This window comes from Schistocerca cancellata, chromosome 9 (assembly GCF_023864275.1).
Source record: "Schistocerca cancellata isolate TAMUIC-IGC-003103 chromosome 9, iqSchCanc2.1, whole genome shotgun sequence".
In the NCBI taxonomy this organism is placed as follows: Eukaryota; Metazoa; Arthropoda; class Insecta; order Orthoptera; family Acrididae; genus Schistocerca; species Schistocerca cancellata.
The window spans coordinates 199,643,436-200,220,151 of NC_064634.1; the positions used below are offsets into that span (position 1 = coordinate 199,643,436).

At 42.7% G+C, this 576,716-nt stretch overlaps 3 protein-coding genes, 1 non-coding gene and 1 pseudogene across 5 annotated transcripts; 3 read left to right on the forward strand and 2 right to left on the reverse strand.

The window, feature by feature from the left end:
• Window positions 1–41,548: 41,548 nt before the first annotated feature.
• Window positions 41,549–81,909, reverse strand: LOC126100624 (apoptosis regulatory protein Siva-like). Its single transcript, XM_049911250.1, has 4 exons — window positions 81,688–81,909; window positions 81,425–81,594; window positions 52,657–52,808; window positions 41,549–41,877 (listed from the first exon to the last, which is right to left on the reverse strand). Exons 1-4 carry the CDS (start codon window positions 81,803–81,805, stop codon window positions 41,832–41,834), a joined length of 486 nt encoding a protein of 161 aa, XP_049767207.1. The 5' UTR covers window positions 81,806–81,909; the 3' UTR covers window positions 41,549–41,831.
• A 62-nt stretch (window positions 81,910–81,971) lies between these two features.
• LOC126100622 (codanin-1) lies at window positions 81,972–239,926 on the forward strand. 2 transcript variants are annotated; one of them, XM_049911248.1, is made up of 14 exons: window positions 81,972–82,199; window positions 82,314–82,405; window positions 104,675–105,429; window positions 114,768–115,678; window positions 134,168–134,441; window positions 156,387–156,547; window positions 176,671–176,965; window positions 187,220–187,437; window positions 213,905–214,117; window positions 217,493–217,721; window positions 218,076–218,236; window positions 220,545–220,710; window positions 230,825–231,096; window positions 239,045–239,926. In XM_049911248.1, the coding sequence occupies exons 1-14, from the start codon at window positions 82,113–82,115 to the stop codon at window positions 239,189–239,191; spliced, it is 3,981 nt and encodes a 1,326-aa protein (XP_049767205.1). In that variant the 5' UTR covers window positions 81,972–82,112; the 3' UTR covers window positions 239,192–239,926. The 2 variants fall into 2 exon arrangements, with proteins under 2 accessions (XP_049767205.1, XP_049767206.1); XM_049911249.1 differs by lacking the exon at window positions 230,825–231,096 and having other exon boundaries at window positions 239,045–239,213.
• Trnat-ugu (transfer RNA threonine (anticodon UGU)) lies at window positions 212,272–212,345 on the forward strand. Its single transcript has one exon. It is a non-coding gene; the product is annotated as a tRNA-Thr (tRNA).
• Window positions 239,927–243,628: 3,702 nt separating the features above from the next.
• Window positions 243,629–414,661, reverse strand: LOC126101283 (uncharacterized). The gene is made up of 13 exons (XM_049911964.1): window positions 414,529–414,661; window positions 398,344–398,679; window positions 364,492–364,715; window positions 341,832–342,022; window positions 294,275–294,342; window positions 283,654–283,914; window positions 280,263–280,493; window positions 276,602–276,833; window positions 269,618–269,685; window positions 269,276–269,353; window positions 262,083–262,376; window positions 260,570–260,887; window positions 243,629–248,612 (listed from the first exon to the last, which is right to left on the reverse strand). Exons 1-13 carry the CDS (start codon window positions 414,659–414,661, stop codon window positions 248,506–248,508), a joined length of 2,541 nt encoding a protein of 846 aa, XP_049767921.1. The 3' UTR covers window positions 243,629–248,505.
• On the forward strand, window positions 367,273–367,390 carry LOC126102403 (5S ribosomal RNA; annotated as a pseudogene).
• Window positions 414,662–576,716: the final 162,055 nt, after the last annotated feature.

The window sequence follows — 576,716 nt, forward strand, 5'->3', positions numbered from 1 at the left end:
TCAGGCAGGCCCAAACTGCTCAGACTCGGAGTGCAGCTGTTGTTGAGAGGGTGCAAAATTTGGTGATGGCAGATCTTCGTTTGACCATGTGGGAGATTCTCCAAGAGGTTGGAGTGAGTAAAGACTCTCCACATGCAATTTTGTGTGATGAGTTGAACATGCACCAAGTGGCTGTGAGATTTGTGCCCAAGTTGTCGCTGGAACAAACTCCATTTTTACATTGCACAAAACCTTCTGGACACCACCAAGACATCCTGGGATTCTGAACAGCGTGATAACTGGAGATGAGTCATGGGTGTATGGGTACGCCCCAGAAACAAAAAGACAGTCGTCACAATGGAAGCATCCCGAGCCTCCTAGGTCGAAGAAAGTGTGGCAGGTGTGAAGAAAAATCAAGATGATGATGATTGTCATCTTTGATGTCCATGGAATTGTGCATCACAAATACACACCGGAAGGACAAACAGTGACAAAGTAGTACTATCAAGATGTTCTCTGTTTTTTATTTTTATTTATTTATTTATTTATTGTTCCGTGGGACCAAATTAAGGAGAGTCTCCATGGTCATGGAACGAGTCAATACATGAAATTATAACACGATATTAGAAACAGATAAAATGAAATATAAAAAAAAAAAACATATTCAGGTGACAAGTCGTAAGTTTAAATGAAGACAATCAACAATGTAACACTGGAATTTGCTTAATTTTTTAGCTCTTCCAGGAGCTCCTCGACAGAATAGGAGTAGTGAGCCATGAGGAAACTCTTCAGTTTAGACTTAAAAGAGTTTGGGCTACTGCTAAGATTTTTGAGTTCTTGTGGTAGCTTATTGAAAATGGATGCAGCAGAATACTGCACTCCTTTCTGCACAAGAGTCAAGGAAGTGCATTCTACATGCAGATTTGATTTCTGCCTAGTATTAACTGAGTGAAAGCTGCTAACTCTTGGGAATAGGCTAATATTGCTAACAACAAACGACATTAAAGAAAATATATACTGTGAGGGCAATGTCAGAATTCCCAGATTTTTGAATAGGGGTCGACAAGAGGTTCTCGAACTTACACCACATATAGCTTGAACAGCCCGTTTTTGAGCCAAAAATACCCTTTTTGAATCAGAAGAATTACCCCAAAAAATAATACCATACGACATAAGCGTATGAAAATATGCGAAGTAGACTACTTTTCGTGTTGAACTGTCACTTATTTCAGATACTGTTGTAATGGTAAATAAAGCAGCATTTAGCTTCTGAACAAGATCCTGGACATGGGCTTTCCACAACAGCTTGCTATCTATCCGAACGCCTAGGAATTTGAACTGTTCCGTCTCGCTTATAATATGCCCATTCTGTCTGATCAAAATATCGGTTCTTGTTGAATTGTGAGTTAGAAACTGTAAAAACTGAGTCTTACTGTGATTTAGCATCAAATTATTTTCCACAAACCACGAACTAATTTCATGAACTACATTATTTGTTACTGTTTCAATATTACACACAAGATCCTTCACTATCAAGCTGGTGTCATCAGCAAACAGAAATATTTTTGAATCACCTGTAATACTAGAAGGCGTATCATTTATATAAATGAGAAACAGCAGTGGCCCCAGCACCGACCCTTGGGGAACGCCCCACTTAACAGTGCCCCATTGGAACTGAACATCACTACCACTCTCAATATTGCGGAGAATTACCCTCTGCTTTCTGTTCTTAAAGTAAGAGGCGAACCAATTGTAAGCTATTCCCCTTACTCCATAATGGTCCAACTTCTGCAGTAATATTTTGTGGTCAACACAGTCAAAAGCCTTCGTTAAATCAAAGAAAACACCTAGCGTTCGCAACCTTTTATTTAATCCGTCCAAAACCTCACAGAGAAAAGAGAATATAGCATTTTCAGTTGTTAAACCATTTCTAAAACCAAACTGAACATTTGACAGCAAATTATGTGAATTTAAATGCTCCAGTAACCTTGTATATACAACCTTCTCGATAACTTTAGCAAACACTGATGGCATAGAAATAGGTCTAAAATTGTCAACATTATCAATGTCTCCCTTTTTATAAAGTGGCTTCACTACCGAGTACTTTAATCGGTCAGGAAACCGACCACTCCTAAAGGAAAAGTTACAGATATGGCTGAGAACTGGGCTAACATACATAGAACAATACTTCAGTATTCTGCTAGATACCCGTCATATCCATAAGAGTTCTTGGTCTTTAGTGATTTAATTATTAACTCAATCTCCCTCTTGTCAGTATCATGGAGGAGCATTTCAGGTAACAGTCTCGGAACACTTTTTTCTAAGAGCGCTATATGATTCTCTGTTGGGACTAGGTTTCTATTTAGTTCACCTGCTATATTCAGAAAGTGATTATTAAATACTGTACATATATGCGACTTATCAGTAACACGGACATTCCCACTACGCACTGATTCTATGTCCTCAACCTGTCTCTGCAGACCAGCAACTTCCTTTACAACTGACCATATGGTTTTAATTTTATCCTGAGACTTAGCTATTCTATCTGCATACCACATACTTTTTGCCTTCCTAATAACATTTTTAAGCACCTTAAAATACTGTTTGTAATGGGCTGCTGCATTTAGATTTTGACTGTTTCTAACGTTTTGATATAATTGCCACTTTGTTCTACAAGATATTCTTATCCCTCTAGTCAGCCACCCAGGCTGCCTGTTTGTGCTAGTACCCTGTTTTAAACGTTCTAACGGAAAGCAACTTTCAAAGAGCATGAGAAAAGCATTATATTTATCGTCTACTGTATCAGCGCTATAAACATCTTGCCAATCTTGTTCCTTTATAAGGTTTACAAAGGTCTCTACAGCAACCGGATCAGCTTTCCTGAACAGCTGATGACTATATTTAACACGTGTTGCAGCATAAAAATCTTTTAAAGTTAAAATTTGCGCGTCATGATCTGAAAGGCCATTCACCTTTTTGCTAACAGAATGCCCTTCTAGTAATGAGGAATGAACAAAAATGTTGTCTATGGTTGTTCTACTGTTCCCTTGCACTCTCGTTGGAAAGAATACGGTTTGCAGGAGATTATATGAAGTAAAGAGGTCTACCAGCATCCTCTTCCTTGCACAATCACTTGTACAATTAATATTGAAGTTACCACATATAACTATCTTTTTGTATTTCCTATAAAGTGAACCAAGAACCACCTCTAGCTTTAGCAAAAATATTGTGAAATCGGAGTCTGGGGATCTATAAATAACAACAGTTACAAGTTTAGCTCCGTTAAATTTAACCACACCTGCACAACATTCAAACACCTTTTCAGTGCAGTACTTTGAAACATCAATTGACTCAAATGCGATGCCGTTTTTCACATACATGGCTACTCCCCCACACCGCAAAGAGCTCCTCGAAAAGCAGCCAGCCAACCTGTATCCTCGTAAAGGAAGCCCCTGAATTATCTCCTTATTTAAGAAGTGTTCAGATATACCAATAATTTCAGAGTCAACATCTATAAGCAGTTCACTAACTTTATCTCTAATACCTTGTATATTTTGATGAAATATACTAATTCCCTCATTACTCAGATACCTAAGTTTTGTCAAAAGTGATTCCCTTGTTAGAGAGACTTCCCTTAAGCAGGAATACCTACCAGCTGACTTCAGTCTAAAAATGGTGCAGCTCTAACACCCACTACTGTAGGAATTTTCCCATGAGTGATCCCACCAACCCCACCTATGCTGTCACCTATAAGCTTTGCCAACCTCCCCTTCCCATACCTGTTGAGGTGCAGGCCGTGTCTAGTGAAACCCGTCCTGCTGATAGACTCAACCGACACCACTGAAATGTGAACCATGCTTTCTGTCATCAGCGCACCCCAAGTCTCATGTTATTACGCCTGACGGCTGTATTAAGATGAGGCCGATCGTGATGCTGAAACAGTTCCACGAAATGCACATTCGTGTTGCCAGTCTGAGTGGCTATCTTTTCCAGGTCACCATCTATGTTATACTCCCCATCCCTATCAATACTATTACCAGCCCCACCCACAATCACTACCTGATCCTCTTTAGTAAAATCCCTACATAACCCCCCCCTATGTTAACAGTCACCTGAGCCAACCCTGCATTAGGCTTCACAATGCTGGTGACCTGGTACTCACTCCCCAGCACTTCCTGCAACTGCTGGCCTACACCTCTGCCATGAGAACTACCTAACAGCAGAACCTTCTTCTTCCTCTTCGACTTTGCAACTGTTCTAGCCACAGTAACTACTGAGGTCTGCTGCATACTTCCAACATCTACAGCTACTAGAGATTCCTCTCCACTAGACTCTGACAGTTGGTCATATCTATTGTAAACACCAATAGTAAAACTATCTGAAAATCTTCTTCTCCTAGCAGATCTCTTGCCAACAGCCAGCTCCCATTCCCCAACCCCCTTCTCCCTCCTCATCCTATCTAGCTCCTCCTGTGCGTTTTTCAACTGCACCTGAAGGACACAAATCTTACGCTCCTGCACCTCTATCAGTTTACTCTTGCTACATAACCTGCAGTTCCAGGAGAGGATCTCACCAGAATGCCCACTGGCTTCCCCACTGCATTCCCCCCAGTGAAAATACTTCGAACAAGTCTCACACCGCAGTCCACTACTCACGAACCTACGGCAAAGCCGACACTTCTCACTCATGGTAAAATTTTACTTTTTCTAAGTTCCGCTACTACAATAAGAAGATGTTAAAAACCTGACTACAATAATCACAAACTTACTCTACAAGGGAAGTAACTACTATTATTAACAGTATTAATAAACAACAAATGTGAATATAACAAAAGACTAATACAGAAAGAGAATCAAACGTCTAATGACACAGTAACGAAGCTGTAAACAGTTCCCAAAAGGTTCTTCTGAAATTATTTCACCAGAAAACACCAAGAACACCGGTTGAAGACTACTAAAGTTCCTAAACAAACTACTATACACAAACAATTAATTAGTACTTAGCTTTCGATGCGCCGCTACAGCTGCAACTGGTCAGCGCGGAATGTAAACACAGGCAAGAGGTTAAGTTGCTCGATACGAAACACTCACAAATATCAGGTCACAACACAAGAAAGGCAGAGGTGAATGAAGAAACCACTAATACGTCACTTATATAGTAAATATTATCACAAAAACCGTTAAAATATGTATCTGAAACCTAAAAATATATGAAAACTTAGAGAGCGATCTCACACGCATCTGTGACGCAGTTCGGCGCAAAAGACTAAACATCTGGATGGCGAAAAACTGGCAACTGCATCGTGACAACGCCCCCACACATTCATTCTACTTGATCCAAAATTTCTTGGCAAGCATGTAATTACAACCATTCGTCAACCTCCCTACTCTCCAGACACGGCTCCTTGTGGCTTCTGGTTGTTTCCAGAATTGAAGATGCCACTGGAAGGATCCTGTTTTGAGAGTAGAGAAGAGATCATGCGGAACACGATGACGGAGCTGAACACCATTCCAAAAGAATACTACCAGAGGCGTTTCTGGCAGTGGAAGGTTCGGTGGGCTAAGTGTGTGCATGCACAAGGGACCTACTTTGAAGATCCCAACCCCGTCAGGTATTCTAAATATGTTTCAGGTCAAAGGTAAGATACTTTTTAGACAAGCCTTGCATATTGGTATCAAAGAAATAGGCATCTGATACGGAAAATATGCACACTTTCTGACGCGCCAATTCCAGCTCTGGTAATTATCTAGTAGGAGCCGAAATGATGCAGAAACTAGCTATGGCTGCCAAAAGTAATTGTGCCAGAATAAAGAAATGGAATACAGAATGACCGAATGATAGGTCTACTGTTAGTGAGTATCAGGACAGGTTGAGACAGGAGTAACAAATAAGACTGGAGACCATGTACACAAAGAATGAACTCTTAAAATGCAATTTTGACAACAGTGAATGGAATACTGGGAGAAACAAAGAGACTAAGAAATGAAGGCTGGTAGAGCAGCAAATTTGTATTCCAGAATGAAATTTCCACTCTGCAGCAGAGTGTGTGCTGATATGAAACTTCCTGGCAGATTAAAACTGTGTGCCTGACTGAGACTCGTACTCGGGGCCTTTGTAGGCAAGTGCTCTACCAACTGAGTCACCCAAACATGACTCACGACCCGTCCTCACAGCTCTAATTCTGCCAGTACCTCGTCTCCTACCTTCCAAACTTTACAGAAGCTCTCGTGTGAAACTTGCACAACTAACGCTCATGGAAAAAAAGATATTGCACAGATATGGCTTAGCCACGGCCTGGAGAATGTTTCCAGAATAAAATTTCCAGTCTGCAGCGGAGTGTGAGCTGATACGAAAGGCAAAGGTTCGAGTCTCAGTCTGGCACACAGTTTTAACCTGCCAGGAAGTTTCAGATTCATATTGTTGAGAAGTAGGTCGGAGAGTGTTGCGGACATTATACAGCTTTTGGGGTAGACGTCATTAAAACAAAGGTGTTTCTCATTGCAATGGGATCTTCTCATGAAATTTCAATCATCAATTTTCTGCTTCGAAAACAAAAACTTTTCTTGGGTGCCGACGTTACATAGGGAGAAACAGTCATCATCAATAAAATACACGAAACCGGAGCTCGTACAGAAAGATACAGGTGTTCGTTTCTTCTGCACGCTGTTCAAGATTCGAATTATTGTGAAAATGGTTTGATGAATTCTTTCAGGCACTTAGGCGTGATTTTCAGAGTATAGATGTAGATGATGACTACACAAACAGTGCACCAGAAAAAGGAAGCAAGACAGTGAAGTGCTTACAGCATATAACAATATCAAATTAGGCATTATATAACGAAAAGAGAACAGAGGCAGCAAGGGTATGTAGGATCTAAAAAAGGGAAATACTAAGGAGAAAGATAGAGATGGAAGAGCACTATCAAAGGAATGAAAACAGAAAATCTTACAAGAAAATTAAAAAAAGGTATTCCAGAATATAGACCGGAAACAGCAGAACGTAAGGACAAAGATGGAAATTTACTGACAGATAAACAATATGTTCTCTGGATCAGTGGTTGTCAAACTTTTCTGCTCAAGCGCCAATACTGACCTTGGGAAGCAGAATGTCAGACCACATACACATTGATTTTACAATTAACTGGTTAGCTACATAAATTAGTATGTCAAGAGACCCCTACAAACTAGCTATACTTAAGAGCACAATAAGTTAGCTGCTGGCTCCCAAGCTCTGATCCTTACGTTGGCAACATTTGGAACACTTCGCATTGACTGGTCTCAGTTTCAGATTCCTGCCAACCTCAGTGGCCCAAGATTTGTGACACCGAAATTGGCTGACGAAGTGGTGGTGTGCTGTCTGTGAGCGAATGATTGATTAATAACAGTTATTGTATTTAAATGCAGTATGAGACACGATCGCAGGTTGTTTATTAAATGTTTTGAATATCATTTTTCTTTTAGTCTTTGAGTTGTATTAAGACAGCTTTAATTTAGTTTTATGCTCCTTGCTACAAATATGTTGCACATTTGAAGGTGACTGTCCCTATAATGTGAATTCATGAATCCATGTTACTTCCATTTCAAATTTGTACCACAGCAGCTGACCATTACAGACAAGAAAACATGTCCCCTTACCCTGCAATAATACATCTATCTTCCACTGCATTTGTCAGTGCATTTTATCGCTGTGGTATGCCGATTGGGCTACACTTACGGACAACAAGCTTCGGGCCTTGAAACCTCTTCCCACGGCTTGGACGACCTCTTCTCGGCGGGAGGAGGTCGTTTTGGCCCAGTTATTAATTGGACACTGCCGGTTCAGCCATCGCCATCTGCTGACGGCTGCGCTGGCGCCGTTCTGCCCATGTGGGCAATTGCTGACGGTATACCACATTTTAACGTCCTGTCCAAATTTTAATACACTGCGCGTTGATCTTGGCCTGCCATGTACTCTGGATGCCATTTTAGCGGATGACCCAGGAGCAGCAGCTCGCGTTCTTCGTTTTATCCACTTGACAAACCTGGCTAAGGGCATTTGATTATGCTGTTTTTTTAATCCTATGCCTGTTAATATTTCTTTTATAGTGTTGTCCCTTTTAGTTGCTGTTTTAACCTTGTGCCTCACGGTGCATTCCTAACTTAGTCTGGGCGCTTTAACTTCCACTGTATCTAGCTTCGCATCTAAAGAGACCAGTCAACTTTTTGCTCCCAAATATAATTCCTCCAGTACATTTTTGTTTTGACATAGGAATCAGCTACAGCCAACAGTTGTACAAATGGTAAAATCATCAATTAAAATCAAGCACATCTTAAAAATATTACTCTGCTGGGATTTTTGTTTGTTACTGAGCAGGAACGCCTCCTCAGAAGCTATTAACATTAGTTGACATTTTAGAATTCAACTGTTAATTGCTTGATGCCTGTTGTTGTAAAATACAGCTGAGAAGAGTGGGCTGCACAAATAGTTGATTCAGGCCATATGCAGCCAATGGGCCACAGTTTGATGAGCACTGTTCTGGACAGATGGAGAGAATTCTGGAGGGCAATCCCACCAAGAATGAGCAGCCACTCTATGGCACTGCATGTCCAGAGACAGGAAGTATTGCACTCTTTGAGAAACTACAGAGCATCAGGAGCTGAGGGAATAATGGCAGAACTGTTGAAAAAATGGGAGACTGGTCTCTAAGCGAATCCAAAAACTTGCCAGTGTTATATGGAATCAGGAAAAAATCCCAGAAGAGTGGACCTTAGATGTAATCCAACCAATACATAAGAATGGAGACAAGACTTGTTCAAATTACCCTCCTGAGTATAAAATATAAGATTCTCTCTAGTATTATTTACAACAGGCCATTTCTATACGTAGAAGAGATTCTGGGACAATGTCAGTGTGGATTTCAGCCTAATGGGTCAACAGAAGGTCAGATATTTGTATTGAGGCAAATACATGAAAAGGCATGTGTATAATAATGAGCTTTGTAACCTTCATGTAGACTTCATCAGGCCTTAGATAGTCTCATAAAACAAAAAATTAATATGCTACTGCTTGGTATACCATCTAAGCATGTTTAACCTATTCAAGCAACATTGGCTGGTTGCAAGGCTGCAGTGTGATTGGATGCAGAACTCAGGAAATGGTTCAGCATTAGTAAAGGAGCCAGACAAGGGGATACCCTCATTACAAGCTTTTTAATCTGTCGCTTGAAGCAGTTTTTTGAAAACTTTGAAAATCTGGTTACATAGGCACAAAGTCACCCAGATATGTGCATTTGCTGATGTAAAAATTATTAAAAGAGTGGTAGTTTCATTAGAGAGAACTATAGATGATCGGAAAGAACCCACACTACCTAGAGACCTTGTATTAATGAAATGAAGACTAAGTACAAGAATGTCACCAGGAAGAAAAATAACCTGATTAAACTGTCAGCAGCTGGTTTCAGATTTGAACAAGTGTTGAACTTTCAGTATCTGGGATCTGATATTAATGAGACAAATTTGCATGTTAACTGAAATAAAACTGCACATCCTAAGTGTAATAGATGCTTCCATACATTTAAGAAATTGTTGGCATCTACATTACTAAATAAACTGCAAATTTATAAGTTTATGACCAGGCCAGTTGTAACCTCCAGCTATACTAACAAGTACTGATGAGCAGCAGCACAGGACATAGGATGTAAAGGTTGGGCTTTGTATGGTACGGTTATCAATGTTCGAGGAACTATATGTACCTCCCATGACTCCTTTGTCAATTCCTCAGGTTCGCTTCCAGTGTGGAGCAAAGAGAGTATGATGATGAAGGGAGAAATGAAAATGCAGGAACTGTGGTGACAGCACATTCCACATATTGAAGAAAAAAAGGTGTAAAAATCTCTTCAACCCCCCAACATTTACAACTTCATTTGCTGCAACACTTACAAAGCAACCTGAAAGTGTAAGTGCCTATACACAAACATCACCAGAAGGTTCTCACAAAAATGTATCTTGCATATGCATCTGCAAAAGCAAAATTTCGGATGAAACTGTTGCTGTCTCTACACGAACTCTAACAATAAGCAACACTATAGTCCCTGCCGTTAATACCGCGTTGGAATTGAAATCACTGAAAAAATTTCCTCAGCCTGAACCAGTGTCATCAAATCTGAAGGGGAAGATTAAGGCAAAGTATAATGTCAAGAAGGTGGAATCAAATAAAATGAACCCTAAGATACTCAAAAACTCAGATAATGATTTCTCGATCATGCACTTTGAAGTCTGCTTATATGAACCCTCTGTTCAAAGGAGATCCCTGTGCCTGTTTGTTAAAAAACACACTTCAAACATCCTGATGCCCCTGTGCTGCCTCTCTTGAAAAGATGACCTCAGTGGTGAAAGCACTAAAAGGCAGAGTAGTTATCTTTGTGAATGACGCCATTCCACTTCCGTCCCTCTTAGAACAGCTATTCAGGCAGTTGCTGTCAATGTGCACATTCTATTCAAAGTTACATTTTGTAATGTATCTGTCACCCAAGAAAGTTTTTGGATAAAAGGGTTCTTTGTAACCTGTCCTCATAACTCTCGCAACCATTCCTACTTGTAGGAGATTTTAATGTGCTACGGCAACCTGTAGTGGCCTGCCCCAGGGGTTGAATTACCAAAAACCTCATTTTGTCGGTAGAATTATGCCTTCTTAACCCTAGTGGCAGCATACACTTAGGCACTGCAATGGGGTTATTGTCTGTCATAGATCCTGCTTTCTGTCATCCTGCTCTTATAGATGTTGCTCAATGACTTGTGTTCAAGTGATGACTTCCTTATCTGGATCCTCCTCTCAGATGGAGCTATCGCTGAAATGAAGCATCTTGGAAGCTTAGCAGAGTAAACTGGATGCTGTACAGCCAACTAGCTGTTTTTGAGCACAGATACAGAGTCCAGATCTGGGTGGATCACATTATCAGTGTGATCTGCCATGCTGCTGATGGATGTATCCCAAAGTCCTCAGCCCGAGTTCAAAGGCAGAATATCCCATGGTGGAATGACAAGTGTCACCCCATAATCAGGTTTAGACTCATAGCCTTGCAATGGTTCCAGTGTCAATAATTGGCCCAGTAGTTACTGTAGCATGGCCATTACTAGCTTGTAGGGGGGGGGGGGGGACACTGTGATGCATTGTCACCCAGTGCCAGACTCATTCAACCCTCGACAACATACCCCACTGGAGGTGGAAATACTACAATCTTTCCTCCACAGTCAGCACCACATAGGTATAGCCTTCAATCTTGAGAGGTCCTATGACTCCTTGGAAGTATCACATCCTAGAACAGCTCCATGACTGGGACTTCTGAGGGCAACTACGAATATTCATGTAGTCCTTCCTTTCCAGATTTTTTTTTTTTTTTTTTTATCATGTCAGTGTTATTCTTTCCAAACAAAAGAATGATGTCTTTAAGGGATCTTTTCAAGTGTGACTGTGCTATTGCCATCAAAGGCATTATGTCCACAGTTAAGTTTCCTGTTCAATGTTCACTGCTTTTGGACAATTTTGCCATATTATGTCCCTGTTCAAACCTTACAATGACCATACATCAGCTGCATCTCACAATAAGATAGCTAGAGGAGTAGACAGCCACCACAGGTTTTTAATTTTATTCTGAGAAATATGTTCCTATTAATTTTAATTCCTCTTGCCACCCTTTTAACATGCCTGGTGTCAAAATGAGGGACCTTGTTCTCAATTTTGAATTGTGGTTTATTAGTCTCATAACGTACATAATCTAAATCATTTGATTTAGGTACAGGAGACACATCAAAATTTTGCTAAAGTTTTACCATATACATACAACACCTGATTTTAACAAATGGTACCATAACAATAATACAATATAAAAATACACATACAATAAAAAACTAACAGTTAATTACAACAACTGATTTTAACAAATGGTGTCATAATAGTAATACAATTTTTTTACACATACAATAAAAGACTAACAATTAATTACCCCTTGCTCAAATTATCATGTCATCCTCTATGAATTCTTCTACTGAATAGTAGCATTTATCCCACAGAATCTGCTGTAGCCTTATTTTTAGACACTCTGGCTTCATATTAAATATATTTTTGCCCATTAGCTTGTTATATATTTTCATCCCCATATACTGTGGAGTTCGTGCATATAATTTCAAATGGTGTGTGGGTAACATAAAATTATTTTTATTTCTTGTGTTGTACGTGTGGTTAAAATGATTTTCCTCAAATAATTTTTGTCTGCTGTGTACAAAGATTATAATTTCATAAATGTATATGGAGGGAACTGTTAGGATTTGCAGGTTCCGAAATAATGGGCAACAAGATTCTGTTTGTTGTGCACTACACATGTATCTTATAATTTTCTTTTGGAGTTTCAGTATTCGAGATACACTACTTGAATTTCCCCAAAAAATGATACCATACCTAATGACAGATTCAAAATAACTAAGATATGCTATTTTTCGTGTACTCACGTCAGTAGTTTGCTAGTATTTGCATCGCAAATGCAAAGCTGCTTAGTTTATTTGATAGGAACTCAATATGTGTACTCCAGTTTAAGGTGTCCACATTTAGTCCTAGGAATTTGACTGTGTTAACTTCTTCCATAGGATGATTGTGATGATGTATTTTAAGATCCACACATTTCAAATGTTTAGTTTTGAAATGTACCACATTGGTTTTCGCAATGTTCAGTTTCAAGCCATTTAACTGGAACCAGTTTTCTAGAGTACCCATTGTGCTCACAGTGGTGCTCTGAATTTTTTCTGCATCATCTTGAATTAAAACAGAAGTGTCATCCGCAAACAGAACTGACGGGGAATTTATATTTATGGGCAAGTCATTTACATAGAATAGGAACAGGATTGGCCCCAAAATGGAGCCTTGAGGCACACCTTGTGATACTGTACTCCATTTAGAATAATAATTCACTGCATTTGATGTGACACTTACCCTTTGCTTTCTGTTGTGCAAGTATGATGTGAGCCATTTCAGAGCTTTGTCCTTAATCCCATATTTGTTTAATTTGTAGATAAGCAAGTCATGGTTCACAGAGTCAAATGCTTTTGAAAGATCGCAGAAGATACCTGCAACTTTACTCCTCTGATCCAATGATTTGCATATCTTCTCAATAAAGTTATTTACTGCATCCAGTGTGTTTTTTCCTTGTTAGAATCCAAATTGGGTACTTACAATAATATCATTTTTTACGATAAAATTTTTGATCTGATTTGCAACTACTTTCTCTAACACTTTTGACAGGATTGGGAGAATAGAAATAGGGCGATAGTTTCCCACATCTTCCCTCAACCCTTTCTTGAACAGAGGTCTCACTTCGGTGTATTTTAACACATCAGGAAAGCACCCCTGTTCAAAAGATTATTTTAGCTAGCGGGGGTGCTATTATGTCATATACTGCTTTAATCACTTTACTTGGTGTCCCATCCCACCCAGCAGAATTTTTATTTTTTAATGACAATATAACATTTTTCACATCCTTTATTGTGACTTTTTTAAAATCTGTGAGATACTCAGCTTCTTGGTCGAGTCCAAAGGGATTTACTTTACTCTGATATCCTACTACATCAACTTCTGACTTCGCTACATCTATGAAGAATTCATTTAAACACTGATATTTGAGCTGGGTTTACAACAACATTATCATCTACTTTAATCTTAGTTACTTCATTACTACTGGCTTTAACACCTAACTCTGATTTGACAACAGACCACACTGCCTTTGTCTTACTATTATGTTGTAAAATAAACTTATTGTTTGCCATTTGTTTTGCTGCCTTTACAACTTTTTTGAAGATGGCTTTATAATGTTTCACATACACAGTAAAATGTCTGTTTTTGTTATATTTCAGTTCATTATGTAGTTGCCTCTTTCTGGCACTAGAAATTTTTATACCCTGAGTTATCCATTTAATCTTCCTAGTTGTTTTGTTACATTTGGCTTTAATTGGAAAAGTTTCATTAAATATTTCAAGAAAGCTACCATGAAATTTGTTAAAGTTAGTACTACTTGAGATACAGCTGTCATAAGGCCATTCAACCTCTCTTAACTTATTGCTAAATATAGTTAGGTTTTTTTCATTGAAGTTCCTTTTCATGTGACTTTTGTTACATGAAATTTCTTTATAGAGTTTTGGTAGTTCAATGAATAATGCGGAGTGGTTAGAGATTCCTAAATCCAAGCAAAATTTATTAACATCTTCAAACACATAATTTGTTAAAATATTATCAATACAGGTCGCTGACTGTGCATTTATTCTAGTGGGTTGCATGAAGTTTGCTTTGAAGCCAAAGTTTTTTATTAAGTCATTGAATTTGGACACACCATTGTCAGCTATGATATTAATATTGAAATCAGCAGCTATTATAATATTTTTCCTTTTTTCTTTATTAAGATTTTCAAGAAGGCACTTAAATTTGAGCAGGGAAGCTTCAATTGTAGTTTTGTCTGGTACTCTGTGAATAGGAACTACTAAGACATTTAGGTCCCTTAACTCGATACAACAGCTTTCAAATATACATTCTTCATTCAAATGATTAAAATCGTTCCTTACTTCATATTTCATGTCAGAATGATTAAGTACGCAAGAACCTCCACATGATTTCTCCCGTCTACAAAAACTGTTAGCTAATTTGAAATTTTAGAGTTTATTAATAATTTTAATATTAACACATGTAAGCCAGTGTTCATTGAGACAGATAACTTTAATATTTTTAAATTCTGAAAGAATAATTTGTAAGTCGTCAAGTTTATGATTTTTGTTTGAAAATGCGGCACTGAGACTGTCTATATTCAAGAGCATTATACTCTTTTTTTATTTATGGGTTCAGGCATAGGCCTACATTTTCTTGGGTACTGTTTCAGTCTCGCTGTTTTTGTTAGCAAACACTGTTTCCCATCCCCATCATTACTTACAAGTTTCCCTTATTATTCAGAATTTTACATGTATCAGCGAACATTTTGCTGAGAATTCTGGATCCTAGCCTATTTAAATGAAGACCGTCTTTACCCAAGCATTTATTGTTTAAGAACTTGTTCGGATTTATAAAGACAGCTCCTAGATTGTTACAGATTTCGTTTACATCACGGTTTATTCTGTCTATATATTGATCACTGATGGATCATCTGTATACAATACCACTTACTACAATTCTAGATGATTTGTAGAGATTACTGGCTGATCGAATTAAGTTTTTTGTTTCACTTACAATTTCCTCTTCAGTGTTGCTTCTAAGAGAATTTGTACCTACGTGAATGAAGACTCCTTTATAATTCTTCCGAGAAGCCTCTGCTGGACCATTCTGTGACCTATGTATGTTGCTGAAGTGTTTCGTCAACTGGTGAGTCTTGATTCCTGGGCGAACATCTACTTTGCATTTTGGCACTACCACATTTTTGAGCAGAGAATCGCCAATAACAAGGAAGTCACTTGTTTCGTTTTGTTTTTCGTTACTCAGGCGCTTCGAATTCTTTTTACTGTATGTTACACTTGTCCACTTATATTTGTTTTCGGTTTTTGACACTTTCGCGTGGGTTTCTTCCGTAGGTGCAGCAGAATCGTCGTTCAAGGGAACAGATGTATCGTTCCGCCTGTTTTGATATCTTCATCTATCGCCTCAACTGTTTTGCAAGTTCAGTGACAGTATAACATTACCATAGCATACTTAATAATTTTCAAAAGTTTTCTTTCACATTTTATAGTAATTTCAGATAATTAATATACATTTTGTCATTTCATTGTTAATGCTAATTATTTAAAATTTTGTAACACAGACTTATTGCAAATCATTTAAAAACAATGTTGTAAAGAATGTAGTAGACATGCTGGTATAGTCAGGGCATTTGCTATGTATAACAGCAATGTCTAACCAAGGATAATGTTGGCATGGCACTAACATTGCTGATACAAGGAAGCACATGCACAGAGTTGTTATAGGCTAGCAGTGAGGGAGGTTGGACATGTGTAACTGTAAAAGCACATGCAAAATTAAGTGTGTAAACTTTGTGGTGCTGAAATGTCAGGTACAGTTTTGTGAAGATAAGAAGTAATAGTATGGGCCACAGCACAATAACAATTTGGGAAGAGTTCCACAAGTATCAACAGAAGAAGAATAGTGTGTGGCTAAATATGTTTAATTCTGCTCATAAAGAGAAGAAGACCATTTTGACTAATAATTGCCATCAAACCCTTATGTCACACTTACAGCAGCTCCACCTGTGAGTGAGGCTGTGCCATTACAGAAATTACCAGCGTAATTGGTTCATTTTCCTGAGCATTACAATTTTTGGCTAATTTTAATTCTGACACAATGATAATCATTTTCAGCACCACCAACAATAGGATCCTGTTCCTAACATTGTAATAACTGAGTGCCACATTGATGAAAATGATTTGTATACTAAAATCATGAGAGCCAAAAACTAATTGTGCTATTTCAAAATTTTTAAATTTGCCTTCATTCATTGTCTTTCTGAGAAATGACTAATCAAGTACTTCTGGCAAGGCAGAAGTCAAATTACTAATTAAAAGCATTACAGTATATAATTTCATGCACTTATTTATGTGTTGTACATAACAACAGTGGAAATTTATGGAGGAAGTAAGAAGTAAAATACGGAAAGACAGCCTCTCGTCTGTAGCTGACTGATGTATGGCACATAGAATCACACAACAGAAAATAGTATTTACATTAGTTTTTTAGCTCTTGTTCTTTCTGCAGTAGAAGTACACATAGACACAGATGGCCACAGCAAGACTGTTGATTATGATAACAATTACTTGGCCAGTTGGAGTTGGGGAGTGGGTAGAGGGGAGACAAGACGAGGAGGGGCTAGTGGGACAGTGTGAGCCAGAACTTTCAGCAAATGACTTGGTTGCTGCATAACAAGACAAAAGAAGTTCAGAGGGTAGACCACTGAGTCATCTGCTGAAAGACTTGCCTGACACTACCTCCCTCCTTGCCTCGTGTGTCCTTGCTTACCCACACTCCACCTCCATCTGCCCAGGCAACTGCTCTCAGTAATTAATTAATCAACAGTCAGTCTAGCCACTGGTGTGTCTATGTGTGTTTGGGTGTCTGTGTTAGTTGCATGTGTGAATGTATGTACTTCCACTAGAAAAAAAGGAGAAGCTCGAAATTTAGTGCAAATACTGTTTCCTCTTGCTTGTTTAAATGCACCACATATCAATTGTTAATCAACCACTATATTATTGCACCTGCGTGTGAGGACACTTCGGTTAGCTTAATGCCTTATTCACACCTATACTTGTTTGCTGTCACTGCATGTTTCTTGTTATGGCCACTTGAGGCCAAGTGCAGTAGTTTCGTGATTGGGTAGTAGCTATATGTTAATGGTTGCCTCACATTTATTTTACATATTTATATGTTGCGTTATTCTTGAATTTCGTACTTCTGTCATTGCCTGTTTCTTGTTGCTGCTGATTGTGACCTATTCAGAGTTCATTCATTATATTTTTGTTATTACATGTTCCAATTATTAGATGACTTTTGTTATTTTATGATACTAAAGTGTTCTTGACATGATAACTAGCTTTCAGAACATTTATAAGATCTTGCAGTGTCAACCGAGCTCTCACACATTTACATGAATTTCAGTAATTGTTATGTAAAAACATATTTTCACTCATAATAGTATCATAACTTTTGCCATTGAATGGACTGGAAACCACGATATTTCATTAAAAAACTACAGTGTACTAAATTTGAAACTCATAATTAATATCATTCTCATTAACTATACAAAATCACTTAATCCAATTTCATATTTTTTTTTCTAGTTGCCATTTTTACATAAGTGGAATGTGTTTAATTGATACTGTAACTTTCAGTAGTATACTTAGTCATACCCTACCAGTACAAAACTCTTCAGAACAGATGCTGTTTCTAAAAATTACAGGACATTAATGTACCAGAGAGTGTGGTGAGGCTACAAGGTTCCTGGGTCTCATATTAGATGAGAAGCTGACATGGTTATCACATCTGAAGAATATAAAGCCTATAGCCACTGAACATTTTTAAAAGCTGTCAGCCACACATCTGCTCCAGTTTGACAAGGCATTTGTGTGATCATGCTTCGACTGCAGATGTACGGTTCACAGATCAGCTAAGTCATCTTATCTTAACATTGCTGATGCAGCTCATCATGAGGAGATTCAATTGGCTACAGGAGCATATAGGACCAGTCCTATTCCAGCCTATATGTTGAGTGTGGCAATCAATCACTCATCCAGCAACAGATCTTTGTGATACAGGATGTATGCAATCTAATCTCGACTCTACATTTATTGGTATTCTGCACAGTTGCTCACCTTCCAGTGAAATGACTGTTCAGAAACAGAGTGCTAGCAACAAGGCTGTTTGGGGTTCACATGCTGCAGTACCTAGTGGCTCATAATAGAGACCATATTTCTATGCTTCACAAAGACTGGAGTCACCTTGGTTAATAAGGAGTCCCATAATTATTTTAGATTTGTAAGTGTACAAAAAGAATTGTACCCCAGGCTATGTTTTTAAATCAATGTTTTACAGAATTTTATCTGAGCACTGCAATTGTGTTATAGTTTACACTGACTGGTCTAATCTGGGGAATTCTGTGCTGTGTTATGTCCAGAATATCTTCTTAACATTTGCTTACCAAAGACAACCTCTGCCCAGAACCATAAGTGAAAGTATGTATATTGTGAATGGATTGTTGGCATACCTGAAACAGTAGTTTGTCCTTTGAAGTAAATCTCTGTCAATAGTAATGCAATTCTGGGAACGGCTGTACAAGTCCCAGAAACTCGGTGTAATCCTCTTTAGGGATAACCTTTAGCTGGATCGTAACATTGCATTGGATGTCCAAGAAGCTCTGGCCCTTCAGGGCTGATTTCAGTTTGGTGAACAAGAATCAGTTTGATGAACAAGAAAAACTCCGGGGGGACAAGTTTGGGGAGTAGGGTGGGTGATTGAGTACCACAACTTCCCTGTCGGTGACAAACTGCTGCACCACAAACCCAGTGAGTGGCAGGGCTCTGTTGTGGAGCAGAGTCTAATTGCCTTGTTTGGTGTACTAATGCCATACCATCTCGCAACCAATTCCCACTTCCTCTGCTGTTGTTCACACCTCACATGACAATCCCAGGACAAAAGTTCCTTCCGTTTCTGTACGTCGTCCAGGGTGCATGATGTTGCAGGCTGGCCAGTTTAAGGGACCTCTTCCATGGTGTCATGTGGTCAGAAGAGTTTAAACCACTCATAAACTCACTTCAGTGTGACAGCACACTCTCTGTGAACTGTTGTCAGCATTTCATGAGTCTCCTCCACTGATTCTCCTAGTTTGAAGCACAACAGTGCATTCATCTCTGATCATTTCAGGTTTCTATCACGTGTGCAACATCTTTACAACATAAAGATTACACATGAGAAGCACACTCATAGCACCACCACTCAGGAACTGCTCAGTCATGCCTTGACCAGTCCAGTGTGGGATTCGGCAGTATGACATTATTCATTGAACTTTCTGGACAGAGCTTGTACATTCACAGTGTAGGACACTGAATTATACATAATCTTCAGGGTACTGGGCAGATGCGGTGTAATTCTGTCACCAAATTCCCCAATTGCACAGACTCCATAAGTGTCCTTCAGGATATCCACCACATGTACCAAGCAGAAAAGTATATTCAGATGATTCACGAAACCATTTTTCACTTATAGTGGCAGGGGAAGAACGTGTCATTCTGCTGGCATCAGGGCACGTGGAAATTCAGGATAACGAAGCAGCTAATCATGGTTGCCACAAGCTTACCAACTGAAATTGCCTGATATTTCCCTGATTTCCAGACAAGTTTTAGCATTTTTCCCTGACAAATTTTGAGATCTCAAGGGTAAGTAAAGACACAATTTGGCAAAATAAAAAGTACAACTTCTGTATTTCTAAACCTGTGAGCAAAAATCTTGAGCACTAACATCAACATATTTTGTAATGAACTGTTTTTAGGTGGAGAAAGCAAGCCAAATGGTATATAAGTTTCATTAAGACAATTGATGTTATTTTATGTCAATAAAGCGAAACACATTTGGAGACAAAAATACGCATTTCGTTGGAGCCACAAGACAGGTTTTAAAATACCTTCACTGCTTTCAGAAATAACCTCAGAAAAAAGTAGGCCTCATGAAAGAAACGCATAAGGTGGGGAAGAGTTGTGTAAACCAACAATATAGGTGACTGCCAATAAAATGTTGGTTCTACTATGTTCGTTATTGTCGGTTACTAACCTCTGTGTTATGTCTATTATTCTACAGGTATTGTGTGATTTTTCTTTCAAGAAATACACGAGTACATAGCATACAAACTGCCAGCGACTGCCACAATTTTCTTCTTCTTATCATCCATACTTTCTAATATATAAACTACTTTCAAATTGCCAAAATGTAGTAGAATAAATAAAATGCCTATGAAACGTTGCACTGCACACTGTACTTGAGGTGAGACAGTCTCATTTCCTGAAATCCATTGCCCATGGCCTCTGGCCTGCCGAGGAACACCACAGTCCCGGTTCCGCGGGTAAACCATGAAAATCAGCCACATTACGCCACACACAGACAGACCCAGCCTGCAGGCAGATCAGTGAGACCAGATCCGATGGACAGGTCCCACATGTTAGTGGGAAACTATGGGCTTCAGATCAGCAGGCCCGATCCATTAGAGATAGCCACAGAAATGATCTGCGGTTGTGGCTCGTCATGGAAGTCCACTCGTGTGGCCAGCTATTCACGTGCCACAGACACCATATTGATGAAATTAGATAACTTGTGCAAATACTCTGAGAATCAATGCTAATGAGGATAGGTAGCAACTCACCATAAAGATGACAGTTGAGCCACAGACAGGCACACAGAAAAGACAACCACACTCTCACAACTAAATTTTTGGCTAACGCCTTTGTCAGCAAACGAGAGTGCACAAACGTTCACACAATCATTCAGACACAACTCATGGACACATGACTGCCATCTCTGGCCACTGCATCAACAACCTCTGGGAATCAGATCCAAACAAACCCCTCCTCATGCCTCCCTGCCTCTCATTGGCAGCTGCTAGGCTAGCAGCAAGTGGTGGTGGCAACACTGACTGAAAGCTGTGGAAGGGATGGGAGGCGGAGCAGCTGTAGGAAAGAGGGCATAGCGAAGCAGTGCACATACTCAGTTGCACCCAGCCAGCGACAAAGCATGACATCTCAGTAAACAAACAATTTCATGCCACTGAGACAACAACGAGATTTTTCCAGGTTTTTTTTTTCTTTCTTTTTTTCCAGATGTCAGATCAGTACCAAACATTGTATATTGACAGAGTATCAACCAAAACTCCACCATAGATTTGCTATGTGCTGTTGTCCAGGAGAAGCTGCATAAACAGTAAGTAATAAGTGCCACCTGACCCGCAGAGAACATGGAAAAACATAAATGTGAGCGTCTGTAGTCTGGAGCTCCCCATGGGGAAATGGGTAGACCTTTAGTCTGTCGTACCAAGGGTTTCTGATTCGAGACCAGGTCATGCCAGTTTTTGTACTGAAGTTCATGTGAAACTGTTATGTGCAACATGTTCCTGGCACATAAAAGGACTTTTCGCAGTTTATAGCAATTTGCTGTTGGCAGTCCACTTTTGCTTCCTTTCTTTGAAAGTACCGAACTTATAGAGTACATTTCTAGTTTCACAAAATGAACATAATGAACTGCATCACACATCTGGAAGCCATTAATAGTAGTAATTATTATTATTTCCACAACCGCCATTAATACTGTGGCATAAGTGATGCAATTGTTCCTTTATTCACCTGTTCTGACAGTTCATTTTGCAAAACTACAATTGTACTCTATAGGTTTGCTACTTTCAAATAAACAAAGCGAAAGTGGACTGCCAATAGAACATTGTTATAAACCTCGAACAGTCCTTTTAATTGTTAGGAAGATGTTCTCCAGTATAACAATTTCACATATACTCCAAAGCTAGCATGACCACAGCTCCGGCCTAGGACCCTTGGTACGACTTCCTCACAGGAGGTCTACACTGCAGATGCACACAGAGTTATGTTCCTGTGGTGCATGGGTCAGATGTCATTACCTACTTTTTGCACATCCCATCTTACTCGACAACACGTAACACAAACTGTGTCAGAGTTTTGGTTGACACACTGTTGAACTATAGGTGAAGGGCAACAGGCAGATTCCATATTTCTAGATTTCCGGAAAACTTTTGATATGACACTTCATTGCAGGCTGTCAACAAAAGTATGAGCACATTGAACATGATCACAAAGTTACTAGTGGGTGGAAGTCTTGTTAAATTATAGACCCAGTATGTTGTCCTTGATGGCGAGTATTCATCAGAGTCAATGGTATTGTCCGGTGTGCCCCAGGAAGTGTAGTTGGACAATTATTATTCTCTATATACATAAATGATTTGGCTGACACAGTTGACAGTAATCTCTGGTTGTTTGATGATGATGCTGTGGTGTATGGGAAGGTGTCGAAGTTGAGTGACTACAGGAGGATACAAGATGACTTAGACAAAATTTCCAGTTGGTGTGATGAGCAGCTATCTCTAAATATAAGTTAAGTGGACAAGTAGGAAAAGCAAACCCACAAAGTTCAGATACAGCATTAGTAATATCCTGCTTGACATAGTCACATCATTTAAATATCTGGGCATAATGTTACAAAGTGATATGAAATAGAATGAGCTGGTGAGGATTGTGGTAGGCAAGGTGAATGGTCAGCTTTCATTTATTGTGAGAATTTTAGGAAAGTGTGGTTCATCTGTAAATAAGACCACATATATGATGCCAGTGCAACTATTCTTTAGAACTGCTCGAGTTTTTGGGATCCATACCATGTTGGATTATAGGAAGACATTGAAGCAATTCAGAAGCAGTCTGCTAGATTTGTTACCGGTAGTACAAACAACATAAAAGTGTTACGGAGATGCTTCAAGAACTTAAATGAGAATCCCTGGAGGGAAGGTGACATTCTTTTTGAGGAACACTATTGAGAAAACTTAGAGAACTGGCATTTGAAGCTGACAGCTGAACGACTCTACTGCCTCCAACATACATTGTACTTGCAGACCACGAAGATAAGATGTGAGAATTAGGGGTCATACAGAGGAATAGGACATTGACCCTTGCCCTCTGTTCTGATTTTCAGTCGTTGGTTGTGACTCGAATGTGTGGTGGCATGCTCTGGCAGAAAGAAAAGGGGTCGCTGGAGAGAACATGGCATTACAAGCCCAGCAAGTGTTTTGCAAAGCAGTTATTGATTTTGCTGGCATTGGGTGTGTTGTGGTCAAGACGGGGAGCCAAGGCACGTGGAGGAGAGGGGGGGGGGGGGGGGGGGCTGTTGCTATGTGGACCTGGTTCACTTACTTGCCAATTGGAGAATTCATGCTGCCAGATGTGGACTCTTGGTAATTTTTCTAGGCGATTATCATGTGCTTATGTCATTTTATTTTAATGTGTTTTCTGGCCTATTTATCTACTGGAGTGTTCACCTTGAAGTTGTTTTAAGTACATTTTGTATAGAAACTCTAAATTCATATCCACAATTTATTGTGTGGGTCAGTGTTGCGATTCGTTAAGTTCAGAGTGTCGCTGAACAGTTGTAGTGCCTTGAGAATTTCGGGGTAAACTCTAGAGACACTCGTATTTTTACCATCTCGAACACATGTTATTTTAAAGATGAGTGTGTGAAAGTTAAACTGTGTCTACTGCGCTACGATTATGTGTGTGCGGTACTGGCGTGTATTGGACGTGTGATCGGCGGGGACAGGTAGTCGCAGCGCTCGCCTCAGAAGTTACACACCCAGCACAAGGAGCAAACACGACGTACTCTGTGATGGTGCTATGTCAGCCATTATTGAGAACAGTTGAATGTTGTTAAAGAAAAGAAAAGGCACTTACTTATTCACTTACTTTCGTGAGGTCTGGATGGTGGACTTGCTCGAGCTTTACAGATTGTATTTGTTATAAAGTATGTAAGAGTATCTGTCAGACCGGTAATTGTTGGGCTTACAAAAATGAATCATTTATATGGTGTCTTGTTTGTGGAAGTGAAAGTATAGTGAGATTGGTTTAAAAGTATCCTAAGTGTACGGAGTTATTTTAAGAGTATAAAAAATTCCTCCAAAACAGCATCTTATTTTCGGAGAAGAAGTTGGGCAGACAATTGCAGCCGGCTATCCCGATAAGAAGATCGGCGAAACAACTCCATGTAAGCTCAATAATAAAGTGGGAGTGGGAGTCTGGCACACCAGCACCGCACTACTCCCTCTAGTCACTGGAAACTGCCAGAACGTGGCGACCAAACTGATCAGGACTTGAAAAGGAGGAATTTGTTTGGAGTAAATAGAGACATGAAGAAGTTGAGAGTTGCCATAGCAACCCTTAATAAGAAGATGGAGAAGCTGGTTCGTAGGTTTCGATTAAGAAGATTTGGATGTGGGAAGGAAGCAATCCTCACACACGCAGTAACCAGCCAACGTTGCTGGTTGCCATTTGAGTTGCTGACATCGCGACCAACGTCCGATGCTGCCGGCGCCCATGCTATTCACTGGTGCCGATTCTACACCTCACTGACGCAGCTTAGAACTCTATGCGGGATGAGCTAAAGACAACAAATACTTGAATATAAAGTAGTGTGGTCATTATTCACAGAGGTGATTTTTTTTAATGGTCACAAGGTCAAAAAAGAATAAAAATATGGAGCAGGAACAACAACCTACAGAAACTTCTGAACCAGGCATGGCCGTAAGAATTAGTAGAGAGATCCCAGATTCGACTAAATTAGCAAATTTAATAACTGCTCAAATTTCCTCTTTAAGTGAAAAATTAGATGCAGATTTAGCTTCTATAAGACAAGAACTAAATTCTCAAAATGCTTTGTTAAGGGAAAAAATAGAGGGACAAAGTGTAGCTGCAACTGCTCAAATTGACTCCTTGAGAAATGAAGTAAGTACAACTTTAAGTGAAAAATTAGAAGCACAGGATGAAGCTTTAAATTCTAAATTTGAGGTGTTAAATGATAAAGTGGAAAATTTACAAGTAGATTTAAAGAATGAATTAAGTAATTCTTTAACTGTACAAATAAATCATATGTTTACGGACTTTAACCAAAAGCAGGATGATCAATTTCAGCAGCTGACCCAGAAATTAGAATTTGATATTGAAGACATGTGTAACAATATGGAGTCTGAATTTAATGAAAAATTAGGGCCATTTCAAAATGTATGTAATGTTACGTTCGATGCAGTGAAACAAAGATTACACACCTTAAAAGATAGCATTGAAAGACTGGATAAACTGATCCCTATTGTCCAATCACAAATTGCAGGAGTCAGCACTCGAGTAGATGATGTGGAGAGAAATTTTAAGGAAAAGCTAGCAACCACAGACACCATAAGTATAACCAAAAAGTTGCTGAGAGGGCAAACCCAGTCAACATTCTATCACGTTTAGCTTCAGAACTTGTTGATACTAAGAAAGGCATGGACGATTTGTGGAAAGAGTTTAAACTTATCCAGAATAAGGTAGAGAAAGGGGTGGCTTTACAGAATGTAGTGTTGACTAGTGAGTTAGAGACAGATTTACAATGGGGAGCAAATTCTGGACTCTCCAGACAATTTCCCAAATTTAAACCAGATGGAGACGTACACCCAACTCATTTTTTGAAACAATTTAATCAAGCCTTACCGAAAAATTGGGAAGATGCAAAAAAGATAGAATTCGCTGTAGTTTACATTCTAGGAGAGGTTTCAGAATGGGGCACAGTGAATATAGAGAATTTCTCATCTTGGGCAGACTTTCAGAAAAAGTTTAAGGAGAAATATTGGTCAGCATGTGCCCAATTGAAGTTAATATCCGATTTATGGGACCCAAAGTATAACAACCATACATGGGGTACGATGAGAAAATATTTTGACTGGCATTTAACAAGAGCAAAATATTTAGATAAATCAATGGAGGAAGAGGGATTGGTAAGATTTTGATAGGGCAATTGCCCACTTACACTAGGAAAGATGTATTATGTAGTGGGTGGAAAACGGTAGAAGAGTTGTTATCTTTTGTAGACGCACTTACATAAATAAGGACCGAAATGAGAATGTGCATCAAAATCAGAATCATAACTACAGACGGAAGAATAATAATAACACTAATAATAGTAATTTCAAAAGACCAGAGACGTATTTTGCTAGGGTAAGCCTACACTGGGGTAATCGGAATAGGGGTAATGAAAATTATCAAAAAAGACGTCCACCTTCGAATATAGGCCCAGTAACTACACAGGAGTTTGTACCTGGTAACAATAGAGTACAAAATGGAAACGTCATACCTAGGTTTGGTAACCAGCTGGTGATTACAAATAATAAGGGAAATGTTGGGCAATCTGGATCCAGGGCCAGGGCCCAGGTCGTGAAAATACATTAGAAGGCCTACCTTATAGTAAGTATGCTTGCTTTGCACATAAAGTACCAACAAAAGATTGGTTGCTACTAGAAGAACCTGGAGCTACAGTTAATCCACAACTTATGATTGGAAAGATGGAAGATTTCAAAGTTGGCGTATTTATTGATTCTGGTAGTGAAGTTTCACTTATTTCTAGTGGATTCTTTAATACAGTAAGAACTAAACATAACTCACCACTATTACTAGTAACTGGAGTATACATAGTAGGTATAATTGGAACTAAAAGTAAGGTTGTCAAATATGAAACCCAAGTAAATTATTATGTTCCAGCAAGCAATGCTGGTAGTAGAAAATATTAATAGAGAGGTGTTATTTGGCTGAGATTGGCTGTCAGAGTCTAATGTCATATTGAATTTTGAAGAGAGCTGTCTTTATTTTGGACTCAGTGATGATAAATATTGTGTTAAGTTTCTAGCAGACAGTTATATTGATAAACAAACGACTGAACACCAGCGTTTACGATTAACCGCGACAGCACAATTGTCACCAGAGATGGAAAACGTATGTCACACATCACAATGAGCTGACATAAAAAGTAAAGTAAATGAATCCCCAATATTAAACAACTACCAAAAATCAGATTTAGTTGAAATTCTATTAGAATATGAAATGGTATTTTCGGATAGTCCAGATAGTATTAGTGACTACATATGTAAATTTAAGATCAAAGTTGATACTTCGTTCTTTTGTAAACCATACCCGATACCGGTGAAAGGTGAGCTTAAAGGAAGCGGTTAAGGAGGAGACAAATAAAATGGTAGATAATAAAATAATAGAATGCAGTATGAGCGTTATAAATAATCCTTTGGTAGTGGTGAAAAAGGCTACAGAAGGTGTGAGTCTCGTACTGGATGTGTGCACCCTGAACAAACGTATAGAAACCAAAAGAGATAGACCTATCGACATCGATGAATTATTATCCAAAATTGATGGACCTGACTACTGGGTATTGGCAGATCTGGTTACATCCAGATTCAAGGAAATATACAGCATTCCTATTTGATGGGAAATCCTATCATTTTAATGTGTTACCATTTGGGCTAAATATCTCGGTATCAGTATTTATACACGCACTGGACGAAGCGATAGAGAGAGAGTTATTAAAGGATTTAATAATATATATGTAGATGATATACTGATAATATCACCCACCTGGAACAAGTATTGCTTAACTTTGAAGAAAACCCTAAAAACATTTAAAGAAAAAGAAAAGGTATTACAATAAAATTGTCTAAATCACACTTTGCAAGGCAAGAGCTAAAATTCTTGGGACATATCGTAGGTGTACAAGGAATTAAACCCAATCCAGAATGTATAAAGGCCATTAAGGAGCGTCCACCACCCAGAAACATAGGACAATTGAAGGCATTTCTTGAAATGGCAGGGTATTATAGACACTATGTACAAAGTCAAGAGTTTAACGACCTTCGACTTTTGCGCTTATTATGAAAGGCAATACCATGGTGTTGGACCAAGAGGCACATGATGCATTTGAAAATGTAAAGTGAGCCCTGTCAGAATCACTGACATTGCATCACCCAGTGATGGGGGAACCATTTAAGATTTCAACTGATGCATGAGACTATAGTATCGCCGCAGAACTTTTCCAAGGTGAATGGGGTACAGAAAGTATTATCCATAGGCTAATAGCTTTTGCTTTTTGAATTGAATTATACAGCAACAGAAAAAGAATTATTGGCCATAGTATGGGGTATACAAAAATTCCAAACACTGATATGGGGGTCCGAAATATATGTCTATATAGATCACCAAGCACTGTCATTTCTAATGAATAGCCGATTACTACAAAGTAGATTGATGTGCTGGATGTTGCTTCTTCAAGAATATGACATTAAGATCCAGTATGTAAAGGGTTCGGAGAATATTGCACCCAACGCTTTGTCTCGGCTACAAGTAGGCATGAAAGAACTAAAGTGTACAGAAGGACCTGGTGTTATTGTTGCGATTAATTTTCTAACAGTAGAATATCCATGTAACGAGGTGCAAGAGATAGCTCAGAAAATAACGGAGAACATCCAACATGATCCTTATTTTACAGATATCTTTGCTATGTGTGTTAGGAAGTCACTGCCGCCTAATCAAGAGAGAAGGTGGAACATTGTAGGACATAATCTGTTCTGGAGAGACAGTAAGACAACGCAACATTGGCGTGTATGTATACCGAATTTAGTAGATGATGAGTTAGTGTGGTACATTCACACGGGGTATGGACATTTCAGTATAAAGAAATGTATTACACATATGAATAAGTTCTATTACTTTAAAAAGCTGGGACATAAAATAGCATCAGTCATTAAAACTTGTGAGATTTGTCAGAATGTAAAAGAGGGTAACACTCGTGCTAAATATAAAATGTATCCAATTATTCCTAAAGCATTACATGATCCAACAGCTGCAGATTTCTTTGGACCAATTCCAAAAGGAAAGGGAGGAGTAGCTTACATTTCTGTCCTCATAGAATGTTGGTGGAAGTATGTGAAGTTCTACCCTATTAAGAAGCAAACACACTGACAATTATACATTGTCTACAACAATACTTTCTCGAAGTAGGCAAACCAAATCGATTTCTTTATGACAATGGACCTCAATTTGCTAGGAACAACTTTAAAGAGTTTTTAGCATGGGAAGGGATTCATCAAATATTAATGTCCAACTATAACCCATCTTCTAACCCATGTGAAAGAGTTATGAAGGAAATTGGGAAATTAGGCCGCACTTACTGCCATGAAATCCATATGTCATGGGCGACAAAAATTAAAGATTTCAAGCTTCTTTTATATGAATTACCATATTTATCAACTGGACTAACACCTTTGCAAGTGGTTGGTAAACCCTTTGTAGGTGAACTACTTATTAAATGTTTTACTTGGCCAGAACAACCTACTAATTACCAACTGCATCAAACGATAGTTGCTAAGAACTTAGTTAAGAGAGCACAACAACGAGTAAGCAAACATAACAAGAAGGCTATAGAACCTCAGTATAAGGTCGATGACCTAGTCCTAGTAAAACAGCATCTTCAGAGGTCTGCCCTGAAGAAAGAAACGCATAATTTTTTCAAAAGTATGTGGGGACTTACCAAGTGAAATTGGTAATACACCCAAAAACATTGTTTTTAGTGGATCCTACAACAGGAGAAGAAAGAGGGAAATATAATGTTAAGGATATAAAGTGGTATTTTACTCGGGGACATTAACTTTCTGTGTTAACAGGCGGAGTGACGACCGTTGAATCACGAGTTGGGTTCGGTGTTACGTCCATATTTGTTTTCCCACATCGAATTCTCTTCAAGTCTTATACTATCCTGTATTCTGTTCTCATCCTCTTATACTGTCATATAGTTTAGTACTTCAGCATACTCGTCTTGACTTGGCGGACAAGCAAGAGTTGCAGCAAATCACTGATAGCAAGGTCATACTGCTTCTTGTGGATGTAACAGTAAGTGATCTTGTCATTATACGCAGTCTTACTTGTTTTATGGGTGCTGGGATCCCCAGTTATATAATCACCTTGATGGATTTGTTGTTATATCAAGTCAAGACTGAATCATTTGGTAATACCTCGTAATATGTAAGTCAAATGCATGCTCCGCTCTGGTCATCAAGGACCTCGAATCTGATCATAGTTAGGTTTTATTTTTGCCGAAAGTAATCTTTGAACATAATCTCTTCATCAGTTTTCCATATGAACCTGTGTGCAGAGGTATTCATGGATGACAACTGAAAATAAATTATATCTGCTGGAACATTTTATGATGTCCTCCTCGGTTATTCCAGGAGCACCATTGCTGGTCTTCGTGACTTGTCCTGGGGTCTTGACTGTAGTGTCGACAGCAGCCAACGCAGTCTCCACAGATTGTTAGGTCATAATTTTGCCTAACCAGCCAGTCTCTCCAGCCATCCGCATATAGTTAGGTCATATTTTTGCCTAGCCAACCAATGTATAGTTAGGTCTGATTCGGGCCTAACTATTGGAGGATACGATTTAATATGAATATTTATATATTTGTGATAATATAATACTTACTACTGAATATTTTATACCTTTTGTGAGAAATAATGTGAATGATACGATACGATGTAATATGAATAATTATATATTTGTGATGATATGATACATAGTTTCTACTTACTAGTGAATATTTTATTCCTTTTGTGAGATGTGATGTGAATGGGGAGGGTTTATATAAATTTTGAAAGAGGTGGGTAGTGTAGGTACAAACATAACTAACACTACACTAACACACACACCTTTCAGACAACCCTCGCAGACAAGTGTGACTGATTCTTCACCATTTGCCTTTCCATAGGAGTTGCTAAGATCTTTCTTCGGGGACTTCAAAGGTGAAGGTGAGAACGTCTGTTCTGCAGGAAACGTTTAACATCATACATCCTCCGGCTTCTCACTCAAGAACTGGCGAAGTAGGGATTCTGGGGAAGGGATGTGGGAAGGGTTTCCTGTCTTTGGGGCTATCTTCTTTCACTTCTTCGATCTTAGCAACCATTTCTATCTTTTCCTTTCTTACTTCTCATCTGAGTACCAGTCTATCTTTCCCTCTTTCCATATGCATACACTTCTATCGCTGAAGTCCTCCTCAATTTCCATGGTTTTCTATAACCTTCAACTTATTTTACATAAGCAGGCCGAAGAATCATGCTACACGCCTACCCATACACATACACATACACACAATGAAACACAAAGACACAAACAGAAAAAGACAATGTGAGAACTGTTGGAGGCAGAAAATTGTGCACATAATGATGGGTATGCACACATATTTGTGTGAGGTGACAGTTCCACATCACATACAGGTATGTACAGGGATATATTTATATATGTAAGAACTAAGAGTATTCATGGTTGTTATGACGGTACATATTGTGATTCATTATGCTGCATTGTATACCTAAGTGTACAGAAATATGTTCCGATTTGATATCAGTCTAACAACTATTTTGACAAATTGTAGGATAATGGGACAAGTAGAGTATAAGTAAGAAAATATATACCGTTGGTTGCAAAAGCTTGAATTTTGTGTGTATGTATGTGTTTGATGTGAATCTTCAAGTTTTCGCGGCACAAAGACTGCTCCATTAAGTTTCGGGAATGCAGCCGCATGAATCCTGCTTCTTCTTCTAATATTTCGGCTGTATACCTTTCAGCCATCTTCAGAGAGAGCCGTACGACTGACGCTCCAGCGCTCGCTCCATCCTTTTAAACTCGCAGACCGCACCACTGCGCATGCGGCCGAAAGACATTCCTCTACGTCCTATCGTGAGCAATATTGGTTCTCCCAACTATGATTGTGCCAAGCACCTGGCGTCACTATTGAGGCCGCTTGTGGGAAAATGTGATCATCATATAAAGAACTCTGCAGATTTCATTGGCAAATTAAAATCTTTGAAACTGAACACCTCCGATCTATTAGTTAGCTTTGATGTAGTGTCGCTATTTACTAAGGTACCTCTCTCTGAATCTTTAGATCTCATTGGAAAAAGTTTTGATAAGGAGATTTTAGCTTTGTTTCACCATGTGATGACCTCCACACACTTTTTATTTAATAACGACTTTTTTGAACAGACTGATGGTGTCGCCATGGGTAGTCCTTTGTCACCCTTGGTGGCCAATTTATTTATGGAGGACTTCGAGGAGAAGGCCCTGGAGTCTGCTAGTTTGAAGCCTACAGTTTTTTGGAGGTACGTTGATGATACCTTTGTAGTGTGGCCCCATGACGAGGACAAATTGCAGGACTTCTTAAACCATCTGAATTCCATCCATGGACAAATTCAGTTTACAATGGAAGTGGAAAAGGAGGGATGTCTTCCATTTTTGGATGTTTGGTTCGGCGTAAAGAAGATGGCACTTTGGGTCATGCAGTATATCGGAAACCGACCCATACGGACTTATATTTACATGCAAATAGTTGTCACCATCCTTCGCAGACGAGTAGTGTTCTAAGAACTTTGGTACACCGAGCACACGTCATATCTGATGAAAGTAGTTTAAAAGACGAACTTTTACATCTGAAGAGAGTTTTTGAGGACAATGGGTATTCTCCACAACAGATACGTAAGGCACTACAAATAAAACCTAAGGTGTCCGTAAGGAATGCAGAAGATGACAAGGAAACATTTAAATCCATGGCTTTCCTGCCGTATGTGGGAAGCCTTTCATCCAAAATAGGACGGATCCTCACTAAACATAAAGTAAAAGTGATTTTTCGTCCACCGGCGAAGACGGCTGCACTCCTGGGTTCCGTTAAAGATGACTTACTACTCCGCAAGCCTCGAGTTTACAAGATACCATGTGAATGTGGCCTCTCATATATCGGACAAACGAATCGTACAGTCCAAGAGAGGTGTACGGAACATCGCAGGTACACTAGGCTCTTACAGCCCAGTAAATCGGCTGTGGCAGAGCATTGTATTGATTCTGGTCACTATGGTATATGAAAATGTTGAAATTCTGACTTCTGTTTCATCTTTCTGGGACTCCGTAGTAAAAGAGGCCATTGAAATCCGCTTAACGAACAATCTAATTAATAGAGACAGCGGTTTCACATTAGATAAATCATGGAATCCGGCACTTTCAATATTGAACTTACAAAGACGTCGCTACAGTTCATCTCCCAGTAATACATCGACCTCCCAGCATGGATCGATTGCGCAGCCACAGACGTAACTCATGCATATTGTACGTCTTTGCCGCCGATCAACAACACTGGTGCCTTGTTTATCTGTGGCCGCATGCGCAGTGGCACGGTCTGCGAGTTTAAAAGGATGGAGCGAGCGCTGGAGCGTCAGTCGTACGGCTCTCTCTGAAGATGGCTGAAAGGTATACAGCCGAAATATTAGAAGAAGAAGCAGAATTCATGTGGCTGCATTCCCGAAACTTAATGGAGCATGTATGTGTTTGTTTGTTTGTGTGTCTATCAACCTGCCAGCGCTTTCGTTTGGTAAGTCACATCATCTTTGTTTATAGATATATTTTTCCCGTGTGGAATGTTTCCCTAAAATAGAGGGAAACATTCCACGTGGGAAAAATATACCTAAAAACCAAGATGATGTGACTTACCAAACGAAAGTGCTGGCAGGTTCCCAACCAGAGATGTCTGTCGACACAGAAGTACAGAGGCAAAGATGTTGTTGAAAGACAGGTGAGGTATGAACGGCGGCAACGAAATTAGCGGAGGTTGAGGCCTGGCGGATAATGAGAAGAGAGGATATACTGAAGGGCAAGTTCCCGTCTCCGGAGTTCTGACAGGTTGGTGTTAGTGGGAAGTATCCAGATAACCCGGACGGTGTAACACTGTGCCAAGATGTGCTGGCCGTGCACCAAGGCATGTTTAGCCACAGGGTGATCCTCATTACCAACAAACACTGTCTGCCTGTGTCCATTCATGCGAATGGACAGTTTGTTGCTGGCCATTCCCACATAGAAAGCTTCACAGTGTAGGCAGGTCAGTTGGTAAATCACGTGGGTGCTTTCACACGTGGCTCTGCCTTTGATTGTGCATACCTTCCGGGTTACAGGACTGGAATAGGTGGTGGTGGGAGAGTGCATGGGACAGGTTTTACACCGAGGACGGTTACAAGGGTAGGAGCCAGAGGGTAGGGAAGGTGGTTTGGGGATTTCATAGGGATGAATTAAGAGGTTACGAAGGTTAGGTGGACAGCGGAAAGACACTCTTGGTGGAGTGGGGAGGATTTAATGAAGGATGGATCTCATTTCAGGGCAGGATTTGAGGAAGTCATATCCCTGCTGGAGAGCCACATTCAGAGTCTGATCCAGTCCCTGTATCCTGTCACAAGTGGGGCACTTTGGTAGTTCTTCTGTGGGAGGTCCTGGGTTTGGGTGGATGAGGAAGTGGCTCTGGTTATTTGCTTCTGTACCAGGTCGGGAGGGTAGTTGTGGGATGCGAAAGCTGTTTTCAGGTTGCTGGTGTAATCGTTCAGGGATTCTGGACTGGAGCAGATTCTTTTGCCATGAAGACCTAGGCTGTAGGGAAGGGACCGTTTGATGTGGAATGGGTGGCAGCTGTCATAATGGAGGTACTGTTGCTTGTTGGTGGGTTTGATGTGGACGGACGTGTGAAGCTGGCCATTGGACCAGATGGAGGTCAATGTCAAGGAAAGTGGCATGGGATTTGGAGTAGGACCAGGTGAATCTGATGGAACCAAAGGAGTCGAGGTTGGAGAGGAAATTCTGGAGTTCTTCTTCACTGTGAGTCCAGATCATGAAGATGTCATCAATAAATCTGTACCAAACTTTGGGTTGGCAGGCCTGGGTAACCAAGAAGGCTTCCTCTAAGCGACCCATGAATAGGTTGGCGTACGAGGGGGCCATCCTGGTACCCATGGCTGTTCCCTTTAATTGTTGGTATGTCTGGCCTTCAAAAGTGAAGAAGTTGTGGGTCAAGATGAAGCTGGCTAAGGTAATGAGGAAAGAGGTTTTAGGTAGGGTGGCAGGTGATCGGCGTGAAAGGAAGCGCTCCATCGCAGTGAGGCCCTGGACATGCGGAATATTTGTGTATAAGGAAGTGGCATCAATGGTTATACACACTAGTGGGCATTAAAATTGCTACACCACAAAGATGACGAGCTACAGACGTGAAATTTAACCGACAGAAAGAAGATGCTGTGATATGCAAATGATTAGCTGTTCAGAGCATTCACATAAGGCTGGCGCCAGTGGCGACACCTACAATGTGCTGACATGAGGAAAGTTTCCAACCTTGATAAAGGTCGGATTGTAGCCTATCACGATTGTGGTTTTTCGTATCGCGACATTGCTGCTCGCGTTGGTCGAGATCCAATGACTGTTAGCAGAATATGGAATCAATGGGTTCAGGAGGGTAATACGGAACGCCGTGCTGGATCCCAATGACCTCGTATCACTAGCAGTCAAGATGACAGGCATCTTATCCGCATGGCAGTAACGGATCGTACAGCAATGTCTCGATCCCTGAGTCAACAGATGGGGACCTTTGCAAGACAACAACCGTCTGCACGAACAGTTCGACGACATTTGCAGCAGCATGGGCTATCAGCTAGGAGACCATGGCTGTGGTTACTCTTGTCACTGCATCACAGACAGGAGCGCCTGCGATGGTGTACTCAAAGACGAACCTGGGTGCACGAATGGCAAAACGTCATTTTTTCGGATGAATCCAGGTTCTGTTTACAGCATCATGATGGTCGCATCCGTGATTGGCGACATCGCGGAGAACGCACATTGGAAGCGTGTATTCATCATCGCCATACTGGCATATCACCCAGCGTGATGGTATGGGGTGTCATTGGTTACACGTCTCGGTCACCTCTTGTTCGCATTGACAGCACTTTGAACAATGGACGTTACATTTCAGATGTGTTACGACCCGTGGCTCTACCCTTCATTCGATCCCTGCGAAACCCTACATTTCAGCAGTATAATGCACGACCGCATGTTGCAGGTCCTCTACGGGCCTTTCTGGATACAGAAAATGTTCGACTGCTGCCCTGGCAAGCACATTCTCCAGATCTCTCACCAATTGAAAATGTCTGGTCAATGGTGACTTTGCAACAGGTTCGTCACAATACACCAGTCATTACTCTTGATGAACTGTGGTATCGTGTTGAAGCTGCATGCGCAGCTGTACCTGTACACGCCATCCAAGCTCTGTTTGACTCAATGCCCAGGCGTATCAAGACCGTTATTACGGCCAGAGGTGGTTGTTCTGGGTACTGATTTCTCAGGATCTATGCACCCAAATTGCGTGAAAATCTAATCACATGTCAGTTCTAGTATAATATATTTGTCCAATGAATACTCGTTTGTCATCTGCATTTCTTCTCAGTGTAGCAATTTTAATGGCCAGTAGTGTATTTCCAAGTGTGGTGTCTATTGGAAACTTAGGACTGGAAGAGTAAGGGCGGACTCTAAGGGGTTAAAGGAAGTATTGAGAAGCGAGTGGTAGCGGTAAAATAGAGTTTTAGTTTTTCTAGGAGGTAGTTTTGAATTATAGTGTACATAAAGATGTATACTAGTTCAATGGACTATGAAGCCTATTCAAGAAGGAGGAGGGCGCACCCAGCATTGATTGGATGGAAAAGGGCAGGTAGGCAGATCCAAAAAGGGCTGACCTATACTGTGTGGGCAGGGCCATGAAGAAGGGGATTGACCTGTACCATAGTACATTAGGAATTTGTTTAAAGGGGTGTACCTACCAAAATGGGAGGAGGGAGTGCATTCATAGTAGCAACCCCTATGTAAGGTGTAGGTACTGTGCCTAAAAGGAAAAGGGCAGTGTCATGACAAAAGTCACACATTTTGGTAGAGATTATTCTGGTAAGTTTGAATTCTCTTTTCCACTCGCATTGTTATGTGATGTGTGATGTTACAAGGGTTGAAAAGAGCACCTTTATTTACCCAGAGTTCCTCCAGATTGTAATAAGTAAGGCATAAATACATACCTAGAAAGTAAGCAAAGTAAGAGCAAACAACAGAATACGCATGGGTCATGTACACTTGTAATTTACAATTAGAAAAGGGAACAGAAAACGGAAAAATTCTTGTCCTCGCGAATGTTAGATTTTGAAAGAGCTGACTCCAACATTGATTAAAAGCTGCATAAAACGGAAAAAAAGGAGAGTTATAGATTAAGTACACGATTGTTAAAAGGAATGTCATGCAAACTGATCGAACTATACATTAATGTTATATGAATACATATTGATGTACATAATAAACATGTATAAAATATCGTGTGTTCAAGCTAAGGAGAGGGATATGTAGTGCCTCGAGAATTTCGGGGTACATTCTAGAGACACTTGTATTTTCACCGTCTCGAACACATGTTATTTTAAAGATGAGTGTGTGAAAGTGAAACTGTGTTTACTGGGCCACGATTATGTGTGTGTAGGACTGGCGTGTATCGGACTGTTGATCGGCACGAGAACGTAGTCGCAGCACTCGCCTCAGAAGTTACACGCCCAGCACAAGGAGTAAATGTGACGTACTCAGTGACGGTGCTACGTCAGTCATTATTGAGAACAGTTGAATGTTGTTAAAGAAAAGAAAGACACTTACTTTTATGAGGTCCGGGTGGGAAACTTGCGAGAGCTTTCTAGATTGTATTTGTTATAAAATAAGTAAGAGCATCTCTCAGACTGGTAATTTTTGGGCTTACAAAAATGAATCATTTATATGGTGTCTTGTTTGTGGAAGTGAAAATATAGTGAGATTGGTTTAAAAGTATCCTGAGTGTACGGAGTTATTTTAAGAGTATAAAAAATTTCCCCAAAACAGCATCTAATCTTCAGAGAAGAATTTGGGCAGAGAATCACACCCGGCAATCCTAAAAAGAAGATCAGCGAAACAACTCCATGTAAGCTCAATAATAAAGTGGGAGTGGGAGTCTGGCACACCAGCACCACACTGCTCCCTCTAGTCACCGGAAACTGCCAGACTATTTCAAGTTATCCACACTGGGGTTTGGGTTGTTTCACTGAAATTGTTACATGGGTGATCATTGTGGGTATTTGTTGTTTTATCCTCTCTTGGTATTAGCATTGAGTCTGTTGCAGGCAGCACTGTGTATTGCCAAGCAGACATATTTGACAGGGTTGTTTCTCTGGGAGATATTTTCTGGGGAGTTTTGGGTGTTGCCTCTGCACCGGATAAGCAATGACTGTAAGGCAGTTTTATAAATGTATATTTGGTGAACTAGTCTTACATCAATTTTGATGTGGTTTTGCCGTTGAGATTGTGTCACTGAAGGGTTTGCTTAGGGGTGTTCTGGGCTTAGTTATGTTAATTTGATTTGGTGTCCACATGGTTGGAATGTCCGTAATTTAATATTTACTAAAGCATGCACTGTACTCTAGGTATCTATGCAAAACTTGATTGCCTGTGGGCCTTGAACTGCTATGCACAGGCTGGAATGTTCAAGCCTGATGGGGCTTGTGATCCTTGTTTCACATACCTATAGTCTATCACTACATTGTTTGTCCCTCTGGTGACTGCTGTGCTACCAAGACATTAACTGTGTATATCATTGTATGGAACAGTGTTATTGGAGCCCACTCCATGCATGGAATTCATATACAAGATAAACTGTATTCATTTTTACTACCACTCAAAGTCTGTGACACTGTTTTGGAGTGTTTCCTTTAATAGCTTGGGCTCTCCATGCGGTCACTAAATTCATTGTTACAGAAAAGGATTTTAATTTTGTATGTTACCATACATTCAGGTTGTATATTGAGATTGGTTGTTATTGTATTTTTTAAAAAGTCAACTTCCGCAATGCTGACCTCCACCTATTGGATGGCTCAATTAGAACCTTGATCCACATTCAATCTACCAACCAACGATACCATTTTGACAGCTGCCACCCCTTCCACTCCAGGAAGTCCCTTTCATACAGCCTGACCACATCTGTAGTGATAAGAAGTCCCTCAAAATATGCCAAGGGCATCACTGAGTGACAGTCACAGATTGGCATCACTAAGTGACAGTCACAGATTACCCACTCCTTGTCTCCCCAGTCATCTACCGTACCCTACATATGCACTACTGACAACAGAGAAGTGCCCACCTCTTGACACTACTTCCCATAACTGCAATAAAATCTCTCCACCAAGTCATGCCCTGAAATGAAAAATATCATCACAACCCCTCCTAAGTCACCCACTCAATACACAATATCCTTGTCCATCTTCATTCCACCCCTGCTCCTAACTCCTTGCCCCATGCCTCATATCCCTCTAAAAGAAAACCTAGATCCAAAATTTGTCACATATGTCCTCCAACTACCGGCTACTCTAGTCTTTTCACAGCATTTCCTACTCCATTGAAGGCAGGGCCAAAGCTGAAAGCAGCCACGTGGTCTACCAACTTACTTGCAATTACTGTACGGCATTCTACATGGGCTTTATCACTAAGACGTTGGCTGTCTGCACGAATGACCATCGCCAAAACTGTGGCCAAAAGACAGCTGGACGACACAGTTGCCAAGCATGCCATACAACATGGTAAGCTTGACTCTAAAAACTGGTTCACAGCCTGTCGTCATCTGGACTCTTACCACCAATGCCAGGTTTTCTGAACTATGTATATGGAAACTCTCCCAGAAAATTATCTTTTTATCCTGAAACCTCCTGGCCACAACCTGTCTCTGTTCCTTTCCCTATTCCCACGCAGCCTCTCACACACACCTCCTATCCCACCAGTGTACTGCATTGTGCCTTTTGCCTTCTCTGCTACTCCTCCCACCCCAAGCACTGCACCATTGTGCTGCATCTTGCAGCCCACCATCCTGTCTCCCCACCCTCTTACATCCATGCGTTCTTCAATAGGCAACACTATATCTTACTCCGCATCTACCCAGTACCACTCCCCACCACATGCCTAGTGCGCATGAAATGAAAACTATTGGAAATATAAATACCGGCCACAAAAGGCCTGTACTGTATGAATAGTAAACTTTTCAACTTGACTTGTATACTATGTCATTGTGCCCTGTATCCATCAAACTCAGTTAAGGCACCATTCATTCCTAATATGAAGCTGTATCAATATTTAATTCTTTTAATTTATGGTAATGTCCATTACAGAAAGGAAGTTCTGTACAGGCCAGACTAGATATTGGATGTACACTCAAAGGGTATGTTAAATCTTAAGTGAGTGACTGTCAGTAACTTGGATCATGAATGGGGTCTGAGAACATGATGCTGTTAGGTAGACTAAAGTTAAACAGTCCATTGATGACAATGTCAAAAAATGAATGCAAATTAACACTGGCGATGAGAGGAATGATACAGGAAACTGCATTTAAGAGAACATAAATATGGATAACAGGATGGGGATTTGAAAACTCTTACAAGAAGAGGTCCCCAGCAGTGGGATTGATGTTTTGAATCTGGTCAGGTCCAGATTTTTGTAAAATTTTAAATCTTTAACGAAATGGCTCTGATAATCATTTTTAAAATCTCTGTTCATGTGTTTTAATCAATTTCAATTTAATTTCTTTTGTTTTATCAACATTTCCTCGTCCACATTATTGCATTCATTATATCTACTTCTCATTTTGTTTGAAATTCGTTATAATTGTAAACCCTTCTTTCATTTAAATCTTCGTCTGTGCTATATTATTCATAGTGCAACAGCAATTTAGTTTATGTTTTAAACGTTTGTATGATCATTACCATGCACAAAAATTGAACATCTGGTAATGAATGGCATTTCACACACCACTGCACAGTCAATATAAAAGAATTATTTGGTCTCGTGTTTTTTAACTGATAGATCAGAATTTTCAAATAATTGAATATTATAACAGGTAAATATAATTAAATTCTTATTCACAAAAATTCCAACTGGAAAAAGAGTGATATAAGAAAAAAATGAAACAAATGAGAAAAGTTCAGATGATGATTAAAATAGTATGACAAAGGAATAGAAATAAAAAATACATTTAAACCAATTAAATGAATAAAAAAATAATGGTCAAAGTTGTTTGGATAAAGATTTAAAATTAAAAAAGTCCATAGTACCTGACGAGATTCAAACCAACAATCTCTTGCATGTGAAGTTATCATCCTATCCACTACACCACGCAATCAGACTATGTAATTCGACTTGTTTAACTTTATCAAGCACCATGCATAACTCTGAAATTTTTCTTGGCAATTTCTTGCGAATGAGAGCCCATCAGGGTGAATGGCTGCTGGGTGCGATACCTGGGATCTTAACCTACATCACCATGTATTTGGTTTAAAAAAGTCAATCCCACTGCTGGGGACCTCTCCTTGTTGTCAGTCCAGCATCTTACGCTATGCTCAGTGAATGCACTAACACTGACACTGGACAGACAGACTCCTAGTCAAGAGGCTGGCCTAATCTGCAATCATTTTTAAAAACATACAAGCACTGCAATTAGCAGGTTGGGTGAAGAAATAAGATTATAGAAGCTAGAAATTCATATAGAAACTTTATTTTAACTTTTACACTGTGATATTTCTCACTGATGGCAATTAAAAGCATTAAAATTTATTTTAAAAAATACACAAGACACTTACAAAATTATCCTTACTGAATTCTGGTTTAAATACAATGATATTATTTGATAACAGGTACTGTTGGTCAACACTTATAATACTGTACAATAAAAATGAAATTATTACGGACAATTAACAGATAGTCCAACACAAAAGTTCATGACAAACACCTCAAATTGCTGTCTAAAGTGGCAGTGCTGGTCTCAATATTCCCTGTACATCCTTATAGTGCTCACTGTCAGGCACAACCAATGCAAATGCAGCTCTCTTCGGTGCTGCTGAAACTAAAATTTTTATCAATACTTTAATAAACTGTAACAAATACTGTTGCAAAACAAGAAGGATGAAAGAGTAACAGCACACCTACATCACATGGTTCATCTGGCTCCAGATGATACATCCTGTAAAGGCCCTGATCTACGTAAAGATCACCAATGACTTTAACAGCTGAATAAGATAATCTCAAAGGTACCAAAGGAGAAAATCTTTTCTCCTGGTGGTGGAAGTGGTACCATTAGTATCAGCATAATGTGGAAGAGAGAGGCTGTCAACCTGGATTGAGGATGACTATTTACTGGCATGATCAGGACGATTAGAATGGCAATAAAACTGCGATGCAGAAGGCAACAGGATAACGCCACATTATATCCTAAGTAAAGAGAACAATTTTTACAGTAGTGATCATGCAGCTCAAAAGCCAGGATCCAGCATGGGTACAAGTGTGGTGCTCCACGATGAGATCCAATGAAAGCATCATTGTACAAAAACAGGGACAAAACCATGAACATGGAATATAAGGAAATGCTAAAAGCAGAAAAATTACAAAAACACAAAACTATTATGAGCAATAACAGCACTGAAATCTTAGACCTATGTGAAAGCAGATGAAAAGGGCAAGAACAGTGACTTAATGAGATTAATGTTTAGTGGAGGAAAATAACAATGTGCGCACCCCCCCCTCTCCCCTCTTCCACACACACACACACACACACACACACACACACTGTGCTGTCTGGACACACAATGCCAGGATTGTATTTTGGTAGGTGGGAGAGAGGGGGTGGGGGGATGGGTGTTGTATGTAGCGGGGTGTTAGGGAAAAGAGGGGCAGCAGACAGGAAGAAGAGTTGGACTTGGTAGTGACTGGGAGCAAGGCAGCAGGTTTGCTGGCTAGAAATGCAGGAAGGGGAGGTGGCAGCTGCATGGGCTAGGCTATGATACACTAATCCCACTGGTGGACAGTGGTGCACGATGTAGGTGACATGGCAGAATTGATGAGGAAGGGAGTGACAGGGCAGAGGAAGCGAAAACTGATAGGTAGAGATTACCCACAAGGGTAACAAAAGTGATGAATGTGTTGTGAGTATAGCTCAACACCCGGATAGTTCAGAAAAGCAGGGCCATCTGCTACTGAAGATGGCGCTGGTTGTAAAGCAGCCACTAAACTCTCAACATATTGTACCACTGGGTGGCCAACTTTGTTTATGGCCACAATTACATGGTGGCCATTCCTTCCAGAGGACAACTGGTTGGTTGCATATCAAAATTAAGAGCAGTGCAGTGATTGCAATAGAGATTGTATATGGCAAGACTGCTGGGCTTTGATTGTCTGTCTGTCATTGTACCCGGAAAGGAGGGACATCATACCAAAGATCCTGTCCAATTCACCAGCAGTTCCTATCACTGCCTTATCTTTTTCTCCCAGAGACAGGGCCACCTGTGAAAGCAGCCATATCATATACCAACTCTGCTGTAATCATTACACAACTTTTTTCCAACAAGCTAGCTATCCCCCAGAATCAGTGGCCATCGCCAAATTGTGACCAAAAACAAAGTTGACCACCCAGTGGCACAACATGCAGATGGGCATAACATGTTCAATTTCAACATCTGCTTCACAACTAAGGTCTCTGAATCCTTCCCTCCACCACCAGCTTTTCTCAACTGTGCAGATGGGAGTTACCTCTACAACACATCCTTCACCCCACTGGTTCCAGAACCACATATCAGATGCCTCACCCATGCATCTGCAACCCCTTCTTCCTAGCCACCAAACCTGCTGCCTCCCTCACAAGCTGCTAGCTACCCATACAAACCCCTCTCCCCTGCTTTCCCTTCATCCCACCCTACTCACCCCACATAGCACCCTAGTCCACCTGCCAAAATGCAATCCTCGCAATGTGTGTGTGTGTGTGTGTGTGTGTGTGTGTGTAGCTCGACAATGGATTTATTCCGAAACCTGGTGAGGTTTTTTCCTCTTTTGTTTGTGTTATTCACAGCACAAAAGGCAAGACTGCCCCTCCCAACAAACTCAATGTTACGCTTGTGGTCGTAAGGGACGTGTACAATCAATATTTTTGCAACGGAACAAACACAAGAATTTGGCCCACTCAAAATTTAGTCACAAGGCCCATGTTATAAATGCAGTATATTCAAAGTCTGCAATAGGCATTAGCAAAACTAGCAAGCATGCAGTTTCTTCAGTGATACGCCAGTCAAACATACTTTTTGTTCATGTATCTCTTTGTACATGGGTGCCTGTGTCACATAGCTAAATCATCACACATATGAACTGTTAGGCTCCCCACACCTGTCTAAAACTAGCACTCAACTGACGGCTAATAAAGGACAAGACATTTCCGTTCTCGGAAAGTGTACTTTGCCTGCCATGTATCGCACGCATACATGAACAGTGCCCTTTACAGTGCTACAATCACGCGAGTGTGAGAACATATTTGGTCTTGATTCTTTTGATTTGTTTGCCATAACATTCAGGACAATGTGTTGTCAAGGTCTGCATTCCATGCAAAATACAGTGTAGCTAGCTTGCTAAAAGAATTCCTGGAACTCTTTTTTGAAGGTTTAGACAAGGCTAACAATTTTGTTGTACATAGTACTCTGAAAGAAAATGCTCAGCTGAAACTTTGCCAGGCCAGAACTGTTCCCACTGCATTACAGGACACAATCGTGGTTGAACTTAAAGAATTACAAGATAGCAGAGCTATTGTGCCCATAGAAGCTAGTCAACGGGCAAGTCCACTGGTTTTGCTCGCCAAATCGTCAGGTCACATTTGCCTCTGTTGACTTTAAGTCTACAGCCAACCCACAAACTGTAATTGATACTTATCCATTGTCACGCCCAGAGGATCTCATGGACACATCAGGTGCTGGACAATACTTCTCAAAAATTGATTTGCATGATACATACCTTCAAACACCTGATGATGAAGAATCTCAAAAAGTGTGTGTAGTAAATACTCAGTTGGGCTTGTTTAAATATTTGCCTTTTGGCAGCACTTCTGTACCTGCCATTTTCCCAGTATTTGGAACAGCTGGCTGCACAAGTGCCAAATTGTTCAAACTACTTGGATGACGTTGTCATAGCAGATTGTACACCTGAAGAGCATATTGCAAATTTGCATACTTTGTTTTGTGTGTTATCTGAAGCAGGACTAAAGTGTAGACTGGACAAGTGTGATTTTGTTAAACCTGAGTTTCAGTATCTTTGTCATGTCATAAACAGGCAAGGTGTACATTCTCTTCAGTCACATTTGTTAGCCATAAGAGATTTTCCAGTTCCTCGCAATGTCACAGAATTGCAGTCAGTTTTAGGGAAAATGAATTATTATATTCAGTTCATACCGAATGCTGCACAAATCGCAGCTTCATTGCATCACTTGCATTGCAAGAATGTCCCCTTTGTTTGGACATATGAGTGCCAAGTAGCTTTTCAAAAACTTAAAGATGCATTGCTCAGTGATCGATGCTTAGTTCACTTTAATCCTGAAAAACCAGTTTTATTGCAAGCTGATGTTTCCTCTTACGGAGTCAGTGCAGTGCTTTCGCACAGAATTGGTAATAAAGACAGACCTATTGCTTTCACATCAAAAGTGCTGTCCAAAGTTCATTGTAACTATTCACAATTGAGAAAGAGGCTTTGGCTATGGTGTATGGTGTCACCAAATTCCACCACTATCTATATGGCAGAAAATACTACTTTGTGATGGATCACAAGCCTCTGCAGTCCTTGTTTCATCTGACAAAACCAGTTCCTGTACAAACAGCCCAAAAATTGCAAAGATGGGCTTTGTTGTTGTCTCAATACCAGTATGCAATTGTGTATCATCCAACGGCTCAACATGGTAATACAGACGCACTTTCCCATCTTCCGATTGGCCATAATACACACTTCAACACTTCTGCTGCATCTTGTTGTCACATCGATGCTTAGGATTCTGAATCACTTCAATCTTTTCTGCTGAACTAAAGGAAAATTGCACGGGCCACAGAAGTTGATTCAGATTTTAACATTTTTGCAACATACATTCGTACATCCTGGCCTCGTTCCTTGCATAGCATAAAGAATTCTGTATGTGCACCGACACTGCCTCACTGTACAGAAAAGAGCGATTCTTGTTCAAAATGACAGTGGACAGTCATGTTTGTTGATCCATAAAGCTTTGCAAAAAGAAGTGTTGCAGTTACTTCACCAAGAACACTGTGGGGGGGATTGTTCTTACAAAACAGTGTACTTGGCAGGGTACGGACACCCAAATAGAATGGATGACGTCACAGTGTCACGCATGTGTGGAAAATCAGCCTGCTCCACCACAAAAATTATCTGTTTGGCCTAAGCCACAGTCACCATGACAACGTCTGTGCAGAGACTTTGCAGGACCTTTTTGGAACACCTGATTGATTGTGGTTGACTCATATAGCAAGTTTCCTTTTGCTGTGCTAATGAACTCGACAATGTCACGAAGCACAATTCAGGTGCTGTCCTCTATTTTTTGCCTCGAAGGTTTACCTGAATTCACAGTGTCAGACAACAGCCCTCAGTTCACATCAAATGAATTTGAAACATTATGTGAACGCAGCGGCATACAGCATCTAACTAGGGCACCGTTCCATCCGCAGCCAAACGTAATGTGGAACATTTTGTCAGAACCTTCAAGCAACACATGGCCAAACTTCTCTCTGCAAACACCGGGATCAAACATTGCAACTATTTCTCACCTCCATGAGTGGACCATCGCCGGCGGAATTGCTTCACAGCAACCACCATAGGACACTGCTCCACCCTCCTCGGCATCCAGCACTGGAGTAAGGCCACAAGTATTGCTTCTTGCCACATGATATTGTCTTTTACAGAGTTTTTAGTGGCAGAAGATGGTGTGCGGGGACGAGATCATCTGTCGACTTGGCAGTTGCATGTATCTTATTTCAGGTCCAGATGGCATGCAGCACCACCATCAAAATCAACTTCACCTCTGTCATGAGCACGATGATCTTTCAGTGTCTCTTCCCCCAGATTCACAGATCCAGAGGACAGTGCAGCCACAGCAGCCACCAGAGGGTGTCGTCACGACACCGTGGGACGACCCCATGGAGATGGAGCCTTTGCTGCCTCTTGTCCTACCAATGGAGCTGGACCGGCAAACACCACAGCAGTCGCCACCTTCATCTATTTCATGGCATCAGGTTGTGGACGCGTACCCTTCTGGTCGTTTCCCGGGGCATGATTGCGCCAGAGCAAAGGCCGTAAGGTGGGGTACAACCGGAAGCTTGATGTCCACTGCTGCCACAGCTTCCGATCCAGCAATGCGCCCACACTCCTGCCACCCCTGGTGCAGTCGCACTCCCTACACGACGACAGTCCGTCGCTTTTGAGAGGTAGGGGGGAATGTTTCAACGTAACGACAAGTGCCGGCACAAAGATGAAGAATGCATGGGCAGAGAAGGCTGAGAGACGACGTCAGCCAATATTACGCTGACTACGACCACACTACGACAGGAGGAGCCTCTAGCCAAAGACAATATAAGTGCCGCTCCTGCCAGCCTCGGCCAGACAGTAGGAGATGGGCAACTAGCAGATCCGGACTAGAAACCATGCGCTAGAAGCGAGGCCCTAGAAAAGCCGTTATTAGTGCTCCATGTCCATTGTATGGACATTGTATATAGCGAAGGACATTGATTATTTGCATGTTGCCATTTGCTTGTGACCCAAAGTTAAGTATTGTCAATCTACTTTATTGTAATAAAACGATTACAGCGATTTGCTTGAATTATTGTACAGCTATCCACGAAAGAAGCATCCTTCAGGCACCCTATAAGAGACGAATGGGCAGGACACGACAGATTCCCCGTTCATCTCTGTTCCCCTTGTATACTTTTCTTACCATTCATGTACATGCAACACTACCAGGCAGCATTCAGTCTCATCATGTTGTTTGTTGTTATGATCTTCAGTCCAAAAACTGATTTGAAGCAGCTCTCCGTGCTAGTCTATCTTCTGCAAACTTCATCTCTGCCTAAGTACCACAACCCACATTCATTTGAAGCTGCTTGCAATACTCAACCTCTGGTATCTCTCTACAATTTTTACCCTCCGCACTTCGTTCCATTAGCGAATTGACAACTTATGATGCCTCAGGATGTGTTGTATAAAATGATACCTTCTTTTAATAAAATTGTACCACAAATCCCTTTTACCCCAATTCAATTCACTTGACAAATCCCCCTTTTTCAGAAATGCTTTTCTTTTTATTGGCAGTGTGCATTTTGTATCATCCCTACTTTGACCATCATCTGTTATTTGCCTGCCCAAATAGCACAACTTGTCTACTACTTTTAGTGTTCCTTCCTATAATCTAATCCCACCAGTATCAGCTGATTTAATTCAGCTACATTCTATTAACCATGTTTTACTTTTGTTGATGTTCAATTTATAATATCTTTCCATGACACTATCTGTCTAAGTCAACTGCTCTTCCAAATGCTTTGCTGTTTATGATAGAATTTTTATTTCTCCCCCTGAACTTTAATTTTCTTGCCAAATTTGTCCTCTGTTTCCTTCACAGCTTGCTCAATATCCACATAAAATAACATTGGGGATAGGCTACAATCCTGCCTCACTCTCTTCTAAACTACAGCTTCTCTGTCGTGTCCTTTGACTCTTATAATTGCAAATGGGATGAGAAGTTCCGCCTTATGCAAGACACCTTTTTACTTTTGTTTCACCCATACATGTTTCAGCACTTTTGTGCTATCGTCAGTGGGTTCTATTTTTATTTTTAACTGTAAATTTGTTATTAACATATTAACATTTGCGTCATTTACAACATTATGTAAAAGTTGCATTTATAACTTAATTGGCGAAAAATAACATACCTTACATTATGTTATTGTCCTCTTGTTTTGGTAGCTGTTATGCTACACAATATACAACATGTCATCTGCAAACAGCAAAACGTAATTTATTTTCTGTTTGTTATGCATTTACGAACGGAAATAAGACTGTATCATGTTTTCTTTCTGTAACTTACAGTTCTGAAGTTGTGGTACGTTTTCTTGTGTTGTTGGCGAAGTAAATAGGCTTACTTCTTTGCCTGTGTTCGCGTGGCAATGCAGTTTTTCGATTACTCAAAACATAGGCGGAGTTTTCGCTGCCATTACGTGTTGTTGTGGCTGTGTGGCATTCATTTGTTTTGTAGCGTGTTCTGCTGGGTGAGGCGCGCGAGTTTGAATTGTATTTGGTGTTAGTGGTGTGTGGTTTATGTGGGTTTGCGTGTGTGTGATGAGTACTGGGGCAGAGAGAGAGAGAGAGAGAGAGAGAGAGAGAGAGAGAGAGAGGGGATTTGTTTGTGTGTGTGTGTGTGTGTGTGTGTGTGTGTGTGTGTGTTTTACTTGTATAGTTCTTCTATTGTGGTGAAGAGAATTTTGTTGCATTTGTTGCACAGTGATGTGTATTCATTGAGTACTTTCTTTCCTTGGGCTATTGATTTTTGGATGTGGTTTTTTCTTCTATAGTTAATTTTTGGGATAGGCTGCTACTAGTTTTTAGGATGTGAAGGTCAGTTTCAATGTTTGTTGGGTGGTGGTTGTGTGCTACCAGGTGGTCTGCAAATGTTGAGTGTGTGCTATTGCTTTTCAGTGCTCTGAGGTGTTCATTATGTCTGGTTCTGAAGGTCCTGCATGTTTGGCCCACATATACAGATTGATAGCAGTTGCAAGTAAGTTGGTAGATGCCAGACTGGCTGTATTTGTCAGTGTTGGTGGTAATTCTTCCGAGTCTGCTCTGCATTGTGTTCGTAAATGCATAACAAACAGAAAATAAATTACGTTTTGCTGTTTGCAGAATACATGTTGTATATTGTGTAGCATAACAGCTACCAAAACAAGAGGACAATAACATAATGTAAGGTATGTTATTTTTCGCCAATTAAGTTATAAATGCAACTTTTACATAATGTTGTAAACAACACAAATGTTAATATGTTAATAACAAATTTACAGTTAAAAATAAAAATAGAACCCACTGACGATAGCACAAAAGTGCTGAAACATGTATGGGTGAAACAAAAGAAAAAAGGTGTCTTGCATAAGGCGGAACTTCTCATCCCATTTTCTTAGCAAGCACGGAGACAAGAAGAACTGCACCACAAGATGATTACTTATAATTGCAGTCTGGTTTCTGTACAATTTGTGAATAACCTTTTGATCCCTGTTTTTGTCCCTCCTACCTTCAAAATTGTGAAGCATGTATTCCAATCAACATTTTCAAAAGTTTTCTTTTAAATCCAGAAATACAGTAAACATAGGTTTGCCTTCTTCAATTTATCTTCCAAGATAAGTTGTAGGAACAGAACTGCAAAGTGTGTTTCTACATTTCTCTACAACCAAACTAATCTTCCCCGAGATGGCATCTACTAGTTTTTCCATTCTGCAGCAAACAATTTGTGACAATATTTTGCAATCATGACACACTGAACTTATGGTTCAATATTATTAACATGTGTCAGTACCGGTCTTCTTTCGAATTGAAGTTACTACACACTTCCAGAAATCTGAGGGTATTTCATCTTTCTCATGTATTTTGCACAGCAGGTGGAATAATTTTTGTCATGGCTAGCTCTCTCAATAATGCTGGGGAAATGCTGTCAATTCAAGGGATCTTTTTCCCCTTAGGACCTTTAGTGTTATGCTGAATTCTTCTTACAATATCATATCTCCCATCTAATCTTCACCCATTTCTTCCTCTCTTTTTATAGCATAGTCTTCCAGTTTGTTTCCCATTACACATCTCCTCCATATATCCTTTCATCAATTAAATTCAATCTGTCCTGTGTTATCCAAGGATTCTGAACCAGGTCCTCTCTTTTTACCTATCTGATCATCTATAATCTTCACTTTTTCATCTCCCAAAGCTACCCAATCATCATCTACTGTATTTCCTTCTCCTATTTCAGTCAAACATTGTCTAATGCTCCCTCTGAAACTGTCAATAATCTCTGGTTCTTCCACCTTATCCGGTGCTTCCTCAGTTTCCTACATTTTTGCAATTCCTTAATTGTTGACTTATAATCAGTGTCCAGGTCTGCCACCTGCCACTAGAAATGTCTTACAGTTTGAAAACCAATTTTAAAATTTCTGCATCACCTTACGTAATCATCTGAAATCTTCCATCTTCCCCACAATACAGGACTCTTTCAATTATGATTAAAATACGCTTAGCGCAAAATTCTAACAGGTGGCTTTCTCCTTCATTACTTTCTCCCAGTCCGTGCTCTACTATTTTTCCTTCTCTTTCTTTTCCTACTACCAGATCCTAGTCAAGCACCACAATTAAATTTTCACCCCTCTTAACTATCTGTATAATTTCTTTTACCTCAGCATACAATCTTTCAATTTTTCTGAATAATTTCTTTTACCTCATCATACAGTCTTTCAATTTCTTCATCATCTGCAATGCTAGTTGGCATGTAAACTGATACTACTGTGGCAGATATTGGCTTTGTGTTTATCTTGTACTGTAATGCTTTCACTAAGATGTTCACAGTACTTTATCCATGTTCACATTTTCTTATTCATTATTAGGCCCTATTTGGTTTCATTTTAACAACCCTGTACTGACCTGACCAGAAGAAAATTGAAAACTATTTCTATATTGTAAAATTATATTTGGGGGTCAGGAACAATTGCAGTTGAGTTTAGACTTGTATTGTGGTTGAGTTTAGACTTGTCCTGTGCACCTAAGTGACACATTCTCTGACCACCCCCGAAGGTTCAGAAGTGCTCTGAGCACTTTGCTGTGAATGTTGCGGCCAATGTGAGCATTAAACATGATCTTAGTCAATTATTTAGTGAAATTTTATTCCATTTCTTGCGAGCTGTCATCGCTGATGGTGGATAGTGACAAATTCTACATAAGCAAGCAAGATACATAATATGCAGGATGTACGCTTTCTTCAAGCGCAAAGCACCTTTACGTGCATACCACAACTGTCGCTTGGACCTGGCAACATATTCAAAAATAGAGAAAGGAATGGAGAAGAATGAGTAGCCATCTGTCTGGGAGCTATGTGTGGATGACACAGTCTGTAATGCTCTGTTCGAAAAGGCAGGCACAGAGTTCAGCTTATTATCTATATTTCTCACATCCATATCATTAACCCATTGACTGAAACAAGCTAAATTTTTAAATAGTGACATTTATAATAACGCTGCATGAGGGTGCTTCAGTGGCGAGTAAGACTGACTGTGGTGAGTATTTACAGCTGAAAGTTTGTGTCAGACAAACTACTGATCTCTAAAATAATTATGAATGTTGAGTAATAAATGTTACCTATTAGTTATTAAAAGTTATTTCAGAGCAAACACCAACAATACATTGATTTCCTTAATATACTCAGGCAGTGAGAAACGGTTGAACATCCAACTAACAACAAAGTTATTAGAAATGGAGGGCAAACTTGGTTTGTACAAGAACGGTAAAAGAAGTTAACTGTGTCCTCATAAATGAACCATACTGGCATCTATCTTAAGTAACTTAGGGAAACCAAGGAAAACAAAAACCACGACGGCTGGACAGGATAATGATGAAACACTGCTAAGTTCATTAAACTATCAAATAAGGTGGTTTATGGCTACTATAAATATATACAAACATCCACACACCAATGGGTGACATGTGTTATGTCCTTTGTCTAAACCTTACATTACATTGCTATTTAGTTCAAGTTTTGATGAGAATTTCAGTGAATACTATGTGAAAATATACTCACTCTGGTAATGAGCAACAGCGGCAATACACTTCACAGCACTTTATGCAACTGCTACTACATAAACCACAGACCATCTTGTCACAGAATGAACATTTATCAGGACTATTATCCACAGGTTGTCTGCATGACTGGCAAGTGTTTATGACAACAGGCTGAAAACAAAAGAAGAAAAAACGTTTCATAAATGAGTGAAACCTTATAAAATCAAGTACAAAAGCCTCAGAACAACAAATATAGATGAGTACTTTGCCAGTCTTGGGCTAATCGAGCCTATCAACACCAAATATCATCTCTGATTTGCGACATCATGATGATGTGGCAAGTGACATCATGTTTGTGCTAATAGTGATATAACAGAAAACCAACAATATTTATTTTGCTTCTATATCATTTTTTGGAACTGAGGTTGTGGTTGTGACATTCGCCTGCTTTATTTCTTCGTTGACAGTCCTTGGTGTTGACGTACTGCATTGTTATACTAACTGAAAAATGGGGGGGTTGGAAGTTCAAAACTGATGCAGCCAACAGTTTCACAATTGCCTTTCACAGTTCTTTACTTTCACTGTTCACAACCCCCCTCCCCCCCCCCCCCCCCCCCCCCAATATTACACAATAATATGGCCAGTTCACTACTGGTAAATGTTGACAAGCCTGCCTCATTAATAGGTTGCAGTTGAACATCTCTGGGCAGTAAAAAACCTACTTCACAGTTCTTGCAGAATAATACGGTATGTGTGGCACTATTTCTCAAATAAATTGAACGGATATTGTCATTGTTTTAATACACGGCCTATTTGTGTTACAGTTATTCCACTGTTAAGCTGATGCATTGTTGTTAATTTAAACAATACATAACTTCCATCTGATAATCGGCCATGGACTGGCTGTCTCGGGACCAAAAATCAGTCCTTTATATATCCTCACAAAAATAGGCACCTGAAATTATATGTTGTTCGATGTTTAAGTTACAGAAATTACAATTAAAACACAATTCATTCAATTAACTAAATATATAAAAAAAATCCTTCTTTTTAACATTTTCTTCTACCACAAAGGTTAGGCCGAATTATTTGTTTAAATAATGAAATTAACAGATATAGTTATACAAACCATACTTTTGACAAATCTGGTAATTCTTGGAATTAAATTAAGGGCTGGGTTTGCTAATACGTTTTTGAATAGAGCCAAATAAATACTTTAAGAATCCTAGTAGTTCTTCATCCACAGGTTTATAATTAGTACAGAATTTGCATTTCTTTATAAGTCAACAATAGAATCTATGTCACGAAACAATTACTGATTTCACCCTATAACAAAGGTGTTAGATAGGAATGGACAAAATAAATTAGGAAATCACAAAATTACACCTGGTGCTATATTTCTTAAGACTAAGGACTAACCTTTCTCTTTTATGAAAATGCAGATTATACTCACACACGTTAATGGTAATTAGGCAAAAATGAAAATAAAATGAATTTAAGGAGGCAGATGGCAAAACAAGAGAGGAAGTAAAGAGATCCCAGATTGCTTCATGACATGGTGGCATACCAATCTGTATTGTAACCCCCAAGGACTAAGTTAGATTGGAAAGTGATAAACAGGCTGTGAGCTGGCAAAGCCAACTAATGTGAGGATATGAGAATAACTGTTATTCTTATTGGGGAACACACATTAAACACATACTGTATTTCAAAACTTGATTTTCGTACACCATTTTGATGATGTCATGGGATCAAAGGAGACTAGTTATATCAGCAGGATGGATATTTAACTCTACAGTTTTCAGAACAATGAATAAATCTGTGGCCCTTACAGTAAATTTTGGAGAATCTGAGATGCTGATACAAACCCCATCTGCATTTGGAGAATTACATTAGTATTCTACATATACCGGTTCCCAATGTTACTGAATGCATGCAGGACAAATATAAATAACTCAAGAAATCATGTAAATCATTAGCATGTTGCCACGTTTCTCACTGAGAAAGTGTACTATAATTGTAAATTTAACTTGTTCCACATCGTAACAAGAAGTCAGAAATATGATCAATGGAACACATAAATCACTAACTCCCATATTAAACAGAACATACTACACCAATAAGTAAATAATAAATGAATGCATTGAGCAGTAATATTATAAACCAAATGCTGAGAACAGAGCATGCATTTTAATGTGCATGTTTTATGGAGTTTTGTTTAGCAGTGTTCACCTTGAGGTGACAGGAGGAGAATGGAGGGGAGGGATTCCAAATTGTGTATTGAGATTCAGTTTCTGGAAGCTAATGACATTATAACAGGATGTCTCCTGTAGTGATGAATACAAGCTGACTTCTCTTTTCAAAGTCAACCAGAATCTTAGGCTCTACTACATATGTGAATGTCAAATGATAGAGAAAACTTGTTCCAGAGAGATGCCCTTCCGTCTACAGCTAATAGGTTGGCTCTTAATTACAAAAAACTGCCCATCCAGATTCCCACCAATTGTGTTCTGATTGACAATCACTCTTTTAAAATGATGGCACAATTAGGGAAGCACAAGATATAGGCTAAGAAGGTCCTGTGGAAGGCATGTCTACAACTTCTTGCAAGAGACAAATGAAGCTATCTTTAAACTGGTTTACCTTGACAATTTCATTCTTTGATTTCATGGGGAAATATTGTGGGGCAATTCAACCTGCAGACAGAACATTTTTAGGCCAAAAGGGAGTCTTTTGAATTTTACCTACTGTTAATTTAGAAAATTAATATAGATCTCTGTGAAACTTTATGGGTACGAACAATTGTCCTCCCCAACGCGACTCCAGTGTGCTAACCATTGCACCATCTCACCTGGTAATTGGAAAAAGTGAAATATTTAATGTAAAAAAAACTTAACATACTAGACACAAGAGTGTGATTAAACTGAATATTTGGAGAAAAACGCAACATACAAATACACACAGACACATAGTAAATAATTTTACACTGAGTTTTTGTTTCCTGCTTTCACCGCATCTTGGTACTTCTGTTATCGAAGTATGCTGCATAACTCTGGATGCCAGTAAACAGAAAGTAATGGAAAATGAAACGATCAGATGTCAGCCTAACCTAGACCACTGGTTACATTACAGATCAGTCTGACACCTCAACCAAGATTTCACATTCACATTTGTAGGCTTCACCAACTCTCAAACAAATCGTCTCTTTCCAGCCTAACCTAGGCCTTGGGCTATGACAAAGATTAGTGTGTCACCACAATGTAAATTTCACCTATGGAAAAAAAGTAACATTTCTATACAGATAGTGCTAAAATGCTGTTTAAAAGAAACTCCTGTGTTCTTGGAGTCTTTCGAGGTAACATGTTTCAGTAAAATCTTCTCAGTTTACAAGCCACATCAATTTGAATAAAACATCATGCTTTCAGGACCCATCTCCACCAACATCATCAACTGTCAGTATTCTGCTTATATGAGGTCTGCTCAAAAAACCCCAAAACTTTGTCCACAAAATTTTTCTTTGCTTACCTTTTACTTATTGTACATGGTCTCATTTGAAGTATTCTTCTTCACAACTGATACACCGCTCCCAATGCAGTTTCCACTTCCAGAGCCATCTTGGTACGCCTATTGCTGGATCGTGCAAAGCACCTTCTGCAGATTTTCTTTTATCTCGTCTATCTTTGCAAATCTTTGTTCTTTCAACTGGGTTTTCGCCTTTCAAAATAAAAAAAAAAGTAAGCGGGGGCCAGGTCTGGAGAGTGAGGAGGATTAGGCACCACAGTGATTTCGTTTTTTGGGCAATAGACATGCACCAACGGGGATGAATGTGCGAGTCCTTTATCGTGATGAAACAGTCAAGAATTGTCTCACCATATTTCAATCTAGATCCTTCTCACATTTTCTCATAGGCATTGCAACACATCCAGATAGTACTATCGATTAACAGTTTGTACCTGTGGCACGAATTCATGATGAACTAACCCTTCACTGTCAAACAAAACTATTAATATGGCTTTGACATTTGACCTGACCTGGCGAGCTTCTTTTGGTCTTGGAGAATCTTTTTTTAACCCAATGTGAATACTGAAACTTGGTCTCAACACCATAACAGTAGACTCATATCTTGTCACCAGTTATGATTTTCTTAAAGAACATCCCATTCTCATCTGTGTGATGGAAAATATCTTCACAGATTGCAAGGCGAAGGTCTTCTAGTCTTGACTCATGAGCTGTGGGACAAACTTGTGGCAACAAGATGCATTCCAAGATGCTGTGTCAGGACTTCATGACCTGATCCAACTGAAATGTTACATTCTTCTGCAACCTCTCTGACAGTCAGTCTTCCATTTAAACGCAAAATTTCGTTGATGGGCCTGACATGAATGTCATCGATAGACAGCAGGGTGTCATGAACAAGGGGCATTTTTAACTGCTGTCTGGCCATTTTTAAACTGTGTGAACCATTCATAACACTGAGTACAGATTAAACACTCGTCACCATAGGCTTCCAGCACCATTTGGTATTTCTCTGAGAAGGTTTTCTTGAGGACCATGCAAAATGTAATACAGACGCATTGCTCTTCTAATTCTGCCATCTCGAAATTCACAAACTGTATGATACCATGTTCTACTCAATACAGCACTGGACAATATCTAACAGACATACAACAATGAAACTTCTGGCAGTTGCACATTAAACACAGGTGTATGCAGGGATCTAACCGCATTTCCCTCCAACACATCACTGGTGCAAAACTGTGAATGTCCCACAATGTTTTGAACAGACCTTGTACAGATGCAGTGGAAGTGTCTGAAACCTTCCAGAGAGGCTCTAGTGATGCATGTGTGGAAGGCAAGTTGGACAGCCCACAGCAGCTCCATCCCGCTGAGGGACCGAATGATGTCTGGTGATGTGAAGAGCTGGCACTACACTTGAATCTGCCGCTGCTGCCTCCCTACATACATCAAGCCTCCGTCTTTGCTTTCCCTCGATGTACAAAACCCACCCCCATTTAAAGTTACTACTACAGCAGAAATAGAATGGTAATGTGCTCCGATCCATCCAAGAGCATTCACTACCAATATTGGTACTGATTCATAATAGATTCATGCATATATATATCCTTTTTTCTTAACTATTACTTACTGATCACTGTTATCAATATAATTCCTATTTTTATACTGAGACATAACTTTGTAATCAATCAAACCATAGAGAGAGAGAGAGAGAGAGAGAGAGAGAGAGAGAGAAAGAGAGAGAGAGAGAGAGAGAGAGAGAGAGAGAGAGAAGGTCTGCAGGAAGCAATAAATAAATTAAAAGCCTGCCTGGGGGCAGGCATAAGCGTATACCTCAGATCTCTGTTAAAATTGTCACTGTTTATTCTAATTTCAGTCACTTTCTTTGTAACAAAATCCCAATATGATGATGTTTGAGTCAAAACTACTGTCTTTCTTTGGTTCAGTTTCAAGAACAGAACCAAAACTTTATGACAAACTTCACTTGTTTATTTAGTTAATTAGATTTGTGTTCCAAGGATCATTTTGCACAATAGAACAAAATGATGTGAAACGACTCGTTTTACATTCACATTGTAAATTAATTTGTACTTATGGTTATGTGCTGAACATTTCTAAGTTTTTTCCCCTTAAAGAAAAAGGATACTGTACACAGTTGTGAGTTAGCAGTTCCTACCCACCACCTTCTACACACGTTACCACAATATATATTCTTCAGCGGAATAGGAGGGGTTTGTCAAAGAGAAACTTTCTCCATTGTTTTCAAATTTTACTTTGCTGTCTGTCAGACATTTTATATCACTTGTTAAGTGACCAAAAGTTTTTGTTGCAGCATTGTGCATCAGTTTTTGTGCTAAAGACAACCTTAGTATGGAGTAATGAATGACACTGTTCCTTCTGGTATTTTAATTATGTACTTCCCTGTCCTTTCAAACTGTAGTGGTTTATTTACAACAAACTTCATGAGGGAATAATATACTGTGAAGCAGTAATCAGAATGCCCAACTCCTTAAACAGATGTCTATATGATGATCATGGGTGAGCACCACATAATTCTCACCGCAATGAAGATTGATGTTCTTTCTTGAGGATGAGTTACCCTAGAACATTATTTCAAATGACATTACTGAATGAAAATATGCAAAATATGTAAAATTACTGATTTGTCTCTCCCCAAGATTTGCAATGATTTTTGTTTACCATTTCTTCTGTTTCTGTATGTATGCTTGGAGTGGTTACAATACTAGTGTCGTCTGCAAAAACAACTAATTTTGCTTGTTGTAGGGCAGAGCTACCTGTGAAACTAGTCATGTGACCTCCAAGCTAAGCTCCAACCACTGTGCTGAATTCTATGTGGGCATGACAACCAACAAGCTGTTTGCCCACATGAATGACCACCGACAAACTGTGGCCAAGGAACAGCTGGACATTTCAATAATTGCTTCACAGCCACATTGCTTCACATAATTGCCACTTGGATACTTCCCACCAAAACTAGCTTTCTGAACTGCACATATGGGAACTCTCCCTACAATACATCCTATGTTCCAGTAACCCTCCTGGCATCAACCTTTGTTAGTCATTGTCCTTACCCTTCTAGCACCTTCCCTGTTCCCATTGTAGCACTACACAGCCCTCTATTCTGTCAATGCACCCTCAGTTTTTTTACTTATCTCTTTTTGCACTACCCCCCCCCCCCCCCCCCACTCTGCCTGACCTCCCAACTGCACCTAGCTGCCCTACCCTCTCTCCATCTCGACCCTGTACACTCCCACAAGCAGCACTTTATTGTCCCCCACCCCTACCCTGCCATCCGTCTCCCTTCCCACCCCAGCCTCCTCCTTACCCCCCACTACCCAGTTGGCTCTCTCAACATACACTGCTGCTTGCAGTCTGACTTCAACAGCCAGAGACTTCAATCATGTGTGCGAATTGCATTTGCATGAGTGTGTGTATGTTGTCTTTTTTTGACAAAGTCCTTGTTGGCCAAAAGCTCACATTGTGCCTGTCTGCAACTCAGCACCTCTGCTATATGGTGAGTAACAACTATCCCTTCCATAATATTGTTGATTGTTGTATTTCTTAGACAGAGGATTGTTTCTTAGACAGAGGATTGTTTACATATATAAAGGACAATAGTGGACTTAAGACTGTACCTTGGGGAACAAGTCAGAATTATGTCCCCAGACTATACTGGTTGAATTACTAAGGACAACTTTCTACATTCTTTTGATCACATGTGACATTATCCATTGGTTGGCTATACCATCAACCCCATGAAAGTATCTACGAGAATACTGTGAGATTCACATGTCAAATGCATTAGACAGGTTGCACAAAATACCAACTGGCCCTATTTTATTCTTAAATGCTTTTAAAATCAGGTGGGTGAACATGTAAATGGCATTCTCAGTAGAGCAACCCTTCTGAAACACAAACTGTGATTTGCTACGGTTATTATTGTTGCTTTTTTTGTTTTAGAGGACAATAATGAGGGTCATATGCGTCCACATCAGAACCGTAGAACATGGAAAAGAGAGAGAGAGAGAGAGAGAGAGAGAGAGAGAGAGAGAGAGAGAGAGAGAGAGAGAGAAAGAAGAGGTAAAAGCAACTACACGTTAAGCCCAATGAACTGAAGGAAAGACAGTTGAAAACAGGTACTTGGAAAAAGGTTCATAAAATACGCCACAGAGAAACAGATGTCCTGAACTAAAGATTAAATGTCCTTCACCATATTGCTACAACAGATAAAAAGTAAAACGCAGTCTACTGCCCACGTGTTATTTGCTAAAAAGACCGATAACTCAGACGGTAAACATAAATTGGAACATAAGTGGTTAAAAAAAGGGTATTCCATCAGGAAATGGTGAACCGTCAAAGGTTGAGAACAATGAGCACAAATTGATGGGGGAGCACCATGTAACAAATGGCGATGGCTAAAAAGAGTGCCCAACATGCAACCTAGCTAATATGATGTCCTCATGGCAAGGGGACCGAGAGGAGGTTGTCCAAGCTGATGGGAGAGGTTAAATTTCCCGGAGCTCGTTCCCATGAAGGGAGGACTAGGGTGATGCCAAAGTGACAACACCTGCAGGCAGACGGCCACACAGAGATCATTGGAGGGAATGGGAGAAATAGCAGGCCAAGGTACCAGGACTGCAGCCTTAGCAGTAGCATCAGCAACCTGGTTTCCCATGAGACCGATGTGACCAAGAATCCACATACACATCACAGTGGCTCCATCAAGAGTGAGCAAGTGACAGTTTTCCTGGACCTGTTGCACTAAGGGATGGCTGATGTACAGCACACAGAGGCTCTGAAGGGCACTGAGAGAGTTGGAGCAGATGACGCAATTAAAATGCCTGAGTCTCTGGAAGTACTGCATGGCCTGATACAGGGTGAAGCCTGCTGTAAATACTGAGCAGTGCTCTGCAAGCTGATACCGAAAACCATCAGTGCCAATGACGAAGGCACATCCGACACCATGGTCAGTCCGAGAGCCATCAGGGTACTCATAGATACTATCGCGAAGTTCCATGCGAAGGTCGTTAAACTATGGCGATAGAGTCACAGCGGTATGACAATGGTAGTTCAGCACCTTCTGCATACCGACTCTCAACCAGGCTAGTGTACACGGCACCAGTGGCCAAACAGATGCCACGATGGTAGATCGTATGGGGAAAGTATAAGATGGACATATGTGCAGATGCATGAACGATACGCCCATAGTATAGTTTTGAACGAACAAGGGACCACTATAAATGGAGTAGGGCTGTCCAATCCACTCCCCAGGAAGTACCGCTGAGGACACACAGGACATTCAGGGACCACGTACAGTGGGCGGCCAGGTAAGTCACATGGGAGGTTCAAGAAAGTTTCCTATCAAGCATGAGCTCCAGGAATTTTGTAGTTTCAACGAATGGAAGAGCAACAGGCCAAAGACATAAGGACGGTGTAAGAAACCAATTACACTGCCAGAAATTCATACGAATGGTTTTGTCAGTGGAAAAGCGAAAGCCACTGTTGATACTCCATCAGTAAAGATGATCGAGACATCGCTGAAGATGCTGCTCAATGAGACAAGTCCATGGAGAACTGCAATAGATGGCAACATCGTCAACAAAAAGGGAGCCAGAGGTGCCTGGTAGGAGACAGGCCATAATAGAGTTAATGGCGATAGCAAAGAGGATGACGCTCAGGACGGAACCCTGAGGCACACCGTTTTCCTGGATAAAGGTGTCCAACAAGGCAGAACCCACACATACGTTGAAAATGAGGTCTTTTAAAAATTCCTGAAGGAAATGAGGCGCGTGGCCAAAGAAGCCCCACATGTAGAGAGATGGGATTGCACGTATGAAGGAGAAAGTGCTTGCCTGCAAGAGATAGGTTCTGTAACATCTGAATGTGAACATCATCCGGCCCTGGGGCAGAGGATCAGGATGAGGTGAGAGCATGATTTAGCCCCCTCATAGTAAAGGCGGCATTGTAGCACACACGATTCTGAGAAGATGAGGGTACTGCCCAAGCCTCTTCCACTCGTTTCAGACAGAGGAAGGCAGGATGATAGTGTGAGGAGCTCGAAATCTCCGCAAAATGGCAGCGCAAGGTGTTGGAGATAGCAATAGGGTCCCTATGACATCATGTGCTAATGTCAGGCTGGAAATTGGGGACTGGACCTTGGTCCCAGAGGGTCATCTGAAGCTGACCCATGTGATGGAAGATGGAGTGGAACTGTTAAAAGAACTAGTAAATGAAATCCAGCTAGCTTTTTTGCTATCCCAAAGAACATGATGACACTGTGCATGCTACTGTTTATAATGAATGAAGTTTGCCATTGTAGAATGACGGTTAAAAATGTGGAGAGCATGTCTCCGCACACGAATTGCGCGTTGCGGCATGCCTCATTCCACCAAGGACTGGAACACTGCACAGTAAAGAGGAAGTGCGAGGAATGGGATGTTCTGTGGTGGTAAGGATAATGTTTGAGAGATATTCTACCTGGTCATCGCAGCTGGAAAAATGTTGTTCATCGAAGGTCACCAGGGAGGTCGTCAAAGGTCATCAGGGAGGAGTAAAGCCTCCAGACCACCTTACAAAGCTGTCATTTGGGTGTGCACATAGATGAAGTAGGAGTCAGCAAACAGACAGCACATGGGAAATTGTCGCTAGAGTATGTGTCGCAGAGAATGGACCACTCGAGACAATGGGCAAGTTGGACAATGCAGAAGGATAGGTCCAAATGGGAATGGAGTATGTGGAGTCAGAAAGGAACATGGGTGCTCCCGTGTTAAGGCAGAGGAGGTTAGTCAGTTGAGAAGGTCAGCCAAGAGGGCACCTCTCCGATGGATTCTAGGAGAACGCCAAAGGGATGGTGTGCATTAAAATGACCGAGCAGCAGAGAACGGTGAAGGAGCTGGACAATAAGCTGGAGGAAGTCTGCCCTGGTGACACTGAAGGACAGAGGGATGTAAATGGTACAAAGGGGAAATGTCAAGTGAGAAAGGATAATGCCGACTGCAACAATTTGAAGACAGGTAGTCGGAGAGATTGGTTGAGTACGAACATCACGGATGAGCAGCATGACTCCCACATGAGGAGTAGTGCTGTCCTCAGGGGGAAGATCAAAATAAACTGGGAAGAAATGCGAGAGCTCAAAGCAGTCGTGAGGACGCAATTTTGTTTCCTGGAGGCAGATAATAAGTGGATGCTGCGATTCTAAGAGAAGCCATAAGTCCTCTTTGTTGGATCAAAGTCCGCAACCTTTCCATTGGAGGAGGAAAGAGGAGGAGGGAAAAAATTAAGGGGTGTCAGCTCAGTGCCTACCGAATGCCATCCATCGAAGACTCACTGCTACAGGGCGCAGAGGCTGGAGGATCCTGCTCAATGAGATCTACAGAGGCATTGGCACTCTCCTGTCGGTCTGTGGAGTCCAGGGCAGAAAAACGGTTGGTGATGTGCATTGGCAACACAGATAGATTGTCCGGGCAAGGATCTCCAAGTCAGCGAAGGAGAAAACGATTTGCCTTTGTTTGACTTCTTGGAGCCTTTCTGGTTGGCAGAGGAAGACTCTGATGTTTGTTGGCTGGAAGGACTTATAAAGTCTTCACGGAAGTATTTCTACTGTCCTTCCACCCTGCTAGTTGTGTAGCAGGTGACTTCGCCCGTGAGGTGAAAGTTTGGTGGCTTGTTGCACAGCTGGAGGAGGAGATGGGGATGCTATCAATGATGCTGGGCGATTTTACAACTATGGTACTGAATTTCAGGTGACAGGTCTGCATATCAATGTCCTCTGTGGAGCAGGATGTAGCGAGAACGGTACTGTAAGTGCCAGATGGTAGAATGCAGGGTTTGCCATTAGCCAACAACTCGCAAGCAACTGGGTAAGGCACATTTTCCTTCACCCAGATCTCCAAAAGAGCCTGCTCTTCAAGACACACGGGACAATATTGAGAGGCAGCGGCATGGTTGCCATTCCACTAGGTACCATGAGGAGAAGGAGGCGAAAAATTGTCCTCATGAGCATCCCTACCACAGGTTACACATTTGGCCAGGTGTCAACAGGACATTCGAGTATGGTTGAAACGATGACACTGGTAACAGCATATCAGGTTCAGAATGTACTGTTGGACTCTGATAACTTCATAACCTGCTTTCATCTTTGATGGAAGCACCCCTCTATCAAAAGTGAGAAAGAGACCATGCCAGGCATCTACTTTTTTCATTACCCAATGGACAGCAATGACACACTGATCAGAGAGGTATGTTTGGATTTCTGCCTTGGTCAGACCATTGAACAGCTAGTGTAAATAACAACACGGGAAGAATTCAGCATTCTATGGGCCTCGATATGAACAGGATAGCCATGGACAAGTGAAGCGGCAAGTAGTTGTGCTTGAGAATCACAAGTAGACTCCAAAAGCAAAGTGCCATTTCATAAATGAGAGCAGGATTTCACAGGGCCAGCAACTGCATCAATACCTTTCTGAATAATAAATGGATTTACAGTAACAAAGGACTGACCGTCTTCAGCATGTGAGAGGCTGTAGAACTGTGGTGCAGCTGGGAGGTTCTTTGAATCATTGGCTTCATTCTGTTTACTTTTGGTACACATTTACTGTGAAGAAGATAGGCTCATAGTGAGTAAATCTACATCTACAAGATTACTCTGCTATTCATAATAAAGTGCCTGGCAGAGGGTTCAATGAACCACCTTCAACCTGTCTCTCTACCATTCCACTCTCAAACGGCACGCGGGAAAAACGAGCACTTAAATTTTTCTGTGCGAGCCCTAATTTCATTATTTTATAGTGATGATCATTTCTCCTTATGTAGGGGGGTGCCAACAAAGTTTTCGCAATGTCATGAGAAGATCCCATCGCAACGAAAAACACCTTTGTTTTAATGATTGCCATAATTCATGTATCATGTCTGTGGCATTATCTCCCCTACTTCACGATAACACAAAATGAGATGCCCTTCTTTGTACTTCCATCAGTCTCATCTGATGCGGATCCCACATGGCACAGCAATACTCCAGAATAGGGCGGACAAGTGTGGTGTAAGCAGTCTCTTTAGCAGACCTGTTGCACCTTTTAAGTGTACTTTGTTTGGCTCTACCCACAACATTATCTATGTGATCGTTCCAGTTTAGGTTATTTGTAAATGTAATCCCTAAGTAGTTAGTTAAATTTATAACCTTCAGATTTGTGTGACTTATCGCGTAATCGAAATTTAGCGGATTTCTTTTAGTACTCATGTGAATAACTTAACACTTTTCTTTGTTCAGGGTCAATTGCCACTTTTCGCACCATACAGATATCTTATCTAAATCAATTTCAAAGTTGTTTTGATCATCTGATGACTTTACAAGACAGTAAATGACAGCATCATGTGCAAAAAATTTAATACGGCTACTCAGATTGCCTCCTATGTCGTTAATATAGATCAGGAACAATAGAGGGCCTACAACACTTCCTTGGGGAATGCCGGATATTATTTCTGTTTTACTCAATGACTTTCCGTCTATTACTACGAACTGTGACCTTCTTGACAGGAAATCATGAATCCAGTCGCACAACTGAGGCGATATTCCATAGGCAAGCAGTTTGGTTAGAAGATGCTTGTGAGGAACAATGTCGAAAGCCTTCTGGAAATCTAAAAATATGGAATCAATTTGACATCCCCTGTCGCCCTGTCGATAGCACTCATTACTTCATGAGTATAAAGGACTAGTTGTGTTTTACAAGAATGATATTTTCTGAATCAGTGCTGACCATGTGTCAATAAATCATTTTCTTCGAGGTACTTCATAATGTTCGAATACAGTATATGTTCCAAAACCCTACTGCAAATCGACATTAGTGATATGGGCCTGTAATTCAACGGATTACTTCTACTTCTATTTTTGGGTATTGATGTGACTTGAGCAATTTTCCAGTCTTCGGGTGCAGATCTTTCTGTGAGCGAGTGATTGTAATTGCTAAATATGGAACTATTGCCCCCCCCCCTCTCTCTCTCTCTCCCCTTCTTCTTCTTCTTCTTCTTTTTTTTTTTTTTTTTTTTTTTTTTTTTTTTTTTTTTTTTTTTTTTTTTGCGCACGACTTCAATGGTCATTAGCGCCCTGACTACTCTAAGAATGCACCGCGAGGCACAAGTGGACAACAACAACTAAAAGGGAAAACACAATAAAAGACAGACTGACAGGCATAGGATTAAAAAACAGCATCATCAAATGTCCTGAGAGAGGTTTGTCAAATTGATAAAACGAAGAAGAACACGAGCAACTGCTCGTGGGTCATCCGCTAAAATGGCATCGAAAGTACTTGGCAGGTTAAGATCTAGACGCAGCGTGTTAAAATATGGACAGGACATTAAAATGTGTCGAACCGTCAGCAAGTGCCCACATGGGCAGAACGGCGCTGGCGCAGCCGTCAGCAGATGGCGATGGCTGAACCGGCAGTGTCCAATTCTTAACCGGGCCAAAACTACCTCCTCCCGCCGAGAAGGGCGTGAGGAGGACGTCCAAGCCACGGGAAGAGGTTTTAAGGCCCGAAGCTTGTTGTCTGTAAGTGCAGCCCAATCGGCATGCCACAGCGACACAATGCGCCGACAAATGACCCTGCTAAAATCGGACGAAGGGACACAACAAGAAGCTGTCCGAGGCTGGAGGACCGCAGCCTTGGCCGCGGCATCTGCAGCTTCGTTCCCAGGGATACCGACATGGCCAGGAACCCACATAAAGCTAACTGGAGAACCGACGTCCACCAGCTGCTGAAGAGAGCGTTGGATCCGATGTACGAAAGGGTGAACCGGGTACGGATCACTGAGGCTCTGGATGGCGCTCAGGGAATCGGAGCAGATGACATAAGCAGAATGTCGGTGGCGGCAGATGTAAAGAACAGCCTGGTAGAGGGCAAAGAGCTCAGCTGTGAAGACCGAACAATGGCCATGGAGCCGGTATTTGAAACTTTGTGCCCCGACAATAAAGGAACACCCGACCCAGTCATTGGTCTTAGAGCCATCTGTATAAATGAAAGTCATGTCGATGAACTTCGAACGAAGTTCCAAAAAACGGGAGTGGTAGACCGATCCGGGGGTAACCTCTTTTGGGAGCGAGCTGAGGTCAAGGTGGACGCGGACCTGAGCCTGGAGCCAAGGTGGCGTGTGGCTCTCGCCCACTCGAAAGGTTGCAGGGAGTGAAAAATTAAGGTGTTGAAGGAGGCGACGAAAGCGAACTCCAGGGGGTAGCAGGACAGAGACATACAACCCGTATTGACGGTCGAGAGAGTCGTCAAAAAAGGAACGATAAGACGGATGGTCTGGCATTGACAGTAGCCGACAGGCATACCGACAAAGCAGTATATCGCGCCGGTAGGTGAGTGGCAATTCGCCAGCGTCAGCATGAAGACTCTCTACGAGACAAGTATAAAATGCTCCGATCGCAAGTCGTAAGCCCCGATGTTGTATGGAGTTGAGGCGGCGTAAGATGGATGGCCGTGCAGAGGAGTATACGAAGCTCCCATAATCCAGATTGGAGCGGACGATCGACCGATATAGACGAAGTAGGACAGTTCGATCCGCTCCCCACGACATACCACTGAGAACACGGAGGACATTTAAAGAACGGGTACAACGGGCGGCCAAATATGACACATGTGGAGACCAGCTAAGTTTCCTGTCAAATGTAAGGCCTAAAAATTTGGTTGTCTCCACGATTGGGAGAGCAACGGGACCGAGTCGTAAGGACGGTGGGAGAAACTCTTTGTAGCGCCAGAAGTTAATACAGACCGTCTTCTCGGCAGAAAAACGGAAGCCATTGGCGACACTCCAGGAGTAAAGACGGTCAAGAGAACGCTGAAGACAGCGCTCCAGGACACGTGTACACTGCGCGCTGCAATAGATGGTAAAATCGTCCACAAAAAGGGAGCCTGATACATCAGCTGGGAGGCAATCCATTATTGGATTGATCGCGATGGCGAAGAGAGCGACGCTCAAAACTGAGCCCTGTGGCACCCCATTCTCCTGGCGAAAGGTGTCGGACAGGACAGAACCCACACGTACCCTGAACTGTCGATCCATTAAAAAGGAACGAATAAAAAGAGGGAGGCGACCGCGAAGGCCCCATGTATGCATGGTGCGGAGAATGCCCGCCCTCCAACAGGTGTCGTAAGCCTTCTCCAAATCAAAGAACACAGCCGCGGTCGGGCGCTTCCGCAAGAAGTTATTCATAATGAAGGTCGACAAGGTAACCAGATGGTCAACAGCAGAGCGGCGCCTACGAAATCCACATTGTACATTTGTAAGTAGGCGTCGAGACTCGAGCAGCCAAACCAATCGAGAGTTAACCATTCGCTCCATCACTTTACAGACACAGCTGGTAAGCGAGATAGGTCGATAACTGGAAGGCAAGTGCTTGTCCTTCCCCGGCTTAGGAATCGGGACAACAATAGACTCGCGCCAGCATGCGGGAACATGTCCCTCAATCCAGATGCGATTGTATGTACGAAGAAGAAAACCTTTACCCGCAGGAGAAAGGTTCTTCAGCATCTGAATATGAATAGAATCAGGCCCTGGAGCGGAGGACCATGATCGGCCAAGTGCGTTTACGAGTTCCCGCATGGTGAATGGGGCATTATAACTTTCAGAATTCGAGGAGCGGAAGTCAGGTGGCCTAGCCTCCTCTGCCTGTTTGCGGGGGAGGAAGGCAGGGTGGTAATGAGCGGAGCTCGAAACCTCTGCGAAAAAGCGGCCGAAGGCATTGGAGACAGCCTCAGGGGCCACAAGGACGTCATTCGCGACCTTCAAGCCAGAAACTGGGGAGTGGACCTTAGTGCCAGATAGCCGGCGCAGGCTACCCCAGACAACAGAAGAAGGAGTAAAACTGTTGAAGGTGCTTGTGAAAGCAGCCCAGCTGGCTTTCTTGCTTTTGTTAATAATACGACGACACTGAGCACGTAATCGTTTATAATTAATACAATTCGCCACTGTAGGGTGGCGTTTAAAGGTGCGTAAAGCACGTCGACGAGCACGTAAAGCGTCTCTACATGCTGCGGTCCACCAGGGGATCGGTACGCGATGTGGAGAAGAAGTAGGGTGAGGGATGGAATATTCAGCAGCAGCGAGAATGACTTCCGTGAGGTGTGCGACCTGACGATCGCAGTTTGTGAAGGTTTGATCCTGAAAGGTCGCCCTGGAAGAGAAGAGCCCCCAGTCTGCTTTGGAGATGGTCCAACTAGAGGAGCACGGAGAGGGAGTATGCTGCAGGAGATGGATAACACACGGGAAGTGGTCGCTCGAATATGTATCAGCAAGTGCATACCACTCAAACCGGCGTGCAAGTTGGGGAGTACATATAGAGAGGTCTAAATGGGAATAGGTGTGAGATGTGTCCGAAAGAAAAGTAGGGGCGCCAGTATTGAGGCAGACAAGATTGAGCTGGTTGAAAAGGTCTGCTAACAAGGAGCCCCTTGGGCAGGATGCTGGAGAGCCCCAAAGGGGATGTTGGGCATTGAAGTCTCCAGTTAACAAAATGGTGCAGGTAGCTGGGCAATAAGTTGCATCATGTCTGCCTTGGTAACGGCAGATGACGATGGAGTGTAAACGGTACAAAAGGAAAACGTAAAAGTGGGGAGAGTAATGCGGATGGCAGCTGCCTGCAGGCCGGTGTGCAACGTGATGGGATCGTAGTAAATATCATCCCGGACCAGCAACATAACCCCTCCATGAGCTGGGACACCTACCACAGGGGGTAGGTCAAAACGCACAGAGGTGTAGTGTGCCAAGGCAATTTGATCGCATGGGCGTAGCTTCGTTTCCTGGAGGGCTACGACGAGCGGACGGTGCAAGCGGAGCAGCAACTTCAAGTCCTCTCGGTTGGAGCGAATACTGCGAATATTCCAGTGAATAAGTGCCATCGTAAGAAAAGGAAGATGAAAAAAGGGGTCACCTCGAAGGCCGCTGAGGGCATGGCTTCGAGCGAGCACTGCCGCCGCTATCAGTAGGCGGACAGTCATCGTCCATTGGGTCCATAGGTTCATCGGCCATCTCGGGAGGATGGCCGGGAGGGGGAGCTTCCTCTGCCGGTGAACGGCCAGATGTACGGCTACCAGCGGTGCGGCCAGGCGAAACGGATGACGGTCTGGGGCGGCAACCGCTGGGTGGCGCAGGAGAAGAACTGCGCCGTGGCGGAGAAGAACTGTGCTTCCTATGAGCCTTCTTGGAAGGACGTTTGGTGGAAGTACCGGTCGAAGGCTGGGAGGTCGAGGAATGTAGGAAGTCTGCACGGGATGGTTCCTTCTTGAAGGCCCGTGCATCTGACTTCGGGGTCTTCGTCTTAGCAGAAGCTGATGAAGGGGCTGGTGTCTGTGGGGTGATGGGAGGAAGAGGAGACGTCGACCGCGCGATCTTAGCACTGGCCGAACGGACGACCGTGGTGCTGAAGGTCAGATCGCATGTCTGGGTTGCTACCTCCCTGGTAGTCCGAGGAGAGGCGAGGACAGTACTGTATTTCCCCGCTGGGAGCAGCGCGGGCTTCCTACTAGCCAATAGCTTGCGAGCAGCCGAGGTGGACACTTTCTCTTTGACCCGAATTTCTTGGATACAGCGTTCTTCCTTATAGACAGGACAGTCGCGGGAGGATGCGGCATGGTCACCCTGACAGTTCACACAACGAGGAGACGGAGGTGGACAGTCACCCTCATGGGCATCCCTGCCACAAGTGACACATTTAGCCGCATTGGAACAAGACTGTCGAGTGTGATTGAAACGCTGACACTGGTAGCAGCGCGTAGGTGTCGGGACATAGGGGCGAACAGAAATAACCTCGTAGCCCGCCTTGATGCGCGATGGCAGCTTAACACTACCGAAGGTCAAGAAAAGTGTCCGGGTCGGTACAAGGTCATTGTTGACCTTTTTCATGACCCTATGGACAGCCGTCACGCCCTGCTCAGCGAGGAAAGATTGAATCTCCTCGTCAGTCAGTCCGTCGAGGGAGCTAGTATAGACTACACCACGAGACGAATTCAAAGTTCGGTGGGCCTCCACCCGGACAGGGAACGTGTACAGGAGTGTGGCCCGAAGCAGTTTTTGTGCCTGAAAGGCACTCTCAGTTTCTAGTAATAAGGTACCGTTACGCAACCTGGTACAAGATTTGACAGATCCGGCTATGGCATCTACGCCCTTCTGGATAACGAAAGGGTTGACAGAGGAAAAATCCTTTCCGTCCTCAGATCGAGAAACAACGAGGAACTGTGGGGCAGGCGGTAGTACTTTTGTCACTGTTGGCTGGTCACGTTTCCGTTTTTGGGCAGAAGTCGAAAGCGATGGAGTAGAATCCATTGCGGAGGAATCCCCCATGATTGTCAGCGTCTCCGATGGCGCGCTCCTTCCTTGTGGGGACCCTCTCAGAGGGCACTCCCGCCTTAGGTGAATGTTTACACCTCAGGACACACCTCCCGAGAAACAGACGGAGGGACCAATCGGCATGGTCAGAAGGTATCAGCTCAGGCAATCACCCCTCCCCTGGCCTGGCCTTTACCAGGGGGTACGCGCGTGCCTTACATGTCTACCCAGGGCGGGGACTTACGCGTTACCCCGTCACCGGCTACGCGTGCGAACGCGTGGGTCGGCCTTCAGGCACGCACAGGGAGGAAGGAAGAAGAGGAAAAAGAAGAGAGAGAGGGAGAAAGAGGACAGACTGTCTCAAACGCCGAGGCGGAGACCAGAGAAGGCAAGGAGAAGAAGGCAATGAGAAGGCAAGGAGAAGAAGGCAATGAGAAGGCAAGGAGAAGAAGGCAATGAGAAGGCAAGGAGAAGAAGGCAATGAGAAGGCAAGGAGAAGAAGGCAATGAGAAGGCAAGGAGAAGTCAAGGGAAAGAGTAAGGAAGACAGTGAGGTGGAGAAGAGCAAAGAAAGGAACCAACAAAAGGAAGGAAGAAATGAGAAGTGAAAAACCAGAAAGACCACAATTATAGGTCGTGGAACCGTCCGTCTCCGGACGCAGGCGCTAACTACCCCCGTGAGGGGGATGGACTCCTTTTAGTCGCCTCTTACGACAGGCAGGAATACCTCGGGCCTATTCTAATCCCCGGACCCGCAGGGGGGATGGAACTATTGTATCAGCGTACTCTGAGAGGAACCTGACTGGTATTACCATCTGGACCAGAAGCCTTGCTTTTATTAAGTGTTTTAAGCTGCTTTGCGACACTGAGGATATCTATTTCTATGTTTCTCATCTTGGCAGTTGTTCTTGATTGGAATATAGGAATATTTACTTCGTCTTTTTTGGTGAAGGAGTTTTGGAAAATCATGTTTAATAACTGCTTTAGTGGCACTGTCATCAGTGACTTCACCATTGTTATCGTGCAGTGGAGATATTGATTGCGTCTTGCCACTGGTGTGCTTTATGCATGACCAGAATCTCTTTGGGTTTTCTGCCAGATTTCGAGACAGAGTTTTGTTCTGGAAATTGCTGAAAGCATCTTGCATTTAAGTACGCACTGTATTTCAAACTTCTGCAAAACTTTGCCAGTCTTGGGGATTTTGCATTCTTTTAAATTTGGCATGCTTTTTTCACTGCTTCTGCAACAGTGATCTGACACATTTTGTGTACCATGGGGGATCAGTACCATCACTTATTAATTTACGTGGTATATATCTCTCAACTGCTGTCGATACTATCTCTCTGAAATCATTCCACAACTTTTCTACGCTTACATGATCAGATCGGAAGGACTGTCTCTTAAGAAGGCATTAAGAGCATTTTTATCAGCTTTTTTTTTTAAATAGATATACTTTGCATAATTTTTTGATGGTTGTAGGAGTTACGGTATTCAGCCTAGCAGCTACTGCCTTGTGGTCGCTATTCCCTGTATTCATCACAATACTCACTATTTGTCCAGGATTATTTGTGGCTAAGAGGTCAAGCATGCTTTTGCAACCATTTACGCTTCGAGTGGGCTGATGAACTAATTGTTCAAAATAATTTTCTGAGAAAGCATTCAGTACAATTTCGGATGATGTTTTATGCCTGCCGCCGGCTTCAAATGTATAATTTTTCCAGCATATTGAGGGTAGATTCAAGTCACCACCGACCATAATTGTATGATTGGGGTACCTATTTGAAATGAGACTTAAGTTTTCTTTGAACTGTTCAGCAACCATATCTTCTGAGTCAGGGGGTCGATAAAATGACCCAATTAATAGTTTAGTCTTATTGTCAAGTATAACCTCTACCCATACTATTTTGCACGGACTATCTACTTCAATTTCACTACAAGGCAAACTACTTCTGGCAGCAATGAATACTCCACCACCAATTGTATTTAATCTATCCTTTCTGAACACTTCAGATAGTTAGAAAAAATTTCTGCTGAACTTATTTCCAGCTTTAGCCAGCTTTCTGTACCTATAACTATTTGAGCTTCAGTGCTTTCTATTAGGGCTTGGAGCTCTGGTTCTTTTCCAACACAGCTACAACAATTTACAACTACAATACCGACCATGTCTAAAACTAACTTGCTGTGTTTTACCTGCCCCCTTTTAGACAGATGCCTTTTCTGTGGTTCCCTGAGGCCCTCTAACCTAAAAACTGCCTATCCCTTCCACACAGCCCCTACAACTCATGTAGCCACTTCCTGTGTGTAGAGGATTCCTGACTTATTAAGCAGAACCCGGGAACCCACCACACGATGGTGCAAGTCAAGGAATCTGCAGCCTACACGGTCACAGAACCACCTTAGCCTCTGATTCAGACCCTCCACTCGGCTCTGCACCAAAGGACCACAGTCGGTTCTATCGACGATGCTGCAGATGGTGAGCTCCGCCTTAATCTCACAAGCAAGACTGGCAGTCTTTTCAATTTCTGCTAGCCGCCCACAACAATTCCTCTGATGCAAAGCGACATATGTCATTGGTACCAACATGAACCACCATCTGCAGTTAGCTGCACCCTGTACTCTTCCTGGCATCCGGAAGCAGCCTTTCCACATCCGCAGTGACTCCCCCCCAGTATGCGCACGGAGTGAACACTGGCTTCCTTCCCTTCCTTGGCAGCCATGTTCCTAAGGGGCTCCATTGAGTGCCTAACGTTGGAGCTCCCAACTACCAGCAAACCCACCCTCTGTGAATGCCCAGATCTTGTGTGCTGGCCTTCAGGAGCATACAGGAAAGAAGAAGAAGAAGAAGAAGAAGAAGAAGAAGAGGAACCTCAAATGCCGAACCAGAGCAAGGAGAGGCGAGGGTGAACAAAGAAAGAAAAAAGGAACAAACAACAGTGGTGAGCTGTTCTGATGATAGCTACTGAAAATGCGGAACAAATTCCCAAAACTGCCCCAGACAAGTTGCCCAAGGAAGAGGAAAAGGAACAGCAAGAGGATACACACGGAGCACGGAAGGGAAAAGATGCTGCATTGGCTGGGACCCTGTGGTAGCCAAGCATGAACCCACCAAAGAGCGGCGAGCCCCCTGGAGTTGTTGCTAAATTGAGATACTACTCTAGACTACATCTCCTTCTCAAAAATTTTGGAAAATGATGTCAGCAGTGAAACGGGTCACTAGTTATTGACATCTCTCTTGTCGCCTTTCTTAAAGAATGGTTTGACAACAGCATATTACAGTCTCTCTGGAAAAATACCATGAGTTAGTAAAGTATCACATATTTCAGGTAAGACTGGGCTTTTTACATGGGAATGAACCTTTATTACTTTATTGGAAACACCATCAAAACCGGATGAGCTTTTATTTTTTAGGGATTTTATTTCTTATTTTAACCAAAACATCCAGGAATTGGTTAAACAGAAGAGTGATGGCTCGGTGTGACATTCTGTCTATCGTATGCCCACTCACACTGATTTGTAATTGCAATCTTCAAGTTGCTATCACCCATCCCAGACCATGAGTGTACTTAAAACCCTTGTGCACAGGGCACATATGGTGTCGGATGCAGCGAATTTGCCTAAGGAACTTGCACATTTAAGGACGGTGTTCAGAGACAATGGATACTCGACCCAGCAAATTAACAGGGCCTTCTCAACTAAAGCCAGGAACTGGGAAGTGGATAAAGAGGAGAATGCACCAGCCAAGTCCCTTGCTTTTCTTCCTTTCTTGGAAATATCTACTTCAAGATAGCGAGGATTCTTAATAATTTTCATGTGAAAGTGGTTTTTTGTCTACCTTCTTAGGTTTCGGATTTGCTGGGATCAGTGAAGGATGATTTATTACTGCAGAAGGCGGGAATTCACAAAATACCGCGTCAATGTGATATGCCCTATATAGGACAGACAACGCATACAGTGGAAGAGCGTTGTACAGAACATCAATGTTGCACTCGTCTACTGCAACCCAGTAAATCTGTAGTTGCGGAACATTGTATTTCTAACAGACATTCAATGGAGTACTACAAAACTTCGATTTTGGCCACAGCAACTTTCTGGGACTCCATTATCAAAGAATACGTTGAAATACCCATTGCGGGAAATCTAATGAACCGTGACAGTTGTTACCAATTGAATAACTCACGGAATCCCGTCATCTCCGAAATTTGCTCGAGACAAAGACGCCAGAAGACTTTGATAGCTGCGGCCAGCGACAATACCGACAGCAGCTGAGTATTGCAGTTCCACCAGCGAGGGCACTGTCGCTGGGCGGAGTGGCCCTTCTGTCTCCGCGACTGCAACACGTGTGGCAGTACTATCAGCACACTATATAAGACGGAGCGGAGAACGTCTTCGTCAATCCTCGTTCAGCTCACCTGAAGATGGCTGGCAGTTGTCCAGCCAAAATATCGTGCAATGAAGTTTACAACGACCGGCTGCAAGCCCAAAATCTTTTTGAACAGTGCAATTCTTATATGTAAATATTAATAATGTAACATTTATTGGTGTTTTGTTGTGTAGAGGATTGTTTTATTAGTGTTAATTCAATATTTTTCAAAAGAAAATATGTGCGTAATTTAGATAGTTCTTGTAAAATAATGGTGGACATTCAATGCTATGCTCACTTGCTGTCCCATAGTGACAAAGTTTTGAAGATGATTATTAGTGTATTTTGTAAACTTCTGATATTCAGATTTAAAGGAGAATGAGTTAATTGTTATGGTTCATAATGCAGGCTGACAATATCTGACTAAACACATTTTTGTGTAAGACACCATCTGTGGCACCCAAACGATGTATGGTCCAAGGGTCATTCCGTGTAAAATCATGGATATTTTCATGGATCCTAAGGTGACCAATTCAGGATTTAGTCTCATATGGTACATAGATAACTACATGTCTTAATAGAAAAACTGCCAAATAGCACTGTCCTTACTCTAACCATTTTTTATAAATTAAACAACAGAAAACCCAGGATGGAATGTAAAAATATTATGAAAAGGACAGTTGCTACTCACCATATAGCCACAGCCACAGCTTCAGCTGCCAGAGGCTGCAGTTGTGTGTGGGAGTTGCGTGTGCATGTGTCGTCTATTATCAATTAAGTTCTTGATGGCCAAAAGCTTATATTGTGACAGTCTTTTTGTTGTGCCTTTCTGTGACTCACCATCTCTACTATATGATGAGTAGAATTTTCCTTTTCATAACATTGTTAAATTTTTTATAAATTCACAGTTGAAGCCTAGAGGGTGTGTACTGTAAACTGGGGCAACTTTGCCACTTTTTGAATAAGAACACCTTTGGCACCCTAGCAAGTCCCTGGATCATCCAATAGAGGCGCCAATGCTTTCACTGCACAAGACAACAACGAATGACGCATTTGGTGCCCATTTTACATTTAGTCATTGTTTCCTGGTCTTTGTCAGTGCTTTTTCTTTCAACTTGTGAAACACGCATTTTCTGTAGTCTACAAAAGTGTGTTGCCCTGCCTAAGCATTCCAAGGTAACTGGATACTATTCCTTTTGTTCAGTGCAGTATATAACTATATTTCAGAATCACTTTTAAAAATAAAATTGTGTGGTGTATTTAGTATAACAACATAACTTGGCAACGTCAGACTGCACTGAGAAGTGAAGAAGACGAGGAGAACCTTGAACAAATCCTCATGTGTGCAGATTGGCGAATGCCTCTTGATGCCCTTGATCTACAGCTCATCATGGAAAATTTCTTGGATTCAATGGGGAAGCAGATTTCACACTTTAAGTTACCTGGTGATGACTGGTACTATTCTTTTGTGAAGCAATGTAAAGATTTTCTTCACATAAGTGCTAAAATATTCCCCATTTAGATCTAGCACTCTAACGGATCAGCTTAAAGCATACTTTAGTCACTTGAAAGACTCGTTACAAGGAACTCCTCCATCCCACATATTCAATTATGACAATACAAATTTGACCGATCATACGGGGTAGAAAAAAAAATTGTTATTTCGTAGGGGATGTAACTATCCATAAAGAGTTATAAACTCTACCAAAACTATTGTGTCTTTAAGGTTTGCGGGTTCGGCATAAGGAGAACTGCTTCCTCCTTTCATGGTTTATCATTCAAAGGAGTTATCGGAGTTGTGGATTTTTAGGAGGGCTGAAAGGAACAAAATATGGCAATACAGCAAGTGGGTGGTTTGATGCTCTGCATTTTGAAAAGTGGTTTATGTTGGTGTGGCATGGGCAAAAAATCTATCTGGCCCCAAATGTTTAAAAGGAGGCAATCTTAGTAACCATGTGAATATAAGAGTAATCAAGGCATGCAGAACTCATGACATTCATTTTGTGTTCTTGTCCCCAGCCTCCACTCATCCGTGTCGACCTCTGGATGTTTCAGTCTTTGCTTCCTGTAATAGGAAATGGAGAGCCATACTGTCAGTTTATAAGATGAGAAACTAACCTAGTTCCAAGTCATCTGAAAAAACAGCATTTCCCAAACAGTTGTCAAAACTTCTCATTGCTTTGAACAAAGGAGAGAAAATGAAAGCGAACATCATATCTGGGTTCAAGAAATGTGGCATTGTGCCACTAAATGCAGAAGAATTTTGTTCTAGAATCCCAGATGCAGAAAGAGCTGATGGTAACAGTACACCTAACAGAATTGGTGATTCACTCATGAATTATCCTCAAGCCTGTCACAGAAGTTATAGTCAGAGTCCATTGAAGAGGAGATGAATGAAGGAGGAGAGCTGTTGCGGGACCAGGAGAAGCTGTTGACGAATCACACTTGGTGAACCACCACTCTCTTCTGAGTGGGTGATGATGATGTTTGGTTTGTGGGGCGCTCAACAGCGTGGACATCAGCGCCCGTGCAATTACCCAATCTTTGCTCAGTCCAATTGCGCCACTTTCCTGGATGATGATGAAATGATGAGGACAACACAAACACCCAGTCATCTCGAGGCAGGTGAAAATCCCTGACCCCGCCGGGAATCGAACCCGGGACCCCGTGCTCGGGAAGCGAGAACGCACTCTCTTCTGAGTGCCTCTGTAATGAAACAAATTGAGAGGACTCGTAGAATGAAGAACACTCAGAGGAATAACCGTCACAGCAGCAATGGATCTGACTGTGCTTTTACTCTACATGACATACCTGACTCTGAACCTGAACAATATGCAGAACACATGGAAGAAATAGGTAGTCAGGAATTAGTTGATCTCACTTTTTACTGTGAAGAGAATTGTAACTCAGCCATTCGTGAACATAATGAAATTTATCTCATAAATGGCCCCGGATATTACAAAACTAGACGTTGGAATGTTTGTTGCAGTAACATTCCTGACAAAAAAGGTGTAGGGTGAAGTGGGGTAAGTGTAACCACGTTTTGGCATAGTGCAACTTTGACACCAAATTGCCAACTTGTTATTGAAGATATGATTTTGAAATTTTTCATGCTTAAAGTTTAACTTACTGACTTTTAAACAATCTACATTTTGTTTTTGAAAAAAGAAATTATATGGTCAATTAATTGTTTTCAAAATTTTGTGTTGTGAGGTTACACTTGCCCCATGGTTCGGGGCAAGTGTAACCCCACATTGTTGTATCCATACAGAGCATTGTAAAAGAGACTTGGGGTAAGTGACCTGATTACCCAATTTTTACTGAACTTGAGGATTTTTAAATTATTAAAATATCTTAAATTTTACTCAAGATATGAACTTTTTTGCACACACCTCTTTGTATATTATGAAATACACAGAAAATGTTAGCTAAACTAAAAAATACGTGTTAGCCTAAACCATAAAACACTGAAACAGAATGCTTTATAGATGATTTATTTTTGTTTTAGGCCAGTAATTTATTAGTTTAAATTCTACAAAAGTAATATTTTTCTTTAGTAGGCAATTTAACAAAAATAATAAAATATCTAGTATCAAGAGAAAAGAAAAATTCACTTCATAAGTTCACTTTCTATTATTTTTCATGGTAATTGAACTCAAGTTGTTGGCAATTTGTGTTTAATGCTAAAGTGCCCTAATTCAACTTATTATATTCACACTTAGGCCCTAACTGTTATTTAGTCACTGAATCTTGTATGAATAAAATGTAACACCAAATGTCAGGTCTCCCCTGCGACTCAGCACTGGAATGACGTCAGAGGATGGAACTTCCGTCTCATCTCTTCTATCAGGCCAGTAGAATGTGGTGCCATGCTTTGTCTTATTTTTGCATCTGAGGAAAATCACTTCCGGATCTCCTAAATCACTAATTTTGGTAACATGGCCAATAAAATGAACCTTCTTACATTTTGTTGCAAAAGCTACCAGAACATAGTTTCCAATTGTAATTTTATCTTTGACTTCAAAAAAGTTTACCTCTTTTTCTTCTTCACAGTTTACCATTTCTTTCCTGAGATCGTCCAGTGTTATTATGGTCCCATTTTCTTCATCACTACTTACTGAAGATAGGCCTCCTTCAGTTTCACTTTCTTCACTTGATTCAACTTCCATTCTTTTTTTTCTTGTTACCCACATGAGCAATCAGGGATTTTTTTCCACAACATTCCCAAATGCCATTTCGGATAAAGTAACAGCACTTTGTTTGGAAGATTTACTTTTCATTACCAAGCCCTTTTTTATGTCTATAATGCTCTTTCGTTTTGCTTTCTCCTTTTTATTCTTGTTTCCTTTGAAATCTTTTTCTTTATAGATGGCATCTTGAAAAGTGATAACTTCAGCTCCTGGTGCAATTCTTTCCTTCTTTGTTTTACCAGTGGAACTACACTATCGGACTGTGTCATATTTTATAAAAGGAAACATGGTTTAAAAATATAGTAGACTTAAATAAAAAATAAAATATATCTCACACAAACTCAATATGTACAGGAAGGCCAGTTTAGTTGATCTAGTGTGATAGCAAAAACAAGGTTATGGCTTAAATAAATAAATCTGTTCAGGTAAGTTTGTTTGGGGCAAGTGTAACCCCCCCTGGTTACACTTGCCCCAGCCTGTTGGTTACACTTGCCCCACATAGGAAAAAGTTGGGGTAAGTGTAACCATGCCTGGCATATCAAGAGCTTTATCAGTAGAGTAAAATGAATCTCATATTTGAAATTGTCATGCAAAAGTTAGTTTGTAACCAAAGAATTGTGCAGTTATCTTTAAAACTGCAAGAATGACAGACTACCAAATTCTGAGCATGTCACTCACTCGCAGAGTGAAAATGTAGACATCAATTCAAGTCCAAAAATTAATTACCAATTTATGTCAGATTTGACAACTTATGGTTAAATATAACAAAGAAAGGAGTAAATTAATATGTGTGATAGGTCAGAGGTAAAAATACAGCTTCTTTAAGGCACCATAAGCCGTGGTTACACTAACCCCATGGTTACACTTACCCCACTTCACCCTAACACATTTTGTAAACTTATTCAGTTCTACAGAGACAGGCAGTTTGAAGGTGTCATACCTTCATACAACAGACATGGGGAAAAGTCTTTACTTCCCAGATGTGCCAGATCAAGCATCCCTATATGTGAAAAGACATTGTGTAAAAAATTAATAATAATTACAACCAAAGATAAAGCAAATTATTCTTTTCTGATGAAAAAGTTAAACTTTTCTTTTAAGTTGCAGTTATGATTAAATGAGTTTAACTATTAAAAGATGTGAAAGTCAATTTTAAATAATGCTCATCCATTAGTTAACATTATTTAAATAGTACGTATTTCACTGTAGACCCAGTAATATATTTTAAGGAACTCTGAATTAGTTCCATGTGTATAGTAGATGGAACTAATTACAACCTGTCGTTGACAGGCGGGGACCCGTCCGCTAATACACCGTACACATCTCGAACTATCATCAAATGAGATGGGACTTATAATGTGTTTGTATATTTTAAAAAGTTACCTCAATTTTCCCATATGTCTGTAACCGACAGCTACTGGTTAGAAACAATTGTTTATAGGTGTCATGTACGCTATGCGTACAATCTTGCACCCCATTGTTTTTTTCATGGGCTGCGTTCAATTTATCAGTAAACTGCCTGGCTCCCTTATACAACAGGGCAATCGTTTTATCTGTAAAAAATAATGGTGATTATTAATAGCTCAAATCGATGGGCACTGTCACCTGCACTCACGTCAAAACAGACTCAGACACATATCCATTACCTTGTACCTGTTTCATGTGGTTTTTCATTAGGACGCCCGAGTTCACTTCTTTTTCGCTAATATGAATTTTTTGCTGTGGGAAGAAATCAAAATCGAATGGACACACTCTTTTCGGCATTGTCTGCCAATATTGCGATTATAACATTTACAAACACACACTTCAAAATTTCGCCGCCAATGACGCTTCTGTCCTGTTTTTCGCGGGAATTCCAGAGATTTCAAGTCCAAAGAATTATAGGAGCTGTTTAATGCAAAGATTAAAATTAGAAGCGCCATGAGGGAAAAAAAAGTATTTGGTTAACACAGATGTGAACGTAGTACTGCATTTACTTAAATAACACATGTACTTTCATGGTTTTTATTTTTCACCGAAGTCTGCATGTGCCACTGTAGTATTAAAACAATCGTCATATGAATAAAAAGGGATGGCGGCGGAAATATTGAATGAAGTTTTAGCCGGGAATGTTGTTGTGGAGGATGTACTTGCCTGGTTGACATTAAGAGACTGTAGTGTTAGTAATTTAATTTTCTTTTTCAAATAATGAGTCATATGTTCATGTATTTAGTGTCGAATAACATATTGCGAAGCTGATCCTAAGCGGTTGTAACTAGTTTTCTTTTTGTAGGGACAATCGTCATCGACGCTTCAAGAGACAAAATGCACGAGAGGAGCATTTATTCTGCACTTTCTAAATTATTTGAGGGAAGAGACATCGAGGTCCGTAAATACGCAATTAATATCAATGCTTAAGTGGTTGTCATGCATGGTAAACAGAAAATGAATACTGCTGAAAGCAAAGAATGTTTGTCTTCAGGGATCACCCACAAGTCAAACGTTTTCACTGTATATTAACCATAATGCTTCAAAAGTGTCATTCATTGCATGATAGTAATAAAATGTTGACAGATCGTTCTTTCTTGCGTTGTCTCACAGTATTCCACTCTTTCAGAAGTATATGTATAACTGCTCACAGAGGAGGCTATACAGATAAAAGCATGTGAAAGGCATAGTGATGTGCTATTGTGTGTTAACTCACTCAAAAGATGTCACATGTTTGGAAGGTTTCTGGTTTAAAAACCATTTTAACATAAAAAATGGTTGTGTTTTATTTCCGCTATCATGAGATTGCTTTATTTCTTTTTTTTCCTGCTGTCTTCATGTGTCATCCTTATATCTTGATATGTGCATTAGTTAGACCTAAATGAATCATTGCTGTAAATTTTATGCTTGTTGATTATCATCTGAAATTTGAACACACATGGTTTTAGTGCAGTAAAGATATGCTGCTTTTATGCCATCAAAATTATGCAACTGATTTCTACCTGCTGCTGTGCTGCAATAAATGTCTTCAAAACACAGTGGGTGTAGGGTTGTTTGCTTTCCACATGAAACAGTAATTTCAGTTGATTATACACACATCAATGTTGGATCCTAGCATATAGCTTTTCCTAATGTAGTCCGAAATTCTACATTAAAGTTTCAAATAAGTTTATTTGACAGCCATTTGGGAAGTTCATCATTACGTTGGCTGAAATGGTAGACAATTTGTCTCTTACTGAATGGTCTTTTGGTGGTTGGTTGTCTCTGTCATTTTTGTTCTGTTTATGGTATAGTCTATTTTCTCTGTATTGTTTAATAACAGGACATATTTTCTTTTGCAGTGTCTATGGCAAGTTTAAATATTTTGTGGGTAAAATTTTACTTACAGCAGCTGCGGCATAATGTACTGATGTTGGCAGTGTGCAATTGATCTGGACGAGGACACTGATTAAGTGGGTCAGTGTTTCTAAATTAAGTTGTGGGAGGTGGTAAGTGTATCATTGTTACGAATAAATATTAAGCCACCTACCTTCTCCCGTGATTTAATTGAAAAACATTGATTCACTTACTCAGTGTGCTTGTGAAGATAGATTGCACATTGCCAACATTAGCACACTATGCCGCCACTGCTGTAAGTAAAATTTAACGGACAGTTCTGTGTAGCATTCATTACTATATGCTTTTTACTAATAGGGGTTAGTAAATAATAACAGTGGCACACCACCAAATTGGTGTTGTTGCATTTATCTTACTGCCATGTAGGTTCATGTTGTAAAGACAGCACGGAACAAATGCCCAAGCTCCAGATAATTATTGGATATAGATTCTGCCTTTAATGCAAACACACTGTGTTTTCTTGCTACCCCAACATGTTCCAGCACCTCTGTGCCACTCTGTGTGGGTTTTGTTTTATTGAAAACAGTAAAAAGGTATCGTAATTTAGGGTGTAACTGGTCTAACAAAATGAGGCCTAAAGACAGGTTTTGTTCTTACCGTGATTTTACATTATATGGTTTTGCAGGACCATCTATATGGTGCCCAGCACTGATAGCTTGTCATCTGCAAATCAAACAATATAAATGTGATTTTTATCAGTGAGTTACCCCATTCCTGGAAAATATGTTAATGTACTTTGTGAAATTTTGGTTTGTCAAGTGCCTTTTCACTTCTGGATAATGTAGTTGTAAATTTTAGTTAAGAGGACAAAATGTTATCAGCAAAGCTAGAACTGTATACTCTTGAAATAAGAAAAGAGAAGTGCAGGTTATATCTTGTTAGAAGACATAAATGGAAATGCTTAGCAAGATCAATGAATACAGTAGGCGCATTGGACTTGAAGGAGTTAGTAATGAACCAGCCGTATCATTTGACATAGGCTATAGCTAACATTTTGGTCAGTGGAAAAGTAGCTGATGAGAGTTTTGTGATATCATGATCATTTTCAAATCAAATTAAATTGAGAATTAGCTTTATGGGTTAGTACAGTTCAATTTGTGACAACAACAGTGTCTTGCACATTGCTTCTGTATATGTTATTTCACAGGCATCTGCAAACTTATGGCAATTCTAAACCACATACTTCAGAACTTTGCTAGGTATCACACTTCCCCGAAATCAGCTTAGATGCATTCTGTTACAAATCCTACTGGTTTCCTTTGAAGGAGATATCGAGGTGGTAAGGTAATGACCATGGTTCTCTCTTCTAATCATCAGTACTTTTATTACATGATAAACATACAGGTCGAAGACTAGGTGGGAACTGAGGTCCCGAAGTATCCAAAACAAAGATCAACTTGAAGACATAATACACATATGATGTTCTGGCTTATCAATCCGTGGATCGATGCCACATAGCGCCCCCCCTCCCCCCTGCAGTATGGAGTACATACCCGATGGGGGGGGGGGGGGGGTTGGCGAGAGTTTAAGTGGGTTACAGTGAGTTCCTCCGTATCTTAACGGCACAGGTCGTGTGGGAGGAGAGCGTGGAGCAAATCCTAGAAAGCTGATGCTGAAGCGACGTCAACGGTCATAGTCATCGTCCAGTGCCGGAGCGCTGGTGTGGAAGGGTGTCGTCGGCAGGGAACCTAATGATCACCTTTTCAGGTGGCCTAACGTAAGCATGTAGGTTGCCACACGTAGCACTTAGAGAGATTTTGAAACGCTTCATTACACGTTGTGACACACCACCTAACGAGTCACACGAATCGTCACACATAAGCAGCACTTATGTGGTATCACCACAAACGACGATAGATAAACCACAAATGTCATTAGGATGAACGTGGATAGAAAGCTCGTAAGTGGTGCCTGCTAACGGAGAGGTATGCTGAGCTGGTGGGGTGGGGAAACTGTAGCATGATGAGGGTGGTGTGCTGCGAGTAGAGGGGTGAGTGTCAGACGGTGAGGTCTGAGTGGGCGTGGCAGGAACCTGCAGGCTGCACCGGTTAGAAGAGCGGCGCGGTGTGCTGTCGCATGAAGATGGAACTGTTATATTAGAGCCCTGGGGGCTGGGGCCTCTGCTGTCAGAGCCGGGAGGCGGTAAATCCCAGAATGAGTGTAGACTCGTTGATGGGGCCGGTGTAGGCGTGAGTTTACTCGAATCGTGAGCAGAGGAAGAAGGCTGAGAGTGGACAGAGAGCGTGGTCTCTTCAACGGTGGGTGAGGTAGGGGAAAACTCGACGCGAGCAGGTTAAACCCTGTTGAGGGAGACAGTAGTTACTGAGCTCTTAATTTCGATGTCCATTGTGTTACTGGTTTGTTTGACAACTCTGTACGGGCCTGTGCAAGGGGGCTGTAACAGGGCTTTTACAGTGTCATCGCGAAGGAACACAAATTCGCAAGTGTCGAGTGCCTTGGGAACACATGTGTGCAGCGGAGTGTGGCTGGAAGGGGGCGGGGGTTGAAGCTTGTAACAGTGTAATCTCACCCGTTCTACCAAGGATGGCAGTTCGGACGGTTTGGCGACTGGAGTAGGAGCAACAAGTTTGTCTGGCAGTGTAAGGGACTGGCCCGAACTCGGCCACTGAGCCTTTAAGGTCTTTCTTGAAGGTGGTCCACAAACAGAATAAGACAAATGGCAGGGCTTCCGTCCAAAGGAGGCCATGGCAATGTAGGACCGTCTTAAGTGTCCTATGCCAATGTTCCACGAGGCCATTTCTTTGGGGGTGGTATGCTGTTGAATGAATTTTCTTGATGCCGCACAGCCTACATAGTTCAGAAAACAAGGCAGACTCAAATTGACGGCCTTGGTCAGTCGTCAGGTAAACAGGGCAGCCAAAGAGTGAAATCCAAGTGTCTATGAAGGATCATGCCACTGATTCGCATGTAATATTGGGTAGCGGGGCAGCTTCCACCCAATGAGAGGTTCTGTCTATAATAGATAGCACGTATCTGTAACCCTCAGAGGGGGGTGAGGGGGCACACAAAGTCGATGTGAACGTGCTGGAAGTGACTGGGAGGAGCAGTGAAGCTGCCTTGTGGGGGCGATGTGTGCCGCGAAACTTTATTTTGTTGGCACGGAATGCAGGCACGGTCCCAGGCTTGGCAGACGTGATGCACGGCGTGCCAGACGAAGCGCTCTGAAATAAGTCTGGTAGAGGCTCTCACACCTGGATGAGCTAGGTTGTGTATTTTTTCGAACACTTGTCTCTGTAGAGGTTTGGGTATGAAGGGACGCAGCGTACCAGTTGATTCGTCACACCAAACCTCGCCTATGACACCGGGAAAGGTGGATCGCACAGGTTTGAGTGACGAACTGTGATCGGAAATAAGGTCCATAGTGTCAGTGTCAGCAGACTGCAGTTGAGGCTTCATGTTCAAAACCACTGCACCTGACGAGGTCCCTGGGTTCTCGAGGCTATAGGACTGCGGAAATTCAAGTCGGGCTGTTGTTGGTGAAAACCGGGTGGCGGCGGCGTGTTGTAGAAGGCCATTGTGTAGCGGACAAAGGTCCACGCGGAAGCTAGCGCGGTAGTCACTTTGTACTCGGTTCGACGGATTATTTGAACTTCGGGGTCACCACTGAAGGAGATATCAAGGTGGTAAGGTAATGACCACGGTTCTCTCTTCTAATCATCAATACTTTTATTACACGACAAACGTACAGGTCAAAGACTAGGCGGGAACTGAGGTCCTGGAAGTATACAAAAGAAAGATCAACTCGAAGACATAATACACATATGATGTTCTGGCCTATCAATCCATGAATTGACGCCACACCTTCTTCAGATTAAAGGTTATACCACATCTCTAATGATCTTGATGTCATAACATGTTAAATTATCATCCTCCTTTGTGTACATTGGAATGACTCTGTTTTGACTTTTTTTCCCCTCTTTATTCTCAGAGTGAATGGTGCTCATTAGTGTAAGATGTGAAATCCTCCCCACAGATGGGACTATTAAAATCCTTGCCGTCAACTGCTGAAGCATTCATAACAAAAAGCCAAAGTATGAGGCACTCAAAAAAAGCAGTGGAGCTCAGAAAGCTGGCTAAATCCAAAATTGACTTCTACAAGATTTTAAGATAAATCTAGTTGTATATTGAAAGGATAGGCTAATGTGAAATTTAGGTAATGTATTTGTCACAGTACACAAAAAACTCAAATCCAATGATATAGAAATTGAAGCTACTTGCAAGATTGTTTGAGCAAGACTCGGTATCAAGAGTGAGCATAAACTTGTATGAGCCTTTCCATCAAAGCCAGACACACTCACAGATGTAATCAAAAACATTAGGAAAAACATCAGCTCATTAGTACATATGTTCCCCAGTCATTCTGTCATAATTCGAGACTTCAGGCATCCAACAATTGATTGAGATAATTACTTTTTTGTTAGTGGTGGGCTTTACAAGGCATCCTGTGAAACAATATTAAATACCTTACCTAGTCTAATCCAAAGGCCGTAACTTCAACTAAGTACCTAGGAATTACAATTACAAACAATTTAAATTGGAAAGAATACACAGAAAATGTTGTGGGGAAGGCAAACCAAAGACTGTTTTTTATTGGTAGAACACAGAAAAGTAACAGATCTACTAAAGAGATTGCCTACACTATTTTTGTCCATCCTCTCGGATTACTGCTGTGTGGTCTCTTGGACCCTTACCTGACACGATTAACAGAGCACATCGAGAAAGTTCAGAGAAGAGCAATACGTTTTGTATTATTGTGAAATAGGGGAGAGAATGTCACGAACACGATACAGGATTTGGAATGAACACCATTAAAACAAAGGCGTTTTTCATTGTGGTGGAATCTTCTCACAAAATTTAAGTTTCATATCTCTAAATGTGAAAATATTATGTTTACACTGACCTACATAGGGAGAAATGATCATCATCATAAAATAAGGGAAATCAGAGCTTGCACAGAAAGATATAGGTGTTCATTTTTTCCGCGTGCTGTTAGAGATTGGAATAATAGAGAATTATTGTGGAGGTGGTTCGATGAATGGACTGCCAGGCACTTAGGTGTGATTTGCAGAGTATCCATGTACTGTAGATGTAGATAAAACAGATACACTGATGGAAAAAACTTGCAACCCGAAGGAGGAGTTGTGCACCATAAATGAAAGTAGATAGGTGTGTTTCTACACCCGATAGATTATGTCTATTCATATTTAATGCCAGATGCATAAGAGTTACGCTGGTAGTGCCACAGTGAGGATGCAAATCAGGTTTGCTTCAAATATGCACTGTAACAGTTGTGAGCGTTAGTTACCTTTGAAATTGGACATGGTGAGTTACTGTTAATCAAGAATGCCTGTAAGGTGACAAAAGATGCCCTTATTAACACCTCACTGAGTTTGAACACTGTCATGTAGTAGGGCTACAGGAAGATCAAGGTTCCTCCCACAATATTGCAGAAAGACTTGTCAGGAATGTAGCGATTGCACCATGATTGCTGGCAGCGGTGGACATGAGAATGTCGCAAGAAGACAGCAGAAGCTCTGGATGGCCACATGGCAGTGCCGAAAGGGAAGACCATAATGTTGGCTTATGCCACTGCTCATCATACTGCATCTGCGACAGCAATTTGAGCAGCAGTTGGCACAACAATTACATAACAAACTGCTACGAATCAATTACTTCAAGGACAGCTATGAACCAGATGCCCTGTTGCTTGCATTCCACTGACCACAAATTACTACCATTTGTGATTTCAGTGGTGTCATGTAAGAGCCCATTCAAAGGCAGGGTGGAGGTCAGTTGTGTATTCTGATGAAAGCTGGTTCAGCCTCGGTGTCAGCGATGGCCTTGTGTTGTCTAGAAGAAAGCCAATTGAGGGCCTGAGACCAACCTGTGTGTGTACTACACACACTGGACCTACATCTGGAGTTATGGTCTGGGGTGCAATTTCGTATGACAGCAGGAACACTCCTGTGATTATCCTGCACACACTGACTGCAAATTTGTACACCAGTCTGGTTATTGGACCTGTTGCGCTGCTGCTACTAAACTGTGTTCCACAGGATGTTTTGCAATGGGATAATACTGGTCAAAATACCTCTGTTGTTACCCAACATGCTCCACAGTGTGTTGACATGTTGCCATGGACTACTTGATCACCAGATCTGTTTCCAGTCGAGCATGTACGGGTCATCATTGGACAACAACTCTAGCATCTTTCACAAACAGCATTAACTGTCCCTCTTTTGACCTACCAGGTGCAACAGGCTTGCAATTCCATCCCATGGACTGACATCTGGCACCTGTACAACACAATGCATGCATATTTGCATTTCACATTTACAATGGCTTATCTTGCACTTACATTAACCTGTAATCTTGCAATGTTAATCACTTAAACACATTACCTGGACAAACATATTTTCGAAATTTTATTACTCCACATTAATTACTTTTTGGTGTTGCAATTTTTTTCTGTCAGTGTATATTGGATCTGATGGCAACAAATAAATGTGACTTCTTCAAGCATGTCTATTACGAAACTGTTATCAGTGACTATGAGGCATAACACAGGGTATAACAGTATAAATCAGTGGTAGTCAACCTAATCCCAACTGTCCACCAGAGGGTGTGCCATCTGTCATGCTGGGTGGGAGGATTATAGAAAAATGTTCATTAGGTTTTCATAAAATGTGGAGAAAGTATATGTTAGGTAAGGACTGTTATGTATCTGCTTTAACTTGCTGTAATTCTGCTTTTATAAATTTTACAAACTAAAGTTGTTTCCCTTCTTTATAAACCAGAACTGCTGTTAACTGTGGGTGATTAGAAAATTTTACTACTAGCAGTGATATACAGGTTGGTGGTAGGTAAGAAAGATTGACTACTCATGGTATATATAAAGGAAAAGCACTTGGCAGTTGAAAGAGCAAAGCCTGAAACCTTCAATGTCTGCAGTAGCAGATTCTCATGAAAAGACCTGTAACAAATCCAAAGTAATTCTGGTTGCCGTCTAAAGGCTTCAGTGGCATCAAAGTTAGTGTCCAGATACCTAAGTATGACACAGGAACTGGAACTGAGGGTACCAAATCGAAAGCAGAATTGCTAAACTCCATTGTCAAGTGTTTCTATACCATGGAAAATTCAGGAGTAGTGCCCCAGTTTAATTTTCACACCATTGAAATATCTTTGATACAAATATTAGTGCCAGAGTCATTGAAAAACAACTGAATTTGCTGAAATTGAATAAAGCTACAAGTATGATGGAAAATCTATCAGATTCTACAGAGAAGTTGTGTATAAATGAGCTCCTCTATTACTTGTAATGTACCAGAGATCCATCAAACTACCATCTTTGACCATCTGTAGGAAGCAAGCACATGTTGTATCTAGCTGTTGCAGAACCACAAAACATAATTTGAGCTCAAGTGTAATTAGATATCTTGAACAATATGACCCTCTTCATAGAATGATGACATAGGCTCACTCTTAGGTAAATAAGGTGGCAGACATTGATTCATTGATAAAACACTGGGAAAAGACAATAAGTTTGCAAAGATGACACTACATAAAATTAAATAATAATAATAATAATAATCATGTGGTCCATCTTAGAATATTGCACATATGTGTGGTCCCATACCAAATAGGACTAATGGAGGACACTCACTGTATACAAGGAACAGCGCATGAATGATCACAAATGTGTTTCATCCATAGCAGACGCCAACTATGCTCTGAAAGCATACTTACAGTTTTGAAAACCAATATTAAATGAGGAATGCACTAAAGCCCCATATGCAATATTCACATAGGGACTGTAAAGACAAGATTAGACTAATTACCATTCACACAGAAGCATTTAAACAACTATTCTCCATTGGCTATGTATCCAAACGGAACAGGAAGGCACCTTAATATCTTCTGCTGTGCGCTTTTCAATTTTTTGCAGAGTATCAGTACAGGTGTAGGTGTAGAACTCATGCTGGCAACTATTTCTTGTCAGAATATTGCAAAATCTAAAACTTAAGGACACTGTTTGACATAATGTTGTGAATACTGAATGGGAGTTTTACTCAGGAGGAATGGTGTTAAGATTAATTTTGTGATGTTTCTATCTATCACCTCTGTTATAAAATTTAAGATAAATTGTTTTACTTTCCATTTGTGCTGCATTGTATGCTAGCACCAAACTTCTTTCCTGCGCACATAAATGATTATGTCTTTACCTACCAATACTCTGAACTGTGTCAGCGCTTCGGAATATGCGACTTGTCCAGAAAATACAATTTATTTGTAAAGGCTATATAAATAGTCTTACGATTGTTATGACATCATAAAACAAAGTAATACATAAACATGTCAGTTTTCTTGAAATCTGTTAACTTTATTTATTCAGATTATCTTGTGCAGACAAGTGAATGAGGCAGAGAAAGGTGACAAAAGAAAGACCATTCTTGTTTAAAGCAGATAGAGGAAAAGGAAGAAAAAACATATATATTAAGCCCAATATATGTTATATTCGAATTTACAACTAATTTCAGTTTAGACACTATCATCTGTCTGTCATAATATGTCCACCAAATGATGGTCTCTGGACCAAAGTTAGTGACAGTATAAAATCATAATAATCATCAGACATTCAATTTTAAATGCTGTGTAAAAGTCACTTCTAGACTTCTTCGGACATTGGGGTAAGGAAGGAAGATTTGGTTTTAATATTCCATCAACAATGAGATTATTAGCTGAGGAGTGTAAGCTTGGATTAAGGAAGGAAGGTGGGTATGCCCTTTCATTTGTCTTAAGCGATTTGGAGAAATTGTGGAAAGCTTAGATGTGGCTGGCGTGAGGGGGATCTGAACTGTCATCCTCCTGAGTGTGACTTCAATGTCTGACATTGCGATCACATCAGTTTTAGGCATTCATCATTTTGGTGGTCCTAAAAAGTCGATCTTAAATCATATATGAAATGTACATGAATTGTTTTTTCTGTGTACGTCTGTCATATGTTGAAGCAAAATGCTGAGAAATCATATAATGGGGAGACAAAATGCAATTTTTATGTCTATTCTGCCAATGCTATTTCATCCTTTGAATAGATACACTTTTGAAAAGAACAGTGTTAAAACAGTACCAGAGAAGGAAAGCCCCCCACCCCCCATACCCCAGTCTGGTCACAGGGCTATCCAATTTCATCACATGCCCATGACGGGCAGGGCCACCTTTGAAAGCAGCCAAGTCATATATCAAGCCTGCTGCAGTCACTGCACAGCTTGTTATCTCAGTATGACAACCTAGCAGCAGTCCACCAGATTGAATGACCACTGTCAAAATGTGGGCAAAAACAAAGCTGACCATCCAATGGCACAACGTGCAGCTGAATGCAACATACTCAATTTCTATGTCTGCTGCACAATCCGGATCATCTGGATGCTTTGCTTGACCTCCAGCTTCTTGGAACTATACAGATGGGAGTTATACTTGGAACACATCCTTCACTTCCATAATCCTCCTGGCCTCAATTTCCATTAACCTACCATTCCCATACCATCCACCCAACAGGTTTTCCTTTCCTCCATCCTGTCACCCCCTCCCAGTTCGTGCCACCTTCGTTGTGTGCCATTCCCCTCCAGCTCTGGCCCGGGAACTGGGTGTCTGTGTTGTCCTCATCATTTTATCACCATCATCATCATTTGTGACAGTGACTTGATTGGGCTGTGCAAAAATTGGTGTCAAAACTGGGACTATGTACGGGCGCTGATGACTGCGCAGTTGAGCACCCCACAAACCAAACATCATCATCGTCATGACCATCATCCAGCTCTGGCAGGCATGCATTACGTGTCTAGCCCATACACCTGCCTCCCCTCTCTCTCCCTCGTTCCTAGCCAGCAAACCCCGGCTGCCTCCTTCCAAGTCATTAGCTACTCACCTCAACCCCTCTTCTTATGTTCTTTCTCTTTTGTGTGTGCCTGTTTACAGCTCAACGTTTCTACTATTTGGTGAGTGGTCTCCTTTACTCCTAAATTATTTATTACTAGTTTCTTCTTTTTCTTCTTCTTCTTCTCTCTCTCTCTCTCTCTCTCTCTCTCTCTCTCTCTCTCTCTCTCTCTCTTTTAGATTAAAAAGTCTACTCACCAAGCGGCGGCAGAATGCACACATAAAAGATTATAATTAGGCAAGCTTTTAGAGCCAGTGGTTCCTTCTTCAGGCAGAGAAGGCTTGAAGGGGAAGGAAGAAGGGTGAAGGAAAAGGACTGGAATGGTCTAGGAAAAGAGGTAGATTTCAGGAAAGTCACCCAGAACCATGGGTCAGAGGAGACTTACCAGGCAGGATGAGAAGGAAAGTCCTTCTTGTAAAATGCATTAAGTAAGCAAAGTGGTGGAAAGTAACAATATTATGAAAATGATAGTTGCTACTCACTACACAGCGAAGATGCTGAGTCACAGATAAGGACAACAAAAAGACTGTCACAACAACAACAACAAAACGGTCAAGTGGTAGAAAGATGTGCTACTACCACAGATGCAGGTGCTGCTTTAACTCAGCAAGTGCAAGCATCGACAGAGTATTTTGAGAGCGTGAAGAAGAGAAATTTTGAACTTAATTGTGAGTTAGGGGCTCATAAGGAGAGACATGATCAGCCACAATCAGGGTCTCGCAGAAAGTAAGTCTGGATCGGAGTGCTTTCTGTTCTGTATGACGCAGCAGTGGTCGCATGGATTAATCCCTTCGGGAGCAAGGCAATGGGGGACGTGGCAGTTTTCTTTAGGATGTTAGGGAAGCTGTAGAAGCACATGGGTGGTAAGATGAAGTAACCCTCTATGTTGCTAATATGCATTTGGCAGGGAACGCCAAAGCATATGTTGTCTATCATGAGACATTGAGTAAAGCACATACATTTCAGGAGTGGGCCGCAGTATTGTGCAAGTGGTAACTAAAAGCAGAACAGTGTGCGATTTTATCGAGAGAAATTAAGTATGTTGTTGATGCAATGCAGCAAGTCTGTGGAAGGGTTCTTGGATAGAATCTGTAATCTAAATGCAAAGACATATGTACAGACCCAGACTGTAGAAGCTCTTAGGGAACTGTTACAGGAGGCAGAAAACAGAACAGTGTATGTTTTTTTGCATGGTATACCCACTGAAATGACATGGAGGGTATGAATGGAGAACCCAGAGGACTTAGGGTCACCTCTTAGGATTGCAACACTTATAAAAGAGGCGGATGTGGGTACAAAGCAGAGAGTGTACAGTCCCATGTTCGCTTCTGAAGTCAGGTGTTATAGATGTGGTCAGGAGGAGCATGTAAGGAAACAGTGTGGGCAACCAGAGTGCTATGCAAGTGGCATAGTGGGCCACTAGGTATTTGAGCATAGTGGTAGGGAGGGTGGAAAGGACCAGCAAAGAAGCATCTGTTAAATGCAAACAGGACTGCTTCAGCAGTTGGGAAGACAGTCCCGATAGACCGTAACATGGCACAAATTAGTGCACAGACAGAATGTAGCTTAGTGGGCTTAGCAGGTGGCAGGAAATAGAGATTTTTGGTAGACACAGATGTGAATGTGTCCGTTATCAGTCTGGACCTCATGGGAAGAAGGAGACTGGGGCCACCATGGTATAGGTTACTTGGGATTTGCGAGATAATGATAATAGGGTGGAATCATGGGATACAGAAGTAATGGAGTTTTCAGTTGGGAAACCTAAGTTCAGTGAACACATGAAGGTGTAACCATGCATAGGCAAAGGTTGTTCAGTGATTCTCAGGTAGACTTTCTCAACAAACATCACGCTAAGATTGATCTTTTGCAATGTACAGTGAAATTCCTTGAGACTGTATTTCAACTAGGGGAAACAATTGCAACTAAGACAATGCCACAAAGTTCACCTGTCATGAAGGTGAGACCAGCTAAACTGTGTACATTTTCAGTAAAGATCGGTCAACAAGCTAAAATACCAGCAGATACAGGAAAGACAGTGTGGGTTTCAGTGGAAACCGATTTGCCAAGGGAAACATTATATGTGGTTGAACCACTCTTAAGTAATGAAGAGTTGGATAGTTCACATTGTTTTATCCACAGAGGCCTAGCACATGTGAGTGACAGTAATCGGGATTAGATGATTCCTGTTAGTGTTAATAGCTTTGGCAGAGGGGAGGTGACTCTATCAAAGGATGCAATAATAGCCACTCTAGAAGTCTTGAAAGATAAGGACTTCGATATGTTGAGCCCAGAGGAAAGCCACAAGCAAACTATCGATAAGGAAGTATTACTAGGGAAAGTAGTTCATTTGAAGGGCAGTGATCGAATGGCTATGGAGAACTTGTTTTTGAGGTTTAGAGATTTATTTTGTGGGAATGGAAGGTTACCAGCAGCCCAGCTGATGCATGATCACATACCAACAGAGGATAGTGCACCAATTTATAGGAAGTCATACTTTACAGCAAAGCAGCTTCAACCATTGGTAGAAGAATTTAGTGAACAACTACTACAGGGGATGATAGAACCAAATGATAGTCCCTAGAATGCAAATATTGTCATTGTGCCAAAAAAATCAGCCGATGGGACACACAAATAAGATTTTGCTGTGACTACAGATATCTAAATGCACGAACCATTTCGGATGATTATCCAATTCCAAACATCACGGAAAGTTTAGATAATGTAGGTCAGTGTCACTTCTTTACTACAGTGGACCTCAGGAGCAGATACCATGAATTGGAGGTGGTGCCTGAAGGTAGGCCAAAACAGCATTTACCATCCCAGTAGGACTCTTTCATTACAAATGCCTGCTATTTGGATTAAAGAACACACTGGCAACTTTTCAGCAGTTGTTACATGGGATACTGAGAGGATTAAAGCCAAAAACCTGTCTAGTCTATCTCGATGATATAATTGTCTATTCAAAGGACCTATCGGAGCATGTGAAATGTTTGGAGGATGTCTTTAGTAGACTACGATCGGCACATTTGACATCAAGTGTAGACAAGTGCCATTTTGCGCAAACTCGAGTAACTATCTGGGGCGTGTGATTAGTGAGTGTGGGATATGGACCTATCCTTGTATTACAGAGAAAATTATACAATACCACAAACAACTAAGCGTGTACAGTCATTCATTGCACTCTGTAATTATTATAGACTGTTTGTGAAAGACTTTGTGAAAACAGCCGGACTGTTGAACAAGCTACAGAAAAGGGGACAAAATTCCATTGGTCACAGAAATGTCAGGAAGTGTTTGAAAAGTTGAAATATTAGTTTCAGTTCCAGTTATGGTTTTTATGGATTTTAAGAAAGAGTTTTTCCTTTCGTGTGATGCTTCAAATGAGGCAGTCGGTTGAGTTTTGGGACAGATGGTGGATGGTCAGGAACATCCGGTAGCAAACATTTCAAGACAGTTAAACAAGGTGGATCTTAACTACTCAACAACGGAGAAAGAGATGTTGACAATCATATATGATATTACATATTTTTGGTGTTATCTGTATGGTAGGAAGTTTAAGATCATGGCAGATCATGTCACATTGAAATGATTTCTTGGTTTGAAAGATCCATCTAGTAGATTAACTCGGTGGCCACTTAGGCTTAGTGAATTTGAGTATGAGGTAAGCCAGCCGGAGGGGCCGTGCAGTTCTAGGCGCTACAGTCTGGAGCCAAGTGACCGCTACGGTCGCAGGTTCGAATCCTGCCTCGGGCATGGATGTGTGTGATGTCCTTAGGTTGGTTAGGTTTAATTGGTTCTAAGTTCTAGGTGACTGATGACCTCAGAAGTTAAGTCGCAGTGCTCAGAGCCATCTGAACCATTTGAAGTATGAGGTAATGTATAAGCCAAGGAGGTCTCACGCAAATGCAGATTTATTAAGCCATGGGGTAGAAATATTAAGTATGGTAAGGAGGAGCGTTGAAGAGTGACAGTAGGCAGTAGCAAGGAATAAGGAGTGCCAGGCATGTAAGTCACAGCTACATTTTGTTGTGCTTGAGGTTTTGTTGTGTAGAACCCATATTTGGTGGTTCCAGAGGGTTTTTGGAAGGAAGTTTTGCAGCAAGCTTGTGACCATATGTTGTCAAGTCATGGTAGGCGTTGTGCGATGGACAGACATGGAGCAGAGCAGTTTTCTTGGAGGAACAGGAAGTGTGATGTGGAGCAGTATGTTAAGGACTGTGCGCCATGCATGCAAAGGGCTGACATCACACATGAGAAAGTGCCATTGCAAAGGTTACCAGAGGTGTCCAGTCCATTTTCTATGTTGGGATTGGATGGCCTTGGGTCATTTAACAAGACACTTGCAGGAAATAGGTATGTTCTCGTGATAATCAATCATTTTTCTCAATTTGCGGTAATGGTACCGATGGCAGAGCAACGGGCTAGTACTATAGGGCAGGCATTAGTAAACAACTGGATATTAAAGTTTACGTTTCCTGAGACTATAATTACAGACCAAGGTACGAATTTTGTCTCGGAATTAATAAAGCAACTATGCCGCGTATTGTGTGTAAGGAAATTACAGACAAGTTCGTTTCATCCGTACACTAATGGGAAAATGGAACACATGCACAAATTCCAACGATGTTAAGCTATTATGTAGGTTCCAGAATGATGATTTAGACGCTTATTTACCATATGTACAGTATGCATATTCGAAAATTCATACTGCAACGGACTTCTCGCCATTTGAGACAGTGTACAGCAGGGAAATGCCATATGTCCAAGAGGAAAATGAAGACATTTTTAACAAAATGCTAGGGACCATATTAGGTTGTGGAAGTGACCGCATTGTTCAACGTGAAGATACAATTCCCCCAAAAACATCTGTTATACATGTCACTAACATAAAACCATTTAAAGGGATGGTAGAAGGGATACCTCAGTTATTGGCAGCCAATCAGGATGTGAAATGTACATAGGGTTTTTCTTTTTATGTAGGGATATTTATTGTTTTTCTTCATGGAGTTGTTAGTTTTTCATGTTGTTACTACTGATATTGTTTTTCTTTGTCGATTTTGTGTACAAGCAAGGGGGTGATAGAGTAATTTGTGATCTGTCTAGGTGGCCAAGTATGGACTGATATGCAGACATGTGAAGCGAGGTTGTTTCTGGGGGTAAGTAAATGGGATGAGTTGTGGGAAGGAGCTTCTGCCAGCCCAAACGTGCTTCCAGAGGGTGGGTTCTCATTGGTTATATTCCATGATCATGCTGCAAAATGTATGGTTGAACTGCTATGAAGGAGACAGACCAGTAAAATTGAAAAAACTCAAGCTTCAGGAAAGCAGAATGAACACTAATGAGACTTGCGAGGTAGCCGGGAGAGGTTTTTGTCTTCCAGCTATGCTCACAGGCTCAGCTGTTATGACATTGTCGCACAGTACATTATATTGACCAGAAGGATCTCTGAGGGCATTACCCTTCAAAATTTGTGTATTTAAATGACACTCTCAATCCAGAGCTTTTTCAGTCCTTGGACAGAGTAATAGTCTCACCAAGGGGGAATTTCGATGGAACAAATGTGGCAGCATGTAAACCATTTCTGGGAATAACAGGCTCACAAAGTATTAGTCTTGAGCATATCAGCCACCAGTTGTGGCATATTTCTAGCAGGCTTTTGTGCACTGTACTTCTGGCTAAGTTGCAAGAGGGTAGTGACTGTGGATGTGCCAGCTTACCAGTCATCACTAGAATTGTTGGTCAAGAAAGCAATTAGTTTTAATGTCTTAATTGACATACAAGGGTATGATAAGGGATACATGGTAGTAATAAAATGTAAATGGAAGTCCAGTATGGTAAATTTGGGAGATTGTCCTCAATGAGTAGATTATTAGAGTTAAGGTAGTTGAGTGGGAGAGCAACGTTAAAGATATGGGATGAATCTTCTCGGAAGGGAAGAGGTATGCTACGTAATGAATAAATACAGGTTTTGATTTGGGGAATTCTTGTAAATTTCGCACAGCTATGGCTGGAAGGCAGTAGCTAAAGGATCAATTGGCATATCAGTTGGTAGACGGGGGAGATGTTGGTATTTTGTAAATGAATTTGCGAGGTAGGTTTACATCACTGTTCTCAGGCTATATGAAGTGTGTTTGTGTGTTTTTTGCTTGTACTTTATAACTATTGTGAGTTCGCTTTTATAGTCATGTCCCCTTGTCCAGTTTTGTGGCAATAGATTATCCTTTCTTAGATTGTTCACACCGGACTGTGTCAAGAGTGGTCAATTAATGCTCTTATTACAGAATCATGAGTAAGAAATACATATTGAAGTGGTATTACGTGTAGCTAATTCACATGACTTCCCAGAAACATTTAGTGTACCTTATGTTTTGAAATAACTAGTCTTAAAATAACTTCATTACCTGAACATGGCAAGTTGTAGTACATCAGTAGCTCTATTTTATATATAATGTATAAGTTCAACATAATGAAAAGAATAGTTTCTACTGAGTCACAGAAAGGCACAACAAAAAGACTGTCACACAGTTAGCTTTTGGCCAACAAGGCAATTGGTTGGGGGTAAGGAGGAGGCTGGGGGGGGGGGGGGGATGGTAGATTACTGTAGGGCGAGGTGGAGAGTGGGGCAGCTAGATGCATTGGGAGAAGAAGGGCGGGGGGGGGGGGGGGGGGTCCTTAGCAGAAAAAGAGAGAAGTAAAGAGACTGGGTGCATTGGTGGAATAGAGGGCTGCGTGGTGCTAGAATGGGAACAGGGAAGAGGCTACATGGGTAAGGGCAATGACGAACGAAGGTTAAGACCAGGAGGGTTACAGAAACATAAGATATACAGCAGGGAGAGTTCCCATCTTCGCAATTCAGAAAAGCTGGTGTTGGGAAGGATCCAGGTGGGACAGGCTGTGAAGCAGTCATTGAAATGAATGATGTCATGTTGGACGGCGTGCTCAGCAACAGGGTAGTCCAGTTGTTTCTTAGCCACTGTTTGTCGATGGCCAGTCATGTGGACAGACAGCTTGCTGGTTGTCATGCCCACATAGAATTTTACACAACGGTTGCAGCTTAGCAATTATATCATATGACTAATTTCACAGGTACCCATGCCTTTGATGGGATAGATGATGTTTGTGACAGGACTGGAGTAGCTGGCAGTGGGAGGATGTATGGGACAGGTCTGGCATCTATGTCTGTTACAGGGATAAGAACCTGAAGCAAGGTGTTTGGGACGTGTTGGGTGACTGGAAAGATAAGACACAGTAGATCTGTTTTTGTACAAGGTTGTGAGTGTAATTATGATCAGTAAAGGCCTCAGTGAGACCCTCTGTATATTGTGAGAGGGACCGTTTGTCACTACAGATGCGATGGCCATGGGTGACTAGGCTGTATGGAAGGGACTTCTTGCTAAGGAATGGGTGGCAGCTATCAAAATGAAGGTATTGCTAGTAATTGGTAGGTTTATAGGGACAGAGGTACTGATATAGGCATCTTTGAGGTGGTGGTCAACATCAAGGAAGGTGGCTTTATGGGTTGGGTAGGACCAGGTGAAGCAAATGGGGGAGATGATGTCGAGGTTCTGGAGGAATGTGGATAGGGTGTCCTCACTCTCAGTTCTGATCACAAAGATAGCATCAACGAATCTGAACCAGGTACCAGGTGAGGGGTCTGGGATTCTGGGTGTTTAGGAAGGATTCCTTTAGATGGCCCATGAATTGGATGGCATAGGATGGTTCCATGCTGGTGCCCATAGTCGTAATCTGGATTTGTTTGTAGGTAATACCTTCAAAGGAGAAGTAATTGTGGGTGATAATGTAGTTGGTCGTGGCAACTAGGATGGAGGTGGTTGGTTTGGAATCCATCGAGCACTGGGAAAGGTATTGTTCAGTAGCAGTAAGGCCATGGGCATTAGGGATGTTAGTGTAAAGGGAGGTGGCATCAGTAGTGATGAGCTGGGCACCATGCGGTAAAGGGACATGAACTGTGGAGAGACAGTGGAAGAAATGGTTGCTATCTTTTATGTAGTAGGGTAGTTGTGGGTAATAGGCTGAAGCTATTAAAGCAGAAATTCTCTCAGTGGGGACACAGTAACCGGCCACAATGGGGCATACAGGGTGGTTGGGTTTACAGACTTTAGGAAGCGTGTAGAAGACAGGAGTTCAGGGAATGTTAGAGGTGAGGAGAGTGATTGTCTCCAAGAGATTTTCTGGGATGGGCCTAAGGTTTTGAGTAGAAACTTGAGATCCTACTGGATTTCTGGAATAGGTCACTGTGGCAGGGTTTGTAGGTCGATGAATCTGACAGCTGGCGGAGTCCTTCTGCCAGGTAATCATTGTGGTTCAAAACAGCAACAGTGGAGCCTTTGTCAGCAGGTAGAATAATAAGGTCCGGAACAGTTTTTAGGTGGTGGATTGCGGATCTTTCTGCGTTTGCAAGGTTGGTTTGTATGCTGAGGAATTAGGAGTTTGGGGTTAAGTAATTCTGGAAGGTTAACTGGGTGATTTGATAACAGTGTGTGTGGGGGGGGGGGGGGTCACAGCTGGCTGGAGGTGTAAACTGAGTCAGGCAGGGTTCAACATTGGTCTTTGGTTGAGTCTGATTGGTAGGGTTGGTGGCAAAAAAGTTTTTCCACTGTAGGGACCCGGAGAAGGAGAGAAGGTCTTTAACAAGTCTGGCTTGATTGAATTTGGAGGTGGGGCAGAAGATGAGGCCCTTGGAAAGGACTGATACTGTTGCAGGGCTAAGCTTTTGGAGGAAAGGTTTGTGAATGTGTTTTAGGTCTGTTTAGTTTCTGGATTCTTTGTGGTGGTGGGAGGCAGTTTTGGAGGGCGGGGTTAATGTAGTAGGTCTGCGAGACAGGTATTTTCAGCTATGAGGGGACGTAGGAGAGGTTTGGAGGTTGTTGTAGAGGTATTGGACAGTGGTAGTCCAAGGCAGGAGTAGGATATGAGCAGGTTGGAGGGTTTTTCGAGGTGACATTGTGCATGTTGCTCTAGCTCCTGGAGGTCCATAGTTCCACCATCTAAAATCTAACACCGACCTCATAACCTGCTGACAATCTCCAGTCTTTACTCAAATCTGTGAGCCTATCCCAGAACCTCTCCCCAGAGTTCATCTCTCTCCTGACCTGTACCATTCCCCACACTCCTACCTCCTACATACTTCCTAAAGTCCATAAACCCAACCATCCAGGGTGCCCAATTGTGGCCAGTTTTGTGCTCCCACTGAGAGAATCTCTGCTCTTGTAGACCAACACCTTCAGCCTATTACCCGCAACCTACCCATGTACATAATAGATACCAATCATTTCCTCCACCAACTCGGCACAGTTCATGTCCCTTTACCACACGATGACATGCTCATCACTATTGGTACCACCTCCCTTACTAACATCTCTAATGCCCATGACCTCATGGCTATTGAACACTACCTTTCCCACTGCAAACAGATTCCAAACCAACCACCTACTTCCTAGTCGCCATCACCAACTATATTCTCATCCACAATTTGAAGGTATTACCTACAAACAAATCCAGCGTACAGCTATGGACACCAGCATGGCACCATCCTATGCTAACCTATTCATGGGGCACCTAGAGGAATCCTTCCTAAACACCCAGAATACCAAACTACTCACCTGGTTCAGATTCATTGATGACACCTTCATGATCTGGATGGGGTGTAAGAACACCTATCCACTTTCCTCCAGAACCTTGACACCTTCTCCCCCATTCGCTTCACCTGGTCCTACTGACGCATCAAGCCACCTTCCTTGATGTTGAACACCATCTCAAAGATGGATATATCAGTACCTCTGTCCATACCAGACCTACCAACCACCAGCAACACCTCCACTTTGACAGGTACCACCCATTCCATACCAAAAAGTCTCTTTCCATACAGCCTAGCCACCCATGCCTGTTGCATCTTTATTGACGAGCAGTGCCTCTCACAATATACAGAGGGTCTCACTGAGGCCTTTATAGATCGTAATTACCCTCCCAAACTTGTACAGAAACAGATCTCCCTTGCATTATCTTTACAGTCACCCAACACTTCCCAAAGCCCCACTGTCCGGCCACAGAGGAGCACTCTCCTTGTGACTCAGTACTGCCCCGGACTGGAGCAACTGAATTACATTCTCCACGAGAGTGTTGACTACCTCTTGTCATGCCTTGAAATGAAGAATGTCCTGCTCACTATCCTTCCTGCGCCTCCCACAGTGGTATTATGCCATCCACCAAACCTGCACAATATGCTGGTCCATCCCTGCACAACACCTGCTCCCAACCTCTTGCCTCGTGATTCATTTCCCTGTAATAGACCTAGTTGCAAGACCTGTCCATACATTCTCCCACCTTCACCACCTACTCCAGTTCTGTCACAAACATCACCTATACCATCAAAGGTATGGCTACCTGTGAAACTAGTCATATGATTTACAAGCTAAGCTGCAACCACTGTGCTGCATTCTATGTGGGCAAGACAACCAGCAAGCTGTCTGTTCGCATGAATGGCCATCGACAAACAGTGGGCAAGAAACAACTGGACCACCCTGTTGCTGAGCATGCTGCCCAACACGATGTCTTTGATTTCAATGACTGCTTCACAGCCTGTGCCATCTAGATCCTTCCCAACACCAGCTTTTCTGAACTGCGCAGGTGGGAACTCTCCCTGCCATATATCCTACATTTTCGTAACTCTCCTGGTCTCAACCTTCGTTCGTCATTGTCCTTACCCATGTAGTCCCTTCCCTGTTCCCATTCCAACACCACACAGCCATCTAATCCACCAATGTACCCGGTCTCTTTAATTCTCTCCTTTTCTGATAACCTCCCCCGCCCCCTCCTCTCACCCCTGCCTTCCATCTAACCTCCAGACTGCACCTAGCTGCCCCACTCTCCAGCTCGCCCAGCACACTCCCAGCAGCACTTTACTGTCCCACACCACTCCCCTTCCTGCTCCAGTCACCGTCTCACCCCCACCCAGTTGCCTCTCCCACAATGCCCTGCTGCTCACAGGCTGGCTCCAGCTGCCATTGAATGTCATCATGTGTGTGTGTGTGTGTGTGTGTTATGTTTGGGTGAGTGTGTGCTTGTGTGTATGTTGTCTAATTTTGACAAAAGCCTTTTTGGCCGAAAGCTAATTGTGTGACAGTGTTTTTGTGCCTTTCTGCAACTTGGCATCTCAGTTACATGGTGACTAGCAACTATCCTTTTCATTATATTCTTACATTCCATCTGGGATTTTCCATTGTTTAATGTATAAGTCATTATTTATAAGTGCTGTTCTTTTTATTTATTTATTCATTCATTCATTTATTTTTCAGTGCTCTTAAACCATCTCCTTCTGCAACTACTCCTCTAAAACCAACAAAGGCTAGAGCTCAAAATGGAAATTTTAGTTCCGGCTCAGTTTTAAGACGGAACAGTGAGAATAAAGTCTCAAGACCTAAGAAAGTAGAGTTGTTTCCATGCAACTTGCAATCGAAACATACTTGTGAAGTGATCAAAAATGATAAGCTCAACAACATAGGGAATCGTGCATCTGAAGAGACAACCATATGTAATTCTCATAGTGCACAGAAACAAAATTCTGGACAAAAACTTTTAGAAGACGAGTTGAGAACCAAAACTTGTCACATAGAGAACAGAGATAGTCCAAAATCTGAAACAAAAAAGAAGGTAGCTCTGACGAAAGTTGATCCATCAACTCCAAAAAATAGATGCTCACAAATTTTTAGTCCAACTGATAGTCCAGAACATACACGGTCTATTTTTAGCTCTGTGTCACCCTTGTCCAGGAGCTCATCAGATCCTGCCTCACCATCTCATCACTGGGAAAAAATTCAATTCACTGGAAAAATCAGTAAGCCATGTAGTACTTTTAGTCTCAATGACTTCATTGTCAAGGATAGTAACAGAAGTTTGACCAAGAAGAGGGGCCATAGGAATCAAACTCATGGTCATGGGTTCTCCAATATCAATGAAGAAAATGTGCAACCATCAAGGAGCCAGAAACGACGAATAAAGCCTACAAGATTAATTACTAATCAGAGTGAAAAACCAAATGATAATCAGAAAGGTAATATTCACATATTTCATTTATCTTCTCCTCTCCCCCTTTCTAATCTCCTTTGTCTTTGTGTTTTGTTGGATCTATTTGTGGGATATGGGTAATTTCTGCATGGCATACAAATAGTGGAATTAATAGAAATAACCGCTCATGTTGTAGTCGAGACATTGATTGGTAGACAAATCGCTTTCATGTGTACTCAAAGAAATTGTTATAACAGCATGTGCTATATTAAGTGTAGTAGTGTAATCTCCCCTTAAAAACACTTTTGTAGTTTTATCCATCATGAGTAAATTTGTTTGCATGTTCCATGTAAGTATAATTATACAAATCAGATCTGCATATCAAGCTGAACGGAAATTTACTAGTCAAAATACTAGACACTTTTCACCTTTTCCCTAATTTTTACAGTCTCTTTTAAAATAACCACTTTGAGCTACAGTGGAACGAATTATGGATGTAGGTTGCAGCAGCTATGCATAGTTGAAGAGGCTTGCACAGGATAGAATAGTGTGGAGAACTGCATCAAACCAGTCTTTGGACTGAAGACCATAAGAACAACATATTCTGCTTAAAGTGTTTAGTCATGTAATATTATTATCCATGACATTTCAAAAACAGGACATTTTGCTTTCTTCAAATTATTCCTGGTGGCTGTCAATGATTTCTGGGGGATGCTCTAATGTAATGTTACTCTCCTGTTACCCCATGCCAGTGCTGTTGCTCAAATGAAGGACCCGGACTTTTCCAATCGACAATACATTATTACCCTGCCAGAGTGAGAAGTGAAGGTGAGGTTGTGCTTAAAAAAATTCCAGGTTTCATCATATAAGGGGCGATCAAAAAGTTTCCGTTGGAGGGCGTTGCTGTAGTGTATATGCAACATGGTGCGTCTCTGATGCAGCTATAAGAGCGCCGTGTGTGATAAGTGTGGAAATGTGAACTATGGTGAAATTACTACTATTTACATCCAAACAGCACCAAAATCATGTTATTCTCTTCTTGGCTGCTGAGAGACAAATGCCAGTAAACATTCATTGGAGAATCAAGAATGTATATAGGCAGCATGTCTGTCAGAAACCACTGTTGTGGAATTGTGTGTCACCTTCACGATCACCCCAAGTCCCCATATCGCAAATGTTGTAATGCAGAAAGTACACCAACTCAAGTTGGAGACACTTGAGCACCTGCCTTGTACTTGTGATCTGTCCCTGTGTGATTTCATGCATTGGGTCCCTTAAAAAAGGCCTTGAATGGTTAACAATTCCTGTTGGATATGAATGTGCAGCAGGCAGCTACAGACTTCTTCAAGCAGCAGGCAGCTACGGACTTCTTCAAGCAGCAGGACATGGTGTTTTACCAAATGGGCACCATCATCCTGGTGTGTACGTGAGACGATTGGCTCAATGCACACGGCAGTTTTGCCTGATTGGCGCACCAATTCTTAATGGTACAGTCATTGAACAGAAACTTTTTGAGCACCCCTTATACAAATACACCAGTGAATAAAATCAGCCATGGGAAACAACACCCGCTCCATTCACCGCCACCGCCTTCCACCATGGTATAAGTGTCTGAGGATGGTCAAAAACTGATCTATGACCTAATCCAGTTGCGATCAAAATAAATGTTTTTGCGGTCTAGACTGTTTGTGTCCATTTTTGAGAGCACTGTGTAGCTATGGAATATGGGATGATAAAAGTAATACTCAGTTTTCCTGCTAGGACTCTGCAACCAAAAAGGCTGTTGAAATTTCCTATATTACTAACTCCTGCAAGTGAAAAGCAAGCACAGCAGTGATAATGTAATATGTGATTTATTCATCTCATTACGTACAATTTTCAAATCATTTGATTTGATGTACAGGAGACATGACAAGGTTTACAAAAGAAACTTTTTTAAGAGAAATACAAAAGTTTACATTATATTTTACATTTCTAAGTTACAGCTACAAAAGTACATAAAATAATACATGTAATACAATCCCTGTGTTCAGACTGTGAAGCTGTCCTCAATGAATTCAGCGACAGAATAATAACACTTTTCCACCAGAAGAGTAAAGAGCAATCTTTTCAGTGAACCAAACTCCATTTTAAATATATTACTGCCTTTTATTTTATTGAAAATTTTTGACACCATATACTCTGGCGTTTGGACATAAAGTAGTATTTACAGATAGGTGGCATACACTGTGAGGAAGTATTGCCACACCATTAGACCCATGATATGATAAACTGTTTTCATGGGTCTTCTCAAGACTTCATCAAGTCTGATTGCTGAAATACAGTGTGTAATAAATGAATTTGCCAAGAAAACTGTGCTGTGAGATTTTTCAAAAAAATTTCTCTTTGATTTTTTCGTTGTTAGCAGCACTGTTGTAACTGTGCTGGCTTTTTAGTATGTTCAGTGTATCTTGAAAGCTGATGTCATAAAAAAGTGCCCTTTGCAACAGAATTTCTTTTAAGTGAGAGAAATTAAAATGGACTAGATCAAACAGATAGGGTGTGGCAGAACAGCGGCCAAGGTCTTTAACACATCTACCTGAGTGTAAGATAATGGGCAATCGCCACAGATGCACACAAGCAGGTTTCAAAAAGCTTGGAAGTAACAGAGTCTAAAGAGCAGACGTACAGTGGCTTGTAGAGCTACATTAATGTGAAGCATTTAAGACAGAAGTAATCAGATTGTGGTAAGTTCTTGGATTTGTTTCAGTTCAGGCTCACCTAATGAAGTTAAATATGAGCCTATATAAAAATTGAGAAGGTGGAGTGTAACAATACACAAAGATCAACAGAACTTATTGGGAGAGGGAGAGGTTTCCGATAAATTTGAGAGTATATTTTCTTATCTTTTTTTTATGTATATGGGAACATTAGTAATAGTTACAGATTTACTTGACATGAAACCAGGAATTAGAAACACAACTACATCACTTTGTATGGCCATAAGGTCATGAATTCAAGTACAGGTTTAGTGAAATATAACCTAATGAAATTGTCCAATGATTTGAAATTAGTTTGTACTCTTATAATGTCACTTATGCTAATTTTTTGTATGTACTACAAGAGCTATAGTGTTGTTCTTTCGGCCGGCCGCGGTGGTCTAGCGGTTCTGGCGCTGCAGTGTGGAACCGCGGGACTGCTCTGGTCGCAGGTTCGAATCCTGCCTCGGGCATGGGTGTGTGTGATGTCCTTAGGTTAGTTAGGTTTAAGTAGTTCTAAGTTCTAGGGGACTTATGACCTAAGATGTTGAGTCCCATAGTGCTCAGAGCCATTTGAACCATTTTTTGTTGTTCTTTCAGGTTCCAGTGTTCCTTTATTTTCAGTCATGGAAAGTGAATGTTAGTACTTCTTCACTAAGAATTTCAGCTCCTTTTAGTCCAACACAATTGTTTCTTTGATTTCTGGTCGTGAGACTTGTTTGGCAAAAATTTTAAAATTTCATCTGTTATCCAGACTGCAGCCTAACATTGATTAAAGCTTTTTGGCTCACTCATTTTTAATCTGTTGATTTGCTTTTGTATCCCATCTGCAAGGCGGTGCGTGGGTCTATTCCTGTACTCTGAAGGGTAGGCCGAATGTAGGAAGTGGGCAGGAAAAGGTGAAAATCTCTCAGTACAACTTTTTACATAAAAGTACATTTAATAGAGAATATTAGCGAATGACATATACGTAACTTTTAGTAACGATGAGCACGTAGGTGCGAAGTCTTAGACCCGTTGTAAGTAGTGCAAATTCTCTATATGAAGTGAAGCTGAAGTGAAGTGTCCTGGCTGTCTGCTCTTGATCAAATGGGCTGAATCTGGAGCGGAGCTCGTAGAGCTCCATAGCGCCGCCTAGAGGGCGCTGTTGTCGGTGTCTGTTGTAGTGCCAACTTAAGAACTTGCACCTACACCGTGGCATCGTAGCTATCGATACCACACCCCTTCCCCTTGAAACGACGAACCGTCGTTGAGTATGGCTTCTGGCAGCGGGTGGAGGGACCCAGGGGCGGCGCAGCTGAGGGGGCGGACAGCAGAACTGCAGGGGTGCGCTGTCCGCCCACGACCCCGAATTGCTCATGAGAGGGTGAGGAAAACGCCCCTTGGAAAACCTACCCAGGCCGCACACCACCAGTGGGTAAGCTCGGATGATAAGACGGAGCAACGACCTCCATAGGTGACGGCGGCAGCGGCGTGACGACAGCCTCAGCGTCCATCGGTTCTGGCACCGCGGAGGAACACGGCAGCAGTGACGACGGCCGGAGGTGGGGCCGTGGTGGCAGTGAGAGGCGCCCATCCGGTGCAGGTAACCGGCGACGACAGCAGGCGCGCCCCCGGTGGAGGCTCGAGCGGTGGAGGTGCCGTCGGAGGAGTTGTGGGCTGAGGCAGCAGAAGCTAAGCTTCCAATAAATAACCAGTGGCAGAAAACCGAGGGCGGCACAAATGGGTCTGGTTCAGGTGTCGCTTGACAGTGCTGGAGGGACCAGAAATGACAAATAAGGCGCGGCCTAGCTGGCGAAGAACGTGCTCCTGCTCCCAGCGCTGCCTGCCAGAGAAAATGCAATAGAACACCAAATCATGCGGTGCCAATCCAGAACGCGGCGAAGCAGCGGGAGCTCGCGGCGGCGGGTACAATAGCTGCAGGAGCGACCAATGGGCGCGGCCTTGTAGCAATTCCGCTGGGGAACGGGTGCCGCGCAGCTGGGAACGATATGTAGCAAGAAAGTCCAGAGCGCGTGCTCACGAGAGTGCGTGGGGCGCAACGTGCTCATCTGTGATCTAAACGTACGCACAAAGCGTTCAGCCTCGCGATTCGACTGGGGGTGGAATGGGGCTGAGATTAGATGGCGAATGCCATTAGCAGCCTAGAATGCTTCAAACTCTGAGGATACAAATTGGGGGCCATTGTCGGAGACAATAACTTCAGGAAGGCCCTCAGTGCAAAAAATAGACGTCAAAGCCCGAACAGTACTCGCAGATGTAGTAGAAGACATAGGTACAACAAACGGAAAGTTGCTGTACGCATCAATGACTATCAACCAGTGGATGTCCCAGAAAGGACCCGCAAAGTCAATATGAACACGCCGCTGAGGCGCAGTAGGAGTCGGCCACGCAAAGAAGCACTGGTGCGGAGCAGATTGATGCTCCACGCAAGAGCAAACAGTTAGCAAGCAAATTCTCAGTTTGTTTATCAGTGCCGAACCAAGTGCAGTGACGATGTGCTAATTGCTTCGTCGCACTAGACCCCTATGACCAGCGTGCAGGTCAACCACACGAGACTGATCATTGTCACTTTGTAACAAGATAACACCATGGTGTACAAATAAGTTGTGACATTGCGCAAAGTAACGTCGAACAAGTGGATCACGAAACCGCATAGCAGATGGAGGCCATTGAGTATGAAGATACTGCAAAAGAATCAGCAAAGAAGCGTCGGCAGCTGTTGCGGAAGCAATGCGACGAAAATCCACCGGAAAACCATCAGCGAATTCCTTATCTTGTGAATCAATAAACATGCAGGACAATTCGGAAGAATCAAACACTTCGTAAGGACCGATAGGCAGACGAGACAAAGCTTCAGCGTTGCCATGCTGGGCCGTAGGCCGAAACAAGATTTCGTAATTGTAGTTAGACAAAAACAAAGGCCAACATTGCAACTTTTGTGCAGCACGGGCCGGAACTGGCTTTGACGGGTGGAACGACGGCGTCAAAGGCTTATGGTCAGTGACCAAATAGAACTTTCGACCATACAAAAAAATCATGAAACTTTGTCACTGCATAGACAATAGCTAAAGCTTCTTTCTCGATTTGAGAATAGTTCTGCTGGGCAGAATTGAGCAACTTGACGCAAAAGTGATCGGGCGATCAACAGAATTAATGCTGTGCAAGAGAACCTCTCTGATGCTGTGAGAAGATGCATTGACAGCCAAAACAACTGGTTTGGAGGGATCGAAAGGAATGAAACAGCAATCACTCAACAAAGTAGATTTGATCTTGTGAAAAGCAGCCTCACATTCCAAAGACCAAACAAAAGGAACGTTCTTACGCTGAAGGCGATGCAAAGGCGCTGCAATCTGCACTGCATTTGGTATATACCGAATATAATATGTAATTTTGCCCAACACAGACTGAAGTTCTTTCAAGTTCCTGGGCACTGGCAAGTCTCTAATCGCACTGAGATGTGACGGCGAGGGGTGGATACCCCGTCCGTTAATCATATGTCCTAAATACTGAATCTCAGTTTGAAAAAATTTGCACTTGTCTCTCTTACACTTTAGTCCTGCCTGCAAAAATTCAGCAAATGTTCGTCAGGGGTGCGACCTGATACAACTATATCGTCCAGATAATTGGAACAACCAGGGACAGTGGCACACAACTGCTGCAAGTAAGACTGAAAAATAGCAGGAGCTGAAGCACAACCGGATGGAAGGCGACGAAACTTGAACAATGCGAGGTGGGTGTTGATCACAAAATAGTGCTGTGACTGTTCGTTGAGCGGAATCTGAAAGTATGCATCCCGCAAGTCAATCGTGGGAATGAATTTTCCCACACCAAGCTTATCAAAAATGTCTTCAGGACGCAGTAAGGGAAATGTAGCTACCACTGTCTGGGGATTTACTGTAGATTTAAAGTCAGCACAGATACGGAGACAACCGTTTGGTTTCTTCACAAACACTATAGACGAAGCTCATGGTGAAGCAGAAACAGGTTCAATAACACCACTGTCTTGCAAATGCGTAAGTTCAGCAGCTACGCCATGGCACAGTGCGTGCGGTACCAGGTGTGCGCGGTGGAAAACAGGCACGGCATTATCTTTAACTACAACATGCGCTGCATAGTCCATGGCACAACCAAGGCCAGCAGAAAAGAGTTCAACAAAATCATCACATAGTGTGGCAACACTGTCTGCATGGTCACTAAAGTTTATGCAAAGTACATTGTCCTAAAACGTGGGGCCAAAAAGTTCAAATGCGTCCATGCCAAAAATGTTTGTAGCATCACTAGAGTGGAGCACATGGAAAGACACTGTATGGGTTGTTGCACCATACGTGGCTAGCAAACTACACACACCGAGCATTGAGATTTCCTGTCCAGTAAATGCAATCAGCATGGAGTGCGAACGATGAAGCGGGGGCGAACCAAGCAAGTCATATGTTGATTTGTTTGGTAAAGAAACTGACGCACCAGGGTCCTGCCTCATGCAAACAGAACGTCCACAAATGTGCAAAGTCACAAAAAGTTTCCTCGCATCACGCTGAATGTGAGAGGAAGTGTCTGGAAAAACTTGATTCACACAACGAGCTGGAGAAGCACATGAAGCAGAAGGCTTGGAATAAATGGCATTAACATCCATAGGCTGATGTGAATCATGATCATGGCAGTTGCCGTTGCGGTGACACCCATGCGAGTCATGCGAACGGGAGACAAGTTGTGAATTAGAGTTTCTCTTACTACACACAACTTGCATGTGTCCTTTCTTATTACAAAAATAACACTGTGCTTGACAGGATGGGCAACTGTCCCGTGGGTGGGCACGAAAGCAGTTCCGACATGATTCCAGTTTCTGAGTAGATACCTGGTTCGAAACCTGTTTACTTGCACGCAAGTGGCGCGGTGTGGCTGGCTGTGCTGGGGCCAGGCAGGAGGGCACGTGTTGTGCCTTGCTAACAGTACACACACCCGGGGTCAAGTCAAACGCGGAAGTAGCCATGTCTAATGTACTTTGTCTGTCTAGCAAGTCCACTACTTCCTGCAAAGACGGGTTTTTAAACCTGACGATCTGCTCGCGGATGCGGTGATCTTCCCCTTTGCGCAATAGCGTCTTTAATCATTATATCCGCATATGAGCGTCCACACGAGCAATTAAAAGTCACAATCAGAAGTTAGTACCTGAAGGTCCGCTAACCAAGATTTATTGGACTGAGTGGGGCCACACCGGAGGCAAAAGAATTCATAGCATGCAGCTACCACATTTACACTGTCATGGAAGTGGGAGTTCAAAGCATCAGTCACTTCGTCGTAAGTTTTAGTTTCTGGGCGGGTGGTTGGAAACAACTTGACGAGCACACGGTATAACACAACACCCGCGTTGGCAATGAAAAAAGCAAGCTGCTCTGTACCTGATATGTTGTATGCTGCGAAGTTTGCCTCGAGCTGGGGATGTATTGTGGCCAGTGTTCAACGTCAGGATTGAAGGCATGAAATGGCAGTGCTGTCAGCAACGGCATTGGTACAGGTGGTGGTGTCTGCGGCGCCAAAGTAGCTGCAGTTTGTAGTGTGACTAGTCTCCATTAATGGCAGCAAGCAGCTGCGTCATTTGCTGTGCCTGAAAACGTACAAGATCAGACAGCAAAGCCTGTTCCTGTGGCGAAGCCATGGTTTACACAAACGAAAGTCTATATCGCGAAAGGTGGGTGCACTTAGATACGTCACTCAGTAACATGGGGATATCACAAAAAAACTAAAGCAGTACCGAGCAAAAAAGGAAATGATAGAGGAAAAAAAAAATTAGTCCCTGTTCGTCGCTAGCTTTTGTATCCCGCCTGTAAGGTGACGCGTGTGTGTGCTCCTGTAAACTGAAGGGTAGGCCGAATGCAGGAAGTGAGTAGGAGCAGGAAAAGGTGAAAATCTCTCGGTACAACTTTTTACGTGAAAGCACATTTAATAGAGAATATTAGCCAATGACATATATGTAACTTTTGGTAACGATGAGCATGTAGGTGCGAAGTCTTAGACCCATCGTAAGTATTGCAAATTCTCTATATGAAGTGAAGCTGAAGCGAAGTGTCCCGGCTGTCTGCTCTTGATAAAATGGGCTGAAACTGGAGCGGAGCTCGTAGAGCTCCACAGCGCCAGCTACAGGGCGCTGTCGTTGGTGTCTGTCGTAGTGCCAACTTAAGAACTTGCACCTACGCTGTAGCATCGTAGCTATCGATACCACATTTGCTATTATATCATTTTTTCCTATACCACAAATTTTAAAATCAGCTGTGTATATGGATTGACTTTTCATTCTGTGGAAATTGTTACTGTTTTATTTCTTTAACCAAATTGTCTCATGATATTTTAAAATGGGCTTGAAAGTCCTCAGTGTTGGGTGGTTGAAGAAATCTTATCATCATTATTGATTGATTTCCAAAATACTTTAAGTTCCTCATTGTCAGTTGTTTCAGTTACATTTTTCAAGCAATTAATGACATATGGTTTTTTTTTAATATCTTCATGGCAGTGTTTAGTTTAACAATGAAAAATATGAGAGCTTTTGTTAACAGTGTGAGTTGTAATTTATTTGCTGAACTGTTTGTATTGTATTGTAGCATTGTTTTATTACACTATCATTTTGTGAAGGAGTTTAAAATTATTTCAGGAGGGGATGATGTTGGTGGCTTTGGAGTTATCAAGCGACCCATTGAACCTAGCACACCTTTCAGAGAAGTTCAAGTTTTAGAGAAGCCTCAGCCTTCCAGCACAAGTTTCCAACAAGAACGTGACCTGCTGCGGCAAGAAAGACAGAAGAAACAGGTGTCACTGAAGAACTGTGATGATGATGGAGGGAGAGAAGAGTGTTTCCCTGCCTCAGTGTCACCACAGTCAGTGCAAAGGTTGAACCCTGTCCTTCCCCAACCAGATCAAGTTACTTGCCATGAACAGCTTCTTTCTATGTCCACTCTGTATAGCCAGCTCCTCAACTCTGGACTACTTCCAAATGTCACTGCCGAGATGCACTTCATTACATCACTACTTGTTGCAGAGGAGAGAACAGGTGAAGAAAAGTGTGTTGGTTACTTTGGCACTGTGCACAATTGTGTATTTTTTGCAGTGTCAGTACTTGATAAGTTGCGACTGGTTCTGGGACTTTTAGACTGTGCAACACTCCAGTTACTTGTTTCTAATAAAGCATTAGAACTATTTTCACCTGATCTTCATCAGCATTTGCAGAGGAAGTTACAGGAAAGAGACTTGGAGGAGAAACTGAAGACCCCAGAAAATCTGCAATCATCAGTTGGCAATGTCACTTATCGGCCAGATGAAGACAGCAGAGATAACTTTCCCACTGATCAGACATTCTATGCCTTCCGGAAACAGCGTGATGCATTTTATGAAATGTGGCAGGTGTGGGAAGCTGAACACAACCAGCGTAACTGGTCATTCAGTGTAGCTCTTGGAGCTAGGATTCGATCACTTCTCGCATTGCACAGGGATCCATCAAATTATATTCATCTAGCACGTTTATTTCGTTCACAGTTGCTCACCACGTGCCGAGTCCCAGAAACTGATGTAAGTATCTAATGTAAGAATATGAAAATGAAAATTATTTCCTACTGTTATGTACTTACAAGTATTGAATTTAGAAATATGGGGTGCTTGTATACGTGAACAAAAGCAGACAAACATTCTGTAATGTGGAAGTCCCAAGATTTGTTGTCAACTGTTTGGTAAGTCCTTGCAATTTGGTGCTTAGTCCATCACATATTCGTCAACATTTGTACATGTTTATTTTAGCAAACCGTAGTTGCCATCACAATGAACATATATTAATCAGCAGCAGCAATCAGTTGACAACCACAACTGGAAAAAGGTCTCTTCCAAACTTGCCATGCAATGCAATATTCAGCAGTGTTTTGCTGCGTGTCTTTTTAATGTCATATAACCACTTTTAATTAGATCACCATGTCAGTTTTTTCTTGCCTGTCGGAATTCAGAGAAGATCTTCCTTGACCAATTGTCCATCTATTTGTAAAGCTAAATCACAGTTTGGAGATCAAAAAATTCCTCTAGTGCTGCTAAAAAAAGTTCAGCTGATATGAAATCTCCTTGCCTTAATACTCCTCCAATTCTGAATGTTCCACTATTCTGACAAAATTTTTAGAATCTTTAGAATTGAGAGTTTACTTCAATTTACTAATGTGCTTTTGTATAAATATTGCTGCTCATTTTACTCACAGCTGTGCTCTTTGGTTCCTAATTGCTGAGAACATTTCTTGTGGAGCATATCGGTGGTCTCAAAACCTGTGCTCCCTGAGGGAATTATCCAAATGGAACAGAAATCAGTAGATGTGATGTACATGCACAGACAAAGAAATCATTACGGTTTTAGAAAAATTGGATGATTTATTCAAGGAAAGGAGCTTCACAAATTGAGAAAGTCAATAAGGTGTTGGTCCACCTCTGGCCCTTATGCAAGGCGATTTGGCTTCATGGAGATTGACAGAGTTGTTGGATGTCCTCTTGAGAGATATCATGCCAAATTCTGTCCAATTAGAGCATTAGATCATTAAAATCCTGATCTAGTTGGAGGGCCATACCTATGTGCTCCAAACATTCTCAATTGGGAAGAGATCCATTGACTTTGCTGGCTAAGGTAGGGTTTGGCAAGCACAGAGACAAGCCATAAAAAGTTTTTGCCATTTGCCAACGGATGTTATCTTGCTGAAATGTAAGCCCAGGAAGACAGTCACGGAGCGTAACAAAATGTGTAGAAAATTGTTGATGTACTGCTGTGCTGTAAGAGTGATGTGGATGACAACAAAAGGAAAATGGCACCCTCAGACCATAACTCCTGCTTGTCAGGTCATATGGCAGGCAACGGTCAAGTTGATATCTGATTGCTGGCCGACATGACTTCAGACACGTCTTTGGCCTGAAATCTTATTGACTGGAGTAGAATTATCTCCAGTGATAAGTTCTGCTTGAAATTGAGCCCTGATGACCAGTGAAGATGCATCCGGAGACAGTGGTGGGAAACCAATCAGACTGTCACACACATTATGGCCTGAAAACCAGTAGTGATTGTCTGGAATGCTGGCTGTCATTGCTGCACCCTTACAGGACAGTGATATGGGGGTGGAGGGGTAAAAAAATTTAAAAGCTATATATTTTCAAATTGTTTCCAAAAAAATACACTCCATTACAACTAATATGTTTGTCCCACTGGTACTTCCACTGTGCAAAACACTTTTTGTAGTAATCTCTAGAAATGGCTGACAGTTTCTCCCTCGTTTTTTTTCTAGGCTTCTTCAGTGTTGTTAAATCAGTGTCCTTTCATGCCCCTTTTCATTGTGGAAATGAGAAAAAATCACACACAGCCAGGTCACGTGAGTAAGGTGCTTGGGGCAGCAGAACCATGCCATTTTTAGCCATTAACTGTCTTAAGAGCGATGGCTGTGTGTGCAGGTGTGTTGTTGTGGTGGAAGAACCAGTCTCCCATCTGCCACAAATCACGTCTTTTTGCAAACACTGTTGCCAAATCATCTTAAAATTTCCAAATAAAAGGTTTGATTGACAGTCTGACCTGGGGGAACAACTCTGAATGAACTACACCCTTGGCATCAAAAAAGAAAATCAGCATTGTTTTGATGTTGCTTTGTTTCTGGGTCTTAACCACTGCACCATTACTCATCATCTTTGACAAAAAATCTGAATCAGTTTCAAGCTGTTCTTCAGAGTGTGACATGTTTCAACTCAGTGTTTCTTTTGATTGTCAATGAGAACCCAACAAACAAACATGGCAGCAAGCCTTTCCATTCCCAAACCTTTCATTAAAATTGCCTGAACTGAGCTCCAACATAAACCACTAATCTCTGGCAGTTGATCAACTGGCTTTTGGTAGTCTGTGAGCACAAGCTCTCAAATTTTTTCAATATTTTCGTTGATCTGGGCAGTTGATGGATGTCCAGGACAATGTTTGTCATCAATTGACATGTCGCCATTTTTAATCGAGCAGACTACTCCTGCACTTGAGTTTTTCCCTTTGCTTCATCTTGGTAAGCTGCTTTCAACACTAAAACAGTTTCAGAAGTATTTTTACCGAGTAAAAAACAAAATTTCACAGCTGCATGTTGTTGACTTAAACTTGCCATTATAAAAAATGAAACAAGAACGGAACAGTGCAAGCAAAAACAATCACTGCAGATGAACAGAAGAACCTAGATCGACAACACAGGCAGCACGGAACTGCCATGGAGTTGCACTGTAAACGCCTTGTGGCAGAAATGCATATGATATAAACCCTGCCCACAGTAACGTTATTCTGTTGTTGTTGTTGTTCCCCCTTGTATGGTGATGATATTCTGTCTCACATTATGTTACCTGTCATTGCAAGCCATCCTGGACTTACACTTCAGCAAGATAATGCCCATCCACCAATGGAAAGAGATTCTACTGCTTGTCTTTGTGCTTGGCGAATCCAACTTTGGCCAGCAAGATCGCTGGATCTCTCCTAGTTTGAGAATGTTTGGAGGATTATGGGCAGGGCCCTTCAACCAGCTTAGGATTTTAATGAACTAACAGGCGAATTGGGCAATATTTGGCATGATATCCCTCAGGAGGACATCCAACAACTGTGTCAATGTGAAGCCAAATAACTGCTTACATAAGGGCAGAAGTGGACCTACGCGTTATTGAGTTGCTCAATTTGTGAAGCTCTTTCTCTTGAATAAATCATCCAACTTTTCTGAAATTTTAATCATTTATGTGTCTGTACATGTATGTTACAGCTACTGATTTCTGCTCCTTTCAGATAATTCCTTATAGTGTATTTTAAAATTAAATTAGATACCGGGTTGACCACAGTAAAATATTTATTGACAATGGTAACCAGTTTCAGTCAAAATGTGATGATCTTCAGACCGTATACACTGAAATTTAAGTATAGAATGGGTCTGGAAGAAAGTCTGATAATAATAATAATAAAATATAAAATACATAATATGTAATAATGTTAAATGAAGAAATTATACCCATGATGGCAATGGTGAATGGAGCATGGTACCTATGGATCCGCGAACAACTGCTGAAATGAGCAAATGATTTGTTGCTTGAGTAAATGTACTGCTTTACATCAGTAATAGCCAGTCAGGCATATAAGAAGCAAAACTGTTATTACAATAAGGCATACCCATAACAGTTATAGAGAAGTTAATAACAAAGAAATAACTACATTACATTATACAAAATATCAACTATAAAAAGCATTTCGTCAGTGCAAGATAAAAATATATGTAAGAGATACAGCCAGTGATAATTGGCTGTGAGAATGTAGGTTACCATTTGTGGGGATTTGTAGAAACCTTGTAGATTGCATGCTAGCAAAGATAGAGCTTGAGTGAAGCTTATGGTCCCCATGGAAACAGTGTGGAAGTATCAATATACACTATCCAATGGAAGACGATTTCAAAGATATGACAGCAACTGGATGTAAAGCGTATTTTTGCCTGCACTACGATCTTCAAGCAGTCTGCAATATCTGACACACACGTCTACATGCCTGCCTGCCTGCATGCCAGTACACTTTCATATCCAGTCGCTGTCACAGCTCTAAAATCATTTTTCACTGGATAGTGCATATCGATACTTACACACGATCTCCATGGGAACCTTTGCCACTCAATCTCTGTTTGGTGGTACACAATCTACGAGCTCTTTACAAATCCTCACAGATGGCAATCTATGTTCTCATAGCCGATTATCATTGATTGTGTCTTTTGTAGATATTTTTATCACATGTTGACAAAATGCTTTTTATAATCACTATTTTATATAATGTAATGTATTTATTTATTCATGTTTTATTAACTTTTGTATAACTATTCTGTGTACATGATATTACAATAACTGATTAACCTCCTGTATGCCTGATTGACTATTACAGACATAATGTGGTTCATGGCATGTGGACTGTGATACACTCAAGCAACAACTCCGTTGCTCCCTCCAGCAGTTGACATTTGTGGATTCACGATATGTGCTTTGTTCATTGTCACCGCCTGCCATCGTGGGTATAATTTCTTTGTTTAACATGTTTCGTGCATTCTGTATTTTATATTTTATTGTTATTATCAGTCTTCCCTCTAAATCCATTTTATTTCAGTGTATGTGATCTGAAGATGGTCATATTTTGACTGAAACCAGCTATCATTCCAATAAATATTTTATTTCAGTGAACACTGTTCGTAATTTAATTTTAAAATCTTAGATTCCTGCCTAACCAGACCATCAGAATTATCAGCTAACTTTATTTAAGAAGCAGAATAAATGAGGAATGACATTCTCATTGGCCACCTGCAGCTGATTCTTGATTGACTGTCTTGATTTTCCAACAACTGCATGCCTCAGAGAAACTGTCAATAGTGTAAGTGCTGTTTAACCAGCAACGGATATACATTGCTCCATTCTAAAATTTTATTTGTGACTTACAAATGCTCCATTTTTCTATACCTACTTCTAAATCAAGCTTTTTCTTTGCCTGATCAAAATAAAGTGTCTTTTCTTTTACTGTGTGGTTGCTGATTATTTTTATGAATATGTTATACATTATAGAAAGATGGCTGATAGCTGTATAGTTTTTCATGTACCATCTGTCTTCTTTCCTGTAAAGTGCAATAATTACGGCGTTGTTCCTATTTTGGGGAATTTTCACATGTCACAGTACTCAAACAGATTTCCCGTACCTTATCCTTACACAACCTCAAGAACCAGCTCCTACAGAGCATCTCCCTCATCAGCCAATATCATCCCAGACTTGAGCAACTGAACCATGTCCTTTAATAGGGCTTCAATTATATATCATTATGCCTGGAAGTGAGGGATACCCTACCCATGATCCTTTTCAGTCCTAAAGTCATATTGTGCTGCCCATCCAGCCTACCCAACACCCTAATCCATCCCGAAGCTACTCCCATCCCTCATCACAAGGGTCATATCGCTGTGGAAGACCCAGGCACAAGACCTATTCAAGTCACTCTCCCACCACCTCCTGTTCTAGTCCTGTCGCAGGCTGACCCTGTCCCACCAGAGACAGGGCTGAATGTGGATGCAGTCATGTCATATACCACCTTTGCTGCAGTGTCTATACAGTGATTTTATGTAGGGATGTCAATATGAGCATCAACCAATCGTCCAGCTGAATGAATGACCAATGCCAAACTGCTGCCAAGAGCAGTGTTGATCATACAGTGGTGGGACACTGCTGAGTTCAACATACTCGAGTTCAATGGCTGCTTCATGAACACGTGCTATCCTGTACCCTAACACCAGCTTTCCTGAACTACATAAATGGGAGTTGCCCTTGCATTACACCCTTCATTTCTACAATCCTCTTGGCCTCAGTCTCCACTAACACACTGCACCCACACCCTCTGCTCAACAGTTTGCCACTTCCCTTCCTCTGTCCTGTCACCCCCTCCCAATCCACACCTCCGTTGTACGTCATTGTGCGCTGCACGAGCTCACCATCTCTGGTGCCCGTGTGTTGCATTCCTATCCCGTATACCTGCTACCTATCCCTCCCACTTACCTGCTGCCTCCTTTTGTGCCATCAGCCATACTTCTCCAACCCCACCTCTTGCCTCCTGCTTCCTTTCATCCTCTACCCACCCCATCCAACATGACCCCTCGCCACAATGTAAGTGTGGAATTGCATTCCCAGTATTGTGTGTTCAGCCTGCAGTAGAAGTGTGTCTGTGTGTGTGTCAATGTAATTATTTTCATTAGAACTATGTTTCTCATTTGTCTTTTGAACTATACAACCACCTAAAGAGATCTTGGAATACTTGTACAAATCTTTCTTTGTTTTTAGTTTCCATCTGCCATCTTAATTGATTAAGTAAGTTCCTGTTTTGTTTTCTTCATATTCTTTGGCATTGTATCTTATTACATCTTCTCAAAGAAAATAATATTGTTTAATTCAGTGTATCCTTCCATTTTCATATTATTGTTTGCTCCAGTATCCAACTTTCACTTTAATAGATGTCATGTATGATTTTACATTTTCTTTTCTTTTGAGTTCTTTGTACCTGCAAGATATTTTGTTGTTTGCAGAAGTATCTTTGTTAAATAATGTCCTCTTTTATCTGTGTCTGCATTGCTTTGTTTTCTAATAGGTCAAACTTTTTGCACAATTTTTTAAAGAAATTCTCATTATCTGCATTTCTTTATTATTTGATAAAATGTAATCAGTATTATTTTCAGTTGCACTATGCCCTCCTGCTTTATCTGTAAGAATATGTTAACAAATAACTTATTCTTTATGGCAGATGCTACCAACACAATGCTCTGATCATTTCAGGTATTATATCTTCCACATATGAATCAATACAAATTTAACACAGTACCACTGTAGAAGCTTGGCTAAAGAAAAAAATGTGATGTAGGGATGTTCCAAGCAACACATGTTCCTATACGAGTGTTGCCAACAGATGAATGAAGAACAGTCCAAGAGAAAACAAGTTCATAACAATGACCTGATAGTAGGTGTAGTGAGATGGTATGGCTGATTTTCATGTAAACACCATACTAGTTGTGAGCTAGAGATAACCACCATGTTTGCAGTCCAAGGCCAAAGGTCTTGCCCATAAGACATGATGAGAGTGGCCCTTTGCCAGTACCTGAATTCTCAGACTGTTAGCATGTACAAATATCCACAAGATAGCAAAGTTTTGAACATGGCTGCTTGCTTCAGTGACTGTTTATAAATTAAAATTGAAACAAATGAGCCCTCAGTCATGATTTTGTAGTCTTATTAATCAGGTTTCAACAGTTCTAAGAGTGCCTTCATCAGAATTTAGACATTTAAAGTGGTCTGTAACATAATTACAAATTTAAGGGGAGAAAAAAATTTATATAAAAAAAGTGTAAGTACTGACTAACAATACAAGACAGAGACAGTACTTACATGTCACATATAAAATAACTAACAGGCTAGAAGGGCTTTAGTCACAAAATATTTAAAAGGAATGTGTGAAGGCGAACCTCTAAGGGCTGCTCACACCTGTACTTTAAATTTCTAAATGCTGGTGAAGGCACTCTTAGAAGTGTTGAAACCTGGTTAATAAGCCTAAAAAATTGTGACCGAGGGCTCATTTGTTTCAATTTTAATCCTCACGATCCTTGTTGCTGTCTTTAACTGGATGTTGCAGTGGTAGAACCTGGATTGTCAGCAAGGAGAAGAACCTGTGGAGGTCCCTGCCAGAGGATTCTGCATAAGGTGCCAGCAGAGGGAATGCTGCTGGCAGGGAATGCTGCTGGCCATTGCAAATACCCTGTAGCAGCCATCAAGGGCACTTTAGACGTTGACAGGAAATGAGCTGGGACTAACGGCTGTGTCACCATCATAGTCCAAAACTGGTGTAATGGGTCTCCATGGTCCCAAGACAGCAGCAGGGAAGATGGCTTTGGTAGACAGTGGTGTTGATCACAGTTTTAGTGGAGCTGGCAGTGTGGCAATATAGTTTACGGGTCACCAGTGCTCCTGAAATGGTGATGCACAGAAGCTTCCTCTGATATACCAGCATCAGCAGGTTCCAATGGCACACCTGGGTTTCACATCGATTGAAAGAGAACATCTGAGGTCTTTCATGAGTAGATATCTTGCCCAGAGTTCATCCGTACCTGGGTCCAGTTGTGTGCACCTGGCCTGGAGCCCCACTCAGAAAAACGTCTTCTTGGGGGTATGTGCACAGGAGGTCTAGCAGACGGCATTGGGAGCAGCTGTGTGAAACCCCAGTCGAACTGTGTGGGTCATCTGTATGTAGCCATGAAGTTTGAGGCTTTGTCCTTTTTTGTCATCTGTAATTCCTCAGCTTCATCTCAGCTTCTGCATCTGATGCATGGTGAAATGGTATAGTTGTTAGTTGTTAAACACCATTCCGGAAGTAGATAGTAGCAAATTGGTTTACGTGACTAGGGGGGCTGTATCTAAAATAATGGTAATAGTGGTATCTCTAATGGCAAAAATGATTGCAGAGTTTTGGTGGTTGCTGTTGTAGTATGGAGTGCAATATGAAAAACTGAATGAGGCATCTGGTACCAAGAGCGTTTTGGTGGTTGCTGTTGTAGTATGGAGTGCAATATGAAAAACTGAATGAGGCATCTGGTACCAAGAGCCATGTGGAGCCCAAGAAGGAGACATTAAAACAGTGTTGGCCTCTCTGATGGACTTTGTGGACTTGACCTCAGAGAATAATGGTACTGACTGGATCTGTGCTCAGCTTATGCCCATCTAGACCATCTTCACAATTTCTGCATTGATGCCCAGCTAGCAAGTGTAATATCAGCCCAAGTTCTTCACCTGCACCATGCCCTGTTGGGACCAATGAAGCTGTTGCAACACCTGCTGGCAGAGGGCCCAGGGAGTGACCTCTCAGTGTGTTGAGGTTATTTCACTGTAAGAGAAGATTGGCATCTATGGGAAAATGCTCCAACCACCTCTGTAGGATGTAATAGCACTGAATCCATAATAGTGACAACCATACTTTCAAATGTTTCCTGAGAGTCAAGGTCAGCATCTGGCGTCATTGAAGGCATTGTAAAATATTCACCATTGGAGTGTTCTGTCCTGGCATGATACTGATAGAGTATTGGAAAATGCTAAGGTAGAGTCCTCAGATTAGCAATTGTTCCAATTAAATCAAACATCTCTGTTTTAAGAAAAGCTAGTTTTCATACATCTCAATGTTTATGACATCATGTCTCCTGAATTGTCTCGTACAATGGTATGATTTTTCAGGGACGTTCAGTGATGTATGTGAGTAACGTCTGCAAAATTGCAAAATGTGTTGTAAATAGAATTTAGTGAAGAAATAATAAATTACAACATAATACCCGATGCTGAAATTTTATAGCATGAACAGAAGAAATGTAATAAGCAACATATATATATATATATATATATATATATATATATACTTTTTTTTTTTTTTTTTTTTTAAAGAAAGATGGTGAGACTTACCAAGCAAAAGCGCTGGCAGGACGATAGACACACAAACAAACACAAACATACACACAAAATTCAAGCTTTCGCAACAAACTGTTGCCTCATCAGGAAAGAGGGAAGGAGAGGGAAAGACGAAAGGATGTGGGTTTTAAGGGAGAGGGTAAGGAGTCATTCCAGTCCCGGGAGCGGAAAGACTTACCTTATGGGGAAAAAAGGACGGGTATACACTCGCACACACACACATATCCATCCACACATATACAGACACAAGCAGACATATTTAAAGACAAAGAGTTTGGGCAGAGATGTCAGTCGAGGCAGAAGTGCAGAGGCAAAGATGTTGTTGAATGACAGGTGAGGTATGAGTGGCGGCAACTTGAAATTAGCCCGTTATCCACCAGGCCTCAATCTCCGCTAATTTCAAGTTGCCGCCACTCATACCTCACCTGTCATTCAACAACATCTTTGCCTCTGCACTTCAGCCTCGACTGACATCTCTGCCCAAACTCTTTGTCTTTAAATATGTCTGCTTGTGTCTGTATATGTGTGGATGGATATGTGTGTGTGTGCAAGTGTATACCCGTCCTTTTTTCCCCATAAGGTAAGTCTTTCCGCTCCCGGGACTGGAATGACTCCTTACCCTCTCCCTTAAAACCCACATCCTTTCGTCTTTCCCTCTCCTTCCCTCTTTCCTGATGAGGCAACAGTTTGTTGCGAAAGCTTGAATTTTGTGTGTATGTTTGTGTTCGTTTGTGTGTCTGTCGACCTGCCAGCACTTTCATTTGGTAAGTCACATCATCTTTGTTTTTAAGTATATTTTTCCTTCGTGGAATGTTTCCTTCTATTATAACCATATATATATATATATATATATATATATATATATATATATATATATATATATATAAAAACAAAGATGATGTGACTTACCAAATGAAAGTGCTGGCAGGTCGACAGACACACAAATGAACACAAACATACACACAAATTCAAGCTTTCGCAACAAACTGTTGCCTCATCAGGAAAGAGGGAAGGAGGGAAAGATGTGGGTTTTAAGGGAGAGGGTAAGGAGTCATTCCAGTCCCGGGAGCGGAAAGACTTACCTTAGGGGGAAAAAAGGATGGGTATACACTCGCACAAACACACATATCCATCCACACATGTACAGACACAAGCAGACATATTTAAAGACAAAGAGTTTGGGCAGAGATGTCAGTTGAGGCAGAAGTGCAGAGGCAAAGATGTTGTTGAATGACAGGTGAGGTATGAGTGGCGGCAACTTGAAATTAGCGGAGATTGAGGCCTGGTGGATAACGGGAAGAGAGGATATATTGAAGAGCAAGTTCCCATCTCCGGAATTCGGATAGGTTGATGTTAGTAGGAAGTATCCAGATAACCCGGACGGTGTAACACTGCGCCAAGATGTGCTGGTCGTGCACCAAGGCATGTTTAGCCACAGGGTGATCCTCATTACCAACAAACACTGTCTGCCTGTGTCCATTCATGCGAATGGACAGTTTGTTGCTGGTCATTCCCACATAGAATGCATCACAGTGTAGGCAGGTCAGTTGGTAGATCACGTGGGTGCTTTCACACGTGGCTCTGCCTTTGATTGTGTACACCTTCCGGGTTACAGGACTGGAGTGGTGGTGGTGGGAGGGTGCATGGGACAGGTTTTACACCGGGGGCGGTTACAAGGGTAGGAGCCAGAGGGTAGGGAAGGTGGTTTCCTCTTTCCTGATGAGGCAACAGTTTGTTGCGAAAGCTTGAATTTTGTGTGTATGTTTGTGTTCGTTTGTGTGTCTGTCGACCTGCCAGCACTTTCATTTGGTAAGTCACATCATCTTTGTTTTTAGATATATTTTTCCTTCGTGGAATGTTTCCTTCTATTATAACTGTGTATATATATATATATATATATATATATATATATGGTTATAATAGAAGGAAACATTACATGAAGGAAAAATATACCTAAAAACAAAGATGATGTGACTTACCAAATGAAAGTGCTGGCAGGTCGACAGACACACAAACGAACACAAACATACACACAAAATTCAAGCTTTCGCAACAAACTGTTGCCTCATCAGGAAAGAGGGAAGGAGAGGGAAAGACGAAAGGATGTGGGTTTTAAGGGAGAGGGTAAGGAGTCATTCCAGTCCCGGGAGCGGAAAGACTTACCTTATGGGGAAAAAAGGACGGGTATACACTCGCACACACACACATATCCATCCACACATATACAGACACAAGCAGACATATTTAAATATGTCTGCTTGTGTCTGTATATGTGTGGATGGATATGTGTGTGTGTGCGAGTGTATACCCGTCCTTTTTTCCCCATAAGGTAAGTCTTTCCGCTCCCGGGACTGGAATGACTCCTTACCCTCTCCCTTAAAACCCACATCCTTTCGTCTTTCCCTCTCCTTCCCTCTTTCCTGATGAGGCAACAGTTTGTTGCGAAAGCTTGAATTTTGTGTGTATGTTTGTGTTCGTTTGTGTGTCTGTCGACCTGCCAGCACTTTCATTTGGTAAGTCACATCATCTTTGTTTTTAGGTATATATATATATATATATATATATATATATAGACACACACCTAAAAACAAAGATGATGTGACTTACCAAATGAAAGTGCTGGCAGGTCGACAGACACACAAACGAACACAAACATACACACAAAATTCAAGCTTTCGCAACAAACTGTTGCCTCATCAGGAAAGAGGGAAGGAGAGGGAAAGACGAAAGGATGAGGGTTTTAAGGGAGAGGGTAAGGAGTCATTCCAGTCCCGGGAGCGGAAAGACTTACCTTAGGGGGAAAAAAGGACGGGTATACACTCGCGCACACACACACGTATCCATCGACACATATACAGACACAAGCAGACATATTTAAAGACAAAGAGTCAATATATATATATATATATATATTTTACCTTTGTGGGAGGTGTCAGTGAGAAAGAGTTTCGAAAAGGTCAGAAATTATGTGTAAATCTTGTTGGAAGTTGCCGAGTGCTCCCATTCTCAAATACTGAATGCATATGTTGTAGTTGTTGTTTTTGTCATTATCTTTAGTCCATTGGCTGGTTTGATGCTGTTCTCCATGCTGCTCTATCCTGTGCAAGCCTCTTCCTCTTTGAATAATTACTGGAGCCTACATTCTTTTGAATGTGCTTACTGTGTACATCTCCTGGTCACCCTCTACAATTTTAACCCCCCCCCCCCCCTCCATCCCCTCCCATGCGCACACACACACACACACACACACACACTCTCTCTCTCTCTCTCTCTCTCTCTCTCTCTCTCTCTCTCTCTCTTCCCACTAATACTAAGTTTGTGATCCCTTGATGTCTCAGAATGTGCCATATCAACTGATCCCTTCTTTTAGTCAAATTGTGCCACACATTTCTCACCAAATCTGTTCAGTACCTCCTCAATAATTACATGATCTACCCATCTGATCTTCAGCATACATCTATAGCACCGCATTTCAAAAGCTTCTATTTGCTGCTTGCCTTATCTGTTCATCGTTCATGCTTCACTTGCATACATGGCTACAGTCCAGCCAAATACCCCAGAAAAGACCTCCTAACACTTTAAGCTATGTATGAATTTAATAAATTTTTCTTCTCCAGAAATGCTTTTTTTGCCATTACCAGTTTATATTGTATACCCCATGTACAGGACTGTTTTGAACTGGAATTATTATGTTCTTCTTGAAGTATGAGGGTATGTCTTTTGTCTCATATACCTTGCATACTAGGTAGAATAGGCTTTTTTCATGGCTAGTTCTTGCAGAGATGTTAATAATTTAGAGGGACTGTCATCCATCCCAGTTGCTTGGTTTCAGTGCTCTGTCTATTGCTTCTTGCAATCTCATATCTTCCATCTTTTTTCACCTGCTTCCCTTTTCATAATATTGTCTTCAGGTTCATTTCCTTTGTATTCTGTATATTCCGTTCAGCCTTCACTTACTTGCTTAACATTGGCTTGCTGTCAAAACCCTTGATTCTCATATAGATGTTTCTCGTTTGTCTTTCTGGTATACAGATTTTTTTCATTTCTGTTAAACAGAATGTTTGCAGTGATTAAATTGATCTCTGTTCAAAATTCTACCAACCATTTTTCCTTGTTTTCCTTCACCTATTACCACACCCCACAGCTCCCATCACAATTTCAGTACTAGCTCCCTTAATGATCTGAATAATTTCTCTGTATCTCATCATACATTCCTTTAATCTCTTTAGATTAACAGCTAGTTGGGGGGGGGGGGGGGGGGGGGAGCTGCAGGCAACCCACACGGGAGGCACGGACCGCATTTGGCCAATCCCACGATACGTCTAGCCATAACAATGACCCAAAGTGGCCAGACCTTCTCCCCACCACCACAACACTTACCGCTTACGCTGTGTTTGAGTTTCAGGCAGCTTAATATCCTGTGTGATCATTGCTCCCTGTGATTTGGTTTGTTGTCATTTTCATTGTTTCATGAGTTTTTATTTTATTTTATTTGTTGTTACTGTTATTCATTGTGGAGTACTGAACCATGTCAGAAAGAAGTTTGTTGAAAGTTACAGCGGAAAATTTCCATGTCATTCTCGTGGCCTGAGGATTGCCATATGAGGTCAACTGAAAGAAATGGTTTGTACATTATGTGCCTACTGTGAGACTGAAAAACTTAATGGTGGCCCACTGTCTGCATGAACAATTTTAATCAGTAGAACTGCTGCAGCTCTCAACATAAACAAAAACACTGTTTTGAAGATTGTCAAGGAAATGTTTGAGAAATAAAAGAAAGCCGGAATAAAATTGAAGCTTGAAACTCATGGGATTCATTTGCTGATAATTTAATTCTCATCATGGTTATGATCATTATCCCAGAAAGAAAAATTCAGCAAGTTATTGGTCACCTTTAAGGAACCAGGTCTTTTTCAAGGCAGTCATATACAGTTTTTCAATTTCATTAAATGACAACATTGCCTGCTACAGTGATACTTCAACCATCTGTCATAATGATGACTGTGATGTCAGTGGAAATTTTCTGTTGTACACCAAAGAGCCAAAGAAACTGGTAAGTGTAGGGCTCCTGCGAGCACGCAGAAGTGTCGCAGTACGATGTGGCATGGACTCGACTAATGTCTGAAGAAGTGTTGGAGGAAATTGACACCAATAATCCTGCAGAGCTGTCCATACATCCGTAAGAGTACAAGGGGTGGAGAGCTCTTCTGAACAGCGTGTTGCAAGGCATCCCAGATATCCTCAATAATGTTCATGTCTGGGGAGTTTGGTGGCCACAAGAAGTATTTAAACTCAGAATAGTGTTCCTGGAGCCACTCTGTAGCAATTGTAGACGTGTGGGGTCTCATATTATCCTGCTGAAATTGTCCAAGTCTGACAGAATCCACAATAGACATGAATGTATGCAGGTGATCAGGCAGGATGCTTACATGTCACTTGTCAGAGTCCTATCTAGACATGTCAGGGGTCCCTTATCACTCCAGCTGCACACTCCACTACAGAGCCTCCACCAACTTTAATAGTCCTCTGCCGGCATGTGGGATCCACAGATTCATGAGGTTGTCTCCATACCCATACACTCAATCTGCTCGATACAATTTAAAAAGAGACTTGTTCAGCAAGACAACATTTTTCCAGTCATCAACAGTCCAATGTCAGTGCTGATGGGCCCAGGCAGGGTGTAAAGCTTTGTGTCATGTAGTCATCAAGGGTATACAAGTGGGCTTTTGACTCTAAAAGCACATATTGATGATGTTTTGTTGAATGGTTCACACGCTGATACTTATCCATGACCCAGCATTGAAATCTGCAGCAATTTGCAGAAGGGTTGCACTCCAGTTATATTGAACAATTCTCTATAGTCGTTGTTGGTCCTGTTCTTGCAGGAGCTTTTTTCGGCCGCATTGTTGTCGGAAATTTGATGTTTCACCAGATTCGTGATATTCATGCTACACTCGTGAAAGGATCATATGGGAAAATCCCCACTTCATCGCTAACTTGGAGATGCTGTGTCCCATCACTCATGCACTGACTGTAACACCATGTTCAAACTCACTTAAATCTTTATAACCTCCCATTGTAGCAGCAGTAACCAATCTAACAACTGCACCAGACACTTTTTGTCTTATGCAGGCATTGCCAACTGCAGCGCCACATTCTGCCTGTTTACATCTCTCTGTATTTGAATAAGCATGCCTATATCGGTTTCTTTGGCACTTCGGTGTAGCATGCATACTTATGTACACTAATTTATACTATCATGCTGGATATGGATTTTTGTCTGTCCTGGCCTTTATAATGTGTTCACTGTACTGTTCATAGTGACTCAACAGTATCTATTATTATTATTATTATTATTATTAATTATCAGGCCTACACCAGCATTACGCCTATTTGATTTTGTGTTAATAACCATGTACTCATATGAGCAGGGGTCTTGGTTTTCCTACTACTGTACCCGACTAATCTAACTTCAATCTGTCCATTTCTCTTTTTAAATTCTGTAACCTACCTATCTTATTAAAGTCTCTCAACATTCCACACTATGACCCATAGAACACCAGATTCATTTTTCCTGAAAACTATGTTCTCTCAGGTAATCCCCGCTCAGAGATCCGATTGTGGGACTATTTTATACAATGAGATGATGCCATCATCATTAAACCATACAGCAGAGCTACATGTCGTCAAGAAATGTAATGACTGTTGTTTCCCTATGCTTTCAGCCATTCACAGTACCAATGTAGCACACCATATGTTAGTCTAGACCTGTTTATACGTGGGCTGCTTTTTTTTTTTTTTCCCCACAACCTCTGATAGGCTATAAATTAGACAAGTTCATAGAAAACCATTATTTTATTACCAAAAGTTTGTACACTTATGATTACCTTTCAACTTAATCACTGAAAACATTGAGACACTTTTCGGACCTGTGGACAAGCTTTGCAATACTGTCTTCAAAATATGTTGCTGCCAATGATTGCAAATGAGCATTTATGTTGTTTTGAAGATCTTCGTTGGTTTGAAAGCGCTGCCCTCCTACCCACGTCTTCATTCAGCATTCCTCTTCATTTGTTTTGGGTGATCAAATTTGCATTTGACTTCAGGAATTGTGTTGATCCATGACAACGTTCGTCCACAGACTGCTGTCACAACCCAACGGCTCCATGAACAATTTCAGTGGGACATTTTTGATCATCTTCCATACAGTCCTGACCTGGCACCCAGTGACTTTTGCCTTTTCCCTCAAATGAGGTTGCACCTACTGTACAGCTATCTGTAGCGTTGAAGCATGAAAAGGTCCCACCTAGCCAAAGTGCATAGTTTGTGGGGGGGAACTATAAGGATAATTGAAAAATGCATGTGTGATTACAAGGTGCATTCAAGTTCTAAGGCCTCCGATTTTTTTTCTCCGGACTGGAAAGAGATAGAAACATGCGCATTGTTTCAAAATGAGGCCGCGTTCATTGTCAATACGTCCCAGAGATGGCAGCACCGTATGGCAGATGGAATTTTACCGCCAACGGTGAGAATGAGAACTGTTTTAAATACTTAAAATGGCAACATTTTCCTTACTTGAACAGCGTGCAATCAATCGTTTTCTGAATTTTCGTGGTGTGAAACCAATTGAAATTCATCGACAGTTGAAGGAGACATGTGGTGATGGAGTTATGGATGTGTCGAAAGTGCGTTCGAAGGCAGAACATCGTGTGACAACAAACCGAAACAACCTCGGGCTCGCACAAGCCAGTCTGACGACATGATCGAGAAAGTGGAGATAATTGTTTTGGGGGATCGCCGAATGACTGTTGAACAGATCGCCTCCAGAGTTGGCATTTCTGTGGGTTCTGTGCACACAATCCTGCATGACGACCTGAAAATGCGAAAAGTGTCATCCAGGTGGGTGCCACGAATGCTGATGGACGACCACATGGCTGCCCGTGTGGCATGTTGCCAAGCAATGTTGACGCGCAACGACAGCATGAATGGGACTTTCTTTTCGTTGGTTGTGACAATGGATGAGACGTGGATGCCATTTATCAATCCAGAAACAAAGCGCCAGTCAGCTCAATGGAAGCACACAGATTCACCGCCACCAAAAAAATTTCAGGTAACCGCCAGTGCTGAAAAAATGATGGTGTTCATGTTCTGGGACAATGAGGGTGTAATCCTTACCCATTGCGTTCCAAAGGGCACTATGGTAACAGGTGCATCCTACAAAAATGTTTTGAAGAACAAATTCCTTCCTGCACTGCAACAAAAACGTCCAGGAAGGGCTGCACGTGTGCTGTTTCACCAAGACAACGCACCCGCACATCGAGTTAACATTACGCAACAGTTTCTTCGTGATAACAACTTTGAAGTGATTCCTCATGCTCCCTACTCACCTGACCTGGCTCCTAGTGACTTTTGGCTTTTTCCAACAATGAAAGACACTCTCCGTGGCCGCACATTCACCAGCCGTGCTGCTATTGCCTCAGCGATTTTCCAGTGGTCAAAACCAACTGCTAAAGAAGCCTTCGCCGCTGCCATGGAATCATGGCGTCAGCGTTGTGAAAAATGTGTACGTCTGCAGGGCGATTACGTCGAGAAGTAATGCCAGTTTCATCAATTTCGGGTGAGTAGTTAATTAGAAAAAAAATCGGAGGCCTTAGAACTTGAATGCACCTCGTATTTTATACCAGTTCTGTCACCTCATTGACATCATAAGGTTTGTGTTAAGTCTCAGCAAATGTTGCTGACCCAGCTTTGAAAAAATCTTTGATCCTTTGTATTTCCTCATAGATGTCCTGACACTAGTTCAGCCCCCACAAAAATGTTATAAGCCCTTATGTCCATAAAATAAAGGTTGTTTATGAATTTGAGAGGGAACAGAAAGAACTTGAATTTCTAATTGGTAGTTGTATTTTAACTACTGCTTTTCATGTGTTTGTTCTAGAACCTGTGGAAAAATACATTTATTTGGTACACCATGTTTTTACAGTTAATAATTACTGACTATAGAAATATAGTGATGGTGTCTTCCTCTGTTTCAGTGTGAAGATGACGAGGTAGATGATAGCATGTTAGCAATGCTTAAGGATGTCAATCCAAAGAAATATGCTCTTCTCAAAGCTCGGTTAATTGCACCATCAAAGGGATCTGGACCGTGTCCAGCACCTGTTTTTCCTGGGCACCAAGAATTTTTTAAGAATTTTGTATTAGAAGCTTCACATTCAGTTTTCAACAAACACCTCAGTGACAGTTTAGCACATGAAATACTCTCTCTCGACTGTACAGATTTCAATGCATCTGATGTTGGTGATACAGGTAAGCATAATTGTTTACTCCATATTATGAAGATTATATAGTACTGATATGTGAAGTCAGTATAGTTCATGTAGACACACACACACACACACACACACACACACACACACGGCTGATGGAAGTAACTATATTGATTGTATTCCAGTCACTTCCAGCTCTAAGTAGTAAATAGCGCATGTTTTCTTGCATGTAACACATCAGCAGGTGATTTCAAGCTCATTTACACATTTCTACATGTCATTTCTGCTTATGTAACCACAAATACTGTCATGCCTTTAGCCACTACACTGAGAATTGAATTTATTTTTAAGGAATGTGTGTGTGTGTGTGTGTGTGTGTGTGTGTGTGTGTTTTGGCGGCATGTGTTATTACCACTGGGCTTGCTTACATTAAGAATGCTTGTGTACTTGTATATGCTTACACACTGATTTGAGAATGACCAAATAAATCTAAACAATAAGTTGGCGATGGTCCTGAATTGTAAGTGTTCGTAACTAATAAGATACAGAGCAAACACACTAAACAGTGAGCTTGCCATCTTGCCAAATAAAAATTGTATGGAAATAGACAAAAGGGAAAATTATTTGAGAAAGATAGTTATACAAATAGTAAAAGATGTGGCAAGTACAAAGAAAGCACAAGGAAAGAAATATCAAATGTACAAGGAAGCTGCTGGATAGTAAAGGCCTGCTCAAGATTTTTTTCTGAGATTATGGTCTTTAGTTGGTTATAAGCACATTTGTCGTTCCTACACATTTTCTTATTTCATCTGCCCACTTCCCATAGGATCATATTTGCTTTCTTTTTCTATCAGTCTGAACTTAGCATAGTTCTTGCTTGATCCATCTATCCTCCATTTGTCTGGCTAAATGCTTTGTCCATCTCTAATTCAAATACATTATAATCATAATTACATCTTCCTCTCAGTACTGTTCACTGATCAGTTAGCTTGTTTCCCATCCCTTTTCGTAATTCCCGATGTGAATCTCTTGATTGCTGACTTAGCAATTCTGTTTTCCAAGGTTCCTGCAGTAAAAGGTCATGTCGTACTGCTACAAGTGAAAACTGTTAATTAACAATTTTTCGTGTTTGTTGGTGTCGTGGTCTTCAGTCCGAAGACTGGTTTGATGCAGCTGTCTACACTACTCATTTTAGTCCTGTGCAAGCCTCTTCATGGCCACAAAACTACTGCAACCTAAGTGCTTTTTGAACCTGAATCCTGTACTCATCTCTTGGTCTCCCTCACATTTACCATCAGCACTGAACTGGTGGTCCTCTGATGTCTCAGAATGTCAACCGATCCCTTCTTTTAGTCAAGTTGTGCCACAATTTTTTTTTCTCCAGTTCTGTTCAGTACATGCGCATCAGGTACATGGTCTTCCCATCTAATCTTCAACATTTTTCCTGTAGCACCAAATTTCAAGGGCTTATATTCTCTTCTTGTCTGAACTGTTTATCACCCCTATATCATGTCCATACAATGCTACTCTCCAGGTAGATACCTTCAAAGAGACTTCCTAACACTGAAATCTATGTTTGGTGTTAATGAATTTCTCTTCATCGCAAATACTTTTCTCGCATTGCCCGTCTCCGTTTTATATTCTCTCTGCTTCGATCATCATCAGTTATTTTCTTGCTCAAATAGCGAAACTCATCTTCTACTGTTAGTATCTCGTTTTTCTGAATTTATTGCTACTACTTTCCATTATCCTTGTTTTGCTTTTGTTGATATTAATCATATATTCTCCTTTCAAGACACTGTCCATTCCATTCAACTGCTCTTGCGAGCACATTGGTGTGTCTGACAGAATTACAGTGTCAAGTTTTTATTTCTTCTCTGTTAACTTTAATTCTGTCTCAAAATTTATCTTTGGTTTCCTTTACTGTTTGCTCAATGCACAAAATAAATAACATCATGGATAGGCTACAGCCCTGCCTCACTCCCTTCTTTGTCTCTCAACTCTTTTTTTGTGTTTGTTATACAGTATTTTAGGGTTTATAATAATTAAATTTTTAGGGCTATTTTCAAACTTGCTGCATCAAGTTCTTCCATTTGTTTTTGAAGTTGATCTGCAGCACAGGCAGACAGTGCAGTGTCTTCTGCAAAACAAATGTGGCTTACTTATGTTGCATTTGCACATATTTCTACTTCTCACTGAATGCCAAAAGATAATATTGACTTGAGAGTTGATAGTTCTCTTGTTACATGATTGGCTCGTAAGCGGATTTTGTTGATCCCAGGATCTGTATCGTAGAAACACTCAGGTCTATACTGAGACTGCTGGGAGCGTGACTCTGCTTAGCTTTAACACCTTCACTTGTGTTACCAAACTATTCAGGCCGTGGCAGCCTTCTGTACCATGGATAGGGTTTTTAGAGCCCCTATTGTATGAATGAGATCCTAGGATGTTGGTCTATGACCTTACAGATAAAAGAAAATGAATCCAGTTTTCTGCCATAATTTTTTCTCAAATTTGTGCTACTGTGTTCTTCGTAGTTGAACAGCAATGCAGTTGTCTCCATCACCAAAAGAATTATGACATTGTGTGATGTGTTTCAAGAGAAAAGGAAATAATGAAGCAATGCAGTGAAGCCAAGAAACATGTCTTGTCAAATCAGTACAGCTGCTTCCTACTCCATTCTGTAACACCACCAGTGCCCAACTGATGTAGGCAGTTCCATCATAATACAAGTAAATCTATTTTGCTAGTAGGTGGCATTATAGGGGTGTGAACAAAAGAAAGCAGATGGTGAGTGAACTAACTGCAAACACAATAAAAGACATGGTTGTAAGAAATCCCCTGTTTAGTAGGTCGTGGAGTGGCAGCATACATATAAGTAGTATAATATAGCTTGATGACATGTAAAAGACTGCCTGATGGAGCCAGGGCATGGCAATATAAAGAGCATTTACTCAATTCACCCATGAGGGGCCATTGGCTATCAGCTTCAGGTGATTAAGTCACATCCACAGTTGGCAGCCTATGATGTGGGCCAGCGGTGGCCAAATGTGGGCCAGCAGTGGCCAAATGGTGCGATTCTCGAATGTGTGACATGCATTGTGGTTGTGGTGGCAGAGGTCTATTAATGTGCAGGTTAATACACAACTCCTTCCTTTACAGGAAGGGATAGGGGAGCTACCCAATGTCGACTCCAATATGACGCATTGTTGGTTGACAAATCCATAATGTCAGAAGTGGTCGTACTGGGTGCAAATAGTTACTGGTGCAGGTAGGCCTGTGAGTTGGAGCAGAAATGGCATGAATGCAAATATGTACATCTTCTGTCCTCTCCAGGAGTACAAAGAGATGACCCGTGTTTCCTGTATGCGGGATCATGTTGACATCCGATTCTTTGTGAGATTGCACGAGCCAGGCAGCTGTGGTGACTGGAGGGAGTGTAGGTGGCTCTGGAAGGTAGAGTTGGTGGAGGTGATGCCTGTGTCAGTGTAGGTGGTGTTGGTCTTAGTGGAGGAGGCACCTCTGGTGGTATATGAGGTGCCTGAGCCTGAGGATGTGCCAGTGAGGCCCGAGCGACCTCTCTTGTGAGAGAAGGCACCACAGAGGTGTCAAGAGGTGAGTTGCAATATCTGCATGAGGCTAGCTCACTGACAGAGCAGCTAGAGAACACGATGAGCGTACACGGCCTATGTGGTTTATTGCCCACAACAAACAGCAATGCTGGTGGAGGAGGGGACAGCACAGCGATCCACAAGTAGAAGGTGTCAGCATCCACCTAAGGATGCATCTGATTGTAGTAGCGTGCCACAAAGTGCTCGTCAGTACACACCATGAACACATGGTGTGTGCATTGGCTGTGGATGATGTGTGGATCTGGGAGCTCTGGGTGCAGACTGTGATGATGTTGGCACTGCTTCAGGACGCCTGTCTGGCAGCAGAAGATTGAGCACTGTCTGCATCTGCCGGCCATGCAATAGTTCCACTGAGCGCTTGTCCCTGTTTGGGGCCGTTCTGTAAGAACTAAGACAGAATGTAAGTGCCTCTTCTGCTGGAAATTCTATAACATATTTTTTTTTAAGTCCACACAAGATGATTTGCCTCACCATTGGGTTGCCAATGAAAGGGAGATGCCTTGATGTGGCAGGTGCCATTGGGTGAACAAAAATCGTTGAAAGATAGAGCCGAAAATGAGGACCATTATCTGAAACCACTGTACAAAGTAGGCCTTCGATAGAAAAAAATTGCTGACAACGCGTCGACCATTGCATCTGCTGTAGTAGATGGGACAGCGAACAACATAAGGAGGCTTGGAAAAGGCATCAAGAACTAACAACTGAGAAGTGTCTAAGAAAGGTCCAGCAAAGTCAGTATGGGTTCTTTCCCAAGGTAGTGTGTGCACTGACCGAGGGTAAAAAATAGTATGTGATGCTGCCTGCTGATTTGACCAGGCCATGATCAGGTGCTCCACCTTGCAATCAGTATCAGGCAAGAACATGGGGTGTAACCCCCCCTCCCGTCTGTCAACAGGAGAGACACCAACTAACAAGGAAAGACAATGATGGAAAGCATAGAAGTTCCACAATGGGTTGGATGTCTGGCCTGGCAGACAGTCAGGCCACATGTGTCGTATCAGATGCGCAACTTGTGTAAGCACGGCTGCTGATGCAATCCTGGAGCTCTTAATAGAAACCATCAGTAGTCTGCCTTGCTTATAGGTCAAGTTAAAAACATATATGTTTACCAAGTTGTAAGGCCACAGGGGAAAGTGTGGAACAATATTTGTTTTTAAGCTTCACATATGCATGTTCACAGGCCAGGACCACTTGGAAAGAATGTTTTTATGAAGCAACTGGTGCAGGTGATGAGAGTGGCTGCACATGTAGAAACCTGTGGTAGTATGCTATTTTACCAAGGAACAACTGTAGTTCCCACTAATTGGACAGGTGAGGCAAAGCTGTAACAGTGGTGACACGCTGTTCCAGTGGCCGAACGTGACTGAGATACACAACAGCAGGATGAAGAGATTGCGACTTTGTATAACACCCTGTAAGGCCTGTGGTTGCAAAACAGTAAACAGAGGACAGAGGTTACATAAGTCTTCTTCTGTCGTAGTGCCCATTACTACAGTATCATTAAGATAGTTGGTGCAGTGAGGAACCTCCACCTTGAGTTGCTCCAAACAGCATTGGAAAGTGGCTCGGGCACTAGCCACACCAAACATTAAACGTTGATATTGATAAATGCCAATGAGAGTGTTCATGGCAAGCAGTTGTTTAGATTCATCACCTAATGAAACCTGCAGGTTGGTCTCAGCTAAGACAATTTTGGAAAAGGCAGAGGGTAAATGTCAGCAATAGACTGTACCTTTAAAGTCTCCACAAAGTCAGAACTGACCCAACTCACTTGTGGAAATCAGTCAAAAGGCACCTAGAGATGTCAACCGATCAAATTTGGACTTAACTTTTTCACATAAGAACACAGGTATGAGCACGCCCGGAAAAAAATGCAACCAAGCCAAAGGTTTAAGCTTTATGTGTGCTGTGAAGTTGTTCACACACCCTAATCCCTCAGAAAACAATTTCAAAAATTCGGAATGTATAGAATTGACACCCTCATAAGGAACCAGAACTGATATAAGATGTAGTGTCAGTAATAGAAAATTCAAAAGCAACAAAAACGTCTAACCCAAATAAATTCTCAGTATAAAGATGCCAGTTGTGTTACCCATTGTGGCCTGTTGCTATGTGCAGAGGTGTGGTTCATTATCAGTGACTTCAACTTCCCCCCTCACTTTGAGTTGGTGGCCTGTAACATGGGAAACCTCAAAAGACTGAGCAATGTTTAAAACTTCTTCCAAGGAAGGATCATCAAATTGATGTGCTCTCTGATGAACTTCCTTATTGAGAGCTCGGTGCCTGATCACATTGTGTTCCAAGGAGTCTGAATAGGATTCCTTGGAGGTTTCAGTAATAAAGTGACATGGCTCAATCCTTGCAGTTCCACCACCCAAACCCAATATGACTGATGTTGTTGCTTGTGGCACTGGTAAAATTCAGAGTGGGCAGCAATGACATTGATATGCTTGCGATGATAAGAAGACAACAAACTAAACATGATGTCAAAAGAGAACGAGGCCGGTTCCTGCAAATCGACTATTTGACACAGCAACTGGTGCATGCAAGGAGCAATCTGTGACAAAAACAAAGCCATGCAGTTGTCCACACCTGTCACCCTAAATGCAACAAAGTGTTGATGCAGACTTTTCTCACAAGCTTCCAATCTTCAGCAGAGTCGTCATACAGTCAAAATGGCAGCAGGTGCACCTGAGATGGTGGAGCCTGAACAGTCAATGGAGGCACGAGTATTTCGAAGGTGGCTGTAGTAAGTTGCTGCTAGTGGAGAAGTGGTTGAAGTACTGCCTCCATGGAGAAGTTACACGAAAAAATAGTCACTGAAGTTGAGTACACAAAAGTTCTACTCATAGTCACTTGTGTTTTAACTCTGAACACAATAAAAGACATGGTTATAAGAAATCCACTATTTATTAGATCACAGTGTGACAGCATAGACATAAGTAGTATAACACAGCTTAGTGACATGTACAAGACTGCCAGCCAGAGCCAGTGCACAGCAATATCAAAAGCATTTGCCTACCGGAGGCTATTGGCTGTCAGCTGGAGGCAGAGCAGTTTAATGGCGTGACACTCTGATGTGTGGCACATGACACAGTGGATGCAGTGGAGGTGTAGTAATTTGTAACTTATTACAGTGAGGCAATGCACAATGGCAAGAAGCAGTGAACTACGTGACACTCCAGCACATAGTATCACTGTGCCAGATGTGCCTGTAGCTTTCACTTCTATATGCATGTACACTGTTCAGTGTTGTTTTTCATGTTAGTTTAAGTATGGTGATAGTACTTATGGTGACAGCACTCAGCCACAATAGCATTCGTTATGTGTGCCATAATACAAATACAAAAAATATCGTATTAAGAAGTGACAGCAAGAGTTTTCTGAGCATATAATACTAGGGAGACTCAGAGGCAGAAACAGTGGCCCAGTGCAGTGTTCACACAAAGTAGGGAACAGCTGGAGCGTGAATCGTGGAAGACAGACAGAGTGTACACTGGTGACGCCACAGAGTATTCTTGGTCTTCGTCTGCGCTGAGCGCTTCATACAGCCACCTTTTTCCATGCATACCATTGTAGTGAGAGTAATGCTTATGAAATCAGGAAAATTTTTAATGAAGGAATCAAATTGTACTAACAAGTTGGTAGCTGCAACATTTCAAGGTTGCTGGAATTTGAATGTAAAAAATTATACAAATCGAAATGGTACATAAATTTCAACCAAAATGTTAAAAGCAATAATACATGGCAAAATTGGGGTTACAAATAGATCGATAAGTATCAAACTTAAAGATGTGGAAGAAAAGGAACAGGAACATATTACGATAGCAAGGAACCATTGCCATTTGTGGTGTAGTAGCAGGAAATGCTTGTAACATTGAGTTTGGCATTACATCCACAGTACAAAAAATTATCAGTCATTGTACTTAAAATTTCTACCACAGCCATTAATGATGTAGTAGCAGGAAGTGTTTATAACATCAAGGTTGGTCATTACAACACAAAAAAATGGGTCACTGCAGTTAAAAATATCTGCCAATAAGGTCACTGCTCAAGCAGTTAAAGCTGCTGAAATTGGATGTAGGAATATGCACATATGGCAATATTCAGTATGCGAATTTCAACCAATATACAGTAGAGACTCAATTAACCTGACTAATTGTTGTCGTAAGCCATTTGGGTAGTCAAAAATCTGGATAATTGCATGTATGAAGACAGGCAGTTTTTGTATTATTAACACTAGGAAGATAACCCATGTCACCCGAACATAGTTATCTTTTAGTTATGTTGGCTTCTGATTATATTTCTAGGTTAATACATAATGTTAGGTGTTTATTCAAAACAACAAAAACAAATTAAACTTATTAAAATCAAGAAAAATCAATCTAATAAACACTTTTGTGTGTATACACCTACTTTCTTCAAATTACTAGAATACTGTAAACATATTCATGAAATAGCTGACAAAAGTCACATAGGACGGTCACTGTAGTTCAGTTTTATTCTAAATAATTTGTGGTTGTCATTTGAAGTGAACAGTTTTTCTTTTTATTGCTGCTATATCACAAATTCGTTTTGGTTGTAGTAGACCCATGGTATCACAACCTGTCTGTTTTTTGAACCATTTGAAAGCCATTTCTAGGCCTTGAAATGCTTTTGCATGAGATGGTCCTGCATAATTTTCTGTGCCTACATTTTCTTCTGCATTTTTCTTCTTGCATTTCCTGCTGTTCAGTTCCCTACAGTATGTTTTCAACAATTTTGACATCCATCATGATCAGAAAACCTTGATAATCACTGTTACAAATGAGCCACTCTTTCATATAATCACTATCATATTCCTAGCTCATTTCTATGTTCCAAAACAGAATCACCCAGGTCAGTTTTTGAATTTTCATGCTCCCATTTTAGTATTCTGTTCCAGGCGTCATTCAGAGTCTTTCTTTCAATCCATTCCCATGCATCTACAGACATGTAACAACACTCCTTTAAATTTGTTTGCTTGAAAAATGACAAAAATACTTCTATATTATTTTCATCAACAGATGACAATCTATGTAATAGTTGTTTTATGTTTCAATAACACTTTGATTCATTGGTTGTGGCCAAAGATTTCACATTAGAAGGCAAAAATTGTATTGTTAACATCCCGTTTGCTCTCTCTAACAGTTCAGCCAGTAAAAGTGGGACTTATTCTTGTTTACCTAGTTTGTTTTGAATTTTATTTTCTTTAGGGATGAAAATGTTTTCATACCTGTCAGTGAATATTTTGGTGTACATTCAGTTGCATTTTTGGTTTTTATAAATTAAGGTATCCTGATATTTTTGAAGAATCTGGGGCTTTAGGATCTACCAATGAGGAGTAAAGGCATTCCATGAAGATCCCAGTAGCGTTTGTGCAAACAAATATCATTAATCACTCTTTACTATTTTTATATCCTGGAGTTGAACTCTCTTGCCAAGATGCTAAAGATTGTGACGGTAATGATTTCTAATTTAATCTGGTTTCATAAGCATTGTAAGCAAACTCCAAGTCATAGTCATGTTCGTCCACTTCTTTTTTAAAACCATATGTAAAAGAATTTGTTGCATCTACGTCAACTGATGTTTTTTTTTTTTTTTTCTCCTTGTATTTCCAATTCTTGAATTTTCTGACAAGATTTAAATTTTGCAACCATCTGTTACATGTCACAAATGATTCATCGTCACCTATTTTCTTATTTTAACTGTAATGCCTTTTCAAAGAGCAGAGGATCAGATGTCTTCACTATCAGGTTTGCAAGTGTACTTCAAAACTGAATTGGTATTCTTCTGAATATCATTTATCATAGAAATACCTACACCATACTTCACAGCTAACTTACAACCAGTTTCTCCTTTTTAATGAATGAATGCTGTTTTATTTTCTCTGTAAGCACTAACACCACTCTCTTGCACTTTGACATTTTTAAATACAGATGCAACTTGGTGCAGTGACATGGTTACTCGCAACTGTAACTCAAACAATAATGAAACATGTGCTGTCTAACTCAAACAATAATGAAACACATAGGGCAGAGATCATGCTTGGTGCAGGAGGGTAGTGCCAGTGCGACATGTCAGTGCACACACAGACTAGAGTACAAAGATATTCCCTCGCAGTTGACAATCTGGATAATTGCTAATCCATATAAATCAGATCCAGGTAATTGAGTCTCCACTGTATTTGAAAACAATAGTACGTAACAGTCAAGATAATAAAAGATCAAAAAAGAAATGATAAAGAAAGGGAAAAGTCACATTTATTACAATTAAAAGGAACAACTATAAATATGGCTTAGTGGAAAGTTACACTTGTAACATAGTGAGCAACAGTCGCTGCATTGTACTACAAAACATTGATCAGTTACTGCAGTTTTGTTAACAACCCCAAATGAAACAGAACAGAGCCACATCAGTGACACCACAAGTACTGCTGATCACAGCACACAGCACCCAACACAAAATTAAATTGAAAAAGTCATGGCTCACCACCAAGAATTGCTGATAATTTTTTTATGTACAGCCAGTAGTTTTTATATTATTTGGCACCATTGATTTTATATTGCCTTTCATGTTGTTGTAAATATCATTGTACCTAATGATGGTCTGTGGACTGAAACTGGTGGTATAAAAAAGAAATTTTTGTCACCAGCTCTTGGCAGTGAATTACTTCTTCAAATATTTACCACTTGTAGGGCACCACATTCTTAAAACAATATAAATTGTGTAATTTCTAAGGAAAAATATTATACAATTTGAAATGAGACAGATAAGGAACAAAATATAACATGAAACAACATGTTGTGTTTAACACAAGTACTGTGTATGGTTCAAAAAGTTAAGTAAAATGTGTCTTTGGTGACCAGTTTTATCATACAGTGATAATCCAGTGCAGTGCTGTTTAATTAACCTACAGAGGATCAGAGTTAACCAAAGTGACCATCACATATGGAAAAAAATCTGCTGAAGCCACTTTTTTTCCTCTTATAATCTGATCATCTTATTTTTTGTGGTGTGGCAGGATGTCAGTTTCTTCGAGGACGTCAAGTCTGGTGCCCTTCAGTGCTGAATGTAAACTTTCCATACTTCCTTCAGTAGACTGTAGTATGTAATTATTTTCTCTAAGATGGCATCATAACACTCAAATTATTAACATAAGTGGGCCTCCTGAAATACGTGTTGAAATCATGCCATCCACTCAATATAACAGTCTTGGTGAGACTTTCAACTTGTAAATGCCTACTCTGTTAGTCCTTCATTGCCAGCCTGGTTGGAGACATGAACCCAACATTCTTTGCAATAGTGTCATGTTCTGTTGTACATGCATGGAACATTTGACTCTTTTTGTTTTTGTTGAGGCGCAGATGGTTTTTGTGCAGTTACTGCTGAAAGAATGGAATGCAAAAACCTACGTATCTTTCTTGCTTTATATCCATTGACCTAGTCAACTTGGATAATAGTACTGAGTTCTTGATCATGTGCATCATGGCTAAGGTTTAACTTTGCTGGCCTATGTAACATAACATGAAAATAAAGAGTTATATTGCACCAAGGGGTGATTTTGAGACCATTATAGTATGGCTGTTACTGTAGTGACCATGCATGTAGTGTGTACCCAGGTGAAGTGCTCTGTTAGCTTCAATCGCTGTCTCAGTCTTTCTCCATGTGGAAAGCTCAGCTTATTCACAAGTACTTTCAATTTCAGGAGCAACATTTGCTAATTGACTGCTGAGTTAGGTGAGGAGCAGTGCCATATTGTAAGCCCTTGTTTAACAAGAGACAGTCTAATAGCTCAGTGTCATTTAAGTATTCGCTCTTCAAATTTATGTTTACTAATATTACAAGAGTTACCCTAATTATTAGAGTGATATATATTAACAGCCAAAGTTTTCATTGGTGCCTGAGAAATACGGATTACTGTTCAGCCTCAGTGTATAAGAAAATTGTGACAAAAGTTAGAAGTTATATTAGGATCACTTGAAGTTGCATGGCTTGAATATTACTTAAATGCTTCACTTTATATGTGTCTCTAATCTCATTTCTTAACACAAGTATTTTCAAACCGAGATTTGATTTGTAATCCATTGACAGATGAGTTTTACTTGGCTCAGAATAACACCATTGGATGCATATTGTTTACTGAATCTAATTTTATCTAATTTTCATAACATTATGCATGATGTTACATTTAAAAATATACCACAGTTTTACTTTTCCATATGCCAAACAAAGCAGATATTTTATCACTTTAGATGAAAGACTTCTTGGTTATTTGTAACTAAATAGTGTGATCTTAGTACACATGAAACATGAATTTCTGTACGTATGTCAGACAGCATATTGTTTTTGCTATCACATACATTAGCACTGCAAGCCACTTGCTCAGATTTGGCTAGTAAATAATGGAAAATCCAGGATGGATTAATTGTGTTTCTTATTTCAAGTCCAGCCTCACACAAGCCATCTATCCTTCCCAGCACACCTACATAGTTGTTTCCTATTCTCTGCTCCTCTCCTTTTACCCCCGCAGCTGCACCTAGCAGCCCACTATCCGTACCCTCCATGTCTCTACATACCCCACAGGCAGCATTGCAGTATCTTCCCCCATTTGTACCTAGTTATTCCTCTCTCTCGCTACCCTCTGCACGTTCTTTACTCTGCTATCCACCACAGCAGAGATTGCTGCTCACTGCAGTCAAAGTTGGGCCTTTACACCCAGAGACGACAGTGTCCCTGTGTGTGTGTGTGTGTGTGTGTGTGTGTGTGTGTGTGTGTGTGTGTGTGTGTGTCCGGAAGGCAAAGGGCGAGTAGCTTTTTTTTCTGGTTGTGCGAGAGGAGCAATTGGTTTCTTTCTTTCTTTCTTCTTCTTCCTCTTATTTTTTAAATGTAGTAGGGAGCTTTTGCTGGTGTGTGTTTGTTCATTTATCACATGTTTGTTTTCAGTGATCGCTCTCTGAATGTGGAAGTTTTCTTGCGTTTGTATAAGATGTTTGTCATGGTTGCTTATTCTCATTATTTTCATTTGTTGTTCCATGTTTTTAGGATGGTGGTCATAGTGTTTTAAATGTTCTGCAAATGTGGAATGGTTTGTTTCATGCTTCCAACATCTGATATGTTTTTTGTACATCGTGTTTTAAAATTCTGGTATGTCATGCCTATGTATACTGCATCACATTCAAGTTTATATATGCCTGATTGTTGAAATTTGTCCCTCTTGGTAGCTGGTTGGCTTAGGTGTGATTGGAGGGTCTGCCCAGACTTATATGCTATTTGGAAGCCCTGTCTCTTTAGGATGTTTGCAAGTCTGTGTGTTAGTTTGTGTGTGTAGGTAATGGTGAACCATCTGGTTCTTTTCTGTGTGGCATTGTCATTGTGTGTGTTTGTTGAGTGTGTTTGTAAGTTTTCAGCTTGTGAGTTCTCTTGTATTCTGGAAATGTTGTGTTTTGTTTTGTATTAGTGTTTTTATTTTCTGATTGAGCCTGTGTACTACATGTGTGTCATACGCATTGTTCCTAGCTATTTATATGATTGTACTGATTTCTTTTTCATAGTTTCTCTTGTTGAATGGGATTCTGTTTAATCTATGTAACATATGTCTTAGTGCTGCCAGATTCTGTCTGTGGGGATGGTTAGATGTGGAATGTATTATTGTGTCTGTGTCTGTTGGTTTTCTAAAGATATTAAATGTATGTTTGCCATTTTCTTTTTTTATTGTAATGTCAAGAAAATTTATTTGATTTTCTTTTTCTTTTTCAAGTGTGAATTTTATGTTCTGAAGAGCTTTGTTGATTTCCGAATGGAGTTTATCTATTTTTTCACTTGGCTCATCTACCAGACAAATAATGTCATCCACATATCTGTACCAATATATGATTTTGAAACTGATTTTCTAGATGACTGATGAGAATGTTTGCTAGTGTACCTAATATTGGGGATCTCATGGGCAGTCCATCACTTTGTAGATAATATTCTTTCTCAGACTGAAAGTAGTTTCGTTAAGTTGTCAGTCTGAGCATATTTGTTATTTCTTTTATTGCATCTGTGGTGATGTTGCTGTGGGATGAGAGATTTTGTTCTATGATTTCTATTGTTTCTGTGATAGGGACAGAGGTATTCATATTTTCTATGTCGAATGAAACCAGTGATGCTGTGTGTGGTACCTGTATGTTTTCTATTAAGTTTCCTGTGTTTATCACTGTTCTGTTGTTTTCTAATTTTTAGTGTTTTGTAACTAACTTTTGGAGGTGTTTGGCTATGTGGTATGTTTGGGGCTTTCTTGAAGTTGATAACAGCTCTCATTGGCATTCTGTCTTTATGTGCTTTTGGTTGACGGCGGAGTGTTGGTGCTTGTGGGTTTTTCTGCGTTATGTAGTATTTCTGTTTGTCTGTGAGTGTGTGTTCAGTGTTTTTCAGTGCTCTTTTCACATTTACCTGGAATCGTGTAGTTGGATCTGACTTCAGTTTTTGTATGGCATTGGTGTTTATGTATTCCTTGGTTTTTGTGATGTATTGCTCTTTACCCATGAGTACTGTTACATTTCCCTTGTCTGCTCTTGTTATTAATTGTTATTGTTTGTTAACTTTTGTTTTAACCTTTTCATAGTGGCTGCTTCTGTTTAGTTGTTCTTATTGTGTGTCTGCTGTGTTTGTTTTATGATGCCTTTTATTTCTTCTTTTACTAGTTCTCTTGTCAGTCCTATGTTTATTTCACAATTATTTTGTTGTTCTTCATAAGTAAAAATTATCAATATACCATAATATTACACACAACTGAGGAAGACAGGACTACAAAAGTTGAAAACTGTGTTCATTATATTTCACTGTTGCATTGTGAACCCAGCTTATGTATTTCTGTTGCGTAGAAACTGTGGTAATTTAAATACAGCATTATAAATTTCTTTACAAGGATACAGTGAAACACTGTCTTAATTAAAAAGGAATATAGGAGAAATTAATCTACAAAAGAAGCACACTATCAATTATAGATGGAAAAGCTTTCTACCAGGCAGTAGTAGTCCATAGAATATTTTATAAGGCAATTACTCTACCACAAATGGTTGGTTTCTGCTTCCTGTGTGACATGTGATTGCCCATATCCTTCTTTCTGCTTTTCTCTCCCTGTTCCCTCTGTCCCTTTTCCTTGTTCTGCTGCCTTCCTTTCATTCTTCACAGGTGTATATTTTCTTGTTTCCCTCTCTCTTATATTGTATAGCTTACCTTCTTGTGGTTTTGTTGATTTGGATTGTTTTCCACTGTATGCTTCTGCTTTCCCTTTTCTGTGTCAGTAATCTTCTTTTTATATGCTTATAATTCCATTCTGCACCTCTTTTATTTCTAAATTTTTAAGTTTTATCTCTAACACACAACACTTGTAACTACTAATGTTTTCCAATCTCATCAGTTGTTAACATTTAATTGTTGATTTCCACTGTTTCTGACCTGTGTTGCAATTTCACCAATTGTAAATATTTCATTGTGGGTTTCCACCTGTTTCTGACCTATTTTCATTTACTCAACATCGTCTATCATTTTCCTGTTAATATGAAAAGATTTCTGCTCCTATGTAACCCTCTTCTCTCTCATTTCCTGAATGAATATCTGGTCTTGAAAGCTATACCATTTACATCGGCTTTTGCTTCTTTGTTGCCACAGGTAAACAGAAGAATATTCTGTCTTTACATTTCATTGTGATTTTGCCCAGTGATAATGATTTTTTTTTTAATTAAAAAAACATGAAGTACAAAACATTTCCAAAAAATTAAATATATTTTTTACAGTGTTGAAAAATAAAAGTTCACGTAATTTTTGAAGAGAGATAAAATAGGCATATAAAAAAAATGCATGTCACAAAGACAGCACCCCAGCAAAAAGTATAAGATAATCTTGAAACTTCAGGATAAGAGAAGAAAAGGCAGGTGAAGATAGGAATAGGTTAGGACATTCAGAGTAACAGTGAAATAGGACTTCACAGAAAATTTGTGTCATGAAGGAATCACCTTTTCCCAGCTTGGTGCACCTACCCCTCCCCCCACCCCTTACCATCACCACCACCATCACTACCACTACCACCCCCTCCTCCACCTCCACACTCCATCACCACTCTCATTCGATTGGGTTTTCTTTTTAGATCCTTCAGTGTATGGTACTGTTCATGACGCTCGCTTTTTTTGTTAAATAGATGTTGTGTGTCTATTTGTTTCAGAGACCAGAAGAAAGTAATATTGAGCATAATTAATTTTATATTGTCATCACAATTCTGCATCACTTCTTTTGAGAGTACATCATTGTGAACATGTTTGTATGTAACACAGTAGAGAATTAATGGTAAAATATAGTATCGTCATAATGGGGTGTAAAAAAAAGTGCTATGAGCCATAGCTGATCTATCTAATATACACTTCACTTCGCCAAACATACTGGTATCTTGCATTGCAATAAAGCAACAAGAGGGTAACACAGATTCAATCAATGAATTACTATTAAAAACTGTTCACAGATTTTTTAAAAAAAGGTAGAACTCAGTTTTATTTTCCATATCAGGCCGTGTGACAGGGTGTTGACCGTAGTCATGGGAACAAAGTGCTCAAGCCTCTTGTAATATCTATTTCTTTCTGCATACATTTCTGTAATTCAGTCCTTAACTTTCCTTTTTTATAGTTTGGGTCTTTAATCTGTTAATTACTGATGACTCACTGTATTGGATGGCATAGTAGTTACAGCCCTCAGTTGGGAATAATGTGTTTCAAATCCCCAGCTGACCATCCCGATTCAGCTTTGCCATGATTTTCATAAACTACTTAAGGTGAATGCTGGAATGATTCTTTTGAAAAAGACTGGTTGAATTTGATTTCCATCCTTGTCCAGTCCAAGACTATGCTCTGCTTCTGGTGACTTGAACATCAGTGGAACTCTTAACTTCCTCACACAGCTCATTAATAATACATTAGAACATGTATCTAAGTTGTTAGCTCTTATTTATTTCATTTTACTTCCTCTACATGTTTGATTACTAGTGATGGAAGAGTGTGATATGTCTCATTTGCACCGAGGTGCCAAAAGTCGTGTATACAGATGGTGCTAGTATCGCGTACACAAGGTTTAAAAGGACAGTGCATCGACAGAGTTGTCATTTGTTCTCGGCTGATTCATGTAAAAAGGTTTCCGATGTGATTATAGCCCTGCAATGGGTATTAACAGACTTCAAATGCATAATGGTATTTGTAACCAGATGCTTGGGACATTCCATTTCAGATTTCAAGATCCGCAGTGTCAACAGTATGCTTAGAATACCAAATTTCAGGCATTACCTCTCATCATGGACAAGGCAGTGGCCGATGGCCCTCACTACTTCCCTTAATGACCAATAGCAGCAGTGCCTGCGTAGAGTTGTCAGTGCCAATAGACAAGCAACACTATGTGACAGAACTGCAGGAATCCATGTGGGTCATACGATGAACATTTTTATTAGGACAGTCGAGCGAAATTTGGCATTAATGGGCTATAGCAGCAGACCATTGACGTGAGTGCCTTTGCTAACAGCACGACATCACCTGCGGCGCCTCTCCTGGGCTCGTGAGTATATGGGTTGGACCCTGGATGACTTTAAAACTGTAGCCTGGTCAGATGAGTCCCGATGTAAGTTGGTAAGGGCTGATGATAGGGATCAGGTTTGTCACAGACCCATTGAGGCCATGGATCCAATTTTTCAACAAGGCACTGTGCAAGTTGGTGGTGGCTCCATAGTGATGGGGGCTGTGTTTGTATGGAATGAACTGGGATCTCTGCAGCCGTTCATGAACGTCATGTTCACAAACAACAATGGAATTTTTATGGACAATGATGCGCCATGTCAGTAGGTCGCGATTGGTTTGAAGAAATTTCTGGACAGTTTGAGCGAATGATTTGGCCATCCATATTGCCCAGCATGAATGCTGTTAAACATTTATGGGACATAATTGAGAGGTCAATTCATGTATAAATCTTGCAGCAGCAACACTTTCATAATTGTAAACAGTTATAGAGGCGGCATGGCTCACTATTTCTGCAGGGGTCTTCCTATGGCTTGTTGAGACCATGTCACATCAAGTTGCTGTGTTACACTGGGCAAATTTAGCCACTTTTGATTTGAATTGTAGAAAGTTAAACCAGTAAGTTGTAAATATTAAAAAGTATGGTGGTAGAGACAGCCAAGGAAAGGAAAGGAAAGGAAAGTTAGAAATAATAAGTATAGTTCATTTTAATTTTCATTTTGCATAAAAGTAGTTTATCATGTATTCCTCCAAGACTTGAGTTATTACTAGAACTAGGATTTTTAGGTGCTGAACCTTAAATTTTTGTCTGCTGTTTGAATATTTGTGAATGATTTATCATGCAAATAAAACATGAAATAAACTCTCTTAACTGTGATTTTGTCATGCGTATTTTCAATGTCAATAGTTTTTGCGACTATTTACAGTATCAGCACATTTTTCAAATTTTTTTCTTTATTTTCTACACTTCGAACTCTTTCATGACAGATTTTGCTTATGCTATTGTGAGACCCTCTGCTGAATGTACAGGTTTTGGCCTGATGGAGTTTATCAGGGAAGACATCTACTGCCACTTTTGCCAAGCATTTTGACAATTAATAAATAATAAGAGAGACAGATATGTCCCACTTGATTCCTGTGGGCTGTTGTATAGAATAGTTATTCTGAAAATTTATGTTGTCTGGTGGAAATAAATACTTTTAACTGTCACCAATGAACTGCAAATATCAGCAACATTTCATTGACAGACTTGTGTGCTTCATTTGCACTTATTGTAAAGTGCTCACTTATCAATTGAGTTGCTTTCCGATTGATTACATTGATGTAGAAGAATTTGAGAAGTTACTGTAATACTTTCTGTAGAAATATGCGCATAGTCAAGAAAGAAACTTAATGTAGTAACATCTAAAATCAATGAAACTACAAGGTATGCCCATTTCTATTGTTTATGTGAATAAATCTTGGAAATTACAAAAATTCCTGACAAGCAGATTACTTAGCATATCATTTCTAACAGTGCTCGCTGAAGTGATTGTTTGTAGTGTATTCAAAGTGAGCACTGGGAGAAAGTGTGACACTGTAACTAGTAAGCAGTGACAAAATACAGGGAACGAATTTGTAATAAGGTGCAGCACCTTTAATCTCTCAGTTGATGAAAAACAGCAACAAAATCGTGTTCTGCTACATGTAAAAAGCACAAAGCACACCAATAATAAGGAATTACGTCATGGATACGGTACAGTGAGACAGTGGTCTGTACTGTATTCCCCTCTCCGAGAGCAACGATCCTATTATGACATCATAGCTGAAGAAGTAAAAGTCTATTGCCAGGTAGAGTGTTCTAAATGAGTTCTGCCTTCAGCCTCTATATTGAAGAAAAAAAAAAAGTACCACAAATCAGACAAGTAATAGCTCTATAAAACTGTATGTGTATTGAATATTTTAATGGGACACCTGAATGAAGGGCAAGTGAAGCCCACACTGTTATTAACTTGCTTTTTTTGAGAAGGCAAACAATGCCACTGATGCAGTGTTTCAGCTGTGCATGTTTTGTATTTTGACTTGATGGAGTAAAACATGATCATGTATAGTGATTACAAATTGACCTTCTTATAGGTAGATTGCATTTTCTATTCTCAATACTGTGTTCTGTAGGTTAAAATGTGTGACCATCTTCCACACTTTTTATGGAGTTTGTGAGGCATTAAGTTAGGAATTATGCTAACAAATTTGTATCTTGTATTTAAAAATTCTCTAAAAATGCCCCTGCTAGAAAACAGAAGTAAATTAAAATTGCAGGATAGCCTGTACCATCTTCCCCATCATTACTAGATGGCATACTTGGTTGTCTCATCTGTAATAATTTTCAGACTGTGTACAGATTTTCAGATCCTAGATGATTCTTCAACTGTAAGGAAGACAACAGAGATGCAAGATGTCGTACACAACTACACCTTCCTGATTATAGCCAGGAGAGAAAATTGGAGGGGGAAATTTTTGAGTAGGAAGCACAATGTATCATGTTGACAGAAATGGTGTATTCACTTAGAATGTATTGGAAAACAAAGGCTCAAGTAAAGCTTAGTCAAGACCCTATTGAGGAGGAAGTGACAACAAACAGCGTCTCTCGGTGTAGAACATTCTTTTTCTGTTTTTAAATGTATTCTGAGCGAGCTCTGATTCAGTCTGAATCAACACATTGACTGTCATTTGTTGCAGCAAACATCTGCAAGAGGGACTGAAGTAGGCCAGTATGTTTAGTGATATGTTTTGCTAGATTTTTCAAAGGCTGAGTGAATTATTTTGGGATATTTGTTATTGAATGACTTGTGTCCCACTTATCTAGACCACCCCAAATAACTTTTTGTCCAAAAGAACAGGTACCATCTTCATATTAATCAGTGTGGTTGCCTTTCTTGTAATTTTCGTCATTACAGAGGTATGAAAAGCAGTACATCTCCTTTTAAATAGCACCCTATATTTTTAATTTGGTAATCCACTTCCTCTCCTCAGGACCTGCTCAAAAATGTATTACAGTACCACTCATGTAAAAATGACATTGTTAAAAACATAACACAAAATTGACTTTGACTCTCCTTTACCAGCACACATTGCAGGAATCCGTGGTAAAATTTACCTGTCAACTTGCTTTAGTTGACAGTAAACAAATGGAAAAGCAAGGGAAAATGCATTCTGGTCAGTCAAGTGTGTGTAAATGTACAACTTGACAATTGTAGTGGATAAAGAAAGTTGTTATTTTGCACAGGGCAGCTGCAGCATCCAAACTGCAGTCGATTTTTTTAACAATGTTATAAATGTATTGCACAAATTGAAGAACAGTGAAAGCCTGAAATGTGTATTGGTACAAAAAATTACATAAAAAGTGGTTGGTTACTGTATTTCTCAAAGCAGTTTAATCCACAGCCATGGAGCCTAACAATCAGTCATCACCACCATCCGCCAGTTCAATCACGTGGTGATGTGGCCTCTTTGAGTCGGTGTGCAACATAAGATCCCTGCAGGTTCTTCTGTTTCTGTTGATCTTGAGCTTCCTGTTATGAATTCAGTCTGGCTTTCTTTCTTAAGTCTCCATCCTATCTGTTTTCCCTTGATCTTTTTAATGTTTTAAAAAAATAAAAAATTGGGCTCCAGTTGAATACTTGTTTTGACCACCTGTCATCTTTTCTGTGAACAACATATCCAGTCCTTTGCCATTTCAGGTTATTCACTCTTTGCATCATGTCACTAACCTTCATTGTCTGTCAGATATCAACTGCTTTCTTTCTATTTTTCTTTGTGTAGCCCAACAATGATCTTTCCATTCCTCTTTGGACTACTATTAGTTTTCTAACAATGATTTCATTTAATGTCCATGTCTCACAGCCGTAAGTTATTACTGGCAGTATACACTGATCAAAAGCTATTTTCTTCAGCTCAGCTGACTTTTTTGAAGAGTATCTTCCATAAGCTTGCCAGGTAATTTAATATGTCTGAATATTTCTGGTTTTAGGTCTCTTTTCATATTTAGTAGTTGGCGCAGATAGACATATTATGTGATCCTTTGCAGTTGTGTACTTTCATCAGATATATCTCCAGTGTCCATTCATTCACCTGATCTTGGTTTTATCATAGTTCATTTTTAGGCCAACTTCAGAGCAGACTATGCAGATTCACTACCCAGTATTTGAACTTCTTCTGTATTATTTGCAAGTAGAACATCATCATCAGCAAACATCAGATTATTTAATTTCTTTCCTAGGATTTGGAGTTATCTTGTTTTAGTTTTTAATGACCAGGAATATAAAATTGTGGATTTCACAAAATGCAAAAGCTTAGTTTCTTGTGACTGCAACGCCAGTGAGTCACAGTAGGTATCTGTAAACTGTATATATCTAGGTGTAACAGTTATGGGTGTGTGAAATGGAACTATCACATAGGCTCAATTGTAGGTAAATCTGGTGGCAGACATCAGTTCCTTGGCAGGATATAGGGAAAATGGTACCAGTCTACAAAGAAGATCGCATATGTAATACTTGATCCTTCCTAGAGTTTTTCTCAAGTATGTGGATCTCACATCCCGTAAGTCTAACAGTGGATATTAAACGTATACAAAACAGGGCGGCACAAAAAATGACAGGTGTCTTTGACTCACAGAAGCATGCCATGGAGATGCTGAAAAACCTAATCTGTCAGATAATTGAAGGTAGGTGCCATCCTGCTCAGGGTGTAGAACAAGAGATAGGTTTACAGCAGATTTCCATGTTTATCAGAATGTAGACATGCAGTTTGCATTTTACTTTGCAGATACTTCTGTTGACGAGAGTACCAAAAAAGAATATCAGAGATGTTTGTGTACGTTGCGTCTGTTGGCAAAGTTCCTGGGATTTGTTAATTTTTTGCCATATCACACTGTTGACAATGTACCTGAGAAGATACACATTTTGCACAGCTCCATCAGAAGTAAGGTAGGTTGTGGTACATATACAGCTAAGTTATTTGCATTTCCTGTATTTGAGCAACGATTGGCAACAACAAATACTCATCTTTTGGTCTTAATTTGTGAATGTATACTGAAAAGTGCTGTATACAAATGATAGCAGTAGTAAAGGTAAACACTCACTGTATAGCTGAGGCTTTGAGCAGGCATATAAACTAGGTTGAAATCATGGCAAAGCTTTCAGACAACATCCACCCTCAGAGCTAACTGACAAAAATAACAGCAGCCCATTGTTTCAACTGATTACATTGTCATGGTGCTTCAATTATATGGTCAGTGGCTACCTTTACTCATTTTGTTATTATTATTATTATTATTATTATTATTGTTATTCCTTCTTTTTATGCTCTCTTAAAGAGCTCGTTTGGACTTGTGAGCATGATGGGACAGCTTCCTTTTCTTCGCCTTTTCCCAAAATCTTGTCACGAATGTGCTGTGTTGTTTCTGATGTTCCTCTGTCCACTGTTTTCCAGTGGTCTTTTTAGCTTCCTCTGTGAATGTGTGATTTCCGATTATGATGTCCTCTGTGACATTCATGTTTCATAAATTCTACTTAATTTCTTCCAAGCAAGTGATTTTTACCATTTTTGAATTTAATGTATTAAGGATTTTTTTTTCCCTAACCTGCGTCTATTCTGCAGATGTGACCAACAGAACCTCAAGCATCTTTTACAAATTGCATCAGTGATCTTGTCTGTTGAATGGTATAGGTCTAGTTTTCATTTAATCTTTATGCCATGTATATTAATAGGACAACAGCATTTTTCGGAGAATTTTTCACTCCTCCTTTCCTGTTTCATCAGTTTTTGAGTGGCCTCCTGGAGATTTAGTTTCTGAGACATATAATGCTGCAGGCAAAACAACTGCCATTGAATGGCGAAGTTATGCAATGCAGGATACTGCTTGTTTATTGAAGTGATTCAAATATATTGTTTGTGCTTTCTTGAATTTAGCATCTCATTCTAAGTTGGCTTGAAATGTAGTCCAATTGGTGCTATGATTTCTCTGAGACATTTGAAGGAAGACACATATAAAATTGTTCAGTATTCTGTTTATAGTGCTGATCTTCTAATATTTTGATGTAAATTTTTTACATTATAATATATTAAGTATGTTAATTTACTTAGATCCTTTATGTAAGTTCAGTGTAAATGGATGTTACAGATAATTGTTGTTTTTTATGATCTGAGGCTGGCTGCATGGCTGATGCCCAGAAGCCATTAAAAAAATAACTTCTCTGTGAGAGTCTAGCAGGTTAGTTCTCTAGTCTTCCAGTTTACTCTGAGCTCTTCTGAAGTGTCCGAAACAGTTTGTATCTCAACAGAGTGATGCACCCTTGTAGAGTCTACAAAAGTGACAAATGTGATGGTATTTCACTTCTACAGACATGCTCTCTGCATTCCATGCTGAGGGTGAGAATTTTAACAGCTGTACTGCTCACTATATGCTGATGCCTGAGCTGAGAAATGGCATTCCAGCCAATATGTAATACTTATCATCCAATTTTAAGAAAACTATTGGGTGAAAATAATTTGATTTTTGCACACCTTCCAGTCTGATATTTTCGCTTGATAAAGGGCTATATTTCTATTCGTTATATGTCATAGTTACTGCACTGCATCAAATTAAGTAAAACATTCCACAAAATTTTAAAGAGTTTGTAGAGGTAAGAAAGCATTGTGAAAACATTGCATATGGCTGATTTTAGCTCATACATTGCAGTGAATGAAATGTAGGTAAGATAATGAAATTTTATTTAAAACTGAGAGCAGGATGATATTTCATTCTTGTGTTATTGACTTTAATATCCAAAGAATGGCTGCACACTACACATCCATTTTCATTCTTATGCTTTGTGAATCATGTGACCATAACAATCGCCATATTTCATGACCTATTCAGGATATCAAAATTAGATTTTTTTCTTTATCTTTCTTTTTCCTTTCTCTCTCTCTCTCTCTCTCTCTCTCTCTCTCTCTCTCTCTCTCTCTCTCTCTCTTCCCCCCCCCCCCCCCTCAAATGATACCATACAAAGAGGCACATATGTTGTATGATAAATATTTGAAACTTTGTTTATTCAGTGATTGTGAGATATGGATGTAACTCATTCATAGCAGTTATAGGTTGGCGATTCAGGCTACATGGAGAAATCAATAGCACCATAGGAAAACACAAGCAGCATGTGTATGCACATCCACAGCACATGGGGAATGGTAAAGCAGGATGTGTGTATACATCCACATCCATAGCAATGAAAGGATTAAAATTATCTTCAGACACTAAATCTGTTCAGTACATATCAACCTTTCATGAAGCGTGCTTGACACTCATCAATCAGATGAACTGTTTACTGTTTGTCTCTGTTTAATATAGATTTGGATAGAACTTTGTATGTAACCAACAGAAGAGATAACAGGTCCCTGTAATCCCTTGCCAAAAATGCTCAGTGGTTGAATATTGAAACAAGCCACGCAGATACTATGAAGGCCAAATTTTCACACGCAAATATCATCCAGAAATACAGTTCTAAAATTATTTTGACTGGCACTAATAACATGACCATCCGCGTTCAAAGCTAGTGAGCGACTCCCTTCTTGTGGCCTCACTCCCAATATACCTATCAGGTAATGAGTGGGAACCATCTCAATTCTGATTGGCTAACCATACTCGCTGCCAATCAGAATGCTCGCTCATGATCATATTCGCACCAAAACTGGCCTGCACCAATCCTTAAATACAGACACATCTATGTCATTCTAATATACAAATATTAAAATAATGTTTAATAAATGAAAAGGAAAAGGCAGTAAATCTGGAAATATCCTTTAGATACAGATAATACTCCAGCTGACTTTTTGGCTGCTCTGTTAAAATAGCCAGTATAATAAATTGGAGTATGAGAGTCTGTGTCTGGTATCAATGTTTCAAAATGCGGGCTCTCGACTGGAGGCTTGCCATTCAATAAATTTTGAAACTAATCAGCTAGTATCACAAAGTTTCCATTATTGTTTGTTTCCACTTTTCCATTAATTGGACAGTAACACAATGTTGACGGTTTATACCCAGATAAATCCTCAAAGAATGTTTTGTAGAAATTTTGTTATTATTATTATTATAGTTATTCGTGTGTTTCACAGAATTTGCAGTTATCAACTTTACATCTTATTTTTACTGTGTGCTTCAGTATAATAAATACTCTCTTCATATTAGCTGCTTTGCCTCAGAAGTTTATGATGTAGCACACTGTTGATTGGAAGTATGCCATGTATACAGTCTTACCTGCAGATCAATATAATGAGACAGGCTTCTAAATACAAAACACTCTAAAATTAGATTTGTTGGTAAATTATGCCCCTACTGGTGCCACCTCTGTTTATTAACCATCTGGATGTCTAGCAACTCGGCTCATGAAGCCTCATCCAGTGTGTGGGCAATTTCACTCTCTTTCTGGTGCCTGTAAATCACTTTTTAAAAATTACATTAAATGAATCTGTAGGACTCAGTTATGTGCTGTGAAGCAGCTGTAAGCCTATTCCAGTATTCTCCTGATTGTCTCTGGTAGTTTGTCTGATGAATTACGACACTATAATACTTATCAGTAATTTATTACATGAACTGTATATGTCAGCTAATAAGGTTTTTAGGGATGTTGCGAACTGGTTTAACATAAATGGTCTTTGTGTTAATTACAGTAAAACAAACTTTATTCAGTTTCACATAATGTCAAAAGATGAATAGGTAGGAGAAAAATTAGGTGACCAGCAGATACATAGTAAGGGCAGATATTATCTACTGTTATAGAAATATGGGAACTATTGAATCAGCTTATTATGGCTACTTTTGTGCCTTTATTGCTTATGAGATTGCATTTTGGGGAAGCCAGCCATTGGCTAGAAAAATGTTATACACATATAAGTGCCATAAGAATTGAGAGTGGAGTCCATCTTAGAACCACACGCAGAAATATTTTTAAAGAATTTGAAATCCGCACATCCACCGCACAAGGTATATTCGCCCTGATTTGTTTCATAAGAAAACAGAGCCTGTTTTAAACCTAATAGTGTGAATCATAATCTATGTACTAGAAGAATAGACCATTTCGATTATTAACATAAAAACCTGAGTATGGTACGGAAGGAGGTCCATTCAAGTGGCTGTAAGATTTTTAATTCCCTCCCTCCACAAATTAAGTGTTTAGGGAATGATGAGCTCTATTTTTTTTAATATATAAAAATAGCCATAAGGCAGTTCCTATTCCAAATATTATTTTAAACTATAAAAGAGTTCCTGAACCACATTGTAAAGTATCCATGTACTGTAACACTCTGAAACATTCCCAGATCCTTATTTGTGTGCATGTTTATTTATTGTTGTAAACATATTTAAATACTTTTATTCCATTGTTAATGAATGACACCATCCATGCAAGGAGATTGCTTTTTTGCTGTACTACTATAGTTTATTTAGTAGAATTTTATGACCTATACAATTTAAGGCCTTGTCAAGATCATAGTGAATTTCAAAAGGGTAATTTTTCTTGTTTGGTTCTATTTCAACTGAGGTCATTAAACCATATATTTTTCTCAATAATATAGTGAAAATGATAGATTGCTGCTCACCACTCAGGGGAGGTGCTGAGCTGCAAACAAGGACAATCAAGAGACTACAAAAACTTTAAGCTTTCAGTCAAAAGGCCTTCTTCGGAAATGGAAAGCATGCACGCGCAACCACACACACACACACACACACACACACACACACACACACACACACACATATGGCCACTGTCTGGCTAACAGCAGACTGCAACTGCATCTGACATGCGCAGTGATCTGTGGTAGGTGGAGGAAGTAAGGAGCCAAATCCCTCAAAGTGAAAACCAGCTTTACATCTATAGAAAGAACCACAATCCACCACCTAAAAACTGATCCTGACTGTATATTCCTGTTGATAAGGGCTCTACCATTGTGGTTCTCAACCTCAGGGATTATCTGGTGGAGGGTCTCTGTCAGCTGTCAGATACATCGACCTGCAGACTCTGTCACAGTGACCCCATACCAGAAATTCAGCAGGACCTCTCAGCGCTCCTCAGATCCTGAGGCCCATCCTAGAATCTCTCCCTGCAGTCTGTCTGACTCCTCAAACATACCACTCCCTGTACTCCTACCTTCTCCAAGTTTCCTGAAGTCCATAAACCCAACCATCCAGGATGCTCCATTGTGGCCTATTACCATGTACCCACAGAGAGAATATCTTCTCTTGTGGACCAACACCTTTAGTCTATTACCCGTAACCTACCCTCCTATACAAAAGCTACCAACTATTTCTTCCACTGACTCACCACAGTTCCTGTACCTTTACCGCACAGTGCCCTGAATGAGATTTTCACTCTGCAGCAGAGTGTGCGGTGCCAGACCGAGACTCGAACTCTGGACCTTTGCCTTTCGTGGGCAAGTGCTCTACCATCTGAGCTACCCAAGCACGACTCGAGCCCTGTCCTCACAGCTTTGCTTCTGCCAGTACCTCGTCTCATACATTCCAACCTTTCCAGAAGTTCTCCTGCAAACCTTGCAGAACTAGCACTCCTGAAAGAAAGGATATTGCAGAGACATGGCTTATCCACAGCCTGTGGGAGGTTTCCAGAATAAGATTTTCACTCTGCAACAGTGTGTGCACTGATATGAAACTTCCTGGCAGATTAAAACTGTGTGCCGCACCGAGACTCGAACTCGGGACCTTTGCCTTTCGCGGGCAAGTGCTCTCCTGCAGGAGAGCTTCTGTAAAGTTTGGAAAGTAGGAGACGAGGTACTGGCAGAAGTAGAGCTGTGAGGACGGGGCATGAGTCGTGCTTGGGTAGCTCAGATGGTAGAGCACTTGCCCGCAAAAGGCAATGGTCCCGAGTTCGAGTCTCGGTTCAGCACACAGTTTTAATCTGTCAGGAAGTTTCACACAGTGCCCTGTTTGTCACTCTTGAAATCACCTCCTTCTACGCTAACATCCCCCATGTCAATGGCTTTTTCACTATTGAAGGTCACCTTTTCCAGTGCCTGACTGACTCAAAACCTATTACCTCCTTTCTGGATACCACAGTCAATTGCATCCTAACCCACAGTTACAGCTCCTTTGAAGACATCACCTACAAACAAATCCTTAGCACAGTAATGGGCCAGTCTTTCCATGGGCCATCTAGAGGAGTCCTTCCTAACCACACAGAATCCCAAACCCCTCACTTGGTTCAGATTCATCGATGACATCTTCATTATATGAATTGAACATGAGGACACACTATCCACATTCCTTCAGAATCTCAACACCTTCTCTCCCATTCACCTCACATGGCCCTCTTCCGCCCAGCAAGTCAGCTTCCTCAATGTTGACCTCCACCTCAAGGATGGCAAAATAAGTATCTCTATCCACAACAAGCCTACCAACCACCAACAATACTTCCACTTTGACAGCTGCTACCCATTCCATACCAAGAAGTGTTTTCCATACAGCCTAGCCACCTGTGGTCATTGCATCCGTAGTGACTAGCAGTCCCTCTCCCAACATGCCAAGGGTCTTACCGAGACCTTCACAGGCTGAAATTACCCTTCCTACCAAAATTACCATCACAAACTTGTTCATAAATAGATCTCCCATGCATTGTCTCTCCTGCCCCTACCACATCCCACATATCCACCATCCAGGCATAAAGGAGCACTCCTCTCATGACTCAGTAGCACCCAGGACTGGAGTAACTTAACCATATCCTCTGCTGGGGTTTCAGCTACCTCTTGTCAATCTCTGAAATGAAGAGTATCCTACTCATTATCCTCCCCACGTGTCTCACAGTGGTATTCCACTGCCCACCAAACCTATGCAATATCCTTGTCCATCCCTACTCCACCCCTGCTCCCAACCCTCTTGCGTCATTAGCTCATATCCCTGCGATAGACCTATATGTAAGACCTTTGTCTGCCTGTGAAAGCAGCCAAGTGATTTGCAAACTGAGCTGCAAGCACTATGCTGCTTTCTACATGGCTATGACAACTAACAAGCTGTCTGTCCTCATGAATCGCCATAGCCAAACTGTGACCAAGAGATAGCTGGACCATCCGTCACCCAGTTGCTGAACAAGCTGCTCAACACGATGTGCTATGTTTCAATGACAGCTTCATACCCTGCAGCATCTGGATCCTTCCTGATACAACTAGCTTTTCTGAATTGCACAGATCGGAACTCTTCTTATGACATATTCTTCATTTCTGTAACCCCCTGGCCTCATCCTTCACTAGACTCAGTCCTTCACCTACCCTTCCCTGCCTGCAGACTGGCAATACACATGTGTTCCATTCCACCAATGCACCCACTAATCCTTTCCCCTTCTCTACTTCTCTCCCCTTTCCCTTTTCTGCTCTTCCCTCCTCCCTACACAGTGTCCCAACTCTGCAGCTAGCACCCCCATCCTGTCCCCACCAAGTCCCTTCATGCTCTCAAAGGCAGCACGAGCCCTTCCCCATCCCCTGCGTGCTTTGCCTCCCATTCTCTGTCATATGCGTCTTCCTTAAGCCCAACCCCCACCTCAGATTACTGCTCACATCTGTCACTGTTGTAGCCTGCAGTCTGACCACAGAATCCAAAGACATTGGCCATGTGTGTGTGAGTTGTGTTTGTGTTGGTTTGTGTGTGCTTTCTGTTTCTGAAGAAGGCCATAAGGCTGGAAGCTTATACGTTTAATAGTCTTTTGATTTTTCCTGTCTGTAACTCAAATGCCTCCTCTGTGTGTTAAGCAGCAATCTAGCCTTCTCATAATATAGTTTTTATTCCATTTTGGACATTCCAATGGATAAGACTTTATGAAAGCAAAGCTGAGCTGCTCCTCTTCGGTATTTCCAGAGAGGTGGTTCAGTGTTGTGCTGTAAGCTACGTTCTCAAAAACATTTGAGAACATGATAAGAAGAGAGATGGATCTGTAATTAGAGGTCACTTCCTTAACGCAATTTTTATGATTCCTGAGGCTTGGTTTTGTATCTGTAGTATTCTGTAACTAAACAATGGAAAATTCAGGATGGAATGTAACAATATTATGATGACCACAGTCTGTGCCTCCAGCTGCCAAAGACTGTTGTCATGTGTGTGTGAGTTGCATTTGCGTGTGTGTCTGTGTGTGTGTGTTTTGTTGTTGTTGTTGTTGTTGTTGTTGTTGTTGTCTGTATTTGACAAAAGCATTGTTGATCATAAGCTAACTTTCCAACAGTCTTTTTGTTGTGCCTTTCTGCGACTCAGCATCTCCACTATATGGTCAGTAGCAACTGTCCTTTTGATAATATTGTATTTACAGCTGTGAGTTCACACTTGGGTGTCTCCACAAGAACAAAGAGATAAGAGTATCAGTTCAAGTTTGGCACTTGAAGATGTTGCAGAACTTCTGCAGTGTGCTATGCTACATGAAACAAATGTTACTTTTCAGACATCTTTAAATGTTAACATTTTAGGTTATTGACATTAAATGAAACAACAAATTTACTGTTACCAGTCACTGTTTATTTATTTCCACGACATGTTTCAGTGTTTCAGAGGTTTAAACCTTCATCATCAATTGGATTTACATTTGTTAGTATGACGTGTGTGTGTGTGTGTGTGTGTGTGTGTGTGTGTGTGTGTATCTGTGTGTGTGTGTGTGTGTGCGCGCGCGCGTGCGTGCGCGCGCCTGCTGTGTTATGATTTTTTGGAGGAACTTGTGGCACTAGCTAGTGGAGAAACAAAATACTATTTCAGGACATGGTTTTGGGTTTCTTGCAACAAAAAACTAAATATGTATCTAACAGTAAAAATAAAATAATTAAAATAGAGTACTTCCAGTGGTCACATGTTCCTTTCACTGTCAAAACACATCACGTGTATACTGTAATATTTTGTTAACAAATATGATGTTTGGAAACTCTTAGGTGCAAGGATCATATAGCAGAAGAGAAACATTATCACAAAATACAAATCATAACAACATTATTATATAATAAATTTTAAAGGATTTTGATCTTTGTTTTGAGGTGTTGAATACACGAGTTGGAATAATTATTTCAGACGGTATATGAATCCGGTTTTGTCAAGTTAATATAGCTTAAACTTCACATTCTTTTATATAATCAGGTGACATGTTACAAACTTTAAGTACAAGAATTATGTTGGTTACAGTGGTAAAATTATACACAAATAACAATTTTGGTTGAGATTCACAGATAGAAATGAAAGACTGGAGGTAGCAGAAGAGGAAGAGAGAGAGAAAGTGTGAGGGAGAGAGAGGGTGGAAGGAGTGATTGGATGAGAGCAGACTTTCCAAAGTAGGGGGTACTTAAGATTGTATATGTTACATGTAATAACTGCCTAAAGGTTGGCATAATACATTCCTTAATGCTTTAAAATATGCAGATGGATGTACAATTTATGGCAGTAGTTGACATACATATAGTTTCAAGCTGACAGGGGTATGAGCTGTTGGTTTGATGACATAATTGTAAATGAGGTCAATCTCTTGTATATTTTGGGGCTGTTGTAGTAACATAACTAAATATTTATGGTAAATATTAAGGTGTGCATGCGTGTGTGCATGTGCACGCTCATTGCAAATTTAATAACATAGGCAGCTGCTGGAAACAGAGATGATACTATTGTAAATAACGTCACGTAGAAGAAGGTGTGAGTAGATGAATGATGAACGCTAACTTCACGACAGTCACAGAGGGCGGGCCTATTAGTTATAGGGAGCTCCAACGTTAGGCGGGTTATGGAGCCCCTCAGGAAAATACGGGTAGGTCGGGGAAGAATGCCAGTGTGCACTCGGTGTGCTTGCCGGGGGGTCTCGTCCGTAATGTGGAGGAGGCCCTTCCGGCAGCTATTGAACGCACTGGGTGTGACCGGCTGCAGATAGTAGCACATGTCGGAACGAATGACGCCTGCCGCTTGGGTTCTGAGGCCATCCTTGGTTCCTTCCGGCGGCTGGCTGATTTGGTGAAGACAACCAGCATCGCACGCGGAGTGCAAGCTGAGCTTAATATCTGCAGCATAGTGCCCAGAGTCGATCGCGGTCCTCTGGTTTGGAGCCGTGTGGAGGGTCTAAACCAGAGGCTCAGACGACTCTGCGACTATAATGGTTGCAAATTCATCGACCTCCATTATTGGGTGGAGAACTGTAGGGCCCCCCTAGACAGGTCAGGCGTGCACTACACACCGGAAGCAGCTACTAGGGTAGCAGAGTACGTGTGGCGTGCACACGGGGGTTTTTTAGGTTAGAGGGACCCCCCCTTGGGCGAAACGATAAAATACCTGATGGCTTACCAGAGAGGACATTATCATCGTTGATAAAGAACGTCCGTCCTCAGAGACCAAAAACAGGAAAAGTTAACGTAATATTGGTAAACTGCAGGAGTATCCAGGGCAAGGTTCCTGAATTAGTATCTCTTATTGAAGGAAATAGTGCGCATATAGTATTAGGAACGGAAAGTTGGTTAAAACCGGAAGTGAACAGTAACGAAATCCTAGACACAGAATGGAATATATACCGCAAGGATAGGATAAACTCCAATGGTGGAGGAGTATTTATAGCAGTAAAGAATTCAATAATATCCAGTGAAGTTATTAGCGAATGCGAATGTGAAATAATCTGGGTTAAGCTAAGTATCAAAGGTGGGTCAGATATGATAGTCGGATGCTTCTATAGACCACCTGCATCAGCAACCGTAGTAGTTGAGCGCCTCAGAGAGAACCTGCAGAACGTCGTGAAGAAGTTTCGTGATCATACTATTGTAATAGGGGGAGACTTCAATCTACCAGGTATAGAATGGGATAGTCACACAATCAGAACTGGAGCCAGGGACAGAGACTCTTGTGACATTATCCTGACTGCCTTGTCCGAGAATTACTTCGAGCAGATAGTTAGAGAACCAACTCGTGAAGCTAACGTTTTAGACCTCATAGCAACAAATAGACCGGAACTTTTCGACTCCGTGAATGTAGAAGAGGGTATCAGTGATCATAAGTCAGTGGTTGCATCAATGACTACAAGTGTAATAAGAAATGCCAAGAAAGGAAGGAAAATATATTTGCTTAACAAGAGTGATAGGGCACAAATCGCAGAATATCTGAGTGACCACCATCAAACGTTCATTTCTGAGGAAGAGGATGTGGAACAAAAATGGAAAAAATTCAGAAACATCGTCCAGTACGCCTTAGATAAGTTCGTACCGACTAAGGTCCAAAGCGAGGGGAAAGATCCACCGTGGTATAACAATCATGTACGAAAGGTACTACGGAAACAAAGAAAGCTTCATCATAGGTTTAAGAGTAGTCGAATCATAGCTGATAAGGAAAAGCTGAACGAAGCGAAAAAGAGCGTAAAGAGAGCACTGAGAGAAGCATTCAACGAATTCGAACATAAAACATTGGCAAACAATCTAAACAAGAACCCTAAAAAGTTTTGGTCATATGTAAAATCGGTAAGCGGATCTAAATCCCCTATTCAATCACTCGTTGACCACGATGGCACCGAAACAGAGGACGACTGAAGAAAGGCAGAAATACTGAATTCAGTGTTCCGAAACTGTTTCACTGCGGAAAATCGTAACACGGTCCCTGACTTCAGCCGTCGCACGGACGCCAAAATGGAAAATATTGAAATAAACGATATCGGAATTGAAAAACAACTGCTATCACTTAGTAGTGGAAAAGCATCTGGACCAGACGAGATACCCTTAAGATTCTACAGTGATTATGCTAAAGAACTTGCCCCCTTTCTATCAGCAATTTATCGTAGATCGCTGGAAGAACGTAAAGTACCTAGCGACTGGAAGAAAGCGCAGGTCGTTCCCATTTTCAAGAAGGGTCATAAATCAGATGCGAATAATTATAGGCCTATTTCGCTTACGTCAATCTGTTGTAGAATAATGGAACATGTTTTGTGTTCTCGTATTATGACGTTCTTAGATAATACAAATCTCCTTCATCATAACCAACATGGATTCCGCAAACAGAGATCATGTGAAACTCAGCTCGCCCTATTTGCCCAAGAAATTCACAGTGCCGTAGACACTGGCGAGCAGATTGATGCCGTATTCCTGGACTTCGGGAAGGCATTTGATACGGTTCCGCACTTACGTTTAGTGAAAAAAATACGAGCTTACGGAATATCGGACCAGGTTTGTGATTGGATTCAGGATTTCCTAGAAGAAAGAACACAACATGTCATTCTTAATGGTTCAAAATCTGCAGATGTAGAGGTAATTTCGGGAGTACCGCAAGGAAGCGTGATAGGACCTTTATTGTTTACAATATACATAAATGACTTAGTTGACAACATCGGTAGCTCCGTGAGACTATTTGCAGATGACACGGTTGTCTACAAGAAAGTAGCAACATCAGAAGACTCGTACGTACTCCAGGAAGACCTGCAGAGGATTAATGCATGGTGCGACAGCTGGCAGCTTTACCTAAACGTAGATAAATGTAATATAATGCGCATACATAGGGGCAGAAATCCATTCCAGTAAGATTATGCCATAGGTGGTAAATTATTGGAAGCGGTAACGACCGTAAAATACTTAGGAGTTACTATCCGGAGCGATCTGAAGTGGAATGATCACATAAAACAAATAGTGGGAAAAGCAGGCGCCAGGTTGAGATTCATAGGAAGAATTCTAAGAAAATGTGACTCATCGACGAAAGAAGTAGCTTACAAAACGCTTGTTCGTCCGATTCTTGAGTATTGCTCATCAGTATGGGACCCTTACCAGGTTGAATTAATAGAAGAGATAGACATGATCCAGCGAAAAGCAGCGCGATTCGTCATGGGGACATTTAGTCAGCGCGAGAGCGTTACGGAGATGCTGAACAAGCTCCAGTGGCGGACACTTCAAGAAAGGCGTTACGCAATACGGAGAGGTTTATTATCGAAATTACGAGAGAGCACATTCCGGGAAGAGATGGGCAACATATTACTACCGCCCACATATATCTCGCGTAATGATCACAACGAAAAGATCCGAGAAATTAGAGCAAATACGGAGACTTACAAGCAGTCGTTCTTCCCACGCTCAATTCGTGAATGGAACAGGGAAGGGGGGATCAGATAGTGGTACAATAAGTACCCTCCGCCACACACCGTAAGGTGGCTCGCGGAGTATAGATGTAGATGTAGATGTAGATGTAGATGTAGATGTAACGAAAGTTTATTCTGCACTTGCACATACAGGAGCATGGAGCAAACTATCTCCAGCCAGAATACATATGGTATATATACAGCAACAGAACATTCCAGTACAATGATTGTTGCCATTTGTGGATACTTCTAGAATGTACTCGAACCGAATATAGAAATTAAAAGTTCACAGTTCAGGTGACAACCATCCATACAACAGCCTAGTATCATAACCACTACACTGCGGTGACTGTGCTACTCAGCTTCTTCTGCGAAATTGCCCCCTCCTTACGAGAACAGCGTCTTGGTGTTACGTCCTCCTAGTCCGGGAACAAGTCACCGGTCCTACATACTCCAACTCCCGATGACTGATGTTCGCCCTGGTGGTGATCCTCTTAGAACTTCCCTTGCCGCTATGTTCATCATCACCTTTCTGCTTGTTGCCTGTCACTGGAGCTTCAAATTTACCCTGGGTTGCAGGATCCTTATAAGGCTTCATTCAAAGGGCGTGGATTGTACCTCTGATCTTTCGTCATTTTGTGTCGGGGTCGAAATCTTCAACTTCATAAGTAACATCAGACAACTGTTTTACAAACTTATAAGGTCCAAAGTAGCGCCTGAGGAGCTTCCCAGAGAGACCAACCTTCCAAACAGGAGTGAAGATCCAGACGAGGTCACCAGGCCAGTAGGCAACAGGGCGATGGCTCGCGTCATACCTTGAGCGATTGTTTTCTTGAGCCTGCAGCGTGCGGAGTTGAGCTAACTGCCAAGCTTCCTCAGCTCTGGTTATCACCTGGCTGATGTTGTTGTCCATGTCATCAGGATGTAACGGAAACACAGTGTCCATTGTCGTTGCCTCGCGCCCATGCACTAGGAAAAATGGTGTAAATCCTGTGGTGTCTTGTTTGGCGGTGTTTTAGGCGAACGTCACGAAAGTAGCACCTCATCCCAGTTGCTCTGCTCAACATCGATGAACATTGATAGCGTGTCTGGCCACACACCTTCGTTTGACATGAGGTGTCCAAGTATTGTGATTTCTTTTGCTCCAAAGAGACACTTTCTTGGATTAAGTTTCAGTCTGGCTTGTTGGAGACACTTAAGAAGGGCCCTCAGTCTTTTTATGCGTTCATCAAATGTCTCTGAGAACACTATAATGTCATCTAAATAACAAAGATGCATCGTCCACTTCAGGTGACTTAGAAGATTATTCATCATCCGTTCAAAAGTTGCTGGTGCATTACACAAACCAAATGGCATTACCTTAAACTCACGCAGGCCCTCAGGGGTGATGAATGCAGTTTTATCACAATCACTTCGATTTGCCAGTATCCCGAGTACATGTCCATGGTTGAGAAATACTTTGACCCATTCAGACAATCTAATGTATCGTCAATTCGTGGAAGATGGTAAATGTCCTTTTTAGTTATCTTATTAAGCTTCCTGTAATCAACACAAAAGCACCAACTGCCATCCTTCTTCCGGACGAGAACCATTGGTGAGGACCATGGGTTCTGCGAAGGCTGAATGATGTCATTCTTCATCATTTTCTCTACCTCGTCGCGAATTATTTGACGTTCCGTTGCTGACACGTGGTGTGCTCTCTGGCTTATTAGTTGCTGTTCTCCAGTGCTAATCCGGTGCTTCACCATCGATTTGTCTAATTTGCTCTTCACCTGTGGATTGGAGCATTCAGAGAACTCTTGAAGAATGGCAAGTTGCTTCTTCTGTTGTTCCTTAGTGAGATCTGGTGATAGTTGAGCTAGAAGATCTTGTCTCGTAGTGCCAGCACTAATTTCACCCACAGACTCAGCGTGGGAGGTTTCTATGATGCTCAGCTGTTCTGCAATTAACGGCTCAGCGTTTTCTATGCACATGTGTCTTGGAAGGATCTGCGGTTCTTGACAACAGTTAACTATCCACAATTCACGGAATCCGTTCTTAAATGAGACAGCAGAGGCTGGGATGACCAAGTTATTCTTCAGTGGTAGGCTTCTCTTACATTCCACTACAAGATCCATGGGTTGATGCATGGCATGACACACGACATTTACCTTTCTAGTGCTGACTGCAGGAATGATCTCTTTATCCAGCACACATAGTCTCCACACACTCAGATGTGCATCTTCTTGTCCACAGTATCTCTAGCATAATCTTTGAGTAACCACAATCTATAATTGCTTGAGAAGCTTTCAAAAAGTCCCATCCGAGAATGACGTCATGACTACACTCACTAGACGATGAATTCTAAGGACTGTGTGCGGCCCCATATACCCACACGAATGACACATCGTCCTGTAGGTTTTACATGTTTCCCATTAGCCACTCTCACCAGAGATGTTTTGTTGTCGACAAATACAGTTTTCTGCAACTGGCGACGATACTTCTCCGTAAGGACTGAATGTGATGCTCCAGAGTCCACAAGAGCTTGGGCTGCTCAGCCATCCATTAGGATATCGACGTAGTTTCCTATTATTTCTGTAGTGATCGACGGCGGAGGGTTTTTCTCTTTGGTGGCCTCACCTCCAAGGAAGGTCGCACCTTTAGTTTTCCAGATTGCGGTGGCTAAGTGATCAGCTGGAGCCTCTAAATGGCGATAGAGACTTTGATCGTTGTGTTGGCGAGCATCCTCTCCAATGGCTAGCTTGCTGCAATGGTGACCTACGTCGTCCTGCACCCACATCTTCTTGTTTATCTTTGTCATCCCGGAGTTGGCGTCGGCTAAGATCGGTCTGCTGTCTTCTGGCACCGGCCTTATCAAATATCTGCCGCCTTTCTCGACAATAGTGCACCACGTGCCCCAGGCGTCAGTCTTCCTTGGTGCCCAAACAGGTTCCAAATGCGGCATTGTAGGAACATAACTTTGCCTGGGTCTTGACTTTTTTTACCATTTTAAAGGGAAATGAAGGACGAGAGATTGGGTTAATGTCTGTTCCACTTCCTCCCTTACGACTCTTGAAGCACCTTGGTTTTCTGCTCGCCTTGCAATCCAAGTGCCTTCTGAACTTCCTCTCTCACTATTTGATGAAGAACGTGTGAAATCAGTTACTTCCTCCATCACAGACATTGATACCGCATTTGGAAGCCGTTCAAACTTCATGTGTGTAATTCTTTTTTGATGCATTGTCTCGATGTACTGGCACCATTTTATGAAGCCGTCTGCTGTCGAAACCTCTTTCAGGAGTAGGGCTTGATACATGTCCTCAGCAACACCCTTCATGAGATGTGCAACCTTATCTTCCTCCTTCATTCTAGGATCCACTATTTTACACAGCTCCAGAACGTCTCGAATGTAGGATGCTGTCGTTTCTCCTGGACGTTGTGCCCTGCACTTTAATTTATCTTCAGCCTTGCACTTCTGTCATTGTGTGTCACCGAAATACTTGTGCAGTTCCACCTGGAATACTTCCCAGCTTGTGAACTTCTCCTCGTTGTTCTCATACCATTGCTTGGCAGTGCCCTCCAAGTAGAAAAATACGTTAGCCAAACACACGGTGTCATCCCATTTGCTAAATTTGGCTATACACTCATATACCTTCAGCCACCTGTTTGGATATTGGCCATCACCACCAGAGAACCTGGAAGGATGTCTCATGTGGTGGCACACAGTTGCTGTCATCGTAACATCCTCTTCTTCTTCTGTCCACGATAGATGGCGATCTGTTGAATATGGCTCGAACTTGGGTTTCTCACCATGTAAACGGCAGCTCTGTTGTGGCCTCATGGAAGCCACTGTGTTGTCGATAATGTGTGGTAACCCAAGCTCCAATACCCAGCGTCTCCACCAGAATAATGTCACATAGAAGAAGGTGTGAGTAGATGAATGACGAATGCTAAATTCACTTAACGAAGGTTTATTCAGCACTTGCACGTATAAGAGTGCAGAGCGAACTGCCTCCGGCCGGAACACATACGGTATATATATGGCAACAGAACATTCCAGTACAATGATTCTTGCCATTTGTGGATACTTCTAGAATGTACTCAAATCGAATATATAAATTAAAGTTTTACAGTTCAGGTGAGTTTTGAACTCACAACCCTCCATATAACAGCCTAGTATCATAACCACTACATTACAGCGACTGTACTACACAGCTTCTTCTGCAACAATATTGTCATCTTTGTTATTTAAAGTGGATTCAGGTTGTTTTGTTTGGTGTTTGTATATCTGGAACATTTCAAGGATGTCTAGTTTTTTGCCTTTGAGTTGGACGTGTAGGATGTTGATTCTTGTGTTGCTAACATGGTGTTTTGTTCATGCAGGTGAGTGGCTATTGCTGATGTGTAGCACTTTTTGTTTTTTAGTGTTGCCATGTGTTCTTTAAATCTAATCTCAAATGATCTGCCTGTGTGGCGTATGTAAAAGCAGTCACATTCCAATCATTCAATTTTATATCCACCTGTGTGATGAAGTGGTTTTGTGTGCTGATATGGGATAACTTTTGTCCAGTCTTGTTGTTTGTGGTAAAGGATATGTTTATACCTTTTCGTTTGAAGACATTGGCAATTTGATATGAAATGTTACCTAGAAAGGGGACTCTGTGGAAGTTGTTTATTCTTTTTTTTTTTTATGTGATTGCTATGCCACTATTGAGTGTTTTAGGGTGTCTGCTATGGAGATGTTACAACCATTTCCAATAGCTGTTTGTTTTATTATTTCAATTTCTTGTTCACATTTGTCTTCAGTGAGTGGTAGCTGGATAGCTCTGTTGATCATGTACCTGAATGCTGTCATTTTGTGGGCTGTGAGGTGACAAAAGGAGCTGTGGATTGTAGTATGTGTTGTGGTAGGCTTCTGATAAATTTCAAACTGATGTCTGTTATTCTTTATTGTAATGGTAAGGTCTAAAAAATTTGTACTGTCATCTGGTTGGTGTTCAACTGTGAATATTATGTTTTCATGGGAGTTGTTGAATAACTGGTTCAACTCATTGATGTTGTCTTTTGTGCCATTGATTAAAATGGTATCATCTACATATCAGAAATAGTAGATGATATTTTTGAGGGGGTGGTGATTGGAATTCAAGATTTTGTCTTCTAAATTACGTGCAAATATTTCAGCTAACAATATTATATTATTGTTAAATTTAAAATAACTATGTGAAAGTGTGAATTTGAGCAGGTCCATTAGTTCAGTAATGTGAGTTGAAGGGATTTCTTTGTGCTTTTGTAGATTGGCGTTAATTATCCGTAATGTGGGATCTATTGGCACAGAGGAATAAAGGTTTTGTATGTCAAATGAGGCAAGTGTGGCTCCGTCAGGTACTTGTGTGTCTTTGACATGTTGTGTAAATTCTTCTGCCTTTTTTAAGTGTTCTCTCATTATTTAATGTGTATGCTTCTTTGAGAATTTTGAAGAGCATTTTGTTGGGTTCTAATGCTGGGCTATTCCTACTGTTCGCTGTTGGCCTGATGGGGGTCCCATTTTTGTGTAACTTTGGTTGCGATCTAAGGCAAGGTGCTTGTGGGCTCACTGTTACAATGTTTCTTGCTTTTTGGATGGCGAGTAGGAAGTTAATGTTGTTTTAAATGTGTTTAATCTCCTTTTGTATTCTGGCTGTTGGATTTACATGTATTTCTGTTATGTTGTCAGTTTGGAAGAAGTGTAAAGTTTTTCTGTGTGTTTGCCTACGAGCACTGCCACAAATTGTACATCCATCTGCATATTTTAAAGCATTAACCAATGTATTACCCTATTAGGCAGTTATTACATGTAACAGATATAATCTTAAAAACTCACTACCTTGGAAAGTTTGCTCCCATCCAATCACTCCTGCCACCCTCTCCGTCGTTCACTTTCTCTCACGCTTCCTCTCCCTCTGTCTCCAGCCTTTCACATCTATCTGTGAATCCCACCCAAAATTGTTAGTTGTGTATAATTTTACCAATGTAGCCAACATAATTATTGTACTTAAAGTTTGTAACATTTCACCTGATTATATAAACAAATATGAAGTTTAAGCTATATGAACTTGACAAAACTGGATTTATATACCACCTGAAATATTTATCGAACTCTTGTATTCAACACCTCAAAACAAAGATCTCCAAAATCCTTGTCACGCTGGGTAGCTGTGTGGTCTGAGCTGAGGCGCCTTGCCGCGGTTTGCGCGGCTCCTCCCCCGTCGAAGGATCGAGTCCTCCCTCAGGCATGGGTGTGTCTGTTGCCCTTATTGTAGGTTAATTTAAGTTAGATTAAGTAGTGTGTAAGCCTAGGGACTGATGGCCTCAACAGCTTGGTCCCACAGGAACCTACCACAAATTTCCAATTTTTCCAAAATCCTTTAAAATTTATTCTGTAATAATGTTGCTACGGTGTATATTCTTTGTACTTTGTGATAATGTTTCTCTTCTGCTATGTGATCCTTGCACCCAATAGTTTCTAAACACCATATTTGTTTACAAAATATGACAGTATTCATGTGATGTGCTACGACAGTGAAAGGAACCTGTGACCAATGAAGGTACTCTATTTTACTTATTTTATTTTTACCATTAGATATATGTTTGGTTTTTTGTCATAAGAAACCCAAAACCATGTCCTGAAATAGTATTTGTTTCTCCATTAGCCAGTGCCACAAGTTCCTCCAAAAAATCGTAACACAACACAAACAAACACACACACACACACACACACACACACACACACACACACACACACATACATATACACATGTCATAATAACAAATGTAAATGCACCTGATGATGGAGGTGTAAACCTTTGAAACGCATTGTGGAGATAATTAAACAGTGACTGGTAACAGTAAATTTGTTGCTTCATTTAATTTAGTTTCAGAAGTCTCTCGTGTCATACTATCTAGATTGTATCTCATTGCATTACCATTGTTCTTGCTGTCATAAAAGAGAAAAAACTCCTGTACAAATGTAAATTAATGACAAAATGCTGTTTATATTCCAGATACCACCTCCATTTGATGTACTGTCTTCACTCCAAGCAGCAGTTAATTCGCACCGTATGGTTCTTACAGTTCCATGGATTGTCAAGTATCTTGCAATGCTGGACACAGTCTCATTACGTCTTCCTTATTATGTGTCAGTACTGCGGCTTCTGTTCACGGTACACAGGCATCATCTCTCAGATCTACCGAATCACTCAGCCCTCTTATTGCGTCTGTGCCTTGGTTGGCTGTTTGATCAGCCCAACTTCCCAGAGGGGCTGTACTTTTCTTGGCTCTCACAACAGGAAAGAGAAGGTACTTATTTCCACAGCATGTAGCATAACATTTTTCTGCAGAAAATAAACAATTTTTCTAGGTATTTTTGCATAAGGGGAGGTTCTTGTGTATTGAGCTGAATGATTTAAGATGCACTGTTGTGTTGTATATATTTTGATAGTTATTTCATTAAAGTGTTAAGTGCACTGACTTCATTTTTTTAACATACAGATTTCCCATTGCATAAGTGCTATGTAATATATTAAATAAATTAAGATAGTCCAAGACTTTAATTTGCTGTTTCTATATTTATGGATAAAGATCAATACTATTATAGGTATTTCACCCGTAATTTTAATTCTGTAGTGTGACATAATGCTTATGTTGTAAGACTGTATGTACCACCCTTGGAAGCTGCTGTAAATGTCTTCCCCATCCTAATTCTTAGCTAGAATGGTCTATCCTACACCCCACAATCCTAGATCCCTCATGTTTGTCAAATATAAGTGAATTAGCAATGTAAGTTCCTGGATGGAATAATATATAAAATAAAGGAAAGGCAATCACTCACCTATAGCTGACAGACTTGTGTTTCTCTGCACCACACATCAGTCAGCTATAGGTGGATGGTTGCTTTTACTTTATTGTACATTTCAGATATATATGACATCTTCGTGATATGAACTCTTGTGAAAGCAACCTTTTCTCTGCTTTTTTAAAGACAGGAAAGTCTTTCCCAAACCCATTTCTCAGTCAGCCGGTCATCTTTTTTGATGTTGAACACTTGCCCTTTCTGGTGAATCTTTAAAAAACTTCTCTCCACATAAGACGCACTCACCACCATCAATACCTTCCCCACTGTATACTTAAAAATCTTTTTGCAACATGATTGCTGCCCATAGGCACCACATCTACTGTTAGGAATAATTTTACATAAGTATATCTTTTCTTTTCCCATAATCTGTTGGACAGCAGTTATTACACCAATGCAAACTGAATGACCTCCTCCATGCCAAGCAGTATTTATTATTCTGAAAACATCAGCCATGCAAATCTCAACTTGCACTATTTTCACATCTCATCCTGAAAGCTGTTGATCAAGGCAGTCAGGTGATGCGTTATTACTTGACCTCTGGAAAGATTTTGACTCAGTACCACACCAATATGTGTTAATGAACATACAATCATATAGAGTATATAAAAAAAAATTGTGTCTGGATGGAGGTAGTGAGCACACAGCATGTTATTTGAGATGGAGAGTCAGTGACAAATCTGGAATTACCTTCAAGTGTGTCCCAGGTAAGTATTTTGAGACCCATGCTGTTCTTGTTGTAAATTAATGATGGGACAGGCAATATAAAAAGTCACCTCACACTTTTGCAGATGTTTCCCGTATCTAAAACGAAGTACTACTTGACGTGGGGAGGAGGGGGGGGGGGGTTAGTTGATCTTATTAAGAGTTTGCTATGGTGGCAATTTCCTTTAAATGTTCAGAAATGATCAAAATTTTGCATTTCATGAAACATAAAACCATAGTATCCTATGAGTATAATACAATGAATCACAGTTGGAATCGGTCAACTTATGCAAGTACATGAGTGTAGCAATTTGGGGGATATGAAATTGAATGAACATGTAGGCTCAGTCAAAACTAAAGGAGGTGGCAGGAAACTGGGTAAAGCAATTAATCTACAAAGGTGATTGCTTACAAAACTCCTATGTGACCCAATCTCAGCTATCTACACATCCAAAGTAAAAGCTCAGTTTGTTTCTAAACAGAGAAACCCAATAAAATATTTAGCTGGCTCCTTCCCTCTTTACCATTATAATGGATGAAGCTCAAAAAGCAGTTCAAAGAAAGTGTCCTAGAGCTAATGCTGGAGTGTAATTTGGAGATTTTTCTAGCAAACTTGTAATTTAAATTCTTCTTGGGTTTTCTGCAGTTTTAGGTTCTTGCTGCTGCAAAAATTTGAAGATAGTAGCAAGTCTAGTCTAAAATCCCATCAAAGAATTGAAGATGATAAAGTAGAAAATGTGGTTCACTACCATATCTTTTACTTATATTGATGTGTAAAATGATGATTACTGGAGCAACCAAGAGCCACATCAAGCATGCAAAATAAAATGGTTCCATAGGTCCTTACAAAAATAAAAGTTGTTAAAAATTGGGAAGAGGGTAACTGACAAAAGCTAGGATTAGAAAGGCACCTCCTGGCAATCTACGAAGTGAGGCAGCACAGTGGTTAGCACACTGGACTTGCATTTGGGAGGACGGTGGTTCAAATCCTTGTCAGCCATCCAGATTTAGGTTTTCCATGATTTCCCTAAAACTCTCCAGGCAAATATTGCGATTGTTCCTTTGCTTCAATCTCCATCTCTAAATAACCTTGTAATCAATTAGTCATAAAACTCTAAATCTTCCTTTCTGAAGTCATTATGACTTATGGCCATATGAAAAGGGTCTTTCCATTGTAGCTCTTGAGTATACAGCAATTGGAATGTTTCCAGGCAAAAGATTTTATGATGGCTGTAAGAAGCAGATCTTCAATCACTTTAAAATTAGATATATTAACCATTACAAAAGATCAATGTTTGTACATCTGGTACATTATCTTCACAGATAATCAGATAGTGGTAGCCAGTGAAGAGGATGAGATCTGTTTATGCTAAGAAAATTATTAGAAGAATGTGATAAGTGGGGATTGAAAGTAAATTTTCAAGAGATTGAATACCTGTGCAGTAGAGAAATGTAGTAAACATAATAATAGAGGGCAAGCACATCAAGGCATGTAAAAAAAAATTAAAATACTTTGATAGCATCATATCAGAAAATGGAACAATAATTGGAAAATAAAGCATTAGTAGCCCATGAAAAAGCGGCAATCCAGAAGCTAAACTTTCTGTTAAGGCCTTCCAACATAAGTTGGAAAATAAAGAAGATTCTCAGTAGAAAAGCCTATATGACTTTGGTTGCTGGGAGCTTAATGAAAAACATAAAAATAAATTGAGAGTTGTAGAAATGGACCGTCTCAAAAGATCGTGTAGATTATCTCGGCGAGACCATGTAAGAAATACAATGATTAGGGAAATGACTAAGGCTCAAGAAAGCATCGCAGATAGAATAGAAGAATGACAATTCACCTAGTATGGGCATAAAATACAAATGACAGATGCTGAAATAAGATTTTGATGTGCCTCCCTCAGCGACGAAGGAAAAGAGGAAGACAGTAGGTTGCCTGGTTAGATGGGGTATAGGAGGCCATGAGGAAAAGAGACATACAAGAAGATGAGGAAACATGACAAGATAGATACCGATGATGACAGATAGGCAGGATGTGGTGACAGCTGTAGGAACCCCCACAGCATAGAAAAAAGACCAATATCAAAAATAAAAACAAGACCTAGAGGAAAATGCCCATGTATGGACACACCCAGCTCCCTGAGATAGAGAAGTAATGATAAAGATGTGAAACAAATACTAACAAATAGATAGAGGGGCTGGCCAGTACTTACCTCAGCTCAGTACAGCCGATAGATACACAAAAAACAGAACCGAAAAAGATCGCACACGACGCAAAAAAGATCGCGCGTGCCGCAAAAAAGTTCGCGGGTGGCGCAGAAATGTCCCAAAAAAATTTACCTGTGGCAGAGAAAGATAGCCAATGACACAAAATTATCGCCAGCAACACGAAATCGACGGAAATGTATGATACTGGTAGGTGTGGAAGAGATTGTTGGCAGTGATTGTTGGCTGGAGAACAGCGAATAACAAACGTTAAAACTATGGAATGTTAAATAAATAAATCAATAAATAAAAAAAGAGAAGTGGACTATAAATGGAACAAGATAATAGGAGGAAAATGAAACTAGCACAGTTGGTGACAAAACTATTTATGTATATATAAAACACTGAAGAAGAGAAAGCGTTTAGATGACAGATGTAAGTGATAGCTAACAAAAGGGACAAAACAATGAAGGATGTGGACCATATAGGTGATCTAAATGATTAATGGAAAATCTCATATAAAGATGTGAAACAAATACTAACAAAGAGATAGAGGGGCTGGCCAGTACTTACCTCAGCTCAGTACATCCGATAGATACACAAAAAACAGAATCAAAAATTTATGTTCCTAGCTTTCGGAACAAATGTTCCTTCATCAGGGAGGAGAGAGGGGAAAGAAAGGGAAGGAGGGAAAGTGGATTCAGCTACTCACAACCCAGGTTATGAAGCAACAGGGAAAGGAAAACAGGGTGGGTAGCAAGGATGGAGGCATGGTTGTCAGCAGCTTCAAACCAAAGAGGATGCATACAGAAGTAAAGAGGTATACAGTATAAAGATACCTACCAGTATCATACATTTCCGTCGATTTCGTGTTGCTGGCGATAATTTTGTGCCATTGGCTATCTTTCTCTGCCACAGGAAAATTTTTTTGGGACATTCCTGCGCCACCCGCGAACTTTTTTGCGGCACGCACGATCTTTTTTGTGTCATGCGCGATCTATTTTGAGGCACGCGTGATTTTTTTTCGCCGCTCGCTATCTCAGTTTTTGAGCAACATGTGTTCTTTTCTCCTGATCTGGACATACTTGCTTGGTCTGGTCAACTTTTTCCGTATTTTTCTTATTTAGTGGTCTTCCTTTGGTATTGAACGTTACCAACACAATTTCTTTCTTTCTCATCCTTCCCTCCGTGATTTATTCCTTCTTACGATTACTATTTTAACTTTAGTTATTTAATTTCCCTACCCACCAGTTACCCACTGTGTACCCTAATCCTATATCACCTTATTTACATTCATTCAGGAAACATGCATTCACCGTAGCCAAATTGCAATCCCACATACTTTTCCTCCGGTCCTGCTTAACCTTTGGAATTACCCCTAAAGGACTTACCATAAAAGTTTCCATCACTGGGTGCAATTCCTTCTTCCACCAGTCTCTCCTGGACTTCCAGAACCTTCAATCCTTAGCCCTTACCCAACTTGTCCTGAATCTCTACACTACTTCATGTAACCACCACTCCCAACAGCTCCTATCTCTCTTCAAAGTCCTCCACCTCTCAAACCCTTGCTTGGAGAACACACTCAGGAACATCATCCTAGAAGCCAGCTGCAAACTTGAGTTCTGTGCCACACACCACCTGAAAAAACTATCCACAGTGCTAGTGCAACACCTAAGAAGTGGGGTCCCTCTGCTTAACCCTCACAAACACCAACCACAACAGAACCTTCAACAAACCCTCCTCATAGCCAAAAGACCTAGCCTAGCCACCCTACTCAGTCTCCCCATCCCAGCACATACCCCACACAGACCAAATCTCAACTATAACCACAGCCAAATGCCACATATCACCAGTCCCAATTCAGTTCTAAACCTCTCATCCAGATCCCCCTCTCCTCCAGAGACATCTGTTCTATCAAAAGGCTTAACCTTTAGCCCCACGCCTAAATTCAACCACACTGCCCTGGTTAAAGATCTCCTCTCATTCACCCGGAACCTCAACTGGAAATATCACTTCACTACCCAAACACAGCCCCCAAATACTAGACCCAGTGTTCAACCCTGTATAGAACAGTTCCGACCACCTTCTCAAAGGGATCCTCCTCCGCTCCCCCAAAACCATCCCTTGCAGACATTTCAGGAATTCCTCACATCCAGTGTTGCCTCCCAGTCCTTCTTGAAGAACATTCCGACAAACCCCAACATCACCCCATCTGAATCCCGTGCCATTAAGGAGCTGAAAACAGACCGCTCTATTGTCATCCTCCCGGCGGATAAAGGCTCTACAACTGTGGTACTTGACCGTGTGGAGTATGTGGCAGAAGGACTGCGTCAACTCTCTGACACCTCAACCTACAAAGCTGTTACCCAGGATCCCATTCCCTCCATCCAGACTGAGCTGCAGAAAATCCTAAAAATCCAAGGTCCCTCACAAGGCCTCACAACGGCTTCCATAGACTTACTCACTCCACCTGAGCCTCGTACTCCTACCTTCTACCTATTACCCAAAATCCACAAAGAGAACCATCCTGGCCGTCCCATTGTAGCAGGCTTCAAAACCCCAACAGAACGTATCTCAGCTCTGGTAGACCAACACATCCAACCTATCACCCGCACACTCCCATCCTACATCAAAGACACAGCCACTTCCTAGAACGCCTCAAATCCATTCCCACTCCTCTCCCACCTGAAACCATAGATGCTACATCCCTTTACACAAACATCCCACATACCCATGGTCTCTCTGCCCTTGAGCACTACCTCTCGCAACGCCCACCCGAAGATCTTCCAAAAACCTCGTTCCTTATCACACTTACCAACTTCATCCTAACCCATAATTACTTCACTTTTGAAGGCCAGACCTACAAACAAATCAGGGGAACGGCCATGGGAACCAGGATGGCTCCGTCCTATGCTAACCTCTTCATGGGCCACATGGAGGAGGCTTTCCTGAAGACCCAACAGCTGCTTCCCCTGGCCTGGTATAGGTTTATAGATGGCATCTTTGTGGTCTGGACTCATGGTGAAGAAACACTCCTTAATTTCCTCCATAACCTCAACTCCTTTTCGAATCTGAATTTCACCTGGTCCTCCTTCAAAACCCAAGCCACCTTCCTGGATGTTGACCTTCATCTTGTTGAAGCTCACATCCACACCTCTGTCCATATCAAACCCACAAACAAACAACAGTACCTTCACTTTGATAGCTGCCATCCATTCCACATCAAACGTTCCCTTCCCTACAGCCTAGGTATTCGTGGCAAACGTATCTGCTCCAGTGATGAATCCCTCAACAATTACACCAATAACCTGACCAGTGCTTTCCTCTCCCGCAACTATCCTGCAGACCTTGTCCACAAACAGATCTCCCGAGCAATACATTCCTCCCTGTCCAACAACAATGTTCCTACCCCCAGACCACACAGAAGCATCCCCCTTGTCACCCAATATTATCCTGGCCTCGAATACCTCAACAAATTACTCCGCCAGGGATATGACTTTCTCAAGTCAACCCCTGAAATGAGATCGTCCCTTGACAAAGTTCTCCCCACACCACCCAGAGTTGCCTTTCGTCGCCTCCCTAACCTCCGTAACATCCTTGCTAAACCCTATAATATTCCCAGACTACCTTCTCTACCCAGCGGTTCCTACCCCTTTAACCGACCCTGCTGCAAAACCTGCCCCATGCATCCCCCCACAACCACCTACTCCAGCCCCGATACTGGTAAAACATACACAATTCAAGGCAGGGCCACGTGTGAAACTACACATGTCATTTATCAACTGACATGCCTGCGCTGCACATCCTTTTACATCGGTATGACAACAACTAAACTGGCTGAGCGCATGAACGGACACAGACGAACTGTCTGCCTAGGAGATGTCCAATACCCGGTAGCGGAGCATGCCCTCCAGCATAATTCTAGGGACCTAGGAACCTGCTACACCGTATGTGCCATTTGGCTTCTCCCACCCAACACCAGTCCCTCTGAACTGTGGAGATGGGAACTTGCACTCCAACACATCCTTTCATCCCGCCATCCCCCTGGACTGAACCTACGTTAAACAACCTCACTCCCATTTACTCTTCAGTCTTCTCCTCTTTCCCTTTCCTCTTTAGCCATTCACGCATCTTTTCATCCTACATAGTTGTGTTTATCTTTATACTGTATACCTCTTTACTTCTGTATGCATCCTCTTTGGTTTGAAGCTGGCACAGTACTTACAGTAGAATATCTTTGGCTTCCCTCTGACAACCATGCCTCCAACCTTGCTACCCACCCTGTTTTCCTTTCCCTGTTGCTTCATAACCTGGGTTGTGAGTAACTGAATCCACTTTCCCTCCTTCCCTTTCTTTCCCCTCTCTCCTCCCTGATGAAGGAACATTTGTTCCGAAAGCTAGGAACGTAAATTTTTGGTTCTGTTTTTTGTGTATCTATCGGATGTACTGAGCTGAGGTAAGTACTGGCCAGCCCCTCTATCTCTTTGTTAGTATTTGTTTCACATCTTTATATGAGATTTTCCATTAATCATTTAGAAGTAATGATAAGTTAATTATATTGAAGGAGAGAGAAAGTGGGTAAAAGAATTGTTCTGGCTGATAAGCCCAAACAAGTACAAGGAAGTGTCTGTTCATGTAGTAAATTTTGGCAAGTGTAATATTTTCACACTTCATTGTACCACATCTGTGTATGTACCACTCTAGTCCAGGACAACAACTGTCTGTCAGTGACCCATACAACTGAGATGTGGTAGAAGCTGGCACTCTTCCATAGTATTTTCCTTTTTTATGTATGCTGATCACCTATTCTGTTTGCTAGTCGTCCTGTAATCCTAAGCAAAGAATGAACAGGAAGCTTCTGATAAATTGTCAACTTCAATCATCACTGACTGCAAGGTTCGTATCAAAGATTACAATAAGATGGAATGTTTGTGCAGGTGTGTAAGAAACAAAGCAGCACTAAGCAAAGGGAAAAAATCATGTATTCAAGTTTGTATTGAGTATATTTAATATATTAATTCCACCCAACCCATAGAAATTGTATCTACAGGTTGAGTCAAAAAGGACTTTACAACTTTGGAATGATGTAAAAATTTATTGAGATAACTTACAGATTTGGTAGACGTGTAATTTTGTAGCAAACAACCTCAAGTTCGATTCATATAGCGCATCTGAACCCGTATGCTGCCACTAGGAGTGCCAGCAGCAGGTGAACTGGCTAGTTTCAGTGGCATGGAGCATGCTTGCTGTGTGTTTCGGTTTCATGAAACAAACTGCACAACTGTTCGGTGCAAATTTTTCAGATTCACAATGTCAAAGCATATAAGTGATGCAGATAAGGTTGCTCACGGGGAATTCATTGCAGGAATGTTGCATCAAATAGGGGATGATGAGACATTCTTGAACAGAATAATCTGCAGCAAAGAGTCAGTGTTTCACAGCAGTGGAATGTGAACACCCATGACTGTAGAATATGAGGCAGTGAAAATCCACATGCAACCCTGGAACACGTTCGTGACAGCCCTGAAGTTTACGTGTCTTGAGGCCTTAGCAAATTGAGGCTATAAAGCCCTTTCTTCTTCACTGGTGTTGTGTATTTGGATATGCTTGAAAACTCTGTACTTTCACAAGTCGATGAAGATGGCCAAGATCAATGGTTTACTACCAGCAAGACTGCCAATCCTCTGACCTGAGAAGCGATTATTGAGGAAACCTTGAAGTTCTGTGAGGAAATGAGGTGTCATTTCCACACAGGAGTTCAAGGTTTCCTCAGTAATTGCTTCTCAGATCAGTGGATTGGCCAAGAAGGGCCAATTGCATAGCCACTTCGCTCTCCAGACTTGACACATTGGATTTTTTTTCTCTGATGCTCCATTAAAGACTGTCTGAATGTTCCTCTCCTACCAAACAGTTTAGCCAACTTGAGAAAGTGAATCTACACTGCCATCATTCAAGTTATGCCCGGTTTGCTGCAACGAGTATGGGAAGAAATTGATTACCGATGGGACGCATTGAACCAAGATGACATTTGACACTTTTATGTAAAACTTGGTTTGCAACAAACTGACACATATACTTTTTCTGTAAGTTATCTCAATAAATTTCAATATCTTTCTAAAGTTGTAAAGTCATTTTTGACTCAACCGTGCGAGGTGGCACAGTGGTTAGCACACTGGACTCGCATTCAGGAGGACAACAATTCAAAACCATGTCCAGCCATCCTGATTTAGGTTTTCCGTGATTTTCCTTAATCACTTCAGGCAAATGCTGGAATAGTTCCTTTGAAAGGGCACAGCTGACTTCCTCCCCCATCCTTCCCTAATCTGATGGGACCGATGATGACCTCGCTGTTTGGTCCCGGTCCCCCCCTCCCCATGCCCAACCCTCTGTCCCTGCCTCTGCCCCCATCAATTTCTAACTACCACTGTTCCCATAGTTACCCAGACAACCCTCCCTATACTAATGTCCTCAGTCCCTTTTCCTCTCCAAACCCACTACTGACCTTTATATAACCTTCAGCCACCATTCTACTGTGTTAGTCGAAAATAATGAAACTGGTTTCTGCTGGCCACACCTTTACGAAGAGAGCTATGCTATTCTTTTGTCCCATGCATTTATGATCACCTTCTCATGATCTAGCACACTGTGCCTAGTGACTGGCTGGTACTTGTGACACTGTTAAACTCCATTTATTCCATTTGGCTTCTTGAATAATGCTTCTCTCTCCTTCCCTCCCTTTCCTTTTTTCTATTTACTAAATTATATGTTTATTGGTTTTCATGGTGTAGGTGTTCCTGAGGAGTCAGTCACCACATCTTCACCGCTAGACCTTTTACATTTGGTGGATGAAGATTGTGTTTATATGTGTTGTCCTTTTTGGGGTGTGCTGAGGGCAACACTGGCTGAAGATCCACACTCTCGTAGCCACAGATCTCTCAGGCACATAACACCTGTCTCTGCTGATCTCGGTCGACAGATGCAGCCCACATCAACAAAACAGCTTGAGGTATGGTCTTTGGTACTTTGGTAGCAGTGCTCTGTCTGTGTGTTTGTGTTTGTGTGTGTGTGTGTGTGTGTGTGTGCGCGCGCGCGCGCGCATGTGTTCCCCCCACCAGCTAGTGATAGTGAAACATCATAAACATATTGTATTTGCTCTGAAAATTTCTGAACCTCACAGAGAAATACTGATACTGTGCTTTCCTAGGCAAAACACAGTAGAGCGTCAGTTGTTCACAGTAATTGGGGGACATGCATGTTCGGGAAACTGTTTTATTCTGATAATTGTACTGTATACTATTATTTACCAATTTACAAATAAAACTGCATATATTTATAATAACTTTAATCTGTGTCATTATTACAAAAGCAAGTGCAATAGGAATGTATGTACTAAAGCATAGTAAACAAAAAATACATGCATTTTGTAGGTACATTACATATGTATAAAATTTAACGCTTAAAAAAATCCTTAATTTTGGTCTGTTTAAGCCTACCTGCTTACTAGCAGTGAAGTAGTACTCCCCCCCCCCCCCCCCCTCTCTCTCTCTCTCTCTCTCTCTCTCTCTCTTTCTTTCTTTTTCCCCCAGGGCAGATACCTGATACTGTTTGCTTTCATCTTGAGCTTCAAGTCATTGTAAGGCAGTATGTAAAAGGTAAGTGATTTGGACCACTAGTTGAGAAGACGCTGGCTACATCAATTTTATTAGTGATGAAATTCACACATTCATGGCAGTTGAAGTATTTTAGCATATTGAGCATTTAGGACATACCATTCTGTTTGTTATTTACAGTTAGAATTTGAGAACTTTCCTCCATACCCAAAATTTTATTTCAGGCTGTTTTCCAAATTCTGTTGCTTTACACTGTCCTGTGCCGCATCTTTCAAATCAATACTTTTTAGTTCTTAACAGACCTTGTTTCCCCACCTCTTCTCTTTATGACAATATCTTACATAACAATTCTTTTCTGTAATGCTGCTTAAATGTCTGAATATCATCTTGATCCATGGCCTGTAATAAGGGGGCTATGTTACATGGAAGAATGCGGATTCATATTTTTATCAATGACGAGCCTAGGCAGTCAGTGGCAACCAGTAGCATTAGCACAAGCGGAAACAGTAGGTGTTAATATGGTGCTTGCTTATTTTAAGAGGTGTTACTAATTTGTGACATGAAGCAAGAGTTTTTCTCAGCAAGTTTTCCAATAGAGCCCAATTTCATCAGCATTGTAGACATTTCGAGAGTGTAATCTTCTTCCCTCAGTGCGTCCCTCAGTTTGATTTTGAAAGAATCTGCTGCTGAAGAATGGGTAGACAGTTTTTCTACTTGTATCTGAAGCTCACAAATGTTGTGTCTTGACTTAGCATTTTAAAAAACCCTTGCTTGCTTTAAAATTGGACAATCCAAGATTTCGTTAAGTTGAATTGCCTCCTCACATAGAGTGGGATGAGAGATGTTTCCCTTGTGATCTGTTTTATGTAAGCCATTTGTAAACAGCCTCATCTAGCTCTGTGTTTGTGAAAAGCTTCATAGTTTTACCACTTGTCGATCCATCGGTAGAATCAAGCTTAGATAAAAAATTTGCGATGCTTGTCTTCTTCTTCTTCCCCCCCCCCCTCCCCGAACTTATTTAGACCTTCGCAGTAAATTTCAGAGTTTATTGTAGTGCCTCATTCCAGAAAATCAACAAGAAATAATCCCTTTGTGTCCCAAAGAACTGTTATCATCAGTTTTTGTGCAGAAAATGTTTGGCACACTTTAAAGGTTACGTGTTGAGCAGTGTGGCCTCACTTAGTTGATTTGTGTTTTGTCTCTACAAAGGCATATGCTGACATGTGGAACACATGTTTCATCCCCTATCACAGTGTGATTGAGGAATTCATGTGTTTCTGCATCGTACCACATAAGAATCATTACTGTGGCTCCCAGTCTCTTCATTTTATGCACATCAGACATAAGCATGGGACAACTAAGGTTATCGGTCTCAGATGTGAACAACACTGCTTGTAATATCTGAGGGAACTAACGATTTTCTCTGATTCTGTCTTAAATGTTTGCAACAAAGCTCATTTGTCACAATAAATGATCATCCAAATTTCCTCAAACAAACAGCACTATTTTCTTATAGCACTATCGCTCATAATGTTGTCGTCGCATACTGCAGAAATTTCACTGTGAATATCTACAGCCTTCATATTATTCACACATAGAAAATGGAAAGGACATAATTCACAGGCAGGGCAATTAATTGTTATGACACAAACAGCTGTTCAGTAACCTTTGTGCAGCACTGCCAGACTCATACTGAGTTGGGTGATCCAGCTAGACTGAAAGCCCTGTGCAACCCTCACTCTACATACCAGACAGCATGAGAACTTACTTTCTGAACAATCCTCATATGTCAGGCATAATTTATTCATCATTGACACCACCACAAATGATCTGTTAAGGTGTAGCTCTGGCATTAAATATTTTTTGCACCTATTTTATGTCATGATTATTCAGCAATTGAATTCTTTTACCATCTACATATACATCTACACCCACAAGCCACAACACAGTGCAAGGCAGAGGGTGCTTCAGTTACCCCCGCCTTGTGCTCCATTCCCTGTTTCACTTGCATGCTTAGTGCTTCTGATAGATACCATTGCATTGTGCTGCATTCCCTGTTTCACTTGCAAGCATATCAATGTACCTGTCTGTTGGATTTTCTCGTTGTGGTCAGTTAACAAGATGTATGTGGGAGGAACTAAAATATCACATGACTCTTCCTGAAACGTATTCTCTCAGAATTGGAATAGTAACTCTGTCCATGACACGTAATGCTCCTGTTACAGCATCTGCCATAAGTGTTTGTTGAAAATGTCTGTAATGCTCTCATGCTGACTAAATGATCCTGTAATGAAACACGCTGTTCTTTGTTGGATCCTCCCTCTCTCTTTTCTATTAATCCTGGAAAATGGTCACAGACTGATCAGCAGTACTCAAGAACCAGTAGAACAAGTGTTTTGTATGCCACTTCTTTATTACATGAATTACAATTTCTTAAAATTCTTCCAGTGAATCTCAGCCTGTCAGTTGCTGTTATTTGGTTTTTTGTTTGTTTTTATGGTCATTCCACCTTAGGTCATTCTGGCTGGTTACTCCTAAGAATTTTATGTTACTCAACTGTTTCCATCAATATGTCACCAATAGTGTATTGTACAGTAATGACTTTCTTTTCCTATTTATCCACACTACATTACATTGATTTATGATAAAGGCCAAATGCTAATCCTCCACCAATTGTTGATCCTTTTCAGGTCTTCCTGCGGTTCGCTACAGTTTTCTGTTGTTGGCATGTTCTAGTAGACAATCATATCAAGTACAAATATCCTTGAGGAGCTGAATCAACATTATCCACTAGATTGTAAGCACATCTCTAACTTGTGAAATTATCTTTACATTCATCAACTTTGTTCTGTTAACATTGATTCGTTCAGTTCTCTCTGCAAGGAAGTCCTGAATCTGTCACAAATCTGGTCCAGTACTCAGTAAACTTGGTAATTTTGTTCAATAAATGAGAGTGCGGAACTGTATCAGATGCCTTCTTGAAGTCAAGGAACACAGCGTCAATCTGTGCACCAATGTCTATGGCTCTCTGGATTTTGTGGATGAACAGAGAAATCTGAGTTTTACAAGATCTCAGTTTGCCAAATCCATGTTGATTTATGTAGAGGAGTATGTAATATGTTCCTAATTCTACAACAGATTGACATCAGCAATATACATCTATTAACATTCTGCTTCCAGGTGTTCTGTCAAGTTGTTCTTTCTGCTTTAGGCACAATATTTTGACAACTGACCCAGCCACCTTCTTCTGGTGCTGTGAGTTTTGCTGTTACGTGTACTCGCTGCCTGGACACCAACCAGACTGGGAGCTACTGTTGGTCTCACACTACAACCACGACTCCTAGTAGCCAATATGCCCTTTCCCCAGAGCTTGCACTGATATTTCATGAAACTCAAACTCTCTCAGCATTCTCAACTCTGGTGGACATAATGGCTAACAAGATTTTAATAAATTGAGTGCCAGACTTTAAGCGTTAAATTGATACTGCCATCACTGTTTGTTAAGTTTTCTGACATCTTTATTTCAATATACAGCTTAATTATACTGTCCCAGAAATTGGGCATTTGCACCACAAGGCTAGTCTCATCATATTTCATTTCATGGTTATATTACAGGCGGTACTCAGTGACAGCTGATTGGAGTGATTGTTTAAATTGGATATGTCACTGATGTTCCTTGCACCTGTCCTTGACTGTTCTGGTAGTCTGCACCATGTAACACAAACCACATTTACATGGACTGCAATACACATCCACCTTTGGAGACCTAGATCATATTTAACGATACAAACAATAATTTTTATCTTAGTTAAAGGGACTGAAAAAGGCTGGGTTCCACTTTTTCTGTAGGAATCTCCCATCTTTCTGGTTATTGGGGTAGTATAAGGTAGATAAGAGTTTTTGGCTTCTTTTCTTGTACAGTGGAAAATATTATGAACAAAACAATGGTGTGGCAATGGCCAGTCCTTTATGACTTGTTTTATTGAACATATATTGACTTGTTTTAGCGAACATATACACGGTGACACCAGAATCCACCAAGTTAAGACCAATGTGTTTCTATCACTATGTGGATGACACATTGTAGTGTGGCCACATGGAGCGGAATATTTTCAAGAGTTTCTCGAACATTTAAACTCCATTCATTGTAATATAAAATTTACAATGGAACTTAAAAAACAGAGCCAATTGCTTTTCCTAGACATGTTTGTTAGTTAAGAGAAGAATAGGAGGATCCCTGGGTCGCTGTGTACGTGGGAAACCTGCGTACACTGACCACACCTCAAGCCGTCACCATCTGTTACAATAAAAATTTGGTGCTAAAGACTCTGGTCCATGGAGCTCAGACACTTTCAGAGAAGGAGGGTCTCACTAAAGAATTACAACACCTATGAATAGTATTCCAAAGGAATGGGTACTCAGCTTGTCAAACTGAGCTGGTGATGGAGAGTCAAAATCAAGGATCTGAGAAGGGGGTTGAGGCTGAGACCAAGCAAGAGAATCTAAAATTCCTATCAAACTTTTTTTTGTCATCAGGCTACTGACTGGTTTGATGCGGCCCGCCACGAATTCCTTTCCTGTGCTAACCTCTTCATCTCAGAGTAGCACTTGCAACCTACGTCCTCAATTATTTGCTTGACATATTCCAATCTCTGTCTTCCTCTACAGTTTTTGCCCTCTACAGCTCCCTCTAGTACCATGGAAGTCATTCCCTCATGTCTTAGCAGATGTCCTATCATCCTGTCCCTTCTCCTTATCAGTGTTTTCCACATATTCCTTTCCTCTCCGATTCTGCGTAGAACCTCCTCATTCCTTACCTTATACTGATCCAATACTGGAAAGGTAGGTTGACTCAGTTGACAGCAACATGACATCCGGTGTATTTCAGTCCCTTCAAATAAAGTAAAAAGTATTCTTTGTAATGTTAAAGATGATCTAGGTCTTCAAAAGCTGTGTGTGTCTTGCATTCCACAGCATTTCTTATTGGGGGGGCAGACTATCAGAATCATCAAGGAGTGAGACAAGGAGCATCAGCAACATACCTGACTAAAACAGCCAGGCAAATTAGCTGTTACAGATCACTATCTTCAATGTAATCATCAAATGAAACACAGTGAGACCATTATCATCATGCAAACACACAGTTTCTGGGGCATCAAAATAAAGATGCCACAAAATTTAATAAATATGATAGGAGACTGGAATGGATAGGAGACAAATGCAAGGTTTTAGAGGCTTGTATGACCAGGGAAAAGATAGCTACTACCTATAGGAAATTTGAAAAGATCTTTAGAGGAAACAGAAGCAGCAGTATTAATATCAAATGCTCAGATCATGAGTCACTACTAAGCAAAGAAGGGAAAGATGAAAGATGGAAAGAAGGACCCCTAGAAGGAAAGTGAAGGAGACAAAATTATAGAAAAGGAGGAGGAAGTAGATGAAGATGAGATGGCAGTTATGATACTGAGAGAAGTATTTGACAGAACACTGAAGTCAAAACAAGTGCCTTGGAGTATATGACATTCCCTCAGAGTTATTGAGATCCTTGAAAGAGGCAGTCATAATAAAACATTCCACCTGGTGTGCAAGATGCCTGAGACAGGAAACTAACCCTTAGACTTAAAGAGGTGATCTATCAGTTTAGTCAGTCACAGTTGCAAAATACCGACACAAATTACTTACAGAAGAAAGTAAACACTAGTAAAAGCCAACTTCAGGGAAGGTAAGTCCGGCTTTTGGAGATATGTAGGGACGTGTAAGCCTAGAAGATAGGTGAAAGAAGGCAAATCTATATTTATAGCATTTGTGGACTTACAGAAAACTTTTGAAAATGTAGATTGAGATACACTCTTTGAAGTTCTGAAGGTAACTGAACAAAATACAGGGAGCAAATGTTATTTGCACATTGTACAGAAACCAGACTGCAATTACAACAGCTGAAGGACATGAAAGGGAAGCCATAGTTGAGAGCGGAGTGAGACAGGATTTTAGCCTATCCCTGATGCTATTCAGTCTCTAAACTGAACAAGCTTTGAAGAAAACCAGAAAGAGATTTCAAAAAGGAGTTAAAGTTCAGGGAGAAGAAATAAAACTTTAAGGTTTGCCTGTTGTTGTTGTTGTTGTTGTTGTGGTCTTCAGTCCTGAGACTGGTTTGATGCAGCTCTCCACGCTACTCTATCCTGTGCAAGCCTCTTCATCTCCCAGTACCTACTGCAACCTACATCCTTCTGAATCTGTGTAGTGTATTCATCTCTTGGTCACCCTCTACTATTTTTACCCTCCACGCTGCCCTCCAATACTAAATTTGTGATCCCTTGATGCCTCAGAACATGTCCTACCAACCGATCCCTTCTTCTAGTCAAGTTGTGCCACAAACTCCTCTTCTCCCCAATCCTATTCAGTACCTCCTCATTCATTATGTGATCTACCCATCTAATCTTCAGCATTTTTCTGTAGCACCACATTTCAAAAGCTTCTATTCTCTTCTTGTCCAAACTATTTATCGTCCATGTTTCACTTCCGTACATGGCTACACTCCATACATATACTTTCAGAAATGACTTCCTGACACTTAAATCTATACCCGATGTTAACAAATTTCTCTTCTTCGGAAACGCTTTCCTTGCCATTGCCAGTCTACATTTGATATACTCTCTACTTCGACCATCATCAGTTATTTTGCTCCCCAAATAGCAAAACTCCTTTACTGCTTTAAGTGTCTCATTTCCTAATCTAATTCCCTCAGCATCACCCAACTTAATTCGACTACATTCCATTATCCTCGTTTTGCTTTTGTTGATGTTCATCTTATATCCTCCTTTTAAGACCTTGTCCATTCCGTTCAACTGCTCTTCCAAGTCCTTTGCTGTCTCTGACAGAATTACAATGTCATCAGCGAACCTTAAAGTTTTTATTTCTTCTCCTTGGATTTTAATACCTACTCCGAATTTTTCTTTTGTTTCCTTTACTGCTTGCTCAATATACAGATTGAATAACATCGGGGAGAGGCTACAACCCTGCCTCACTCCTTTCCCAACCACTGCTTCCCTTTCATGCCCTTCAACTCTTATAACTGCCATCTGGTTTCTGTACAAATTATAAATAGCCTTTCGCTCCCTGTATTTTACTCCTGCCACCTTCAGAATTTGAAAGAGAGTATTCCAGTCAACATTGTCAAAAGTTTTTTCTAAGTCTACAAATGCTAGAAACGTAGGTTTGCCTTTTCTTAATCTAGCTTCTAAAATAAGTCGTAGGGTCAGTATTGCCTCACGTGTCCCCATATTTCTACGGAATCCAAACTGATCTTCCCCAAGGTCGGCTTCTACCAGTTTTTCCATTCGTCTGTAAAGAATTCGTGTTAGTATTTTGCAGCTGTGGCTTATCAGACTGATTGTTCGGTAATTTTCACATCTGTCAACGCCTGCTTTCTTTGGGATTGGAATTATTATATTCTTCTTGAAGTCTGAGGGTATTTCGTCTGTCTCATACATTTTGCTCACCAGATGGTAGAGTTTTGTCAGGACTGGCTCTCCCAAGGCCGTCAGTAGTTCTAATGGAATGTTGTCTACTCCCGGGGCCCTATTTCGACTCAGGTCTTTCAGTGCTCTGTCAAACTCTTCACGCAGTATCATATCTCCCATTTCATCTTCATCTACATCCTCTTCCATTTAATTAATAATATTGTCCTCAAATACATCGCCCTTCTATAGACCCTCTATATACTCCTTCCACCTTTCTGCTTTCCCTTCTTTGCTTAGAACTGGGTTTCCACCTGAGCTCTTGATATTCATACAAGTCATTCTCTTTTCTCCAAAGGTCTCTTTAATTTTCCTGTAGGCAGTATCTATCTTACCTCTAGTGAGATAAGCCTCTATATCCTTACATTTGTCCTCTAGCCATCCTTGCTTAGCCATTTTGCACTTCCTGTCAATCTCATTTTTGAGACGTTTGTATTCCTTTTTGCCTGCTTCATTTACTGCATTTTTATATTTTCTCCTTTCGTCAATTAAATTCAGTATTTCTTCTGTCACCCAAGGATTTCTATTAGCCCTCGTCTTTTTACCTACTTGATCCTCTGCTGCCTTCACTACTTCATCCCTCAGAGCTACCCATTCTTCTTCTACTGTATTTCTTTCCCCCATTCTTGTCAATTGTTCCCTTATGCTCTCCCTGAAACTCTGTACAACCTCTGGTTTAGTCAGTTTATCAAGGTCCCATCTCCTTAAATTCCCACCTTTTTGCAGTTTCTTCAGTTTTAATCTAGAGTTCATAAGCAATAGATTGTGGTCAGAGTCCACATCTGCCCCTGGAAATGTCTTACAATTTAAAACCTGGTTCCTAAATCTCTGTCTTACCATTATATAATCTATCTGATACCTTCTAGTATCTCCAGGGTTCTTCCATGTATACAACCTTCTTTGATTATTCTTGAACCAAGTGTTAGCTATGATTAAGTTATGCTCTGCGCAAAATTCTACCAGGCGGCTTCCTCTTTCATTTCTTAGCCCCAATCCATATTCACCTACTACGTTCCCTTCTCTCCCTTTTCCTACTACCGAATTCCAGTCACCCATGACTACTAAATTTTCGTCTCCCTTCACTATCTGAATAATTTCTTTTATTTCATCATACATTTCTTCAATTTCTTCGTCATCTGCAGAGCTAGTTGGCATATAGACTTGTACTACTGTCGTAGGCATGGGGTTCATGTCTATCTTGGCCACAACAATGCGTTCACTGTGCTGTTTGTAGTAGATTACCCGCATTCCTATTGTTTTATTCATTATTAAACCTACTCCTGCATTACCCCTATTTGATTTTGTATTTATAACCCTGTATTCACCTGACCAAAAGTCTTGTTCCTCCTGCCACCGAACTTCACTAATTCCCACTATATCCAACTTTAACCTATCCATTTCCCTTTTTAAATTTTCTAACCTACCTGCCCGATTAAGGGATCTGACATTCCACACTCCGGTCCGTAGAACGCCAGTTTTCTTTCTCCTGGTAACGACGTCCTCCTGAGTAGTCCCTGAGTAATCCCTGAGTAGTCCCCGCCCGGAGATTCGAATGGGGGACTATTTTACCTCCGGAATATTTTACCCAAAAGGACGACATCATCATTTATTCATACAGTAAAGCTGCATGCCCTCGGGAAAAATTACGGCTGTAGTTTCCCCTTGCTTTCAGCCGTTCGCAGTACCAGCACAGCAAGGCCGTTTTGGTTAGTGTTACAAGGCCAGATCAGTCAATCGTCCAGACTGTTGCCCCTGCAACTACTGAAAAGGCTGCTGCCCCTCTTCAGGAACCACACGTTTGCCTAGCCTCTCAGCAGATACCCCTCCGTTGTGGTTGCACCTACGGTACGGCTATCTGTATCGCTGAGGCACGCAAGCCTCCCCACCAACGGCAATGTCTATGGTTCATTGGGGGGGGGGGGTTGCCTATGACATTGTAATTCTGAGGGATACTGCAAAGGACTTAGAAGAGCAGTTGGATGGGATACTGTCTTGAAAAGAGGTTATAAGATGAGCGTCAGCAAAAGTAAAATAAGGGTAATAGAATGTAGTCAAATGAAATCAAGTGATGAGGTTTGCTATTTGGGCAGTAAAATAACTGATGATAGCTGAAGTATAGAGGATTTAAATGCAAATTGGATATAAGAAGGACAGCATCTCTGAAAAGGAGGAATGTGTTAACATTGAATATAAATTTAAGTATTAGGAGATATTTTCCAAAGGTATTTGTCTGGAGTGCAAGCTTGTTTGGAAGGGAAGAGTGGGTGACAAGCTGCTCAGAAAAGAAGAGAATAGAAGCTTTTGAAATACTGTGTTACAGAAGAATGCTGAAGATCAGGTGGATAGATCATGTAACTGATGAGGAGGTACTGAATCAAATTTGGAGAAAATAAATCTATGGCAAAACTTGATTAAAAGAAGGGAGTGGTTGATAGAACATATTCTAAAGCATCTAGGAATTTTCACTTTGGTATTGAAGGGAAATGTGGGTAAAAATTGTAGAGGAAGACAAAGGGATGAATAGTCAACAGGTTCAAAGGGATGTAGGTTGCAGTAGTTATTTGGAGATTAACTGGCTTGCACAGGATAGACTAGCACAGATAGCTGTATCAAGAACTAGTCATCAAACCGAAGACAACTACAGCAAGTCGGATAATTTGCTAACAGTCCTTGTAATGCCAATAGTCAGTGATGGTCTTCTGTATTAAATAACTCAAAAAGTTTAGGTCTGTTTGTTGCTAAGAGCTCTAAGGTATTACCCTCTAACTAACTGCTCGAAGTAATTTTCAGACAAGACATTCAAAACAGTGTCATATGAATCCCTTCTCTTTCCCCAATTCTGATCACATGACTCTTGTATTCTTCAGCGGCAAATTGAAGTCGCCCCTTATTAAAATCAAGATAAATTTCTGCAAGTTCTCTCTGAAGTGCTCTGGCACTACAGCTCCTGAATTAATTGTTTTATGAAAGCATCCAGTTACTAGGTATGACCTGACTTCAATATTTAATGTCATCCAGATCATTTCGCACTCGGAATCCCTGATAACCTCACTGCATATTACAGCATTCTGTACTGCAATACATACACTGCCATGATTGTTGTATAACCTATCCTTGCAATATATATATTCCAATCTGAATTTCAGATTTCTTTGCTATTCAACTGACTTTCGGCTCCTAATCTGGGCATTATTTTCTTTAATAAGTTTGACTGCCTATGAGACCTTAGTACAGATGCTCCTGCAGTTTACTGTAATCATATTAACCTCTTCTCTTTCCTATCTACAAGGATGAATGTTCTTTGACAGTAATATGTTTGCTCTGTCTTCGATTTTGGCAAGCAGTTCATCACTGATCCCAAATAGGGACTCTTCTAACCTAAAAAAAACCTCGTGTGCTTATTACATGTACCTCTGCTATCTATGTCCCATCCAATATCATCACAGAATTGTTTGAACCACTGGTTCATATTTTCCACTCGGCTTCAAATCAGAGAACTGCAATAAACTCTAGGTACAGTGTTACAAATAGTGAGCTGAGCCGGCACACCATGTGCAATGCTAGCTTCCATCACCAACTCAGCCAAGTATTTAAACTAACCAAAGATGGCTACAAAATCCAAATGTCAGGTGTCATTCATTCCAACATGAGCTACTGATAGCATCCGGTTGTACCAGTGCATTTGTGAGTAGCAGAGAAAGAAAGATATTTATTCCCACATACACTCGATAACAGCTTACAATTACATAAACTTGAATGCATGCACATTGTAAAGAAAAGGACACCAAAAAACAGCTACATCAATACAGCGTGAAACTGCCACTGCATGGAGCGATTATGCACCACTGTATATTTGTGAGGACAAAAAAAAAGAAAAAAGAAAAAAAGAAAAAAAAATGTTTATTGAGCGAGGTGGCACAGTGCTTAGTACACTGGACTTGCATTCGGGAGGACAATGGTTCAACCCCACATCCGGCCATCCTGATTTGGGTTTTCCGTGCTTTCCCTCCATCACTCCAGGCAAATGCTGGGATGGTTCCATTGAAATGGTATGGCCGACTTCCTTCCCTATCCTTCCCTAATCCGATGAGACCAATGACCTCACTGTTTGGTCTCCTCCCCCAAACCACCCAACCCACCCCAACAAAATGTTGGAACAAGTCAGTATTTGACTCCCCATTTAGTGCTAATGATAGCACAGTGTGAATTTAACACACTATCCGAACCCCGATCCTCGACATTGGTCTCAGTGTCGCAGTGCTGGAACACCTCTTATTGCTGATCCTTCTTGATCTGATCTAGTGTGACACTGCTGTTTTTACCATTGATCATTATGTGGAAAGTATAGCTGCCCCTACTGACTACCGGAAATGGTCCATCATACAGTGCCTGCAATGGCTTGCGTAGGAACACATGCGAGCACTTGTCTAGCTCTGCTAGAATGAACAAGTGTCTTTTAAAACTGGTTTCTAGGCATTGTCAGTTTTAGATGGTGTATATGTTCTATTCTTAATTGGGTGGTGAAGTCTGAGGCAGTGATTGTCACCTGCTAAGGTGCGCAAAAACTTTGCAGTCAAGTGTAACATTTGTCCATATACTAGTTCTACCACTGTTCTCTTCAGATTACTCTTAAACGACGTTTGTTGACTTAAGCACAACAGGCAAAGTCTCTGTCCAGTTCAGCATTGTGAGACATCTCAGTGCTGCCTGTAACTGCTGATAAAGATGCTCAACTGTGCCATTTTATGTGGGATGGTATGCTGTGGTGCATATGTGCTTCATACCTAACAATGTTGTCAAGATTCTGAAGATGTAAGCTTCAAACTTCCATCTCTGATAAGTGGTAATTTTCAGCAGGGCTCCAAACTGGACAATCCAGCCATGAAAAAAAAAAATGTTTGTGCTACAGCTTCTGCCTTGATGTCCTGCCACCTGGTGAACACGTCTACCACCAAGAGGCAATAACTGTCCTTCCAATGCTGTGAGTAGGCCTAAAATGTCAGTATCACATGTTCAAAATATGGGTTTGGCAGAAGAAATGTATTAATAGTGCTCTGACATCCCATGTAATTTTATTCCTCTTGCATGCCACACACCACTTTACAAATGTAGTCTGTGTGCATACCACCTGGCCATAAAAAGTTCTGTTTGACTAATCTGACATTGTCCCTTACTCTTGGTTATGCCCAGTTGTGCATTGATGCTATTGCTTGTACTCTGATTTGCTGTGTCGCAAATGAGCATATCTTTCCTCCTGCTAAGTCACAGTATAACTCTACATTTGCTTCAGGTGAAGTCACGAACTGTAACCTCAATCCTTTTGATTGTTGCAATAAATCACACAGCTTATTATCACGTTGTTGCGCATGCACGAGGGTATTATAGTCAGTGGCATTTGCCACTGCTTCCACACATGCGGTGTTATCTGCTACCACATACACTGTTTGTTGGGTTGGCCGAAGAGCCAACACCGTATTACTACAGGAGGCCGAAATGCACACGTTTTAGCTCATGCAGGCTGGTGTGAGGAGGGAAGAACTATACTGACGTGAGGGCTGGAACATGACAAGGAATTAGAATTCAGAAAGCGGACAGAATTAGTTTCATACTTAACTTTAATCCATTAATGATGAACATCGCCCTTGACGGTACATGATTCACAATGTATCTGTGCAGTTTATAGTAACTGAATATGGCGCCTTGCTAGGTCGTAGCAAATGATGTAGCTGAAGGCTATGCTAAACTGTCGTCTCTGCAAATGAGAACATATGTAGATAGTGAACCATCGATAGCAAAGTTGGCTGTACAACTGGGGCGAGTGCTAGGGAGTCTCTCTAGACTAGACCTGCCGTGTGGTAGCGCTTGGTCTGCAATCACTGATAGTGGCGAGACGCGGGTCCGGCATATACTAATGTACCACGGCCGATTTAAAGGCTACCACCTAGCAAGTGTGGTGTCTGATGGTGACACCACACTGTTTCTACACATGGAAGTGCGTTAGATAGAACATTTAGCTTTCCTTCCACATGCACAATGCACATCGTGAATTGGCTGGTGTCGCAGCTGCCTAGGTGACGCTTTTTCTGGCTTTACCTTAAATTCATAGGTAGGTGGTTTATGATCCGTGTAGATGGTGCACTGTTGCTCATCTAATACATATCTGAATTTTTTGACTACAGAGTAAGCAGCATGCAATTCACAATTGTACGTTGCCCAGTGTTGCTGAGATGGCGACAAATGCAATGGGCTGCCAATACTGATCAATCTGTTGCTGAAATGCAGCAGCAATGGCAGTTTCATTGCTACGGTGTCCGATTCATGGTCCAATTGAAAAGTGGCATACACTTTTATGCATCATTACCAAAATTCTTGTGATACCAACTCATTACTACCAATTATGTGGTCATTGACCTTTATATTGTTTATAAAGCAGCTACCTTTGTGGTCAGTTCTGGCAGTTGTGATTGCAGGGTGGCTAATGTCACCTGGGCACATTTTTGTGTCACACTACCAATGTTGAGACACATGATACAGGATACATTTTAAATATCCAGTCAGCCATTTGTGCCAGTGTGTTAAAATTGCCTGCACACACCATGAGAATTTTTCAGGTGTCTGATGGTAGTCAAGACAATCATATATTCCATAGCACTTCATCACTTGCAGTGTTACTTGCCCATGTCCATAAACGTTTTAGGAGATGTGACAGAGTGTGATATCAGAGCTCCTCAGTGCGCAAAAACCTTTCTAACCATTTTGCTTCTGATTGTAACAAGCATGTGACCAATGCATTTTTGATTGATGCATACTATTTGGTATATGTTGGCATGGCTAGAATAGCCCGGACTTCTGCTGCTAGATCCTCCATAAGTGCTTGAACCACACAGCTATATTTAGTCTCACCGCCGATATTTGTGCGAGGGCAAACTGATTTTGTAGCTGGGCAATCAGTAATAGAGGATTATGGTGCCAGAATGGTGGGGGTTTTATTGTCATCTTATTAATTGCATTACCAGCTGCTGATCCAGTTGTGACTAGTGAGTCATTAATTCCCTTGTGGGAATAAGTGCAGTGTGGCTTGCGTGGAAGTTACGATTGCCAATGTTGCAAAACTGCGCAAAACATTGAAGCCAATGCAGATATGTTGTAGTCTGCCAGGGTCTCCAAATATGTGGGTAATGGAGAAAACAAGATATTTATTCCCATATATACTCGATAACAGCTCAGCTATACAAACATGAATGCATGCACAATGTAAAGCATGGAATAACTGAAAGAAGAGTAAACCAAAGAACAACTACATCAGTACAGCTTGAAACTGCTATCACACAGAATGATTATGCACCACTGTACATTTGCAAGGACAACATATCAGAAAAGGTCACCACACATTTCCAAGTCCTCCAAGCAAACATACCTAGACCACACTGGCCTTCCTTCCCAGTCTGCCTCCTGTTTCTCTGAGGGACACCATTACCCATCTAATGCATCCAACTTCGAGTGACTAGACTACCCACCTTCTATGCATGTCCGAGCCTGGCAGGAAAATCAACCCCTGGTCCAACACAGGCTGTCCCCGTGCTGGTGCAGGTGCAGGTTATCAACACTGGATAGCACCTTGTACCTGTTGCTAAGGCATAATGGGACAGCCATGCAGGCAGTTCCCACTTTTATCCTCTGCCCAGACACAAGTGAATGAAGATGCAATGACAACAGGGTTTCCAAGGAATTCTGCTTTACCACCACGACACCAAAGGTGATGGAGCTTTCACCATTGGTACCCCATTGTCATCACTGCTTAGAGCAGAGCTTGAAGCCTGTTGTTGGTGGCCAGTGTGAATGATAGTTCTATGCCAACAGTAGCCAATACTCCTTGTGTCCGCACCTAACAAGCACAGTTCCTATCTATTTCATACTTCGTGATAACTGTATCATCATCAGCATCATCATCATCATTTAAGACTGATTATGCCTTTCAGCATTCAGTCTGGAGCATAGCCCCCTTATACAGTTCCTCCATGATCCCCTATTCAGTGCTAACATTGGTGCCTCTTCTGACATTAAGCCTATTACTTCAAAATCATTCTTAACCGAATCCAGGTACCTTCTCCTCGGTCTGCCCCGACTCCTCCTACCCTCTACTGCTGAATCCATGAGTCTCTTGGGTAGCCTTGCTTCTCCCATGCGTGTAACATGACCCCACCATCTAAGCCTGTTCGCCCTGACTGCTACATCTATAGAATTCATTCCCAGTTTTTCTTTGATTTCCTCATTGTGGACACCCTCCTGCCATTGTTCCCATCTACTACTACCTGCAATCATCCTAGCTACTTTCATATCCGTAACCTCAACCTTGTTGATAAGGTAACCTGAATCCACCCAGCTTTCGCTCCCATACAACAAAGTTGGTCGAAAGATTGAACGGTGCACAGATAACTTAGTCTTGGTACTGACTTCCTTCTTGCAGAAGAGAGTAGATCGTAGCTGAGCGCTCATTGCATTAGCTTTGCTACACCTCGCTTCCAGTTCTTTCACTATGTTGCCATCCTGTGAGAATATGCATCCTAAGTACTTGAAACCGTCCTCCTGTTCTAACTTTGTTCCTCCTATTTGGCACTCAATCCGTTTATATTTCTTTCCCACTGACATTACTTTCGTTTTGGAGATGCTAATCTTCATTCCATAGTCCTTACATTTCTGATCTAGCTCTGAAATATTACTTTGCAAACTTTCAATCGAATCTGTCATCACAACTAAGTCATCCGCATATGCAAGACTGCTTATTTTGTGTTCACATATCTTAATCTCACCCAGCCAGTCTATTGTTTTCAACATATGATCCATAAATAATATGAACAACAGTGGAGACAGGTTGCAGCCTTGTCTTACCCCTGAAACTACTCTGAACCATGAACTCAATTTACCGTCAACTCTAACTGCTGCCTGAGTATCCATGTAAAGACCTTTAATTGCTTGCAAAAGTTTGCCTCCTATTCCATAATCTTGTAGAACAGACAATAACTTCCTCCTAGGAACCCGGTCGTATGCCTTTTCTAGATCTATAAAGCATAGATACAATTCCCTGTTCCACTCATAACACTTCTCCATTATTTGCCGTAAGCTAAAGATCTGGTCCTGACAACCTCTAAGAGGCCTAAACCCACACTGATTTTCATCCAATTGGTCCTCAACTAATACTCGCACTTTCCTTTCAACAATACCTGAGAAGATTTTACCCACAATGCAGATTAAAGAGATACCTCTGTAGTTGTTACAATCTTTTCTGTTTCCATGTTTAAAGATTGGTGTGATTACTGCTTTTGTCCAGTCTGATGGAACCTGTCCTGACTCCCAGGCCATTTCAGTTATCCTGTGTAGCCATTTAAGGCCTGACATTCCACTGTATTTGATGAGTTCCGACTTAATTTCATCCACCCCAGCTGCTTTATTGCACTGCAATCTATTGACCATTTTTTCCACTTCCTCAAATGTGATCCTATTTCCATCATCATTCCTATCCCATTCTACCTTGAAATCTGAAACATTACTGATCGCATTTTCACCTACATTGAGCAACTCTTCAAAATATTCCCTCCATCTGCCCAAGGCATCCACAGGATTCACCAGCAGTTTTCCTGACCTGTCCAAAATACTTGTCATTTCCTTCTTACCTCCCTTTCGAAGACTGCTAATTACACTCCAGAATGGTTTTCCAGCAGCTTGACCCATAGTCTCCAACCTGTTTCCAAAGTCTTCCCACGATTTCTTCTTGGATGCTGCAATTATCTGTTTGGCTTTGTTTCTTTCTTCAACATAAGTTTCTCTGTCTACCTGGGTTCTGGTATGTAGCCATTTTTGATACACCTTCTTTTTCCTTTCAGAGGCTGCCTTGACTGTATCATTCCACCAAGCTGTTTGCTTCATCCTACTTTTACACACTACTGTTCCAAGACATTCTTTAGCCATTTCTAGTACTGTGTCCCTGTACCTTGTCCATTCCTTTTCCGATGACTGTAATTGACTACATTCAACTAAGTGGTACCTTTCTGAGATCGCTGTTATGTACTTGTGCCTGATTTCCTTATCCTGAAGTTTCTCCACTCTTATCCTCCTACATATGGACCTGACCTCCTGCACTTTTGGCCTCACAATCCCAATTTCACTGCAGATTAAATAATGATCAGTGTCATCAAAGAATCCCCTGAATACACATGTGTTCCTCACAGCCTTCCTGAATTCCTGATCTGTTATTATATAGTCAATGACAGATCTGGTTCCCCTGCCTTCCCAAGTATACTGGTGAATGTTCTTATGTTTAAAAAAGGAGTTTGTGATTACTAAGCCCATACTGGCACAGAAATCCAAGAGTTGTTTCCCGTTCCTGTTGGCCTCCATATCCTCTCCAAATTTACCCATAACCTTTTCATACCCTTCTGTTCGATTTCCAATCCTGGCGTTAAAATCACCCATGAGCAGAACACTGTCCTTGTCCTTTACTCTAACAACTACATCACTGAGTGCCTCATAAAAACTATCCATCTTATCTTGATCTGTCCCTTCACAATGCGAATATAGTGACACAATCCTAATTTTCTTGCTAGACACTGTCAAATCTATCCACATCAGTCGTTCATTTACATACCTTATTGCAACTACGCTGGGTTCCATTTCTTTCCTGATGTAAAGCCCTACACCCCATTGTGCTATTCCTGCTTTGACTCCTGACTGGTAGACCTTGTATTCTCCCACTTCCTCTTCTTTCTCACCCCTTACCCGAATGTCACTAACACCTAAAACGTCCAGCCCCATCTTACTTGCAGCCTCTGCCAGCTCTACCTTCTTCCCTGAGTAGCCCCCATTGATATTAATAGCTCCCCATCTCATTACCATTTGTTTGCCAAGTCGTATCTTAGGAGTCCCTGGTTTGTCAGTTAGAGGTGGGACTCCGTCACCTCCAAAGGTCTGAGGCATTTTGCTCTGATTGTTGCCAGCATCATATTTAAAGTACCAGGGGAGCAGGTTGCTAGCCTTACTTGCCCCGAGTCCCATTGGGTTTTACCCCTAACGGCTGAGGGACTAACCGGTGGATTTGGTAGTCTTTGCCGTATGAGCACAAAGGTGACCACGACTCAGAATATGTCCGAGATGCCCAGCCTTATTCCAAAGTAATTGGTATCCCGACTGTCAGGACCACTTACTTGGCCACTCATACGTTGCCCGTGGTTCGTGAACTAGGACATGACTACAGGAACCCACACCATGAACTACAAACTGATAACTGTATAAAATAACAAAATTGTATAGACAAATAAACCAGTCAGAACATCTTGCAGAGATACAAACAGATACAATAGAAGAGGAAAGTTACGTGTCTGTGACATTATTATCTTTAACGCGACTGTGACATTATTATCTGTAAGATTCTCACAAAATATAAACACACTTCCCACATTGTCTTTTTCAGTCTCTCTTATCTCCAACAATACATTTCAGGTATATATAAATCCAGAAAGATGTTGTAAATGTAGTTGCATAATTCAAAATATTGTAAGTACTTCCTAGTGCACATTTATAACTTTTTCCTGTAATTCACAGCAGCACTGCTGCAGCATCAAAAGTGTACAAATATCATTTAATTTACAAAGGACAAACTTGAAAAGTACTGTACAAGCTTTGTGATTTGAATCAGGACTTTCCAGAGTGAAGTATTCAAACACGTCATTCTTCATTATCTAAAATACTCTGATGTGATAGTAATGGTCTAAAGTGGAATGTAAATGAATGTATAAATGGTCTAACCATATAGCAGAGTTCCTGAGTCACAGATAGGCACAATAAAAATACTGTCACAAATAAAGCTTTTGGCCAGTAAGGCCTGCATCAAAATTATACCACACCCACACACACACACACACACACACACACACACACACACACACGCGCACACACACAACTAAAGTCTCAGGCAACTGAGGTCATACTGCGAGCAGCAGCAGCAATGCATGATAGGAGTGGCGAAAGCCTTACTAACCGAAAGCTACATTTGTGACAGTCTTTTTATTGTGCCTATCTGCGACTCAGCATCTTTGCTATATGCTGAGTAGCAACTTTCCTTTTCATAATACTGTTTCATTCCATTCTGGATTTTCCATTGTATAAATGGTCTAGTGAATACCATTAGAAGCCCTGTGAGACTGTGGAAATTTGACACTGCAGAAAATTGTGTGTATGTACAGGGAGACTAAAAAAAAAGGAATTAAGACTTAAGTGATTTAAAGTGGACCAGTCACATAAAACTAATTGAAGGTAAAGCAGATGCCCAACTGAGGTTCATAACAATATTCCTTAGCAAACACAGTTCATTCATCAAAGAATTAGCCTACTTTGGCCTGTTCTTGATCGTTGCTTGTGAGTTTGGGGCCTGTGCTAGGTAGAATTAGTAGAGGATAGAAGATCCAGCAAGTTTCTTTAGTGTGTGTGATAGCATCACAGAGATAATAACACTAGTTAACAAATTTAAACTTTTTTTCTGCACTTGGTTTGTAAATGGGTGAATTTACATAATTTTGGGGTGCTGAATACACTGGTAAAATCAGTTTTTCTCTATGACGTCACATTCCCTAGATGCACTGCAGAATAAAAATGGTAATATCGAAAATTGACACAATTAAGTCAAACAAAAATACACATTCAGAACTATTTTGTATTTATTTATGCGCATGATTCCAATAAAAGGTCCAGATTAGTTCAGAAGATATTTTCACCTATAATAGTCTGTGGTTTATGAAAAATACACATTCAGAACTATTTTGTATTTATTTATGCGCATGATTCCAATAAAAGGTCCAGATTAGTTCAGAAGATATTTTCACCTATAATAGTCTGTGGTTTATGAAAGATGCGATGACGGAGCTCTTCTTTTGCTCGCCGCTTCATCACTCTCCCTAACAAGACTCTAGAAGTAGTCAACCATTATCGAAGGCTTCCAAAGGCCTTGGTAATGGTGTTCCATGGTAAGAATTTCGTGGTGAAAGCGGTCACCATGCTCATCACTTACAGCTCCCAAATTTTCTGGGAAGAAATCAAGTTGAGAATGTAAAAAGTGAATTTTAAGCGACATTCTACATCCCATGTTCGTATAGTTGTGCAACAGATCATTCACAACATAGTTTTTGTCTCTTCTGTTACCCAAAAAGCCCTTCACAATAGCTTTAAAAGAAGTCTAAGCAGCTAATTGGATATCTGTGAGTTTGGTATCAAAGGTTGGATCTTTCAGCAAGTTTCTTATTTGTGGTCCGACAAATATACCCTCTTTTCAGCTTTGCCACACTTAATTTTGGAAACTTTTCTTATAAGTGAGTGAAGGCATCACCTTCTTTATCAAGAGCTTTTACAAAGTTCCTGATAAGGCCCAACTTGATATCAATGGGAGGCAAAATGATTTTATTGGGCTCAACCAATGGCATATTGTTCACATTTACGTTTCCAGGAACATATGACTTGCTTATAGGCCATTCCTTGACTGTATAGTGGTTCTTGGTGTCACGGCTGTCCAAAAGGCACAAAAAGCTGCAGTATTTCATGAATCCAGCCTGCAAACCTGTGAGGAGTGCAACAACTTTTAAATCACAGCAAAGCTGCCATTCATGATCCTTATATTTGATTGCCTTTAGTGGCAAAGCCATGGTTTCATAAGTTTCTTTCATGTCTCGTGCGTAAGCCAAAGATACTGATGGAAATGCATTGCCATTATGTTGTAGTACTGCTTTCAAGCTGGTTTTACTGGAGTCAATAAATAGTTGCCACTCCTGTGAATTATGTTTTACACCTAGCTGCATCATCAGACCATTGACACCACACTGAATTCTGCATATCAAAATATTGAGCAAAGGAAGCACCTCTTGATCTGAAACAGGAAATTTTTGTCCCTGGAGCTAGAAGGTTCCATTGTTGCAGTCTCGACCCCAAGAGTCCAGCTTGCTGTTTTGAAAGTTTTAGATCGCAAACCAAATCATTCAGTTCCTTTTGGTTAAAGAGCTGAGGCATAGTGTCAAGATATTGAGGGCAGTACTCTTCTATATGTTCAGTACGTTCTGAGTCACTTGACATGGTGTCTGGTTCTGTGGCTTTCTAGTTACAGACGGGAACAGGCAACCCCTCATCATGGGGCACAGGCAAATGCACTGAAGATACATTTGGATATTTTATTTTATGTCTATGTTTGCCTGAATGTCCCAAAATATTTGTAATACAGAAGTAACAGTCTGAATGATGGTCATTAGGCTCACAGCACACCATCAGAACAGCAAATGGCATGGCTTGGCATTTTCCTTTCAACCACTCAGCTAAGGTTGTAGTACAGGTTATTCAGGCAATATGAGGTGCAAAATTTTTATCATGATCTCCAACAGGACAATCAAAATACATTATGCCTTCTTAACCAAATCAGTGATTGGTTTTCTTTGGGCTTTTGGAGTGAATTTGCCACACACATAACATAAGTTGTCGGGGTGGTTTTCATTCTTCCCATGCCTCATTCATTCATTTGGGGGGGAGGGTGGGGGGGGGGGGGAGATTGATAGAGCTACCTCAAGTAGCCTCCATTTAACCTATATTTAATCTTGCTGTTCTGACTTAAATTAATAATTCAAGAGGTTATTGATATTCACAACCTATTGTAACATGCAACATTTTTGTTTATAGGGGTACATGTAGCCACATGTCCCCCTAATAACTTTTTTACTTTATTAGGAGAGTTTCAGTATTTTACCAAGTGCAACTTTGCCAGCTTATATTAAGTGCTGTCATTGAGTGGATGAATGAATGCCTGTCCCTTTTTATTGTTGTTTTTATATTATTTCATTTCTCCATTATTATTTGCTGTTCCATATTCATTTTTCCGTTGTAGTTCTTTACTGTTTCAATTGCTCACTACACAGTGTACTCCCGATTTTTTTATATTTATATCTGTAAGTGGGGTTTGCAGTATTTTTCTGTAGCAAACAATAAACAACATCTCACATGACACTAAATACCATTTCTGTTGTTTAAATGATTGCCACGAGTCGACAGAGTACCATTTCTGTTTTTATCGGCCAGCCTATTCCGTGTAAAAAAAACTTAGTTTTCTGGTGTTAATTGGCGTGTAAGTGTCAATGAAGTTAATTTGATAGAGGAACGAAAGAAACCTGTGTTGACATTAAAACAAAAATCAGAATTTATTGAAAAATTTGAGCAGGGGTAAACTGCTGCAAAACTAAGTGCTGATTATGGTACTGGAATGCAGACTGTTCGAGACATTAAAAAAAAAACATTAAGCAGAAAATGTGGAAGTGGGGCTAAAGACAGTGAACTTGCCAGTCATTGTACCGCATTGCAGTGTGTTGATACTCTCCAAGGTTATATTGGTGAGAAGGACTTTCAGCAGAATGACATTATTGATGCAAGAAAAATTTGAAATGGCATGTGAAAAAAGGTCGACTACTCACAGAAGCAGACCAATTTTAAGAAATACGCATTCCTACAGTACCTATATACAGAACTAGGATAAATTTTCAAATGAAAAATAGGTGGATAAAAATATTTTGATTAATTGTGTTTTTCAATTGTTCGTGCATTTTCTCCTCCACATTACCCCAAATAAGCAAAAGTATACTGTAGTTATTTCATTTCGTTGTTTTATTCATTTGTGTCTTTAAAAATGTTTTGCATACACTGTGAATGTCATGTAAATGAGGGAATGGTTAAAGAAGAAATAGAGAGTTGTATAAGCAAAAAGTGGTTGTAGAGTGCTTCTCTCAGAGATGCATAAACACAACAATTAAAACTTGCACTTTGGGAGCACCTCATTCAGTTACAGACAAATAGCTATAGATATTACTTTGTAATGATATTAAAAATAGCAAGTAATAAAATGGATTAATGTATGTGAACTTTTGTGCTGACCCTCTCACACATTCCTAATTTTAATGTGATGTTGTGGCAACTTTACTGTCATTAACTTAATTTTTTATACTAAGATGGTATCTGTTCTTTCGGACATGTCTGAAAGAACATATTCATATACCATCGGTGACCATGCACCTCGTTAGAATGAAATTACAATGAAATGAACACCTTTAGCTGCTTACAGGCGTTGACATACGTCAATGGGGACAGATGAAAATGTGTGCCTCGACCGGGACTCGAACCCGGGATCTCCTGCTTAATGGCAGACGCTCTATCCATCTGAGCCACTGAGGACACAGAGGATAGTGCGACTGCAGGGATTTATCTCTGGCATGCCTCCCGCGAAACCCACATTCTCAATGTATTGTCCCGCACCGTCGAGACCTGGTCGGGGCACACATTTTCATCTGTCCCTGTTGACGTATGTCAACGCCTGTAAGCAGCTAAGGGTATTCATTTCATTGTAATTTCATTCTTACGAGCTTCATGGTCTCCAATGGTATCTGTTCTTTCGGACATGTCAGAAAGGACAGGTACCATCTTAGTATATATATAGTTAAGGCTCACCAGCCACTTGACCATCATCTTCTCCTGTGCGAATGCACAAACAGTGCCCGAACTCTTACAGGAATCGGCAACGTACCGCGAGTAATTAGTATAATGGCCGGGGGCACTACGAATGTAGTGCGGGACAATACGTTGAGAATGTGGGTTTCGTGGGATGCGTGCTAGAGATAAATCCCTGCAGTCGCGCTGTCCTCTGTGTCCTCGGTGGCTCAGATGGATAGAGCATCTGCCATGTAAGCAGGAGATCCTGGGTTCGAGTCCCGGTTGGGGCACACATTTTAATCTGTCCCCGTTGATGTATGTCAATGCCTGTAAGCAGCTAAGGGTGTTCATTTCATTGTGATTTCATTCTAACGAGTTGCATGGTCACCGGTGGTATCTGTTCTTTCAGACATGTCCGAAAAAACAGCTGCCATCTTAGTATATATATATATAGTTAAGGCTCACCGGCCACTTGACCATACGGGAATCGGCAATGCACCGCGAGTAATGAGTATAATGGGCTGGGGCACTATGAATGTAGTGCAGGACAATACGTTGAGAATGTGGGTTTCGCGGGAGGTGTGCCCGAGATAAATCCCTGCAGTCGCGCTACCCTCTGTGTCCTCGGTGGCTCAGATGGATAGAACGTCTGCCATGTAAGCAGGAGATCCCGTGTTCGAGTCCCGGTCGGGGCACACATTTTCATCTGTCCCCGTTGATGTATGTCAACGCCTGTAAGCAGCTAAGGGTGTTCATTTCATTGTAACTTTATTTTTTATTGCAGTTGTTACCCTGTATTAATTTATGAAGTTTATGTCACTAATCAGTATAAAGTTGCCTTGTCACTTCTTTAACTTAGTAACTGAAGCAGAAATCAAGAAGGTATTCCCATTTGCATTTTTCACTTGGCAATCTAATATCATAGACCTTTATTTTTCAGACTGATGTGTATACTATCTATTCTTATACATTACGAAACAGCTAACCCATTTATGGCACTTGGTTGCAGTTGCAAGCTGCCTATGTAATGGCATCCAGGGGCAACAAAAATTTAATTTTCTGTATTTTATGTATTTATTGACGTAATTTAAAAACTGAAATGTTGTAATATTCTGCTCATTAAGACATATAATCTTATGTTAAAGGTTTCACACAATAAAACAAGTATTACAGTTAGAAATTGTGTATACATATTGAGGCAGTGTAACTCACTATGTGCAAATACTGAGGCAGCATTCATCCAGTATTTGAGAATAGTGACTTGCAACAAGCTTTATGAAACTTTTTCTCACTCCCACCCTGCACAAAATGATGAAAGGAAAAAAGTTTATTGCTTACTACATTTACATTGTTCGTGCAGTAAAACTGCCAAATCAGACATGATATTTAAATATATTACTGCATTAGTACTAACTCTATTCGCAATGCATTTTACAGGTGATATTTCAAGAATTACATCATTTTGCAACACACAATTCATGAGATATGCTGTCATAAGCATTGAGATGTGTGAAAAACTACCTTTTGCTTAAAACATAGTGCAGATTACCCAGACTGTACTCGTCTATTGTTTAATAATGAGAACACTTAGCGATTCCCAACAAACTACAACTTTTTTTTACACCAAATATGCAACACATCAACTCATTTGTAAAGTAATCAGAAGTTTGAAACTGTTTAATACATGGGAACTCGAGTCATTATTGAGTTGGGGGTTTACTGGTAATCTATTAATTTTTATTTTGACGTTTAAGGATGCCACAGTTTGACACATAAGGTAACTTGTACTTAAAGTACAATGCTTTTGTGTAATTTCAGTTAATTAGGAGAACTATATTGTTTATTTCAGTTGCTTCTGGAGGAAAACTTTTTCCATGGCCATCCAGCATCAATGAGGAAGACCGTAGAGTTTGTCGCAGAACGAGTTGCATCAGCTTTCGTTAAACATATCTGCAATCAGTTACTGCCACAACGGAAAAAGAAAGATGCTGACAAAATAAGGAAATTAATAACTGAGAGTGAAAATGATAGCAATTCAATAAATTCACCAAAAACACCAAAGGTATGTTTCTTATCTTGCTATCAGTGTCCTAACTATACATTTTCATGGTACAAGAAATAGCAGTGGCTGTTGATCAAGAGCTTGTATGAATCGCAGTAGATATGTGTTATTCTGCGTTCCAGGCTAACCAAGTATTTTTTGTGAAGTCAAGCAACCGATTCTATGAAATTTCACTGATACAGTGATCATGTTTTTCTGCAAAGTGAACAAATGTTTTAGTTATTATTGCAAGTGACCTTGCCACCAGTGAAGTTGCATCATCAAAGTCACTTGATATACTAGTTTTTTCTCCATGCCCTCATCATAGTTGGAAAGGCCATTAAAAGAATTGATCACGTTGTTGGATATCAGGAGTAGGAAGGACAGCAGCAGTGGCCCTTCACTAATTGTGACTGGTATTAGAATATTGTCAGATGCCATTGTTAAATCAAGATTAAGCTGTTTCCATGATGATGTACTGTTCCTGCAATACCAATCAGAGTTTAAGTTGTTAGAGTGCTTTGTGGGCCTTAAACAGCAATGTTTACACTCACACATGATGAAGCAGCCCTGCGAGCACTGTCAGTCCATAGACTGACTACTGTAGTGATACAAGACTAGAAACATCATCACAGTTCATCGTAGCAGAGTGATAACTATTTTTATGGCTGCCTAGCAAGCATGTGAATGTTCTTGAACTGTATGTGCCTACCACACTGATTTTGATGTTTCACCATTACAGATTTACTGTACTATGTAAGTGATATGTGACACTCATGCTGTCTTACATTATTACATTAGTATAAGATAGACAATGAAGGCTACTGGCAGGTATTTCCAAAAATTTGCTTTATTTGTTTTGGAACACGGCATTATCATCATCTGAGAATAATTTTATGGGAGCGTACTTGTTCGTGGAAGCCTACACACATTTGCAAGTGCCATGTGTTATAACACCCTCCTTATGGGAATGGGCCTTCATTCTCTTTCTCACAGACTAACATGTCTGGAGTGTGACAAATGCACCCCCCCCCCCCTCCCCTCATAAAACAACTGCTTCTTATTTGGTGACTCAGTTGGAACATTGTGACAATGAAGTAAGGAAGTGATGACCCAGCTATCAATGCTAATCACATGGCAGTATTTTGATTTGTTTGCATATATTTGCAGCATAAGACTATGTCACCAGTTCTTATGTAAAGGAGTGCATTACCTTAAAAGAACACACTTGGCCCACTTTGATTTGGTCTCACAAGAAAATGTGAATTGTATATGCATAAGGGCTAAGACATCTTCCAATTGTATCTGTTCTTGCCCATTACGTTCTGCGCTGCAGCAGTGACCTCTTCAGTGACAGATTAAATAAGTTGAATGGAAAACATCCCTCAGCTGAAGCTTTTTAAATATGACAAGCAATGTGGACAGTCTTCACCAAGCTCTGGAGACAGTTCGTTGATCAGTTCTCATTATAAATTGTCTTCCATAACTGATTTACACTTACTATATGGCACTTCCTCTACATCTATGGCAAAACTGATTACCGTATTTACTCAAATCAAAGCCGCACCTGAAAAATGAGACTCGAAATCAAGGGAAAAAAATTTCCCGAATCTAAGCCGCACCTGAAATTTGAGACTCGAAATTCAAGGGGAGAGAAAAGTTTTAGGCCGCACCTCCAAATCGAAAAAAAGTTGGTCCATTGTCATATGAGAGTCAATTTAGGTCGAATGAATGACGATACAGCTACAGTAGTTTGGTTCAAGTAGTAAGCTTAGCAGTTAAGCTTTACTAGGTAGCCATTGCTAGGCGTCAGGCGCTCCATCCGTATTTATACGGGTACCCTTCCTTTTTCCATGCTTCGTCTGGTTTGAATTGATTGCTTGTTTCTCTTTGATCTGATAAGTGCCGTTCTCTTTGTTATAGGTGTTCACGTCACTCTAAGCTGAAATTGCATTACTGTACTGTGTCATGCATTGTTTACGCATTCTGATAGTCTGATAGTGTGTGTTTACGGCCGTCGCTGCTCGCGGCATGGCGTGCTTTTGTGCGCGCTACTGCCGCTTACAAAAAAAGAATCGTCTCATTAGTGACACAATGGCAAGAGACTGCTATTTGTTGTTATTTACACTGCTGCTTTCTTTGATAATGATCAACAAGAACCAAATAATAGACTGCGTATGATAGAATATGTTCTGAACGAGAGTTTAGCGAAAATTTTTCTCCGTTTGAAAATCTTTGCAGGCACCTCTTTAGTACATTACATTCTGCACAGAAATTAGAGTCATCTTAGATTTAAAAATATAGTCAATTACCGTGCTTCATTTCTGACTGTATCACTATTAGGCACAAGAATAATACGAATATAAACATGACTCACTCTAGTTTCGTAGTTTATTGGGCAGACAGGATTTAAATGAGATAGGAGCAGACATGAAACAATACATGGCAAAATGTTTATATTTGTATTATTCTTATGGTGAAGAGAATGCTGCATGTGATTCGCAATTCATAAAAGTTCCTATTAGCAACCATCTCTTCTCACAGGTAGGAAAAAATTCAGAATGTAGAGTTGGCCATATTGACAAACATCCCAAACAGTCTTGCCACTCGGATTTTCGTAGTACATTGAAATGCTGCTACATTCGCGAAGATGAACAATACGGAATTTGTATTTACTTCGTTGGATAATGTATGAAAATGCAGTGGTCGAAACTCGGGGCGGAGAAAAAAGCTAATCTTCCACCTTTTTTTTTTTTAATTGATTTACTGATGTAGAGGTTTTGGTGCCAGTATTTATCTTAGTGCTTACAAAGCATGCCTGTGTAGCGCTACATATATTCGACGGCAGAAGTTAGTTGTGGTGGCACCTACCAACATTTTTCAGAACTTCCGCTTGCTTTGCAGTCGATTCTAAGCTGCAGGCGGTTTTTTGGATTAGAAAAACTGAAAAAAAAGTGCAGCTTAGATTCGAGTAAATACGGTAGAAGAGCTTGAGATCTTAGTTATAGATCACTCTAAATATGTGTGTAAACTGAGTGTAACCTGTTCAGTTTAAACCCCGTTTTGGAAGTTATAGTTCCCTTTGCAACAACAGTTTACATCTTCGCACAGGTTTTATATGTATAACTTGTTTATATAGTTAAAATATCACATTTCTTAAAAATACTATACAGCAGTCTGAAGATAACAAGAAAGTATTTCATCAGTGTTGACTGTTATTTATTGGTTGCAATGACTGTGGATTGAGTTAAGTGATGGATTGCAGCAACCAAGTATTTTCTTTCTTCTTTTCATGTTTTTCCTTCTTCTCCTCTTCCTCGTGTGTGTGTGTGTGTGTGTGTGTGTGTGTGTGTGTGTGAACTTAAAAATATCATTGTGCCAATATTGTTTTCACAGGAAAGGGCAACTGGTGGAGTAGAACAGATTGCAAGACTAGGTAGTGAGTCATTGGTGAAGCAGGCCATTCAGGAAATGGAGTCATTTTGCTTAGCTCGCATAACACTTTCTTTGTCGTCCTTACTATCTGAAGATGTAACACACCAAGTAGTGGAGGCATGTGCTGGAATTTCACTACGTCTTTGTAAGGAACGTGTTTCAAACTGGGTTCATCTTCACATAACACCAGGTATTTGAAAGCTTTCAGTTATCCTTATAACAAATTTTGGAGCTTTGGGGCCTGATGGTTTTCATAAATTAGGACTTTGATAAAAAAGAAGAGAAAAAATAATTCCAGGTTGTAATCATTTCATTGCAAAAATTTGTCGTTGCTCAGCTCCGTAGATAATATATTTTGTAATTTCTTGAATTTCATCAACAGGCTTACTGCAGATTGTTTCAGCAACAGTTCTTCATTGCTCAGTTCCTTGTTCCAAATATACTAAATTACTCAGAGTGATACTCTTAATCTTACATCTATAAATTTTATATAATTACAACGTGTGACTACACAATGATTCAATATGCTTTGTCATCTTTGCAGATCTGTTCCTCAAGGACTACCGAATGGACGTGAATAAGGCTTTTAGGACTCCAGGCAGAACAGACATTAGCAAAGCATCTCACCTGGCATCAGCAGAAATTCGAAAAGTGTCTCATAATGACACTACTGCGGCACCTCGTTTCATAATCAACTGGCTACGGGTTAGTTCTACTTCCTTTGAGATTCAGTTTTTTAGGCTGGCATGACAACAGCTTATTTGTTAATGATGATGACTGGACATAAATAGAGAACTTGTCTTGCTAAATCACAGTATTTTGTTGGCAGTGAGTCAAAATTGTTCTTATTTTATTTTTGCACACCCGAAAAAGCAGACAATCTTCATGTTCCATAATTGCATTAAATATTACAAAATTTATTCACAGATTGGGAAGTCATTTGATAGCAGTTGTTCTAGGCATAGACACATGAAAATTTTTGCCGGGCCAGGATCTGAACTCTAATGTCCCATGTATCACAAGCCTCAGCCACTTCAGCTATCTGTGCATGCTCCCTGGACCGATCGCAACCTCTGTATACCACTCTGTCCACATCCACTAATGCTCACATATTATGTGATTCTCACAACAGGGAGAGAGACTGATGTTGTTATCTCACTCTGGCACAAATTTTCATGTGTCACTAATAGATTGTATGTCTATATCTAATACAGCTGACATCTAATGAATTCATAATCTGTGAATAAGTTTCAAAAATTTGGCCTTGACATCTACTTCATCGAGTCTACAATTTTAATGCACCCCTAACAACAGTACATCAGAATTTTACAGTTTGAAAGTTGTTCTATAGTTTTCACATTCCACTAAACCTCAACAAGTGCCACCGTCTCTTCTCATCTGTTCTTATCCTTATTTCCCCCCTCCCCTTTCATTTACTCCTCTGTAACTTCACTTTCCCAGAACAATATTTCTTTATTGTGGCTACCTGTGTACTATGTACTTGGAGGGTACCTGAGAGCATAATGTTTATGCAGTACAGGCCAGTTTGATTCTTTTGCCCAAATGGTAAATCTGTACTATTTTAATCTTTCCTGAAGAAATGAGCTCCCTTTTTCAAATATACTAAATTACTCAGAGTGATACTCTTAATCTTACATCTATAAATTTTATTTAGGTTCAACGTGACTACACACTGGTTCAATATGCTTTGTTCCTGTCAGGGAAATCTCCAGTTCAAATGGGGAGGTCATTTTCTGCTCAATACGTGGTCATATTGGGGGGGAGTCACTTCGTGCTCCTTTGATCGGATTTGTGCTATATGGATGGTATTGACTCTAATGAACAGTTGTAGTTTCACATTGGCCAGAGACATCTTTCCAATGACAAGGTGTAGTCCATTGTATTTTTTGAATTTTGTTTATGTTTTCCACTTGGCATATGTGGATTATTTAAAAATACTCTCTGTCCTGTTTTGATAGTTTCATATCAGTGAACCTTTGTATCTTTCTAAAGCTTTAGTCTTAGCTTTTTCTGGATTCTGCTGGTCTGTTTTCTCTCCAGAATTTTTAAATTCCTACCATAGCCACTAAATGAGTTGTTTCCCCTGCCTGTTTCACTGACCATCTGTCAGTAGTGATTCACACGGTGCTATCCAAAATCCTTTTGCAATTCTCCAGATAAATCTTGTAAGTGTGCAAACACAAGAAATATCTGTTCCTGTTAGCGAAATCTCCAGTTCAAATGGGGAGGTCATTTTCTGCTCAATACGTGGTCATATTGGGGGGGGGGGGGGGGGGGGGGAGTCATTTCGTGCTCCTTTGAATTTTCTAACTGCATGTGACTACCACGTACAACAGTTCATCGCAGTTACCATGCATTTGCTTCTTCGCTTTAGATATTTGTGTACATATTTCATTACTCACCCTTGCTAATTTAGTTTTGTAGCACTTTCAGTAACAACTCACTCGCTCTCTCTCTCTCTCTCTCTCTCTCTCTCTCTCTCTCTCTCTCTCTTTCGTTCTTTTTGTGGGAGGGGGGGATCTTTGTTTGTCTTTGTGCTTCACTCTCTACTCTTAACTGTTCTCCCCAGTTCAGAAATCATGATCACTGCTGTATCATTTTTATTTTAAGGTAAAAATTTACATGTTAAAGGTAGCAGTCACAACATTTGTGGTTTATATCAATAATGCATTGTGGTTGCATTAGCCTTTGTGCCACATATTATAAATTAGCTTTGTTGAAAGGTACCTCAAGATATACAGGGAAGGAACCCTAAAGCTAATGAAGGAGCAACAGAAATATTGTGAAAAGTTGAGGAAAGAAAGTAAGAGCCCTCCTCCAACCTATAAACTGACTTGCCTATGGAGGGACCTACAATTTAAGTGTTTCACATTCTGTCAGTTGTCATAAGTTCCTCTATCATATGGGTGGCTATACACCTGAAGTTTTAACATTAATTTTTTTCTTAAAAGCTGTGTTATGTACTGTACTGATTGTCCTTCATTTTTCGCAGGAAATAATGTGGCGATTGCTGACTGACCATTTGGAACATGTATCTGCGTCAGAGGTACTTGCCTTAATTAGGGAAACAGAGATGATGCTTGGCAGTCGAGAAGATATCATCAGTTCAGCTGAAAGAATTATCCACACACTAATATTAGACTTAATTCTGCTTCTAGGTAGGAAGTGCTTTTTATTTTAATAAACTTGTGTTATGAATGCTTGAATCCTGAGCAGTTGTAGTACCAGCAATAGTTTCAGTAAGAATGGTTGTAAGTGTCCAAATACTATTATTATCACCTGTGACTTTTTTCTTTGACTCAGATACAGTGCAGCAGAGGTTGAAAGAGTTCACAAAAACTAATTGTTTCTCAATATGTCACACCACAGTATCATAATGGAACACTAACTGTCGTTTCATATGCTGAATTTTGTGTAAAAATGGCTGATGAAGCATCTTCTGATTCACCACAGCCGTGAATCATTAGTGAATAGATAAAATTTGACTTTTGATTGCATGCTACATTCGGATGTCCGCTATCTGTGCACGCCAGTTTTAACTGTTTGAAACACAAACCACTGGGTCAGTTTCTGTTGTTGAAAGCACTGCATTAGGAAATTGTGACTTACTACTTCCACATACTGCAATGTCACTTTTGTGTATTTGTTTGTTTTTGTGTGTTCTATTAGCAGTAATAATGAGATCTCTTGTTAAGTTCTCAAATGTGAATTTAAATTCCAGAATATTTCAAAGACCATTTTGTTTGTCTGCATAATATCTGTTTTTCAGCAGTTATTGAACAGTTACTTTCACGTTTTCCATTAGAGCTGATCAAACTGATTTTTCATGTTTTTAAGACATATCTTTCTTTACAATCATTCTTCTTTCATGTTTGGAATGTTTAAATCATGTGTAGAGAGCATGCGATTAGGCTACTGCGATTTGCTATACCTTCAGGACCTCCATACTTGGGGAAATGACAATCTGTATTCAAATGTCAGTAATTGTTGGCACTGAGATAGGTAACTCCAATTCCCTTCTTCACAAACTAAATAAGTTAGTAGATTAGCCGTAATGGTAACACTGGGTTCCGTCAGATCACCGAAGTTAAGCACTGTCGGGCTGGGCTAGCACTTGGATGGGTGACCATGTGGCCTGTCGAGCGCTGTTGGAAACCAGGGTGCGTTCAGCCCTGGTGAGGCAAACTGAGGAGCTACTTGATTGGGAAGTAGTGGGTCCGGTCTCGGAAACTGACATACGGCCGGGAGAGCGGTGGGCTGAGGATGACATGGTGGCCGGTTGGTACCATTGGCCTTCATGGCCTGTTCGGGAGGAGTTTGATTTAGAGTTTTTTGATTAGCTATAATACTGAAATAGTTTTCTCACCATATAGCAGAGATGCAGAGTCACATATAGGCACAACAAGGCCTTTGTCGAAAAAAAGAAACACACACACACACACACACACACACACACACACACACACACACACACCACACACCACACCACACCACACCACACAAATGCAACTCACACACACAATTGCAGCCTCGGGCAGCTGAAGCCACACTGCAAGCAACAGCAGCAGTGCTTGAAAGGAGTAGCAACTGGGTGGGCCAAAAGCTTATATTGTGACAGTCTTTTCGTTGTGCCTATCTGTGACTCAGCATCTCCGCTATATGGTGAGTAGCAACTTTCCTTTTCATAACATTGTTACATTCTGTCCTGGATTTTCCATTGTTTCAAATAGTTTTCTGTTGCAGAGGGTTCCAAATTTGTCTCAAGTTACACTGATTATGGTTTTCCCATTTGCTTAAATCACAGGCAGAAAAGTTTAGGACGAGAGTATGAGATGATGACTAATTTTGTCATTAAATAGTTAACAGTATGAAGTAAAGCAATCTTTTTTGTGGGTTAAATATATAATGAGACTGAAAAATGCTTTTGATTGAACTAAAATATAAAATAGAAGGCGGCTTAAGAAATAAAGCTAGTTTTCATATTTTAGAGAAAATTATTGAATAATTCATTTTGGTGTAACACAGGTGGTGAAATTACTGTCAACCCAAAAGCTAGGCTGGACACCACTTTGCTTTAACAGACACTGTCCAATTAGTGATACTATGTCTTGCCTTGGCTTCCTCCAGCCTAGTAACTCACTCACCCAGCCAGTTTTAGAACCCTAAACTTCAAGTGAAATTCAGAACACATTAGATCGTGCCCCCCTCCCCCCGCACGCGCACACACACACACACACACACACAATGCATTTCCATCTCATTAACTGACAGAAGAAATTGTAAGGTCAACCTACTATTGAAATCTGTCTGAAAGTTTGGCTTCGTAATCTGGTACAGCCACCAAGCCCCACACACTGTGTGTGCACTATATTGTTTTTCAGCATTATCACCTAGTCACCAAGAAGTTCCTCTGGACCATATTCATCACCAACAGATTTTAGTCCACCCTAATTGTACCTCAGTTTGTCAAATGTACAACTATTACAAGACAAAATCTGGGCTGTGAGACGCTACATTATGGAAGCATCTGGTTCAGAAATTATGTCTTTCTCCTGATTATTATGTGTGTCACATCTGGTTTAACGAGTGTGAAACATTTGTTTGTTAGTGATGAACAGTCGCATACAGTTGTGTTTCAGTTAGTTCATGATGTAGTGTGTGCCTAAAAGCTATTAATTTCCCATAGCCAAGCATAGTAATGGTGGTCCTTCCAGGGCAGGTAAAGTGGCATGTGCTTTGTATCTTGGTGACTTGCTATTATGTAGTAAATTGTGAGACAGAATTGCTGGCCAGTACTTACCTCCTTCAGAAATACAAAAAACTGAGAATGAAAGAAATAGGAAGTGCAGGGAAGCTATGGTGAAATAGCTGCATGAAAAGCGTGAAGAAATTGAAAAAGAAGTGATCATCGGAAGGACTCACTCAGCATACAGAAAAGTTGAAATGACTATTGGTGACATTAAAAGCAAGGGTTTTAATATTAAGAGTGCATTGGGCATGGCCTTCACCTCAACAGGAAGGGGAAGGGTAAACTGGCTGGCAAAATAGCAGGAAAGTTAAAGGGGGGAGGCACTGTCAGGAGTGATAAAATACCAGTGGTTATAGGGTTCAGAAAAGACCCTTTTTTAGGGTAGTGAGGACAGAAAGAAACCAAATTTTAAGAGAGGTTAGGACTGAGACAAATCTTCAGTTTGAGAAAGAAACCATAAACAGCTATTGGTTAAGAATTTTCAATAGTCGGAAGATATTTTAACGCTACCCAATTTTAACTCGGCTACCTTTATTGCATCAAAATATTCAAGGACTGAGAAATAAAATTAGTGAATTAATGATCTGCGTAGATAAATTAGAGTCTTCAAACCCAGCTGACATAATCTGCCTCTCTGAACATCATGTGACCACTGGTATAGAACTTTCAAGTGTTACAGGGTTTAGGGTAGCATCTCACTTTTGTAGATCAGAAATGGAGTTGCCACATTCATCAGGAACTGTCATAAATTTAAGAACATAGACATTCATAAATTTTGCCTAGAACAGCATATGGAAGCATGTGCAACAGAAGTAGAATTTCACAAAAAATCCTTCATAATATTAAGTGTATATCGAGCACCTGCATGTAACTTTAATCTGTTCGTAAACCACCTTGAAGCTGTACTGGCCCATTTAACAACCAAAATCAAAGAAATAGTGGTTGCTAGTGATTTCAATGTAGATTTCCTTTAAATACTCTCCCAATAAGAACTTATTTGTGTTAGTAACGCTATCATTCAACTTAATTCCCACTGTAAAGTTCCCCACTAGAGTAGCCAATTGCTCACAAACAGCCATTGATAATATCTTTATAGAAAAGTCCAATGAACAAAATTATATTACAAAACCAATAGTCAATGGCCTCTCAGATCATGATATGCAGTTCCTTCTGTTAAATGTTAACACTGAACAGGATATAAAATCTGTTAAATCTGAGCTCAAGAGGTTGGTTATTTTAGGACACTCCTCAGAGACATTCACTGGACTGATGTTTACAATGCTCGTGGCATGAATGAAAAATATAACACTTTTGCTAATAAAGTGCTTACCTTATTCAAACACTATTTTCCCCAAAAGCGTACCAAGATTAGAGCAAATTCTACAAAGAAGCCATGGATTACTCAAGGAATAGGGGTATCTTGTAAAACAAAAAGAAAACTGTATCTGTCAATCCAAAACAGTTCCAATGTTGATGCTATCGCACATTACAAGAAATACTGCAAAATATTGAAGACTGTAATACAGACATCAAAGCAAATATATTAAAAGGAAAAGATAGTCATATCAGATAACAAAATAAAGACAAAGAGGGACAAATAGCATTAAGAGTAAATGATACATTGGTGACAGATGTGTATAGTGTTGCAGAACTTTTTAACAAACATTTTATAATTGTTACTGAAAAGATGGGGTTGTCAGGTTCTGCAGATGCTGCTATGGAATACCTCAGACCAGACATTTCAAGTAACTTCCATAATATGAATCTGACCCTCACTACCCCAGCAGAAATAATGTCCATCATAAAATCTTTAAAATCAAAAACATCTAGTGGGTATGATGAAATATCAACAAAGCTAATTAAAGAATGTAATTCTGAGTTAAGTAACATATTAAGCTATCTGTGTAACCACTCGTTTATCAGTGGAATATTTCCTGAATGGTTAAAATATGCTGAAGTTAAGCCACTGTTTAAGAAGGGAGATAAAGAAATAGCATCAAATTTCCATCCAATTTCAATTTTGCCAGCATTCTCAAAAATTTTAGAGAAAGTAATGTACAATCGACTTTATAACCATCTTATCTCAAATAACATACTTTCAATGTCACAGTTCAGATTTCTAAAGGGTTCTGATGTTGAGAAGGCTATCTACACTTACAGTGAAAATGTGCGTAATTCATTAGATAAAAAATTGAAGGCAACTGGTATATTTTGTGATCTGTCAAAGGCATTTGACTGTGTAAACCACAATATCCTTGTAAGTAAATTAGAATATTATAGTTTAACAGGAAATGCTGCAAAATGGTTCAAATCTTATATCTCTGGCAGGAAACAAAGGGTGTTATTAGGAAAGAGACATGTATCAAGCTATCAGGCTTCATCCATCTGGGAACTAATTACATGTGGGGTCCCAGAAGGTTCCATTTTAGGGCCCTTACTTTTTCTTGTGTATACCAATTACCTTTCATCAGTAACATTTCCAGATGCCAAGTTCGTTTTGTTTGCCGTGATACAAACATTGCAATAAATCAGCTAATAAAATATTTGTGGACATTAATCACTGGTTCCTAACCAATTCTTTGTCACTAAACTTTGAAAAAACCCACTACATGCAATTCAGAACTTGTAAGGGGTGTCCCTCGAGTATATGCCTAACATATGATGACAAGCAGATAGAAGAAGTGGACTGCATTAAATTCTTGGGATTACAGTTTAATAATAAATTCACCTGGGAAAAGCACACCACAGAACTGCTGAAGCATCTTAATAAGTCTCTGTTTGCAATGCGAATTGTGTCAGACATAGGGGATATAAAAATGAAAAAGCTGGCATACTATGCTTACTTTCATTCCATAATGTCATATGGGATTATTTTTTGGGGTAATTCATCAAGCCAAGCTAAAGTTTTCCGGGCACAAAAACGTGTAGTAAGAGTTATATGTGGTAAGAACTCAAGAACATCCTGCAGAAGCCTGTTTAGAGAACTAGGGATACTAACTACTGCTTCCCAATATATATTCTTTAATGAAATTTGTCATTAAAAATATATCACTTTTTCAAACCAACAGCTCAATTCATGGAATCAATACTAGAAATAAGAATAATCTTAACAAGGATTTAAAGTCACTTAGTCTTGTACAAAAAGATGTGCATTATTCAGGAACACACATTTTCAATAACTTGCCAGCAGCCATAAAAAGCTTAACAACCAATGAAATTCAGCTTAAGAGAAGCCTAAAGAATTTATTGGTGGCCAATTCCTTCTACTCCAATCAGAATTTCTCAGTATAACCTACTGATTTGTGTGTGTATGTACACTACTGGCCATTAAAATTGCTGCACCACGAAGATGACATGCTACAGACATGAAATTTGACCGACAGGGAGAAGATGCTGTGATATGCAAATGATTAGCTTTTCAGAGCATTCACACAAGGTTGGCGTCAGTGGCGAGACCTACAACGTGCTGACATGAGGAAAGTTTCCAACCAATTTCTCATACACAAACAGCAGTTGATCGGCATGGCCTGGTGAAACGTTGTTGTGATGCTTCGTGTAAGGAGGAGAAATGCGTACCATCACGTTTCTGACTTTGATAAAAGTCGGATTGTAGCCTATCGCGATTGCGGTTTATCGTATCGCGACATTGCTGCTCACGTTGGTCGAGATCCAATGACTGTTAGCACAATATGGAATCGTAGGGTTTAGGAGGGTAATACAGAACACCGTACTGGATCCCAATGGCCTCGTATCACTAGCAGTCGAGATGCCAGGCATCTTATTCGCATGGTTGTAACGGATCATGCAGCCACGTCTTGATCCCTGAGTCAACAGATGGGGACATTTGCAAGACAACAACCATCTGCACGAACAGTTCAGTGACATTTGCAGCAGCAGGGACTATCAGCTTGGAGACCATGGCTGCGGTTACCCTTGACGCTGCATCACAGACAGGAGCGCCTGTGATGGTGTACTCAACGATGAACCTGGGTGCACGAATGGCAAAACGTCATTTTTTTGGATGAATCCAGTTTCTGTTTACAGCATCATGATGGTCGCATCCGTGTTTGGCAACATCATGGTGAAAGCACATTGGAAGCGTGTATTCGTCATCGCCATACTGGCGTATCGCCCGGCGTGATGGTATGGGGTGACACTGGTTACACGTCTCGGTCACCTCTTGTTTGCATTGACGGCACTTTGAACAGTGGACATTACATTTCAGATGTGTTACGACCCGTGGCTCTACCCTTCATTCGATCCCTGTGAAACCCTACATTTCAGCAGGATAATGCATGACCACATGTTGCAGGTCCTGTATGGGCCTTTCTGGATACAGAAAATGTTCGATGCTGCCCTGGCCAGCACATTCTCCAGATCTCTCACCAATTGAAAACGTCTAGTCAATGGTGGCCGAGCAACTGGCTTGTCACAATACGCCAGTCACTACTCTTGATGAACTGTGGTATCGTGTTGAAGCTGCATGGGCAGCTGTACCTGTACACTCCATCGAAGCTCTGTTTGACTCAATGCCCAGGTGTATCAACGCTGTTATTACGGCCAGAGGTGGTTGTTCTGGGTACTGATTTCTCAGGATCTATACACCCAAATTGCATGAAAATGTAATCACATGTCAGTTCTAGAATAATATATTTGTCCAGTGAATACCTGTTTATCATCTGCATTTCTTATTGGTGTAGCAATTTTAATGGCCAGTAGTGTATATAAGTACAATATAACTTCTTCACAATTTCAGTCCAGTAGTGTGTTCATTGTAAATAAGTGTGTGTGTGTGTGTGTGTGTGTGTGTGTAAGTAAGTACAATCTAACTTCTGCATCATTTAAGTGCAGTAATGTGTGGATTGTAAATAAGTATCATAGTAGTTGTATTACATGTTTATTACCTTATAAATAAGTATAAAAAAACTTTGTTATTTTAAATTCAGTGCATTAGTATTTGTAAAATGATTCTTTCATATAGTGTTCATTAAAAAATTACGATCATTCCACTTGGAACCTGTGGAATGGTACATTAGTTTATTTGTTTGAGTTGTAAATATTTGTCCTGTGTTGTTGTTTTTCTGACATGTTCTACATCCTGGAGGACCTCCTCACTACAGATCAATTGGAATAAAAGTAAATCTAATCTAATCTAAATTCCACTATTAAATGCAGAGGAGAGCAGATAGGTGGAAAGAGTACATTGAAGGCTTGTATGATGTCTGAGAGTGATTGATGAAGAAACGAGTTGATAGGGAAGAGGGAGGGGATCCAGTATTAGAATCAGATTTCAAAAGAGTGTTGAAAGACTTAAGATCAAATAAGACAGAAGGGATAGATAACATTCCATCACAATTTTGAAAATCATTGGAGGAAGTGGCATCAAAACAACTATTCACTCACATTGGTGTGTAGAATGTATGAGTCTGTCGATATACCATCCGACTCCCATAAAAATATCATCCACACAGTTTGTAAGATTGCAAGAGCTGACAAGTCCGAGAACTATCACGTGATCAGCTTGACAGCTCATTCATTTAATTTGCTCACAAGAATAATTTACAGAAGAATGAAAAAGAAAATTAAGGATCTCTTAGATAACAGACAATCAGTTTGGCTTTAGAAAAGGTAAAGGCACCAGAGAGGCAGTTCTGATGTTACAGCTGAAAATGTAGGTATGGCTAAAGAAAAATCAAGACATGTTCATAATATTTGCCAACCTGAAAAAGCATTCGACATTGTCAAATGGCGTAAAATGTTCAGAGTTCTGTGGAGAATAGAGGTAAGCTGTAGGGAGAGACAAGTAATGTACAACATGTACAAGAGTCAACAGGGAATAATAAGAGTGGAAGATCAAGAACGAAGTGCTCAGAATGAAAAGGATGTGAGACACGGATGTAGTCTTTCGCATCTACTACTGTTTGGTCTATACATAGAAGAAGCAATGATAGAAATAAAAGAAAGGTCCAAGAGTGGAATCAAAATTCAAGGTGAAAGGTTATAAATGATAAGATTTGCTGTCAACATTGCTACCCTCATTGAAAGTGAAGAAGAATTACAAGATCTGCTGAATGTAATGAGTACAGAATATGGCTTGAGAGTGAATTGAAGAAACACAAAAATAATGACAAGTAACTAATGACAGATGGAACAAGGAGGATGTCAAAAGCAGTCAAGCACTGGCCAAGAGTAGTTTACTATTATCAAACATAGGCCTTAATTTGAGGAAGAAAATTCTGAGAATGAACTTTTGTAGCACAGGTGGTGAAACTTGGACTGTGGGAAAACTGGAACATAAAATAAGGAATGAGGAGTTTCTATGCAGAATCAGAGAGGAAATGAATATATGGAAAACACTGACAAGAAGAACGGGCAGAACGGTAAGACATTTGTTAAGGCAACAGGGAATAACTTGCATGCTACTAGAGGGGGCTGTAGAGGGTAAAAACTGTAGAGGAAGACAGAGATTGGATACATCAAGAAAACAATTGAGGATGTAGGTTGCAGGTGCTACTCTGAGACGATGAGGTTGGCACAGGAGAGGAATTCATACTTTTCTTCAGGAGTCATAATGTGTGACACTGTGGACAGACACATATTAGGTATACATATAAGGTACACATAAAGATATACACATCTTAGCTTTTGGAATTAATAGTTCCTACCTTGTGGAGGAGATGCCCTGGTCCTCTCTACAGCTGTGTGCCCCTTGGGCTGTGGTCTAAGTGACCTGCTCTTTCTTAACATTCCTCAACCCACCTCTTGCTCCTCCTCAAGGAAGGAACTTTAAGTTCTGAAAGCTAGGAAGTGTATCGCTTTTATGTGTGTCTGTTGACAGTACTACACATTTCACCTCATGGTAGTAAGTACTGGCCAGCAATTTTGTCTTTAATTAAATAATTTTCTTGACTTTTATATATTGATGGCATAAATAGAAAAGGGTTTATTTATTTTATATTACATTGATCTCTGGTTTACAGATAGTGGACAGTAGCTGGTTGTCTTCTTGAAGTAGTCTGTGGAACCTTACAAAATCTGTTTATTTCAACCACAATGACATAAAAAAATTAAATTTCCTAAAAGTTTTCCCCACACTACAAAACTTTGTTGTGTTCTTCAACATGGACATGGAAGCCCATTAAAAAATTACTAAGATGCTGAGACATTGCCCCCCCCCCTCTCTCTCTCTCTCTCTCTCTCTCTCTCTCTCTCTCTCTCTCTGTATGTGGGTGGGTGGGTGGGCGTGCACATGTGCGTGTCCCTGCATGGAGGGGATGGGGTACACGGAAGAACACTGTGTTTATATACTTATCAATTACTTGACAGTTCCTCTGTGTGTTGAGTGGTTGCTCATGCCCCCCTTCATTTCTCTCCCCCACAGCATTGTTTGTATGCCATATAAGATTTTTCCTCAAACACCCTGCCCCACAACCCTCAGTTGAAAGATAGCTATTTTCATTTGTTTCCCAATAAGGAATTCCCGTATAATATGTGTACATTTAAATTTATGTTTTATGTTGAAGTTGCTCACCAGCCCAAAGAAGTGACAAGAGAGCTCATAGAAGGTTCTTTGAGGCTCTTGAAAACACCACAGTTAGCCACAGCATTAGAAGAGGGCCGGCTGGAGCGAATCCTCAGCCCACGAAATGTGGCAGTAATGGACCAGTCAAGAGATCCAGCCAGATCATGGGACCACCTTGCATTACTCTTGAACACATTACTGCGAGAACAGCTTATGACGCCAGAGCAACTTGAGGATCAATGTGTTGCCCTTTTGAGGAATTCATGGCCACAGGTAGGACATTCTGCATTGGTGTGAAATCCAAACACTGCTTGCAGTTTTCCATCCTTTTCACATGGAAATTCCTTCCCTTACAGTCTTTGAATTATTGGCAAATCTGAGAGCTGTGTGGAAATGAACCTTAGTTGAGCTAAAAGGCCTGTTAGGAAAGTGTCCACCTTTGCCAAAAAAAGAAACAATGGGCTTACCAGGAGTATTGGACACCAAATCACTGTCATAGTAGTTCCATTGGTACTCCACACACTTCTCCCAGTGGTGCTGTTGTTGCTGCCATAATGTTCTCTCTTGTCTGAAATAACATTCCTTTCAGTGGCCTCTTGAGTTTGGGCAACAGCCAGAAGTTGCAGGGAGACGTATCAAGGAGCCAGTTAGAAGCACAGGAATCTTGTCCCCTGACCCCCACCCCCACCCTTCTGAAAAAGTCTGAATAAAGTGCAAGAAATGTGCTGGAGCATTGTCATGACACAGGCACCAGTTTACTGTTAACCACAAATCTGATCTCTTGGTGCCACACGTCACATAGGCCATGGTGATTGTTTGACCCTGCGGTGGACACGCACCGTGTACCACAACACGGGAGTTAAAGAAAGTAGTCAGCATCACTTTGACATTGTTGTGGACTTGGTGGGCCTTCTTTGGTCTTGGTGACAAGGAATACTCCCACTGTGACAACTGAGGTTTGGTTTCCAGGTTGTATCTGTACACCCAGGAACTGTCACCAGTGATTACAGTGTTCACAAAGTTGGCATCACTGTTTGTGAGTCCATTATGTCTTGTGAGACTTCAACTCGAAGTAGTATTTACTCCACTGTCAGCAGCTTCATCATGAATTTCGCCAACACTGTCTTCATGGCCAAATCTTCAACCAGAATAGAATGTAATGACAAAGTGCTGATGCCCACCTCATCCTCAATTTCTCTGGTAGAGTCATGATGGTCCCGCATCACCATAGCATTCACTTTGGCAATGAACTGGTCATTTGGGCATGTTGATGACTGACCAGAGCATGGCTTGCTCTCGATCAACGTCCAGCCAGCCTTAAACCAGTTGTACCACTCCTTAATCTGTATGATGCCCCCCCCCCCCCCCCCCCCTACAGCATCATCACTGAAACCATCTTCCACCAGGTTGTTGCCCAGTTCACAGCAAAATTGATGCAGTAGCACTTCTCCAACCATTCCGTCATTCCCGTGCAACGAAAAACCATCGCAAACACTACACACTACCTCACTCAATTGCTGTTTGCCAGCAACTGATGCTATCGACAGGTGGGAAAAAATTCACGCATGCACACAAAGTTTCAAGGTCGGCTCATGCAAATGCACTAGACTAAAATCCATCAGGTGGAGGGGGGAGGGAAAAAAAAGAAAAAAGAGAAAAAAAAACGAGGTCAGATACATTTCTAACAGATCTCATATAAATAAAATACAGGGACAGTTAAAACAAGTTTATTAAGAAAATCTAAAACTGTGCCTTAGAATTACTATTCTACATAAGCACAACTCAGATGTAAGCATTAATCGTATCTCTTAACGAGTTGACCAGTTCCCTCTGCGTAAAAATCTTCTGCCTAAGAATGCAGCAAGTCTGCGAATAAATCTTCAAGTTCTTTGTTAGAGCCATATAATTTGGAGCCAAATCTGAACTGCAGAACAGACATACAGAAATGTTCTGTTTGAACTGAAACACAGATTTTTGTGTTTATGGGACAGAATGTGGCCAATCATTGCCCTATAAAATCAAGACATCAGTACACTTGTTTTGAATGACTCTTTTCAGTTTTCGTAATGTCTCGCCATATTTGCCACTAAAACTGTATTACATAATTGGTTTCACATATCACAAGATTTTCAGTTATAATGGTCATTTTGGATTATCACTGTAGGTGAATGAGAATTCAAGACAGGTCTAGACATTGATTCATCTTCTCTCCATGTAGATGCCATCACCAATCTGTTATCTCCAATTCCACCTTAACCATCCCAGAAGTATGCTTTTCAGTTGGACCCACTGTTCCCAGCAGTCTCCCCAAGCTGTGTAAAATACATTTTAGTGACTTTTGAACTATCATAACATTGTGGTTAGATCCTATACCCCACTTAACCCATTACCGTCTACAATGTGTGTATCATTGAGAGGCTCCTATTTGAGTGATAAATGCTTACCACTACCTACTCCAACCAAGGCATTGGTTAACCTGATTTCATCAGAAGGAGAGCTACCTTTGTGATAATCTATGCTGTATTCCAGCTGATAAGCAACCACTTATTGACTTTCTATTTCAGTGGGATGACCAACAAGTTGTCCTGAAGGATGACAGGACACATTGTCTGTATGAGAGCAAGGAAAAAATAGATCCATAAAATTTCGGGCGTGCAGCCGCAATAAAGCGGCTGGGGTGGATGAAATTAAGTCGGAACTCATCAAATACAGTGGAAAGTCAGGTCTTAAATGGCTACACAGGATAATTGAAATGGCCTGGGAGTCGGGACAGGTTCCATCAGACTGGATGAAAGCAGTAATCACACCAATCTTTAAACATGGAAACGGAAAAGATTGTAACAAAGATAGAGGTATCTCTTTAATTAGTGTTGTGGGTAAAATCTTCTCAGGTATTGTTGAAAGGAAAGTGCGAGTATTAGTTGAGGACAAATTGGATGAAAATCAGTGTGGGTTTAGGCCTCTTAGAGGTTGCCAGGACCAGATCTTTAGCTTTACGGCAAATAATGGAGAAGTGTTACGAGTGGAACAGGGAATTGTATGCTTTATAGATCTAGAAAAGGCATATGACCGGGTTCCTAGGAGGAAGTTATTGTCTGTTCTACGAGATTATGGAATAGGAGGCAAACTTTTGCAAGCAATTAAAGGTCTTTACATAGATAGTCAGGCAGCAGTTAGAGTTGACGGTAAATTGAGTTCATGGTTCAGAGTAGTTTCTGGGGTAAACCAAGACTGCAACCTGTCCCCACTGTTGTTCATATTATTTATGGATCATATGTTGAAAACAATAGACTGGCTGGGTGAGATTAAGATATGTGAACACAAAATAAGCAGTCTCGCATATGCGAATGACTTAGTTGTGATGGCAGATTCGATTGAAAGTTTGCAAAGTAATATTTCAGAGCTAGATCAGAAATGTAAGGACTATGGTATGAAGATTAGCATCTCCAAAACGAAAGTAATGTCAGTGGGAAAGAGAGATAAACGGATTGAGTGCCAAATAGGAGGAACAAAGTTAGAACAGGTGGACGGTTTCAAGTACTTAGGATGCATATTCTCACAGGATGGCAACATAGTGAAAGAATTGGAAGCGAGGTGTAGCAAAGTGAGCACTCAGCTACGATCTACTCTCTTCTGCAAGAAGGAAGTCAGTACCACGACTAAGTTATCTGTGCACCGTTCAGTCTTTCGACAGTCAGCGTGAACAGGCTTAGTGGTGGGGTCATGTTACACATATGGGAGAAGCAAGGTTACCCAAGAGACTCATGGGTTCAGCAGTAGAGGGTAGGAGGAGTTGGGGTAGACCAAGGAGAAGGTACCTGGATTTGGTTAAGAATGATTTTGAAGTAATAGGCTTAATGTCAGAAGAGGCACCAATGTTAGCACTGAATAGGGGATCATGGAGGAATTTTTTAAGGGGGACTATGCTCCAGACTGAATGCTGAAAGGCATAATCAGTCTTAAATGATGATGATCATGATGAGCCGCATAAATTTGACATTTGTCAAACTTATGCGCCTGCATGCCCGAAATTTTATTGATCAGTATTTGTGCCGCGAAAATATGAAGAAGGAGAAAATTTCTTAGCCAGTGAACAGTTATGTTTTTAAGTGAAAAGCGCTTAATTTTTCTTCATAACTTGCTCTAAGTTTGATTAATTTTGTTTCATGTGGTTCGGGACGGCAAATACCACCCCTAAATTATAATTCTAGAAGGTCTGCAGAATATCCATCTACAGCTGCCATAACATCAGCACTAGACTTAAGCCATATCCAGCTACAGCTTTCCTTAGGTTCAGGTAAAGTTGGAAGTATGACAGAGCTCAGCTGATAAATATGTAAATCTTCCACCATTTTGTTCTTCAAATATCTCTATATTTCCAATGTGAAGTTACCCTTGTGATCAGTTTCATTATCCTGAAGTAAGGTTATGTTTTCCTTTTGTTCCTTTTCTTTTGCAGTCCAGACATTTATTTGTATTTATATTCATCTAGTTACTTCAGAAGACTGGCTTATATTCATCAATCATTGTTTTACAATTTGCTAGTCAGTAAAAAATAATTGCTTTTACAGCTCAGAAAATGCCAACCATAATATTTGTTGCAAATGAAACTGACTTTACTTTTGTGGAGGCGTCTCTGCCCACAGCCTTTATTGCTGTTTCATGTGTGAAAATGTGAACCCTCATCTTGAAATACAGTTACAAAATCAGCTGTGTCCTTTCTTTAAATGATCTACAAGTTGCTGAGAGAGTTGTTCCTCACAATACATGTTGATCGGCATTGAAATGGGACACCTGACTGATAAATTGTTTTTAAATATTTAATACTTCATGTTATGTATTGTGCTCCTCTTGCTGACATTACTGGGGCATCAGTTCTTTTATACACCTTCAATCCCTGTTCACTCTGTACCATGTTGTGCTCTTTTTTATATATATTTTTTAATCTGTTTTTATAGTTCTGAGATGGCCTTCATGTGGTCAGTTTACAAGATAAATATGGCTACATTCAAATTCAATTGTCCATTTCATAAAGTAGAAATAAAACTGTAGACTCCATTTAAGCATTAACAACCCCTTTAGAAATTTTCATGGCTACACGTTATCCAAGGCAAACAGTTTTTCAGTGGTACAGTATGGCAGTGTATTCATTTGAATTAAATATACACACCTGACTCGTTTAAAAGCTGCAGAAAGAAAACTATTCAGCAGATGAGTTTGAACCTTTACCTATGTTATTGTATAACATGTATGAATATAATAAAAGCAAAATTTCATTTGTATCAATACCATCCCTTTGCCATGTGGAGAACATTTCACCTTCCTTTTGTATGGCATCATAGGGACAGGCATGTGTGAAATGACGTGCTGTCTGTCATTCAACTAACAACCATTGTTCAGCTTTCTGTGTTTTACCTGACAGCAAACAAGCTGTCTGTAAAGGTGAATGAATGTACATAGTGCTTGCAATTTACTTGTAACACACAGTGTCCTTTTGTGAGATGTGATCTGCTGTGCACAAGCTTTATCTATATCTGTGCTTCACACATGAAGAATCAAGATTCTGCCTCCTAGCACCAAGATCCCAAAACCACACTGGTGCTAGCTTGCTTTACTTTTTGTTTTACCATTCTTTCCGTCTGCCTGTGTTTTGCCTCTACTTGTAGTTCCAGCTTATTTTTTCTTATTAGCTGTGTTCTATCCTTTTCAACTTTGTTGACTTCTGTGTCTTCTGTACTGATTGTTGATACCACTGTTTTTCTATTTTGCGGTCTTTCCTTTGCCCTTGGATTTTTAGATGCCTTTCCTCACATAATCCGTGTCTTCTTTCACTGGAGGAAGAAAACTCTGCATCTGAAAGCTTATTTTTGCGTTAAGAATTTGTATAAAGAATAATTAAGATTATATCATCGAGCTTCTAAGTGCAATACCAGTGCTGTCTTCACTAATAATTATGATTAAAGACAATGGAGTCTGATAGAAATTATTCAGGATCATTATTTCATGTCACTGTGTATGCTTGTCGTAACTGCCTGCACCATTCGCCATACTTTTACCCTATTTTGTATCTTTTTTATTCTGCACATTTTTTAACTTGCAACAAATTGCCTTCCATGACAAAAGATTGTTCTTGATTAAACTGAAACTAATAAGCGATACCCCACCTCCATCATCATTATGATTAGTTTTTTATTACTCTAAATGTCACTTAATATGTCTAGTTCCTCATGCAACATCTTTCTCTAGTTCTGGTCTGAGTCTGTTAAAAAAATGCGAGGCAGCTTAGAGTGCAGAACATTTCTTCACACATTTTTTCTGTCATATATTTTCTTACGAGAAAAGTTAAAAGATTATGTTTACAAATAGATGTATACTAGAACATCCTCTATGCAATGACCACCAGATGTTGAGTGCAACATAGGAATTGTATACTGCAGCTTACAGTGATTATTTTGAACACATATTGTAGTAAAACGTACACACACTTATATGTAAAAAAGTGTCTCGTTGCTGTATATCTTAAACTAATGTACTCCCCATCTACAGAACTCAGCAATCTGTAAAATCAATAAACTGACATTTATTATTTGTGGGAGGCCAGTGTATTTCCAAATTTATTTTGAAACTTGAATTTGCTACACATTCACAATAACATTTACAGACAAAAATATGTACTGGTGGAAGGTGCTACCGTATTTACTCAAATCTAAGCCGCACTTTTTTTCCGGTTTTTGTAATCCAAAAAACGGCCTGCGGCTTAGAATCGAGTGCAAAGTAAGCGGAAGTTCTGAGAGATGTTGGTAGGTGCCGCCACAACTAACTTCTGCCGTCGAATATATGTAGCGCTACACAGGCATGATTTGCAGACACAAAGATAAATACTGGCGCCAAAACCTCTGCGTCAGTAAATAAATTAAAAAAAGGTGGAAGACGAGCTTTTTTCTCTGCCCCGAGTTTCGACCACTGCATTTTCGTACATTATCCAAGGAAGTAAATACAAATTCCGTATTGTTCATCTTCGAATGTTGCAGCGTTTCAATGTACTATGAAAATCTGACTGGCAAGACTGTTTGGGATGTTTGTCAATATGGCCAACTCTACGTTCTGAATTTTTTCCTACCTGTGAGAAGCGGTGGTTGCTAACAGGAACTTTTACGAATTGTGAATCACATGCAGTATTCTCTCAACATAAGAATAATATGAAAATAAACATTTTGCCATGTATTCTTTTGTGTTTGCTGCTATCTCATTTAAATCCTGTCTGCCTAATAAACTACGAAACTAGAGTGAGACAACAGCAAATGCGGAAGAATATACATATCATGCCATGTTTATATTCGTATTCTTCTTATGCCTAATAGTGATACAGTCAGAAATGAAGCACAGTAATTGACTAGATTTTTAAATCTAAGATGACTCTAATTTCTGTGCAGAATATAATGTACTAAAGAGGCGCTTCAAAGATTTTCAAACGGAGAAAAATTTTCGCTAAACTCTTGTTCAGAACATCTTCTATCATACGCAGTCTATTATTTGGTTCTTGTTGATCTTTATCAAAGAAAGCAGCTGTGTAAGTAACAACAAATAGCAGTCTCTTACCATTGTTTCGCTAATGAGAGGATTCCTCTTTTTTTTTTTTTTTTTTTTTTTTTTTTGGTAAGTGGCGATAACGCGCACAAAAGCAAGCCATGCCGCGAGCGGCGACAGGTAGTAAACACTCATTATCAGAATGAGACAGACAATGCATGACACAGTACAGTAATGCATTTTTCAGCTTAGAGTGACGTAAACACCTATAAGAAAAAGAACGGCACTTATCAGGTCAAAGAAAAATAAGCAATTAATTCAAACCAGACGAAGCACGTGAAAAAGGAAGGGCACCCGTATAAATACGGACGGAGCGCCTGACGCATAGCAATGGCTACCTGATAAAGCTTAACTGCTAAGCTTACGACTCAAACCAAACTACTGTAGCTGTATAGTCATTCATTCGACCTAAATTGTGTCTCATATTACAATGGACCAACTTTGTTTCGGTTTGGAGGTGCAGCCTAAAACTTTTCTCTCGCCTTGAATTTCGACTCTCAAATTTCAGGTGCGGCTTAGATTCGGGAATTTTTTTTTTCCCTTGATTTCGAGTCTCATTTTTCAGATGCGGCTTAGATTCGAGTAAATACGGTATATTTATGCAGCTAAACTCATTTTTAATATAAATTTTCAGGTAACTTTGGACAGATTTTCTACGTGCATTAAACATGTCATTGAGACATATCGCAAGGAGAATAAGGATAAGTATGATGAATTTGTGATGCTTATGGAATTAGTTTCTGAATTATGTGATGACATGGGTCAGTTTGATGATTTTTAGATACAGCAGTTTGTTTGTATTTATGTATTTATTTATTTATCTGTATAGACTCTTGTTTATGAGTACAAAATTTACCCATTTATTTTTTATGAATATGACAAATATGGAAGGCATTTTATGTATTACAAATGGTTACAGGATTGTATTGCATTTATATAATAATTATATTTTTTGTATATATTTTAAATTGTGACTGACTGTAAGAAATTACACTTAGCACTTAAAACTCGTGTTTTGTACCATTTTTAGGGGGAAAAGTCTGTTCAAATTAAACATTTGTGATTATTAAAAAAAAGGTAAAGTTTTTGGCACACAATTCATGAACAAGATACTGTCCTGACTGCAGGTAGAGTGCAGCTTTTCATTTGCTGTAGAATTAGAAGGGCTAGGATGGCAAGTCCATCACCCTTACCATCTTTTACTCCTAGGTAAGAACCCCGGTACTAAATCTGATAGCAAACCGATTGGACCTCGAATTGCTGTGGAGGGACTGAAACAAGAAAATTTCACCACTCTTACGGGGACCCCAGATCCAGTCAAGTGCTCTACACATTATACTATTGTGGCCACTTTTATGACTAATAATGTCACAAATATAGTCCTCACATAGAAAATTGTGTACTAATTTAAGCACTAAGTTAAGAAACATCAAACTTTTCACGCAGTTAAAAAATGTTAATAATGGAGGCATAGAGGCAGAAATAGATAACAGCTTTTATGGAAAACACTTATCCTCTATCTTTTCATTCATGTTTGTGTGTGTGTGTGTGTAAGTTGCATTTTTCTATTGATCTTTGTAAAATATTGGTTATAAGCTTCCATGTGCAACTGATGAAAACGAATGATAGATCATCTAGTCCCCCCTTTTTGTCTCTACCCACTCTCTCTCCTCCTCCTGTCCACACTCTGTTGCTTTCTCACTTCCTTTTAATGTAAAAATCAGAAAGGAGAAGGAACAGAACATCTCATGCCTTTTGGAATAATAGTGATCAGTGGACCTGTTTAAAAATCCTGACTGATTTGTCATCATCTGTCTGCTGCAATTCCCCAGCTTAAATCTTTGTTAATTATACGACCTCTGTCTTCTTTTCCATTCCATTCTTCAATTCAGTTTTAATTTGTATTTTAGTATGCTTCTCCCCATCGGTAGAAAAAACTATGAAATTGTAAGAGTACTAAAAGGCAGACCAGTATGTCCCTTTGGGAGGCAAAATTAAGTACTGACAATATACACGTGAAAATGTAGAAGAAACAGTAACCCAACTTCTGCATTAAAGTTACAATTCTCCATACCATAATTTTTAAAAGTATGTTGACACCCATCGTCAGCAAAAAATGAATGGCTAGAAAATGAAACAAAAATGACTCAGAAGAGAAACATGCATGAAAGGAGTTAGTGGAAGTAGTAATTCTTGTAGATCTGTTCCCCACTGTTTTCCTCATTTTGACATGTACTGCTTTATCCTCTGAGATTTCATTATGTCAAATCAAAATCTTGCATTTTCTTGGCAGAAATGTTTTCTAAGATATAATATGAATGAATTTCAAAGATCTGAAAGCTTTGACCATCAACCCAGGCTGTGCGTTTCTTGATTCTTCAGATTGCTTTGTAGCCAACCTAACACAGTAACCCGTAATTTCTCTGCATTGTAGCCAACCTAACAGAATAACCCATAATTTCTCTTTAAGTGTCAGGGATAGAATGCTAAGATCATTACTTCAATGTGGACTAGACTACTTCAGCTGGATATAGATTACTTAGAATTGGAATATTGTGAATCATCTCATCTTGATAGAATGTTAAGTGGTCACAAAGAAGGAAAGCATACAAGCCTGGCAAGAAAGCCATCAGTATTTGCTGTAATGTAGTGAATTGACTGACTTCCGCAATTGAGGGCTCACACCAGCCTGACACTTGCTAATTCTCTCTCTCTCTCTCTCTCTCTCTCTCTCTCTCTCTCTCTCTCTCGCTCTCCCTCCCCCTCCACCTCCCTCTCTCCCACTGTGTGTGTGTGTAAGGGTGGAAGGGGAGGGGTCATGTGGTCTGTACAGACAGCAAACATGACTGCAACTACAGAACTAGAGATTTTTTTTCCCATATTGATCATCTGCCTTTCCCATTGAATAGTAGTGTCTTCGACGTTGACACAATGGGAACAAAATAAATTAACTTAGATTGTTATAGAATCATTTTTCCTGCTGACTGTTTTGTCATATATACTCAAACAGCTCACTGCTATGTTTGAGGAGCGTTCAGTAAATACTGCAACTTTGTTTTTCTGTACCAGTTTCGGTTGATAAAAGTGTGGAATTGGTTGTGGGACGTCATGGAATTTACCCACTTCAGACACCCTCCCCTCCACAGTTTCATGAAGTTCTGATAGTGATAGGTGGCAGCGCTATATGTAGTCTTTAAAATGGCATGTGTAATGGAGGTGCAGTCCAAGCAGAGAGCTTCATTGACTTTCTTTTGATGGAAAACCGATCATCACAGATATTCATAGGCACTTGCAGAAGAACACTAAAGAGTCATTGGGCGAGGCATCTATCATCATTGCAACCAGGTTGCGCAAAGCTGTACAATCACCCATGTGTCAGCTAGCTGCACACAGCTGTGACTCCTGCAATGTCGGAATGTGCGGACACACTCATGCGAGGTGGTTGATGGATCTCTCTCACACACACACACACCTGCTGCTCAACTGGATGTCTCTGTTGGTGGTGCTGACACAATAGTGCATCAATTGGGGTACTCAAAGATGTGTGCCTGCTGGGATTCTCGCTGCCTAGCAGAAGACCATAAAAAGCGACAAAGGACTGTTGTATGAAATTGCTTGTGCTTTACGAGATTGATCGTGACAATGTTTTGTCAAATATTGTAGCAAGTTGGGAAACATTTGTTTCTCACTTCTCCTCCAAAGAAAAACTCCAGAGCTGCACCCTCAGCTGGTAAAGTCATGACGAAGGTCTTTTGGGACTCTGAAGGGGTTATTCTGTTTGATGTTCTCCCTCATGGTGCAACAATCAGCTCTGAAGTGTATTGTGGTACCCTCAGGAAACTGAAGAAACGATTTCAGCATGTTCGTCATTGCAAAAACGCAAATGAACTCCTTGACGACAACACAAGGCCTCACACAAGTCGGCCCACCTGAGAACAACTTACAACACTTTCAAGCTGTGACTTGGTCACCAAGCAAACAATGATCCAGAAAGTGTAGAATAAATTTATTTCTGCCTGTAATTGCAAAATGTTAGGTACCAAAATCTGAAAATGGTCATTGCCAACTGAATTTGGTAGTCTGAGGACGATCATAGATGGAAATAAAGAAATTTATTTTACAAAACTTCACTGGACTGTTCTGTCTCATCTACCCTACAGCCCAGATCTCAAACCTTCAGATTTCCATCTGTTTCCCCCAGTGAAGATTGTCCTCTATAGGTAGCAGTACATGGATGATGGCAATGGTAGTGATGCAGCCAGACATTGGCACCGACACCGACCAGTTGGGGGGTACCATGTGGGCATACAGCCCGTCCTCCCCCCGTAAAGTGGTTTAAGGCCAGTGCATTGACTGGTCATTATGTTGGAAGTATTATATAGCCAAAAGAGTGGGAAATAATATGGTGTACTTGAATTCCGAATAAAACCAACCTACTTTCAGAAAAAAATTTGTCGCATTACTAAATGAATGGCTCTCGTAATTATCTTCTCGATGCCTACTGTACAGTAAGGTGTGAGTGTTTCCTGAAAACACTTGTCATTGCACACACATCATTTACACATGACAGAATTAGGAAACTGTGGATACATTGTTTGCAAATTAAATTGTGTTGCAAGCGGAAGACATTCATCATTGTGTGTTCTTCTTTGGAGAGTCAACATGTCAACTCATTGCTTGTATGGGGGTTAACAAATCGCTGTGATAAAAGTCTAGTGTGTTTTGTGCCATTTCCAGAGGAAAGGTTTATGACTTGCTGCTCTTCACTGAAACAGCTGCTAGATACATCAGGATGGGCCATGAGGGACCAGATTACAGGGCCGTTTCCTGTGACCTTGTGATAACTGGCCTGAAGCGATGATATTTCTTTCTAGTGAAAGAATCTGCTACCTAGTGTTCTGCCAAACTTGTGAAACAAGACTGAAACAACTGTCACAGTAATTACTCAATTAGTGGGAAGAACTGGACTCAACTTGGTGTGTATAATGAGACAAATAGAGTTTTAGATCAAATTCCTATATGGTAACAGGTATGAGAGTTTTTTAAGTAAATTTTATCAGTGCAGAAAAGTACATTGCTTTAAGCTCTGGTATTCTTTTTTAAACACTTAATATTTTTTGTATGTAAATTTAAAGTCCGTTTTTTTTCTTCGTCTTATCTTCAGTCGTAGCTCATGGGCTAAATATAGCTGAAAGGGATCTGAGAAAATCAATAACTCTTTCAAGAAAAACATATTTAATAGAAACTCATATCCATTGTATTGAAACATTTAACACATCTGCTCACCCATAATTTTAAATTAAAGAGAACATTATGCATGTTACACAAGATATCAGCCACTAAAGATTGCACCAAAGTCTGTGTCCTCTTGTAATATAATTTACAACTTCCTGGTTGGTTCTGGTGGTTCTAAAGTGCTCAGAATATTGTGTATGGGTGGAATGTCACAGTAGGAACCATTGTTAATTCTGATACTTAAGTTTCCAGGATAGGGTGAAAATACCACATTGATCTTCACAAAGAAACAACCTTGCAACATACATAAGTAATAAACGTAACAATGGTGCAATCGTATTTTAGAAGGCATTAGCAAAAACTTGTAAGCTCAGAAACATCATGGCACCACAACACATTGAAGCAAGCTGAAAGACTGCAAAACCAGCACTCCTGAAGTCACTAACCACAAACTCAAAACTTATTGTAATAAGAAAATACAGTCAAATATCTTCATTGTGTTGAGTCGTATATTTATCATATAAAAAAATATAATATGAAATGTAGGAAAACCTTTGCTTAAAATATTCATGATACCTTTAAACATTTTTAAAAGCAATTTATTGATTGAAATACTAGCATTGATAACATTACCTTCAAATGATTCAGTAACAATTAGGAACTTTCGGAAACAAAACTTTATACTTCAGATTATAGAACTGTGGAATCTTAAGCACAACATGTGGTGCCCCAATCAAGAAACAATATTTGTAATGAGAGTTCTGAACTGAAGAAATTTTTTAAGCGAAGGTTCTCATTACATTTTACCGTAGTTCCATTTTTTATACTAGATATAACACACAATAAAATGTATTCTTCATAAAGGAAACTCTGAAGCAGAATGATACACATCATCAAAGAAACAGATTACTGATTCATATATGTTACGTTGAAGCACAGATCCATTTATTCACACTTGTTTATAGAAAGCAAACAAACATCTTGAGATCTTTTATGTAAAATTATATACACCACACATACAAATACTGATTTCTTATGCTCTCTTTCTGCTTACATTCATAAATTGCAGTACAGTGCATATGCAAGCTTCCACAGTAGTAGGTACAGTATTTCGCATCTGAATCTATGAGCACCGTGATTTTGTTAATTACCTCTCCACTATAATAAGTGAATTAGGCCCCAATTTCCATTGCAGTGGAAATTAAGTTCCCAGTAGTCATCAATAAGATGTACATAAGCTGTCTTAAAATTACATTTAAAAGTTCATATAAATTAAATTTAACAGCTCACAAAATGTCATATTCTCGCCATTCTTAAGAAAATGCGACACACCCGAAAAACTAAAGCCCACGGCCACAAAAGGGCACTGATTCTGGGCAAAAGAATCTCAAGGGATGGACGCCTCCACCTTCCCGCTGTTTTTGAGCAATCACTTTAAGAAGCCTCTTCTCACGAAACATGTACCATGGCTGTCAGCTTAAAAAATATATATGATACAACAGTGCAGGGTTCTTCTATATTATAAAAACATACAATTAGGCTAGCATACAAAGTCAGATAAACAGCTCCTGTTGACAGTGAATGTAAGCACAAATTTAGTGTAAAAATAGTACAAATAGTTACACAGCAATTTACATTACTTACATGGATTAACAAATACGTGGAGTAATTATTAATTTTAAAAGGCTCCTATTAAGTATGTTTTCAAATTCAGACAATCACTGTTATGCTAATGTTTACACGACACAGATGAATTACTTTACAAGAACAACAAAACAAAATCCCATTTTATGAAGAGGCATCTTAAATATCCAGTTTATATACCACTGAAATGGATTCTGCTTGGCTGTCTGCTATTATCAAGTATATTAGCCAGACTAGTATAAATATGACCATTTAAGCAAAGAGTACTACACGATGAACATCTTAACACTTTACTTTAAACATAAAATTACTTAAAGATGGGGTTAGTAAAATGTCCAGGCAGAGAATTGTGGCAACATCAATTAAGATACATTAAACAACTATTTTATAAGAGAAGAATCACATACCATATAGGTGTAATATTAAAGTCTGTACTTGGTCACACCGCATTAGTATCAATACAAAAATATTGAATTACATTTAGAATTAGTTCACATCAAATGTTACCCTTGCTCTTTCATAACCCTTTTTTATTTTTTTACGTGGGACACAAAACACTTCTTATAGGTCTCAAATTATGTTTGAGAGACTGACAAAAAGATAGCACAGAGTAATAGTTGTAAAAACACTCTAAACTGAAGCCACTATGTGGAAATGGTGTATAATAACACTGAATTGTTTGAAAAAATGATGAACCATAATTTCCTACAGTGTAAATTCTTAATATTCTGTGGATTAGCATTTTATTTTTAATAGAAGAACTAATTTCAAGCAAAGTTCAATCTCTCTGTCCAAAAATTTGTCAAATACAGTCCAAGGGCATGCTTACATCACACTGCTCCACCATGACTCTTTTCTATACCAGGCACTTGCAAGAACAATTTTGTTTTTAAATTCTAATTGATTTCATATTTTAATTCATTATGTACCATTGTGAGATCTCAGTTTGCAAAAGACACAGTTTTATCTATGCACATAATGGAAATATACAAATGTGGTTAAATGTCCAATTGTTTTTATTAGTTTCAGTAATCTGCACATTGGGTACAGTGTATGCAATTTGCCCTATAAAACAAATGGCACTGTTATAAACAGTGGATTGCTTGTTAAAAATTACTGAATTATTTCCCTACTCTTCTACGTATGCTGCTGAATAATGCATGCCAATTCATATACTGCAAACACAATAAAGATGTAAGAGACGATTCTGGTTGCCTTGCTGTGAGACATCCTGTTGCTGTTGAGACTGATAAAGCCCAGAGGAGAGGAATGAGAATTTAATTAAATATTTTGGTTGTCAATGAATGCTTACAGATGTGATTATATGGTTAATCATTTTTATTTTGTTTTGAAATTAACCATACTTATCAGAAAAAAATAAATGGCATAAAGCTGTGGTGCAGTGCAGATCATGTTGTTACCTTAAAATTGAATAAAATATGTTGACTAAATAAAAAAAATATAAGTTTCACAGTATTATGCAGGAAAGCATCGACACTTCAGGTCATTAAAGCAGATAATTTCAGACTTGTGGAACAGTACTCAATATTATATGTGTAATTTTCTTTTTGTAGCTCAAACACATCAGTTTGAGCAACACCAATGTCAACTATTAGGCACAGAAAAAGAGGAGAATTTTTTGGATTGCTTGGTCCCAGAACCTGCCATTGTGTAGAGAAGGCAGTAAAACAAGAACAGACTATTGAATAGCATTGTTGTAAGTCAGTGTTTAATTGTCGTCACTGAAAACATTGATGATTTATTTTCTAAACTATACAATATGCCTACATAATTATGTATTAAAACATCCAGAAATATATTCATTTGTAGGACATAGCCTTTTATGCAGTGATAAACTTGGCATGAAATTAGCTCAAAACCAGGCATGTATGTGAACCAATATAAAAATGTTGTTTCCTATCCCATTGCTTTGGGATACCATTAGTGTAGTAGCTTCAGAAAAGTGTTTTATTTATTCCTTATTACATTAATATACTCAAATGGCTTTTTAACAACAAAAAATGAGTAAAGTCAATACAATACTGTTTCTTCGCAGATGATTTTTTTCCAAGGAAAGGTTACAAAATATGATAATTAGTTCATTTCCAACCATCCGTACACAGAGAAATGATCCTGCTGCTTATCATTCACACTTTGACACATCTCTAATTCTTTTTATGGCAGTTTTGCATAACTGCCAATATTATTACCCATTTTGAAATATATAAAACAATTAACTTCAAGATATATCTTCAACTTTTCATCTTGTTTCAAGAATATTACTGGTCCTGTAATTTACTTTATCACAAGTGGTATTTTAAACATAAACTTTCAACCTACAGTCCACATCACAAGAAGGTAATGTATTTATGAGGAATAGTCATTTCCAAGTTTCTCATTTCCACCATCACCCATCTATTGCATTTAATTTGCATTCCCAAGGAAGAAACAATTCTTCTAGTTTCCAAAGCACCCATTATCTCGAGAATGTGGACTCAACTAGCATCTGCTTTCTTTCATGAATAATTCCCATACTTTGCAGACAATAGCAGTGTTGTAAGCAATACAGCACAATAAGAAGTTTCTTGGTGAACAAAACCATTAGGTCCTCTTTAACAGACAGTGCATCAATTTAGTGACACCATCTAAATACTGTCTCAGTGACAGAACCACACGAAATCTGAACCATGTAACAATTAAGTTCTTGTATTCCATTAGTGTTGTATTATATATATATGTACATATGATATACATAATTATCTAAATTAAATGTCCATTACCTAGAAATGGCATTTAGATAAAATCATTCATTAAACCATATAACATTATATCATTATTTACATTTTTCACTTGACAAAAAATTATAATTCTTTTAAGCACAGTTTTCTCAGCTGCCAGGATATCCATCTGTGATACGTACACCAATGTACTTGATAATTTATATAACTAAAATTTTTCTGCCACTCTGATGTGCTCACTCCGTACCAGGCAAGCAATGTCACAAGTAGAAAAAGTAGCCAATGATTATTTCAACGAACAAATTAGGCTATACTTTAGTGCCGGGAACCATTCTCATACTCAGAAATACATTTCACTGTGGAACCACCCATCCACAGAGCTGCGGGTGGGCAACAGGACTCGGCTGTCTTCAGGTGTGGTAGCACAGTCGGTGGCAGCAGTGTCACTGTGCAGGTTCAGATGGCGCGTTTGCCGTCATCATCTCAGGTTCGAAACAAGCAACACAAGACCGGCGAGAATCAGGACGGAGAACAGTACAGCTGAGGTGGTCTGTGCACCTCCTGTTGGTGCACTTGTGCAGTGACCTGTAAATTATTAATTCGTTCATTCAGTCATTCATTCATTATGTTGTGTACCTCCCATCATGAAGGAGAATCTTCATGATGATAACATCTTAAGTCATGTGTTCAATAGAAGTAACTTTTTAAAACTGTAATAAAAGAGTAATTTCCATTTGTGTTTACTCAGCCTAAATTTAGTGCAGTAAAATTAGAATGCAAGCTTCTGTTCTGATGGAGACGGAGGCTACTTCTTTCCAGCTCCAGTAGCTAGTTTAAAATCTACATAACCACAGTGACATTTATCATGGAACTACAGCCATCATCTGCATGTGTAACAAAGTAGAGACCCATATGCAATATGATTTGGTATGCGTTATGCAACTAACAGGAATCTTCAGTGCTTGAAACCTAGATAATTATAGGAGCAGCAAGTTATGTTGGCAAATGAATCTAAGTAATTCAATATATTTTAAAAGACATCAGCAATATGTGCCATTATCTACTTTAGTATATATTTTACTTCTCACTTTTAATGAATAAATACTTTATTTACATATTTTCATTTTGGATCAAAGCACTTTCTCCACCACATTCCCAACGAGCAGATTCCATCCCCAAAGTATGAATCCAGGTGGTCAGCGAAATACATATAGTGCCATATTATCTCAATTGGAATGAAAATGTTTTTCACCACAAATTTCATTACATGTGGCAATAATTGACAAAGTGTTACACTCCAGTCTACTCAGTTTTCCCATTATCAAAACACATAGTGACATGATGCAGTGTCCTTTTTATGCAGTACGGGGCTCCTCTCATGTATCCTTTCCACACATCTAGTCCAAGAGTCTTGCAAAGTATTCACTAGTTATTGTTAAACTGTTTTGCATTCAAGGAAACATTGGCCATCCTTTTTGGAAAATGAAATTGATTCCAGTTTTTTCACATGATGTTTTCCTTTCTTGCATACAGTAGTGGATCTCAGACAGACTGATTCTTTTAAGAAGTAGTCTGAACATTTATGAGAAGTTATTCAGGGTGTATACGACCCGGGACAACCGGGAAATCCGGGAAAAACCCGGGAATTTTTTCATCCGGGAGAAAACCGGGAAAAACCCGGGAATTTTTCGGAATTCCGGGAATTTTTCATTGTTTTAGCTTTCAGTTAAATTATTTTAATTTTGGCTTGCGAATTGATTCTCTAGCAAAGACTGTTACTGTATCCTGCTGCTGGAGAATGATACTGCAGCAATAAAATATAAACGAAAGGGGAAAAAAATAAAACTTTAGTGACAAATGAAATGTGCAATTTACAACAACAAAAAACCGTGCACGCACAAGCGTTTGCAAATAACAAAAATTGTCAAAGGCCATAGGGCGCAGCCTGTAATTCTTCATAACAATAAACTGCATGCTATGAGCATGACGTCACAACTGTTCACATTAGGTTCGTTTGACCAATTGCCAGCGGTCTGTTGCGCATGCGCATTTGACTCGCGTACCAGCAGTACCTTCTCCCGCTACTTGAAGTTTGGCTGTTACCTGTATCGGTAGCAGCAGCAAGCAGCCAGATGCAAACGAGAAAATTTTTTCTCGCGCGCCCTAGTTGCCAGATTCACGCTTGCACAGAGTTGTTGTGGGGAGGGGGTTAACCTCCACGTGACACGTGTTTACGTTAAGTGATTTCGCTGCTTCTCTTCGTGTACAGCTCCCAAGTCAAATGAAAACAAAACGGATTTCTGTGGCCGGGAGCTATCAAGTGAATTAAAATACATTCACATAATTACGGAGGGCAGAAATATATTATTAATTTCAGTTTTCTGATTTGATTTTATTTCCAAGTTAGTAGCAGTCAAGCATTAATCGCCTTGCAGAACAGTGAAGTTATTTTTGCAAGTTTGCTAAAGAAATTTAGCTTTATTAATCTTTCCGCTGAGGCAATCATTTCATTTGAAACAAAGTGTTTCATTCTACACTATTGGCTAGTTCCAACTTTTCGCTGAATTTCAAGTGTACGTTATCATCTTCTGCCATATATGGCATTATGCCATAAGAAAGAACCAAAAACGAGATCGTAGACTACTGGTACTCCAAGAAAATTTACATCCCAAAAACCACACTGAAAAGCTTAATATCAGATGGGACCTACTTCATTGTGAATCTGGAAAAAGCCAATTCGCACTTCAAGCCTAATTATGCATTTTAGTATGGTTTACGAAATTCCGATGCTCTTTGGAGTACCCTCTGATGCCCTGTTTCTTTTATGGTGTAATGTAAGCTCTTTTAGTGCTTTATACAAACGAACATACGGGCTTCCTACACCACTGCAGTTGCACACGCACAATAATGCCTGTTTTCTGGTGCTCTCTGGAAACGTAAATCAAACCTATTTCTAACAGTCTTCGGATAGTATTGCGAACGGTGGTTAGAAAAGTGTTACTTTCAAAGTCAATTTCTTTTTACGCAAGATGAATTATGTTACATGTGAGAAAGTGGGATGGATATCTAAATCACAGAGCATTCGAAACTGAACAGTTTGAGGACCAGCCACTTACAAGAATTTCGAGCCGAGACATTTATGTCATAATTTTAAATTTACTGGCACATTTGTGTGATGTATCTTAAAATATAACACACGCAAAAAAGATCAATATTACATGTGAAAGCTTAGCTTCTGTTGTAGCGTGTTAATCTTAGAGACTACCGGTAATATTATATGTGAAAGCTTAGCTTCTCTTGTAGATAAACGGTACTGTGTACATCAATTTAAACCGTTAACTTTTCCTATTGCGTGTTTGCGCTATGTAACCAGTGATCTTGCTATTGGCTGACTGTAACACGTGTCCTATGCTCTGAATAGCTGCTGCCATCGGCTAACGAGATCTCGTGGCTTGAGATATGACTCGCTTACAAAAGGACATCGCAACCTCGGTTTCAACGCTCCGCAAACTAACGCGCTGTGTTTGGTGCAATTCGAATTTATACTTTCGTAATACGAAAATATAGAACGTATATGTTGCTGCAAATCAAAGGTCTTTCCAACACTTCTCTCCTTTTTTTAAAATTAAAAGTCTCTCCAAAACTTCTCTGCCCGTCTTCTCTTTTTTTTCCGGGAAGTTCTATGCGATTGTATAAAACGTTAACCATTCAAAGAATTGATAAGTTTTACAGTTCCGAGGGAAAATCTACGGAAAACCTACTGTCACTTAGCACAGAAAAAGTGTATTTTCGCCCGGGAAAAAGCGAATTTTTTAAACGGGTTTCCGGGACAAATCCGGGAATAATCCGGGAATTTTTTTTCCTTGTCCCCATATACACCCTGTTATTGTAAAATGTGAACTTTTATGACTGGAAATGTCCAGGCCATTATGCCATGGTGAAATGAATATCACATTGAAACACACAGTTTTGTACCCGTATGCAAAGGACATCTTCAGGAGAGGCTGTAGCTTTTGCGAATGTCCAATGCACTAGCAACTGAAAAAAAAAAAGTCCTTGTGCTCCCATGTAGAGGCATAACATCCTGTTTTGAAAATACTTACATAATTGGTAAGTGTCAATTGCTGTAGTCCATTATTGCAATCATTCCATAGTCGAAGAGTGGTACACATCTTCATCAGCCCCAGAATCCAAATTCCTTTAGGTTCACACCCTCCTCTTACCGATTAAAATTATTGGGGTTTTTAGGAACCTGTATAACCCCCACGTATACATAGTGTCCACTTGCACCTGCCACTATCTGAGTCTTATGAACTTGAATCCAATGGTCTCTTGGCTGCACATGTTCCCCAACAGCTGATCTGTCTGTTTCTCTATTACTACACTTGTCCTTGTGCTCTTCTAGTCATTTTTCGACAGTTCTTATAGTAGGACCCAGGTACACATCCTCACAACTACACAGTACCTTGCAAACTTCTGCTTTTTCCAGTGAACTTTGAGCACCCTTGGTAGATCAGGTGTTCCTGTATCTTCTAGGTGGGTTTGTAGATTGCAGTGATATTACATGTTGTCAAGCTGTTACGTCTTTAACAGGTGGCAGGAAAACAGGATTTTGCAGAAACCTGTAAGTCAGTTGCCATTTATCTCAGACATTCGTCTGCACTGCATTGGTGAGATTTCAATTCTGCATTGAGCAACTACATTCCCAGTTGTTCCTCACTCTGTCCACTAATGCTTTTATAAATCTATCTTTTGTTGGCGGTGGTGATTTCAATCCCAATGTAGATAATGGTTCATGTGTGTTGGGTTTTGGATATAACATGAGGCCCAAGCTACCATCTTCTTTCTAGGAGACCAGCACATCCATAAAATGTAATCGGCCATCTTCCTCTTCCTCCAAAGAGAACTGAATCTTAAGATTTATTTCTATTGGGAAGTTCTTGGAAATGACCTACTTCCTCTCTGCCATGTCTCCACAACACAAATATATTATCCATGTAATGGATGTAATGTTTGTTGACATTTCGCAATGCTTGTCCTCCAGATGTTTTTTATAAAGAAAATTTCCATCATTCAGCTTAGGGAGCTCCCCATTACTACACCATCCATCTGTTTGTTAAAACTCATTGTTCCATAAGAAACTAGTTGCGAGACAATATTTAAAACATTCTGCAATATCGGCAGGAGAAAATCAGATTCAGCTATTTCAATACATCATTAAGCCGAACCATGGTGAACAGCAATATCACATCCAAAGTGACAAATGTGCCTTCTGGCTGGACCACTATTCTACTTAATTTACTGATAAAATGTTACAGATTCATTTTCCCCATGGATAATGGTGATGCAGCAGTAGTTATGAATGTGGCTGACTATCACAATAACATTACCAACTTACTAGATCTGCAGCAATATACGAAGTTGAATAAGGACTGTGTAAAGAAGGTTCTTGAAACTGTTACATGTTTAATAAAAAAAAGTCCTTAATCGAACAAAGCAGTCAGAGAGGCCTTTTCAGTTCAGTTGCACTACCAACGAGATTTTATGGGTTGGCGAAAATTCATAAAGAAAATGTTAAATTGACAAGGGAATGGTCCAATAAGACGTGTCGAAACCTACCCTGCTATTTTTTTACACAGGGAGAAGACAACGAAAGAAATGCACTGTCAAAATTTTAGCTGATAAGAGGCACTGCAAGTATTAAAAAAATAGCTGAAAATTGCCAAATTCATAACGCGCCAAGCAGCAGTAGAAATCTACACCCCTACTGGCACTGCAGCAACTGTACATGCTCAACTAGGTACACACACAGCCGAGGTTGGCAATACATTTGTAAACAGGAAAAACGACAACAACCCGATTGTAATTTGTAAAGGACATTCCAGGTTACCATTCATTGGTAGTTTCTCTGACACTACAGCTCACAGTCTCAAATTAGACACTCAAGTAACATCTATTACAAATTATCAGGTGATTTTTTGCAGTATTGGTAAGCATTGACAATAAAGGTAAATCGGAATTAATATATACTGTGCTTTCATAAGGCATGCCTGCCAAGAGTATCTTTTTTTTTTTCCTAGTTTCACAGTAATGTGGAATCCAATTAACATTCTCAATTTAGCAATTATGAAATATGAAGAACGTGGTTTCCAGTCAAAATCACCTACTTCTCCTGAGGATATACATTTGTGTCATTTGTTAGTTGATTTCTTTGACATTCGAATGATACCGACAGTTTGTTTTAAATTGTGGATACATTAGAAGAAATAGGAAATAACTGTGACAATAGCTTTCAGTGGCAAAGAAAAGGCAGTGAAATTCGTAAAATCGGAGCATGAACTGTACAAATGGAAGAACGTATTACATAAAGTAAGAAATATGTGACAAGGGAAACCCGAAACCATATGAATGAAAAACTGTCCGAAAGATTTACAACTGCTCCTGATAGGCTATGCACCATTACCATTGGAGATCTACAAGACTGTGCCCTCCGAATTGCATCTGACATGTACGTTGCTAATTTCCAGTCTTCGTAAACCTGGCTACACAGATTCAAGAAATCATACAGAATACGAAGTCACAAAATTACCAATTTCACGTCATGTAAACGTGTAGAACAGCTGCCAGTGATAGGCAAGGCTATAGAGAAATTCATAGCTGACATAAAGATGAAACTATGTGTTTTCCCCAAAACTGTTGTTTATAACACTGATCAATCAGGTTTCGTGAAAGATCTGTGTGCACACCACACTTTATCATTTCAGGGTGAAAAAAAGACTGAGTCGGTTGCCCTATCAATGAATGCAATGACACTTTCATATACGATAATGCCAGTGATAAGGATAAGTAGTTTACTGTTTCTGCAGCTGTATATTTGTCTTCAAGAACTGCAAGGCAAATTAGGACCAAAAATAAAAAATGGACTGTTTAGTTGCAAAAATCTTGTAATCGACGTATCAAAATCTGGAAAAATTGGATTGAATAATTTTAAACATTTCATTCGAAAAATATTGCTACCAGCTGCAGAAATGAATTCATTGCTTTTGTTGGATTCATGGTCTGGACATAACCATGCCTCTGTTTTTGTGGAGGACGACGAAAAATCAGTAGATGTAATGTGGATTATGCCTGGAACTGCTAGTGCGATTCAACCTCTCGATAAAGAATTCTTTCAACAGTGGAAAGCATGTTTTAGGAAATTATCAGACAACCTAATTTCTGATACCTTTCTCATTTCAGGTTTATCAGCGGAACAGTATTCTTAAGCTCCAGTCATTTGTGCATTACCAGGTTTCTTTGCCACACTTCATGAATCTCATCTAGTATGTCTGGTAAGCACAGCAATATGCAGAACAATGGCCAGGGCCATTTCTGACACCATCCCAATTCTGTCTAAATAAAACTAGTGGTTACTGCAAATTTTTGTGACAACTACAGGGAATAAACAAACTATTTCACTGATAGTCAAATGTCCAACATTCAAACATTATTATAAGGAGTGGCCTACAGGAATTGTTATAAAATGTAGTACTGCAAAATGCATTTCATTTCAACAAAATACAAGTCCTCATTGATGGAAGTCATCTGTGACATCAAACACTGCCATGATTTTATTTTCTCTGCTAGCCACTTTTTATCAGAATATATGTGCAAGAACTGAACTGTGATATGCCAAACCAACATGTCTTTCGTGGCCACTCCAACGTCTGTGAGAAGTGAATACTTAGTTAAAAATCATAGTGAAAAAGTTGTGGTCTAACCATGATTTGATCCCACGCACTCTGGATCACGAAGTTCATGCTTTGCCACTAGACCATTTTTCATTTTTGTTTTAGGGGGGGAAAAAACAAATATGACCATTAAACCCTACACACATAGTGGAAACGCTAGCTGTGTCACCTCTTGAGATGATGCTTGACTTTTGGTAATTAGTGTTCTGTTTATAAATTTCCCCTTAATGGTAATGAGAAGCCGGGAAAAATGGCAGCCAACATACAAGGAAAATTTTGGACCAGTACTAAGGAGAGATGGAGATGCAATTCCATGTAAAGTGCACGATCGCCACGCATGTCACACTTCCATACAAATTGAGATACTTAAATTCATCCATCTGTTGGTCATTTTGCATACTCCGTCACGAACAGTGTGCTCACCATGCAAAATAATCCTCACTGAATAGCAAAGTTTTGCATTGTGGGTCTAACAAAACAGAGTTGTATCCTGTATGCCAAATATTACCTCTAAAAGCTAATAACACAGTGTTCATAGGTAATGTTCTTTACCTTGTATTCTCTTCCATTCCCTCTAGTATAAACGAGACTACCCAAAAACAACCAAATGGTAGTGAATTTTCTAAAAATGCTCATTGGCACATGTTTGCTTCCGTTTGTTCCATTGTAAACCAGTCTTTAGGTGCTTAAAATTGATATCTGTGAACTTCAGATAATTCCGCTAGGCGGCACTTCTTGAGTGATTCGCCGAGTCACACACTGGGTGGGCAGGGCTGTACAAACCACTGTTAGACTCTGTTTTTCGTCTGGCAAAAATGTGTAGCTTCAAGATTTTTTACAAAATACTTGCAGTGCCTCTTAGCAGTTAAAATTTTGGCAGTGCATTTCTTTCTTTGTCTTCTTCCTGAGTAAAAAAAATTCAGGGTAGGTCTCGACATGTCTTATTGGACCATTCCCTTGTGATAGCTATAGTAATTGTCATTGGTTCACCCACCTATTTGATTGGTAAGTGCTTGGCTACATTGTTACAACCACATGAAGAATATGCCAAGTTTTATCAGCTTATCTCGTCAGGGGTAATATAGATACTGCCTACAGGAAAATTAAAGAGACCTTTGGAGAAAAGAGAAACACTTGTATGAATATCAAGAGCTCAGATGGAAACCCAGTTCTAAGCAAAGAAGGGAGAACAGGAAGGTGGAGGGAGTATAGAGGGTCTATACAAGGGTGATGTACTTGAGGACAATATTATGGAAATGGAAGAGGATGTAGATGAAGATGAAATGGGAGATATGATACTGCGTGAAGAGTTTGACAGAGCACAGAAAGACCTGAGTCGAAACAAGGCCCCGGGAGTAGACAACATTCCATTAGAACTACTGACGGCCTTGGGAGAGCCAGTCCTGACAAAACTCTACCATCTGGTGAGCAAAATGTATGATACAGGCGAAATACCCTCAGACTTCAAGAAGAATGTGATAATTCCAATCCCAAAGAAAGCAGGTGTTGACAGATGTGAAAATTACCGAACTATCAGTTTAATAAGTCACAGCTGCAAAATACTAAAACGAATTCTTTACAGACGAATGGAAAAACTGGTAGAAGCCGACCTCGGGGAAGATCAGTTTGGATACCATAGAAATATCAGAACACGTGAGGCAATACTGACCCTACGACTTATCTTAGAAGTTAGATTAAGGAAAGGCAAACCTATGTTTCTAGCATTTGTAGACTTAGAGAAAGCTTTTGACAATGTTGACTGGAATACTCTCTTTCAAATTCTGAAGGTGGCAGGAGTAAAATACGGGGAGCGAAAAGCTATTTACAATTTGTACAGAAACCAGATGGCAGTTATAAGAGTAGAGGGACAGCAAAGGAAGCAGTGGTTGGGAAGGGAGTGAGGCAGGGTTGTAGCCTCTCCCCGATGTTATTCAATCTCTATATTGAGCAAGCAGTGAAGGAATCAAAAGAAAAATTCGGAGTAGGTATTAAAATCCATGGAGAAGAAATAAAAACTTTGAGGTTTGCCGATGACATTGTAATTCTGTCAGTGACAGAAAAGGACTTGGAAGAGCAGTTGAACGGAATGGATGGTGTCTTGAAGGGAGGATATAAGATGAACATCAACAAAAGCAAAACCGAGGATAATGGAATGTAGTCAAATTAAGTTGGGTGATGCTGAGGGAATTAGATTAGGCAATGAAACACTTAAAGCAGTAAAGGAGTTTTGCTATTTGGGGAGCAAAATAACTGATGATGGTCGAAGAAGAGAGGATATAAAACGTAGACTGGAAATGGCAAGGAAAGCATTTCTGAGGAAGAGAAATTCGTTAACATCGAGTATAGATTTAAGTGTCAGGAAGTCGTTTCTGACAGTATTTGTATGGAGTGTAGCCATGTATGGAAGTGAAACATGGACGGTAAATAGTTTGGACAAGAAGAGAATAGAAGCTTTCGAAATGTGGTGCTACAGAAGAATGCTGAAGATTAGATGGGTAGATCACATAACTAATGAGGAAGTATTGAACAGGATGGGGGAGAAGAGAAGTTTGTGGCACAACTTGACTAGAAGAAGGGATCGGTTGGTAGGACATGTTCTGAGGCATCAAGGGATCACCAATTTAGTATTGGAGGGCAGCGTGGAGGGTAAAAATCATAGAGGGAGACCAAAAGATGAATACATTAAGCAGATTCAGAAGGATGTAGGTTGCAGTAGGTACTGGGAGATAAAGAAGCTTGCACAGGATGGACTAGCATGGAGAGCTGCATCAAACCAGTCTCAGGACTGAAGACCACAACAACAACATCAGTAAATTAAATGGCATAATGCTCCAGCCAGACGACATATTAGTCAGTTTTTATGTGGTATAACTGTTTACCATGGTTCCACTTAGTGAGGTGTTGGAGCAGCTGAATCTGGTTTTTTTCTGCAGATATTGCAGAACTTCTTAAATATTGTGTCTCAGCCACTTTCTTATGGAACAACGAGTTTTACAAAAAGACAGATGGTGTGACTATGAGGAGCCTCAGAAGTCTGGTGACAGCAATTTTCTTTATGGAAATAATCAAAGAACAAGCTTCAGGAACAGTCGTTACATGGCTGATACATATGAGTTGTGGAGACATGGCAGAAAGGAACTAAGTTGTTTTTATGAACATCCCAGTGGAGTTAATCCGAAGACTCCTTTCACTTTGGAGGTGGAGGTGGATGGTAGATTACATTTTCTGGATGTGCTAGAAAGAAGATGGTAGCTTGGTCCACATAGTATATTGAAAATCTATGCACACGGACCATTACCTACACTGGGATTCAAATCACCACCTTCGACAAAAATGAGATATTATAAAAATGTTAGCATATAGAGTGAGAAACATACATGAACGTGAGTTGAAATATCTCACCAATGCATTGCAGAAAAATGAGTATTTGATCATTGAGATGAAAAGAACCTAAAGACAGCCACGAAAAGATCATAGTGATGTACAGACATCTGCAAAATCCATGATTTCCCTGTTATCCATTAAAGACAAGTAACATAAAGTAATGGCATGAATGGCTGCAAGGCACTGAATGGCAGGTTCAGCCACCTAATTGGAAGTGTTTTTCCCTATCCTTCACACCCACAGGCATGTTTCCATCACGAAATAAGAAATCTATGTGCGTACGTGTATATGTTAAGTGTAGGTGACTACAATGAGTATTTGTGTGTAGTGTCATGTTCGTGTTGGAGATGATGAGAGATGGGAGAAGGTGAAACCTGGCACCAGCACATACCTTACTCCTCTTGAAGAGTATCAAGAGGACCGCTGAGCTTATCATCCCCATCTGATGGACAGATCAGTATCAATAGTGTCACAAGCCCTCATTTCATGAGAGACTACGGAGAGGTTTGATATTTAAACCAGGATGTTGGCACCACATCTAAACTTAATGTTGCCATCTTTCCTCCCCCTGCCAGTCAAATACTAGCAATAAAAATTTCTTCCACCACAAGGACCTGAACCAATTACTTGTAGGACATGTGCCACCACACAAAAGTATGTTAGCGACCTCAGCCACGGTGGTGAATTAAATACATAACTGACTGCACAGGAGCAACTTTAGGTGACTACATAGGAAATAGTTTGACAAAACAAAATATCCATGTTCTATTAACCCACCCAGAAGATACAAGAACACTAAAGTTGGCCAAAGATGCTCACAAGCTGCTGGAAAAATAGAAATTTACAAGCTACTGTGTAGTGGTGGGCACATGTGTGAGGATACTAGTAACAGAACTGTCAAAAGACAACTAAAACACCATAAGGGTAACTATAGTGGGGAGAAACAGACAGATCAGCTGTTGAGGAACATGCTTTGCAGCCAGTAGACAATTGGATTTGAATTTCTAAGACTCAGCTACAGGCAGCCACAAGCAGATATTATGAAAGGCCGTACAGGGAGGTGATACAAATTTCCAAACACCCCAATAATTTTAATTCGAGGCTGGGAAACTATATGATATCTGGTGCTGGTGGCAGTAGTGGATCACAGCAACTGACAATGGCCAAATGTGTTTAAGTTTTTAAAACCTGTCACACCACTGCATGGGAGCATGTGGATACAGAATTTTACCTCAGTCAGTAGCAAACCAGAACGCCCTTGGACTTTGAAAAAAAAGCTACAATCCCCCTGGAAGGTGTTTTCTTCAGATGGGGATCAAACACTGGGTTTTGACATTACCATTGTACTGTCTTATTATATCTGAATGCAGTGATAGAAAAAAGAACAGCAAAGAATGAAGAATTCATGCAGTGAATTGATAGCTGTACCTGTCATTGTGAGATTGTAGAAACTCTCTCCAGTGACACCAGGTACTACATTTCTTCGGCAGTAGTCTGTGACAGAGGACAGCATCAACCTCATCTCACTTGCAGATGTGCTGCTGCTTACTCCACCACCACGCCTTCTTTTCCCAGTAAAATCAGAACCAGTGGTTCCACTTGATGTGAAGTCTGATGGTGTCCCTGCCCCACCAGCTTTTGTGTAGATGAAACAGTAGTGGTGTGCTCCTCCAGATTTGCGACTTTTTGGAGACACAATCAGGTAGTTTGTTCCATTGTCCTCCCAGCTTCCATGGCACAGATACTCTGTTGAAATGAATGTTATAATTCACTACATAGAACAAAAATTCTTTCAATAATACATTAACTGGTTATTCTTACAGAACAAAAATTATCACAAAAATATTCAATTTTAATCGATGATTTTTACTAATATTATGCACAATGTCAGAAAACCATCTTATGCTAAAATGTTCATTGTTTGTAATAAAAAATTGAAAAAAGTTATATAAAAAGCATTGTTTTTTTGCAGTTTAAAACCTTACAGATTTTTTTCTGTGAAAATTATTTTGAATTTGTATTATTGTACTTAATACATCAGATTTACTTAAAAATAAAATAAAAAATGATGTCTGCATACATTTTATGGTTTGCACAGTGCTCTGTGACAGGAAAACAGGCATAGCACAGATAAATAGCATCGGCTACAAAATAATATTCCTAGTGCACAGGTACTAGGAGAACGTCTGAGATGTTTGAAAGATAGAGACAAAATGCTGGCTGTAGTAAAACTGAGGACAGATTGTGAGCCATGCTTGGGTAGCTGAGGGATGGAACACTTTTAGTTGCATATAACAACATTAAAAATTAATCCTTCACATGTCAGAAGAAAACATAAAGAAAGAAAACTAATTGAAAACTATAAAAGATGTCACACAGAAATATGGCCTAGAGAAATGTGAAAGGAGTGAAACGAAAAGCAAATCAACAGTAGTCTACAAGAGCTGAGAAGAATGCTACAAAAGACAACTTTCACAGTGAGTTAAGAAGGCAGGTAAGCAGGAATAATTCTCAAGATAGGGAGGGTGGAAGTAGGAAAACATCTAAAACAATTTTCCCATCATTAATTTCGTCTTAATAATTTTTTGCTTCAGTTTGCATGTTGGACAAGTAATTAAACATATAAAGAGTTAGGAGCTGGTTGAAGCCTGCTGTGTGTGTTAAGAGCTCAAAAACTCACTGCAAGGAACACTGTCCAAAATTTGAAAAAAAAAAAAAAAAAGAAAAAAAAGAAAAAGAAAATAAAGTTCAAGTTACACATTAGTCATATGTAACTTCATTCTATAGTATGTCAACACACAAACTAGATTACTAACATACGACATTACCTTCTCTTCAGCTTGAGACAAATGCTTTGTAAAAGTCTCCATATGAGTTTAACATTACTTTAACTGTACTAAATTCAATACTATTATTAACATGGAGAGTATTATTTGTTTACCTAAACTGTGCTCTGGATGTTCTCCACAAGCTGGGTAAAAGCGCATAGTGTCGCCAGACGAACAGCCAATGTCGAGTGATGCCAAGTTGTGGTCAGTGCAATCAGAGGCTCCCGTACCCATTCCTGTCCCTGGATCTGCACTGTTCCCACCAGCAGCTCCGGCACTGCCCTCCTGTCGCCTGCTCCGCAGCAGTCCATGCTGTGCCGTGTCACTCTCACTTTTGGTGCTGGTGCCACCACCGATGATATTGTAACGACCATCGAAAGGGCACTTACGTGGACGCAGGGAAACAGCTGGAATGATATACAGATTATGTGTTATCTACAAAGAAAATAGTAGTTGAAAAAGATACTAATCAAATAACAACAGCAAAAACTTCCTGCATTCCAAGCATCTGCAAGTTGATGCTTTTGTAGTCTGTAATTCGACTGTAAAGAAAGGGAGGAAATGGGAGTTTCTAAAATTCATCCCATAGCCCTCAACCATGGATAAAAAAAAAAGTAATAAATCATAATTTTGTGTGGCACAGTGGTCTGTTGGAAGTCTTTCAATTGGACACCACTTCCATGATTTGTGTCTCTACAGTTTTATGAGGAACCTGACCTGGGTGTCCTTTTTGGCGAATCATTGAGAGGTGAACACTAGGTTAAAGGCAGACTGAAAAAACATGGTCTGACCGGGCTTTGCTCCTTCAACTCTTTAGTTTCCAGGCACATGCCTCCTGCTAGACCACTAGTTGTGCAGTGGGACATAATGAGAAGGGAATCAATTATGAGGTGTCAGCAAAATAGAAAATCTCGAAAGCTTATAACAATTTTCCATGCTACTGTGCCATTGTTTGATGGATTCTCTTAAAAATCCCAAAATTTTGTCTCCATCAGACAAAAGCTACTTCAAGTGGTATTTCATTATACAACCAGTAGACACTGTATGTATAACTAGTAGACACAATGGCCTGCAACTGACAAAAGTCAGTTTTCGTTGCTGTCTACATCCCTCCAAAGATGAAATGTCACTTGCTTTTCTTAAATTTGGGTTGTTATTGTCTCTTAACAACTTTGCAACCTTCAAAGATGGAGGTGAAATATTGGGATTGTCAAGAGAATGCATCGGGTCATGGCATAATAAAGAAGAAAATTTGAACAGCTCTCATTGTGATAGCTTACATTTTGCATTTTTGTGTGAAATATGGGCACCCAAAACGTTAACATTGTCACAGAGGACACATGGAAAATACAGGCTGGAGAATGAACACTGATACAGAAAAAGTAAGAAAAAACAGAAAGTGGGCATGTGAAATAAAACCTTAGGCAAAAAGAGACAAATTGAAAAATGTAAAAGACAGAAAAGAAACATACCTAAAATGATGGGAAGGACAGAAACGACCACTGGAGATTTTTAAAAAGAGGAAACAGGCAATAGCAGACGATTCCATGGGGTACTGGATTTAAGAAAAACACCTCACTAATCAGTGTAACTGCTATGATACATGTATCAAGTTGGCATGGCATAAGGTCACTGTCTGGCCACCTGGGTCAATAAAGGGTTTGCTAGGCCTCCAATTCTTTGTTGATGCCAGCATTAAATAGTGATCTTCGTGTGCCGCAACTGTGCAATGCCTTGGACTGTGTTTTGTTTGATATTCACATTATGCATGGATCCACTATTACTGGAGTCCATTAATTGTGTTTTGTCGATTCCATTAAGGAGGAGAACCATCAAAGAAGTGGAGTGAACCAAAGTATCTATTAACAAAAGACAAGCAAATTGTAAGATCTTAATCTGTATACTGTATTAACAGTGAAATTATCACTTATTGCTTAATGTTAATCATGCTTACTCCAGCTGAACTTAAATCAGAATCGAATCTATTGTATTACTTTTAAAAGAGCTGCTGTATCCTCAGTTACTTTAAATAGCTGTGGTTTATCCCCAATTGGTAGCTTACTATTTAGTTGACTACATTGATATTTTATGCCTTGGTCTATGGTGGAGTTATCCATTTCCAGGTTTATGATGCTACATTTATTCCACATATTTGTAGTGAGTTTTACGTGTAAATAAATGATGAATGCTCTCTACAAAAACAAGAGTCAGAAAATTCTCTGCTGTGACATTGTGAAAAATTAGTGTTTCAAGAAGGGTCTAACTGACTGTTCAGCAAGAGCCCTAAGCTGCTCTGTTGCAGTGTGTGATATGTAACGACTTATGTGTGTTGCCAGTACAGTCTTTCAGGTTTTTATTGCTTATTTAGCCCTATCTAAGGTGTATTTTACATCACGCAGATATAGATATCGCAATGTTGTCACCTTTGCTCAGGAAAAAGTTAATTATGTTATTTAAAAAAATTGGTGCAGTGTGGCAAAAACATAAAGACACCTACTTCTAAAAAGAATTTTTAAGAACATGTGACCAACGCATAAACTTTCCTACGTACCAATGAAAATGAAACTTTGAGGGTGTGTTGTAAGTCATGCCTGTAGCTCAGCTGGTTTGTTTATTCATTATTCACACACACAATTTTTTTCTGTCTTGGCCACAGTTTATTATTTAATATTTTGATTATGCGTTTTGGCTGTGGTTCATGGTGTGGGTTCCTGTAGTCATGTCCTAGTTCATGAACCACGGGCAACGTATGTGTGGCCAAGTAAGTGGTCCCGACAGTCGGGATAACAGTTACTTTGGAATAAGGCAGGGCATCTCGGACATATTCTGAGTCGTGGTCACCTTTGTGCTCATACGGCAAAGACTACCAAATCCACCGGTTAGTCCCTCAGCCGTTAGGGGTAAAACCCAATGGGACTCGGGGCAAGTAAGGCTAGCAACCTGCTCCCCTGGTACTTTAAATATGATGCTGGCAACAATCAGAGCAAAATGCCTCAGACCTTTGGAGGTGACGGAGTCCCACCTCTAACTGACAAACCAGGAACTCCTAAGATACGACTTGGCAAACAAATGGTAATGAGATGGGGATCTATTAATATCAATGGGGGCTACTCTGGGAAGAAGGTAGAGCTGGCAGAGGCTGCAAGTAAGATGGGGCTGGACGTTTTAGCTGTTAGTGACATTCGGGTAAGGGGTGAGAAAGAAGAGGAAGTGGGAGAATACAAGGTCTACCTGTCAGGAGTCAAAGCAGGAATAGCACAATACCAGAACCCAGGTAGCCAGAGAAAGTTACGTTGAAGAAAGAAACAAAGCCAAACAGATAATTGCAGCATCCAAGAAGAAATCGTGGGAAGACTTTGGAAACAGGTTGGAGACTGGGTCAAGCTGCTGGAAAACCATTCTGGAGTGTAGGGCTTTACATCAGGAAAGAAATGGAACCCAGCGTAGTTGCAATAAGGTATGTAAACGAACGACTGATGTGGATAGATTTGACAGTGTCTAGCAAGAAAATTAGGATTGTGTCAGTCTATTCGCATTGTGAAGGGACAGATCAAGATAAGATGGATAGTTTTTATGAGGCACTCAGTGATGTAGTTGTTAGAGTAAAGGACAAGGACAGTGTTCTGCTCATGGGTGATTTTAACGTCAGGATTGGAAATCGAACAGAAGGGTATGAAAAGGTTATGGGTAAATTTGGAGAGGATATGGAGGCCAACAGGAACGGGAAACAACTCTTGGATTTCTGTGCCAGTATGGGCTTAGTAATCACAAACTCCTTTTTTAAACATAAGAACATTCACCGGTATACTTGGGAAGTCAGGGGAACCAGATCTGTCATTGACTATATAATAACAGATCAGGAATTCAAGAAGGCTGTGAGGGGCACATGTGTATTCAGGGGATTCTTTGATGACACTGATCATTATTTAATCTGCAGTGAAATTGGGATTGTGAGGCCGAAAGTGCAGGAGGTCAGGTTCATATGTAGGAGGATAAGAGTGGAGAAACTTCAGGATAAGGAAATCAGGCACAAGTACATAACAGTGATCTCAGAAAGGTACCAGTTAGTTGAATTTAGTCAATTACAGTCATTGGAAAAGGAATGGACAAGGTACAGGGACACCGTACTAGAAGTGGCTAAAGAATGTCTTGGAACAGTAGTGTGTAAAAGTAGGATGAAGCAAACAGCGTGGTGGAATGATACAGTCAAGGCAGCCTCTAAAAGGAAAAAGAAAGCGTATCAAAAATGGCTACATACCAGAACCCAGGTAGCCAGAGAAAGTTACGTTGAAGAAAGAAACAAAGCCAAAGAGATAATTGCAGCATCCAAGAAGAAATCGTGGGAAGAATTTGGAAACAGGTTGGAGACTATGGGTCAAGCTGCTGGAAAACCATTCTGGAGTGTAATTAGCAGTCTTCGAAAGGGAGGTAAGAAGGAAATGACAAGTATTTTGGACAGGTCAGGAAAACTGCTGGTGAATCCTGTGGATGCCTTGGGCAGATGGAGGGAATATTTTGAAGAGTTGCTCAATGTAGGTGAGAATGCGATCAGTAATGTTTCAGATTTCAAGGTAGAATGGGATAGGAATGATGATGGAAATAGGATCACATTTGAGGAAGTGGAAAAAATGGTCAATAGATTGCAGTGCAATAAAGCAGCTGGGGTGGATGAAATTAAGTCGGAACTCATCAAATACAGTGGAATGTCAGGCCTTAAATGGCTACACAGGATAACTGAAATGGCCTCGGAGTCAGGACAGGTTCCATCAGACTGGACAAAAGCAGTAATCACATCAATCTTTAAACATGGAAACGGAAAAGATTGTAACAACTACAGAGGTATCTCTTTAATTAGTGTTGTGGGTAAAATCTTCTCAGGTATTGTTGAAAGGAAAGTGCGAGTATTAGTTGAGGACCAATTGGATGAAAATCAGTGTGGGTTTAGGCCTCTTAGAGGTTGTCAGGATCAGATCTTTAGCTTACGGCAAATAATGGAGAAGTGTTATGAGTGGAACAGGGAATTGTATCTATGCTTTATAGATTTAGAAAAGTCATATGACCGGGTTCCTAGGAGGAAGTTATTGTCTGTTCTATGAGATTATGGAATAGGAGGCAAACTTTTGCAAGCAATTAAAGGTCTTTACATGGATACTCAGGCAGCAGTTAGAGTTGACGGTAAATTGAGTTCATGGTTCAGAGTAGTTTCAGGGGTAAGACAAGGCTGCAACCTGTCTCCACTGTTGTTCATATTATTTATGGATCATATGTTGAAAACAATAGACTGGTTGGGTGAGATTAAGATATGTGAACACAAAATAAGCAGTCTTGCATATGCGGATGACTTAGTTTTGATGGCAGATTCGATTTAAAGTTTGCAAAGTAATATTTCAGAGCTAGATCAGAAATGTAAGGACTATGGTATGGAGATTAGCATCTCCAAAACAAAAGTAATGTCAGTGGGAAAGAAATATAAATGGATTGAGTGCCAAATAGGAGGAACAAAGTTAGAACAGGTGGACGGTTTCAAGTACTTAGGACGCATATTCTCACAGGATGGCAACATAGTGAAAGAACTGGAAGCGAGGTGTAGCAAAGCTAATGCAATGAGCGCTCAGCTACGATCTACTCTCTTCTGCAAGAAGGAAGTCAGTACCAAGACTAAGTTATCTGTGCACCGTTCAATCTTTCGACCAACTTTGTTGTATGGGAGCGAAAGCTGGGTGGATTCAGGTTACCTTATCAACAAGGTTGAGGTTACGGATATGAAAGCAGCTTGGATGATTGCAGGTACTAGTAGATGGGAACAATGGCAGCAGGGTGTCCACAATGAGGAAATCAAAGAAAAACTGGGAATGAACTCTATAGATGTAGCAGTCAGGGCGAACAGGCTTAGATGGTGGGGTCATGTTACACGCATGGGAGAAGCAAGGTTACCCAAGAGACTCATGGATTCAGCAGTAGAGGGGAGGAGGAGTCAGGGCAGACCAAGGAGAAGGTATCTGGATTCGGTTAAGAATGATTTTGAAGTAATAGGTTTAACATCAGAAGAGGCACCAATGTTAGCACTGAATAGGGGATCATGGAGGAACTGTATAAGGGGGGCTATGCTCCAGACTGAACGCTGAAAGGCATAATCAGTCTTAAATGATGATGATGATGATGATGATGCGTTTTGGCTAACTGCCATCATCGGAGACAAAGAGTGAAAACATGGATACACAATTCTTTGCACATATTACAGAATATCCATGGGAAGCACATTCTTTCAATAAATCACGAAATGAAAAGTGCTCACAATAAGTACGGAACAATACTTAAAGTGTCAATACACTGTATATCATAAATTAGTGCATTCTCTGCCAATGACTGGTAAGAAGGTTAATTATTCAAGGCACAATAACAGAAAACACTATTTTATTGATGACTAAGTGCAGATATGAATAAAATGTAGATTAGATTAAAAATATACTTTCCATTTTTGTTGGTATGTCCAAGTAATCATTAAAATGATAAATTCATGTAATTAATACATGTGGATTTATATGGCTCTCGAGATTTTAACAAACTTTACGTAACATAAGATTTTCGAAACATATGATACCTGACAGTAAAATATTGCAGCAACCAAATGCAAGGCTGCAGGTCAACAACAGAACACAATAAAAAACAATGACAAAATGGTAGGAAAATTATTCCAAAGCACCAGTTCACTACCAACATGGAGCCAATAAAAATTAGGTGGAGGTAAGGGGGCTAAACAATTATCGATTCTATAATGTAAGTCTCTCCTGATCCAAGGTTCTGGGTGACTTTTCTGTACCCCTTTCCCTAAACCTCTCCAGTCCTTTTCCTTCACCCTCCTTCCTTCCCCTTCAACTCTTTCGCCAGAAGGAGGAGCCACTGGCTCCGAAAGCTTGTAAACGTTAAATCCTTTTTGTTAAAATCTCACAAAAAGCACAGCTTTTCCGCCATTCACAGGCAACTAATGCAACTTTGCAAAATTCTTATAAAATGAGTATAATAATTCTTATAAAATGAGTATAATAATGCTCTATCAGCCTGTTCCATTATGCACTGAAGTCAATAACAAATAAATTATTGTCAATCCATTTCAGCTGTCACACATATTATTTTTCTGTGTGTAAATGCATATTCAATTTAGATTTTTAGAAAAAACTGATCTTACACTATACAAGCCAAATTTCATTTTTGTGTACCTATATGTTCATCTAAGATTGTTTAACATTAATGGTATTGGTAAATTTATAACATTTCTAATGCAAAAACAAAATTATTTCATTCTTACTGATCAGTGTGGTGTGAGGAAGTGCAGACTTCAAATATGCTGGGTTGCATGCTTCTTCTGGAGCTTGCACAAGATGCGCTGTGAAAGAAAAATTACTTGTTCATTTTATAAGTTCTAGGGATACTGTTATACAAAACTATTTCAGCTACAAATAATAATTCATATGTAACATTCTTTCTAAAAACAATATGAAGCCTACAGTTATTTCAACTTCATAAATGAATTTTGTATTTCTCTGCTCAGTTTTATAGTTATCACACAAAAGCTTTGGCCAGCACTAAAAATATAAAATGCAGTGGCTCATAGATTACAAGAGCTATAATAGAATATCAATATTCTTACTGGTTTGTTGCAGCTCAATCACATGGCCATCACGCCTGTAGAATACCATGCAGACATAACCACTGTTACTGTAAGATACATAAATGTAATTAGTCAACAGAATAAAATGAAACTGTTGTCACACAAAGGATACTATATCATATTAATTTTATGGTAAAGATTACACATGATCTGTCTGTAATTATGCAGTAACAGCTAGATAATGCAATAGCAAAAATACCTGGTGGAAACAAAACAATATGCAAAACAGAAAATAAAGCATAGCTTTTGTAATATGTAAGTATGCAATAGTGATTTTTATACTCTTCACAAACTTTCTCTTTCTTCCTTATATACAGAGGAAGTTGCAGGAAGTAAAGGAAGCTTCTCTCCTTACACAGATTACCACAGTTTCAGAAGCAGGATGTTTACATTATATATATGAGGGATAATCAGTAGGTGTAGGTTACTGTTTAATTTGTTAATAATATTCACTAGATAGCTCCTAGCAGTTTACTATAGGTCACTGTCTTATTCTTTAGTATTCACCAGATAGCCCCTCACAGGAAAATAAGCACCAGATCTAGCTTCTATCATGCATTTTTATTGTTTTTCATTATTGAGTGCCCTTTCTGAACTACAGTGTAGCTTGTGTGGCAGTAGGTTTCCTAAAGTTTTTTTACAGTAAATCAGTTATTAGCTAGATGGATTGGGACTGTGTCTGTTGCGTGCGGATGCAGGAGGAGTTGGCCACAGCCCAAACGTAGCTGGAAGCTTTGTTGGCCACAGTCAACAAGCTCCAGAGAGCCACCTTTAGGTGCGGTGGGGATGGGGTGCCTGGGGCAGCCTCTGCTGAACTACATGTGGAGGGGAGGGGGGGGGGGGGTGTCACAGCTCTCTGTCACTGAGCCGACCTCAGGTGCGACTGAGCCGGCTGACCCACTCTCACCTCAATGTGGGTGGCAGACTGTGTCGATGTCTCAAGCCTCAAGGCAAAGGCTGCAAGGGGGACGCAAGCTCCTGCCAAATCCCATGCATTTTGCTAATAGATTCAGTGTGCTATCTGATGCAGGGGAGGGGGGGGGGGGGGGGCTGAGCCATATCAGAACGTACCTTTTGCCAGGATAGTGGCCGCTCCTTCAGCAAGGTCCGGACAGGCACGTGGGGATAGGGGTTTGTTAGTTATTGGGAGCTCCAATGTTAGGTGGGTCATGGAGTCCCTCAGGAACATAGCGGCTAGGGTGGGGAAGAAGTCCAACGTTCACTCAGTGTGCTTGCAGCAGGGCCTTGTCCGGGATGTGGAAGAAGCTCTTCTGGCAGCTATCAAGTGTGCGGGGTGCAGCCAGCTGCAGATTGTTGCACATGTCGCCACCAATGATGCCTGTCATCGGGGTTCCAAGGAAATCCTTGGGTCCTTTCAACAGCTGGCTAAATTGGTGAAGGCGCCCTCCATCTCTCGAGGAGTGGAAGCCAAGCCGACGATCTGCAGCATCGTACCCAGGGTGGAACGGGGTCCTCTGGTTTGGAGTCGAGTGGAGAATCTAAACCAGAGGCTACATTGACTATGATGAAAATGGTTGTAGATTCCTTGACCTACGCTATGGGATGGAAGGTTGTAGGATGCCCCTTGATAGATCAGGGGTGCACTGTATACAGGAAGCAGCTACATGGGTAGCACAGTACTTGTGGTGTGCACATGTTTTTTTTTTTTTTTTTTTTAGATTAGGTTCCTCCCCACAGGCAACAAACCGTTGGCCTGAAAAATTACCAGTTCATGACACTGATGTGGGTGTGCCAACTGTAAAATATGTTATTTCACCTAAACAGATCATTCCAAAGGATTTAAATATGCTAAATCTCATGTTAGTAAATTTTCAAAGTGCCTGTAGCAAGATCGCTGAGTTACTCTCCAAAATAAACAGTAGCAATGCCAATATTGTATTAGGTACCGAAAGCTGGTTGAAACCAGACATAAATGGCAGTGAAATTTTGAACTCAGACTGAACAATGTTTAGGAAGGTAGGACTAATGCTGTGGGAGGTGGTGTGTTCATTTCAGCTAAAAGCTGTTTAAACGCAGTTGAGATCAATACTGAGTCAGACTGTGAAATAGTCTGTATAAAGCTGTCAATCAGACAAGGATTGACCATTGTATTAGGATGTTTTTGTAGACAACCAGCATCCGCAACAAACATCGCAGAATGTTTCAGGGAAGTCTTCAGTACATAGGAAACAAATATCCAAATTACCCATTAGTTATAGGTGGAGACTTAAATCTGGCATCGACTGACTGGGAAAATTACATGTTTATCACAGGGGGCAGTAGCAAAGACTCGTGTGAGGTTATTCTAGGGGAACTCTCAAGAAACAACTTTGAGCAATTGGTTAGAAAACCAACTCGAGATGGGAATATATTAGATATCTTGGTGACAAACAGACCTGATCTTTTTGAGGAAGTTAATCTAGAAGGAGGTATTAGCGACCATAAAGTCGTCGTGGCTTCTATATCAGTGGAAGCTGAAAAAATACCAAAGAAACAGTGTAGAGTTTTCTTGTTTGGGAAAGCAAATAAAAGTGTCATTAATGAATATCTTCATAGTCAGCTCCAAGCATTCACTGTGGGACACAAATATATTGAGCATCTTTGGTCGGAATTTGAAGGTATTGTCCACCATGTGCTATAGAAGTAGGTACCTAGCAAAAATATAGGGGAGGGAAAGGATCCACCTTGGTACAACAAACATGTTAGGAAGTTGCTGAGAAAGCAGAGAATTCTGCACAGTTGTTTTAAATGTAGTCACTGCCCCGCTGACAAACAGAAATTATGGGAAATGAAAGCAGCTGTCGAAAGGTCAATGAGAGATTCTTTTAACGAATTTGAAAGCAATATTTTATCTGCAGATTCTACAAATAACCCCAAAAAATTTTGGTCGTACTTCTAATCTATGAATGCTACAAATACGAGGGCTATCCACAAAGTACATTACGTTTTGGAATTAAAAATAAATCAAGTATTGGAAAAATTTTTTATTATGTACAGATGAAAGCCACACTTAAATACTACTTTTCTACATAGTTGCCATTTAAATTAAGGCACTTATCGTAGTGATGGATGAGCTTGGAAATTCCTTCGTCGTAAAATTCGGCCGCCTGCGCCTTCAACCACGTGGTTACCTCTTCTTTTGGGACAGAAAAGGTGTGATTTTTGTGGATTTCCTGGAAAGAGGCACTACAATAAACTCTCAAAGGTATTTCCAAACTCTGCACAACCTCAGAAGAGCAATGCAAAACAAGCGCAGGGGAAAGTTGTGCTCAAAGATCTTGCTGATTCACAACAATGCCCAGGCCCACATAGCAAATGCCACTCGTGAAGTTCTCGAATCTTTTAAGTGGGAGTTGTTTCCTCATCCGCCGTACAGTCCCGACCTGGCACCGAGCGACTTCCACTTATTCCCAGCAATGAAGAAGTGGTTGGCTATGCAGCGTTTTGATGACGACGCACAGCTTCAAGAAGAGGTAACCACGTGGTTGAAGACGCAGGCGGCCGAATTTTACAACGAAGGAATTTCCAAGCTCGTCCATCGCTACGATAAGTGCCTTAATTTAAATGGCAACTATGTAGAAAAGTAGTATTTATGTGTGGCTTTCATCTGTATATAATAAAAAAAAACTTCCAATACTTTATTTATTTTTAATTCCAAAACGTAATGTACTTTGTGGATAGCCCTCGTAATTCAATACCTTCTCTTGCTGACAGTACGGGTAATGCAACTAATGACAATAAACAGAAGGCTGAAATTCTAAACCTAGCTTTCAAAAACTCGTTTACGGTGAAGGACTGCAGCACCATTCCCCCTTTCAATTATCGAGCAAACGCAAGGATGGCTGACATAGTGTTTAGTGTATTCGGGATTGTAAAACAGTTAAGATCCTGAGATGCCAGGAAGGCATCTGGCCCGGACGGTATCCCTGTAAGATGTTATGTTGACTATGCTACAAATATAGCACCATTCATATTCATCATCTATCAGAGATCATTGGAACAGTGGAAAGTTGCACGGGATTCGAAGAACGCCCAGGTCATAGCAATCTATAAAAAGGGTAGAAAATCAGATGCACATAATTACCGGCCAATTTCACTGACATCAATTTGTTGTAAAAATCATGGAACATATTTTTTGTTCAGACATAATGACCTCTCTAAACTCTGAGAAGCTCATCTGCAGAAACCAGCATGGTTTTAGGAAACAGTGGTCATGCGAGACATAGCTGGCCCTCTTTGTGCATGATATACAACAGGCTCTAGATACTGGCTCCCAGATTGATGCCATATTTCTCGACTTTCGAAAGGCGTTCAACTCAGTTCCGCACTGTTGCTTGCTCCAAAAATGGCATGCTTATGGCCTATCTGATGACATATGCGGTTGGGTAGATAGTTTCCTAACAGTCAGAGAGCAGTATGTCGTCCTGAATGGGGTGACTTCAACAGAAAAAAGCATAACTTCAGGTGTGCCCCAGGGTAGTGCAATAGGTCCGCTGCTTTTTATGATTTACATAAACGATATGGTTGATGGTATTGACAGAGGCATTAGACTGTTTGTCGATGACGCTGTAGTCTACAGGAAAGTAGTATCACACGAAAGTTGTGAACAAATCAATGAGGATTTGCGGAAAATAAATGCATGGTGAAATGACTGGCAGTTATCTCTCAATATTAGTAAGTGTAACCTACTGCATATAATAAGCCAAAAATCCCCATTAATGTATGAGTACAAAATAAATGCCCAGTCTTTGGAAGCAGTAACATCCATCAAGTATCCGGGTGTAACTATTTGAAATGATCTCAAATGGAGTGATCAGATTACACAAGTAATGGGCAAGACAAACTCTAGATTGCCGTTTATTGGTAGAATCCTGAAGCGACGCAGTCCTTCAACAAAGGAAATAGCTTACAATATCTTAGTTCATCCAGTCTTAGAGTATTGTTCGTCTGTATGGGACCCTTACCAGTTGGGTCTGATTCAAGAGATTGAGAAGGTCCAAAGAAGAGTGGCAAGATTCGCAACTGGTGCATTTAGCCATCGTGAGAACATTACAAATCTCACAGAAAGTTTGAAGTGGGACACACTTGCAGATAGATGGCGCGCTAAGCGGAAGGGGCTGCTCACTAAATTCCGAAATCCAAACTTCATTGAGGATGTAGAGCATATATTATTACCACCAACTTTCAAATTGCACCATGATCAGCATTCAGAGATAGGAAAATTAGAGCTTGTACTGAGGCGTTCAGACAGCTGTTTTTCCTTCGCACGATCCACGAGTGGGACCGACTGGGGGAAATTTGACTTTGGCGTGAACTGTGCCCTCCGCCACACACCGCTTGGTGGCTAGCAGAGTATATATGTAGATGTAGAGGAAATAATCTACTCCTCCATTCTCCAGAGCAGCTATGCTTTTGTTTCATATCAAGCATTCATAAAAATAAACGAGACACACAGAGATAATAAACTCTTAAAACACAATGTGTAACCAAAATGAACTTAGAACGCACATTCAAGCAAGAGGATCCACAGTCAGTGTTCTAGATACTTCTAATTCTTCACTGACTGGAATGGGATAGAACACTCATCACTGCTACTACAACACTATAGTGTTGTTTGATCAGAAAGGTTAGGAGCCATAGGAGAAAAGAAAAAAAAAAAATTGAAAACACTTCTAACCATTATTATTCCAATTTAAAGTCATAGTGGCTATTATTCAACCACAACTGTCTATTAAAACAAATGAACATATCTAAAAACAAAGATGATGTGACTTACCAAACGAAAGCGCTGGCAGGTCGATAGACACACAAACAAACACAAACATACACACAAAATTCAAGCTTTCGCAACCAACGGTTGCTTCATCAGGAAAGAGAGAAGGAGAGGGAAAGACGTGATTTATCAACTGACCTGCCTACACTGTGAAGCTTTCTATGTGGGAATGACCAGCAACAAACTGTCCATTCGCATGAATGGACACAAGCAGACAGTGTTTGATGGTAATGAGGATCACCCTGTGGCTATACATGCCTTGGTGCACGGCCAGCACATCTTGGCACAGTGTTACGCCGTCCGGGTTATCTGGATACTTCCCACTAACACCAACCCTGTGGCTATACATGCCTTGGTGCACGGCCAGCACATCTTGGCACAGTGTTACGCCGTCCGGGTTATCTGGATACTTCCCACTAACACCAACCTGTCAGAACTCCGGAGATGGGAACTTGCCCTTCAGTATATCCTCTCTTCTCGTTATCCGCCAGGCCTCAACCTCCGCTAATTTCAAGTTGCCGTCACTCATACCTCACCTGTCTTTCAACAACATCTTTGCCTCTGTACTTCTGCCTCGACTGACATCTCTGCCGAAACTCTCTGCCTTTACAAATGTCTGCTTGTGTCTGTGTATGTGCGGTTGGATATGGGTGTGTGTGCGAGTGTATAGCTGTCCTTTTTTCCCCCTCAGGTAAGTCTTTCCGCTCCCGGGATTGGAATGACTCCTTACCCTCTCTCTTAAAACCCACATCCTTTCGTCTTTCCCCCTCTTTGCCGATGAAGCAACCGTTGGTTGTGAAAGCTTGAATTTTGTGTGTATGTTTGTGTTTGTTTGTGTGTCTATCAACCTGCCAGCACTTGCGTTTGGTAAGTCACATCATCTTTGTTTTTAGATATAGTTTTGCCACATGGAATGTTTCCCTCTATTATATCCAAAACAAATTAACAGATTTTTAAGACCCATCTCCCTCATGAGTCACAATTTTTTGTTAATTTGTTGACATTATTTTATATTGGTCTTCTGACTTTAACTGCCAGATGATGGTTGGTGATGGCTTCATCTGACAGAAACTAGTTTCTCACAGTATTTCATAGGCATATATTTAGTACTAAGTTAATGCATCTGCCATGCCTACCAAAGGGCTCACAAGAAATTAATAAGTACTCTTTGTTTAGATCATAATACCAACCATCCACTGGTGATATGGGCCACGAGTGTGGCTTGCTGGCCTGCATCAACACCGGGCGGTGACTTCTCTACACTATGGCACACAATGCGCACCTCGTGAGCAGAATCATCAGTTATTCGCAAGGTTGCATTTTTATGTGAGAAGTGATAAGACTGCTTCATGTCCAATGTGTACCAGTTATGATGGTCTGTCACCCAGCTTGGAAATCTACACTGTGTATGACGGTTCTCCACTGCGAAAAGGAAAAGACAAAAATTAATTAATATCTACCTCATTAATTATCTTCTTGAAAAAACTGTAATAATGTGACTAAATTTTGGTACAAAAGCAATAGATCACTTTAATATGTAAGCAACTATATATCAGTTAAAACAGTAACGCACAGGAAAATAGGCACAGTGACGCTCACTATACTGTAGTCTCTCGAGTATCTAGCTCCGGATGATCCAGCCATCATACTATCTGGCGTACTTAATTAATATAATAACAATACTTCTCTGTGATAACATGGGGGTTAATTTATTGTACAACTGTGCTTTTCTAAAGCTTTAGCAAGCAGGTTCTCTCCACAATGTCATGTGGCCTTTCACAATATTTTATGCATCTTTTGTGCTTCTAGCACATCTGGAGTCGTAGTTATAATGCACATACTGTAATATTATATTGAATAAATTGTCGTAACCACTCTTAAACAAACCATAATTAAAACCCCTCCTCCAGTGCTCACAAACAACAATAACAGGATAGAGAGTAGCTCTGTCGGCAACCTTGTTCTCTTTGTTTCTTCAGTTGCACATCAGATGTTCAAAGTTTGTGTGTTGTTATATTACTGTGTAGGGTGGTCTTTTGTATTTCAATTATGGAGTCCGAAACGGGCAATAAATGAAAAACACATGTAGTGACTATAGATCAGAAACTACATACTGTAAAGCAACTGGATTCTGGATTAGCAGCCAAAACTACTGCTTTAGAGTATAAAAAATTACTGTTTAAGACTGGAAGAAAAATCTAAGAGAAACTGAAAAATGGTGTGTTTCCCAAGCTGGTGGAAGTGGAATAGAACTAAGGAAGCCACTGTTGAAAGACAACCATTAAGAAATTGAGGAGGTTTTATTTTTATGCAATGAACATTTAAGAGGCAAAGGTTTGTCCATTACTGGGCCAATATTACAGGAAAATGCATTGCAATTTCAGTAGCAAATTGAAGGAGAAGATTCAGGATTTACTGCCAATGATGGATGGTTGGATCAGTGGAAAAAACAATTCAGTATTCGCCAGATTACCATTAGTTGAGAGGCTTTATCCATAAGCTTAGGTTTACATTAATAGGGAAGCAATGGAAACATAGAGCTTCCAAAGAAAAATCAGCAGACATTACACATGTCAGAAGAAAGGATGGATGAATTCAGAAACCTTTAAAACTCAATTCCCAAATTAATTCATACCAGCTGTAGAGAAATATTTGAAACACAACTATTTACTGTAGAAAGCACTACTGATTCTTAATAACATGCTTCGCATCCTGCCCAGTTATGAACTAGTAGATGGAGATTTCAAAACATTATTTTTACCATGAAATGTGACTGCTCTTTGTGTCATCCGATGGACCAGGACAACCTTGAAATACTAATGAAGAAATATTGCCATCTTCTCAGTTCATTGATATCAGCAGTTGATAGTAATGAAGACTATGTAACCATTCTGACGAGGACTGACTTGCTGCACATCATAAGGTGGTTAACTAAAGTATGGGAAAAGATTCCAAACATATTAATTTTAAGGTTTTGGAAAATTCTTTTTGAACATGAAGGTGGACATTTTAAATTTGAATTCACACGTGAAACCAAGCTCAAAAATAGAAATGATGACATTGTTTCATTGCTCAAAAACGTACCAAGTTGTGAGAATGTTGATGCAGAGGTCATCACAGACAAGTAGCGAAGTTCATGAACTGACAATGATTTTGTGCAAATGGTAATGCAGAGGCAGTGCTGCACTATTTTTGTGAGCAGGAAGGAGGCATATTGCAGCTTGGAAGAGGGCTAGCAGAGGGGCGCAGTCATCTATCAAATACTTTTTTAAAACCTCAAGCCTGTGAATTTCACCTTTTTTATTAGGTGTGACTTATGTCATTTGGGTAATTGTACAGTGATACTTGACAATGTTGATCATGTTATGTTTCCTGTAACATTCTCTGAAGGACGCACATAACAAACACATATAACTAGCATCTATTACATCAGAAGTCAGACAAAAGGGCTGTTTTGAATGGTTTGGTTGGGGTCATCATAACGGAATTTATAGAACTCCAAATCATCTGTTATTGTTAGCTGGCTTTACCTTCTGCCACATTAGACTGAATAGTCAAGAGCCTACTGTATTTCTGAAAAAAAGGCCTAGGAAGGTACATTCGAGCAAACTGATCCACTGTCAGGGTTCTACATCTTTTAAATTCTCCATTTGTCTAACTACAGTATCTATAGTTGCTGTGTAATTACTCTAAAAATTCATAAACATTTCACAATATGGTCTTTGTTTTATTGTGTTAAAACACTGTCAATTCACTGGACTCAATAAAATTTAGAATTAAGTATTGTGCTTCAATGTTTGCTTGTGTCTATTAGGCTAAATGGGCATGGTGAAATATTTACTTGTGTATACATCAGGAAATGAATAATGCTGGAGGTGAAAGTGAAAGTAAACAAAAAGACCTGTGCGGAAGACAGGGATACCTGGAAAATTTGCATGCAAGCAACATTTCCATGCGTAATAAGAAAACAGGTAAAAATTCAGAAGTCAACATAAACAAGTTATAAAATAAATTAAACTGCACATGTAGTCCTTACTTAAATATGAGTTATTCCTGTGAAGGAGTGATGAAAAATCCAGTCACATTTTTTGCTTGTAAAATCAATGGTATTTTACCTCAGTTGTTTATGGTTTCTCACAGCATTCCATAATTGTTTAGGCCAACAACCAAACCAAAATTATATTCTAAGTCACAAGTCCTGGTACTTGCACAGGAACAGTAAATGTTTCTCCTCTACCACAAATGGCTCTGACTCATAATTACTATCACCACGCGCTCCAAGTCATAGTTACTACCGCTTGCTCTGAATCACAATTAATATGCAACTTGCTCCAAGCCACAGTTACTACCACCGTATCATTGAGATCACTGCCATATACTCCGAGTCATAGCTACTTCCACCAATAACTCCAGGTCATTATTACCAAATGCTCCTAGTCATATTTAATATTAACTGACTTCTGATGTAATAGATGTCTTTATTATGTACATCCTTCAGAGAATGTTACAGGAAACATACAATGAGCATCTGAGTCATATGACTACCACCACATATTCTAAGTCATAGTTACTACTGCCTAGTGTTCCGAGCTGTAGCTACTACAGTCACATACATTAAGTCCTAGTTATTACTGCCAAGTGCTCTGACTCTCAGTTGCTTCAGCAGTGCGCACACCTTCCCTTATCTTTCTGTTCCTGAACAGACTGCCCTGTTGGGTACAAATATACAGATACTGATTGGTGTCAAAATTCTATACTCATCGGGGAATATTTGACAACAGCTGGGTCTATGCATGAGTAAAATGTGTAATTTGCAGTTCTGCATCATACTGTAAATGAACAGAGGTGTACCCTTTGTGAGACTCATGGTGCGCGATCCCTCGGTGGCAGACAGCAGCCCCGAACATGTGGCGTCTCCAGACTGTGCCACATTGTATGTGACATGGCCATCACGCTGGCTGCGATCATACACGAAGCAACGGTAGCGATCCTCGTCCGTGGTGGCAGTCTTGTGGTACAGCTTGCCCACCAGGTAGCGAGTACTGCCCTCTTTCCACGTTGCCAGGCAGACCAGCTCCTCCACTGAAAAATGCATTCAATGTGAGCATCTTGCAAACATTGCAGTACATTCTACACAAGAGCCAAATTGAAAAAAAAAAAAAGATTTCTATGATGCTAAATATGTCCTATACTTTTCTGTGTAACTGAGACTTGGACTTTGGTTGAGATGAAGGGGCGAACAACTTGAGGCATCTAAAATGTGACTTTACGGTATAATGCTAGGAGCATCAGTGACAGTTAAAATTCTCTATCTCAGCCATGTAATGAGGGATAGAAATTTGGTACAAACAGCTACTGAACATTCTTCAGGAAAGTTATGTGGTAAAAAGAGGGTGAAGAAGAAGAAGACTCGGCACAAGCTTGAAATTTTTGCACAAAAGCAAAAGTGATATAGCTGTGATAGTCGCCCACATATGCAATGGATAAGCATTAGGAGAAGACCTTTCCATCTGAGCGGGCCATGGAAGGCCCAACAGTACCAACTGACTGCTATGTCATCCTGAAATGATAGGCATCACTGGATCTGGGTATGGAGGGGCATGTGATCAGCACACCGCTAACCCAGCAGCTGCCAGTTTTCATGACTAGAGCCGCTATTTCTCAAACAAGTAGCTCCTCAGTTGGCTTGACAAGGGCCGAGTGCACCTCGCCGGGCAGCAGCACTTGGCAGATGCAGACAGTCACCTATCCAAGTGCTTCCCAAGCCTGACAGTGCTTAACTTCAGTGATCTGATAGAAACCAGTGTTACCACTGTGGGAAGGCAGTTGGCACTAGCAGAATAATAATAAGGAGAAGAATATAATTTGTATTTAACAGATTCCTCTAAGCTGATGTGGAAAGTAAAGTGCTATGTATGTGGCTGTATCCAGGTGTGTCTTTTATGGAGGAATATGGACCATGCATCTAAATAACCGTTGCTGTGACACAGCCTGTATTCACGAACAGCATATGCTAATTTATCTTAGTTCATTTTACCAATTGGTGATAATGGATTTTTAACATTTTTATTGGTATCTCTATTGATTTACGAGATTCTTTTACAATTATTCTGATGATGGAGGTTCTTTGACAGGCATCGATTTTAGTGCTTTTGCATTGCAAATGCTGATTGAGTCCCACATTTTAATATTAAGTTTTGCATCAAATATTTTATTATTATTATTATTTAGCGTATGATACATAACAATCACAACACATAAAATACAGTACCACAGACACATTAAAATGCAGTTTAGATCTTATCTAAGCCACTGATCCAATCCACCACTTCAGAAGTAACCAGGTTCGTATCGATTAGATTTCCAGGGAAGGCACGGAGTGAGCAGCCCATCACTATATTCTTCATTGTTTGTGGAACGTCAGCACAGTCACAGTATGAGGTGTCCACCCAACCCCATTTATGAAGAATCGAAACACTTCTTCCCACACCTTTTTTTTTTTTTTTTTAGAGAAATCGACATTACAGATGAAGGACAGTTAGAAACCACATTAAGTGGAAACTGCAGCAGTCTAATTCATTCAGATAATTGTGCAACCTTAGATCATGTAGCGAAAATAAATGAATACAGAAGGTTCTGTGAAAGTAGAATACCATTATGTAGCAGTGACAGTTTCCTCCTCCTTCATATAAAAGTACAATCTCTTAGGTGTAAAATAAATGAATTACAATACTGGCTTGATAAAATCAACTGCAGTGTTCTATGCATCATTGAACACTGGATGAAAGACACTGAAATAGACTTGTGTTTTGCTCTTGGATATTCGTTAGTTTCAAGCTACTGCAGAAAAAGTATTACACATGGTAGGGTCTCAATATATGTCAAAAGTAACCTTGAATTGCATTACTCAGTTATAGACCTTAGTAGAATATGCCTTGAAGCTACAATAGAAGTAGCTGGTGTGGTAATGCACGAACAGAAAACTGTAATTGTCTCAATCTATCTAATCCCAGGCTCTAATGAGACAGTATTTATAGAAAAAATTAATACTTTAATATTGCTGTTGTCAAAATATAAACAGCATAGAATTGTAATTGTAGGTGATATTAACATAGATATAATGGCAAAGAGAACTTAGACTGTGGCTAAGCCATGTCTCCGCAATATCCTTTCTTTCAGGAGTGCTAGTTCTGCAAGGTTCGCAGGAGAGCTTCTGTAAAGTTTGGAAGGTAGGAGACGAGGTACTGGCAGAAGTAAAACTGTGACGACGTGGCGTGAGTCGTGCTTGGGTAGCTCAGTTGGTAGATCACTTGCCCGCGAAAGGCAAAGGTCCCGAGTTCGAGTCTCGGCCCGGCACACAGTTTTAATCTGTCAGGAAGTTTCATATCAGCGCACACTCCGCTGCAGAGTGAAAATCTCATTCTGGAGCTATTCAGTATTCTTGACCACAGATGACCAAGATGTCTTCTGATGTGAGGAGGTGGTATGTTTCACAACACCGGCAGCCATTGGACTGGAGTAGCAAGTAATGTTCCAGATATGATACACTGAAAGAATAGCAAAGCTGACAATGAATGTATGTTAACCTAAAATAAAAATTTCACATGTACTTGTGGAAAGTAGATGTGGGTTATTTATGTTAATGATATGAGTGAATTGTTCTAGTTTGCTGCAGATGAAAGTAATTTGTGCAAACATATGTTTAATATGCTGTATACATATTATAATTAAGATATAAAATATAACACAGATTATTTTCTTTGCCCTCATTAATAAATCCAGTTTCAAAACAATACTTTAATCTATACTGCATTCTCATATGCAGTTAGCATGCTACAAATTTCACTACTGAGTTCTTTTTTTTCCACAGCACTCATAAATCTTTTTAGTTGATTTGTTAGTGTTTTTGTGGCATACTTAGACCTCCTTTAGGAGACAGATGTCCAGACCCTGACCTTCAAAGACCTGTGAGTGTGAAGTAAGGTCTCCTTGATGGAAAGAAATTAGCGCCAAAGATAGTGTGTAGACCACTATGATATGACATGAGTCTTTGAATCACATTCAAATATCTACAACCATGGAACTAATTCAAACTGATTCCTAGGGCACATATGAGATGTAGTGGAGTCGAACGTTTTTTAGTATTTTAGACTTTGCTTGAGAACGTTGGGCAGTGAGTCAGATCCTTTACAACGGAAAATAATTAACTCGGTAACTGTTTTGTAATATATCTGCCACGTACCTGTGGATTCGGTGCCGGTGACGTCCGGACAGGCCTGGTAGCGCATTAGCAGGCGCGCCTCGTCCGAACAAGAGTCGAGCCTGGAGACGGGACTGCGGCACTCGCCAGCGCCGCGGTTGTACGTGAACGTGAACGGCGGACCGCGGAACGGGCACGCCGTCGGCTGCACGTGCGGCTCCGCGCGGAACATTGAATAAAGCGTCGCGTCGCCCGTGATCGTGTCGCACAGCGAAGACAGCGACGCGCGCGAGTCGCAGAAAGCTGTGGGCAGAACAAGGACGTACTTGCGTGGGGCTTTGCAACAGACCAGGAGCAACAGGAGAAGGGATGGTAGCTTCTGCTTATCTATTTATTTGTGCAAGTTTTTTTTATTTTCGAAATGAATGAAATTTTCTCGCTCGGCGAACAGTTTCAAACTTATCGCGCCATATCTGGAGAACTGTTGTACTCGCTGAAAATAATATTCGTTCACGAAGTCCTGGCAGATTGCAATTAGGGGAAAAGCAAAATACGCACACCCGAGCTCAACAGGGGATGTGTGGTGTTGGCGTATAATCGATGCTGTTTTCCACTGCGAGACAGACATATAAAACTCGTTGACTGAACTGATAATCGATCCCTAAACATGGATTTCTTTAACATCGACTTTAAACGATGAAGTTATAGACTGGCGTCAAAAGCAGCAAAAATGAAGACTAATATCATATTTATTAATTAGTAAATACAACAATAATTAATGTTACACAACATTTTTGAGAGAAGTTTCGCCTTCAGTTCACTGCGTTGTTGACACTGGGCATATCCTACTTTTTCAAACGGTCTTTCAGAATCTGTGACTGAATACGTGAGTGCAATTTTTTGTAACTTTGGATGACGTTAATTCCATATTTCTAATATATCTTGTTTAAGATGTTTTATTTTCGAAATGAATGAAATTTTCTCGTTCGGGGAACAGTTTCAAACTTATCGCGCCATATCTGGAGAACTGTTGTACTCGCTGAAAATAATATTCGTTCACGAAGTCCTGGCAGATCCTGGATGATCTTTTAGGTAATAACTGAACTGTGATGGTAGAGCGGTTTCTATTCCAGTTTGCAAATCATTCTTTTCATTGTGCTATTTTATAAAGTACACTCCTGGAAATTGAAATAAGAACACCGTGAATTCATTGTCCCAGGAAGGGGAAACTTTATTGACACATTCCTGGGGTCAGATACATCACATGATCACACTGACAGAACCACAGGCACATAGACACAGGCAACAGAGCATGCACAATGTCGGCACTAGTACAGTGTATATCCACCTTTCGCGGCAATGCAGGCTGCTATTCTCCCATGCAGACGATCGTAGAGATGCTGGATGTAGTCCTGTGGAACGGCTTGCCATGCCATTTCCACCTGGCGCCTCAGTTGGACCAGCGTTCGTGCTGGACGTGCAGACCGCGTGAGACGACGCTTCATCCAGTCCCAAACATGCTCAATGGGGGACAGATCCGGAGATCTTGCTGGCCAGGGTAGTTGACTTACACCTTCTAGAGCACGTTGGGTGGCACGGGATACATGCGGACGTGCATTGTCCTGTTGGAACAGCAAGTTCCCTTGCCGGTCTAGGAATGGTAGAACGATGGGTTCGATGACGGTTTGGATGTACCGTGCACTATTCAGTGTCCCCTCGACGATCACCAGTGGTGTACGGCCAGTGTAGGAGATCGCTCCCCACACCATGATGCCGGGTGTTGGCCCTGTGTGCCTCGGTCGTATGCAGTCCTGATTGTGGCGCTCACCTGCACGGCGCCAAACACGCATACGACCATCATTGGCACCAAGGCAGAAGCGACTCTCATCGCTGAAGACGACACGTCTCCATTCGTCCCTCCATTCACGCCTGTCGCGACACCACTGGAGGCGGGCTGCACGATGTTGGGGCGTGAGCGGAAGACGGCCTAACGGTGTGCGGGACCGTAGCCCAGCTACATACAGACGGTTGCGAATGGTCCTCGCCGATACCCCAGGAGCAACAGTGTCCCTAATTTGCTGGGAAGTGGTGGTGCGGTCCCCTACGGCATTGCGTAGGATCCTACGGTCTTGGCGTGCATCCGTGCGTCGCTGCGGTCCAGTCCCAGGTCGACGGGCACGTGCACCTTCCGCCGACCACTGGCGACAACATCGATGTACTGTGGAGACCTCACGCCCCACGTGTTGAGCAATTCGGCGGTACGTCCACCCGGCCTCCCGCATGCACACTATACGCCCTCGCTCAAAGTCCGTCAACTGCACATACGGTTCACGTCCACGCTGTCACGGCATGCTACCAGTGTTAAAGACTGCGATGGAGCTCCGTATGCCACGGCAAACTGGCTGACACTGACGGCGGCGGTGCACAAATGCTGCGCAGCTAGCGCCATTCGACGGCCAACACCGCGGTTCCTGGTGTGTCCGCTGTGCCGTGCGTGTGATCATTGCTTGTACAGCCCTCTCGCAGTGTCCGGAGCAAGTATGGTGGGTCTGACACACCGGTGTCAATGTGTTCTTTTTTCCATTTCCAGGAGTGTGCATTCCACAAATAAAATTTTGGTTTCTTTGTTTTCCTACAATATATCAACGTGTTGCCCATCCTACTGACAGCCGTTTCAACAGCTGCAAGAAAGTCGTTGATGGTTTTGCTTGCTTTCAAACGGGATGATTTTTTATTTATTCAAGAGAAAGAGCTTCACAAGCGTTGGTCCACTTCTGGTCCTTATGCAATGAGACTCCTTTGGTTGTCATCCGCGGAAACCTTACAGCGCACCGGCACGTCGACCATAATCTACGTCCCGGTTTGGTGCCCTTCATGGCAAGCCATCCTGAGCTTACTTTTCAGCAAGATAACGTCCGTCTGCATATGGCGAGAGTTTACATTGCTTGTCTTTGTGCTTGCCAAACCCTACTTTGGCCAGCAAGGTCGCCGTTTCTCCCCCCCCCCCCCCCCCCCAATAGAGAACATTTGGAGCGTTATGGGCATGCCCCACTAACCCGTTCGCAATTTTGACGATCTAAGGCAGCAGTTGACAGAATTTGGCACGATATCCCTCATGAGGACATCCAAGAATTCTGTCAAACAGTGCCAAGCTGAATAACTGCTTGCATAAGGACCATAGGTAGAGCAACGTGTTGTTGATTTGCTCTATTTGAGAAGCTCTTTCTCTTGGAAAAAATCGTTCAGTTTTTCTGAAACTGTAATCATTTGTTTGTCTTTACATGCAGGCTACATCACATCAAACGTCCCTCTTTTTCCATGGGGTGTTTGTTAAATCGATAATAAGCGCCTTTCGATTTCTGTTATTATATTACTCTTCGGATGCTCCCCAATACTCTTTATTGGCTACATGACATATTTTGAAGTTCAACATACTAGTTATTAGGATTAATTTACTGCTTGCAACGTATTTTTCTACGCAAATTTCACATTTAGCCATTTCCATAGATCGTCTGCTAGATTTACAATATTTGCGGCTATTAACATGCATAGTGCTCTAGCATAACAGTTAACGATATTATTAAACAAAGGACGCGCTTGCAAAAACTGAACTACATCTAGTACGTACTTCTTGAATTATTCACAGGTCCGATTCTTTGCTTAGCTCGCATTATATAGGTACTATACTTCGTTTTAAATCATACAACAATTATTGACGGTGGAAACAAGTAGCCTTTTATTTATTTATCTTCTTTTCTCTTTCCGACATTGAAGGTCGATGTTTTACCTTTCACATCGATGTTTCAGACTTTAGTATCGGCATGCTTAAACTCCCGATCTCGATATTTTTGTAAATACCGATGATCATCGAACAGTCCTAAGCCCAATATATGGACAGCCTTGGGTAGAGTGAGAGGGTGGAGGACAAACTGCGCTTTCCTCACTGTACATGTGCTTACTGCTTCATCACGACATTGCACGAAAATTACTTTATAATGGCTACCGTAAACACAGGTATTGTATTTTAAATCTCCATTGTTGGTAGCAGTGGGACGCAGACCACTCGTGGCCAGATGTCAACCAACTAGCCCCCCATTCAGAACTAGGAAATCCTCGTGACATTTGTTTATTTCTTGAATTAGGGCAATTTTTCCTGCCTGGAAAAGTTTTTTACTTGAGATCAGACGGGCACAAAGTGTCAGTGGCAACACAGTTGGAGCCTACAACACTGGGCTTCAACTCGCGTGGGAGCAGGGCAGACCGTTCAATGTCAAATTCCAACTAATGTTAAGTAGGACTATACTGGGTTGGGTGAGGAGCGCAAGTGATTAACGTCATCCGCAAAAGGATGAAAAGTTTACATTCGATCGAGGAATACACATCTTACCAGTACAGTAAAGCCATCGATTATTCGAAAGAATTGGAGTCAGGGACGTTCGGAAAACTGATTTTTCGGATAACCTATCAGTTACGAAAACATTTTGTACCAGTGTTCTATGGAATATGTTTTTAAAAGTCAGTTTGACATGTCAGTTGCTCACTATCGGCCGACTCTTCGATGAATGCTGAATGAACGCACTGCTTGGGAAACAGTTATAGGCAAGTGCAGAAAATCCGTAAGGCTACCATCATATTTGTAAACAGCCTATGTTATTAAAATTGCACTGAAGAGCATTGAGAAGACGCAGGGGAAATAGTGGATCAGACCCAAAATTAGCTAACAGGAAGCTTTTTTAACTGCAAAATTTCTTCTTTCAAATCCTGCTTATTAACTTCTATGCTGTGCCATGTTTCCTATGTAGTCTGGCAGTACAGAATCGTCAAGACTTACATAGTTCAAAAAGAACCCAAACGTGTCCATCGGGTTGTCTACAGTAGTATACCTAATAGTGGATCAGACCCAAAATTAGCTAACAGGAAGCTTTTTTAACTGCAAAATTTCTTCTTTCAAATCCTGCTTATTAACTTCTATGCTGTGCCATGTTTCCTATGTAGTCTGGCAGTACAGAATCGTCAAGACTTACATAGTTCAAAAAGAACCCAAACGTGTCCATTGGGTTGTCTACAGTAGTATACCTAATAGTTAACTTTCCTACAAGTGTATCTAGAGTAACATTGGAACTATTTAGTTTTAAACTGTCCTATGGTCTCAGGTTTAAATATTCTTCTGCAGTTTCATCAACAATGCATTTTATTTTACGTTTCTGTTTCTCTGTGCCGCGAATTGTTACATTCACGTGAGGTGATGTTCCAATATTTTCCGCTACCTTGCAACTTTCTGCATAAATAGTATTCCCACTGTTTCTTAATTTGTTCAATTCTTCCACCAGACTCTTAATATCGGCACTAGGGTCTTAATGCGTCTTTCCTGGCCTGAAGTGCATCGTTACGTATGTTTACTGCAGCAACACTTTGTACCACATTGAAGACGTTTAAGATTTGAAATACTTCCAAATGGCCTTCAGTTCAATATGGACTCCCGTAGTTAGAGAAAAGTTAAAAGCAAGTGCAGTCGCCATTTGTAATCCTGACAATTGCTTAGCAAACGAGGGATTTGTATTTACTTTTAAGACTTTCCCTCTCTGGGAACAAGATTGATACTTCCTTTAAAATCTGGTATCAACAGATGGAAATAAAAATATGTTGATACACACTTGCACATATGCAGTAATATTACTTTTTGCTCTACAGTGTCTGGTGAATTGGTGGTGCCTTACAGGCAGAACCATAGCATTTTACATTAATTTAACCATTAGTTACATATGCGTGGTTTTAAAAAAAAACAATCCTGCTTACCCTCCCCCCCCCCCCCCCCTCCTAAGGTCGGCCTGACTAATTGATTGTGCGCTGACATTTTCTGTAGTTTGAAGATTTCCAGCACCGAAATGTGTGGAAAATAAATATCCTTATTGTTTTTGGGAGGCTATGCAATGCAACGTACGAGGTCTGTTCAAAAAACTCCGCAACATTCGTAATTTCGCGCCAATGGTGTACTGGAGCGAAATGTGGTTGGCATCCCTGCACACGCCTGAGTTTAATGTGTAACTGCCGGAAAGTCTTTGTTTTATGTCTGTTAGTTATTGTTCAGTGCTGTATTGAGTTGGACGTTGTTGTCGCACAGTTTGCAAATTTCGAGATGGCAGAGTTAGAGGAGCAAAGCGTTTACATTAAATTTTGCCTGAAACTCAAGAAAATCTTCGCAGGGACACACCAAATGATGCAGGAAGCCTAAGGCGATGTCTGTTAAGCCTACACGGTGTTACGAATGGTTCACACGGTTTAAAAATGGCTTGAAGTTAAGGATGATCCTCGTTCAGACGCCCTTCAACGCCTACCGAGGACGTTCATGTCAGGAAGGTCAACGAAATTGTGCGTGCCAATAGAAGACAGACTGTCCGAGAGATTGCAGAAGAATGTGACATTTTAATACGATCATGTCATGAAATCCTGACACAGCATCCTGGAATGGATCGTGTTGCTGCCAAGTTCGTCCCACAGCTCATGAGTCAAGACCAGAAAGACCTCCGCCTCGCAATTCGTGAAGAGCTTTCGGTTCGCGCAAATGAAAACGTAATGTTCTTTAAGAGAATCATAACTAACTTGGGTCTACGGTTATGATGTTGAGACCAAGGTTCAGTCTTCACAATGGGTCGAGAAAGGTTCTCCACTGATAGTTTTCTTGACTTTGAAAGATTAGTTCATCATGAATTCGCACCAGAGGGAAAAACCGTTAATCGAGGATACTATCGGCAAGTGTTGCGACGCCTGCGAGGACATGTGAGAAGGAAACGGCCTGAAATTTAAAGAGACACAATTCATGGCTCTTGCATCGCGATAACGCACCCGCACACTCATTCCTGTTGGTGCATGACCATTGCACAAAAAGCGAAACACTAGGCTGCCTCGTCCCCCGTACTCTCCAGAACTGGCCCTTGCGAACTTTCTTTTATTCCGAAAGTTGAAAACCACGTTGAAAGGACGAAGATTTGCAAAGGTAGACGAAATACAAGCAAATTCGCAGATGGTGCTTCGCGCGATCCAGCAAGGCGCGCACCAGGACTGCTTACGGAAGTGGAAATTGTGGTGTCACCGCCAGACACCACACTTGCTAGGTGGTAGCCTTTAAATCGGCCGCGGTCCGCTAGTATACGTCGGACCCGCGTATCGCCACTGTCAGTGATTGCAGACCGAGCGCCGCCACACGGCAGGTTTAGTGAGGCGTCCTAGCACTCGTCCCAGTTGTACAGCCGACTTAGCCAGAGATGGATCACTGAAAACTACGCTCTCATTTGCCGAGACGATAGTTAGCATAGCCTTCAGCTACGTCATTTGCTACGACCTAGCAAGGCGCCATAGCATTTGATATTGAGATTATAATATGTACCGTCAAGAGCGATGTACACCAATTGTGGATTAAAGTTAAGTATTATATCAACTACGTACTTTATTTGCTACTATTAATTCCCTAAACTGTTCCAGACCTCACGCCAGTCAGCGTGTAATTAAACGCGTGCATTTCGGCCTCCTCTAGCAACACAGTGTTGACTCTTCTGCCAACACTTCAGAAATGGCGTTGGGAGCAGTGTGTAAATTGTGGAGGAGAGTATTTCGAAGGAGACCACGCACAATAAGTAACAGGTAAGCGTAGAAAAATATGTGGACAAAGTTACAGAATGTTTTGAACAGATCTCGTACATGCACTACCTTTAACCGCACAAGTTAAAAGTGTGAGACAAAGTTGCCCATGTAACTTAACCAACTACTGAGAAAATTTAATGGAGCTTCTATCTGATCGAGTAGCATTTTCACACCATACTTTGAGAACACATTACCCTTGATCTAGGACGCTGCAGTTTTATGTCAACACTGCATAACATTAGGTAAAAAAGTGTTAGATGTAACATTTATTTACCTACGATAGTTAAATTATAACAATAATTGAATGCACGTTAGGGTTCGGTACGGTTACGTGGGGTACCATGAGTCATCATCACTCAGAGTATGGCAGGCGTATCTTAACATCAGTAGGGACGTGTTGTGGCTCGCATGTTGTAATGTGGAGTAAAAGCGAGAAAACAAGAACAATGTATTTCACTTACCACAGGGTTATTCGTAAGTACCACCGATGCTTCAGAATAAAACAAGACACGGAAAACAGACACTTATCAATGGATAGAGCATCTCTGGAAGTATTTAGCCCACATTACAAGTGCTCGATATGGGCACCGTTTGTGACAAGGGAAACGTCAATACGGGCGGAAGAGCAGGTGCGACTGCTTATTCGGTTGCCTATCTGCAGGCGCGAACACATACTTTGATTCAACAATTTGGAGCTTCCTACTGCAGCTAGGCGCATATTACGAATTGACGTTTGGAGAGTTGCTCTATCCAGTGACATGTGTCATTTTTCTCTTATGTCTTGTAGATTTCGCGCAAATTTCTTCCGAAACCCCAGAAGTAATTAATTATGATTAGGTAAAATAAACTGTTATTTCCTCAGTTACAAAATAGTGAAGTCAAATAAATCGTTATTTCCTCAGATATATACTCCAAACTACAACATGTGAGGCATAACATATCTCTATGGATGTTGAGAGAATCTTGCCCTACAGTTTCAGTGATATTACTCGCATGATGCCCTACATAACGACGCCTAAACCTAAACGTGCGTTAAAAATTCAGCTTATAAAGAAATTTCCTATGACAAGTAAATAAATATTATTTCTAATGTTGCCTTACCTAAAGTTCTGCAGTGTTAACATCGCAACGTCCTTGTGCTATAAATCAAGAGAAATGTATTCTGGAAGTGTAGGGTGAAAAAAGGTGCAGTTCAATTTCAGGTCCTCTTAATCATAATCTTGTCACCACCAATACTTTCTATGTTTGCCAAACTACGGACACGAGCCTTCCATCCATGTGTATGTCGAGTAATGCCAGAGACGTGATACGTCTGATCGAAAGGACCACATCCTGTCGAATCAACACCGGTACGAAAGTAGCGCCAAACTTGCAACCCTACCCTCCTAGCAAGAGAGAGGCAGTAGATTTAACAGGATCCCAAATCTATTCTGTCACTGCACTCGCACAACTGATAAACTTCATTTTCTAGCATAACTGTGGAAGAGCAAACTACGAGAGTTGGAACTTTAATAGTGGCAACTATTTATTTACAGCTCGTAAAAAATAGATACGTGTTTCAAAGTTTTACTGTCCTTCAGAGTAGTTGCCAGCATTGTGTATAACCCGTTGCCATCGATGTGGAAGTCATAGGATACTCTTAGCAGTGCCAGTTGTGTTGACAGTTCGAGCGGCGCGGTCTATTGCCCGACGAATTTGTAGCAGTTCTGAAGCGAATGCTGTGAAGTGTTTCCTTCAGTTTTGAAATCGAGTTGGATTCACGAAGGCTTAAGTCAGGGGAGTGCAGCAGTAGTGTAGTGTAGTAGGTGCACTTAGCAGCCCCATCAGTCAAACAAATCAGTAACAGCTCGCACTGTACGTGCTTGCGCATTGTCCTGCAAAATGATGGTCAGGTCCTGCAGAAAGTGTCATCACTTCTGTCTCTAAGCTGGTCGTCGGCTGGGTTCCAAAAATTAACAGCATAGAGACAGAAGTGGTGACACTTTCTGCAGGACCTGACCATCATTTTGCAGGACGATGCTCAAGCACGTACAGTGCAAGTTGTTACTGATTTGTTTGACAGCTGGGGCTGCTAAGTGCTATACCACCTACAGCACTCCCCTGACTTAAGACTTCGTAAGTTCAACTCGATTCGCCGGCCGCGTTGGCCGAGCGTTTCTAGGTGCTTCAGTCTGGAACCGCGCAACTGCTACGGTTGCCGGTTTGAAACCTGCCTCGGGCATGGATGTGTGTGATGTCCTTAGGTTAGTTAGGTTTAAGTAGTTCTATGTTCTAGGTGACTGATGACCTTAGATGTTAAGTCCCATAGTGCTCAGAGCCATTTGATTTTTTCACGGCATTCGCTTCAGAACTGCTACAAATTCGTCGGACAATAGACCGCGCCGCTCGAACTATCAACACAACTAGCACTGCTAAGAGTATCCTACGATTTCCACATCGCTGGCAACGGGTTGTACACAATGCTGGTGACTACTTTAAATGCCAGTAAAACTTTGAAACACGTTTCTATTCCGTACGAGCTGTAAATAAATAGTTGCCACTATTAAAGTTTCAACCCTTGTATATGATGAAGCTATTGAATTCCTTCACCTAACACTATAACAGACTAGCAACGACGAAAGAATTATCTCCGTCTCTGTACTGAACAATGTCGAATTATTTGCCGGTACAGGGGACGCTTATGCTCCCATGTGGATTTTAATGAATAATGCATACAAACCAGTCACAACCCAATTCATCCAAGGATAGGCCGAAGTTTCTTACAAAACATTTATACTTAACGCTGAAGTGTAATGCATTACAGTGTTCAAAATTTATGAAACGAGTTTATTCCTAATACTGTGATTCGATGAATAGTTTTTATAACGAATAAAATGTGGTACAAAAAGGTAGTGCCAATTCTTATTTTATCATTTGAGTGGAAGAAATTATTAATGAAAATATCGCCACACAGAACAGCAATGGTAAAATGTTAACAATGAAGAAGTAGTACAATAAAATACATCAATATAGGTATACTACTCACTCTCTTTGTACTGGAGAACATTCTGATGCTTCTCATGGATTACCACGCATCTGTAGCAGTTGTCCCCCCTGAAACAATAAGGAGACAGTTTAAAAACAAGAAATCAATGCTTAAATCTGAATCGTTTTACCTACTGCTTGCTACCTCTTCGTCAAATGTAATACCTTCGCAGCAGGCATAATATTCATGAAAGGCGTGTGGTCAATGCGAATTGTTTTAACAGTATGTGCTACATAGCGACTTAGTTCAAGTGTATTCAGCTGCTTTTTAGGGTTCTGCACCACAGTTGGTAAAAACGGAGCCCTATGTTGTCCGACTATTCAAAACTCTTTCCCGCAGAAACGACCAGACATATGAAGTTGAAATTTATGTCACACTGATCCTTGCCGACGAGAAAGTAAAGCTACTAAATCCATGCAATCAAAAGATACGACCATTTATGTCACATGTTTTTATACTCGCAAACTCACTCATCAAAACCTATGGGTACTTTGCATCGATGTAGAGTCATGAACTTTGGGAAGAAGGACTTCACAGTTCAAGTAAAGGTAAAGAATTTAACAGGTTTTATATAGTTAAAATAATTTAAAAAGGAGTGTGCTGATTAAAAGGAGCACAATCATAGTCAAACGGCCTCGGGTTGACGGGACATTATTGCTACACGTAATTCTACAGTATTAAGCAGCTATTCATCAACCAGTGTGCAGCATTGCCTCCTGTACTGGCCAAATATTAAGATGGGAATTACGACTTGGAAGCCACTGTGTAAAAGCTGGTAAACCATCCATAGGTAGAAAAATCTCGTCAGAGGCTGCGATAGAATGTTCAACACCATAAAAGGACAGAAGTATTTATTTCTATGATGAAGTTTAGTGTATTCTATTTTTCATAGTGACGGACAAATTGTAAAAGTCATGATTCGTCGTCCTCTTGTACAAGTGAATAAAAGTAAAGTGTTTAAAAGCAACAAGCTTTATCACAGTGTTGTTATTTCAGTAGATGTTTAGTGTGCCCTTTTCACATGCTGTGAAATTTAATCAGCAACATTTTCAGATCATAAGCTGGATATACGTAGGCCTATACAAAGTGCTTAAAATTATTATTGCCATATTAAGCAAAGCATCAGATAGTGTTCAAAGCACCAGCTATTTTATTACACTGACAAGCATAATAAAAGCTGTTGCAGAAGAAGACAACCAAAGGTATTGTGCACTTTTTCATTACTACAAAAAAGATTATTACTGTAGTGTTCAGAACATACGATTTTACTGATTCATGGCATGTGACAAACTAAAATTAATATTTCAACAAAAATGCAGAAAGTGTTTTTGTTACGTTGCATTGAAGAAGTAACTGTTAAAAATTCTTCACGTTGAAAATGATCAAGAAAAAGTGTAAAAATTTATTTTCAGTCAGTGGTTAACTCTGTGTAAAGATAATATTAAAGTAAAATGTTTATTAGTTACAAAAAATACAATTAACAGCACCACAGTAGCTATGCATCTTTAATACTTAGCAGGATCTTTTCACTCAACATTTTAGTGTTATTTTACATAAAAGAGTCTCAAATTTAAAATAACTTTATTCTGTACGAATGAAAGTGTCTTTCGCCGCAGCATCGAAAGTAATACATGTGTAGGATACATATTCCCAGAATGAGATTTTCACTCTGCAGCGGAGTGTGCGCTGATATGAAACTTCCTGGCAGATTAAAACTGTTTGCCGGACCGAGACTCGAACTCGGGACCTTTGCAAAGGTATCGAGTTTGAGTCTCGGCCCGGCACACCGTTTTAATCTGCCAGGAAGTTTCAGGATTCATATTGTCCATATGTAGTGTATGTCGCTATTTCAAAGTGGTTATGACTTATATTCTCTGCTCTCCTCCCCGTTGTTTGCTTGTGAAGTTACTGTGTAGGTTCCAATTACACAAAAGTACATATTGTGTGGTAAGAGCTTAGCTCTGCAGTGCTTAGAGCGATTAGTGAAATCAGCACTGAGGTCTTGCTGCACGCGGATGTCCGCCCATTATTATTACGAGTCCGATCGCCAATCACGGTCATTTATAGGCGAAAACTGATCCATATAAGGATAGAACAGGGTGGGGCATCGCGTGTGATATAAATCTTGAAACACGAAACGCTTCAGCTACCTTGATTATGAAAACATCCAGCATACGAGCACCAATAATTTGCCCTCATTCGAATTCATTCAGCTCTGACAATGTACTCACGACTACATTCAGGGTTTTTCACAATTCATGTTACATACTTCTAGAGGCTGTAGAGGGGGCTTAGGAGATCAAGTTTGACCTAGGAACCCATATCCGGACAAGGGTGATACCGTGATGATGTCACAAACTTTCTAGGAGGATAGAGCAGGATAATTGTCTCAATTTGAGGTAAGGGTCCCTGGTTCGGAAACGAACGAGTCGAAAGTTATAAGCGAGAACCTATTAAATAGCTCCGACAGTGGCATACATGTACAGGGTGACACAGAATAACGGGAATGTTTGAAATGAGTAGTGGCAGCCATGGGCAGGTGGCACCACTGCGGGTTTGTGACAGTTAGCGAGTAAACAGTCCGTGGCACCACTGCGGGTTCGTGACAGTTAGCGAGTAAACAGTCCGCCATTATAGTTGGAGTCACGAACGATGACGGTCGACTTCAGGCTTGTTCTGCGCATCTACGTCTCGCATTCTCTGACAGCCAATGAGCGTTCAGCAGTGTTCATAGTGCTCTGTTTTGAATGTCTTAGCCAATGCGAACATTAAACGTGATCGTAGCGAGTTATTTAGTGAATTTTTCTTCCATTTGTCACGGCCGATGGTGGTGGTAAGCGATAAATTCTCCTCAAGCAAGTGAGAGACGTAATTTGCAGTATAGACGCTTTTTCAAGCGCAGAGCACGTGTATGCGCTTATCGCAACCGTCGCATGGAACCAGCAACAATGTAATCCCTGTCCGTGTCTCGAGCTGCGCGAACGGCCATCGTTCATGGATCGGATTTGTACGAGACGTGCGGACGGCAAAGTGTTAAAAGACCCGCCCGGTTCCGTGCGGGAAGGAGCGCTTGGTCCCCGACACGAATTCGCCCGGCGGACTTCTGTCGAGGTCCGGTGAGCCGGCCAGTCTGTGGATGGTTTTTAGGAGGTTTTCCATCTGCCTCGGTGAATGCGGGCTGGTTCCCCTTATTCCGCCTCAGCTACACTATGTCGGCGATTGCTGCACAGCCAAGTTCTCCACGTACGCGTACACCACCATTACTGTACCACGCAAACATAGGGGTTAACACTCGTGTGGTGTGAGACGTTCCCAGGGAGGGGGGGGGGGGTCCACATGGGACCAACCGCACAATAACCCAGGGTTCGGTGTGGGGCGGCGGAGGGGTGAAGTGGACTGCGTTAGTCGTCGTGGGGTTGTGGACCACTGCGGCTGCGGCGGGGTCGGATCTAGAGGTATCGGAGCCATTTCCGCTCATAAGTTTCGACTCGTTCGTTTCGGAACCAGGGACCCTTGCCTCCAATTGATACAATTAGCCTTCTCCGTCATACTTGAAAGTTTGTAACATCATCACGGTATCGCCCTATATACACATACCGGGTTATCAAAAAGTCAGTATAAATTTGAAAACTTAATAAACCACGGAATAATGTAGATAGAGAGGTAAAAATTGACACACATGCTTGGAATGACATGGGGTTTTATTAAAACAAAAAAAAAAAAAACAATGTTCACAAAATGTACGACAGATGGCGCTGGACTGCAAAACGTCAGTGACTGCGCATGACAATCGTTTATCAGCATCATGAACTGTTACCTGACGATTTAGTGAAGCGGAGGGCATTTGCGATGTGGGCGTTTCAAAAGATGGCGGAAGATGACGATTGGTTGAGTAACGTGTTGTGGACCGACGAAGCTCATTTCACGCTCCGAGGGTCTGTCAACGCCCACAACTGCAGAACTGTTGTGGAAACTCCATTGCACGACGAGAAAGTCACGGTATGGTTTGGATTTACCACATCTACCGTTGTCGGGCCTTTTTCCTTCAGGAAATGCGTGATTCTGGTTTTGTTAATGCTACCGTGACGGATGAGAGGTACGCCGATATGTTACAGAATCGCATCATCCCCAGCCTGGCTGATAAACACCTGTTGGAACGTACGATGTTTATGCAGGATGGCGCTCCACCCCATATTGCTAGACGCGTGAAAGATCTCTTGCGCGCGTCGTTTGGTGATGATCGTGTGCTCAGTGCCACTTTCGTCATGCTTGGCCTCCCAGGTCCCCAGACCTCAGTCCGTGCGATTATTGGCTTTGGGGTTACCTGAAGTCGCAAGTGTATCGTGATCGACCGACATCTCTAGGGATGCAGAAAGACAACATCCGACGGCAGTGCCTCACCATAAAGCCGGACATGCTCTACAGTGCTGTTCACAACATTATTCCTCGACTACAGCTGTTGTTGAGGAATGATGGACATATTGAGCATTTCCTGTAAAGATCATCATCTTTGCTTTGTCTTACATTGTTATGCTAATTATTGCTATTCTGATCAGATGAAGCGCCATCTGTCGGACGTTTTTTGAACTTGTTTTTTGAACTTGTATTTTGTGGTTCAAATAAAACCCCATGTCATTCCAAGCATGTGTGTCAATTTGTATCTCTCTATCTACATTATTCCGTGATTTATTCAGTTTTCAAGTTTATACTGACTTTTTGATCACCCAGTACATTTCTAGGCGCCAGCGCCTATAACTATGGCGCTCTATAGCTCGTTGGATAAGGTTCAAATGGTTCATATGGCTCTGAGCACTATGGGACTTAACTGCTGAGGTCATCAGTCCCCTAGAACTTAGGACTACTTAAATCTAACTAACCTAAGGACAACACACACATCCATGCCCGAGGCAGGATTCGAACCTGCGACCGTAGTCGTCGCGCGGCTCCAGACTGTAGCGTTGGATAAGGTTTCCGGGCATGGGTTAAAAATGGTTCAATGGCTCTGAGCACTATGGGACTTAACATCTGAGGTCATCGGTCCCCTAGAACTTAGAACTACTTAAACCTAACTAACCTAAGGACATCACACACATCCAGGCCCGAGGGAGGATTCTAACCTGCAACCGTAGCGGTCACGCGGTTCCAGACTGAAGCGCCTAGAACCGCACGGCCACACAGGCCGGCCCGGGCATGGGTTCCTCTGTAAAACTTTATCTAATAAGTCCCCTCTACAACTTCTAGAAGTGTGTAACATGATTTGTGAAATACCGTGAAAAACACTACTCTGGCCAAGAGTGGCACTGCCACCACTGATGGCATCGCACGGGTGCCGTTCTAGGTGAAATACAACAGCGCAACCTGCAGGTTTGGCTAGCATCTGTATTTATGTAAAAGCATGCATTTCCCGTGGTGTTTCCGTACTTTTACTTATCCTGCGTGACTTCTAACCAGATTTACACGAATAAAGGCAAATTAGGTAGCGAAAAAAATGTTAAAAACGGGGTTTCGCGTTCTGTACAAGACCGAAAAGAGATAATTTTTTAACACTCACATGTGGCAAATCCGTTACTATACAAAACAGTTGGCAACTCTAACTTAAAAGGAAATGAAAGGCGACATAATTATGTGACATCTCCTTGCGGGTGGCACTGAAACTGTACAAAAAACGTTTTTAGGTGACAGACTGTTTAGGCGAACACAGTCGCGGCAGCACGTCGCCGGAGGACGCCAGAGGCGTGCGCGAAGAATGCCCCGGGGGCCGCCGCGGTTTGGTTGGCGGCGACGAGCGCTCGTTATGCGCTGCGGACCCAAATTCGGGGCGTCGCCGGCGGCGCTGGAAGCTAATGCGGCACGCGAGATAGAGGCCCGGAGCGTAGCACGTAGCTGACTGGCTGCCGCCCCGCCCCGATACCAGACAACCCGCCTAATTATAAGTTGGCCCTTGTCTGCCACCCGCTCGCAATAATTATCATTCCAGGTTCGCGCGCGCCTCATCGTCTCGCGTCCCGTTGTTTCGCCAAAACTGGCGACGGAAACGGGGACAGGGCGAGTGAGTGAGTGAGAGAGAGAGAGAGAAAGAGAGGGAGAGGGGGGGGGGAGGACTGCTCCTGTCTTCTCCGATATCGACTCTCCCCCAGCCCACTTCCCCCACCTGTGCACGGACAGGGAATACGGGATGAGCGAGTCGCAGTGTGCTTCAAATTATCCAGAGCCGCCGGTATCCGGCCGGGCTCGCAGGTTGCCGGAGTCGCTTTAATCCGCGCACTAGCTGATGACTGGTGGCTCCTCCCACACATCGGAGCCCATTCTTCAATCTCGTTCTGCCTTATGGACACGCTCCACTCTGATCCATTCTGCTAAAAGCGATTCCTTTCGTTCTTCTTTCTTCTTTACAGTGTCTCCTTCTGTCTATCCTCTTCTCCCCTGCTCCTCTACAAATAAAGGGCACCCAAGATGAATGGTCAGTATTCAAGGGTACGACAGGAACAAAGATTTGAAAAAAAAACTCTAATACGCATGGGTTCTACAATGCATACCTTAACAGCTACGAACGCTTGTTCAATAGAACAGATGCGTCTTACAGTACCGAAGATGAACAAGTGCACGTAGCTATTAAGGTATGCGTTTTAGAGCCCATGTTTGCTAGCCTTTTTTTATTTCTTATTATCGTTCCTCCCAATGTCCCTGAACGCTGACCATTACGCTTGGAGTCCGCAGGTCGTAGTCTAGTGGCTAGAGTTCCTGCCTCCGGGTCCCGGGTTCGGCTCCCGGCCGGGTTGGAGACTGCCCAGGGACTGGGTGTTTGTGTTGTACTCATCACTTCATCATCATAATCATCATTCGTGGCAGTGGCTAGACTGGGCTGTGAAAAAATTGGATTGTGTAAAAACTGGGACTTTGCACGCGCGCTGATAATCGCGCAGTTCAGAGACCCACAAATCAAATATCACCATCATTCCTCCTGGCACACCCTATATAAACTGAAGGTCAGTGTTCGCTGCTGGCTGTTCGTTCGAGCTAATCTCTGGAACTAAAGTACGGATTTTGATCTAAGAAATAGACTGATCCACGAGGATGGTTCGTGTGTATTTGTATAAATACACTCCTGGAAATTGAAATAAGAACACCGTGAATTCATTGTCCCAGGAAGGGGAAACTTTATTGACACATTCCTGGGGTCAGATACATCACATGATCACACTGACAGAACCACAGGCACATAGACACAGGCAACAGAGCATGCACAATGTCGGCACTAGTACAGTGTATATCCACCTTTCGCAGCAATGCAGGCTGCTATTCTCCCATGGAGACGATCGTAGAGATGCTGGATGTAGTCCTGTGGAACGGCTTGCCATGCCATTTCCACCTGGCGCCTCAGTTGGACCAGCGTTCGTGCTGGACGTGCAGACCGCGTGAGACGACGCTTCATCCAGTCCCAAACATGCTCAATGGGGGACAGATCCGGAGATCTTGCTGGCCAGGGTAGTTGACTTACACCTTCTAGAGCACGTTGGGTGGCACGGGATACATGCGGACGTGCATTGTCCTGTTGGAACAGCAAGTTCCCTTGCCGGTCTAGGAATGGTAGAACGATGGGTTCGATGACGGTTTGGATGTACCGTGCACTATTCAGTGTCCCCTCGACGATCACCAGTGGTGTACGGCCAGTGTAGGAGATCGCTCCCCACACCATGATGCCGGGTGTTGGCCCTGTGTGCCTCGGTCGTATGCAGTCCTGATTGTGGCGCTCACCTGCACGGCGCCAAACATGCATACGACTATCATTGGCACCAAGGCAGAAGCGACTCTCATCGCTGAAGACGACACGTCTCCATTCGTCCCTCCATTCACGCCTGTCGCGACACCACTGGAGGCGGGCTGCACGATGTTGGGGCGTGAGCGGAAGACGGCCTAACGGTGTGCGGGACCGTAGCCCAGCTTCATGGAGACGGTTGCGAATGGTCCTCGCTGATACCCCAGGAGCAACAGTGTCCCTAATTTGCTGGGAAGTGGCGGTGCGGTCCCCTACGGCACTGCGTAGGATCCTACGGTCTTGGCGTGCATCCGTGCGTCGCTGCGGTCCGGTCCCAGGTCGACGGGCACGTGCACCTTCCGCCGACCAGTGGCGACAACATCGATGTACTGTGGAGACCTCACGCCCCACGTGTTGAGCAATTCGGCGGTACGTCCACCCGGCCTCCCGCATGCCCACTATAAGCCCTCGCTCAAAGTCCGTCAACTGCACATACGGTTCACGTCCACGCTGTCGCGGCATTCTACCAGTGTTAAAGACTGCGATGGGGCTCCGTATGCCACGGCAAACTGGCTGACACTGACGGCGGCGGTGCATAAATGCTGCGCAGCTAGCGCCATTCGACGGCCAACACCGCGGTTCCTGGTGTGTCCACTGTGCCGTGCGTGTGATCATTGCTTGTACAGCCCTCTCGCAGTGTCCGGAGCAAGTATGGTGGGTCTGACACACCGGTGTCAATGTGTTCTTTTTTCCATTTCCAGGAGTGTAAAAATGAAATGCTATTCGTTGGTAAGCGCGTCAACTCCGAGCAGTAGGACTGATTCGCCTTTTTTTTAATGTTGGTAGTAGTTCGGATAAGGTTTTTTTGGAAAGAAACACTGGAAAAGTTTCCGGGAAAATTCGGGAAAACCTGAAAGTGCTTTTTTTCTCTATGGGATTTTTGAATGTACGCAAGAACATAAGTCACGATTCGAAATATGTATATGAGTAAATCTTTCTTCTTAGTTACAGTCCCGATAAAGTTTTTAGGGAAAAAAAAATTCGGGACACTTAACAAAGGAAAATCGGAAAATCCGGACAAACTGCAAAAATCACAATTTTTGTATCCGCACTCGATCATAACTGACGATAGTAATGACATATTTTGTTGATTCTTTTTTTTCTTCTGTTCGTTAATGTTTCCAGAATGGAAATAACGCAATTGATTGTTATCAACTGAAAAAATACATCCGGACGATCTCGAGATAAATCTAGAAAAATGCGTTCCAGCCTAAATTAACATAAAATTACATTTGTTTTTATTGTTGTTTCGCGTTTTGTCCAACAAATGCAGTTATTTTATTTCTGTTCTAATTTCAGTTTATATCGCTACTACATGCGCAAACGTCGTTTGACAGTTGATGATAAAATGTTAATCAAGCCAGTCGGTTACATAGTGATGAAAAATTAATTCTGTTGGTTATTTTTTTGTTGAACTGTGATTCTGTTGTGAGTTCATCGGAACTTTGATGTTTACACGATGGTTATGGTAGAGTTACGGAAGGGACTACCCAATAAAAATAATTAGAGTTCCTTTGATAGATTTTTTTTCACCGCTGTGACATTAATGTCAACATTTTTGAAGAAGGGTGTGTCTGCATGTGCAACTGTGAAACCTAATAGGAAATGTTTACCCAAATATATGAAAGAAAATATCGAATTGGCGACAGGACAATTCCAATTTGAGACAAATGGAGCTGTTTCTGCTGTAAAGTGGGTGGATAACCGTCCAGTCACCTTGTCCTCTATTCATGACTCAAGACAAACAACAATGGTGAAGAGGAAAAATAAAGAAGACAGTACATAGATTTGCTCTCCTGAAATTGTGGCAGGATAGAGTCGCTAAGTCTAACCAACTACAAGACAGATATGGTATTGCAAGTGCTCTATAAAATGATGGCACAGAATATTTTATTTCGTAGTGGATGTTGCCACAGCAAACGGCTCTATACTACGGAAAATAAGTATAATCAGTATAGTATAATCAGCTCACATACAGAATCCGCCTAGCTGGCTTCTCATTCTGGAAGAGACAAGGCCATAAATCTTTTTCTGGCAAAAAAGGATAAAGTACCAGAAGAGCTCATCTTGTGGTTGTAGAAGAACACGAATCCGTTTTAGGCGAAACTTACAAGAAGTGTCGTCATTGTAGTACGGTCTGCCAAAGCAGCAGAAAAGCACACTCTCTGTGTTTGCACATACTGTCAAATACCACTTTGCATAGACTCACCTCTTATAAAACTTAGTGGCAAATAATTGTGAAACAATAATTCTAAGAAAACCAGTGGTAACACCGGTTCCCGTCAGATCACCGAAGTTAAGCGCTGTCGGGCTGGGCTAGCACTTTGGATGGGTGATCATGCGGTCCCCCGAGCGCTGTTGGCAAGCGGGGTGAAGTCAGCCCTTCTGAGGCAAACTGAGGAGCTACTTGATTGAGAAGTAGCGGCTGTCGCAAACTGACCTACGGCCGGGAGAGCGATGTGCTGACCACATGCCCCTCCATATCCGCATCCAGTGACGCCTGTGGGCTGAGGATGACACGGCGGCCAGTCGGTACCTTTGGGCCTTCATGGCCTGTGCGGGAGGAGTTTAGTTTTAATTGTAACAAAACACATTTTTCAAATAAAGAAGGCTCTATTCAAAATGTTGATTTTAATATTTAACTCTGACGATGGGCAGTGGGAAGAATACTTCCCACTTTGTTGTATAGAATTCCATTTACAATTGCACGAAATTTTAAATTTTGCATGATTACGGGGTTAGACCAAAGTGATTCCCGATTTTGGAACCGATATTCACGACTTTTTCAAAAAAATAACAAACAAATTACAAAACTGACTGCAGACCATTATAGTACACTCTTAAGATTGTATTATATAAAAAGCTTGCACTCTGAGGACGGCAATACACGGCATGAACGAAAGGCCTTCGCGGAATGCGAGGGCGGCTGCTGGGAGTTCTGAATGCCACGATTTTCAACCAAGAATAAAATTTCAAAAGCTGCTTTGAAACTTGTGATATTGTCTAACGTAGTGGTTTGGAACAAAATGACGGCACTCTGAAATAAAATTCAGTGTTTTCGACGAAGTAGTCGTTACAAAAACGTGCACCAAAAATCTGAATTAAAATATACCGCAGAAATCCTATTTACTACAGTAGAAAAAACGGCAATTCACAAGTTACGAAAAGGTATAACGTAACTGCATGTATATTTCATGAATTACAGCTCCGACCAACTTTAAAAATGTAGTTTTGAAAAAAAGCGTTTAATTTTCAATTTGTGATTTTCAATACTGAAATTGAACAAACCTTAATAGGCAATGCTAGCACCGTACAGTTTGCCCTTTTTTCGTGGATGTCGAAATTATATCGATTAACTGGCTTCTACTTACTGATAGAAGCTTTTTTTGCACGTTTTTCGAACCTTTTCTATCCGTATAAATACGTTTGTCTGTCATTTTCAAGTACTCGCATTTTATTTCGTATAAAAACAAGCGAAATGAGAAGTTAAGCAGACGCGAGACAAGTACGTGCTTTGAGACTGCTTATAATAGACAAATCATGTTAGTTGGTGCATAAGTTCGTAGCTTTTTTGTTTTGCATGTTGGTATTCCGGTTGCTATGGGTTTTATTTATCGACTTTTTTTAAGTTCACCGTTGTTGTTTGAGTTGAGTTCGGAGATAACGAGTGGAGCTGTGTACCTAGAAAATGAGTGCTAAGTTGAGAGGTACGAACAGTTCCAGTATATTCTTCTGTTTGAGTTCATTACTGGTGATGAGAAATGGTGTATTTAATGCAAAATAAGGGAAAGAAATGAATGGTTGAGCCTAACTCCCCGTACAAAGGTCAACACGCAGTTCAAGAACGACCAGGAAGATATGCGGGGGGGGGGGGGGGGGGGGGGGGGCAGTGGGCAGTGATGAGATGGGTTGGGAAGTAATTCCGAACCCACCTTATTCACCTGATTCTGCGCCCTCATATTTTCACCTTTTCCGCTCTGTATTGAACAACCTTCTTGTAACTTCCATTCCGGCTGAAAATGCGCACCGAACACGGTTCGAAGAGTTCTTCGCCTCAAAAACACGTGATTTCTATAGTCAAGGAATCTAAAAGTTACCCTAGCCTTGGCAGACTGTTGTAAATAGTGAAGCAGAATGTATTACTGATGACTTAGGTTGGTTTGGTTTGGTTGTTTGGGGAAGGAGACCAGACAGCGCGGTCATCGGTCTCATCGAATTAGGAAAGGATGGGGAAGGAAGTCGGCCGTGCCCTTTCAGAGGAACCATCCCGGGATTTGCCTGGAGTGATTTAGGGAAATCACGGAAAACCTAAATCAGGATGGCCGGACACGGGATTGAACCGTCATCCTCCCGAATGCGAACTGATGACTTAAGTCTCTGTTATGTGTATCTGTTGTCTGTATTAAACTTCTGGAAAAACACTACAAACTTACAGTGATGCGACAAATACACTGGTGTCCAAAATTAAAGCAACAAAGCAGATGCGAATACCGTCGAAAATCACTGTCCACATCAAATCAGGACTCATCTGTGAAACGAACGTTAGCCCACTGTTCGACCGTCCGTGTGGCATGCTGCCGGCTCCAAACTAGACTTTCCCTAGACTTTCGGTACAACACGTACAGTGGATGCTGCGAGGTCAGATGTTAGTTGTCGTGTACTAAGGCGGTAACGTCGTGTCCTTACAGCGCGCTAACGGTCATCTCTTTGTGCTGTTACACGTGGTCGTCTCGCCCCGGTCTTCGGGATACAGTTTCAATCTCTATAAACTGTCGCCTCATCCGAAAAACAACAGAATACATTAAGCCATCAGGCCACATCAGTTTGCGAATGTCCTCCTTCCATTCTTCCCATGGCCCTCCACAACAGAGAGTCTGGTAGGCGTTTTCTCTGTGCCCCTGCCATATTCCACCGTCTGTCTGTGTGTACACTGCGATTGTGGATGTGGGACTACCCGCAAAACACTATCCCGTTTGAAACGTGTCCTGGTGTCATCGTTGGCGTGGTTGTCCTTAGAGTGCCTGTATAGGGAGAGAGTGGCTAACCGGACGATACGGCGGCCATTTTTCTGCCAAACTGCGGGCGGGACTTTTGAACGGCCAGTAGTGGAGTAGGGGAGTACACACTCACCGAATCAAAAGCACAAGACAATATGACGAAATCATTCGTTAAATGCCTTTCTTTACGGCTATAATATACTCATAGTAGCCTACTACGTACAGCACAGGAAAATTTGATACAGTGCCTGTAAAAATTATTCGTTACTTGCATTTATCTACTTTAAAGTTCGTTTACTAGACATATTGCAATGAAAGTAGCGTAAATAAAAAAATATAGTGTATAGCATTTGTTTTGTATCGTAAGTTCATAACGCTAAAGATTTAACGTACCTGTATTACATCAGATGAACGAAAGTCGTAAGCAGTTGTTTACTTGTGACATGCAAAAAGTGTGAGACGTATTAGTACTTCTTGTCACGTCTTCAAACTTCTTCCTTGCCGAATTCCGTTTCATTGCATCTATTTTGGCACTTTTGTTTAAATATCTAATCGGTATAAAAGTTCTTGTTCTGACATATAACTGAACTATTTTGCTATTACGTTCGGGAAATTTCGCACTTATATGATCTGCTAAGGTTGCCATCACTCTACTGCAATGAGAAATATTTGATACAGTCAGTAGAGGGAGAAATGAGGCCCCCTTTTGCAATAATAGTAATCCAGTCTTGCATCAGACTTAATTGAGTGTCAACAACACACTGCCCTGCTGCATTTCCCAAAGAACTGTCAACGTTTTTGCACTTGAATGCTATATATCCTGCTAGGTATTTTAAAGCATCATCATTCACGGAATCACTGAATCGAAATCTAAGAGCAAGTTTTTGTCATCTGTAGCGACGTCAAATGATTTATCAGTTACTCTTATACATAATTCACTCGAGAGAAAACGTACAAAATCTTCCTCAGTTTCATCGGCTGGTGTCGGGTAATTTTCAGAAGCAGAATTCTCATTTCTGTCCTCTGAAGTCAAAGCACCAGAAGACAAAGGATTTCACTTGCACTTCCAGTTAATATCAATAAACGTATTCTGTTTTTCACCTCGAAAGGAGTGGGACTGTTGTAGAAGACACCAAGGCCACGGATTCTGGAAAAGAAATTTTCCAGACAATCTTGATTAAGTATGGCTGTCAATATATAAGTAGCTCCGGAATTTTTCGTATCATTGTAAAGTCCAATAAGTGAATTTATTGATATAATGAATCCCTTCTGAAACGGGAGAAGACTTTCTTTTTCCTATTCGCATATCAGAACACATTTCAAGAAATCTTTTTAGAGAGTTTTCCTGAATTCTGATATTAAATCCGTAACCACTTCTAAGGGAGCTTTCTCATCTTGAGGGTATCCTGAGTTCAGCACATCGAAAACATCGTTCACCAGCTCAATGAAGCTTCTTTCGCGATCTTTATGCAGAACATATCTCACAGCTTGGGCAGTGCGACGTGAAAATATCTGTGCAGCCCTTCGGACATTCTGACGATCACGTCCACTAACGTTAAGATGAACCTCCGATATGTGGCGATTGATCGAAAGATCGCCTTTCTGATGTCGAAGAAGATCTTCTATAACCATTTTTGTAATCACAGTACCATCAGGCAAAGTGATTCCGTCACCAAGAAAATGATTTCTTAATAACTTAAGCAAATGTGGAATATCAGAAAGCCGGCCGCGGTGGCCGTGCGGTTCTAGGCGCTGCAGTCCGGAACCGTGGGACTGCTACAGTCGCAGGTTCGAATCCTGCCTCGAGCATGGATGTGTGTGATGTCCTTAGGTTAGTTAGTTTAAGTAGTTCTAAGTTCTAGGGGACTGATGACCTAAGATGTTAAGTCCCATGGTGCTCAGAGCCCCATTTAAATATCAAAAATAACCCAGACTTTTCTGCTATGATCAATAGGGTTTGATGTAGACACACCAAGTTGCTTCCACACATTCATATTTTTTGGTCCCATGTCATACGTAACAGCTACGATACGGATTCCTGCTGTTTCAACTTCTTTTATGACATTCTGCAACAAATCACTAGACATTGCAACATCAAAGTCATAATACACTGGCTGCTTCCATTTTGAAAACAAGCTGCGAACCATGACGACTTGGACATTGTTGTGTGGTCCGGGTACTACATCGTCGGTCGAATCGTAAGTCAATGCTCATCTCGTCGAAGCTTAGGACACCAATCGCCTCTAATGATGTGAACATTTCTGACCTACCTTTAATTAACTCCAAAACTGGTTTCAAAATACCTGGTTGGCACTTTAACTGTTTCGTCCATGACTGGAGTGTTGACCTGCAGGGAAAAGGATAATTCGTCCTCCTCAGGTAGGCATATGCTTTAGGAGACAAAGCTCTCAATGTGAGAGCATTTGCAATGTCCTCTGAGCACCACTTAACTTGCTTCCTCTTCTTTAACAGACAACGGATTTGTCCTGGTGTGAAACACTGAGAAAGTGTACTTCTCACGTCCGAGCATACACACTTGTGCTTCTTAGTGTGAGACACATTACGTTTTATAGATGTAGCTTGCTTTATAACTTCTTTCATGGACTTAATTCTCTGTTCCAGTCGAACATTTTTAATCTTCAAACTAACCAATTCTTTCTTCAGTGCTTGAATTTCCTGGTCTTTAAGTGAAGTTAGCGTATCAGTAAAAACGCCTGTGTTGCTGGATTTGTCCAGCTTACTTTTCTTGGGAGATAAAGTTTTCAACGTTGAGAGAGCTCTTTTTTTTACTGTTCTAATGTGGTTCTAGTGTCACAGCGACGTTCTCTCTCTGATAGAACATATCGGCAACATTCGCACTGCTGGAACCTGGAACTTCGAATACATTTCCGTGCCAGTTTGGTATTTTTAGAGACGGAATAGCATTATCCTGTAGCAGTTTCCGTGTAGGTAGACCGAACAATTAATTCTGCAAGTCTCGTTTGTAATCGCTTTCAAAAAATGTTCAGAACAAACTCTTGCATTATTAACATTAATTTTGTCCTCTCGTTTACAACGAGCAATCCACTTACGCTGCAGTTCAACATTTCTTGGAAAGCGTCTTCAGTCTTATGTCCACTATTACTACATTCAGCAATTGCACAATACGACGTATTTGTAGACATAATTCCACGAACGAAGCTACAATTCCTTTCCAACTGAACACTCGGCAGGACAAGAATTACACACAAACTAACGTGAAACACGAACTCACATGCACGCCTTCGATAGAAACACTGAGCGACACCGTTGTAAACAAACTGCAGTAGCTGCCAGGTGACGTCACAGCTCGAGATTCATCATGGCGGATAAAGGAGTGGGAGGTCGCATTTGCACTCCCGTGGTGCTTACAACTTGCCTGCGTCAACAGTCAGGCAATAATACTAAAACCAAAATAATGCCTAGTGTTCTGACTCGGAACGAAATAAAGTTTAACGCTATAAAGTCGCATGAGCATGTCACAACAATTACAGGAACTTTCCGTTTCCAGCAAGGACTGTCAGATATTGGCTTCAGAAAAGCTTGTAATGCTACCAGTATGCACGAACTGTTAAAGAAATAAGAGCTTAATAATGCAGTAAATTGTAATAGGGCTACCTGTTTTCGTGACTAAAAATATTTTAAAAAACTGACACATTAAAATCAGAGTTCTCTGAGCAAAGTGAAGAACCAAACATTTTTATAGGCGTAACTAAATAAATATTTCGGATAATATATACCATTAAGAAAGTTGTACCTGGACTTTATTACAAGAGTTACTCATTCCTTCCTGACTGGGCATTTCAGACTGCAACAAGAAGTTACATTACTTCAACTCGTATTTAAGATCGCAAACGCTAATTACGTACTAAAAACTATATACAACCAAATCGAACATGCATGCACAACGCATAACAAGTCTCTCAATAATTCAAATACCTTTTAATCGTTTCCTCTGAACTTCAATTCAACTCAAAAGCACGGCGAACATAGGAAGCGCGAGAGACGTTTGGCAGAAAAATGGCGCCAAAGCTAATCAACCAATCACGGGCAACTTCACTATGGCCACTCCCTCTGTATACAGGCTCTCTAGTTGTCCTTTGACTGGAATGCAGGACACGATTGTACGGAGATCTGTTGACAGTTTGTTTGATTATATCGTGAATTAGACACAGGATGGGCAAAAAGTGGTTTGTTGCTTTAATTTTGGACACCAGTGTGTTATGACAACTGCCCACCGCGAGGTTGAATGCCTGCCGGTGATGTTGCGGGCACGTGACGCAGTAACGAAGGAATGTAAGCAGTAGAGAGACGAATGGGCAATCATTATAGCGAAGATACGGGTCGCAAATGCGGAAATGCATTGATACAAGCGGTTTTGACAAAAGGCACGTTGTTGTGGCGCTGCGGCTGTAAATGAGAATCTCTGAAACAGCGAAGTTGCCTGTTGGCATACTGTTGTGATCACATGTAATTGAAGAATGGTGAAATGACGAGTAGGCCGTATGGTATTGGACGACCACATCTCTCCATTACACGTAGAGGTCGCAGGATTCCCACTGCGTAATCCAGGGGTAGGCAATGATCCGCGGCAGACCCGACAACAGACAATGCTGGTGCAGGAACAACTGTTTCGGAGCACACTGTTCAAAAGTCATTGTTGAGCGACACGATCCCTACGTGTTCTTGTCAACGACATCGCCAGTTATCATTGTAGTGCCCTAGCATCACCGATTTTCCGTCGTGGGTCAATAGAAACGTGTCGTCTGTCAAATGAATCGCGGTTTCTTCTTACACCAGGTCCATGGCCGAGTCCTTACAGTCCGTCGTCCAGGCGAATGGCTGGACGAAACATGCACCTTGCCAGACACGCAGGCCGCTGATGGCAAAGCAGTGAATTGTGTGAACATAATTGCGGACCGCTTGCATCGATTCATTCTTGAAGTCTCCCCCTACGGAGTTGACATCTTCCAGGAGGACAACTGTCCGTGTTGCCAGGGCAGAATTGCGCTACAGTGGTTTTAGGAGCATTCTAGTGAACTCACATTGATGTCTTGGCCAGCAAACGTGTCTGATCTGTATCCGATCATATCGGGCGCCAACTGCATGCCCGTATGACACCACCCCGTAGTTTGGAGGAATTGGTTGACCTGTGAGTAGACATCCTGTGCCACATACTTCTGAAGTCCTGTCAAGAGCTTACAGAATCCACGCCAAGCAGAATCTCTGTTGTACTGTGAAAAGTGGAACAACACGCTATTAAACAGGAAATCGTAATGTTTCGGCTCATCGTTGTGTATGGATCGACCCAGTATTATAGTATTACAAGAGCTGCATTCGAGTACTCGGATGCGCCAGACCCCCATGCAGTAAATCGCCGTTTTAACATTTATGGCACATTTTATACGAAAAAAATCCTAAAAACAGAACCCCTAAGAAACATTTTAAGCCAATAAGAAAACTAGACTAAAAAAATTATACGCTGGTCTACTCCCTCAATATTCTCTTCCTTATCTATTACCTGCTATCTGTCGTCCATATATTACAAATAACGGCTGAATGATTTTGCTTACGACAGAGTTAAAGTCTTTGACAAATTACGATGTATACTACTGGCCATTAAAATTGCAACACCAAGAAGAAATGCAGACGGGTATTCATAGGACAAATATATTATGCTAGAACTGACATGTGATTACATTTTCACGCAATTTGGGCGCATAGATCCTGAGAAATCAGTACCCAGAACAACCACGTCTGGCCGTAATAACGGCCTTGATACGCCTGGGCATTGAGTCAAACAGAGCTTGGATGGCGTGTACAGGTACAGCTGCCCATGCAGCTTCAACACGATACCACAGTTCATCAAGAGTAGTCACTGGCGCATTGTGACGAGCCAGTTGCTCGGCCACCATTGACCAGACGTTTTCAGTTGGTGAGAGATCTAGAGAATGTGCTGGCCAGGGCAGCAGACAAACATTTTCTGTATCCACAAAGGCCCGTACAGGACCAGCAACATGCGATCGTGCATTATCCTGATGAAGTGTAGGGTTTTGCAGGGATCGAATGAAGGGTAGATCCATGCGTCGTAACACATCTGAAATGTAACGTCCACTGTTCAAAGTGCTGTCAGTGCGAACAAGAGGTGACCGAGACGTGTAACCAATGGCACCCCATATCATCACACCGGGTGATACGCCAGTATGGCGATGACGAATACACGCTTCCAATGTGCATTCACCGCGATGTCGCCAAAAACGGATGCGACCATCATGATGCTGTAAACAGAAACTGGATTCATGCGAAAAAATGACGTTTTGCAATTCGTGCACCCAGGTTCGTCGTTGAGTACACCATCGCGGGCGCTGCTGTCCGTGATGCAGCGTCAAGGGTAACCGCAGCCTTGGTCTCCGAGCTGATAGTCCATGCTGCTGCAAACGTCGTCGAACTGTTCGTGCAGATGGTTGTTGTCTTGCAAACGTCCCCATATGTTGACTCAGGGCCGGCCGGTGTGGCCGTGCGGTTCTAGGCGCTTCAGTCTGGAACCTCGTGACCGCTACGTTCGCAGGTTCGTATCCTGCCTCCGGCATGGATGTGTGTGATGTCCTTAGGTTAGTTAGGTTTCAGTAGTTCTAAGTTCTAGGGAACTGATGACCACAAGTCCCATAGTGCTCAGAGCCATTTGAACCATTTTTTGTTGTCTCAGGGATAGAGACGTGGCTGCACGATCAGTTACAGCCATGCGGATAAGATGCCTGTCATCTCGACTGCTAGTGATACGAGGCCGTTGGGATCCCAGCACGACGTTCCGTATTACCCTCCTGAATCCAGCGATTCCATATTCTGCTAACAGTCACTGGATGTCGACCAACGCGAGCAGCAGTGTCGCGATACGATAAACCGCAATCGCGATAGGCTACAATACGACCTCTATCCAAGTCGGAAACGTGATGGTACGCATTCCTCCTCCTTACACGAGGTATCACAACAACGTTTCACTAGGCAACGCCGGTCAAGTGCTGTTGTGTATGAGAAATCAGTTGGAAACTTTCCTTATGTCAGCACGTTGTAGGTGTCACCAACCTTGTGTGAATGCTCTGAAAAGCTAATCATTTGCATATCACAGCGTCTTCTTCCTGTCGGTTAAATTTCGCGTCTGTAGCACGTCATCTTGGTGGTGTAGCAATTTTAATGGCCAGTAGAGTAATAAAAACTCTCCTCACAGGACTGAAACTAGTCACATCCCGCCGAAGTCCGTAATTTTAACGAGACTATTATGTCGTGATCTTCGGCTGCAGATAATATTGTTGGCGAATAAGCATCGAGCATGGCTGCCTGCAGTAATGGCTTCCTTTGCCGCTGCCTTGCTGATGGCGCGCGGCCTACACGCCAGAACACGAGGCGCTTCCCACGCGCGCCCTGCCTCGGGCCCCCCGGCTGATCCGTTACGTTACGGCGGCAGTGGCAGACGCCAGCCACCCTGCAGGGATGGAGGAGACGCCCTGATACCACCATTACCCTGCGCGCGCCGCCGGCGACTGGCTAACGAGCTGACGTTTTCGTGTGTTGGCAGCGCTGTCTGCGGTGCTTCCCCCCCGCAGGCTGACAGATGACGCCCACGGCGGCTCATAGGCCTTTACGCTTCCGCACAGGGAAGCGAGCGAAGTCGCAGAAACGGCCATCGGAGCAGCCGAAACTTTCGTGCAGCAAAACTCAAAGTTCAGCTCACGATATTATTTAAGCGCCATTGAAATATGAAATTTAACACGGTCTTAAAATATCCCAACAACGCTCACAAATTTTTAGACGAGAACAAGTGAAATATCGGCTAGAATAGCAACGTCGTTATGTTTACGCACGCGATATGGAGGCGGACGGAGCTCAGTAACATCTACGGAACTTAATACACTCTCCGAATTGGGCCTACTATGTGATTTAAGATGACATTCTACATGTTCATTGTGGTGTCTAAAAATACTAAAAACAAACGGTGAAAACAATATACGAAAAACTTAAATTTTTTGATTACTCCTCACTCCATTTAGTTCTAACTTTGTCGCCCGGTGTGGCCGAGCGGTTTTAGGCGCTTCAGTCTGGAACCACGCGACCGCTACGGTCGCAGGTTCGAATCCTGCCTCGGGCATGGGTGTGTGTGCTGTCCTTAGGTTAGTTAGGTTTAAGTTGTTCTAAGTCTAGGGGACTGATGACCTCAGATTTTAAGTCCCATAGTGCTCAGAGGCATTTGAACCATTTGAGTGGTAACTTCACTGGACTAGCAGATCCGTAAATATATTTAAATATTCATTAGATTGCATCTTTAAGAATTCCTCATGTTCGTAATAGTTACCTGTTTGGTACTCTTCAGTTGATTAATGTAAGGAACGGCCCAATGTTCAGTGTCATTGTACTCATGATAGTGAATTGCCCTGTATACATAATTTTTTACATTCCAGTCTGTTCATGCCCCATTTATAAATTAACTAAAATTTAATTTTGTCTTATATTTCAAAATGTTATACTTTGTTGTATGGACCATAAAAGAAACCATTAGAAATAAAATAAATACGAAATAATAATTAAAGAGATATCACTAGTGTACAGCCTGGTGTTTGCTAAGCGTATAAAAAGAATTAAACGTTGAACGGCAGTTTTCCTCGACAATACTAGATGTGTAGTGTCACTTTGCAGGCAATTATTGAGAGCGTAACATTGTGCATTTGCGTCCTTTTCAAATAAACTAATGATCATTGAAATTTCAATTCTTAATTTTTCTGCATAATTCTTATGTTGAATGAAGGACATTGTCAAAGCGTAGGATAGCCACTCCTCCCAAGACATGTAGAGGAGACAGTCCATGGAAGGAGGGAGGGGGTGGAGGTTGCACTTTATTATTCAGTATTACTTATATTATTCAGTACTTATATTATTCAGTATCTTTACGAGTTGATGACAAGCATTTAAAAAATGTTGCAGTACTGAAAGCAGAACTTTTGTACGGTACAGACATTGACTCTTGACAGCATTGTCTGTACTTTTAAAATGTGTGTTATAAGAAATTGCTGCTCTGAAATCTTTTGCTACATTTAACATTCGGTAACAGTGCGAGAGTAATTAATTCAGAACATAACTAAGAATCATGTATCTTTCGATTGTACTCTACAGATGATAAATGTAGCTCGGCAGTAGTTTCATTCTATACACATTCTTGTTAACTCCAAGAGCTGGATTCTTAGTAACACTTCGTAATATTGTGCTTTATTTATGTCTCATTCCTAAAACTATTCATACACTAGTTCAACTAAAATTAGTGTATGAAACAATAATCCAATAATTTTAGAAAAAAGATTTTCATCATTTTAAAAGAAAATAAAAAGCTTTCCTCTAGAGATATTTAAAACATCCAGACTCGTTTATTTTCGTAAAATCGCACGGGAGATAATGGGGCCTATACACTACTGTAGAACCATCTTCTTCTTCTTCTTCTTCTTTTTCTTATACAAATAAAAACTCTTGTACGTCTTAGTCTCTTCAACAAGTTTCCTACATTCTGTTCCCTTCACTATGGTTCATCGAAATCCTCCAACTGTAAGACTTTTTACAGCCTCTTCTATACTTGCCTTCAAATGGCTCTGAGCACTATGGGACTTAATTTCTGAGGTCATCAGTCCCCTAGAACTTAGAACTACTTAAACCTAACTAACCTAAGGACATCATACACATCCATGCCCGAGGCAGGATTCGAACTTATTCCGTCAGCGGTTCCAGACTGTAGCACCTAGAACCGCTCGGCCACCCCGGCCGACCACTGGCCTTCCTAAGAACATATCGAAGGTAGGCTATTCCCTAACTTAACTGTTGATCTCATAATGTCTTCTCCATCCTTGCACTGTTACCATTCGGCAGTGGGGTCGGCATTGTTACATCGGTCGGAGGAATGTTAGTGACAGAGGGTGGCCGGGTGCCCTTGCTGTTATAAGACTCTGTGCTACAGGTGCACTTGCTTTGCTTGATCTTCTGTTTGGAGTGCTGTGTTAGTGTATACTCAAAAGTACGTACATTGTACTGGACTGTGTGCCGGACGGAGTGGCCGAGTGGTTCTAGGCGCTACAGTTTGGAACCGCCCGACCGCTACGGTCGCAGGTTCGAGTCCTGCCTCGGACATGGATGTGTGTGATGTCCTTAGCTTAGTTAGGTTTAAGTAGTTCTCAGTTCTAGGGGACTGATGACCACAGCAGTTAAGTCCCATAGTGCTCAGAGCCATGTGAACCATTTGTACTGGACTGTCCCTGAGAGTTTATTATAGTGAGGTGGCGAAACTCATGGGATACCTCCTACTGTCGAGCTCCTTTTGTCCCAGCGACTCGACATGGCATGGACTCAACGAGTCGTTGGAACTCCCCTGCAGACATATTGAGCCTTGCTGCCTCCGCAGAGTCCATAATAGCGGGTGTTGCCGGTGCAGGATTTTATGTCCCATAAATTTTCGATGCGATTCATGTCGGGCGATACCGGTGGCCAAATTATTCGCTCGAACTGTCCAGAATGTTTTTCAAAACAATAGTCAACAATTGTGGGCCAGTGACATGGCGTATTGTCATCCATAATAATTTCACCGTTGTTTGGGAAAATGAAGACCACGAATAGCTTCCAATAGTCTCCATGTAGCCGAACGTCGCCATTTTCTGTCAATGTCCGATTCCGTTGGACCACAGGATCCAGCTCATTCTATGTAAACAGAGCCCACGCCATTAAGGAGGCACCGGCAACTTGCATAGTGCGTTGTTGACAACTTGGATCCATGGAATCGTGAGCCCTGCGCCACACTCGAAGCTTACCGTCAGCTCCTACCAACTGAAATCGCCCTCATCTGACAGAGCCACAGTTTTCCAGTCGTCTATGGTCCAACCGACTTTATCACGAGTCCAGGAGAGGCGCTGCAGGCGATGTCGTGCTGTTGGCAAATGCACTCGTGTCGATCGTTTGCTGCCATAGCCCGTTAACACCAAATTTCGTCGCACTGTCCTAAGGGATATGTTCGTCGTACGTTCCACATTGATTTCTGCGGTTATTTCACGCAGTGTAGCTTGTTGTTAACACCGACAACTTTACGCAAAAGCTGCTGCTCTCGGTCGTTAAATGCAGCCCGCCGGCCACTGCGTTATCCACGGTGAGAGGTAATGCCTGAAATTTGGTGTTCACTGCACACTCATGACACTATTGATCTCGGAAAGTCCCATGCGTCGGCTCCAACTACCATTCCGTCGTGTGGCCACAATCCGGAGGAAACCTTTTCACGTGTATCATCTGAGTATGAATGTCAGCTCCGCCGATGCGCTGCCCTTTTATACTTCGTATAAGCGGTACTACAGCCTTCAGTATATGAGCATGTCGCTATCCCGTGAGTTTTGACACATCATAGTATATCGAATGTTGTACGCGGTTATTAAATTATAATACAAAAGTAGCCCACAATATTCGAATAAATCTTCAACTTCCACTAACCCTTCAATCCTGGGCGACATTCCTTACTTGTGAATTATTGTCCAGTATTATTGCTGCATCTCAAGCGAGACCCTACAATTGTACGCTACTGGCCATTAAAAATACTACACCAAGAAGAAATGCAGATGATAAACGGGTATTTATTGGACAAATATATTATACTAGAACTGACATGCGATTACATTTTCACGCAATTTGGGTGCATAGATCCTGAGAAATCAGTACCCAGACCAACCACCACTGGCCGTAATAACGGCCTTGATACGCCTGGGCATTGAGTCAAACACAGCTTGGATGGCGTGTACAGGTACATCTGCCCATGCAGCTTCAACAGGATACCACAGTTCATCAAGAGTAGTGACTGGCGTATTGTGACGAGCCAGTTGCTCGGCCACCATTGACCAGACGTTTTCAGTTGGTGAGAGACTGGAGAACGTGATGGCCAGGGCAGCAGTCGAACATTTTCTGTGTCCACCAAGGCCCAGACAGGACCTGCAACATGCGGTCGTGCATTATCCTACTGAAATGTAGGGTTTCGCAGGGACCGAATGAAGGATAGAGCCACGGGTCGTAACACATCTGAAATGTAACGTCCACGGTTCAAAGTGCCGTCAATGCGAACAAGAGGTGACCGAGATGTGTAACCAATGGCACACCATACCATCACGCCGAGATGACGATTACACGCTTTCACCGCCACGTCACCAAAAACGGATGCGACCATCATGATGCTGTAAGCAGAACCTGGATTCATCCGAAAAAATGACGTTTTGCCATTCGTGCACCCAGGTTCGTCGTTGAGTACACCATCGCAGGCTCTCCTGTCTGTGATACAGCGTCAAGTGTAACCGCAGCCATGGTCTCCGAGCTGGTAGTCCATGCTGCTGCAAACGTCGTCAAACTGTTCGTGCAGATGGTTGTTGTCTTGCAAACGTCCCCATCTGTTGACTCAGGGATCGAGACGTGGCTGCACGATCCGTTACAGCGATGCGATTAAGATACCTGTCATCGTGACTGCTAGTGTTACGAGGCCGTTGGGATCCAGCACGGCGCCCCGTATTACCCTCCCGAACCCAGCGATTCCATATTCTGCTAACAGTCATTGGAGCAGCAATGTTGCGATACGTTAAACCGCAATCGCGATAGGCTACAATTCGACCTTTATCAAAGTCGGAAACGTGATGGTACGCATTTCTCCTCCTTACACGAGGTATCACAACAACGTTTCACCAGGCAACGCCGGTCAACTGCTGTTTGTGTATGAGAAATCGGATGGAAACTTTCCTCATGTCAGCACGTTGTAGGTGTCGCCACCGGCGCCAACCTTGTGTGAATGCTCTGAAAAGCTAATCATTTGCATAATACAGCATCTTCTTCCTGTCAGTTAAATTTCGCGTCTGTAGCACGTCATCTTCATGGTGTAGCAATTTTAATGGCCAGTAGTGTAAATAGTACAAAAGTAGGCCTCGATATTCGAATAAATATTCAAATGGCTCTGAGCGCTATGGGACGTAACATCCATGGTCATCAGTCCCCTAGAACTTAGAACTACTTAAACCTAACTAACCTAAGGACATCACACACATCCATGCCCGAAGCAGGATTCGACCGTAGCAGTCGCGCGGCTCCGGACTGAGCGCCTAGAACCGCTAGACCACCGCGGCCGGCAATAAATCTTCAACTTTCACGAACGCTTCAGTCCTGGGCGACATTCCTTATTTGTGAATTATTGTTCAGTATTATTTCTGCATCTCTAGCGAGACCGTACCATTGTATTCAGTACACTACTCGGTTACTATTCGACTAGTTCCTCCGACAGGCTGTACAAGACTGACTCCATGTGTAGACTTAAACTGAACGACAACGATGAGACTCTGACACATACGTCTTACCTTGATATGTTGCAATTGTGGTTGTTTCCACAACTGACTCATGATTTTATCTTCCAACAAGAAAGGGCACCCCCTCGTGGGAGCATCGATGTTCGTCGCTACCATAAAAGAGAAACTTCCACATTGCTGGAATGGGCAGTGTGTTGAAGCTGATGTGGCTCTGTCCCACTGGAGTCTTTAGGCCACCTGACCTAACTAACACCATTTGACTTTTTCCTTTGGGTGTGCGTTAAGGACATAAGAACAACGTTTATGTAATCACCCCCGCCCCCCTGCCAAGAACGCTGTAACAGTTCAGAGAACGCATCAACGCTGCTGTTATGACCACTGAGAGGATGTTGCTACGTAACGTACGGAAGGAACTTAGCTACTGCCTGGACGAGTGCCGTATAACGAGCGGGGCCCTCACAGGGTAAAGTGTAAACTTGCTCAGTTCACTGTTTTATTCGTGTATCAATCGTATGTGTACATGTGGTACTTGGGAAAACACAAAAGCTTCCTTTATAGCAGCCCTACATAATGCGTATAATGCATCATGCGTACATATTTCAAAGATGGAGAGCAAGAAATTTCCGAAATGAACTTCTGAACGAGTAGGTGGTGGTAAGCAAGGTAATTAGTATGCGGTGCGCTATAAGATCGCGATCAGTCGATAACTCGACAGGGACGCCTAGGTACATACCCGAAGTGTACGTAGACCGAGCGAGGTGGCGCAGTGGTTAGCACACTGGACTCGCATTCGGGAGGACGACGGTTCAATCCCGTCTCCGGCCATCCTGATTTAGGTTTTCCGTGATTTCCCTAAATCGCTTCAGGCAAATGCCGGGATGGTTCCTTTGAAAGGGCACGGCCGATTTCCTTCCCCATCCTTCCCTCACCCGAGCTTGCGCTCCGTCTCTAATGACCTCGTTGTCGACGGGACGTTAAACACTAATCTCCTCCTCCTCCGAAGTGTACGTTTCGAAAGCACGCAACCGAACCGCATAGCTTCCACTGTTGTACTACTGCCGCCACGCCGTGGCTTTATGAGCCGTGTTTCAAATTCTCTCCACTCTTGCCACTTTACTGGTAGCGACTATTCTTGCCGCGAAAAATAGTACTCTGTTAACGTGATTTTTTATTGCAGTTTTGAAGTAGATAATTTTGATTAACAGAGTGTCACTTTTGAGTACGGTTGTAGTAGTCTACCAGCTTGGTTCATTATACACTGCCTGACAGCAAAAAATAAGCACCCGAAAGGGGACAAGGAAACGAAATAAGACTTCATTGCTTGAGAGGCTGCGTGATTCTATTTCAGTGATCACAAAATCGAGTCAAATTTACGAAGAACTTCGCAAGTATGAGCCCATTTATCAGTGCGTTTCATCGCTTCTTGCCTAAATATCGATGTTTGAAAATGTTATTATCAGCCCTCGTCATGTCGAAGAAGACACCGATATATCGACAGAAAACATGTCGACGCACCGGACAAATAAAAAAAAAGAGAGAATCGGCTGCATTTTGTAAATATACTGCCATTTTTAGAGCTGTATATTTAAGTACTGTTTTTTACTAGATTTTTACTAGATATTTTGCATATCAACAACTAGCAGCCTGCTTACCCACCCCTAGAGCAAGAGTTGAAGGGAAACCGGTGCAATTCACGCTTGGCATTAACCACTTTGCTAGCAATGGTACTGCACGTAAGGGGCCCAACAAAAGGTGTCCGATGAGCCTGTTGTTCGGTTTCGAAACATATCGGATTTGTCCGGAACACTTCATGTCGACTTCCCTGTTTTTTTATTTTTTTATTTTTGCAAACGCCAGCGACCTAGCAGTCGCAGTGCCAAAATTGAGTGGCGAGTTTAAAAATTGCAGTTTATGTTGGTAGCGCCGACTATGTCAGCATCCCCCCACATGTCTCCGCCCACGGCAAAGACCAATCTTGTTGACAGATTTATGTTCATCGACTTGAGCAACTGTTTTTTAAAGAATGCCGATGTGAAGAAATAGCACCCTAATTGCGTTAAAAAAATTTTTTTTTACGCAGTTGGTATGCTGTTTCTTCACATCGAATATCTTGTTATTCCATCTCTGCCCCCACCAGTGCTTCTTCCTTGTACCATCTTGTGCCTTGCTTCACACGGTCAAAGAGAGAGACTAGACGTGATAAAGCTATAAAAGTAGTAAGAGTCCTTCACACAGTGAAAGTAAAATTGTTGAAACCCATACGAGTTGTATGGGCGTTTCTGTCCTCAAATAATTTTTGGAAGGGGTTGCTTGCGCACTCTCTCACAAGAGAATAGTCGAACGTGCCATAGCAGATTAAACGTAGTTTCTGACGTGGAGCCATTTAAGAGGAGGGCGAACAGTATTGTCAGTCAAAAAAATTCTTCTGAGTTTTGAGGCCGCATTGTCAATTACAAAATTCCAACGTTTCGGCGACTATTGCAAGACGCCTTCCTCAGGGTGTATTGGTAACTGCTGAATGAGCGCTAATTTGCTTACAATATTGAGTCAGATGAAAACGCAAGTGTAAGTGACTCGCTTATTTGTGAAAGGACGGACGTAAATCATATGTTCTACTACAATTTCAAAAGAACACCTTTAAATATTTATCGAAAACTGAGAAACAAATATAATATAAAATAAAAATAACTTCACTCGATATTGCCATTTGGATATCGATAAATCGGTGGTAGAAGTATAGCTGATAAATATTGATATTTTTTGGAGGAAATATCGATACACTAATGTCTTTTAGAAGAAACATCGATATATGGATATTTTTTCCACAGCCCTGTTATGTACGCACTGATTCGGTTGGGAAGGGTGTCGTAAAGTCGTCGTATTGTAGGCGCAAACAAAGCTGACACTCGGCGCGGTGGCTGATGGGAGCGACTGCAAAGGCATTTCCCATTTACAGCCGCTCCCATCAGCCACCGCGCCGAGTGTCAAATTTGTTTGCGCGATTAATATCCGCTCCTAAGAAAAGCTGGCCACTCAACTATTGCAACTAGTGCTTGGTACTTGGGTACTGCCACTGGGAATGAGTTTGCGTCGGATCTGGTCCCATATATATTCTGTCGGGAGCGGGTCTGAGCACCTCAAGATGTCACAGACAATAAACAGAAACACGCGATGTGGATGAGCGCTGTCCTCGTGAGCGATGGGAATAACACGTGAGGACGCACGTTGTCGTAACGTACTCTTGTGACGTCAGAGTACTGCCAACCACTACCAGACGTGACATGAAGTGCTACAGGTGCCTCTCCACACCATGACGCCAAACCATTAGAAGAGTGGGACCTCTACCAACGTCGCCACCATATTCGCCAACGAGGATCATGCAGGATGGCGCAGAACAGCGATTCATTGGGAGGATGAATACCACGTGGCGCCATTCATCACCAGTCCATGTTTCCCCGTCCATTAGCAGCCGTTTCTGATGTGTTACCGGAAGCCTACGCATTTGACGATCGGACGGTAATTCTCTAGCCCGCACAGCGCTAGCCTCTGATCAATCCTGCGGGATGTCACAGAATGTTTCAGTGAGTCTGTTATTTCTTCTCGGATAGCAGGCGTAGATGGGAAGAGGTTAGCATGTGCTTGGTGTACAATACTGCGATCCGTTCGACCGGACGCTCGATGACGAATATGCTCGCCTTCACCTCCCCATGAAGTATAAAATTGGACCAATGCCACATTCGCCTACCCGGCAAACCTGGATACTGCGTAATTCGACTGGTCAGCCGAATGGGGACTCAGAATGAGAGCCCTTCCAAACTCTCACAGGTGCGGATAACGTGGTCTCTCACCAGTACGCATCACCATCACGTCCTTCACAATGATCACTCAACATCTGACGCTGTTCACGGCCCTTATATACCGCACCAGGCCTGTTAACAACACCAATGTACACTGGTGGTCGTTCTGCCTGTCACAGAAAATTGCATTTATACACCTGCCGATGGTATCTACGTGTACGAAGCTACATTGACATCTGATCATGTCTTCTGGGTGCTTCACTTTTTTGCTAGACTGTGTACATTATAATGAAATTCTTCTACTGATTCAAAATTTACGTAGTTTCTGTATGTCCCGTCTTTTTGTTAATGCCTGAGTGATTTTTTTTAAACCACCTGTACCAAGGACACAATCTTCGGATCTGGCAACACTACTGCCACCAGATGCCCGGCCCCTCTAACGCGCGCCGCCTCGTTAGGAGGTGCAAACCAGGGCAGATCCGGCGCCTGCAAGCGCACCCACACCTACGCCCACGCAGCGACGTGGCCCTCTCTGCCCCACACCACGGCCGCTCCGTTCTGCGCCGCGCGCGTCCTGACCGAGACTTTCTTAAGGCAGAAATCCAATTTCCTCGTTTCTTTACGCACGGCCGAGATCCGCACTGCTTTATTAAAAAACATCCCGCTCGCCGGCCCCTTTGTAGCGGCGGCGTCAAAGGCGCCCTGAGCAGGCCAGCCAACTGGTAAGCGCCGCGCCAGACATCGTCCCGGATTACACGCCCTTGTTGCCAACCGTCCGCCGCCCTGCATACGCCAGGAAAATTACAGCTCGTGCTCAATGTACAGACCTGATAGCAAGGTACCTCCGAGAAACAAGTGGCCCCCGTCAATTAACGCATACTCGGACAAAGAAAAGCACAATTTTATTTAAAATTGGAACAACAATTACAACAATTTAAAAATGAAGTTTTAAAAGTGACATTACAGGGGTAACGGGTTGTAGTCGACTTAAACAAGGTGATGCTGAAGAAATTAGAGTAGGAAATGAGACAAAAGTAGCAGATGATTTTTACTATTTGGACAGAAAAATAACTGACGTCGGAGGAAGTAGGCAGGACGTAAAACGCAAACGGGCAAGAGCAAGAAAAACATATCATAAAAATAGAAACTTGTTAACATCTACTATAAAGTATTACGAACGCTCTTCTGAAGATATCTGTCTGTATTGTAGCTGTGTACGAAAGTGAAACGTGGACGATAAGTTTTAGGAATGTACTGCTAGAGAATACGACTAAAGGTTAGAAGGGTAGATGGAGTAAATGATGAAGAGGTACTGAATTGATTTGAAGAACAGAGAGATTAGTAGCAGAACTAGACTAAGCAGGATGTTCATGAAGAATGCCAGCAGCACCAGAAAATGTGCAGAGGAGGATGTACCACAAGGATCTGTCCCTGGTCCAGTACTATTCTAATTGTACGCAAACGACATAACGAAATACTTGGGCACAGAAACAGCCTTGTCTTACTGATGAGACGACAACATTCTACAGTAGGTCATACCATAGTTACACAGCCTTTAATCTTCAAAGCACACTGAGAAAATTAGTAACTGGTGCGACACCTGGAAAATCAAAATTAATTCTGAGGTTTGCGTAAAATACCGTATAATGTTCACTCCCAAGAGATATAACTGTTACATTATATCACGATCAATAACGACACAGTTGTGTACTGCGGCCTCAACAAGAACCTCACATTGGATTTACGAACCGCACAGCTATGAAGCCGAAGTCTGACCAGCTCACCCCCTCCTCAAGAGAGATGGGCTGAATATGAATACAAAAGTCACGACCTACAATTTAGTGGTACTCCTGCTATTCCCCATTCTTGAGATACATAGCAGCGGGACAACCGACAGGTGCTAACAACCGGTTGACCAGGCAACTGATTTTCGAGCAGTCGAATGAATAACCGAATGAAACTACAGATGGGTCGGCGTAAGGTGATCCCTGACAGTTCAGTGGGCTGGGCGCGGCAGATCTGTGGGACTATATTGTATTGTATTGTATGGAACTGGGGACCTAGAAACGTCGGAGAGGCTCCGTCCCCGCCGTAGCCCACAGTGGTACACAACAGGCTACAGCAGTCCACCCACCCCAGCGCCACCCCACACCGAACCCAGGGTTATTGTGCGGTTCGGCCCCCCCTCCTGGGAACGTCTCACACCAGATGAGTGTAACCCCAATGTTTGCGTGGCAGAGTAATAATGGTGGGCGCGCACTTGGAGAACGTGTTTGCGCAGCAATTGCCGACATAGTGTAACTGAGGCGGATAAGGTGAACCAGCCCGCATTCGCCGAGGCAGGTGTAAAACCGCCTTAAAATCCACCCACAGACTGGCCGGCATACCGGACCTCGACATTAATCCGCCGGGCGCAATCGTGGCGGTGAGCGACACGCCTTCCCGCCCGGAAAAATTTAAGCAGCGGCGGAATTCGAACCTGGGACCGAAGACGTTTTTAATATACAGGGTGTTACAAAAAGGTACGGCCAAACTTTCAGGAAACATTCCTCACATACAAAGAAAGAAAATATGTTATGTGGACATGTGTTCGGAAACACTTACTTTCCATGTTAGAGCTCATTTTATTACTTCTCTTCAAATCACATTAATCATGGAATGGAAACACACAGCAACAGAACGTACCAGCGTGACTTCAAACACTTTGTTACAGGAAATGTTCAAAATGTCCTCCGTTAGCGAGGATACATGCATCCACCCTCCGTCGCATGGAATCCCTGACGCGCTGATGCAGCCCTGGAGAATGGCGTATTGTATCACAGCCGTCCACAATACGAGCACGAAGAGTCTCTACATTTTGTACCGGGGTTGCGTAGACAAGAGATTTCAAATGCCCCCATAAATGAAAGTCAAGAGGGTTGAGGTCAGGAGAGCGTGGAGGCCATGGAATTGGTCCGCCTCTACCAATCCATCGGTCACCGAATCTGTTGTTGAGAAGCGTACGAACACTTCGACTGAAATGTGCAGGAGCTCCATCGTGCATGAACCACATATTCTGTCGTACTTGTAAAGGCACATGTTCTAGCAGCACAGGTAGAGTACCCCGTATGAAATCATGATAACGTGCTCCACTGAGCGTAGGTGGGATAACATGGGGCCCAATCAAGACATCACCAACAATGCCTGCCCAAACGTTCACAGAAAATCTGTGTTGATGACGTGATTGCACAATTGCGTGCGCATTCTCGTCAGCCCACACATGTTGATTGTGAAAATTTACAATTTGATCACGTTGGAATGAAGCCTCATCCGTAAAGAGAACATTTGCACTGAAATGAGGATTGACACATTGTTGGATGAACCATTCGCAGAAGTGTACCCGTGGAGGCCAATCAGCTGCTGATAGTGCCTGCACACGCTGTACATGGTACGGAAACAACTGGTTCTCCCGTAGCACTCTCCATACAGTGACGTGGTCAACGTTACCTTGTACAGCAGCAACTTCTCTGATGCTGACATTAGGGTTATCGTCAACTGCACGAAGAATTGCTTCGTCCATTGCAGGTGTCCTCGTCGTTCTAGGTCTTCCCCAGTCGCGAGTCATAGGCTGGAATGTTCCGTGCTCCCTAGGACGCCGATCAATTGCTTCGAACGTCTTCCTGTCGGGACACCTTCGTTCTGGAAATCTGTCTCGATACAAACGTACCGCGCCACGGCTATTGCTCCGTGCTAATCCATACATCAAATGGGCATCTGCCAACTCCGCATTTGTAAACATTGCACTGACTGCAAAACCACGGTCGTGATGAACACTAACCTGTTGATGCTACGTACTGATGTGCTTGATGCTAGTACTGTAGAGCAATGAGTCGCATGTCAACACAAGCACCGAAATCAACATTACCTTCCTTCAATTGGGCCAACTGGCGGTGAATCGAGGATGTACAGTACATACTGACGAAACTAAAATGAGCTCTAACATGGAAATTAAGCGTTTCCGGACACATGTCCACATAACATCTTTTCTTTATTTGTGTGTGAGGAATGTTTCCTGAAAGTTTGGCCGTACCTTTTTGTAACACCCTGTAAATGTAAGACGCAACACCTTTTTTTTTAGACCACGGATGCAATGGGGCTATAAAAAACAATTAAAGTGATTTTGTAAACGTCTCTACGGCAACGGCACAGTGTTGTGACAAGTCTGTCAACGGCTGTTGTTTGCGGCTGGAGTAGTTAGTGGTTTGCAGTTGAAAGCTGGCAACAGTGCTGCGAGTTGTAACGGGCTTCTTACGCCGTCCCGACTATAATACCTGCAGCCACGTCAGTTCCATGAATGTTTACACTCAGTCTCCAGGTCTGAGTGGTTTCATAACGTGAAGCATCCTTACAGATACTGTATACAGCACTGAAGTTATCTTGAGTGTCACTTCTAATGCAACCACGTGATTTCTTCTATTTCCACGCCACTGAGATTTTCAGCCATCCGACCCAGACATAAGATCCACTATTACAAAGATGCCGGTTCATAAACATGGACGAAAACTGAACTAAAAGCCAACTTACTGGCAAGGTCTCTTTAGCTGACGTCATTTTGGCGCCCTGCCTGTCGAGCTATGGGGGCGGACTTTGGCACTCAATAAAAAGCTGTTATCGGAACGGTAATAACAGTGACAACGGGCGATAATAAAGAGCAGTCAACAGTAATGATTTAACAAAACTATGGAACGTTTCCGCTCAGAAACGAATGCGCCAGATAGTGTTGGCTGTTTTCACTCGGATACTCCCACAGACTGGTTTCGCTGAAAATAATGATTTAATATAATTCAATCGAAAAGTACAACTACAACCGAATAAGTCGATTGTTTTCCAACAAACGATTGAATCCATAGTTTTCATTTGGTTGTTCCCATCACTACAGATACATGGTGGTTGATACATCCAGAAATTCAAAAAGTAGAAAAGAGAGCGCTAAGCATAGTCACAAATGCACTCAACAACAAATAGCGACTTAATACATTACTCACATTGTCAATGATCGCTCATAAAAATTCTGTGATAAATAAAAAATCGGACAAGGACGGGTAGGAATCGCGCTGTGACTGTTCCGAACAAACTTCATTATGCCTATACATGGATTATATGTAGGTTTCGACGAGTGAGTTTGCGTGTATCGAAATATCTGGCATACATGGCCTATCTTTTGACTGCACTGACCTTTTTTGTTGCGGGGGGGGGGGGGGGGGGGGTTAACAGTCTGCTGACTGGTTTGATGCGGCCAGCCACGAATTCCTCTCCTGTGCCAATCTCTTCATCTCAGAGTAGCACTTGCAACCCATGTCCTCAATTACTTGCTGGATCTACTCCAATCTCTGTCTTCCTCTACGGTTTTTGCCATTTACAGCTCCTTCTAGTACCATGGAAGTTATTTTCTGATGTCTTAACAGGTGTCCTATCATCTTGTCCCTTATCCTTGTCAGTGTTTTCCTCATATTCTTTTCCTCTCCGATCCTCCGCAGAACCTCCTCTTTCGTTACCTTATCATTCTACCCAATTTTCAACATCCGTCTGTAGAATCATATCTCAAATGCTTCGATTCTCTTCTGTTCCAGTTTTCCCACAGTCCATGTTTCTTTACCAGAAAATGCTGTGCTCCAAACGTACAGAAAAGTCTTCCTCAAATTAAGACCTATGTTTGATACTAGCAGACTTCTCGTGGGAAGGAATGATCTTTTTGCCTATGCTAGTCTGCTTTCGATGTCCTCCTTGCTCCGTCCGTCAATGGTTATTTCGCCAGTTCGGTATTACAATTCCTTAATTTCATCTACTTCATGACCATCAATCTTGATGTTAAGTTTATCGCTGTCGTCATGTCCGCTACTTCTCATTACTTTCGTCTTTCTTCGATTTACTCTCAAACCATATTCCGTATCCAATAGACTGTTCATTCGAGTCGGAAGAACATGTAATCCTCCTTCACTTTCACTCGGGATATCAATGTCATCAGCGAATCGTATCATTGATATCGCTTCACCTTAAATTTTAATCCCACTCCTGAACATTTCTTTCATTTCCGTCATTTCTTCTTCGATGTGCACATCAAACATTAAGGGGCGAAAGACTTCATGCCTGTGTTACACCCTTTTGAATCCTAGCATTTCGTTCTTGATCGTCTACTCATATTCCCTCTTGGCTCTTCTAATACTGTATGTTACCCGATTCTCCCTATAGCTTAACCCTATTTTTCTCAGAATTTCGAACATCTTGCAGCATTTTACATTGTCGAACGCTTTTAAGATGTCGACTAATCCAACGAACGTGTCTTGATTTTTCTTTAGTCTTGCTTCCATATTCAACTGCAACGTCAGAATTACCTGTCTGGTGCCTTTACCTTTTCTAAACCCAAACTGATTGTCATCTAACACATCCTTAATTTTCTTCTCCATTCTTATGTATATTACTTTTGTCAGCAAGTTATGTGTATGAGCTGTAAAGCTGATTGTGCGATAATTCTAGCACACGTCGGTTCTTGCAATCTTCAGAACTGTGTGGATGATGTTTTCCCGGAAGTCAGATTCCATATCCCCAGACTCATACATTCTACACATCAACGTGAACAGTCGTTTTGTTGCCACTTTCCCCAATGATTTTGGAAATTCTGATACAATGTTATCTAACCCATCTGCCTTATTTCATCTTAATTCCTCCAAAGCTCTTTTCAATTCCATTACTGGATCCCCTATCTCTTCTAAATCGACTCCTGTTTCGTCTTCTATCACATCAGACAAATCTTACCCTTCATAGGGGCCTTCAATGGACTCTTTCTACCTATCCGCACTCTCCCCTGCATTTAACAGTGGAATTCCCGTTGCACTCTTAATTACCATCCTTACTTTTAATTCCTTACTTTTAATTTCACCGAAGGTTGTTTTGACTTTCCTACATGCTGAGTCAGTCCTTCCAACAATCATTTCTTTTTCGATTTTTTCACATTTTTCATGCAGCCATTTCGTCCTAGCTTCCCTGCACTTCATATTTCTTTCATTCATCCGCGACTTGTATTTGAATACTGTACTAAACACTGATTTAGAAGCTTAAATCTTTTACGCCGCCAAGGGAACGTCGATCTTAGCACTTTACATCAGTTTTAATTTGATATGTATACTCGTTCCCTAGATAAGACGGATAAGAAATGCCCAAAAAATATTTTTTTCATGCGATCTCATTACAAATTAAGTTTCGAGTTTTTCCGTTACCTGTAACGTCAAACCTTGCTTCTTGCGAAATTTCTTGATTTTAGGTTGACGGGAAGAACCCTACAGATTTTTATGAGTGAGTTTGCGAGTACCAGAATATGTAACAGAGATGGCAGTATCTTTTGACTGCAACGACTTTAAAGTTTAAATGTTTTACACCGCCAAGGTACCGTGGACCTTAGTATTTGACGCAAGTTTCAATTTGATACATATACCCGTTCATGAGGGAAAGAAGTGAGTGTTCACAGAAGGACTGACAGACGGATAACGAAGTGATACAAGATAATTGACACAAACTCACGATTTCTAGAACTCCCCCTCCCCCCCCCCCACACACACACACACCATAATTGGCCACTTTTGACCTATGAAGTGCAGACTAGAAGGTACAATTATGCCTCAGCACATCCTTCAAATCCGCGTTGCCAGAACGAGATCAGGTTTAACGTTTCTGTCGACGATGCGGTCATTAGAGAGGAAGTGAATCCATCCCGCCATTTGCCTTCAGTGATTTAGGGAAACTACGGAAAACGCAAATCTGAATGGACGGATTGTAGTCCAGTGTGTTACCACCGTGGCGCCTCTCAAGGTCCCAGCCATGGAGCACTGGTCTTAAACCCATAAGTTGGTTAACTGAAGAAGACAGCTATGAAAACTATACTAATACCGTGGAGAGTGCCAATAATAAGTCGATCATAAGTTCGTAGATCCGGAAACTGTAGACATAGTTTTCTACATACCATGCAGACATTTTGTTTAGACGTGTCTTGTGTTCCAAAACAGCGGACGATTAATGCAGAAAGATTTGAACGGGCGCAGTGGACTGGCGCACGCTGCGATGTGTCTCGCACGCCGGTCTGCGCACGGCGGTGAAATCAACTACTGTCGAATAAAGCGGGAGTGTAAACTGTTGCAGAATGCGCCGTTAAACAGGGCAGGGCGCGGGCCAGTGAAATACGATTGCTGCTATTTGCATAACAGTAAGCAATAACGCAATTCTGTAGCATCGACATGGAAATTCATATTTACTGACGGCTCCGATCGCGCGGGGGGCAATAATTCAGACAGCGGCCGCTGCACTCTCTCTGCGGCGCTGCGGTCGGCCTGAAACGGACCCTGTGGGCGGCCTGCTTACAGGGGCTGTTAAGGACTGCGCGACGCGCAGTTAAGCTGGAATATTGCTAATACTATCACATTGTTGCGCATGAGAGGATAGTAGACTGTTTGCATTGATTGAAACAGGCAACACACCACTCACTGCTCTCCTCTCAACCAGATTCTACACGTGTTTGTGAAAATTGCAACGACAAGGACACACGCGATTGAAACGAATTTTGTACCATTGATTGAGTACGATACACATGTTCTCCCACAATAATGTATGCACTGCTTGATCCTGAATATCTCTTTGTTTAAAACACATAAAAATGAAAAGTTTTTGTGTCATATGCATTACCCCTTTCATCATTAAAAAATATATTGCTTATATTTGAAAAATTTTCAGAGTGAAATTTTTAATTTTAAAATGATTTCATCGGGATGACAATTATGAAAAAATATTAGAAATCGGTACCAAAACGCATTTAGTCTTCTGACAAGGAAAAACATTAAATATCGCACATAAGTTTTCAACAGATCATTTGATGATGGCTTTGACATACCACACACCAATGTTTTCTACATTCCATGAGGTTTTTGGGGCATATACTTCCAGCCACATTCAAATTATATATATACCAGCGGAAATGCTAAGGTCTCAAAACAATATCTACGATGTATAAGAACACACAATTAGTTACTTCAGACATTCTTGGAATGGAGAAGATAGTGATTTGATCTGATTTTCGTGAAACAGACGCACTGTGGTACCTATACACACACGTCGCCCCGTCTGACCGCTCACAGCCTTCTATATATCCAACGCGTGGTTCGTAGTATGTCCCGAAAGCATCTCGCTACATCGTAACAGTGGACAGATAAGAGATACAGACGTGTTCAATGCTCAAAATTGCTTATTACTTTAGTGGGACACATGTATCCCAACAACCGCGAGAAGGTTAAGCCACGGTTCACACTGAAACGACGCAATATGCTATGTGACACGTTGCAGTAGAGGTCGTGTGACGTGTTGCCTATCGGTGCGTCACATTGGTATGATATAACATGTGATACGATATGCGAGAGACTCGTTACACAAAAAGCGACAAGACAGCACAAATCATGTTTCTCTTTCACTTTCAGTTGCAATCATGAGCTTTTCTGAAGAGGGCGTTATTGTGAGTTATCATTATTTAAAGCTCAAAAAACTGAAAAAAGAAATATGGTGCACTCCAGAAGGCTGAAAATATCAAAGCTAGTTCGGCTGTGGTTTCCCGTGAGGTTTCTCAACACCAAAAATTCCACAATTTTTACCGAATGAGTCCAAAAAGTTTCCACTTTTTGGAGCCACTATTATTAAGCGACACAAATTTTGGACTTGATATTTGTCCTGTAGAGCAGCGACGCATTACAATAACGTAAGTTGGCGATAGTGTGTGAATGACGTTATAAAGCCGCCACGAAACTATTATTTTTTGTAAGAGCACCTAGTAAGGTACTTTCTTCAATGTGTTACACATATAAATATGGACCTTCGACGACTGTATCCGGCACTACGCCCAAGAACCTTGCAAGTAGCATATACACCGGCAATGCCTAAGATCACAATGGTTTCAAATAAATAAACCTAGGTTTGTATTTCAACAACCGTCGAGTTTCGAAAAGTGGTAGATTCAGCTTGAGGACTATTCGGAAGAAACAGTGCTGGATTTGTAGTGAGATCAGGCACCGCTGATAGTGTAGCAGTGTGTCTTAAGCTCTGTGTGTGGATAGACAATGGGTCTGAACAAATGGAAGAAGCCCATGATGACAGGAAGTGTCCCGACGTGTCCTTCTCGGCTTTGCGCAAATGTTCAAATGTGTGTGAATTCCTGAGGGACCAAACTGCTTAGGTCATCGGTCCTTAGACTTACACACTACTTAAACTAACCTATGCTAAGAACAACAGACACACACCCGTGCCCGAGGGAGGAGTGGATCCTCCGGCGGGAGGGACCGCGCAGTCCGTGACATGGCGCCTGAGACCGCTCGGTCACACCGCGCGGTTCAGGTGCTCATTTAGAGGTAACAGATATTTGGCTTTCACATCTCTTTTATGCCAGTCGCAAAGTTTCCTGAAACCAGGGAACGTAGACTGAAAAACATCCACTCAGCATCATCAGCTCGTGATTCCTGGTGTCTTCTCATCTCAGTGAGTTATTCACTTCCAACTTCGGATTCTGTTGGGAGCATACAATAAACAGAAAAAAGAGGCAGCTGCGCACTCCGCATAGCAGGCCATAGTGCCACGTTTGGTGCATAGCTGCCAACCCCGTCGTGGACAACCAACAACATGTATTTTCCCCGAGAATGGAATTGGTACCGCTCTCCTTCGACCGTTAACAACTACTTCGATGTGTTAGCTACATTTTGTACGCAGCAATCTATGAACTACAACTTAGCAAAATTGAAATGGCGCCAGCCGGAGTGGCCGAGAGGTTCTAGGCGCTACAGTTTGGAACCGCGCGACCGCTACGGACGCAGGTTCGAATCCTGCCCCGGGCATGGATGTGTATGATGTCCTTAGGTTAGTTTGGTTTAAGTAGTTTTAAGTTATAGGGGACTGATGACCTCAGAAGTTAAGTCCCATAGTGCTCAGAGCCATTTGAACCATTTTGAAATGGCCAGTGACTAAATTCTTCACAGCAAACTTTTCAACATATGCATGGTGGTTTACTTATTTGTGAAGATTCAAAATACGAAAATAAAACCAGACTGCCTCAGGTGTTGACTTAGCACAGTCTATGCTCAAAATAAGAATCTTCCATCGAAGTGCATCGTCAACAACTTGGGACATAGCAACTGTATTGTACCTAATGGAATAGCATCGAAGGGTTGTTCAATTTGTTGTCTTAGATCACCCGGCGTTTGCGGTTTTGCTGCGTACATTGTGTTCTTGACAGCACCCCAAAGACAGAAGTCTTAGAGGTTAAATCTGTGATCGAGCTGGATGCCCTACAGCATTTCCTCTTCGTCCTATCTGTCTCGAAGGGAATGTGCCATTGAGATATTCCCTCACATGAAGTTAAAAGTGAGTTGCGCCCCGTCTTGCTGAATGTAACAAGTTTCGATGTCAAAAATGTCGTTATAGCCTGAGGTTATCATCTACAACATTTTACGTAAGTGACGCCTGAGACAATCTCTTTAAATGAGTACGAGCTGAGGTACACTCTAGACAGACCACACCATACTGTTACTCCTGGTAGGTTACCATTCCTTTCTTCAGTTACATATGAGTTTTCGTTAACCCAGCACACGAAATTATCACGCAACTTTAAACATAGCTATGTGCTGCAACCGTGAAAATATTTTTTGTAGTAAACACAGCTCACTGGTTGCAATGGATTTTATAGTAGAATTGACCATGGTTTCGACTCCTAAACTAAGGGAGTCTTCATAAGAATTTATATTACATACGTAAAAAGTTGAGCATTACAGCTCTCGTCATACTTAGTCAATTCGATTATAAAATCCATTGCAACCAGTGGGCTGTCTTTAATAAAAAAAAACGAAAGAAATTATCACGATTAATTATTGTTCCGTTAGATCTTGGAAACGATCGCATTGACTAACCGATCACAAAATTCAATTCGCCTATCGCGATCATCTTTGTTCATATCATGGAGAAGTGTCGAAATGGAAGGTTTCCTTCTCTGAGTCAGAAAATCCCGTGAACTCTGGTTTTGCTGATGTGGCAGTCTAACGAGATAACTGCCTCACAGATTTTTTCGGCGATTGTGTGTACACCTGAAACACTGCATCACCAGCTTCGATGTCTGTTGAAAGTTACCCAATGACTAGTCCAGGTTTGAAATCACTGAGCTTTCCTGACCAACCCATTCCGCTCTTATCGCCTCCCTACTGTCAACACAATACGCACCACCTCCTTTTACACTGATGGGGCCGTCTCTAGTGACATTTAATAGTACAAAATGGCTCTGAGCACTATGGGACTTAACATCTGAGGTCATCAGTCCCCTAGAATTTAGAACGACTTAAACCTAACTAACCTAAGGACATCACACACATCCATGCCCAAAACAGGATTCGAACCTGCGACCGTAGCAGTCGCGCAGTTCCGGACTGAAGCACCTACAACCGCTCGGCCACCGCGGCCGGCATTTAATAGTCATTTTCGCATTACATATGAGTGATTTAATAGTTTTAATCAAATAGCGTATATTCTAATTTCGAGATAAATTCTTCACTTCGAAATGTATTCTTAAGTTTTATTGATGTCGTGTCATATGACATGAACTTCCTATGACTCATCACATTCGACACTGAATTTCTTCTTAATTATAGCTATTTTTGCAATTTCTTTCCTCTTAATTTATGGAAATGAGTTTACATCAAATGTGCCAGTACCAAATTTTTACGTAATTGCGACTGCTGGAACACGCAGCAAACCATTCCCAAGCTGTGGTGAAACATTTCGCCGTCTATGTAACGTGCTTCGTCAAGTAAGCGACTGTCGACCTAGAAAACTGAACTATTTGCTGACTGAGCAGAGAGCCGCGTACTACAAGGCTTAAACTAAATGTACGAAAAGAGCTGTAGACCAATAATGGTCCCTAGCTTCCAGCCACACGACTTGGACCGACCTCCGTACAGAAGGAAGTGCGAGGCAGTGTCCGGAAAATTCGGGAGCAGTTTGCTGCGCGAGTTGGTCGCTGTAATTCAGAAGCACCCGCTGGGTCTAGCTAGCTGGCTCTCTGCACTAATGAAGCACTTCCTCTGAGTACTTGTAGGAAATAGAGCGGTACGAAATATGGGAGGGCTGCAATTAGCGATTTATGACCCCGATCACTTGAGAGAGTAAAATTCTATGGCTCTTGTCGCCAACTCGCGCTGTGGGGAGGACTAGGCGAATTATCATCCGACATTCTCTTTGTAGTCGCCGGGGAATTTTTCTAGCTGGGTGTGGTGGTGCCATTCGCAGGGTACTAATTTTTCTAGGTCAATAATTTCTGCCCTGCGTTGCCTCATTAGGAGGAGTAAAACTTGTTCTAACTTTGAGGACGAACTGACAGCGTTGATGTCGTTGGAAGTAAATGTATCCGTAATTTGCAGAGCGAATGTATAAATGTTTTTGATCACAACTGATATTAAGTGACAGAAATTTGGAGCTGATCATGAAACGTCGAAATTTCTCTCTCTATCTTTCTCTCTCTCTATCTATCTATGTATCTATCTATCTATCTGAATATACAGCAGTGATCACTCCTTCCTAAGTTTCCAGTGGTATAAGACCGGGGAAATGCCGTGGCTGCTAATTTCGCAGTCGGCTGGGGAAGCGTGGGAAGAGCGGGAGTGGTTGGGGGTGACTGAGATCGCTGTAGGGGAAATGTCGAGTGTTGGAAAGGAAGTTCTAACTGAAGCCTACACTCACATTTCTTGTAAATATTAAGTGGGGCCCGTCTGTGCCGACACCTGCATGGCTACCATTCAAAAAGATCTACTGTCACCTCTGCTTTGGTTAGTATCTAAAAGGAATTCCGCCAAAAATGCAGCGACTTATTTTCGCCTGACTTGTTAACCACTTGCAACTTTTAGAGAAGCGTAATGAGTGGCGAATATTGAGTAAAACCTACACATTTCTCTGGTTGCCAATGTCAAAAATTGCTTATTTTGCCGAAAAACAGCAGAGTTTACACAGTCTCACTTGACTAATATTTTGTGGGGACACAATTGCAAGGGAGTTCTGAAACAGTGGTTTATTACAAGGAGAAAGGAACTGACGTTCAAAATGGCTCTGAGCACTATGGAACTTAACATCTGAGGTCATCAGTCCCCTAGAACTTAGAACTACTTAAACCTAACTAACCTAAGGACATCACACAGATCCATGTCTGAGGCAGGATTGGAACCTGCGACCGCAGCGAACTCGCGGTTGCAGACTGAAGCAGAACCGCTCGGCCACCAGGCCGGCAGAAACTGAGGAAAAGTAAAGTCAGTAGCTTATGAAAAAGCACATCCTCGGTAAAAACAAAAACCTGTTTTCACATATGCTGTTCCAAAATCCATAGCATTTCGCATTTCCACCACCTATCGACGCCCCTTAAAAGTTTCATTCTTTCAGAGAAAAAGTGTGCAGTTATTGGAATGGACGAGCGGTTCTAGGCGCTTCAATCTGGAACCGCACGACCGCTAAGGTCGCATGTTCGAATTCTGCCTCGGGCATGGATGTGTGTGATGTCCTTAGGTTAGTTAGGTTTAAGTAGTTCTAAGTTCTAGGGGACTGATGACCTCAGATGTTAAGTCCCATAGTGCTCAGAGCCATTTGAACCAGTTTTGAAGTTATTGGAATAACACGGTAGATAATGGAATTTTACATAATAACGATATGGAAAAATAATCTCCTCTTTGCGTGACATCATCTGCCAAAATCTCAGTTCGATATCTAAAATCGTTTATGAAATATGAAGAATGTTGTGGATATTTCACTCTGGCTTTATCGCTGGCGCGGCGCGATCGTAAATGAGTGTGCTACATCAGATCAATTTTCTGTAGATTGGTGGGTGACAAATAGGTACCTCTAACCAAGTCTAAAAAATGTTAGCTAAATTTAATATGCAACAACATATTATGTAATATGCACCAAACGCAAAATCATAGCGACCTCTATTTTTCATTGCACACTTTTCCGAATTTCGCGCAGTGTCTTACTTTCACGTATATATCATAATAACAATGACCATTAACGAAATGATGGGCACATCAACATGAACCTGAAACATAAAACTATAAGCAAAGCAAAAATGAAACTTTTTTACCGAATAGTTTCAGTAAAATAGTTTCTGTCATCGCTGACCGGCAGAAAGATGGAAAACAGTTACCTGCCTCCCTTTCGAACCAACGAATGAACTCGTCCAGCGCGTTGGACGAAAACCGGTCACTAAGCGTCGGGCGCGACCTATATGTGGCACCAGCTTTCTAGGCATAGGTGATGCTGTTGCCGTAAATAACGGAAGCGCGCGAGAACTTGAATACCCCTGTCAAGTATCATTTAGCATAAACTAACACCAGACAAAATTCATGCCTCCATATGCATTTTATCAATCAGAACAGGCATAAAACCTTGTGTCTTTCACACCAAAGTGTGAAGTCTCAAAGTGAGAGATTATGAACCGGTACAATTCTGTTGGTGTGATAGCGTCAGAGATGTCTGATATCGGATTCACATCAGCCCAATTTGGGAACTACTACTCAGTTCAAGCAAACATCATTGTGTCCTTGTGGACAGAGAGTTATCCTGCTGGAAGATGCCATCTTACAGCATGAAAGGATGGAATTGGTCCACAATAATGAAAGGAATGGACAGTGTCATGAAAGGAGGGTATAAGATGAACATCAACAAAAGCAGAACAAGGATAATGGAATGTAGTCGAATTAAGTCGGGTGATGCTGAGGGAATGAGACACTTAAAGTAGTAAAGGAGTTTTGCTATTTGGGGAGCAAAATAACTGATGATGGTCGAAGTAGAGAGGATATCAAATGTAGACTGGCAATGGCAAGGAAAGCGTTTCTGAAGAAGAAATGGTTCAAATGGCTCTGAGCACTATGGGACTTAACATCTGAGGTCATCAGTCCCCTAGAACTTAGAACTACTTAAACCTAACTAACCTAAAGACATCACACACATCCATGCGCGAGGCAGGATTCGAACCTGCGACCGTAGTGGTAGCGCGGTTCCAGACTGAAGCGCCTAAAACCGCTTGGCCATCTGAAGAAGAGAAATTTGTTAACATCGAGTATAAATTTAAGTCTCAGGAAGTCGTTCCTGAAAGTATTTGTGTGGAGCGTAGCCATGTATGGAAGTGAAACATGGACGATAACTAGTTTGGACAAGAAGAGAATAGAAGCTTTCGAAATGTGGCACTATAGAAGAATGCTGAAGATTAGATGGGTAGATCATATAACTAATGAGGAGGTATTGAATAGGATTGGGGAGAAGAGAAGTTTGTGGCACAACTTGACTAGAAGAAGGGATCGGTTGGTAGGACATGTTCTGAGGCATCAAGGGATCACCAATTTAGTATTGGAGGGCAGCGTGGAGGGTAAAAATCGTAGAGGGAGACCAAGAGATGAATACACTAAGCAGATTCAGAAGGATGTAGGTTGCAGTAGGTACTGGGAGATGAAGAAGCTTGCACAGGATAGAGTAGCATGGAGAGCTGCATCAAACCAGTCTCAGGACTGAAGACCACAACAACAACAATGCTCACATAGTTCACAGTTGTCGTAGTGTCTTTGAGTACTGTCACAGCTCACACGAAAGCCCTGGAAAACTGCGAGTGACCTATCATAGCATAATACTTCCCCCTGTGGACTGCGCCCGTGGCGTGGTGCACATTTCCACCAGCTGTTGGCGTTTCCGGACACGACCACCGACCTAGTGTAACAATAAACATGATTCATCAGGTCAGGCGGCACGTCTCCATTGATCCGCGGTACACTCTCGAAGTTCCAAAATGCCGTGCCCACTGCAGTCATAACTGGTTTGCCATACGAGCAGCATGGGTATACGTAGGAGTGTTCTGTTGTTCGGTCCCTCGTTCAACAATATGCGCTGCGCGATGTGTTCCGAAACACTTGTGCCTGCACCAGGATGCTGCCATGTCGTCAGGAATAATGTGAGTACCGCAGAATGTAGGGAGTAGTGGGCACGCCTCTGATGGAAACGAAATTACATTTCTAATTTTGTCAACAACAATTTGAATTAGTGTTCTCAAATGGAGATTGTGAAGTCAGTGTGATATAGAAGAATGGGATAAAATAAAAATATACTCATAGCAACAGAAAGAATTTCATCAGTTATTCAGTTCAACAGGAACCCAGAATGTTGAGTCCATATTTCAGCGCAAGGATGTACCCCTAGAGACAACTGGAGGCAACAACAACGAGATAATGAAGATAAGTAAATTTTTCTTTTCTTTTGTATACCTTACACCTCTCGAAACTTTTGAAGATGGTGAAGAGACTAAGAGAATTTTAACAGTGATGTGTGGGAGGGTAAGTTTCAATGTGAAAGTTACTTTGATCCTTAACATTTCCACACCAGTGTATTTCAGCTAGTATAGTGTGCCCACCACAGTTAGCCAACCAGACTTCATAAGAAAGAATGAGAAACACGAAAATAAACGTGACGTAGAGCTACAGAGGAAGAGCGCCGCCTGGGCTGCTGGGTACTCACTTGTCCTCGGTGAGGAACTTGTCGCCGTCGCTCTCGACGCACTCGCCCTTGGTCTCGATGTGCGTCGCGTTGAGCGTGATGAGGTGCGGTACCCCCGACTGGAACCATCTGCCGGCCCATTGCTTGGGGAACTGGCAGCGCCCCGACACGCCGGCTGCAACACACGTGCAAAGTGGTACCGTCAGCAAACGCTACACGGGGCAGCGGGCTGTGTGCTGCGGCGTAGCATACTCTTAAGGGGCGCCCGTTAGCGCCATGCACAAGGCATAGAATACCCATATTCTGTTCATGTGTAAAACAAATTCTCAGTTCTAAACATTGCAGTATTTGGAATAGACTAATCCGATTGTGAAGAATGAAAAGCCGCTGAATTTCATGGGTGACTGGAATGCAGTTGGGGGGGGGGGGGGGGGGGAAGAACTAGAAGGAAAGGATACAGGAGGATATGCTCTTGGAACAAAAGGAGAAAGACTAATTGAGTTCTGTAATAAATTCCAGGTAGTAATACCGAATACTCTGCTCAAGAATCACAAGAAGAGGAGGTATACTTGGAAAAGACCAGATGATACGGAAGATTTCAGTTACATTACACCATGGTCAGAGAGAGATTCCGAACTTAGTTACTGAATTCTAGGACGTGCCCAGGAGCAGATAAAGACCCGGATCACAATACAGTAGTGATAAAGAGATTAGGAAGAACCAGTATGCAAATACTAAGGGATGACGAGACACGTTTGAAGTACTCTAAGGCTATGGATACAGCAATAAAGAATAGCACTGTAGGTAGTAAAGTTGAAACGGGAATGGACATGTCTAAAAACGGCAATCACAGAAGTTGGAAAGAAAAACATTGGCGCAGACAAGGTAACTGCGAAGAAACCATGGGTAACAGAAGAAATATTTCAGTTGATCGATGAAAGAAGGAAGTACAAAACTTGTCCGGGAAATACAGAAATACAAGTCGCTGAGGATTTGAAGTAAATAGGAAGTGCAGGGAAGCTGAGACGAAATGGTTGCATGAAAAATGTGAAGAATCCGAAAAAGAAATGACTGTAGGAAGGACTGACTCGGAATATAGGAAAGTCAAAATAACCTTAGATGACATAAAAAATGAAGAAGTTAACATTAAGGAGTGCAACGGAAATTCATCTGTTAAATGTAGAGGAGAGAGCGGATAGGTGGAAAGGCCTCTATGAGGGGGAAGATTTGTCTGATGTGATAGAAGAAACAAGAGTCGATTTAGAAGAGATAGAGATCCAGTATTAGAATCAGAATTTAAGAGAGATTTGGAGGAGTTAAGATCAAATAAGGCAGAAGGCATAGATAAAATTCCATGGAATTTCTAAAATCATTGGGATTAGCGGAAACAAAACGAATATTCAAGTTGGTGTATAGAGTGAATCAGTCAGGCGACATACCATCTGACTTTCGGAAAAATATCATCCACACAATTCCGAAGACTGCAAGAGCCGACATGTGCGAGAATTACCGCACAATCATCTAACGGCTCATACATCCAAGTTGCTGACAAGAATAATAAACAGAAGAACGGAGAAGAAAATTGAGGATGTGCTAGATGAAAGTTAATTTGGCTTTAGAAGAGGTGAAGGACCAGAACGATAATTCCGACGTTGCGGTTGATAATGGGAGCAAGACTAAAGAAAAATCAAGACACTCTCATAGGATTTGTCGACCTGGAAAAAGCGTTCGACATTGCAAAATGGTGCAAGATGTTCGAAATTCTGAGAAAAATAGGGGTAAGATGTAGGGAGAGACGGGTAATATACAAAATGTACAAAACCCAAGAGTGAATAATAAGAGTGGTCGACCGAGATGAAAGAGGGTGTAAGAGAAGGATATAGTCTTTACCCCCTGCTGTTCAATCTGTACATCGAAGAAGCAGTGATGGAAATAAAATAAAGTTTCAGGAGTGGAGTTAAAATTCAAGATGGAAGGATATCAATGATACGATTCGCTGATCACATTGCTATCCTGAGTGAATGTAAACAAGAATTACATGATATGCTGATGGAATGAACAATCTAATGAGCACATAATATGGTTTGAGAGTAAATCTAAGAAAGACGAAAGAAATGAGAAGTAGCAGAAATGAGACTAGCGGGAAACTTAACAATAGGATTGATGGTCGCGAAGTAGATCAAGTTAAGGAATTCTGCTACCTAGGCAGCAAAATAACCATGATGGACGGAGCAAGGAGGACATCAAAAGCAGACTAGCACAGGCAAAAACGGCAATCCTGGTTACGAGAAGTGTACTACTATCAAACATAGGCCTCAATTTTAGGAAGATAGTTTTGAGAATGTACACCTGAAACACAGCATTGTATGATAGTGAAACATGGACTGTGGGAAAACTGGAACAGAAGAGAATCGAAGCATTTGTGATGTGGTGCCACAGGCAAATGTTGAAAATTAGGTGGATTGATGAGGTAAGGAGATTCTGCACAGAATCGGAGAGGGAAGGAATATGTGGAAAACACTGACAAGGAGAAGGTACAGGATGACAGGACATCTGTTAAGACATCGCGGACTGACTTATATGGTACTAGAGGGAACAGTAGAAGGTAATAAATGTAGAGGAAGACAGAGATTGGAATACAAAAATGGTTCAAATGGCTCTGAGCACTATGCGACTTAACTTCTGAGGTCATCACTCGCCTAGTACTTAGAACTAGTTAAACCTAACTAACCTAAGGACATCACACACATCCATGCCCGAGCAGGATTCGAACCTGCGACCGTAGCGGTCGCACGGTTCCAGACTGTAGCGCCTAGAGCCGCTCGGCCACAAAGATTGGAATACAGCCAGCAAATAACTGAGGACGTAGGTTGCAAGTTTTACTCTGAGATGAAGAGGTTGGCACACGAGAGGAACTTGTGGCGGGCCGCATCAAACCAGTCAGTAGACTGATGACTCAAAAAAAAAGTTCAATTTCAAAAAGTGAATTTGATTCCAATATCTCAGTAATTAATATGCACTATCCAATCCCTTCGCTTTTATGACAGCTTGTCCTCTGCTTGGGACACTTTCGACGAGGTGTCTGAATATTTGTGGAGGAATGGCAGCCCATTCATCCTCAAGAGTCGAAACCAAAGCAGGTATATTAGACGCTTGGATCAGGAGCAGAGTCGAAGTTCTGATTCATCCCGAATGTGTTCCATTGGATCAGATAAAGACAGGTCAGTCAATTTCAGGGAAATAATTGTCCACAGTCCATTGCCGAGCAGATGTTGCTTTATGACAGGGTGCACTGTCACGCTTATAGAAACAATCATCGTCTCCAAATTGTTCCTGTGGTGTACAATGTGCACAGTGTCGTAAAATGGCCTCCGACGCCGTAACACAACCTCCACTGTAATTCCCTGTTGGCACTCCACATAGTGGCAGGTAACGTTTCCCAGACATTCGCCAAACCTAAACCCTTCCATCGGACTGCCAAAGGAGATAACGTGATTCAACATTCTAAATGATTCGTCTCCAGTCATCCACCCTCCAATGACGTGGCTCGTTGCTTATCAATGACTACAGAAATGTACAGCTTTTGAGAACTGCCTCACTCTTTCTACCACGATACGCACAATCAGTGTACTAGCTGCAGTGCTGGAAGTACTTAAGAACTCACGTGTGATACGTTCTGGTGATTTCATACGATTTTTTTTACAACCACACTTTGTAATGCTCGACAGTCTCCGTTCGACACTACGCGACTTCTGCCTGGTCTTGGTTTTGCTGTGAGTGTTCCTCCGAGTTTCCACTTCACAATCACATTACAAACAGTTGACCTGGGCAGCTTCACAAAGGGTTGAATTGTCCGTGATGGAACTGTTTGTTGCTCGGGTGATATCCAGTGAGTAGTCCACGTTTGAACTCACTAAAGTCGCCTGACCAACGCATTCTGCTGTTGCAGGTTCTCTACTGACAACACAATACTCGCTGCCTCCTTTTACACTGACTGGGTGTTTGTGTTGTCCTCACCATTTCATCATCATTCCTGGAAGTGGCGAGATTGGACTGAGTAAAGGTTGGGAATTTGTATGGGCGCTTATAACCGCGCAGTTGAGCGCCCGACAAACCAATCATCATCATCATCATCCTTTTATACTGATAGGTCCATCTGTCGTCACGTCTAGTGGTCAATTCCGCATTTGTTACGGGTGTCTGAATACTTTTGGTAAGATACTGTAGAGTGAAGAGGGGTTGATCCGTCCGCCATTTCGATTGTTATTTTGGTTATGGTGTGCAGTGATGTATTTATGTTTAATCTACTATCACATATGGTCGCATAAAATCAGTTTTGCTTTTACGAAAATGCGCCAAATTCTGCTCGGATATCATGTACGCTGAAGAGCCAAAGAAACTGGTACACCTGCCTAATACCGTGTGGGGCCCCCGCGACCACGCACAAGTGCCGCAAAATGACGTGGCATGGACTCGACTAACATCTGAAGTAGTGCTAGAGGGAATGAATTCTGTAGGGCTGTCCATAAATCCGTAAGAGTACGAGGGGGTGGAGATCTCTTCTGAATAGCACGTTGCAAGGCATCCCAGACATGCTAAATAATGTCCATGTCTGGGGAGTTTGGTAGCCAGTGGAAGAGTTTAAACTCGTAAGAGTGTTCCTGGAGCCACTCTGTAGCAATACTAGACGTGTAGGGTGTCGCATTGTCCTGCTGGAATTGTCCAAGTCCGTCGGAATGCACAATGAAAATGAATTCATGCAGGTGATCAGACAGGATGCTTACGTACGTGTCACCTGTCAGAGTCGTGGACGCTATCGGGGGTCCAGCATCACTCCAATTGCACACACCCCACACCATTACAGAGCCTCCACCAGCCTGAACAGTCCCCTGTTCACATGCAGGGTTCACTGATTCTTGAGGTTGTCTCCATACCCGTACACGTCCATCCGCTCGACACAATTTGAAACGAGACTCGTCCGATCAGGCAACGTATTTCCAGTTATCGACAGTCCAATGTCGGTGTTGACGGGCCCAAGCGAGGCGTAAGGCTTTGTGTCGTGCAGTCATCAATGGTGCACGAGTGAGTCCCCAGCTCCGAAGCCCATGTCGATGATGTTTCGTTGAATGGTACACACGCTGACACTTGTTGATGGCTCAGCACTGGAATCTGCAGCAATTTGCGGAAGGGTTGCACTTCTGTCACCGTTTAACGATTCTCTTCAGTCGTAGTTGGTCTCGTTGTTGCAGGATCTTTTTCCTGTCGAAGTGACGTCGGAGATTTGATGTTTTACCGGATTCTTGATATTCACGGAACACTTGTGAAATGTCGTACGGGAAAATTCCCACTTCATCGCGACCTAGGAGATACTGTGTCCCATTGTTCGTGCGTCGACTATAACACCACATTTAAACTTAATTAAATCTTGATATCATGCCGTAGTAGCAGCAGTAACGGATCTAACAACTGCGCCAGATACTTGTCTTATTTAGGCGTTGCCGACTGCAGCATCGTATTCCTCCTGTTTACATATCTCTGTATTTGAATACGCATACCTATGCAAGTTCCTTTGGCCCTTCAGCGTATTCTTTCTACGCATTCCAGTGTGGTTACACTTTTATGACTTTCCTCACGCCGTTTATCTGTAACTATTTCACGGCCTCGTTTGGATAAAGCCTCCCATTTCTTCGTGGTGGAGAATGAAGGAGGAGAGTCACAGTAGACCTTTATGAGCTACTAATAAATTTCGGTTGACGTCAAACCTTCTCACAGAAAAAAAATTAATGCCTTACGATACTCGATTTTCCTCCACTTCCGAGCATTCACGCATCACGCTTTGTTCAGACATACGTGTACAGGAAAGTACTAGAGGAAACGACAAGCAATTTGTTTTTCTTTATTGTTATTTCATCCCCTCGGAAGGGGGTACAATTTCCGATCTTCAGTCAAAATCTTTAAAATATAAATTAGAACGAAATAAATATCATTGATAGAGGGAGAATTCTACAGATGTCGTAAAAGCAGGAACGGTGACGTTCTTTGAAATGGAATACTACTCTTTCACTAAAAGACTGAAAGACTTACACTGGAAACAAGGATCTGAGGAGGAGAAAGGTGTTCATTAAGGGTGAAGAGTGCGAGTATAAATACAGAGCCCCACTGGACAGTAGCAAAACGGAGAAACACGAGTAGTTTAGTGTGTGGGCAAAGCTGTAGTACCAAGATGAGAAGGGACAGGAAAAGATGGAGAGGGACGAGGAAAGGGGGAATCCTGATGTGGAGTTGGGTAGTTGTGGAAGAGCTATAGCTGATATTATGCTTAAATATGGGGCCGGAATTCATCGTCGGGGAGAGTCGCTTAGGTATGTTGGGATACGATATGGAGTGTGTATAGGTATAGGGATGGCGGAATATATTGGTAATGGCGTGGCATCGTGCGATCAGACGAGAAACAATGGGATTTGTTGGAATATACAGTATGTGATCAAAAGTATCCGGACACACCCAAAAACATACGTTTTTCATATTAGGTGCATTGTGCTGCCACCTACTGCCAGGTACTCCATATCAGCGACGACAGTAGTCATTACATATCTTGAGAGAGCAGAATGGGAACTCACGGACTTTTCTGAGGTAGGACGGAAATGGTTAGGTGAAAGTCGTGGATGAGGAAGGAACAGATGGTTCGTCCTATAATTAATGCCATTGTTTCGGTGGGATTTATCTTCAGGAGCCACTAGTTACACCAAAAGGAAACTGATTAAGATGGAGTTCGAGGGATTGTGTGGTTTTCCGGAGAGCTATGTAGAGGGCTAGGAAAGAAATGTCATCAGCACGAAGTATACTGGACCGGTGGAAGGGGGGGGGGGTGGTTTAGTATAGCAGCAGCGTGATTTGAAATTTCACAGGGCTCCTTTCAAAAGTTTTGCTTGGGAAAAATCTTTCACTAGCCAAGATCGCGTAAATTAAGTCTTTATTGCTGACAACCGGTTTGACCAGTTGTAACTGTTATCTTCTGGTCTTCATGAAATTTTTGTTATAAGACATGCTTCGTAGTGAGGTGCTAACTTGCAATGGAACACGTTTTACAACAGAAATTTCTTGAAGCCCAGAAGATGACAGTTACATCTGTCGAAACCGGTTGCCAACAGTAGAGACTAATTCATGCGTTCTTGGCTATTGAGAGTTTTTCCTCACGTAAGTTCTCAGCATGAGAAAATTCAGTCCCTTTTAAAAGTTCTATCTGACTCACGGGAAGTGGGGGGGGGGGGGGGGGGGGGGGGGGGACCAATCTGTCGGCGAGGCCACCAGAGTAACTACCTATGTACACAATGCAAAAATCAAAATTCCACAAAACTGTCTTGACAGTAGCGTATATGCGACTGGAGACCCTGTTATATGATTCAGGCTCGAAAACTTCCACTTGTTGTCGCCCGCTATCTTGACGATCGCCAACAGCCAAAGCAATGTTGGCTCGTGCAGACCGCAGCCGATGGCCATCCCTGGCCGCTATTCCGGGCTAACAAACTGCTCCCACGCAAGGTAAACCCAACGGCGAAATTAGTGGTCGGCACACATGACGAACTATCTAACTGCCGGGCCGCGCTCGGTTGGCCCCGCATATATTACCAACACGTAACAGTAACAGAATATCAAACAGAAATTACGGCTACTCGCTGGTACCTCGGCTGAGTTTCAAATCCTATCTATCCTATTCACACCACCGGCTGTGAACATACGAGTTGCGGTCAAACAATCAACAGGACGTAATGGGCGACCCGAGACTACACAGTAGGAGTCTATAGATTTTAGCGAAATCATAACATACAACGCAATGGGTCAACTGAACAACTCGATTCTTTCCCCTTTCCTCGTCAATAATTATCCACGTTATATGTGGACAATAAACAGTTCAGACAAGCAGAGAATAGTTGCTTTTGAAATGTGGTGTTGCAGAAGAACTGGTACATGGTGTAACTAAAGAAGACGTACTGAATCGAATCGGAAAAAACAGAAATTTCGGAAATTTTTGGGAAGTTCCTATGGGACCAAACTGCTGAGGTCATCGGTCCGTAGGTTTACACACTACTTAAACTAACTTCGCTAAGGACAACACACGAGGGTCACTCCAAAAGAAATGCACACTATTTTTGCAAAAATACAGTTCTCATTCTGCATTTGTGAAAGTTTTACAGTGTGTAGATACATTCTTACCGCTTGTTTTCAAACTTAGTTCAACCTGTTCCCGTGAGTGGCGCCGTCACAGCATGTCTTCAAGATGGCTGCTACACTTGACTTTTGTCAAAAGCAACGAGCTGTCATAGAATTCCTGTGCTGTGGAAACGAGACATTGGGAAACATCCAAAAGAAGTTGAAAAAGGTGTATGGAGATGCTGCTGTCGATCGCAGTACAGTTAGTCGGTGGGTAAGCAGGTTGCATGATGAAAGCGGGCACGGCAATATTGAGGATTGTCCTCGCAGCTCCAGATAATGTGCAGAGAGTTAACGAATTGGTGACTGTTGACAGACGCGTCACAGTGAACGAATTGTCACGCTATGTTGGGATAGGGGAAGGAAGTGTTTGCAGAATACTGAAAGTGTTGGCGTTAAAAAAGGTTTGTGCCAGGTGGGTTCCCAGGTTGTTGACAGTGGCTCACAAAGAAACAAGAAAAACGGTATACAGCGAACTTTTGACCTGGCTCCATGTGAGTATCATCTCTTCGGGGAACTGAAAGACTCTCTTCGTGGAACAAGATTTGAAGATGATGACTCCTTTGTGTACGCTGCCAAACAGTGGCTCCAACAGGTTGGTCCAGAATTTTATCGTCCGGGTATACAGGCGCTGGTTCCAAGATGGCGTAAGGCAGTTGAGAGGGATGGAAATTATATGGAGACATGAAAATACTGATCCTAAAGGATGTATCTACACAATGTAAAACTTTCAAGCACGTAGAATAAAAGATGGATTTAAAAAAAATAGTGTGCATTTCTTTTGGAGTGACCCTCGTACACATCCATGCCCGAGGAAGGACTCGAACCTCCGGCGGGGGGAGCTGCGCGATCCGTGACAAGGCGGCTAAGACCGCGCGCCTCAGAAATTTATGGTACAGCTTGAGTAAAAGAAGGCATCGATTGCTAGAGCACATAATGAGCATCAAGGACTCGTCAATTTCGTAACAGAGGGATGTGTGTGTTTGTGTTGGGTGGGAAGGGGGGGGGTTGAGTAAAAGGTACCGAGCGAGGTGGCGCAGTGGTTAGCACACTGGACTCGCATTCGGGAGGACGACGGTTCAATCCCGTCTCCGGCCATCCTGATTTAGGTTTTCCGTGATTTCCCTAAATCGCTTCAGGCAAATGCCGGGATGGTTCCTTTGAAAGGGCACGGCCGATTTCCTTCCCCATCCTTTCCTCACCCGAGCTTGCGCTCCGTCTCTAATGACCTCGTTGTCGACGGGACGTTAAACACTAATCTCCTCCTCCTCCAGTAAAAGGTAAAAATTGTACAGGGAGACCAGAGCTTGACTACAGTTAACAGGTTCAAATGAATGTACGAGAGGGAGCTGAAAAGTAATGTCTCCGAACTTTTTATTCTGTTCTCAATATGCGTGAAGATATTGCATGTCACGCATATTACGAGGCAAACTCTCCCTCTTCGCTGACGCAGACTGCGACCCTCTGCCTCTAAAGGACTCCGAACTGTAACGTGTATCGTGGCGGTGTGTAACGTAACTATGACGGTGCCCGAGAGATCCACAGAAAACTGAAAGCACGATTTCGAAGAGGTCGTTCACGCATAGTGCATCATCTCCTTCAGCATCAAAATGTGCCAGACAACACACGAGCGCTGCGACAGCTGCATCAATCGGACGCCTTGGGTCCAATGTCATCAGTCGTCCTTCATATCGGTAATTCAGCATACAGCCCCGATTTGGCACCATCCGATTTTCATCTGTTTACAGAACTTAAAGAACACCTTCGAGGACTTCAGCTTGATAGTGATGAAGCGTTGCAAGCAGTGGTGAGGTTGTGGCTCCGTCAACGAAGTCACACAATCTACAGTGACGGTATCAACAAACTGGTCTCTCGTGGAGAGAATTGTGTTCGTCGTCAGGGTGACTATGTTAAGAAATAAATATGTAGGCACGAAGAATAACGATCTAGAATGTTAATAAGGTTAGTGTTTTCAAATAAAAAAAACTCGGAGGCATTAATTCTCAGCAAGTCCTCGTAGGCTGCAATAGCTGTACAGAGGTGGGACTTCCACGGAATAGACTAGCCCGAAGAGATGATTCAAATCAGTCTTCGGATAGAAGACCATAACCACAATAACAAAAACAACAACATGTTGCACGGGATAGAGTAGCATGGAGAGCTGCATCAAACCAGTCTCTGGACTGAAGACCACAACAACAACGGCAGTAGTTAAGCTGATTGTGCGATAATTCTCGAACATGTCGGCTCTTGCAATCTTCGGAATTTTGTGGATGATGTTTTTCCGAATTTCAGATGCTATATCGTCAAACCCATAGATTCTACTCATCAACGCAACTAGTCGTTTCATAGGCGTTTCCCCCAATTATTCTAGGTCCTCTGTAGATACTTGTTCGTCCTCAGCCCCCCCCCCTCCCCCCCCAGATGCTGCTGATAGGCGCAAGACAGACAGTGACAGCGGCGTAGCAATGTCCTCGGGAAACCGCTAGAGTCAGCTCGTGCAGCCGTCTGAGCTAGCGTGACCGCCCGAGATTCAATCAGGCGCGAAGCTACTTCACGTGAAGGTACCGCCCATATCAGCAGCGACGGGACGCTTCGCACGGGGCAAAGCGCTGTAGCCGTCTGAGCCGTAGCGATAACCGACAGGGATCCGCCGGTTGCCGCTGCGTCGGCAATGCTGATGACAACGGCTTAATGGTGGCCGGTGGCGGTGGAAGCAGGGTGGTGGGAGAAGGAGAGGGGCAGATAGCAGGAGGAGGAGGTGACTGGCACTGCGCTGACTGACCCAGCGGTTACGGCAGTCGATGCGACGTGTGCTCTACTGCGGAATGGGAGAGGGAGGGATGGAAAGAAGGAAGGGAGGGGACGTGAAATGAGAAGGGGTAGAGAGAGAGAGAGTGAGCGGGGGGGGGGGGTAGGGGAGGGGAGGAGGAAGAGGTGTCTGATTCACAATACAGTCTTACGAATTATCACGAGCGTCTCCGCAAGACGCCTTACTGGGTGTGGCAGACTGTTGTTCTGACACCACTATCTTTTCCCACCTTTTCTGTTCTGTTCACGAAGAATGACTGGCGGCAAAGCTTGATTTGAGCTTTAATTTGTACGATTCTCTCATTGTACACTACAGGCCATTAAAATTGCTACACCACGAAGATGACGTACTACAGACGCGAAATTTAACCGACACGACGAAGATGCTGTGATATGCAAATGATTAGCTTTTCAGAGCATTCACACAAGGTTGGCGCCGATGGCGACACCTACAACGTGCTGACATGAGGAACGTTTCCAACTGATTTCTCATACAAAAACAGCAGTTGACCGCCGTTGCCTGGTGAAACGTTGTTGAGATGCCTCGTTTAACGAGGCGAAATGCGTACCATCATGTTTCCGACTTTGATAAAGGTCGAGATGACAGGCATCTTATCCACATGGCTGTAACGGATCGTGCAGTCACGTCTCCATCCCTGAGTCAGCAGATGGGGACGTTTGCAAGACAACAACCACCTGCACGAACAGTTCGACGACGTTTGCAGCAGCATGGACTATCAGCTCGGAGAGCATGGCTGCGGTTACCCTTGACGCTGCATCACAGACAGGAGCGCCTGCGATGGTGTACCCAACGACGAACCTGGGTGCACGAATAGCAAAACGTCATTTTTTCCAATGAATCCAGGCTCTGTTTACAGCATCATGATGGTCGCATCCGTATTTGGCGACATCGCGGTGAACGCCAAACTGGCGTATCACCCGGCGTGATGGCATGGGGTACCATTGATTAAACGTCTCGGTCACCTCTTGTTCGCATTGACGGCACTTTGAACAGTGGACGTTACATTTCAGATGTGTTACGACCCGTGGTTCTACCCTTCATTCGATGCCTGCGAAACCCTACATTTTAGCAGGATAATGCACGACCGCATGTTGCAGGTCCTGTCCGGGCCTTAGTGGATACAGAAAATGTTCGACTGCTGCCCTGGCCAGAACATTCTCCAGTCTCTCACCAATTGAAAACGTCTTGTCAATGGTGGCCGAGCAACTGGCTCGTCACAATACGCCAGACACTACTCTTGATGAACTGTGGTATCGTGTTGACGCTGCATGGGCAACATCTACATCTACATCTACATTTATACTCCGCAAGTCACCCAACGGTGTGTGGCGGAGGGCACTTTACGTGCCACTGTCATTACCTCCCTTTCCTGTTCCAGTCGCGTATGGTTCGCGGGAAGAACGACTGTCTGAAAGCCTCTGTGCGCGCTCTAATCTCTCTAATTTTACATTCGTGATCTCCTCGGGAGGTATAAGTAGGGGGAAGCAATATATTCGATACCTCATCCAGAAACGCACCCTCTCGAAACCTGGCGAGCAAGCTACACCGCGATGCAAAGCGCCTCTCTTGCAGAGTCTGCCACTTGAGTTTGTTAAACATCTCCGTAACGCTATAACGGTTACCAAATAACCCTGTGACGAAACGCGCCGCTCTTCTTTGGATCTTCTCTATCTCCTCCGTCAACCCGATCTGGTGCGGATCCCACACTGATGAGCAATACTCAAGTATAGGTCGAACGAGTGTTTTGTAAGCCACCTCCTTTGTTGATGGACTACATTTTCTAAGGACTCTCCCAATGAATCTCAACCTGGTACCCGCCTTACCAACAATTAATTTTATATGATCATTCCACTTCAAATCATTCCGCACGCATACTCCCAGATATTTTACAGAAGTAACTGCTACCAGTGTTTGTTCCGCTATCATATAATCATACAATAAAGGATCCTTCTTTCTATGTATTCTCAATACATTACATTTGTCTATGTTAAGGGTCAGTTGCCACTCCCTGCACCAAGTGCCTATCCGCTGCAGATATTCCTGCATTTCGCTACAATTTTCTAATGCTGCAACTTCTCTGTATACTACAGCATCATCCGCGAAAAGTCGCATGGAACTTCCTACACTATCTACTAGGTCATTTATATATATTGTGAAAAGCAATGGTCCCATAACACTCCCCTGTGGCACGCCAGAGGTTACTTTAACGTCTGTAGACGTCTCTCCGTTGATAACAACATGCTGTGTTCTGTTTGCTAAAAACTCTTCAATCCAGCCACACAGCTGGTCTGATATTCCGTAGGCTCTTACTTTGTTTATCAGGCGACAGTGCGGAACTGTATCGAACGCCTTCCGGAAGTCAAGAAAAATAGCATCTACCTGGGAGCCTGCATCTAATATTTTCTGGGTCTCATGAACAAACGGAGCGAGTTGGGTCTCACACGATCGCTGTTTCCGGAATCCATGTTGATTCCTACATAGTAGATTCTCAGTTTCCAAAAACGACATGATACTCGAGCAAAAAACATGTTCTAAAATTCTACAACAGATCGACGTCAGAGATACAGGTCTACAGTTTTGCGCATCTGCTCGACGACCCTTCTTGAAGACTGGGACTACCTGTGCTCTTTTCCAATCATTTGGAACCTTCCGTTCCTCTAGTGACTTGCGGTACACGGCTGTTAGAAGGGGGGCAAGTTCTTTCGCGTACTCTGTGTAGAATCGAATTGGTATCCCGTCAGGTCCAGTGGACTTTCCTCTGTTGAGTGATTCCAGTTGCTTTTCTATTCCTTGGACACTTATTTCGATGTCAGCCATTTTTTCGTTTGTGCGAGGATTTAGAGAAGGAACTGCAGTGCGGTCTTCCTCTGTGAAACAGCTTTGGAAAAAGATGTTTAGTATTTCAGCTTTACGCTTGCCATCCTCTGTTTCAATGCCATCATCATCCCGGAGTGTCTGGACATGCTGTTTCGAGCCACTTACTGATTTAACGTAAGACCAGAACTTCCTAGGATTTTCTGTCAAGTCGGTACCTAGTATTTTACTTTCGAATTCACTAAACGCTTCACGCATAGCCCTCCTTACGCTAACTTTGACATCGTTTAGCTTCTGTTTGTCTGAGAGGTTTTGGCTGCGTTTAAATTTGGAGTGAAGCTCTCTTTGCTTTCGCAGTAATTTCCTAACTTTGTTGTTGTACCACGGTGGGTTTTTCCCGTCTCTCACACTTTTACTCGGCACGTACCTGTCTAAAACGCATTTTACGATTGCCTTGAACTTTTTCCATAAACACTCAACATTGTCAGTGTCGGAACAGAAATTTTCGTTTTGATCTGTTAGGTAGCCTGAAATCTGCCTTTTATTACTCTTGCTAAACAGATAAACCTTCTTTTCGTTTTGATCTGTTAGGTAGCCTGAAATCTGCCTTTTATTACTCTTGCTAAACAGATAAACTTTCCTCCCTTTTTTTATATTCCTATTAACTTCCATATTCAGGGATGCTGCAACGGCCTTATGATCACTGATTCCCTGTTCTGCGCTTACAGAGTCGAAAAGTTCGGGTCTGTTTGTTATCAGTAGGTCCAAGATGTTATCTCCACGAGTCGGTTCTCTGTTTAATTGCTCGAGGTAATTTTCGGATAGTGCACTCAGTATAATGTCACTCGATGCTCTGTCCCTACCACCCGTCCTAAACATCTGAGTGTCCCAGTCTATATCTGGTAAATTGAAATCTCCACCTAAGACTATAACATGCTGAGAAAATTTATGTGAAATGTATTCCAAATTTTCTCTCAGCTGTTCTGCCACTAATGCTGCTGAGTCGGGGGGTCGGTAAAAGGAGCCAATTATTAACCTAGCTCGGTTGTTGAGTGTAACCTCCACCCATAATAATTCACAGGAACTATCCACTTCTACTTCACTACAGGATAAACTACTACTGACAGCAACGAACACTCCACCACCGGTTGCATGCAATCTATCCTTTCTAAACACCGTCTGTACGTTTGTAAAAATTTCGGCAGAATTTATCTCTGGCTTCAGCCAGCTTTCTGTACCTATAACGATTTCAGCTTCGGTGCTTTCTATCAGCGCTTGAAGTTCCGGTACTTTACCAACGCAGCTTCGACAGTTTACAATTACAATACCGATTGCTGCTTGGTCCCCGCGTGTCCTGACTTTGCCCCGCACCCGTTGAGGCTGTTGCCCTTTCTGTACTTGCCCGAGGCCATCTAACCTAAAAAACCGCCCAGCCCACGCCACACAACCCCTGCTACCCGTGTAGCCGCTTGTTGCGTGTAGTGGACTCCTGACCTATCCAGCGGAACCCGAAACCCCACCACCCTATGGCGCAAGTCGAGGAATCTGCAGCCCACACGGTCGCAGAACCGTCTCAGCCTCTGATTCAGACCCTCCACTCGGCAACTGTATCTGTACGCGCCATCCAAGCTCTGTTTGACTCAATGCCCAGGCGTATCAAGGCCGTTATTACGGCCAGCGGTGTTGTTCTGGGTACTGATTTCTCAGGATCTATGCACCCACATTGCGTGAAAATGTAATCACATGTCAGTTCTAGTATAATATATTTGTGCAATGAATGCCCGTTTATCATCTGCATTTCTTCTTCTTGCAGCAATTTTAATGGCCAGTAGTGTAGAAATATCGCGAGGTGTACTACAGAGTTTTAGCCAATCCCCGACGTCATTCGATCTTACATTGAGGAAGCTGTAAAGGAAACCAAGATGAAATTTGGAAAGAGCCTTAAAGCTCAAGGAGCAGATATTAAAACTTGGGAGGTTTTCTGACGATATTGTAGTTCTGTCAGAGATGGTAAGGGCCTTGGAAGAGCAGTTAAACAGAATGGGTGTCTTGAAATGAAGTCATAAGATGAACCTAAAGAAAAGAAAAAGAAGCTTAAAAAATGAAGTGGAGTTAAATCAGGCATGCTAATTAGATTAGGAAGTGAGCCGCTAAAAGTAATAGATGAGGTCTGATATTAGGGCAGCAAAATAACTGATGATAACCGAAGTCATGAGGATATAAAATGTAGACTGGCTATGATAAGGAAAGCATATCTGGAAACGAGGAATTTGCAACATCGAATATAAATTGAAGTGTTAGGAAGTAACTGTCTGGAGTGTAGCTTTGTACCAAAACTAAACGTGGATGATAAGCATTTCAGACAAGAAGAGAATAGAATCTTTTTACGTGCTGTGGGAGAATGCTAATAATTGTATGGGTAGATCGAGTTATCGATGAGGAGGTACTGCACAGAATAGGGAATAAAAGAAATTTAGGGCGCAATTTGACCTAAAGAAGGGATCCTGAAATGTCAAGGAATCGTTAATTTGGTACTGCAGGGAAGTGTGGGAAGTAAAAATTGCAGAGAGGGAGTGAGGAATACAGTAAGAAGGTTCTAAAGGATGCAAGCTGCAGTAGTTATTCCTAGATGGAGACGCTCGTACGGGGAAGAGTACCGTGGAGAGTTGCATCAAAACAGTAGGAGGAAGAAATATGTTACCCGACTCTTCTCTGAACGTACACTCTCGAAATTTCATACACAACGCCTCTCTTATTGCGTCTGTCACTAGAGATTGTTGAGCATTTCCTCTAAGCTCTTCCGCCGAATAATCGATCCGCGAGGAAACGCGCGGTTCATCGTTGGATCATTTCTGTCTCTTCGATTAATCCTACTTCGTAATGGTCCCAGACTGTTGAACAGTAAAGAATAGGTCGAAAGAGTATTTTGTAAGCCAATTTTTTCTCTGGACGAATTACATTTCCTCTAAGATTCTTCTTATGAATCTCAGCCAGCCATCCGCTTTTCCTACCTCTTTTTTTTCAGTTTCAACATTTTATTGATACAGAACCAACAACCTTTTTAATAATTCATGAAGCAATTGTTAACATGTATGTCACAGTTGCAGTACATATGTCTACCGACTAGTTTCGAACCAACTGGTTCATTCTGACGCCTGACCTGCTGAGGCTACAATGAAAGTGTCTGATCTTGTTAACGAACATCAAAATAACAAAACATACTTTATAAAGTGATCGCAGATGACTGCCACACTGTGTGCCTACATAGCAAGTCGGACTCAAACTTCAGAGTGCAAGCGTGTACATGTTGACACGAATATCTGGGTGAAACACTTTGTAGGAATATGAAATGGAATGATCAAATAGACTCAGTCGTGGGTAAAGCGAGTGGTAGGCTTCGTCTTATAGGTAGAGTAATGGGGAAATACAACCGGTCTAGGAAGGAGATTGCTAACACATAACTCATGCGGCCCATTGTAGACTATTGCTCAAGTGTATGGGATCCGTAGCAAATAGGACTAACGGGGGATATTGAATGTATATAGAGAAGGGCAGCACGAATGGTCACATGCCAGACGTACCAATCAGCATACAAGACTACATCTGTTTCGATGATGATGATTGGTTTGCGGAGCGCTCAACTGCACGGTTTTCACCGCCCGTACAAATCCCCAACCTTTGCTCAGTGCAAATTCGCCCCTTTCATGAATGATGATGAAATGCTGAGGACAACACAACACCCAGTCATCTCGAGGCAGGTGAAAATCCCTGACCCCGCCGGGAATCGAAAAAAATGGTTCAATGGACTTAACTTCTGAGGTCATCAGTCCCCTAGAACTTAGAACTACTTAAACCTAACTAACCTATGGACATCACACACATCCATGCCCGAGGCAGGATTCGAACCTGCGACCGTAGCGGTAGCGCGGTTCCAGACTGTAGCGCCTAGAACCGCTCGGCCACTCCGGCCGGCCCCGGGAATCGAACCCGGGACCCCGTGGTCGGGAAGCGATGACGCGACCGCGAGACCACGAGTTGTGGACTATCTGTTACGACAAGTGTGTATGTGGGAATGTGCCCGTCCCCAAAGAACATGGAAAATTTTGCCGGCTGGGATGGCCGAGCGGTTCTAGGCGCTATAGTCTGGAACCGCGCGACCGCTCCGGTCGCAGGTTCGAATCCTGCCTTGGGCATGGATGTGTGTGATGTCCTTAGGTTAGTTAGGTTTAAGTAGTTCTAAGTTCTAGGGGACTGATGACCTCAGAAGTTAAGTCCCATAGTGCTCAGAGCCATTTGAACGATTTTTGGAATTTTTTTTAAAAATGTGACACACACACACACACACACACACACACACACACACACACACACACACACACACACCACCATTAGTCACATTTGAAAATGGTCTACGGTCGAAATTAGCTAGTAATGTGTTTTGAACGCATGGTGCATTAAGGTTTGTCGGTTGGCTGATTTGCGGGAGGCGACCAAACAGTGAGGTCATCGATCGCATTGCATTAAAGGAATCAAACTGACAGCCTCCCATCATTTAGACGATACACTGAAGCTGTGGAACCATACATAAAAAGAACTTTGGTAACGTCTGTTTTATTTAAAAACGTTTTAAGACTTTTAACACTAAAAAGTCGGAGGCATTACATTTCAGCACGCCCTCATAAAATCTGTTTTCTGTGATGTTCTTGAAGCCTGGAGCAAACTGCCCTACCATTTTTTTTTTTTTTTTAACAGCAGCTTCATTTCAGCATTGGGAACAACTTGCCCTCCTGTTAAAGCAAAGATTTGCTTACTGTCTCTGTAGAATAATAGGTTACTGAATATTTCTTTATCTTCCCAATATTACCTATTTCTGAAGACAATGTAGCAGCAAATGGTAATACACATATTTCTCTAGAAATCGTTTGGTGCACTGTTGGTGGATATACTAGTGTTTTAGCTTGAGTTTTTAGCTTTCTCTCAACAACATTGTCAATAAGAATTCGCTGGTAACAATCGTTTATGTCCTTTATTCCGAGTGTGTGTAGTTCTTGCTTTTTTTCTATGGGGAATGGGTGATGGGATAATAACGTTGCACCTTTTCTGCATTTCCTCTCCTTTCATATTACTAATTAACTTTCTCTGAGAAAAAAGCTCTTTTGTGGAATCACATACAAAGGTTACATCAACCACAGCTCTTTTAAAAAAAATAAAAAGTCGCGTAGGCCCGTTTCTCTCGTCACATGACGTGGATGTCACGCATACGTAACAAGGAAAGCGGAACCCCTAGGACTGAACCACGTGGAAGTGCTCTCGCGATATTACGGCAGTCGCCGGCAGTGACACGTTACCGAACGGCGCAACGCGGCACGTCCCGCGCCCTAGCGTGGCATCGCGACGCCCTCCGGCGCCCGCGTCTGCCGGCTTGGCGGCTCCCACACCGTGTTGCGGGACGCCGCCGCACCGCGGCGCGGAAATCGCTTAAGCCTGCGAGTGGCGCTCACAGCACGTCTCGCACGGGAGTGGTTCCGCCAGAATGCCGAGGGATTGGGGGGGGGGGGGAGGGTAGATGCCGCTCTTCTACCCGGCTCGACGAATTTAGTGCCGGCTCTAGGTGTAGCATTCAACTAGAACCTGTCATCCTCGTCGACTGCAGGTCGCCGAAGTGGTCGCCTCCCGACGCGAGGCCCTAGCCATACGATTAAATAAATAAAATAAAACTGTCAGTTGTGAGTGGGATGGCGACTGTGGAGCACAAGGTTTTCTGCGCTCTTCAGTTCGCGAAAAGTGAGTCGCAAATCACAGTGCAGCGAGCATTTCGTACCTAATTCGGTACTCAACCATCAACTCACAAAAACATTAGCCGTTGGTTTAAGCAATTAACAGACTGGGGGTGTATCCAAAGGAAAAAGCATAGGTCAACCGCGTGTTTCAGAGGATGACGTCCGACTGATTCAAGGCAGTTTTATGCGAAGTCCCAGTAACTCTACCAATAGAACCAGTCGAGAGCTTGCAATACTCCAACCAACTGTACAGAAAGTTCTGAGATGGCGTTTTCTATAAATGCTAAAAAAAGGCTCTGAGTACTATGGGACTTAACATCTGAGGTCATCAGTCCCCTAGAAAGTAGAACTTGTAACACCTCGGTTCAGTTTACAGTGATAAAAGCTATGGGAAGAATAATTTAAAATTAAGAATAGAGTTTTTAGAGGGGAAAATAGTGTAGAATCAAGTTCGGTAATTGCAGATCAAAATTATAGTATATCAGCAAGTAGTTTAACGTCTGAGTACAGCAAAGCCACGGAAGCTCCGTCATGGAGAAGGCAGTGACGTTAAATTCTTGTGATGAAAAACCTATAAAAAGACCTGATCGTCATTATTGCCGCCTTTTCTCCTTGATTGTTTCGTTAAAGGGCGGGGAAACCGTGTCAGTCAGCGAGAAATAATTAGACTGGACTTTATCGTGTTAAGATTCACGATAAACTGTTAGAATATTACGGAGATTAAAAGTGATGTAGTGTACGATCTCTGACTGTTGGTAACAACAGAGTATTAAGGGGATTTTAGGACTTTAGTTCTAGACTGGAACTTTATGAACATATAGACGACAGAAACTCAAATTGTCTGCTGATACGAGTGAATTGAGAGGTACCGGTATTCAGATATTAACGTGTGGGCTTTTGAAAGTGTCGTGTGTCTTTAGTTGCGAATCTGGACGTAGAGTGCGTGCATATCGGCATTTGCTAAATAAAAGCGATATTTACAAGACTCGCAGTAATAGCAAAACACAAGGCCCGCACCTCATCGGAGAGTCGTCGCTGTCAAGTCGCGAAGAAAAGCCGGAAAACCTACCGACAATACGTATCTACGAGCAGACGTCGACGTGGAGTACCTAAAAAGGCAACCACAAGAGAGTTGGGAGTACTTCAAACTAACTAACCGTCCCGGAAGCACAGACGCTTCCTAGAGACCACCAGGAGGCGTCCACGGCGCCGCAAGAGGTCGCTACAGCCGCGGACATCTTTCCTTCCGCTCGACATGTGACTGCAAATAGAGCCAGCCATATCCATGCGCCAAGCAGTATTTAGGCTGGCGCAGGAGCCTGGAGAGGTTTCCCAAGGTGGCTTCCATCAACTCCCCCTCCCGGATGATGTCCTCTCTCCCTCCATTTATCCCTCCTATCAACTCTGATCCTCACTCCCCCTCCTTTCCTCTGTCCTTTTCCCGGGCTCCCTCTCCCCCCCTTCCATCCTCTTTCTTCCCCACCTCCCCTCTCTTTGCCCCCTTCTCTCCCCCGAGTCCTTTTACATTTCCCTCCTCTTCCTCCTCTCATTCCCTCTCGCGTCTGCCCTTCTCCCCCTTTATTAGCCCTCTCCCTCCTAGGTTCCCCCCCTTTTCGTTTTTTCCTCTCCTCCCTCCTTGTTTTTCCCCCTCTTCCAGGTCCCCCCCCCCATCTGCCTTTGGCTCGGGAGTGCCATATTTGTGCCGCCATTTTCGTGCAGTGTTTTACAGTGTGTGTTTTTCCAGTGAGTGTTCCGTGTTGTGTCTTTTGGGAAGTGTAGCGAACAGCCATCATACTGTCGCTGGGTGTGATTTTTTATCTCTTGCGAATAGAAACCAGACAGTCGCCATGTTTTTTAATTGTGTGTCTACTATGTTACTTGTCTGATTCCTGTGTATTTTATCAACATTGCCAACCCCTTTTGCTTTCTGTTTTAACTTTCCGCATTTTTACTCCATTTTACACTTTAAGTCACCATTTTATCGCCTGTTTTTCCTTGTTTCTTTCTTCTTCCTTTTTTTTTAAAAAAAGTCTGTAGGCTGTAGAGCAGCGTACTAAGCTGCTGCCAGCCCGCCCCCTTCGGGGGAAATTGAAAAAAAAAAAAAAAAAACACCTGAAGAGGCAGTTCACGCCGAGCGAGCCCCCTGGTGTCATCGTAGCCGCCGCGTCATCGTCCAGCGCCGCCAGCGCCAGCGCACCGGAGCCATCCTCGCAGGGCCTCTACTCGTCCTCGGACTCAGGTGACGCCAACGTGGACTCCGCGCCGCTCTTCACGAGACGCCCGGGGCTTGGTTTGGTGAAGTTGTATGGTTACTACACACAGTTTATGTTTGGAATAATCTCTGATTTAGTTATTGGTAGGCTTGGAGGATCAGTCCTACCTCACGAATATTTGTTTTGTAAATTTTGAAGAAAGACTTTAGTTTAAATAAAACCGCTATAACTCACACTCAGATTTTCCTATCCGCGGACGGCGGATATATTACAAGTCTTTTTAGTTGACGCCACTTCGGGGACTTGCGTGTCAATGATGAATATGATGATGAAGGACACACAACACCCAGTCCTCTGACGGGAATCGAACCCAGGCCCCCTTGCGTAGCAGGCGGAGGCGGACATCGGCTACGGAGGCGGACATCGGCGGACTGAAGACTAGAGCTACAAGAAACGTTGTAAATTATCACATTTTCTCGGGGATGTTCAGTCGGTTCTATAAGCGGTATTTCACCCACGTATAATTATGTAGATCTAAATTTTTCTCCGAACATAACCACTTGGGATGAAGGCTATCTAACTATTCCATTGGACAACCGCCTCCGCCAGCAACTGCAGAGTCTGATATCCTCGACGCTGGAGTGGATGGGCGCGCACCTACAGACGCTGCGAAATTTCGCTTCTTAGTAAAATGTTGCCTTGCTGGTAAGTACTTGATGCTCAGAGGTGCACTGCAGTGAACTTGAGACGGCATCCCACCCCCGCAGTGTACCGCGCGCTAACGAGAGAAGCGCGGAGTATTTTTACCTCGCGTCTGGCCGCATTCCTACGGTCGACACGCCCTTTGCATTTCCTCCATCATCAGAACCTTTTACATATCCGGCAGACGGCTCCGCAGCGCGCAGTTTTTGCCGGAATAATTTCGGCGCCGCGCGTGCTCTCTCTCTCTCTCTCACACACACAATTTTCGGGCAGGCCGCGAAGTTGGCGCCCCGCTCGAGTGCGGAAGTTGCTTCTTCGCGCGGGCGCCGAGTTTTGGGCGGACTTGACGCGCCTGCGGGCCGGAGTTGTCTTAGCGCGCTAATCGCATTACACCTGGCCGCCGGCTTCGTTAGGGGGCGCGGAGAGGCGAGCAGACGCGAGCAGAAGGGCTCCCAGCGCCCAGGACCTGTCGCCACACCCCAGTCTGCCTGCAGTCTCCCTCCACCTCTCTTCCCGGAGACACAAACTCCACGCCCAGATCTCAGAAGAGACACTGTGCCACTGTATCAGTCGTTACGATACACCTGAGCCAAAAAAACTACAGAAAAGAGATAAAATAACACCTGTCATACATATAACGTTCCCCAAATGTTGTTGTTGTTGTTGTTGTTGTTGTTGTGGTCTTCAGTCCAGAGACTGGTTTGATGCAGCTCTCCATGCTACTCTATCCTGTGCAAGCTTCTTCATCTCCCAGTACCTACTGCAACCTACATCCTTCTGAATCTGTTTAGTGTATTCATCTCTTGCTCTCCCTCTACGATTTTTACCCTCCACGCTGCCCTCCAATACTAAATTGGTGATCCCTTGATGCCTCAGAACATGTCCTACCAACTGGACCCTTCTTCTTGTCAAGTTGTGCCACAAACAAACTCCTCTTCTCCCCAATTCTGTTCAATACCTCCTCATTAGTTATGCGATCTACCCATCTAATCTTCAACATTCTTCTGTAGCACCACATTTCGAGAGCTTCTATTCTCTTCTTGTCCAAACTATTTATCGTCCATGTTTCACTTCCATACATGGCTACACTCCATACAAATACTTTCAGAAACGACTTCCTGACACTTAAATCTATACTCGATGTTAATAAATTTCTCTTCTTCAGAAACGCTTTCCTTGCCATTTCCAGTCTACGTTTTATATCTTCTCTACTTCGACCATCATCAGTTATTTTGCACCCCAAATAGCAAAACTCCTTTACTACTTTAAGCGTCTCATTTCCTAATCTAATTCTCGCAATATTACCCGATTTAATTCCACTACATTCCATTATCATCGTTTTGCTTTTGTCGATGTCCATCTTATATCCTCCTTTCAAGACAGTGTCCATTCCGTTCAGCTGCTCTTTCAGGTCCTTTGCTGTCTCTGACAGAATTACAATGTCATCGGCGAACCTCAAAATTTTTATTTCTTCTCCATGGATTTTAATTCCTACTCCGAATTTTTCTTTTGTTTTCTATAATGCTTGCTCAATATACAGATTGAATAACTTCTGGGATAGGCTACAACCCTGTCTCACTCCCTTCCCAACCACTGCTTCCCTTCCATGCCCCTCGCCGGCCGTTGTGGCCAGAAATGAGTGCTGCAGGGTCCGGACGGGCTGGCCGAGCGGTTCTAGGCGCATCAGTCTGGAACCGCGCTACCGCTACAGTCGCAGGTTTGAACCCTGCCTAGGGCATGGCTGTGTGTGATGTCCTTATGTTAGTTAGGTTTAAGTAGTTCTAAGTTCTAGGGGACTGATGACCTCAGATGTTAAGTCCCATAGTGCTCAGAGCCATTTGAACCATTTTTTCACGCTCCTCGACTCTTATAACTGCCATCTGGTTTCTGTACAAATTGTAAACATCCTTTCGCTCCCTGTATTTTACCCCTGCCACCTTCAGAATTGGAAATGTATAGGATACAAATTGTACGGATGGTAACGGATTCCAAACTGGATATTTTGGAATAAAGAAACAAGTGTCGGCTGTGCTGTGCAGTACGAGGTACTAAATGAGCCAAGTATGTGTGTGTGTGTGTGTGTGTGTGTGTGTGTGTGTGTGTGTGCGCGCGCACGTATTCGTAAACTCATTATTTTTTCATGATCTCCTTTTACGATGGGCGTTGAATGGGTCATGTAACTAGTCTTTTTCTGAAACCAGGTTGGTCTTATTCGGGATTCCAAAACACCACATTATTCCCCACCATTTTGGCTACAAAATACTATTTTTCTACATAATTTCCGTTCAGCGCGACGGCTTTAAGCCACCTTACTGGAAGGACCTGTATGCCACCATGGTAACATTCTAATGGTCGATGTCACAGCCAGCATCTCGCTGCATCAGTAACCTCCGCATCGTCCACGTACTGCACCCCGCGTAGTGCATCCTTCATTGAGCTGAACAGATGGAATTAGGAAGGTGCGAGATCCGAGCTGCTGGGTGGACGAGGAAGAACAGAAAAGTTTTGCGAGCGCCTCCGGGGGCACAGAGTTGTGTTGTGTCTTGCGTTGCAATGGAGAAGGATGATGATGATGATGACGATGATGATGATTTTTGGTTTGTGGGGCGCTCAACTGCGGGGTTATCAACGCCCGTACGAAGTCCCAACCTTTGCGCAATCAAATTGCTTCACTTTCAGGAATGATGATGAAATGAGGACAACACAAACACCCAGTCATCTCGAGGCAGGTGAAAATCCCTGACCCCGACGGGAATCGAACCCGGGACCCCGTGCTCGGGAAGCGAGAACGCGACCGCGAGACCACGAGCTACGGACAAATGGAGAAGGAGAAGTTCGTTTGCATTTCTGTGGCGATGAGCACGCTAAAGTCTTTTCTACAATTTTCTGAGTTGACAGTTGTATCATGAGGTAACGGCCTTGCCGCAGTGGATACACCGGTTCCCGTGAGATCACCGAAGTTAAGCGCTGTCGGGCGTGGTCGACACTTGGATGGGTGACCATCCAGGCCGCCATGCGCTGTTGCCATTTTTCGGGGTTCACTCTGTCTCGTGATGCCAATTGAGGAGCTACTCGACCGAATAGTAGCGGCTTCGGTCAAGAATACCATCATAACGACCGGGAGAGCGGTGTGCTGACCCCACGCGCCCCTCCTATCCGCATCCTCCACTGAGGATGACACGGCGGTCGGATGGTCCCGGTAGGCCACTCGTGACCTGAAGACGGTTGAAAGTTACAGAAGACTGTCGCCATGACTTTACCGGCTAAAGATTCGGCTTTGAATGTTTTCTTCAGAGGAAAGGTGGTGCGGCGCCACTCCACGGATTTTCTTTCCGGTTCGAACCCCTGTGACAATGTTCGAAAAACAATAAATTATAACGAGCAAGCAGTTCTGCACAGATGGTCCTTCGTTGCTCTTTATGGTCTTCTGTTGAAGAGCGAGGAACCATGTGAACACTCACCGACCTTTGAGTACTCCAATTGGCGGATGAGTGTCTCAGCACAAACAACGAATACGCCTAGTTGAGCAACGAGGTGTTTGCTGCGATCCGTCGATCACCTCACATAAGTGTGTCCGCACGTTCCAATATTGCGCGTCACTACTATGTGCGGCCGGCCGACACGCGGGAGATCGTACAGGTTTGCGCGATTAGTTGCGATGATCACTACGTGATTGAAAATCGATTTTGCTGTCAATAAACCATCAAAATTACGGCCAACGCCGACCTTCCTTATACACTCCTGGAAATTGAAATAAGAACACCGTGAATTCATTGTCCCAGGAAGGGGAAACTTTATTGACACATTCCTGGGGTCAGATACATCACATGATCACACTGACAGAACCACAGGCACATAGACACAGGCAACAGAGCATGCACAATGTCGGCACTAGTACAGTGTATATCCACCTTTCGCAGCAATGCAGGCTGCTATTCTCCCATGGAGACGATCGTAGAGATGCTGGATGTAGTCCTGTGGAACGGCTTGCCATGCCATTTCCACCTGGCGCCTCAGTTGGACCAGCGTTCGTGCTGGACGTGCAGACCGCGTGAGACGACGCTTCATCCAGTCCCAAACATGCTCAATGGGGGACAGATCCGGAAATCTTGCTGGCCAGGGTAGTTGACTTACACCTTCTAGAGCACGTTGGGTGGCACGGGATACAAGCGGACGTGCATTGTCCTGTTGGAACAGCAAGTTCCCTTGCCGGTCTAGGAATGGTAGAACGATGGGTTCGATGACGGTTTGGATGTACCGTGCACTATTCAGTGTCCCCTCGACGATCACCAGTGGTGTACGGCCAGTGTAGGAGATCGCTCCCCACACCATGATGCCGGGTGTTGGCCCTGTGTGCCTCGGTCGTATGCAGTCCTGATTGTGGCGCTCACCTGCACGGCGCCAAACACGCATACGACCATCATTGGCACCAAGGCAGAAGCGACTCTCATCGCTGAAGACGACACGTCTCCATTCGTCCCTCCATTCACGCCTGTCGCGACACCACTGGAGGCGGGCTGCACGATGTTGGGGCGTGAGCGGAAGACGGCCTAACGGTGTGCGGGACCGTAGCCCAGCTTCATGGAGACGGTTGCGAATGGTCCTCGCCGATACCCCAGGAGCAACAGTGTCCCTAATTTGCTGGGAAGTGGCGGTGCGGTCCCCTACGGCACTGCGTAGGATCCTACGGTCTTGGCGTGCATCCGTGCGTCGCTGCGGTCCGGTCCCAGGTCGACGGGCACGTGCACCTTCCGCCGACCACTGGCGACAACACCGATGTACTGTGGAGATCTCACGCCCCACGTGTTGAGCAATTCGGCGGTACGTCCACCCGGCCTCCCGCATGCCTACTGTACGCCCTCGCTCAAAGTCTGTCAACTGCACATACGGTTCACGTTCACGCTGTCGCGGCATGCTACCAGTGTTAAAGACTGCGATGGAGCTCCGTATGCCACGGCAAACTGGCTGACACTGACGGCGGCGGTGCACAAATGCTGCGCAGCTAGCGCCATTCGACGGCCAACACCGCAGTTCCCGGTGTGTCCGCTGTGCCGTGCGTGTGATCATTGCTTGTACAGCCCTCTCGCAGTGTCCGGAGCAAGTATGGTGGGTCTGACACACCGGTGTCAATGTGTTCTTTTTTCCATTTCCAGGAGTGTAATTACTACGTATTCCCTCACATTGATGGCACGAAAGCCCATGTATATCCTGCCCATAGTGGTGAGCCTGCACCACATTTTCCCAGAGACCTCGGCAGCGGGATGTTCGACATCTCGTTCCCGGGGTACAGTTTTTTAAACGCAGCTTAAACTCGTTTTTGAATGTTTCCAGGTTCATGTCCACAAAATTTTGATGATTGATTGTTTCGTAAATGTCATTTTCTTTTAGTGTAACAGGTACATCACAAAGGATTACCAAAAAGGGTTCCGCTTCTAGGGCGTCGTCCTTTACACTACCTCAAGTGACGCAGTTCAGTGACTACTGTAACGTGCGGTTAGGTTTCTCCGACCACTTCTATGCTTCAGTCTCGCGGCTTCGCTATCAGGGGGTGCTGATAAATTCTCTTTTGTTTCATCTATTTGGCCTTTTCCCTGGTTGTTACATCATTCTTGCGTTATTTTGTTAACTCCATTTTCTTGTTCTTTCATATGTTATTAATTCTTGAAAAAAATCATCGCAAGAGTTTTTCAGAATCACGTATTGCTACTTAACCCTTAATTTTTTAATAATTTTTACTTTTTTCATGCTTTTATTTTAAGTGCATGTTTTCCACAAGTAAAAAAGTAATGCTTTTCAGTCTGGTGTATTTTATTGTTTCAATACGTAGAGTTTCTATTAATTGGCTTGTTTTTTCTACGTTTTTCTGCAGATCTGAAGATGGTCGTCGGTGGTTGGCACTGCTAGTCTAAGGACCAAAATGTTTTATAATCATAGCCAGTAATAAAAGAAATTTATTCTAAATTTCTTCTACTTTAGTTTAAGGATAAAAACCTTTAAAAAAATATAATAATAAAAAAAACAGAGTTAAGATTCAGTTTTATTTGTGATACTTGTTGCCAGCAATGTGGATCTGATAATGATTAGCCAGTTACGTGCAGTTTACATTTTTCATTGTTGCGCACTGTTATCTGCCAAGAACAATAAGCAGTAAATCCAGGTAATGCTGCAGGCTTCAGCTATACCAACTGATATTCCCTGCCGGTCTGGTGTATTTACGTACTTACTACGAGCAGGATAGGAACCAAAACTTAATCAGGACGTACACAGATACTGAAGATTACGCAGTTGCATGACAGGTTTCAAAGAGAGCGCCTGGAGGATGAGAAGTAGGAGAGGGATTAGCTTTTCCCGAAGAAAGGCCTGGAGAACTTTGTTCTCTGAGGAACAGTGCGCCTCGCACAGAGAACACTCATTCTTTGCTGAGGCTTCGGCCAATTTCTTCTATGGGCCTTCGGAGACTTTTTGAAGGAGGACAGCAGGATTAACGGTTGTCGTCCCCTCATCCCTGACCTCAGCAACCATTCACTTGATCTGCTAACGCACATGACGCTGTCGAAAATCCGTTAACGATGTAACGCTACGAAACAAAAAAAGAATCTCCTTTCGTTGTCTTCCTGACCTCTCTATTACCCTAAAAAAAAATCGATTGCCAAGTTTACAGTTCCGATGGTGAAATTGGAATATGACGAAGACCGAGATGTTGCTGCCACCGAGAAGCACCACCATCTCCTCCTCGTTCTTCTCAGGGTTTGTGTTAACATAATTGTCACCCTCGTATTTTTCTCTGTTCTATTATGGATATTGGTCTCCTGAAACTGAATCAGTTAATGCATATCCTGAGACTAACAATACTGCTGCGGAAATATAGCAGTAGTGATCAGGGAGAAAGCACTGCACGATGCACAACTATCTAAACTGGTACAAATGAAGCAAATTACTTGTATTTACCCTCACCACAAGGAATAATAGTGTAGTGGTTATCAGGTCTGCTACACAAGTTTTATATGCAGTTTTCATTTCACGGATAGGATAATACGAAAATGGAATCAATTCACAAACCACTATAGATTATATAAGAGGTGAGGAAAAAGTAACCGTTCGAAGCCCGTACAGTCCTGAATAGGTATGCTAATCAGGCAAAATCGCCGGCTGCACGTCCCCGTCCGGCAGGAATCATCGACCCTTCAAGGCCTTTTTTAAGGGACCGAAGGCATGGTAACCGTATGTGGAGGGATCAGGCCTGTAGGGCGGTGCTCGAATGCCTCCCACTTGAGATGGCATAACATTTGCGATACGGGGACGTGCGTTATCGTGAAGCAACGGCACCCCTTGTCGCACCCCCAATGGTTTTCGACAGACAAGCTGCCCCACACACATTCTTCATTCTCCGAAGAATGTCTACCGGTGTTTGTCCTTCGGCAGCCAAGAAAAGAATGATAGCACGTCCGTCCTGTTTGGCCGCATTTGCTAAAAAACGTCACCATAGCTCACTTTTCTGCGTTTATCGAACGCACGTTGGAAAAACGCCAACGCCGTAGTAATCTGTTGCCTACATGTTCGTGCTTATCCGGATATTTTCAAATGGCACCCTCCTTCCTCCCATTTTTGTTACATATTCGAATACTGTCCGCCGCTCGTGGTCTCGCGGTAGCGTTCTCGCTTCCCGAGCACGGGGTCCCGGGTTCGATTCCCGGCGGGGTCAGGGATTTTCACATGCCTCGAGATGACTGGGTGTCTGTGTTGTCCTCATCATTTCATCATCATCCAGGAAAGTGGCGAAATTGGACTGAGCGAAGACTGGGTAATTGTACGGGCGCTGATAACCACGCAGTTGAGATCCCCACAAACCAAACATCATCTCATATTCGAATACTACACCAAAAAATACGTTCGGTTTGCTCAAACCACTGTTTTCCATTCGTTGTACATGGCGCTATAATCGACAAATATGATGTGTACCTGCTTTTGCAATTAAGACCCAATGTATTTGATTCTAGTTTTCATTTACGATTTAAAATAAATCTTTGCATTCTAACGGTTGATATTGATATGCAAAGGTTACTTGAGAGTTGAAAATGTGATTGTACAGTACAAATTATATGGTTAGGCACTGTCATTTCTGGCAGATAAGCTGTTTGTATGGTAACGAAGTTTTCTGTTCCGTGAGGAGGTTGATCGTGGTGAGCCCCTGAACCACAGGAACGTATGATATCGATGATCGCGCTCGAACCCCGCCACCAGGGTGACTGATTTTACTCTGTGTTTCCCTCCAACTGCCATAGCTCTTATTGTAATAGGGTAAAATGGCAATGAAGTGCTAATGACAGGCGCACCTGCCATGGATACTCTCCGAAATCAAGCACACCAATGGTGAGAGACCAGGGGACTCAACGATATCAAGCATGCCGATGGGAACATAAAACTATTACATCCACGTCGTTATCCCTAGATCACGCTAAACATGGTTTCTAACCATACATTGAAACGGTTAACCGTATTGTACTGTGAAATCAAAGTTGCAACACTATAATAAGTTTCAAACATAAATCTCAATACTTATTTCAAGATCAAAAATGTTTACAGTCACATCGTAAATGAAATGTAGAATCAAATGCGTCGGTTTTTAACTGGAAAAACAGACACAGTACATTTTTATCGATTACAGTACAATCTACAACGAATAAAAAACTTTGGCGTTGTATCCAACTACGCAATAAAAAAGGGGGGGGGGGTGACATTTTAAAATACAGTAGTGATCTCGTCCACGCAAGAGGTGTGGTGAAATGTCTAGTTGTAGCACCGACAGACGTCCCCTTTACTAATTTTAACTTTTCACACAGAGCATTTTTTTCGCACAGTACGTCATTTTCTAGATATTTAATTGTCTTAAGTTGTAGAAAACACCCTGTACACCCGCATCAGAGTCACGCTACTTTGCATACTGTATACGCTGCAGCAACGTCCTAAAACAGCTTTTTGATCGCGTCTTATAGTTTACGAGGGGCGTTTGAAAAGTGCGTGCAAAGTCCGAGAGATGGCACCACCAGCGCGTATCGAGGTCATGTTTAGTCAGTAGCGTCTTTGGAAAGAACGCACACCAAGTTTCAGCCATATTGGTCTATTTCTTTGTGTTTGGCATTCGTGAGAATCAAGGAGGTCGAGTGATTGTCAAAAAATGGACGAAAAAGACTTTCGTGTGGTGATTAAACATTACTTTATGAAAGGCAAAACGCCTCAGGAGACTAAATAGAAGCTTGATAAACATTACGGTGACTCTGCACCTTCGATTAGAACAGTTTATAAGTGGTTTCAAAATTCTCGGAGCGGCCATATGGGCACAAGTGATGCTGAACGTTCTGGACGCTCTGTGGAGGCTACGACTCCAGAAATCATTGATAAAATCCATGATATGGTGATGGATGACAGAAGAGTTAAGGTGCATGAGATTGCTAGTGGTGTGGGCATCTCGAATAAACGGGTACATAATATTTTGCATAAACATTTGGACATGAGAAAGTTATCCGCAAGATGGGTTCCGCGATTGCTCACGCTTGACCAAAAAGGGAATGAAACTTGAAACTTCCTGGCAGATTAAAACTGTGTGCCCGACCGAGACTCGAACTCGGGACCTTTGGCTTTCGCGGGCAAGTGCTCTACCATCTGAGCTTTCTGCAAAAACGGAATGTTGTGAAGTGTTGCAAGGATGGTTTGCAGCTGTTCAGGAATAATCCGCAGGACTTTAAGCGTCGTTTCGTCACTGTGGATGAAACATGGATACATTACTATACTCCTGCGACCAAAGACCAATCTAAACAATGGGTTACCAAGGGAGAATCTGCACCAAAAAAGGTGTAGACCATTCCTCCGGCCGGAAAGGTTCTGGCGACTGTCTTTTGGGATTCTCAAGGTATAATCCTCATTGACTTCCTGGAAAAGGGTAAAACTATTACAGGTGCATATTATTCATCGTTACTGGACTACTATCTGTTCCCCAATTTGAAGAAATGGCTGGCGGGACAAAGATTTTATTCAAACGAGGAGGTGGTTGTAGCAACTAATAGCTATTTAGCGGACTTTGAAAATTCCTATTATTCGAAAGGGATCAACAAATTAGAACACCGTTGGACAAAGTGTATAAGTCTAAAAGGAGACTATGTCGAAAAATAAAAAAGGTTTACTGCAAACACGTAAGTAGTTTTTATTTTTGCACGGGCTTTTCAAACGCCCCTCGTAAATGGGTATGGACCATACCAGATAGGACTAGCATCGGAAAATTCAAAGTCTACAAGGAAAGGCGACACGAATGATCACAGGTTTGTTCGACAAACAGAAAACTGAATTGACAGAGACCTGAATATGGACCAATCTATACCGTGGAAAACTAATTTCAAAGTTTCAAGAACAAGCTCTAATTGAAAAAATCTATAAATGCACTAGACCACACTTCGTATCGTTCCTATAGTAATTACTAAGACACGATAATACGAATTACAGAGCTCACAGAGACTTTACAGCTATCAGCTTTCGCCAAGTTAAACACGCGAATGAAATATGAAGCAGCCTTAATACGTTGTTCAATGGAAAGTACCCTCTGCCACGCACTTCGAAGTGATTTTCAGATACTGATACAGAATTAGGAAGATTAAGAGATTAATCTTCCATCGACAACGAAGTTGTTAGAGACGGAGCACAAGCTCCTAGGAAGGGCCTGAACGAAATTTGCTGTGCTCTTTCAAAGAAACCATCGCTATATTTGTCTTAAGCGACTTAGGAAAATCATGGAGAGCTAAATCTGGATGGGCAGACGGGGATTTGAACCGTTGTCCTCCCGATTGTCAGTTCAGTGTGCTTACTTCGGTCGGTATATAGATGTAGAACCATCACATCCAGCTCAGCGGCGTCACCCGAAGACCAAGCACGCCGAGCTGCGATCGTCGAAGGATGGAAGAGATTTCAAGTACGCCTTTACCGCACGCGCGTGAGTATCAGTAAACAGTTGCTCGCTCACAGTAAGCTGTACTGGATGGAGCAGCGACGTAAGACGGCGGTGTTTACCCCGGCGATGCAGGGGATGACGGAACAGATTTGCGCTAAGGCGCTGCGCCCTTGCCGGTTTCCGGCCCATCGGCGCACTGTGGAACGTAGACCGCGACAGGATTAGGCACTCGCCCGCCGCTGTACGCAAACTCAAACAGGCGCCGCCTGGATTATCGCGAGCTATACGGCACACAGTAGCGGCACGCCGCAGCGGCACGCTGCCCGCATGGCGCTGGCGTTAGCTGGGTTGCCTGCCACGTAGGCGCTGTTGTGAGCTCTTCGTCGACAGAAGCCACCTGATACGCACGACTCCATTGACTGCAGGAGCTACTGGAAAACTATGTGGGACTTCCATTCGCGCTTTAGTTGTCCTAGTTTCAATTATTTTTTGCCGACCCTGCCGTCATCAGTTATAGAAATAGTGAACATGCCTATGCCTACCATGTGCTATGAACAATAACGCGTACAAAATAATTATATTATTGTTATTATTATTAAAGAACAGTAAACCACGTGATACCACATTCGTTGACTTCGACAACTCAGAATCAAACTGTCATTCTTCAATAAAACATTGAATGCGGACAATGCTACAGATCTGTAAGTTACAAAAGCAAGATATCATATTGGCAAACAAAGTTTTATCTTCCAACCTAACATACGAGGACTATTCGTTTATTAAGGTCCGATCGGTCGCGAAATGAAAACCAAAGTGAAAATAAAAAATGTTTTATTTGCAACAGCGCCGCGCAGGATTAGCCGAGAGGTGTAAGGCGCTGCAGTCATGGACTGTGCGGCTGATCCCGGAGGAGGTTCGAGTCCTCCATCGGGCACGGGTGTGTGCGTTTGTCATAAGGATAATTTAGGTTAAGTAGTGTGTGAGCTTAGGGACTGATGACCTTAGCGGTTAAGTCCCATAAGATTTCACACACATTTGAACATTTGCAACAGTTGGCTACACCTTCCATCTAGTTCCCACATAGTCGCCACTCCGGCTTAGACATCTGTCGTAGCGTTGTACCAACTTTCCAGTACACTTGTCACAGAATTAGGCGCCTGTGCTTTGCGGCAATCCTGTATGCTGGTATTCAGCTCGTCTGTGTCAAAACGTTGTCTCCATAGTCAGCAGTTCGTGTGAGCACAGATGAAAGTCAGAGGGAGCCAAGTCGAAGCTTTATGGTGGGTAACCAAACCTTTCTCATCGAAACCACTACGGGAACGTCTTTATTGCCCCTACAGTGTGCGGCCGATAATTGTCAAAGACAAGCAAATGCATGACATATACGTTATGTGGGCTGCCTCAGGTCAGGCGAAATCTCAAAACAGGTACTCGGCTAGAGACACGATTTTCTAGGCATCTTTACGTGCTAATTGCGCGATCAGAACTGAAAAGAGCGACGTCACGCTATCGACGGGCATACTAGAGACACCGCCCAACACTCAAGTGAAAAGCTTCATCGCATTTTCACTGTGATTCCTATTTCGCACCCGACTCGACCTTACTTTCCTGGACCTTACTTTCCGAATAGCCCTCGTAGATTACGGGTTACGCAGCAGATCAGTCTCTCATCACAACCTACATTCAAAAGATTAACACAGAAGTAAAAAACAAATATAGTGCTATGAACTGTCTCTTTTGGAAGAAAATACAAATTCATTACATTATGGGTCAAAGCTTTTGGAAATACATCATTCACACAGTTCTGAAGATAGAGCAGCTTAACAGCTCATGCACCGAAGTTGCTGACAAGAATAACATAAAGAAAAATGCAAACGAAAGTAGAGGATTTGTTAGATGACGGCCAGTTGGCTTTAGGAAAGGTAAAGGCATCAGTTCTGACGTTGTGGTTGATAATGCAAGGTACACTGAAGAAAAATCAAGAGACATTCACAGGATTTATCGACCTGGAAAAAGCGTTCGACAATGTAAAACGCTGCAATATGTTCGCAGTTCTGAGAAAAATAGGAGTAACTTGTAAAGAAATGGGTAATGTACAATACGCACAAGAACCAAGAGAGGGTGGTAAGACTGGAAGACCAAGAACTAAGTGCTCGAATTAAAAACGGCGTAGGACAAAGATGTAACCTTTCGCCACTACTGGTCAATTAATTCATCGAAGAAGCAATGACAGCAATAAAAGAAGGTGCAAAACATGGGATTAAAATTCAAAATGAAAGGATATCAATGATAAGATTCACTGATGACATTGCTATCCTCAACGAAAGTGAAGAAGAATAACAGGATGTGTTTAATGGAATAAACAATCTAATTGGCGCAGAATATGAACTAAGGGTAAATTGCATAAAGGCGACAATAATGAGAAGTAGCAGAAATGAGAACAGCGAGAAACTTAATATCCGAGATGCTGATCACGAAGCAGATGAAGTTAAAGAATTCTGATAGCCAGGCAACAAAAATCCCATGACGACGGAGCAAGGACGACATGAAAAGCAGAACAGTACTGGCCAAAAGGGCGTTGTTGGCCAAATGAAGTCTACTAATATGAAACACAAGCCTGAATTTGAGAGAGAAATTTCTGAGAATGTACCTTTAGAGCACAGCATTGAAGGGCAGTGAGACATTGACTGTGGGAAAGCCGGAACGGAAAAGAGACGAAGCATTTGAAATATGGTGCTACAGAACATTGTTGAAAATTAGGTGGACAAGGTAAGGAATGAGATGGTGCTCCACAAAACAGACGAGGAAAGGAATATATAGAAAACGGACAAGAAGAAGGGATAGGCTGCCAGGACATCTATTAAGACATCATGGAATAACTTCCACGGTAATAGAGGGAGCTGTAGTGGGCAAAAACAATGGAGGAAGAAAGAGACTGGAACATATGTAACAAATACATTGAAGCGCCAGAGAAACTGGTGTAGGCATGCAAATTCAAATACAGGGATATGTAGACAGGCAGAATACAGCGCTGCGGTGGGCAATGCCTTTATAACACAAGGAAGTGCCTGCTGCAGTTGTTGGTTACTGCCGCTACAATGGCAGGGTATCAAGATTTAAGTGAGTTTGAACGTGGTGTTACAGTCGCCGCACGAGTGATAGGGCACAGCTATCCGAGGTAGCGATGAAGTGGGGATTTTCCCTGACGACCGTATCACGAGTGTACCGTGAATATCAGTAATCTGGTAAAACATCAAATATCCGACATCACTGCGGCCGGAAAAATATCATGCAAGAATGGGACCAAGGACGACTGAAGAGAGTAGTTCAACGTGACTGTAGTGCAATCCTTCCATAAATTGTTGCAGATATCAATGCTGGGCCATCAACAAGTGTCAGCGTACGAACCATTCAATGAAGCATCACTGACATGGGCTTTTGCAGCCGAAGCCTCACTCGCCTACTTTGGCGACTACACAACACAAAGCTTTACGCCTCGCCTGGGCCCATCAACACCGACATTGGACTGTTGATTACTGGAAACATGTTACCTGGGGCCCTATTCTGTATCTTTCCGCAATTTTGCCGATCGGTTCGGTACGCGGCGAGCCCCAACACTATTCTGTAAGCATTTCGGGAGGGATGCCGAACGGTCCTAGCGAACCGAAACGCTGTTGTCAGTTCCCCTCGCGCCAACCAATCAAAAGCAATCTGTCTCAGATCCGCGCATGCGCACTGAAGCGCCACAGTGGCAAGAACTGGAAGCGGCTAGTAGGCACGCTATTCTTCACAGCACCGAAAAGTGTGGTTATAGAGTTCGTAATACTGTTCAAATTTCAATGACCACGTGGTTCCATGAATGCATGGTAAGGATAGAATATTGACTGTGCTCTGGAAACTGTCATAAATGTCATATGATGTCATTTTATTCTCATTCACATCGACGTCTTGTTTTGGGTTTTACGTTTCGGAATATGAGTTAGGAATGGAGTGTAGTACCACACTGTACAAACAAATTTATAGAAACACCTGAAAAATTCGTCATTTTTTCTGTTTTCTGTCGTTCCTTAGTTGCTTCAAAATTCATGGAGGTACGTTCTGTCTATGCAACTAGTTTGCATACGCGTTTCGCTTCTTTTATTTGTGAAGCATCTTCATGAATAAAAGAACCGAAACACGTACGGCAATAAACAAATTGCCTTCAATTAGTTGCATAGACGGGACACATCTCCACGAAACCGAAACGTTGTTTAGGAGAGACTCAAAGAATAAGAAGATGCATAGAAAGTGGTTGTAACTCCCTCCTAGAGAGTCAAATGATGAAGTGGCCTACTTCCCTATAAGATACATCAACGATTTGGTTCATAAAAACAAAATATAAAAAATGCCTTTTCGAGAGTGTGTGGCGAGTGCAGCTATAGAAGTTTGTTGCAGTTTATAACATGCATGTGATGAATCAAAATGTTTTATATATGGTGGTACAGTCCGAAAATATTGTGGCGGGAATCTTTAATCTCTGTCTACTGTTGTTAAGAATTCGTTCGCAGATAAATACTTGTGACAAGCTAGAGTTTTGCTGCTAGTTTCATTCGCAGTAATTTGTGTTCTTCGATTCCTGTCTGACCACACATTCGGAAATAGCTAGTACTCAGAAAAAAATGGTAAATTGCTTGTGTCAAGAAAAAGTATAAATGTCACTGTCAATTGTTTCACGCACAGTAATTTCATCTTTCATTTCTTAAACATATGGAAGTCGCGAAATTAAAGATACTCGCTACTGAGAAAGCGTGCTCTTTTGTGTAAATAACAACGAATATTTCAGGAAAATGCCTAACTTTGACGATTAACAAAGTCTCAGAATGTGTTACAAACACAAAAAGGAAAAAAGGTATTTTCGTACTCAGCAGTACGCGATCCTACGACCTATTACACGGCAGTTCGTTGCCTTACCAACGTAGCTACTCTAACATGTATGCCTTCAGCGCTTTATTTCCGTCGAGACAGACTCAGGCTAACTTCGTTGCCGAACGGTGCGGGCGTAAGTCGTAAATACATGAAAATTTGGAAGGTTTCCTCTTATCATGCTTCACAAAATTTCTTTGCATTGTTACTTAAAAATTTTAAATGCGTTTTGATAATTAACAAGTAAACCATTTGCAGAAAAAAGTACGCGAAGTCACTAGTAATTTCAGCTAACACGCATGTGATACACGTAAGCAGAGCCGATCTTTTGAAACTTAATGATTTTTCAAACTCTTCATTACAAAAAATAGCAGGTATTTTGTGAGAATATTGACGAAACAATTTTCTATATTACAATCATTCACAGTAACTACAAAACAAACCCTATTTCTAACAAAGGAAAATAGTCTATTATGAACTCACTTTCCACTCGGATGCGTCCTCGTGATTCTTCAGTAATACAGTCACTAAATCCGAATCTAAAATCGTTCAATATGTTTAAAATAACAAATTCTAGGTGTAAATAAACCACACCGAACCGAAAGAGAGTTCAAAATGGTTCAAATGGCTCTAAGCACTATGGGACTCAACTTCTGAGGTCATCAGTCCCCTAGAACTTAGAACTGCTTAAACCTAATTAACCTAAGGACATCACACACATCCATGCCCGCAGCAGGATTCGAACCTGCGACCGTAGCCGTCGCACAGCTCCAGACTGTAGCGCCCAGAGCTGCTCGGCCACTCCAGCCGGCCCGAAAGAGAGGGAGATACCGAAATCCAAAACCTCTCGATACAGTTGTCGAAAAGTCGGCAGGAAGACCGATCGGTAGCAGGTCTCAGAAGCTTACTGAATAGGAACTTCGGATAAAGAACCGAAAATGACTACTGAGGCTAACCTACTGCACCGATCGTTATGAACGATACAGAACAGCGCCTCTCGTCGGACGAATCTCGTTTCAAATTGTATTGAGCATTTGGATGTGTATGGGTATAGGGACAACCTCATGAATCCATGGATCCTGCATGCCAGCAGGGAACTGTTCAAGCTGCTAGGAGCTTGAACAGTTGGTGTGGGGCGTGTGCAGTTGGAGTGATACGACTCTGACAGGTGACACGTAAGTAAGCACCCTGTCTGATCATCTGCATCCATTCATGTCCATTGTGCATTCCGCCGTACTTGGGCAATTTCATCAGGACAATGGGACACCCCAAACGTCCAGAATTTCTACAGAGTGGCTCCAGGAACACTCTTCCGAGTTTAAACATTCCGCTGCCCACTAAATTCCCTTCACTATTTCAAAGTTACTCATATTGGCAGCAGTTCTTGATTCGAATTCAGGAATATTTACTTCGCCTTTTTTGGTGAAGGATTTTGGTAAATCGTGTTTAGTAAGACCACTTAAGTGGCACTGTAACATTACCATCTCTGTCGCAGAGTGAAGGTAATGATGGTGTCTTGCCGCTGGGGTACTTCAGCCAGAAATGCTAAAGGACTTCCACATTCTTACAATGGAACACTGTGACTGAGGCAGGCGTCCTACTTTCTTTGTGGTGCTTATCGGTTTCTGTTGTGAGAAGTATTCGAGGTGACTCGCCTGTTTTAATAACATGATGCCCTGCTCTTTGTGCGTTTGCGATGCCATTAACCGACTTCGTACGGCGCCGCCGCTGGACCGGACGGGCGCGGCAGAGAGAATGTTAATTGACGGCGGGTACTCAGAGGGACGCAAAAGGCGCGGCGGGGGTTCTCAGGAGCTGCCCTCCCATCCCATCGAGCCGGGCGCTATTTTCCTTCAACTCGACGCGCGCGCGCGCGGGGAGGCAAGGATGGCCACAAAGGAAACCATTCCGGCCGGGCCATTACGAATGACTGGCGCACAATGACGCTCCCACCGGCGTAACAGTCAGCAAAAAATAAGAAGGAAAGAAGCGCCTTAATTGCGTGATCCCAATCGGCAGAGTACGGACGTCGGCAACTTCTGGACAGCTGAGGATGACGGCGTGGAAGCGAATGCTCCGCCCGCTGCGCAGATCTTTATCTGCGACAGCTGCACGTCCCATATTTCTGTGTTTCCTCCTGATGCTTTCCTATCTCTTCATCGATCCATCCACTTTCGACCGAAACTGGTGGCGCATTGGGTAGATCACTGGACTCGCATTCCGGAGGACAGCGGTTGCATCCCCTGTCTGACAATCCTGATTTAGGTTTCCTGTGGTTTCTCTGAACCGCTTTAAGTAATGACACGTAGTATTTCCTTCCATATCCTTCCACATATCGAGTGTGCGCCCGGTCTCAAATGATCTCGTCGTCGACGGTACATATAATCCAAATATTCCTCGTTCCCATTCCCCATAACCATTCAACACAATGTATCATCCATCTGCTTGTATCTTCTACGAGTATATTGCCACTTGTAGCGCACGCCCCTTTATCTTACTTCAGACGCTTTAGTGCAGTGGTTCCAACCTTTTCCAACCTTTCTTAGACCGTTACCCCATGAGTACAATCAGGCATTAGCTCTCCCCTCCTCCTGCCATCTGTTGCCCCCCCCCCCCCACCTCCCCCGCATTATCAACAACTTTAGCACCTAACCAAACTATAGTATAAAACCTTTTCAGTGAACATTTTTATTTTTAAAGTTTTGAAAGATGAATGAGATGAATGATATTTAGTGTGTGTGTGTGTGTGTGCGCGTGTGTGTGTGTGTGCGCGTGTGTGTGTGTGTGTGTGTTTTTGTTAGAACGAATGGCGAAGGAATTCGTGGTGAATCTCAAATGCTACCCACAACTTCGTCTCACGAAAGAAAGCTAACTGTCCACAATGACGGTACCCACTTGTCACAAAACACGTTTCCCCTATATTACTCCTCTCCATTGCGGAATTTGCTTGACCTGCACACTGTAACCCCATTTAAAATAAAACAAGTTCAGATGTGTTCACTATAATTACTGTTCGTAAATCACTTCGTTGCTACACTCCTCACTTCTGCTCTGGCAGAAACTGGCCGACTTCAGGCTGTTAATGCTTTGTGTTTAATCACTCATAGAACAATAATAATAATAATAATAATAATAATAATAAAACTGTTTACAGCACTGTAGTAGCCATCGTGTAGTAATGAAACAATTTCTGGACTACTGCAGGCACTATCTACAACTTGGAGAAGAGATTTTATTGAGATATTTAGCATTTGTCGAACTTTTATCATCATCGATGTGCGGGACAAAGCACAACGTATGTGTGCAGTGGGTGGACTATGTGAGGAACCTGTAACCTCCACCGCATTAATGCTACTAACTGAGAGAAAGTAGTTATTGTTAACTTACATAACCAATATTAGAGTCTTACACAATTCTGATAACAGTAATGATCTTTCGAAAATAATTTAGTTTCGTGACTGAAACAGAATGGAATCGTTTACTTTTTACCCCTCAGAAAATTTCATTTTACCCCTCAGGAGGTAATTAACCCCCGATTGGGATCGACTGCTCTAGTGGACCCACAATTGAAGACTGGAAATGGAAACGCTGAAAGTGGATGTTTTCGTTTATTTTTTCCTGTAAACTGCAGAACATGCCGTGGCTAATAACTTGAGACACGTTGAAAATACCAATGAAACTTCCTTGCATTTCATATTACCGTCCCTTGACTTAACAGTGAGTAAGTTCCTTTTCTTCGTGCCAAGAGAACGGTGGAACTGCCGGGGGTGTCTGACGGTGGAGGTAAACATATTATAAACTTGAATAATAGGGGCGAAAAGAATGGAAAGGAAACGGGATGCGAAAGCGGTAGAAAGGAAATAATGACTCCCAGCCGCACAGGGCACTGCAGTACTGCAACGGGGAGAGCTGAAAATTTGTGTCGGACCAGGACTCGCAGCTGTATGTTCCGCTTCTCTGGAACGGTTGCGTTAGCCGCCTTGGCCATCCGGACACCCTTTTCATCAGAGCCAAATTCCCAACTCCCCGCAACGGCCCCGCCCATTAACCTGCTACTCGCAGATTTCTGATCCCGGAGGAGATCGGGCGTTGGTCGTCCCTCTGCAATGAAACTGTTTTCATCAAACAGCCATCGCGGCGACAGAAGTATAGATATGAGTGGAGTCTTTTCTGTCGGACATATCCGATAGCAAGATTGGAAAATAGAGACGAATGCTGAGCTAAGAATTCAAGGAAAGCGGTATGTAACAAACAAAAGAACAACTGTTGCTCAGAAAGAGCCACCACAACGAGATGTACACTGAATCATTAGAATTCAGCTGCATATTGTGCAGCACAATAAAATAAAATTTCGTGTACTTTTGGGGTTCAAACTGCATGACCTTCCTACCATAAGAAATACGCCTCATTTCCGTGGATCAACAGCTTAAGTACTGACGGAAACAAGGTCCTGTTTGCCACGGTCGATTGTCTTCAAGCGGCATATACGGAATTTAATTTCTCATTGTGTCAGTGATGTCAGTACTGTATTCTTAGTTACTGATCGGAAATAAGTGAGCTGATGCCGCGCACATTAAGTAATTCCTTGGAAGTGAAGCGTGGCAGTTACACCTTCACCTAAATTTTGTTATAGGACAGGTTTTTGAAACAATTACGCAACATGTGTAAATTCATATAAAGGTAAGTTCATGTTAGACATCCACATTCAACCTGAATAATTAATTTCAGTCACAGGAGGAAGAGGAGATTGGTGTTTAACGTCCCGTCGACAATGAGGTCATTAGAGACGGAGCACAAGCTCGGATTAGGGAAGGATGGGGAAGGAAATCCGCCGTGCCCTTTCAAAGGAACCATCCCGGCATTTGCCTGGAGTGATCTAGGGAATTCACGGAAAACCTAAATCAGGATGGCCGGACGCGGGATTGAACCGTCGTCCTCCCGAATGCGAGTCCAGTGTGCTAACCACTGCGCCACCTCGCTCGGTTGGAGTCATAGAAATGATTTGATATTAAGTGTAGAAACGATTGCCAGCTTCCATAGTAATCCGAAACATAACTGTATGCTAGTTGGAAATAAGGGAACGTTTTGGAGGCAGAATGGCCGACTCGAGCACAGAGAGAAACTCTGAACGCTGGTACACTCAGAAACCCTGCTCAACTTTTCTCAGAAGCCAAGCGAGAGGAGCCGGTCATTGCCTTAGCCGGGCCCCGCATGTACTTTCGTGATACCACAGGATGCTCGCGCAGGTGTTTTTACGAGGTGAAACGAGGACGAATTTTTAGCGGAAGGTGTTATTGACAGCTGACACAGCCGACTTTTGGAGCCGACACTGCCGATCGGTATCTTGCAGTTCGAAAGAGAACCCCGAGCTAGGCCTAGGAAAACCGTGAGACGCCACCGAAAGCGTAGGTTCTAAAAAAAATTTTTGCATGGACGCAAGACCTTGGATATTGATTCACCTAAACTATGAACAGAGAGGCAGAGAAGCACCACAGTGATGATGGAAAGCTTTGAAAGCTGCCTCACTGATCGAGGAGAGAGAAAGGAATAGCGAGGAACGGCATTTTTCAGAGAAGAATAGTACACTACTGGCCATTAAAATTGCTACACCACGAAGGTGACGTGCTACAAACACGAAATTTAACCGACAGGAAGAAGATGCTGTGATATGCAAATGATTAGCTTTTCAGAGCATTCACATAAGGTTGGTGGCGGTGGCGACATCTACAACGTGCTGACATGAGGAAAGTTTCCAACCCATTTCTCATACACAAACAGCAGTTAACCGGCGTTGCGTGGTGAAACGTTGTTGTGATGCCTCGTGTAAGGAGGACAAATGCGTACCATCACGTTTCCGACTTTGATGAAGGTCGGATTGTAGCCTATCGCGATTGCGGTTTATCGTATCGCGACATTGCTGCTCGCGTTGGTCGAGATTCAATGACTGTTAGCAGAATATGGAATCGGTGGGTTCAGGAGGGTAATACGGAACGCCGTGCTGGATCTCAACGACCTCGTATCACTAGCAGTCGAGATGACAGGCATCTTATCCGCATGGCTGTAACGGATCCTGCAGTCACGTCTCGATCCCTGAGTCAACAGATGGGGGCGTTTGCAAGACAACAACCGTCTGCACGAACAGTTCGACGGCGTTTGCAGCAGCATGGATTACCAGCTGGGAGACCATGGCTGCGGTTACCCTTGACGCTGCATCACAGACAGGAGCGCCTGCGATGGTGTACTCAACGACGAACCGGGGTGCACGAATGGCAAAACGTCATTTTTTCGGGTGAATCCAGGTTCTGCTTACAGCATCATGATGGTCGCATCCCTGTTTGGCGACATCAAGGTGAACGCACATTGGAAGCGTCTATTCGTCATCGCCATACTGACGTATCAGCCGGCGTGATGGTATGGGGTGCCATTGGTTACACGTCTCGGTCACCTCTTGTTCGCATTGACGGCCCTTTGAACAGTGGACGTTACATTTCAGATGTGTTTCGACCCGTGGTTCTACCCTTCATTCGATCCCAGCGAAACCCTACATTTCAGCAGGATAATGCACGACAGCATGTTGCTGGTCCTGTATTGGCCTTTCTGGATACACAAAATGTTCGACTGCTGCCCTGGCCAGCACATTCTCCAGATCTTCAGACTAAATAAATGATACATCTGGACAACTGGTGCGTCATAATCACCGCACTGATACGAAATTTAATTGGTTGACATGGAAAAGCGGCATCATCAGCATCCAACCCCAGCAGGATGACTATTCTGCTGTACTCTATAGTTGGAGTAAACATTTTCATTACTTTAAAGTATACATGATGTTTCAGAATGACGTTTTAAAACTTTGGGGACGGGTGCCTTACACCAAACCAAGAAAATAATGTCCTGTAAACCTGGGCTTTAAAATGTATACCTTGAGAGTTACGAGCACTTTTTCATCTTCGCTACAGTGAAAAACATCTCTACTACGGAACAAGTGGCGATAGCTGTTGACGTATGCACTTCAGAGCTCATGTTTTCGCGGCACTTTTCTCTTGTTTTGACGTAAGGAACCTGTTCCCAAATTTTTAAAATGCCCTTCGGAAACACCTTATACGTATTCAGCAGAGATTCGCAACAGATAATTAAATTTGTGTTTTAAGACTCCGCCTGTAGCAAAATACAAAGCTTTACCTGTTTATTACACTTTTCCATCTTCATTGAGTCTCATTTTGATTCTGTAAAACATCGAAACAAAAGTTATTTCACCCTAAAAACTATAATGAAACTACAACACTGTGCAACAAAACTCTGTTTGGAACATTCACTGAACTATACAAAGGTGACACCCTACAAAAAACGTAACAGAAAAAAACCTGTTTTCTTCGTTCTCTTCCCACTCCTGTTTTCCATCTCTCTCTCTCTCTCTCTCTCTCTCTCTCTCACACACACACACACACACACACACACACACACACACACACACACACACATATATATATATATATATATATATATATATATATATATATATATATATATATATATATATTCAAAAATAAGCACCATAACACACACAAATCCAACGATGAACAAGTGAGCAACGACAATAACATGACACATCTCACTGAGTGTATTGTCAGAAGTGTCTGCTCAGATCACATTTCGCAACATTTTGTGCAAGTGCATGTGAGGTGAAGTAGTGAGCGGAAATTTATGAAGAACTGAGTGAAAGCAATGCACTAAATAGTAGCTGATTGAGACACCAGCCAGGGACACGAAACAGGACGGAAAATGTAAGTACAGAAACGTACATAGCCTCTAACCTCGAAACAGGTCTCCACAAATACGCAATAATTTTCTTCGTGTCTAGTTTGCAGATGACATGCTGTCAAAAAAACGAAGAAAACGAGCACTAAAATCTATGTATAATAATACAGTTCAATTAGCAAAATGTTGTTCATGGCTGCGCGTTCAGAGACCGTGAATAGTTACAATTGAAAGCAAACAGCCCTCGGTCACTATTTTTAACGAATTAGCCGGATTTCAACACTGCTAGGAGTGTCTTCCTCACAATTTAAATCAAAGAATGGTCTATAACATGATCATAGTCATAATTCTGTGACCATGTTATAGACCATTCTTTGATTTAAATTCTGGGGAAGACACTCCTAGCAGTGCTGAAACCCGGTTAATTCGTTAAAAATAGTGACCGAGGGCTGTTTTCTTTCAATTGTAGCTCAATTAGCGATGTAATTTTAAGTTGAGTGTGGAAACGAAACGAAGAACATTGCAAATATTGTACTTCTTAGGCCTACAGTAGTTAAGTTATTACAAACGTGATGTTGTACTTTACAGAAAATAACAATTTAACCCACGGAAGATGACACATTGGTGTCGAAACTTGTCTGGGGAAATATAAAAATAAAGTAATTGTGTTTGCGTAAGACTGATTTCCAAAACAATCCGGTTTTTAAATTGCAAAACAAGAGGAGCTTCAAATATTAACAAAATGAGTATAACATCTACATTGCTACTTTATTTTGATGGCGAGCAATCACAACGAAATAGAAACAAACGTGTTTGGGCGTGTGGACAGCGTTCTGAGTACACCCGCGCATTCGTCACGCGGTGCCGCAAGTCTGCGCAATCCGCCGCCGGCAGCGCCTCTAGCGGCGGCGGTGGGCATTCCAGCGCCTCGTCTCCAGATTCCCGGAGCTCGTCGGCCGCGGCGAAATTTCAAGGCGGCGCAGCGCAGCTCTGTCCGGCTGCAGTCGGAATTCCAGCCGGCGCGGCGCGGGCGGAGAATTAGCGGAGAGCAGAGGTAGCGGGGGATAAAAGCGGCCTGGAGAAAACAGATGCTCGCGCGGGCCGGCGCGGGGGCGGTCGAGGTATGCCCGCCGGCGCAGGGGGGAAACGCGCCGGCAACAACAACAGACGCGCAGCCGGCGAAAGAGACGCGCACTGCTGGAATGCGCTGCATGAATGCCGTTAATTAAATGACGAGGGGGGCGGGGGAGGGAGTGGGGGAGGTGGCAGGGCGGGCGAGGCTGGAGGAAGTTATTGGCGGGCGAGACGCAAGGAGGGACGGCTTGTCTGCACCAAGTCCGTACCTTTGGCGTTTGTAACAGTCGTGCCGAGTGTCACTTGTGCGCAGATGGAATATGCTGACATTTCTGCGGAGCCCAAGGCAGACATATACGTCAACCACCAGCACTCAACAAAACTGTCACATTCCAAGATAACCTAGAGCACGGACTACACTAGAGTTCAGAAGTGATCTCTGTATACTCGGCAGCCGGTCCAACGACGCCACCTCCGATCTCACTGTCTGCGTATCCTCGGAGATTGACTCGACAGTCTCCCTCACTGCCCGTTTAACCGAATGGTTCAAAATGGCTCTAAGCACTATAGGACTTAACATCTGAGGCCATCGTCAGTCTCCTAGATTTAGAACGACTTAAACCTAACTAACCTAAGGACATCATATGTGGTGTCACCGCCAGACACCACACTTGCTAGGTGGTAGCCTTTAAATGGGCCGCGGTCCGTTAGTATACGTCGGATCCGCGTGTCGCCGCTATCAGTGATTGCAGACCGAGCGCCGCCACACGGCAGGTCTAGTCTAGAGAAACTCCCTAGCACTCGTCCCAGTTGTACAGCCGACTTCGCTAGCGATGGTTCACTGTCTACATACGCTCTCATTTGCAGAGACGACAGTTTAGCATAGCCTTCAGCTACGTCATTTGCTACCACCTAACAAGGCGCCATATTCAGTTACGATAATTACTATCTTCAAGAATGTATTCTGAACAGATAATATTGTGAATCATGTACCGTCAAGAGCGACGTAAATCATTAATGGATTAAAGTTAAGTATCAAACTAATTACGTCCGCTTTCTGAATTCTCATTCCTTGTCATGTTCCAGACCTCACGTCGGTATAGTTCTTCCTTCCTCACGCCAGCCTGCTTGAGCTACAACGCGTGCATTTCGGCCTCCACTCGTAACACGGTGTTGGCTCTTCTGCTAACACAAAATCACACACATCCGTTCCCGAGGCAGGATTCGAACCTGCGGCAGTAGCAGCAGCGCGGTTCCGGACGGAAGCTCCTAGAACCGCTCGGCTACAGCGGTAGGCCCGTTTAACTGAAAGCTCATTTGAGTCTATTGTCGGGTACAAGTGGATTATATCAACGTCGCAACCGTTGGGCATGACAATTATTACACACTGAAGCGCCAAAGAAACTGGTATTCAAATACAGAGATAAGTAAACAGGCAGAATACGGCGCTGCATTCGACAACGCCTACATAAGACGACAAGTGTCTGGCACAGTTGCTAAATCGATTACTGCTGCTACAATGGCACGTTATCAAGATTTTCGCGAGTTTGAAAGTGGTGTTACAGTCGGCGCAAGAGCGATGGGACACGGCATCTGTCCGCAGCTCGTGGTCGTGCGTTAGCGTTCTCGCTTCCCACGCCCGGGTTCCCGGGTTCGATTCCCGGCGGGGTCAGGGATTTTCTCTGCCTCGTGATGACTGGGTGTTGTGTGATGTCCTTAGGTTAGTTAGGTTTAAGTAGTTCTAAGTTCTAGGGGACTGATGACCATAGATGTTAAGTCCCATAGTGCTCAGAGCCATTTGAACCATTTGAACACGGCATCTCCGAGGTAGCGACTGAGCGGGGATTTTCCCGTACGACCACGACCACATCGTCATGTGTCCACGTACCGCTCAGCGTTAACTGTGGTGCCGTACTTTTTTTTAAAAAAAAAAGTCTACGTGCAGTGCGCCCTTACATTCAAAGGAAAAGGACATCACGACTTTCCCGGAGCAGGGGCGCTTGTTGTTTCGACTACGCTGCAGAAAATTCGCTGGGATGGCCTTACACGTCCTCCATCAGCCCCAATCTCTCTTGGAAGCCATTTCCATATTTATGGAGGCTTAAAGAAAGACATTTGCTGGCGTCGTTTTGCTTCGGACGAAATGTGCACACCTGGACATAACAATTGTTCTGTAGGCAATATCACACTTTTCCCATGTAGGCACTGTCCATCCTGTCTCACAATGGGATAAAACTATAGACAGTTACGGCGATTACTTTCGAAATACTTAAGAGTTTACTTACTCTTTTTCCGTCTGTCGCGCTTTCATTTGACTGTACTTTATATGATTACTCTGCAGTTCACACTTAAATCATTTGCATGGGATTCAGAAGACCACTTTCTCACTATTTCTCGACCGTTCCGCTCTGAGAAGCGTCAGTGTTAGCTCTGATATCAATTATTTTATTATGATGGTTGTTTCTCACTATGTAGGTGGGAGCCAACAAGATATTTTCGCATTCGGAGGAGAAAATTGTTAATTGAAATTTCGTGAAAATATCTCGCTGCATCGAAAAACGCCTTTGTTTCAACAACTGCCACCCAAACTCGTCCAGCCATTCCAACATGCAGAAAAGTCTGTGTTGGAATGACTGGACGAGAAATCAACACCAGAATCACCGAATGTAAGCGGTATCGCAGGTTCGGTAGGTGGAGAAATAAGCCTTGGCGGAGCATGCGCTCTATGAGGGCGACCACATAGTAAAATTCGCCGGCACCGAAGTTCTTGCCGTAGAGAAGAACTATCACACAAGCTTGTTCAGAGAAGCCATATAAATACACAAACCTGACAATATCTTCAACGAGAAAGAAGAAGCCTCAAGGTGAACGGATCCTCCATTACCATGCTGCAGCTAACGACCGTTTTAGGTAGCAAGGTGAGAAACGCACCCGGAAATGACCACGGAAAAGCCCTTGGCCTTTGGCGCGCCAGGTACATATAATCTGCGGTCGCGAGCTAGATTCCAGACCACCACAAGCAAGGGACCAGGGACTGGGTGTTTGTATTGTCCTCATCATCTTTCGAGACGTGGCGAGACTGGAAACGGAAAGATTGGGAACTTGTACGGGCGCTGACGACCATGACGTTGAGCATCCCATAAACTATCATCATCATCATCATCATCATCATCATCATCACCACCATCAAGGGACGGTGAAGCCTTCACGATGCCAGCCGCTCGTGCTCGCGAAACGTCAGCAAAATCATCAAACAAAGGGCCTGAGACAGAAGCCAACAGGTACTTTGTCATATTCTGTAAGGTTGTATGTCAGTAACGTTCCCTACACTTTGCTTCGTTATGAGGACATGTAATCTGATGTTATATTTTACTATGAATTTAAGGTAAAATGTCTTAAAACTGTGGTTGTGACCGAGAAACATTTGTAAATGATTACAATCACTACAATATTATCTGTTGATGCGCTGTTCTATTATTATTAATATGAACTGCTCTTATATTCATAATTGAGTTATAAGCACACTTGTATCCTGTATTTCATCAGAATTTATTAGAATATTAAGACATTACATAAATTACAAAGTTGACTGTTAACGTCATGTAGCGATGACTGTCTCAAGTAGCCTATCAGAGATAGTGGACATCTGTTTCCAGTTCACTGTAGTACTGGCTCTGTCTCTTCCTCAGCCTTGTCCTGCAGGTACGCAGGGTCAGCCATCGTTAATTGGATGTGGCATGTTAAGTGTAAGGGGTGGCAGGATGCCCTTCCTGTCGCCACCTTGTACCCCCCAGAAAGGAATTAGTGTACCCCAGCTGTCGGCGTCTAGTGTAAGCCTTGGAATAGTGCGAACGTGTTGCAAATGTCTGCGAGTCGTGTAACTGAGGCGGAACGTGGGGACTAGCCCGGTATTCACCTAGGGGGATGTGGAAAACCGCCTAAAAACCACATCCAGGCCCTTCGTCGTTAATCCGCGGAACGGATTAGATCCGGGGCCGGAGCGTCTACCCGAGTCCAGCAAGCAGCGCGTTAGCGCTCTCGGCCACTATGGCGGGTCCCACTGTAGTACTGGCTACATATGTTTAACCTATCTTTGGCACAGAAAGGGGTAAAATATGCTGCCGTAAAACTTTTCAATAAATTACATATGAAATAAAGACAGCAGTTCAAAATGGCTCTAAGCACTATGAGACTTAACATCTGAGGTCATCAGTCCCCTAGACTTAGAACTACTTAAACCTAACTAACCTAAGGACATCACACACATCCATGCCCGAGGCAGGATTCGAACCTGCGACCGTAGCAGGCGCGCGGTTCAGGACTGAAGCGCCTAGAACCGCTCGGCCACACAGACAGCAGTAATAGTTTCAAAACTAATTGGAATCATATTATCTTGACAACCATAGATGAAGTCTTGGGTTGGAATAAATACATCTATCCTGTATTTGGAATTTTGATTCCTACATGCTATTGGACATTGCTATATTCTTAAAAATAATTTTGTATTTTAGATTCGAAGATTGCTCATGTGTAGCTGAAACTAGTAATCACAATAAAATTTGTCTACGACCTTGACTTCGAAACTTTTTAATCTTTAACATACAAGGACTTTTTAACACTCATGCTGAGGACCAAACACTTTTTATTGACGAGGGTCAAATGGTTCAAATGGCTCTGAGCACAATGGGACTTAACTGCTCAGGTCATCAGTCCCCTAGAACTTAGAAATACTTAAACCTAACCGACCTAAGGACATCACACACATCCATGCCCGAGGCAGGATAGGAAACTGCGACCGTAGCGGTCGCGCGGTTCCAAACTGTAGCACCTAGAACAGCTCGGCCACCCCGGCCGGCGACCAGGGTCAATTGGCATTTCTCGGGCAATGCAGATGCGTACAAACATTTTGTAATTCATACTGATATTCTGACGAATTTAGTAGACGGTAGCGACAGCCTCATCTGTAAACAGTCTAAGAGAGACGAGCGACTGCTCTTTTGTTAGGTACCAAGCAACCGCTAGCGGTTTGAAGGCAGGTGCGTCGAGCGCTCGGCGGAAACGCAAGGGACTGGGCCGTGCTGGCTTATACTGCTGTGTGCTTCCGTGACAGCGAGACAAAGCGGCCGCTATTAAAGGATCCGACCGCCTGCGAAAGCGGAGTGGGTTGTACGCCCGCTACGGACGACGGGAGCGGGCATGCACGTCAAGGTAGCGGCAGGGGCGGCGGGGGTGGCGTCGATTTCCGTCCACAATAAAGTAGCTGCAGGGGTTCTTTCTTCCGGTAGGTCACGACAATGACATTGTCTGAACGGGGCGCAGGCAGCATGTGGGGGGGGGGGGGATGAAGTCCTGCGGTGTGAAGGCTCAGAGCGGTCACCAAAGAGACACCAGCCAGTGGAAGAGTCAGGAGTACTTGACCAGGGAAGAACCCCAGATGGAGTGTCTGAAACCGCATAAAAATCGAAGATAATTGGTGGAGACGGCTGAATCGTTCCTTTCAACCGCGGTGTCGTACGAAATCACACTGCGTGCAGTACGCGAGACAAATTACGCGACGTAGCTACTGCTTCGCAGGTTGATCTAAGGCGTTTATTGTCGTACGTAAAATCTATGAACGCAACAATATCTTCTCTTGCTGACAGTACGGGTAATGTAACGGATGATAATAAACAGAAGGCCGAAATTCTAAACCTAGCTTTCAAAAACTCTTTTACGGCAGAAGACTGCAGCACCATTCCCCCTTTCAAAAAAATTGTTCAAATGGCTCTTAGCAGTATGGGACTTAACATCTGAGGTTATCAGTCCCCTAGACTTAGAACTACTTAAACCTAACAAACCTCAGGACATCATACACATCCATGCCCGAGGCAGAATTCGAACCTGCGACCGTACCAGCAGCGCAGTTCCGGACTGAAGCGCCTAGAACCGCTCGTCCACAGCCGCCGGCATACCCCCTTTCAATCATCGAACAAACGCAAGGATGGCTGACATAGTGTTTAGTGTATCTGAGATTGTAAAACAGTGAAGATCCTTATACTCCAGGAAGGCATCTGGCCCAGACGGTATCCCCGTAAGATTATATGTTGACTATGCTACAAATATAGTACCATTCTTACCCATCATCTATCAGAGATCATTGGAACAGCTCCGGTCTGGGTTGCCGAGCGGTTCTAGGCGCTACAGTCTGGAACCGCGCGACCGCTACGGTTGCAGGTTCGAATCCTGCCTCGGGCATGGATGTGTGTGATGTCCTTAGATTAGTTAGGTTTAAGTAGTTCTAAGTTCTAGGGGACTGATGACCTCACAAGTTAAGCCCCATAGTACTCAGAGCCATTTGAACCATTGGAACAGCGGAAAGTTGCACGGGACTGGAAGAAGGCCCAGGTCATAGCAATCTATAAAAAGGGTTGAAAATCGGATGCACATAATTACCGGCCAATTTCACTGACATCGATTTGTTGTAGAATCATGGAACATATTTTGTGTTCCGACATAATGCCATTTCTACACTATGAGAAGCTCATTTGCAGAAACCAGCACGGTTTTAGGAAACAGCGGTCATGCGTGACACAGCTGGCCCTCTTTGTGCATGATATACAGCAGGCTCTAGATACCGGCTTCCAGGTTGACGCCATATTTCTCGACTTTCGAAAGGCGTCCGAGTCAGTTCCGCACTGTCGCTTGCTCCTGCGCTTACGGTCTATCCGATGATATATGCGGTTGGATAGAATGTTTTGTAACAGACAGAGAGCAGTATGTCGGCCTGAATGGGGAGACTTCAGCAGAAACAAGCGTAACTTCGGGTATGCCCCAGGGCAGCGTAATAGGTCCGCTGCTTTTTACGTTTTACATAAACGATCTGGTTGATGGTATTGACAATGGCATTAGACTGTTTGCCGATGATGCTGTAGTCTACAGGAAAGCAGTATCACACGAAAGTTGTGAACAAATCAATGAGGATTTGCAGAAAATAAATGCGTGGTGTAATGACTGGCAGTTATCTCTCAATATTAGTAAGAGTAACCTACTGCGTATAACAAGGCGAAAATACCCATTAACGTAAATAAATGCCCAGTTTTTGGAAGCGGTAACATCAGTCAAGTATTTGGGTGTGACTATTCGAAATGATCTCAAATGGTATGATCAGATTACACAAGAAACGGGCAAGGCGAACTCTAGATTACGGTTTATTGGCAGAATCCTGAAGCGATGCAGTCCTTCAACAAAGGAAATTGTTTACAATACGTTAATTCGTCGAGTCTTATTGTTCGTCTGTATGGGACCCTTACCAGTTGGGTCTGATTCAAGAGACTGAGAAAGTCTAACGAAGAGCGGCAAGATTCGTGACTGGTACGTTTAGCCATCGTGAGACCGTTACAATTCTCATAGAAAGTTTGAAGTGGGACACACTTGCAGATAGACGGAGCGCTAAACGGAAGGGGCTGCTCACTAAATTCCGAAAACTGATCTTCGCCGAGGATGTAGAGCATATACACTCCTGGAAATGGAAAAAAGAACACATTGACACCGGTGTGTCAGACCCACCATACTTGCTCCGGACACTGCGAGAGGGCTGTACAAGCAATGATCACACGCACGGCACAGCGGACACACAAGGAACCGCGGTGTTGGCCGTCGAATGGCGCTAGCTGCGCAGCATTTGTGCACCGCCGCCGTCAGTGTCAGCCAGTTTGCCGTGGCATACGGAGCTCCATCGCAGTCTTTAACACTGGTAGCATGCCGCGACAGCGTGGACGTGAACCGTATGTGCAGTTGACGGACTTTGAGCGAGGGCGTATAGTGGGCATGCGGGAGGCCGGGTGGACGTACCGCCGAATTGCTCAACACGTGGGGCGTGAGGTCTCCACAGTACATCGATGTTGTCGCCAGTGGTCGGCGGGAGGTGCACGTGCCCGTCGACCTGGGACCGGACCGCAGCGACGCACGGATGCACGCCAAGACCGTAGGATCCTACGCAGTGCCGTAGGGGACCGCACCGCCACTTCCCAGCAAATTAGGGACACTGTTGCTCCTGGGGTATCGGCGAGGACCATTCGCAACCGTCTCCATGAAGCTGGGCTACGGTCCCGCACACCGTTAGGCCGTCTTCCGCTCACGCCCCAACATCGTGCAGCCCGCCTCCAGTGGTGTCGCGACAGGCGTGAATGGAGGGACGAATGGAGACGTGTCGTCTTCAGCGATGAGAGTCGCTTCTGCCTCGGTGCCAATGATGGTCGTATGCGTGTTTGGCGCCGTGCAGGTGAGCGCCACAATCAGGACTGCATACGGCCGAGGCACACAGGGCCAACACCCGGCATCATGGTGTGGGGAGCGATCTCCTGCACTGGCCGTACACCACTGGTGATCGTCGAGGGGACACTGAATAGTGCACGGTACATCCAAACCGTCATCGAACCCATCGTTCTACCATTCCTAGACCGGCAAGGGAACTTGCTGTTCCAACAGGACAATGCACGTCCGCATGTATCCCGTGTCACCCAACGTGCTCTAGAAGGTGTAAGTCAACTACCCTGGCCAGCAAGATCTCCGGATCTGTCCCCCATTGAGCATGTTTGGGACTGGATGAAGCGTCGTCTCACGCGGTCTGCACGTCCAGCACGAACGCTGGTCCAACTGAGGCGCCAGGTGGAAATGGCATGGCAAGCCGTTCCACAGGACTACATCCAGCATCTCTACGATCGTCTCCATGGGAGAATAGCAGCCTGCATTGCTGCGAAAGGTGGATATACACTGTACTAGTGCCGACATTGTGCATGCTCTGTTGCCTGTGTCTATGTGCCTGTGGTTCTGTCAGTGTGATCATGTGATGTATCTGACCCCAGGAATGTGTCAAGAAAGTTTCCCCTTCCTGGGAGAATGAATTCACGGTGTTCTTATTTCAATTTCCAGGAGTGTATTATTACCACCAACTTTCAAATTGCGCAATGATCACCATTCAAAGATGAAAGAAATAGAGCTCGTACTGAGGCTTTCAGAGAATCGTTTTTCCCTCGCGCGATCTCCGAGTGGAACAGAGGGGGGAAATATGGGTGTGGCGCGAATTGTGCCCTCTGCCACACACGCCTTGGTGGCTAGCGGAGTATATATGTAGATGTAGACCCTGGTTAATTATATGCTCTTCCACAGTAACAATCATTCTACACGGTACAGTCATATTAATCTTCAGCATTCTTCTGTAGCACCACATTTTGAAAGCTTCTATTCTCTCCTTGTCCTAACTATGGCTCCTTATTAGCCCAAGTCCTTCTCCTCTCCTGGCGCCCACGCGTCTAGCCAAGTCGTTCTGTACAGTGCGGCACGTCTGAAGTGTCGCGACACGGCAGGCAGGCGCGGCCGGTAAGTGGTGGCTTTCCGCGGCCCGGGCGCCGGGGCAGAGTGATGGGTCGCTCACGGCGCGCCGGCTGCCGTATTGGCCGATAAGCGGTCAGCCGGCGCGACGGGTCGGGTTGCGTGCCGCACGCGAGGGCCCATACGGGCGCCGCTGCCGCAGCTGTGGCCCACGGACAGCGCCGCGCCACCGCGCACCTCGCTAATGAGCCGAGCCTCCCCTGCCGAAACACCAGCGCCACCACTTCCGCCGCTCCGCCCACACCAAGAGAGGTCCGCGAAAGGCACGCGATGTACACTGTGTGATCAAAAATATCCGGACACCTGGCTGAAAATGACTTACAAGTTCGTGGTTTCCTCCACCGGTAATGCTGGAATTCAGTATGGTGTTGCCCCACCCTTAGCCTTGATGACAGCTTCCTCTCTCGCAGGCTCGGCTCTGAGCACTATGGGACTTAACTTCTGAGGTCATCAGTCCCCTAGAACTTAGAACTACTTAAACCTAACTAACCTAAGGACAGCACACACATCCACGCCCGAGGCAGGATTCGAACATGCGACCGTAGCCGTCGCGCGTTTCCAGACTGTAGCGCCTAGAACCGCTCGGCCACCCCTGGAACACTCTATACAGGGTGTTACAAAAAGGTACGGCCAAACTTTCAGGAAACATTCCTCACACACAAATAAAGAAAAGATGTTATGTGGACATGTGTCCGGAAACGCTTAATTTCCATGTTAGAGCTCATTTTAGTTTCATCAGTATGTACTGTACTTCCTCGATTCACCGCCAGTTGGCCCAATTGAAGGAAGGTAATGTTGACTTCGGTGCTTGTGTTGACATGCGACTCATTGCTCTACAGTACTAGCATCAAGCACATCAGTACGTAGCATCAACAGGTTAGTGTTCATAACGAACGTAGTTTTGCAGTCAGTGCAGTGTTTACAAATGCGGAGTTGGCAGATGCCCATTTGATGTATGGATTAGCACGGGGCAATAGCCGTGGCGCGGTACGTTTGTATCGAGACAGATTTCCAGAACGAAGGTGTCCTGACAGGAAGACTTTCGAAGCAATTGATCGGCGTCTTCGGGAGCACGGAACATTCCAACCTATGACTCGCGACTGGGGAAGACCTAGAACGACGAGGACACCTGCAATGGACGAGACAATTCTTCGTGCTGTTGACGATAACCCTAATGTCAGCGTCAGAGAAGTTGCTGCTGTACAACGTAACGTTGACCACGTCACTGTATGGAGAGTGCTACGGGAGAACCAATTGTTTCCGTACCATGTACAGCGTGTGCAGGCACTATCAGCAGCTGATTGGCCTCCACGGGTACACTTCTGCGAATGGTTCATCCAACAATGTGTCAATCCTCATTTCAGTGCAAATGTTCTCTTTACGGATGAGGCCTCATTCCAACGTGATCAAATTGTAAATCTTCACAATCAACATGTGTGGGCTGACGAGAATCCGCACGCAATTGTGCAATCACGTCATCAACACAGATTTTCTGTGAACGTTTGGGCAGGCATTGGTGGTGATGTCTTGATTGGGCCCCATGTTCTTCCACCTACGCTCAGTGGAGCACGTTATCATGATTTCATACGGGATACTCAACCTGTGCTGCTAGAGCATGTGCCTTTACAAGTACGACACAACATGTGGTTCATGCACGATGGAGCTCCTGCACATTTCAGTCGAAGTGTTCGTACGCTTCTTAACAACAGATTCGGTGACCGATCGATTGGTAGAGGCGGACCAATTCCATGGCCTCCACGCTCTCCTGACCTCAAAACCCTTGGCTTTCATTTATGGGGGCATTTGAAAGCTCTTGTCTGCGCAACCCCGGTACCAAATGTAGAGACTCTTCGTGCTCGTATTGTGGACGGCTGTAATACAATACGCCATTCTCCAGGGCTGCATCAGCGCATCAGGGATTCCATGCGACGGAGGGTGGATGCATGTATCCTCGCTAACGGAGGACATTTTGAACATTTCCTGTAACAAAGTGTTTGAAGTCACGCTGGTACGTTCTGTTGCGGTGTGTTTCCATTCCATGATGAATGTGATTTGAAGAGAAGTAATAAAATGAGCTCTAACATGGAAAGTACGCGTTTCCGGACACATGTCCACGTAACATATTTTCTTTCTTTGTGTGTGAGGAATGTTTCCTGAAAGTTTGACCGTACCTTTTTGTAACACCCTGTATAACTGATTCGGTGAGTCTGAAAATATGAAAGGCCTCAAAAGATGTATTGGCGGAGAGTACATAAAAGTTATAGTATCTCAAAAGATCGGTATTTATCTACTTAGTATCTGTGAGATAGATTCTTTTAGTACCTAAGGGTTATGCATGACAGATGTCATTTGAGCCTTAATAGATTGTAGAATAATGTCATATCTTTGCTTTCGAGCTGTTACATGTGAGCGAGCAGCGATGTTGAAAGCTGTATCATAGGGTTACTTTATAATCTTTGGTGTGCGCAGTAGCAGATAATGGTTAGCGGTGTTAACGTGGAGAAGTAGTTGTATGTTACGTTTCAAGTCTCAGTTTATCGATGTGTTTATTTAAGATGATTATGCAATGGTAACTGATCTGAGGAGGAAGTGTAATGAAATCCTTTATTTACGTGAAGAGGAATTATAAGGTAATTTTTCTGAAGTCACTCTTTTATTACTGCACCGCCTTTTTTCAGCTACCTTCTCTAACAATGTTTTTTTATTGATAATGGTTTTTCCAAAAGTAGAAAAGGAACCAAGTGTGTTCCGAAAACACTTCGATTTGTAACTAACAGAGAACTCATTGCATCTCACGATTGTCTCTGCGTAGATATAGTAATTTCCAGCTTTAGCATAGCGGCGCGCAAGACAGAACAGTACTGCAACGCGTTATCCAGATTTGCGAAGAATAGAGGTAAGGACCAAACATTTTGATTCTTTTTTTTTCAATCAAGGACAACTTATGTCATTCTGAGACAGATTTTTCTGTGTTGTGTATGAGTTTTAGTGCTGGGATCTGTGATCAGTTCTGCAAAATTTATTAACGTAGGTTTTATGTCAAAGTTCATTATTCAGGCAGTTTATACTGTTTAAACTCTTGTAGTCAGATTGCTAACTTTTACAGTATGAAAGACTTCCCTTTACACTACGACAATTAATTATTATTGCAGTGCAGCTTTGCTTCACATTGCGACAGCAGAAGTTTCATTACGACACTCATTTATTATTATTGCAGCTCAGATCTTACAATCAGAAACAGTACTTCAGTCGTATTTTTATTTACTTAGATAACTTTCAAGCATATTTCAACAGTACATGAAAAGTATAAAAAAATGGAAATGAGCGTTTGGCGTCATTGGCCGGGGGGCCCCTTGCGGAACAGCTCCGGCCACCTTGGTGTCTGTCTTATTTATTACATTCGACAGCACATTGGGCGACCTGAGTGCCGGACGGGGATGAAATGATTATGAAGATAGCACAACACCCAGTCCCTGAGTGGAGAAAATCCCCTACCCAGCCGGGAATCGAACCCGGGCCCGTTGGACGGCAATCCGTCACGCTGACCACTTTTTTTTTTCATTTTGTTCGGTATTGTTCGCTGCGTTTGGTCTGAGCAGACGTCACAAGACATCCGTTCAAGTTGATCGTTAATTCCATTACTCAGTTTTTTATTACAGAGATCGAGCAGCCGTCTTGTTTCTGTATAACCACTCAGCTATCGGGGCGGACATGAGAAGTACGTATTTTATGTTATTGAGATGAATATGGATGTCACATTTTTGATTTAACGACCTGAACTTACATCCTCGTATGACTAAATACAGCATACACAACGCGTTACGGACGCTTTTGATCAGATAGTGTAGAGGCAGAAGAAAACGCATCATGAAACTTCCTGGCAGATTAAAACTGTGTGCCGGACCGAGACTCGAACTCGGGACCTTTGCCTTTCGCGGGCAAGTGCTCTGCCAACTGAGCTACCCAGGCACGACTCACGCCCCGTCCTCACAGCTTTACTTCTGCCAGTACCTCGTCTCTTACTTTCCAAACTTAACAGAAGCTTCATATCAGCGCACACTCCGCTGCAGAGTGAAAATCTCATTCTGGAAACATCCTCCAGGCTGTGGCAAAGCCATGTCTCCGCAATATCCTTTCTTTCAGGAGTGCTAGTTCTGCAAGGTCTGCAGGAGAGCTTCTGTTAAGTTTGGAAGGTAGGAGACGAGGTACTGGCAGGAGTAAAGCTGTGAGAACGGGGCGTGAGTCGTGCTTGGGTCGCTCAGTTGGTAGAGCACTTGCCCGCGAAAGGCAAAGGTCCCGAGTTCGTGACTCGGGCCGGCACACAGTTTTAATCTGCCAGGAGTTTCATATCAGCGCACACTCCGCTGCAGAGTGAAAATCTCATTCTGAAAACGCATCATGTTCTTTCCAGCGCCACGCGCATTGCAGAATAGGCCTGAACATGAGATTTGACGCACTTACTATGAAAGTAGGTTCACATATGTGCAAGTAAGTAGGTGTTTACCAACGTTACGCGAAACTTTTCCGGAAGGAAATGCCGCGGTAGTCCCTTATTGTGAGGCAGAGCGGCCGCAGAAGGGTTGCAGCGAGTGTGCGTACAGTGGCTGGCCGCTAGCCGGGGCCAGCTGTTGTTTGCCGGACTAATTGTGTCGGCTCGCATTGTGCTGTGCCGTGCAATGCGGTGCGGTGCGGTCGGTCGGAATGGGCCAAGTTTCTCGCGCTCACAACAGCCAGCCCGGGCCTTTATCCCCGCGGTCTCGGCGCGGCGGGAACACACCACCCGTGCCGGGACTTTCATTCAGCACAGCTGCCCTCCCGGCTCTCGGCAGGGGGGTTTACAGGCGCAGCGCCCGTCCCAACTTGCTGGTCACCACGACGTCATCTCGCTGCCAGGTACTCTGCAGTAGCCACCTGAACCTTTGCGCGATCGGTACCTCGCGCTACGTCTCCTGGAACACGATCTTTGGCGTGAAGGCACGTTTACCGCTAGTGCCGTTCAGGCCGTTTGTCTAGGGAAGGCAGTGAGTACTGATGGGCTAAACTGCTATTTTCCGATATCAGTGATTTCTGTGAATGCTACTTTTCAGTATCTGTTATTCTTAACTGTGATTTGTCGCAGTTAAGAATCGCTGTTAAGGAATCCAGGTATCCCTCCGCACTTCACCACTGCTATTACTGCGACTCCTGCGATTTCTGCGACTTAACACCATATGAAAAAGTTACACTTGTTCACACAGAAAATTGCATCTCAACAAAACTGTCATTAGTGAGTATGTTTTACATTTGTTCTTCCGTTGGCTTTACTTTTTGTATTAAAGAAACAACTGTGAAAATATTAATAGTGTAATTAATATGTAAGTAGCCATACAGTACAGTAACAGTTCGTGTTTAGAAAACGAATTCTAACGTATTGTTATGTTCGCAGGTACCCGAACTACATTTCAGTCACTCAGTAAAGCGATAATTCAACATATTATTGTCAACAGATCTGGAGAAATTGCCACTGCGTCTTTAGACTGTCTTCGTCAGACGAGAGGTTAGTTTCTAAGTGTCTCGATGAACTTAATTACTTAAATGAGACCGTTCTTGCAAATGTGAAACATCCTCCATTTATCGGCTTTCATTACAGAAAATATTAGTAATACTACTTTGTCAATTACATTTCGTGTAATTAGTGACAGCAAAAATGTTTAATAATCCTTGTGATTTTGCAGACGCAGTTCCGACTTTGATTTCTGGTTGCTGTACATGACTATCCACATCAAGGCTCTTAAGAGAGAATCGTGAAGATTCAAGACAGCTCTTAGAGGATTTGCAGTTAAAAGTGCCATAATTATGAAATATGTGTGCAGAATGAGTGACTGAACTGTGTTTAAATGAAGTTGTTATGCGATTTTAAAGGAATGATAAATGTTAAATACACTGAGTGAATAATGGAAATCTTACTTTCCACATGTTAAGCCGTCCTATACCCGTAAATTTTCCGCCGTTTAATTATTGCTAATGACTTGCAAGAGAGTGACATTGCCTGCCCCTCCCCCCCCCCCCCCCCCCCCCCCCCACGTTTCCCCACAATCTTGGTGTGACACTGACCTGTAACATAGCACGAGGTCTAGAGTATGCATTTTGAGGCTGTTGATATGGGAAGTACAGATCTTCAAGTTGAATCAGGAATCGTTTAAGTGCAGTACTTGAAGGTAACCCAGGAAAGCTTACTTATGTAGGTGGTTGTAGTGTCGGCAAAAAGTTATTGTGTGTGCAGTTACCATGTAGAACACCAGGTGTAAAATTTTTCTCCAGAGTCTGGAACTGCGTCGGAACAAAAGTGAGGCATTCATATGACTCAATAATATTGTTATAATTTCATTACACTTATACAGATGTCTGAGTTCTGCTGTGTTAACATTGCAAAGTCCTGTAGGCATGTGGAGTATTAACCACAACAGTCATATTGGAAGCAGAATCAAACACATTTTTAAGATTAATTGACTCTAAATGATATTTTCTGGAGAAAAAGGCAATGTTGCTTGTTATTGATATAATACATTCCGGGTCACAGATGTATGTGACCACAATAACTGGTGCTGAATGTGCCTGTCATATAATATGCAGACACAGTACATCGATCTCGTGAGGCACAAGGTTCTTATAAGGAAGTAGTACAAACATCGGTCAACAGATGGCACTGTGCAAAGAACGTTAACTGCGCTTTTTAGTTGCTACTTGCGACTTCCAGTTGCGATTTGTCACAAAAATCGCAATTGGATACGACAGCGAATCGCAGGGAAGGAGCTTAGTACGAACTTTGGCCAATAGATGGCACTGTTAACTGCGCTTTTTAGTTGTTACTTGCGACTTCTAGCCGCGACTTGTCGCTGAAATCGCAGAAAGCAGTGTGAAATTCGACCAACATATGGCTCACGGCGTTGAATGTGAAATGCTACTTGCGGTTGCTAATTGTGGCTAAAATCGCAGTTAGGGTCTGTAAAGTTGTTATTGTGATACCTGTGACTTTTCAATCACTGTGATTTCTAACAGATATGCGATTTCCTGCCCACTACTAGCAGTGAGTGAAGCATCTGCGGGGCAACGGGCTGGCTGTTTGTTCTACCGCCCGTGTCACTTCCAAGCTGATCTGGCTGAACATCTTCCGGACACAAGGGACATGCACCGAAAACAGGAGTGGGCTCATTATCCCTATGACCGGTCAGATTTGGAGGTAGGCAGCGGGTCGTCGTCTCTCTGGCAGCTCCAAGGTCTCAGTTTTCATTCTGCATGTGTGAAAGTTTTACAGTGTGTAGATACATCCTTCCCGCTTGTTTTCAAACTTAGTTCGACCTGTTACCGTGAATGGCGCCGTCACAGCACGTCTTCAAGATGGCTGCTACACTTGACGTTCGTCAGAAGCAGCGCACTGTCATAGAATTCCTGTGCTGTGGGAAACATCCACAAGAGGTTGAAAAAGGTGTATGGAGATGCTGCTGTCGATCACAGTACAGTCAGTCGGTGGGCAAGCAGGTTACGTGATGAAATCGGGCACGGCAATATTGATGATTGTCCTCGCAGCGGCAGGCCTCGTACTGCACACACTCCAATGTGCAGGGAGTTAACGAATTGGTGACTGCTGACAGACGCATCACAGTGAACGAATTGTCACGCTACGTTGGGATAGGGGAAGGAAGTGTTTGCAGAATACTGAAAGTGTTGGCGTTAAAAAAGGTTTGTGCCAGGTAGGTTCCCACGACGTTGACAGTGGCTCACAAAGAAACAGGACAAACGGTATGCAGCGAACTTTTGGAACAGTACGAGAATGATGGAGATGATTTTCTATTAATAATTGAGACAGGTGATGAAACATGGCTCCATCATTTTTCACCCGAGACGAAGAGGCAATCAATGGAGTGGCATCATGCAAATTCACATAAGGAAAAAAATTCAAAACCACACCTTCTGCTGGAAAAGTTATGGCTACGGTGTTTTTCGATTCCGAAGGACTCTTGCTTATCATGCCAAGTGGAACCACCATAAATTCTGATGCATATGTCACGACACTGAATAAGCTTCAAGCTCGACTCAGTCGTGTTCGACCACATCGGCAAAAGCAGGATGTTTTGCTGTTGCACGACAATGCACGGCCAAAAAAAATGGTTCAAATGGCTCTGAGCACTATGGGACTTAACATCTGAGGTCATCAGTCCCCTAGAACTTAGCACTACTTAAACCTAACTAACCTAAGGACATCACACACATCCATGCCCGAGGCAGAATTCGAACCTGCGACCGTTGCGGTCACGCGGTTCCAGATTGAAGCGCCTAGAACCGCACGGCTACACCGGCCGGATGCACGGCCACATGTCAGCCAAAAAACCATGGAAGCGATCACAAAACTCGGATGGACAACACTGAAACACCCACCTTACAGTCTTGGCCTGGCTCCATGTGGCTATCATCCCTTTGGGAACTGAAAGACTCTCTTCGGGGAAGAAGGTTTGAAGATGATGAGTCCCTTGTGCACGCTGCCAAAAAGAGGCTCCAACAGGTTGGTCCAGAATTTTACCGTGCGGGTATACAGGCGGTGGTTCCAAGATGGCGTAAGGCAGTTGAGAGGGATGGAAATTATGTGGAGAAATGAAAATATTGTTCCTAAAGGATGTATCTAAACACTGTAAAACTTTCAAACATCTAGAATAAAAGATGGATTTTAAATAAAATAGTGTGCATTTCTTTTGGAGTGACTGTCGTAATATTTCTGGTTTTGCAGCCATCATATTCAGCTAGAAGCAGCTCTTTTTAGAGCAGTTGAGAAGGCAGCTGTGGCAAGATGACGTAATGTGTTGTGAGGTACCGATGACAGATGGTTTGTTCTGTACGGTGAAAGGTCTCTGTTAGATTCCTTTCATGTTTAAATTCTTAAATCTGTTGCCATTTATGGAATAAATTCCTCTTCTAAATGTACTGTGGCGTTTCTGACTATCTGGGAGGAGACTGAGCAGTGGAACGTGTTACTTTTACACATAAACAAGAACGATCTGTCACACTACTACAGCACAGTTTATATGTAATTCTTATATGTAATTCATGTCACACAGTCTCATACGGAACCTACATCCGCTTTCTTTTATATACTGTATATGATAAGATACTGTCATCCCCCTTCCCTTTTGTGTGAGAGGATGAACGAGCATATGTATTTCTAGTTGCATGCTTGAGGGTAGCAGACAAGGCTGTCTGCTAGAGAACAGTAGGACCAACGTCGGAACAGGTAGCTACGCTTCCTAAAAGCAAAGAGGTTTCCATCCTTAGTATGGTCCTGTCCGTCCGTTGTCATGTTGGTATAGGAAGCTGCCCCTCTGGCCACTTCCGTTGGTGTTTGTGAGCCACCTTCGAGAAAGCACGCTCGGCAGTGGGCAGTTGCTGTGTGGCCGTGGCGAGCGTCTGAAGTGGTAAGATCTCCGGCTAAGCGCGTGTCTGTTAAGTCCGTAGGACAATGGATTTCTTAAGTTCAGCCTAACTGAAAATTTAATCACTTTTATTTCGGGTTTAGGTCTAAAATATCCGATGTTATCTTAAATTGTAGCGCAGTGTAATTATCGTGTGAAGTTCAGATTATTTTTCGGTAGTTGCTTTGTTACTACTTTGTGAGTAAAGTGGAACCACGTGTTGATCAGTAACTCTAACTAAGTTCATCAATCTTAAATCCGAATGTGCGTGAGATTATAACGTCTCGTCTTGAGAATATTTTTTTTATATAGCAACTTTTCTTTATGCTTTTCTTTATGTTCAACCCACGTGGGGTGTACTTTGCGAGACCAGTACCACGTGCTTATATAACTGTTTGACCCATCAGGTTAATAGTAAGACGTTAGTAACCAGTTCAAGGTTTTTCTTTTGTCAATTGCTTTTCGATCTAATGTATTTTAATTATCAAAATTATTGTGGAATTGTACGCTTTGTGTAAACCAAGTTGACCACGTGGAGCATGTGGTGTAATCATCAAAGTAGCCCTCAGCTATTCTTTTTGCGAAGACTTCACAAAGAGTTAATATGAATTTAGTATACCAGTGTGTGGTAATTACATGACGGACAGGATTGTGATATGAACGTAATTTCTTTGGGTAAAAACTGAATCTGTTGGTTGTGGTTAATTTCTTCTTGCTTATGTTTCAATGTTCTTCGTGTGTTATTTTATGAATGGAGTGTTGTATGCAGTCTCCCAATCTTGGCTCCATATTTTATGTGTTCCGTAAGATTACAATCTCACATTTTTTCAATCGTAAATAAGGCACCAGCTCAGTTATAACTCACGTATAATATGCTGAAATTTCAATGAACAATCTTAAAATAAATTTCCAAATATAAACTGATTTCTTTCCTTTTATTTAAATTCTCCTTTTTATATATATATTACCGGTTTTGTCTGCTTGGTAAACCTAGACTAAATATCTGATGAAACAGTTGCCCAGTAATCCACGGTTAACGTCCCCAGACAGATCACGGCTTTTAACCCACTTTCATTGTCAACTACTAGCTCCGATTTCAGCATACCAAATTAAAGTTACAACCTTAAACATCAGCATACAAAATTAAAGTAACAATATTACAACGGGTATCGTGAGAAAGACCTCCTAAATTAAGGTCCTTCTCCACGATTGGCTGCTGCATTCAGAGGTTGCGCGCCAAAATGGCAATCTTCTATTACCAATATTTGAAAAATTAAACAGCGCATTTACTTGAGTTTCAAATTAAAGCATCTTTCAGTAGCGTAATACCATTCCATTATTTCACAAGTATTTATTAATAATAAACAACTGCAAAACGAAAAAGCAGACGAAGCACTTGGTGATCGGATCGCGCCTAACTTGGATGGCGGGCGAAGTGTCTCGGCTGTAAGATCAGAGCTCGTTCGGCAGAGGAGGGACATCATCTCCACCGCGGTATCAGTTCACGTGTCCAATGAGAACGTTAATGGATACTTATAAACAACGGGGACTAACAGATAATATGGATGAAACAGAAAATCTTGATGATGGAAGTAGGCAAGGTTAGAAATGTGGAATGTTCCAAGTATCTGGGTTCGTTAATTCCTAATATTGAACAATGTGACTGGAAATATCCCACAGTATAAGTCGATAGAGGGTAGCTATTAGATGATTATATGGTATCTTTTGGAGTCGACACATATCCAGACGAACAAAGAAAGATGTGCTAGGTTCTGCGGTTGAAAGCATTCTCACGTAAAGCTCAGAGTGTTGGATACTGAATGAGAGACAAAGGGCGAAAATTGAGACTGCTGAAATGAACGGGAGCACGAGAGCGACCCGAATGGAGCAATCCAGGAATGAATACATAAGAAAGGAGATGGATGCGGTGGAACCAGTCACTGTTACGATCAGTGTTCGAGCACTAAGATTGGTATGAACACGTCCGACGGATAGAGGAAGAACAATGGCGCAGCGTTTGGTCAACTGGTCTGTGCCAGGGAGAAGTAGCCGCGAGAGGTGTAGGGAAACGTCGAGGGGAAATGTAGACGAATCTATGGGAAGGTCTATCGGAAGAAGATTGCCAGGTTATAAGTTTGTGGCGTCTGAGACCAGGCAACTGCTGATAAGTGGAAACCCCTGCTAAAATAAAGTAAGTGTCTGGGATCATAGACATCCATCACGTGTATATGATGATTAGGCATCTGGACTGGCCTGACACCGTTCCATTAATTCCATTGCTGCCTCTGTTAAGCTGTGTGAGTGAGGCTAGACAACCGTCCACCAACTTTGGCCAATGCAGTTCGTGGATTCGATCCAGATCCGATTCCCATTCCCTTTTAGTTACACGATTAAGGCTAGCCAGCTCACCGGACCAATAGTCGCCAATCCAGCTTGCGGATTAGATCCAAGTCTGGCTCTGCTCCCTGTCGCACAAACAAGAGCACTCCGTGTTAAGCTATACAATTCACTGAGCAAAAGAAAAAAAAAGTATACCTGGAACGTAATATTGTGAACCGATGTCGGTATATGCCACCTGGGGGATAGTAGACGTAATGGTGTCAACGCCGTCCGCCAACAGATAGCGTAGTGACAGCTATCAGAGCGCCGTGTTTACCACTCAATAGGGAATACTCACAGCCAAATTGCTCAGTGTGGTGCAAACGTGTGAAGCAAGCAGGCAACCACGCCATGGAGACGCACTCGTGCCTCCTACGCCGACTGAACTGTACATTGCAGCGCCGAAGAAACTGGTATACGCATGCGTATTCAAATACAGAGATATGTAAACAGACAGAATACGGCGCTGCGCTTGACAACACCTATATGAGGCAAGTATCTGGCGCAGTTGTTAGATCGGTTACTGCTGCTAAAATGGCAGGTTATCAAGATTTGAGTGAGTTTGAACGTGGTTTTCGGAGCACGAGCGATGGGGCACAGCATCTCCGAGGAAGCGATGAAGCGGGGATTTTCCCGTCGACCATTTGACAAGTGTACCGTGAATATCTGGAATCCTGGAAAACATAAAATCTCCGACATCGCTGCGGCCGGGAAAAGGTCCTCCAAGAACGAGAGCAACGACGACTTACGAGAATCGTGACAGAAGTGCAATCCTTCCGCAAACTGCTGCAGATTTCAATGCTGGGCCATCAACAAGTGTCAGCATGCGAACCATTCAATAAGACATCATCGATATAGGCTTACGGAGCCGAAGGCCCACTCGCGTACCCTTGATGACTGCTCGACCCAAAGCTTTACGCCCGCCTGGGCATCAACACCGACATTGGACATTTGTTGACTGGAAACATGTTGCCTGGTCGGGCGAGTCTCGCTTCAAATTGTATCGAGCGGATGGACTTGTACGGGTATTGGGACAACCACATGAATCCATTGACCCTGCATGTCAGCAGGAGATTGTTCAAGCTGGCGGAGGCTCTGTGATGGTGTGGGGCGTGTGCCACTGGACTAATATGGGGCCCCTGATACATCTAGATATGACTCTGACAGCTGTTACACACGTAAGCATCCTGTCTGATCACTTGCATCCATTCGTGTCCAATCTGACAGTTATAAGAATCGAGGGACATGAAAGGGAGGCAGTGGTTGGGAAGGGTGTGGGCCCGGGTTGTAGCCCCTCCCCGATGTTATTCAATCTGTATATTGAGCAAGCAGTAAAGGAAACAAAAGAAAAGTTCGGAGTAGGTATTAAAATCCATGGAGAAGAAATAAAAACTTTGAGGTTCACCGATGACATTGTAATTCTGTCAGATACAGCAAAGGACTTGGAACAGAAGTTGAACGGAATGGACAGTATCTTGAAAGGAGGGTATAAGATGAACATCAACAAAAGCAAAACGAGGATAATGGAATGTAGTCGAATTAAGTCGGGTGATGCTGAGGGAATTAGATTAGGAAATGAGACACTTTAAGTTGTAAAGGAGTTTTGCTATTTGGGGAGCAAAATAACTGATGATGGTCGAAGTAGAGAGGATGTAAAATGTAGACTGGCAATGGCAAGGAAAGCGTTTCTGAAGAAGAGAAATTTGTTAACATCGAGTATAGATTTAAGTGTCAGGGAGTCATTTCTGAAAGTATTTGTATGGAGTGTAGCCATGTATGGAAGTGAAACATGGACAATAAATAGTTTGGACAGGAAGAGAATAGAAGCTTTCGAGATGTGGTGCTATAGAAGAATGCTGAAGATTAGATGGGTAGACCACATAACTAATGAGGAGGTATTGAATATAATTGGGGAGAAGAGGAGTTTGTGGCACAAGTTGACTAGAAGAAGGGATGGGTTGGTAGGACATGTTCTGAGGCATCAACGGATCACCAATTTGGTACTGGAGGGCAGCGTGTAGGGTGAAAATCGTAGAGGGAGACCAAGAGATGAATACACTAAGCAGATTCAGAAGGATGTAGGCTGCAGTAGGTACTGGGAGATGAAGAAGCTTGCACAGGATAGAGTAGCATGGAGAGCTGCATCAAACCAGTCTCAAGACTGAAGACCACAACAACAACAGTGCATTCCGACGGACTACGGCAATTCCAGCTGGACCGTGCGATACCCCAAACGTTCACAATTGCTACAGAGTGGCTCCAGGAACACTCTCACCCTTTCCACCAAACTCCCCACATATGAGCATTATTGACCGTATATGGGATGCCTTGCAACGTGCTGTTAAGAAGAGATCTCCACCCTCTCGTACTCTTACGGATTCATGGACAGCCGTGCAGGATTTATGGGGTCAGTTCCCTCCAGCACTATTTCAGACATTAGTCGAGTTCATGCCACGTCGTGTTGTGGCACTTCTGCATACTCGCGTGAGCCCTACACGACATTAGGCAGGTGTACCAGTTTCTTTGGGTCTTCATTGTAGTTCGAAAGGGGTCAACTTCCGGACTTTCGAGTGACGGGATGGTCTGTTCGGACAACTGCCACGCAAGTTAGACGTGCTGCGTCAGTTGTGTAACGATACTGGTATCAGTGGCCACGCGAACATTCTTACACCCGTAGATGACGTACTGGAGGTCTACGCAGGCCAGACGTCCACCAGGATCGTCGTATTTTAAGGGCATCAGTGGCATATCGTACCGCTACCACAGCACAGATAAGAGGGCTGGTGATCCCGGAACTGTCAACACGAACTATTGCGAACCGGTTATTAGCAGTGGGACTACAAGCATGTACACCTCCAGCCTGCCTTCCACTCACGCCACAGCGTGTGGCGTGAGTGTCAAAGGAACAAAAATGGTTCAAATGGTTCTGAGCACTATAGGACTTAACATCTGAGGTCATCGGTTCCCTAGACTTAGAACTACTTAAACATAACTAACCTAAGGACACCACACACATCCATGCCCGAGGCAGGATTTGAACCTGCGACCGTAGCAGCAAAACAGTTCCGGACTGAAGTGCCTAGAACCGCTTGGCCACAGCCGTCGGCGATCAAAGGATCACTTGGAATGGAGCGCCATGGTCCTCAGTGATGACAGTCGATTCTGCCTGCGCGCAAATGAGGGTGCAATGTAGAGCTGGTGAGCGCTGTCTCGTCGAGTGCTTTCGTCCAAGATATACTTGCTCCACCCCAAGCCTTTTGCGATAAGCTATGAGACGCGTTCACCTTTGCTGTTTCTGGAGGGGACGCTAACCAGCGCTCGGTGCGTGCATAGTGTTGTTAGACACGTTCCTCTGCCGTTCTTGCAACAAGAACGTGATGTGTTGTTCCAACAAGATAACGCTCGCCCACGAAACTCAACGTGCTCTGCAACACGTACGACACTTCACTGGCCAGCTCGATCTCCAGATTTGTCTCCAATCGATCACGTGTGGGATACGATGGGACGAGAAGTGTCTCGTGCGACTCGTCAGCTAACAACTCTTAGACAAGTACCTGAAGAGGTCGAGCAATGAGGCAAAACGTATCCCAGGACGGTATTCGCCGTTTGTACGATCGAATGGATGCCACAGTCAGCCACTGGAGGCTGCGCCAAGTACTAATGTGGGTCAGCATATCGATACCTGGTAACCGCTTGTGCTATTGATCTGTTAACGTAATAATACCATGTACTCTATACGCACTGTTGCACCAAGAAATCTCGAGAGAATTTGGAACCTTTAAACTGGTGTAGTAATTTTTTTCTTGCAGTGTAGTTCTGGGGAATAACAGGGATTCCCATACTTGGAGCTTGTATTCAGCTTCGGATGAATAGAGAAACCGCAGCACATGCCAGTCAGGCAGAACGAAGATTTCGACCCCTCTTAACGGCGAGGCAGGCATGTGGAGACGGTGGTAGGTTTTCGTCTGCCGTGCTTCCCACACTGCCGCCGCAATGGAGAGCAGTGGCCGTTGTTTACGACTCACTAATTGTGCCGGCCTATTGTGCGGCGCTGGGGCAGGCGTGGCCTGCCCGGTATTCATTCAGTGGCGGCGCGCGGCCGCGATTACGACTCTGTCGTAAGGCGATCCGTCGCTTTGTCGCGCCTCGCGATATTTCATCCCCCCCCCCCTTCGTGGAGGGGGTAGATCAGGTTTCGGCCAATCGCCGACATCCGGACACCAGAAACCGAACCCGCCGCCAGAGTCCTACCACTCTCCCTGGCCCGCACGCCCTTCCCTCGACCGAGATTGCGAAAACGATTTCACATGTCTCGGCGGACTGCTCGACGACGAGGCTCTCGGAGGGGAGGGACGAAGGGTAGAGTGTCTGCCGAGACCCTCGCTGGAATATTGTCCCTCGCTTCGTATTTCCTGCCTCCTCAGCGTGCTCGCCCGTCATGTTCTTTTCTCATACTGTTGCTACTGAAGAGCGTAGATGCACAAAACTTGTCTGTCCACAGGTCGAACATTTGTACCATACACGTGCGATTTACACTACTGGCCATTAAAATTGCTACACCAAGAAGAAATGCAGATGATAAAGAGGTATTCATTGGACAAATCTATTATACTAGAACTGACATGTGATTACATTTTCACGCAATGTGGGTGCATAGATCCTGAGAAATCGCTACCCAGAACAGTCACCTCTGGCCGTAATAACGGCCTTGATACGCCTGGGCATTGAGTCAAACAGAGCTTGGATGGCGTGTACAGGTACAGCTGCCCATGCAGCTTCGACACGATACCACAGTTCATCAAGAGTAGTGACTGGCGTATTGTGACGAGCCAGTTGCTCGGCCGCCATTGACCAGACGTTTTCAGTTGGTGAGAGATCTGGAGAATGTGCTGGCCAGGGCAGCAGTCGAACATTTTCTGTATCCAGAAAGGCCCCTACAGGACCTGCAACATGCGGTCGCTCATTATCCTGCTCAAATATAGGGTTTCGCAGGGATCGAATGAAGGGTAGAGCCAAGGGTCGTAACACATCTGAAATGTAACGTCCACTGCTCAAAGTGCCGTCAAAGCGAACAAGAGGTGACCGAAACGTCCACCACCTTGAACAGTCCCCTGCTGGCATGCAGGGTCCATGGATTCATGAGGTTCTCTCCGTACCCGTAAATGTCCATCCGCTCGATACAATTTGAAATGAGACCGAGCGACTAGGCAACATGTTTCTAGTCATCAATAGTCCAGTGTCTGTGGTGGAGCGGCCTGAACCAGCAACCGTGTCGTGGGTTAGTGGATTGTTGCCTCCTTTCATTGCCGATGCGGTAGCTCAGCGTGTACGGTCAGAGGGTTAGCCGCTGTAATTAAAACAGAGTTACTGGAACGACGATGAACATGAACAAGCCTCAAGGGACGTCCGCCCCATGTAGAAAGAACAATCACGAATAAAATGAGATAAGAAAAGTGGTCATGCTGCTGGACTCCCAAGTGGGCGAGATGAGTTCAACACTCACTCCTGCCTTTTTTTTTTTTCAGAATATTATGAATTGTCCGTCCGGTCATTGACATGTTTGTTCTCTTAGTGCATTGTGGCAGTTGTCATACAATACATCGGTTGTAGAATGTGAGTCATGCGGTAAGAATACTTTGGGAGCTAGCAAGTGAGAACAAATATATTGTTATACTACACTACTGGCCATTAAAATTGCTACACCACGAAGATGACGTGCGACAGGCGCGAAATTTGGTGTATCAAATGCTGTGATATGTAAATGATTAGCTTTTCAGAACATTCACACAAGGTTGGCGCCGGTGGCGACACCTAGAACGTGCTGACATGAGGAAAGTTTCCAACCGATTTCTCATACACAAACAGCAGTTGACCGGCGTCGCCTGGTGAAACGTTGTTGTGATACCTCGTTTCCGACTTTGATAAAGGTCGGATTGTAGCCTATCGCGACTGCAGTTTATCGTATCGCGACACTGTTGCTCGCGTTGGTCGAGATCCAACGACTGTTAGCAGAATATGGAATCGGCGGGTTCAGGAGGGTAATACGGAACGCCGTGCTGGATCCCAACGGCCTTGTATCACTAGCAGTCGAGATGACAGGCATCTTATCAGCATGGCTGTAACGGATCGTGCAGCCAAGTCTCGATCCCTGAGTCAACAGATGGGGACGTTTGCAAGACAACAACCATCTGCACGAACAGTTCGACGACGTTTGCAGCAGCATGGACTATCAGCTCGGAGACCGCGGCTACGGTTACCCTTGACGCTGCATCACAGACAGGAACGCATGCGATGGTGTACTCAACGACGAACCTGGGTGCACGAATGGCAAAACGTCATTTTTTCGGATGAATCCAGGCATCATGATGGTCGCATACGTGTTTGGCGACATCGCAGTGAACGCACATTGGAAGCGTGTGTTTGTCATTGCCATACTGGCGTATCACCCGACGTGATGGTATGGGGTGCCCTTGGTTACACGTCTCGGTCACCTCTTGTTCGCATTTACGGCACTTTGAACAGTGGACGTTACATTTCAGATGTGTTACGATCCATGGCACTGCCCTTCATTCGATCCCTGCGAAATCCTAACATTTCAGCAGGATAATGCACGACCGCATGTTGCAGGTCGCGTACGGGCCTTTCTGAATACAGAAAATGTTCGACTGCTGCCCTGGCCAACACATTCTCCAGATCTCTCACCAACTGAAAACGTCTGGTTAATGGCTGCCGAGCAACTGGCTCATCACAATACGCCAGTCACTACTCTTGATGAACTGTGGTATCGTGTTGAAGCTGCATGGGCAGCTGCACCTGTGCACGCCACTCAAGCTCTGTTTGACTCAATGCCCAGGCGTATCAAGGCCGTTATTAGGACCAGAGGTGGTGGTTCTGGGTACTGATTTCTCAGTATCTGTGCACCCAAATTGCGTCAAAATATAATCACATGTCAGTTCTAGTATAATATATTTTTCCAATGAATATCCGTTTATCATCTGCATTTCTTCTTGGTGTAGCAATTTTAATGGCCAGTAGTATATATACATGAAGATGGTATGTGTTCTTTCGGACATGTGCGAAAGAACAGATACCATATTGACATATCCCGGTCTTTGTCTGGTGTTTTCTTTGAGCTGTCTTCTCGTGTTCTGTCCTGTAACGACTTCGCTTGTTTACGTGCCATTTGCTTCAGTTCTTGTAATCCTAAAGTCACATCACAGTTTACTAATATGGACTAGTGATTCAAGTACAACATTAGAATGAACACACGCTATTTTAGCACTGAAATGAAAACGTTTGCTGTGTATGTGCTTCACGGCTAGTTTGAGCGGGTGGGATACTACACACATCTGCGTTCTTGTCTATCGTTAACCCGTTTATTCACAGCGTAATGCAGACTTTAGTGACATTGTAGGTGGCGAATGACTTACGACGATTGTCTTTTATTCCTGTTGTTCCGCGTGTGGGCGCAAATGCTAGCTAACGAGCGGATCGGCAGCACGCCCTCCTTAAGCCGTTGGCAATTAAGCGTCACGCAGCTACGTAGGCAACGAAAGGGTCTCGCAATATGATCGGCCGCTTCCTACCCTCTCGCACAGGCCTGTGGTCGTAAACACGGCTACCGTAACGAGAGGCTTAATCGCAAGTTTTATTGCGGAAACAACCAGCGCAGCTTACTCTGTGTAGGGTCGGCGTTAGCTCGGAAAGAAATCTAAAGAGCAGGGTGTTGTCGCAGAACGGGGTGTAATTTCGCAGGCAGTTCATACGCTAAGCACCCTTTCCATTCCCTGGCTTCCTCAACGCTACTTTACTCCCTCTCCCACCTCTCTCTCTCTCTCTCTCTCTCTCTCTCTCTCTCTCTCTCTCTCTCTGATTCTCACATACACACACACACACACACACACACACACAGAGAGAGAGAGAGAGAGAGAGAGAGAGAGAGATGATGATAATCTCTTGTTATTGTTGAGTAAAGTAATTTTAGTACCCGTTTCTAATGGATAATATAATTTTGTTTGTTCTTAACCATTTAAGAGCCTGTCCATAGTTTAGACACGACTGATGGGCTAAGCCATGTTGTGCCGGCCGCGGTGGCCGAGCGGTTCTAGGTGCTTCAGTCCGAAACCGCGCGACTGCTACGGTCGCAGGTTCGAATCCTGCCTCGGGCATGGATGTGTGTGATGTCCTTAGGTTGGGTTGGTTTAAGTAGTTCTAAGTTCTAGGGGACTGATGACCTCAGATGTTGAGTCCCATAGTGGTCAGAGGCTTTTGAACCATTTGAACTGTTGTAAGTAGACTGTTCAGGTAGTTATGTTGGTTACGCCACGTAGCGCTGTGTATGAAAACCACTGACTGTGCTGTGTGCAGTCTGTGGCTGGTTGGCATTGTTGGAATATTCGCTATTGTAGTGTTGGGCAGTTTGTGGTGAACCGCCAGCAGTGGTGGATGTGGAGAGAGAGAGAGAGAGATGCCAGAGTTTTGAGAGGTTGCTATAAGAGGACGACCTGGACGTGTGTCCGCCAGAAAAAGGAAATTTGTAAAGATATGACGACTTTTGAACATTATTAAGATAAATACATTATTTGTTCTCTATCAAAATCTTTCATTTGCTAAGTATGCCTATCAGTAGTTACTGCCTTCAGTAGTTAAAATCTTTTATTTAGCTGGCAGTATTGGCGCTCGCTGTATTGCAGAAGATTTTTGTGAGATATATGATTCATGAAAATTATAGGTTATTGTTAGTCAGGGCCATTCTTTTGTGGGGATTATTGAAAGTCAGACTGCTTTGCGTTAAAAATATTGCGTGTCAGTTTAGTCATAATCAGAATAAGTAAAGAGAGAAATGTCTGAATACGTTCAGTTTTGCTCAGCTGTTTGAAAATCAAATAACGTAAGAGGTTTATTAGCACAGTCCTTCATAATTTTCTAACGGGACATTTCATACTGTAATAAAGTTTGCAGTGATTGCTAGCGTCTTATCAGACTGAACCAGTGGGTGTGACTGATTACCAAAGCATAAACAACAATAACGTTAATGACATTGACAGAAACAAGCGGACCCCCACCCCCACACACACACACACACACTCAAAATAATAGTGTGTATGCCTGAAATTACGAGGTGGTAATCTCTTTTTATTGTTGCGTGAACTGATTTTACTTTGGGATTTAATTTTTATTATTATGGACTTCATCAAATGTTTCAAATGGCTCTGAGCACTATGGGTCTTAACACCTGTGGTCATCAGTCCCCTAGAACTTAGAACTACTTAAACCTAACTAACCTAAGGACATCACACACCTCCATGCCCGAGGCAGGATTCGAACCTGCGACCGTAGCGGTCACGCGGTTCCAGACTGAAGCGCCTAGAACCGCACGGCCACACCGGCCGGCTGGATTTAAGCGTTTACCTACATAGAGCGTAACAGATATAAGTGCAGATATTTCTATTGGTGACCGATGACAGTGTACTGAACTAAATTACGTTTACTTCATTTGCAGACAATTACAGCTATTAGTAGTAGTACGTTTTTAGCTTCTTTAGTAGCTCCAAGTACATATGTGGGAAGAGTAAGCCATTAACGCTTATTTTTCCCTGGGCAGATCAGGGTTGTAGTGTAGACGTGTGGGCGCGAAACAGTTAGCCTATACTAGCAAGCATAGTCACTAAGTGGTGCGATTATAACCGTGAAGAAAATATCATGACGTGTTTGTGGGAAGACTATTCCATCTAGAGAAAAAACAATCAACATACTCATATGTATATATGTTAAATTACCCCATATAAAAATAGCTACGCTTACACCCGTTACGCCCTGCATTTTAGACATCACAGAAGAGCCAAGCCAAAACGACGATAACGCAGTAATGGTTTGGAAATCTGAATCAAAGGATGTGACTGGTTTCTAATGCACATACGACAACTTAATTTTCGTATTCATTAAGCATGCTTAGTTCCTTATACTGAGTACGCTGGCTTTAGTATTTATAACTTCGTTATAGTGAGAGAGAGATATCTTTATTAACAAATTTGTAAGGTGACTGAACTAGTGTTGTATTGCATTGTATGTTAACCGGGGACCTAGAAACGACGGAGAGGCTCCGTCCCCACCGCGGCTGCAGTGGTCCACAACCCCGCGACGACTACCGCAGTCCGCTTCACCCCTCCACCGCCCCACACCGAACCCAGGGTTATTGTGCGGTTCGGCCCCCGGTGGACCCCCCCCCCCCCCCACCCAGGGAAAGTCTTACACCAGACGAGTGTAACCCCTATGTTTGCGTGGTACAGTAATGGTGGGGTACGAGTACGTGAAGAACTCGTTTGCGCAGCAATCGCCGACATAGTGTAACTGAGGCGGAATAAGGGGAACCAGCCCGCATTCGTCGAGGCAGGTGGAAAACCGCCTAAAAACCATCCACAGACTGGCCGGTTCACTGGAACTCGACACAAATCCGCCGGGCGGATTCGTGCCGGGGACCAGGCGCTCCTTCCCGCCCGGAAGAACTAGTGTTACTTTACTCAACTTCTCTGTGCGCGTATTTGTGATAGTAACGTCTTCGCTTATTCCAAACAAATGCAGACCACATTGGCAATCATTCTGATAACATTTTTAGGCGAGTAACAGCGTCTTCTTAAAGCTACGCTTCGACAAGTTTCATACTCATCTTCTTCAAGTGAAGAGCCGAGCTAGGCTTGGAAATCTAGACCTGTGATGAGGTCGCATGGAGCGGACCAAAGGCGTATCCCTCAGAGCCATCTACAGTGACAGTCCTTAGTGTCCGCGGGGCCTAGCGAAGTGCGTCCGCTTCGCAGCTCAGGCATTTCGCCAACTCCTATTGTAGCGCCACTTAAAACAGTTGGAATTCGACAGCGATCGGTCTGGACTACTCCCGCCACTAATTCACTAGTGCCAACCTGGCGTGGCTGCCTCTCACTGCGTTGCCACTTCCGTTGAGCAGAGCATTCGGTCAGTTCCCAACTCCGAAACTTTTCGAAACGCGAATATTTCTCCTATTTCAAGGAAAAAATATAATTCCGACCTAAATTAAAATCATGAATAGATTACTGACATACTTACAGATACTATAGAGATCTGCATGATAAATTAATTTTACAAGATTGTTTACGCGAGAGAGACTGTAAACTTCATACTTTCTGCGAGTGAAATAAGGACAAAAAAAAACTCTTTTTTCCGAAGCTTATGCGTAATAAACGCAATGCGATATGAAATTCTGCATTGCCAAGCAAGATACTTTGCTTTTCTTTCCGAACGAGACGAGAGATGAAACTTCCTGGCAGATTAAAACTGTGTGCCGGACCGAGACTCGAACTCGGGCAGTTTGGAAGGTAGGAGACGAGGTACTGGCAGAAGTAAAGCTGTGAGAAGGGGGCGTGAGTCGTGCTTGGGTAGCTCAGTTGGCAAGCCAGCACGGTAGCTCAGTGTGTTCGGTCAGAGGACTAGCTGCCCTCTGTAATTTAAAAAACTAATGGATCAACAACGAACTGAAACGAGTGTCTTTCGACGTCCGCCCAGAGCAGATACAACGAACGGAATCGAACAAAATGAGATTTAAAAAAAAAGTTGGTAGAGCACTTGCCCGCGAAACGCAAAGGCCCCGAGTTCGAGTCTCGGTACGGCACACAGTTTTAATCTGCCAGGAAGTTTCATATCAGCGCACACTCCACTGCAGAGCGAAAATCTCATTCTGGAGACGAGAGATGTTTTGATCAAATTATTAATCTCACTATAAATTTGGACGTCGCAGAGTTGCATTAGCGGAGTGCACTTTTTTGTGGTGGTGGTTGTGCGGGAGAGTATCAGTTTAATACTGCACGATGACAGTTCTTCATCTCAAAAAATCTTGTTTTATAATTGGGGATTGTTCATTATATGATTCAATTGACAGAATAAATTTGTTCCCTTGCACATAGGGTTTCATTATATCAAATACATTATATTCAATATTATCTCCGTTTACTTGCACTGCTAATAGCGTAAAAGTTGAAAATAAAACATAGTTTCTGCATAGGAAATGGAACCTACGACCATTGAATAATCCTTCCGTACTCTTTCCGCTGGACCAACAGCAGCCTCGACACTCAGCTAAAATAAATGGATCATGACTTGCTAAACCCGCGCCAAAAATGCTATTTTTGGCTAAACGCTTGTCCATCTGACACATTCATTTCTTGCCAAGCCCTGGATACACCACATACCTGGACGAAATCAGTGGTGAGTAGGCGTTGGTACCCTTATTAAACGTCAGATGCAAACTGCATTCTGGTTAAAATTATGATAGTTTTGTTGTGTTGGAGTACCCCGGTGTTCTCTAGGTAGCGTACGCTGTGTACGCACCGCGGATGTACATTCCTGAGTTAGGGATGGGCTTGATATGCTCACGTGAAGCCACGTGGTTTGTTATCTGTTTTCTGAAATAATTTCCTTGTGTGTTCGTCGATCCATATCGATAAGGACTGATGTTTTTGCTTATGATAAAGGGGGATACAAAAGATAAAACACAGGCAGACATGTCAGTGATATAGTAATGACCGGAGTGGCAGAAAAAAAATACGTTTTGGCAAATAAAGAGTGAAATTGTCAAACGTTTTACATGCCATTTTTTCACAAAATCTTTTTTCAGTGGTATTGTGTTCTCGGTATTCTGTTGCACGTCCCTAGACTTGTTTTAAGCGCCAGATCACGGAGAAAATGTTTAAAACATTCATACAAGATGGCACACGGTCTTTGTACCAAGCACTGCTTCACTCTCGAGCTCCAAGTGACATGCATTGATGTCTCCTCCATTTAGTCGACACATAGTTCGCTTAGTAAGCAGAGCGTATGCAAGCTTTCGTTTGTAACGGAAGGAGATAATTTAGGTTTCGAGAACAGTAAAAGAGTTGGAGAAATAAACAGAATAAACAAAATGTATTTGGAAAATATTATAAAAAGCCATTTTCTCCTCAAAAGCACTGGCAATTGTAGTGTGAACTCTGCAATATCTGATCTCATGAATGGAGATGTTTAAGAAACGGAATTCAGTACTGACATACTATTTTCTTTAATTTTTTTAATCTCTCGTGAAAAATTTAAAAGCTGTTAGACATGTTTTGTCGACTACAGTTCTACTAGTTAAAACATTACTTCTGTATTTTTTCCTTTATTATCACAAATAAAATGTAGTGCCTGAGTACTGGTGGTTCGCCGGCCGGAGTGGCCACGCGGTTCTAGGCGCTACAGTCTGGAGCAGGTCGCAGGTTCGAATCCTGCCTCGGGCATGGATGTGTGTGATGTCCTTAGGTTAGTTAGGTTTAATTAGTTCTAAGTTCTAGGCGACTGATGACCTCAAAAGTTAAGTCGCATAGTGCTCAGAGCCACTACTGGTGGTTCAAATGGCTCTAAGCACTATGGGACTTCACATCTGTGGTCTTCAGTCCCCTAGACGCAGATTTACTTAAACGTAACTAACCTAAGGACATCACACACATCCATGCCCGAGGCAGGATTCGAACCTGCGACCGTAGAGGTCGCGCGGTTCCAGGCTGAAGAGCCTAGAACCGCTTGGCCACAGCGTTTGACGTTACCACTCTTCAACTATCCTTCGCCTAAAACGAGTCAAATACCTTAACCACTAATCCATCTTTCGACTTCACTAAAGTAACAAAGAGTAGTTGCACTATACGATGATAAGTGCTGTCAATTAAGAAGTTCTGCCTTCAGGAACATTTCATTATTCTGCTAATTACATGAAAATTTGTCACGTGAGTCACTGAACCCGATACATACCCGAAGTGCCATCCTTTCTGGCACGGAATTTCGTTCGTGCAACTCGTTTCCACGCCAGTAGCGGCTCTACTCTTGCAGACGCTTAATTTGGGCGCAGCAGTTAACAGTTATGCAGAACCGGCCCAGTAAACAAAGGCGACAGGCCTTCCGCGGTGTGTCGGTCCTCTCGGTAAACGACAGGGACGCGCAGCTTAACCGGCCGTTTCTCGGCGGGAATAAAACAGCAGAGCGCCGTGGCGCATTTTCCCGGAAAGGAATTCGAAGACTGGAGAACTTTAATTCTGGCAGCCCTTCATTACGCCGACGGCGAGTGAGCTGTTAACGCTAGATTCGCCGAGCTTTTACGATCGTCGCGCCGCGGTGCGGACCCGGCGCGAAACAAGCGGAGAGACGAGGTTTTATGCACGCTGAGGCCGGCTGGAGGGGCAGGTGGTTTCGCTCTGCTCAACGAGTGTAGCGTCACGCCACCGTCTGTAGCGCAGTACTCGCCATAATGTCAGATGGCAGTTTACTTTAGTTTTTTGTCTGTTCCGTGGATTCAAATTCGCGACAAATAGCTATGATATTGATTGATTGGCAGCTTCTCAACCATATGACCACAAATAACATATTATCAAGAACACAGTTTGGATTTCTGAAGGGTTCTGATATCGAGAAGGCTATTTACACCTACAGTGAAAATGTACTTAATTCATTAAATAACAAATTACAAGCAGCAGGTATTTTCTGTGATTTGTCAAAGGCATTTGATTGTGTGAACCCACAACATCCTTTTAAATAAATTAGAATTCTATGGTGTCACGGGCAGTGCTGCAAAATGGTTCAAGTCATACCTCGCTAACAGGAAACAAAGGGTGTCAGTGCAAGGGACAGGTAAATTAAGTCGTCAGTCATCATCAGAATGGGAAGAAATTACATGTGGTGTCCCATAAGGATCCATCTTAGGGCCATTGCTTTTTCTTGTGTACATTAATGATCTCTCATCAGTTACACTGCCAGAAGCAGAGTTCGTTTTGTTTGCAGATGACATAAGTATTGCAATAAATGGTATGTCGAGTGTAGTTCTAGAAAGACCTGCTAATGATATTTTCATGGGTATTAATAAATGGTTTAAAGCCAACTCACTGACATTAAACTTAGAAAAGACTCACTATATGCAATTCAGAACCTGTAAGAGGTTCCCACCCAGCATATGCATAAAGTAAGAAGAAGAGCAGATAGAAGAGCTTGACAGTCTTAAATTCCTGGGATTACAACTTGATAATAAATTCAGTAGAGAGGAGCACACCACAGAACTGCAGAAACGCCTTAACAAATCTGTATTTGCAATTCGAGTGTCAGCAGACATAGGCGACATAAAAATGAAAAAGCTTGCATACTTTGCCTACTTTCATTCCATAATGTCATATGGTATAATATTTTGGGGTAACTCTTCAAGTCAAACAAAAGTTTTCAGAGTCTAAAAGAGCGTAATACGTATTATCTGCTGAGTAAATTCACGGACGTCGTGTAGAAACCTTTTCAAAGAACTGGGTATACTAACTACTGCCTCTCAGTATATTTACTCCTTAATGAAATCTGTCCTAAATAATATATCTCTTTTTGCAACAAACAGCTCAGTTCATACACACAATACCAGGAACAAAAATGATCTGCACAAGGACTTAAAAGCACTTACTTTAATTCAAAAAGGGGTCCACTACTCAGGAGCATTAATCTTCAATAATTTGCCAGCAAACATAAAAAATTTAGTTTAAAAGGATCCTGAAAGACTTGCTAGTGGCCATTTCCTTCTACTATATTGACGAATTTTTTAATAGCAACAAATGATGTCTTGTATGTACTCATACTATTAATATTGTTATTTCAGCTTAAAAAAACGATGTATTGTATATACTCACACTATTAGTATTGTTATTTCAGCTTTTAAAAAAATTGACATGTTCCACATCCACGAGGATCTCCTCAGCACGGATCTTTGGAACGAAAATCTAATTTAATCTAATTTGGGGGAGGGGAGCAAACAGCGAGATCATCGGTTCCATCGGATTACGGAAAGACGGGGAATGAAGTCTGCCGTGCCCTTTCAAAGGAACCATCCTAGAATTTGCTTGAAGTGATTTAGAGAAATAACGATGACGATGATGCTTGGTTTGCGGGGCGCTCAACTGCGGGGTCATCAGCGCCCGTACAAAGTCCCAATTTTTACACAGCCCAATTTTTGTACACAGTCCAGTCTAAACCACAGTCACGAATGATGATGATGAAATGAAGAGGACTAAACAAACATCCAGTCCCTGGGCAGGGAAAATCCCCAACGCGGCCGGGAATCGAACCCGGCACCCTGTGAGGGAAATCACGGAAATTCTAAATCTGGATGGTCGGACGAGTGTTTGAACCGTCGTCTTCCCGAATGCGATTCCATTATTATGATACTGAGCGTGACAGTAAATTTGCAAACAAATTCATTTATTCTGTGAAAACATGGTTAGATGATAGTCATTTATATAACTGGATTTTTTAGAAAGAAGTCTTGCCGACGTCACCACTCGGCTCATTGCCCGAGAAGATTTCGTCCCTGTGATACGCCGAGAAGCCTGCAGTCAACTGATACAACTGTATAACACGCTACCTACTCCGAAAAAAGTTGTCTAGCAAAAATTATTACAATTTGTTTTCAAAACTTTCATTATCTACCAGCACCATTCATTCACATAGAAAATGGTCAAACAATTTTATGACTGCATACTTATTTCTTTTCTAAGTCCAAGGTAAAGTTGTGGGTAATGGAACCTATTTTTTCCAAGAATTATATCTTTGAACGCCACTATTATTTTTGTGCCCGATTTTTCACGACGAAATTCATAAGAGATTAGAGGTAGTGCGATGCTGTTCTTATTAAGACAAAGTTTTGAACAGTTACTTACATGAACTACGAAGATGGACAGGACACGTTTCTGTGCATTCAATACTTTGTGTGGCATTGGATCAGAATATTATTCCGTATGAAAAGTGGAAATTTTTAACGTCCAAGTGCCATATCTCACATATTTCAGAAGAATAAATAAGCAATTTATCCCTTTTTTACATAACTTATTTGTATAAAAAAGATTAAAAGGTGCTCTGATAGCACAAAATTGACTTCTCACCTAATCACCACAAAAAAACATAAGGCAAATAAGAAAATAAATAATTTATTAAAAACGTTCTAAGTGCCTTTCCACGGAAGAGACTGCTTCTAAGTGACAATAACAAAGTTTTCTTTTCTAGTACCACTAATATTTTGATACTTGCAACAATCTAACTACAGTAGCACAACAGTAATGTTTTACCTAGCAGAACTGTAGTCACTAAATCCACTTTCAATATCTTTTAGGGTACACAAGAGAATAACAAAATTAAACTATTGGAAAATGTCTTTCAGTACTGACTTCTGTTTATTACACATCTCCATTCTTGCGAACAGAAGTTGAGAAGTTTGCTGTAAAACTTCCTGTGATGTTGAGGACGAAATTGCAACATCGTCAACAGCTCTTACTATTTTGCAGTTGATAAACGTGACTGGTTTTCCAGATGAAGTACGGCATGATCTTTCGTCTTTTGAATACACTGACATTTTGCCATTCTTCTGCTTCAGATTAGGAATTTTAAAATCTATTCGAGATAGATGAATACGAGACAGTTTTATCACACTGTGTTTGGAGATCTTACATGCCTGATTTAACAACAATGTTTCAGCAGCGTCTTTAAAATGAAATAAGCTCGTTATATGCCGTGGATTTACGAAAGGAATGGGTTCGTTGTTTTAGTTGAGTCAACACCTACGTGTAAATCTTGTGGAACGAAGGACTTGCTTACCTTTCTTCGTTTCTATATAACTGCAAAACGTCGCAGCTCAAAAAACTATACCCACTCATCAAAAACTTGTGTGTTATCTCTTCAAACCATCCCAGGCTAAATGGAGGAAAGCACTGCTTGGCACAAACATCGTGCCCCATGTATTAATGAATGTTAGAAACATTTTCTCCGTGATTTGACGCTTGGAATAAGTCTAAGGACGTGGAACAGAGTCCCGTGAACACACTAGACTGAATGCGCGTATTATGAAAGAAATGGCCCAATTAAACTTTGAACTTTCCACTTTTTAAATGACAACAATGGGTCGACGTATGCAAAGTAAGCTAATTTTGCTGACTTACATCAGTAACATCAGTGGCATTTGGCGTTCGTGAAATGAAATTAACAGATTTAGAGATGGAAGTTGGTTAATAGATCCCGAGATGGAAGCAGCATTTGTTGAATATGTACCAAAAGCAAATACGAAAACAAAATTCTGGAGTGGGATTTAGGTGCAGTTCCGCACTGTGGTTTCATTAAAAAGTACGAGTTTAACGAATTTTGGATCTGCTTCGTGACGAGGTTGAGGGCGTCCTAGTGGATGGGACTCAACACGTTGTACTTAAAGGGACGAAATCAACAGATGTACCGACAAACGATTTATACACTATCTCATTAACAGTATCCGATCATCCTTATGTAATGCGGAACTCAAAAATGTTCAAATGTGTGTGAAATCTTATGGGACTTAATTGCTAAGGTCATCAGTCCCTAAGCTTACAAACTACTTAACCTAAATCATCCTAAGGACAAACACACATACCCATGCCCGAGGGAGGACTCGAACCTCCGCCGGGACCAGCCGCACAGTCCATGACTGCAGCGCCTAGGCCGCTCGGCTAATCCTGCGCGGCAATGTGGAACTGATCACTGAATGTCACGTGAGGGTTATCCTCTAGTATAAAATGAGTCAGATAATATCGTGTAGTCAGCAGAGAAATAGTAAACACCGGAATCAATGTGTCAGCAGGGTTCGGTGAATTCGAACCCGTCTCTGAATGTCACCTCTGTGACACATTTCAACCGGTCTAGAACTGCCCAAGCCGACTGTTGATGAATGTGGCGTGAAAACTAAATAACAGCCACTGCTAAACCAAGACCAACCAGACTTCAGGCACTGATGGACAGGGAGCGTCGAGCATTGTGGAGGACGGTCATAACATTAGCACGAAATGAGCAGAAGGAATCACTCGTGAGTTCCAGTGTAAATCAACAGTTCAGATGACACAATGGCTGTGCGTAGGGAATTACAGAGAATGAGGTATGAAAAAGCGACCCCACTGGACAGTGGATGACTGGATACCCTGATGCAATCCAACGGAATGGTTTGGCTCTGGAAAATACCTAGAAAACGTAACTCGCCATCATGTGTTGTACCAGCAGTGAAGTGCAGAGGACATGGTGTTAAGGCACTGGGGTGCTTTTCGTGGTTCGGGTATGGTCCCCTTAATGCGCTTAAGTAAACTGTAATTGCTGAGGGATATAAACACATTTTAGAGCGTTGTGTACTGCGGGCAGCGGAGGAATAGTTCGGAGACGGTAATACACTGAAGAGCCAAAAAAACATACATCTGCCTAGTATCGTGTGTGGGCTCTCCGCGAGCATGCAAAAGTGCCGCGGCACGACGTGGCACGGACTCGACTAATGTCTGAAGCAGTGCTGGAGGAAACTGACACTGAATGCTGCAGGGCTGTGCATAAATCCGAAACAGTACGAGGGGGTGGATATCCCTTCTGAACAGCACGTTGCAAGGCATCCCACATATGCTCAATAATCTTCATGTCTGGGGAGTTAGGTGGCAAGCGGAACTTTTTAAACTCAGATCAGTGTTCCTGGAACCAGTCTGTAGCAATTCTGTGCGTGTGGGTTTCGCATTGACCTGCTGGAATTGACAGGTCCGTCGGAATACACAATGGACATGAATGTATGCAGGTGATCAGACAGGATGCTTACGTACGTGTCACCTGTCACACTCGTATCTAGACGTGTCAGGGGTCCCACATCACTCCAACTGCACACGCCGCACAGGGCCTCCACCAGCTTGAGGAGTCCCCTGTTGACAAGCTGTGTCCATGGGTTCATGCGGTTGTCTCCATACCCGTACATGTCCATCTGCTCGATACAATTCGAAACGAGCCTCGTACGAAAAGGCAACAAGTTTCCAATCATCAATAGTCCATTGTCGGTGTTGACGGGCCCACGCGAGGCGTAAAGCTTTGTGTCGTGCAGTCATCAAGGGTACACGAATGGGCCTTCGGCTCCGAAAGCCCATATCGATGACGTTTTGTTGAATGGTTCGCACGCTGACACTTGTTGATGTCCCAGCACTGAATCAGCAAGCGATGTCGGAGATTTGTTGTTTTCCCGGATGCCTGCTGGTCACGGTAGGCTCGTGAAATGGTCGTCCGGGAAAATCCCCACTTCACCGCTGCCTCGGAGATGCTGTATCCCATCGCTCGTGCGCCGGCTATAACACCATGTTCAACTGTTGATAACCTGCCATTGAAGCAGCAGTAACCGATCTAACAATTGCGGCAGAGACTTGTCGTCTTATATAGGCGTTGCCGACCTCAGCGCCGTATTCTGTCGGTTTACATATCTCTGAATACGCATACCTGTACTAGTTTCTCTGGCGCTTCAGTGTAGAGTGCGTTCGACAAAGGTGTCATAAAACAGCACTTACGAGCGATGTTTTGTAGACAATAACATTCCTGAAATGGCTCAGAGTCCGGACCTGGACCCAGTGGAACACCTTTGGGATGTTTAACAATGAAATTCGCCAAGCTGCTGTGCAATTTAAATGTTCTTTTATTTCATTTTCACTACCGGTTTCGGCAATTCATTATGCCACCTTCAGGGCCCATATGCACCTCTCAAAAATAATCGATACTGCAACTGTCCAGTCAGGTCTTCGAAGGAAGCACTTGCGCTACGAATTCACGACATCCAGAAACGTATGGCCCCAGTATGCCAGTATTGATTATTTTTGAGAGTTGCATATGGGGCCTGAATATAGCATAATGAATTGCCGAAACTGGTAGCGAAAATAAAATAAAATCTCCATTGCACCGCTGTTTGGCGAATTTCCTTGTTAAATATTTGACCAGCCGTTGTCCCATGTTCACAAGGCATCAATGGAGACCTTTAGGGTGAGTTAGAACGCCGACGTCGCTAAAGCCCAGCGTTCAACGCCAGTATCTTCTCTAGGTTTGGCACTTGAGGAAGAATGGGCTGCAATTCCTGCACAGACATTCACACAGCCATTCAAAGTTTTCCCAGCAGAGTTCAAACCGTCACAGAGGCGAAGGGTGGACACAACCCATTAACAGCTCTCCGGACACTTCTGAGAATAATGAAATATATCGACAGAAACTGCGGGCGGTAAAACTGGGGCAGAGTGGGAATGAACTTGGATATTTGCAAGAGCAGGAATCCGGCACCAAAACGGACATTCGGCGCTCTCAAACACACATGCTTTTGTGGCGACTCTTAATTAGTGTGGCACTAACCTCTAAGCTGTGTGTTAGCTCCGTGCACGCACAGACGCCCCGCTCTACGAGTACGGCAGACTGCTCAACGAGTCGTGCTTTTATGGGCGTCGCGTCGGCGCACTTTATACGCGTCCGGAGGGGAGCACTTAATAGGTGGCAAGTGTCGAGCCATAAGCGCTATACCGCACATGCTGGCCCACGGCAGCGATTGTTATAATGATAAAAACACGCATCGCTACTCCAGTCGTAAAAGCTTCCTCTGGCGACCAAGCAGTCGGTAGAAGCGTCTGTGAAAACACGGACTGTGTGTCAACGTTACGGCAGAAGCACGGTTCCGACTGGGGACAACGGGACTATGCTTGTGCAGATGAGGTGACTGCACGAGTGTTCGATTATTTTCTGCCGCATTCATGTGCTACTACGCCACGTTTACTCCCTCCATGTTACAGTGGTTGCCGAAGACCAAAGGCTTAGACAAAATCAAATAAGTTTATATAACAAGGCAATTATGGGATACAATAGCTTTAATTCTCGATGATGTTACAGGATTGCAGCTGGTCGTTGTTTTCTATCACGCGCTGTACTTCATTTGAGCGTCTGCCAAACATTTTCAGCTGACGATATTGTACTGTCTATGTAAGAAAGACAGTGCAATGTTCACTCGGACATGCATGCATATATACCCGAAGGAACGCACCGCGCGTCTGCCAGCTTGTTGGTGAAACAAAATACCTATTTATCTCTGCTTAAAGCAATTACGCTAGCTGAACAACAAACTTTTTCTGCTTACCTGACAATGTTGCACAGATATTCAGTCTTCAAAGTGCAAGTGTGTGATATCAGCGAAGTGGTCAAACGAAAGGGGAACAGAATAATATGGACTTCTGGCTGAAGCCATTTCTTCATATTCATCACCAATTCTGCATTCAAACAATCCAATACCAAACGCAATTTTCGGGCGGTAGTATTGGTAAGTCAATGTCGTAACCAGGCTTGTAGGTGGGTGCAGAAAGTTGATTATATAGCATAGAGAGAAGTCTGATGATGAAATGACGATCGTGTAATATTACTTGATGTTTTTCATGTTGTAGTCGTAGATAATCATCGATCCTTCTGATGTAGAACGTATATTGTCAAAAGAAATGCCCATCAAGAGGGCTGCAATATTTTGTAACCGTGATATGTAAAACCGTGGTCGAATGGAAGAGAGTGGGTGAAGACTAGTTGAATGCCCTAATCTGATTGGGTTAAATAAATGCCGGGTGATCAAAAAGTGAGTATAAATTTGAAAACTTAATAAACCACGGAATAATGTAGATACAGAGGTAAAAATTGACACACATGCTTCGAATGACATGGGGTTTTATTAGAACAAAAAAAATAACAAACACAAAGTATTGCTAGACGCGTGAAAGATCTTTTGCGCGCGTCGTTTGGCGATGATCGTGTGCTCAGCCGCCACTTTCGTCATGCTTGGCCTCCCAGGTCCCCAGGCCTCAGTCCGTGCGATTATTGGCTTTGGGGTTACCTGAAGTCGCAAGTGTATCGTGATCGACCGACATCTCTAGGGATGCTGAAAGACAACATCCGACGCCAATGGCTCACAATAACTCCGGACATGCTTTACAGTGCTGTTCACAACATTATTCCTCGACTACAGCTATTGTTGAGGAATGATGGTGGACATATTGAGCATTTCCTGTAAAGAACATCATCTTTGCTTTGTCTTACTTTGTTATGCTAATTATTGCTATTCTGATCAGATGAAGCGTTATCTGTAGGATATTTTTTGAACGTTTATATTTTTTTGATTCTAATAAAACCCCATGTCATTCCAAGCATGTGTGTCAATTTGTACCTCTCTATCTACATTATTCCATGATTTATTCAGTTTTCAAATTTATATTGACTTTTTGATCACCCGGTACTTTCGGCTTGTTTCAACTTTGGCGACGCTAGTTGCACGAGTTTTGTGGTTAGGTGTGTTCTTAAGGAAGTATGAAATGAGGAACGGAGGATAGCGTTCGAGGTTTGAATTGTGTGCTTTGCAGAGGTGTTTGTAGCAGTTCAATTACGCTGATTAAAAAGCAAGCAGCAACATGTTGCTGCGCTTGAGATGATAATCTGCGATCAGAACATAGAAGGGTTGACAATATCTGAGCTGCGCCGGCCGCTGTGGACGAGCGGTTCTAGGCGCTTCAGTCTGGAACCGCGCGACCGCTACGGTCGCCAGGTTCGAATCCATGCCTAGGGCATGGATGTGTGTGATGTCCTTAGGTTAGTTAGGTTTAAGTAGTTCTAAGTACTAGGGGACTTATGACCTCAGATGTTGAGTCCCATAGCGCTCAGAGCCATTTGAACCATTTTTATCTGAGCTGCAGGGCAAAATTCATTGAATTAGGAGCACATATACGAATGACTTAAGAAAAGTACAAAAACTAAAAGAAAGGACTTAACTCCGGCCCAACAGACCCCGAAGGCCCTACGGTTGCCGACCGTCTGCCGTGTCATCCTCAGATCACTGACTTCACTGGAAGCGGATATGAAGAGGCATGTGGTCACCACACCGCACTCCCGACCGTTTTGCCAGTTTACTAGACCGGAGCCGCTACTTCTCAATCAAGTAGCTCCCCAGTTTGCCTCGATGGTCACCCATCCAACCAGACAGCGCTTAACTTCGGTGACCTGACGGGAAACGGCGTTACCACTGCAGCAAGGCCATTGGCTTAAGAAAAATACACTCCTGGAAATGGAAAAAAGAACACATTGACACCGGTGTGTCAGACCCACCATACTTGCTCCGGACACTGCGAGAGGGCTGTACAAGCAATGATCACATGCACGGCACAGCGGACACACCAGGAACCGCGGTGTTGGCCGTCGAATGGCGCTAGCTGCGCAGCATTTGTGCACCGCCGCCGTCAGTGTCAGCCAGTTTGCCGTGGCATACGGAGCTCCACCGCAGTCTTTAACACTGGTAGCATGCCGCGACAGCGTGGACGTGAACCGTATGTGCAGTTGACGGACTTTGAGCGAGGGCGTATAGTGGGCATGCGGGAGGCCGGGTGGACGTACCGCCGAATTGCTCAACACGTGGGGCGTGAGGTCTCCACAGTACATCGATGTTGTCGCCAGTGGTCGGCGGAAGGTGCACGTGCCCGTCGACCTGGGACCGGACCGCAGCGACGCACGGATGCACGCCAAGGCCGTAGGATCCTACGCAGTGCCGTAGGGGACCGCACCGCCACTTTCCAGCAAATTAGGGACACTGTTGCTCCTGGGGTATCGGCGAGGACCATTCGCAACCGTCTCCATGAGGCTGGGCTACGGTCCCGCACACCGTTAGGCCGTCTTCCGCTCACGCCCCAACATCGTGCAGCCCGCCTCCAGTGGTGTCGCGACAGGCGTGAATGGAGGGACGAATGGAGACGTGTCGTCTTCAGCGATGAGAGTCGCTTCTGCCTTGGTGCCAATGATGGTCGTATGCGTGTTTGGCGCCGTGCTGGTGAGCGCCACAATCAGGACTGCATACGACCGAGGCACACAGGGCCAACACCCGGCATCATGGTGTGGGGAGCGATCTCCTACACTGGCCGTACACCACTGATGATCGTCGAGGGGACACTGAATAGTGCACGGTACATCCAAACCGTCATCGAACCCATCGTTCTACCATTCCTAGACCGGTAAGGGAACTTGCTGTTCCAACAGGACAATGCACGTCCGCATGTATCCCGTGCCACCCAACGTGCTCTAGAAGGTGTAAGTCAACTACCCTGGCCAGCAAGATCTCCGGATCTGTCCCCCATTGAGCATGTTTGGGACTGGATGAAGCGTCGTCTCACGCGGTCTGCACGTCCAGCACGAACGCTGGTCCAACTGAGGCGCCAGGTGGAAATGGCATGGCAAGCCGTTCCACAGGACTACATCCAGCATCTCTACGATCGTCTCCATGGGAGAATAGCAGCCTGCATTGCTGCGAAAGGTGGATATACACTGTACTAGTGTCGACATTGTGCATGCTCTGTTGCCTGTGTCTATGTGCCTGTGGTTCTGTCAGTGTGATCATGTGATGTATCTGACCCCAGGAATGTGTCAATAAAGTTTCCCCTTCCTGGGACAATGAATTCACGGTGTTCTTATTTCAATTTCCAGGAGTGTACAAGCAAGTAAAGTTCTGGCTGTGGAACTGCTCTCGTCTACGAGACTAACGTCTTATGGTTGTAGTTGATTGATTCGCTTTTTAGGATCATTGTTGACAGGAGGAAAGGCTACACGAATCTGGAAGCTGCATTCTTTATGCAATATTCGTCTATTTAAAACGCACAGCAGTGCTCCCCCTTCACAAATTGTAGTACATATGTTTAAACTTTCAAATATTGCCACGATACGAGTTCATCTGCAGGAGAATAGATTGCATACTATTCTCTTCATGCCGGCCGTGTGACCGAGCGGTTCTAGGCGCTTCAGTCCGGAACCGCGCTGCTGCTACGGTCGCAGGTTCGAATCCTGCCTCAGCCATGGGTGTGTGTGATGTCCTTAGGTTAGTTAGGCTTAAGTAGTTCTAAGTTCTAGGGGACTGATGACCTGAGATGTTAAGTCCCATAGTGCTTAGAGCGATTTGAACAATTCTCTTCGTAATGCGGCCTGCTTCGAATAATTATTGTTGTTAATGTTAATAATTACTGATGTTAATGAAGAAGAGGCATCACCAATTAAAACTGCATCTTACATCAGGGCACGAGTTGTCGACTGTAATTGTAATTTCAGTTGTGGCGACAGTGCTTCATACATTACAGTATCTTAATTCCTTCTCAAATTGTTAACTCTATTTAGAAGAAATGAGAACAGTTCTGGTGACTTCTAAGATGATTAAGAGAATTTCTTGGGTCCTCCATTGTAAGTTCTTTCAGCAAGATCACTGAGCACCCGAGATGACGCCGTTTCTTCATTCAGTCATGAATCGAAACACGTTTCTTACTTTTTTCTTATGCAGCGACTCTACGTAAACAAGCATTAACTCTGCCACAACTCGTGCAGCTGCCAGAACTTTTATTTCAGATACGACTCAGGCGGACACAAAACGACGAAACTCAAGTGTATACTGGTGTCGCCTTGTCTACAGTCAAATGTCAAACCATTTGCGTGCGCGCAACGAGTGGTGCAACCCAATGTCGTCGTTAAAACTATTCTATACAAACACTGGCACTCTAATAACGGATTTATTCGTTAATACCAGGCAAGCGACTTTCGATTAAATGTCTTTTCTGGACATAAATTACAGTGTGTGTTAAATTCTGGTTCGAATCCTGGTCCGACAAAAACTTCAGGGGTCATTCCAATTTACATTTCGAGGCTGCCCTTTTTCGGAACTGCGAGTACATTGCCTGCATCATCAGTTGAGCCGTTCAAGAATGACTTTTTGCTATATTTTTATCTTATTATTATTTCAGTTCTTCGACCGTCGTGGCGTGGGCGAAATGGAAATGGCAAAATTCCCCTCTTCAGGCAAAAGCTTTAATCTTATACACTTATTATAAATTTAAGTCCTCCGTTATGGTTTTTGTCTGTACGTTCGGGCTAATCTCAGGAGCTACTGCAGGGATTTTGACGCGGTTTTCGCTAATAGACTGAATCACGAGGAAGGCTTTTGTCTATAATTTATTCTTGTTAAGTAATATGTGAGTGTGGTGTGTACTACATGTATTTTTGTCTCTTCCATATTTAATTGCGTTTGGAGCGACATCTCGTGGTCGGTATGGCAGCTACAAACTGGCCAGGTACGGAGCAGGCGCCGTCTGGCGAGAAAAACCATAAACTAACCGGCCGCAAATCCAGAGAACAGCGAAGCTTGGCCCGACACGGTACGCATTATTATAATTTAAACTCCCTGGCGTTTTTTTCTGTCTCTACTGAAGTCTAATCTCAATTACTAGTGCACAGTTTTTGGTACGGTTTTCGCTAATATATAGAGTGATTCCTCAGAAAAACATAAACACACCTTCCAGCTACTGATACTAGCACTACTCGTGCGAAGCCACGGCGTGTTGCCAATACAATATATATACATAGTTTCTAAAAATATTTAAATATTAAATACGTACTTGTTTTTAAAATTATTAAAACATGTGGCCACACGTAAGCTTTACGGTAAAATATCGTTGTCTTTTTTAAAATAACAGTTCATTGCGGCTTTGTATAAAAAGAATGTTCATCGAATTATTTACGGCCGCGCGGAATTAGCCGAGCGGTCTTTGGGCGCTGCAGTCATGGACTGTGCGGCTGGTCCCGGCGGAGGTTCGAGTCCTCCCTCGGGCATGGGTGTGTGTGTTTGTCCTTAGGATAATTTAGGTTAAGCAGTGTGTAAGCTTACGGACTGATGACCTTAGCAGTTAAGTCCCATAATATTTCACACACATTTGAATATTTTTTAATTTATTTACGTATATATTTATTTAACCCGATCAGATTAGGGCATTCAACTAGTCTTCACCCTCTCTCTTCCATTCGACCACGGTTTTACATATCACGGTTACTTAAGAAATGATAAAAATTTTAATATCATAAATAGGATAAAAATGGTATTAATAGATATTAAAATCACTTGGAGTGAATTTGAATGTATCTAATGACAGTTTGAAGGAAACTACTAACTACTATTAGTGTTAACACCAATGGTACTACTACTATTGCTGCTGCTGCTGCTGCTAATAATAATAATAATAATAATAATAATAATAATAATAATAGCAGTAGCAGCAAATACAAAATACATTTATCGGTATACGAAAGAGGTATTTTTCGACATAAAGTGCATTGAAGCAGAAAAATTTATGTACGCTGCACCAGTTAAGAACTTTGGGAAATGAAAAACTGCTTGCAAAGAAAGGTATTTATTTGAAATGGGGTAGTGTGTGCGTATATGAACAAAAATAGGGAGCCGGCCGTATTGGCCGTGCGGTTCTAGGCGCTACAGTCTGGAACCGGGCGACCGCTACGGTCGCAGGTTCGAATCCTGCCTCGGGCATGGATGTGTGTGATGTCCTTAGGTTAGTAAGGTTTAATTAATTCTAAGTTCTAGGCGACTGATGACCTCAGAAGTTAAGTCGCATAGTGCTCTGAACCATTTGAACAAAAATAGATATTACTATTGTTTTAGTAGACATTTCATCAACGCCCTTTTGGATTTACAGGAAACGAGTATTAAGTGAGGAGGGTTATTGGAGGCAGAGCGTTCTGGAAAGGACGGATGGAAGAGTTGGGGAGGAACACCTAGAACCAAGCCTTTAGAAACGAAGGGAGGAAAGTAGGGTTGGGGACGGGTAGGAAAGAGAAGCATTGACATGGGGAGAAAAGGGGGTGTTCTGTTACAACTGAAAGGGTAGGGCGCGGTGATTAAGATTTGGTTGTAATAGGATTTGGAGAGTGTGTAGATGTAAGGCTGGTACAAGCGCGACAGAGTACAAGGTTTAAGAATCAGGGACGAAACGACAGGGTCATTGCTGCCAAATAGGGGAGAGGAGGGAAGGGAAATTTCTAAGTTTATAGGAGATCACTGGCTACGAATGTCAGATAATTTATCAGCGTGACTTATGCGTTTCGCGCGTGGGTGGCGATTTAATTTCAAGACCGACCACGCCGGCACTAGGAAGCACCTTCGATTTGTGAAAGTGCGTAACTCAGCTGACTGGTCGGTTGCCGCTCTCGATGCGGCCTTCGGCGTACTCTGTCGTTTTCACTGACAAAGGAAGATATTAACCACGAATGCTAAGTACGGCATGAGAACTGGCATAGAATATAAAACACTCATGCAAAAAAACACTGCTACGGCCACTCGCTTGCAAGACTGCGCCATTTGAATGATCACCCGTTCGAGGTCTACCAGGGGAACTCCAGTGATGCGAAGAAACACGAGTATGACCAAAAACACACCGAAGACAACAAAATATTGCAGCCCTCTTTATCGGTATTTCTTTTGACAATATACGTCCAACATCAGAAGGATAGATGATTTTCTAAGACTACAACATGCAAAACAACAAGTACTGTTACACGATTGTCATTTCATCATCAGACTTCTCTCTATGCTATAGAATCAACTTTCTGCACCCACATAAAAACCTGGTTACGGCATTGACTTACCAATACTACCGTCCGAAAATTGCGTTTGACACTGAACTGCTTGAATGCAGAAGTGGCGATGAATGTGAAGAAATGGCTTCACCCAGATGTCCATATTGTTCTGTTCCCCTTTCGTTTGACCACTTCGTTGATATCACACACCTGCACTTTGAATATCTGTGCAACATTTTCAGGTAAGCAGAAAAAGTTTGTTGTTCAGCTAGCGTAATTGTTTTAAGCAGAGAGAAATATATCAGTAAATGTTGTTGTTGTGGTCTTCAATCCAGAGACTGGTTTGATGCAGCTCTTCATGCTACTCTATTCTGTGCAAGCTTCTTCATCTCCCAGTACCTACTGCAACCTACATCCTTCTGAATCTGTTTAGTGTATTCATTCTCTTGGTCTTCCTCTACGATTTTTATCCTCCACGCAGCCCTCCAATACTAAATTGGTGAGCCCTTGATGCCTCAGAATATGTCCTACCAATCGATCTCTTCTTCTGGTCAAGTTGTGCCACACGCTCCTCTTCTCCCCAATTCTGTTCAATACCTCCTCATCAGTTATGTGATCTACCCACCTACTCTTCAGCATTCTTCTGTAGCACCACATCTCGAAAGCTTCTATTCTCTTCTTCTCCAAACTATTTATCGTCCACGTTTCACTTCCATACATGGTTACATTCCATACAAATACTTTCAGAAACGACTTCCTGACACTTAAATCTATACTCCATGTTAACAAATTTCTCTTCTTCAGAAACGCTTTCCTTGCCATTGCCAGTCTACATTTTATATCTTCTCCACTTCGATCATCATCAGTTATTTTGCTCCCCAAATAGCAAAACTCCTTTACTACTAAATGTCTCATTTCCTAATCTAATTCCCGCAGCATCACCCGACTTAATTTGACTACATTCCATTATCCTCGTTTTGCTTTTGTTGATGTTAATCTTATATCCTCCTTTCAGGACACTGTCCATTCCGTTCAGCTGCTCTTCCAGGTCCTTTGCTGTCTTTGACAGAATTACAATGTCATCGGCGAACCTCAAAGCTTTTATTTCTTCTCCATGGATTTTAATTCCTACTCCGAATTTTTCTTTTGTTTCCTTTATTGCTTGAATAACATCGGGGATAGGCTACAAACCTGTCTCACTCCCTTCCCGATGACTGCTTCCCTTTCATGACCCTCGACTTGTATAACTGCCATATGGTTTCTGAACAAATTGTAAATAGCCTCTGGCTCCCTGTATTTTACCCCTGCCAACTTCAGAATATGAAAGAGAGTATTCCAGTCAACATTGTCAAAAGCTTTCTCTAAGTGTACAAATGCTAGAAACGTAGGCTTGCCTTTCTACATCTACATTTATACTCCGCAAGCCACCCAACGGTGTGTGGCGGTGGGCACTTCACGTGCCACTGTCATTACCTCCCTTTCCTGTTCCAGTCGCGTATGGTTCGCGGGATGAACGACTGTCTGAAAGCCTCCGTGCGCGCTCTAATCTCTCTAATTTTACATTCGTGATCTCCTCGGGAGGTATAAGTAGGGGGAAGCAATATATTCGATACCTCATCCAGAAACGCACCCTCTCGAAACCTGGACAGCAAGCTACACCGCGATGCAGAGCGCCTCTCTTCAGAGTCTGCCACTTGAGTTTGTTAAACATCTCCGTAACGCTATCACGGTTACCAAATAACCCTGTGACGAAACGCGCCGCTCTTCTTTGGATCTTCTCTATCTCCTCCGTCAACCCGATCTGGTACGGATCCCATACTGATGAGCAATACTCAAGTATAGGTCGAACGAGTGTTTTGTAAGCCACCTCCTTTGTTGATGGACTACATTTTCTAAGGACTCTCCCAATGAATCTCTACCTGGTACCCGCCTTACCAACAATTAATTTTATATGATCATACCACTTCAAATCGTTCCGCACGCATACTCCCAGATATTTTACAGAAGTAACTGCTACCAGTGTTTGTTCCGCTATCATATAATCATACAATAAAGGATCCTTCTTTCTATGTATTCGCAATACATTACATTTGTCTATGTTAAGGGTCAGTTGCCACTCCCTGCACCAAGTGCATATCCGCTGCAGATCTTCCTGCATTTCGCTACAATTTTCTAATGCCGCAACTTCTCTTTATACTACAGCATCATCCGCGATAAGCCGCATGGAACTTCCGACACTATCTACTAGGTCATTTACATATATTGTGAAAAGCAATGGTCCCATAACACTCCCCTGTGGCACGCCAGAGGTTACTTTAACGTCTGTAGACGTCTCTCCGTTGATAATAACATGCTGTGTTCTGTTTGCTAAAAACTCTTCAATCCAGCCACACAGCTATTCTCTAAGATAAGTCGTAGGGTCAGTATTGCCTCAAGTGTTCCAGCATTTCCAAGGAATCCAAACTGATCTTCCCCGAGGTCGGCTTCTACCAGTGTTTCCAATCGTCTGTAAAGAATTCGTGATAGTATTTTGCAGCCGTGGCTTATTAAAATGATAGCTCGGTAATTTTCACATTCGATATAACACTGAAATACGTGAGTTTTTGGACCTATTATACAGATATTTTGTTTCTTCGTGTTACCAAAGTTCCTCTCCTGGACTATCAACCACTAAACACCTCAGTCCCGGTTATTTTAAAGACTCAAACTCGCATTTGTAAAACAAAAGCTAGTAGTAAAGAAATCATAAATTAAAACGTCATCCCTGATGTTGAAGTTTTGCTGAACGACGAGATTACAGTACGCGATAAACTCTCCTCATTATGTTGTGGGATGGTGTGTCAGCGAGAAATTTTTTTTACATGGTTTGAAATTATGTGTAAAGTTTGTTGGAAGTCGCTAAGGCTTTGATTCTCAAGTACTGGACGAATGTGGTGTGCGTAATTTACGCACCGTTCAGTTACGCTGCCGCAAGACACATACACATCTTCTAACTTTAATAGTTGACTTATTATGTTAAACCTTTAAATAAGTACATCATGATCGCATTTTTGAAATTCGGTCGTTAATTATATGAAGCACTGCAATTCATACAGTTTTTGCCCTTGAAAGCCGCCTACAGTTGGACTGGAAGTCGCGCAGTTTTGCATACCTCTGTTTTATAACCGCAGCTTTATAAACTGCAGGCTTCCGCAAAAGGAAATCATCACCGATCTAAGAAAGTCTGCGGTCAAAGGTTCTGGACAGAAGACCACATGCGCTTGAAATTTCTGGAGAATCTTGCCTGCCTAAATGAGACGTTGGCAATGTACTGATGATAAGCTGCGAATTTTGACGGAGAACTATCCTCTTCGCCCCATTGCTGGTTTTCTTGGTTTTTTACCTGGAGATTTGCCGTGCGGAGTATTCACTCTCCATGACCACTATTATCAGGTGGGTGAACTCCTTAGCTAAGCTCTCACAATCGGAAACAGTGTTTGGTCTTTGTGTGTCTTAAGCACAATCATGGCTTTTGACGGCTGATGACAACTCGATGTGCTGCTACTAGGTAAAACCTGCGAAATTGTTATTTACTTTTAAAGCAAATTTCTTGGGCCCGTGCAAGGCGGGACTGCTTTTATAACTACTGTTAATTAATTTTTACATTGAGAAAGCAATGGGGGAAGTGATAGAAAATGCAGAAAGCAAATAAAAGAGCGAGGGCAACAGATGTCAAATTATCTTCTTTGCACTTATTAGCTCCTACCACGCCCTTCATTTCTTAGTCTAGTGTACACTACCCGATCAAAAGTACTATTGGTGGACATTAATAGCAGTTGTGTCCACCTTCCGCATTTATCACGGCTTGAACTCTGCTTGAGACATTTTCAATGGTGTGTCTGTGGGGAAATAAGCACTGCGTCTTCAGGCCAGAAGTGGCCAATCGTGACTGTCCGACCGCCGTGTCATCCTCAGTTGAGGATGCGGATAGGAGGGGCGTGTGGTCAGCACACCGCTCTCCCGGTCGTTATGATGGTTTTCTTTGACCGGAGCCACTACTATTCGGTCGAGTAGCTCCTCAATTGGCATCACGAGGCTGAGTGCAACCCGAAAAATGGCAAAAGCGCATGGCTGCTGGATGGTCACTGGTCACCCATCCAAGTGCCAGCCACGTCCAACAGCGCTTAACTTCGGTGATTTCACGGGAACCAGTGTACCCCTGCGACAAGGCCATTGCAGCTGTGGGGAAATGGCAGCCAATTATTCCTTAAGAGTCAGAATCAGAGAACATAATGATGCTGCATGCTAGCGTCTGGAGCGAAGCCGACATCCTATTCATCCAAAAGGTACTAAATTGGTTTTAGGTCAGGACGCTGGACAGGCATTTCCTTTACAGGAATGTTATTATTCACAAACCATTGCCTCACGGAGACTGCTTTATAACAGATCCATTGCGATGCTGATACAGATGATCACCCCATCGACTGCCCCACTACTGTACGCAGTACACGATGTGTTCACAGCCTTCCGCATTTAGCGTTTTCTTAATCGCGATAAGGGGACCACTCCCTAACCACGAAATTCATTCCCATACCGTAACACAGCCTCCCAATACTTCACTATTCGCCCTACACATGATGGCAGTCAACGTTCTACAGGCATTCACCTGACATCGGTTTTCCGAGGAATAGACTATAGCGTGATTCATCACTCAGAATCACTCCTTTACAATTATACGCTGTCTGCAGGCGTCGCTCTTTATGCCACCTGAACCGTCGCTTAGTTCTGACTACAAAGTGGATGGCTTACAAGTAGCTATTCGACCACTGTACCCCGCTCATATTAATTCCCTAAGCACAGTCACTCGCTCAACTACTGGTAGCACTTTCGGCCTCACAAGTGTTTCCTTTCGCTGATTTCATGCGATTTTTTCAACTATCTGCCTCAACGTTCGACGGCCTTTGTGTCTCCCTGGTCTTCGTTTAACTGTGGATATTCATTTGCGTTTTCACTTCACAGTCACACCAGCACAGTCGACTTGGGCAGCTCAGAAGGGCTGAAACGTCCCTGGTGGATTTATTACTCCGGCGACATTTAGTGACTACGTACTGTGTCACTGAGCTTCCCAGCGTGCCCCACACAGTGGTTAGCGCACTGGACTCGCTTTCCGAAGTACGACGGTTCAAACCTTCCTCCCGCATTCCTAATTTAGGTTTTCAGTGATTTCCCTGAATCGCTTCAGGCAAATGCCGGGATGGTTCCTTTGAAAGTGCGCGGCCCATTTCCGTCCCATTCTTCTACAGTCCTAGCTTATGCTCTGTCTCCAATGACCTCGTTGTCGACGGCACGTTAAACCCAACTTTCCTCCTCCTCCTCCTCCACCTCCACCTCCTCCTCCTCCCCGACCGACCCTTTATACTGTCACAGCTTCTCTACTGAGAATAGAACAATTCCCGTCTCCTTTTATACTGCCGGGTCCACCTCTCGTCACTTCAAATGGAATCCATATTACATAGGGTTGTCCGGAATCTTTTGAGCGGGTAGTGTATAGTATATGATGTACGACTACTGCCATACGCTAGCCAAAAGTCGTCCATAAAGCACATCCATGCCTTGCTGTTGTATGTTGTATGTTAACCGGGGACCTAGAAACGACGAAGAGGTTCCATTCCCGCCGCAGCCGCAGTGGACCACGACGACTACCGCAGTCCACTTCACCCCTCCGCCGCCCCACACCGAACCCAGGGTTACTGTGCTGTTCGGCCCCCGGTGGACCCCCCAGGGAACGTCTCACACCAGACGAGTGTAACCCCTATGTTTGCGTGGTAGAGTAATGGTGGTGTACGCGTACGTGGAGAACTTGTTTGCGCAACAATCGCCGACATAGTGCAGCTGAGGCGAAATAAGGGGAACCAGCCCGCATTCGCCGAGGCAGATGGAAAACCGCCTTAAAAACCATCAACAGACTGGCCGGCTCACCGGACCTCGACACAAGTCCGCCGGGCGGATTCGTGCCGGGGACCAGGCGCTCCTTCCCGCTACGGAAAGCCGTGCGTTAGACCGCTCGGCTAACTGGGCTGGCCATCCATGCCTTAGTAAATAATTAGCCTGCAATTTGCGAAGTGGAAAGTACCACTTGAATGGCGACGGCGAATGAACAGATAGTCCGCCCCTGATAGCTGAATGGTCAGCGCGACGGAATGTCATACCTAACGGCCCGCGTTCGATTCCACGCTGGGTCGGAGGTTTTCTCCGCTTAGAGACTGGGTGTTGTCCTTATCATCATCATTTCATCCCCATCGACACGCAAGTCGCCGAAGTGACGCCAACGCGAAAGACTTGCACCAGGCGAACGGTCTACCTGACGAGAGTTCCTAGCCACAGGGCATTTCCATTTCCATTAACAGATATTCTCCCTGTTATGGGTCCATTTCAAATACACTTCACTGCAATATTAAACTTCATCCAGTGACTGCAGCTGTAGAAAATACTGTCAGTAGGAAGAGCTGTATGAGCCCCATGACAAAATATGCTGAGCGTAATGACGAATGAGAACATCTAGTGTTTCCACTGATGGATACAGCGCAGACTTGACACTGGCCCAACATGTATGAAGTTTCCCACAGCGTCTGACCATCGTCTGTAAGACTACAACCGAATCTGGTTCCTGGGGCGCATTTTGGAATTAGTACAGTTGTAGGCGGACAAGACACGCACTGTGCAGAAGCGGCCTCTGCAGCCGTCTCCCAGGTGGCCCCATCCTTGGTTCAGATAAGTGGTAAACAGACGCGCCGTCTGAATGATTTAGTGCCGGCTCCAGCCATGACCCGACTCCACCCGTCAGGAAACGTACGCGGCTAAACAACTGTAAAATGAGACCCGCTGCTATCGCCGTAATAATAAAAACGGCGCCACGAGTCGTAAAGCTTCCTGACTGGGAGAGCGAGCGGAGGGGTCGAACACCCAGACAGGCGGAGGGGCGTCTGTCCTGCGGTAATTTTACGACACGGTGACACAGGCGTTCCTTCTCGTTTCGTCCATGGAGCTTATGCAGCGTCGGGCAAAGCCCCGTCCGTAGCATTGGTCATAATCCACGAACTCTTTGCGCCGTGCGATGCGCGAGACAAATAGAGCGATCTGTTGCTCTGTAGACTTCCTTCAAAACGTATGTGGGCGAAGTCGGGTTTGTATGCACTGCTACACATACATACTATCATGCTGTGGTGAGGATCGCCAGCCGGCCGGAGTGGCCGAGCGGTTAAAGGCGCTACAGTCTGGAACCGCACGACCGCTACGGTCGCAGGTTCGAATCCTGCCTCGGGCATGGATGTGTGTGATGTCCTTAGGACAGTTAGGTTTCAGTAGTTCTAAGCTCTAGGGGACTTATGACCACAGCAGTTGAGTCCCATAGTGCTCAGAGCCATTTGAACCATTTTTGAGGATCGCCAGCCTCGCTTTGACCCGCAAGACAGGATTAAAATTTCTTCTATATCACTAAACAGCTCCCTGTAGCTGTCCAACTACTTACAAAAGGTGTGCAATACGTCGCTTCTTGTAGCTCTGAAATATTAAAAAAAATACTTTCGTTTGCACCAAAGCTACTAATTAGTTATTGGTTGGGTAGTTTGGGCTTTCCCTATTTTCACAAGAAGAGCGTTCAGAGTTCAACAAGTAGATGTGTCGAATGTTGATAGCAAAAATATCAGTAATAATTTGGTCCAGAAGGTAACTAGCGTATTTTGTGAGGATGTCAAATGAAGAAATACCTTTCAGCCGTCAATTTTCAAACTTATTTTATTTGGCAACCACTTTCAGCATTTTACTACGCCGTCTTCAGGGCACAGACCGACTTGTAGGAAGACTCTCTACCTCTTTGCTACAGTGATCACTGTAAGTAGATTCTTCCTACACGTCGGTCAGTGACCTGAAGATGGCGTAGTAAAACGCTGAAGCTGGTTGCCAAATAAAATAAGGTTGAAAATTGACCAAGGTTGAAAATTGACCGCTGAAAGGTATTTCACTTGGCATCCTCTATCGAACAGCCGGTTCCCGCTACCATTTCTAAAAAGATGGACATACACAGACTTTCTTTTGTATTTTGAATATATTTAGTGTGGAGAGCTTGAGAGGTACCCACATGCCTTGCTCATACTGTGGCATCAAGCAGTCAGGCCTGCAAGATGAGTGGTCTGCCAAGCGAGTGGACTCATTCTTATTTATTGAGCAACATGAACTCTAGTACTCACAATTAAGTTACAAGTTATTCTCCCGTTTGAATATTACGCAATCGAAACGGAAACGCACATCTGACTATTAGTAATTTACACAACTCTGACTGTTCACTACGCACTGGCAGTACCACATTTTCTGTCTTACTCAACGGCTTTGATCAACACGTGGCCATCGCACTGAATATGAATGGCGCACATATTATCAATTCTGGATATCATGACAACATACTGTTCGAAGGAAAAGGCCACCAATGTTTTTCTTTTCACTATCTTTTTTATTCCGATAAATTCTATAACCTAAACACACCAGTACATTTTCTACAACAACTGCACATGAGAAACTCCGCCCAGTGGGCATGGCTTTAAATTGGTGATTCTCTATCTTATGGTCTCGTAATTATCTAACACTACAGTGCACTTTCTGGATAGGATGGTGGATCTTTTGCTATATCTCCCACTTCGACTCTCACAACCATCATCACGAAACTTTCCTCCAGACCGAGCGGTACAAAAAGGAACATGCATAACCCACTGCCTTTGAACCTATCTTGCTACTCTCCCATACATACTTTAATAACATGAAATACACCACACGGGCAACATGGAATACAACACAAGGAATAGTCACAACGTTATAATCACATCACTTTCAGCTTTCCCACTTCAATTAGTATTTATCCCAGTTTCACACGACACTGCTCCACTTCGTAACTTTTCTTTCCTACTATGAACTCTGGAGGGTATATGCACGTCTTCCTGTGCAATGCAAGCCAAGTGGCGTTGCTGGATAGACGGCTGACTCATCTTGCTTCACTCTCAGAGTATTATAGTTTGAATCAAGCGTCACACGGAAACACAACACGCAAAATAATATTAAGAACATATTCATCACACACGCGAGTCCTCAACTGATACCATGGACGAGTACTTCTCTTTATCCTTTGTCTCATACACAGATTGAGACTCACACAATACTCACCACGCGGAAGTACTCGTCTCTAATTATAGTCCTGCACACGCTATTTGTTAAATATTTCCAACTTATAGTACACACGCTAGTAATTCAGCTTAACTTAAGCACTCGGAAGTATTTCAACTTATTGCTACACGTGGTTTCATTGTGACCGTTGGTCACTTCCGAAGATTACTACGATCCCCTTAATATTACCTGCCTGATATTTAATTCTCCCCACAAAAGTTCCTGAAATAGAGAAATTATTATTCCAAACTACTCTTAAGTATTTCACATGCATACCATGTCTCCACCCTTTTGTCTTTACGGAGCACACCTAAGAGAGGTCTTACCAACACAAGATCCACCGGCAGAGTGCTGAAACATGGCCGTTCTTCAGGTCATCTCGCACCTCTGTCGAAATGGGGGAGCACCTTGCTACCGTATTGGTCAGCCACATTTCAGGCGCTCAAAGCTCAGGTAAATTTCATCTCTTTGGTTCCACCAAAGGTGACCAAAGGACCATCTCAAAGATGATCATATATTGCACATTCACTATCTGTGGTTAGCAGACGACCATACAATCATTCATTTCGCAGATCTCACCAAATTGGATGTAGGGATTTATTTTGTGGGAGTGCACATGTAATCAATTAAATAAATAAATTGTCATTCTTTCCTACACTGGTATCCGGCTTCGCTGTATTAATTGAAATTGAGTTATTATTAGAAAAAATATGTTGTTATGACATGAATAACGAAGAATGTTGTACCTAATTTCAATGTCGGGCGGTACTGTACCCTTTCAAGCTCTATTTGCGTCATTACACACTAGATTCAGCTCACATCTGCATTAAACATGTCATGATTTAATTATACTTACTGCAGTAAGTCTGTATCTGCATCTACATGGATACTCGGCAAATCACATTTAAGTGCCTGGCAGAGGGTTCACAATAATTCTCTATTATTCCACCGAACCAAAGATTTTGTTTTATGGACTCTTTATGAAGGAAATGGAGAGATCGGACGTGTGAGAGGAGGAGAGAGATTGTATTGTTGTGCGATACCTTTACGGTATATAGTAAATATTCAAATAGTTTGTTGGACAAAATAAAATCCAATAACTAACATTAAGTAGTCAAGATGTGTATATCTCCATACCGAAACTAGTTAATTATCACGGTACCAATATTACGAGACGTAGATCGCTCGGAAGTGAAGTTTGGAACGATAGTACGAACCTGCATTTTCCACGGTCATAATTCGTCGAGAGATTATCTCTGAATTAACAAACTTTAACTTGCTAAATTGTTGGACCTATCCTCCAGACTCATCAAACAACATAGCACACAGCTGTGCCGAACGATTTGCGTAGTGAGTAAAGGTTTTAAGAGTTTTCAGGTGGAGCAGATAACGACGAGGAATTTCCGCAAGATCGCCGCTGCGGAATACATCTCTTGCTCTCCTGTGGTATTTAAAACTAAATATTTATATTTTCCAGGTTTTGAGGAGAGTAAAGATACAAGGAAATAAGGAACTAATCAGAGCCACTTAAAACCAATAACCAAATCAATAATTAAAATAAAAGCATACATAAAGAATATTTATTAATAATAATAATGGAAGGAAGAAAGAATATTTTTAGTTAACTAAATATTAATAATAGTATATTAAACTGCGCAGCAGTATTCTCAACGAGGACGGACAAGTGTAGTGTAGGCAGTCTCTTTAGTAGATCTGTTACATTTTCTAAGTATCCTGCCAATGAAACACAGTCTTTGGTTAGCCTTCGCCACAACACTTTCTATATGTTCCTTCCAACTTAAGTCGTTCGTAATTGCAATTCCTATGTACTTAGTTGAATTTACGGCCTTCAGGCCGTGCACGAGCATAAGATATATTTTCCTTAATTATGGTATCTTCATTATCCCGTATGACCTGATGCACGTGACAACAATATTCCATATATACGGTGTCCGGTAAATGTTGTTTGACAAACTTCGACGATTGTAGAGGGTTCCTCGAGAAACAAATCGGGGTAGGGAACATGACTTTGAACACTGACGGACCATTGACGGCACGTCTCGCAACGTTGTTCATTATTCAGTGATCGCGAGTTACTGCGACGATCGCCAGTGAAGAAGATGGGAATTGCTGTTGCGTAGCCTGGCCTTGTCTCCTATGAATGCAATGCCCTTTTGCCTCTGTGCATGTTTCGTGCACAGGTTTCGATACGCAGTCAACTTTTCTCTTGGAGACTTTAGAGCGTTAGTGGAGAAAAATAAATTGCGGATGCAAACCGCATCCGAAACAGTCATCAACTGAGGCAACAGAGCATCGCGTTCATAGGAGGCAACGCCTCTCTACGCAGCAGTTGGCTCCATCTTCTCCACTGGCGATCGTGGCAATCAGTCGCGATCACTGAATAATGAACAACGTTGCGAGACGTTCCGCCAACGTACAGTCACGTTTGCTGACGAAGGGGTGGTGTAGCAGGCGCCGCTGGCGCCTATGACGTCGCTTCCTGTAGCGTCATATAAATGCGGTGTAGCTAGGGCCTCCCGTCGGGTAGACCGTTCGCCTGGTGCAAGTCTTTCGAGTTGAAGACACTTCGGCGGCTTGCGTGTCGATGGGGATGATGATAAGGACAACACAACACCCAGTTCCTGAGCGGAGAAAATCTCCGACCCAGCCGGGAATCGAACCCGGGCCGTTAGTTATGATATTCCGTCGCGCTGACCACTCAGCTACCAGGGGCGAACTTCTATAACGTCGTTGGATGACGTTTCGGAAAATGCGTTCTTGTCCTCGATTTGTTCCTCGAGACATTCTCTATAACTCCTTGAAGTTCGCTATAACCCTCTATATACTGTAAGATCAAAAGTATCTGCACACCTCCAAAAACATACGTTTTTAATATTAAGTACATTGTGAGGCCACCTAGTGCCAGGTACTCCATATCAGCCACCTCAGTACTCAACATACGTCGTGAAAGGCAGAATGGGGTGCTCCGTGGAACTCGACGGACTTCGAACGAGGTCAGGTGATTGGGTGTCACTTGTGTCATACGTCTGTACGGGAGATTTCCACACTTCTAAGCGTCCCTAGGTCCACTGTTTCCGATGTGATAGTGAAGTGGAAACGTGAAGGGACACGTACAGCACAAAACCGCACTGGGCGACCTCGTCTGTTGACTGACAGACCGCCGAGAGTTGAAGGAGGTCATATTGTGTAATAGGCAGACATCTATCCAGACCATTACACAGGAATTCCATACTGCATCAGGATCCACTTCAAGTACTATGACAGTTAGGCGCGAGGTGAGAAAACTTGGATTTCATGCTCGAGCGGCTGCTCACAAGCCACGCATCACGCCGGTAAATGCCGAACGACGTCTCACTTGGTGTAAGGAGCGTAAACATTGGTCGATTGAACAGTGGAAAAGCGTTTTGTGGAGTTACGAATCACGGTACACAACGTGGCGATCCGATAGCAGGGTGTGCATATGCCGAATGCGTGGTGAACGCCATCTGCCAGCGTGTGTAGTGCCAACAGTAAAATTCGGAGGCACTGGTGTTATGGTGTGGTCGTGTTTTCATGGAGGGGGCTTGGACCCCTTGTTGTTTTGCTCGGCACTATCACAGCACAGGCCTACGTTGATGTTTTAAGCACCTTGTTGCTTCCCACTGTTGAAGAGGAATTCGGGGATGGCGACTGCATCTTTCAACACGATCGAGCACCTCTTCATAATGCCACGGCCTGTGACGGAGTGGTCACACGACAATAACATCCCTGTAATGGACTGGTCTGCACAGAGTCCAGACCTGAATCCTATAGAACAAATTTGGGATGTTTTGGAACGCCGACTTCGTGCCAGGCCTCATCGACCGACATCGATGCCTCTCCTCGGCGCAGCACTGCGTGAAGAATGTGCTGCCATTCCCCAAGAAACCTTCCAGCACCTGAGTGAACGTATGCCTGCGAGAGTGGAAGGTGTCATCAAGGCTAAGGGTTGGTCAACAACATATTGAATTCCAGCATTAGCGATGGAGTACGCCACGAACTTGTAAGTAATTTTCAGCCAGTTGACCGGATACTTTTGATCACATAGGCTGATTGAGAGCCGGCCGGAGTGGGCGAGCGGTTCTAGGCGCTACAGTGTGGAACCGCGCGACCGCTACGGTCGCACGTTCTTATCCTGCCTCGGGCATGTGTGTGTGTGATGTCCTTAGGTTAGCTAGGTTTAAGTACTTCCAAGTTCTAGGGGACTGATGACCTAAGAAGTTAAGTCCCATAGTGCTCAGAGCCATTTGAACCATTTTTGTAATTGAGAATTTGCTATGGTTAGAGTTACCTGTGTATCTTTCTGACTTATTTTGCATACGTGTTATCGTTAATTTGACAGATGGTGATGGCAAATACAGGGTGATTCAAAAAGAATACCACAACTTTAGGAATTTAAAACTCTGCAACGGCAAAAGGCAGAGCTAAGCACTATCTGGGAGCTATAAAGGGAGCTATAAAGGGAGCTATAAAGTTTCATTTAGTTGTACATTTGTTCGCTTGAGGCGCTGTTGACTAGGCGTCAGCGTCAGTTGATGCTAAGATGGCGACCGCTCAACAGAAAGCTTTTTGTGTTATTGAGTACGGCAGAAGTGAATCGACGACAGTTGTTCAGCGTGCATTTCGAACGAAGTATGGTGTTAAACCTCCTGATAGGTGGTGTATTAAACGTTGGTATAAACAGTTTACAGAGAATGGGTGCTTGTGCAAAGGGAAAAGTTCTGGACGGCCGAGAACGAGTGATGAAAATGTAGCACGCATCCAGCAAGCATTTGTTCGCAGCCCAGGAAAATCGACTCGCAGAGATAGCAGAGAGCTGCAAATTCCACAATCAACTGTATGGAGAGTCCTACGAAAAAGGTTAGTTATAAAACCTGAATGTCAACTACCCGAGGCGATGGATCGACCGCCAGGCAGCCCGTGACAGGGCACTTCATCACTGGCCTCCAAGAAGCCCTGATCTTACCCCCTGCGATTTTTTCTTATGGGGGTATGTTAAGGATATGGTGTTTCGGCCACCTCTCCCAGCCACGATTGATGATTTGAAACGAGAAATAACAGCAGCTATCCAAACTGTTACGCCTGATATGCTACAGAGAGTGTGGAACGAGTTGGAGTATCGGGTTGATATTGCTCGAGTGTCTGGAGGGGGCCATATTGAACATCTCTGAACTTGTTTTTGAGTGAAAAAAAACCTTTTTAAATACTCTTTGTAATGATGTATAACAGAAGGTTATATTATGTTTCTTTCATTAAATACACATTTTTAAATTTGTGGTATTCTTTTTGAATCCCCTGTATTTTAATGAATACGTGCACGTAGTCGCACGACAGATAAGCTTGCAATTTGAGCGCTTCCATTGTTACAGTTATGCTCGTGATGGGATCATTTGCGTCATGCCGTGCGTTTTCCTCATGGTGGACAATCACTGTTTCAATGTATCTAACAGAACTGGAGTTTATACGGCCATCGAGGGCGTTTGCGGGTCATAAGCGGCCCTCGGCGTCCGTCACCTGCCGGAAATGCGCAGACAAAGGGTGCGTCCACTGCGCGCAGCGGCGGCGTGGTAATCTGCAGCGCGCCTGGGGTACGGCGCCGTCCCTTGTCGTGGGGGATTCCCCCGGATCCGGGGAACAAAGCGGAACACGGCCACCCGCGCCGCCATTATCTCTTTCAGCAGCAGCGGCAGCGGCAGACCGAGCGGAGCGCCTGCGCACCGGCGCGCCGCCTGGCGTCTTCGGTTTACGACGTCTCGGTCGGCCGGTTTATGGTCTGCGGGGGCGGAGGCCGCTGTGGGAGTGGGCGGCGGATGGGGGAGGAGGATCTGGAGGAAACGCGGCGACAGCGGGGCGGGGGGTGGGAGTGGTCCTGAGGCGGGTGCCGCAGGATTACTGGGATGGGATACGATGGGCGCTGCCTGAGTAGCAGGGGGACCGCACAGACGTTGCTGGATGGATGGGCGGATTAATACGTCCCTGTCCTCAGCATCTTCCTCTTCTGAATCCCTATATCAAATGCAGCATCGCCCATTAAAATTGTAACACCAGGAAGGATAGGTAATAATGGTGTTTTACTTTTTATGAGCAAAATTATGCAGTACTTGCGAACTAGGCAATGTATCTCAATCGCTGAATATGTATGGGAATTGGATATACGACCTAATCCCATTTTCACCCTCTCTCTGCACTTCTCCGTGTTTAGCGCCTGTAAGCTCCTGTCTATGACTTCCTTCTCCTCTCTCTCCCTGGACATCACCTCCTCCCTCCAACTCTCTCTGTCCCTCTCTCTCTATCACCCCCTCTCCTCCTCCTCATCCTCCCTCTTACACTCTCTCCACCACCTCCTTCTCCCTATCTCTCTACACCTCCTCCATACATCTCCTTTCCCCTCTTTATGTCCAGTCCCCCCTCTGTCCATCTGTTACTTTGTTTGTTGTGATTGCCAATGAACCCTTGAAGGAAAGTGTAGTAGCTTAAAATGAATGGGTAAATCGGTTGAGATTATTGGTATACATGGCATGAGAGACGTCTTGTGCTGCTGGATCTGTGGCGATATTCAGTGACATTATTTTGCGTAATTTTAATCAGAAAATGTTTATAAAGTTTCGGAGAATCAGATTACGTAGTAGTATTCATATCGTAAGCAGGTAAGTCATAAATACAACTTTCCTGTTTTCTGGCTGCCAAGAAGAAAACAAAACAGCACTTAGTTGTCTATACCATTTCTGTCTAAAATTATACATGTGGAGAGAGAATATACGTGGGTACGTGGGAGAAACTATTTGTCTGATGGCGCATATATATCCGTCCAAACATCGTTATATACTAGTATAGATAGTAGGTAGAATATATGATTAAATGTCTTGGTGATCTGGCAGTATACAGGGTGTGAAATTTAGCGCAAAGCGCTGCTACCTCTGGCAGCAACAACAGCTTCAACATGACTGGATAAAGAGTCGAAATGGCTATGGGTACGTCACTCCATGTTACTTCAACTATGCGGCAGATTTCATCAACAGTGATTGGTGGTGTACGAGTATGAAGGCAACCCATGATTTTGAATGTATGAGAAATATGGAGAATGTGCTGGCTACGGCAACAACACTCTTCTGTCTAGAAAAGAATCTGGACAGCACGTCTAGCATGCGGTCCTCCGTTATCTTCCTGAAAGATAACGTCAAGGAGATTTCGAAAGGAGCGCACAACCACTGGCCTTCAAGCGTCAGGAATGTAACACGTGTGCTATTCAAATGGCCAACTATGCGATTCACAGGTGAACGTTTTGTGGCCCGTTTGGCAATATGGCACCATTCGTTCTCTTCACACACACATTATATATATATATATATATATATATATATATATATATATATATAACGATTTTTTTGTGAAGTAAGTGGCGACAACAAAATAAAAATCGTGTGTTTCTTATATATTACAGTAAAGTCAACGAAATGAAGCAGACTCCCACACATCGACAACATCACATAGAAATGGCGTAACAAACACAAAAAACGCACTTGAAAAAGGGAGTCATTTCTCGAAACGCGTCGTGTGAAAAATAAAATAAAGAAACTCTTGACTGGTAGCAGAAGAATTATTTATAAACAAACGTATTGTTTTCACAGTAGCAGGCTTTCAGAACCATTTATAATGGATCAAATCAGATTCTCCATGGTCCTTATGCGAAATGTACATTGGTGGCAGTACAATCGTTCTGCAGTTGGCCTCAGATGCCGCTTCTCTACGGTGACAGTGCCGTGAGGGAAGAGTATCGTCTCTCCTCCAGGGATTCCCAATTGACTTCTCCGTAATACTTGCCTGCTGATCGAACCTACCAGAAACGAATCTAGCAACATGCCTCTGAATTCCTTCGACGTCTTTCTTTAACCCGAATTGGTGGGGATCCCGAACACGCGAACAGAAGTCAAGTGAGGGATGCCCTAGCATTTTATATTCCGTCTTCTTTATGGATGACGAAGAAGACAGTTCATCATTATAACATTATAGCAAGTGACATGGTGCCATTCCTCTGTCCAAACTTTTGTCTGGGGCACCACCCTCTACTGCCGCGTCTAGAGAAACCGTGACAGTGGTCACCGTGTTTTGGGACTCCAGACGCCACTGCGCTGTCTGTATGGATCTTAGTCTTGCTGTACATCGGACCGATTCCTCACTCAAGGTACGTGCGTGGCTGCACGATCCAGCATGGATGAGTGAGCAATGTCTGGACTCTTGGGCACTAGTACTGTGGGGCTGCTGAGCAAGTCTACACAGCATGTGGTGAACAGCAAGTACTAGAGATTACTGCAATGCACTTTGAGAGGCTTAACATGAATATCCGCAGCTTATGACACCCAAATTTGTTACTTCACTGTGAGAACTATTCTTCAGTCCTTACATTTAATTTCATACAGACACTAAGATTAAAACAGAATTTTTATTGGTACGCACACGCACACGCACACGCACACACACACACACACACACGCACACACACAAGTAAATCAAATACAGTAAATAAATACAATTCTATAACGACAATTAAATATAAAAAAGTTCACCTATACAATGTGGAATTTTTAGTATGTAATAACGTTCCAGTATTCCCAATATCTCACATACAGATGTAACCAGATATTCCAGAGGTATGACATGTAGTATGTAACAATATTGAAGCACGACATGTGTACATAATCATATTTCGAAATTATTAAGAAGTATGTCGTTCATAAATGGCGGAATACATGTAATTTAAGATGGAAGGAAGGGAACTCATGGACAACTAGTGCTTTTCGTCCTGTGCAGATGCAAATGCATGATACTTACTCTGCGGCAAGATAATTCAATCACTGGCGCTCTCAATGCTTACCTGCAACAAAAGGAAGAGATTACTAAGTATAGATCATCAAAAGAAAGGTATTTTGGTTCAAAGAAGTCTCTTCCATGCGTGAGGCTATATTTTTTAAATATTTATTTGAATCACACTTCTGGAGATTAGCTACTTTCGCCTTGTTGGGCATTATGATGCAACGTCAACAAAAGTTACCTTATACGCATCTATTTGCCAGCATGCTAATCTGTACAGCAGTGTCAAAAAATAAATACGTAATGTCATTTTATATACAAAGCGAATAGCGTAATATCGAACGGTTATAAATGTGAGATTCTTATATATGTACAACAAAAAAGTGTAAACCATATGCAGTTTGTCACAATACACAGTTCATTAATGTAGGTCAGCATGTGTCTTGAAATAAAAACACACATGCCACCACAAACGTCTTAAAACCAAACAGCATGAAGTTCTATGAGCTATGATTATACGATATGGCGCCAATGGAGTTTGATGGGAATCTATATAAGGTCCTCTGGATTACTAAACAAACTTTGTATGAAGCGCAGCCTGGCATCTTCTTTTCCTACAATTTGCTTCAGTTGTCATTCCACTGCAGGTCGCCCCGCATGATTACGCCTAGGTAATTACTGCTGATATGCCACCGATAATGTAATTGTACAGTGGTGAATCTTTCCGCCTGTTTATGAGTAATACATCAAGTTTGTTAACAATCAGGGTCAACTGCCAGTCCATGCTGCAGTTATCAGTTCTCTGCAGATATTCCGGCAATTTTCTACAGTGTTATGGACAGCCGCATCTTTTGCGACAGCCTCTTGGAGGTTCTGAAGTGATTTTCATTTTACTTTATTTTAGACTTCTATTTCCGTAGGACTAAATTGAGGAGCGAATCTCAAACGTCATGGTACGTGTCAGTACATGAGGGTATAACGTAAAAGTAATAACCGACAAAATAAAATGTTTACGAACCCAAAAAAAGACAAGACAAGTTTATGTAAACGCAGTCAACAGTATAACACAGGAATCAGCTTAATTCTTCAAGGAAGTTTTCGACAGTATAGAAGCAGTGACCCATGAGGAATCTCTTCAGTTTCGAATTGAAAGCGCGTGGTTTATCGCTACGATTTTTGAATTTTGTGGTAGGTTATTAAAAATGGCTGCAGCAGTATACTGCACACCTTTCTGCGCAAGAGTCAAGGAAGTGCAATCCAAATGCAGACTGGATTTCTGCCTGGTATTAACTGGGTGAAACCTGCTAATTCTTGGGAATTAATTCTTGTTAACAAGAAACAACAGTAAAGAATTTATATATTGAGAGGCCAATTGTTGTGAAACAAGCGCTGTATCGATTGAGAGATACAGAGGCGAGCGAGTGTGCCGGGATTCATCCAGTTCACTTCTAGCTGCGCAACGTCACCATAACACACAAGTATTACAACGTAATTAAGAATGAAATTAAAAGTTAAAGTTGCTTTTTCATACTTTGTCAACATATGACCTAGTGTAATAATGTTTAAACTGTCAAGTATGAGACTGACTAGGTCAATATTTTACCAAAATAAGAAAAAAATAAGTGGCGCTAAATAATAAAATTAGGAAACCAGAAATTGGTCATAATGTGCAGATATATGTCAAAATTAACTGGTACAAGTCTCAACGCAATTAAAACAATATTTTGGTCAGAGTCCACAGTTTTGAGAAAAATTGAAGGTGCTAAATATTAGACTTAGACATGTGAAAATTTGTATGGCGCTTCAGTTCAACATAAAAATAATAACTACATGACCCCATTAAGCTACCTTTAATAGTTTTGAGTAATTTATTGAAAACTAAATTTGGAACAAAAATGTCCTTATTTGTAGTAGATTAAGTATCTGTTATATTAATGCTAGAAAGTTTTGATTACAGCACGTGATGAAACCTATTAAATAATACAGCTATATCAAGTTTTAGGTCCTTGATGTTAAAAACAACCAATACAAGGTCTCTTTAAGTTGTAGTTCATAGGTCGTGTTCTATTGTCAGTTCCGTTCTAAAAATTCTAGAAGGCTAAGTTTTAATGCAGGCGAGCTAAATCTTGTTCTGTGATTTTAACCAACTTAACCAACAAATCACGCAAAAATTACGAAGATTCTAAATTAATTCATAACATTGTTATTAAATACTGTGTGTCTGAGAAAGCGGCTGTTTTAGAGACTGTTGCCGTGTGCATAGGGCGGATGACAGCAGATGTTCCCTCGGCCGTTCGCTGCGCCACATATACAGGGTGTCCCAGCTATCTTGTCCACCCAGAATATCTCTGGAACAATAACAGCTATTGGAAAACGACTTTCACCGGTATCAATGTAGGGCTGGGGCCCATGAATGTACATATTTGGAAACATTCTAAAACGAAAGCATATGTGTTTTTAACACAAACTTATGTTTTTTTAAATGGACCTCCTATATTTTTTCTTCAGCAATCCATAGCATGACAAAGCACATACACAATGGCGCTGATTGCATCGCAATATTCCCATTACATCCCGAGATATTGAGAGATATTGATTCCTGAAGAAAAAATATAGGAGGTCCATTTAAAAAAACATAAGTTTGTGTTAAAAAACACATATGCTTTCGTTTTAGAATGTTTCCAAATATGTACATTCATTGGCCCCAGCCCTACATTGATACCGGTGAAAGTCGTTTTCCAATAGCTGTTATTGTTCCAGAGATATTTTGGGTGGACAAGATAGATGGGACACCCTGTATAAACTTACACCACTTATTACCCGAACCACCCACTTCTGAGCCAAAAATATCATTTGCGAATGGGAGCAGTTATCCCAAAATATAATACCATACTTCATAAGCGAATGAAAATAAGCGAAGTAGACTACTTTTCGTGTCGAACTGCCACGTACTTCAGATGCCGTTCGAATAGTATTAATTCTTTGAACAAGATCCTGAACGTGGGTTTTCCACGACAGCTTACTATCTGAACATCTAGAAATTTGAACTGTTCAGTTTCACTAATAATATGTCCACTCTGTGAAATTAAAACGTCGGGTAGTGGGTGTCATCAGCAATTTAGAATATTTTAGAATCACCTTAATACTAGAAGGCATATCATTTATATAATCATATATACAGGGTGATTCAAAAGTCATGTCCCATAGAACAAAATCGACAATGGTGATGCAGCAGTCTTGGCCCAGAGGACAGAGTCGTATGCAGGGGTATGACATTCGAAGCAAAAAAGATCTAGTAAATATGGGCTCTAAGTGCATAGTTTCAGGGCTATGAGCACTTCTTCAGCAGAAGAAATGTGTTTCATACTAGCGAAAATGAAGAAGTGATCATAGCTCGTAAGGTATGCATTTTAAAGCCGATGTTTACGAGACTTCTTTTGCTAAGAATGATCGTCCCTGCCAACCCCTGAATACGACGTTGTCGTAAGGGCCAAGATTACTGAAACACCAATGTAGACTTTGTCTTGTGGGACACGGCTTTTGAATCTCACTGTACATACTCCATACAGTAACGGTCCCACCACACCTCTTTGTGGTACACCTGATATTACCTTTACAGCTGTCGATTTTGTTCCGTTGGGTGGAAAGAACACACTGAAAGCCTCTATGAGGAGGAAGATTTGTGTGATGTGATAGAAGAAGAGACAGGAGTCGATTTAGAAGAGATAGGGGATCCAGTATTAGAATCAGAATTTGAAAGATCTTTGGAGGCCATAAGGCCAAATAAGGCAGATGGGATAGATAACATTCCATCAGAATTTCTAAAATCGTTGGGGGAAGCGGCGACAAAACAACTACTCACGTTGCTGTGTAGAAGGTATGAGTCTGGCGACATACCATCTGACTTTCGAAAAAGCATCATCCACACAATTCCGAAGACGGCAAGAGCTGACAAGAGCGAGAATTGTCGCACGATCAGCTTAACAGCTCATGCATCGAATTTGCTTACAAGAATAATATACAGATAAAAGGAAAAGAAAATTGACATAAAGGCACGAGAGAGACAATTCTGACGTCGCGGTTAATAATGGAAGCAAACCTAAAGAAAAGTCAAGACCCGTTCATAGGATATGTCGACCTGGGAAAAGCTTCGACAACGTAAAATAGTGCAAGGTGTTCGAAATTCTGTAAAAGTAGGAGTAAGCTGTAAGGAGAGACGGGTGATTTACAATATGTACAACACTGAAGAGGGACTGGATGACCAAAAACGAAGTGCTCATATTACAAAGGGTGTAAGACAAGGATGTAGCCTTTCGCCCTATTGTTCAATATGTACATCGAGGAAGCAATGATGGAAATAAAAGAAAGGTTCAGGAACGGAATTAAAATTCAAGGTGAAAGGACTTCAATGGTACGATTCACTGATGACATTGCTGTCCTGAGTGAAAGTGAAGAATAACATGATCTGCTGAGCGGAATGAACAGTCTAATGAGTAGACAGTATGGATTGAGAGTACATCGAAGAAAGACGAAGGTGATGAGAAGGAGTAGAAATGAGAACAGCGAGAAACTTAACATCGGGATTGAGGTCACGAAGTAGATCAAGTTAAGGAATTCTGCTACCTAGGCAGTAAAATAACAAATGACGGACGGAGCAAGGAGGACATCAAAAGCAGACTAGCTATGGCAAAAAAGGCATTCCTGGCCAAGAGAAGTCTACTGATATCAAATATCGGCCTTAATTTGAGGAAGAAATTTCTGAGTATGTACCTCTCGAATACAGCATTGTGTGGTAGTGAAACATGGACTGTGGGAAAACCGGAACAGAAGAGAATCAAAGCATTTGAGATGTGGTGCTGCAGACGAATGTTGAAAATTAGGTGGACTGATTAGGTAAGGCATGAGGAGGTTCTGATACAGAAAACACTAACTAGGAGAAGGGACATGATGATAGGAAATCTTTTAAGACATCAGGGAATGGCTTCCATGGTAGTAGAGGGAGCTGTAGAGGGCAAAAACTGTAGAGGATGACAGAGATTGGAATACATCCAGCAAAAAATTGAGGACATAGGTTGCAAGTGCTAGTGTGAAATGAAGAGATTCGCACAGGAGAGGAATTCGTGGCGGGCCGCATTGAATCAGTCAGAAGAATAATGATTCCTAAAAAAAAAGCGGTGGGGGGGGGGGGGGGATCACCGCGGTTATTCCGACTTAGCGCAGACTTCCGTTGCACAGACAGTCCCAGAAATGACGTAGGAAATCCGAGCAAAACTTAACTGTGAATGGTCCAGCGGAGAGTAATCATGTAATTCGTATTTCGGTATATTTAAAAAAAATGAGTTACCCCAACAATTTACTTTTTTGCGTTTATCGAGTTTTGAAAAAAAAAAAAAGTTTCTCACTTTCGTCTCAGTTTTACAAAAGAATAGTCCAGTGTCCTCAGCACCGTACCACCACGCTCGTCACTTTGCGCTAAAGCCGTCGGCACACGAACCGTGCTGTCGAACGTTAACGTTGAGCGTGCCAAGTTCAACGTGCTGCTGAACGCTAAGGAACGATGCGACTTGTGCATGTGGTACGTGGGCCCCAACGTGGTAGACGCGATCGCAACGCATTCCTGCGGCAGTTGAGGGATGTTTCTAGTTCGTAAACCGCTCTGTTTACTCAACGGGCGCGCGTAAAATTTCCACGTTAGCTCTGTGTAAACGTACATTTCTTCCATCATCCACGAAAAGGAAAGTACCATGTCCAACCGATAAGGACACAGGCTTACAAAAGTTCAGTTACAAACAGCGCGGTACAAATTTGGAATACTTCTCCACATACGATAAACATTATTTCATCATTGGTTCAAAATGGCTCTGAGCACTACGCGACTTAACTTCTGAGGTCATCAGTCGCCTATAACTTAGAACTAATTAAACCTAACTAACCTAAGGACATCACACACATCCATGCCCGAGGCAGGATTCGAACCTGCGACTGTAGCGGTCGCTCGGCTCCAGACTGTAGCGCCTAGAACCGCACGGCCACTACGGCCGGCTATTTCATCATTGGTTCAAATGGCTCTTACAAGGGAACCTCCGCATCGCACCCCCCTCAGATATAGTTATAAGTTGGCACAGTGGATAGGCCTTAAAACTGAACACAGATGAATCGAGAAAACAGGAAGAAGTTGTGTGGAATTATGAAAAAAATTAGCAAAATATACAAACTGAGTAGTCAATGCGCAAGATAGGCAACATCAAGGATAACGTGGGCGCAGGAGCGCCGTGGTCCCGTGGTTAGCGTCAGCAGCTGCAGAATGAGAGGTCCTTGGTTCAAGTCTTTCCTCCAGTGAAAATTTTACTTTCTTTATTTTCGCAAAGTTATGATCTGTCCGTTCGTTCATTGACGTCTCTGTTCACCGTAATACGTTGTGTCTGTGTTTTGCTGGATTCATATTTCTCACGGAATACATCTCACGTATTTAATGCACTCTCGTCCAAAGTACCGAACAGTCAACTGCCAGCCAGGGAGCCTCGTTAGCAGGAATACTCTCTCTTCCGTGCGCTGTAGTCGACTGACGTCGTGTGTTTCGATGTTTGTTTAGGTGTAGCGTCCCCATACTACGGCGCAGTTACCTCGTATCGGACGGACGGACGGACGGACAGATAATAATTGTCTGAAAATAAAAAAAAGTTATCTTTTCTCTCTGGGGAAGACTTGAACCAAGGACCTCTCATTCCGCAGCTGCTCACGCTAACCACGGGACCACGACGCTCCTGAGCTAACACGCTCCTTGATGTTGCCTATCTTGCGCATAGACTACTCAGTTTGCATATTTTGCTTATTTTTTTCATAGTTCCACACAACTTCTTCCCGTTTTCTCGATTGATCTGTGTTCAGTTTTTCAAGGTCTATCCACTGTGCCAACTTATAACTAAATCTGAGGGGGGTGCGATGGGGAGGTTCCCTTGTGAGCACTATGCGACTTAACTTCTGAGGTCATCAGTCGCCTAGAACTTAGAACTAATTAAACCTAACTCCTAAGGACATCACACACATCCATGCCCGAGACAGGATTCAACCTGCGACCGTAGCGGTCGCTCGGCTCCCGACTGTAACGCGTAGAACCGCACGGCCACTCCGGCCGGCTATTTCATCATTCACACATTTTAGTAAAACCCCATGGTCAGTCTTACTTGATCACTGTTCCCACCCAGTAGCAGAATCATTGTAACATGTGAATTACGAAGCGTAGAAGAAAAAGGAGCAAAATATCTTTATACAAGAAGCGCAAGCTGTGCTGTAGATTAAGCGAATCGAACAAAGCCACCCCTCAAAAAAAAGGTGAACTTATATTTACATAACATCAAATATTATTGCATATACTTATATTAAACTAATAATAAAGTATCAGAACCCAATAAAAACGCGAATGTTAGGAAAAAAAACTTTGTAAGTGGCAAGACGCGAACCACTGCCCCACCAAAATAATCTAGAAGAGGCAGTGATGCTAGTCACTACGCTACAGCAATAACATGCTTCAGACGTCTAATAATAGTATCTTAGTCCGTGCACAAAACCTTAATCGTAGATATGTTGCTAAGTGAAGTTTAATTATAACAAATTGTACCAAGAACAATGCGTTTTGGGTAGATCTTCAGTGTGTCGCTGGCTTCAAATAGCCTACTCTCATAATACGCAAGTTACAATAATTCTTTTGCTACGAATATGATGTTTCTCATTATTTTACAGGAACGAATCACACAGTTAACAACGGGTTTTGCCGGCCGTGGTGGCCAAGCGGTTAAAGGCGCTACAGTCTGGAACCGCGCGGCCGCTACGGTCGCAGGTTCGAATCCTGCCTCGGGCATGGATTTGTGTGATGTCATTAGGTTAGTTAGGTTTAAGTAGTTCTAAGTTCTAGGGGACTGATGACCTCAGATGTTAAATCCCATAGTGCTCAGAGCCATTTTTTTGAACAACGGGTTTTCCAGTGATTCTCAATTTGGTGGTGCTCAGAAACGGCATATATGCGTATAGGCTTGAAATGAATGCCAATATGGCGCCTCACAACTCTGTACTGAAGGGAGACGGCGTGCTTGTGACGTAGGTGGCGTTGTGCCATTTCATTGGTCAACGCTCAGACGCACGCTGAGAATATCTGACATGCCAGATATTGCCCTGCACGTACGGAAAGACTCCCGGACGTGCTATTCCACGCTATGACGTCAGAAACTCGGCTCGCCCAACGTTCGGATGCACGGTCCGCGTGCCGACGGCTTAACTCGTGGAGCAGAGCGACAAGCGAGCGCGCCCAGAGGCTGGAGCTCCAGCCCGAGGATGTCATGTGATAGGCGGGCCACCCCGGGCCCTGGCCGGGCAGAACTCGATACAGGCGCTCGCGATCTGCGGGCAACCGCAGCCGCAGCCGCCCCCGCTTCTCCCGCCGCCTTTCGCTACAGTCTGCGCCCACCAGAGCGGCTACGGTCCACAATGGGCGTGGGCGGACGCAACCTGCCGCCAGCTCCGGTTTCTGCGCTTTGTCCGGCGTCAGCTGCCACTTCCCTATTGGGACGTCACGCCGCGTCACGACTGGCCCACATTCCTATGCCCAATTGTACGGCTAAGATTCCTCCCGCCTTCCACTTGCTGGTTGTGGTTGCTCTTATTCCCCCTCACACGTTTAATGCACTACTGGCCATTAAAATTGCTACACCACGAAGATGACGTGCTACAGGCGCGAAATTTAACCGACAGGAAGAAGACGCTGTGATATTCAAATGATCACCTTTTCAGAGCATTCACACAAGGGTGGCGCCGGTGGCGACACCTACAACGTGCTGACATGAGGAAAGTTTTCAGCCGATTTCTCATACAGAAACAGCAGTTGACCGGCGTTCCCTGGTGAAACGTTGTTGCGATGCCTCGTGAAAGGAGGACAAATGCGTACCATCACGTTTCCGATTTCGATAAAGGTCGGATTGTAGCCTATCGCGATTGCGGTTTATCGTATCGCGACATTGCTGCTCGCGTTCGTCGAGATCCAATGACTGTTAGCAGAATATGGAACCGGTGGGCTCAGCAGGGTAATACGGAACGCCGTGCTGGATTCCAACGGCCGCGTATCACTAGCAGTCGAGATGACAGGCATCTTATCCCCACGACTGTTACGGATCGTGCAGCCACGTCTCTATCCCAGAGTCAACAGATGGGGACGTCTGGAAGACAACAACCATCTGCACGAACAGTTCGACGACGTTTGCAGCAGCATGGACTATCAGCTCGGAGACCAGGGCTGCGGTTACCCTCGACGCTGCATCACAGACAGGAGCGCCTGCGATGATGTACTCAACGACGAACCTCGGTGACGAATGGCAAAACGTCATTTTTTTCGGATGAATCCAGGTTCTGTTTACAGCATCATGATGGTCGCATCCCTGTTTGGCGACATCGCGGAGAACGCACATTGGAAGCGTGTATTCGTCATCGCCGTAGTGGCGTATTATCCGGCGTGACGGTATGCGGTGCCATTGGTTACACCTCTCGGTCACCTCTTGTTCGCACTGACGGCACTTTGAACAGTGGACGTTACATTTCAGATGTGTTACGACCCGTGGCTCTACCCTTCATTCGATCCCTGCGAAACCCTACATTTCAGCAGGAAAATGCACGAACGAATGTTGCAGGTCCTGTACGGGCCTTTCTAGATACAGAAAATGTCCGACTGCTGCCCTGGCCAGCACATTCTCCAGATCTAATTGAAAACGTCTGGTCAATGGTGGCCGAGCAACTGGCTCGTCACAATGCGCCAGTCACTACTCTTGATGAACTGTGGTATCGTGTTGAAGCTGCACGGGCAGCTGTACCTGTGCACGCCATCCAAGCTCAGTTTGGCTCAATGCCCAGGCGTATCAAGTCCGTTATTACGGCCAGAGGTGGTTGTTCTGGGTACTGATTTCTCAGGATGTATGCACCCAAATTGCGTGAAAATGTAATCACATGTCAGTTCTAGTATAATATATTTGTCGAATGAATACCCGTTTATCATCTGCATTTCTTCTTGGTGTTGCTATTTTAATGGCCAGTAGCGTAAGTAGCAGAAAAACATCTATTATGGTGACTGAAATTAAATTTATTGTTACGTCTTCTGCGGTTCGCGCTGGGCAGGAACATGATGCGTGTTTAAGCAGGAGCTGGGAGGGAGACAGACGGCGGTCCCTCCGAACGGAGCAGAGCGGCTCCCCAGAGGTGGGCTGCTATATACCTGTCCCAGAGGCTGCGGTCTGGCTGCCACAATGAGGTCGCCCGCTCTGCAGGCCAGGCGAGGCGAGTACAAAGGCGGCGCCGGCACACACCTGCTCACCACCCACCACCCCAACCCCACAACCCCCGACGCCGCCAACCAGCTGCGCCTCTCGCACGCACCATCGGCGAAATTTGACGCGACACGCGTAACTGTCTCTGTGGGTTCCTCTCCCTTCTCATCAGACTCTATGCTCTCTCGAAGTTCGCCGTACTCTGAAGACAGTACTATGTTTAACAACACATACACTGAAGCGCCAGAGAAACTAGTATAGGCATGCGTATTCAAATACAGAGAGATGAAAACAGGCAGAACACGGCGCTGCGTTCGCGAACGCCTATATAAGACGACAAATGTCTGGCGCAGTTGTTAGATCGGTTACTGCTACTACAATGGCAGGTTATCAAGATTTGAGTTTGAACGTGGTGTTTTAGTCGGCGCATAAGCGATGGGACACAGCATCTCCGAATTAGCGATAAAGTGGGCGTTTTCCCGTACGACCGTTTAACGAGTGTACCGTGAATATAAGGTAACCGGTAAAACATCAAATCTCCGACACCGCTGCGGTCGGAATCAAAATCGTGCAAGAACGGGATCAACGACGACTGAAGAAAATCGTTCAACGTGACGGCAGTGCAGCCCTTCCGCAAACTGCTGCAGATTTCAATGTTGGGCCATCCCAAGTGTCAGCGTGCAAACGATTCAACGAAACATCATCGATATGGGCTTTCGGAGCCGAAGCTCTACTCGTGTACCCTTGTCGACTGTACGACGCAAAGCTTTACGCCTCGCCTGGGCCCGTCAATACCGATTTTGGACTGTTGATGACTGTAAACATGTTGCCTCGTCGGACGAGTCTCGTTTCAAATTATATCGATCGGATGGACGGATACGGGTATGGAGACAGCCTCATGATTCCATGGACCCCGCATGTCAGCAGGGGATTGTTCAAGCTGGCGGAGGCTCTGGAATGATGTGGGGCGTGTGCAGTTGGAGTGATATGGGACCCATGATACGTCTAGATACGACTCTGACAGTTGACACGTACGTAAGCATCCTTCTGATCGCCTGTATCCATTCGTGTCCATTGTGCATTCTGACGGACTTATCAATTCCAGCAGGACAATGCGACACCCCACACGTCGAGAATTAATACAGAAAAAAAAAGTGTGTGAATTCCTAAGGGACTAAACTGCTGAGGTCATCGGTCCCTAGACTTACACACTACTTAAACTAACTTAACGCTGACGACAACACCACACCCATGCCCGAGGGAAATGCTACAGAGTGGCTCCAGGAACACTCTTCTAACACTTCCGCTAACCACCAAACCCTTCAGACATGAAAATTATTGAGCGTATGTGAGATACCTTGCAATGCACTCTCCAGAAGAGATCTCCGCCCTGTCGTGCTCTTACAGTTTTATGGGCAACCCTGTAGGATTCATTGTGTCAGTTGCCTCCAGCACTAGTTCATAGATTAGTAGAGTCCATACCACATCGGGTTGCGGCACTTCTGCGTACTCGCGGGGGCCCTACACTATATTAGAGAGGTGTACCAGTTTCTTTGGCTCTTCAGTGTATAAGCGCGTACACGGCAGTGCCAATGATGATGATTTCTATGCTGTCACGGTCGCGTGCCTCGCCTAGGTATTACGAGAACGAGATATGAGAGACCAACCTCTGTACAGTGGCCTGTAGGCGGTCACCTTCCCTTCACTCATTACACGAATGGGATGGGACAGAAGATGGATAGTGCTAGTACCATGTATCTTCCATCATGCATTGTGCAGTGGCTTGCAGACTACCCAGGGTGAACCAGAAATCGTGCATTAAACACCACGGCGCGAGTGCTTGCATGCTAATAGCACAGAGATGTCTCTTACAAAATTCGTCTCGTGCACATTTTCAGTAGAAGATGGACTCAAAGAAATGCAGTTTGGCAACACTTCATTCAAACGTCCGACAAGAATCCTCAATAAGAGCCATGCTGCCCAGCTAGAGCAGTAGGTAAAGTTTTGCATCAGCATACTCAAGTTAACGAGTTCGATTCCGCGTCTAGGTGTTTCTCTGTTTTCCAAGTTTGACCGGCACAATAATGCTGAAGTATTCACTGTTTATTAAACTATACGCAGCCTACCAATACATTTTGTTAATGCGGAACATAATTGTTGGTTCGGCATGTCAGAAATGCCCATGATGAAGAGTAGTAGGTCTAAGCAGCTAAAAATGTGTTTCTGCGCTATTGCACGTAATTTATTTTTAACTGGTAAACCTCCGATTCTTTAAAGTATTGAACCCCCATGAATAAAATAGCTTCAAACTTCTGATTATTTTATTACTGAGTTAATGTGATAAGCTTTTAACGTCTAGTCGAGAAGAAGTTTAGAAAAGGTTTGAAATTATGTTTAAGGTTTGTTGAAAATAGCTAAGTGCTCTCATTATCAAACACTGGTTGAGTAGACTCTGGAAAATTTGCGCTCCATTTTAGGCAACGGCTAGTTTTCCAAGCATCCCAATTTTTTGGTGACGTCACATCTCCGGGACTATGTTCGTATAATGACATAATTGTGCAGGTACACGCAGTGGTATATGTCGATACAGCCTGCAAAAGGTGTTACGAATGGAGTTCGTAGTACAGAAGAAATGAATTCATACCCGTTCCTGGTGCTGACGTTTTATTGCATGAACAGCGAAAATGACTCTAAAGACAATATCGACTCTAACACCACGTAAGTGCGTACACGAAGGCGAGTTTTGTAAGGTACACGTGTTGTACTGTGGGGCGACCTGCGTGGCTGGAAATGAAGAACACACTTCGTACTCTGCGTTTGCAGTATAGAAATTTTTATTGCTCGAAGATGACCGGTTTAAACAACCTTATGCTGCCATCATCTGATCGTATGGAACTTGTTACAATGATACCATCTTATGGAATTTGTTACAAAACTGCCAAGTATACTTGTGAAGTGCCTTTTGTGCTTTGACTTCATGTGATGATACATGACATTTTTACACCAAATTCCACAAGAACAGAGGATGGCAGCGTAAGACTGTTGAAACCGGTCTTCTTGGAACAACAAAAGTTTCTATACTGCGATCGCACCATACGAAATGTATTCTTCTTTTCCGGTTAAAATCATGATGATGATCATACATTTTTGAATTAAGGTGCACTAGATCACTAGTAATCCGTATCCTTGCTACTGCGAAGCGTGAGACGCTTAACTTTTCCACCTCAACTTACTTTTGACCTGTCGAGCTACATGAATAGTGACCTAGAGCTTACGAAACAAAATACAAATTGATTGTTGCAAAGAAGGAAACTGCAACCATTCATTCTTAATAAAACCATTTATTTCTACAAAAAGCGCCGCTACTCGTTTCGAAAAGACAGATTCATCTTCATAAGGTTGTTCGGAGGTTAGATTACATTACTGTTGTTGTTTATACTAGTGTCGACTATTATTCCCCTTTGTATAGGAAGTTCTTTGGCGTGGTGGGGCCCTACAACGGCCTATTTAACAGTAAATGCAAGTAATAACAAGTGGAAACAGTGTAAACAAATCTCTTTACGTAGAACAATTCCAAGTTACTTACTTACTTTGAAATTCAAGCAGCGTTATGTTGCATACGTTGCATACATGCAATTTACACTGAATTAGTACTGGCAATAATTAAAATCAACAAATAAAAGAATAAATTTGTTTTTGCAGAAAAAATTTGGAAATTTGTGGTAAGGTAAGCGTCTCAAAAATGAGATCGACAGGAAGTGCAAAATGGCTAAGCAGGGATGGCTAGAGGACAAATGGAAGGATGTAGAGAATTATCTCACTAGGGGTAAGATAGATACTGCCTACAGGAAAATTAAAGAGACCTTTGGAGAAAAGAGAACCACTTGTATGAATATCAAGAGCTAAGATGGAAACCCAGTTCTAACCAAAGAAGGGAAAGCAGAAAGGTGAAAGGAGTATATAGAGGGTCTACAAAAGGGCGATGTACTTGAGGACAATATTATGGAAATGGAAGACAATGTAGATGAAGATGAAATGGGAGATACGATACTGCGTGAAGAGTTTGACAGAGCACTGAAAGACCTGAGTCGAAACAAGGCCCCCGGAGTAGACAACATTCCATTTTACTGACGGCCTTGGGAGAGCCAGTGCTGACAAAACTCTACCATCTGGTGAGCAAGATGTATGAGACAGGCGAAGTACCCTCAGACTTCAAGAAGAATATAATAATTCCAATCCCAAAGAAAGCAGGTGTTGACAGATGTGAAAATTATCGAACTGTCAGTTTAATAAGTCACAGCTGCAAAATACTAACGCGAATTCTTTACAGACGAATGGAAAAACTGGTAGAAGCCGACCTCGGCGAAGATCAGTTTGGATTCCGTAGAAATATTGGAACAGGTGAGGCAATACTGACCTTACGACTTATCTTGGAAGGAAGATTAAAGACAGGCAAACCTACGTTTCTAGCATTTGTAGACTTACAGAAAGGTTTTGACAATGTTGATTGGAATACTCTCTTTCAAATTCTAAATGTGGCAGGGGTAAAATACAGGGAGCCAGAGGCTATTTACAATTTGTACAGAAACCAGATGGCAGTTATAAGAGTCGAGGGACATGAAAGGTAGCAGCGGCTGGGATGGAGTGAGACAGGGTTGTAGCCTCTCCCCGATGTTGTTCAATCTGTATATTGAGCAAGCAATAAAGGAAACAAAAGAAAAGTTCGTTAGATGTTAAAATCCATGGAGAAGAAATAAAAACTTTGAGGTTCTCTGATGACATTGTAGTTCTGTCAGAGACAGCAAAGGACTTGGAAGAGCAGTTGAACGGAATGGACAGTGTCTTGAAAGGAGTATATAAGATGAACATCAACAAACGCAAAACGAGGATAATGGAATGTAGTCGAATTAAGTCAGGTGATGCTGAGGGAATTAGATTAGGAAATGAGACACTTAAAGTAGTAAAGGAGTTTTGCTATTTGGGGAGCAAAATAACTGATGATGGTCGAAGTGGAGAAGATATAATATGTAGACTGGCAATGGCAAGAAAAGCGTTTTTGAAGAAGAGAAATTTGTTAACATCGTGTATATATTTAAGTGTCACGAAGTCGTTTCTGAAAGTATTTGTATGGAGTGTAACCATGTATGGAAGTGAAACATGGACAATAAATAGTTTGGACGGGAAGAGAATAGAAGCTTTCGAAATGTGGTGCTACAGAAGAATGCTGAAGATTAGATGGGTAGATCACATAACTAATGAGGAGGTATTGAATAGAATTGGGGAGAAGAGGAGTTTGTGGCATAACTTGACGAGAAGAAGGGACCGGTTGGTAGGACATGTTCTGAGGCATCAAGGGATCACAAATTTAGTATTGGAGTGCAACATGGGGGGTAAAAATCGGAGAGGGAGACCAAGAGATGAATACACTACGCAGATTCAGAGGGATGTAGGTTGCAGTAGGTACTGGGAGATGAAGAAGCTTGCACAGGATAGAGTAGCATGGAGAGCTGCATCAAACCAGTCTCAGGACTGAAGACCACAACAACAACAACTATGGAACCAAACTGCTGAGGTCATCGGTCCCTAGGCTTACGCACTACTTAATTAAACATAAACTAACTTACGCTAAGGACAACACACACATCCATATCCGAGGGAGGACTCGAACCTCCGACGGGGGGAGCCATGCGAACCGTGACAAGGCCCCCCAGACCGCATGGCTACCCCGTGCGGGTGTTTTTGCAGGGCACGACCACCAAAAGAACATTCGACATATAGGGAGAAGGGTGCAAACATCTGACGACTTATGTGCGCAACAAATGTAATCGAAACGTGAACGGCCACCTGAAGATGAACCACTCGGTTCGAAACCGGTAACGGCGCTATTTTTGTAAGTAAACAGAATTATTTACAGTGAGTGGTTGTCGTTTTCTTCTCAGCAAGAGTCATGTTGTATTTTGTACACTGCATCGGTCTCCAAAATGTCAGTTTTCGACAAAATAGCAACATGAAACAAAGACTTAACGAAAGGACATTTCCCACCAGGAGTTTAAAGAAGTTATTTATTTACTAAGATCGCGATTTCAGCCTGTTATGCCATTTTTCAAGCGACAAGTAACTACGAAGTTCGATAGCGCATCGTTCCTATTAAGAGGGCAGTGTTCTCGCGTCATCCATGTTTAAATATTCTATGCGTATAACAAGACAGCAGTCTACGTCATTAACACAAAAGAAACGTGGGACTTTATCTAATAACTCGTATCGAATCAACGTCCATTATGTGCGCAATGACATATATACGACAGAAATTATTGCACCAAGTGCCACATTTCTTTTGTACAGGCTGGGTAGAAAAACAGGTACAGAAAATTTTAGGAATTTAAGAGGGGGTAAAAGGAAACACTTTTTGTATGTGACGGAAATATCAAAGGTGCGCCGTTTTCCCGACAGGAGTCCATGAAGGTTTTGACGCTAGTAATGTTCAGAAACAGTGTTCAAACTGCCGTGTGATGAATACTGTTGTAGAGTTGCTGCTGAAAATGGCGTCCATTTACTCATTTTGTGGTTGAAGCTCTTTGGAGCTCTCTTTTTGTCCATCTTTACTTCCTAATAATTCATTCTCTTAGTATCACATACTGATGTTTATGTGGATGTTTGACATTTTCAGTACAACTGATATTTTGCTCCACTTTGTCATTTTTTGTTGAGTCCGCTTTTTCATGCCTCTACAGGGTATGTAAACTGTTTATCAAGTACTCTGTAGTGACGACATACGCCCATCTATCACAAGGCACCTATTGGCTGTAAATTGTTACCTGAACAGCAGCCAGGACAGTTATTCCTACCCCAGATGCTGGAGAGTTTCATTGAAAGCTCGAAATTGTACCCAGGTTTGACGTGACGAGTGACGAAAGAACGTTTTATGCAATCACGCGCTTGCACCTGGTCTCACACGTTGTTCACAACAGCCCATCATTGAGTTATGAACGCCGTTGAAATAAGAGATGAGGTGAGCAGAGGAAGATGGGATAGAGAAACCTATCACACGGCACGAGAGGAGTGGGGCGAGAGCCGTAAATAGGGACCGGACTGCCCAGCCTCGCTCCGCCATGCCAAATAAATAGCTGGTACTGGGGACTGGACGCGTCGGATTCTGTCCCCGCGGGCTGGCGGCCTGTTTAATGGGGGGTGGGGGAGCGGGCGACCGCCAGCGCCGGCACGACGGGCCAATCAGGCGGCGCCCCTGGCAACGCGGGGGATCCCCTACCTGCCCGCTTGCGCTGCCAGGCCGCGACTGGGGATCCCCTACCTGACTGCGAGCAGCACGGACGGGACTCCTGGCAAAAGGACGCCGACTGCGCGAGGGTGAGAGAGGGGGAGGGGTGGGGGGGGGGGAATACAGCCTCTAGCTGTCAGGTGGTGGTGAGGTCCTTGGACGTCTCCATCTGCCGTGCCTCCGTGAATGCTGGTACTCTGGCCATCCTCCCTCACAACAATGAAAGCTGTTGTCGAAATGTGCTTTGATCGACAAGGCAAAAGCATGATTTCCTTTGTGGCGGAATCTTGTTTATGTGGCTAGTTACAGCGATGTTTTATTTTACACAAAAGCACGTACCTACTCCCCGCTGCAAACACGGCAATTGTTCCGCAAAATATCTTCAAGAACCAGTGTGAGCACTTACTACTGACATTATTAAAAATTACTGAGAAGCAGGAAAGCGCGGAAGTACTTATGTTTTCAGTATGCTTTCAACACAAATGAAAAATAACAACATTCGACTATTCAAATCTGAGAAAGGAATCTGACGGACTGGTTCTCTTTAGTTTCTTCATTCATACAGGTGTGTGTGTTGTCCATAGTGTAAGTTAGTGTAAGTTAGGTTAAGTAGTGTGTAGACTTAGGGACCGATGACCTCAGCAGTTTAGTCACATAAGACCTTACCACAAATTTCCAATTTCTAATAAATGCAGTTATTCCTCATGAACAAATGTGTATGAATACTTTCTTCCATGACTGTAAATCCGTGTCATCGGCAAAATCGTCCCCTGCTAAGCAGTTTGGCACATCTCACAAACTTCTCCGAGGCAACACTAAAGAAGAGACATGCTAGAGCAGTGGTTCCCAAACCAGTGTATTTACCCCTGAGGGATAAAATGAAATTTTCTGAGGGGTAAAAACCAATTGTATTCTGTTTTAGTCACGAAAAAAATTATTTTCAAAATATCATTTCTATTACCATAATTTTGTAGCATTATATACTAATTATACAAGTTATCAATACTTACTTGTTCCCAATTGGTAGCATTAATGCGGTGGAGGTTACAGGTTCCTCACATAGTCCACCCATAACACACACACACTATGTGATCGAAAGTATCCGGACACCTGGCTGAAAATTACTTACAAGTACGTGGCGCCCTCTATCGGTAACGCTGGAATTCAATATGGTGTTGGCCCACCTCTTGATGACAGCTTCCACTCTCGCAGGCGTACGTTCAATCAGGTGCTACAAGGTTTCTTGGGGAATGGCAGCCCATTCTTCACGGAGTGCTGCACTGAGGAGAGGTATCGATGTCGGTCGGTGAGGCCTGGCACGAAGTCGGCTCCAAAACATCCCAAAGGTGTTCTATAGGGTTCAAGTCTGGACTCTGTGCAGGCCAGTCCATTACAGGGATGTTATTGTCGTGTAACCACTCCGCCAAAGCCCGTGCATTATGAACAGGTGCTCGATCGTGTTGAAAGATGCAATCGCCATCCCCGAATTGCTCTTCAACAGTGGGAAGCAACAAGATGCTTAAAACATCAATGTATGCTGTGATAGCGCCACGAAAAACAACAAGGGTTGCAAGCCCCCTCCACGGAAAAGACGATCACACCATAACACCACTGCCTCCGAATTTTACTGTTGGCACTATGCGCGCTGGCAGACGACGTTCACCGGGCATTCGCCATACCCACACCCTGCCACATTGTCTACCGTGATTCGACACTCCACACAACATTTTTCCATTGCTCAGTCGTCTCATGTTTACGCTCCTTACACCAAGCGAGGGGTCGTTTGGCAATCACCGGTGTGATGTGTGGCTTATGAACAGCCTCTCGATCATGAAATCGAAGATTTCTCACATGCCGCCTAACTGTCATAGAACTTGCAGTGGATCCTGATGCAGTTTGGAATTCCTGTGTGATGGTCTGGATGTATGCCTGCCTATTACACATTACGACGCTCTTCAAATGTTCAAATGTGTGTGAAATCTTATGGGACTGAACTACTAAGGTCATCAGTCCCTAAGCTTACACACTACTTAACCTAAATTATCCTAAGGACAAACACACACGCACCCATGCCCGAGGGAGGACTCGAACTCCGCCGTGATCAGCCGCACAGTCCATGACTGCACGACGCTCTTCAAATGTCGGCGGTCTCTGTCAGTCAACAGACGAAGTCGGTCTGTGCGCTTTTGTGCTGTATGTGGCCCTTCACGTTTCCACTCCACTATCACATCGGAAACAGTGGACCTAGGGATGGTTAGGAGTGTGTAAACATCGCGTACAGACGTATCACACAAGTGACACGCAATCACCTGACCATGTTCGAAGTCCGTGAGTTCTGCGGAGCGCCCCATTCTGCTCTCTCACGATGTCTAATGACTACTGAGGTCGCTGATATGGAGTACCTGGCAGTAGGTGACAGCACAATGCACCTAATATGAAAAACATATGCTTTGGGGGTGTCCGGATACTTTTGATCACATAGTGTACGTTGTGCATTGTCTCGTACATCACTGATGATAAACGTAAGACGTAACAGACGCTACGTTGTGGCCGAGCGGTTCTAGGCGCGTAAGTCCGGAACCGCGCTGCTGCTACGGTCGCAGGTTCGAATCCTGCCTCGGGCATGGATGTGTGTAATGTCGTTTGGTCACTTAGGTTTAAGTAGTTTTAAGTTATAGGGGACTGATGACCTTAGATGTTAAGTCCCATAGTGCTAAGAGCCATTTGAACCATTTGAACAAATGCTAGCTATCTCAAGAAAATGTCTTCTCCAAGTTGTAGATAGTACACGCAGTAATCCAGAAGTTACTTCATTACTCGCTTCGAAACAGATACATGAAGTTCAAAAATGGTTCACATGGCTCTGAGTACAATGGGACTTAACTTTTGAGGTCATCAGTCCCCTAGAACTTAGAACTACTTAAACCTAACTAACCGAAGGACATGACACACATCCATGCCTGACGCAGGATTCGAAGCTGCGACTGTAGCGGTCTCGCGGTTCCAGACTGAAGCGCCTAGAGCCGCTCGGCCACCCCGGCCGGCATACATGAAGTAATTGACAGAACGACACACCAGTAACTACATAAGGGCTGCTATAGAGCTATAGATATTATTATTATTATTTCCAGAATGAGATTTTCACTCTGCAGCGGAGTGTGCGCTGGTATGAAACTTCCTGGCAGATTAAAACTGTGTGCCCGACCGAGACTCGAACTCGGGACCTTTGCCTTTCGCGGGCAAGTGCTCTACCATCTGAGCTACCGAAGCACGACTCACGTCCGGTACTCACAGCTTTACTTCTGCCAGTACCTCGTCTCCTACCTTCCAAACTTTACAGAAGCTCTCCTGCGACCTTGCAGAACTAGCACTCCTGAAAGAAAGGATATTGCGGAGACATGGCTTAGCCACAGCCTGGGGGATGTTTCCAGAGTGAGATTTTCACTCTGCAGCGGAGTGTGCGCTGATATGAAACTTCCTGGCAGATTAAAACTGTGTGCCCGACCGAGACTCGAACTCGGGACCTTTGCCTTTCGCGGGCAAGTGCTCTACCATCTGAGGTACCGAAGCACGACTCACGCCCGGTACTCACAGCTTTACTTCTGCCAGTACCTCGTCTCCTACCTTCCAAACTTTACAGAAGCTCTCCTGCGAACCTTGCAGAACTAGCACTCCTGAAAGAAAGGATATTGCGGAGACATGGCTTATTATTATTATTGTTATGACTAGAGTGGTTAGACACAATGTGTTAAAAGCCTGAAATATTCCAGTTTCTGCCAGTTCAGAAGTACGAAGTGCAGTAATGAAGTCATTTATGAACAGTAACTATAGTGGATACATCTGAATTTGCTTGATTATAAATGGAAATAATTTTTTTTCTTGACCGAAGTTGATTATAGTGTGGAGGAGGGGAGGCAACAGACGTCAGCCGGGTGAGCTGGGAGGGCAGGGGTGCTAGGTAATGTCTTATTGCGCTCTAAGCGCAGTAAGAAAGGTCGGGAAACTGCCCTAGAGCATCTCCTCCACTTTGACCATCTTTCATATCCATTGGACCAGACGTTCCGTTCTTATGCTACACTGCATTCCATACACTGTCAACCTGACAAGCCTTACCAATTTCCTAAGGCTTCCCTGTTCAGTCAAAGCACGGTATAGTTTTGGATGGTAAAGAGATATTACTTCGAGAAACTCGTTTACAGTGGAACAGAGACACCCCCTCGGCGACAAATGCTTCGCCCCGCTGCTGGAAGTGCGGCGTCCTTACAGCACAACGAAACTCGAGCGCGGTACACGGCCAGTGTCGGCTTTGCACCCTCTTCTTGCGCCCCGGCCGGCGTGCAGTGCGCTGCAAAGCATCCCCTTTAGTCGCACAAGTTGCCCGCCGCACCGCGCCTCGACCGCCCAGGTCGATAGGCCGCTCCTTTGTGCTCGCAAGTTTGGCCGTTTAGAGTTCCATTTGCGTGAAGTCAGTCTCTCTCTCTCTCTCTCTCTCTCGCTCGCTCTCAACGGGAGGAAAGGTGTTCCTTTGATTATTTCGCCCGCGTGAACTTGTCAAAGCACCCATTAAGTCCCGCAAAATTCCTCTCGTCCCGACCGCAGCTGTTGTCGGCATATTCGCTGCAGGACGTTTCTAATCCGTCCTCGGGAGAATGGAGTCGTGTTTCTTCGATCTGTGTTCCCAGCCGTAATCTACAAGTCGCAACAAAGTTCGCGCGGCAGAACAAACTCCGCACCCATTTGCGTCGCTCCTTTCCCCACAATCACTTTGCGCGAACAAATATAACATTTATTACAAAGGTAACATGCAAAAAATAGTGAATATTTTCTAGCAAAAATGTAAAACGCAAGTTTGCGATCGAAGCTCTCAGGGGCGATCGAGAAGGGCAGATTATCAAATGGCTCTGGGCACTATGGGACTTAACTGCTAAGGTCATCAGCCCCCTAGAACTTAGAACTACTTAAACCTAACTAACCTAAGGACATCACACACATCCATGCCCGACGCAGGATTCGAACCTGCGACAGTAGTGGTCGCGCGGTTCGAGACTGAAGCGCCTAGAACTGCTCGGCCACATCGGCCGGCTTAGGTTTCTCGATAGAGGATCTATGCCGCGTACAGCGCGATCGAGATGGTCCCACGGATTCTCGATTTGGTTAAACTCCGGGGAGTTTGGTGACCAACGAAGTATGGTCAACTGAATGCTGGTGCTGTCCGAGCCACGCACGTACATTGCGAGCTGTGTGACGCGTTTCATTGTCCTGCTGGTAGATGCCATCGTGCGGGGAATGTAGGGGTGCATGTGATCCCCAAGGATAGATGCATATTTATGTTGATCCACTTTGTCTTCGAGAACGACATTGTCACCCAGGGAATGCTACGAATACATTTCCCAGACCTTAACGCTCCCTCCTCCGGCCTAAACCCTTCCGACGACGGCTGGAGGGCGATCTGTCCGATGGGGCATAAAATGTGATTCATCAAAAAAGGTCACCCGTCGGCTTTCAGTGGACGTCCAACTGCAATATTGGCATGCAGATTCCAGTCAGCTTGGGTGTACGGACAAGGAGCCTGCTGCCGAGATCCAAAAGCAGGAACCTTCGCTGAACGGTTGGTAGCCTCTTGATTCATTTGGGCGGTCAGTCGCTCAACAGTTGCGCGTCAGCATCTCCGCAGCCGGTGTTCACCCCTGTCAACTACTACCCGTGCCGCACAACAGCTGCCGTGGCGCCTGTTTTGGAGGGCCATTTTGCCGCGCACGGTATGCTTGCGAGGTGCCGGGGTTGAGAAGAGTTTGTACCTCTTTAATTCAGACCAATTTTGCATGAGAACGAGACATGCACGCGACCCCCTCCTTATCTACCACCTAATTAATTACGAGCACAACGGTAACGGAAGGAAATGATGGTGAACCCTGCTAGTTGGTAAAATAAGGAGTGCACACTCACAATAATTTAATAAAAATTATAATCTACTCAAAAAAGAGAACTTTATCATAATAAACAACAGTAAATGGGATTCTGCCTATATCTACGGAATGATATGCGGATTAAATATTACAATGAGATTTATTATACATCAGGACATAAATGCACATGATTGTCGACACACTCATAAGTTAAAGGATAGGGTACACTGAAATATTATGAGAATAAGAGTTGGCTCAAGAACAAGGGGCTCCTATTCTCTGTGATGCAACAGACTGACGATAATGACTGGAGGCCCTAATGAATCAAATATCAATCTCCCGCCTGTATAGCAGTAACGCAATTAGTAGTGAGAGCTCAAATGAGATCACACGAAGAAAGAAGGAAAGTGGATTTGTAGCAAGGCGAGCGCGCGTGCTGCTGAGGGATTAAGTATATAATCGGTAAAGTCCTACAATACTAGAGGCTCAAAATACAGTACCAGTACTGAAATCTGCAGCAGGTCGTCGGTAGGCAGCGTCCTGATGATGCAGGCGCCGACTTCAGCCGTGCAGCGACTCTGTGTCAACCCCTGGCCTCGAAGGCTGTCCGAAGATTTGTTCTTCCGAAAAAGAGCGACCAAGTCGCAAGACCGTCCGACTCCGACGAAGATCAGATGTCCCATGTCCTGCCCGCGCAACGCAAGGGCGAAGCCAACTTTGCTCTACTCCCTACTCTCCTCGAAAAACCGCGAATCAGAATTCAGTTCTGATTCCAAAATTCCCCCACAATTTCTCAGAACATCATTCGTGCCGATAGCGACCGTTCCCTCCAATTTCGAGCAGGGCTTTATGACGTCAACTAGCCTCAGTTTAATTTGACCAATCATGCCTCTGCTATTCAGCTGAGGGCACTGAACTTGCCGTCTGACCGGCTACGAAAACAACCTTCCTAGACCACCGGCAATCCGATGCCAGACAGTCGCACTCAGCAGGGCACAGTCCACAATAGAGTGCTGCAACGCTCCATGTCTGACCGTTCACGGCTCGCCTGTTGACGGGGGGACCGAGCCGCTCGTGTCCGGCCCCATACGACTCGGCTCGGTCACGTACTCGCGCCATGTCTGTTGTCCGGATTCCGGACACGCGAATAACCGAGCATGACCGGTCACCGCTGACGTCTCAACTCACCTCGCCCCGGCTCGCTGCTCTGTACCGTACATATCCAACGCCTCTCTCTCTCTCTCTCTCTCTCTCTCTCTCTCTCTCTCTCTCTCTCTCTGTCTATTTCTGTCTCTCTCTCTCTCTCTCTCTCTCTCTCTCTTTCTTTTAATACAAAAGTAACGTTTCCAAGAACGGGTACGTTACTCAGCTAAACTCATAGAGCACTTTCTTTTATAATATTTACTCCCGTCTTCCTAACATCCGGGAATTTTGTTGTAAATAAAACATTGATCACAAGAGACCAATCTGTGTTAATGTAATGAGATGTAAGCGTCAAATAGTGCCCCTGATTATGCGAATCAGTCCACATATCAACTATCGCAGCACCGCAGCACATGTTTTATTAATAACTTCCGCAATAACAGAAGGCATTATACTGTACTGCATCAGCTTGTTCTTGGACATGTCTGCTTATAGTAGAGGGATGTGGCATGACATCTGCCACGTCAACTTTTCCATAATGCGCACCTAGATGTATTAATTCTTGGCGTAGTTCTGTGAAACCTTCACCGCAAACAGCATTGAAAGGTCTCATATCTTTAGCACACATTGCAACACACTTTGCTGTAATACTATTTTTTATTACTGCCGGTATTCCTGAAGGAGCTGTATCTTTGTGAGGTGTCTTGCAACTGTGTTTCTTTAAAAGAGTGGTTCCCGATTGGAAACACAATAATGTGGAGCAGTTTATCCACGATACGTATCCAGTAGACGCAATGTTTTCGTCTACAACCACCAAAAATATGCTCCGTACTTGGCTTTTTAGACCTTCCCGTCTCTTCAATGTGTAAACATTGATTTGAATCCTTGGTCTTACTGCACTGGTTTCCTCGCGCTGCATGATTACAGAGAGAGACACACCACAAATACGAAGCCCGTACTGGCTGCAGTGTCACACGGATAATAACACGTGTAATGTGTTTGAAGTTGCGTGCTACGTATTCGGTCACGGCTTCTATGCTCGGTCACTAGAACTAGTGCGGGCAGCCTATCCAGTTAGGGTGTGCTCGCCCCGTCTCGTATTTTGTGCTCGCTTACTCGGTCATGCAGGACTTCAGTCCACAAGTATTCTCAGAATCAGGAGGACAAATGGTTCAAATGACTCTGAGCACTATGGGACTTAACATCTATGGTCATCAGTCCCCTAGAACTTAGAACTACTTAAACCTAACTAACCTAAGGACAGCACACAACACCCAGCCATCACGAGGCAGAGAAAATCCCTGACCCCGCCGGGAATCGAACCCGGGAACCCGGGCGTGGGAAGCGAGAACGCTACCGCACGACCACGAGATGCGGGCAATTAGGAGGACAGTGCAGTCAGTCGGTGCCAGGAGTCTTCGTTCCGGACGCGCTGGAACGGTAAACACATAAACTGCGGCGACACTCAGATGTCTCGCATGTCGTTTCGGCCTGCATACAACAGGCGAAACTCGACCGACGTCAGTCGTTCCGCCAGGCGCTTAAGCCCGTTGTACGAACCCCTCAGAATTCAGGGAAGTGCAGCCCCCAGCCGGAAGCGCCGTGTGCCGCGTCCTAAGATGCTTGTCTCGCACAGGCGAACCAGGGAAGTAACCTAACATGTTTAGGAGTCAATTGAAAAGTATTTTTTGAGCTCTTAGTACAAATTCATTAGAATAACCTTATTCGGACTGTTACTACCATGCATTGACAAAGAACATTAATAAAATTTCCAGAATGAGATTTTCACTCTGCAGCGGAGTGTGCGCTGATATGAAACTTCCTGGCAGATTAAAACTGTGTGCCCGACCGAGACTCGAACTCGGGACCTTTGCCATTCGCGGGCAAGTGCTCTACCAACTGAGCTACCGAAGCACGACTCACGCCCGGTACTCACAGCTTTACTTCTGCCAGTACCTCGTCTCCTACCTTCCAAACTTTACAGAAGCTCTCCTACGAACCTTGCAGAACTAGCACTCCTGAAAGAAAGGATATTGCGGAGACATGGCTTAGCCACAGCCTGGGGGATGTTTCCAGAATGAGATTTTCACTCTGCAGCGGAGTGTGCGCTGATATGAAACTTCTTGGCAGATTACGAGGTACTGGCAGAAGTAAAGCTGTGAGTACCGGGCGTGAGTCGTGCTTCGGTAGCTCAGTTGGTAGAGCACTTGCCCGCGAAAGGCAAAGGTCCCGAGTTCGAGTCTCGGTCGGGCACACAGTTTTAATCTGCCAGGAAGTTTCATTAATAAAATTGATAAAAATGGGTGGAGACATGCAAAGGAGGGCATGGAACCTCTTGTGCTTTAACCACGGCGAACAGTGTTCAGAATTAGCCGTTTCGGAAATGCTTCCACCCTTGTCCCGAAAGCCAATGATCGTGCCCTTTTGGACGTCAGATTAATCACCCGTTTCTGCATTACGACAACGACTGTACTTTTTGACGTTTTCCCCCCGACACGCTTTATTCACCCTCCGCTGCTAGTGGTCTGTGAGTGGTCATTGCAAGTTGTCGTGGAACATAGGCGGTAAGTGCGACTGGACCGCGACTTAAGGCCACGCGTGTAGCCGGTAGGGCGCCGAGGTTATCTGGAGTCGATTCCGGCAGCGAGCATCCGGCGCCCGGTCCTGACCTCGCCGGTGGGCTGCAATCTGGCGCAGCCCTCCGCGTCTCAAGCCAGGCAGACTGGCCGCGGGCAAAAAATAGATTGGGATCCGACCGAGACCGCGACCGAGACCTCGGCCGCTCTGGGCCGGCGCGCCCCTCCTCCCAATTCATCCGCCAGCCAGCCACAGCCACACCCTGCCGCAGCCGCAGCAGCAGCGGTGGGCCGCCTTACGCAACAAGGCGTGCCTCCTCAGCCGACCAGCGAAGATATTTCAGGAAAAAAAAAGCCGTCCCAGCTTGGTGATGCTCGGCCGTGCCGATCTCCTGCATTCAGATTTGGCAGACCGAAGTAAGACGTGGTCGATGCTGAAACACTGTAATATTACTGGCTTATACACTCCTGGAAATGGAAAAAAGAACACATTGACACCGGTGTGTCAGACCCACCATACTTGCTCCGGACACTGCGAGAGGGCTGTACAAGCAATGATCACACGCACGGCACAGCGGACACACCAGGAACCGCGGTGTTGGCCGTCGAATGGCGCTAGCTGCGCAGCATTTGTGCACCGCCGCCGTCAGTGTCAGCCAGTTTGCCGTGGCATACGGAGCTCCATCGCAGTCTTTAACACTGGTAGCATGCCGCGACAGCGTGGACGTGAACCGTATGTGCAGTTGACGGACTTTGAGCGAGGGCGTATAGTGGGCATGCGGGAGGCCGGGTAGACGTACCGCCGAATTGCTCAACACGTGGGGCGTGAGGTCTCCACAGTACATCGATGTTGTCGCCAGTGGTCGGCGGAAGGTGCACGTGCCCGTCGACCTGGGACCGGACCGCAGCGACGCACGGATGCACGCCAAGACCGTAGGATCCTACGCAGTGCCGTAGGGGACCGCACCGCCACTTCCCAGCAAATTAGGGACACTGTTGCTCCTGGGGTATCGGCGAGGACCATTCGCAACCGTCTCCATGAAGCTGGGCTACGGTCCCGCACACCGTTAGGCCGTCTTCCGCTCACGCCCCAACATCGTGCAGCCCGCCTCCAGTGGTGTCGCGACAGGCGTGAATGGAGGGACGAATGGAGACGTGTCGTCTTCAGCGATGAGAGTCGCTTCTGCCTTGGTGCCAATGATGGTCGTATGCGTGTTTGGCGCCGTGCAGGTGAGCGCCACAATCAGGACTGCATACGACCGAGGCACACAGGGCCAACACCCGGCATCATGGTGTGGGGAGCGATCTCCTACACTGGCCGTACACCACTGGTGATCGTCGAGGGGACACTGAATAGTGCACGGTACATCCAAACCGTCATCGAACCCATCGTTCTACCATTCCTAGACCGGCAAGGGAACTTGCTGTTCCAACAGGACAATGCACGTCCGCATGTATCCCGTGCCACCCAACGTGCTCTAGAAGGTGTAAGTCAACTACCCTGGCCAGCAAGATCTCCGGATCTGTCCCCCATTGAGCATATTTGGGACTGGATGAAGCGTCGTCTCACGCGGTCTGCACGTCCAGCACGAACGCTGGTCCAACTGAGGTGCCAGGTGGAAATGGCATGGCAAGCCGTTCCACAGGACTACATCAAGCATCTCTACGATCGTCTCCATGGGAGAATAGCAGCCTGCATTGCTGTGAAAGGTGGATATACACTGTACTAGTGCCGACATTGTGCATGCTCTGTTGCCTGTGTCTATGTGCCTGTGGTTCTGTCAGTGTGATCATGTGATGTATCTGACCCCAGGAATGTGTCAATAAAGTTTTCCCTTCCTGGGACAATGAATTCACGGTGTTCTTATTTCAATTTCCAGGAGTGTATATGACGGTAGTATCTGTTCCCGAAAGTACAGTTACCGTGGATGACCATGCAGCTTGCTAGAAATGAAATGATAATTAAATGGACACCCTAGCTGCAAACAGGCGTTGATGTACTTCATTGGGGACATGTTGAAAATGTGTGCCCCGACCGGGACTCGAACCAGGGATCTCCTGCTTACATGGCAGACGCTCTATCCATCTGAGCCATCGAGGACACAGATGAATAGCGTGACTGCAGGGACTTATCCCTTGCACGCTCCCTGTCGGGGCACAAATTTTCAACATGTCCCCAATGAAGTACATCAACGCCTGTTTGCAGCTAGGGTGTCCATTTAATTATCATTTCATTTCTAGCAAGCTGCATGGTCATCCACGGTAACTGTACTTTCGGGAACAGATACTACCGTCATATATAGTTAGAATATGGCTTCCCGGCCATTGACCTTCTTGTGCGAACGCACACGCTACGCCCGAACTCGTACGGGACTTGGTAGATTAATCTGCCACGAGTAATGAGTATGATGGGCAAACTACGAACGTAGTGGTGTGGACATGTTGGGAATGTGGATCTCACGGGGAGCGTGCAAGGGATAAGTCCCTGCAGTCACGCTATTCATCTGTGTCCTCGGAGGCTCAGATGGATAGAGCGTCTGCCATGTAAGCAGGAGATCCCGGGTTCGAGTCCCGGTCGGGACACACATTTTCAACATGTCCCCAATGAAGTACATCGACGCCTGTTTGCAGCTAGGGTGTCCATTTAATTATCATTTCATTTCTGGCTTAGTCAGCCATCATATTAGGCTCCAAGAAGCTGTTCCCAGAGCAGTGGAAATGCAAGAAGTATATAGATGACTAAATGTGGTGTGAGGTACCTGTGACAGATGTTAGATTCGGTACCATTCCCGTGAGAAAGACCGCCTGCATAATGCTACTCCTCTGTGATTGGCTGCTGTGTTGGGAGCAAGGGCGCCAAAACGTTAAAGTATAGTTATTATTATTAGTTAAACTACTCATAGGAATGACTTCCCTTTTTAATATAAATATCTCTCAACAGCTGACTATCAATCAGTCATTTTAGAATTATTAAAAACAATTTAAATCAAAAACAAAAGACTGACGAAATTGCAGACGAAGCACTTCGGAAGCATTTGGGTCACGCCTTTTCTGGTATGGCGCGCGAAGTGTTTCGGGCTGTTCGTCACTCTGGATTAGGCAGTCAAGAAGAACAGACAGCCGTCCGGTGTGGCCGTGCGGTTAAAGGCGCTTCAGTCTGGAACCGCGTGACCGCTACGGTCGCAGGTTCGAATCCTGCCTCGGGCATGGATGTGTGTGATGTCCTTAGGTTAGTTAGGTTTAATTAGTTCTAAGTTCTAGGCGACTGATGACCTCAGAAGTTAAGTCGCATAGTGCTCAGAGCCATTTGAACCAAGAACAGACATGTTGTCTGTCGTAGGACGTGTTTCCAATTTTTTTTTAAGTTCCTGTTCGTGACTGTGGATCAGGCAGTCGAGATGTACAGTCATGTTGTCGGTGGCAGGTTGTGTTTGCCAGTATTCAGCATTAAAAGATTCACTCCGGTAGTCATGACGCACAGACACGTGTCACAAATAGTGTAAAGATACATTTTCGTAAACATTGTGTTTGATCACGTACTTCGGTGTATCAGAAGGTGTTGTATTAAGATCATGTAGTCTTCTCGTGTAGCTATATTAAAATACGCGAGTGGCATCCTAAAGAAGCGATACATTATTTCAGAACAGAACTGTGGTGTCACCGCCAGACACCACACTTGCTAGGTCCGTTAGTGTACGTCGGACCAGCGTGTCGCCACTGTCAGTGATTCCAGACCGAGCGCCGCCACGCGGCCGGTCTAGTCTAGTGAGACTCCCTAGCACTCGCCGCAGTTTGCTAGCGATGGATCACTGCCTACATACGCTCTCATTTGCAGAGACGATAGTTTAGCATAGCCTTCAGCTACGTCATTTGCTACGACCTAGCAAGGCGCCATATTCAGTAATTAGAATGAATTATGAACAGACAATAATGTGAACCATGTACCGTCAAGAGCGACGTTCATCATTAATGGATTAAAGTTAAGTATCAAACGAATCACGTCCGCTTTCTGAATTCTAATTCCTTGTCATGTTCCAGACTTCACGTCAGTATAGTTCTTCCCTCCTCACGCCAGCCTGCGTGAGCAAAAACGCGTGCATTTGGGCCTCCTCTAGTAACACTGTGTTGGCTCTTCTGCCAACACAGCAAGAACATCGCTAAAAGTCAGTTTCAGCCTCAAGATACAGAACCTACGACCTGCGTGCTGTTTTCTGTGCTGCGGACATCAACTTGAAGACAGGAAGTTAGTGAACTGTAACAGAACCTTCGTATTCCACACTGTGCAGTGGAAACAGCTGGCGCCTCACGTGTAGTCTACTGCATGCACAGAACAAATGTGCTCAGTGACACGTCATCTCCAGTAATGCAGCGGAGGTAAAGGAGGATGATCGTTATTAACACCAACAATCAATTCTTCCTTTCTTGCCGTAACATGCAAAAATCTTAATATAAATGAAATCTGTACTTTTGCTTCCTGCATTTTTTACATATGTACTGATGTACTGGAAGACCTGTTCCGTTCACGAAGAACGGAGCACAGCTGAAGTTACTTCTGTATTTAAAAAAGACAATATGTAACACACAGGAAATCACAGACGAATACGTTTACTAAATGCAGGATATAAAATTTATGGGAAAATTCGAAATCAAAGATCACAAACTATCGCTGATACATTGAACTCAAAAGAACAATCAGGCTTCGGAAACGGACGTTCGTGTAATCATAATATATTTACACTACTGGCCATTAAAATTGCTACACCACGAAGATGACGCGCTACAGACGCGAAATTTAACCTACAGCAAGAAGATGCTGTGATATACAAATGATTAGCTTTTCAGAACATTCACACAAGGTTGGCTGACATGAGGAAAGTTTCCAACCGATTTCTCACATACAAACAGCAGTTGACCGGCGTTGCATGGTGAAACGTTGTTGTGATGCCTCGTGTAAGGAGGAGAAATGCGTACCATCACGTTTCCTACTTTGATAAAGGTCGGATTGTAGCCTATCGCGATTGCTGTTTATAGTATCTCGACATTGCTGCTCGCGTTGGTCGAGATACAATGACTGTTAGCAGAATATGGAATCGGTGGGTTCAGGAGGGTAATACGGAACGCCGTGCTGGATCTCAACGGTCTCGTATCACTAGCAGTCGAGATGACAGGCATCTTATCCGCATCGCCGTAACGGATCGTGCAGCCACGTCTCGATCCCTGAGTCAACAGATGGGGACGTTTGCAAGACAACAACCATCTGCACGAACAGTTCGACGTCGTTTGCAGCAGCGTGGACTATCAGATCGGAGACGATGGCTGCGGTTACCCTTGACGCTGCATCACAGATGGTGTACTCAACGACGAACCTGGGTGCACGAATGGCAAATCTAGGTTCTGTTTACAGCATCATGATGGTCGCATCCATGGATGGAGACATCGTGGTGAACGCACATTGGAAGCGTGTATTCATCATCGCCATACTGGCGTATCACCCGGCGTGATGGTATGGGGTGCCATTGGTTACGCGTCTCCGTCACCTCTTCTTCGCACTGACGGCACTTTCAGCAGTGGACGTTACATTTCAGATGTGTCACGACCCGTGGCTCTACCCTTCATTCGATCCCTGCGAAACCCTACATTTCAGCAGGATAATGCACGACCGCATGTTGCAGGTCCTGTACGGGCATTTCTGGATACAGAAAATGTTCGACTGCTGCTCTGGCCAGCACATTCTCCAGATTTCTCACCAATTGAAAACGTCTGGTCAATAGTGGCCGAGCAACTGGCTCGTCACAATGTCACAATACGCCAGTCACTACTCTTGATGAACTGTGGTATCGTGTTGAAGCTGCATGGGCAGCTGTACCTGTACACGCCATCCAATCTCTGTTTGACTCAATTCCCAGGCGCATCAAGGTCGTTATTACGGTCGGAGGTGGTTGTTCTGGGTACTGATTTCTCAGGATCTATGCACCCAAATTGAGTGTAAATGTAATAACATGTCAGTTCTAGTATAATATATTTGTCCAATGAATACCCGTTTATCATCTGCATTTCTTCTTGGTGTAGCAAATTTAATGGCCAGTAGTGTATAACGACACAAATTATCGACAAACGTTGGGAATTTGGCTTAGAAACACATTGAGCATTTGTTGATTATTAGCAAGCCTTTGATAAGGTAAAATGACCCGTTTTGTAGAAAATATTTGAAATGAAGAGGTTTTCCGAAACACCTTATTAATACCATAAAGAGTCTATATGTAATTAAAGTTAAAAGCTCAGATTCGAAAGCGTCACATAAAATTTTGATAAATCTGGGTGGTCGACGACGGTGCAGTCTATCACCTACTTCATTTAACTTACAGATTTACGTGTGAAGTGGAGCGATGAAATGTAGTTAGGAAGTAAAATAGAATCCAGCGTACCATTAATACTCTATTATACACTGATGACCGGATAATTACACAGGAAACAAAAGATAATTTACACAGAGCAACATATAGATTGAGCTATAAAGCGATATATTACAACGTAACTATATCTGCAAATAAGACAAAAATAATGGCTTCCAAAGCAAAAATCCCAGTCAGATTAGCAATAATAATAAAAGAGTAAATTTTAAAATAAGTATCCCATTTCAGTTCTCTACGATATGATGCTAGATTTAACTATGACAGAGGCACTGACAAGAAGGTTGATAAATATCAAGCTATTTGCGGAACAATTGGAAGAATATGGGAAGAAAAACAAGAAAAGAAACACAAATAAAATTCTGTAGTATCTATTCTTGCACATAGTTCCGAATGACGGACAATAACAAAAAGAGGAAAATCACGCATACAGGCAGCAGAGAGGAAATCTATAAAGTATGTAAGAACCTGTAGTAAAATGGATAAAATAAGGAGTAAAACATCAGATCAGATTTAAAAATCTTTACGGTTAATGACAAGATGAAAAGAATTAAATTAAATGGAAGGATCATGTCGATAGAACGACAGAAAACAGACTGTTAAAAATCGGCCGACTGGAAAGAGAGAACTAGGTAGACCTTGTAACACATGGATGAATGGATGCTAGAGACTGGAAAAGGTGACTACAACACCTAATCCTTGGAAGGAGATGACGATAATAAACTGAAAGAAAGTAAAGCTGTCATCGATCCTATTAACACCTCACTACTGCTCCACACAATGTTACGTAACACAAAGACACCTGGATATTTTATGAGCATGCGCCTAAATCACACGTGTCTGAGTCCCCTCGGCTCTTGTACTCTTGCTGCTGCCACCTGTAATCCTGTATGTTGGTTAATTGTCTGGAGGCTGGGAAACATCCACAGAAGAGCACACATATCTAGTAGAGAGCCAAGTATATTCAGCCGTAAGATAATGTGGGCTGCACTGTTCTGAAAGTTACCAGATCACACCGTCAACGTACTCGTAAATATTAATTGGCACTTCAGATACTCGCCCGGATAGCCGTGCGTGTTAAAGCGCTGCTTCCGGGATGGGGAGGTGCGCCGACCTGGGACCGAATCCACCCGGCGGATTAACGATAAGGTTTTGAGGCGGTTTCCCACATCCCACTTGGTGAATACTGGCCTGGTACCCAACTCCCGCCTCAGTTACAAGATTCGCAAACATTTGGAAAAATTTCACTCACTTTCACATACCCATAGACAGTTGAGGAGCACATGTTCCGTCCCGGGAGGGGCGGGGGGGGGGGTAACGGGGTGGCGACAGGGACGCCATTCGGCCACCCCTTAAATTAACCACACCAAATCCGTCCAAAACCATGCAGACTTTGGGGCGATGCGGGACAAGGGCACAAGAAGAATGCTGTGTCGTCCGAACAAGACAAAGAAAGAGCAAAATCAAAAAGCATCACAGGCGCAACGGTGCGAGCTGGTGATAGTGCCATAGACACACGCCACGGGCGGCACTCAGGATGAAGATATCGACTTCACATCGGCCAATTATCGGCTGAGTACATGCCACCAATGAGCGGACGACAACGGACAGAAGCCTACACGGGATACTGTAGAGCAGTTCTCGCCCACTTGGTTATAGATCATCGTCAGGGCTGACTTAGAGACGGAACTGTGTTTAGTGAACTCTTAAAAAAAAAGTGAACAGACAGTTTTTGTAAATTGTATTTACCATGTACTGTGATTATTTCCACTTAGCAATTGAGTTCCTTTTTTGTGTTATATTACGTGGAGTGTTGCAGACCTAATCATTGAACAGGTCACTAAGATAAGTAAAACTTTTTAACTCATTTGTGTCGCTTTGTTACTAATTTGTTGGGGTGTTGTAGAACCTTCGTTCTCCTGTCCTGTTACCTCACCCTGGAGCATAGCTGTGTAATAGTGGAAAGGAGAAACTGTCTTAGCGGCGTACTGCACCAGAAGCCGTTTCACGAACTCACAAACTCGGTCTACCGCCAACTACAGTGGCAACTTGGCCTCCACCGCAGTAGCGACGAGGCGTTTACAAAACTGGGGACATGGGTTTACAAAACTGGCGACAAATAAGAAAAGATACTTCAGCTACGTGGTCTGTTTAGAGCACAGTGACACCTTTCGTCGCTCCCTTTACTCAATTCATTAAGCAAAAGACCTGTTGAATAATTTGTTCTATTTTTGACAATACTCGCAATTGACATTAATTCATCCTAGCGGTGTCACCAATGATTTTCGCGAGTGCAACCGTGACCTTTTGCGACGCGGCTGACTGTTGATTTCGCGACGCGACATGCGAATGAATCTCCCTCCACTCGTGAATATTAGTCATACATATATATGTCATTCTTAATTAGAATGGCAACTGAATTACTATCAAGTCCACGTTTGTTGGTCCGGTAATCGTGGCGCTACTGACTCTTGATCTCGCGACACGACACACGAATGCGGAAAAATGCTGCGACCATTTTCATCAAATGAGGCACTTTGCGATATTGCTGGCCACGTTTGCGGCACTGCACGTTGCGTCTGCCAGGAAAGCTAATGGACGCCTCTCTAACAACTACGCTATGCGCTCTCGAGAAAGGAGACTAGCCATACTGTGATGAGGCAGACAGTGATGTTATACTATGCTTACAAGGAGGTATGCCATTGACTTCCTCCATCCTATGAATGCAGTTACGCAGCTATTTTTAGGGATAGGGACCGACAGTTAAAGGTATATTGCGAATAATGTGCGACACGGAATTTTTCACACCAACAAACATCGTAAAAGGGTAAAGAGTCAAAAGCTGCAGCTGAAAATCCTTGGACGAACTACTGAGGATTGAATCGACAGTCTTTGAGATCGTGGTGTGGCAGCTTTACATAAAAATTTGATATACGAGGGGCGTTTGAAAAGTCAGTGTAAAGTCCGAGAGATGGCACCACTGGCGCGTATCGAGGTCATGTTTAGTTAGTAGCATCTTTGGAAAGAACGCACATCAAGTTTCAGCCATATTCGTCTACTTATTTGTGTTTGGCATTCGTGTGAATCAAGGAAGTCGAGTGATTGTCAAGAAATGGACGAAAAAGAATTTCGTATGGTGATTAAACATTACTTTATGAAACGCAAAACGCCTCAGGAGACTAAAGAGAAGCTTGATAAACATTACGGTGACTCTGCACCTTCGATTAAGACAGTTTATAAGTGGTTTCAAAATTTTCGGAGTGGCCATATGGGCAGATATGATGCTGAACGTTCTGGACGCCCTGTGGAGGTTACGACTCCAGAAATCATTCATAAAATCCATGATGTGGTGATGGATGACAGAAGAGTTACGGTGCGTGAGATTGCTAGTACTGTGGGCATCTCGAATGAACGGGTACATAATATTTTGCATAAACATTTGGACATGAGAAAGCTATCCGCAAGATGGGACTGCTCACGCTTGTCCAAAAACGTAATCGTGTGAAGTGTTCCAAGTATGGTTTGCAGCTATTCAGGAAGAATCCGCAGGACTTTAAGCGTTGTTTCGTCACTCTGGATGAAACATGGATACATTACTATACTCCTGAGACCAAACAACAATCTAAACAATGGGTTACCAAGGGAGAATCTGCACCAAAAAAGGCGACCTTCGGCCGGAAAGGTTATGGCGACTGTCTTTTGGGATTCGCAAGGGATAATCCTCATCGACTATCTGGAAAAGTGCAAAACTAATACAGGTGCATATTATTTATCGTTATTGGACCGTTTGAAAACCGAGCTGCAAGAAAAACACCGACGATTGGACCGCAAAAAAATCCTTTTCCATCACGACAATGCACCAGCACACACCTCAGCAGTTGTGGTCGCAAAATTAATGGAAATAGGATTCCAACTCGTTTCACATCCTCCCTATTGTCTAGACTTGGCTCCCTCGAACTACTATTTGTTCCCCAATTTGGCTGGTGGGACAAAGATTTTATTCAAACAAGGAGGTGATTGCAGCAACTAATATCTATTTTGCAGACTTGGACAATTCCTATTATTCGGAAGGGATCAAAAAATGAGAACAGCGTTGGACGACGTGTGTAAGTCTTAAAGAAGACTAAGTCGAAAAATAAAAAAAGGTTTACCCCAAACACGTAAGTAGTTTTTATTTTTCAAACGCCTCTCGTAATTACAGAAAACTGCCACCAGACATTTTGGAAAACAATGTTTTGTTTTCATAAAACAGTTTTTGACCTTTTCAGGCTCATCTGCAGATGCGGCATACTGGTACTGATTTTTGTAGTGTATCGCTGGGTGCTGGTTTACGGCAGCACGTGCGGTATTGCAATTAATTTCATGTCAATTACTCATTTTTCACCATAAGCGCTGATTATCACCCTACATCCGCCAGCATCCGTAAAGTGCAGAACAACTGATGTTGTGAGGCCATAAGCTCTCCTGGCGAAATAATACTTTATACTCTCCCCGGGATTGCTGTCAGGTCCTGAAAACTATACGATTCGATATTTAGGCGATCCATATATCCGCCATCTTCAGAAGAGACGCTGTTGAGTCCCGCTGACAAGTGATGGCAAAACTGAAAAGTGAAGCCCTGTGCAGGACCCCGTACCGTACACGGCGCTACGCCCCCATTCCCCTCTCGGTCAGTTGCTGTCACCGAAACTGAGCGTGTGACGCCGCCTCTATTACAACATCGGAGCTCAGATGGCTCTGAGCACTATGGGACTTAACATCTGAGGTCATCAGTCCCCTAGAACAGAACTACTTTAATCTAACTAACCTAAGGACATCATACACATCCATGCCCGAGGCGGGATTCGAACCTGCGACCGTAGCAGTCGCGCAGTTCCGGACTGAAGCGCCTAGAATCGCTCGGTCACCGCGGCCGGCACAACATCGAGAAAGATACATTGCACTCAAATTATCCTAAAACACTCGAGTCGGCCGCATCAAAGAACACCATGCTAAGAGGAAAACCCTTCATCAAATTGTCGGCCAACCTAATTTCAACTGCCTCCTCATAAGCACTGTTTCAAAAATCGGGAGTACTGGCAATTAGCAGTGTTTCGTCGAATTTCATGCCGTGTCCCTTGCTTAAACAACGTTCCGCTATGACCGATTCTTCAGGCTGCTGTAGCCTCCTGCGACGGCTGTGTTCTACGCACGTGTCCTGGACTGTACGAAACGACCAGCGCATGTAAGCTTTTTCACATAGTAATGAAGTAAATGATCATGACTGTACTCAAGAGAATGAAATGCGCTGACACGAAACTGCTGTACCGAGACTAGAATTCGGGTGCTTTGCCTTTCGCAGGCAAGTGGTCTATCGGAAAGTAGATGTACTGGGCGGAAGAGGAGCTGTGAGAACGGATCCTGCCTGAGTCGTGTTTGTATAGCACAGTCGTTAGAGCACTTGCCCGCATAAGGCAAAGGTCTCAAGTTCGAGTCTCGGTGCGGCACACAGTTTTAATCTGCCAGGAATCTTAAAAAAATGTACTTTGTTTATAAAAAAATAATTTCCGAGTTTTATGTCATACCGACTACGTAAGTTTTTGTAAAATTTTGTAGTGAGCATTTGCTACGTGCTCGTGAAGCTTGAGAGGTGGCAGGAGCCCCCTCTCATATGTCTATCTTACTCTGAGTAATTCGATTTTCCTCTCTAATTGCATGCGGTAAAAAGTCGCTATTCCTTCACACGCTGCCTTCCCACGCAGCGTCTCTCGTCACCTGGGTGGTCCGGTGACAGGCGGGCTCTGCTGATCTTGAAAGGGTTAAGCCGACGGGTGTGAGGGAGTCGAGTGGATGCTTTCCAGACGCCGACATTGTCATAAGAGCGGCGACGACACGCCCACAGGGGCCTGACGGAGCGGCTGGGCTAGAGATTCCGTTACTTCGCAGAAACTTAGTGAAAACACTTTCTGGCGGGCTACCAGCGAGGCGTGGGAATGACTTGTGTTCCCAGGCAGTCTTGGCGGGCAAATTCCCGCGTTTTCTGCACAATCATATCTGTGATTGGCTTGCTCAGGGCATAGCTCTGTGGCGTAGCAAAATCGGCGCAGAAACTGGCGCCAAGAATCTCCATTGGTGGACTAGTAGTGCTTCGGCAATAGAGTGGAATTTTCCGCCGGTTTTCGAGTTGCTGATTGGAACGTTTAACCACGGCCACTGTCGTGCGGGCGGGAATGTTCCGTGTTCGGCTTGTACGGGTGCTCTTGACAGGGTCGGCTCTCGCCTTTCGATTGCAGTAGGTTACAAGACTGAGCTCTCGCTGCTTTGGACAGCCTGCCTTTCGTTGGCTGTCTAATATACTTTTATTTAATTGTAACTGTTTGACGAAGTTGCTGAAGTTCCGACTTCAACGTAACTTTCCGAGTACAGTTGGCAATTGAGCGTTCTGCGTACAAGCGGCCTATGTTGTCTGTCTTGAGCAGTTTTGGCTAAAAGTTGACTGTATCGGAGTTACTGTGTGACTTCGCTAGTTAAAATCAATCACTGTACCGTCAGTGATTGTGTGGCGAGCCTTCTTCATCTCCCTCAGAGGCGCATTTGTATTGCTAGGAAGTCTTTAGTCTGGAACAACCAGACCAGGATAATTTGTTTTGGGCTATACTCGCGACATTATCATCACCATGACGGGACGTCAAAGCAACCAGCCATCGCCTCCAGTAGGCCAGATCGTGTTCTTGCAGTTAAGAAGACAGCTTGGTAATGATGTCCGCAGCACCGGCAGATTAGAGATTTTCCTAGGTGATAATCAGAGCTCAGCAGAGCGCGCCTGTTCGTCTTTTTCTAACTTTGTTCTGTCTTGGGTGTTCATTGTCTGAGTTCTCACTACTGTAGCAGCAATTAATGTTGGGTTGGCTGTGTGTTTCTCTTAAGATTTGAGTTGCAAGGAATTGGCTCCACATACCACTTCGTCATAAATGTCACAATCTAGTTTAGGGACAACTTCACCTTCACGGCATTTATTTGAGTATCCAATTTGAGCCAATTTGATGTAATGTAAATGTTTCATGTGTTTTGTTTATTATTTTGAGTTTAGTCATAATAAATCATATTGTCATTTTGGACAGAACTGTCATTCTGTTAATCGGTAGAGCAACCCTTTCATTTCTCACTACGTTAATGAAACTTTCCTTTATTTAACTTATTTATCAAATTAAATTATTGCAGGTGCCAAACTCTTTTCTACTCCATTTGCAAGGTCGATTACAGACAGTTCGCGTTTCTTTTTAATCCATGTGCAACAGCAAAAGTCGGAGTTAGAATAGGGGGGGGGGGGCTTAGAGCATCATTTATATATGAAGATTCTAGAAGAATTTAGTGTTAAATACACTGCTAGCCCCAGCACCTCGCAAGCTTCGTCAGGGAAATGCCTATCAGCCACACGTAAGTGATGAAGACTGATCAAGTGAACGGAAAAAATTCGAAAACCGTCGTGAATGAAACAGACAGTTAACATCAATTCTCCGTCGGTGCTTGGCAGAAGATGACAATAATGACAAAAAAATGAAACACTTCCCTTATTATCTGCAACTGTTATTTATGCATTCTCAAAAATCAGTTTTCGGCTTCGAAGGCCGCCATCAGGTGAGATCTGAATGTCGGAACCACGCATAATATGACGTGCGTCTGAAAGAGATTTTAGTGATATCTGTACAAAGTTCTTTCACATGAAAACATAGCATTTTTAAAAGAATTGCAATGGATAATGTTACATTTTAAAACGTAATACTCGTAATGACGTTAATTTCACTATTGTAAACTGGTTCTTTTATCCTTGTAGTTTGACGGAATAAATATATTAATGTTGCATAACACCGAGGAAGATTACCTTTTGGTTGTGAAATAAACAGTACTGGTGACTGTATGCTATATATTTTATGCGTCAGTTTATTTCTCATTGAATGTAATGATACTTTAGAAGTGGAAAAGGCGTTAGAAGTTCAGAAAGTTATGAAAGGAGATCACGAAAAGCTACACATTCCTTAAAGACGTCTTGCTATGAAGATACCTCGTCCGCAGAGGTAATTTTTTTAGGAAGTCTACATATACAACAGAGGTTGAAAGGAAATGAAGAGATAAAATTAGAATGCAAAGGCGTTTCTCCAGCCATAATGAACGCTAATTGCCTGAGAGCATTATAGATTGCCGAAACTGCCTACGGCCCTAATGATATCCTTTGGACCGCAGCGGCATTACAAAAATAGAAGGGCGTTCCATTGTGGGGCGTATTTTATTGGGAAGTCTGTCCCTCTCCTCCGAGGGGCAGCACGCTCCCCCCCCCCCCCCCCCCCCTGTGCATTTCTACCTGCCTCTCGCCGCTTGTTCCGATGCCGGTGTATTAACACAGCTGGATTCACCATTTGTCATCCTAAAATACGGGCGTTCGCCGACAATGGAGAAATAACTTGGGTGAAATTTATTGGTCAAGGTCAGGGTTCCAAATAGAGACCTCTTTGCAGAGGAAATATATCAAGAGAATTAGAGGCACGGCAGTATCTCCTCTCCAGCTCCCCCTCCCCTGATTTCTACCCCCTCCGCACCAGGCAACAATTAAGGGAACGGTGGCCAGGAACGCCTTAATATAGACTGCGTCTCCACCCAGCTGAGAGAAAGACCGCCGTCGTGGGCGCGGGACTGTAAACAAACGACCAGGGTCTGCGTAGTCGCTGTTCCCGATTGGTGCTGCTGTTTATTACGACCTCAAGACACAACCAGTGTTGAAGCAAACTGCCAATGCAACTTATAATAGATGCAACATGGGCCAGAAAGACAGAAGTAGTACACACGTTAGTACAGAACAGATACAACAAAAGAACGGTCTCCTACAAAGGAAAGCTACGGCACTACACGACGGTTGTTAAGCCAGAAGCACTCACTCAACACTTCAGATTGAGTGATGCTGATTGCTAAAGGAGAAATGCAAGGACTAGAGAAGAAAGGGGATCCTCGGACTGACAAAAATAAACGATCGTACATGGAAGAACAGGAAAATTAACATTTCTATAAACAGATGAAGAAGACCACAGCCGCTATACGTAAAAGTACGCTGAAGTTATATGGACACCTTTCGAGAATGAGCGAATGAAGACTGACAAATGGTTCAAATGGCTCTGAGCCCTATGGGATTTAACATCTGAGGCCATCAGTCCCCTAGAACTTAGAACTACTTAAACCTAACTAACCTAAGGACATCACACACATCCATGCCGAGGCAGGATTCGAACCTGCGACCGTAGCGGAAGCGCGGTTCCAGACTGAAGCGCCTAGAACGGCTCGGCCACAACGGCCGGCGAAGACTGACAAAGGGGACCTTCAACTATATCACTAAACCAACACGATTACAATACGAGTTGAGGAAATAAAAAAAAAATTATAATGCAGTTCTATATTGGGGCTGAAGAGGTAGCTTAAAAGAAATCACAGAACCAAAGAAAAATTACTTCATTATTACACTGAAGAGCCAAAGAAACTGGTACACCTGCCTAAATCGTGTAGGGCTCCTGTGAGCACGCAGAAATGCCGCAACACGGCGTGGCATGGACTCGACTAAAGTCTGCAGTAGTGCCGCAGGAAACTGACACCATGAATCCTGCAGGGCTGTCCATAAATCCGTAAGAGTAAGAGGGGGTGGAGATCTCTTCTGAACAACACGTTGCAAGGCATCCCAGATATGTTCAATAACGCTCATGTCTGGGGAGTCTGGCGGCCATCGGAAGTGTTCAAACTCAGAAGAGTGTTCCTGGATCAACTCTGTAGCAATTCTGAACGTGTGGGGTGTCGCATTGTCCTGTTGGAATTGCCCAAGTCCGTCGGAATGCTTTTTGACATGAATGGGTGCAGGAGATTAGTCAGGGTACTTACGTACGTTTCACCTGTCAGAGGTATCAGGGGTCACATATCACTCCAACTGCATACGCCCAGCCTCATTACAGAGCCTCCACCAGCTTGAACAGTCCCCTGCTTACATGCAGGGTCCATGGATTGTAAGATTGTCTCTATACCCATACACGTCCATCCGCTTGATACAATTTGAAACGAGACTCGTCCGACCAGGCAACATGTTTCCAGTCATCAACAGTCCGGTGTCGGTGTTGACGGGCCCAGGCGAGGCGTAAAGCACGCGAGTGGGCCTTTGGCTACGATAGCCCATATCGATGATGTTCCGTTGAATGGTTCGCATACTGACACTTGTTGAAGTCCCAGCATTTAAATCTGTAGCAATTTGAGGAAGGGTTGCACTTCTGTCACGCTGAACGATTCTCTTCAGTATTCGTTGGTCCCGTTCTTGCAAGATCTTTTTCCGGCAAAGTCGGAGATTTCATATTTTACCGGATTCCCGATATTCACGGTACACTCGTGAAATGGTCATACGGGAAAATCCCCACTTCATCGCTGTCTCGGAGATGCTGTGTCCCACCGGTCGTGCGCCGACTGTAACACCAGGTTCAAAGTCACTTAAATGTTGATAACGTGCCATTGTAGCAGCAGTAACCGATGTAACAACCGCGCCAGAGACTTGTCTTATATAGGCATTACAGACCGCATCGCCGTATTCTGCCTGTTTACATATTTCTGTATTTGAGTACGCATACCTATACCAGTCTCTTTGGTGCTTCAGTTTACAACTGCTCACTTGACGCGTTTCTTATGTCATCAGATATCCAAGTGGGTAGAGGGTCACTGTCTGAGTGACTTACGTTACGTACTCGTATACATCAAGTGAGCAATTTGTGTAATAAAGTCTCTTTTCACCGGTTGCATGACCTTCCTGAAGCGATCTATTCAGCTTCAGTACAATACTACCTTATAATATAACCATAGTCGTCTGCCTCTTACAAGATTTCACGTCTAAACTATACTGAAAAAATGTTCAAATGTGTGTGAAATCTTATGGGACTTAACTGCGAAGGTCATCACTCCCTAAGCTTACACACTACTTAACCTAAATTATCCTAAGGACAAATACACACGCCCATGCCCGAGGGAGGACTCCAACCTCCGCCGGGATCCGCCGCAACAGTAAACTATATTGAAATAAGAAACGCGATTGAAAGAGACGGGATCAATCAAAAACAGACCTGCATTAAAAGGTATTTCGAATGAAGGCTTACAAATTCAAGGTGTTCCAGGAAAAGCAATGTGCAAGGGCTAAAATCGTATGGACAGGGTAAGGAGGAGGAACCTCAGCGAAAGAATGAAGAGATCGTGCGAGGATAAGAGAAGACCAATCGGCAAACCAGTTGTTTCCCGTGATCCACAGTAAACTGAATTCGAAATAAAATGTTAAGAATTCGAAACGTACACAGAAGTCAAAAAATGTAGGCTGCCGACGTTTCGGTACAAGTTGTGCGGAAACCAGGCCACAGTTGTAAGAGATGACGGACACGGAAGCAGAAGTTGGGACGAGTAGCCTAGTCGTGATATTGTTCAGTCTCTACTTTGAAGAAGCAGCAAAGGGAAATTTGGAAAAGGAATTAATGATCAGGAAAATAATAAAAATTGTAATGTTTGTCGATGACACTGTAATTGTTTCACAGACTACAACGACTTGGAAGAGCAGTTGAACACAACTGATACTGTCGGGTTCAACAAGTGTAAAAGAATGAAACAGGCGATGCTAAACGAACCGTCAGATTAATGTTTTAAAGACTTTTTTACCGCTTAAAAGTTTCAGACTAAATGTCTGCAGTGAAGGATGAGCTAAGTGCCGAGTCATTTAGCTGGTTGCTGAAATTCGTCCTCTGAAACTGGGAAAAAAAACTTCTTGCTATCTATTCCATGATGCAGCACCCATCACATCCCGGAATGTTAATGAGTCCCACATACACATCCGCCTATTACAGTGGACATAATTATGTCCGAGGGTAATGTTTGTAGTACACAGATTAAGCACTAATTACAAGAAAACATAGTTATTATTCAGCTCCTGTTAAAATAGTTTGCTCAGCACAGATGTTATGCTCTAAAATGATGCGCAGACCATTTTAGAAAGTGAGGTAAAATGGATTTCGCACATTCAAAATACAGTGCAGACTCAGTTTCCAACATCGAAAATAAGAAACGATTCGTGTTCCAACATCGAAAATAAGAAACGATTCGTGTGCATCGCATATGATAGACGGTGTAAACAGTATTTGAATTAGCTAGAATAGACAATGATGTCAAAAATTAAAGCAACAAACGGTAATCTTGAGTCTAATTCACGATATAATCACACAAACAGGCAACAGATGCCAGTATAATCGTCTTGCGCGCGGAAGATGGCATTCCATTCAATAGACAACCACGCCAACGCTGACGTCAGGACACCTATCAAACGGCGTAGTGTTTGCCGGGACACCAGCCGTAAAGTGACATAACAAAGCACTGCCGTCTGGCGAGTTGCTGACCAGCGAGGCCGCAGGCATAAACATTGTGGCGCAGCAATCAGGGCTACATTCTACTTTCAGGCTCTCTAGAGCTGAGTACTACCGTCCTGATGATTTTCCATCAAGCCAACACACGAACCCCCCCCCCCCCCCCCCTTCACGGACCGCTAGGGTTTAGATGATCTGCTACATGCTGTGACAGCAACGCCAACATGGCTCAGCTCCGGTTGAAGACGGCGCAGGGGACTGACTGCATCGGGCCGCGCCGGTCGCCCCTCGATGACCAGGGCAGGTCTGCGCTGTTGCGGAGGCAGCGCCGCCGCCCCCGCATTCCGAGACGCGAAGAGGGCTCTCGATGGCCGTCCCGCAGCCACCTCCGCCTCCGCCTCCGCCCACGCCTCGGGCTCTCGACGCGTCGCCGGGTGCTCCTGCACAAAACGCTTTTGTCCGCGGAGCGCCACTCGGCAGTCGGGCCGGCACGAGGGCCCACGAGGACTGCCCGCACCACCTACCTGCTACCAGCCGCCCGCGCCTCTCGCTTCTTAAAGAAGCCGCCATCTCCGACCCGTCCTTCTAGACAGAACGTTCCAGCTCCAATTGTTAGGGAGTCCTCCTCCACCTGCACCTCGAATTCTTTGGTACAACTTCTTCCGTATCGTCCGCGCCCACCACTGCTCTTGTTCTCTGGTTAAACCAAAAATCTGATACAGAATGTGCAGCAATCTGGGACCACTTCCTGAGGCTGTAGTGTACGGAAAAATGTCGCCGTTGAGTGACCGAGGGAGAATATAAGATGACTTTAGAGTGTACATGATGTAATAAATGGTAGCTTGTTCTAAATGCACCTCTTGCTTCTTAAAGAAGCCGCCACCTCCGACATTTCCTTCCAGGTAGGACGCTCCAGCTCCAATGGTCAGGAAGTTCTCCTCCACCTGGATCTCGAGTTCTTTGCTACAACTTCCTCAGTATAGTCCGTGCCACACCAGAGCTCTTGTTATCTGTATACACAAGAATCTGACAGACCAGATGTGCACCAATCTGGGACTGTTTTCTGACTCTGTAGTGTTCGGCAAAACGTCGCCGTTGAGTGACCTTGGGGGACTATAACATGACTGAGAGTGTATATGACGCCGCACGGGATTAGCCGAGCGGTCTAGGGTGCTGCAGTCATGGACTGTGCGGCTGGTCCCGGCGGAGGTTCGAGTCTTCCATTGGGCATAGGTGTGTGTGTTTGTCCTTAGGATAATTTAGGTTAAGTAGTGTGTAAGCTTAGGGGCTGATGAAAAAAAAAAATGGTTCAAACTGCTCTGATCACTATGGGACTTAATATCTGAGGTCATCAGTCCCCTACAACTTGGAACTACTTAAACCTAACTAGCCTAAGAACATCACACAAATCCATGCTCGAGGCAGGATTCGAACTTGCGACCGTAGCGGTCGTGCGGTTCCAGACCGAAGCGCCTAGAACCGCTCGGTCACACAGGCCGGCACTTGTTCTAAACGTACAAAAAAAACTGGAGATGAGCAGAAAAAATTCCTAGCTACCACCCCATATCGTGTCGGATCTCCTGTTGCCCTCCTACGCAACTCGACGTGGCGCGGACTCAACAACTCCTTCGAAGTCTTCTGCAAAAATATTGAATCACGCTGCCTTCACAGCCGTCCATAACTGCGAAAGTGTTCTCGGTGCAGCATTGTGTGCACGAACTGACGTCTCGATAATGTCCCACTAATGCTCGATGCGATTCATATCGAGCGATCTGGGTGGCCAAACCATTCGCGAACAATTGTGGCCTGGTGACATGGCGAATTGTCATCCATAAAAATTCCATCGTTGTTTGACTGCAAATGGACTCCTAGTAGCCGAACGTAACCATTTCCAGTCAATGATCGGTTCAGTGGAAACTGAGAACTCAGTCGTTTCCATGTAAAAAGGGCCCATAACACAATCGAGTCACCACCAGCTTGCACAGTGACTTGTTGACAACTTGGGTGCATGGTTCGTAGGGTCTGTGCCCCACTCTAACCCGTACCAACTGAAATCGTGACTCGTCTGATCAGGCCATGGTTTTTCCAGTCGTGTCGAGTCTAACCGATATAGTCACAAGCCCAGAAGAAGCGCTCCAAGCTTTGTCGTGCTGTTAGCATAGCTACTCGCGTCGATCATCCGCTGCCAGATTTCGCCGCACTGCCCTAACGCATACATCCGCCGGACGTCCCACATTGATTTCTGCGGTTATTTCGCGCTGTGCTGCTTGTCTGTTAGCACTGGCAAGTCTACACAGACACCGCTACTTTCTGTCGTTATCTGAAGGTCGTCAGCCACTGCGTTGTCCGTGTTGAGAGGTAATGCGTTAAATGTGGTAGCCTCGGTGCACTCTTACTGTAACTCTCTAAATATTGTATTCCCTAACGATTTCCGAAATGGAATGCCCCATTCCGCGTTCAAGTCAGGCCATAATCACGTCGGAAACCTTTTTACATGAATCACCAAAGCTCCGCAAATGGGACAAAACACAGTATATACAGTTCCACACAGTAAATGGAATGACACCATTAATAAACATAGACTTCGATCAGAAATCTGTAGCTAAGGCAGAATATTCAAAATTTCTAGGTGTATGCATTGATGAGTGGTTGAACTGGAAAAAACACACTGAGGATCTGCTGAAACGTTTGAGTTTAGCTACATATGCTATTAGGGTCATTGTAAATTTTGGCGATATACATCTCAATAAATTAGCTTACCACGCCTATTTTCACTCTCTGCTTCCGTATGGCATCATATTCTGGGCTAACTCATCATTGAGTAAAAGTGTGTTCATTGCACAAAAGCGTGTAATCAGAATAATTGCTGGAGCTCATCCAAGATCATCCTGCAGACACTTATTTAAAGAGCTAGGGATCTTCACTGTAGCCTCACAATATATATATATTCACTTATTAAATTTGTTACTAACAATCCGAACCAATTCAAAAGTATAAGCAGTGTACATGGCTACAACACTAGGAGAAAGGATGATCTTCACCACTCAAGGTTAAATCTAACTTTGGTTCAGAAGGGGGTAAATTATGCCGCCACAAAAGTCTTTGGTCACCTACCTAATAGCATCAAAAGTCTGACAGATAGCCATATAGCATTTAAAAAGAAATTAAAAGAATTTCTTAATGGCAACTCCTTCTACTCATTAGATGAATTTTTGGATATAGTGAGTGGGTAATTTCCCCAACCCACACAAAAAAATTAAAAATATTAAGTGTCATGTAATATTTTGTGTAATGTAATATCTTGTATAGACACCTTTTATTAACCTGACACGTTCTACATCATTGCGAAGTGTCGTATTCATGATCTATGGAACAAGTACTAATATAAATCTCAATCTAATATAAATCTCTGTCCGCCAATGCACTGCCCTTTTATACCTAGTGTACACGATGCTACCGCCATTTGTATACGTGCAATCGCTAACCTGCGACTTTGTCATGTCAGTGTTCAGTAGCTAATTATACAGTTGTTCATACACCTAATATGACGCTGTTAATTATTTATGTCGGTAAGTTTTTATGTGCTCAAAAATTAATAGCGTCAACTGACGTACAGTGTTGAGCAAAACACGGAAACATTGTGAGAAATACATGTGATGCTAGCCAAGTCTGCAGACTGCGCCGTTGTATTTGACCACGAACGGCACATCTGCGATTTTGCAAATGTCGCTCGTCGTAAGAACATTGTTCTCTTTAGGTGTGAGTGCATTACGTCGGAGCTAAGTGAATTAGAAAGTGGGCGAATTGTTGGTGCACCGTACCGAAGGTTTATATCGCATACAGGGAAAGCGGAAAAACATCATGCGCTAAGTCACACAGCAGTCGAAAGTGCGTGCTGAGTGACCGCGACAAACGATCATTGAAGATTATACTGACGAAAAAATAAGAGGACGACATCTGCAACTGTCACTGCAGAACTGAACATCGCTCTCCCGAGTGTGTCAGCATCAAAATACCACGAATGGAGATGCATAAGCTGGAAACTGCAGGGCGAGTTGAAATTTCGAAACCACTCATCAGTGATGCAAATTACCGTAACGGAAAAACGTGTTGACGATATCATAAAACCTGGACTAAGCAGCAATAGAAGACAATCACTTCATCGGATGAGTCTTTTTGCACCCTGTTTCTAACTTCTGGCCGACTTTACGTCCCTACCGTGGAACACAGCGGGAGTTCGATGAGGATTTGGTCAGCTATATCGAGGTATTCCTTAGGCCTCACGGTTACTCTGGAAGCTTGCATTACTGCCAACGATTAGTAAACCATTTCTGCTGATCAGGTCCAATCCCATGGTCCAACATATGTTCCCCACATACAGTATGTAGTAGACTGGTACAACAAGACAACACATTTTTGAAAAACCTAAACAGTCAACATAAAAATATTCGTTCACAATGGAGATTGGCAACAAATCCATAAACTTCTTAGATCTCACCATTGACATCAGTACACACACACATTATTTAAAAATTTACCTTTTTGCTCACAACACCCCATAGCTCACAAACATGCAGCTTTCCATTCAATGGTACACCGTCTCATATCTATCCCCATGTACAGAGATTTTAGTGCAGAGTTAGATACAATAAAATTTATTACCACAGCCAATGGCTACAGTACAGTTCTTATTGACCACATCTTGCACAGGAAACAAAACCGGAAAATTATACCCCTCCTCTATGCCCCACCTGCTTCCCCATTCTATGTCTGCAAGAAATGGTGTACACTACCATATCTAGGTGAGATATCACAGATTGTAGCCAAAGCACTGAAAGCCTGCAAGTATAGCCTTTCCTACTACGTTAAGAACAGTTATTAGCCAACAGTGGGGTATACAAAATCATCTGTCCTCATTCTGACACATTTTATATCTGTTAGTCGTGCAGAGACATAACAACTAGGCTGGCTGAACATGAACGCAGCTGGAGGTTGCAGAATTCTGAGCATGTACTGAGTGAGGGTCACAACTACCAGCCAGTGTCCTATGTACCTCACTTGGCAAACCAAGGCCATAAACTCAACCTGCTGGAAGACCTGGAAATTAACAAACATCTTGCTCACAGTATAGATCTAATCCTAAATGACCAGACACAGCTCAACATTTCCCCTCTCCTAAACTTCATATATTCATCTCTGTTGTTCTTTACTTCCCACACAGTTTGGGCGTAGATTTGTCGTCAGCGCTGAACACAGCACTAAACTTCGGCTCCACAAGGGGGCGCAGATTCCTTATCTGACATGTGCTGCACGTCGAATGCCGCTACTGCGCGAAGTTCCGCTAACGACAGATGATCAACCTAATTTCGGCAGCTTACTGGTAAGCAGAAAACCCAACAGGCGCTACAAAAGACAGCGGCTGCTTTGCTCCTGATGGAGGCAATCATAGGACGGGCGTTAGCTGCATCGCTCCGGGATAATCCGCGACTCGTCTGATTGTGAGGGGGCGTCGGGGGTGGACGGGGGGGGGGGGGGGGACAGGAAGGGCGCTCGGGCGATTCGTAGAACCGCCAGTAACTTCGGCACTTAGCAGCTGCGCACATGTGAGCTTATCCTGCCCCCTATCCACGGGCAGAGTAGAAATGAAGCGAGTAACATTCCATTACATGCATTACCTTTGCAAGGTGTCTACAAACAAATATATATATATATATATATATATATATATATATATATATATATATATATATATATATATATATAGGGACAGTTTCCTGACACCAAAGCGTTAAAAAAACATCAATTTGTACATGGGTCCGAAAAGCCCTCTTTACTGTGTTACATGATTTCATTGCTGGGATTCCCAGAACATACGGGTACATAAGCCACGAGGAAGAACAAAATTTGGGAGACCTCTGAAAAGATGGGAAAAACTCTGAAACGCATGAATTGAAGGAGACGAGCCGGCCGTTGTGACCGAGCGGTTCTAGGCGCTTCAGTCCGGAACCGCACCACTGCTACGGCCGCAGGTTCGAATCCTGCCTCGGGCATGGATGTGTGTGATGTCCTTAGGTTAGTTAGGTTTAAGTAGACTGATGACCTCAGATGTTAAGTCCCATATTGCTGAGAGACATTAGTCGAAGAAGAAGCAACATTTCCTTCAGATCTACTGTGTGTAAAAGGTGGAATGGGGGCCACTCAAAGCCTTCCAATCTCTCACGTCTTAACAGATGTCCTAACATCCTGTCCCTTCTCCTTGTCAGTATTTTCCCCACATTCCTTTCCTCTCCGATTCTGCGCAGAACTTCGTCATTCCTATCTCGTCAGTCCACCTAATTTTCAACAATCGTCCGTAGCACCACAGAACCAAAGCCACACAAAGTAAAAATAATAAGATTATAACTCATATTTGGATTAATGTAATATAGTTATATCGAATTCATAAAACAATGTTACATGAATACGACGGATACAGCAAAAGAAATAAACTGAAGAGGAATTACGCATGTGTTAATAGGACATATTGTGAAGCATCAACGAATTTCATGAGGGACAACAACGTGGAGAGTAAAAGCTGCAGACAGAAAGCAAGACTTGAGTACAGTACGCAGTATTTATATAGAGATGATGACGCTTGCAGAGGATAAGCTAGCGCGGAGAGCTTCATGAAACCAGTCATCAAACTGAGGGTTTTAAAAGCAACATCAATGGAGACAATCAAACTGAAAAACAGAACAAAAAAAAACATCTTCGGCTATTTCACTCACATATATTACGAACTCTAACAAATGAAATAGTCACGTACATAATTCACTGCATAATGCAAGTATGCCTAAATATTAAAGAAGCTAAACTTACCACTAACGGCAGCATTATTTTAATGTCTCGCAATAGACGGTTCGAAAATTGGAGGCGAAGAATCTAAATTACATACTATCCAGAGAATGTCTGAAACATACGTTTGAAGTAGGTGAAATGTGTACGTTTCAAATATGATTGAAATCAGGCAATTGACAGTAGTCTGACACACAACTGATAGAATGGGAATGCCCTGTGAACTTGTATTTTATCTATGTCACTTATGCGCATTTCCCTGTACTGAAACTTTCTCACTGCGAGAATGTAAATTTAATTTAGGTGCGAGAATGTAAACTATCAATAACGTTAAACCAAACTAAAACTGCAAGAACTTACGTTACACAAAAACCGAATCTGATTCAACCCTACTGATTTGAAATTTGCCCTGGTAATAAAGCAAAACTTGATCAATTTGAAAATAATGGTCCCTGTGCTTAATGAATGCTGTCCCTGAAATAATAAAATTTCGTATCTTTATCTGCGCAATGGTAACGCTCTTCGCAGGGCTCCCTGTTAGTACCTTAGACTGCATAGTTGGCAAACAGGTACGGTGCAAGACTGTTGATTAACATATATTTTAATTACATCGAATGTGGCTGAGACAATAACTTCTTGAGGAAAATATTTAAGCAAAAATGATATAGATCCGAGAATTGGCATTGACTTGAGGTAAGTAATAATTTGGCACTATCTTTAAAACTTGTGTTTGAGTCTCTGAAAATTTAATGTTCACAATTAACACACTCAATAAACTGATTATACATCAACAACTAACTTTACAAAATCATTGAATGTGCGTGCTATACATTATCTCAACCATAACTTTCGAATACGCACATTGCATTTGTAACAAAACAACTTTCCTTATCTTAATTGTTTCCCACTTCAGTTGAGATCCAAACGGTTGGCAAACATCACAATATATTGCAAATAATCATTACTGCCCGTAGCGAGTAAGTATATATCGGGCAGACATCAGATATGACACGACTTTACACTTGATAGTCTTCCATACATCTCTTGATCTAAAGTTACTCTAACACATTACCATAGCAGCTTGAACCGGCGATCGCTGTTGAGCAGCGACGCTACTACACTATCGATACTACCTTTGACCATCTCTCGTTCAATATAATATTTTCTTACAAAACATGAATTAATTTACTCTGTGTATATACATTCATGTTACCCAAAAAAGTGAATGTACACAACTTTATAGCCAAATGTTCAGACTGAAAATGGCAAAGCCAAGGAGTCAGTCTTTTACGGGAATGAATTGCGATTCAGGAAAACCTGGCTATGAATAAACTATTTTTATAAGTCGGGGCTACAAAGAAAGTCTTCTAGAAGTTCGCTGAAAAACTGTTGGCAATGACAGTTGGAAGATAAAGCATGGCAGTTCATTCGCATACTGGGACTATGTTCCATCATCCAGCCGTAATCTGAAGCTCTCCTGGAGACAGCACTGTCATCGCTCTCAAGCTAATTATCTCCATTATCGTGAATAAACTAAACGTGATGAGCGAGATACCTTATAACGCTGTTCAGGCATTTTGATAACTCAGTGACGTAGGGAGGAAACATCGAACCGAGGACTGCCCGTCCACTAGGCGCTGCTGGGCTGTCGGCTATTTTATTAAAATTCCCTGAAGCGACGGCGGCAGGTTTTTAATTAGCCAGCGACGCCGATGTGTGTTAAAAAGAATTTCATTACCCAAATGCCACGCCACGCCCCGGGTACTCCCCAGATCAAAAGTGTCCTCGCACTTTTTTCTTCCTCCAATTTTTGTTCGTTTTTCTTCGAGCCACGTGTGTCACCTTTCCCAAATTCCCGGCAACGTGAATTGTCCCCGCCCATTGGAAAAGATTCGCAGACCAGAGGCAGTTTTTCGTCATGACGATCGATTTCAAAGGTTAATACTAAGGCTAAAGTTTTTACACAAGAAGCCCAGTAATTCTCTGTGACGCCCAATTTCATACTGTGGTAACAAGTGGGCTATAGTGTGGGCGCTAAATTTGTGTCACATGAGAATAATGTGTAACAGAAGAATAACAGAATACAGTCAAGATCTGTGTTACCCGAGACAGATGGCGACACGATAGCCATTATCTCAACTCTTCGAAACTGACTTGTAGACGTTAGTGATCTCGCATCTATAGACGAACCCTTCATTACAATCGCATTTGTTTAACAATTCAGAGCCAGACAAAATAGCCGAACTGTTTATAAACACAGATATCAGGATCACTTTTGCCCTCAAATGGTTCAAATGGCTCTGAGCACTGTGGGACTTAACATCTGAGGTCATCAGTCCCCTAGAACTTAGAAATACTTGAACCTAACTAACCTAAAGACATCGCAAACATCCATGCCCAAGGCAGGATTCGAACCTGCGACCGTAGCGGTCGCGCGGTTCCAGACTGAGGCGCCTAGAACCGCTCGGCACTTTTGCCCTCAACAGCACCTTAAGGAAGAAATTGGTGCCCGACATCTTACAACCAGTTTATAAATTTAATAAATTAGGAATTTGTAAGGTACCATGCAGTCAATACTACATTGGCCAAACGCGCAGAGGTTTTAAAATCCGTTTTAAAGAACATACTGAGTGATTCAGGCTAGATAAAGCTACCAAGTCAACTCTTGCGAAGCACATAGGCAAAGTGGAAAACGTGTTACAATCGGCAACGATCCTGCACACTTGAGAGAACAACTGAGAAATAGACATCTTGGAGAAAATTTAAACATTCACCCACGGCCGAAAGTGAAAGAACGAAATCCTAAACACAATCACAGATTCCACTAACTCACATTGCTTTATCAAATTCAAATCACTACTATTAAAATATAAAATAAATTACAATGAAGTATATACATGGATCCCTACTCCAATAGCAATACCTTTGCAATTCTTCACAATATTTTTACATTATCGTTTTTAACATCAATCTGTCACACTCTTATTGTAATATGTTTAACCGACCAACATCGGAAATGCGATAACAAAATGTGCAGAAGACATTACAGGAGACTGATAACTCCAGAATCAATAAATCGTTAATTAAGTCGTAAGTAGCTTCGTTCTGATCGACATCCTGTTGCTGTTGTTGATGATGATGATGGTGATGATATGTTTTAAGAATATCTGTGAACAGTGGTAACAATGTCCAAGAAGCCATAGCACCGAAGATAACGGAACACACCACAAAAGGATAGCCTTTTCATACAGACAAAGTGACTGATTACTGTTTTTAAAAATCATGTGAACAGCAGACCAAAAAATTGGGTCATCCTCGTTCTAAATAGGATGACCAGAGCACATGCGAAGACTGTAAATTACAATTTTAATGTCTATATGTACTTTTGTTAAATGGTTTAGTATTGGCATTGTACCCTGAAACGTGTTTCTTCATTAAATAATTTATTTAATTCAACAAATTTTGTGACTGGTAGCGGTCTCAGAAAAGCCTTTTCATACTTTTCTTTATGATTTCCAGTTTCTTGGCGGCTAAAAAAGCAATTGCTCTGCAGCTGTTTATCTCAGTAATAAACGGTGGTGTGTCATCTCGTGGGTACATGGGAATTAGAACATACTTCTTCAAAGATCAGCTCTGTTCTTGTCATTTAAGAAGTGTTTGAGTTTAGAACCCCCTCAACGACGATGTAGCTCAATTTGAAAAGGCCGGGGCAGATAATCGGCAACCTCTATGGGAGTATTTCGGTGTTTCTCTTAAGCGATTTGTGGAAATTATGGAAAACCTAAATCTGGATGTCAGGATAGCAGTCTGAACCTCGAAGGCGCGAGTCACTGCCTCAATCACTTCAACTCATTCAATGCGAGTTTTCAGGTGCAGACGTGGTAGCTCAATATGACTCAGGTTATTTCATATTGTCATTTATCTGAACTTGTCTTCTTTCAGTCGCGAATAGAGCGAAGGAAAAATGCTTGCACGGCTCCACAATTCCATTCCTCTCTCTTTTTCTTATTCTTACAGCACTTTCACGACGCATACACTGGAGGCATTAGAACACTTAGCCATGAACGGATTCAAGATGGGGGGGGGGGGGGGGGGGGGAGCGTGGTGGTGGTCATAGGGGTAATGACGCCCTCTCTCCCACAATAACATTTTGCTATAAGCTTTTATACTTAAAAATACATCAGTTTCCAAGTAAAGTAGAATGAAAACAAAAAGATTGAAAAATGGCAAATAATTCTACAAAATTGGAAGTTAACACATGATAGTTTTCAGTTGCTCACTGACGTGGATGGTCTTTTGGCAGGGCTGCTACAGAAGACAAGTGAGGAAACGACTCGTTTAAATTATGGATGGGCATCCGATGGCTCGCGGACCGTTCAAACTGAAGGCAATTTATAATGAATTAGCCGTAACCAGTGTCTTTTATTGGCATATGTTGTGATGACTGGCATCCCAGCTACAGATGTTTACATTTACTTAAGTGTCGTTAACATTGTTCTTTTGCTAACGGCGTTGCAGAATTATGCAACGGACTATCGTAAGACAAATACTGTAAAACTCCCGTGTTACACAATATTCACGACGTGAAAGTAAATGGGAAGATAAAATGAATGTACTCTCACAAACGGGCGTTACAAGGCATAATTTGTTGGCGTGGCGTGCTGGGAAAGGACTGCCATTCACAGAGTTGCGTTACCCTAACCAATATTAAGGTCACACACGGTCTAGTTCTGACTTTGTACGCTAGGACCGCTGCTGTCGCGTCACGTGACGAAGCGGTCCGCGAGGTTCAGCAAGCACGTGCATCAGGCCCGCGAGTCACCAACGGTGGCCCATGGGTGATTTAAAGGCTGACCGTTCTTCCTGTCAACAACAAATCTGACACGGTTCTTGATTCCACAGACAGAACCGGTGAACTACAAGACGTTAAGCAAGACGAGACAACCAGGAGAAATTCTTTCAGTAAGGAAAAAGTGACAGGAATACTGACTTTCCTGAACGTAAGCGGAAACGACTGAAAGAAACAAGGTTGCGTCAATTCACACACTTGCATAGCCATACTGTACAGAGCCGTGTTTGCAGTGGTAGTACTGCATGAAATTCTGATAACAGTAAATGCACGCACGATTCCATATCGTGTAGATTGTAACGCTGTCAAAGTTGTGAGAGTTTGTTACCGTCATAGTTCTTAAATCAACAGCATGACATGTATTTCTCAAATTTTCGGAAAAGTGCTTCTGAAATTATACATTTCTCTGAACTGCTGTTTCTTGGAAGTTATGCTAAACTGAGCACTAACGGGAAAAATATTATTATCAACATTATTAAAACATTCATAAATTTTATTGTAATTATTATTATTAAAATGCCAAGTATCTGCTGCCTTAGCCCATTAACGCTACACTTCGCCGCACTGTCCTAAAGCATACGTTAGTCGTGCGTCCCACATTTATTTCTGCAGTTATTTCACGCAGTGTAATTTGTCTGTTAGCACTGATAACTGGCTCTAAGCACTATGGGACTTAAAATCTGGGGTCATCAGTCCCCTAGACTTTGAACTACTTAAACCCAACTAACCTAAGGGCATCACACACATCCATGCCCAAGGCAGGATTCGAACCTGCGACCGTAGCAGCAGCGCGGTTCCAGGCTGAAGCGCCTAGAACCGCACGCTCACAAAGGCCGGCATTTCGAGACACTATTGACACTGTACAGCTCGGTATATTCAATTCACTAACTATTTCCGAAATGGAATGTCCCATGTGCGTCTAGCTTCAACAACCATTCCGCAGTCAAAGTCTGTTAATTCCCGTAGGGCGGTCATAATCTCGCCGGACCCACATGAGTACTAATGACATCTCCGCCACTGCACTGACTTTTTATACCTTGTGTATGCGATAGTACCGCCCATCTGTATATGTGAATATCGGTAACCCATGCCTTTTGTCACATCAGTGCATACGGCCAACTAATTCAGTCAAGTTGAAAATTTCTGGTGGCGTAGCACTAATGAAGTACTCAGGAAGCTCCTACGGGAGAAGCAAAGCGGGTAGGCAGAAACGAACGTATTCCAGCTCCTCCTCCCATTTTGTTCGATACAGTTCCCCACAGCCATTTAATGAACAAAGTAAGACCATATGGACTATCAGACCAATTGTGTGATTGGATTGAAGAGTTGCTAGATAACAGAACGCAGCATGTCATTCTCAATGGAGAGAAGTCTTCCGAAGTGAGAGTGATTTCAGTTGTGCTGCAGGAGAGTGTCATAGGACCGTTGCTATTCACAATATACGTAAATGACCTAGTGGATAACATAGGAAGTTCACTGAGGCTTCTTTCGGATGATGCTGTGGTATATCGAGAGGTTGTAACAATGGAAAATTGTACTGAAATGCAGGAGGATCTGCAACGAATTGACGCATGGTGGAGGGAATGGCAAGTGAATCTCTATGTAGACAAGTGTAACGTGCTGCGAATACATAGAAAGAAAGATCCCTTATCATTTAGCTACAATATAGCAGGTCAGCAACTGGAAGCTGTTAATTCCATAAATTATCTGGGAGTAGGCATTAGGAGTGATTTAAAATGGAATGATCACATAAAATTAATGATCGGTAAAGCAAATGCCACACTGAGATTGATTGGAAGAATCCTAAGGAAATGCAATCCGAAAACAAAGGAAATAGGTTACAGTACACTTGTTCGCCCACTACTTGAATATTGCTCACCAGTGTGGGATCCGTACCAGATAGGGTTGATAGACATAGAGAAGATCCAACGGAGAGCAGTGCGCTTCGTTACAGGATCATTTAGTAATCGCGAAAGCGTTACGGAGATGATAGATAAACTCCAGTGGAAGACTCTGCAGGAGTGACGTTCAGTAGCTCGGTAAGGGCTTTTGTTGAAGTTTCGAGAACATACCTTCACCGAGGAGTCAAGCAGTATATTGCTCCTTCCTTCGTATATTTCGCGAAGAGACCATCAAGATAAAATCAGAGAGATTAGAGTCCACACAGAGGCATACCGACAATCTTTCTTTCCACGAACAATACGAGACTGTAATAGAAGGGAGAACCGATAGAGGTACTCAAAGTACGCTCCGCCACACACCGTCAGGTGGCTTGCAGAGTATGGATGTAGATGTTGATGTAGATGCCTCGACAGAGGTCAAACAAAAACAAAACAAAACAAAAACAAAACAAAACATTTCGCAGACGCGCCAGACTGCGAGGTAGGGAGGGAGGGAGGGACGAGCGGAGTGCGAGATTACGCGGGGAATAAAAAAAAAAAAAAAAAAAAAAAAACAACACAGCCAGTGGTGGCGGAAAATTTGTGTGTGTCCACAGGCACCGGGGCGGACAAACGCACGGCGGGGCGTTTCGCAGCCGAGGTGTCAGTCATCGTCACGCGAGCGCTGCCGCGCCTGCCGTGCCGAGATAGGCCGCGCTAATAAAATGTCGGCGCCGGCGCTTATCGGCGCGCGGCACGGGTTCGCGTCCCGCGCCGCGTGCTCCCCACCTGCGCGCCGGGATTAGCACTGCGGCCTTATCTGCGACAACACGCCGCCGCCTGTCAAGCGAAGATGCTCGTGGCAGCTGAAACAACAGCGAATGCCACCAGCACGCTGACTGATCCCGTGCGCAGAGGCGACGTCGCAGCAAACAGGCGAAAGATTAAAGCCTGGTCCCGAGAGGGAATGGAGCGCATACGACCATTTTCATTGGGAGTCCGTGCACTGCTGTAATCGTACAACAACTGCATAAAAGTGTCGTTCGAAACTAGCAGAGGAAAATGAATACACCCGTGAAGTGGTCTCTCAATGGAGAGACGTCTACAAATGTTAAAGTAACCTCTGGCGTGCCACAGGGGAGTGTTATGGGACCATTACTTTTCACAATACATATATAAATGACCTAGTAGATAGTGTCGGAAGTTCCATGCGGCTTATCGCGGATGATACTGTAGTATACAGAGAAGTTGCAACATTAGAAAATTGCAGCGAAATGCAGGAAGATCTGCAGCGGATAGGAACTTGGTGCAGGGAGTGGCAACTGACCCTTAACATAGAAAAATGTAATGTATTGCGAATACATAGAAAGAAGGATCCTTTATTGTATGATTATATTGTAGCGGAGCCAACACTGGTAGGAGTTACTTCTCTAAAATATCTGGCAGTACGCGTACGGAACGATTTGAAGTGAAATGAGCATATAAAATTAATTGTTGGTAAGGCGGATGCCAGGTTGAGATTCATTGGGAGAGTCCTTAGAAAATGTAGTCCATCAACAAGGGAGGTGGCTTACAAAACACTCGTTCGACCTATACTTGAGTATTGCTCGTCAGTGTGGGATCCGTACCAGGTCGGGTTGACAGAGGAGATAGAGAAGGTCCAAAGAAGAGCGGCGCGTTTCATCACAGGGTTATTTGGTAACCGTGATAGCGTTACGGAGATGTTCAGCAAACTCAAGTGGCAGACTCTGCAAGAGAGGCGCTCTGCTTCGCGGTGTAGCTTGCTGTCCAGGTTTCGAGAGGGTGCGTTTCTGGATGAGGTATCGAATATATTGCTTCCCCCTACTTATACCTTCCGAGGAGATCACGAATGTAAAATTAGAGAGATTCGAGCACGCACGGAGGCTTTCCGGCAGCCGTTCTTCCCGCGAACCATACGCGACTGGAACAGGAAAGGGAGGTAATGACAGTGGCACGTAAAGTGCCCTCCGCCACACACCGTTGGGTGGCTTGCGGAGTATAAATGTAGATGTAGATGTCATAGCTTAAGCAAACGATTTACTGGCGACAGTAGCAGTCGATTCAAGTGCATACCCAGAAAGTTAATCGAACAACATGTTTAACAGATATAGCGGGTGGTTATAATTAAACTTAACCTATTTAACATGTTATAACACGGAAACTAATTATCGTACGAGGATCAAAGCTGGTAGCGTTAATGTCAAGGACCGTATTCTGCCTGTTTATCCGTGTATGCTGCTAACCGCCTCACTGTAAAACATAATGAGACGAATTAGAAAATAAGTAATTTGTTAATAAAGTTCTATGTGCCAAACCAGAAAAATGGTTCTAAGTGCCAATAGGAAAGTCTTTACAAGTTGATTCTTTCAAAGAAGACAACAACAGCTAGCCATAATTAATAAGCTGTTTATTTCCACAAATACCGTCGTTACCGGTTCCGTACACACAGGTTCATCTTCAGGCGGCCGTTTACATTTACATTACATTTATTGTTGTTTACATTAGTGGAAAAACAACGACAAATGTAATATGAGCGTAAACAACCATAAGATGAACCTGGCGGTTCGAAACCGGTAACGGTGCTACTTGCGTAAATACATTGCGCTATTAACAGTGGCAAACTTCTTTGCAAGAATCAACTTGTACGAGGGTGTGCTGAAAACTAATGCGTCCCAGTTTTTTATGTGAACGCCCCAGTTTCTTACAAAAAGCAGAAATTTTATTCTAAATGGCATAAATGAGATATTTGTGATAATACAAGTACAGAAATGGGCCACTGGATTTTTAACTACACTGAAAAGCCAAAGAAACTGGCACACCTGCATGATATCGTGTAGGGACCACGAGAGCACGCAGAAAAGCCGCAACACAACGTATCATGGACTCGACTAATGTCTGAAGTAGTGCTGCAGGGAATTAACACCATGCATCCTGCAGGGCTGTCAATAAATATGTAAGAATACGACGGGGTGGAGATCTCTTCTGAAAAAGCATGTTGCAAGGCATCACAGAAATTCTCAATAATGTTCATGTCCAGAGAGTTTGGTGGCCAGCGGAATTGTTTCAACTCAGAAGAGTGTTCCTGGAGCCACTATATGCAATTCTGGACGTGTGAGGTGTCGCATTGACCTGCTGGAATTGCCTAAGTCCGTTGGAATGCACAACGGACATGAATGGATGCAGGTGATCAGACAGGATCCTTACGTACGTGTCACCTGTCAGAGTCGTATCTAGACATGTCATGGGTCCCATATCACTCCAACTGCACGAGCCCCATACCATTACAGAGCCTCTACTAGCTTGAACAGCTCCCTGCTGACATGCAGTGTCCATGGATTCATGAGGTTGTCTCCATACCCGTACACGTCCATCGGCTCGATACAATTTGAAACGAGACTCGTCCGACCAGGCAACATGTTTCCAGTCATCAACAGTCCAATGTCGGTGTTGACGGGCCCAGGAGAGGCGTAAGGCTTTGTGTCTTGCACTCCTCAAAGTACACAAGGCTCTGAAAGCCCATATCGATGATGTTTCGTTGAATGGTTCGAACGCTGATACTTGTTGATGGCCCAGCATTGAAATCTGCAGCAGTTAGCGGAAGGGTTGCACTTCTGTCACGTTGAACGATTCTCTTTAATCGCCGTTGGTCCCGTTCTTGCAGGATCTTTTGCCGGCTGCAGCACTGTCGTAGATTTGATGTTTTACCGAATTCCTGATATGCACAGTAGATATTGTAGTTCGGGAAAATACCTACTTCATCGCTACCTCGGAGATGTTGTGTCCCATCGTTCGTGCGACGACTAGAACACCACGTTAAAACTCACTTAATTCTAGATAACGTAACATTATAGCAGCAATAACCGATCTTATAACTGCGTCAGACACTTGTTGTCTTACACAGTCGTTGCCGATCGCGTAGCCGTATTCTGCCTGTTTACATATCTGTGAATTTCTTTGGCGCTTCAGTGTAGCACAGTTCCAGCCACCAAAAACCACTTCTCATATTTTTTAAATTTTTTAACTCCAGGAGAATGCAGAACTTCGCACAACGACTATGCGCCATCTATTGACGGATATCCATCTATTGACGGATATTTGAAAGACTTTGTGTTTTAAGAAAAAATAGCACTGAAACGTGTTCTGTGAAAAAATATCACTTACAAGATTACAATTTCCACTCTTCATACGTCGGGGGAAGGGGGGGGGGACGCAATCTGAATGAAAAAATATTCAGCAATGAGCAATAAAATCTTGACAAGACAAAGCATTAAGTAAAATAAATAAAAATTATTGCTAGCTCCAATATACCGATTTTATAGGCACTCAACGACTCTTCACTATTAACCCGTACACATCTTCTCTAGGACACGTAAGTACACGTGGATATGATGAAAATGTCTTCTTTTTCCTCACGCAGAAGATAAAATCGATGGCAAATTGCAATTGGGAGTACTGTTAGGTGCATTCGGCAAACAGGGTGATTTTTGTAAAGAAAGATTGCTGTCCAGGGAATGAGATCTGCCAGTTGTGAAGATTTTGCGCCTTAAGGCGGAGTGAGGCGGATGGAATGAGGTCTTTTTTAGAGATACAGGGAGAGACGGCGCGTGGCACACGACAGAAGCGAGCGCCATCAGGGACAGACAGGTGTGCTGGCCACGCGGAGGCGTCCCCAGGGACGGCCGGGATCATCCCGAGACCCCGGGGGATTCCCGCCGTCTAGGGCTGTACAAGCAGTTGCGGCGCCAAGCGAGGCCCAAACAAGGCTGCACTCATCCTCCTCTACGTTTTGAGGAACACGCCTCCAGGAATTGCTTTCCTTGGCTGCGTTGTATAAAAAACGGGAACAGCTCCAGCAAGCAGCCACACAGTGAAATTATTTCCTTACTTCACACTGTGTGAAGTAGCACACACAATGCTACTCCTACATTTCACTCTCCGATATCGGCAAGCACCCCAGCATTGGATGTGTTTTCCACATTTAATTATAAGATCTATAAGATCACCAATGGTATAAGGACGTCCCATTACGTCCAATGCTGCGGTGCTTGCCAATATCGGAGAGCCCTGGCAGTAGTGACAATACGTAAGGGAAAAATGAATTTAAGTTTGTGTTGGGGAGGGCACTCAGCTTAGGCAGTTTGTGCAGCAATGTTGACCATCGTAATGCGGTAGTGTAATGGTTATGGCTGGTTCAAATGGCTCTGAGCACTATGGGACTTAACATCTGAGGTCATCAGTCCCCTAGGAACTTAGAACTACTTAAACCTAAGGACATCACACACATCCATGCCCGAGGCAGGATTCGAACCTGCGACCGTAGCGGTCAAGCGGTTCCAGACTGTAGAGCCTAGAGCCGCTCGGCCACATGTAATGGTTATCATTTCTGCCTAGCAAGAAAGAAGACCCGGGTTCAAGAACCGGCCGCAGCACAAATTTTAATTCATTACGTCTGCCTCGAACATTATCGTAGATTTCCATATCTATTCGCCCGTACAAATCTCCGCAGCTGTCGTGCACCCCTGTCATCTATGGATCGTGGTGCACCACCATTAACGAGGTGCCGGTTTTCGACGGCTGTGCACGGTATACTTTAACCACAGCGGCAAGCGAACAGTTTACAAACTCAGTCGTTTCGGAAATGCTTCCATCCCTGAACCGAGGGCCTATTACCGTGATCTTTTGGACGTCAGATAAATCGATCCGTTTCCGCAATTCGACAACAATTGCGCTGTTTTCTGCCTGCCTCCCCCCTCCCCTCCCCCCACATACGCTTTGTATACATTCCATTGCCAGTGCTGCTCACTGCCGTCTGTCAGTGTTTATTGCACGTTGACATCCAACATAGACGGTGGTAACATTAACGTGATTGGACCGAGTATGAATATTGGTGAACTCTAACCTTAAGGTACTCAGCGTCAAACTCTTCAAGAAGCGAAGCAGGGACACGATGCACCTGTGGCATTTGTGTCACACAACGGAAATGTTTTTTTTAATCTCCTGTATTAAGTCTATAAATTTGTATACCTACTCTTATTTTTGTTTGCACCTTCTACATAAGCTCTCAAAACTATTAAGGGGAGGTTGACTATCATTAGCCCGAAAAAAGAGAATTTTTTCTCGGGATGCGTTATAGATACCAATGTCAAGTTTGGTCAAAACGTTTATTGATATTTCCTCTACAAACTCGAATTTTTTAGACCGGAAATGTCGAAGAGCAAAGGCGGAAGTGCCGTCGGAACGAAACAAAATTTCGATGTAGACCTCCACGCGCGGTATGTCACAGGTCTGCCGGCTCGTCTGAAATCAAAATTGGGTTGACATTAGCGAAGTATATAAGATTCTTTAGGAGTTGTACCTCGCTTAAGTTATTTAGACCATTGGAAACAAAATGGCGACCATTTGAAAAAAAAAAAGTTTTTTTTTTAATCGATGTTTCGATTTCGTCGGCCAAGGAAAAATATTTATAGTTGATGGATCGGAATAAAAGTGGTACAACTGCTAGACAATTTAGTTAGCTTCTTCAGAAGCAAAGAATCATGCAAATCGGTTCAGTAGATTTGAAGTTACCATACCGCGCGATAAAAAAAAAGTCAGATCGAGAAAAACGCGTTTCAAGTTTTGACTACATATAAATGCAATATTATGCAACTTACGTTCAATCTGCTATTGCGGGTCCATAAACTAGTCCTCCCTCTTCCTCACAGAGAGCGTTCTGCTCGATCTGGGCCATCCTGCGCTGCTCCAGAGCCGCTCGTACGGCCGGTGACAAGCGGTTTTCGGCCGCTTGAATCCGGTAGTCGTCCAAATGTTTGGCGAACTGAGTCGAATAGAATCCCAGGGTGACGTCCATCGTTGTTGTCATGGTCTTCAGAATTGCTGAATACTCTTAGTTGAAGCTGCTCACTGCCAGGGAAGTCGCAATCTCCACAGTCGTCGCAGGAGAATTCAAATGCTTGGGGGCTAACTTCCAAACACAAGCGTTCAAACCTTCATTTGAATTTTTTGTGTTTTCTCCCAAGCACCGGTACAATAACTCGTCCTCCGAAAGAAAAAAACTGGTGCGTGAAAAAGGCCGATTTCAGGCAGGTGCATTTTTTTGTTCAACCGCGAATAACAAACTTTTCCGTTCCGTATTCGGAAAAGCCGTTTCAGGGGTCACTTTGATGGATCCAAAAATGCAATTTCAAAAAAATCGATTTTTTGAACAAAATGATAGTAAACCTCCCCTTAATGTGAAGATGAAGTAGAAACACAGAAAATGGCCACAACTTTGGCAACATCTGCAGAAATAGACCGTGACGTGTAGTACAAAGAAACTAAAATAAACACGAGTCACTTGCATTTTTGTCCGACCAGGGCAGCTTCTTGTCTGGACAGCTGCTGCAAAGCTCTCTGATCTTGCTCTTCGATTCGTCTCGTACTGTGATGGCTAACGTACGTCACGCACAAACAGATGCAAATGATTTGAGATGACCTGTGCCCCTGGAGCGCATTCGCGATGAAATGAATTCGTGGTATCGACAGTGGGCCCGCACATTCGTTTAATCGAGTGGCTCCGGGTATAAACAAAGCAATATAATTCGTGTAATTGACAGCCGCAGGGTGGGAATGTCATTCATTCCGAAGCGGATACGTACGCAAATTATGCGGAGTCCTTCATTGTGTTGGGCCGCACCTCGCTGCGAACCATGCGTTAACGGGAACACGTGGCCTCATTTATGCAAGCGACTGCGTCTGCATTGTGCGCATTTCCGACGGCAAATTTTGTTCATTCGGCGGAGTTACGACACTGTCGGAAAGTGCATGGGGGTTTTATTCTCGGCGACAGATGTGCGGAACTCCATGCTAGACGCATGTCTACGTCATCCAGAAAAACTGTGGGTCTCTTAGGTAACCATTGCAAGCTATACATACCAAAGGCTGGAACGTTCTTAATTTTTAACTTTTGACTTGAGCATGTCTGCTCGAAACTTTGACCACTGCCTTCTCACAGTGTAACTTTACGGTTGTTAAAATTTCATTCTGATAAAGATATCCTTAGAAGTCAGTATATTAAAAAATTATTTTCAGCCGGTTGGCTGTATCATTTCTCCCTTGAGGCGTTCATAGGACTTGACGACCTAGAAAAAATTTTCATCATATTACCTAGAGTCACGTAAAGCCTGTATGATAGACACAGGCACATAGTGCAGTAACAGCAAGAACCAGCGGCGGGCGCATGTCTCAATGTCTTTCCCAGGTATCCTTCGCCCCTGGATTTTCGGGGCGTGAATCTACAACCCATCTCCAATCTTTCCCGTCATTTTTCAGTTTCCTCCAATTTCGATCAATTACTAACATTCTTATCTACCATTCTCCGTTTCCGTTAGTTAATTTTATTAATTATTCGATTTTTATTCCTGAAAACAACATTTGCTGTTTCTTATCTATATACACGATTTGGGAGACAATCTGAGCAGCCGTCTTAGGTTGTTTCCAAATGACGCTGTAGTTTATCGACTAGTAAAGTCATCAGAAGCTCAAAACAAATTGCAAAACGATTTAGAAAAGATATCTGTATAGTGCGAAAATTGGCAATTGACCCCAAATAAGGAAAGGTGGCAGGTCATCCACATGAGTGCTAAATGAAATCCGTTAAACTTTGGTTACACGATAAATCAGTCAAATCTAAAGGCCGTAAATTCAACTAAATACCTAGGAATTACAATTACGAACAACTTAAATTAGAAGGAACACACAGAAAATGTTGTGAGGAATGCTAACGAAAGACTGCGTTTTATTGGCAGGACACTTAGGAAAAGTAATAGAGCAACACTACGCTTGTCCGTCCTCTCTTAGAATACTGCTGCGCAGTGTGGGATCCTTACCACACAGGATTGACGGAGTACATCGAAAAAGTTCAAAGAAGGGCAGCACGTTTTGTATTATCGCGAAATATGGGAGACAGTGTAACTGAAATGATACAGGATTTGCAATGTACATCATTAAAACAAAGGCGTTTTTCGTTACGGAGCAATCTTCACACGAAATTTCAATCACAAACTTTCTCCTCCAAATCGAAAATATTTTGGTGATGCCGACCTACATAGGGAGAAACGATTACCATGATAAAATAATAGGTGTTCGTTCTTTCCGCACGCTATACGAGATTGGAATAATAGAGAATTGTGAAGGTGGTTCGATGAACTCTTTGCCATACACTTAAATGTGATTTGCAGAGTATCCATGTAGATGTAGATGCTTCTACATCTACATATACGTCTACGTGATTACTCTGCTATTCACAATGAAGTGCCTAGCAGAGGTTTTAATGAACCACCGTCAAGCTGCCTCTGTACCGCTTCACTCTCTAACGGCACGCGGGAAAAACGAGCACTTAAATTTTTATGTGCGAGCCCTGATTTCTCTTATTTTATCGTGATGATCATTTATCCCTATGTAGGTGGGTGCCAACAAAATGTTTTCGCAATCGGAGGAGAAAACTGGTGATTGAAATTTCATGAGGAGAACGCGTCCCAACGAAAAAACGCCTTTGTTTTAATGACTGCCAATCCAATTCCTTCGAATAAGGAAGAATTTGTGTTATCATACGGCCAAAGTGTAAAATCCACGACCTGTTTATTTCTCAGCACAAACTCCCCTGCAACACACTCACGAGCTTTTCAAACTGTATATTGGTAAGCAAACACGCACAAAAAGAGAGCTTCAGCAACAAGATGAATATGCCAGGGACTGCCGACTGACAAACTGGAGCAAAATATCGGCTGTACTGCAAATGAAAGCCGGCCGCGGTGGTCTAGCGGTTCTGGCGCTGCAGTCCGGAACCGCGGGAATGCTACGGTCGCAGGTTCGAATCCTGCCTCGGGCATGGGTGTGTGTGATGTCCTTAGGTTAGTTAGGTTTAAGTAGTTCTAAGTTCTAGGGGACTTATGACCTAAGATGTTGAGTCCCATAGTGCTCAGAGCCATTTGAACCATTTTTTTGCAAATGAAACAGAGCCACATAAACATCAGTATTCAGTACAGTACTATAATGAAGCTTCACCGAAAGATTTTTGGGTCTGATTGCTCATGGCAGAACCATATTTCCACAATTGTACAGGGCGTAAAAATTACCTGCACAGTATTTTATGGTGTTTAAAGGAGATAAAAAGAAATAATTTTTTTACGTGAAATAAATGGCACGGGTGCACGACACGACTTTAAAATGCTAGGCTACAGCTCTCTAGATATACAACAAACAGCATGAAAAATGAAATGAAAAAAAGGTAGAACTTGTGTATACAAAACAGAGAACAGCAAATGTACATTAGATTAACTCTCACAAGCGCACGAGACTAAAGAACGGAATTTGTCTGGTATTAAACAAAATCGCAAACAAAATTTTCATGTTTTGTACGAGGGGCGTTTAATAAGTAATGCAACAGAACCTTTCTGAAAGCTGGTTGATTTCATTCAGGATCAGAATGTAGCATATTATTCCCCACTCTTTTGGATACAAAACCACAGTCTTCAACATAGTCTGCGTTCAGTGCGACGACTTTACGCCATCTTACTGGGAGGGCCAGTAAGCCCACACGGTACGACTCTACTGGTCGACACTAAAGCCAACGCATTGATACATCAACCACCTCCGCATCTTCCACGCGCTCCTCCCCGCGGAGTGCATCATCCATTGGGTCAAACAGATGGAAGTCAGAAGGTGCGAGATCCGGGCTGCAGGACGGATGAGGAAGAACAGTCTAATGAAGGTCTGTGATCCCCTCTCTAGTACGTAGACTTGTGTGAGGCCTTGCACTGTCTTGGGGAAAGAGAAGTTCGTTTACATTTTTGTAGCGACGAACGCGCCATAGCAATTTTGTTAATTTCTTGAGCTTAGCACAATACACTTCAGAGATGACCGTTGCAGCATGAGGGACGACCATCGACTGCCTTTTTGTCTCCGGTTAGAAGTCATGAACCCTTGGTTAGTCACCTGCAGCAACGTTCAAAAATAAATTAACACCATGAGCCTCGTAACGAGCAAGCAATTCCGCATAGATGTTCCTTCGTTGCTCGTATGGTCTTCTGTTACGCGCGAGGAAGCGAGCAGGCACGCACCTTTCAAGTAATCCAACTCGTAAACGAGTGTGTCTGCATTACTAACGGAAAATAAGTATGGACACTGACTACAGCTCCATCAAGAAACTAAAGAATGGTTTACCACAAGGATCAGTGCTCGCACCACTGCTGTTTAGCCTCTATATTGCAGACCTGACGGAAACACAATCAAGAAAGTTCGGGTATGATGACGATTGGGCTCTCGCTACAAGATGTAGCACAATTGAACCATCTGAGGATATCCTAACGAAAGACCTGAAGATAACGGGTGAATATTTCCGTAAGTGGACACTTCAACCAAACGCTTCCAAAACAGAGGTTAGTTGCTTCCATCTCAACAACAAACTCGCTGGAAAGGAACTCAACATTCGATTTGAAAACACTGTTCTCAGGCACGATAAAACTCCGAAGTACTTGGGCATGACGCTGGACAGAACACTATCTTTTAAAGAGCACCTAACAAAGACTGCCGAAAATTAAAGACAAGAAACAACATTATCCAAAAGCTCTGTGGTACTACCTGGGGAGCAGCGGCCTCCACTCTCCGCACCTCTGCTTTGGCAGTTGTATTCTCGGCTGCCGAATACTGTGCTCCGATTTGGCTAAACAGCACACATGTAAAAAAGGTGGGTGTCCAGTTGCATAACACTCTAAGGATGATTTCTGGGGTAATTAAACCCACTCCAACGCAATGGCTCCCAATATTAAACCACATCCCGCCGCCACACCTCCGACGTACTGACGACCCTGTACGTGAATACAAAAACATAATGGGAAATCGAAGCCTGCCAATGCACCAAGACATGGAGGCTGCAAACCCTAATAGGCTTCGATCTAGGAACCCGCCAACAAGAACAGCAAGGAACTGTGTACAAGAAGGTTTCAGTATCACAACCGCATGGTCTGAAAAATGGAACGCATGGCAAAATCATAACATGCCTTGCATCACACAAAAACCACCTGGTTTTGACCTACCACGCAAAACGTGGTCCACTCTAAATAGGATTACAACTCGTCATGGCAGATGTGCTTACTCCCTGTCAGACCATCAGCCACATTGTTGAAGAGTGTTCCAGAAGAGCCTATAATGGGAGCCCCGACAACTTCCTGTTCGCAACTGCAGAGTCGATAGATTAAATTAATAGACTTGATGTTTGTTTGTAATCCTTAAACTTTGTTATATTAGTAATGTTTGTTTGCAATTATTAACGTTTGTTATATTAGTGATTTGTCTGTTTCTTTCTTATGTGTCTGTATTGCCATACGATAAATAAATAACTAACGGAAACGTCTGGTGGTGCAGCGAGGTTTTTGATTATGATCCGTTGATCACCTCGAACAAGACTGTACGCACGTTCCAAAATTGCAGGAGTCACTGCTGTGTGCGGCCAGCAGGAACGCAGAAGATAGGACAGGTTTGCACGATGCGATGGTGACACACGTAACGCCCAATTACTTACCGTGCTTCTGTTCACTGCCAGGTCTCCGTAAATATCTTTGTGGCTTTGGTTTTCCACCAAAAGAACGTCAAGGAACCTCTTTGCTTGGAACACAACTCTGTTACAGATGACGTTTCTTAAACCGAAACTGGCCGACGTAAAATGTTCTGAATTACTTACTGAACGCCCCTCTAAATATACTACACAGATTTATATTATGAGCCAAAGATATTGCAGTCAACAGGTATCAGTCAGTATCGACTTTGCATATATAGGGTGACGCGAAATTCGCGCACTCGGGCTTCTCAGCGCGACTCCTCACATGTTGTTGTTGTGGTCTTCAGTCCTGAGACTGATTTGATGCAGCTCTCCATGCTACTCTATCCTGTGCAAGGTTCTTCATCTCCCAGTACCTACTGCAGCCTACATCCATCTGAATCTGCTTAGTGTATTCATCTCTTGGTCCCCTCTACGATTTTTACCCTCCACGCTGCCCTCCAGTAATAAATTGGTGATCCTTTGATGCCTCAGAACATGTCCTACCAAACGATCCCTTCTTCTGGTCAAGTTGTGCCACAAACTCCTCTTCTCCCCAATTCTACTCAATACCTCCTCATTAGTTATGTGATCTACCCATCTAATCTTCAGAATTCTTTTGTAGCACCACATCTCGAAAGCTTCTATTCTCTTCTTGTCCAAACTATTTATCGTCCAGCTTTCACTTCCATACATGGTTACATTCCATACAAATACTTTCAGAAATGACTTCGTGACACTTAAATCTATACTCTATGTTAACAAATTTCTCTTCTCCAGAAACGCTTTTCTTGCCATTGCCAGTCTACATTTTATATCCTCTCTACTTCGACCATCGTGTGTTATTTTGTTCCCCAAATAGCAAAACTCATTTACTACTTTAAACGTCTTATTTCCTAATCTAATTCCCTCAGCATCACCCGAATTAATTCGACTACATTCCATTATCCTCGTTTTGCTTTTGTTGATGTTCACCTTATATCCTCCCTTCAAGACACCATCCATTCCGTTCAACTGCTCTTCCAAGTCCTTTGCTGTCTCTGCCATAATTACAATGTCATCGGCGAACCTCAACGTTTTTATTTCTTCTCCATGGATTTTAATACCTACTCCGAATTTTTCTTTTGTTTCCTTTACTGCTTGCTCAATATACAGATTGAATAGCATCGGGGAGAGGCTACAACTCTGTCTTACTCCCTTCCCAACCACTGCTTCCCTTTCATTTCCGTCGACTCTTATAACTGCCATCTGCTTTCTGTACAAATTGTAAATAGCCTTACGCTCCCTGTATTTTACCCCTGCCACCTTCAGAATTTGGAAGAGAGTATTCCAGTCAGCATTGTCAAAAGCTTTCTCTAAGTCTACAAATGCTAGAAACGTAGGTTTGCATTTCCTTAATCTTTCTTCTAAGATAAGTCGTAGGGTCAGTATTGCCTCACGTGTTCAAACATTTCTACGGAATCCAAAGTGATCTTCCCCGAGGTCGGCTTCTACCAGTTTTTCCATTCGTCTGTAAACAATTCGCGTTAGTATTTTGCAGCTGTGACTTATTAAACTGATAGTTCGGTAATTTTCACATCTCTCAACACCTGCTTTCTTTGGGATTGAAAGGCAAGAATAATAGTTGGTAATAATCTATGTGAACATTAGAGGAAGGTACAAAGAAAATAGGTTTCGCATCTAGTAGATGAAGTGATGCGAATAAATTCGAGCCCACGACGTGGAAAGTGCTTCTTTCAAAGCTGACCAATCTTCCATAACTACGATTGTAGTACGTAAATGCAAATGTTTTCCAGAGAAGCCGCTGCAATCGCTGTTGACGATTAAGATGGAAGATACCGTACCACCTGGACTACATTTACCAAATAAAAAACACATGCTTAAATTCAGGATCGAACCCTCGACCTCCTGCATACTAACCCAAAACGCTACCCACTGCGCCAACTGTACAGCGCAAGTAGGTCGTCTTGACAGAGGTAATAACTGTACATGCCGATACAGTGTTGCCAGATTGTCACTCTTCAACATCCTTTTCCGTCGGATGTGCACGCTGGACGAAATTTTGTGAGAGACATTTTTTTATCGCTGGCATGTGAGGAGTCGCGCTGCGAAGCCCGAGTGCGCGAATTTCGCTTTACCCTGTATAAATGATCTCGTATGCCTGAATGTCCTCTGTTAACTGGAATTATACCGCAAACTTCATAACCAGTACTAATGAAAGAATTTACCCATTTTCTTATAATGAGGGGCAACTTTCCGCGGTACATGTTCTTGTTGTCCACCCACATTTTCAGTTAACACAACTAGCACAACAGTTTCTTTTTTTTTTTTTTTAGCTTCAAACTAACTTTTATTTTGCGCCCTCATCGCCCAACGGCCCTGCAGCACTATCTGTGTTTACGGGCAGAAAAAAGATGCGGGTCTGCGGGTGTGGCACGTAACTTACAGGAGGGGCTGGTGGTTTCTCTAGTTGCGTCCTGCTGCGGGCAGCTCATTTGCATTTCGCAACTCACAGCGCTGGAATGGTCCGACGGTTCTCTAATTAAGGCCCTGGGCGACGCCTGGATCCTAGCCACACCACTCAGGCGAAGGCAAGTGAAACAACAAGTTGTATCTAAAGCGAAGCGATGCTTAAAACGCGATTCCGGAGTCTAGCGATACACGAACTGAGCCAGCCGAAAACACTGTGTTTTCTGGATTAAGCCCTTTCGTACATCAGCGAACAATCAAGTAAGCACTGGAAACTTAGGAAAAATAAAGCAGGTGATACAGATGATCTGGTTACGGCCTTAGATTTCATAGCCCTTTCATGCCTGTTTGACCTCTGCTTTCCTCTTCATCCTTTGGTACCCTACTTGCCGTCCACTGACGTCATCCGGGGTCTGTTATCTCCTCCTGCCATTTCCTATCTTCCCCGGGAATTGTCAGTCCAAATAAAGGAGTTCCAGAAAAAATCGTTAAGCACGATTTCAGATTTCCACAAAATACGACCAGACGCACCATCCTAAAAAGCAAACAGGTATATGAAACAGGTTGAATAGAATAACAGTCGAAAAATATTTGGAAGCATAGAGTAATAGCAAGCCAGTGACGATGATCCTTTTTTTACATAAAAAACGGATCGCGTCTGACGGAAATTTTCAACTACACGAATGGCGATAATCAATACTGAACAAAGTATACAATGTAGGTTTAATAAACAGGTATAGCTTTCATTCACCATTCATTCATACATAGGGACGTCTTGTTCACGTTTATACACTCGATTTACGTTACTTCTAGCAAACAAATAATCATTAATTTTTTTTTTTTTTTTTTTTTTTTTACAAATATGTATTTTATCAGTTAGTTACTTACATGCCCCATAGATCATTGAACTGGTTCTTTCACTGAAAGGATGTGGGAACAATCAGTTTGTAGGATATGTATACATGATTAGCGTTAATATTAATGAACACATTTTTTTTAGTCCCACTCCGTGTTCTCTTTTCAGAGGTGAATATTATCTTGAAATCGTGCTGACCGCCACATCGTCACTCGCTTGTCTGTTCGCGCAATACATCTTAAAAAAACGTTTTCAGTATGTTTACAATGTGGAAAACGTTCGTCATAAAATTTGCAACTGCTTCCTGCAGACTCAAGGACCTAAGTTTTCTGTCTTCTGTCTGTACAATTACGCCAAACAAGCAAAGGCTCCAGAGTTTATTTGTACCTACAGATTTCTTTTCCACACAGCCTTAACTACATTTAAATTTATCTTACGATCTCAAGCAGTACGACGGCCAATATTAAGAGCTGTTCAACGCACACTGATGAGAAGTACGTTCTGGTCATCTGAAAATGAACGTAGAAATGACATACTGTAACGAAGTTGCTGAATAATTTATTTTTGATTGTACGACCGAATTCGGCCAGGAACCATTTTCCAGCAAAAATTCTTGTTAACAGAAAGAATCAAATCTCCAACTGCAGTATGTTGGCATCAAGCAGCGGTCTATCTCCGTATGTCAAAATGTAATATTTACAAATTTGCTGTCTAACAAAAATTATTGTTTATAAATATTACATTTTGATGATTCAAATGGCTCTACGCACTATCGGACTTAACATCTGAAGTCATCAGTCCCCTAGAACTACTTAAACCTAACCAAGCTAAGGACATCACACACATCCATGCTCGAGGCAGGATTCGAACCTGCGACCGTTGCGGTCGCGCGGTTCCAGACTGTAGCGCCTAGAACCGCTCAGCCACTCCGGCCGGCTCTCACGAAATCCAATCACCAACTTTCTCCTGCAAATGCGAAAATATTTTGTTGACACCAACCTACATAGGTAGGAACTATCACCACGATAAAATAAGGGAAATCAGAGCTCGTTCTTCCCGTGCGCTATACAAGACTGGAATAACAGAGAATTGTGAAGGTGATTCGATGAACTCTCTGCCAGACACTTTAATGTGATTTGCAGAGTATCCATGAAGATGTAGACGTAGAGGTTAAGCTTGCATTCTGCTCGAGACAGAGACACTATACAGGTATACATTCTGGATGGTTTCGGCGGACATTTTCAGGGCTTTCAAGGTTTCTCGTGACGACGCCGTGGGACGAGCAGTGGCTACGGCGGGGTTTGCGTGCGGCGCCTCCATCTTCGCAGTGTCACGACGAGGTTCCTTCCCACGGCCGTGTCTCAAGGTGAGCCGCGCGCCGCGGGAGCACTGCAGCCCACCGCAGTTCACTGCACTACGACACCGCCTTCTGACACCGTGCACAAGTATACGACCGCAAGACACACGTCCTTACTCGTCAAATAAATTGCGCCCAGCGCGAAACATGTCAGTTGTTTACCGGAATCCACTATCAGATGATGATGATGATAATATTGATGATGTTTGGTTTCTTGGGCGCTCAACTGCGCAGTCATCAGCGCCCGTACAAAGTCCCAATTTTCACACAGTCCAAATTTTTGCACAATCCAGGCAATACACTGCTTACTAAACACGAACAACTTAATGCAAAACTCTAATATTTTCCAAATCTACACTACTGGCCATTAAAATTGCTACACCACGAAGATGACGTGCTACAGACGCGAAATTCAAGAAGATGCTGTGATATGCAAATGATTAGCTTTTCAGAACATTCACACAAGGTTGGCGCCGGTGGCGACACCTACAACGTGCTGACATGAGGAAAGATTCCAGCTGATTTCTCATACACAAACAGCAGTTGACCGGCATTACCTGGTGAAACGTTGTTGTGATGCCTCGTGTAAGGAGGAGAAATGCATAGCATCACGTTTCCGACTTTGTTAAAGGTCGGATTGTAGCCTATCGCCATTGCGGTTTATCGTATCGCGACATTGCAGTTGGCGTTGGTCGAGATCCAATGACTGTTAGCAGAATATGGAATCGGTGGGTTCAGCAGGGTAATACGGAACGCCGTGCTGGATCCCAACGGCCTCGTATCACTAGCAGTCGAGATGACAGGAATCTTATCCGCATGGCTGTAACGTCTCGATCCCTGAGTCAACAGATGGGGACGTTTTCAAGACAACAACCATCAGCACGAACAGTTCGACGACGTTTGCAGCAGCATGGCTGCAGTTACCCTTGACTCTGCATTACAGACAGGAGCGCCTGCGATGGTGTACTCGACTACAAACCTAGGTGCACGAATGGCAAAACGTCATTTTTTCGGATGAATCCAGGTTCTGTTTACAGCCTCATGATGGTCGCATCCGTGTTTGGCGACATCGCGGTGAACGCACATTGGTAGCGTGTATTCGTCATCGCCATAATGGTGTACCACCCGGCGTGATGGTATTGGTTGGTTCAAATGGCTCTGAGCACTATGAGACTTAACATCGGAGGTCATCAGTCCCCTAGACTTAGAACTACTTAAACCTAACTAACCTAAGGACATCACACACATCCATTCCCGAGGCAGGATTCGAACCTGCGACCGTAGCAGATGGTATGGGGTGCCATTGGTTACACGTCTCGGTCACCTCTTGTTCGCATTGACGGCACTTTGAACAGTGGACGTTACATTTCAAATGTGTTACGACCCATGGCTCTACCCTTCATTCGATCCCTGCGGAACCCTAGATTTCAGCAGGATAATGCAGGACCGCATGTTGCAGGTCCTGTACGGGCCTTTCTCGATACAGAAAATGCGCGACTGCTGCTCTGGCCAGCACATCTCCAGATCTCTCACCAAATGAAAACGTCTGGTCAATGGTGGCCGAGCAACTGGCTCGTCACAATACGCCAGTCACTACTCTTGATGAACTGTGGTATCGTGTTGAAGCTGCATGTCCAGCTGTAGCTGTACACGCCATCCAAGCTCTGTCTGACTCAATGCCCAGGCGTATCAAGGCCGTTATTACGGCCAGAGGTGGTTGTTCTGGGTACTGATTTGTCAGGATCTATGCACCCAAATTGCGTGAAAAGTAATCACATGTCAGTTCTAGTATAATGTATCTGTCCAATGAATACACGTTTATCATCTGCATTTTTTCTTGGTGTAGCAATTTTAAGGGCCAGTAGTATATTAAAAGCTGCGGTAAAAATTGTCTTAATTAACTATAAAATTTGAGTTTTTTTCTTAACATGAAGTTTAAAATGTATCAGCTCATTCATTTTTTCATGAATTAAGTAAATTCTAGAGTTTCATACACCTGTAAGTATGTTTTGTATGCATCGAAGAATCTCTCTTACTTATGAAGAAAAGTGTATCTATAGCAACAAATGCAACCAATAGTAAGTGAAAAAAGATGAAAGTTCACATGTAAAAAAATGTATTTTGTTATGTTTTTGAACTTCCTCTGCTGTAAGTGTGAATCCTGTATCCTTCCAGGTTATGCTGACGAAGTTTTTTGAATTTCTTTATAAAAGTATAGACAGAGGAAATTAAAATGTCCTGTGGGGCCTCTCCTGCTCTAAGCCAGCCCGTTTGACCTCCTACCGCCAGCCGCTGTGGCCGAGTGGTTCTAGGCGCTTCAGTCCGGAACCGCGCTGCTGCTGCTGCTGCTGCGGTGGCAGGTTCGAATCCTGCCTCGGGCGTGGACGTGTGTGATGTCCTTAGGTTAGTTGAGTTTAAGTAGTTCTAAGTCTAGGGGACTGATGACCTCAGATGTTAAGTCCCATAGTGCTTAGAGCCATTTTACCATTTGACCTCCTACTCCCCTTAAGACAGATGCCGGTATGGTTCCTTCGGAGGGGCACGGCCTCTTTTCGTCTCCATTCTGTTTCTACAATCATGCTCATAAATTAAAGATAATGCTGATACATGGTGAAACAACGCTCTGATGGGCGGTTTGCAGGTTTAAATCACCTCGGGGTTTGACCATGCGGTGGATTTGACCTGCGGTCGTCGCAAGATGGCGCTGGCAGCACTCCACATACGCAGAGGGGTGTTGGTGCATGTCGGAGTAAGATGCAGCGAGTAGGAGTGCAGACGTTTTCATAAGTGCTAATGATGACTGTGTGTTGAAAATGGCTCAAAGAACACATATTGATGACGTTATGAGGGGGGGAATACTAGGGCGACTGGAGGCTGGTCAAACACAGCAGATCGTAGCACGGGCCCTCCGTGTGCCACAAAGTGTGCTCTTAAGATTATGACAACGATTCCAGCAGACAGGAAACGTGTCCAGGCGCTACAGTACGGGACGTACACAGTGTACAACACCACAAACTGACCGATATCACACCATCAGTGCCCGCAGATGGAGTACTGCGGGTAGCCTTGTACGTGTGATCTTACCGCAGCCACTGGAAGAGTTGTCTCCAGACACACAGCCTACAGACGACTGAACAGACATGGTTGATTCGCCCGGAGACCCAGCAAGGTGCATTCCACTGACCCCTGGTCACAGGAGAGCCCGTAAAGTCTGCTGTCAAGAACACAGACATGGTCATTGGAACAGTGGTCCCAGGTTATGTTCACGGACGAGTCCAGTTATAGCCTGAACAGTGATTCTCGCCGGGTTTTCATCTGGCGTGAACCAGTAACCAGATACCAAGCCCTTAATGTCCTTGAAAGGGACCTGTAAGGAGGTCGTGGTTTGATGATATGGGGTGGGATTATGATTGGTGCACGAACACCCCTGCATGTCTTTGACAGAGGAACTGTAACAGGTGAGGTGTATCAGGACGTCATTTTGCACCAGTATGTCCGCCTTTTCAGGAGTGCAGTGGGACCCACCTTCCTCCTGATGGGTGAAAACGCACGGCCCCACCCAACTGCCATCGTGGCGGAGTACCTTGAAACAGAAGGCATCAGGCGAATGGAGTGGCCTGCCTGTTCTCCAGACCTAAACCCCATCGAGCACGTCTGGGTTGCTCTCGGTCGAAGTATTGCTGCACGTCTTGAAACCCCTACGACACTTCAGGAGCTCCAATAGGCACTGGAGCAAGAATGGGAATCTGTACCCCATCAGCTGCTTGATCACCTGATCCACAGTATGCCAACCCGTTTGCGACCTGTGTACGTGTGCATGGTGATTATATCCCATATTGATGTCGGTTGTACATTCGCAGTAACCAGCGGCGTTTTGTAGCACATATGTTTCGGGACCTATCACCAATACATCTACATTTATACTCCGCAAGCCACCCAACGGCGTGTCGCGGAAGGCACTTTACGTGCCACTGTCATTACCTCCCTTTCTGTTCCAGTAGAGTACGGTTCGCGAGAAGAACGACAGCAGGAAAGCCTCCGTGCGCGCTCGAATCTCTCTAATTTTACTTTCGTGATCTCCTCGGGAGGTATAAGTAGGGGAAGCAATATATTCGATACATCATCCAGAAACGCACCCTCTCGAAACCTGGACAGCAAGCTACACCGCGATGCAGAGCGCCTCTCTTGCAGAGTCTGCCACTTGAGTTTGCTAAACGTCTCCGTAACGCTATCACGCTTACCAAATAACCCTGTGACGAAACGCGCCGCTCTTCTTTGGATCTTCTCTATCTCCTCTGTCAACCCGACCTGGTACGGATCCCACACTGATGAGCAATACTCAAGTATAGGTCGAACGAGTGTTTTGTAAGCCACCTCCTTTGTTGATGGACTACATTTTCTAAGGACTCCCCCAATGAATCTTAACGTGGTACCCGCCTTACCAACAATTAATTTTATATGATCATTCCACTTCAAATCGTTCCGCACGCACACTCCCAGATATTTTACAGAAGTAACTGCTGCCAGTGTTTGTTCCGCTATCATATAATCATACAATAAAGGATCCTTCTTTCTATGTATTCGCAATACATTACATTTGTCTGTGTTAAGGGTCAGTTGCCACTCCCTGCACCAAGTGCCTATCCGCTGCAATTCTTCCTGCATTTTGCTGCAATTTTCTAATGCTGCAACTTCTCTGTATACTACAGCATCATCTGGGAAAAGCCGCATGGAACTTCCGACGCTATCTACTAGGTCATTTATACAGGGTGTTACAAAAAGGCACGGCCAAAGTTTCAGAAAACATTCCTCACACACAAATAAAGAAAAGATGTTATGTGGGCATGTGTCCGGAAACGCTTAATTTCCATGTTAGAGCTCATTTTAGTTTCGTCAGTATGTACTCCAACGTGATCAAATTGTAAATTTTCACAAACATGTGTGGGCTGACGAGAATCCCCACGCAATTGTGCAATCACGTCATCAACACAGATTTTCTGTGAACGTTTGGGCAGGCATTGTTTGTGATGTCTTCATTGGGCCCCATGTTCTTCCACCTACGCTCAATGGAGCACGTTATTAAGATTTCATACGGTACCTGTGCTGCTAGAACATGTGCCTTTACAAGTACGACACAACATGTGGTTCATGCACGATGGAGCTCCTGGACATTTCAGTCGAAGTGTTCGTACGCTTCTCAAGAACAGATTCGGTGACCGATGGATTGGTAGAGGCGGACCAATTCCATGGCCTCCACGCTCTCCTGACCTCAACCCTCTTGACTTTCATTTGTGGGGGCATTTGAAAGCTCTTGTCTACGCAACCCCGGTACAAAATGTAGAATCTCTTCGTGCTTGTATTGTGGACGGCTGTGATACAATACGCCATTCTCCAGGGTTGCATCAGCATCAGGGATTCCATGCGACGGAGGGTGGATGCATGTATCCTCGCTAATGGAGGACATTTTGAACATATCCTGTAACAAAGTGTTTGAAGTCACGCTGGTACGTTCTGTTGCTGTGTGTTTCCATTCCATGATTAATGTGATTTGAAGAGAAGTAATAAAATGAGCTCTAACATGGAAAGTAGGCGTTTGCGGACACATCTCCACATAACATATTTTCTTCCTTTGTGTGTGAGGAATGTTTCCTGAAAGTTTGGCCGTACCTTTTTGTAACACCCTGTATATACTGTGAAAAGCAATGGTCCCATAACACTCCCCTGTGGCACGCCAGAGGTTACTTTAACGTCTGTAGACGTCTGTGCATTGAGAACAACATGCTGTGTTCTGTTTGCTAAAAACTCTTCAATCCAGCCACACAGCTGGTCTGATATTCCGTAGGCTCTTACTTTGTTTATCAGGCGACAGTGCGGTACTGTATCGAACGCCTTCCTGAAGTCAAGGAAGTTGGCATCTACCTGGGAGCCTGTATCTAATATTTTCTGGGTTTCATGAACAAACTAAGCGAGTTGGGTCTCACACGATCGCTGTTTCCGGAATCCATGTTGATTGCTACTGAGTTGATTCTGTGTTTCCAGAAATGACATGATACGCGAGCATAAAACATGTTGCAAAATTCTACAACAGATCGACGTCAGAGATATAGGTCTATAGTTTTGCGCGTCTGCTCGACGACCCTTCTCGAAGACGGCGACTACCTGTGCTCTTTTCCAATCATTTGGAACCTTCCGTTCCTCTAGAGACTTGCGGTACACGGCTGTTAGAAAGGGGCAAGTTCTTTCGCGTAATCTGTGTAGAATCGAATTGGTATCCCGTGGACTTACAGATCTGTGTCGTGTGTGTTCCCTATGTGCCTGTTCTATTAGCGCCAGTTTTGTGTAGTGCCACGTTGTGTGGCACCACATTCTGTAATGATCCTTAATTTATGAGCATGAATGTAGTTATCCGCCACTGTACGTAAACTCCTAGCAGGACGTGTAATTGTAATGGGGAAGTAGTGGTAAACAAGTTGTGGATGTGTGAGAGAGGGAGAGTGGCAGCTGGCTGTGCCCGTGGGATCCGTGGACCGGCCGTACCCAGTCGTCCAGGTGGCTGGAGACGGCTTGTGCTCGGGTTGGTCCGCTGGCGTGACCCCCCGCCGCGACTCACTAGAAGACCGCGACGGCGGGCCAGGTAGCGGCGTTCGTTCTCGCTCCCTTCCGCGCTATTTGTCACATTCTCCGCGCATTCACTCAGCACGGGCGGCGCGGCCCTCCACAATAGCCGCAGAGACCGTCTCTGGGACCGAGGGGTGACCGCGGGTGTTCAGACCCCGGGTCTAGCCGCTGCCGCCGCGCACCGGGCTGCTGCGTAGCGGAACGGAACAGGGCCCCGTGCAACGCGTGCCGCGCCGACACCCTCCATTACTCATCCCGAGTTTTGTGTCGTCATACGACTGTCGCGCGATAACCGCCGGTATTCAGAGACGTCGGTACCTGCAGCGTTTCAAAGCGACTGACGACGCCTCGCTGGCATTTCCGGGAGCGCTACGAAACTTGACACCGCAGTTCACCTAGCTCGGCTCGTCACATTATCCGAGATGAAATACCATCGCGGGAATCTACTCTCGAGTCCAATATGGCTCCAGTGTGTAACGAGAAAATCAGAAAGGAGGGGCACCGACAAAAGGACCGGAAGTTCATGCACAACTTTCGGAAGCTTTTGATTAGTTTCATGGGATTTAACCATTTATTTGATACAGGCTGAAATATTGTGAAGAGAAAGTATGAAGTTACTTAAGCCGGTATTACACGATACATCTATTGTATACAAGTCCGCACCAGCGCACCAAGGTGGCCGGCCGTGGTGGCCGAGTAGTTATAGGCGCTTCAGTCTGGAACCGCGCAAGCTACGGTCGCAGGTTCGAATCCTGCCTCGGGCATGGATGTGTGTGATGTCCTTAGGTTAGTTAGGTTTAAGTAGTTCTCAGTCTAGGGGGCTGATGACCTCGGATGTTAAGTCTCATACTGCTCAGAGCCATTTGAACCTTTTTTGAGCGCCCCAAGGGTAAATATTCGGAACCGCAGGCTTGTTTACGTCACTGAGTGTGAAAGTTGATATTTTTGTAAAGCTCCCACTCACTCAATGGCAATTTAATTTCGATGTAGACAAGTGTAATGTGCTGCGAATACATAGAAAGAAAGCCCCCTTATCATTAATTACAATATATCAGGTCAGCAACTGGAAGCAGTTAATTCCATAAATTATCTGGGAGTGCGCATTAGCAGTGATTTAAAATGGAATGATCTTATAAAGTTGATCGTCGGTAAAGCAGATGCCAAACTGAGATTCATTGGAAGAATCCTAAGGAAATGCAATCCGAAAACAAAGGAAGTAGGTTACAGTACGCTTGTTCGCCCACTGCTTGAATACTGCTCACCAGTGTGGGATCCGCGCCAGATAGGGTTGATAGAAGAGATAGGGATGATCCAACGGAGAGCAGCGCGCTTCGTTACAGGATCATTTAGTAACCGCGAAAGCGTTACGGAGATGATAGACAAACTCCAGTGGAAGACTCTGCAGGACAGACGCTCAGTAGCTCGGTACGGGCTTTTGTTGAAGTTTCGAGAACATACCTTCACCGAAGAGTCAAGCAGTATATTGCTCCCTCCTACGTATAACTCGCGAAGAGACCATGAGGATAAAATCAGAGAGATTAGAGCCCACACAGAGGCATGCCGACAATCCTTCTTTCCACGAACAATAGGAGACTGGAACAGAAGGGAGAACCGATAGAGGTACTCAAGGTACCCTCCGCCACACACCGTCAGGTGGCCTGTGGAGTATGGATGTAGATGTAGAACCTCTGAGATGTCTAGGTTCTTACTGTGAGGTCGTGTGACTAGGGCTTCCCCCGTCGGGTAGACCGTTCGTCGGGTGCAAGTATTTCGGTTTGACGCCACTTCAGCGACTTCCGCGTGATGGGGATGAAATGATGATGATTAGGACAACACAACACTCAGTCCCTGAGCGGAGAAAATCTCCGACCCAGTCGGGAATCGAACCCGGGCCCTTGGGATTGACATTCTGTCGCGCTGACCACTCAGCTACCGGGGGCAGACTAGGTTCTTATTGATAAGGCAGATACTGCTATCTTGTGCAGCTAGAGAGAAATTAAGTTATGATTATAAAGACTAATACACTAAAATGTTCATTGCATGCCACGGAGGTACAAGCAAATGCTTACCTGTATTTACCTTTGACAGCAGTTTGGACATGGAGGATGCCATTATCTAGTGCAGCAACTGGCATAACAGTGGCCGACGTACGAGTTGGGAGAAGTGCAGGACAACAGGTTCGATCCTGGCTGGGAAGAAGGGCGTGAAGGCGGGGACGTATACTGCCTGTTAATGATGCTCCTTGTTTTGACCAGTTGCTGTCGATCGTACGTGACCAGATTCGCGCAAAGTGACACAGTAATGAGGGAAGCTATTTCACAATAGTGCGACCGCAAATATGCAAAACGGTTTTTCACAGCCCTCACTGGTCGCGGCCGGCACAACTTCTCTGTCTCGTGCGGCTACCGAGTCAACCTTCATGGCATGCTCAAATAATACAGAAAATACAATCAAAAACAGGTGCAGTAATTTTACAAATTAAGGTGATGCGTACAAATATCGAAAGTAAAATTAAAAATGATGTTGTTGTTCTGGTCTTCAGTCCAGAGACTGGTTTGATGCAACTCTCCATGCAACTCTATCCTGTGCAAGCTTCATCATCTCCAAGTACCTACTCCAATCGACATCCTTCTGAATCTGATTAGTGTATTCAGCTCTTGGTCTCCCTCTACGAGTTTGAGGCTCCATACTGCCATCCAATATTAAATTGGTGATCCCTTAATGCCTCAGAACATGTCCTACCAACCGATCCCTTCTTCTAGTCAAGAAATTAAAAATATAAACTTAGAATTAAATATTTGTAGACGTACCTTATTAGGGTACTGGCCGAGCGGTTCTAGATGCTTCAGTCTGGAACCGCGCGACCGCTACGGTCGCAGTTCGAATCCTGCCTCGGGCTTGGATGTGTGTGATGTCCCTAGGTTAGTTAGGTTTAAGTCATTCTAAGTTCTAGGGGACTGATGACCTCAGATGGTAAGTCTCATAGTGCTCAGAGTCTTTTGAATCATATTAGGGTACGTTGTATCTGTAGGATCACATAAGACACCTTTCCTTGCTGTATACTTCAATAAGCACGTTTATACTTTGTTTTCATTCCATTTCTACAATAAGAAGCTATCATTAAATACAGAGCTTTTCTCAATGGCAATGCAAAGTAGAGATTTTAATTTCATTTGTTACTCTTTGTATATATAATTATTCACTGAAAAATGAGTATAATATCTCGTGCAATAACTAAAGGCGTCCTCAAGAGCTCACGTATATCTCGTCTGCTGACGGCACGTGAAAACGATAACAAGCAGAAAACCCGCTTGAAATGCAGCGTTCTCCACGGCAGAATAGAATGGTTCCTATTACTCTCCGGCGGATAAAGCATATGCTAAAATCGCGGCTTCTTCCATTCTGCCGCTAGATGGCAGGCCGTCTACTCCAGGTTTGCATACGCTATGCGCATCGTGTGATAGCAGCTTTCAATTAGATGTGCCGAAATATATTCGACAAACGTTGTTTCAAAATACGATATGTTACCTGTAAATGCCATTGCCCACAAAAGGCGCACTGGTGCTACAATAAAACTACTACAATATTGTTTCTGTGGTTGAAAAACAATGGTTGCATTTTGCACTATAGCGTTTGAACCAATTCATTTTTGCCACAAACTACACAACAGTTGCACATTTTCCACCTTTTACAGTCGACTATCCTCAGAGCAAAGTCTACATTTACGTATTTGGCCCATACTCTGACCAGTGACTAAAACTGTCCTATCGTATATCACACGCCGCACAGGAGCTCCTGTTTCCTCTTTCTGGTCTTGCAGTACAATCATGAATAGTTTCCATGTAAAAACGTGTAAAACAGGGAAAGTTTAATTATAACCAGCCGGTACAAAATGAACAGCAAGGGTTCCAACTCATATTCGTGGGGCGCACTTGAAGTTAATTCTACATCTGTCGATGGCCATCCACCCAAGATAACACGCTGGGTCCTCTCTACCAAGAAATCTTCAATCGATTCACAAATTTCGCTTAGTACCATGAACCATGGACCTTGCCGTTGGTGGAGAGGCTTGCGTGCCTCAGCGATACAGATAGCCGTACCGTAGGTACAACCACAACGGAGGGGTATCTGTTGAGAGGCCAGACAAACGTGTGGTTCCTGAAGAGGGGCAGCAGCCTTTTCAGTAGTTGCAAGGGCAACAGTCTGGATGATTGACTGATCTGGCCTTGTAACAATAACCAAAACGGCCTTGCTGTGCTGGTACTGCGAACGGCTGAAAGCAAGGGGAAACTACGGCCGTAATTTTTCCCGAGGGCATGCAGCTTTACCGTATGATTAAATGATGATGGCGTCCTCTTGGGTAAAATATTCCGGAGGTAAAATAGTCCCCCATTCGGATCTCCGGGCGGGGACTACTCAAGAGGATATCGTTATCAGGAGAAAGAAAACTGGCGTTCTACGGATCGGAGCGTGGAATGTCAGATCCCTTAATCGGGCAGGTAGGTTAGAAAATTTAAAAAGGGAAATGGATAGGTTAGATATAGTGGGAATTAGTGAAGTTCGGTGGCAGGAGGAACAAGACTTCTGGTCAGGTGACTACAGGGTTATAAACACAAAGTCAAATAGGGGTAATGCAGGAGTAGGTTTAATAATGAATAGGAAAATAGGAGTGCGGGTAAGCTACTACAAACAGCATAGTGAACGCATTATTGTGGCCAAGATAGATACGAAGCCAACACCTACTACAGTAGTACAAGTTTATATGCCAACTAGCTCTGCAGATGACGAAGAAATTGAAGAAATGTATGATGAAATAAAAGAAATTATTCAGATAGTGAAGGGAGACGAAAATTTAATAGTCATGGGTGACTGGAATTCGAGTGTAGGAAAAGGGAGAGAAGGAAACGTAGTAGGTGAATATGGATTGGGGCTAAGAAATGAAAGAGGAAGCCGCCTGGTAGAATTTTGCACAGAGCACGACTTAATCATAGCTAACACTTAGTTTAAGAATCATGATAGAAGGTTGTATACATGGAAGAACCCTGGAGATACTAAAAGGTATCAGATAGATTATATAATGGTAAGACAGAGATTTAGGAACCAGGTTTTAAATTGTAAGACATTTCCAGGGGCAGATGTGGACTCTGACCACAATCTATTGGTTATGACCCGTAGATTAAAACTGAAGAAACTGCAAAAAGGTGGGAATTTAAGGAGATGGGACCTGGATAAACTGAAAGAACCAGAGGTTGTACAGAGTTTCAGGGAGAGCATAAGGGAACAATTGACAGGAATGGGGGAAAGAAATACAGTAGAAGAAGAATGGGTAGCTTTGAGGGATGAAGTAGTGAAGGCAGCAGAGGATCAAGTAGGTAAAAAGACGAGGGCTAGTAAAAATCCTTGGGTAACAGAAGAAATATTGAATTTAATTGATGAAAGGAGAAAATATAAAAATGCAGTAAGTGAAGCAGGCAAAAAGGAATACAAACGTCTCAAAAATGAGATCGACAGGAAGTGCAAAATGGCTAAGCAGCGATGGCTAGAGGACAAATGTAAGGATGTAGAGGCTTATCTCACTAGGGGTAAGATAGATACTGCCTACAGGAAAATTAAAGAGACCTTTGGAGATAAGAGAACCACTTGTATGAACATCAAAAGCTCAGATGGAAACCCAGTTCTAAGCAAAGAAGGGAAAGCAGAAAGGTGGAAGGAGTATATAGAGGGCCTATACAAGGGCGATGAACTTGAGGACAATATTATGGAAATGGAAGAGGATGTAGATGAAGACGAAATGGGAGATACGATACTGCGTGAAGAGTTTGACAGAGCACTGAAAGACCTGAGTCGTAACAAGGCCCCCGGAGTAGAGAACATTGCGTTGGAACTACTGATGGCCTTGGGAGAGCCAGTCCTGACAAAACTCTACCATCCGGTGAGCAAGATGTATGAAACAGGCGAAATACCCTCAGACTTCAAGAAGAATATAATAATTCCAATCCCAAAGAAAGCAGGTGTTGACAGATGTGAAAATTACCGAACAATCAGTTTAATAAGCCACAGCTGCAAAATACTAACACGAATTCTTTACAGACGAATGGAAAAACTGGTAGAAGCCGACCTCGGGGAAGATCAGATTGGATTCCGTAGAAATGTTGGAACACGTGAGGCAATACTGACCTTACGACTTATCTTAGAAGAAAGATTAAGGAAAGGCAAACCTACGTTTCTAGCATTTGTAGACTTAGAGAAAGCTTTTGACAATGTTGACTGGAATACTCTCTTTCAAATTCTAAAGGTGGCAGGGGTAAAATACAGGGAGCGAAAGGCTATTTACAATTTGTACAGAAACCAGATGGCAGTAATAAGAGTCGAGGGGCATGAGAGGGAAGCAGCGGTTGGGAAGGGAGTAAGACAGGGTTGTAGCCTCTCCCCGATGTTATTCAATCTGTATATTGAGCAAGCAGTAAAGGAAACAAACGAAAATTTCGGAGTAGGTATTAAAATCCATGGAGAAGAAATAAAAACGTTGAGGTTCGCCGATGACATTGTAATTCTGTCAGAGACAGCAAAGGACTTGGAAGAGCAGTTGAATGGAATGGATGGTGTCTTGAAGGGAGGATATAAGATGAACATCAACAAAAGCAAAACGAGGATAATGGAATGTAGTCGAATTAAGTCGGGTGATGTTGAGGGTATTAGATTAGGAAATGAGACACTTAAAGTAGTAAAGGAGTTTTGCTATTTGGGGAGCAAAATAACTGATGATGGTCGAAGTAGAGAGGATATAAAATGTAGACTGGCAATGGCAAGGAAAGCGTTTCTGAAGAAGAGAAATTTGTTAACATCGAGTATAGATTTAAGTGTCAGGAAGTCATTTCTGAAAGTATTTGTATGGAGTGTAGCCATGTATGGAAGTGAAACATGGACGGTACATAGTTTGGACAAGAAGAGAATAGAAGCTTTCGAAATGTGGTGCTACAGAAGAATGCTGAAGATTAGATGGGTAGATCACATAACTAATGAGGAAGTATTGAATGGGATTGGGGAGAAGAGAAGTTTGTGGCAAAACTTGACCAGAAGAAGGGATCGGTTGGTAGGGCATGTTCTGAGGCATCAAGGGATCACCAATTTAGTATTGGAGGGCAGCGTGGAGGGTAAAAATCGTAGGGGGAGACCAAGAGATAAATACACTAAGCAGATTCAGAAGGATGTAGGTTGCAGTAGGTACTGGGAGATGAAGAAGCTTGCACAGGATAGAGTAGCATGGAGAGCTGCATCAAACCAGTCTCAGGACTGAAGACCATAACAACAACAACCTTATACGAGCATACCTTCGATAATACGCGTAATAACACCTTGTGATGGCCGGCAGGGCCACATGGAAATGTTAATGGAGGCCTCAAACCTGAAATTGCTTTGAACGCTTGAGTGCCGGACTCGGCATGGCCCCCGCCTCCCTATAGGGTGTGGAGCTACCCTGGCGGCGCCTGCCGTGGTCCCTCCGCTCGCGTGCCTCGCCTCGCACGGAACGGGCATAAACAGCGCCGCCTTCCGCATACATGAAACATTTGTTTTACAGCCCCTATTTCGGTCACGCCGAGTGCCGCCGGTGTCTTGTAGCGAGTAACTGTGAACAGCGCAGTGAAAGGAAAAAAAAAAAAACTGTGCCACTGTAGTATGAGGACTCCAGGCATTTCCGTAGTATCAGAACACAGTAGCAAAAGGTCAGAAGTAAAAGCTATCACCGTGTGTGAACGTATACGCCCTTTGGACATTATGCTCCGCACACAGTTACATGTACTGTCGGATCGCTTGATAATATTCAGTTTCTCACATTACACTGCTTTGGAGCTGTGCGAAAAGATGTAATGACTATGTGGAAAAACTCGTAACAGGACACCGTGGAAATACGTTGATAGACTGGGTTTTTGTAAATCCTTGTTACAGACTCGCAGTACTTGTAGAGGGGAGTGAGCATATAGTACTTTGTATGGGAATCAATGTCCGGAAACGTTCGTTTCTGTGCTACAGTCGTTTGAAAACATGTTTGCTAGGTAGGTTTGCAACAGGCTGTGTGTGTGTGTGTGTGTGTGTGTGTGTGTGTGTGTGTGTGTGTGTTGAACCAGGGACCTAGAAACGACGGAGAGGCTTCGTCCCGTTGTAGCCCTCAGTGGTTCACAACCCCACAACAGGCTACAGCAGTCCACCCACCCCACCGCCGCCCCACACTGAACCCAGGGTTACTGTGCAGTCCGGCGCTCAGTGGATCCCCCCACCCCCACCCCCTACCCCTCGAACGTCTCATACCTGATGAGTGTAACCCCAAATGTTTGCGTGGTAGAGTAATTATGGTGTACACGTATGTAGAGACAGTGCTTGCGCACCGATTGCCGACGTATAACTGAGGCGGAATAAGGGGAACTAGCCTGCATTCGCCGAGGCAGATGGAAAACCACCTTAAAAACCATCGACAGACTGGCCGGCACACCGGACCTCGACACTAATTCGCCGGGTGGATTCGTGCTGGGGACCGGCGCGCCTTCCCGATCGGGAAGCAGCGCGTTAGATAGCGCGGCTAGCACTGGGTTGTGAACCACTGTGCACGACTCAATGTCAGGCCCAAACTTCCAAATGTCGTCGTTCCTGCGTCACAATCTGTACTCGTACAGGAGAACATTGCACTGTTCTTCTTAGTAACTCAGGCACTGTAATATCGAATCTATCCGCCAATACCCGGCAACTACTTTCAAATAATATTCCTGCATGTCATGACGATGTATCTATGTGACTAGTACCTATATGCCTATCAGAGTTGGTCAGACTGAAGTGTGCATGTGTTTCCACTAATGTTATATAGTAATCATAAAATGCAAATGAACTGTAATTGAATTATTAATGTTATAACTAGACCGCGGATTTTAGGTAAAAACCAATTTTGTTCCTGAGTTTCTATTTGCATAAAAATTTGTATGTATGCGTTTCATGACTATTTACACTTAATAGCGTTAATTCTATAGGACCTAAAAAAGCCTATTTCGACGTTAGTGCCTATTTTTCCCTACTTCGGCTTTAATATCCTAAAAAGTGCCCATTTCATGATATAAGACAGTGGCTCCAAGTTTTTCCGCACTATACGACAGATGGAAAAAAAAATATTTTCTGCCCAGCGTGCAGCAAGGTGGCTCATGCTCCGTATTTGCCTGACACTTCGGCCTTTTTTTATTTTTTTATATCTCTATCCCTGTTAATGCCAAATACTCTTTATAGGTGTTGATTATTCATATGTAAAAAATAGATCACGGATCTTTAGGTTAAAACCTATTTTTTTCCTAAATTCCAATTTGCATATAAGTTGGTACTTACGCGTTTCGTGACGAACTAAGCTGAATACCGTTAGTTCTATAGGACCTAAAATTGCGTATTTCGACGTTGGCGCCTAATTTTGCCTATTTCGGCATCAAAATCCTAAAAAGTACCTATTTCGTTAATCTGACATAGAGTTCTTGTGTTTTCAAAGATTAGAAAAAGTAAGTAAACTTAGCGCTTTACGTCTCGTCGAAGGCGAAGGTCGTTAGAGACTGTTTACAATTCCTTTGCTTGCCTTACTACCAACAGCACTCGGCACGGTTGAATGGGCATCCATCCAAGTACGCACCGAGCGCGACAGTGCTTAACTTCGGTGAGCGAATGGGAACCGGTCAAAGATTTGAGTTACACATTAGAATCGAACGTGGGAATACTAAATGTTATATTTGAAAATGTTTCGTTCGTAGGATTCTGGCCAGCTGTGTATTTTCGCAAAGAAACGGTTTCATAGGCCTTAAGCTGAGCACGGATTAAAAAATCACAATGTTAATCGTAGACGCCCTCTATAGCTAAATTACTGCCCTTCGCGCATTTTCTCGCTGCTGTCTACAGGCAGGCCTATCAAACTACTCTGTTTCGTGAAAGGTATTATACGTGAATTTTCCGGTTCCAAAAATAGTTTGCAAGTAGTGACAGCACCGGTAGATTCCATTCGCTCGTTCAGAAGGGGCGGCCATCTGTCAGGTGCCGTATGTCCAGCAACGAGTACGGTACTTCCCCTACCGCTCCCATGCACCGCAGTAAAATAAAAAAATAAAAAAGAAAAAAAATCTAGTTTCTGTGTGAATTACTACGCCATGCCGAAAACAGCTAGTTCAAAGTCTACTTATATAACGCAGTGGCTGCAAGATTTTCCGCATTAGCGTCTACAACAGGTGGGAAAATTATTTTCTACCGAGCATGCAACAAAGTTTTTGATATTTTTCTTAGACTTCTTATTTTCCTGTCACATAGGATTATTTTTTATCGCTATCCTTTACTAATAAGAAATACTCTTTATATGCGATTCTAACTGCATTTCCCTTTTCTCTCGTATTAGGTTTCGAGTGTTAAGAAATCTCACTTAACTCAGCATGCAGATGGAATCGCACATATAGCTAATGTTGAACGAAAGTCAAAATTGAAGCAATCTTTTAACCAATAAATCTGGTGAATCCTCCGAAGAAAAAAAAAAAACAAGTTCTGTAGTGATTTGTGTCATGCACTTGTGGCAGCAAACATCCCCTTTCGGAAACTAGAAAACACTATTTTCAGAGGTTTTCTTGAGAAGTACTGCCATCAGTCTATTCCTGCAGAGTCAACTTTACGTAAGAATTATGTGGATTCAGCTTACAATGCTGCATTGCACAGAATACGAGAAGATGTTGGAGAATCTTGTATATGGAGTTCTGTGGATGAAACTACTGACAGTCTTAGCCGTTACATTGCAAACCTGATTATTGGCAAGCTAGATTCAGATGCTCCATCCAGGGCTCATTAGATTTACTCAAAAGAGCTTGCAAAAACTAACCGCCGGCCGGAGTGGCCGTGCGGTTCTAGGCGCTACAGTCTGGAACCGTGCGACCGCTACGCTCGCAGGTTCGAATCCTGCCTCGGGCATGGATGCTTGTGATGTCCTTAGGTTAGTTAGGTTTAATTAGTTCTAAGTTCTAGGCGACTGATGACCTCAGAAGTTAAGTCGCATAGTGCTCAGAGCCATTTGAACCATTTGAAAAACTAACCAACAAACAATAGCACAGTTTGTGAACAATGGGCTTAAGGTGCTATACCCAAACGGAGTGGATGAGAATAAGGTGCTTCTGGCCGTCACTGATGCTGCTGCATATGTGATAGCAGCGTTTCAACTATTAAAAGTATTCTACCCATTGATGCTGCACGTAACTTGTGTAGTGTATGGGATCAACCGCACAGCAAAGCAAGTAAGGCTACAATTTCCTAAAGTAAATAAAGTAATATCTATGGTGAAAAAAATTTTTGTTAAGGCACCATCAAGAATACAGGCATCATCTCTCAGCTGTCCAGAAGCTGGTTGAAAATATACCGGAGGATGCTGCATCCGTAACTGCAGCAATGGAGTTACTCAAAGATTCTCCTTTAAAACGGGACTTATCTTACATTAGGGCCCACTACGCATTTATGGCAAGAATAATTTCACAATTAAAAGGCTCAAGGAGACCTATCTACGACAATATTTCCTTGCTTGAAGAAGTCAAAATGAAAATTAATGAAGCGCCAGGTGAAGTAGGGGAAAAAGTACGGGCAAAAATGCAAATGGTTTTGCAGAAGAACACTGGCCTGAAGGAGTTGTGCGCAACTGCCGATATAGTTAGTGGAAAATCTAGCACTCCTGACTGCAGCATTCCTGTCCAACATGCGCCGAAAATGAAGTACGCCCCTGACACATCTGTTGATGTAGAACGTTATTTTTCAGCGTATAAATTGATTCTGACTGACAAGCGCCACAGTTTTTCACTAGAAAACCTAGAAAAGATTTTGGTTATTTATTGTGAAGCCAACTATGGTCAGAATATGTGAAACTACGAATGTATTAATTAAACCATTGCCACATCCTTTTTACTGAGATCTTTTTCTTCCAGGAACTCAAAAATATTTGTAGTTATGTTCAGCATTAATGTTGTAGATTGCTGTGCTGTGCAAATATTCATTCTCCTTGTGTTAATGACTAATAAGATGTTCATACTGTCAACACTGTTTATTTTAATTTATTTTTATTTTCTCTTCATCATTTTTATTAGAGCCTATTTTAGGTTTTATATAGCCTAAATGAACTACTGAAGGAGCCTATTTTAGGTGCCTAAAACACACTTTTTTACGACCTAAAAATCCGTGGTCTAGTTATAACATATGCATTTCGAGTTTGTTATTATGTGTAATGTTGACTTCAGTGGGATACTGACAATCGATCTTGGCACAGTCCTAAATTCTCCATTGCATAATCTTTGACCTACTTCGTTCAGTTCATGTGCATAACACTCAAATACGTCTCTGAGGTTAAATGGACATAATGCTGCTTATTTATAGCTTATGTCAGTGATCGACATATGTACTTCTGATTACTGTTATTCCAATTACGCAAATGCATAGCTGAGATGGTTCTGTATGAACTTTGTTGCAGTGATGTAAGATGTGTTTTACTAATGTTGTTTCACGTAACAGCTGCATACTTTCGTGCTACACACTTTGTTATACGAGGTGCGACAGTAAAGTAATGGGACTGATTTTCTTTGCAAGATGTGGCAACCCTGCAGGCTTGCGTAGGGACAATATCTTTGACCTTGGTCTATAAGCTGCTTCTAGTCGAAGCGGCATATCGATGCAACTGCTCAGTCGTGAGTTGTGCTGTAAGAAGTTAACATGCGCGTTTGCGTCTCTCGTCACGGAAATGGAACCGCATAATATTGCGCAACGGTATGCCATTTCTTTTTGCGTTAAATTGGGTGAAAACGCGACGACAACTTACGGTAAGCTTCAGAAAGCTTTTGGAGAGGAGGTTATGTCAAGAGCTCAAGTTTTTCTTTGGGATAAAATGTTTAGTGAAGGCAGAACGAATGTTGAAGATGAAGACGGCAATGACAGCAACCTCACGGACGGATGTCAACTTGGTCCGGGTGCGTGAACTCGTACGACCTGGTCGAAGATTATCCGTGAAAATTACTGCAGAAGAACTGAACATCAATCGAGAAACGATTCATCTAATAATAACTGAAGATATTGGTATGAGAAAGATTTGTACAAAAATGGTCCCCAAAAATCTCACACCACAACAGCAAGAAACACGGAAAAATGTGGCAGCTGATCTGTTGGAGCAAACGGAAATTAATCCAGAGTTGTTGAGCCATGCTATCACTGGTGATGAAAGTTCATTTTTTCAGTACGATCCAGAGACAAAACGCCGATGTTCGCAATGGTGCTCAAAGGGATCACCCAGACCAAAAAAAGCTCGCATGTCAAAGTCAAAAGTAAATGCATGCTTGTGTGCTTCTTTGATTCCAAGGGGATTGTTCAAAAAGAGTGGGTGCCTCCTGGACAGACAGTTAACCAATATTACTAGAAAGAAATTTTAGAAAGACTTCGTAAAAGAGTTCTCCGTCTCCGTGCCAACATTGCTGATAATTGGATTCTGCATCACGATAATGCGCCATCCCATACTGCTCTGTCAGTACAAAAATTTTTAACCTCAAAACAAATTTCAGTACTACCACAACCACCTTATTCACCGTGCGACTTTTTTCTATTTCCAAGAGTCAAAACAGCGGTCAAGGGACACCATTTTCAAACAACACAAGATGTCCAAAAAGCTGTGACGAAGGTCTTGGAGGATATTACAGAAGATGAGTTCCAGAAATGTTACCATCAATGGCAGAAGCGCTGAAAAAAGTGTGTGCAATCAGAATGGAACTACTTTGAAGGAGACAACACTAAACTTGACTAAAACGGTAAGCAACAGTTTTTTTCACATCGGTCTCATTACTTTATTGTCGCACATCGTATGTACTTTTCTTCTTCTTCTACTTCTTTGGTGCAATGCACCTGATGATGCTCTGATCCCAGATCTAAATCGATAGTATCTACTAAAATATACCATTAAAGCTCGGCCTTGCATACTGCAGTTCTTAATATTCATTAAAGCTGTGCATCAACACCTCGTTAAATTAATTTTTTTTGTATTCACAGTATTCTTATCGATGAAGCATTATGCATTAAATGGTTACAGCCATTTGTATCCGTTACATTAATTTTCAACAGACCTGTAAGATTTTTTGCGTAATTAAAAGAAGCGTGTAACAGTCCCAATCCAGTTATGGGCAGTAACACATTAATAACAATGTTGTCTAATGCAGTCCACACAACTGACTCTTACAAAGTTATAGGGGCCACAACGGAATCTCGATAACCTACAAGCAATGGACCCCAATGTTGCTCCCTCCACGTGAGTGTACTCTGCGCAGTGGAGTGGGTGTTGCTGCACGCTCGTCCGAACTCATTTCTCGTCAGCCCAACGAGACGGAAGAAATCCAAGCTGGCTGACACGGGGGCGAGCTGAACCACCTTCCGACGCAATTAACGTATCCTCACGTCGCGGCTTTCAGTATCCGGAGAGCAGCTACCAAGGTCAACCCGTTTTGGTTACTGAGGCGGCTGCTTTGTAAGACAATCCAAGCAAGAAAAAGGACGGTCTGTACTCTACACAGCGCGATATGTGCAGTATATTCACAACGTCCTGACTAACTCTTAAGGGAAGTGCAGTAGCAAGCTCCACCTGTTGATGCCCAATACATTTACACAGAGCGAGGTGGCGCAGTGGCTAACACACTGGACTCGTATGCGGTTCAAACCCGCGCCAGGCCATCCTGTTTAAGGTTTTCCGTAATTTCCCTACATCGCCTCAGGCAAATGCCGGGATGTTTCCTTTGAAAGGGCACGGCCGACTTCCTTCCCCATCCCTAATCATAGGGGATCAATGACCGCGCTGTTTGGTCCCCTTCATCAAACCAACACATTAACAGCCGCGGAGAAAACTGAAGTGTGAGGGGAACAATCTTGTATCTTCCACGCGGTACTAGCATTGCTCATGTGTTCACTGCTTCCCTTCGGTACGGCGCAAACTCACTTCGTAATGGCTGTGGAGCTACCAGATCCTATACTTCTAGACCACCAATCCTGAAAGCGTCTGGACACAAAAAACTCGTGGTTCGATGTCGACAGACTTCTACCGGCTTCAGGTGATCCAGAACTAGGGAGCACTCATTCAGGACATTGTGAATAACGATGGCCTTCGTCTGCCATTCATGACGCAGAGGTTAGCTGCGTGACTTAGAAATTTCAGTTTCGATTCAAGGTGACCACCCTGGGTATTCTGACCTGGGAGAAATTATAGCGAGGGTATTTCATCCTCGTACGAAAAAATGGTTCAAATGGCTCTGAGCACTATGGGACTTAACTTCTGAGGTCATCAGTCCCCTAGAACTTAGAACTACTTAAACCTAACTAACCTAAGGACATCACACACATCCATGCCCGATGCAGGATTCGAACCTGCGACCGTAGCGGTCACGCGGTTCCAGACTGAAGCGCCTAGAACCGCACGGCCACACCGGCCGGCCGTGTGCCTTATCTTGCAGCTTGGCAGGCGAAGCGAGTTGATTGTCAGCCTTCAACGGGTAATCCTGGAGATCGTGTCGGAAGTTCCATGCGGCTTTTCGCGGATGATACTGTAGTATACAGAGAAGTTGCAGCATTAGAAAATTTCAGCGAAATGCAGGAAGATCTGCAGCGGATAGGAACTTGGTGCATGGAGTGGCAACTGACCCTTAACATAGACAAATGTAATGTATTGCGAATACATAGAAAGAAGGATCCTTTATTGTATGATTATATGATAGCGGAACAGACACTGGTAGCAGTTACTTCTGTAAAATATCTGGGGGTATGCGTGCGGAACGATTTGAAGTGGAATGATCATACAAAATTAATTGCTGGTAAGGCGGGTGCCAGATTGAGACTCATTGATAGAGTCCTTAGAAAATGTAGTCCATCAACAAAGGAGGTGGCTTACAAAACACTCGTTCGACCTATACTTGAGTATTGCTCAACAGTGTGGGATCCGTACCAGGTCGGGTTGACAGAGGAGATAGAGAAGATCCAAAGAAGAGCGGCGCGTTTCGTCACAGGGTTATTTGGTAAGCGTGATAGCGTTACGGAGATGTTTAGCAAACTCAAGTGGCAGACTCTGCAAGAGAGGCGCTCTGCATCGCGGTGTAGCTTGCTGTCCAGGTTTCGAGAGGGTGCGTTTCTGGATGAGGTATCGAATATATTGCTTGCCCCTACTTATACCTCCCGAGGAGATCACGAATGTAAAATTAGAGAGATTCGAGCGCGCACGGAGGCTTTCCGGCAGTCGTTCTTCCCGTGAACCATACGCGACTGGAACAGGAAAGGGAGGTAATGACAGTGGCACGTAAAGTGCCCTCCGCCACACACCGTTTGGTGGCTTGCGGAGTACAAATGTAGATGTAGCTGTAGATCTCGTGACATTCGCGGGGAGACGAGTGGTAACTGCTGCCGAACAAGCGTGATGACCGTTACACGTTGTGGTGTGAAATTCGTTGGGCGTTTAACCGACATGGGCAGCTTGGAGATATAAGTTCTGTGACTTCGCTGGGAACAAAATTTGAAGGGATGCAGTGAAGCTGTGGAACCCGCTCCCTCGTATTGTGTACCTGATATGGGGTAAGTCGTCGTAATTGTTTGTTCACCGACGCACTCAGATATTTTAAACTTTATTATTATGGTGAAACTTTCATATTCGAATCTTAAGACTGTGGAAGAGTTCAGTTGGCCTAGTTAAACGGTGGCCGTTATTTGAAAATTTTCTCAGTTTTACTAGTGCTTTGTCTCTTGCAATCAAATGATTTTATGTTGCCGTTTTTAAAGCCTGCACTCTATTAATAGAGTTCTCCATGTGTGAGTCAAAGGTTCTGCCAAGTGTTGCTATGTTTCAGAGTTATTGGAATGTCTTTGTGATTCGGGCAGAAACTTTTGGTTGTGCCAGCAACTTGACGGGGAGTGGAAGTCATCCGAGGTCTAGGCCTGGCAGTGTTTAAGAACCTGGCCACTACCGGAGATGTTCACATATCGCCTTCCGAAGTTAAATATTGATCTTCCTGCTGTCAAGTCGGGTTAAGGTGGTAGATACCATGTTTGTATATGAACTTGTTTTCTTAAATATTAGGGACTGGCAACTGGCTAAACATTAAACTGCGTAGCAGCTGCTGAGTTCGTTGTGCAGCTTTTTCTAGTAATTTTTTATTAACACGTCTGAGCACGCGAACATTTATTTTTTTAAGATCAGTGTTTCTGTTGTAGTTTTTTATTTAAGTGGTTCTATCGTGTTATGTAATGCCATCTTATCTTGGTACTAGTATTCAAGTGTAATTAAGTCACCTGTTACCTGTAATTGTTTTCATATCTATTTTGATGGAAGCCCTATATAGGAGTTTGAAATTCTCAAGTTTGTTAGTAACCCTGTTCATTAATTTGAAATTGTTTGTTCAGGTATTGAGCACGTTGGGTTCCTAACTGTATTTGCAAAGCTTTATCTAGTGGCTCGCCCACAATTTGTAACTGTCAATTTTTTTTTAAAGGTGGTAATGTCAATAAACTGTCTTAATTATAAATTGTGACTACCAACCTTGATTCCATCCCGCTTCCTCATTTATGGTATTTAAGATATGGTGTGTAAGTGTGGTACGATTAAGGAATCACTTATCAAAGCGTGTTAGTGAACTCGCGTTGACGGCTTCATCATCAAATTCGCCTGGCATGTATCCGACGGATCTGAGACGTTTTCGAGCGGCCGCTGTCTCGTAATTTAAGGGGCTCAGGAAAGGCTCAAAATCATGAAAAGTTCAATTTTTACTTTTTTGCGTTTTCTGAATCTGCAGACTATTACCTTTTAATAGATATACAATTTATTCAATTCCGAAGACTACAACTATTTTTAAATTTTTTTTGAAATGTGTTCTACATGGGCGTGACCCACTGTGGCGCTGTTAAACTGCTGTCAAATGGTGTTATTATTAACGTCCGTGTTCATCAGGTACATTTTAGTGATGTGAGATAAAGTATGTGCTGTGGCTAACCTGTGATGGTTCAATATATATCGCTGGTGTGATTGTCGATTGTTTCATGTTTATTTACTCTGTCGTTATCTCGAAAATATTCGTAATTAATTCTGTTTCTTGAGTCTCTGTTTTGTTGAAGTGTAATAATGAGTAAATCCTCTGAAGGCTTTTAAGAAAAGGAGAAATGTTGGAAAGCTAAAGGTATGTGTTATTACTGTAAATAATAACATTCTAACATGGTACGAGCGATGCTTGCTTTCGACAAGGAACGCCTTCGGGCTGCAGACAGGGCTGTAAAGAGTCTAGAAATACAAGCAAGAGTAAACAGGAGGAGGAACAAGAGGAAGCTGGAGGAGGAGTTTGCAGAGGATGAAGATAATCCATCCTATGGACCTGGAATGCACTAAAAAGTTAATCCAATCTTTGTCGCTCGATTCCCAAAACTTTTATTTTCTCATACTAATTACATGTTTTCTAAGGATCTTCCAAACATATTTGTTTCAAACTTTCAGTAAATGTTACACAGTACCTTCTGCATAATTTAACACAGCCTTTTTCCAAAAAACTGTATATTTTTGAATATATAAATAAAAAATTGCAAAAAAATGTTGTGAATTTTCATTACAATTGAAAAAAAATCATCTTTAATAAATGAACTAAAATTTTGTAAAATCCCTGTGTTCAGTTGTAGCCCATATTCCAATAAATAATCTGTAAAAAGTTCAACTTCCTACCTCAAATACTTTGTGAGGAAAGATGTAATTTATAAGCGTTATTTTAACATTGCAAGTATAGGGCGTTCCGGAGCCCCTTAAGGGAATTGCGTGACCTTGCCGTGATCTGTGTGCAGTCATCTGTTGCCACATACCTCCACAAATCTCCCAAGAAACTGTCGAAACCAGGCCGCACAACACCGCTACGTACTGTGTTCCAAAACTGGACGAACGCTTTTAAGCAGGTGTACGTAATGTTTTGGCTCGACTGTGGTCTTAGACCTGGAAGCGGACTGGGAAAGAAAACGCTCCGCGTTCAGACGCTGTTGCTGTATTCCTGGGGAGGTGCGCAGAGAGGCACAATGGAAAGTGAGCCGGTGGCAGCTCAATGCGGAGGGGCAGGTGTTGTGGCCACGGGTGGCTGCTGCATAGAGCGGGGGTTGCTTTCAGTCGTTCAGGAAGGTGCCGGGGGTGTCCAGTGAACGCGCCACGCACGTTGAGAATATAATTAAGTCATCGCTGTTCTACAATATCGGTTACGAACATCTCCTACAGTGAAATAAAGTACGCCTTGCGTAACATTAACAGCACTGATGTATCTTCAATAACCCACGCTAATGTAACGAGATTTACAGCAAAAGACTAGTCCAAAAAGGTCAGAATTTGGCTGTAAAATTCGCCTAATTACTTTTTTGCCTACCGAGATACACAGGGGCACTAGAAAGTTGTTAGGGATACTTCCTGAGTGTCTATCAGTTGCAGGTTTCCTATCTAACAGCTTCCAAGGGCAACAAGTATTATAGAGTTTTCACTATTTCATATAATCATTGACCGAATTTAAAAATTAAAAACGGTGGCATAGTCTACTCGTTAGCAGGTATAATCTTACATTTAAAGGTTTAACACATTTATTATTTAGCGTATGGCTAATACAGACATATCATAAAATTAATTACATATACATATGTACATGTTGACACACAAGAAGACGCGCGGGATTAGCCGAGCGGTCTTTGGGCGCTGCAGTCATGGACTGTGCGGCTGGTCCCGGCGGAGGTTCGAGTCCTCCCTCGGGCATGGATGTGTGTGTGTTTGTCCTTAGGATAATTTAGGTTAAGTAGTGTGTAAGCTTAGGGACTGATGACCTTAGCAGTTAAGTCCTATAAGATTTCACATACATTTAACATTTTTAACACACAAGAAACTTAAGTTCGTCTTTACAACTGAATATCCAGTCCTTCAATCCAGTGCACTCCATCTGGAGTTTGCTAACAGGAAGACCTCTTCAGCCTCGTGATAGGCTCGAATCCTGCATTCACTAACAATGTGGTGAACACTCTGGTATGGAGCCTCGCAGCCATAGGCTGGAATAGGCAGCTTCTTCCACTTAAAGAGAGCATCCCCGCATCGGGCATGGCCGGTACCCATTCTGTTGAGGGTAGCCCAGGTCCTGCGTGGTAGGTCGAATCCACTTGGAAATTTAGCACCTGAGAAGATGTTATGCAGGCGCACATCTGTCACTGCTTCCCACCGACCTTTCCATTCTTCAAGAGGTTTGAAATCGTTAGCAACCATGTCAGCAGCATCGCGCAGAGTTGGATGGCGTGATTTTAGTCTGTTACGATTTAAAAGTGGCAGGTCGCTATGCACGGGTAGGTTAGAATTCCTGGAGATCTTGTGGAATTCTCTCATAAGGCCATTACATAGCGTAGATCAGAGGCGTTAACAGTGGAAGCCAATAAACTAGAGTAGATCTGATTGCGCCAGATATTATGCTCCTTGTCCTATTCAGCTGGGTGTTAACAAGCCTTGTATAATGACTGTTCATCCAAATAGGTCAACAATACTCAGTACTTGAGTACACCAAGCCCAGAGCTGAAGATCGCAGAGTGGTTGCTGAAGATCCCCGGGTAGTTCCGCATAGCTTATGGAGGATGTTGTTTCGAGTCCTCAACTTTTGAACTAAGTTAAGAAGGTGTTGTTTGAAGCATAGAGTACGGTCCAGGATGACACCAAGATATTTTGTGTTCCAGTTATGACGAAGAATTCTGCTTCTGAAACTTACTTCCAGTTTTAAGATCGCCAACCGATTATTTAAATGGAAGCAACACACTTCTGTTTTACTCACACTGGGTTGGTGTCTCCATATTTTGAAGTAATTATCTAACGCAGACAGTGCATGGAGGCTTAATTAAATATTAATGAAAATATTTTTTAGTAGCTGTAAGTCCGATTACGCAAGTCTCGTAAACGGCTGGCCCTGACTAGTTTTTGTACGCAATCTGACTGCATGGAACAACAAAGAATGAAATGAAAATTTTCGTTAATACAATTAATTAATTAAGTCCCCAGCAACTATAAAACCTACGAAACCAAAGCACAAGTGTAATTGTTCTGTGTGTGGGAGTGTGACTCAACGCACATCTGGCACGGTTCTTCTTCAACAAGACAAGAATTTTAAATACCAATTATACTGACGTGATAAAAGAAAATTAGAAATACTATAATTGCGCAAGAAAACCAGAATTACACTCTAATACAAGAACACACGCCAGATGCTTTGTTGACTGAACCTGTAATGATACATTATTCAGAACACTGAAAGAATGAGAGAGAAAAGAAAAAAAAATTTTTTTTACCTTCGTTTATATTGATGAAAGGCACTCTGATCATTACAATATCTCCATTAGAATAACATCTGCTATCTCTCCCATCAAATAACTACATAAAATATGGAACAAACACTCACTACCACATCTGAATAAGAACTGCCCACCTCCGCTTCTCAAGAATCACTGCCAGTGGAGGCGGCGGAACAATACTCTCTGGCGCGATCTCTGGCGCTGTGGCTCAGTGTAGCCACCTTTCAACAGGTCATTGGTTAGAATCTCTTCTATTGTCTTCATTTTCTGGTGCCGTACGGCTAGAGCCAGGTCATCGGCATAGCAGTGTTTTCTGGACGAAGTGTCAGGTAGATCAAATAGATATAAGTTGAACAGTAATGGTGAGAGAACTGATCCTTGAGGCAATCCGTTATTCTCGTCATTCTGTGTCTTTATTCTTCATGTCTAAATATTTATTTCTCAACATAATCAGCCCGGCGATGAGCACATTTCTCCCAACTAGAGCCCAGTTTATTGATGCCGTCACTGAAGAATGTTTCACTTTGTTGACGCAGTCACAACCTCACCTCTGCCTCCGCCGCTTCATCACTATCATCGTGAAGTCCTCGAAGGTGTTCTTTAAGTTTTGGAAACAGAGGAGAATCGGATGAGGCCAAGTCGGAAATGTGTGGAGGATAATCGATGACAGTGAACCGAGTCGTCGGATTGTTGAAGACGTCACAGCGTTCGTATGTGGTCTCGCATTGTCATGCAGAAGGAGGGCGTGCTGCAAGTGTGGACGAACTCTTAGAATTCGAAACTCGATTACAGCAAGCAATTTCTCTCGTACCGACATAGTAATGTTACATGCCGCCATTTTACACGGTACAATTAGGAGCCCTCTAGCGGCGGATGGCTACAAATTTGTAGACACGAATAATAACGACATGGAATGTTAACAACGTCTACTTTATTTAGAACCCTTCAAGAATTTTCATGAAAAAATTCGGAGCCAATACTTTTAAGCGAGCCCTCGTATTTCAAACGTTTCCGAAACGTTTTGTGCCAACGACCTCGACGAAATAATGAAAGAGAAAAATGTTTACACCGTATTACATTTTCGCTCTTCATACAGCAAAGCATCAAGCACGCCGTTTTACATTTATATCTATTTATTCGAGTAACCTTTTGGAGGGCACGATTCAACTTCGGTGTTGATTCTTCGTGTTTAATTTCCTTTGCGCCTAGATTTCCTGTTTGATCTTCATCTGAGTTCAGCATTCCTATTATTTTTAGGTAACATTATTTTCCTTAGAATCTTCTTTCAACTTTTTCCAGTTCTCAAGATCCCCAAAGACCTTATCACAGAGTGATAGTGTTTTAGTTTTGCTTTCAGGACAAAGATTTTTTCTGTCATATGGAACGACCTTTCAATTTCATGCACTCTATTTCCTATTGCTATCTTTTCTTTTGTATTGCACGTTATCTATTCTTCTAGGTATTTAAAACTTTGTTGTATTAGATATTGTGTTGTTATAAGTTTTAAGATTTTGTGGGACATTAGTGATATTTGTCATGAACATTTTTTCAAATGATACTTTTCATTATATTTTGTCTGCTTGTTTCTGTAGTTCTGTGATTTGTTCTTTGGCACAATGCAAGGAGTAAGTGAATAACGCCATGTCGTCTGCAAAAGCTAGGCAATCTATAGTGATTTTATTTGGGTTTATTCTTAGTTGAGCATCCTTCATAGTAATGGATTACCTCCATTCTCTCACTGGCTTCTCTCATGTGCAGTTGGAAAATTGAAATGACAAACCACTTCCAGTCTCCGACTGGTCTTTTACACATCCGCACATTAACTCACTTCTAAAGTAATCAAACGCCTGAAGCTCCTTTGTACATGCGAGTTCAATTTTTTAAAGAATAGGGAGTGAGGGATAAATGATTTTTGCTATATGAGACCTGTGATCTTCGGTGGCTCATAAAAGAGTAACTGCTTTCGTTCGATTTCTTATCTCCATTTATCTTCTGAGAATATCTGAACAACAGTGCAACTGTCGACGGCATACACTGTCATTCACGTTTGGAAGCAAACTTGTCTCAGTCAAGCACTTTGCTTGCTGTAGAGAAGAATATTACTCGCCTTAGTCTTGTATTCAATTCTGTCGATTTCTGTGGGCGAGCGGTTCTAGGCGCTTCAGTCCGGAACCGCGCGACTGCTACGGTCGCAGTTTCGAATCCTGCCTCGGGCTTGGATGCGTGTGATGTCCTTAGGTTAGTTAGGTTTAAGTAGTTCTAAGTTCTAGGGGACTGATGACTTCCGATGTTAAGCCCCATAGTGCTCAGAGCCATTTGAACCATTTTTTTTTTTTTTGTCGATTTCTGTCTCACTGCACTTAAGATTACAGCAATGTCCAAGAGTATGTAATTGTTGTAACTTATTTTGTACCCTTTTTGGTTCTTTAGTGGATAAAGGAACGAGGAACAGATGCGGTTCGTGGACAGAGAATTCAGATATTAATTTATTCTACATCTAATATTAAATAGTAGAAGTGATCCATAACTTTGTTTGCTGTAGTTGCAGCGTCAGTTGCTAACAAACAGAATTGAATGTTGAAGTATATACAGATACAAAGATTTAAAATTCAGTCACTCTTTAATAGAATGGGTACTCCGTAGATGACGAGCCCTAATCGCCATGAAAGTCCTGTAAATGTTACGAAATGGTAACACACAAAACGGGCTCTGTGCATCGATGTTTGAACTTTCGCAGACCTGCCGCTGGAACTTCTAAAAGGGGATGCTTGCGTATCACTGGCAGCGGCGTAAGCGTTCTTGGCACTGCCCCCATGCCGCGGTGGCGTTTGTGGCAAACGCGGCGGAGTGACTGGCGGCGCATGCATTTTCAAGTACGGCCGACCGAATGGCGGCCGATTCCGCAGTAAGAAAAAAATACAGGATACATATAAAAACACGGTCTTGATTAGTGTAACTGCTACAACGGCCCACAAAGCCTTCACAATTCTCTAGTGACAACATTCATACAGGATGTATAGGTGCAATAATTCGATCATTAACATACAATTAGGACCATATAACTTCAAAACCGTAAAATAAGATATTTGCAGTAACTTACTCACGATGATATCTGTTAACAGATAACACAAGCACTGATTAAATGTGTCAGTTACTAAGCTATAACGATGTAATGCCTTAGGTAAGACGATACTTCACTACATATGTACTTACTGTATTGTATATTTTTGACTTATGTAGATGTGTGTCTTTCATTTTCATTGCCTCTACCTTATTTGATTTTACTATTTTTCAGTTTCATGATCTTCGTTATAACTGACTATATGTGAACGATGTCAGCTTATTCCACCTATACATTCTGTACGATTGTAGACATTAAAAAAAAGTTATGACGATGTGTTAGGCCGCTATGGCAATTACACCACTGACGACTGTTTTATGGTATGTACAAGTAATTGTTTTTTCTTACTTGCGGTTGGACACTGCTATAATTTTATGCACACTTGTGTACCCTGTATCTGGGATTTTGGTTCCTATATGCTGTTTCACATTGCTATATTGTTATATTTAATTTTATATTTTAGATCTGGAAGTGGTTCGTGTGTAGTCGTAACTGGCAATCACAACAAAATTGCGATCTCGATTTCGAGGATTTTTAATCCTTTGTATATACGTATATTACAAGGGCTCGCTCCACTCCAACGTTGACAGAGTCGACAAACATGAACTCTGTCACGTTCATTTTGTCCCTTATAACAATTTTGAGGCAAATAATGTACGTCTATGAAGACGCATTAAATAAAGACTCGTAGCTAAATCATGAAGAGAAAAAGGGTGTTTTGGTACCGGCAATATCCTTTATGTCACAGAACGATATACGTTTTGCAATGACATGTTGGAGCTCTCGAAAAAAAGAGTGAAGTGCCATGATACTTCATAAAGTTTGCAGAGATAGTATTTTTACACAGAAAAAGTGAAAAATGTAGGCAAAATGAAGGTTACGTCGTGGTGTAGTTGCAGCCTTTGGCACTTGCCTCCACTATGGCGCTTGCCTCCACTACATTTGCGGCAAACTACTTTACCATGAAAAAGCGAATACTCACTAGTAAGAAGGAGGGGAGGTTATAATTTCGCGTCGTGTCGACGTAGAGACAGCTCCCTAGTTTACACGGACTACAATGAAGGGAGAAATGGAGCCTTCTCTTGTTACGACAACGATTTCGTCACCTGCTTGAAACGATTTAGGAAAACGATGTTAGGAAAGAATCAGAATATTAAGATACTTTCAATTGAGAGACACAATGTCCATGTACAGCACCTCAAAATGTGGTTTCATTACTTGACGTCATTTTTCCTTAGTTCTGCTATACAGGGTTATTACAAATGATTGAAGCGATTTCACAGCTCTACAATAACTTTATTATTTGAGATATTTTCACAATGCTTTGCACACACATACAAAAACTCAAAAAGTTTTTTAAGGCATTCACAAATGTTCGATATGTGCCCCTTTAGTGATTCGGCAGACATCAAGCCGATAATCAAGTTCCTCCCACACTCGGCGCAGCATGTCCCCATCAATGAGTTCGAAAGCATCGTTGATGCGAGCTCGCAGTTCTGGTACGTTTCTTGGTAGAGGAGGTTTAAACACTGAATCTTTCACATAACCCCACAGAAAGAAATCGCATGGGGTTAAGTCGGGAGAGCGTGAAGGCCATGACATGAATTGCTGATCATGATCTCCACCACGACCGATCCATCGGTTTTCCAATATCCTGTTTAAGAAATGCCGAACATCATGATGGAAGTGCAGTGGAGCACCATCCTGTTGAAAGATGAAGTCGACGCTGTCGGTCTCCAGTTGTGGCATGAGCCAATTTTCCAGCATGTCCAGATACACGTGTCCTGTAACGTTTTTTTCGCAGAAGAAAAAGGGGCCGTAAACTTTAAACCGTGAGATTGCACAAAACACGTTAACTTCACCATTAAGAAAAAATGTTGCTTCATCACTGAAAACAAGTTTCGCACTGAACGCATCCTCTTCCATGAGCTGTTGCAACCGCGCCGAAAATTCAAGGCGTTTGACTTTGTCATCGGGTGTCAGGGCTTGTAGCAATTGTAAACGGTAAGGCTTCTGCTTTAGCCTTTTCCGTAAGATTTTCCAAACCGTCGGCTGTGGTACTTTTAGCTCCCTGCTTGCTTTATTCGTCGACTTGCACGGGCTACGCGTGAAACTTGCCCGCACGCGTTCAACCGTTTCTTCGCTCACTGCAGGCCCACCCGTTGATTTCCCCTTACAGAGGCATCCAGAAGCTTTAAACTGCGCATACCATCGCCGAATGGAGCTAGCAGTTGGTGGATCTTTGTTGAACTTCGTCCTGAAGTGTCGTTGCACTGTTATGACTGACTGATGTGAGTGCATTTCAAGCACGGCATACGCTTTCTCGGCTCCTGTCGCCATTCTGTCTCACTGCGCTCTCGAGCGCTCTGGCGGCAGAAACTTGAAGTGCGGCTTCAGCCGAACAAAACTTTATGAGTTTTTCTACGTATCTGTAGTGTGTCGTGACCATATGTCAATGAATGGAGCTACAGTGAATTTATGAAATCGCTTCAATCATTTGTAATAGCCCTGTATTTATTAGTCTGCTACGACCATCTGATTTTGGCTCCTGCGACCATCATCAAGCGGTCGAAATGTTCACACAACTCATGAAAGTGCGTCAAAATCATAATTACATCGGTACCTGTACAAACTAATCACTGTCATGGCCATAGAGGCCGAAATCACCTGATCTTGGTAGAGTACTAAGTAATTAAAGAAGAATGACGTAACTTAATAATTTCGTACTGGATGGTTGTGTGACTTTAAACAGCTAATTCGCTGTCTGCCGAGTCAGTGTAACGATAACTGTAGCGATTTATTTGAAATCAGTTTCAAGTTTCCACATGATGGAACCTATTAATGGCACTGAACAGGTAAAAGAGAAAAGGTTATTACTAGCACATGCAGGTAAAAGTGAAACTGTCATAACGCGCAAAATTCACAGAACACCACACAACGTAAAACATTTGCAGCCATAATGGCGTTAATTAAATAATCATGTAATTAATTAAATTGGCACAGCTGCGTATAAAATTCCCAAATTGGCTTTAAGTGGATAATTCAGGTTAATATAAAAAACGGAATGCAGTAAATCAGATCGTGGTAGAATGCAGCACTAAAATGAGCCGCAGTACAGAGCTGGTTTTATGAGGTGATTTCCCAGGCACTCGTTCATCGTCAACAATGCCGCATATAGGCTACAAGACGTGGAAGGTAACGACAAAACTCAGGAGGGAGAGAGAGAGAGAGAGAGAGAGAGAGAGAGAGAGAGAGAGAGAGTTGCGTGTATGCTACTTACAGATTGGACAGTCATCACTAACTAGCTGTCAGTTGCAGAGCCTCAGCTTACCTGAAACAAAGGAAAGCACAAATTAGCACACAGCTGAATTGAAAACGCTGTCATAGATACAAAGTACCGTGGACAGGAATAATAAAGATGAAAGGTTTGCAAAGATCATTCACAAAAAAAAAACACACGAAAGTACATCAAAGTACAGACAGATCCAAGTATATTGCTGAGACGTCGCAAGCTGACACAAGGTTCATTAAAAGGAAAGTCACACTTGTCTTTTTTGACCGCCAGATCAGCAAGCATTTATTTACCAAAGTATTACAAAAAAGCAAGACACTCACATACCAGGGTTGGAACTTTAATAGTGGCAACTATTTATTTATAGCTCCTACAAAATAGATACGTATTTCAAAGTTTTACTGACCTTCAGAGTAGTCACCAGCATTGTGTATAACCCGTTGCCAGCGATGTGGAAGTCGTAGGATACTTTTAGCAGTGCCAGTTGTTTTGGCAGTTCGAGCAGCGCAGTCTATTGCCCGACGAATTTGTAGCAGTTCTGAAGCGAATGCCGTGAAGTGTTTCCTTCAGTTTAGAAATCGGGTTGACCTTACGAGGGCTTAAGTCAGGGGAGTGCAGTAGGTGGTCTAGCAGTTAGCAGCCCCATCACCCAAACAAACCAGTAACAGCTTGCACTGTGCGTGCTTATGAGCATTGTCCTGCAAAATGATGGTCCTGCAGTAAGTATCATCACTTCTGTCTCTAAGCTGGTCGTAGGTTGTGTCCCAAAAATGAATAGCCAACTGTCGCCAGGGCTTTAGTCAAAAAAGATTGTCAAAAGGGACGGGTTGGGATCCAATCGCACCCTGGTTGCCGATTGAAATTAAAAGGTTAGTTGCTTTGAAGTAAGCCTTATCATTATCTTATTATTTGCTAATTCATTTAACCTTTATGCCCAGGTGCGCATCATCACCCCGAACCTTTCGACATGCAGCTTTCAAATAAAAATTTAAATCATCTGTTTTGAGTAACTGAATCACTCTTGCCATCAATGCTGCTTATGTAGTTTTTATGTGTTGCAGAAGGACATTTAATAATAGAGCCTGTGTCCAGCGCGCCGGCCGGGTGGCCGAGCGTTTCTAGGCGCTACAGTCTGGAACCGCGCGAACGCTACGGTCGCAGGTTCGAATCCTGCCTCGGGCATGGATGTGTGTGACGTCCTTAGGTTAGTTAGGTTTAAGTAGTTCTAAGTTCTAGGGGACTGATGACGTTAGAAGTTAAGTCCCATAGTGCCCAGAGCCATTTGAACCATTTTTGTGTCCAGCGCGGTAGGAAACACCGTTGTTTCACCCGATAACGGGCAGGCTGCAGGTCGGGCCGTCTTGTAATCATTGTCATATTGTTTGCTGTTTTGAATTCTTTTGCAAAGGCTTATTCATCTTAAGGTTTAAGGTCAAAAGGCTATATCAATAATGTACATGTTTCCTCTTAAAACCGACTGCGGGAAAGAGAATGCTGTGTTGTATACTGCTGTGAAAATGTGCTCTTTTCTTTTCGTCCTCGTGGTCAATTTCCAGAGAAAGCAGGAAAGTTGTATTTGTGGCTTATCGGGTTTTGTTTAGAATATTAGTACGGAATCTGAATTTCCAATGGCCGGCCGGGATGGCCGTGCGGTTCTAGGCGCTACAATATGGAACCGCGTGACCGCTACGGTCGCAAGTTCGAATCCTGCCTCCGACATGGATGTGTGTTCTGTTCTAAGGTTAGTCAGGTTAAGTAGTTCTAAGTTCTAGGGGACTGGTGACCTTAGAAGTTAAGTCCCATAGTGCTCAGAGCCATTTGAACTATTTGAATTTCCAATAACAATTATACAAGGCACAAGCTCAAAGAGAAGGGAGAAGACGAGAGGGACAGAAGAGAGTAGTGGGCGAGGAAAGGATAGAGAAAGGTGGAAGGAGGAGATGGAAGCAGAGAGGGGCAAGAGGAGATGACGAGAATGGACACGATGGACAATGAGAGGAAAGGAGGGGAGGGGAGGGGGGGGGAGAGAGAGAGGGGTAGAGAGAGAGAGAGAGAGAGAGAGAGAGAGAGAGAGAGAGAGAGCAGGGGGAAGTAGATGACAAACAGAGATACGAGGTAGGAGGAAGAGATGGACAATGGGAGAGAGAGGGGGTGGAAGAGAGGGGGGTGGAGAAGATGGACGGAGAGAGTGGTAGGAGATGATGGATAATGGGATAGGAGAGGAGCTGGACAGGAGGAGGAGGAGGAGAACGAGGAGGAGGAAATGGACAAAGAGACATGGGGGAGAAGGACATTAGGACGTACATCCGATTCCCATGCATATTTAGCAGTGGCGAAGCACTGCCAGGTTCGCTAGTGTTAATAAATTCCGCCATCGCTGAAGAGTATGGTATTATACCTGGTGCCACGGGCACAGGAACAGTTTACTAGTATCACATTGACATATTGTCTCTCTCTCCCTCCCCCTCTCTCTCTGTCTCTCTCTCTCTCTCTCTCTCTCTCTCTCTCTCTCTCTCACACACACACACACACACACACACACACACACACACACAGAGAGAGAGAGAGAGAGAGACAGACAGACAGAGAGAGAGAATATGTCAATGTGTTACTAGTAAACTGTTCCTGTCCCCGTGGCACCAGGTATAATTCATACTCTTCAGCGATGGCGGAATTTATTAACACTAGCGGACCTGGCAGTGCTCTCTGCACACAGTGAGAGAGAGAGAAGGACTCTGTGTGTGTGTGTGTGTGAGAGAGAGAGAGAGAGAGAGAGAGAGAGAGAGAGTGCGAGAGAGAGAAGCACTATACGTGCCATTGACAAGGGTCAATTCAGCAGTCCATTTTCAACGCAGGCCTCTAGCCACCTGTCGGCTGGGATTTTCGGAAACCACAAGAGGAGAGGAGTGCATTAGGTAATCGCGCGGCGCTGCAGCGGGTGCTCGCGATGGCGGCGGGAGTGCATCGGCACGGCAGAATCGCTTGTCTGAAAGCGGACCAAGCGCGATAATCCCATTGCCGCGCAATCACATCGGCGCGTGCCGGCGCAAATTGCATCGCGGGGGATGAAAACAGACGGCGTGCCCCGCCCCGGCTGCAGTTTTGCCATGCGTGCGTGCGTGCGTCTGTTTTTGTCCACATGTCAATGGCCCAAGAAAATCACTAAACGAACACATGCACGCACGCACACACACACACACACACACACACACACACACACACACACACACACACACAGGAGAGTGCAGCGCACTAAGAGAGAAGAATCAAATCTGGTATACCTGAATTACTTTCTGTTCACTCGTTTCGCACATGGCAATCTACTGTCAGACAAACGTCTCAGCTACGTGTGTACGGCCAGATCTTGGTGTAGATTGATAAATCTGATAACTTTCTGCGGTGGAGCTGGAAATTTCGGTAAGCGAGATTACCGTAACTGTTTTGTTCAAATGTACTAACGAATACTTCGTGCAGCTGTTTGTCGGGTGTTATTGACGTCACACATTTCGTAGAAATGGATAAAGACGAGCAACATGTACTAGCTAATGGCCTTGCCTTATTGGATGCACCGGTTCTCGTCAGATCATCGAAGATTAAGCGACGATGGGTGTGGTCGGTATTTGGATGGGTTGTAAGTAGGCTGTATAGGTTTTTTTATTGGTAACGCCACGTAGCGCTCTGTATCAAAATCACTGGCTGTGCTGTGTGCAGTCTGTGGCTGGTTTGCATTGTTGTTGGCTATTGTAGTCTTGGGCAGTTGGCTGTTAACAGCGCGTAGCGTTGCGCAGCTGGAGGTGAGCTGCCAGCAGTGGTGGATGTGGGGAGAGATTCAAATGGCTCTGAGCACTATGGGACTCAACATCTTAGGTCATAAGTCCCCTAGAACTTAGAACTACTTAAACCTAACTAACCTAAGGACGTCACACACACCCATGCCCGAGGCACGATTCGAACCTGCGACCGTAGCAGTCCCGCGGTTCCGGACTGCAGCGCCAGAACCGCTAGACCACCGCGGCCGGCATGGGGAGAGAGATGGCGGAGTTTTGAGAGCGGATGATCTGGACGTGTGTCCATCAGAAAGAGTAAATTTGTAATAGTGGATATCATGAACTGGTATACGTATGATGACTTTTGAATACTATTAAGGCAAATACATTGTTTGTTCTCTATAAGAAATCTTTCATTTGCTAGCTATGCCTATCAGTAGTTAGTGCCTTCAGCAGTTAGAATCTTTTATTTAGCTGGCAGTAGTGGCGCTCGTTGTATTGCAGTAGTTTGAGTAACGAAGATTTTTGTGCGGTAAGTGATTCATCAAAGGTATAGGTTATTGTTAGTCAGGGCCATTCTTTTGTAGGGATTATTAAAAGTCAGATTGCGTTGCGCTAAAAATATTGTGTGTCAGTTTAGTGATGATCAGAATAAGTAAAGAGAGAAATGTCTGAGTACGTTCCGTTTTGCTCAGCTGTTTGAAAATCAAATTACGTAAGGGGTTCACCAGCACAGTAATTCATTAATTTTTCTAAGGGGACGTTTCAGGGTAATCACAATGCGCTGTCGGCAGCTTTTCCTTTGCCTTTACGGCATTAATGCGCCAGTGTTTGGATTAAATTCTCCGCAGTGTCTCATGAAGTGAAACAATGTTACTCTGTTGATGGCGACGCGTGCGTCGTATGGGAATGCTTAGCTCGGCAGCCGCCTCGGTGCTATTCGATGATGATGATGATGATGATGATGATGATGATGATGATGATGATGATGATTATTGGTTTGTGGGGGCTCCCGGCTGCGCGGTTACCAGCGCCCGTACAAATTCCCAAGCTTTGCTCAGTCCAATCTCGCCACTTGCATGAATGATGATGAAATGATGAACACAACACAAACACCCAGTCATCTCGAGGCAGGTGAAAATCCCTGAACCCGTTGAGAACCGAACCCGGGACCCCGTGCGCGGGAAGCGAGAACGCGACCGCGAGACCACGAGTTGCGGGTGTGCTATTCGAGAGGAGTAGGTTTCTCTTGGCAACATCGAACATGACATCACTCTACTTACAACTCCACTACAGCCATCTAAACTTACCAGATACGCTTAAACACAGAACTCTCACACCTAGCGGAGGAAAGTTGGCAGGATACACGAAGGACAGAAAGTCCTTTTCAATAACCTGCCATTATTGATCTCCCAGCCCACAATGCCATACGATCATGGAATGAAAAAAAATTAAAAATGTAAATTGCAGAGTAGATAAATGTATGAGTCGCAGTGAAATGAAGACGAGACAGATGGAAAAAATAGTCAGCAAACTGATTATTATTCCAAAAGTAATCTCCATAACAGTTAATACATTTATCTCACTTCATCGAAAAATGTCTGCAATCGCCTACGGAGCTATGGTTGTATCCCGATGTGTTCTTCGTTGACATCCACGAATGGTTCCAAAAATATGCAAATCGCATGGGGGTAGATCGTATGGATGGCGAGCAACGGCTTCCCAGGGAAACTTCTGCAGCGTAGTCAAAACAGCAGGTGCATCAGGTCCGGGAAAGTCATGATGAGCTTCCCCTTTGACTGCAAGGGCCCGCAGCTCATTGCGTTTCTGGAACGCACAACGGTGCCTGGACACATTGCAAAAACTGATGCGCGCCATGAAGTCCAAACGCCAAGGAATATAGATGGACGGCAGCATTCTGCTGCAGGATAGTGCTCGCCCTCGTGCTACCAAGGGTTGCTTCGACTACACTGCAGATGTTTCACTGAGAAACCTTTAAACGTCCTCCATACCGTGCCGACGTCGCCCCATGTGGCTTCCATATTTTTGGTGTCCTGCAGAAAGAGATTTGCCTCAGACAAAGTCGTGCATTCCACGGTACAGTCATGGCTCTGTAGGCAACCGCAAACTTTTGTCCCTGAAGGGATTGACCATGAACAGTGAGATAAATTTACACTATGTCATCAAAAGTATCCGGACACATGGCTGAAAATGACTTACAAGTTCGTGGCGCCCTCCATCGGTAACGCTGGAATGCAATATGCTGTTGTCCCACCGTTATCCTTGATCGCAGCTTCCACTCTCGCACGCATACGTTCAATAAGGTGCTGGTGGATTTCTTGGGGAATGGCAGCCCATTCTTCGCGCAGTGCTGCATTGAGGAGAGGTATCGATGTCGGTCAGTGAGGCCTGGCACGTCGGTGTTCCAAAACATCCCAAAGGTATTCTATAGGATTCAGGTCAGGACTCTGTGCAGGCCAGTTCATTACAGGGATGTTATTGTAGCGTTACCACTCCGCCACAGGCCCTGCGTTATGAACAAGTGCTCGATCGTGTTGAAAGATGCAATCGCCACCATCGAATTGCTCTTCAACAGTGGGAAGCAACAAGGACCACACCGTAACACCACCTACTCCTGAATTTTACTGTTGGCACTACAAACGCTGGCAGATGACGTTCACCGGGCATTCGCCATACCCACACCGTGCCATCAGATCGCCACATTGTGTACCGTGATTCGTCAGTCCACACAACGTTTTTCCACTGTTCAATCGTCCGTTGTTTACGCTCCTTACACCAAGCCAGGCGTCGTTTGGCGTTTACCGGCGTGACGTGTGGCTTATGAGCAGCTGCTCGACCACGAAATCCAAGTTTTCTCACCTACCGACATTACGACCTTCTTCAACTCAAAAATGCGTGTGAAATCTTATGGGACTTAACTGCTAAGGTCATCAGTCCCTAAGCTTACACACTACTTAACCTAAATTATCCTAAGAACAACCACACACACACCCATGCCCGAGGGAGGACTCGAACCTCCGCCGGGACCAGCCGCACAGTCCATGACTGCAGCGCCCAAAGACCGCTCGGCTAATCCCGCGCGGCCTTCTTCAACTGTCGGCGGTCTCTGTCAGTGAACAGACGAGGTCGATCTGTACGCTTTCGTGTCCCTTCACGTTTCCACTTCACTATCTCATCGGAAACAGTGGACCTAGGGATGCTTAGAAGTGTAGAAATCTCGCGTACAGTGTATAACCAAAGTGACATCCAATCACCTGACCAGGATCGAAGTCCGTGAGTTCCGCGGAGCGCCCCATTATGCTCTCTCAGATGTCTAATGACTACTGAGGTCGCTGATATGAAGTACCTGGCAGTAGGTGACAGCAGAATGCACTTAATATAAAAAAAACACATGTTTTTGGGGTATCCGGATACTTTCGATCACATAGTGTATTAACTGTTATGGGGATTACGTTTGAAGTAATGAACAGGGGACTTACCTTTTCCATCTGCGTCACTTTCATTTGAATCCCCACTAAAATTACAACAGTCTTCTGTAGTACCACATTTCAAAACTCTAGCCTTTCTGGTCTGAACTGTTCACGGGTGTACAAGCGTAGACTCCAGTCAAATAGATACAAAAAAGGCCCATGTAACATTTAAAATTGTATTTGATGTTAACGAATTTCTCTTTTTCAGAAACGCTTTTCTCGCTACTGACTGTCTTCATTTTGCATCCTGTCTACTTCGGCCATAATCAGATTCTATTTTATGACACATTAATGGGTAAACGTATCTAACATTTAACTGCATGCAACTCGTCACGACTTGTACAACGTCTTCATTTGACCTCTTAGACGTAGAAATGTTCTGTAGAAAATCCGTTTCAGAACTGTTATAATTTGCGAATTATATCGAGAATACGGTAGGGCATATCATATTAAAAATGTGAATAAGATCGGTCTCTTTTATTCTACCAGACATAAATTAAGTGGTCGCCCATAAACAGTTCAGAAACTGGAATGAAAGTGCTTCTCTGCAAAAGGCTTTAAACATAAATAAGGAAAAAAATTGACATGATTGACACTGAAATGCGTAGAGCCGTCTGCGGACTGCAGTAGGCGAAAACTCAGGAGACGGGCAGGCCAGACCGGAGTTGTGGCGTACCATAAGGCTGAAAAATGCTCTGCAGAACTTAACT

What these genes read in the sequence shown, in the direction of transcription:
- LOC126100624 (XM_049911250.1), bottom strand. Translation starts at nt 81,805, where the DNA reads ATGCCGAAAAGAGTGTGTCCATTCGATTTTGATTTCTTCCCACAGCAA. An exon ending in CCACATGAAACAGGTACAAG is followed by an intron (nt 81,595 to 81,687) that starts GTAATGGATATG and finishes TATTTTTTACAG; the next exon opens with ATAAAACGATTGCCCTGTTG. An exon ending in CGCTGTTGCTCATTACCAGA is followed by an intron (nt 41,878 to 52,656) that starts GTGAGTATATTT and finishes TAAAAATTTTAG; the next exon opens with TTTCAGCAGCACCGAAGAGA.
- LOC126100622 (XM_049911248.1), top strand. Translation starts at nt 82,113, where the DNA reads ATGGCGGCGGAAATATTGAATGAAGTTTTAGCCGGGAATGTTGTTGTG. An exon ending in TTGAGGGAAGAGACATCGAG is followed by an intron (nt 82,406 to 104,674) that starts GTCCGTAAATAC and finishes TTTATTTTTCAG; the next exon opens with TGCTCTTAAACCATCTCCTT. An exon ending in TGAGGAATTCATGGCCACAG is followed by an intron (nt 231,097 to 239,044) that starts GTAGGACATTCT and finishes ATAAATTTTCAG; the next exon opens with GTAACTTTGGACAGATTTTC.
- LOC126101283 (XM_049911964.1), bottom strand. Translation starts at nt 414,661, where the DNA reads ATGACGGGCGAGCACGCTGAGGAGGCAGGAAATACGAAGCGAGGGACA. An exon ending in CACCATGAGTCTCACAAAGG is followed by an intron (nt 276,834 to 280,262) that starts GTACACCTCTGT and finishes TCCTTTTCGCAG; the next exon opens with TGGAGAACCGTCATACACAG. An exon ending in GCCCATATCACCAGTGGATG is followed by an intron (nt 269,686 to 276,601) that starts GTTGGTATTATG and finishes TGTATCTTACAG; the next exon opens with TAACAGTGGTTATGTCTGCA.